General features: G+C 44.3%; 4 protein-coding genes and 1 long non-coding RNA gene across 8 annotated transcripts in view; 2 read left to right on the top strand and 3 right to left on the bottom strand.

Annotated features, from left to right (window-relative positions):
- Positions 1 to 10,518, top strand: part of LOC141049403 (uncharacterized) — a 31,115-nt gene extending 20,597 nt beyond the window's left edge. The window contains exon 2 of the long non-coding RNA XR_012220344.1: positions 10,091 to 10,518. This is a non-coding gene — a long non-coding RNA (uncharacterized lncRNA). The remainder of the gene's footprint in view (positions 1 to 10,090) is intronic.
- Positions 10,519 to 81,481: 70,963 nt separating this feature from the next.
- LOC141049400 (myosin-IIIb-like) lies at positions 81,482 to 135,092 on the bottom strand. Its single transcript, XM_073545840.1, has 7 exons — positions 135,062 to 135,092; positions 125,134 to 125,270; positions 117,122 to 117,256; positions 99,433 to 99,537; positions 97,148 to 97,247; positions 91,917 to 91,993; positions 81,482 to 81,631 (listed from the first exon to the last, which is right to left on the bottom strand). Exons 1-7 carry the CDS (start codon positions 135,090 to 135,092, stop codon positions 81,482 to 81,484), a joined length of 735 nt encoding a protein of 244 aa, XP_073401941.1.
- Positions 135,093 to 172,760: 37,668 nt separating this feature from the next.
- Positions 172,761 to 347,986, bottom strand: UBR3 (ubiquitin protein ligase E3 component n-recognin 3). 2 transcript variants are annotated; one of them, XM_073545830.1, is made up of 39 exons: positions 347,503 to 347,986; positions 329,559 to 329,698; positions 323,631 to 323,783; positions 320,953 to 321,090; positions 319,919 to 319,968; positions 319,587 to 319,653; positions 317,478 to 317,608; positions 314,642 to 314,870; positions 302,653 to 302,832; positions 294,821 to 294,954; positions 284,555 to 284,641; positions 282,404 to 282,469; positions 280,580 to 280,669; positions 279,823 to 279,951; positions 279,663 to 279,715; positions 276,615 to 276,748; positions 273,547 to 273,632; positions 266,971 to 267,112; positions 261,545 to 261,641; positions 259,244 to 259,385; positions 258,985 to 259,089; positions 258,647 to 258,817; positions 253,494 to 253,957; positions 244,598 to 244,686; positions 232,453 to 232,602; positions 231,670 to 231,803; positions 222,536 to 222,646; positions 220,877 to 221,089; positions 218,686 to 218,822; positions 215,373 to 215,458; positions 200,122 to 200,227; positions 196,571 to 196,671; positions 185,400 to 185,524; positions 183,153 to 183,257; positions 182,920 to 183,045; positions 182,041 to 182,220; positions 176,088 to 176,297; positions 174,900 to 175,039; positions 172,761 to 174,093 (listed from the first exon to the last, which is right to left on the bottom strand). In XM_073545830.1, the coding sequence occupies exons 1-39, from the start codon at positions 347,925 to 347,927 to the stop codon at positions 173,976 to 173,978; spliced, it is 5,544 nt and encodes a 1,847-aa protein (XP_073401931.1). In that variant the 5' UTR covers positions 347,928 to 347,986; the 3' UTR covers positions 172,761 to 173,975. The 2 variants fall into 2 exon arrangements, with proteins under 2 accessions (XP_073401931.1, XP_073401932.1); XM_073545831.1 differs by having other exon boundaries at positions 220,889 to 221,089.
- On the top strand, positions 347,977 to 381,702 carry METTL5 (methyltransferase 5, N6-adenosine). 3 transcript variants are annotated; one of them, XM_073545834.1, is made up of 7 exons: positions 347,977 to 349,243; positions 353,204 to 353,318; positions 354,118 to 354,302; positions 361,708 to 361,790; positions 361,899 to 361,950; positions 362,396 to 362,445; positions 381,204 to 381,702. In XM_073545834.1, exons 1-7 carry the CDS (start codon positions 349,144 to 349,146, stop codon positions 381,243 to 381,245), a joined length of 627 nt encoding a protein of 208 aa, XP_073401935.1. In that variant the 5' UTR covers positions 347,977 to 349,143; the 3' UTR covers positions 381,246 to 381,702. The 3 variants fall into 3 exon arrangements, with proteins under 3 accessions (XP_073401935.1, XP_073401934.1, XP_073401936.1); XM_073545833.1 differs by lacking the exon at positions 381,204 to 381,702 and adding an exon at positions 378,487 to 379,704; XM_073545835.1 differs by lacking the exon at positions 381,204 to 381,702 and adding an exon at positions 365,841 to 365,888.
- Positions 381,023 to 411,836, bottom strand: SSB (small RNA binding exonuclease protection factor La). Its single transcript, XM_073545832.1, has 12 exons — positions 411,683 to 411,836; positions 402,530 to 402,604; positions 401,747 to 401,850; positions 401,482 to 401,656; positions 400,011 to 400,118; positions 397,992 to 398,092; positions 395,654 to 395,725; positions 384,756 to 384,798; positions 383,425 to 383,565; positions 383,015 to 383,201; positions 381,686 to 381,799; positions 381,023 to 381,469 (listed from the first exon to the last, which is right to left on the bottom strand). Exons 2-12 carry the CDS (start codon positions 402,593 to 402,595, stop codon positions 381,354 to 381,356), a joined length of 1,227 nt encoding a protein of 408 aa, XP_073401933.1. The 5' UTR covers positions 402,596 to 402,604; positions 411,683 to 411,836; the 3' UTR covers positions 381,023 to 381,353.
- Positions 411,837 to 416,115: the final 4,279 nt, after the last annotated feature.

The following is a 416,115-nucleotide window of genomic DNA, read 5'->3' as shown; positions in this document are numbered from 1 at the left end:
TTACAGACATTTGTTTACGGACCCCCTGTATAAAAGACCTGAGACCAGACCTACCCTTTCTTATAAACCACTGGCCAGAGGCTAAACTACTCTTCAGACCTTTGTCAGAGTGCTGGTTAGACACTGACTGTGTGCAGAACCCAGGAAAGAAGGGAAGCAAAAGCAAAGTGTGAGGTTACGATATGGATCACCGCAGAGATCTATGTGCTTTCGAGAGATCTCTACTATTCTTAGAGTTTGCCGAACTTTTCTGGATAATTGTGTGATTGGAAAACTAAACAACTGTTTCATTTGTTAAATGATTACCTTATTGTATAGTTTGCAGCTAGTTGCCAAGATTACTGACCTCCTCAGAGGTATCCTGTCTCCTAGGTAAGGAGCGCACAATTGCAAGCTTTTTGCTACGCGATTTGCAAGCACTGCTCTAGGGGTGGCTGGATGACGGGATACTGTAAGCTCTAGTGCCCCAATACACCTCTGATACTGCCTCCGCTAGCAGCATTGAGAGCATGCAGTTTGGTCCAGAGGCTCTGCCATGCTGCCAGCCCCACTTGTCAGTTATCAGGAGCGCACCGATCCCCCGGTATTCAGGAAACCGAGACCTTGTGCAGCAGAGGGTTTCTGATGATAGAAAGTGAGACAATCCCTTTAAAGTATTTTTCATACTAGATAATCCTTTCTGTATATGACCCTGACATGATCAGACATATTTACTGTGTAAACCCAGCACACAGTGATAAGCACTATACATTGGCGCCTTCCCATTTGTCCTCAGAGATAATAAAATGATTGATTTACCATACGATGCTGTGGTCAATTCTCATCTGTGTCCTGGATAGTCTACAATAGGAAAAGCTTCTGTATTTGCATTGATCTGGATCCTGGACCATTCCAAGGTTACTTATGGGAATGTGAATGTCTGCAGCACATGTACTACACTAGGAAGAGCTTTTCATCTATGGTCTTAGAATACACAGTTTATTATGATGAAGTGTTACTATACTTATATACAGTGGGGAAAAAAAGTATTTAGTCAGTCAGCAATAGTGCAAGTTCCACCACTTAAAAAGATGAGAGGCGTCTGTAATTTACATCATAGGTAGACCTCAACTATGGGAGACAAACTGAGAAAAAAAAATCCAGATAATCACATTGTCTGTTTTTTTTTCATTTTATTTGCATATTATGGTGGAAAATAAGTATTTGGTCAGAAACAAGCAATCAAGATTTCTGGCTCTCACAGACCTGTAACTTCTTCTTTAAGAGTCTCCTCTTTCCTCCACTCATTACCTGTAGTAATGGCACCTGTTTAAACTTGTTATCAGTATAAAAAGACACCTTTGCACACCCTCAAACAGTCTGACTCCAAACTCCACTATGGTGAAGACCAAAGAGCTGTCAAAGGACACCAGAAACAAAATTGTAGCCCTGCACCAGGCTGGGAAGACTGAATCTGCAATAGCCAACCAGCTTGGAGTGAAGAAATCAACTGTGGGAGCAATAATTAGAAAATGGAAGACATACACGACCACTGATAATCTCCCTCGATCTGGTGCTCCACGCAAAATCCCACCCCGTGGGGTCAGAATGATCACAAGAACGGTGAACAAAAATCCCAGAACCACGCGGGGGGACCTAGTGAATGAACTGCAGAGAGCTGGGACCAATGTAACAAGGCCTACCATAAGTAACACACTACGCCACCATGGACTCAGATCCTGCAGTGCCAGACGTGTCCCACTGCTTAAGCCTGTACATGTCCGGGCCCATCTGAAGTTTGCTAGAGAGCATTTGGATGATCCAGAGGAGTTTTGGGAGAATGTCCTATGGTCTGATGAAACCAAACTGGAACTGTTTGGTAGAAACACAACTTGTCGTGTTTGGAGGAAAAAGAATACTGAGTTGCATCCATCAAACACCATACCTACTGTAAAGCATGGTGGTGAAAACATCATGCTTTGGGGCTGTTTCACTGCAAAGGGGCCAGGACGACTGATCCGGGTACATGAAAGAATGAATGGGGCCATGTATCGTGAGATTTTGAGTGCAAACCTCCTTCCATCAGCAAGGGCATTGAAGATGAAACGTGGCTGGGTCTTTCAACATGACAATGATCCAAAGCACACCGCCAGGGCAATGAAGGAGTGGCTTCGTAAGAAGCATTTCAAGGTCCTGGAGTGGCCTAGCCAGTCTCCAGATCTCAACCCTATAGAAAACCTTTGGAGGGAGTTGAAAGTCCGTGTTGCCAAGCGAAAAGCCAAAAACATCACTGCTCTAGAGGAGATCTGCATGGAGGAATGGGCCAACATACCAACAACAGTGTGTGGCAACCTTGTGAAGACTTACAGAAAACTTTTGACCTCTGTCATTGCCAGCAAAGGATATATCACAAAGTATTGAGATGAAATTTTGTTTCTGACCAAATACTTATTTTCCACCATAATATGCAAATAAAATGAAAAAAAAACGACAATGTGATTTTCTGGATTTTTTTTTCTCAGTTTGTCTCCCATAGTTGAGGTCTACCTATGATGTAAATTACAGACGCCTCTCATCTTTTTAAGTGGTGGAACTTGCACTATTGCTGACTGACTAAATACTTTTTTTCCCCACTGTATATATAATGCAACTGATATATGCTATGTAAGCGGGCCCTTTAGATTATAATTAGCCAGCAGCACTGCTAACTGATAGTAATCTGATGATTTGTACACTTGCACATGCACTGCAGCGCTCCCCTATGTGGACAAGCCCTGAATACTATGATGTTAATGTCAGAACTGCACAGCATTTAATAGGTCAAGATAAATCAACTTAAAAAAGTTTTGGCTTAATAACCTGTAATATATTTTATTACTTTTTTGTGCTGGTCTTCAGTTAAAACAGAAGCAGTGGAAGACGGCACTAGCAATTGGGCACTGTACCAAGGGTGAAGTCATTGCAGAGGTTCCCAACTCTTCACATAAGAACTGGTGTTATGCTAGTGTAGCAACTCACTCGGGTAAATAGGTTAAGCTAAAAATTGGAACAGATTGTCGGTTCCTTTACAGACGAGAGATCCTGACCTCACAGTCCCTAGAGGTTCCTATGTGAGCTGAGATAGCCCTAATCACTGACTAAACAATGGCAGCTCTGACCTATGCTGCCTGAAAGGTCGTTGAGCGATTCTCACATCTTCTAAAGAACCAGAGGGCAGAGCATAGTGTAAATGACCTACAAAAGGGAAAGTGTGCTGAAACGGGAAAAGATGCCAGAGTGAGTATGAAAAAACAAGAAATACAAAATAAAGTATAATGTGCCGCCTATTTGCTGAAAAGAAACAGAAGATAGGAGCAGAGAAAAGAACAGAAGCAGCAAAAGAGAAAAACCCTAGCTGGTATTTCACTGACTGGCTTTAAACTATAACAGAGTGGCTGGCTATCCAAAAGAAACTATTACCAGCAAGAAATGCCAGCAGGGTGAAAGACTATAAAGCTGCACCAGAAACATGATAGGGCAGACAAATAAGTGAAAGAAAACACCTGTTACCCTTAAAAATACTGCAGCCAGGATAACTGAAGTTAAACACCGAAGCGAAAAGGTGTGTCCACTGTGGCTTACTGGAGAGAGAAGCTAACCACAAAATACAGGCTCAAGGGTTCGAACCCAGAAGCATGACAACTGACTTAGATATGGCTTCATGCCAGTGAAATAATTAAAGTCTGCCTGCTTGCAGCCTGTCTAATCATCAGTACCTGTGATAGAAGATTTTGCACCTGCCTCATACTGTAGAACATTTTGGTGATGCAGTCCATGTATATACACCATTCAGGTGGTTCTGGTGCCTGAGATGTTAATCCCTGAAGAGAACATAAAAACCTCAAGAGACCACCATAAAATCACATGACTTAACTGGAGAGAAGTATACAACTAAATAAGGCAGTACTGGTTGAATTACAGAATATATATTGGGGGACTGTGTATAGAATGCTACTTTAATATTTAGCAAATAATTACGATTCTGCTAGACCTTTTCTTAAACAATATGCCTTGTGCCTTTTTATTTTAAAGCTCCTATAGGATAAAAAGGATAACTTGATACCCGATACATGGGTTTATTCCCTGCAAACTCTGAAACTATCCAATCAAAGCCAAGCTTGTCAGAGTCTAGGGGAAAGGAAAAAGCAGCAGCTTTGCCTCTGGGCCGAGTGCTCCTGTGTTCTCTATGAGAAATCCACCAGTTGACATGTAAGAACAATCTCAGTAAGAACAATACGATCAGCAGTCCAAAATCGGACATGCCCGATTGACATCCCTGGCAACCATCAGTTGGCCAGTGCTCCCTTACACATGAGACTGTCGGCTGAGCCCATCAATAATGGAGGTTTCAGCCGACATAAGTCTAATATGTATGACCAACTTAAAGAAGACTCATCCCATCAAATTTTTTTTCCTCTTAATATATTGCAGTCATCATGTTATATAGCACTATGTACTTACAATTGCTCATTTTGCTTTTCTACCCAGTCAATTCTTCTGTTTTCTCTGCACTGTATAGAAACAGGAAGTCTATTTTCCCTACATTTATCATTCCCCTCTTCAACTCTTGACCCAGCTGCTCCTTTTTCCCCCCCCTGTCAGGGACTTTTGCAGTGACTCATGAGTCATGCAGGGAAAATGGACCTCCTGTATCTACACAAAGCTTAGAAGGATTCAGCTAGTCAGTTTTTAATCACGTGATGTCATAGACCTAATGAAAAAGAGAAGAATTTACTGGATAGAAAGGCTGAAATGAGCAATTGTAAGTACATAGTGCTATATAATATGATGACTGCAATATATTAAGAGGAACAAACTGATTACAGTGCTTCTTAAAGTCACAAATCACATACAAGGAGATTTTTGTTTTGTTCTTGGGGTGATTATTGATAAGTGTTTACAGTCATAATATCTTGTCTCCTGTCATAATTCTAAACCATAAACTGTTATTTTCTCTAACTGTAAAAATTCCAAACACAGATGGAAAAAAGGCATAATAATGTAAATGGAGATAATATGTGGGTTTTACAGCTGTAAACGACTTTCACTATTTGGGAAATGGAATTGATGAGTCCTGCTGATATTTTGCCAATACTTGTCTGGATCTAATCTCACAGGAACAGGATTGTGGTCTGACACTTGGGTTTGTGGTCTTCCATTGTCAATCGACATCAATAACAATGCAAAATGGGTATTCATATAATGTAGTACACACAGTTGTAGAGTTTGTCATTTGCACTCACTGTAATGTTATTACTAAGCACATTGTGTTCTCTGTACACATCAGAGAAAAACAACGCAAGCGATTATAATATTTTCTTTAATATCAACTGTTACAAATCAATTTATGCAAACCGTATCTCACTGAAGTTAAATATATATTGGTACAAAATACTAGTTTTCCGGGCTCTAGACGAATTTCTGTAGTCACTTTCAATCTTCTATTGACAGACGCGCAAGGAGAATCTTAAACATAAGGAAAATTTGGACAGCATACTAACCAATTTATATCAGTAGGACCGTTCAGATGACAGTTTTATCCCCTGGGCCGAATGTCCTTGTGAAAAAAAAATTGCAGCATGTACTATTATCTTTTGAGTTTTGGATGAAACGTTGCCCATTTAAGCTTATGGGAGCCTAAGAAAAATCAGATCACGCATGGATCTTCTGTGTAGCATCCAATTTTTACTGATACATTGCAGTGATTAAAGCACCATTCCAGCTTTTTATAAATTTCAGCGCTGGAGTGCACTCCTAATATAAGTTCCCTGACCCTAGTTTTATATTTACCAGCCGCCACCATCTTCTGCTGTTCCCGTTGGTGCTCTGGTCCCGTGTCACCAACTTTTGATTGACCGGTAGTCACAGGCTGTGACGACCAGGAAGGTAACGTCCAAGAGTGGACCCTCTGGATCGCGGAACTGGAGATCCCGGGGGCGAGCGCGCCACGTGGAACCGACCCCTATACAGGGACCGTTAGGGTCAGGCCCTTGGAAGACAGACACCGCGACAGCTAGAACCAAGAGGGGCGGATCAAAGGACCAGAGAGGGACTGGCAGAACCAGAGCACAAGACTAACCAGGGATACAGGACGGGCCCATGCACACGGGGCGGAGTACAGGACTAAGTGAGTACAGAATGGAGTGCGGAGTGCAGGACTGAGTACAGGAGTACGGGAGTGAGTGCGAAGTGCGGGACTGAGTAGGAAGTACAGGACGGAGGACCGAGTACAGAACTGAACAAGGAGTACAAGGACGGAGTACAGGACTGAACAAGGAGTACAAGGACGGAGTACAGGACTGAACCCGGAGTACAAAGACGAAGTAAAGGACTGAACAAGGAGTACAAAGCAGGAATTCAGAGAGAGTTGTGGGGAAGAACCTCTACAACTTGGTCAGAATACCGCAAGGTACTGCACACGATAATCAGGTGTCTTCACCATCTTGGAGACACCTGATATAGCCCGTGCTGCAGTCTAATTGGGCGGCCAGACTTCTGGGCGGGCGCTGCAGGGTTAAGGAACCTGCAGAGCACACGCCCGCGACCTAGGGCGAGCGCACATGATGCGCCGGGAGGACGGGAGCGAGGAGGAGGCGGGCACAGCGTGGCGAGCCGAGGGCAGATGAGTACAGGCGGCGGCGGGCCCCGCCACTGCTGGAACGGCAGCGGTCATCGCTGCCGACGTGACACAGGCTCTCAGTGTGTGTTTTTAAGAACCTCATCTTGGACTTGTTCTAGCTCTTGTAGACTTGCATTTAGTTGTGGCTTTCGGTTCACCTAGCATACCCTAGAGCGAACCGGCAGGTCACAAACTACAGAAGACGAACGAAGCGGCACCAATAACAGAAGATGGCAGCTGTCGACTATGAGACTAGGGGCAGGGATGGAACTTTTATTATTGGCACCACTTTAAGAAAAAACAAAAAACGGAGTGGTGCTTCCACATGGGAAACTGGATTTCATTACCTGTCGATGTATAAACTGGAATGTCACATGGGTGTAAAAAATGGACACAGAAATGGAGCATGGATAAAACTGTCTGAGCATTCGGGAGGAAACACATGCACTTGTCCGACTCTGTTCTCATTCTGAGCAGCTTGATCCAGAAATGTTATGAAATCAGAGCAGGTTGATGATAAAAGGAAAGAGATGATGTGAGCAAGATAAGTTTCAGATTCTCTTGCAATAACAAGATTATTACACTGCAAACCGCTCATCAAGAAAATTACAAAAATATGACTGCCAAATTTTCATCACATACAGAAAAAGTAATTTGGAATTGTGAAAAGTGTTAATTCCAATTCATCATAACTAAACCGTAGGAACTTTAGCACTGACAAATGCATAACTAATGCAAATAAATGAGCCAATTATCCCAAATGGCCAAAGGCTCTCCACTCTGTGCCCTGATGTTTTAATTTAAATGAATGGAATACTGATTATTAATGTTGATCGCTCTCGTCATTTTGCAGGAATAAACAATGGTTTCAGCTCGGAACCTTATTACGAGGAATTACATTCCAAAACGTAGTCGCGGTCTCACAATATCCGCAGCGCCGAGTGAATTTACGGCTCTCTTTGAATTGTTTATCCTTAATACATCTCTCTTGTTCTATGCTTCATTACCTCATGATCTATTGCAAAGAAAACACGTTTAAAAATTGCTTGCATAGATGATTAAATTACAAAAAAAAAAAAAATGCAGATTGCATAATCCGAGGTCAGGAAATGCACAGTGAACAATTTAGCAAGAAGAGATAAATAAAAGCGCAGGTTTCAGATTTTATTGTAAGAATAGAAAATTTCCACTGTAAGCAAGAATGGCTGATGAAATAATGGGCCGGCAGTTATACTGCAGGTATAGAGAGCCGCTATTATGGCTGTTCCGATGGCACTGTAGCCTTGGCTAATGAGTGCAGAAAAGATGGCACATTAAGATGCTGCCAACTTCTCCAAAATCAGGGCTACAACCTTGCCCAATTACACTTGCTCTTAAGGAATGTAGACCATTAAGTAGTCAATAGCATTCAAACATTGGGCCTCTTAATAGGCCAAAAAGGGTGACCAAAGGTCATATTATAGACTTTTCTATTACATGATCTGTGTGCAAGTGTGCATTGGAAAGGGATGATCTTTAAACTGCATCATGCTCCTGTAATTCCCCCCTTCCTCGAATGAGGTACAACATGAAGTGTACGGAATATGATCAAATTTCAAAGGGTCTGACCATTTGACTTTATGGGACCAAAATACTTTAAATGGGGTAAAGATTCCTAACTAGTATTTTAGTTAACAGTCTATTGGTTTGTCCTACTGGCGATTGACATCTATCAATAAAAGCACACCTATACAGGAAAGGTTGACAATCAATGAGTAGGACCACCCACTGGACTCTTAATGCCAGAATAAGCAGAAGTTTTCTGGCAAAACTGAGACAAGCCTTTACATTCTCATTGCTGAGCCACGGTTTTTGTCTTGGAACTTTCCCAAGCAGGCCATTTTTGCCCAGTCTCTTTCTTGTGGTGGAGTCATGAACACTGACCTTAACTGAGGCAAGTGAGGCTTGCAGATTTAGTGGATGTAGTTGTGGGGTGTTTTGTGACCTCTTGGATGAGTCACTGCTGTGCTTTGCTCTTGGGGTAATTTTAGTCTGCTGGCCGCTCCTGGGCAGGTTCACCACTGTTACATGTTTTCTCCATTTGTGGATAATGGCTCTCACTGTGGTTCGCTGGAGTCCCAAAGCTTTAGAAATGGTTTTATAACCGTTTTCAGACTGATAGATCTCAATTACTTTGCTTCTCATTTGTTCCAGCATTTCTTTGGATCATGGCACGATGTCTAGCTTTTGAGGATATTTTGGTCTACTTTCACTTTGTCAGGCAGGTCCTATTTAAGTAAATTCTTGATTGAGAGCAGGTGTGGCAGTAACCAGGCCTGGGTGTGGCTAGGGAATTTGAACTCACAGTTAATTTATGTTTTAAGGTGGGGGGCAATCACTTTTTCACACAGGGCCCTGTAGGTTTGGATCTCTTTTTACCTTAATAATAAAGACCTTCATTTAAAAATTGCATTTTTTGTTTACTTATGTTATCTTTGTCTAATATTTAAATTTGTTTGGTGATCTGAAAGATTTAAGTGTGACAAACATGCAAAAGAACAGGAAATCAGGAAGGGAGCAAACACTTTTTCCCACAGTTGTAAAAGTAGTGGAGCAACCCATTAAGTAAAAAAAATCGACTTTCTCTCCAGAAATACTGGTACTAAAATGCATAAGAGTTAACATCAATACCAATGACAAGGTGTGTTCCCGAAAAAAAGTCATTTTTTCTCTCTTTTTGAAAACTTTTTTAATGTCTGTAAAGAGGATTTGTCACAAATCATACTTTAAATGTGTAATGTTTGCCTGGTGTATGTGCTGCTGTTCTCTTGAATCTGGCATTGTTTATTTTTTGTTCCTGCACCTCCCCATTCCATGGATATGTCCCTCTCCTCCATGTATGTAACTCTAGTCTTTTTATCCAAGTGGGCGCAGTCCTCAGGAAGACTCTCATAGAGAAGAGGTGGTGACCACGCACACTTGTCTAAAAAGACTATATACAGGGAAGAAGGGGCCATATCTCAGGAATGAGGAGGTGCAGGAACAAAAGAAATGCAGCGTCAGAATCAGGAGAACAGCGGCATTTGCAGCATGCAAAAAAAATTACATGTTTAGTGTAAATCACAAGTTTTTTGTAACATCTGTTAAAATTTGAATCTTCAGTTTTTAACTTTTAGAAACCTAATATTTATCAAGATAAACATTCTCACATTATCATATATGCAGAAATTAAATACCACATTGCTGCATAAGTGTATTTAATGGGGTATTCCATGGTTAGAGAAATAAGTTTAATATTTTTTATCTTTCGGAATTGGCGCCTCCCTTGTCGTTTAGTTCTGTTTAGTAATGCAGCTCGGACCCTTTTTTAGCTATGGACAACCCCTCTAAGGTTTTTATGCAGTGAAATGTTTTTGATGCCGTGTGATTTTCACCCTAAACTAGTTTGAATCTGTTTTCCTTTCTCTTTTCCAGATTCCTAATTCCAAGAAAAATATCAGAACTTTTCTACTGTCTTATCGTAAAACTGTGAAAGACCCATTTATCACTTTACGCACACCAGGGAAAACTTAGGCAAAGTAACGAACAGCAAAAGGGGAAAGGACAGATGTGGAGCCGAATGCAGTCGCTTTTAGATCGAGCGCACTGAAGCACTATTACGTATCGGCGCTGTCTCAGATCTTGGAGTGGTAAATAGTGGCAGGTAGATTAAAACGTTTGCTCTATCTGTGACTTCCAGGCTGGAGGTAAAATCTGTTCTATGATGATAAAATAGTCATTTTTAAAGTCATTACAGCCCCGCTGAAGATAACATGAAACCAGATTTGTCTACAAAGCCAAAGGTATAAACCAAAGTATGCACAGCATAAAAACAATAAAAAATAACTGCGCCTCTTAGCAGGGATTTCGTTTATTCTGTGATTTTTAAGGTTGTGAATTGAAACAAAATGATGGCACATAAAAAGGCTTTATAATTATTATTATTTATTTTATTTTTTTAAAGCCTTGTTCACACAAAAAATATAACATTTCTTTTTGAGAGGACTGTGGTTTTTGACAGGTCCGAAATCCAGAGTGCAACAATGTTTTAAAGCGTCTGTCAGCAGTTTTAACTCCTCAGCACTAGGTAGGTGAAGGGTTAACGCAGTGTAGTGATATCTAGATTGATGATCGCGCTATTTACGTGATTGGAAAAAAAACGACACATTTTAAAGGGGTTGTCTATTCCTGGGCAACCTTTCTTAAAGGGGTTGTCCAGGACTTTAACATTGATGGCGTATCTTTAGGAGAGGTAATTAATCGGTGGAGGTGCGGCACCCGGCACCTCCACTGATCCGCTGTTCCCGGTGTACTGCACATTCACAACTATTCTGTCGACGAAGTTTCAGCTCTGCAACTGAGCACTTCTTGCCAACACTGAGAACAGCTAATTGGCAGGAGCGCCAAGCGTCGCACCCCCACCAAGCAGTCATTGATCACCTTTCCAAAGGATAGGTCATCAATGTTAAAGTGTAAGACAACCCAACCCCCTTAATAGTTCCAGTCTCAAAAATTTATGGTTTCTGTAGTTTAACCAACTTTTGGATTTTAAAATATCATCAGCCATATTTACACAGTCCATAGTAGAGGTGGACAAATAGTAGAAGGTGATCTACTTGTTGGTACACTACTGGATCTCCCTGTTAGGCCACCAGGCTGTTCTACTAATTTTACACCAAAGTTGGAGTCACTATCTTTTTCTACTGTAATAACATGATGTTACAGGGAGTCTTGAGTCTTGACTCTTGACCAATGCTATTAACTTTTGTGGGTCTCAAACTCCCTAAGTAGGATAAAAAGAAGGAATGGCGTGGCCAGAATGCGTGCCTGTGGAGAAAGTAAAATAAGCAACTGATTAAAGCTTTGTGTGCACACTGATTTTTTTTTTTTACGTTGTCAAGAACTATGAGATTTTAAGTGAACACTATTGTTTGGTGAGTTTTGGGGAAAAAATGTTTTGTTTCTTGGCATGGTTTGAAGAGTTTTTGAAATGTTTATATAGAGTTTATTTCCTGAAGTGTTATTTCTGCTGACTTTTGATTGGACAATGACAAGTTTGCAGTGAATCAGGAGCCACTTCAAAAAAGAGACTTGCCCTTCCTTTTTTTCCCATTAAATGTTTTTCAAAACTTAAAGTGGAAAAAAAAATGCTCATAAGACAGAACATATGAACAGAAAAGTGATTTGAGAATAAGAAAAAACTTGCGGGATATTCTGGGCACTGCCAGTGAATGAAAGATGTCCAAAGTCAGTTATATGAATAGTTTTTATTGTATCTGAGGAAGCAGTTAACAAAGGTTCTTGCTGAAACGCGCGTCGGGTGGGTTGGTCGCCTCAGCCAGGAGTCTCCTCATTACTCTTCCATTGCAGTGAGTATAACCCACATTACCTTGTTGAAAAAGGAAAAGGAGTTCCAGTGTCTGGTAAAATATCATATGTAGTCTTTATTCAATCAAGGTTTAAAAAAATCAAAGACAGGATGGTCAGCAAGCAACGTGTTTCAAACATGGTTGTTCTTTATAAAGCTTTAGTTACAAATGACCAAATGGCAGTCTTAAATACACAGGTGAAGTGAAATCAACACACATGAAAAATAATTAGACAATTAAGACCAACAAATAATGTGAAAAAGAAACCAAAAATAATGAAAATAAAATAAAAAGCAAAACATAAAGACACAAGATAATTTAATTAAAGTAAATGTGCAGGAAAGGAGGCAGAGGTGGGGAGGAAATGAATGGCAAAAAATAAAGAAAATCCAAAATTTCAATAATGGTAAGTCATTTCGTTCCTCAGATTTAGTCCCAATGAAAATCGGGTACCTAAATTGAAAATCCAAAAAAGCTTCTCTTACCAATAGACGCCTCCCACATCACCACCTCAAGCAGGTGTATTAATTTTTTCAAAGCCAAAAATTTTAAGAGATGAAAATATTGCCACAGTGTATATCAATAAAATGTTTGGTTGCAGAAGATGTGTCCGTTGTTATGATTATTATTGATAATATAATTAATATGTTCGTTAATATGGATTTTTAGCTTGCGAGATGTACATCCAATATATATTTTATTTCAAGCTGTACATTCAATAGCATAGATGACATGGTGAGTATTACAATTTCTAAATTGTTTAATATTAAAATTCTGACTATTAGTCGAGTTAGAGACAGATGAATATTGGCGAGCAAAACTACAGGTTCTACGTCGCCGAGCTCCACAGCGAATAAAGCCTTTGAAGCTAAGCCAGGTACAACTTGCAGGTTTAGCTCTGGAGGAAAAGCTGATTTGCCAACGAAGGTGCTTTTTTTTAGCAACTATTGAATATCCGGATTGGAGAATAGAGGAGAGGATATCGTCCTCTTAGTGTATGTGCACATGTTGCGGATTTGGCTGCGGATTTTTCCACGTGGATTTGGCTGAATCCGCAGGTAAAATTACCTGCATTTTACCTGCGGATTCAGTGCAGATTTACTGCGGATTTTCTGCATATTCATATAATGGAAGAGGTGTAAAAACGCTGCTGAATCCGCACAAAGAATTGACATGCTAAGGAAAATGAACCGCAGCAAATCTGCACGGAATTTTCCACAGCATGTGCACAGCGGATTTCGTTTTCCATAGGTTTACATGGTACTGTACACCGCATGGAAAACTGCTGCGGATCCGCAGCCAAATCCATAGCATGTGCACATACCAATATTTTAATACAATTTTTTTAATATGGGAAAATTGCTGGCTATATTGTGTAGAAAAAACTGGCTTGTGTAAATAGGTAGTAGTGTTATGGTTGGGCTCTTTATGGCCAAGTAATGAAGACCTGCTTTTTTATGTGAGATGGATTGTGCACCTTTTAGTACCTTGGTGGGATATCCCCGCTTGGCAAGTCTGTTATTCAGCTGATTGTTTTTGACCATACAATTGGTGGGATTACTGCAATTTTGTTTGAAACAGATGTATTTGCCTGTGGGAACTCCTTTAGCTACATGTTTGGGGTGACTACTCTTATAATGCGTGATTATATTACCTGCTAATGGTTTTCTGAATATAGGAGAAATGATAAGTTCATCCATCACACCAGTAAATTCCAAATCCATAAAAGTTACCTTAGAAAGGTTATGGCTGATAGTGAATTGATATATTCACCAAAGAGTGGTATGGCAGACTCATCGTCACTCCAAATGAGGAGTGCATCGTCAATGCAGCTGCCATACCACTCGATGGAGCCCAGAAAAGGGTTATTCAGGGAATACAAGAACAATAGTGATAAGCGAGTATACTCGTTGCTCAGGTTTATCTGATCATGCTCGGGAAAACCCGAGCGACAAGTATACTCACTCATCACTAAAGAACAACTCTTCCCGTAGGACATCACTAAATTTGCCAATGAGGAGAAGAATTTAGCTCCCATTGAAAAGCCTCAATGTTGTAAATAGAAAGAGCCATCAAATAAAAAGTAGATGTGGTACATGAGAAATGAGGTAATTTGGATAATGTAATTTTGGAGAGTTGGATTATAGTTGCTATATTTGTTAAGGTGAAAAGTTAGAGCCTCCAAAGCCATGTGTTGTGGAATAGAGGTACATAAGGAGATTACATCACATGCAGTTCACAAAAATTTGCATGACCATTTTTTCCTAAAGAGTTGGTCCAGGATGTCTCTGGAGTCTTTTATATATCCAGGGGAACATTCTGATAGGAGTTGCAAAAGGGAATCCAATCAATCACCCAAAATTTTGTTTGCAGAACCGATTCCATTTGTAATGGGTCTTATAGGTAGCGGTTTGGTTTCCCTATGGATCTTGGGCAGTGCGTGCAGAATTGGGGTAACAGCATGCTTAACAGTGAGGTAATCAGTTTTTTTTTCTTAAGAAACCCCAAGACAAACCCTTCATTAATCAGATCAGCAGTATGTTGTAAATAGTTGGAGGTAGGATCTGATGACAATTGATGGTAAGTAGAGCGATCTTCCAACATACTGTTTATCTTAGATGCATATAAATCTTTGTCCATTATAACCACCACACCTCCCTTGTCAGACATCTTAAATATTGTGTCACCCATAAGGGACAGCTCAGACAGTGCAGTTTTTAAGGATAATGGGAGGTTATGTCCTGAGCTGTTGTAATGGGTCACATCTTTAATTCTCTCTCTACTGTATCCTGAAATTTGTCCATGCAACCTGCACGAGACTGAACAGGATAGAAAAAAGAGTTTTTAGTAACAAATGCAGGTGCTGTAAGTACTTTCTCCAATGGTAAGCTGGCATTACTTTCTTTTTCTTGTCCACATTACCTTATCTTCATTGATATTGTATATAGGGCACCTCTGCACTCACACACCCTCTACAGTGTTGTGCCCGCTATGCACAACCTCCCCAGGTGAACAGTACACAATCTGGTATTGAAAACAGATCCAGATCCATAGATTTACACAAGGAGCGCTTTCCATATTTTTGTACCAATAATACAAGGGCATTTAGTTATTTGCATGATATTTGTAGAAGTGTTTCCAAAACGACTCAGGTGCCTGGAAAATAATCTAACTCATGTACCAAACATAAAAAAAGTATTAATAGGACAAAACACAATATTCAGTGGTGAATTTAGCTTCTAAAAGTTTGTTCCCATTCATTCAGTCCATCAGTTTTTGACCCAGATTGAGATTTGTCAAGAATTCCTATGGTGAAACGTCGCATTCTGCGTTTTTCTATCTCTCTCCAGGATTTTGAAGTAGAAACTAGTTTTGATGCAGGTTGTGATCCGTTGAGGCAGGAAAAAACTGATCCTAAATCAGATACCGTAAATGGAAATCTGCCTAAGCTGAATCTTAAAGGGGACCAGTTATCAGGTCACTCGTGGCCAGTTTTTGATCTTATTTTATTACTTCTGCTCCCCTGGGTAATCTGTTCTTTGCTTTTGTTTTCCCATAATATGGGCCTTTATCTTTAGTGCAAATATTTATGGTCTTTACAAGGAGGCGTGGCTCATAAGATCCTCTGGGCGTGTGGCTTTATGCTGCACTGCATAATTACCATATGAGCCACGCCCCCTTAGTAAAGAGCGTAAATATTAGCACTAAATGAAAAGGCCCATAACTCTGGAACCATGGAAAAAACAACAAGAAATTGAATATTCAGGACAGCAGTGGGAATAAAATAAGAGCAAAAACTGGCCACTTTTTAAAGGTCCTCTTTAGAGCCCACAAAGCAATTTATCAGAGCGGAGAGAGAAACACTGGCAATGTCAGTAGTCACCTGTGTATAATTATGCTTTTGTATCTGAATATAACAACTATAATTTATTTGTTGACCATATATTAATTTTGTGCATAATTTAGCTGCAGAATTGACAGCATTCCAATGCATGAAATCCAGAGTAGAATCAGGGCTCATTCACACTTCAGTTTTTCATGGTCGCGTGCTAACATTGTTTTTCATGGATAGCACTCAAACTTATGATAGTCGACAAGGTTTCCCACAGGACCGTGATATTTACTGACTGTGTTCTTGCCAAATCGTGGATCTACTGAGCAATGAAAAAAATCGGACCGCACTTGAATGCCATCACAGTCAGACTGATAGGAGAGGGTGAAGAAACTTTTTTTTCTCATTAGAAAAAAACTGATAAAACTGTGACCAAACTCTGATGAAACATCGACCGATTTTCTCATACGAGAATATCTCTGATGTGTGTATGAGCCCTTAGAAAATCTACATTGTGCCTAGATTTTTATTATACTAAGGCCGGGGTCAGACATGCGAGAAACGCGGACGAGTCTCACATGTCAATTCTCGGCAATGCTGCCGGCATTTGGGAACGGAGGGTGTGACTGCTTAGAATTTCATGCAGCCGCATGCTCCGGTCCCGAGTGCCGGCGGCATTGCCGGGTATTGACATGCTAGACTCGTGCCAGTTTCTCGCATGTCTGACCCTGGCGTAAGTGGTAAAACTGTACGTTGTTCCAGAATTTCAGTTTCGGGACTGCAACAAATATACGATGTTTAACCCACCATTGTAGATTAGATGGAAAAGTCACATGGCCTAAAGGAGCATCATTGTAAGTGTGTATAAAGACTTACTGTGCAATAAAGTGGCTGAAGGCTCTGGACCATTGACCGGGATGAAGTAATGTAGGTGGAGGGTTTCTAGAACAAGAAAATGGATAATTATTAGTACAAGTGAAGATATCAGGACACATCATACACAAACCAAAACCAATGTTAAAAGGGTTGTTTAGGATTAGAAAAACATGGCTACTTTTTTTTTTCCGGCGGTGTGCACTGGATGTGTTTGTAAATGCAGCTCAGCTGTAATGAAGTCAATGGGGCTGAGTCGCAATACCACTCACAACCTAGGAACTAGCGGGGTGCTGATTTTGGAGGTGAACATCAATGTTTTTTAAAACAACCTCTTTATTCCGATTTTCGTGTGTGAGTGCTAGCTGTGGTTTTCACGGATAGCACTCGTGCCTGTGACGGACTATGGGGCCATTCACACGTCCATGACTTTTTGCGGACCAAAAGGACTGTGGAAAATCGCTGAGACATGTGTGATTTTGTAGGGAGGGTCAGATCAAAATCAGCAATGGAAGTTCATGGGTCTGTGAAAAAAAAATCAAAGGTCGAAAATGTTTTTTTTCCTCAACATGCGAGAGAAACTGATGACACTTGGGCCACACTCTGATCAAGCTTTGTTAAGCCTGATTAGAATCTAATCAAAATAATCAATCCATTTTTCTCATGAGAAAAACTGATGTCTGAATGAGGCCTAAGGGTAATGTAGAATAGTTATAGGATGCTGTGTCTCCAATTCTACATTCAAGAACACATGGGAAAGAAAACAATTCTATTCCACTGAGTCATATGTATCTGTGATGTCTAGGGATAAACAGTGAGATAAAAAAAAAAGTATAGAAGGAAACCAGATAAACCTAGCGGTAGCGGATGGAATGGAAGTCAGAAATCAGTGTGATGCTCATACAGCGTGGAGTGGACACTGAAGCCACATGTACATTTGTACATATCCCATTAAATTACATTGTAAAGTTTATTTTAATGATTGAACATGCAGCACATATCAACATTAATAGTCTTTTCTGTTGCCTTCAAACTATGGTTGTCTTCTGATGGACATTTAGGGGACAGTATTGTGTGACACTGGGCTCATTTAAGGCACCTCTGGCACTTTGGCGCACCAGTCAGTGTCTGCATGTAGCTCAAGTGTGTGGCAAGAAGATTCAATAATAAAAAACCTGTTCCGTAGCTTTAAAGAGAACCTGCCAGCACAATTTTGTAATGTAAAAACATGTCTGTAATGGCGCTGTAATTCTAGGAGGCCGGCCAAGGAGCCAAGAAATCACAGACAGGGAGAACACCCAGTGCACAGTCCGGCCCCAGTGCACCAAAATCTAACTAGATGAAAACTTCAAATGGTGATTATAGAAGAAGAACAAAGCGGATTTCTTCACCCTAGCTATCTATTTAATCTGTATAACAGCCCCCATTACAGCCATATCTTTACTTTACATTAGAAAATCATGCTGACAGGTTCTCTTTAATGCGGTTTTCCTATTTTAGAAAATGTTGAGCTCTACGTTCACGTTTATAAAATAAAAAAACACTCTTCAATCACAGTCCCCGGTTCCTCCCCTGAGTTTCTGGTGCTACTACCGGTGTCTGGCATTTTTGCGATGTTGATGTCACATCCACTGCGCAGCAGCCAATCAGTGAGTTCAATGACTCTGCAAGTGTTGTCAAAAAGCCCCCCTCAGAGCCGTTGATTGACTGCCAAGCTGTTGACATGACATCATTGGTGCAGCCAGCACCAGTGACTCAGCAATTGACCATGAGCAGAGACTCAGTGATGGACTAGGAGAAGCACCAGAGGCTCAGTGATGGACCTGGAGCAGCACCAGAGACTGAGTGATGGAACAAGGTCAGCACCAGAGGCTCAGCGATGGACCGAGGTAAGCACCAGAGACTCAGTGATGGACCGAGGTCAGCACCAGAGGCTCAGCGATGGACCGAGGTCAGCACCAGAGGCTCAGCGATGGACCGAGGTCAGCACCATAGACTCAGTGATGGACCGGGAGAAGCATAAGATGCTCAGCGATGGACCAAGGTCAGCACCATAGACTCAGTGATGGACCGGGAGAAGCATAAGATGCTCAGCGATGGACCAAGGTCAGCACCAGAGGCTCAGTGACGGACCTCATCGATGGAACGAGGTCAGCATTAGAGACTCAGCGATGGACCGAAGTCAGCATCAGAGACTCAGTGGTGGATGGAGGTCAACACCAGAGACTCAGGGATGGACCTGGGGATTGTGAGTAAAGATCAGTTAGTAATTTTCTAACAAATTGCAGTCGGGGACATAGATTTTTGTAAATGGGACAACGCATTGAGGCCGGGGTCAAACTTGCGAGAAACTCGCACAAGTCTCGCACCTCAATGCCCGACCGGAGTGTGCGGCTGCATGTATTTCTTTGTAGCCGCACACTCTGGTACTGAGTGCCGGTGGCAGTGCTGGGCATTGAGGTGGGAGATTCGTGCGAGTTTCACGCAAGTCTGACCCCGGCTTTAAGGGTACCTTGGATTGGGTTCTCAATGGCTGCATACGCAGCAGATTATTCTTGTGGAAATATTTGCAGAAAATAAACAGTCTAAACACAAAACAAAAACAAACATGTCATATGCACATGAATCGCCAAAATGTGCAATATTCAATTGATGCAAAAAGAAAAAATTTAAAACATCAAACTGACACATAATATACTCATATCAGCCCACAATACAGTTTCACCCCACCTAACCAAATAACACACATTATAATAGCAATAGATTACATAAATCAAAAGAGAACCATAAACTGCCTATAGAGCATTTGCGTATACTGCCAGTCTACTACGTCTGAGTGTCCTCCAGTAGGCGTACACTCCCAAAAATTATGCACGTCAGACAACACGTTTGCTCTGCCTGCACCATTGTAGTCTATGGCCCTGTCAGCACATATGTCTGGATCCCCTTTTGCGGAGGGTTCGGAAGTAAGCCGCGATGGGGCCATTGAATGGTTGCCAGAATGCAATGTAAAAGTACCCTTAAAAATACATTCACTTTTGTTCCAGAAACAAGAACACAGATGTGTGAGAAATCTGAATATCTTAAATCTTAATCTCTCATTCCATATGTATCAGCAAGTACCAGAAATTAGATGATACATGCTCTTGTATCTACCTGTAATCTTAGCACTGTAATCTTAGAAACTGGCTTCCAGGGTATGATTGAACTTGTAGTCCTACTGTTTCAGAAAGGAACCTGGTTGTGATAACCACATAAGTTATTTAGAGATATGATTTCGATCAGTTTACTAAAAACTAATGATCATACTAATTGCAATAGTATTTTGAAAGCAATTTACATAATTACTGTTAGTTAAATTTTTAGCCAGAATAGAAAAAGTTTTGTCCAGAGGTCACTTCCAGCTTTCCTGTCCACTAGAGGTAAACTATTTCTAGAAAATAAATGTTTGTATGCCTTCGCACTAACATCATTGCTTCCGATAGACTCTTTTGTTATAAAAGGAACCTGTCATCTTCCCAAACACCTTTAACCTGCAGATATAGGGTTAATCAGCAGATAAATAGCATGATAATGCAATCCAGCCACCTTCTGAAAGCGCGGCTACTGGGAGAAAATGATCTTTATTCCTCCCAGCAGCCTCCGGCTTTCAGTCATACAGGATTGCCCGGGGCAGCTACAGTCACCGCTCTGTGCACAGTGAGCGTTATCTATAAAAACACCGATGCTGAACTGGCTGTCAATCAAAGTGTGGGGGCATATTGATAGCTACAGCTCACAATGCTGTGAGCGATGACTGTAGCCACCCCAGGCGCACTTCTATGACTGAAAGCCGGCGGCGGCTGCTGGGAGGAATAAAGTTAATTTTCTCCAGGTAGCCGCACTTTCAGGAAGACAGCATTGTCACGCTATTTACCTGCAGAGTAACTCTGTATCTTCAGGTCAATAGCATTTGGGGGACATGATAGGTTCCCTTTAAGCTTTTATACCACATATCACAGGTGAATAATTAAGGCTACGTTTATATGGAGCTTTTCACGTGGATTTATAAGGCTAAAAAAATGAACAGATAAAGGCAAATTGAACCATGTGTTTTGTCAGAGACTATAAAAAAGATGCATTTTATATTCTCGTGTGAAAGGTTCTAATGCACAACCGGCTGTGATTAATAATACACGATACACTGACATATGCAGTAAGTGATTCGCTATCAAAAACATATTTAAACTATAAATTGACTGCGAGATACAAATCTTGTAGTAAATGTGCAATTTCTTTGCTTGAATTGCACTTGAATTTGCCAATATTTAGCAGATTTGGCCATCTGCCCACTCCCTGAACTAACATCTGTGAAACAGATGAAAAAACTGTGGTTCAATAGAGCCAGAAGTTGGCAAGGCAGTCAGGGATTTTTTTTTATATTCTTAAACCACGATGGACTCGTAATAGAGGAGGTAATAATTATTCCTCCTACAGATTATCAGCAGCACCATTTGTAGACAAGGAATTAATCATCGTTACCAGGTATGTATAAGGTGAAAAATGGGGTTCCGTCATGTGGAGGAGGTCCATAATGGTGTTAGGGCTGAAAACCTATGGGCATGTCCATAATGAAGGAAAGCAAGCTAATGGAAGAGAGTGCAATAAAATCGTAAAAGAAGCATAACTTACCTGTTATTACCAGTTGCTTATATGGGTAATTTGGCAAAGTGCTTGTAATAACATTCAAATTTGCAATTTACTTATTAATAAAATTTGGCTTAATTCTCCCCATACACTTTAAGAAATTGGCCACTACTTGGACAACTTCTTATAGTACCCCTTGCTTGACCCCCATAAAATAAAAAAGCTTATAACCACATCCGGGCTTGAGCCATTCTTGCGGTGTCAGCACTCACGGTCCCAGGGCTCCCGTGCTGCTGTTGTGACTTGTAACACCGGCATCCAATCAGCGCTGGCGTCACTGTACCCACTTCCTGTCGATTTGAGCATGAAGGGGAAGTCTGAGATCAGCTGCAGTCCGGACTTCCTCTTCCTGTTCGATTTGTCCGAAGGCGGAGACAGTGACACGAGTGCTGATTGGGTGCCAGTGTCACATGTCACAACAACAGCATGGGAGCCCTGGGAACACAAGTGCCGATACCACGGGAACTGCGCCAGCACGGGAGTGAGTATAGGCTTTATTATTTTATGGGGGCCAAACATTTTGATCAAGAAGTGGTTGTCATAGTAGTGAACAACCCTTTTAACTTTTCATTGTTTACTGCACAGTGGTTCATTGAATAAGCATAACAAAATGCTGCTCTTGCCAAGGTGACCGGCCACTGATAATGTCTTGGGGAGATGATTGAATATGCAAAGTATTTACAACCCGTTTCATGCTGTGCTTTTGAGCACTGCACAGATCCCCGAAGTGAGCTGTTAGCTCCGGATCCTGGCCAGCCTTAGTCCCACAGCAGTGCGCCAATGCGGTTAGCTTAAAATGTCAGTTAAACAGGAGCACTCATTCCCCAGCCACCACAAAGTCAGGAGGTGGTGCGTTTTCAGAAAAGATAATGAGACAAACCCCTTAAATCCTCTGCTGCTCTAGTGCACCTCATTGATCTTTGAGAAGGCTGCAGCCAATCACTAGTGTCAGCCATTCTGCCAGAAATCATAGGGATATCTCCAGTGACAAAATTGTGCTGGTTTTAGTTTTAGGTCTCCAGATTTGCAGGAAAATAATAGTAAAAAAGTGTTTCCCGTCCCAAGGGCTTCCAAGGACACATCATGAGATAAGGACAGAAACCAGTAGAGAACCAGGAAAGAAAGCCATGGACGCACCAGAGAAAGCAAGTATGGTGATTTTCTTCTGTTTTTTTATTTATTTATTTTTTAAAGTTTGAAAAGTTTAGGTTTTTTTGGGAGTGGCAGATATTGCTACGGATCCAAAGGAGCAAAATCTAAAACATACAAATTACGGTATAAATTCTGTCGCACAGGGCAATTCTGTTTAGATTGTTTTTGCAATGAGTGAGATTTGGTAAAATACAATCCAGTTTTCTGCTACAGGATAAATTTGTAGTGTGAACATGCCCTCAAGGTATGACCTGATTCCATAGGGGGAAAAATGAACTCTTGTTGGTGATTGATGACTATGATCACAATATAGAAAAAAAAAGTTAAATAAAAAACTTTTTCTTGCTAAACCATCACCAAAACTCAAAAATCAATTAACTTTGTGTTCCCCATGACCAATGAACTCAATAGCGTGAATGTCAGTACTACCACAACTATTTTTACACTGGACATTTACATTTTGGTGCAAAGTCTGTGATGTCACTCAATATAATCCAAACTATTATCCGAGTCTTGTACATCAGGGAGAAAATTACCTTTCTGTCGGTGTCATAAGGCATGTTAGCAGGTGTGAGCCTACAGGACACAATTCTTTCTAGATGGGAAATGGAATCGCACAGCTGTCAGCTCCAGAGACTGTGACACTGAATTTGAGCAGAGAAGTCTGGATCGATTCCTTAGTTAGCTTCTGGTGACCTTGGCCGAGTCACTTAATTTTTCAACACAGGGAATATAAGACTGGAAGCAGTAAAAGAAGAAGGTTCTTGTGTTCATAGCTAGAAACTATGGCAGGTTATGGAATAATGATTAGTGGTTTAGGAGGTATTTAAAGTGTGACTCTACCAATAGCAATAATAACTTTCGAGTTCTTCCATCTATGAAGATGCACCCATATGGTATAATTTTAGGTATATGCTCTAAATGGTTTCCAAAATAGTTGACAAAGAAAAGGACCGAACCCATTTCCAAGATTTTGTAGCGCAAATTAATGTTTATCCGGAGTAAGACACAGGGCTTTTATAGCTGACTGCATGGTATTTTTCCAATTGTTAGCTTACAAACTGCAATACTCGGGGGACAGGCATGTACAAATAAATTGACAACTGGGTGTGACCAGTTGTGGGTGTCTCCATCCCCTCTCTGACACTCTGCAATCACTACTGACAGCATCATAGTGTGCAGGGACAAGAGAAACAGTAAGAACACCTACTTGTCAATGTATTCATAATAGGAATAACAGAGGGACAGTATACTGTATACATCTAAGGCTTTGTGCACACGCTGCAGATTCACCTGCGGCTTTTTCCGCGTGGATCCGCAGGTAAAGTGACCTGCAGTTTTCCTGCGGATTAGCTTGCGGTTTTGCCCTGCGGTTTCACACCTCTACTATGTTAAAGGTGTGAAACCGCTGTGGAATCCGCCCAAACAATTGACATGCTGCGGTTTGTAAACCGCAGCAAAACCGCGCAGAAAAAACCGCAGCGTGAGCACAGCGGTTTTGAAATGCCAATGGTTAATATGGTACTGTACCATGTCTGCAGAACTGCTGCGTTTCCACAGGGCCAAAACCGCTGCAGAAGCGCAGCAGAATCCCCAACGTGTGCACATAGCCTTAAGAAAAGATACTCCAGAAAGATTTCATGGGATATGCAAGTATTTACTAACACAGAGATGATGAGAGATGACAGATCTTCTTAAGGGCTTGTTCAGATGAGTGTATAATTGGTCCATGTGCTGTCGGTGTCCGTCACAGACCGCCTGGGCCAAGGGCCCATTTTTATTATAGATTATATAGCGGAGAACCCCTTTACGGCGCCATATATGCTCCTCACATTCTGTGCTGGGTAGAAGAGAATACATACAGTAGCTACAGTTGTGGCCAAAAGTATTGACACCCCTCCAATTCTGTCAGATAATACTCAGTTTCTTCCTGAAAATGATTGCAATCACAAATTCTTTGGTATTATTATCTTCATTTAATTTGTCTTAAATGAAAAAACACAAAAGAGAATGAAGCACAAAGCAAAACATTGATCATTTCACACAAAACTCCAAAAATGGGCCAGACAAAAGTATTGGCACCCTCAGCCTAATACTTGGTTGCACAACCTTTAGCCAAAATAACTGCGACCAACCGCTTCCGGTAACCATCAATGAGTTTCTTACAATGCTCTGCTGGAATTTTAGACCATTCTTCTTTGGCAAACTGCGCCAGGTCCCTGATATTAGAAGGGTGCCTTCTCCAAACTGCCATTTTTAGATTTCTCCACAGGTGTTCTATGGGATTCAGGTCTGGACTCACTGCTGGCCACCTTAGAAGTCTCCAGTGCTTTCTCTCAAACCATTTTCTAATGCTTTTTGAAGTGTGTTTTGGGTCATTGTCCTGCTGGAAGACCCTTGACCTCTGAGGGAGACCCAGCTTTCTCACACTGGGCCCTACATTATGCTGCAAAATTTGTTGGTAGTCTTCAGACTTCATAAAGCCATGCACACGGTCAAGCATACCAGTGCCAGAGGCAGCAAAGCAACCCCAAAACATCAGGGAACCTCCGCCATGTTTGACTGTAGGGACCGTGTTCTTTTCTTTGAATGCCTCTTTTTTTTCTCCTGTAAACTCTATGTTGATACCTTTGCCCAAAAAGCTCTACTTTTGTCTCATCTGACCAGAGAACATTCTTCCAAAATGTTTTAGGCTTTTTCAGGTAAGTTTTGGCAAACTCCAGCCTGGCTTTTTTATGTCTCGGGGTAAGAAGTGGGGTCTTCCTGGGTCTCCTACCATACAGTCCCTTTTCATTCAGACGCCGACGGATAGTACGGGTTGACACTGTTGTACCCTCGGACTGCAGGGCAGCTTGAACTTGTTTGGATGTTAGTCGAGGTTCTTTATCCAACATCCGCACAATCTTGCGTTGAAATCTCTTGTCAATTTTTCTTTTCCGTCCACATCTAGGGAGGTTAGCCACAGTGCCATGGGCTTTAAACTTCTTGATGACACTGCGCACGGTAGACACAGGAACATTCAGGTCTTTGGAGATGGACTTGTAGCCTTGAGATTGCTCATGCTTCCTTACAATTTGGTTTCTCAAGTCCTCAGACAGTTCTTTGGTCTTCTTTCTTTTCTCCATGCTCAACGTGGTACACACAAGGACACAGGACAGAGGTTGAGTCAACTTTGATCCATGTCAACTGGCTGCAAGTGTGATTTAGTTATTGCCAACACCTGTTAGGTGCCACAGGTAATTACAGGTGCTGTTAATTACACAAATTAGAGAAGCATCACATGATTTTTCGAACAGTGCCAATACTTTTGTCTACCCTCTTTTTTATGTTTGGTGTGGAATTATATCTAATTTGGCTTTAGGACAATTCTTTTTGTGTTTTTTCATTTAAGACAAATTAAATGAAGATAATAATACCAAAGAATTTGTGTTTGCAATCATTTTCAGAAAGAAACTGAGTATTATCTGACAGAATTGCAGGGGTGTCAATACTTTTGGCCACAACTGTACATAGCTTTGTGCCATATTACATCATGTGGTGTATAACGCCCTCAAATATCGGCCGTCCTGGCTATATTTGACAGCAGCGTCTGTAGAATATATTCATAATCCTAAACCTTCCATCGTCTATAGCCATGAATTACACTGAAATATCGTACAATGAAAAGAGCGTATATAGAGCGTCATACATAAGGACACATGGCAGGTGTTCAAGTCTGGAAGTGATTTCATGCTAATAATTGATGGCTTATTCTAGAGGATCGCCGCATAATTTTTCAATCAGTATGTAGATCATTGCTACTTGAAATTCGGCCTTTGAAAATTAGCCTATGACCGACTTGACAGATACATTAAACTGGTTATAAATCTTGAAATTACATTGAAACAACTTTTATATTGTTTTAAAGCGGAACGGTCGCCAGATTTCACAAGACAAACTGCATACATTATTAAATACATATGTATCTAATACCTGATGAGACTGGTGTGGTTACTGTAAGTATTCATGTCAGAAGTTACTGGACTCTGAAATCTCATGCCGTTGGTCTTGGTATGAGTACTGAACCTAGCTTCTGGTTGCAGAAAACATGTGCTTTGGTCATCTGTAGGATAAGTGATCACTTTCTGATCGGTGGGTTTTGTACAGCTGGGACCTGCACTGAATTTGTACCCTCATTACAAAATGGACCAGTAGGTCTGACACCCAACCACTGCTCCATTAATTCACTATTGGGGCTGTTGGAAAAAAACGAATGCAGCGATTCACAGACCTAAAAGGAATGAAAAGAGCATCGGTCGAGTGCGCACTGTATCCCCATTGGGATAAACGTACCCCATTGCCCTGTGGATAGGTGACTGATAACTTGTTTTCACTGGACAGATCTTTTAAGGCCAGGTTCACATGACCGTATAAAAAAAAATGTCAGTTTCATCCAGCAATCTCCGACAATTTTTTTTTTCACTTGTCATTTATATGCAATTAATTTTTTTCATCAGTAGCTATTAATGATATTAATATTATTTATTTATATAGCATTGGTTCCATGGTGCTGTACATGAGAAGGGGTTACATACAAATTACAGATATCACTTACAGTAAACAAACTAACAATGACAGACTGATAAAGAGGGCAGAGGACCCTGCCCTTTCGGGCATTCTACAGGATGGTGGGAAAGGAGACAGTAGGTTGGGGGGTTGCAGCATCTCCGGCGTTGGTGAGGAGGCGGTAGCTCCGGTACTGGAGAGGAGGCAGCAGAGTCATTGCAGGCCGTAAACTTTCTTGAAGAGGTGGGTTTTAATATAATATATTAATATATATTAATATAATAATATTAATAATTGACAAGACCATTTACAGTTTGCTATGTTTAAGAATTGCAATGTATCCGTAAAAATCAGATGTAATACGTATGACATACAACTTTTTTGGAGCACCTATAGACTTGAATAGGCAAGTCTCATCCGATTTACAGAAGAAACTAGTGCACACTGCAATTCTTTTTCATAGATTGGTGCGTGGGAAAAAAAATCACTTATCTGCACTGCCGCACTGTATAACATTAATCCGACTGCTGTCCTTTTTTTTACGGTCAGAACTCGGACCGAAAATGCAAGCGTATAAATTATCCTAAAGGTAAATTTCCTTATTTTTTCACACTGCATGCCTCTGCAATTAAGAACAAAAATCAATGCAAACTTTTGCACATACTCAAAATAAATCTAGTCGCAGTAATATTTAGGACTGTGGCTATAGGTAACATGCTGATTTTATGGGTAGACCAGTATACTGTAGCTGGTAAAAGGAAACCACTAACTAGTGGGTATTAACATTTTTTTATACTGAGATGTTTTCTTATATTCTATCCAGGGACAGATGGAGAGATCATCCCCATCAAAACTTCCCACTAATTGCTAATTAAGGTTGCATGGAATATAAAACATATATATAAAACATTATTGGCTTTTGGCAAACTTTCTTCCTATACTCTGCAAATTTCAACCTCTTTGACATCAAATTGCCCTTGAATTAACAGATGTTCAATTAACCAGTCAAATAAGCAGTCACATTCCATTTCTTTTTTACTTCTTACAAAGTGCTAACACGGAGTTTAGGAACTTTTCTGTATCTTCTAGATTAATGTTTCATGGACAATGTATATGGGTCGCCCCCCCCCCCAGGCCCGTGGGGTACTCGGTACTGGGCCGGTGTCAGGGGAATGTGTCACAGCAGCGGTGACCCGGTCCGTGGCCCTGGGCGCCCAATATCAATGGCGGTGGTGTTAAAGGTGTTGGAGTTTATTGGTATAGTTCGTGACGCCACCCGTGGTATTTGGCAAGTGAGGTGTTAGCCAACGCTGCGTACAGATCCTCTGGGACTGATGGTGTGGTGCAGCAGAGATGGTATAGCTCCCCACAGGTGGAGCTGTAGTCCCAGGGCAGTGTAGGTGCAATGGATGAGGAGAGGCACAGGATGGTGTAGATGTTGTTACCCAGGTATAGCGATGCGGGAATAACTGGAGGACACCAGAGCATGCGGTTCCAAAGCTTTACTCACTGTTTGCAGTTCACACAACTGCCTGCCTCCGTACTGTGTTCTCCAGGTCAGGGCTCCAGCCAACCTCCAGGCAGGACAGGACTCTTCCTTCCACACTCTGCCAATATGTACCTTCACTGAACGACTCCTCAAATGCGCCTTTAGGTGCGAAGCACTCCAGTACTTAGTCACCCTGGAATGCCTCTCTCTAGATGTTCCTAGTCTTTACTTGTATGACAGACAGCTGTAGCCTGCTTCGGGAACTCCTCTCCTGAGTCCCAGCTCTCTATCCTTTTCGCTGTTGTGTCCCAAGTCTATAGTGGGAGTAAGGCGTTAGCGGCTCACTACTCCTCCGGTGTCTGTTGCCGGATATAAAGATCCAATCAACCTCGGGGACCGGGCCCCGGCCTTTGCGCTGAGAACCTATAGGCAGGGTTCCTATCCAACCCACTCCTCCTCTCTGTTCTCCTTCTTGTCATGATCCCAGTGCAGGTTTTTGAGCTGCACACCAGGGGTTAATGTCTGGAGCTCTGTGCAGGTTTTGACCTGCACACTTGGGGTTAATGATTGTGGCCTCTTTTTGGTTCTGGGAGAGCTTCATAAACCCCTGGGTAGCTTCAATCCCTGCCAGTTATACTTTTGCCTTTGGCCTAGTGTGCTGACCCCCGTGTGCCTGTTTGTTGCTATAGCTTGTTTATATGGTTCTGACCCGGCTCTGTTTCCCGTTGTGAGTTTGCCTGTTGATTTTGTACTGCGTTATTATCTGTGTATGACTCTTTGCCTGTGATCTGACTACTCTCTGCTCGCCCCCTTTGGTACCTTGCAGCTATCTCTGTGTGTGACTCATTGGCTACGTCCTGACTATTCTCCCTGTCTATGCCCCTGGGTAACTTTGTCTAGCAGTTACTCTGCTAAGAATTGTCTTGCAGCTCCTAGCTCTGTGGAGTTTAGGCCACGCCTCTAGCAGTCACGTGCTTCAGGTCCTGCGGCTCTGAAGTACGCATCTATTCGGTTGCTGCCTGCTCCACAGGTATCTTTGAGCACTGTTCGCTTTACTCAGGACACGCGCACTGGCTCAGTGAGCAAGATCAGTGCAGTGTCTCTGACACTTCTCCTTCGTTCCGATCTGTTCTATCTCTCTCTTATGGAATCTGTAGTCTTCAGTCTACGTCTCTTTCTCCTTCTCTTCCTTCCCTGAGAAGCTCGTTTCACTAAGACCAGTCCTCAGACTCTCCTATCTGACTGCCTTCCTCCGCCTTGAGCTCCTCTCAGGCTGACCTGCTGTCAGCCTGCTCTCTTCTCTGGGTTTCTCCCCAGACTAACCCCTTCTGGGTCTCTCCCAGACTCCCGTCTGACTGACCTGAAATCCTACACTTTCCCTCTCTTTTATATCATCTAACTCCACCCACCTCCCAGCACATCTCGTGTTACGAAGCAGGGTTCCACGAGGGGTGCTCTGCTAACCCCCAGCCTGTAGCTGTTAGGTGGCCTCACTGAACTATCCTGTGTGTGGAATGCAGGTGTGGAGCGTGGTCAGGAGTTCCCACCTTACCTGGATGGTGGGACACTACACCTTAGGAGAAGGTGCAGCACCTCTGCGGCGACTGAAGCCTCAGGGGTGCCACAAACCCCCCCGTTAAACACAGCACGTCCGCGGGCTGTAAGACAACAAAAGGTACAATACAGGAACACACAAAAAATTTTAAATGCTGTTTAACAATACTTATCTAATCTTCCTAGTATAGGAGGCACATTTCTTAAACGTTACAAACAGGCTAACTTCCTATCTTACTATCAAAGTTTACTTAAGTGCAATTCTCAATTCAAAGTGCTATACACACATTCTCTTTATTACATTTTCTATCAATTATTCTCTTTTTCTTTTTCTCTACTACTACTGCTATTGCTGGATGCAAGACACTGACCATCTACTCTTGGCCTGTCACCTGTCACTTGCAATTCTTCAATCTTTATTCAATTCTCACATTCTATCTCAAAATTTCCTAAGTCTCTGTATCAAAATATTCTATAAAAGACATTTACTTTCCACAAGACACGACATTATCAAATACGTTATCAATAAAACATTCAAAATTCTTGTAAGGTGCTGAACACTGCTCCCAGCCAGGATTTCTTGCAGTGTCCCATGAGGTAGACATCATTCTTCGAAAAGTGTCCATGCATCAACATTATCTTCGCAAAGAGTCTTTGTGTAACCGTTATCTTCACAAAGAGGCTACATATGTAAAACCAAGAAAGGGCACCTAAAGAGGTGCAAACTATTTACAATGCAGTTCCGGATCAATCAGCGCCTATGATCTCTTCAGTTCAAATAGAAAATGCTGCCATTCAAAAACTGGGCAACATGATGAACAAAAAGGCACAACTGGTGCAAAGAAGAACCCTCCTGGGTACAAGAAATTGTAAATTATGGTAATCAGCAACTACCAGACTCAAGTTAGTCATTGGCAATCCGTAGGTACTCCTCTTCCCACGGTGTCAAATCTGTAAACTTTAACTTGGGCTGCCAGATAGGTGCAGGTACTGGGTCAGCTGGGTTCTCAGTAACCGGTACAGGAGCTGTCTGGTTGGTAGCTGTGGTCGAAGGGGCAGCAACTGGTGAGCTCGGCAGATATCGGTGGATAAATTCTTTGGGGATGTGGCGGATGTTCAATGCGTACCACCCCCTGAGTCCTTCATGCCAAGTGAACGTTACGTACTCTCCGGGTTGCAGGTCCCTGTCTGGGTGCCCCCATCTCAGATGGGGCTCCATGTCCCGCCGGTCGAAGAACAGGTCACTGATCCATTTGGGGTCTGCGATAAAGCCAAAACCCCTCTCCCGATTCACATTCAGGACCTGCCCCCAACTGGCTGCATCCCGGGGGCCATGATGACCTGTACGGGCCCTCTCCTTCCGGGCCAGATCTGGGCCCAACACAGCCTTCTTCCTCTGCTCCCTCTCCCAATACTCTTCTGCTAGTTTCTTCAGTGTGGCTCCGCAGTGGGCCTCATTCTGCTCCTCCCGGGACCCACTTTCACCCTCAGCACCAGAATCCCGGTCCCAGACCAGGTCCAGGACGACCTGGCCAGCCGCTGCAACTGCGGTACACCCTGGGGCCTCCCCAGGTGGAGGGACATCTGACATACCTGGGGCCTCCTGGCGGTGGGGCCTCTGCTCCGATGCAGGTGGTGATGGAGCGGCTGGTGGTTCCGGGCCTGCAGGGGACGCTGTGGGGACCTGCACAGCCGCATCAGGTCCGGGCGGGGGTTCCGCTTCCACCCCGGGTCCTTCAGTAATTTCTTCGGGCAGGCGGCACCTAGCCGCACCGTCAGGGTGGACGTGTATATCACCGCTGCCCAGGAACAGTCCGGTGCGGCAGTGGCAGGTACCACTGGTGTAGGCCCCGACGGGGCGCGCTGCCGGCTCAGTGTTTCCAAGGCCACCTGCCTCAGCTGCAGGCGGGTTGTCAATTCGGCTATCTCGGCTTCTACTTGTTGTCGGTCCATGCCGGAGTTCGGGTTGGAGCCGTCAGCCATGGCGCCGGGAGTTTGCACTTCCCCGCACTCCGCAGGCCTCCTTCCCTTGCTCTCCAAAATGGCGTTCTGGCATTCTCCTTGCTCCGCCCTTCTGCTCGCCACTGGCTTTCTCAGGCCCTCCTTCCGGGGGCGGCGTCTTCTTCCCGTGCCTCCATACCAAGCCAGTATACGAACCCCACGGGGGGTGGGCCATGCATCTGTCACATAGTAATTTAGGCAGGGACGGCCCAAAACTCTTCACGGTCTTTTCTTAGGACCTCCCATCTCTTCACGCCCTTCTTCTCCGCGCCAGCAGCCATTTCTAATGTCCATTTTACAGTCTATTAAATTTGGTCTTCTGCACATTTTCAAAAATTGTAAATCCAAGGCACACAGAACCCGATGGCATCGGGCTTTGTCATCCTGTTCGTGACGCCAAGGTGGGTCGCCCCCCCAGGGCCATGGGGTACTCGGTACCGGGCCGGTGTCAGGGGAATGTGTCACAGCAGTGGTGACCCGGTCCGTGGCCCTGGGCGCCCAATATCAATGGCGGTGGTGTTAAAGGTGTTAGAGTTTATTGGTATAGTTTGTGACGCCTCCCGTGGTATTTGGCAAGTGAGGTGTTAGCCAACGCTGCGTACAGATCCTCTGAGACTGATGGTGTGGTGAAGCAGAGATGGTATAGCTCCCCACAGGTGGAGCTGTAGTCCCAGGGCAGTGTAGGTGCAATGGATGAGGAGAGGCACAGGATGGTGTAGATGTTGTTACCCAGGTATAGCGATGCGGGAATAACTGGAGGACACCAGAGCATGCGGTTCCAAAGCTTTACTCACTGTTTGCAGTTCACACAACTGCCTGCCTCCGTACTGTGTTCTCCAGGTCAGGGCTCCAGCCAACCTCCAGGCAGGACAGGACTCTCCCTTCCACACTCCGCCAATATGTACCTTCACTGAACGACTCCTCAAATGCGCCTTTAGGTGCGAAGCACTCCAGTACTTAGTTACCCTGGAATGCCTCTCTCTAGATGTCCCTAGTCTTTACTTGTATGACAGACAGCTGTAGCCTAGTTCGGGGACTCCTCTCCTGAGTCCCAGCTCTTTATCCGTTTTGCTGTTGTGTCCCAAGTCTATAGTGGGAGTAAGGCGTTAGCGGCTCACTACTCCTCCGGTGTCTGTTGCCGGATATAAAGATCCAATCAACCTTGGGGACCGGGCCCCGGCCTTTGCGCTGAGAACCTATAGGCAGGGTTCCTATCCAACCCACTCCTCCTTTCTGTTCTCCTTCTCCTTCGTTCCGATCTGTTCTATCTCTCTCTTATGGAATCTGTAGTCTTCAGTCTACGTCTCTTTCTCCTTCTCTTCCTTCCCTGAGAAGCTCGTTCTACTAAGACCAGTCCTCAGACTCTCCTGTCTGACTGCCTTCCTCCGCCTTGAGCTCCTCTCAGGCTGACCTGCTGTCAGCCTGCTCTCTTCTCTGGGTCTCTCCCCAGACTAACCCCTTCTGGGTCTCTCCCAGACTCCCGTCTGACTGACCTGAAATCCTACACTTTCCCTCTCTTTTATATCATCTAACTCCATCCGCCTCCCAGCACATCTCGTGTTACGAAGCAGGGTTCCACGAGGGGTGCTCTGCTAACCCCCAGTCTGTAGCTGTTAGGTGGCCCCACTGAACTATCCTGTGTGTGGAATGCAGGTGTGGAGCGTGGTCAGGAGTTCCCACCTTACCTGGATGGTGTGGCACTACACCTTAGGAGAAGGTGCAGTACCTCTGTGGCGACTGAAGCCTCAGGGGCTCCACATATAGGTGGTAAAAAAGAATGCAGGAATAAAGCATGAGTATTGGGCTGGGGTCACACTTGAGAGTGCAATACGAGAAACTTGCACGAGTCTCTCGCCTCAATACCCGTCACTGCCACCGACAGTTTGGACCGGAGCATTCAGCTGCATAAAAAGACATGCAGCCGCACACTCCAGTCCCGAGTGCCGGTGGCAGTGCCAGGTATTAAGGCGAGAGACTTGCACGAGTTTCGCGTATTGCACTCGCAAGTGTAACACCGGCCTTATACGTATACTTTTTAATTATTGTTGATTTATTTATCACTCGGGTTATAAATAAACTCTGACGTCACAATTTATTTTGTAAGGTAAAACACAGTGATTGGCTGCAGTGGTCATGTGGAAAAGGTAGACCGCCAGGGCATGAGCACTGAATCAATGGGGTAAAAGAGAGGTGAGAAGTTTTTATTTTGCAATTTTATAAAAAAAAACATCTGATTGTCACGCTGCAGCTCTGCAGGTAAATGCAAACTCCACAAGATGGCAGCAGAAGGGAGGGAAGACTGAATTACTGCTCAGAGCAGACCAGTAGCACTGCAGCGAGGCTACCACCAGGTGGCAGCAGAATAGTCAAACAAGCCGGGTCGATACCAGAGAGTAGCACAGTACCAAGGGAAATACCAAACACAGAGTCAGAGGAAAGCCAAAAAGGTCAGTACCGGTCAGAAGCAGAAATACCAGAAGCAGGAGATAGGATCAGGTCAGAGCTAGAGCAGAGTCAAGTGCCAGGGAGTCCAAACACAAAAGGAAACACTGAGTTGGGACAAGAAGAGAGGAATGAACAGACACGGGCACAGTCAGCAAAACACAGCAGGACAAATCAGGGTATAACCAGAGTCAGCTACTCACGCCGTAGGCAGAAAATGTAACTGAGACTGCCTGCAGGATGCAGCGCAGAGAAATGGCCAATCTGACACTAGAATGAGGCACAGAAAAGTTAACTCCTGACATGACCAAACTGGGAAAAGGAGAGACAGGAAAAGCCCAGTCTGGATCATGACACTGATGCTCTTTTTATTTATTTTTTAAAGGTCAAATAAGCCCTTGTGTGAAATTCCATATATACACATGAAATTATTTTCCTGGTTTGACACAGGCAGACAGATGTGTAACATGGAGCAATGCACACTGGGGCTCTCTGCGCTCAATATATCACAGCTTCAGTTAATAGTGCACACACGTAACCGTTTGCTGGAGAGATTCGCCCTGTAACAGATGGCTCGCTGATTGTATTTCCTATTTCTGGAATAGTTTATCATATAGTTTACAAAAGTTTATGCATTCTTGATGAAATCCATCACCGCCCCGTCCTCTCGTACGCCGAGCACGTGCCGTGCCTGGAGCGCCGCCGTACGCTAACATGGACAGGTGTTCCTGAACTGCGGCTAATTTTGCCTATTAGAAATCATTTTGTATGGTCTGATTACACAATCTGTTCATCACAGATTATTCTGAAATACCTAGAAGGATGAAATTACCAGGCATAGCTAAGTCAATACTGCTAAACAAATGTGATACATGGCAATGTTATATTTCATGCCCCTGTTTCCTACTACAATGCTTTTAGAGGTCGAAAGCGGCATAATTCTGTCTGTTGTAAACTATTAGCTTCCGAATGGATGTAATTAGGCAGACTGCTTAATGTAACAGCAAATGGCAGCCAATGAACCGTGCCATTGGTCTTATTGTGGCAGGATGACACATATTTTCTCTTGCCAGCTGTGACATTGAAACGGGTTAAATGACAACACCTTGGTTTGGACACTTTTCAAGTCAATATTGCGACACATCGTTTTTCTAGTTATGTATTACCGTTCTCCACGTTGTATACAAGATTTGTCTCGGAGCATGAATGAAAAAAAACAGGTAATGTAAAATATATTAGGAGATTGCTTACATTATTTAAAGTGATGGCCACTATGCCATTGTTAGGTGCACTTATTAATTTCCTGATATATACTTAGAGTGGAAAGAGATTCATTTTTTATAATATAAAGCTCTAAATCCCCAGCTCAACAAGTCTATATGAGAGCTCAAATAGTATGTAACTTCTGAAGTCATGCTTTCACTACTTGTTCCATCTGACTTACTCGATTCTGCTAAATTGGTGTTGGTGGTCTCTACAACATTACATGTGCTGCTCAATGATCAACTTCACTCAACTGCATTGCACGACTCTGCTTTATCTGTGAGCCACTTGACATTCTCAGCTCTGCTGCGTTGATGGACACTGCTACATTCCAGAGTCACTTCACATACTCCGTTCTGCTGCATTTCTGCACTCTGCTACATCTTTAAGTCACTTGATATGCTCAGCTCTGCCGGATTGTTAGCCTTTCCACATCTGAATCACTTGATATACTAAGCTCTGCTATGTTGCTGGACTCTGCTTCATCTGTAAGCCACTTGACATACTCAGTTCTGCTGTGTTAATGGACCCTGCTACATCTCAGTCACTTGACATGCTCAGTTCTGCTGAAATGTTGGACTCTGCTACATTCCAGAGTCACTTCACATACTCAGTTCTACTGCACTGCGACATCTTTAAGTCACTTGACAAGCTCAGCTCTGCTGCATTGTCAGACTTTCCACATCTGAATCACTTGACATACTAAGCTCTGCTATGTTGCTGGATTCTGCTACATTTGTGGGTCACTTTTGACATAGTAAACTCTGTCATGTTTCTGTCATGATCCAGGACGGGGTTTCGCTTTGGCCCGTCCTGACCAGACTGGGGGTTAATTGTTCCGCCTCTCTCTGGCAGAGGGCGGCTACTTGATGCTCACTGGACCTAGGTCCGGTGTCAGTTATACTCCTGCCCTCGGCTGAGTTAGTTGAGCTTGTGCGTATGTGTGCCTTGTGCCTGATATCTTGCTTGCTTGTTTGGTTTTGATCTGGTTCTGTCCCTGTTACGAGTTCTGCCTGGCCCTCTTGTACTGCGCTACCTCTCGTGTATGACTCTCTGCTTGTGACCCGACTTCTCTCTGCTCGTCCCCTTGGTACCACGTCGCCCTCTTGTGTATGACCTTTGTCTGACTACCCGTCTGTTTGTCCCTCCTGTGCCTCGTTTGCCCGTACTGTTGTGACCTCCGTTTTGCCTGACTCTGAGTTGTTGTATGGTGTCCTGTCATATCTGAAAGCAGGACGCTAAGCCCCGCCCCCTTGCAGTCACCTGACCATAGGTCCTGTGCCAGCTTGCTAATTTCAGTGTCCGCAGGTCCTGTGCCTCTTTACTTTCCGGCGCTGACTGGACCATGACACTAATAGTTTGAAGCACGCATTGTCACCTCTGCTGCCCTGCTCCACAGGTATCTTTTAGCACTGTTTCTGTACTCAGGACACGTGCACTGGCTCTGTGAGCGAGTGTAGTGCGGTGTCTCTGACAGTTTCCATACTCATCTACAAGTCTTCCCTGCAGCACACACATTGGATGTCAGCAGATGCAAATGTATTCTAGCAAATCCATTGACTTGAGTGGGTCTCATTAATTGCTAAAGTACAGACACTTCCAGGGCTCTTTGGTAATAAACATTACATTAGGACAACCATAGCGAGAAACAAATAATTATTATGAGCTGGATCGCACACTCCGCTAGTCTGCAGTCCTTGCTCAGGACAGAAGGTAACTAACACGTTGGGTATTCCAAATAGCAAAATAAGCTAAACACAGGTGTTCTGATCAGACTGCGCCAAATAACAAGATCTGCTTAATTGGAGGTTACAACAGAGTATTATGCAGAAAATAAAATGTACAAATATATCTTTCCTGCTTAAAACAACAGAACCAGGGAGGTAATCATAACTTGTATTCATTTCTTTACAGAAATGTTAAGCATAAAATAAAGATATTCTGCCACCTATGTGCGTAAATGAGATGTGTCTGAAGGATGTGACAACTGATCTCTGTACAAGCAATGGAAGATAGGCTACTCGCTATCCTAGCCTCTATTATCTGACCATGGATAATCTAGGAAGGTGCAGTGGCTGAACTTTTAGGTAGTTTATTATGCCCCTGTAATGGCTGCATGAGGCTGGACAGCAAAGAAGATATAATAAAATTCACAAACTTTTAAAGAAACATTGCATGGAACAATGAAAATATGTTCACAATTGATCAACATGTGAGCCAACTGCATAGATCTTATGTAACCCAATTGATTTTTCTTGGGGTAGAGCCCACAGGTTGCATAACTTTGCTTCTTTTTCAACAAAACGGGTTATGAGTTGGTCTGGTGATGTCCTGATCGGATAACACCTTTAAAGGGGTGGTCTCCTGAAGACAGTTGCAATCCATTTGCCCTACTATGGATGTCATAGATGGGGAACCCACGCTTGGCACCCCACACTATGAGCTTTAGCTGCAATGGAGCTCTGTTCTTTAGGCTTCATTCACCATTGATATCTCCACTACTGGAGATGATTAGCTGGTCGGTAGGGGTGCCTAAGGATATGTCACAAATATCGTAAGCCCGAACCCCCATTAAATCAAGTAAATGAGTATTAAAATGGGTCGCCCTCCCACCCAGGGCTGTGGGGTACTTGATACCGGGCCGGTGTCAGGGGGATGTGTCACAGCAGCGGTGACCTGGTCCATGGCCCTGGGCGCCCAAATAATGGTGGGGTTTAATGTAGTTTATATGACTAGTTTGTGACGCCACCTGTGGTGTTTGGCAAGTGAGGTGTTAGCCAACGCTGCGTGCAGATCCTCTGGGGCTGATGGTGTGTTACAGCTTAGATGGTGTAGCTCCCCACAGGTGAAGCTGTAACCCCAGGGCAGTGTATAGGCACAGGCGGTGTGAGAACTGTTGGTACCCAGATGTAGCAGTGCTGGCGGTGTGGGCGCACAATTGAATGGAAGACATCAGGGCTTGTAGTTCCAAAGCTTTACTCACAGTTTGTGGTACACACTGGTGCCTGCCTCCGTGCCGTGTCCTCCGGGGTAAAGACTCAATCAACCTCCCGGGCAAGTCAGGATTCTCCTCTCCAACACTCCACCAACATGTGCCTTTCCTGAACGACTCCTCTATTGCACCTTTTAGTGTGAAGAGCTCCAGTACCGTGGTTCTCTAAAGTTCCTCCTGTCAGATGTTCCTAACAACACTACTTGCATGACAGACAGCTGTAGCCTGATCAGGGACCTCCTGGATCCCGGCTCTCTATCCGTGTTGCTGTTGTGTCCCAAGTCTTAGATGGGAGTAGTGCATTTACAGCCAACTACTCCACCGGTGTCTGCTGCAGAACCATAAGTGTCCATACAACCTCGGGGACCGGGCCCCGGCCTTGCGCTGGGAACCTATAGACAGGGTTCCTCTTCCAACCCACAACTCCTCTCTGTTCTCCTACTCCTTCGTTCCGCGCTGTTCCTTCTCTCTCTTATGGAAGCTTAGGTTGCAGTTCTACGTCTTTCTCCTTCTGTTCCTTCCCCATGCCAGCTGGCTCAGTTCACTGAGGCAGCTGCAGCACTCCTTCCTCTCTCTCTCTCTCTCTCAGACCCGTCCTCAGTCTCTCCTGACTGACTGTCCATCTCCCGCCTGACCTCCCGTCAGACTGACCTGTAATTCTAAACTTTCCCACTCTTTTATATGGATCTCAACTCCACCCACCTCCCAGCACATCTCGTGTTACGAAGCAAGGAGCCACGAAAGGTGCTCTGCTACCCTCTAAGTATGAGCCGCAATGTGATCAGTGCTGAACTATCCTGTGTGTGGGATGCAGGTGTTGGAGTACGGAAAGGAGTTCCCCAACTTACCTAGGTGGTGGGGCACTACACCTTAGGAGAAGGTGCAGTACCTCTGTGGCGACTGAGCCTCAGGGGCGCCACATAAACATATGCTCAGTTTTACAATCTTATCATTTGAGTGTCTGAATGGGTTAAAGAGCACCTCAAACTTTGGAAATGGTGCTGACATTTGGGTCCCCATTGTTCTGACATTAATTAACCAATACTAAGGTCCTGGCCATGTATTTTATATCAGTGAGATCCCCTTTAAACGCACAGATTTTGCTGTACCTTTCCTACTGCATCGATACCATCTTTTTATCACTAAATTATAGAGGGATTAAGTCTGTGACTGATATCTGCTTCAGAAATCACCATCAAATCTACAACTATTTACCTATTTACAGGACTCTGGGCTTCAAAATAAAATTCCTCAGGGTGTTTGATTAATCCTTTCCTAAGTACGTGAAAAGTAATTCCTTCCGGCGTACATTACTGCCAGCTGGAGATTATTTTAACTGACTGTAAAAATGAAAGTTAGGAAAAAAGTAAAAAAAAAAAAAAATAGGAGAAAATTAATATAGGGGTGTGAATAAAGCAGCACTACTATTACAGATTACTTACATTCACTTAAAGGGAACCTATCATGTCCCCAAATGTTATTATTAAACTGCAGATATAGAGATAGTCTACAGGTTAATAGCGTTACAATGCTGTCCAGCCGTTGCATTAAAAATCCGGCAACTGGGAGAAAATAAACTTTATTTCTCCCATGAGCCACCAGCTTTCAGTCATAGAGGCCCCTGCACTTTGATGAACTGCAGAGCGAACTATCAATCAAATGACTGAAAGCCGGCAGCTCCGAGGAGGATAGAAGTTCATTATCTCCCAGTAGCCGCAATTTCACTAAGGTGGCCGGGAAATTTATAACTATTAATCTGCAGGTTGACATTATATCTGCAGGTTAATAGCATTTGGGGACATGAACTGTTCCCTTGTAGATGCAGGTGAGCAGCCAGACAGAACAATGACCCTTTTTTCCAATTCTGAGCAATGCCTTTAAAACTGATGAGTATCAGCAGAAAATGCTGAAACAGGTGCCATTATTTGTAACTGTTAAGCCCTCCATGCATTAGGACCAAACTATGGTTCAGCCGATCATTCAGCCGCAGCTACCTCGCCCAACTTCTCCATACACAGGAGCGCTACTCTGTGATCACTAGACGCTATTAGATATCTCTCTGACCATGGGTTATAGCTCAAAAAACAAAAGGATTAGGAGTCTGAAATCGGACATGCCAGATCCTTATCACCCCTGCCATCATCTGTTTGGGGAGAGTCTGGGGCTCTCTTACAGATTAGGCTAGGTTCACTTTAGCGTTAGAGTCTGCAGCGTATCATCCGCAAACGCATGCAAAATGCATGTTTACGCAGCGTTTTTCATGCGCATCATCTTACGCTTGACGGGAAAAAAAGCTGCATGTGCATGCGTTTGTATGCGTTTTTGCATGCGTTTGCATTGTTTATGCGCATGCGTTCAATATGACATCAGACAAAAATGGGAGTGTTTCATGGGATTTCTATATGTATGTGGGGAGGAGGACTCCCACACAGTGAATGGGCAGGTACCCAGGGGACCGCCATCAGGGTTCCTGAGGGAATGATACTGGGAGGACAGTAAAGGGAAAGACTTGACTGAAGTTGTCAGAGAAACAGGGGGCGGGGCAAGCTTAAAAGAAGCAGGGGGCGCGCTGATGTGGCAATTGACAGAGAGCTGGACAACAGGCAGGAAGCCGTGTGAGACAGAGAGGACCAAGGGAGCAGATGGTGTGTTCTGGAGAGACCGACAGGGGTCTGTGAAAGGAAAGCTGCGCACTCACCGACAAGTGACACGTGAGAGACTCTCACCGGCGGCCGCTCCCCACATACGGTCGCATACAGCCGCCCCCGCTGTTTACCGCCCGGCTGTGACAAGTCCGCGACCTCCAGTGACCGCTGCGACTACAGGCCATTCCGTTACAGCGGTCAGGACACTGCCCCCCTGCCTTCTCCCACAGTTGCGGCCCTGTCATCACCGGCCCCTGGGGGCGCCACCTCGCTACAGGCGGCCGTAGAGGCCCCCGTCCGGTTTGCTAAGGGACCCTGAGCAGAGGTTGGTGAACGGTTATATTTAGAGACTGCGTCATAACTCCGCGGTGAGACGAGAACCACAAGGAGACGCCTGTTGCGCCCCATTGGCACAAGTTTCTTCAGGGCCTGTTGCGCCCCACCGTCATCGCTTCTTCAGGGCCTGTTGCACCCCACCGGCATCGTTTCTTCAGGGCCTGTTGCGCCCCACCGGCATCGTTTCTTCAGGGCCTGTTGTGCCCCACTGGCATCATTTCTCCAAGGGCCTGTCAAGCCCAGTTTCATCCCAGAATATCGAGGCGTCAAGGCAGCCGCATCAGCGACCTCTATGAGGCCACGCCTGTGATCCTGACAGACCCCTGGAAGGATAAGTTTACTATAGGAGATAAGGACCCCCAGTTTGGTCATACGTGGCCTATAGCACCCGAGCCAACCGGGTTAGTCGCATTACCCATAAGAAAGTGTTGTTAGGTTTGTTGAGTCCCTGCGTGGACTGGTTGTGGTTAACACTTTTTGTTTGCTCAATATAGCCCCAGCGGCTACAGTTTATAAAAGTTATTTCCACAAACCACACTCAGTCTCATGTCTCGTCTCTGCATCCTGCGAACCTGCTGAACCCTACATGTATTTTGAATAATGCATGCGTATCGAACGCATGCGTTCACATGTCCTTGCGTACGCATGCGTTCCCATAGACAGTAATGCAGTTTTTTATGCACTCATTCACATGCGCATATTTGACAGATTTTTGACGCCTCAAAAAATGCAACATGTTACGTTTGCCGGACACCGCCGCAGACCACGAAACGACGCATGCGTACGCATCCGCAAGCAAACGCATGTTAACGCATGTCCCTGCGTACACCATGTTAAATATATGTACGCATGACGCATGCGGATCTATGCAGATCAAACCCCGCGCTCAGACGCAAAAGTGAAACCAGCCTTAGTTAGTCGGCCAAATCTGCTAATAGGTTTATCTGATGTTATTGCAGGTGCAATGGGGGTCTTTAGGCTAAGGTCACATGATCATAGACAGGACTCCTGCACACGATTGATTTTCCCATCAGAGTGCTATCTGTGGTTCTCACGGTTAGCACTCAAACCTATGATTTTCTATGGGGTTGTGCACATGTCCAATAATTTATGGGGTTGAGCACTTGTCCCATTTTTTTTTTCAGACCAAGCAGCAATGCAAGATGACATGAGTGCGGTCCAATTTTCATAGACTTACATAAAAGAGAAGGTGGAGAAACTTTTTTTATTTGTCTCCACGTACGAGAAAAACTGATCAAACTCAGCTCAAAGTCTGATCAGAATAATTGGTCAATGTTTCAAATGTGTATTGACATCGGTCATGTCAACTTACCCATAAAATCCTCCAGAATAAAGGATGATATTTCATCCATATGACCATCTGCATGTCATTCGTATATTCGTTTTTACATCAATTTCTATACATCAATAACTTAAAATGTTTACAATGCCAAATATAAGTGCATATGATCCATTAAAATGGATTCCATATTGCCGGCATCATATATATGGTGAGTCTCATCTGAAAAATGGATCAGACCACTGCATGCTACTATTATTTTTACATAGACTTTTAGTCTGTATATAAAAACGTTCATGAGAACGTACCCAGCTTGATGAATAATACATTGTGAACGTACCCCTGAAGTCCACATAAACCAAAAGAAACACTATTCAGGCCTTCTAACTTATACATCACAGCTCCTCAGCACTAAAGGGCAATGTTATCTCTACTGCATGGATATTAATGGGGTATTTTCAAGTTGTCTCTTGAGCAGCTCAGAGCCCTGATCTCTCCTTACTTCGTGGTTGCTTGGGGCGGTACTCCTCCTTGAATTACCATTTTTATCCAATAGCTCCTTTCTGCTACTGCACATTAATGGTTTGTCAGAGTTTGTTCTGACATGTGCATGTAGAGATAACAGTTCATATGAACTAGCACATGACTCGGGAAAATGAGAGCCGTGATTAGGAAAACTGCTCTGGAAGATTCCAATGGTGGGGTTTAGGGGCTGGTGATTTTACTGGACTGATAGCAGCTCAGAAGCTGAGAGGGAAGGGAAGGGAAATGAGCAGTGAAACAGAAATCAATGGGCTGGAGTGAGCTGATTGGGGTTTTAGGATTTAACTCCTCTCCTGGATTGTAACTAGTGTGCACTCTGGGCCAGGATCTGGGCAGAGACTGGTGGCCAAGCTCCTTGGAAACCAGCTGCACACTATGTAAGATAAAAGCTCTCACAGCAGGAGAATGTAAGCAGATATAAAAAGGAAGTCTATTGCAAACTTGCATAAAGGGAACATATCACCAGAGAAAACGCAATTAATCTGCAGATATGGGATAAATTTGCAGGTTAATAGCATTATTAACATGCTCGGTGCACGCACTTAGCCGAACGCTGCCAGAAGAATAATCTCATCGCTTCCTCATCAGTCTCATCGTTTCCATTTCTGGAGGTGATTGGGCACCACTCTTTGACCACAAGTGATTGCCTGCAGTGGCGTGTGATTGACTGCAGGGGCCACACTCTTTCCCCGCTGTAAGAGGAAACAAAAAGATCAGAAAGAAAGCTATACATGAGTATGGAGGAGTGCACGGGGATCAATAGATGAGTATTTATAGATCAAACTGGGCACATGTATAAAAAAGAGGGACTTGACAACCCCTTTGTTGCTCCAGAAATCTCTCTGGTAGTTTGCTACATTGAATGGAACAGATTTTTAATTTTATTATGCTGAAATATTAAAAAACAATCAGTGAATCCTTTCACACAGGAGACTTTTTTCTATTCTAGGCTTCATATCCTCATCTTCTTTGGTAGTCAAAATCCTTATAGCTGCAGTAAATGAGGTCAGAGACTGCACTGTACTGAAAAGTAGAAGTGAAATGGAAGAAATAACATCCTTTTCTGGGAAAAAAAGAGAACTTAGTGTGAGGAATGTTCTGCTCTGCAGCATTTGGATTATCTGTGACTTTTTGCTTGAATATTGCAATTTACAGGCCAGTGGTCTTGGCTTTGTTTGGCAGCTGCAAAGTTTCATTAGCCCTTTTTCAGAGTTTGACAAGGCATCATTTTCTGCTGTCATAGGCTGAGCGTTCATCTCCTCGCTGACATATACAAGTAACTTGCACATCAGCAATACCTTCAGAACTGGGAGAGAAAACAGCTGGAAAGTTTCCTCTGCACAGGATAAGTCAGAATTCTTGTTGCAATGATTTTTGAAAGTTTACATTATGGAGTTGGAGATTACAAAGTCTGTAAAACCAAAGTGGCTCCTCTCTAGACGCCTACTTTCAACCATGTCTGGTCTGAGGATTTTTCAGCCGATAAGGAGAATACAGGCAATGTCACTGCGGGCAGGGGCGGTTTACAGAAAATAGGACTTTACACCACAAACAAAAAGAAGTTTCCCTCTGCTTATCACTTCAGATTGTTATCAGATTGTTACTTTCATCTCGTATAATAAATATTATTCACATATTATATAATATAAAGTATAGAAAGTGTGTAATATATATCTATAATATGGAAGTCATCAAAAAGCTGTTGCAGACACTTTTTTTCTTTTTACGAGCGACTTACATTATTTTGAATAGGACAAAGAGATAAACAACTTAAAAGGGTTGTCCACTATTAGGACAACCCCTTCTTAAACAAAATGTTCGGCCTAGTTTAAGAAGGGGTTGTCCTAGTAGTGTTCAACCCTTTAAGGCTAAGTTCTCATAATGAGCTTTCGGTGTGTTTTTGATGTTGGAGATTTTCTATACCGTTTCTGCACCCATTAAGTAAAATAGGTTACTTGCAGTCTTTTGAAAATACACAGCGTAATAAACTCATCAAAAACTCATCATAGGAACTCATACACTGGTTAGGTGATACTTTTTAGTTCAATAGGTGTGAGACTTTTGGAGGTACTCCTGAAGTGGACCCGCTGGACCGTGGCAACGAACCTCCCACGGGCGAGCTGACCAGGTGGACCACCCCCTATGCAGGGAGCGTTAGGGGCAGACCCACGGGAGACTATCACCACGGCAGCTGGTACCCAGGGGAAGGACTCAGGAGTCACAGCGGGAGACCGGAGAGGCTGGCGGAGGACCACCAGGACAGGAACACGGACGGCGGGCAGGACTGGAAACACTGACAAGGCGGCAGAGTTGAGGCACGGGCTGGAGGACACAGCTGGGACACCAGAACAAGACAGGACAGAAGCACAGACAGCCAGGCACTAGGAGAGAGGAGAACGGAGAAAGAGGATAAGATACAGGCACGGGGAGCAGAAGCTGCAGGCAGGGACACGCGCAGCCGGACGTGTGGCCAGAATCACTTGTTAGGCACAAATGACAATCAAGCACCGTCAGGAGGAAGAGGTGGCCTGATATGGGGATTGTGCCAATAACTTCCGGGTCAGGACCCCCACAGGGCAGATTGACAGGAGCGGGCGCCTTCAGGAAGGACAGAGTGCGCTTGCGCTCCTAAACACAGTGCGAGCGCGCGCCTGTCGGGGAGCAAGAAGCAGAGCGGGAGCGCGCAGGGACAATGAGTAAGTGCGCAGGGGAGCGGCGTTGAGGCCGGCGGCGGCAGCGGCGTGACAATGGGGTTGCCCACAGTGACTTTTTTTTTTTAGTTCTTCCACTTTTCCACTGGATACTAAATCTTAATTCACGTTGCAACCTTCAGTATTTGGTCAGTATTTTACATCAGTATATGTAAGCCAAAACGAAGAGTGGACCAATCAGAGGATATAGAACACATAATAGAAACATGTCACCACTTCTGTATTTTTCTCCCACTCCTGATTTTGGCTTACAACTACTAATGTGAAATACTGACCAAATACAGAAGGTGGGAATGTGGCGTGCAGTGGAGGAAAGGTGCTTTGTTTGGCTTTGCATCTTTAGTGCTATAGATTTAGTACGGAGTGGCAGGGTGCATACCTTGAGTTCCTCTTGCCCGTAATCTTGCAGCCAGCAGAGAATTGGGAGATGGATCCCCTAGATGTGTGATAATATGGGTAGACTAGAATAACCTTACAACAAACTCTCTACTTTTGAAATTGCAGCTGCCATTAGTTGATCTCTCTGAGTCCAGCTACTGTCAAAATGCTGATTTTGAAACGATCAGCTGTGATCAACCCGACATATCCCCTGCTATGGTCCCTGTTAGGAAGAAAATGCAGTGGGGAAATATAACATGGGTGGTTGCTAAAAATTACCTGTTGTACATGTGGACTAACACTATTTCTGTTCATTATATACCATGAAACCTGCATTTTTCATGTTTCCCCATTTCAGGCTCTATACTTATCAGTTGTCTATGAGCTGGTGGGTGGAGACTAGCTGCTATGAGGTTTCTCATACACAGTACACACATACATTAAGGATTCTGCTCTTTTGCTTCTAGGCAGCACTTGTTTAGAAACAGCAGCATTATGGAGGATATTATATACAAGTACTAAACATTGTAGCTGTTAATCCAACCCGAGGGGTAGGGTAAATACTTACAAAAAAGCAACAGTATCTGCTTCATCATCAATCTATATGTGTCTCCATCTGCCTGTTCTCCCATTGTATTTCACCCTTCTTTTTCAAAGATTTCAGTAGGCAGCTGTAATCTGATCTCTCAGTGAACTCACAGTCCATCTTGATTTTAGCAGGGTTTTTTTTTCAGAGTAAATCATGAGTTCCTGAGGCAGGGAAGGGGAAGAAGTGGCTCATAAATGGAGCAATAAACCTACTTCTCTGATTAAGAAATGTTACAAAGCGACAGTGATCATTTAAGACTTTTATGTATTTCTCCGGAATACAGTTGTAACATTGAATTGTCTCTTTATGCAAATATGATTTCCGTGTCGTATTGACATGTGTCTCATTGGTTGACAACTGAATGTTTAAAAGGGTCCTGTGTCCAAGAGCAGAAAATTCCTTTTTAAGCAGTTCAATAAGTGTTTCTGAAAATCTATAGATTTCCTTCCCTTTTGTCAGTTGCTCAATAAATCCTTATGCAAGTTTACAAATAAAGTCGCTTGTCTTGTCACCGCATAGAAAAGACAGCGCCAAAACGAGCGGAATTGACTCTTCTCTAAAAATAATAGCCTTGTATATGTGCATAATGTAGGATGTTCTATGATGGATATATCAGTACAGCCCAACGTGGAACAAAAAAAAATATTGCATTTTTCATACTTACTATCGAGTGTTTGCATATTTGTGAAGGCTTAATATGGGATCAGAAATGAAGCAGAAAAAGCAGTCAGTATTATATTAGTCAGAAAAGATGGTTTCCATTTGAGTTTTATGTTTGATAATTTATTCCGGGCCAGGCCTTTCCATAAATGTTGAGATGAGAAAACCAATTATGGTTTCCTAGGTGATAAACCAGCGATGAAAATGATACATAATTGTGGCTGTTCTATAGTTGCCAAGGTTACAGAGTACCTAAAATGACGGTGATTTGCGTTGTCCCTACTTGTCGTAGACCTCCATTCTTTTTTAGCAAATAGGTCTGCATGCAAATTATCAGCAAATGTCTCAATGGCTCTCCTCTAAGAGCTTCCCGTAATATACAGTTTCATTGTGATGCGAGCGACTCCAATGTATTCATCAAGAAAACAATGATTTGACTCCAGATGTGCCATTTCAGAAGCCAAATAACAATAGTTACAGTATGCAAAATATTTCCAAGTATGATTTTTGTAAATGCCTCCTTTCGGCAAATGAAGGGCAGACTAAATGATGTTACATGTTTCTTTTAATCGTGGAGGGGTACTGGTTATTATCAAAGAGATCCAAATAAACCATGGAGTCTTCATGGGAAAAATAATGCAAATCAGCTCTCCTACAGAAGGAAGAAAACTGTCACTCTAGTACCATGTAGTACAGGTAGCTGCCCCATAGTTCGATGTCTGACTCTTTTACGAACCTTGATGTTGTCTTATAGGTTAGTGACCTCCAATAGGTACTACTAGAGAGTAGTGAAGAGTGAGTATACTCGCTCGTGTTTCCCCGAGCATGCTCGGGTGTACACCGAGTATTTTGGCGTGCTCGGAGATTTCGTTTTTGTCGACGCAGCTGCATGATTTGCGGCGGGTAGACAGCCTGATTACATGTGGGGATTGCCTGTTTGTTAGGGAATCCCCACATGTATTCAGGCTGTCTAGCAGCTGCAAATCATGCAGCTACGGCGACAGAAACTAAATCTCCGAGCACGCCAAAATACTCAGAGATCACCCGAGCATGCTCGAGAAAACCCGAGAAAGGAGTATAATCGTTCATCACTACTAGAAAGATTACTTTATGCCTTCTGGAGGAGAGCTAATTTGCATAAATCTTACAAGTCCCTGCCTGACCTGTACGATGAAGTCTGGTGAGTGTGTATGAAGCAGGCACAGGAGCCGAGCCCGCTCCATACACAGCAGGTGCTGGCTACGTTATACAGTGAGCACCTGCTTCTAATAGAACTAGCTCACTGCTGTTTTCCTACTTAAATACCACTGCATTTAATGCACAATAAATTATATAAAACCCAAAAACTATGATGGAATTGAGTTTTTTTAACATTTCACTGCACGTTGAAGTTTTTCACATTTTTCAGTACATTATATAGGAAAGAGCTTTTAGAGATACAACTGATTCTGCAAAAATCAAGCACTCAGTGAAGGAAAAAACAAAGTTCAAAAGTGAAAATTTACCTGGTTGAGAAGGGGTTTAAAGTGTCTTGTTTTTCTGAAATTCATTATTCTGCTTTTGCTAAGAACAGAAAAGCATAAATGATGCCTGGGATGGATCCGTTACATGACAGATCACATGGGCACCTGGCGGACCCCATTGACTTTTTGAAGGGGTCCATTAGGTTTCCATTATAGTGACTGTTTGACCGGAGAAATACAGTGGGTACGGAAAGTATTCAGAGCCCTTTAAATTTTTCACTCTTTGTTTCATTGCAGCCATTTGGTAAATTCAAAAAAGTTCATTTTTTCCTCGTTATTGTACACTCTGCACTCCATCTTGACAGAATTGTAGAAATTTTTGCAAACTTATTAAAAAAGAAAAACTGAAACATCACATGGTCATAAGTATTCAGGCCCTTTGCTCAGTATTGAGTAGAAGCACCTTTTGAGGTAGTACAGCCATGAGTCTTCTTGGGAATAATGTAGCAAATTTTTCACACCTGGATTTGGGGATTCTCTGCCATTATTCCTTGCAGATCCTCTCCAGTTCCATCAGGTTGGATGATGAACGATGGTGGACAGCCATTTTCAGGTCTCTCCAGAGATGCTCAATTGGGTTTAGGTCAGGGCTCTGGCTGGGCCAGTCAAGAATGGTCACAGAGTTGTTTTGAAGCCACTCCTTTGTTATTTTAGCTGTGTGCTTAGGGTCATGGTCTTGTTGGAAGGTGAACCTTTTGCCAAGTCTGAGTTCCAGAGCACTCTGGAAGAGGTTTTCATCCAGGATATCTCTGTACTTGGCCTCATTCATGTTTCGTTCAATTGCAACCAGTCATCCTTTCCCTGTGTGCTGCAAAACACCCCCATAGCATGATGCTGCCACCACCATGTTTCACTGTTGGGATTGTATTGGGCAGGTGATGTGCAGTGCCAGGTTTTCTCCACACATACCACTTAGAATTATCACCAAAAAGTTCTCTCTTTGTCTCATCAGATCAGAGAATGTTATTTCTCATAGTCTGGGAGTCCTTCATGTTTTTTTTAGCAAATTCTATGCAGACTTTCATGTGTCTTGCACTGAGAAGAGGCTTCCGTCGGGCCACTCTGTCATAAAGGCCCAACTGGTGAAGGGATACAGTGATAGTTGACTTTGTGGTACTTTCTCCCATCTCCCTACTACATCTTTGGAGCTCAGCCACAGTGATCCTGGGGTTCTTCTTTACCTCTCTCACCAAGGCTTTTCTCCCATGATTGCTCAGTTTGGCTGGATGGCCAGGTCTAGGAAAACTTCTGGTGATCTCATTCTTTTCCATTTAAGGATTATGGAGGCCACTGTACTGTAGTCTTAGGAATCTTGAGTACTGCAGAAATTCTTTTGTAACCTTGGACAGATCTGTGCCTTGCCACAATTCTGTCTCTGAGCTCCTTGGCCAGTTCCTTTGACCTCATGATTCTCATTTGGTCTGACATGCACTGTGAGCTGTGAGGTCTTATATAGACAGGTGTGCGCCTTTACAAATCAAGTCCTATCAGTTTAATTAAACACAGCTGGACTCCAATGAAGGAGTAGAGCCATCTCAAGGAGGATCACAAGGAAATGGACAGCATGTGACTTAAACATCAACACTCAGCCAGGACCTAAATTTTCATGTAGCATGCCGGGGTGCAGGAGGAGAAGAAGACTATTGCCTCATCAACGGCTACCGCCCCGCACCACACTACAGTCACAACACTGATAGTTTTTCTAATTCTAATTTACTCACATGCTCCAATAATGTAGATATAGGTAATTGGCCTCAGATCAAAAGCTGCACATACACTTTAAATATCTAGCTTTAAAATCCACACCACATTTTAATTTCCGCTGTCAATTTCAGATTTGCATATATTCTGCAATATATTTGTAAAATCTGCAGCATGGCTAGCCTGTATGAATATACCCATAGAGATCGTTCAAATGAGCAAATTATGCGTCCTTCTGCTGTCCATATGCAAAATAGAGCACACGGATCTATGCAAGTCAGTTATGTCGTTCATATGAACTGATGTTCAAAATATGTTTGAAAAAAGAAAAAAAACTGAGAAATATCTGTTTTTGATCAAACTTGACGATGCAAGTTTATAAGTCCATGAGGGGACGTCATCTGTTTTTGGGGTTTTTTTGCATATGAAAAAAACTGCTGAAAAAAAGAATATTCTGATTCCACACTGATTTTTTTCATACACAAGAAAAAAAAGGAACCAAATCACGATGAAAGATCTCCACTCATCTAATGATAATGCCACTTCTATGGAGAATATATACCTCAGCAGGGAATTATTTAAGCCACTTACGGTAGTACCATGTATGTCTTGACTGGTCCCACAGGTCTACTTCATTTAATGACTCAATGAAATTTCTACAACAGAAAGTGTCAAAGGGGAAAATGGCTTATATAACAATGATGGAAAGTGCCAATTCTGCCTAGTACTAAGTAAATGAGTGCAGTGTTAATTCATTCCTTGCCATGAACTGTAAGGCAGCAGTAGCACTGTACGCAGTGAAGAGTCAGTGACCCACAAAATTCAACACAAAAGTCTCTTTAATGTGTTTCCTCACAGCATTAAAAGTCCGATCCACACAAGTGCCTATAACTTCAGTGCATAAATCTTCAGTGCATATAACTAGTATCCATTTCACCATTTGCAGAATATATATTATACGGCATCCTTCATTTTACAGACACTAAGCATGCCAGTCTTCCTCTGACTAGTTCCCGTAGGTTTTCCTTACCTCTGTCTTGGACACTAACATGCCCAAGACTAACTCTTACTTTTATTATCAGTCTGCATTTCAGTCACAGCTACGCTCATGACTGCCATGCACACCTATGGTCTTCATGCACCTCCATGCATATCCTGGGGAGACTACACAGCGACCCCTACCTGTGACATTGGTCACTGCTTCCCCATTGCAATCCCAGCTACACCTGTGACCGCAATGCATCCTCATAGCCTCAATACGCCTCAGAGTTTTTATCCGAGTCTTAATATATTGCAATCATCATATTATACAGCACTGTGTACTTAATTGCTCATTTTGCCTTTTTACCCAGTCAATTCTTCTCTTTTCTCTGCTCTATGTAGAAACAGGAAGTCTCTTTTCTCTGCATTTGTCATTCCACTCTTCGACTCCAGTCCTGACCCAACTTCTCGGTTCCACCACCTTACCACGGATTTTTGCTGTGATGATTCATTAAGTGAAAATTGTCCTCCTGTTTCTACATAGAGCTTAGAAGAATTCAGCTAGTCAGTTTTTAGTCATGTGATGTCATAGACCTAATGGAAAAGAGAAGAATTAACTGGGAAGAAAGGCAAAATGAGCAATTGTAAGTACACAGTGCTACATAATAAGATGACTGCAATATATTAAGGGGATAACAATTTTGATAGGAGTGCTTCTTTAACTTAATTCCAAAAACCTAACTCCACTGCTTTTAAGCCCCGCTACAAAATGACCTATTTATATATCATTTTAGCATTATCCTCGTTAGCTCAGCAGAAAGTGTTAACATGTATAAGATATCACTCTATTATGCTGATTGAATTATAAGATCAAACTGGTTGCCTTCAAAAGGGGGGTGATGCTTGGAATCATTGTCTTCTTCTGCTACCATGGTTCCTTCAAAGGAAACAAGTGTAGTTATCATTGTTTTGCATCAAAAGGATCTTTACACGCAAGGACACTGCTGTTTGTATGATTGCCCCTAAATCAACCATTTATTAAAACATCAAAAACTTGAAAGAGAGATGTTCAATTGCTGTGAAGAGGGTTTTAGAGAGCCCAAGAAAGTCCAGCAAATGCCAGTACAGTTTCCGTAAGAGAATTCAGTTATGGGATCAGTTCAACACCAGTGCAGAGCTTGCTCAGGAATGACAGCAGGCAGGTATCATTGCCTCTGCTCAGCCAGTGAGGTGAGGATTTTTGGAGGCTGGCAGCAAAGCAACCACTTCCCTCCAAGTAATATCAAGGGCAGACAAAGGGTCCTGTTTCACATAGCGACGCACCAGCGATCCCGACAACAATATGACCTGGCAGGGATCGCTGGTGCATCGCTACATGGTCGCTAGTAAGCTGCCAAACAGGCAGGTCTCTTCAACGACGCACCAGCGATCCCGACAATGATGCGACCTGGTAATGATCGCTGGTGTGTTGTTACACAGCAGCTATTCTGAACGATTCCAGCCTGTGTACCCGAGTTCAGCATCGCCAATGAGGTCGCTCGTCGGCGTCAAACACAGCGATGCATGCTGGCCAGCGGGACGCCGACAATGAAAAAATGGCCCAGGACATTCGAGCACGGTCAGCAATATCCAGCAGGGGGCCGGTCGCTGCTATGTGTCACATGTAGCGAGATCGCTGTGTCACAAAATCGGTGACACATCAGCGATCTCGCTATGTGAGACGGGGCCTTTACACTTTGCACAAAGTGCAAGGATTAGACTGAAAAGGACTTGGGTAAAGTTATTTTGTCTGATGAAGCTCCCTTCAGGCTGTTTAGGACAGCGTGAAGAAAGATTGTCCAGAGATAAAAAGGTCAGCACTCCAGGCACAATTTGGTGATGAACAATGTCTTTTCCAACATAATAGAGCACCATGTCAGAATGGCAAAAGTGATAACTAAGTGGCTCAGTGAACAAAACATTGATATTTTGGATCGATAGACAGGAAACTTACCAGATCTCAATTCCATTAAGAGCCTTTGGTCAATCCTCAAAAAGTTGGTGGACAAACAAAAACACAGAAATTGTGATAAACTCCAAGCACTGATCAGGCAAGAATGGGTGGTCATCAGTCAGGATCTGGCCCACAAGCCGATATCCAGCATTTCAGGGCAGATTTCAGAAGTCTTGAAATATAAGGGTCAACATTACAAATATTAAATCTTTGCATGAACTTGATGTACTTGTCAGTAGGAGTTTAAAAACTCATGAAATGTTGATAATTGTACTTCAGTAACCATAGAAACATCTGAGTAAAAAATTTAAAAACACTGCAAGTGCTGCTCCAAAAGCTGGCCAGATCGCTGGTGCACATGATCCTACTTTTAGTGTGACTGTGCTCCACCAGTGCGGCAGAGGCATCGGAGAGTGCATAATACAGGCCAGAGATGCAACCAAGAGCACTGCTCCTCTTCAAATCCCCTTTAAACTCTGCAGTGCAGATCAATTTTTACATGGATTCAATAACACAGAAGGGGGCTGATTTAGCTACTGAAATGTGCCAGTCAGACAGCCCCCTTTACACACAGCAATGGTCATAATATGACACAAGAGGCTTCTCCTGTGTGTCAAATACAAAATAGAATTGGAGCTACCAGGAAGATTTCTAATATCTTTAGGTAGAGGAAACTTTCCTAGAATAAGTATATTAGTAAGTTGTATAGCTAAATCCAGTACTGTGTACAAGTTTTAGGCAGGTGTGGAAAAACTGCTGCAAAGGAAAATGAGTTTAAAGCAAGTGTTCATAGCTTTATTTTTATCAATTAACAAAATGCAAAGTGACTGAAGAAGAGAAATCTAAATCAAATAGATATTTCGTGATCACCCTTACCTTCAGAAAAGCATCAATGCAAAAATTCTTCTCGGTACACTTACACAAAAATTTTGAAGGAACTCGGCAGGGAGGTTTTCCCAAACAACTTGGAGAGCTGACCACAGATTCTCTATGGAAATAGGGATGCTCAAATCATTCTGTCTCTTCTTGTAATCCCAGAAAGAGTCAATGATGTTGATGTTGAGAGCAGGGCTCTGTGGAAGCCATATATTCACTTCCAGGATTCTTTAGTCTTCTTTGTGCAAAATGTAGTCCTTTATGACATTGGCTGTATGTTTGGTATTGTTGTTGTCCTACAAAATTAATTTGGAGTCGATGAGATGTCTCTCTGATATTATTGCATGATGGATAAGTACCTTGCCTGTTTGTCAGGATTGATGACACCAAGAAATTGGCACCGTTGCGGACCATATACACAGTGGTCAGCCCAAGGAAACTTGGTTCAACAGACGAAAGCCACATCGTGCTTACTTTCATTAGAAATTGGAAGATGTCCAGGCCCAGTGTCAGACTGAAGAACATTGGGCCCGCCAGAGGCCCACCTTTCTCCCCCACTCAAGAGCCCCATAACAGCTGCAAGGTTTGCATTATGAACTCTCCTGAAGGAGAAGGCAGGGCCCACCGGAGGATTCTCCAGTTCTCTGGTGGGCCAGTCCAACCCTTTATCCAGCAGTGCCATCAGCTCAGATCTGGCAACAACAAATGGAACCCAGCTATACCCATCTACCCTTTAAAGAAGTCTAGTTAGAAGTGGTCTTCATGGTAGAATTGTGGGCAAATACTATACTTTTGACAAGGAAACAAACCAAGTGACTCAACTGTGCACAAAAACTAGGTACTGAGATGCGAAAAAATGTCAGCAGGTGTTCTGTGCTAATGAGTCAAAATGTAAAATATTTGGCTTCAATAGAAGGCAGTTTGTTCACTGGAGGGCTGGAGAGTAGTACAATAATGAGTGTCTACAGGAATAGTGAAGCGCAGCGGAGGATATTTGCAAAATTGGGGTAATACAGCAAATGCAGTTGAAGATTTGGTCAGGAACAGTGGTGTCCTAAATACTGAGAAATACAAGCACATTCTGATCCATTATGCAATATTATCAGTGTCATCTGATTGGCGCTAGATGTATTTTGCAGCAGGACAACGACTTCAAACATACAGCCAAAGTCATTAAGATCTATCTTCAGTGTAAATAAGAGCAAAAATCTGTGTGGGATTAGATACAACAAGGATAGAAGGATTTGCGCAAGGGACATCCACAGAAGATCTGTGGCTAGCTCTCCAAGATGTTTGGGTCAACCACCCTGTGGAGTTCCTTCTAAGTCTATGTTCATACATTCAGTATTTTACATCAGTATTTGTAAGTCAAAACCAGGAGTGCGTGAAAAATGCAGAAATGGTGACGTGTTTCTATTATACATTTCTTCTGATTGTTCCGCTCCCGTGTCATGGGAATACCGCAACAGAGAGGGCCAGAAGACCGCAGCTTCTTGTTTCACGTATTCCTGCACTGATTAGAAGCACTTCTCCTCCATATTAAATGGTGCATGTTTCTGTTAGCAATGCAGGGGTTAGACTGTTCAGCTTAGAATCTCTGAAGCATGCCTGTTTGAATGATCTCAGCTGTTCTATATTAGCCACATCCCTTTTCTTATATATACTCGCCTCTGGCAATCCAGATTGTTAGTCTTGTACTGCCTGGTGTGGAGTGGAGGAGTCGGTTGTTGGTAGAGGTGTTTGGAGTGTTGATCAGTGACTGTTGCTTGGTGTTTTGGCTGTCTGCAAATCCTCACCCTCTCTTATTTTGTTCATCTTGTTTTTCTCCCCGGGGTTCCTCTCTGTTGTCTTAGTGCATATTTCTATGTTTGGTATTTTCATTTATCCTTGTAAGTCCTCCCTTGTTAGTCTGGTTTGTGTATATACATACACTATCACTCCCTGCTTCCCTGGGTGGGGGAGGAGTACAAATATTGGGTTGATTTAGGAGTTCAGCAAGGTACGTAGGCCCGGCATCTTCACCTTCAGAAGTAATCTGGAGAGCATGGATAGCTAGGGCGCTGGGAAAGGGAAGGAGCCCCTGGCCCTGGATATTCCGACAAAAGAGTTGTGACATCTTGATTTTGACTTACAAATACTGATGTCAAATGCTGACCAAATACTGAACGTGTGAACGTGGCCTAAAACTGTGTGCAAGTGTACTAGGAGGAATTGATCCTGTTTGAAGGCAAATGGTGGTCACACCAAATCTTGATTTGATTTTGATTTCTCTTTTATTTCAATGTGTTAATTTATAAACATAAACTATTAATATTTCTATTTTTGAAAGCATTCTTACTTTCCAGCATTTTTTCCGCACCTGCCTAAAATATTTGCACAGTACTGTATGTTTGAATAGTACTTTATAATGCTGTAATAGCTAAAAAAAAAAATGTATTTAAATGTACAAACCCTTTAAAGTTATGGTTGATTGATGTATACAAACAGTGTTAGTCTATATCAGCTCTATTAAATAGTTGCAGTGATATTATTAGTTTTACATGTGCCTCCATCATCTTCATACATCCTTTAAGGGGAAAAAAAGTTTAAAAACTAGATTTTTCCTTAATGATAATCAATTTCTTCCCCCTTGTAGTTAAACGATGCAGGTATTTCTGTATTGTGAAGTATTTCTTGTCAGAAATAGCACAGAAATATTCCCAGAGGGTCTGCTATAATAATTTCCACAAAATTATGAGCCTGAGGGTATGCAAAGATTTCACATCAACCACTCAGCTTCCAGCCGAGAAGAGAGAAATGAGAAAGTGTTGAATTTACTGGGATGATGGAAATACACACTAACGCTGCTTTATAGTCTACGGGGTTAAACTAAATGTTATCAAAATATGGGGAATAAAACCATTAGATTATATCAGACCTATATTTCATATAAACTTGTAGCCTGGGCTTTTGCCACATTCCCATCTCAAGCCATTTATCGTATTTTCAAAATGTCACTGTGCCGTTAGCTGACAAGATTATATCTCTATGATATAATACATTTCATTTGATGGTGTAGCTGGAAGAATTTATGAGTTCATTTCACTTTTCAAGTAGTTAATTCTGGATATAATCAAGATATTGGTGTAATTGTACGGTTTTCTATTCTATTTTTTTTTATTTGTTTTATCTATTTTGATTTTTTTTATTGTTGCTTTAGTTTTTTTTACGTGTCAAATCTTATATATCAGGATGGATAATGGATATTCTATTACCCTCTAAAGGGGTTTAAAGTATCAATTTCCCGCTCCCCAACTTTGTTTAGCTACCTTTTTTGCATCATTTAGAACCTTTTCCAGGAGATCTTAAAATATATCCTGGGAAGATGACATGTTAACAGAATCATTTCATGGTTCAGGGTCCTCACTGGATGATTTATCTCTATCTTGAGGCGTTGAAGGCCGTTATTCATGAGATGCATGTGCAGGATTTAATAATCTATTTTGATGGAGGGGAAATAGGTCCATTACTGAAAAATAAAACATTAATATTCACCTTAGATTTGTCAGATTTCTCCTCATTATAATTTTTTGCAAATGAATTAACCGCTATCAGTCAAAAGCAAAGCATGCTGGAAGCCAACAACATGCAGCATGGCAATACGGAAATGTACAGTATGCCTAGCGTGATTGTGTGATTTATAACTACACTGCTCTATAGCCTATAATAGTTAATCTTGTGAAACTATTTTCACACAGAAGCGGTTTAGCCGTCTGTAAGATGTTCCTTGTGTTTTATATAAAACTTTGTTATTGTTTTAATTGTTTTAGTCTTCTAATCCATAAAACTTGTTCTGCTCTGAATGTCCCGTTGTGATTTTTATTTTAATTAAAAACAGGAATATAAATAATGTAAAAGGATGAAAAAAACATCTAAAATGCAGATGGAGAAAAAATAGTTAGGCTGGTATCACATGAATATATTTCATGGTCCATATGGGGACCAATGTCTGATCTGGTGGCGGGTCTCCTGCCCCGAACTTTTGTCCTCATATGTGTCTATGAAAGCTGTAATTTAGGGTCGGGAGACCCACAGTTAGTCTGGGCATTGTGGTCCGTATACAGACTGTGAAGTATGCTTGTGTGAAACCGGTCTTAGGCTAAGTTCATAGAAACTTATGAAAAGTTGACCTATTTTTATGAGAAAGAATGAACCATTTTCATCTGCATACCATTCATGTGCGATCCGTATGTCAATTTCTAACTTCTGTATGGCATTTTTATGCAGAAAAGATTCTGCTCTCTCGCTTCCTCTGGATGTATGTGATACGTCTGAAGGCGGGGAGAGTGAAGCAGCCGCTGATTGGCCGCAGCAGTCATGTGATGTAACAGTGCATACAATCACCAGGAGGGCCAACACCGCTGGAATGGTGCTGGCACTGAAGGCAAGTATAAAGCCACGTTCACATTTTTGGTATTTTACATCATTATTTGTAAAGCCAAAACCTGCAGTGGGTGAAAAATACAGAAGTGGTGACGGGTTTCTATTATACTTTTCCTCTGATTGTTCCACTCCTGGTTTTGGCTTACAAATACTGATGTAAAATACTGACCAAATACGGAACGTGTGAATGTGGCCTAAGTGTCATTATTTTATTGGGGGCAAATATACAGCTTGAGCAGGGTGTGTCCGAGTAGTGGACAACCCCTTTTACTAAAATATACAAGACCAAATACAGTTTTACATGTTAATAATCACAATGCATTTAAGAAAATGGATGTAATATGGATGTACCCACAGACTTAAATAGGCAAGTCTCATCCAAAATCCAAAAAAGAACAGTGCATGCTAAGTTCTTTTCTATATGAACATTCAGTCCGTGTGAAAAAAAACATGTAATATTAATTCAACTATTGCTACACAAAATGCAAAACACTTTAACATTTTTTTGATCCAGAGAAGTACAAGACATCCACAAACAACAATGTTTACCTAGTTGGTTGGACTTTAACTCTACTAAGGGTTACTTCACACATAGCGAAAACGTTAGCAAGATCAATGAAATGTCACAGGTTTTGTGACTCAACAGCGACCTCACCAGCGATCTCGTTACATGTGACACATAGCGGCGACCGGCCCCCCCGCTGCGATATCGCTGAGCGTGCTCGAATGTCCTAGGCCATTTTTTGATCATTGGTGTCCCGCTGGCCGGCATGCATCGCTGTGTTTGATGCCATAACAACGACGAGCGACCTCGTTGGCAACTCTGAAGCATGCCTATCGAGGTCTGAGTCATCAGTCGTTATACCAATCGCCGTGTCGTTGCTGCGTCGTTGAGTAGATCTGACTGTTTGACAGCTTACTAGCGACCATGTAGCGACGTACCAGCAATCCTTACCAGGTCGTATCGCTGTCGGGATTGCTGGAGCATCGCTATGTGTAAAGGTACCCTAACTCACCTCTCCATGTGCCTTACCAGGCATCAAATGAACTGGAGAAGAGATAGAATCTAGGGCTGCTCTAATTAACACCTTTCTAGGAAAGAGGGGTCCAGGATAGAGAGATGAGTCAATACAGATCAGGTCCATCCAATGAGGTCACCTTGTGGCTGTTGGATAGATTATATAATTCTTGGTTAAAAAATGTTAACCAAGTAGCTCAGTCTGTTTTTTACATATGTAGCAATTGTGGAATTCCTGTATTCATTAATTGCAGAGTGCTCTTGCATAGTGTCTTATCCCTAAGGGACAGGTAATAAATAGTGATGAGTGAACGTGCTCGGATAACGTCTTATCCAAGCATGCTCGGGTGTTATCCGAGTATCTTGGACGTGCGCGTACATTATGTTCAAGTCCTTGCGGCTGCATGATTTGCGGCTGTTAGACAGCCTGAACCCATGAGAGGAATCTCTAACAAACAGGCAATGCCCATATAAGTTCAGGCAGTCTAACAGTCGCAAATTAGGCAGCCACGGGGACTTGAACATAATATATGAGCATGCCCAGATGCTCGGATAACACCCAAGCATGCTCGGATAAAATGTCATCCAAGCATCTGGGCGTACTCGTATATTATGTTCGAGTCCCTGTGGCTGCATAATTTGCAGCTGGTAGACAGCCTGAACACATGCAGGGATTGTCTGTTTGTTAGGGAATCCTCACATGTGTTGCAGCTATCTACCACCGCAAATCATGCAGAGACAGGGACTCGAACATAGTATATGACCACTGCCAGATGCTGAGATAACGTCTTATCCGACCATGCTCAGATGTTATCCAAGTATCTCGGGCATGCTCGCTTATTATGTGCGAGTCCCTGTGGCTGCCTAATTTGCGGCAGTTGGACAGCTTGAACACATGTGGAGATTGTTTGTTAGGGAACCCTCACATGGGTTCAGGCTGTCTAACAGGCGCAAATCATGCAGCCACCGGGACTTGAACATAATATACGAGCATGTCCAAGATCCTCGGCTAATTATGCAAATTGTCTCTTCAGAGAGGAAGAGGACTTGAACTCTAGTGCCACCTATTGGAAGTAGCAATCCTAAAAGTCGAGCCTTGTTACATGACTTAGGATAAAAGCCAAGCCAGAATCTCAATTTGCAGACTGTTTCAGGGATAACACCCGAGCATGCTCAGATAAGACGTTATCCGAACACGTTAGCTCATCATTAGAATAAATACACATTCAGGCCTTTTTGTCAATGACAGGGTGGGGCATTGCATGTATTTATTTTCATTTACTAGAATTTATAATCAAGACACCTAAAGTTATTGCATCCCACACGAGGACTACAATATTAATATTATATGGTTTCCTCCTACAAGTTCATTAGATATAACATGCTGAAAACCCCTAAAGTAAAGAAACTTATACATGTTTACTTGCAGCTCGTAACAGTGGTCTCTGCACACATCTCATTTTGGGTTAGTGGCCCCTTAAATACGTAAAATTGAATTTTATAGTCAGATTCCGGCTGTGCTAGCTTGAGTTATTATAATATTTTTCACAGACATCGCCAGGACTCATAATTCTTTCCTGATATTTGTGATTTTCAGACACATTTAGGAATAACTAATTCTATTCATCTATGAAGGTTGGAAATAGAAGAGTTTTATAATATAAACTGGTCCTTTGAGGCACATGGTCATTGAACATTACAATATATATTTCTCACTTTCCTCTACTGCTTAGGTACGGAATAATTTCACTTGCTCCTGTAAAAAATACATTGGAAAACTCGGAAGCTTGTTGCTGCCTGGAGTGACAAGTATGTGACCTTCACGTTTCTCTTATCATGACTGTTTATATATTACTGAATTCTGAAAGAGGTTGTCCCTAAAAGTCTACCACTTTCCCTGTTCAGCTTCTCTAACCCTTGTGATCAGCTTTTATGATCACCAAGTATGAGATTAATGACATAGAGGATATCTGGGAATGAAAACAAAATCTGAAAATGTGCTAAAAAAAAAATAATGAACATAATAACCCAGCTGCACTGCAGCACAGATGCTTTAGCCGTTTCCGGGGGCCTTTGCTTACTTCCGTGTTGCAATCACATCACATGTACATAAAGACCTTCCGGGACCATCATAGTATTGGTGCTGAAGTTGAGAGGTATACAACAGGTGAGTTATAGTTATTTTTTATTTTAGGACATTACTAAAATAAATATTGTATTATTTTCTAAACAGCGCCATTAATTCAGCAGCGCTTTATCATTGTTGTCCCCATTGTAGCTTCCAATCTAAATTCCCTATCACTATATCTTTGGAGTGTGGGAAGAAGCAGGAGGAAATTCACACAAACTGCTTGCAGATGTTGTCCTTGTTGGTATTTGAACACAGGACATCAGAGCTGCAAGATTACAGGGCTAACCACTGAGCCACCATGCTGCCCTTGACAATGGCTGTTGTAGGAAAAGAATGCTAGAATTCACTTTATGATCAAGCTTGTATTTTTTAACTGGAGCAAGTTCAGAGAAGAGCTACCAGGATGGTGAGCAGACTGCAAACTATGTCCTACGAGGAATGGTTAAAGGATCTGGGAATGTCTATGGACCGCCCGCCAGGGCCGCGGGGATACTCGGTACCGGGCCCCTTCTTAAGGGGATGTGTCACGGCAGCAGTGACCCAGTCCGTGGCCCTGGGCATCCAATGAAAATGATTATAAAAGGGGAAATAAAGTTTATATGGGGTTAATTCGTGACACTACCTGTGGTACTCAGCAATAAGGTGTTGGCCGAAGCTGCTTGAAGAGACCGCTGGGGCTGAGGGTGATGCAGCAGAGTTGGTACAGCTCTCCACAGGTAGAGCTAAGTCCCAGGGCAATTATATTATAAAAGATGGTGATGATGGATGTAATGCAGGGCAGGTGATGCAGTAAATAACTCTGAGGACACAGCAGGGCAACAGTTTCCTTTACCTTTACTGGATGTTCTGAGGTGCAGACCAGAGCACTGAGTACAGATAGTAATGGAGGTCCAGGCAGCCTTGAAGCAAACTAGGATCCACTAAGCCAGATGGGTTGGAGGCCTCCTTTCTGTGCTGTCCTATGAGGTCCTTGCTGCCTAAAACTATGCTCAGTCCTCTGTTCCTTACTGTTATTTAGTCCTTGACTGTAAGCACGCAGCTTAAGCCTTTTACAGGTGTCACTGCTTCATGGTGGCTCCGGATCTGGTATGCTGCTGTGCCTTCAGGTGTGTGATGGGGCCAGGAAGCCTGCAGTTTCCTGCCCTCCGGATTTGGCTGCTGGGACTGTTGTACCCGTGCAGCCATGGACTCCGGCGTCCGGTGTCAAGTGCTCTTCCCTGGGGTGAGCTTGGTCACAGCTCCAATCCCCAGGCTTTCCTAAACTTCCACTTTCCTCTCTCTTTACTCTACTCTTGGGATGAGCTCCTCACAGCTTCTGTCCCTTGTATGGACTCTCACAGACAGCAACTAACTAACTCCACCTCCAGCCCAGAACTTATAGGAAAACTACCCTGAAACTGGGTTTAGAGCTCCCCCTTCTGAGCCTCCTTGCTTCCAGGCATGATATCACCCCCTGTGAGGGAGGCAATGGCACTGTGGCAACCAGACTCCTGGGGTGCCACATTTAGCTTGCAAAAAAGAAGGCTAAGAGGAGACTCAACAGCTGTCTACAAATATCTGAAGAACTGTCACAGTGTAGACCAGGGGTCTCAAACATGCGGCCCCTGAGGCAGGCATCTGTGGCCCGCGGTGCCCCACATGTCTCATGCTAGAGAGCAGTGCACTGCTCCGTAATGACTAGACTAGAACAACCTCTTCATAACATAAACATCCCATCTCGTGACTCCTCCCTCCCATGTGATTGATCACATGACCGCCATCACTGCAGGTCCTGTGGGAGCAGTTTTCAGCTTTCTCCCAGCGCGTTTGTGAGAAGACTCAGGTACATTTTATACAGCGCTGTGTGCTGGCGTCAGCCGTGGACTTATCCATGTTATACAGCGGGGGTGGCTATGGAGGGGTTAATAACTGCGCGCTTGTGTTACCCGCGCTGCACTGTGTCACGTGTGCTGCTCCTACAGAGCTGTGCTGCCGCTCACTGTCTGGATTAGTGACTGGGTGTAAAGTTCTGGCTGTGGCTGGAGCAGGAGCAAATCAGCCTCTCATCACAGCAGGCTCACTGCAGGGGTTGTCACACCGCTCTATAGGCGACAACTGTCCGATCAGTGGGGTCTGTCGGCATTGTATATGTGTGTGCTGTGGTCAGAAAGGTACTATCATGATCCAGGTTGGATTATGACAGATAAATGCACTAGTAACCTTTTTTTTTCTTTTTTTTCCTTCAAGCCTTTGGCTTTAAGGTAGTTTTGCCCCCGGTGGCCGTTAGGGTCATTGCACTGTGGTGATTTCAGTTCTAGTTTTGCCCCCGGTGGCCGGTAGGGTCATTGCACTCTGGTTTCTTTAGTTTAGTGCATGTGATTATCACTAACAGGTGTGATTGCTCTGGTTTAACTATATAGGTGTGTCTTGTTCTCTCTATCACTGTTGGTGATATTGCTAATTTCCAACCAAGTCTGGTGGAGGAAGGAACTACAGAGAGGAGTTCCTTTCAGCTCTGACAAAGCTTGAATAAGTAGCAGCTATTCTGGAGGAAAGCTGAATTCTGGTGGTGGACTCTGTTGCTGGGAGCAAGAGCAACAGAGCAAAGCTAAGTGGTGTTACCCCTGTTTTGTAACTTCCTTTTGTGTGTTTCAGTGCAGTGGTGGGATTAGTTTCTGCACCGTCCATTTCACTAGAAAGGGCTAGGTGCAGGGCGAGCTAGGGTTTTTAGGTTCCTGATCGGCGCCTGGTGCGGAACTGGCCTAGGGATCGTTAGGAGTGTAGAGACACTGACTCAGGGGAGTGCAGGAGGTCTCCACGTCCCCGTTCCCTATCGCAGGACCCTCCATTGTATCAGTTTCCCTGGTGTTTCCCTTTATTATTTAAATTCGCCCTGCTGCAGGCGGTGTATCCAGATATACGTGTAATTCTGAAATTCGCCTGCTGGAGGCGGTGTATTCGGCTGCACATTACATTATTTAAATTCGCCCTGCTGAAGGCGGTATATCCAGGGTCACGTGTGCCATAGAAATTCGCCCTGCTGGAGACGGTGTGTTCAGTCACACGATGACCTTCACAGGTACAGAGCCCCCATATCTGTGCTGTAAATGCCTGTACATACAGGTACAGAGCCCCAATACCTGTGCTGTAACCGCCCTGTACATACAGGTACAGAGCCCCCATACCTGTGCTGTAAATGCCCCTACAAACAGGTAAAGAGCCCCCATACCTGTACTGTAACTGCCCCTACATACAGGTACAGAGCCCCCATACCTGTGCTGTAACTGACCTGTAAATACAGGTACAGAGCCCCCATACCTGTGCTATAACTGCCTCTACATACAGGTACAGAGCCCCCATACCTGTGCTGTAACTGCCCCTACATACAGGTACAGAGCCCCCATACCTGTGCTGTAACTGCCTCTACATACTGGTACAGAGCCCCCATACCTGTGCTGTAACTGCCCCATACATACAGGTACAGAGCCCCCATACCTGTGCTGTAAATGCCCCTACATACAGGTACAGAGCCCCCATACCGGTGCTGTAACTGCCCCTACATACAGGTGCACAGCCCCCATACCTGTGCTGTAACTGCCCCTACATACAGGTGTACAGCCCCCGTACCTGTGCTGTAACTGCCCCTACATACAGGTGCACTGCCCCCATACCTGTGCTGTAAATGCCCCTACATACAGGTGCACAGCCCTCATACCTGTGCTGTAACTGCCCCTACATACAGGTGCACAGCCCCCATACCTGTGCTGTAACTGCCCCTACATACAGGTGCACAGCCCCCATACCTGTGCTGTAACTGCCCCTACATACAGGTGCACTGCCCCATACCTGTGCTGTAACTGCCCCTACATACAGGTACAGAGCCCCAATACCTGTGCTGTAACTGCACCTACATGCAGGTACAGAGCCCCAATATCTGTTCTGTAACTGCCCCTACATACTGGCACAGAGCCCCCATACCTGTGCTGTAACTGCCCCTACATACAGGTACAGAGCCCCCATACCTGTGCTGTAACTGCCCCTACATACAGGTACAGAGCCCCCATACCTGTGCTGTAACTGTCCCATACATACAGGTACAGAGCCCTCATACCTGTGCTGTAAATGCCCCTACATACAGGTACAGAGCCCTCATACCGGTGCTGTAAATGCCACTACATACAGGTACAGAGCCCCCATACCTGTGCTGTAAATGCCCCATACATACAGGTACAGAGCCCCCATACCTGTACTGTAACTGCCCCTACATACAGGTACAGAGCCCCCATACCTGTGCTGTAACTGCCCCGTACATACAGGTACAGAGCCCCCATACCTGTGCTATAACTGCCTGTACATACAGGTACAGAGCCCCAATACCTGTGCTATAACTGCCTCTACATACTGGTACAGAGCCCCCATACCTGTGCTGTAACTGCCCCATACATACAGGTGTACAGACCCCATATCTGTGCTGTAACTGCCCATACATACAGGTGCACAGCCCCCGTACCTGTGCTGTAACTGCCCCTACATACAGGAGCACAGCCCCCAATACCTGTGCTGTAACTGCCCCTACATACAGGTACAGAGCCCCCATACCTGTGCTGTAAATGCCCCTACATACAGGTGTACAGACCCCATATCTGTGCTGTAACTGCCCATACATACAGGTGCACAGCCCCCATACCTGTGCTGTAACTGCCCCTACATACAGGTGCACAGCCTCCATACCTGTGCTGTAACTGCCCCTACATACAGGAGCACAGCCCCCAATACCTGTGCTGTAACTGCCCCTACATACAGATGCACAGCTCCCATACCTGTGCTGTAAATGCCCCTACATACAGGTGTACAGACCCCGTATCTGTGCTGTAACTGCCCTTAAATACAGGTGCACAGCCCCCATACCTGTGCTGTAACTGCCCCTACATACAGGTGTACAGACCCCGTATCTGTGCTGTAACTGCCCTTAAATACAGGTGCACAGCCCCCATACCTGTGCTGTAAATGCCCCTACATACAGGTGTACAGACCCCGTATCTGTGCTGTAACTGCCCTTACATACAGGTGCACAGCCCCCATACCTGTGCTGTAACTGCCCCTACATACAGGTACAGAGCCCCCATACCTGTGCTGTAACTGCCCCGTACATACAGGTACAGAGCCCCCATACCTGTGCTGTAACTGCCCCTATATACAGGTACAGAGCCCCCATACCTGTGCTGTAACTGCCTCTACATACAGGTACAGAGCCCCAATACCTGTGCTGTAACTGCCCCTACATACAGGTACAGAGCCCCCATACCTGTGCTGTAACTACCCCGTACATACAGGTACAAAGCCCCCATACCTGTGCTGTAACTGCCCCTATATACAGGTACAGAGCCCCCATACCTGTGCTGTAACTGCCCCTATATACAGGTACAGAGCCCCAATACCTGTGCTGTAACTGCCCCTACATACAGGTGCACTGCCCCCATACCTGTGCTGTAACTGCCCCTACATACAGGTACAGAGCCCCCATACCTGTGCTGTAACTGCCCCTATATACAGGTACAGAGCCCCAATACCTGTGCTGTAACTGCCCCTACATACAGGTACAGAGCCCCCATACCTGTGCTGTAACTGCCCCTACATACAGGTGCACAGCCCCCATACCTGTGCTGTAACTGCCCCTACATACAGGTGCACAACCCCCATACCTGTGCTGTAACTGCCCCTCTATACAGGTGCACAGCCCCCATACCTGTGCTGTAACTGCCCCTACATACAGGTGCACAACCCCCATACCTGTGCTGTAACTGCCCCTCTATACAGGTGCACAGCCCCCATACCTGTGCTGTAACTGCCCCTCTATACAGGTGCACTGCCCTCATACCTGTGCTGTAACTGCCCCTACATACAGGTGCACAGCCCCCATACCTGTGCTGTAACTGCCCCTCTATACAGGTGCACAGCCCCCATACCTGTGCTGTAACTGCCCCTACATACAGGTGCACAGCCCCCATACCTGTGCTGTAAATGCCCCTACATAAGTTTAAACCTAGCAGTATTATAATACAGTAATATAGAATTGTTAGAGTAGTTCAAATAAACAATTGTTTCACAATAATTTTGTACTGTATTAAGTTTGAAAGGAATGCGGCCCGCCAGCTTAAATTTTTTTTCATTTGCGGCCCATTTATTTTACCGAGTTTGAGACCCCTGGTTTAGACGGATCATCATTATTCTCATTTGCACAAGAAAACACGAGAAGCAATGGAAAGAAACTGAAACGGAGAAGATACAAATTAGATATTAGAAAAAACTTTTTGAGAGTGAGGGTGATTAATGAATGGAACAGGCTGTCATGAGAGGTGGTGAGTTCTCCTTCAATGGAAGTCTTCAAAAAAGAGGCACAGACACCTGTCTGAGATGGTTTAGTGAATCCTGCATTGAGTAGGGGGTTGGACACGATGACCCAGGAGGTCCCTTCCAACTCTAACATTCTATGGTACTATGGTTCATGTAACATTGAGAAAGCGCCTCCTGAGCGCGAAACGTACGTCGGAGGTTTGTTCCACGGCTGGGGGTAACTGTGCACCACCTGGTAAGCTTTTTCCATATGACTGTCGCTGATATATGATGTAACTTTTGATGAATGTTATGGATCCTGCTTGCCGTCATTAGCCCTATTGCCTGATTACACATCGACTGGTTGCCCTGAGGATATTTTGTCCAGGCTATATGGCGATTATTTGGCATTTGTAACAGCCCTTGTGTCAGCATATTTTACAAACTATCCTGGCTAATGTTATATACGAGCAGGTGCAGTCTTTTTTTTTTTTTTTTTCACCCCCACCTGCCTTCTTAATATTGGTGTCTATGTCATCTGCAACTTTGCTGGTTATTTATATATATATTGTCTGTGCTCGCATTTAATAAAGGATTTTGATATTTTTATACTACTTGGATTCGTTTGCTCCCTTTTTTCTCCTAAATTTTCATGTGACATGTGGATAAGATTACGTTTTAAAACAAACGTCTGGGCGTTGCCTGGCAGAATGTCTGTGGCACCAGAGACGGACACAGCATTAGAGCAGCCTGTGTATCATGGTGAGCTATTGGCCTAGAAAGGGGTCATATATTGTTCATGCACATGGGCCTCTTTCTGTCCGTGTCCTCTCCTCTATTTTAGAGTTTTGTAACTATAAAATAATGCTTGTATCATCTCTTTTATCTTCTCCACTTTCCCAAAGTCTTTATGAGAAAAGAAGCAAGAACAACAATTTTTTATATATATTTTTCTCCCCTCATCTACAGGAAAACTGGTGAATCCCCCGGTGGGTCCTGGTGCAGGAGTGGTCCTCCCACCCCTCAATATGTGAGCAGTAGTTGGCACGATACAGTTGATTCACTATGTACAACGGCAGCATCTCATCATTTAACAATCTACCCGGTTTATTTTTATATAGAAGAAAATTTGTGAATGAGAGTCAATGTTACTGGGAATCCCTTGTTACCCCAGTCTGATACTGCTCCTGCACGCCAATAAAACATCCATAAGTAATTGGCTTCCGAGGAATCTTGCCATAATCAGTCTCTTGTAAAATTAGAATGTGATCTTTATTGGAGACATAAACTTTTATAAAGTTGTATGGCATATGCTGATACTACATAAGCAATAAGAAATAAATAATACTACTGCGCCACATTTTATGAAATGCATATTGGATATACAGGTACATGCACTGATTAAAGTATGTGGATCCAATTGCAGGATGATCCTGGGATCAGCTTGATCACCAATAATTGTGATTAGTAAATAGACGAAAATCATGTGTAATGGGTGTAAAATTGAGCAGGAAATCCGTAATAGCATTGCATTTTTAATCTGCAGTGAACTCCTGAAGAAGCTTATTTTATAATTCAGCCTAGATTCTTTTTTACGTCAAATGGCAAATGATATGGTTTATTAGAAATAGAGATTAAAGGGTACGTTGTGTGAGCCAGTCAAGCGTAATTTGTAATTTTCTTGCTGCAATCTCGTAACTGAAAACCATAATGTGATATTAGCATAGTTTTTGTTACAACAATCAATTCTAATATGAAGTGTGTGTTACTATTGATTATATTAATGAGTTGCTCTTTTAAAGTCAATTGAAAAAAAAAATTACCCGAGTATGGGCAATTCTTAAAGCTGCACTATTATTCAGTAGCCCTTGACTTATATCCTTATTACATTACTATAAAGCACTGACTGATGCATTACAGTTATAGTAACAAGGAGCCTCATTCTAGTTTTTGCTATGGTGTCCTATTGCTAAGGGGCACTACGATTATGGAGCCCTGATAAAGATACAGTTGTGTAGTATCATGGTTCTCAACCTGAGACAGTGGTGTAAATTAAAGCCAATTGGACCCAATGCAAAATCTCCAACATGGCTTCCAAATATAATGTTTTTTTTAATAGTACTGGTCTTTTCATATGGGCCGAAAGGACCCTTTGGGCCCCCTAGACTCCAGAGCCTATGACTGACTTCAAACTTTATACCTACTTGTATGACAAGGGGCGACACTCCATGGTGACCTCATAGGATGCTTTTAATGGGTCACAGCTGAATTATTATAGAAGGAGAGGTACGTTTACATAGAATGTTTTAGCAAGGGGTACTTGGCTTAGAAACTGTTTAGTTTGTGACTATCAGCCATTTTCTTGTAGTGTTCTAGCTGCTGGTCTTTTTCCCCTGGTGCTGGGTTTGTCTTGGGTCAGGTGATTGTATCACCCTTTATTAACCTGCACCTGTCTCACATTCCTTGCTGGACAACAGTGTTATTCTGCTTGAGTTCTGGCTTCGAGCTTTGCCTTGTGTGTGTTTAATTAGTGCAGTGCTGGGATCTCTGGTTCTGCTAGTCTTAGTTTCTGTTTAGAGTTGTTTTCTGCAGCCTTCTTTATGTTTTCTTCTAGGAGGTGACCCGTTTTTGTACCCCATCCTTAGATCTTTCAGGGACTCCCTTCCCCCTTTCTATAGGTCTTCGCTTGAGACTAACCTAGGATCATCGGTAGATCTATTCGCAGGAATGGGTCGCCCATTCCATCGTAGGGCATCAGCCTAGTTGCAGTGCAGGGTCAGTTTTCCCCCTTCTACCCTAGTCCTGTGCTGCAGAACCGTAACAGAAACATTGGTCTAGTATACCATTTGATCACTTTTCTAGATTAATAAAATTAATGCTGATGAATGGGTAGGGGGTTTACAGCCTAGGATTTCCCTGTTGAAAAAAAAACAAAACTTAAAACCCTCTAGCCAAATTACATTTCTATCAAAAATAATTGGACATATTTTGCTTAAAGAGGATCATTTACTTACCTTGCCATAACTGTAATTTTTTGCCTGCTGTTTTCCTGAGTCTAACACAGTTTTTCTTTCGTTCCTGCACCTTAGCATTCCTGATATATGGCCCCATCACCCTTGTATGTCAACCTAGTCTGTTTATCCAAGTGAGCGTGGTCCTTCACCATTCTCTAAGGATGTTTTCTTGAGGACCACACCTTCTTGGTTAACAAGACTAAAATCTATATACAGAAAAAAATAGGGGGCTATATCTCAAGAACGGAGAGGCACAAAAACAAAAAATAGACAATGCCAGATTCAGGAGAACAGGGGCATTTGCCAAAGATTACATGTGAGATGATTTTGGAAATAGTGGAGCCTCGTGAATAAAGCTGGCTATACACATGTCATTAATGTTGCCTGAAGGCACCGATTTTCATGAGATAGGTCAACCATTAAATGCGTATAACAGTCTCCCCTCCCAGACAACTGATGTTAGTGAAGGTAAGGATTAGTCGGTTGGATCTCAACATCTGTACTCAATGGAATAGCCCCCTACTGTAAAGGGCCCTTTACACATAGCGATATCGCTAGTGATATCACTAAAGTGTCACCGATTTTGTGACGCAACAGCCATATCACTAGCGATATCGCTACATGTGACACCTCCGACCGGCTCCCCCGCTGGCTATCGCTGATCGCGCAAGATCGGCCTAGTCCAGTTCTCATCGTCGGCTTCCTGCTGGCGCCGACGAGTGAGCCATGGACGCAGGCGGAAGACGTCACCCTCGCTGCGTCTGACAGGTAAGTGACGACTGCTGCTGCATTGCTAGTGAGATCTGCCTGTGTGGCAGCTCACTAGTGACCATTTAGCGATGCACCAGTGATCCTGACCGGGTCATATCGTGGTCGGCATCGCTGGTGCATCGCTAAATGTAACGGGACCATAACCCCTCCGATATCATTTGACACCAAAATGTATTTCCAATATACAGTATATGTAACTGTAATACATTTCACATAACTGACATTACAGTAAAAATCACACTAGGTGTCAGGAACACCGCACTGAACTTGCTCACTGAGCCAGTGCGTGTGTCCTGAGTAAAGCGAACTGTGCTCAAAGATACCTGTGGAGCAGGCAGCAGCCGAGTAGGTGCGTACTTCAGAACAGCAGGACCTGAAGCACGTGACTGCTGGGGGCGTGGCCTAAACCTCAGAGAGCTGGGAGCTGCAAGAGAACTCCTAGCAGGGTAACTGCGAGACAAAGTTACCAAGGGGCATAGACAGGGAGGATAGTCAGGACGTAGCCAATGAGTCATACACAGAGATAGCTGCAAGGTACAAGAGGGGCGAGCAGAGAGTAGTCAGATCACAGGCAATGAGTCATACACAGAGAGGGTAGCGCAGTACAGAATCAACAGGCAAACTCACAACGGGGAACAGAACCGGGTCAGAACCATATAAACAAGCTATAACAACGAACAGGCAAACAGAGGTCACCACACTCGGCCAAAGGCAAAAGTATAACTGACAGGGATTGGAGCTTCCCAGGGGTTTAAGACGCTCTCCCAGAACCATAGAGAGGCCACAATCATTAACCCCAAGTGTGCAGGACAAAACCTGCACTGAGCTCCAGACATTAACCCCTGACGTGCAGCTCAAAAACCTGCACCGGGATCATGACACTAGGCCTCATTTATCAAAAATGTAAAAATAAATACAGTCTGTTGCCTATAGCGACCAATCAGAGCTCAGCTTCCATTTCTTAAACAGCTCTGGTAAAATGAAAGCTGCACAGTGATTGGTTGCTATGGACAACATGGAAGGTTTTCTTATTAGAAGGTTTTGATAAGTCTGCCACAATGTCATTGTAATGTGCTTTCCCTGGAGCTCTCCGGTAGCAGTCAGAATTTTGCTTAGCCTTTTTAATGCACAATTAACTAACGCACATAATTATATTTTATTCATGAGTATAACATAATTACTGGATTGTAATTGTTGTCACTGGTGCAATGATGTATTTACTGCTTTGCTGATATTCCAGCTTTAATCTGTCAATGTAGGGTTTAAAGTTACCGTACATATAGTAAAAATTACAATGATACAAGTAGAACAAGTAGATCCTGCTAAATAGTCTTTTCTTAAAGGGAATCTGTCATGTGAAAAAACTCTATTATGGTGTTAGTTTGCAGGGTAATAGTGATTTTTGATGACTTGGCAACCCTTTAATAGAAATCCCCCATGTACGGGTGCTTCTCACAAAATTAGAGTATCATCAAAAAGTTACTTTATTTCAGTTCTTCAATACAAAAAAGTGAAACTCATATAATATATAGAGTCATTACACACAGAGTGATCAATTTCAAGTGTTTATTTCTGTTAATGTTGATGACTATGGCTTACAGCCAATGAAAACCCAAAAGTCATTATCTCAGTAAATTAGAATAATTAGCAAAAAACACCTGCAAAGGCTTCCTAAGCATTTATAAAGGTCCCTTAGTCTGTTTAAGTAGGCTCCACAATCATGGGGAAGACTGCTGACTTGACAGATGTCCAAAAGGCAGTCACTGACACACTCCACAAGGAGGGTAAGCCACAAAAGGTCATTGCTAAAGAAGATGGCTGTTCACAGCGTGCTGTATCCAAACATATTAATAGGAAAGTTGAGTGGAAGGAAAAAGTGTGGCAGAAAAAGGTGTGCAAGCAACCGGGATAACCGCAGCCTTGAAAGGATTGTTAAGAAAAGGCCATTCAAAAATTGGGGGGAGATTCACAAGGAGTGGACAGCTGGTGGAGTCATTGCTTCAAGAGCCACCACACACAGACGTATCCAGGACATGGGCTACAAGTGTCGCATTCCTTGTGTCAAGCCACTCATGACCAATAGACAACGCCAGAAGCGTCTTACCTGGGCCAAGGAGAAAAAGAACTGGACTGTTGCTAAGTGGTCCAAAGTTGTTGTTTTCAAATGAAAAAAAATTTACATTTCATTTGGAAATCAAGGTCCCAGAGTCTGGAGGAAGAGTGGAGAGGCCACAATCCAAGGCCTAGTATGCAGTTTCCACAATCAGTGATGGTTTGGGGAGCCATGTCATGTGCTGGTGTAGGTCCACTGTGTTTTATCAAGATCAAAGTCAGGGCAGCCATCTACCAGGACATTTTAGAGCACTTTATGCTTCCCTCTCCTGACAAGCTTTTTGGAGATGGAAATTTCATTCTCCAGCAGGACTTGGCCCCTGTCCACACTGCCAAAAGTACCAATACCTGGTTTAAAAACAACAGTATCACTGTGCTTGATTGGCAGCAAACTCGCCTGACTTTAACCCCATAGAGAATCTATGGAGTATTGTCAAGAGGAAGATGAGAGACACCAGACCCAACAATGCAGACGAGCTGAAGGCTGTTATCAAAGCACCCTGGGCTTCCATAACACCTCAGCAGTGCCACAGGCTGATCGCCTCCACGCCTCCATGCCACGCCGCATTGATGCAGTAATTGATGCAAAAGGAGCCCCGACCAAGTATTGAGTGCATTTACTGAACATACATTTCCGTAGGCCAACATTTCGGATTTTAAAAACATTTTTCAAGCTGGTGTTATAAAGTATTCTAATTTACTGAGATAATGACTTTGGAGTTTTAATTGGCTGTAAGCCATAATCATCAACATTAAGGCTAAGTGCACACGTACCGGAACTCTCGCGGAAATTACCGCGAGAATTCCGGAATTCCATTCCGCGGGAAAATCGCATTTTAAATTCCCGCGATTTTCCCGCGGAAAAACTAGCATTTTGCAAGCGTATTTAGCTTGCAAAAATGCTAGCGTTTTCCAAGCGATCTGTAGCATCGCTTGGAGAACTGATTGACAGGTTGGTCACACTCGTCAAGCATAGTGTTTGACGAGTGTGACCAACTTTTTACTACTGAGGCCGCCTATGCAGCATCAGTAGTAAAAGATAAAATGTAAAAAAAAATAAAAACTAGTGTTATTCTCACCTTCCGATGTCCCGCGCATCCGTTCCCAGTAATCCTTTGCGAAAATGCCCGCGATGACGTCCGTTCTCGCGGGATCGCGATGTCTCGTGGTAATTCGTGATGACGTCGCGCGAATTACAGCGAGACGTCGCGATCCCGCGAGAATGGACGTCATCGCGGGCATTTTCGCAAAGGATTACTGGGAACGGAAGCGAGGAGAGGCGGGAAGGCTGCGTGGGACGCCGGAAGGTGAGAATAACAATATTTTTTATTTTAAATTCTATTTTTTACAGGGATATGGTACCCAAAGCCCGGAGGACAGTCTCCTCTCCTCCGGACCGTGGGTACCATCCGCAAATGTTCTGCTTACTTTCCGCATGGTGTGCACAGCCACATGCGGGAAGTAAGCGGAACAATGCATTCCTATGGGTGCGGGATCGCCGCAATTCCACAAATTAATGAGCATGCTGCGTTTTTTACCGCAAAGCGATTCTGCCGCGGTAAAAACCGCAGCATTAGCACAGCATTGCGGAATCCCATAGGAATGCATGGGATGCTTATTTTTCGCGTTTTCGCGGCAAAATCGCGCGGTTAAAACCGCCACGGAAACGCGAAAAAAACGCCACGTGTGAACTCAGCCTAACAGAAATAAACACATGAAATAGATCACTCTGTTTGTAATGACTCTATATAATATATGAGTTTCATGTTTTGCATTGAATAACTGAAATAAATTAACTTTTTGATGATATTCTAATTTTGTGAAAAACACCTGTATGTACTACTACTGCTACCATTACTGCCGATGTAACAGGCCAAATTAACCCCTGTTCAGACTAAACCTGGATATAGTTTAGCCTGGGGGATGAACTGTCCTACACCAAACTATTCACGGGGGTATAAAATAGCCTAGGCCAAACTATACCCCTCCAGGCTATAATATAACCCTCTTCTTTATGAGCCATTGTAAATTAGATATAAAAAATGTCATATAAAATCTAACATAAAACTGACTAACGTATAGTGGGAAGATATTTGTGTTGTTAATCAGATGATGAAGATTGATCTCACAATACAATGTGACTGGTAATGGACAACAGTCATTACATCTGAGATTACACTGTTTGTTGTCCAGTGAGATAAGTGCTTTTACCTTAGGGTACCATTACGCATAGCGACACACCAGCGATCCTGACAACGATACGACCTGGTGAGGATCGCTGGTGCGTCCCTGTATGGTCGCTAGTAAGCTGTCAAACAGGCAGATCTCCTCAACGACGCAGCAATGATCCAGCGATCCGTATAATGACCTCGGCGGTCATTGGGACCTTGTCACACAGCAGCTATACTGATGACTCAGACCTCTATAAGAGTGAGTTCTGCGTTGCCAATGAGGTCGCTCGTCGGTGTCAAACACAGCAATGCATGCTGGTCAGCGGGACACCAACGATCAAAAAATGGCCTGGGACATTTGAGCACGATCAGCGAGATCGCAGCAGGGTGCCGGTCGCCGCTATGTGTCACACGTAGCGAGATCGCTGGCGAGGTCGCTTTTGCATTACAAAATCGGTGATGTTTCAGCGAACTCACTAACGATCTTGTTTAGAATGCAATTGTAACTGGATATTATCACTTCACTGGTTTTCTCACCTTCACTCTGTTTGGTTGAAAAGTGTGCAGATCTCTTTCTATCATACTCAGACACACAGTTGCTTTTAATGTGTAACTACTGAGAAGTGCGGTAGGATTCTTTACCTCATTATTTCTTTGTGGAAGTCTAATATTTTTACTGATTGAAGTTTTTCTGATTTAAGCAGTAAAAGTCTATGTGTTTATAATTTTAAGATTTAAGTCAGTTATCTTCTCATATAACTTACCAGAGAAACCTGAACCCCCAATAAGATGTTGAAAATTAAGTAATTCACTCAACGCTGCTGATATCAAGGGGGGGTATAATCTGGCATTAGGGGGCCTAGACCCCTTTAACCCTGAGTATAGTCTGGACTTGGGGTATACTATGGCCTGTTACTCCGGTACTCTGATCCCTCTAGATTCAAAATGCCAGGCTCATCAAGGATGGAGCATATAGAACAAAATGGTCACACATCTTGAAAACTCAATAGTAAAGAAATGAGAAGCCAAATGGCACAGTCATCCAAAGAATAAGAAATCATCTTGTCTTATAGAAACATTTATTGTTAAACTTTCCAATAAAACTACATGTTTTGGGGAACCAGGTACTGTACCCTATAACAAGTTAACAGAGAGCACTTTCTCTTAACTTAATAAAGGTGACTAAGGCTGGTTTCACACTAGCGTTCGATCGCACAGCGCATCATGCGCTATAGGGCGCACGTGCAATGTTCCCCTGTGTTTAACATGGTGATCGCAGGGTCTTGCAAATGTACACGCTCTTCAGCGTTTAGCGTGCGCTGCGCATTTTAGAGGTGTGTGCCCAGACGTGCCGTACACTAGATGTTGCATTTTTTTTTCCGGCGACATCGTTAAAAAAATCGCGCGCGCATGTGTGCGCTCAGTGTGCGCACAAAAATAGCATTAGAGTCTATGTGGTCGCTGACAAGCGCTTGGCACCGCGCACATCAGCGCCTTGTGCGCGCACGCAATTTGAATAAACAACTCCCCCTAAACAAGCAACATTGTTTTGGAGGAGTGTAAATAAAAGAAGGTGTCTTCAGGGTCAGACAATTACTCTACAGACAGCCTTGCAGAGAGCAGACAAGAGCCTACAAGTGTGGATTCAAGCTTCAGGAGCCAAAAATGTGAGTATTCTTCAACATAATGTCTGTGTGTCCTGTACAATTTTATAATGTACTAATGTATTTTTTTTTCTTTTCAGCATGTCTTCTTCTGGCTCAATGTATTCGCCAACATGGCAAGAACTGGCCCAAGCTGATCGTGAGGTGAGAATACCACTGCACGGCCACCTGCATTCCCAGCGATGCCGGACATCACTACACCACCTCAAGTCTGAGTGCTGCTGGACACTCCTCCACCACCACCACTATGGCAAGCGCTGCTCCTATATGGAGCACCACCACGGCCACAGCACCACCAGCTTGGAGCCAAACCACCACAGAACCTGCTTGGGCCACCGACACCACCAAAGGAGCACCGCCAGCACTCCGCAGCAACAGAGCACCGCCAGCACTCCGCAGCAACAGAGCACCGCCAGCACTCCTCAGCAAAGGAGCACCGCCAGCACTCCGCAGCAACAGAGCACCGCCAGCACTCATCAGCAAAGGAGCACCGCCAGCACTCCGCAGCAACAGAGCACGTCCAGCACTCCGCAGCAAAAGAGCACCGCCAGCACTCCGCAGCAAAAGAGCACGTCCAGCACTCCTCAGCAAAGGAGCACCGCCAGCACTCCGCAGCAACAGAGCACCGCCAGCAGTCCTCAGCAAAGGAGCACCACCACCACTCATCAGCAAAGGAACACCGCCAGCACTCCGCAGCAAAGGAGCACCACCACCACTCCTCATGTCAACATAACCGCCACCAATTCTCCTCCTCTGAGTCCCCCAAGAACTTTGGATGAGATCCCAGACAGGCAGCCTCCTGCTCAGAGCACCGACCCAAATTTCTCTCCTAGGAGCACCGCCACTTCTAGCAGCACCGCCACCGCCACCACAGAGCAGCAAAGGGGTGATCCGCATTCCCTATTTTACAGGGCAACGCCACAGTCCACCGTCACCAGGCGGTCAACAAAAGTAAGGTGGTCACAAGTTGCAAGTCGGTCCGGGCAGGATATTCCTGCGCCAAAGAAGAAGAAAAAAAAAACTTTGTTTGTCCATCCACCGTCTCCTCCTAATGTGTCTCAAGCTGGCTCAATGTCCATTCCAGAGCTCCCTTCCCCCAGTATTTTTGTCGCCCCTTCTCCTAGAACCCCTTCCTCTACCTCCAGTCGTTCCTCGTCTCTCCACAAGGAAATCCCTTGTTTGTTAGGAAATCCCCACATGTATTCAGGCTGTCTAGCAGCCGCAAATCATGCAGCTGCAGGGACTCAAACTTAATTTACGAGCATGCCCAAGTTACTCGGAGAACACCCGCGCATGCTCGGAAAACTCGAGTTGCGAGCATACTCGCTCATGACTAGTGCTATCCACTACTGGCGCATGTAGGAGTGTGAAGAATTCCGGTAAGCAGTGGTCCATGGCAGGTACCCCCTCTAACATTTGCTATTACTAGGATTAAATCCTTTATTTTTCACAAGAATAGACTCACCAGATTACAAATTCCCCCACAGTCTCTAAAATGTGGCACCACGTAAATTACTGCAGATGATTTTCTAGCTAAGAAAGGCCAATTATCATGGTAAATGCTCCAAAGCTTTGTACCCATCAATACGCAACCATTTAAAAGGCAGATCATAAAGAAATCCCACAATTATGTATTTATTCATATCTCCTAATCTTCCTATTAATCTTTTTGTTCCCCATTGCTGCGATCGCGGTCTCTGAACACCTTCATCCATTCATCTGATAGAACATATGGGTTTTAGCTTTGATATTTGGACCCTCCCCGTGCTACAGTAATTGCTGTGACCTGTTCTTCGTTCAACCAAAGGCAACAAGATACGCCGCTGCTTGTGTCTGATTCATTATTCCATGCTGGCGAGTTACTGAAGCCCGGGCTGGGTAAAAGTAGATAACGTTATGACGCACAAGCTCATCTGCATATAAATTGAGCTAATCAGAAATGCAAATTGCAATCATGGAAAGATGTGAAAGGCGACCATAATTGTATGAATGTGACAAGAGCTCAGTTCAAATATTGTCATTGTTCTTCTTTACTGCAACTGAAATTATTCGCGTCACTGATTTAGACAAGAAAAAATACAGATTTATTTTTTTGCATTTAAAGTAGACTTCATTTGTAACCGTGATCCGAAAACATTTGCATTGATTTTCTTTTTTTTTTTTTAAAGAAATTAATAATGCTATATTTTAACCAATGAATTAACTAAAGATGTCTTCTTGCTTTGGAAATCTCCAATGTAAATGCTGATTGTAAAAAGGACCTTATTGCAAAGAGAGATCCTACAATCAGGCGGTACTGTTGTGTAAAGGTCCATTTTCACTGTAGGAGCCCCCATTGAAGTCTGCAGGTGTGCATTGATTTCCACGGATGACAATCAAAACTAAACGTCGCCATTTACAAAGCTAATGACTAATTCGCTAGGGAAGGTATTTGAAAGCCACATATGACCCCAAAAGAGTATATGAAAAATCATGGTGTATTAAAGAGAAAACCCTAATAATGTGATTTAAAAATGAACAATCCTTTTTTATTGTGAAAATGTAAAGTCCAAAAAGAGATATACTACGCTCAGATGCTCACCGCCATTGTCAGGCATAGATAAACTGCAGCAGAGGCTTATGGGTAATGGCATACAAATGCGCACAACCAACATGTCAATTTATTACTCCCTATCTGTTTTGTTTTGGTATTCTTTTTATTTTTTTCCAGTGCATAAATTTGTATTTTCTCTGAATGTTACTAAACATCCAGTGAATCAAGACAGCCATCTAGTGTCCTACCTCGGGATCTTGAAAAGAGCTTTCACCGGATGCATAGACGACAAAGGCGGATCTCCGTCTGCCAGCTCGATGGCTGTAATCCCAAGAGACCAAACATCACAGCGGACATCATAGGAGTAATCATACTGCTGCTCACAAGCTATGACCTATCGATAAAAATCAATGGATGCAGTTAACGTTAAATATCATAGGATCCTAAGAAAATGTTGCCACCTAATAGATCCTAAACTGGTCACATATTTTCGTTCCCAATTATATTTTTTTTTACCAAAACGAATATTTTTTCTGCATATATGGATTTATTTCCCATTTTTAATAGTTTCCGTTTCAGTAATTTTTATTGAGGGGAGATTTTACCTAAATGGGGGAATAAAGCGGATAAAGAAGACATATTTGCACTATGGAAAATACAAGTATATTTATATGAACTGTGCACATAATATTGTATATTCACAATAAACAATAGAACAAACAATATTTATTTAATCTTACAAGGACTGCAGACATTGGCTATTGGAGGTGCAGAGGTTGCAATTGCTCCCGGCCCTAGATCGCAAGAGATCTGCCAAACTCTGGTCGGCAGTCGTAGCTCGGAAACAGTGGACGTCCCTCCAAACAATAATATGAAATACCACAGTCCTCAGATAGGCGGTTAAGGATTTATGCTTTATAGATAAGCTAGCATGTGGAAATAGAGAGAACGGCCACATTTCTATTTCCGAATGTTGACTTATCAGAGACTGGATATCTATGTGAGTGCGGCGGTGTTTCGCACTACTGGCTCCTAGGACAACCCAAAGGCCTTTCTGCAAAATGAACTATCACCAGTATTATATATAAAACAAAATGTGGGGCCCTTATTGAAAATTTCCATATAACCTATCATAGCACTGTGCGCAGGGCGGTAGTCATGGGCAAGGGGCTGTTGTTCTCGCACACCCTGGCACCCCACAAATAATGTCCCAGTTCCCATGTGCTGTAAGTGCAGTGCAGTTCACCCGCATTTAGGCCATAGGCCTCCGCTGTCTCCGCGAACCTTGATCCAGGAACAGTCGCACATTCAATAGGGGACACCCAGTTCATTTTATCAAGTTCCGTCTTTACAGAACAGTTCAAGTACAGCCATTTTTAACACCGCACCCCCTGTCACATGCTTCCTCCACACACAACATTTCACGCCTGTTCTCACGTTCAGCAAGGATTACCCCTACGCTTGATCCTCCTGTAAGCCCCAGGGATTCTCAATCCGTCTCTGCAGTATACCCAATATCTGCAACGTTTCCCTCACAAGGTTTCACGCTCATCTTCCACTGTATAGAAGGGTTGTCGTGCTCCCCATAGCCCCTGACTCGATGCTTAGTCTCTGGGATGTCTGTATGGAGTTTTGTGTGACCTCATACCGCCAGAACGTCTTTGCCCATGCTGTGCTTCAGCTCACTGTGCCTTCATCTGGCCCTAGCCACTGTCACAAATGAACTCCTTCACTAACTGACTAAACCAGGAAGTTGTTGCCTTTTACTGGCACTAACCCCTCCCACTGTAGGCTGGACCAATCACCAACTGTCACCTCTTTCTGTCTGCCTCAGCAGTCCGTTGCTGGGCAAATTTCACTTTTCATATAATTAAAGGGATTTTCTTATTTCCAACATCCTATCTAATAATGTAATAGGTGTAGTAATAATAATAAAAATAATATTATTAGCAAATGCCACCTATTAGAAATGCAGTATAGTTTTTCTGATTCGCTATGTTTCTTTCCTCATGTGAAGGCATTGCAGGACCTTAGGTATCCATGGTTGTGACCACTTATATAGTGACAGTTAGCTAGTTGCTAGTGGTCGTAACCATGGATACCTAATGTCCTGCAGTGCCTGCACATAGGAAAAGAGACATAGAGAATCAGGAAAACTATACTACATTTCTAATTGTAGGTATTTGCTGATATAATTATTATTATTATTACACCTACTACATATTGGGATAGGATCTTGGAGATGGGAATACCCCTTTAATTTCAGTCACTACCTTCTAACAGTATGCACTAAACTTCCTATGTCTAATGTGCCCCAAACTAAATCTTTCACCTGTCTAACATAATCCCCAAGTCATATGTTATGCTTTATATACTCTGAACTTAACCCTAGAATTTCCCTACCCACTATTGTGGCGCCCCTGAGGGTTCAGTCACCACAGAGGTACTGCACCTCCTCCTGAGGTGTGCTACCCCACCTTCTAGGTAAGGTGGAGACACCTGACCACACTCCAACACCTGCATCCCACACCACAAAGTAGTGTAGCAAAGTACCTTCGGCGGCTCCCTGCTTGGAGTGTAGCATAGCACCCCTTGGTGGCTCCCTGCTTGGAACACAAAACGTGCTGGGAGGTGGGTGGAGTTTAGTTCACATAAAAGAGCGGGAATAGTTGAGTCAGTCAGTCTTTCATTCAGTCAGTGAGTGAGGATGTAGAAGGACAGAGAGTGAGAAAGAGAAGATCCCCGGGAGAGGGATGGAAGAAGGAAGTGCTGCAGCAGGCCACAGTGATCTGGGTCTGCTGGCACAGGAAAGAGACAGAGAAAGGAAGCTTGATTCTCCATTAGAAAGAAGGATTAGTACGGAACGTAAGAAGAATAGGAGGACTAAGGATCAGGGTTGGAAGAGAGAACCCTTCCCAAGTTCTAAGCGCAAGGCCGGGGTCCGGTCCCCGAGGTTGTACGGATACTAATGGTCCTGCAGCAGACACCGGACGAATAGAAGTAGTGACCACTTTATTCCCACACAGGATTTGGGGGCACAACAGCAACGATAGTGAGCTGGGACTAAGTAGTAAGGAGTCCCCTAAGCAGTCTACAGCTGTCTGCCGTACAAGTAGAGTTCATAGGAACATCTGACAGGAGGAACTCCAGTGTAACTCAGTACTGTGAGTACTTCACTCAAAGACGCTATAAGAGGAGACGTTCAGAAAAGGCACATATGTTGGCGGAGTGTTGGAAGAGAGTACTTTATCTTGCCTGGAAGTTGGCTGAGCTCCTGACCCGGAGGACACGGCACGGATGCGGGCACCTGTACCACAACAGACTGTGAGTAAAGCTTTGGAACTACATGCCCTGGTGTCCTCCACTTATTCCAGCGCCAACCCGTCCAGCACTGCTACATCCCTTGCGCCCGACACTACACTATCTAAGTGTCACTTTACCTACTCTGCCCTGGGACTACAGCCCTGCCTGTGGAGGGCTATAACATCATTGCTGCACCACACCATCTGTCCCAGAGGATCTGTCTGCAGCGTCGGCTTACATCTACATTGCCGAACACCACAAGTGGCGTCACGAATCACTTATAAACTTTCCCCTTTTTACAGTGGGCGCCCAGGGCCACGGGCCGGGTCCCAGCTACCGTGACATCTCCCGTTGAGGCTCATCGGGCCCGGTACCGAGTACCCCACGGCCCTGGGAGGGCGACCCACTATACATGAATAACATTATACATTAATCACAATATATTACATTAACCACATACCTTAGTACCTATGAATCTCTATGCAGGTTCACATATTAATAAAGTCACAAAAATATGATAAAACCATACACTTGGTGCAAACACTGTTTAGAGAGGAAGAGGTATATGACAGCCCCTGCCACATCCTTACAGCATCATATATTTGGCTATAATAAAGGGTCTCCTGCTCAGGATTGCTCCTTATTAGATAGAGCAGAAAATTGCTCCTGTTTTGAAGGACTTTTTATAGGTTAGGTGGATTCATAACTTGCTCGGTGATCATATTAAAAGAGTGGTGATGATAAATGATTGCCCATCCAATTGGAAGAATGTTTTCAGTGGAGTACCACAAGACTCTGTCCTGTCCTCAGTGTTGTTCACCATTTTTATAAATGATCTAGATAAGGGAATTGAAGGATAGCTGATGCTAGAGAAGACAGAGAAAGGATTCAGAAGGATCTAGATAAGCTTGAAAAATGGGCGGTGACTAATAGAATGGTACTCAACAGGGAGAAATGCAAGATTCCACATCTGAGCAAGAAAAATGAAAATTATATCTATAGAATGGGAGAAATAGCACTAAGCAACAGCACATGTGAAAAAGACTTGGGTATACTAATAGATCACACACTGTACATGTATCAACAGTGTGATGTAGCAGCAAAAAGGCAGACACAGTTCTAGGTTGTAATAAGAGAAGCATAGAGTTGAGATCATGTGAAGTAATTATCCCCCTCTAGTCCTCCTTGGTGAGGCCTCATCTGGAATACTGTGCCAGTTCTGGGCACCACATTTTAAAAAGATATTGAAAAACTGGAGCAAGTTCAGAGAAGAGCTACCAGGATAATGAGCGGACTGCAATGTTTGTCCTATGAGGAACGGTTAAAGAATCTGGGAATTTTTAGCTTGCAAAAAATAAGGTGAAAAGGAGACTTGATAGCTGTCTACAAATATCTGAACCAATGTCACAGTGTAGAGGGATTCATCCTTTTTTCATTTGCACATGGAAACATGAGAAGCAATGGGATGAAACTGAAAAGGAGAAGATACAGATTAGATATTAAACATTTTTGACAGTGAGGGTGATCAATGAGTGGAACAGTTTGCCACAAGAAGTGGTGAGTTCTCCTTCAATGGAAGTCTTCATACAGAGGCTGGACAGACATCTGTCTGAGATGGTTTAGTGAATCCTGCATTGAGCAGGGGGTTGGACACCATGAACCTTGAGGTCACTTCCAACTCTAACATTCCATGATTCTAGTCATGTTTTATATAGCTACTCCATCGGCGTGGATACCATCTGATATTCAATTTCCCTGCAGTGACTACAACTTTCAATGCCAATAAGTGTTTTAGGAGCCTCAACTCTCCTATACAAAGGAATGATTGTCCGAGCTTTCCTGCGTTCTCTATAAGAACGCCGATGCAAGACTCTTCTGGCAGTGTCTTATCTCTCCGATGAACAAATGGACCGGCCACTAATAATTCATTGGCCGGATCCTTCTCTCCCGTGACAAGTGATGTCACTGAAGTCCCCCATACACATTACATATTTTTCCAATCCCACATATATTGGCAGGTTCGGTTGACTTTAATGTGTATGGAGGCTGATTGCTATGAAACCAGCTGAGTCCTCAGTGGTTATCTCAGAAAAGAGGTTGTTGAGTTCAGATAAACCTTGCATGCTATAATTAAATGGGTTGTCTACTACCTGAAAACCCTTCTTTAAATGAAGTAGTCCCCCTTGTAAAATAAAAATACCTCCAGTACCAGTGTAGTTCCGGGGGTGTCAATACAGTGTCTGTGGTCTTCAGTGTCCGTGTTATACCACGTGACCCCTGCAGCCAATCAGCGGCTACTATTGGGCTGTGCTGTGCGGCTCCACAACTGATCACATCTGACCAGCATTGGGAACAGCTGATTGCTGGGGGCATGCTGGGTTTCGCACCCCCACTGATCAGCGCAGCTGTGACTGCATACCTAGCACTGACTGAAAGCAGGATCAGCATTAGACCCGACTGTCAGTCAGTGCTGGGGGCGCGGTTACCGCCGCAGCCCACTTGGCACAGTGTGTTGACTGAAGCCACATCGGCCACACCCCTATGACTGAAAGCCTGAGCCTGCCGAGAGGAATAAAGTGCATCTCTTCCCGGCAGCGGGGCTGTCAGTGCGGATACTATAGGTATTAGGCCAGTTTCTATTTATTCATCAGTATCAGTTTTATGTGCCTCCACTGATGACAGCTGATGTGAAAACGGCATCAGTTACCTTTTAGGCTTTTTCACCAGTTTCCACTGCAATGAAAACAGGACCATGGAGTATTTTCAGATCCGTCTCTTTCAACAGTCCGGCACAACAACTGATGGAGGAAACTGACTCCTATAGGGAACTATAAGATCATTGTATGGTAGTGTTGTTATTAATATTGGTTACAAAGTATATACACAGTAGAATATATATGTTTGTGTATATATACTGAGCAAGAGCGGACGCAGACAGAAGAGGGCCCCTATACTAGAGCAGTATATGGGCCCTTTATAGTCCAATATGTGTCGGTGACAGAAGCTGCTCGCTGCTATGGTGGCGGTAGTGGCCCCCTTACCTCTTTGGGCCCCTGTGCGGTTGCAGAGGTTGTGCCAGTAAAAAGTCAGCCCCTGATACTAGTTGCTAGTTCCTCATGCTTACAATATATCACATACAAATTTGCTTTCTAAGTAGTCAGAATTCATGTTAGCTGCTGGTGCCACAGTTATTTTATTCCCTCTTTATCTGATACATTAAAAAAGCAGCTATTAAATTCAAGTCAGATGAAAACTGGAGGGACGTAGAGGACATTCCTAGGGGTGGAGGAAAATTCATTGGTATTTTGCAAACTCAGTTCATGGGTGCAATAGCAAGGAAACACAAGTGTAATCATTTCTTTTGCATAGACATTGTTATGGGTGACACACAGCTGATTTACATTTTAATGATCTCCGTGATGGAATGAATATTTGAAAAACTAAAGAAACGATAGGACTCAGCCACCGGAGAGGACGGTATGTGTGGAGTACAGAAATGAGAAGGAGATTAAAACTGTACTGCACGGAACAAGGTCATTCCACATTACACTAAAAGCTTGTGATGAGCGGGATAAACTTTTGTGCAAGGGTGTATGCAAACCCTCTATGCGCCCAGAGACGCAGAAAGGACCCATTTCCTAATGGACTTCGTCTTGATTAAAGTTAATGAGAACTTGACATTAAATTCATGTTGCCCGAGCCCCGGACAGTATGAATCAGAGTCTGGCTGCACAGTTTGTAGCCATGTTTGTATGTTTTTCTCTGAAATGCTGCGACAAGAAGGAACCTCTGAGGACTGTAGGGAGAAATCTGACTTGTCCGATGGCATCCCCTGCTGGATTCTCACATCCTACTGCAGGTGATTGACAGGACTCTCCCTATGTACACTCATGGGAGACCTGAATGAACTGGAGCATGGCAGCAAGAAGCAGACTAGATGAGGCACCCACCGGACTGGTCACATCTCTTCCTATTGTCCCTAATTAAATTATGTTTCTCAAAAACGCTGCATCGTTTAAGCGTAAAGCATACCTGACTACAATTTAGAAGCCAGGGTAAAATTCATACTGTCGATGAATCAGGCACCATGAACCTATTGATAAGTTCCGTGATTGGAGATTTTAGTAATTAACATCTATTTTTGAAAATTGCTGGCAAATGTCCCTAATGGTGCAAGGGTGGTGGAAAATGACTGTAACGTTCCTACCCCTGAAGACACCATTCGTGTTCTGTGTATTATGTACTGCATCTTTTGCATATATATAATGTGTCATGTGAAGTGTAATATGTTTGCCTGTATAATGTGTAGTAATGTTAGTAGTGTACCGTATAGGATGTGATAGTATAGGGACATATAGTTTAGGGCTTAGTACATAATTGACTGTAGTTAGGTAATGACAGGGTAAAAAGTAATTAATGTTTGGGACTGTGCCACACTGGGAAGGGCTATATAGGAAGACAGTGGGGAACTTTCTGATAGATAGTCAGATAGGGCCAAGGTCAAGTTCGTGTAGGAAGCAAGGGCTGGACAGCAAGGAATAGTACACATTGTTCTGGGCAGTACAAGGCTGTATTAAAATTGCCTGGGCGAATATACTCCTGAAATGTCTGAAGCCTAAGGCTTGATTCTGGTGCTATGTCATGCACTTTAACCCCCCTTCTGCACAAAGGAAGATTGATATGGAGATGCGTGTGGGAGAAGTAATGGACCTTGGATGTACTGCGAGACTGGGCTGGGAACCCCTGGGACTGACAAAAGCAGGGTCAGTAGGGATAGTCCAGGTAGAACGTAAGGAAAATCTGGAAGTGTACCATTCTGTGGACACAAGAAACAGAAAGTGTTGTGCCCGATACTACGAGTAACAATATATTGTACATGGACTGTTGAGTAAAGTTCTTTGTGATTAAACAAACAGGGTGTCCCCTGATTCATGTGCGGCGGCTCCTGATACTGAAGACCTGAGCCAGCTGAGACCAATGCACGTCACACATCACAGCACATTTGATGGGAGGCACAAATTTCTTGTAGAGTGCCAGAGTGACACAGAGCAGCAGCTCGCACACGACTACCCCCCTCTGGCACTTTACAATGGCTCTCTAAAGGACCTGACATTCTAGCAAAAGTGTTGGAATATGTTTGATGCAACATCTCCATTCCTGTCTATGAGTGTTGCTAGATCTGTATGCTATTTATAAAGTTAGAACAAAAAAAAACCTCCTAGAGGCTCACACAGGGAGAGCATGTGACTGTATTTCCTGGTTTCCTGTGTCTGTGTATGAGAGAAGCAGCCTGCTGTAGATGATGCACAGATAGAGACACACAAATGATTTATTGCTGATCTATTAAGCTTATCATATACTCTTCCTGTTTTTTCATGATTAAAGAAGCTCTTTTGTCACACGCTTGTAGAGTATCCTGAATAAGCCGCTGCCAACAAAAAGTCAGGTCTGAACTACTAGGTTGTGTGATCCATGCAGAGTGGGATACCACAACCCTTCACAGTCCCTCTGGCAGTGAACGTGTGATGTTTGCATGTTATCATGAGATCCCATGCATTGAACTAAAAGAGCTCTACTACATCCTATACTGAATGATGACATTATTAGAGTTGTAATTGTTGGGTGACCACTCAGTAGACGATGAGTTTTAGACGTGTATTTTCACTGCATCAAAAATGTAGCATCTTACTGTTCAAGCGAAGTGGATGGGATTTATAGAAATCTCCCGCTCACTGTAATTTTTTTACGCTGTGTAAACTGAATTGCGGTGCGAGTTTCAAATCTGCAACATGTCAAATTCTTTTGCGGGTGCGCTGAGTTTTATGTGCGGATTTTCCCTATAGAATTGCATCCGATACAGACAATCCGCAGATAAAAACTGAATGTAATCCACACGTTACTGTATCAATGAAGTTTTGCCAAAACCAAATAACAGGAAGTATCAAAAGCAAAACAGATTTACTTAAAACATGACACACCAACCAACAAGAGACAAAAAATGCGGGGTCAAAAAAGATAAAAATGCATGAAATAAAAATGCAGTAGAAAAAAATATGCAAGTAACCTAATTTACCAAATAGGTGCAGAAATACTGCATAAAAACTGCAACATCAAAAACTCATTGTGGGAACATAGCCTAAGAATGAATGGAGCGGCATTGCACATGGTCAGCCACCACTCCATTCACACGGGACTCTGCAGGATCAGTGGAGCAGTGATCAGTTCAAGAGGTTGGACTAACAGCGATCGGGAATTTATTCTCTATGCCACAGAATTGCAAACTTGAGTGTATTTTTTATTTTTTCAATGATACTATTTATATTTAAAAAAATAAATGCATACATAAATATTGCAAATTTCTCACTGGCCACTAGACCTAATATCAGACTTCTTCTTCCTGTTGGACACATGGACATTAGTATGAAAGGACTTCAGATTGAAAGTGGACAACTTTACTTACAAACTCCAGTGATCGCCCCGTCCTATGTGCTTAGTTGTTTAAATGGCAACTGACTGCAGAACAATCAGCCCGAATCATTGGAGGTAATTTTAGATAAATAGTGAGTAAAAGTAAACAGTCTGCAAGCTATTAACCTGAACCTGACCTTGAATCCCCTGGTGCCATCCTCAGACTTCAGTATTAGGGCTGATGAGTGGCGGGAGAGAACTCCAGTAATGTACTACAATTATCCACTTGCAACATAATCTGATACACTAAGCACACGCCGCGTTAAAAGAATACTCCGAAGGGAATTTTGACGGTAAATAGGGCAGCGTTGAACCCAAAAGGGCTACATTGTAAAGAACGTCAGAAAGACGATCCATAAATAGGAAGGAAAACATACAACTGAACCTCGATGAGCGTTTCCTAACAAGAACAGGATTAAAAAAAATAGACAAAAAAAATGTACAAAGTTGGGTAACCATCCTGCAATTATCAGCCGCCCGATTAAAGAGGCACTCCAATGTACAAAAATGCTAACCTATCCGCTATATTGGTTCTGCCGTAATTGTTAGGTCGGTGTTGGTCCCATAGCTGTTCCCTGTCCTCTGGACTTGAATGCAACGTTCAATCACATATGAGCCCTGCCTCTCCATTCATGGTCTATGGAGGTGATGATGATAACAGGGAATGGATACGTGATACTTTTTGTAGACTTCAATATTCCTTTAGAACTTCCGTTATATTTCAGGTGATGCGTACTTTGAAATATCACAATTGCACTGGATGGGTTTAGTTTTTGGAAAAAAAAAAGAAGCAACCATGTTTTGCCAATCCAGAACATACACTTTCCATTAAAAAAAAAAATCCATGTCAATGTGAAGTGCAGAACTTTTGGGAATAGAGAAGAGATCAGTAACTCAGATCATCCTACCTCTGGTGCCATCCAAAATGGTGTACCCACAGAGGTGTTCCTGCGCAGGCGAGCGCTGGTGAGCTGTGCCGACACTCCTGTAATGAGCAGAGATAGACATTAGTGAGAATCCCAGGCCATAAGTATGGTATCAGTCATCATACCTACAGATATACACAGATTCCTGCACTTTTTAGATCTTTGTCTACTTTCACATGAACAAATTTGGCACAAATTGCAAAAAGTTTTGTTTCTGTATATCACTAGAAGTTCTCTGCTCATGGATTTACTATATAAGGTCTCACACTGGCTTATAGTCTCTCCTGTGAGAGAATCGGGTCGATTATGCTAATGTCCCATGGATCAAGCTCTGTCAGAGTTTAATCCAAGTATTACCTTAGTGTGATCCGATTCTATCACATGAGAGAATCGTATCACAGGTGTGGAGAAGAAGGAGAACTTAATCTCTCCATCTTCTCCATTGTCTGTGTCTACAATAATAGGACTGCACTCGGATGACTTCCGAGTGGAGTTCAATGTTTCACACGCACCTAATCGGTATGAGAAAACAATCGCAGATCTGCCTTGCCCCATAGTATGACATTGGGCCAAGTGCTATCCAATAAAACATCGTATAGCACTCGGACATGTTATACGCTAGTGCGAGCGAGCCTTAAAACTGGAATTGATGTCAAAGCATGGAGGGATAGTTGGCACAAAGCAGCTGACCCAGGTGACTGGCAGTAATCACTACTACAGTCTGTCAAGAAAGCAGCAAATAGGAAGCACTGGACCAGGGGAGGGTGAGTTATTTTTACATTGGGCAAGATAGGGAACCAAAAAATAATTGTGGAAAATCCCTTTAAAGCTAACATGTTTGGATCATGTTTTTCTGTTAACTAGGTATTTTATTTAATTTTTTTCAATTTTTGATATTTTTTTTTACTTTTTCATATCACTCTCCATATTAAATAAATAATGGTGCAATTATGACACTGGCCACTAGGCCTAATATTAGACTGCCACTACCTGTTCTTCACATTAGCAGGACTAGACCGACTGTTGCCCCATTTGTTTGTATAGAAGCATTATCTGAGTATGCTCAGATCATATGAGCTTTGACATCATGTATTGGGAATGGGGGATCCTATGCAATCTACTGTTTATAGATTGCAACCATGGCTCTGATGATAATGAAACTGCTGAAAAGATAGCTGTTCAGAACTGGATTTATAAAAAAAAAAAACCTTGCATCCAGGTCACTCTTAATAAAAGATCAATCTTTATTCAATCCATATTAAAATTCACATGGAGCCCGTGTGTATGGTCTAGCAGGCATGTTTCGGACTACTTAAGTCATTACTCATGGATTATTTGTGACGAAAAGCCATAACATAAGTAAAAACTAATATAGTCTGAAACAAGACCATACACATGGGCTCCATGTTAATTTTAGTATAATTTTAATAAAGTTGGATGTTTTATGAAGACCTCAGTAGTAAGGGGGAGGGATGTCTCGTCAAAAAGAAATCTGACTGGTGCCCCGCCCACTATCAAAGTGATATCAAAGTGACTGAAATAGATATCGTGCGAATATCGTAGTGAAGTGTATTAAATTGTTTCCCACAAATTGATAACAAAATGATATTAAAGTGTATTAAATAGATATCATATGACTATCGTTGTATATGAAAGTGTATTAAATTGGTAACTGACACAAATTCCAGTAATCAAGGTTAAACAAAGTGCGATTGATGGGTTAATCAGAATTGTTTCATTGTGCCTATTATTTTATAGGGACAATAATTATATAGGTTTTTTATACAGTTCTTATTTATATAGGCTCTTTTATGTATAGTGCAGATATTATGTGTTGTCTTTTATTGACAATTTGATACGCTAAACAGTCCTGAGTAAAATAAAGAACGAGAGACGTGTTTTTCAGATAAAAGTTATAATGTTTGTTGAACAAAATCAATGACATTTTATAAAGATGTATGAATAAATTTCATTGTTCAATTAGATTCAATCAGTTACTGTTCTGTCTCTGACATCTGATTCATAATCCTGATTATCTGCTTGTTAATGTTTACAGTGTTTTTTTGGCTCCATCTAGTGACCAGAGTCATAACCGCAGTATTGTGTTATTGTATTTTACTTTCACTTTGCTTGTATTTTCCCTCCGGTGCAGTGCATCCTGGTAAGTTTTGCAATGCATCCTGGTAGCCTTTTGCAAAGGATTATGGTATTTCCCTCCAGTCCACCATTTTCCTTCTGCCTGCATTCAGAAAGCATCTAATTTCTCTTCTCCCCTTGTGCATTGCTGGTATGTATTTATGCTTCCCACATCTAATTCCTGTCTCATATTAGTCTGCTTAGTTAGTTCTCCCCTGGTTAACTATTAGTGCAGATGATGTATTATGTATATATGAATCCCTGATGAACCCAGTATTGATTGTATGCATATATGTTTTGTTTGTAGTTTCACCGCGCCAATATACCATCACGTTCAATAAAGCACAGATTCAACCTACAGTCTCCTTATTGGACCCCAGTATAGCGGCTTAGCTGCCTGTATAAGCTGCAATGACGTCTGTCTCATTCAGTGAGGACAGGACAGTTACATCACATTTCTTGAAATCCATGTTTATTGAACAAAATCAACGTCATTTCAATACACCACAATTAACCAATCTTATCGAAAAGAGACGACACAATACACAGCAAACTCGGGACTGACTTTAGTCCTCAGACCCTACAATAGGCACCAGGTGATCCCCTGAGGAAAAATGTGTATTCAGTGATGTAATATCTCACACTGACAACATACGCGCAGTTGTAACGTATTTTTTTTATATTGAAAAACACTGAATAACTACTAACTGCACGGACATTGTTCATTGTAACCTCACCTGCTGTAACTAATGACTGTGTCTATGTATATCACCTGCTCTGTTCCACAGTTGTAACTTATTTTTTGCTATTGAAAAAAACATTGAATAACTAAAGGACTTTGTCCTATGTAACAACACCTGCTGTAACTAATGACTCTTGGCCTATACAACATCATCTGCTGTAACTATTGACTCTGCAAGATGGGAAACTTCAAGATGCCTGTAGCCTGTGTCTTACTTACATTGTATATCAGTTGCTCTCTGTCCTTTATGTAAGAAAATTGGTAATACTTTTTTGCTCATGAACCCGAGTTTGCTGTGTTTTGCGTCGTCTCTTTTCGATAGGATTGCTTAATTGCAGTGTATTGAAATGACATTGTTTTTTTTTCAATAAACATGGATTTCAAGAAATGTGATGTAACTGATTGAATCTAATGAAACAATGAAATTTATTCATGCGCCTTTATAAAATGTCATTGATTTTGTTCAATAAACATTATAATTTTTATCTGAAAAACGCGTCTCTCGTTCTTTATTCTACTCAGTACTGTTTAGCGTATCAAATTGTCAATAAAAGACAATACATAATATCGGCACTATACTCAACAGGGCAGAGCAGTGCGCCTGCGCCAGAGCCGCGACGGGAAGCAACGAAGAGGACGTCATCGCTAGAAGATGGGAGGCGCTGGACCAGACCCCTGGGTGAGTATAAGGGTCCCGTTACACTATACAATGCACCAGCGATCCCGACGATACGACCAGGTCAGGATCGCTGGTGCGTCGCTACATGATCGCTGGTGAGCTCTAAAACAGGCAGATCTCACCAGCGATCAGGACCAGCGAGGACGCTGGTATCCAGGGTAAACAGCGGGTAACTAAGCGACGCGCGCGCTTAGTTACCCGCTATTTACCCTGGATACCAGCCCCCAGCGTCTGCTCACAGCGCTGGGAGCTCGCTGATCATTGGTCTCCCGCTGCCACACGCGATGCTTGCTGGCCAGCGGGAGACCAACGATCAAAAAATGGCCCAGGACGTTCCTGCACGATCAGCGATACCCGGCGGGGGGGGCGGTCGCTGATGTGTGCCACACACAGCAAGATCACTGGCGAGATCGCTGATGCGTCACAAAATCGGTGGCGCACTAGCGATCTCGCTTAGTGTGAAGTACCCCTAATATAACTCCTTTTTCTTATCTTTCAGGTTTCATCGGGGGCTCATCTACAGCATTACAGAATGCTGTAGATAAGCCCCTGATGGTGGTGGCCGCAGCGTATATGCAAAAAAATAGGTGACAGATTCCCTTTAAATGCAAAGCAATTAACAAAGGAACAAAATGAGTTGCTTTCTCCCATAAATCTCAAAAGTAGAAATGACTTTACTGGTATCCTAATTTTGGGCCAGACCCAAGCAAATCAATGAGGGTCAGTCCAGACCTTACAGTTCATCAACATTTCTGAGAGCAAGTGCAACATCTGTCCTGTAAATCAAGCCTTAATGGGCAGGATCAAGGGGAAACCAACTTTATAGCACAGCAAATCCACCCCCTAGAGGCACAAAAGTTTTTCAGTCTTTGGTAGAAAATATACAAAAAATTTTTGCAAATTGTTTCTTATAGATTTAGACCTATTTATTATGAGTTTTAAATAATTTTTGCTGATTATTTGGCAATATCAGGGTGTGAGGACGTACTCTAAATTGTAAGTGGCCCAATGCAAATCAATCAAGAGGTGTAAAGTATGACAAATAAGTGATATCTTTGGTGCCTTTTCTGACTGCCTCGTCTAACTTTACAGTGTCTAAATATTGCCCATGATCAATAAATCTGCCCCAATTTATTCTCTTTTGACATTGGGTTCTGCATTAGATAATACGTGTAAATCTGCCTCTTCGTCGCGGCTCTTGTCTGCCGTTTTGCTCTCTTTTTCGTTCCTTTGTTTGCGTTTTCATTTCAATCAGGCTTACATCAACTGCAATGATCACAAATTATAGAGATCTGCTGGTTTTTCGCCCCCATAGGACCACTTTACCTTCTGCTCAAAGGGAACGGATGAGCTTCGGGCTATTAACACCATTTGTGAGGAATGAGCAATTTCTTTTCATATGCAAAAGATGGAATATTGAATAGAAATGAGAGCGAGCGAGCAGATTGCCAGCGACTTGGTAAATAAAATGCCTGAGCTAAAATCGAGGCTGCTTCCAGCCACCCAAAACAGATTATGTGACAGCAACTCAGAGGGAGATCCATCTGTTAGACCCAAAGTATCCAAGGGTTCCTGCTGAACACTATCACTTAAACCTGTGGAGTGTCTCCAAGCTCCGAGCAGACACGACGTCAGTACATAGCGAGCAATGATTACCAAAGTCAACCAGCTTGACTCCCCCTTCTGTTGTCAGAAGAATATTGTTCCCTTTCACGTCACGATGGATGATTCTATTATTGTGCAAATGCTGGAGACCCTGCGCGGGAAAACAGAAAAGAATTACTCCCCTGTTAAAAATAATGACTCCGCTATTAGGATCCTAATGATAGCTCTACAATGGCGCAATAGGAACAGCTGTCCGGCCCAACATCTGTTCCACCCTCCCTCACCGAGTGACTACTAGCGGAGAACCAGCCAGCAAAGGATGGAATGGCAGTCAGCTCGCCGGTGATAGATGCAGTTTACCTATCTTGTGGCTCCCCAGATGCTATGCAACTACAAATCCCAGCATTGTCATATGCATTGCTAGATTTACCATTCTTATCTGTACAAGCTTCGGCGGGAATATGCGACTGATATACTTCTTACTACCTGGAGCGCCACAAAAGTTGAGATAATGGATATCCTCATCTCCAAGCTCCTATCCTAATATGTATTAGGTGTAATAAAAATAATAATGTTAGCAAATATCTCCAATAAGAAGAGTAGTATAGTTCTTCTGATAAGCTATGTCACTTACCCTATGTTCAGGGCGTTGCAGTAGCTTAGGTATCCATGGTTATGACTTCTCATATAGTGACAGTTACTCTGCCGCTAGTGCTCGTAACCAAGGATACCTAAACTACTGCAATGCCCTGTACATGGGGAAAGTGACATAGCTTATCAGAAGAACTATTCTGCATTTCTAATTGGAACTATTTGCTAATATTATTATTATCACACCAACTACATATTGGGATAGGATCTTGGAGATGGGAATACCTGTTTAAGGGATATCTGGTTTGGACACTACCTGTTTGTTAGAAGGGTTCCCTGACAATATGCTGACATAGAATGTCTTATGACTAGAAACCCCAAAAATCAACTGAAAAGAACCCAGGAGAAAGTATTAATTTTCTCTACAGGATAATTATGGTAGGGGTTGGATGAATTAATAGGCCGATTATGCTAATCACACTCTGATCAGAGTTTGATTAGAGCGTGATCCGATTTTCTCAGATGAGAAGAAAATGGAAAAACAAATGTTCCCATCTTCTCCATTCAATGGAACTGCACTCAGAGGCCAACCGAGTGTAGTCCGATGTTTTCCACACGCTCACTGACTGGCATGGCCGAGTGCGATCAGATAATCGCATCCAACTCCTGTATGCTGTGATTTCTTCCTCGGACCGCCTCGGTCCAAGGAAAATATCACACATTTGCACTGACCCTTAGAATAACATTGGCCCAAGTGTGATCCGATGTTTTGTAGGATCGCCCGCAGACAAAAAATATGATCATGTGCACGAGCCGTGAGGTCGACCATACATATTAGATGGCTGTAAAATAAATAATTGAAAATAAATTCACATATCAGGGTTTTTGTTCTCATAGGCAAAAAAAAAAAGGGACCAATTTTCATCTGGGCCGGATCCAATTTTTAGCAGTTTTTAGGATAAAAATCCATATCACTATCCTTGTGTCATCCGCTTTTTTAAAGCTGATCTCACACAACCTTATCTAAAAATGGGCTTATCACCACGACACACTGTGGATGTGACTGTCTGCAGCTCCCAGTGCATAGCAGAGGAGTGCAGGAGCTGCCTTAACATGCATCAGTCAGGTCCTGGCCAGACTAGTGGATATTTAGTTTTTTTTTCGCAAGGACCATTGGTCCATATGGAAAATCATTAATGTACGCTGGCCCATAGGTTATTATTGGATTACTGTGTGATCCACTATAATAATAATAATACTAATAATTATTATTATTATTATCCACCATCATTAACATGTCAGTTTTTCCCATATGTATGCTGTCAGATTTTTTCCACTGACAGCACAATGACATTATATTCAATTGGGATATTTATTCCAGACTTTTTTTTAGGTTTTGGGTTTTTTTTGGTCCACATAAAAACAACTGATACGTGTTCTAATTTGGATCAATTTGAAGATTAAACTCGCGTATTCAAGTATATGGCTCAGCGAGAAAATCAGAAAGCACACACATGCCATCAGAGTAGCATCTGTGAAATGCCCGATTGTCTCTGACTGATGCAAAGAGAAGCTTGAGAAATCTCATTACTATTAACTCTGTAAGAAAACATGTGAAAATCTGATTCTTAAACCAGACAATACCTTCAAGTATTTGGAAACATTTTGTTAATGTACATGCAGTCCTATGTAAAATCATTGAGAAATGATATGTTTTCTTTTTTTTTTCCCTTTTCATTTCTTACCAGTAATGCTCCATATAGGATATATGAAATAATGGCTTCATCCAAGCGTTGCCCGCATGTCAGTATGCTTTTCACAAGATCGGTGACAGATCCTCCATTGCACAGCTGTGGAATGAGGAGAAAACACATTACCATTTATCTACAATATGTTACAACTCGTTTACACTGATACAATTCAATTTATAATTTAGAGAGGAATTAGACACAGAAAATGACTGTATTACCCCTAGGATTAATAGACTGCCTACTGACAATATCCTGGCGCTCACTTTGCAAAAGTATAAAAAGAGGGATGTGTGTTTAGGTTACTATGAACCCTTACTAGTTTTGCAGTGATGCATTGCTAATCTCATAGTTCTATAAAGGCAGTTTTACCACTCAGGACCCTCGGAAGTAAGAGTGGTAACCAATATAGTGAAGTCCACAAGTTTTCCAAAAAAGAGACTATTCAATAGAAAGTCATTGACTTGACAACTAAAATGCTCACCTGTCCCATCTTGTTCATTGTGCACCTTGGTCAGGCACTGCTGCTTCTTCCTGACCAAACTGACCAACTAATCGTAGGAGTAGGTACACAGATTTGTTGGCCCTTAGAGCCTCATTTAACTTCTGTGTTCCTTAATCTGTGCCAGCCACTGTAAACATTTTGGATACTAATCTGATGTGTTTTTTTTAGATTGTTAATCTGTGTTCTTGACTATTCTCCTGTTTAAATCCTAGATGCCCTCAGTGCTTTGAAACTTGGACTTCCTGACTCCTCTCTGCCTTTTGGTTCTAACTGACTTCTGACCTGCTTTACTCTGTTTACATATTTGGATTCATTTTCATTTTTGTTCTTGTCCCTGCCTGTACATCCTAGAATTTTTTTAAATATAAATTTAATCCCACAGTTTACTTCACCAATCTGCGCTACTCTGTAGATACAACCTTGGGGCCCCAGCAGCGAAGTCCAGACTCCTCTGTATTAAATTATGAAAAATGGAAACCTCTGGACCCTGCTAGTAGCTAGTCTAAGTGTGGAAGCCCAAATCTGAGTTAAAAGGCATATTTGTCACAAGGGCCAAAAGATTGTGACATCTGGTTGTTCAAACACCTGCAGGTATTAGATTTGCTTCACTTTCCTATTAGCAGTGCTGGCTTTCCTTGCTCTGATATTCAAGGGTTAATCAGTTCTGTCTATCTCTTGGAGCTCTCTGTCCTGAATTGTCTCGGCTGTTCTGGGTTGGCCACTCCTCTCAGGTATATATGCTCACCTCTTGCAGAAGGGAATTGCTGGTGATAGTTGTGTAAGGAGGTGAGACAGGACAGAGTTAGCAGTGTGCGGTGCCCTTTAAGGCCGGAACTATCGGGGCTGTCACCACTGCCAGCGGGAGAGATTTCCTCTGAGAGAAAGAGACCATTTGGTCAGATAGCAGAGGGCACAGGGTACTTAAGGGGGCCTGAGTGCGGGAACGGGTCAGAGTTGGCGGGAAGGCGACAGGAGACTGTTGACTCCTTCTCCACAGCTCCTACTGATGACTCCTCTGCTCCCAGACCTTCACGTGCTGACTTTGAGAATACTCTTGATGCTATTGAATTACCATCTGTATCTGCATTGCTAACTGCCCCTGTTTTACCCAAGATACCGGAACAATAGCTTAAAGACTACTCCGAAAGACCGCGGATTATTGCGGCTAGTGCATGTGATCGCGACCCGTGCCCGGTGCCATTTCTGACACCTTCAAGCAAAGGACCATTACCACGTTCCAGCATACCAAAGACAAAGAGGACTGAATCTTTCGGCACTGTTGGACGACAGTGTTATTCGTTTCTTCGTAACAGAGCCAGAGACTTTGTGTACCGTTTGAGACGCCGCTGGGAGATATTCCAGCCTTCCCCCTGTCAGAACTACATCCGATAAGTGTTCCGTTTATCTTGTATAATCTTTTGCCATTGTCTTTACTTCCCCTCCAGGAGTATTATTGTTGTCAATTGTTTAGTAAACACTTGTTAACCTTTTCTCTGTCTCCGGTTACTCACTGCATCAAACGAACTGCTTCCTCCTTTACAGTTGCAAGTTCCTGATTTGGTAGTGAAGGAGTTTGAATTAGAAGCAGTTGGTTGGTGTAGTTTACAGGAGATATCTGCCTGGATTTGGTATTGTGTGTTTATCCTAATCCTCTTCCATTTGGTTTACCAGTTCAACCGTGCCCTTGATTTCCATTTGGTTGTTTGGTGAGTGTATTTGGTGAGTGGATTTTAGCTCTCTTTTATCCCTGCCTGTTTCCCCTGTCTGTCAGGTTTGTGTTATCCTATACACATCCATACCTCCCTGGCTGGGGTAGGAAACAGATAGCATAGCAAGGTACGAGACCCTGGCATCCCCACCATCAGGAGTAATCTGGGGAACAGGGATAGCCTAGGGTCCTCCTAGCTTGAGGGATATGTAAGGAGCCTATTTTCCCAGGAAATCCTGCTACAGTAACCTAACAATATTTCTTTGTCCTTCAATCATTATATCAGGACAGAGGAGGCCCTGTAATACATATAATAATCAAACAATTTCATTTTTATCAAGTTTAAAAAAAAACAATCCAAAGGAGGAGATATTTTAAGAACACAACCCCAACACGTGCATTAGAAATCACACAAGGCTGTGCCGTTTATAGAAGCCTTCGCTCCCTATGACGAAAGTGCCAGGCAGGAGAAGATTGATGTACTTGATAACAATGAGGCAACAAATTACAGTCATTTGAGGCGTTTACTGCATGGCTGCATTCACTGGCAGGCAATATAAAATAGACAGTAGCCATATCTCTATACTTATTCTTGATGGTATGCTCTGCCAGCAGCTGAGATGAAACATCCAGATCCAGAATAGCTCTGCTTCTTGCAAGCAGTTTCCATTAGTGCACTGCCATACATCAAAGGAGGTGATAAAAAGCAGGAATTAGGGCCCTAGTGAATGTGTTTTTACCCACAACATTAGCTTGCAAACCATCCCTTCCCTGTCTCCGAGGTTTTCTTGTTGATGTCTTTGCATGTTTTCTAATTCTGTGATGAAATTATGCGTTTGACATCAGAGTATTTATTTTGTAAATAATACTTTATTGTTTTTCTAATATTCTTTTCATGTGTGCACATTAGTGCCATCGTTTATTAGACAGGCCCTCTATGACCTTGACCTTGACTGATGGCGAAAATGGACAGATTTGTACGTGACATTCTATAAACCCAAATGTGTTAAATGTTTAAGCTATGCCTGTTTGTATGTAAACTGTTATTCTCTCTGAAAAATGTGCAGAAAATGTAGATAATAGGCCTTTATAGCAAGAAAAATCTAATCTAAAACTTTGCATATTCTTCGTAAACTGTTCAAAGGTAGATTTTAAGCAATATTAAAGACATTAAAGCTAGCAATTCCTTTCTTAATTTCCTACTTTTCTTTTTCCAGCTATTTTGTCTCATAGCATAATTAAATTACTCAGGACTATATTATTTTTGAAGAACTAACAGGCAGTCTGTTTCTAACTTCCTGCCTGTTCTGCCGAGCGCTGTTTTCTACCGGCACAGAGGTCATAGATGGCTCCTGCCAGTGATTCTGCAGCTTCCGCTGATGTCACATATACAGAACAGCGGCTTCTCTTCCACTCTGCTCTATTGACAGAGCGTGACTGGTGATGTCATGCTGATTGATGTTCAGCGCCCCGCTGCCTAACTGCGGGGAGCCGTCTGTCAATCAGCATGATGTTGAGAGTCACACCCGATCGACAGAACAGCAAAGAAGAGGAAGAGTTGCTCTGATGACTTGGAGCAGCTGAATTGCCAATAGGAGCAGTCAGCGACCGCTGTTATCTGGCGCTGGATAGAACGGGCAAGCAAATACCTGCCTGCTATTTTTTTGGCTCATTGTTGAAAAAAAAATCTAATTTAGTCCTGGATAACCCCTTTAAAGTTAAGTATAAAAAAAGCTCTTTGTCTCAGGCGCTCAGACATGTTCCTCTCCTCCTCCTCAGACATTCATAACCTATCCTAAGGATAGACCATCATGTAAAGGTCTTGGATAACTCCTTTAAATTGTATTTTTTTAAATATTGGCAATAGGGTTTCTTTTCACGTCACAATCTATATATACATATTGTGAGGAAGTGATGAGGACCATATGTGAGGGTCAATATGTGTCACCTGGAATGCGGACGTAGTCTTATTAAACCCGGAGGAGCGCCCTGTGTTCACAACAAAACGCCTGTGAATCACAAGGCAAAATAAAAGAAAGAGTGGATTGGGCCCAATTAGTTGACCCAGTCAGATTTTTAGGAAAACCCGACGAGGGTTTTTATTTTTAGAGGGATTTGCAGGTTTGGCAGTGGGGTGAATCCCTCTCTCCACTCCAGGTTTTGGAAGATGCTCTATGACCACAATTCCATTTAAATCTGTCAGTTTTTGCCTTGGGTGTGTCAGTTTTGGAGTTTGCAAGTTGCAGAGCAGGAGGCTCTGTGCAACCCAGGTCTGTGCGGAGCTAACTCAGAGCCAGGGACTTCAATGTGGCTGACGCACCCAAGAGACACGGCGGTGCCATTGTCCACGGCAACAGGTTTCTGAACATGGGCTATATATGTGGAAACCTTGCTGGGATCTGGATGATATCACTCCTGTATGTGAGTCTGAGAATAAAGACACTGTTTATGTTGAACTTTCTGTGGTCCCTGCCTATCTGTCGCACTGCACCAACCCTGCTGCATTACAGTATATTAGAAATCTTGCAATTTTCACACTGGCAACTGGAGCTATTTTAGACTCATACTTGTTCTTCATATAAGTCTTTTCAGAAGTCTCATTATCGCCACAGGCAAGATTACAATGACAGATACCACTTCTATACACAGCTTTTAACACAGGATCCACCAGTTACAATGGGCAATGTCACAGCTCACCTGAATTTCACTCCCTTCACAGTAAGTTATGAGCATGCTCAATAGATGAGTTAATATAAAAAATAGGGTCTGAGTCAGTTCCTTGCTGCTAATGGGCAGTGAATTTCCTGACCACGTAGTCTAGATTAGCCCGGGGTTTTGTGTGAAAATTGAAAAATTTCAGTTTTTTAAATACAGATTGTGATATGAAAATACTTCACCAACTGTCATTTCCTGATGAGACGTTCCATTTAAACAGAGCAATTCTTACAGGATTTTGTCATTTCCTACACTGCTACTGAGTATCAGTCTGTAATAACCATACCAATTCAATGTCAGCAACAATGTAACCGGATGGGAATAATAAAGTTGTAATGTAAGAGCAGTATACCATTTTGCCACAGTAAGAAAATGTACAAACTGTGGAGCCCGATATGTAAGATCTTCAAAACCTTAAAAATCAGGAAACTAGAAAATCAAGATAGAGAAAGAAAGTCCAAACAAATCCCTCCATACAAGGACTCCCTGTATATAAGAGAGCAAATAGTAATGCTGTACAGCTCCACCAGTGATAAACAGTGGCCTGTGTTCCTTCCAAACATGTCCAAAAACTTCCATGGACTAAATATATGCTAAATAATGTCCTTATGGCAGTATGTGCCAGTATAAGTTGCAAGTGACATGGCCATACTTTCTGCATATACCTTCCCAGAGAGCATGCACTGCAAACAGTAGAGTGTGAATAGAGTCAAAGAACAAGTAAAGTAAAAGCGAGTGAAAGTATTAAGCAATGTATAATAGGGCAATATGGTAGGTCTGTGGGGGAAACGTATAATCTAGCCTTCTCTGGATCATAGTACAGCCTCGGTAGATCTCATGAGTCTTAATGTGTTCATCACTTCATATTAAAACCTGTAGAAAAGCATGGTCTTGTTGTCATCATTCCCCACAACAAGTAAAAACTGCTTTTGACTCGCATAAAAGTCTAAAGCATCCAGGAACTGTTCTAATTGTTATGCTTTATAACTTGTTATCCACTCTTCTTGAGTGGGCAGTTCCTCTTCTCCAGCATTCTGTCAGCGCTCTAGGTGCTAGAGCTTCTCATCATTGATTAATTCCACCATTGTCCAGTGGTTTATTTGTCTTGAACTGAAGGATCTCCTCTGAAAAACATCTCTATTTCAGTCGGACATATAGAAGATCAAGAAAAGAGAGACAAAGACCCACGTCCAGTTCCTGTAATCAGTCTTAGGCCGGGGTCACACTAACCGACGCAAAATACGATCCGTATTTAACATGCATAATACAGATGAATGACCCCTAAATAGTGCTCCGTATGTCATCCGTAAGCAAGGTGTGGTCGCGTATTTTGCGCATGTCAGCATCCGTATGTAATCCGTATGGCATCCGTATGCTGAGATTTTCTCACAGGCTTGCACAATGGACAAATGGAGCCCTATGACAGGTTTTATAACACAAACGAAAGAATAGATATAGACACATAGAATACACATATATATATATATATATATATATATATATATACACATGTCATTGAGACACACATATATATATTTATATTTCACAGAGTTCTTCATAGCAGAATAGCCGCTAATTCAATTGCCGGCTTTTGTGAAATCCTTCCCCAAGCCGACAAGAAATGACACATGGTTTACATACAGTAAACCATTTCATTTCATGTTTTGTTTTGTATGTCTTTCGTTAGTAATTAGATGAGGGTTGATGTGTAAAATTTGGGAGGTGTAGGTGTTAATTTAAGGGGTTAATTCGTAGTAAAAAAATGTGTGGGCTCCTGAATTGCCAATAGGAGCAGTAAGCGACCGCTGTAATCTGGCGCTGGATAGAACGGGCAAGCAAATACCTGCCTGTTATTTTTTTGGCTCATGGTAAAAAAAATCTAATTTAGTCCTGGATAACCCCTTTAAAATTAAGTATAAAAAAAGCTCTTTGTCTCAGGAGCTCAGACATGTTCCTCTCCTCCTCAGACATTCATAACCTATCCTAAGGATAGACCATCATGTTAAAGTCTTGGATAACTCCTTTAAATTGTATTTTTTTAAATATTGGCAATGGGGTTTTTTTTCACGTCACAATCTATATATACATATTGTGAGGAAGTGATGAGGACCATATGTGAGGGTCAATATGTGTCACCTGGAATGCGGACGTAGTCTTATTAAACCCGGAGGAGCGCCCTGTGTTCACAACAAAACGCCTGTGAATCACAAGGCAAAATAAAAGAAAGAGTGGATTGGGCCCAAGTAGTTGACCCAGTCAGATTTTTAGGAAAACCCGAAGAGGGTTTTTATTTCTAGAGGGATTTGCAGGTTTGGCAGTGGGGTGAATCCCTCTCTCCACTCCAGGTTTTGGAAGTTGCTCTATGGCAACAATTCCATTTAAATCTGTCAGTTTTTGCCTTGGGTGTGTCAGTTTTGGAGTTTGCCAGCTGCAGAGCAGGAGGCTCTGTGCAACCCAGGTCTGTGCGGAGCTAACTCAGAGCCAGGGACTTCAATGTGGCTCACGCACCCAAGAGACACGGCGGTGCCATTGTCCATGGCAACGGGTTTCTGAAAATGGGCTATATATGTGGAAACCTGGCTGCGATCTGGATGATATCACTCCTGTATGTGAGTCTGAGAATAAAGACACTGTTTATGTTGAACTTTCTGTGGTCCCTGCCTATCTGTCGCACTGCACCAACCCCGCTGCATTACAGTATATTAGAAATCTTGCAATTTTCACACTGGCAACTGGGGCTATTTTAGACTCATACTTGTTCTTCGTATGTCTTTTCAGAAGTCTCATTATCGCCACCGGCAAGATTACAATGACAGATACCACTTCCATACACAGCTTATAACACAGGATCCACCAGTTACAATAGGCAATGTCACAGCTCACCTGAATTTCACTCCCTTCACAGTAAGTTATGAGCATGCTCAATAGATGAGTTAATATAAAAAATAGGGTCTGAGTCAGTTCCTTGCTGCTAATGGGCAGTGGATTTCCTGACCACGTAGTCTAGATTAGCCCGGGGTTTTGTGTGAAAATTGAAAAATTTCAGTTTTTTAAATACAGATTGTGATATGAAAATACTTCACCAACTGTCATTTCCTGATGAGATGTTCCATTTAAACAGAGCAATTCTTACAGGATTTTGTCATTTCCTACACTGCTACTATCAGTCTGTAATAACCATACCAACTCAATGTCAGCAACAATGTAACCGGATGGGAATAATAAAGTTGTAATGTAAGAGCAGTATACCATTTTGCCACAGTAAGAAAATATGCAAACTGTGGAGTCCAATAAGTAACATCTTCAAAACTTTAAAAATCAGGAAACTAGAAAATCAAGATAGAGTCCAAACAAATCCCTCCATACAAGGACTCCCTGTATATAAGAGAACAAATAGTAATGCTGTACAGCTCCACCAGTGATAAACTGTGGCCTGTGTTCCTTCCAAACATGTCCAAAGACTTCCATGGACTAAATATATGCTAAATAATGTCCTTATGGCAGTATGTGCCAGTATAAGTTGCAAGTGACGTGGCCATACTTTCTGCATATACCTGCCCAGAGAGCATGCACTGCAAACAGTAGAGTGTGAATAAAGTCAAAGAACAAGTAAAGTAAAAGCGAGTGAAAGTATTAAGCAATGTATAACATGGCAATATGGTAGGTCTGTGGGGGAAACGTATAATCTAGCCTTCTCTGGATCATAGTACAGCCTCAGTAGATCTCATGAGTCTTTATGTGTTCATCACTTCATATTAAAACCTGTAGAAAAGCATGGTCTTGTTGTCATCATTCCCCACAACAAGTAAAAACTGCTTTTGACTCGCATAACAGTCTAAAGCATCCAGGAACTGTTCTAATTGTTATGCTTTATAACTTATTATCCACTCTTCTCCAGCATTCTGTCAGCGCTCTAGGTGCTAGAGCTTCTCATCATTGATTCATTCCACCATTGTCCAGTGGTTTATTTGTCTTGAACTGAAGGATCTCCTCTGAAAAACATCTCTATTTCAGTCGGACATATAGAAAATCAAGAAAAGAGAGACAAAGACCCACGTCCAGTTCCTGTAATCAGTCTTAGTGTACTTTAGGGTGATTTTTCAGGAGTAAGACAAAATAAGTTTTACATAAAGTGATTGGCAGATTGGTTATTATTTATCACATCATCTATCAAATGGGATCAAGTTGTCTGAAAATCCAAGGACCGGTTTAATCTTTGATTCTGATACTTTGCAGCAGGACGTTGCATTCAACTTGTATGTACGAGAGGAGGGAAATGACATCTACTGCATAATGTCCTCGGATCAGCGTCTGGTCATTATCAGAGCGAAAACTAAAGGTCCATATTGTGCAAATGTTATCTGTGGGCGGAAGAAACTGTAATGTTGTACGATATGACAATCATTGAAGTGAATGCGGAAAAGGATCAGTAAATGTATCCGGCAGTGTTACTATCCTCTAACAGGGGTCCCACCAATCAATCTACTGTCACTTCTATTGTGTGAACGTATTGATTAGATCTGCATTGGCATCACCCTTGCTGAATAAAGTGAGAGATTTGGGAAGGACTGAGCTCCGGTTCTGAGATCAGCTGCTTTTTTCATTGTTCAGATTTAATGGGGCAGCTCTGATGTACAGTAAGTGCCTATGAGATTAGCATCAGCTGAAACAAATGAGCAATTTAAAGATGTTTAATGTCAACTCAGATTGATGATTCATAGGGCGCACTGTCAATGAGCAGCAAACTGGAGCCATGCCATTAGAAAGACTGATATACAGCCAGTCCATTTTCCAGACATTATCTGGCTCAACAACGTACAGTGAGATATACGGCTAGAATAATGTGTGTAGAGTTTAACACTCACATATCATATAAAATGTGAGACTTTTTACAGCTCGCGAGAGCACAGTATTCTGTACGTGTTTCACCTCCATTATTTTAATGTATGTATATTTAAAAGAAAAATACATTTTAATATGAATCTTTTAATTCCATCCTGGACTGGTTTTTAGTTAACATTATATTGTCTGTGGGACCACGGACTGAAAATTCCCAATACACATCACATAGTTGGCGGCCAACCACGATCTTTCCAAGTTCTTCCATATACATTCACGCTCCATATGTCTATCTCAATGTGAAGGCTATCAGGAGAAATGGCTCTATACTTATTGGCAACAAAGCATTGAACACATTGAAAATCAACATACCTTAACCTTCCTTTCCCCAACATCAGCCATTATCACGGCAGTCTGAAGACCCCCTTAGGGCTCACATTCATTTTTGAGAAAAACGGATGAGTGCAATCCAATTAAAAAATCAGATTGCACTCTTACCAATGTTATTCAATGGGTTACATCTCATCTGCGTTTTTTTCTCAGCTGAAATCGGACAGACAAAAAAATCACAGCATGCTGCAATCTGCCGCGTATCTCGGCCGAGACTCAACAATGCAAGCCTATGGGTGCAAGAAAAAAAATTGCACAGCACTCGGACCATGCGAGTACTGTCCGATTTTTAAGAACCGATGTCCTTGGAAAAGCCGGCAATTCATGTGCCTCATACAGTTAAATCATAGAGTGACAGGTTAGAAAAGGTTAGATAGAATAGATATATACACATAGATATAGAGATGTCAGTGACACACACACACACACACACACATATACTGTATATATATACAGTATATGTATATATATATATATATACTGTATATATATATATATATATATATATATTAGATACATAGATAGATAGAAGAAAAGCTGGCATTTCATGTGCCGTGTACTGTAAAATCATTGCAGTAGCTGACAGGAAAGAAGAGATAGATTACATAGACTAAATACAATAGAATAGGTAGATATATAGAGGTCAGTGACAAATACAATTAGTACAGTGTGTTTGCAGCTTACTGTACATGTATTTAATTATTAAAAGATTATTTTTCTGAAAAAAAAAGGTGTGGGCTCCCGCTTAATTTTCTTAACCAGCAGAGGGAAAGTTGACAGCTGGGGGACAATTTTTATAGCATGGGAAGGAGGTAATACCCATGGAGCTTTCCAGGCTATTAATATGAACTCACAACTGCACACTTAGCCTTTACTGGCTATTAAAATGGGAGACCCTAAAAAAAGACGCCTGGTCCCCCTATAATTAATAACCAGTTAAGGCTATGCAGACAGCTGCGGGCTGATATTAATAGCCTAGGAAGGGGCCATGGTTACTGCCCCCCAGGCTAAAAACATCAGCTCTCAGCCACCCCAGAAAAGGCGCATCTCTAAGATGTGCCAATTCTGGCACTTAGCCTCGCTCTTCCCACTTGCACTGTAGTAGTGGCAAGTGGGGTGAAAGTTGGGGGTTGATGTCATCTTTGTATTGTCAGGTGACATCAAGCCCCGAGGTTAGTAATGGAGAGGCGTCAATAAGATGCCACCATTGCTAAGACTATAGTCATATTGTATAAAAATACACACCCAGAATAAAGTCCTTTAATTGAAAGAATGACACAGATTCCTCTAATAAATCTTAATTGAAACATACTTATCACATTGCCCATTCCACCAACGCCATTGTCTCCTGCAAAAGAGTTAAAATAACAAAGAACAATATTCCTCACCTTTTGGCAGAGAAGATGATAATCCATTTGTCCCACGACGGGTTTAGCTCTACTACATCTAGATGGCAGGCTGCATGGTTGCATGATGCGATCATACAGACTGTCATCTATGCACCCATAGGCTTGCATTGACGAATCTTGTCCAGTACCATTTTCCAGCAAAATGAATGATATTTTGGAAATCTCGTGCCCATGCTGCTTATTTTTATCTTCCAGATTTTAACCATTAAAATGTTTTGGGTTTTTTTTTCAAATCTGCAGCATGTCAATTCCTTTAGTGTTTTTCACTTATTCAAATGAATGGGGAAAAACACAAATAAAAGTCAGTGAAAATGCATGTAGTGTACTCAGTGTTTTTCCTGCCGACGCTTTGGTTTTTGGTGCAGAAAATTCCGCTGCTTTCACTTGCGATAGTTCATTGCTTTTGAAGGTCTAATCGTCTATTGTAAAAGTTCTCGGTGATCTAGTGGCAAAACGTTTATGGTCACTAGATCACCAAGGACAACAGTGACCCATCATCAGAGAAGGTAGGGGAGAGATTACATGGTCTATTAGAAGCAGTATGAACTGTAACATGCTGAGTGGATGGATCTTTTGATACATTATTATTATTATTTATTTATATAGCACCATTGATCCCTTGGTGCTGTACATGAGAAGGGGTTACATACAAATTACAGATATCACTTACAATAAACAAACTAACAATGACAGACTGATCCAGAGGGGAGAGGACCCTGCCCTTTCGCGCTTACATTCTACAGGATGGTGGGGAAGGAGACAGTAGGTTGGGGGTGAGCTCCAGTGATGGTGAGGCGGTAGCTCCGGTAGTGGTGAGGAGGCAGCGGGGTCATTGCAGGCTGTAGGCTTTCTTGAATAGTTGGGTTTTCAGGTTCCATCTAAAGGATCTGAATGTGGTTGATAGTCGGACGTGTTGGGGCACAGAATTCCAGAGGATGGGGGAATATTCGGGAGAAGTCTTGGAGGCGATTAGGTGAGGAACGAATAAGTGTGGAGGAGAGAAGGAGGTCTTGGGAGGACCAGAGATTACGTGAGGGAAGCTTTAGGGAGATTAGTTGAGAGATACTGTATATGTAGGAGACAGGTTATGGATGGCTTTGTAGGTCAGTATTAGTATTTTGAACTGGATACGCTGAAGGAAAGAGAGCCAGTGAAGAGATTTGCAGAGGGGGAAGTGGAGGAGAAGCGAGGAGAGAGATTAATTATTCAGGCAGCAGAGTTAAGGATGGACTGGAGAGGTGCGAGAGTGTTAGCAGGGAAACCACAGAAAAGGATGTTGCAGTAGTCAAGGTGGGAGATGAAGAGGGCATGCACAAGCATTTTAGTAGATTGAGTGTTGAGGAAAGGACGGATTCTGGAAATATTTTTCAGCTGGAGGTGACAGGAGGTGGAAAGAAATTGGATGTGCGGTTTGAAGGACAGGGCAGAGTCAAGGGTTACTCCAAGGCAGCGAACTTCCGCTACCGGGGAAGTGTGATGTCATTTATTGTGTTAGATAAATCAGGTAAGGAAGATCTGTGAGATGGAGGAAAGATGATGAGTTCGGATTTGTCCACATTGAGTTTGAGGAAGTGAGAGGAGAAGAAGGAGGATATGGCTGATAGATACATATATATTGTCAATCTTTCAGGCTGATACATTATCGGGCTTGTCTTCCTGGCATATGTTAGTTCTCATGTCCTACTAGATATATTGTTCTATAGACTGCCTGCGATTTTGTTAACTAGTACAAGTCGATTTTGTCCTAAAATTATGCATATATAACATCCTTCCATGCTTGAAGAGCCTTCATTGACCCCTGCCCATAGCATAATTTCCAATTTATTATAAATTTCACAAAATAATGTGCTATGAGCCAAGGTTTCCAATCGTTCATAAATCCATTGATCTCTTGACTTTCATGTCCAGGAATGTATTCCTTTTTTTCCAGTGTCCATGAAAACAAAAATAACATCCTTGATTTTTTTTAATCTGGCAGAATTGAGCAGGTCAATGTGATTGTAATTATCAGTATTTTCCAGTGGTTATTTTTTTATATTAGTACATTTTTCAATAATAGATGAAAGCTGGGAAGATAATAAAGGGCAATAGGATCTTATCCGGTATAATAGGGAGAGCGTAAAACACAGTTGTGCCAAAAAAACAGAATAGATGTTGTAGTTCAACATGCCCAATCAATTTTCACCCAACATTAAGCTTAGGGAGATTCAGGAGACACCTATCACATTAGATGGTCAGTTGGTCCCATTGACAGTAGGGTTATCCAATATTTATCGAGCCTTTGGACAAGATGCTCCAGTTTCCATGGTCTACAGCCCTCTTAATAACAGAGATGATGTGTTGGGGTTCATCAACGATAAGCAAACATGTAATAAGTTTTCAGTTTGGCAGCAAAGTTGCTTCCCGCAGTTTGGATTTAGTCTCTCTCTGACAGCGGTATTCAACTTGTGCTAACAGAAAGCGCATCACAAAAAACACCCATCAGCACGACTGTCATGTGATTGTGAGGCGCCAATGGGTGGTTATGACAGCTGGGGGTCTGCATAAGATCCCCATGCCTTTCATTGTGAACCTGCTATTAACGCCGGCCAGTGGCTGACGTTCATAGGAGATCATGATTTATGCTACACTGAAGCCCTATAAAGTATAGTAGAGTCAATCAGATGATCGCATCTTCAAGTCAACTAAGGGGACTATTGAAGCCAGTGAAAAGTAACAGAAAATTTAAAAAAAAATTTAAAAAAATTTAAAAAACTCAAAAGTTCAGATCACCCCATTCAAAAGAAAACAATTAACAAAAATACACATTTGTCCTTTCTATTAATACCAAAATGGTACCAATAAAAACATTGTTCAGTTCACAAAAAATAAGCCATCACCCAACCCCAAATCACAAGAAATGGAGGCGCTACTGGTTTTGGAAAATGGCAACTTTTTTTTCCTTACAAACTGGATTTTTTTTTTTCACCACTTAAATAAAAAAGATCCTAGACATGTTTGGTGTCTATGAACTCGTAATGACCTGGAGAATCATAGTAGCAGGTCAGTTTTAGCGTTTAGAGAACATGGTAAAAAAAAAAACCAAAAAAACGTGGAATTGCACTTTTTTTTTGCAATTTCACTGCCCTTGGAATTTTTTTTTTTACCATTTTCCAGTACACTATATCATAAATCAATGGTGCCATTCAAAAGTACAACTCGTCCCACAAAAGACAAGCCCTCACATGGCCATAGTGATGGAAAAATAAAAAAGTTACGGCTGGGAAGATAGGGAGCAAGAAAACGGAAACGCAAAAACGAAAGGGGTTACACTCTTTTTTTCTGTTTCAGTTTATTCAGTAATCAGATTTAAGGCCGGGGTCACACTGGCAAGGAATACGGCCGAGTGAGAGGCGCTAAAAGCACGCATTAGACACGGACCAATGATTCTCTATGGGGTCCCCTCGCACCAGCCGTATATTTCTCATCCGTATTCTACGCTCCGTGCCACTCGCAGCATGCTGCGATTGTCAGCGTACTACGGCCGTAATACGCCAATGCAAGTCTATGGGTGCGCAAAAAATACGGATTACATACTGACTACACGTGTGACTTGCGCGAAATACGCACCAGGTGTCTAGCAAAGCCGGCAATTCAGTGCGCTATACAGTAAACTCACACTGACAGGTTTAATAAAGAAACGAAAGAATAGATATATACACATAGAATACATATATATATATATGCATTCTATGTGTCTATATCTATTCTTTGGTTTCTGTTAGAAACCCTGTCATAGGGCTCCATTATATGTCCATTGTGCAAGCCTGCGAGAAATTCTCGCCATACGGATGCCATGCGGATTACATACGGATGCTTACATGCGCAAAATACGCGACCACACCTTGATTACGGATGACATACGGAGCACTAATTAGGGGTCATTCATCCGTATTACGCATGTAAAATACTGACCGTATTTTGCGTCGGTTAGTGTGACCCCGGCCTAAGGCTCATTCACACGTCAGTATTTGGTCAGTATTTTGCATCAGTGTTTGTATGCCAAAGCCAGGAATGGAACTTACCGAGAAAAAAATGTAATTGAAAGACTGACTCCTGTTCTGTGTTTTGGAGACACTCCTGGTTTTGGCATGCAAATACTGATGAAATACTGATCAAAAATACTGATGTGTGAATGAGGCCTTAGAGAATGTTTTCAGTGTCAGAATTGTGTGTTATCAGGTACACTATAGGTTTATTTTCCCATTTAAATCAATAGGAAGCTTATTCAAAGAGTATTTAAATCAGTTTTTGTTATGGATTTTGGAGCAGAATCTAATCCTGAAAATCTTGAAGAAATACTAATTGTATTCCTGGCCATAAAGAAATCAGCGCCATAAAAAGTAAGATAAGTGACAGCTATTACTTCTTGGGAATGTCTAGCATCTCGGTCTTAACGAGAATCCCGATAGCTTTTAAGGTTCAGCTTTTTCACAGCTCGTTAGGGAATGGGATATGTAATCAATTATGTAGTGAGGCAGATAAAAGATGTAGACAATGCATTGATGCTTGCAAACATGCAGGGGCAATTGCAGTAGCAGATTATTCCTGGCCGATTATATACTTCATATATACTACACACATGCTACACATATATTATAGACCAATCAAAACCAACTGTTGCATGCCAAGACTGTCATTTAAGTCTAGTGTGCACAACAAGAACCATCAAAGTTATTGAATTCGTAAAAAATGCCTTTTTTATTGACAAATATTAAAATACATAAATTCAATAAACTAAGCGATCGAGATGCCTCAAAAAAACAAAGGGAGCGCCACCACCCGAGCATCAAATAACATATAAATATGTATATATATGATATACGGTAGTATAGAAACAGTGGACGATCCAAAAGTTATATATGTGGCAAGGCAAAGTGATAGTAAGAAAAATGGGTTAAATATCCACTAATAGCGCACCATGTTACAGATTAATAATATACCATATGCTGTGGTGAGACAAGGTACAAGGGCCTCCTCATAAATACCCACTGCAATATTCAAGATTATATATAATGCACCTGATAATACCCACCACCCCAACGCACGTTTCGATAGTCTCTTCCTCAGGGGGCGTGAAGAGAATATCGAAACGTGCGTTGGGGTGTTGGGTAACGCCGCTTGTACCGGGCATCTCATTGTGGACCCTCACCAGCTATGGCAACAATACAGGTAAAGCTCTTGCGGTACATTTCTTTACTTAATAGTGCATTTTATATTATCTTGAATATTGCAGTGGGTATTTATGAGGAGGCACCGGTCTCACCACAGCATATGGTATATTATTAATCTGTAACATGGTGCACTATTAGTGGTTATTTAACCCATTTTTATTACTATCACTTTGCCTTGGCCAACATATAACTTTTGGATTGTCCACTGTTTCTATACTATATCATATATATATATATTTATATGCTATTTGATGCTCGGGTGGTGGCGCTCCCTTTGATTTTTGAGGCATCTTGATTACTTATTTTAATGAATTTATATATTTTAATATTTGTCAATAAAAAAGGAATTTTTTTACGAATTCAATAACTTTGATGGTTTTTGTTGTTCACACTAGTCTTAAATGACAGTCTTGGTATGCACCGGTTGGTTTTCATTGATTATAGTGGAACCCTAATTGTGTTTGGACTATCCATGTATTGATATCCACATATATTATAGACACCTACTACACACAAACAGTACATACTAAACAAGTACACTGCACGCACAGGGCCTACAGTATACACGCTACACATTCATTATACACACCCTAAACACTGCATACTGCCCGTGCATAATATACACCTACTACACACATACAATATGCAATATGATTGTGGGAGGGAGCTTAAGTACACTTAGGATACCCACTTAAACATCAAACTATATGCTGATCTTTCTTTTCTCAAACTTGAACCCAGAATCCGAGGGCTTTGATAAAACAAGTTTAACAGTAAATTGCACAAAAAGTTCTAAAAAAAAAAAAAAAAGTCTAATTAAAAACGTGATTATTTTATAACCAGTTCTCTAGTATCTAGATATATAACTCTCGGGATGATAACAATCACATTAAATAAAGTCATTTACCTCTAGAACAAGCCACAGCTGTCCGCCAACATACTGATCGGCTTTGTAATACATTCCATAAAACATTACGACATTTGGATGATTTGGAAGCGATTTCAGAATATTATATTCAGCCTCGATCTCTTCATCAACATCCTAAGAGGAAAGTGCAGGGCGTCATCTCAAGATATTTCATAAAACAGACATTTCATTCATTTATAATGATATCAGGGTTAATTCAGTCTTATTACCAAAATTAACACCCAGTTACCAATTTCTTCTTACACTTCCAGTAAGAATTATGGTTTCACACCAGGTTTTTCTTTGTGTAATCTGTAACAGCCTCACGATTTTATATTTTATACTAAAAATTGTAAAATTGATACAAACGGATGCATTTTATAGCAAGAATGTCCTTTTTTACATTGCACGGCGAATAAGCCTCCTTACCTCGACAAGCCAGAGCTGGCATGTCACTCTCCACAAGGAGAAACCTTACCCCTTAGACCTCTGTCCAGAGCCTCTCACCTAGCCAAATCAGTTCTCATACTTTGCACTGACGAGGGGCAATAGCCCGAAACACCGTGTCTGCAAACTGAGATTCTGATTTGGCTTTTATCCTAAGTCATATTACAAGACTCGTTAAAGGGTTGATTGTGACTTGTAGGATTGCTACCACCAACAGGTGGCGCTATTGAGTTCAAGTCCTTTTTCTCTCTGAAGAGGCAATTTACTTTTTTACATATACATTGCATCCAGTTGCGTTGTTTTGGGGGGTTTTTTGTGACCTGTTTTTTTTTTGGGGGGGGGGGAAACAAATAGAAACTTATGACAGTTGGTCTGACAAAAAAAACCCTCAGGGCCTGCCGTCACCAAAACCTAGCTGCAGGAATTCAAGGATATTTGCACACCTGCCTTCCTAGGAATCTGGCAGCCGGTGAAAACTTCCTCTTTCTGCCACATGCGGGTAGTGGAGCCATTTTTTCTTTAAATTTAAATTTTTGAACTATGCTTCCAACTGTAGTAGCGCTATAGGACACCGATAAGAAATATGTAATTCTATAGGGTCTAGAAGGAGGTCACTAAAATAAGTAAGATGTAAAGTGTATCAAATAGACTATAATTAGAGAAAATGTTCAAAAATAGAAGGTCATGTATGACCGGACGAAGCTGACGGTGAAACGTACGTAGGTGTTCTGGGGCCGGGCTATACACTTTCCCCCTGTTGGACACATTACTTGATGTAAGTACAGTCTGCCTCTGAAGGTAGACATAGGTCTTATTTGGACAGTCTTTGCATGTAGCTGATAGACTAAGGGGATTTGAGCACTTATTTATTTATATCTACCAACTGGCTTGTGTTTCCTTTGGATATTATGTGTATATTGGCCCATCTTTTTAGATATACTCTGTTTTTGTACTTAGTCATTTTATTTAGTATCAATAAAAGGGTATGTTTTATGAGACTTTATTGCATTAATTCTTCTTGTGTTGGTATTATGTTTTTACTTAGTGCAGAATCCTACCTGCCCTTTAAATTTGTAGACTTTTAACCTGGGAGAGGCATGTTTAATAAATATTAGGTTTTGGGGCCTACCAGAGAAAGGTCACCTTGTTGTGGCTGGTGGGCTCAAAAGAAGTGGCCAAATTGTTCTCTAAAGGCCCCGTTACACATAACGATGTCCCAGCGATCCCACCAACGATCCGACATGGATGGGATCGCTGGGACATCGTTAGACAGCCCCTCCAGCGATCAGGACCAGTGAGCAAGCTGGTTTCTAATGTAAACATCGGGTATCCAGGAGCCGCGGCCCTGGCGGGCGATCCATTTTGGCGTCACGAACAGGATGACGAAGCCCGGTACCACCGGGTCCTGTGTGCCGAAGATTTATTGGACTTGTGATTGCTGAAAATGTGCAAAATAACCAAATTGATAGACTGTAAAATGGACTCTCAAAATGACCGCCGGCGCGGTGAAGAAGGGCGTGACAATATGGGTGGACCTAAGAAAAGAGCGCGAACTGTCCTGGGCCTCCCCTGCCTAAACTTCTATGCAACAGCAACATGGCCCACCCCCAGAGGGGCTCATATACTGGCCTTGTATGGAGGAGTAGGAAGAAGACGCTGCCCCCAGAAGGAGGAGCGAAGCCCTGTGGCGGGAAAGGAGCCCAGGAAGGAGAGAGAACGCCAGGACGCCATGATGGAAGAAGGAAGGAGGCCTGAAGGGTGCGAGGAGGTTGAGCTGACGCTCTCTGTACCCTGAACCTGCTGCGTGCCCAGGAGGGGCCCACACCAGCGGTACCTTCACCACCGGTACCTACCGCCGATGCACTGGTTCTCCCTCAGGCAGCATCTGTGGAGCCCGCGGCCGCTGCGATGCCATCAGCAGCGCCTGTTACCATCTCCCCGCTGCAACCGCCGCTGAGCGCTGCCTGCCAGGAGGAGCTACCGGAGGGCCGGGGAGCTGAGCAGGAAGAAGCTGTGCTCCTGCCTGGACCTAGCGCGGCTGCGCAGGTCCCACCAGAGGCCCTTGCGGACCCAGAGATGCCATCCGCTCCACCACCGTCTCCCGCCTCTGCCCAAGCTGCTCCAGTCACCACTGCTGCCACTGGCTGCCACCCGATGCCTGCATCGGAGCCGACACAACGCCGCCAGGAGGCTCCAGGTATGACCGCTGCCCCTGCGGCTGGGAAGGTCTCGGGGTGCACAGCTGCTGCAGCGTCCGGGCAGGTCGTTTTGGACTTGGTCTGGGACTGGGATTCTAGTCCCTGGGGGGGAACACCTGAACCCCTAGCAGTAGTGCCCCTGTCCACAGTGGGTAGAAGCCGGCCCCAAGAGGTGGAGGAGGAAGAAGAGTCCTATTGCCAGCAGACCCTCCGCCAACTGGCAGCCGAGCAGAGGGAACGGGAACAGCGGAGACTGGCCGTGCTGGGCCCTGACATGGATCGGAAAGAAAGGGTCTGTGCCGGTCACTATGGTCCCCGGGACTCAGCAGGATGGGGTCAGGTCCTTAATGTCAACCAAGAACGGGGGTTTGGCTTCATCTCAGACCCCCAGAGGGTCTCTGACCCCTTCTTCAGCTGGAGGGATGTAGAGTCCCACCTCCGGAGGGGACACCCTGCTCGTGACTTGCACCCGGGAGAATATGTCACCTTTACCCGGCATGAGGGGCTACGTGACTGGTATGCCCTGAATGTGCGCCACATACCGGAGGACTTCATAGTGGCCTACAAGAGGGAAAACGCCTATGTTCCTCCGACAGGGATACCTCCAACTGTGGTAGTTGTACCTGCAAAGGTCAGGCAGGCCACATCCACTAAAGTGCAACATCCAATGGTACAAGTTGCTACCCCTGCTGTACCACAGGCAGCAGTTCCACCAGCTGCCACCTCATCTGCACAGGCAGCCACCAACCTAACTCCTTGGGAGAAAGAGAACCTGCAATGTGTTAATCCACCAGGAGGTGGAAAAGCGAAAGTCTCCCCTGGAAGCAGCAAAAGAAACCAGCTTCCACTACCCCAGGAGGGGATCATCAATAAAGAACATTTCCACAATAACTAACTGTTACCCAGGAGGGTATTGGCACGTTTGCCCTTGTTATTTTTCATATATACAGTATATATCACCTAAAATTGATACTTTATTAGTTAAAAAACAAAAAATGGTTATACACCAAAAAATCGTGACAAAAACAAGACAAAAAACGTGTTCAAACAACAACCCATAAAGGGAACAGCTAGGAATCCCTGATGTATAAGCTGAGCTTCCACCTGCCTGGCTGCGGAGGTTGGCACCCTAGGGGGGAACGTTGTGGTGCCCCCGCTCAACGATGACTGTCCCTAGGGGCCCTAATGTACCCTGCAGCCACTAGGGATACCCACTACCTGATAATTACAGGGACCCCTAGTTCTAAACAAAGGTAATCCTACTCTAAAGAGGACACTATGTCCCTTAAAAGTTAAAATCAATAGAACACATATGGCATCGGGTGGTATATATGGGTGATAGATTGCAATACAATACCCCTCATAAGGTCTCAATCACAATACATAATGCATAGATGCAGAGGGCTTCATTAACTGGACGGATCAAATTCATTTGGTGATGCCACAGCCTTATAGAGAAAAAATCACTTTATGCATATAACAATCAGAGATCCATGTTATTAGCGGCATTATTCACTAGTACCACAATGTTCACACCCTAGTAGTACCCAGTTGCTATCATGCATGGCTTAATAAACATCCAGTTGATGTCAATATCGATAAAAGATAAACACAAGATTGCAACAGGTAGTGGGTATCCCTATTGGCTGCAGGGTACATTAGGGCCCCTAGGGACAGTCATCGTTGAGCGGGGGCGCCACAACGTTCCCCCCTAGGGTGCCAACCTCCGCGGACAGGAAGGTGGAAGCTCAGATAAAACATCAGGGATTCCTAGCTGTTCCCTTTATGGGTTGTTGTTTGAACACTTTTTTTGTCTTGTTTATGTCACGATTTTTTGGTGTATAACCATTTTTGTTTTTTTAACTAATAAAGTATCAATTTTAGGGGATATATATATATATATATATATATATATATATGATTATACTCTAGATCCTTCTTGCATTATTATTTGAGATTGTCCCTTGTTATTTTTCATCATGTTTTTCTTCAAGTTTGTCTAGTTTTTGGCATTAGTATTTTTGAAATTTGAACTGCCGTGATCATGAACTTGGAATGAGTCACAGACTTTCTTGTATATAGTTGCACCTTTTAATGTGCCCTCTCTTGGTTTTATAGAGGCCTTCTTTAAATAAGAACTACCTCGGACTTGGAGCTCTGCTCCTATCATAAGGACATTTCAAGATATTTTCGGCTGGACCAGTGTCTACTTTATCCAAGAATAATTGCACTAATGTCTTAATAATCAATGCTTAGTATTTTATAGTGAAGGATAAGAATAGGTTGTTATGATAGTTTTTGATAAAGATACTGATAGCAATAGAACTTAGTAGGTATCGGAATAGACAGAATTTGATAATGCTTTAATAAAGATGTGTGTTGAATAAAGAAATAAAGGTTTAAATTCAGGTGACGAACCAGGCATCAGCGGTTATCACTTATGGTCTAAAAGAAAAAAAAAGAGATACTGCAGTACTTAAATTGGTAGTAAACGTATTAGTAATTAGTACTTCCATATGCACTTTAAAATAGGTAATATAACTTTAAAATAGGTAATATGCTAAGTTATAGATAGTCTGTTAAATTGTTTGTAACATTCAAGAATCAGTGCCTCCCAAATTGGGAAGTTTAGTTTAAGAACTGTTTATTAAGCATTTCAAAATTTTTGTATGTTCCTTATTTGTTTCATCTTTGTTTCACTTGCAGCCCGCAGATGTGCTGTGTTTAACGGGGGGTATGTGGTGCCCCTGAGGGTTCAGTCGCCACAGAGGTACTGCACCTCCTCCTGAGGTGTGGTACCCCACCATTCAGGTAAGGTGGAAACACCTGACCACACTCCAACACCTGCATCCCACACAACATAGTAGTGCAGCAAAGCATCTTTGGTGGCTCCCTGCTTGGAACACGAAGAGTGCTGGGAGGTGGGTGGAGCTTAGTCTGCACAAGAGAGCAGGAGATTATTAGGACTAGGTCAGTCTGACTCAGTGAGTCTGTGAGAGAAGATCCCCTGAGTGGGATGGATTGAAGGAAGTGCTGCAGCAGACCTCAGTGACCTGGGTCTGCTGGCACAGGAAAGAGATATTCAGAAAGCCTAATTCTCCATAAGAAAGATTGATTTGTATGGAACGTGAGGAGAAGAAGAGAAATAAGGATTAGGGTCAGAGCAAAGCCCTTCCTCAAGTTCTAAGGGCATGGCCGGGGTCCGGTCCCCGAGGTTGTATGGATACTAATGGTCCTGCGACAGACACCAGAGGAATAGAAGTTGTCACCACTTTATTCCCACACAAGACTTGGGGGCACAACAGCAGCATGAGTGAGCCGGGACTTAGTAGCAAGGAGTCCCCGAAGCAGGCTACAGCTGTCTGCCGTACAAGTAGAGTTATAAGAACATCTGAAAGGAGGAACTCCAGTGTAACTCAGTACTGTGAGTACTTCAAATAGGTGCTAGAAGGGAGACGTTCAGAAAAGGCACATATGTTGGCGGAGTGTTGGAACGGAGTACTTCATCTTGCCTGGAGGTTGGCTGAGCCCCTGACCTGGAGGACACGGCACGGATGCGGGCACCTGTATGCACAGCAGACTGTGAGTAAAGCTTTGGAACTACATGCCCTGGTGTCCTCCGCTTATTCCTGCGCCAACCCACTCAGCACTGCTACAGCTCTGCGCTTAACACTGCACCGTTCTCCTCTCCTCACTATCTCTCCATCTACACTGCCCTGGGACTACAGCCCTGCATGTGGAAGGCCACACCATCATTGCTGCACCACACCATCTGTCCCAGACGATCTGTGTGCAGCGTCGGCTTAACACCTTCATTGCCGAGCACCACAGGTGGCGTCACGAATCATTATAAACTTTAATCATCATCCACACGCTCAACACTATTCCCCTTTTACAATGGACTCCCAGGGCCACGGACAGGGTCACCGCTGCCGTGACACTTCCCATTGAGATCAACGGGCCCGGCTCTGAGTACCTTGCGGCCCTGGCGGGCGATCCAAAAGCATTTGTGTTCTCTATTTAATATTTTATTAGATAGACCGGAATTTATTCAAAAATATGAACCTCCGGTCAGAGAAACCATGCATATAAACCAAGTCCTTCACTTTGCCAATAGTCTTCTCCCAAATAAAAAACCTTTGCATATATCTAGTTTTGAACATAGATGCATTAATGATCCAATGGGCAGAGGAACAATATCTTTAATATACTCAATTATTAAGCCACCTCATGATGAAAAAAATTGAAATTTATGATACAATGGGAAGAGGATATGGGATTTGATCTATCACTGAAGGATTGGAGGTTCTGCTGTGACACCTTATCCAGGGGAAGACACCAGTCTTCCCTTGTGGAAACTTCTTTGAAGGTACTCTACAGAACTTATCTAGTCCCAACCAAATTTCATAGCATATATCCGAATATATCAGCCTCATGTTATAGGGGCTGTGGTCAACCGGGGGATATGAGACACATCTGGTGGACATGCCCGGGGGTCTCGGACCTCTGGTGCAGAGTGGGACTCATGGTGGATCAATTGACAGGCAAGAAGATCCCTCTGGATCCTTCAGTTTTCCTCCTTGGGGTGAGACACCCATCCCTTTCTAGAAGCCTCCATAGATTAGTAAATTATCTTTTCATGGACACCAAAATTCATATAGCAGCAAAATGGAAATCCCCAACATTGTCACTTTTGCTTGTTAAAGAAATATTATGCTTTGTGAATGCATTGAAGCTACCAGAAACGACAAGTGGGATCAGTTTTTCAAGATTTGGGGACCATGGATGGATGTGGAATCAAATATACAACTAAACCAGATTTTGCACATATCACCATAATAACTCCGGTCTATGGGGATGGGGAGTCGAGTTCTGGAACCAGTTCTGCAGTACGCACTCATTATATCTTTGCTTAGGGTTGGTGATACAGATGTAATTGGTTTGAAAGAAACAGTAATATCAGGCTATCAAAAGGATATTAACGTTGTTATAATGTACACTGAGGATTCAATGTTGCTTTTTCCTATTGTGTTACCCTCTTGTTGTAATTGTCTTGTCTTCCCCTCCATAACTTCTGTGTATCTTATGGGAAGTTAGAATTCCCCTGCGAGGGAATATGTTTTACAATTTAATGTTCTCATGCATTATAAAAATCTCAATAAAAATCATTTGAAATTAAAAATCAAAAGGCAAACATGATTAAAAAGACTTTAGAAAAAGGTGCAAATTTAATGAAGAATAGGGAGCAAATGATAAACACCAAAAGCTAGACAAAAAAGGTGCAATTGCAATAATGAATAGGTCCCATAGTATTTAAACAGCAGAGACTAAAGAAATACAGTAGGTAATCTGTAGATATAAACTTACACTGATGGGGTCCAATATCTTCACCGCTGCCAGGCTTCCATCTTTCTTGTTGTTGACCTTATAAACTTTCCCATACGTCCCTTTCCCTATTGTATCAGTAATTTCCCAGGTATCGGATGGATCAGCCAATGACTCGAGTCCAATCATATTTGGGTAAGGAAATAGTCCAAACAATGACTTCCTAGAAAGCAAATCATTTTGGTTTACAATTAGAGCCGTCAAACTGTGGAATACCTGACCACGACAGATAGCAATGAGAGATACTATAGCAGAATTTCAATCGATCCATGTCTATTAACAAATTATATTTAGAGTTTATAAGTAATCTAGAGATAAATAATCTATAACTGAGCCAAAAAGCTCAAGAATTGATCTTTAATATTGATATTGTTCATGAAGTTACAATACGGCAGTTCTCTCACATGGGAAAGAAAATTGGGGCAAATTTATCAAGGCAAATGCTCCAAAATTCAGGCTTAGTTTGCCCCAAAAAACTGAGTCAGGACTTGTTCCATATTTATGATGGGTTTTAACCCTGCTGTTCTGTTCGTCTTCTGTTAATTTTGACATTTACCTGCTCTAAGCGTATTATTTGAATACCAGTTGCATTATTTAACTTCATGTGAATATGACCTCCAGGGTCATCGTGTCCAACAACCTGCTCAAAGCAGGAGTCACTAAACCATCTCAGACAGATGTCTGTCCAGCCTCTGAAGACTTCCATTGAATAAGACCTCACCACCTCTCGTGGCAGTCTGTTCCACTCATTAATCACCATCACTGTCAAAATGTTTTTTTCTAATATCTAATCTGTATCTTCTCCCTATCAATTTAATTCCATTGCTTCTCATGTTTCCATCTGCAAATGAGAATAAGGATGATCCCTCTACTCTGTGACATCCCTTCAGATGTTTGTAGACAGCTACTAAGTCTCCTCTTAGCCTTTTTTTTTGCAAGCTAAACATTCCCAGATCATTTAACCGTTCCTCATAGGACGTTCGTTTCAGTTCGCTCACAATCCTGATAGCACTTCTCTGAACTTGCTCCTGTTTTTCAATGTCTTTTTTAAAATGTGGTACCCAGAACTGGACATGATATTCCAGATGAGGCCTGACCAAGGAGGAGGAGTAGAGGGGAATAAGTACTTCATGTTACCTAGACTCTAGGCTTCTCTTAGTACATCCTAGAACTGTGTTTGCCTTTTTGCTGCTGGATCACACTGTTGACTCATGTGCAGTCTGTGATCTACTAGTATAGCCAAGTCTTTTTCATATGTGCTGTTGCTGTTCCTCCCATTCTATAGATGTAATTTTCATTTTTCTAGCCCAGATGTAGAATCTTGCATTTCTCCCTGTTAAATGGAATTCTATTTTTGCTGCCCATTGTTCAAGATTATATAGATGCTTCTGACTCATTTCTCTGTCTTCTCTAGTGTCAGCTATCCCTCCTAGCTTTGCATCTGCAAATTTGATCAGTTTACATTCAGTTCCCTTATTTAGATCATTTATAAAAATGTTGAACAACACTGGGGTCAGAACAGAGCCTTGTGGTACCCCACTTGAAACTCTCTTCCAATTGGATGTACAACCACTTATTATATCACTCTTTGAGTATGATCTCTTGATCTTTTTTAATAACGATAGTATGAGACACTTTATCAAATGATTTGCTGATGTTGAGATATACTATATCTTCCGCATTTCCCTGATCCACCCAGTCAGTGATTCCATCATATAAGGAAATTAGCTTAGCCTGGCATGACTTGTTTGCCACAGACCAATGCTGGCTCTGTATTCTTATGCAAGTACTTACATACATGTTGTTTAATAATTTGTTCAAATATATTCCCTGGTTTAGAAATAAGGTTCACTGGCGTGTAATTTTCTGGTTCCATATTTTTTTCTTTTTTGAAGATAGGGACAACATTTGCCCGAGATTCTCCAATCTTCTGGGACTTCTGCTGTTCTCCAGGATTTTTCAAAGGTTCTGGTTAGTGGTTCTGCAATTTCCTCTGCTAATTCTTTCAGTACCCAAGATGTAATTCATCTGTGCCAGGAAATTTAAATTCATTTAAATTAATTAAGTGTTCCTTCACCATCTCTCTGTTTATAGATAGGGTGGATTATTTAATTCCTTTGATGGCACTGTTAAGATCAGTTGATGTTACGATTGCTCTTAGAGAACACAAAAGCAAAATAGGAATTTAAAAGTTCGTCCTTTTCAACGTCATTTTTGACCACTTCACCTTTTTCATCTTGTAAAAATCCTATAACATTTTTTACTTTTCTTTTGCTTTTGACATGCCCTCAGAATCCTTTTTTACTGCTTTTGGTCTTCCTTGCAAGCCTTACTTCATTACTTCATTACTGGCTTTAGCTCTTCAAACGCTTGCACTACATTTCCTGAAATCAGCATTATATTCTTCTTTAGATATGCCCCCCTGTTTCCATTTAATATACATTTATTGTTCCCTTTTTAACAAGTGTTTAAGTTCTGTGTTCATCCTTTTTGGTCTCTTTAAATGCTTCCAATTCTTCCTTCTTTTTGGGATTGTTAGTGATTGTGCAGTGAGAATTTGTTTTAGCAAAACAAATTCCTGCCCTACACTGGACATAACACCATAATTGCCAATTCTTCCAGAATATCCAGAAAGCTATCCAGAAGAGTTTGCAAATCTTCGGGACACCATGAAACGTCATAGAAACATAAGCTGCCAGAAAGTTTCTTGTGCCTGATACTAGGATGCGTCATCCAAATCTTCCTAGATAAAGATAATTGTCAAGAGAAAAATTTGGAGCTGGGTGCCATGTTATTCTCAAAAGTCACTGACAGCTGTCATAACATGGTGTAAAGTCCCCATAGACAATAGATAGGTGTCGGATGAATGTTGGTTCAGCTGATCATTTTGCCATCAGCTACCTCTGTTGATTTCGGACACACAGCAACACTCGGATCAACTGAATGTTCCTGTGTTCTCTAGGAGACAGTCGCTGTCAGACTCCTCTGGGGTCAGCTTATCTCAGGGAAAACAAAAGGATCACCAGTCTGAAATCGGACATGCCGGATCCTTCTCTGCCCCCAATATCATCTGTTGGTTGAGAGTTGGGAGACTCCCATACCCATTGAACCATTGGATTAGACTTTCGACCGATCTCGTCAATATCAGCTGGTTCAGCCGACGTTTGTTTAATTTATATGGGGGGCTTAAAGGGGTTGTCCACTACTGGGACAATCTCTTCTGATTCCCCATGCTTGATGAAATAAAAAAAATATATACTCACCTCACGTGCCGGTGCCCAATCAGCACTGGCATCACTGTCTCTGCCTTTTGTCGAATTGAGCATGAAGAGGAAGTCCGAGATCAGCTCCAGCCCGGACTTCCTCTTCCTGCTCAATTTATCTGAAGGCGGAGACAGTGATGCCAGCACTGATTGGGTGACGAGCACCACGTGTCATGCAACCGCACAGCAGCCCCGGGACTGGGAGTTTAGAGACCACTGGAACACAAAAATACTCTAGGAGAGAAAAACGCAAAATTGGGTCTTATCCGATGACCGTTCCAAAAGATTTGTTTGCACTCACCTAGTTTTCCAAAATGTAAAAGCATGTAGGACTCAGAGTCGACAGCTGACACAGATCCACAGGTCAAACCATTTGACCAATTCACAATAGCAGATAGAATGAGAAAGTGGATGTTACCGCGCTGCTGTAGAAATCACAATCCCAAAATATGGATGTAAAGATGATATTTTATTCACTATTCTCTCAACGCGTTTCGAAGTTCACATAGCTTCTTCCTCAAGAGATGCATAAGTGTACAATATCCTTACATACCATTTATATAGATGCAGACCTTCAAATTTGGCGCCAAGAGACAATCACATGTCAGAGCAGTGTCGAAGTTCACAGAGTTGGTGCAAAAATAACAGATGGTATTGTATGATAGAAAATACAGAAATAAAGCAAATCCATTTTATGAATATTTAAACATCCTTATTATCTTTAACAGGTAGAGGAACAAAATAAAAAAAAATGAAAAGAAAAGAAAATGAATTTGCATTTTCTATCATACAATACCATCTGTTATTTTTGCGCCAACTCTATGAACTTTGACACTGCTCTGACATGTGATTGTCTCTTGGCTCCAGATTTCAATGTCTGCATCTATATAAACGGTATGTAAGGATATTGTACATTTATGCATCTCCTGAGGAAGAAGTTATGTGAACTTCAAAACGCGTTGAGGGAATAGTGAATAAAATATCATCTTTAGATCCATATTTTGGGATTGTGATTTCTACAGCAGCGCTGTAACATCCACGTCTCCTTCTATCTGTATTGAGACCACTGGAACAGCGCCGGAACTGGAGGTGATTATAAGTCTTTTTATTTTGCAGTATAATCATCTAATAATATAAATTGAGATCTGACCCTAGCGTAAAAAAAAAGATTGTGGGGTTCTGTTGACCACCAACATCACTAAGGATAAAACGGAAGTAGCACAATTACTACAGTATAATAATCTAATGAATTAAAGAGATCTCACCCTAGCGTAAAAATAAGATTGCAGGGTTCTATTGACTACCCGTGATATTCTACCCCTTGAATCTCGTCTTTTTCCTTTTAACATGCAGTATGTTAGGATTGCATAATGAACATTGAATGCAATTACATGAATACAAGTTAATGAATTTTAAAACTGCCTGCTTCTTCCCATTTTATAGGAGATGAGGGGAGCTGAAGGTCAAAAACTCCCAACACGTTCTATGGTGTATCACTGTCATGAGAACATTATTGTTTTGCAGGTTACATGTGTGATTCTGCTCAACTGGATAATCAATATCAACAGATCTGTCATCATTCCCCCTGATGCCTCTTTGAAAATCTTTTGTGATTTCAGCATATAAATAAGCAGCAAGTGACCCCTAGGGAACCACAGCTGCAGGTCACAGTATTTCTGAACATTTCATTTAGACAGGCAATCTGAGAATAATCACCAGCGATCACACCATATAATGAAGTCTTCTGTTGTGAATGCATTGTCTGGCGGAGAACACATGACCTTAATGACTCATACACACCGGCACGAAGCCTGCATGGCAGTGCATGGCGGCCGTGCGACTCCTTTAGTGCCGAGCCATACTGTCTTCATGAAATTCAGTACAGGCTTCCCAAAATTCAGTATATAAAGAGATATTTTTTTCAATGTTACAATTCATTTTTTTTTTTCCTTTTGGATTCCAAAATTGGAGGCATATGTAGCTACAGTCGAGGGCTCATTTACCCCTATTAACGCCATAGTTAATTTGCTGTTCAAAACCAGTGATCATTTTGTAATATAGGAAGGATCACAGTATTCTTTAATATTGATAGTGGTTGAAAAATTGGATGTCAGACCACAAGTCAGACATGGCACTACTTTACAATATGCATAGTTTAAAATAATACACAGTGGAACAATGAACAATGTCTTATTATGTCACCCTGACCCACGCCCATTTTTCCATTTTCATTACATTATATATATATATATATATATATATATATATATATATATATATATATATGTAAATCCAACAATGTAGACCAGCTCACTCCTGTGAACCACCTGGAACCTCAGCTGACCTGGTTAACTCCGTTGTGCCCGGATCAGGATGTAGGAGTCCATCCATACAAATGTGAACAATTATTGCTGTTTTGAACTGCTTGGACCATTGTATTTTATTTTAATGGATTTATGAATAAAAAGAAAGAAACATTTTTTTAACAGCATCCTGGATTGCTCACGTTATTGCTGGACCTTGCTTTGACGTTGTTCACACACACATATATATATATATATATATATATATATATATATACAGTTAGGTCCATATATATTTGGACAGAGACAGCATTTTCCTAATTTTGGTTCTAGACATTACCACAATGAATTTTAAACAAAACAATTCAGATGCAGTTGAAGTTCAGACTTTCAGCTTTCATTTGAGGGTATCCACATTAAAATTGGATGAAGGGTTTAGGAGTTTCAGCTCCTTAACATGTGCCACCCTGTTTTTAAAGGGACCAAAAGTAATTGGACAATTGACTCCAGGGCTATTTCATGGACAGGTGTGGGCAATCCCTTCGTTATGTCATTCTCAATTAAGCAGATAAAAGGCCTAGAGTTGATTTGAGGTGTGGTGCTTGCATTTGGAAGGTTTTGCTGTGAAGGAAACATGCGGTCAAAGGAGCTCTCCATGCAGGTGAAACAAGCCATCCTTAAGCTGCAAAAACAGAAAAAACCCATCTGAGAAATTGCTACAACATTAGGAGTGGCAAAATCTACAGTTTGGTACATTCTGAGAAAGAAAGAAAGAAAGAAAGCACTGGTGAACTCATCAATGCAAAAAGACCTGGGCGCCCACGAAAGACAACAGTGGTGGATGATCGCAGAATAGTCTCCATGGTGAAGAGAAACCCCTTCACAACAGCCAACCAAGTGAACAACACTCTCCAGGAGGTAGGCGTATCAATATCCAAATCTACCATAAAGAGAAGACTGCATGAAAGTAAATACAGAGGGTTCACTGCACGGTGCAAGCCACTCATAAGCATCAAGAATAAAAAGGCTAGACTCGACTTTGCTAAAAAACATCTAAAAAAGCCAGCACAGTTCTGGAAGAACATTCTTTGGACAGATGAAACCAAGATCAACCTCTACCAGAATGATGGAAAGAGAAAAGTATGGCGAAGGCGTGGTACAGCTCATGATCCAAAGCATACCACATCATCTGTAAAACACGGCGGAGGCAGTGTGATGGCTTGGGCATGCATGGCTGCCAGTGGCACTGGGTCACTAGTGTTTATTGATGTGACACAGGACAGAAGCAGCAGAATGAATTCTGAGGTATTCAGAGCCATACTGTGTGCTCAGATCCAGCCAAATGCAGCCAAACTGATTGGTCGTCGTTTCATACTACAGATGGACAATGACCCAAAACATAAAGCCAAAGCAACCCAGGAGTTTATTAAAGCAAAGAAGTGGAATATTCTTGAATGGCCAAGTCAGTCACCTGATCTCAACCCAATTGAGCATGCATTTCACTTGTTAAAGACTAAACTTCAGACAGAAAGGCCCACAAACAAACAGCAACTGAAAACCACCGCAGTGAAGGCCTGGCAGAGCATCAAAAAGGAGGAAACAAAGCGTCTGGTGATGTCCATGAGTTCAAGACTTCAGGCAGTCATTGCCAACAAAGGGTTTTCAACCAAGTACTAGAAATGAACATTTTATTTACAATTATTTAATCTGTCCAATTACTTTTAGTCCCTTTAAAAACAGGGTGGCACATGTTAAGGAGCTGAAACTCCTAAACCCTTAATCCAATTTTAATGTGGATACCCTCAAATGAAAGCTGAAAGTCTGAACTTCAACTGCACCTGAATTGTTTTGTTTAAAATTCATTGTGGTAATCTCTAGAACCAAAATTAGAAAAATGTTGTCTCTGTCCAAATATATATGGACCTAACTGTATACACTCCCTTACAGAAGTTATGTCGCTTATCCATGTTATGTAAGTAAAAGCTTACAACCTGACGTTAAATTCATCCATTGGTTGTATAAATTATTCTTTTGAAAGCTGAAACCCTCCAAAATGTGGTTTAGGTTAAGAAAATAAATTGCCATCAATGCAGAAATATTGATCATTTTATGGACACAGAATGGTCTGATTTTGGCAAGACAAAAGTTTTGTCGGCCACAGAAAGTAATGTGATATTCAAACAAATCATTAGCTTAACATTCAAATATATGTTGCATAACATTGGTGAATGAAGATGTGGTGCTATTAGAGTCATATTTAATATTTTGCGTGACTTCCATGAGCTTGAAGTATTGCATCCATGCGGTTCAGCAATGATTCAAACAATTTATTAATGAAGTCATCAGGAATAGCAAAGAATACAGTCTTACATGCCTCCCAGAGTTCATCTAGATTCTTTGGTTTTGTCTTCCAAGCTTCCTCTTTCATCCTACCCCAAACATGCTCAATGATGTTCATGTCTGGTGACTGGGCTGGCCAGTCCTTGAGCACCTTGATCTTTTTTGCCTGGAGGAACTTTGTTGTAGAGATGAATGTATGAGATGGAGCATCATCCTACTGCAGAATTTGACCCCTTTTATGATTTGGAATATAAGAGGTACTGTAGCTAATACTTTGTGATATTTTAGGCTATTGATATTGCCTTCCACCTTGCAAATGCTCTGCACACCCCCATACTGAATGTAACCCCAGACTATGATCTTTCCACCACCAAATTTAACTGTTTTCTGGGTGTATTTTGGATCCATACGGGCTCCAGTAGGTCTCCTGAAGTATTTGCAGCGGCTGTGGTGTAATTCTACTGAAGATTCATCAGAGAAATGTATCTTCTACCACTTTTCCAGCGTCCATCTGTTTAGCAGGCTGTGGGACTTTGCAAATGCCACACGGTTTTTTATTTGCCTTTTGTTTAGTGATGGTTTCTGGGCACTGATTCGACCATGGAGGCCATTTCGAGACAGAATCCTACAAACAGTTCTAGTTGACACAGGGACTTGAGGTGACCAGGCCTGTTGGAGCTCTGCTGCAGTGGAAGAGGGGCTTGCTTTGGATTTTCAAACCTCCAAACGTTCCTCCTGAGCAGTTGTCTTGCGGGGTCTGCCGGACCTGGGCTTGTCAAACACATCTCCAGTCTCTTCAAATCTTTTTTTAATTCTTTGTACTTGACGCTGAGACATATTAAAGGTGCCAGCCACCTCTGCAGTGGATCTGGTCTTCAGCCTCTTGATAATCCAGGCTTTGGTCGCAGGGTGGATTTTTGGCATGTTGTCAGAGCTCAAGTTGCAGCTCAAGTGAAGGTCTGGGGTGCTGGGTTTCTTTTTATTCACACCCACTAATTAACCGATCATTTACCGAGAACAGGTGAGGATGTAAACTAGGATTGGGTGCATTATATGACCAGGCGACAAAACTTTTGTCTTGCCAAAATTTGACCATTCTGTGTCCACTGTCCATTAAATGATCAATATTTCTGCATTGATGCCAATTTATTTTCTTAACCTAAACCACATTTCGGAGGGTTTCAGCTTTCAAAAGAATAATTTATGCAACCAATAGATGAATTTAACGTCAGGTTATAAGCTTTTATTTACATAACATGGATTAGCAACATAGCTTCTGTCAGGGAGTGTATTACCTTTTTACAATATTACTATCTTCTGTTATGGAAAAAGGGCCTTTTAGTCCACTCAAGCACACATGTCTTGATGCAACTGCTATTTTTCTGCCCTCTACAACTATGTTGCTGATTGTCATATTTTAGTGAAACATGTGTAAGACATGGGCAGCGCATAATAAGAAATTATTAAGAAGTATTATTATTAATACAAAAAAAAGTACTTAATTATAGAAAACAGATTTGGCTAGTAGATTATGTTTATTGTGTTTGGTATTAGACTTTTCAAAAAAAAAAAAAAGACAAATAGAGTCCAAATTCTTCAACTTTGGACTCGGTTTGCTATATTCAATATCTCCATCACAGCACTACATGCAGGGTCATAACGATCGCTGTTGCAGAGGGTGAGACCACCACCAGGCCAATGAGGGAGGGGGCCGACTGACACTGCGCCTATTTCAGCTGGATGTGCATCCGAAGACACACATTCAACTGAAATGTTTTGCGACGCAGAGTCCCGCCGGATCCCTGCACCGCAATACACGCCGCCAGCCAATCACAGACCGGCTACTGACGTCATCAGGAGGTGCCTCGCAATGATGTAATACTTCACCCATAGCAGGCACACCGATGTCTGCTGCCGGCTACAGAAAAGGATGCCTCACGACATGAAAGTGGGGGAAGGTTTTTTTTATACGTATTAGAGAATAGCGGCAGGAGGGGGCCATATATACCAGGACGGGGCCCAGGATAGGGAACATATGTACCAGAATGAGCCCAGGATGGGAGACATGTATACAAGAATGGGCCCAGGGTGGGGAACATATATCCAGGATGGGAGACATATATACCAGGAAGGAACCCAGGATGAGGGACATACTGTATATACCACGATGGGAAGCATACATACCAGGAAGCACCCGGGATGAGGGACATATATACCAGGATGGGGGACATATATACCAGGATGGGGGACATATATACTTTGAAGGGGCCCATGAAGGAGGTCGTTAGTAAAGGATGGGGTACATTACTACATAATGGGGTTGGGGGCAACATGTATATCCTTATAGGATTTAGAAGTTTACAAGGACCTGTACATCTGACCAACATGCCTGGGGAAGGGGGGGCAGGTCCAAATTTTTAATTGGGGCTCATCGGACTCTAGTGGCACTACTGACTGTATGACACCCATTTTACCAGGCTTCAGACAGAAGCCCTTGATGGAGACAACAAAGGAGTCTAAAATGTTGAGTGAAACAAGATTGCAATCAACAGTATTTATTTGCAAAGTACACAATCTATGTTTTCATATCACTACACAATTCTGAATAATATCATATTATCAAACACAAAAGTCAATGTTATTACTAGGATACCCACATATAACATTACGCTCACTGCGGCTGATAATGGCATCCACCCGGGAGGAGGTTAATATGTTCCCCTTGTTACATCAGACTATAAGCGATCTACAACCAACAACACAGCTAATTATATTAAATCAAGTCACTTACATTAGTGGCTATTAGTAGGGTTTCTCTTTTACTCCGTAAAGTTTTTATTTCTCTTTTTCCACTAAAAAGGCTTGAAATTATAAATGGTGTCTCGTATCGATCAGCATCTACCTAGACAGCAGAACATCGCTCTTCCGAATACTCGGCCATAGTCCGGCAGTGAACGGGAAGACGTGTTGCTTAGATTTGTATGTCTCTACAGAGTCTAGTCCCGGTAATCTGCTCAATCCCTGACAGCCCCACCTCCTTACTACTAGAAAAGATTAATGTGACACTAATTGGTCCTGAATCTGATCTGTTTATTGAGTCTTTTCAATGCCAGATCCATTTAACAACAGACTTCAGTCCTTCAGCTTTTATGGTCCGGCTGATCTGCCACAGAAGAAGTCCATTCATTAGCAAGACGTCTCAATGCAGTATAGGAATATGGTTTTGTGATTTTTCTCTTATAGCGCATCCATACATCACAAGCCAAGTGTTTTCAATGGGAATGATGACTAAGTCCTCCATTTCCATTTTCCCTGTGGTGGCGCTGCAGGGAAATAGAACACTTACCCTGCAGATCACAGTTGATCGCTGGTGGTCCAAGGAGCCGAACATCCTGTGATCAGCTTATTATTGGTGAAGAGGAATTATAAAAGGAAAAAAACTTGGTTTCTACCTAGAAGCCATAAATTCAAAAACGTAAGACATGTGGTTGTTCATTGCAATAAATAGGTTCCCTTTTTACTTTTCCTAGAAAAATGACCAGGTCTGATAGGAACATAGTGTTGTATCTATCGTTACACCAGTGTATTAACCTTATATGTTTAACTGTGAAATGCTGCCACTTTTCTGAGAAAAGCATAGTTTAATGGCCACCGTGGACCGAGTCGCGCTGGAGACTAGACCCCTTTTTTGCAACACAAAATATAAGCACTGGTATAATGACTGGGTCATAGCAACTTCGAAAATATCCCCAAAAATTGAAAACATTCTGGGTTTCAGAAAATGGCGACACAAGCAAAATTTGGGAACTGGGAATGTGAAACAAAGAGTGCCTTGGATGGGAGTTCCAAGGCGTCAGAACACAAAGAAGCTAAATAAAGGAAAAAAGTGGCAATCTAGCTCCCCAATGGGAAAAGAGGATGCGGAACCGCGGGTTGAAGTATAGGACTCTTACTTACTGGACTGTAATACACTAGTGGGGACTAGGGAAGTTCCTGAAGTACAATGCTGGGTTGTGATGAAGGCAGAGGAACTAGTTGAGGCACAAACAAGGGAGACAAGAGGAAGAAAGAGAGAATGTGCGTGAAGATCTTCCATTGTCTAAAAGAGGTTTGTAAAGTTATGCACCCGCTATCTATTGTACATAATCCGCATCAAGTTGATATTCAGTAAATTATGATTAATTGGTGGTCTTCCTCATTGAACTTTTCACCATCTGGTTCAGACCAACTGAAGTCATCGGCATTGTGTGGCCTGCAAGAGTCTAGAGCCCCCATAGATAAGGCCCACACACCCATCCTGGACTCCCACCTTATTCTCTACCTGGGAATGTGACGTTCACAAGGGGGCATTCTCTGAGTCTGGAGGAGAGAAGGTTTTTCCACCAACATAGAAGAGGATTCTTTTCTGTTAGGGCAGTGAGAATCTGGAATTCCTTGCCTGAGGAGGTGGTGATGGCGAACTCAGTCGGAGGGTTCAAGAGAGGCCTGGATGTCTTCCTGGAACATAACAATATTGTATCTTACAGTTATTAGGTTCTTTAGAAGGACGTAGATCTGAGGATTTATTCTGACAGAATATAGGCTGATCTGGATGGACAAATGTATTTTTGGCTTTGCTAACTATGACTATGACTAAGACTATGTAGTGTGTCGGGGCATGAAATATAAGCAGCTCGCCCACGGCTTTCACTTCGCGCCATGTTACATACAAACGTTAGTAGTAAAGTCTTAAGTGACTCATTGGCAAAAATACACAGTTGTAGCCCCCGTGTGAGCTCTGGGCCCATGGCATGGAGCACTTTTACACAGGATATCTAAGGGGATTAAGCATTTTTTCATTATATAAATGAATCTGAATTGATTCATTGATATAAAATAAATGAATTAATAAATAAAAAAGATAAATATAAGACAAGCGATACGCCCTTGTTAGACCTGCCGGCATGATCTGTCTCGTGTACAGCATCGGGTGTACTGGACTGATTTTCTGTGATGAATTATACATGTTCTGTTGTGCCCAGAAACCAAATCTATTTTTAATTATTGATGGTGTCAGTACGGTAAACTACGGGTGGTAATGCAGCGTTCTAATGCTAAACTCTGTTATCCCCTCCGAAAAGAGTGAAGAGCATGAACGCCAATCAATGATATAGAGGGGCTGACTTTTAATTAGCATCTGACATATTTTCAATGGAAGTGAGACACAATAAACCTTAAGCTATTCAATTTATAATAGAAAACTAGGATCAGAGTTCTTATGACATTGCAACAGAAAACGGAGGACTAAGTACATGATGGGAATGTAATTATCTCTATAAGACTTCTTTTTTATATAGATGAGGAGACTTCCATGGATGTCTACTGTACAAAAGAGACTAAATGAACCAGCACAAGTAAGTGGACCTTGCTTATATGCACTATGGGACACTCAGAGCAACTTCTAGGTGTATGTGATACCTGGGTGATGCTCAGAAGGTCTCCTTTCTATAGATCTACTTCTTGGTATATGTGGAACCTTGGGTGATCCTCAGTAGGTCTCCTTTCTATAAAGCTACTTCCTGGTATATGTGGGTCCTTGGACCATCTTCACCAGGTCTCCTTTTTACAGAGCAACTTCTTGGTGTATATGGGCCCTTGAATGATCCTCAGCAGGCCTCTTTCCTACAAAGCTATTCCCAGGTGCAGAGATCCTTGGGTGATCCTCAGCAGGCCTCCTTTCTACAAAGCTATCCCCAGGTGCAGGGGACCTTGGGTGATCCTCAGCAGGCCTCCTTTCTACAAGGCTATTCCCAGGTGCAGGGACCCTTGGGTAATCCTCAGCAGGTCTCCTTTCTACAAAGCTATCCCCAGGTGCAGGGGACCTTGGGTGATCCTCAGCAGGCCTCCTTTCTACAAAGCTATTCCCAGGTACAGGGACCCTTGGGTGATCCTCAGCAGGCCTCCTTTCTACAAAGCTATTCCCAGGTGCAGGGGACCTTGAGTGATTCTCAGCAGGCCTCCTTTCTACAAAGCTATTCCCAGGTGCAGGGGACCTTGGGTGATCCTCAGCAGATCTTCATTCTACAAAGCTATTCCCAGGTGCAGGGACCCTTGGGTGATCCTCAGCAGGCCTCCTTTCTACAAAGCTATCCCCAGATGCAGGGGACGTTGGGTGATCCTCAGCAGGCCTCCTTTCTACAAAGCTATTCCCAGGTGCAGGGGACCTTGGGTGATCCTCAGCAGATCTCTATTCTACAAAGCTATTCCAAGGTGCAGGGACCCTTAGGTGATCCTCAGCAGGCCTCCTTTCTACAAAGCTATTCCCAGGTTCAGGGGACCTTGAGTGATCCTCAGCAGGCTTCCTTTCTACAAAGCTATTCCCAGGTGCAGGGGACCTTGGGTGATCCTCAGCAGATCTCCATTCTACAAAGCTAATCCCAGGTGCAGGGATCCTTGGGTGATCATCAGCAGGTCTCCTTTCTACACAGCTACTTCCTTAAGTATGTAGGCCCTTAGGTGATTGATAACCCCTTCATGACCAGAGGTATTTTCATTTTTGCGTTTTCGTTTTTTGCTCCCCTTCTTCCCAGAGCCAAAACTTTTTTTTCTTTTTCAGTCAGTATGGCCATGTGAGGGCTTGTATTTTGTGGGACAAATTGTACTTTTGAACGATGCCATTGGTTTTAACAAATGGTGTACTGGAAAACGGGAACAAAATTCCAAGTGCGGTGAAATTTCAACAAAAGTGCAATTTCACAGTTGTTTTTTTTTTTTGTTTGTTTTGTTTGTTTACCATGTTCATTAAGTGCTAAAATTGACCTGCCATTATGATTCTCCAGGTCATTAAGAGTTCATAGACATCAAATATCTGTAGGTTCTTTATTATTTAAGTGGTGAAAATTTTATTTTTTTTAATTTTCCGAGACGTGTAGCGCTTCCATTTTTTCACGATCTGGGGCTGGGTGAAGGCTTTTTTTTTTGCGTGCCGAGCTGACGTTTTTATTGATAAACGTAATTCTGGGGTTTTGAATTTTATTCTCATTACGCCGTTTAGCGATCGGGTTAATTCTTTTTTTTACATTGATAGATCGGGCGATTCTGAATGTGGCGATACAAAAAATGTGTATATTTGTCTTTTTTTATTGTTTTATTTTGAATGAGGCGAAAGGGGGGTGATTTGAACTTTTAGATATTTTTTATTTATTTTTTTTAAATTTTTAAACTTTTTTTTTTTTACTTTTTGCATGCTTCAATATTCTCCATGGAATAATAGAAGCTGCAGCACTTCAATCGCATCTGCTACACAGAGGCGATCATCAGATCACCTGTGTGTAGAAGAAATGCTCACTTGCTATGAGCGCCAATCACAGGGCGGCGCTCATAGTAATCCAGCAATCACAACCATAGAGGTCTGCTTCATACCTCTGGTTGTCATGCCAACCCATCGATGACCTGTGGTCATGTGACGGGGTCACTGATGGGCGGGCTTTATGACATGCTTCTTGTAAATGCAAGTTAAATGGGCTGTCAGAAATTGACAGTGGCATTTAACTATTTATCAGCCGCGGGTGGATCGCGATTCCACCCGCAGCTGTTGCAGACACATGGCAGCTGTATAGTTCAGCTGTCAAGTACGCGGAAAGGTGGGGGCTCAGCGCCGGAGCCCGCACCAAACAGGGAGAGTGCGACATCGGTGTACTATTATGCCTGATGTCGGAAAGGGGTTAAAAGGCCTGCTTTTTCTACAAGGTTTCTTTTAGGAGCAAGTAGGCCCATGGGTGATCCACAGCAGGTTTCTTTGATTCCCCTAGTTGATGTTCATCATTATGGCCCTATCAAACTGAACTGGCCTTAAAGAGGTTGTCCAGGTCTTGTGTATTGATGAATAATCTGTAGGACACCCTGCATCCACGACACCTCCACCGCCAGCCTGATGCGTATAATCAGAAAATGACCTTTTGTTTAAATTAGGTTTTTGTGTTATATGTGTTTAAAAATAATAGAAAAGATTTTTTTTTCATATCACAACCTGTATTAAAAATAATATAAAATAAACAAATTTGCAATTTTCAAACTGGCCACTGAGGCTATTTTAGATTCATACTTCCTTTTCTTTCAAGAAGATTTTTCAGCAGGTTCCTTATCATCACAGGCAGAATTACAATGACAGGTAACACCTGATAACAGATGATCCAGCAGCAATCACAATAGACAATATCACAGCCGACCTCCTCCTCCTCCCTTTACAGTGACCTTTTGCACATGATTCAGATAGGCTGAATTACCTGATACAACAGAAGGTATGAGTTCAAAATATTTTCCGTGGACAGTGTGAATATTGGAAGATTTCTAATTCTTATTTTTAATATAGATTCTTTTGCCAAAATTGTTTAAAAAATACTTTTAACATAAAAATGTGATTTAAACAATAGGTAATTTTCTGATGACACATTCCTATTAAGAATCTTCCATCATTATTTGCAAGCAACTTCTGGATTGTATAGCGTAGTTACCTGTTATTTCTTACAGTAAAAAAGTGGAGTCCTTATAATATGGTACATGTATCCTTAATGTAATTGTCAGTTTTGGTTGTAAGTGTTGCCTAAGTCTCAGCCCTGAGTCTCCAGAGTCACATCCTATCCTCTTGAAATTCGCTTAAATATTTCTGCTGATTCATCTGCTCTAATGTGATGTTAGAAATGGTGTTATCGGGTGGCATGTTTGCCATACTTACCGTATTTAGTAATGCCGGGACACCAACTGGCAGACTGAATATTAGACACCACTAATAGAGTTATTGTAGGGGCAGTTGGGTGCAATCATGGCACAGACATATTTTAATTGAGTTTGAGCTCCAGTTGTCAGAAAAATGTCACTTCCACAAACTTTAATTTTTTTCCTTTTTTTTTTTTGCAAGTAAGTTAATTTTTTACATAGTTTATGACAGATTGTATACTATGTAGAAGCAGCCACTGGCTTCCATAAAGCAGCTTGATTCTGCTAATAGGATAAATGGACACAGCTGGACTGCTCCACTACAAACGTATTTTACCTCACAAAGGGAAAATTTGTAATAATAAATTAATAAAAGACTAACAGCCAAAATCCAACCTTCACACTTTCCGACAGTCCATTTTTATGTTCTGTAAATGGAAACTAACACCGGCCCCATATATGTACAAATTTGTCTTTGACTATTTTTGGGGGACTCCTGGTGGGACCACGAAGGTGCTCAGAAATCTGTTGTAGGCTGTCCATCATTTTAATAACAGATCATTGGCCAGTAGGGTGGACAAAAAACGTAACTTATGTACCATCTTGCATGTCTATGGTCGGCTTTTTACCACCATTTCTATGAAAAGGAAAACTTAAAATAGCTTAAGACACCAGCTATAAATTGTCTCATTAGTGATGGTAGAAGCCTCGGCCATGACAGTCTGGAGATATGCCAATGACCTTCCTTTGAACTCGTCCTTGGCAATGTTATCTAATCACTTGCTAAAACCACAAGAAGACTCTTGGAGGTTACCTAGAAGTGACCGGTCACGTATCAGACAAGGTGTCATTTTCTAGAACACCAGTGTATCCTAGGAATGTGCAAAATCACAAGTACAGAGAAACCTCTACAAATGATCACTACTTTGAGAAGACCAAGGGTGTAACTACAATAGGTGCAGGGGTTGCAGATCCACATAGACCTAGGAGGATTAGTGGGTCCAAAGGTCCCTTTTGAACATATGGAAAGACCAATGTTATTAAAGCCACTGATATTTAGAGACCGTTTGGAGATGCACACTATTTTAAGTTATGTCCCTGGAGAAGACCACCACTTTGTCCAGACCTGAATTTAGTTCCACCATCCGAGATGGCCAATAATTTCATGCATGTTGGCCATCTTGGCATGTAAACCACCCATCTTGTAGACCACTTTTCAACGCAAAGATGGGTGGTTATCTAAAAGCCATTTCACTGTACTGTATATATTTCTAAATATATTCTTCATCCCAACCCTTACTCTTGGAACCTACACACGCTGTGAACTCTAAAGGCTAAGATATATATATATATATATATATATATATACTGTGTATACAGTGTATATATATATATATATATATATACTTGTCCTTATATATCTCTAAATATATATTAGGCAAACACAGCAAACCACTATAACAGCTACGCTGTAATGTGAAGTTCATGCCTCTAGCCAGTATGTCAGGGGTCTACATCCATCCTTGTCCTGAAGCTTCAGCATGCTATTGTTCTCTCCATATAAAATACTTGGCACATATAGCAAATACTAAAAGTAGCAGAGAACATATCATACCTGTGATATTCGGCAGCTCCTTGTAAGCTCTCCTTCCGGTAATATACCACAGCATAAAGTCTAAGGCAATTGACAAAAGACTCAAAACCACAGCCTACAATGTAACACAATATTGGGTGACTAATGAAATATTCATACCTTTTTGTCAACCAGCATCAACATTATTCCTTGCCAAACTTAATTAGTATATTAAAATGACCTCAGATGTTGTTAAAGGCACAGACATGTGATGGTGGCAGACTGGCAGCTATTAAAGCATTGACAAAATAGATTACGAGTTATCAATTCTGTAGGCATAAATGTTACAACTAGAGATAAGCAAATGACTAAAAACTGAACATTTATGATGCTCTCCATAGCATAAAGTATAGTAAACAGTGGAACTTTAACCTGTCCTACTGCTGAAGCTCTCCAACCAGTCCTCATTCTGGTTTAGATAGCTCTTCTTCTGTCTATGTTCCAAACATCAGTCAATTCAGTGTGTAACATCCCACATCACCTCGTAATGTGAACTCAGCACCAAAGGGTTCAAACCAAAAGCTGAAGAAGACCGCTCCAAAGCAAACAGAGGTCCAGGAGGCCAGGCGATGGACAGACCTAGGACAAGTGAGTATAGTATTTAATTATTATTTTGACTACTTCTATAAAGATGCCAGCAAAACGGCAGTCAGAATTGTGAGGATCGTATCCAAATTTGCCAAAGTGAATACCATAAATACTCTGTCGGCGCCTAACCCAGTCGGAACTTCTGCGGAGTTGCAATCCTGAGGCTGTTTCTAGGACTGGATTTTTAAGTGTCCCCTTTCCACCAGGGATAGACTGCGAAACCTACACAGAGTCTACCCTTCTGTGCTACCTGGGTCTCCAAGAGGTCGACTTGTTTACCACAGCCACCTATACACATTTCCTGAACCTTCTCTGAGCTTCCCTGTGTTCACGTGGCCACTACTACTTTTCACACACTCAATCTTCCCACCGTCCCAGAAAACAATCACATGCCCACCGGGGAATAACATCTCTAATCCAGGTCCACACAAGTTATGGCTCCCTTTTTTCAAGGGCTAGCTTGCAGCAGATGCACACTTCTAGAGTTACAAATAATTTGTATTGCACATAACTGGGTGGAAGTCAAGAACCATACTCACCAACTCTCCCGGAATGCCCAGGAGACTCAAGGAGAAGGATCCACAAATCAGCAATTCTCATGCTTCAATGCCGTGTGTGTCAGTGGATACACATGGAGCAGGCAGAGAATATGCTTTGGGGGGCTTCAAAGAGGAACACTGGGCCAAAATTTTTTGAGCCAAGTTTTGCGCACAACAAGAATATCTGACCCCTGGAAGTCACCCAAAAAGTATCTTTACTAATGGTTCCAGATACTTTAACAACCAGTGTTGGCACATAAGTATTAGTCGTATCAGGTCTTTGGTGCATGAGGGGCCACATAAGGATACAGCGGTTTTATAATTGTAGGATGTCCTCTTACAGATTTTGCATTTAGTAGTGTCTTTACATGACACCTCCGATGTCCTGTATGCTGGATCACTAATGCATGAGGGTATACTCACCTACACTGGAAACAAGTAGGTTTTATAATATAATATTTGCTGAAGAGTGACGCTGGCAGGGTATGCTTCATACCACCCTACAACTATACAGAAACCTCTAGAGAACCTTGGTTAAGACATTCCATTTGTCTGTTCCTTTTTGAGGAACAGACAAATGGAGTTAATCTCCAAAACATATCTGTTGCAAAACTAACACCAAAGATTATTATGGGGTCTGTCTGGGTTCCATTAAGGGTCCGATTGTACGAAAAAGTTCTGCAAGTCACGCTCTTTCTTCCATTCCAAGGGTACATGCGCACGACATCTATTAAACTCAGGTGAACCCGCCGAGTATTTCAAGCAGAAGACAATTCAGGAAACTGACATTTTTTTCCCTCAATCATTTTTCATGTCTTTTTTTTCAGTTGTTTCCTTAGCATTTTTCCAAAGTTTTTTCCACTAACGTTTTTTTTATGGTTTTTGCAACATCTTTTTTATTGTCATTTTTCAGTTGATTTTTTACATTTCAGTGAATAATGAAGAAACCGTCAGTGTTTTTTTTTAAATAAAAACTATGGCAAAGCATTCCAGTAGACTTCAAGACGTCTTCTGGGTCTTCATTTGAGCTTTTCCATTGACTTGTTAGTAAAGTCCAGAGATGTTCAGAGTGGAAAACGGCAGAGGAAAGGACATGTCACTTCTTTTAACCGCTTGTCATTTTTAGAAACCTGAAGACGGCATTCAAAAGCCTGAACATCTGAATGACAAGTAGTTTTTACATATATTCAATCTTTTGAGCGTTTCCCGATAGCTTTTTCAGACGCTTTTTCGCGTGAAAAAGACTACGTACCCTAAAAACAACCACATAACAGACCCAGACAGACATAATAATTATTGGGGCCCCTATGCTTCCGAAATACTATCAGACATTAATTTGGTTCCATTTGAAAAACGGAATGACCGAACAGAAATCTGAAATTAGCCTTAAAACAGAATTTAAGCAGAGAAATGTAATTTTAACATTTTTATCAAACAGACAACAATAGTTTATCTCTGAGTCTAATGTGAAAAACGGACTCCAGTAGAGGATTTTAGACTATTTGTGATATGTCGCAGCGCTGAGTTTGTCATTTACGGTAATCAGTTTTTTTTTATAATTCGTTTTCTTATCGTTTGCATAGGGCTGCAAGTAAATTTACAGCAGTGCAGAATCTTATAGGGGTTAACCGACTTTGTGTCGTTAGTAGAAATGGAGTATCCAATACATGGCAGGTACAAATCCCATGACCGCTCCGGTATTAGATTACAGAAGATCTACCTTACCTCATTGTGAGTCATGGACTAGTAGGAAAGGTAGATCGGTAGCTGTTCTGCAGCAAACATAGAAGTAGTAGCGGCACTGCCATGATATAAGACAATTAGGTCTCAGAGTGGAATTTTACTGCTCATTATGCTGGAAAGACAAAATTTTGGAGCCTGAAAGGCCAAATTAAACTGCAAGCACGGAACAGCTGTCGGTTTGAGTTTTCCCTGCTTGGCTGCACGACGGCTCTCAGAGTAGGCGATACACATGTTGCTCGCTCTGTGCCTGTGTGCTTGTCAGGATAGATGACAAGTTACCAGCTGTGCTATGAAATGTTCACCATCCGATAACTGAGCCCCATCACTGAAAGCAGCTGGGAGAATAGATAGGAAGGTGACAAAGAAGCCTGGAGTCAGCAGTTGGATACAACCTCATCATCTGTCTACAGCATGGCGGACTCCAGGACTCTGATGGGATTAAATATTTTAACCATTTCAACATCTGTGGAAAATGAAAAGTACATTCTAGTCGCATTCATTCATTAGACTGTTTTTTTTCTCTCATTAAAGTTCATTTCCCATGCGCTTCTTAAGTTATATTGTAAGAAAATGAACATTTTTGATAGTCTTTATTTCCCCAAATTTATATATTTATTTTTACGCTCTGATATAGTAATAGTGCCATTAATTTACCTTGTTAGATATATAAGGTTTTGTAGCTTTTATGAGCACCATTCCGGGATAGAGATGGTAACGAAACTAAGCTCTGTACATACAGTGGTGTTTGCGTTAAGGCCGGAGTAAGGCTATGTGCCCACGGTGCATGTTAAAACGCACACCAAAAACCGGACTCCTTCCCAGAAATCGCGCGTTTTTTTCTGCGCTATTTCACCGCGATTTTGCCGCGATTTTCGTGTGCGATATTCAAGCACTTTCCAAGCGATTTGAAGCATGGCTTGGAAAGTGATTGACAGGTTGGTCACACTCGTCAAACATAGTGTTTGACAAGTGTGACCAGGTTTTTACTATTGAGGCTGCCTATGCGGCATCAATAGTAAAAGATAGAATGTTAAAATGCTAAAAAAAATCGGGGTATATTTACAGTGGGGAAAAAAAGTATTTAGTCAGTCAGCAATAGTGCAAGTTCCACCACTTAAAAAGATGAGAGGCGTCTGTAATTTACATCATAGGTAGACCTCAACTATGGGAGACAAACTGAGAAAAAAAAATCCAGAAAATCACATTGTCTGTTTTTTTTTCATTTTATTTGCATATTATGGTGGAAAATAAGTATTTGGTCAGAAACAAGCAATCAAGATTTCTGGCTCTCACAGACCTGTAACTTCTTCTTTAAGAGTCTCCTCTTTCCTCCACTCATTACCTGTAGTAATGGCACCTGTTTAAACTTGTTATCAGTATAAAAAGACACCTGTGCACACCCTCAAACAGTCTGACTCCAAACTCCACTATGGTGAAGACCAAAGAGCTGTCAAAGGACACCAGAAACAAAATTGTAGCCCTGCACCAGGCTGGGAAGACTGAATCTGTAATAGCCAACCAGCTTGGAGTGAAGAAATCAACTGTGGGAGCAATAATTAGAAAATGGAAGACATACAAGACCACTGATAATCTCCCTCTATCTGGTGCTCCACGCAAAATCCCACCCCGTGGGGTCAGAATGATCACAAGAACGGTGAGCAAAAATCCCAGAACCACACGGGGGGACCTAGTGAATGAACTGCAGAGAGCTGGGACCAATGTAACAAGGCCTACCATAAGTAACACACTACGCCACCATGGACTCAGATCCTGCAGTGCCAGACGTGTCCCACTGCTTAAGCCTGTACATGTCCGGGCCCGTCTGAAGTTTGCTAGAGAGCATTTGGATGATCCAGAGGAGTTTTGGGAGAATGTCCTATGGTCTGATGAAACCAAACTGGAACTGTTTGGTAGAAACACAACTTGTCGTGTTTGGAGGAAAAAGAATACTGAGTTGCATCCATCAAACACCATACCTACTGTAAAGCATGGTGGTGGAAACATCATGCTTTGGGGCTGTTTCTCTGCAAAGGGGCCAGGATGACTGATCCGGGTACATGAAAGAATGAATGGGGCCATGTATCGTGAGATTTTGAGTGCAAACCTCCTTCCATCAGCAAGGGCATTGAAGATGAAACGTGGCTGGGTCTTTCAACATGACAATGATCCAAAGCACACCGCCAGGGCAACGAAGGAGTGGCTTCGTAAGAAGCATTTCAAGGTCCTGGAGTGGCCTAGCCAGTCTCCAGATCTCAACCCTATAGAAAACCTTTGGAGGGAGTTGAAAGTCCGTGTTGCCAAGCAAAAAGCCAAAAGCATCACTGCTCTAGAGGAGATCTGCATGGAGGAATGGGCCAACATACCAACAACAGTGTGTGGCAACCTTGTGAAGACTTACAGAAAACGTTTGACCTCTGTCATTGCCAACAAAGGATATATCACAAAGTATTGAGATGAAATTTTGTTTCTGACCAAATACTTATTTTCCACCATAATGTGCAAATAAAATGAAAAAAAAACAGACAATGTGATTTTCTGGATTTTTTTTTCACAGTTTGTCTGCCATAGTTGAGGTCTACCTATGATGTAAATTTACAGACGCCTCTCATCTTTTTAAGTGGTGGAACTTGCACTATTGCTGACTGACTAAATACTTTTTTTCCCCACTGTACCTTCCGGCGTCCCGCGCTGCATTCCCGGGCCTCAGCGTTCCCAGTAATGCCTTGCGAGACCTGTGATGACGTAGTCTCGCGTTGCTATAGCGATCTCGCGAGACCACGTCATCACTGGACCGTGCCGCAAGGCATTACTGGGAACGCTTAGGCCGGGAATGCAGCGCGGGACGCCGGAAGGTAAATATACCCCGATTTTTTATTTTTTATTCTTTTTTTTACAGGGGTATGGTACCCAGGGCCTGGAGGACAGTCTCCTCTCCTCCACACCGTGGGTACCAACCGCACATGAGACGCTTAACGTCCCGCATGGTGGGCATAGCCACATGCGGGAAGTAAGCGGTTCTCATGCATTCCTTTGGGTGCGGAATCGCGGCAATTCTTTGCGATTCCGCACAAAAGAATGAGCATGCTGCGATTTTTTCCGCGATGCGATTCCGCCGCGGAAAAAAGCGCAGCATTAGCACAGCATGTGCGGAATGCCATAGGAATGCATGGGGGGCGTTCTGTACACGATTTTTAAACGTTTTTGCTGCGTTTTCACGCTGAAAATCGCTGCAAAAACGCTTAAAAATCGCTACGTGGGCACACAGCCTTAACGTATAAAAAATCTGTTCTCCCTGCCAAGAGTTGCATGAGTGCCATGCAAGTATCATGCAAGTATAATTCGATTTTTCACACCTAGCATCTGATTTACATCCGAATGCAGTGCAATTGCAATTCGATTGAAATGCGATTTTAACCTGAGCCTTTACATACAGCAATTCTCTGTCATTTACACATCATTTTCAAAGGAATTTATATATATATATATATATATATATATATATATATATATATATACGAGCTGAGGAGCACGGCGTTGCCCGGGCATAGTACCTAACCGTGGGTCCCGCTGTCTTCCTTAACATCCCCGCTCTCCACCCGCCGTCCCATTCTATCCCTCCGCAACCGCGCTCTACATCCATGTCCCAGTGTCCCACAACAGCCCCGGTCTCTTCGTCCACAGCCCTGCTCTCCCACTCTCTCCCTCCACAGCCCCGTTCACTTCCTTCACAGCCCTGCTCTCCCCATCCACAGCCCCGTTCTCTTCCTTCACAGCCCTGCTCTCCCCGTCCACAGCCCCGTTCTCTTCCTTCACAGCCCTGCTCTCCCGCTCTCTCCCTCTACAGCCCTGCTGTCTTCCTTCCTCCACAGCCCCGCTCTCCATGCACCACACGCGGTGATGCCGGGACCAGGAGAGAGAGGTGCGCAGATTGTTCATTCGGTCGGAGTGAGCGGAGCTAGAGCGGAGCTGCAGTGCATGTGATTGAGTGGCCTGCGGGGTGGCGTGGCCTAGCGCAGGTGGCCGGAGTGGGCAGAGCTTGCAGGAGTGGGTGGAGCTTGAGCTGAGTGGGCAGAGCTAGAGCTGAGCTGCAGTGCGTGTGATTGGGCGGCCTGTGGGGGGCGTGGCCTAGCGCTGTAGTAGGCCGCAGAAGCCGGGGACTAAATTTAGGCCGGGAAGCCGCAGGGGAGAGGGGGATAGCGCAGTTGGCGACGGGGAGCGCCGACTGGGCTGGGAGGGTGCCGGCACTATTCGGCCCCTGTCCTGAAGACTGTCTTCCTCACAGCCCCGCTCTCCATGCACTGTCCTGCTGTATCCGTCCTCAGCCCTGATTTCCAACCGCGTCCCACTCTGCTGCTTCGTGATTGGCTGGTGTCCCACTCTGCTGCTTTGTGATTGGTTGGTGATACACACAAACATTCAGATTTATATATAGAGATATATATAAATATATATAAAAATAGTAGATAGATTAAAAGCCGGTAATTCATCTGCTGCATACAGTAAAATCACAGAGTGACAGGTTAGAATAGAATAGATAGACTAGATAAATACACATAGAATACATAGATATATAGATGTCAGTGACACACACATATATATGTATATGTATTACATAGATAGATTAGATAGAAGAAAAGCCGGCAATTCAGCAGCCGCGTAGTGTAAAATCACAGCAGGAAACGACAGAATAGAAGAGATGGATTACACACTGTAAATACAAATAGATTAGGCAGATATATAGCTTTCAGTGACAAATACAATTCGTACAGTGTGTGTCCAGCTTACTATACATGTATTTAATTAAAAAAAGTTAGTTTTCTGAAAAAAATGGTGTGGGCTCCTGTGTAATTTTCTTAACCAGCAGAGGGAAAGCCAATGGCTGGGGGCCGATTTTTATAGCCTGGGAAGGGGGTAATACCCATGGAGCTTCCCAGGCTATTAATATCAGCTCACAACTGTATACTTAGCCTTTACTAGCTATTTAAATGGGGAACCCTAAAAAAAATGACATAGGGTTCCCTTATAATTAATAACCAGCAAAGGCTATGCAGAGAGCTGCGGGCTGATATTAATAGCCTAGGAAGGGGCCATGGATACTGGCGCCCCCAGGCTAAAAACATCAGCTCTCAGCCTCCCCAGAAAAGGCACATCTCTATGATGTACCAATTCTGGCACTTACCCTTGCTATTCCCAATTGCCTTAAAAGGTGGTAAGTGGGGTGATAGTTTGGGAAGTTGATGTCACCATTGAATTGTCAGGTGACATCAAGCCTCGAGGTTAGTAATGGAGAGGCATCAATAAGACGCCCTCATTGCTAACCCCATAGTCATACCATATAAAAACACAGACACCCAGAAAAAAAACCTTTAATTGAAAGCGTCTCTAACAGAACTAAACTGAGAACTAATATGGGCTAACAGAACTAAGCTCAGAACTAATGTGTGCTAACAGAACTAAGCTCAAAAGAACTAATATGTGGTAACAGAACTAAGCTCAGAACTAATGTGTGCTAACAGAACTAAGCTCAGAACTAATATGTGGTAACATAACTAAACTCAGAACTAATGTGTGCTAACAGAACTAAGTTCAGAACTAATTTGTGGTAACAGAACTAAGTTCAGAACTTATTTGTGGTAACAGAACTAAGCTCAGAACTAATATGTGCTAACACAACACATACTTCAAGTCATGCTTAGATGTTCGTACGGTAATTGTGCACATACAAGTACACTTTTACAAACAGAATAAATTAGAATATCATCAAAAAGTTAATTTATTTCAGTTTTTCAATACAAAAAGTGAAACTCATATATGATATAGAGTCATTACACACAGAGTGATCTATTTCACGTGTTTATTTCTGTTAATGTTGATGATTATGGCTTACAGCCAATGAAAACCCAAAAGTCATTATCTCAGTAAATTAGAATACTTTATAACACCAGCTTGAAAAATGATTTTAAAATCCGAAATGTTGGCCTACTGAAATGTATGTTCAGTAAATGCACTCAATACTTGGTCGGGGCTCCTTTTGCATCAATTTGCAGCAATTTGGCATTGCGTGGAGGCGATCTGCCTGTGGCACTGCTGAGGTGTTATGGAAGCCCAGGTTACTTTGATAGCAGCCTTCAGCTCGTCTGCATTGTTGGGTCTGGTGTCTCTCATCTTCCTCTTGACAATACCCCATAGATTCTCTATGGGGTTAAGGTAAGGTGAGTTTGCTGGTCAATCAAGCACAGTGATACTATTGTTTATAAACCAGGTATTGGTACTTTTGGCAGTGTGGACAGGGGCCAAGTCCTTCTGGAGAATGAAATTTCCTTCTCCATAAAGCTTGTCGGCAGAGGGAAGCATGAAGTGCTCTAAAATTTCCTGGTAGACAGCTTCGCTGACTTTGATCTTGATAAAACACAGTGGACCTACACTAGCAGATGACATGGCTCCCCAAACCATCACTGATTGTGGAAACTTCACACTAGACCTCAAGCAGCTTGGATTGTGGCCTCTCCATTCTCCTCCAGACTCTGGGACCTTGATTTCCAAATGAAATGTAAAATTTACTTTAATCTGAAAACAAAACCTTGGACCACTGAGCAACAGTCCAGTTCTTTTTCTCCTTGTCCCAGGTAAGACGCTTCTGGCGTTGTCTATTGGTCATGAGTGGCTTGACACAAGGAATGCGACACTTGTATCCCATGTCCTGGATACGTCTGTGTGTGGTGGCTCTTGAAGCAATGACTCCAGCAGCTGTCCGCTCCTTGTGAATCTCCCTAAAATTTTTGAATGGCCTTTTTTAACAATCCTTTCAAGGCTGCCGTTATTCCGGTTGCTTGCGCACCTTTTTCTACCACACTTTTTCCTTCCACTCAACTTTCCATTAATATGCTTGGCTACAAGACTCTGTGAAGAGCCAGCTTCTTTAGCAATGACCTTTTGTGGCTTACCCTCCTTGTGGAGTGTGTCAATGACTGCCTTCTGGACATCTGTCAAGTCAGCAGTCTTCCCCATGATTGTGGAGCCTACTGAAACAGAGTAAGAGACCTTTTTAAATGCTTAGGAAGCCTTTGCAGGTGTTTTTTGTTAATTATTCCAATTTACAGAGATAATGACTTTTGGGTTTTCATCGGCTGTAAGCCATAATCATCAACATTAACAGAAATAAACATTTGAAATAGATCACTCTGTGTGTAATGACTCTATATAATATATGAGTTTCACTTTTTGTATTGAAGAACTGAAATAAATTAACTTTTTGAATATATTCTAATTTAGTGAGAAGCACTTGTACATAGATTGGTATACCTATATAGAAAGGTATAGCATATTATTATATTATCCAATCAATTATAAATTAACATTGTACCTGTACACAGAAGAAAGGTAGCTGATCTTGCTGATGCCAATGGGATTGGCTGACAACATGACGAATATGAGTATGTGCTGAATCTCCTCCCATGGCAAATATTAAGGTAAGAGGGGATCACGCCTGTTGGATTTTAGCATGACAGATCCTTTGTTTCCAATAAAGATTTACCGCTGCCATTGTTGTCTGGCATACAGGGGTTGAGGGTCTATTTGCCCCTTTAGTTAATAGAATAGTGTAAAAGGCAGAATACCCGCCACCTACGCTGCCTACTACTGGACACCACACCCCCTGCATCAATCTCCAGGGGAAGCAGATGCAGCATAGAGCGGTGGGCGCGTGGCACCCACATTGCCAAAATCTATTAGATTACAGGAGACAGAGAAGGTGCAGAAGAGCCATGATCGGTCTGACCTAAAGGATGCATTCACCTCAATGGCGGATCTTAATAGGGGCGGATGGGGCGGTCGCCCCGGGCCCAAGGTTTTTTTGGGGGCCCAGGGGCAGGGGCCCAGGGGCAGGGGCCGGCTGGGCCGGGTGGCAGAGAGGCAAATGCCCCCCGGACCGCTCCCCCAGCACCTGTACAGGGCCGGCCGTGCCCTGTGCTGTGACGCCGCCGGCAGCAGACAGCCGCCCGCGTCACATTCTATGAGGGGCCGGGAGCTGTGCACGGCCGTCACCTTGACGGCTGCTCGGCTCCGGCTGTACTTCCGGGTCAGATGTCGGGCGTGCGCGATGACGTCATCGTGCACGCGCCGACATGTCCCGGAGGATGCTGAAAGCAGAGGCGCTGCTGGGGAGCGAGCCGGCTGTGAGGTAAGTATGGGGAACTTTTTTATTTTTTTTTATTTATAAAATGAATTAAATGGGGGAGGGGGTGAGTGGGGGCTGTACACAATGAAGGGGGGGTGACTGGGGCCTGTATATGATGAAGGGGGGGTGACTGGGGCCTGTATATGATGAAGGAGGGGTGACTGGGGCCTGTATATGATGAAGGGGGGGTGACTGGGGGCTGTATATGATGAAGGAGGGGTGACTGGGGCCTGTATATGATGAAGGGGGGGTGACTGGGGGCTGTATATGATGAAGGGGGGGTGACTGGGGCCTGTATATGATGAAGGGGGGGTGACTGGGGCCTGTATATGATGAAGGAGGGGTGACTGTGGCCTGTATATGATGAAGGGGGGTGACTGGGGGCTGTATATGATGAAGGGGGGTGACTGGGGCCTGTATATGATGAAGGGGGGGTGACTGGGGCCTGTATATGATGAAGGGGGGGTGACTGGGGCCTGTATATGATGAAGGGGGGGTGACTGGGGCCTGTATATGATGAAGGGGGGGTGACTGGGGCCTGTATATGATGAAGGGGGGGTGACTGGGGCCTGTATATGATTAAGGGGGGTGACTGGGGCCTGTATATGATGAAGGGGGGGTGACTGGGGGCTGTATATGATGAAGGGGGGGTGACTGGGGTTGTACAGGATGAAGGGGGTGAGTGGGGGCTTCACAGGATGAAGGGGGGATGAGTGGGGGCTTCACATGATGAAGGGAGTGAGTGGGGCTGCACATGATGAAGGGGGGGTGAGTGGGGCTGCATATGATGAAGGGGGGTGAGTGGGGCTGCACATGATGAATTGGGAGTAAGGGGGACTGCACATGATGTGGGGGTAAAATTAACTGCACATGATGATGGGGTAGTGGGGCTGCACATGAAGTTGGGGGGGAAGGGGACTGCACATGATAAAATGGAAGGGGGGATAAGGGGCTGCAAATGATGAAGCGGCACTGCAGATGAAGTGAGTGGGTGATAGGGGACTGCAATGGATGAAGTAAGGGGACTTCAAATTAAAGTGGGGACATTAAAGTGGATCCCCTATGGCCAGGATCACGTTGGGCGATTTTGTGCGTATTGGCCGTAGGCCTACAGCTTATGTGCAACGTCTTTTTAGGCCATGTCCACACGTGGTGGAATGGTGGCGGGTTTTCCGTATGGACCCGCAGCAAACCAAGTGCTGCGGTCCGTACGGCTGTCAATTCCCGCACGGGGACCGCAGCGCTCAGGTGGGAAGGGGGGTACAGGGGCCCAGGTTTTATGAACAGCCCCGGGCCCATAGTCCACTTAATCCGCCACTGATTCGCCTGATCTACTTTCAAGCAGTTTTCATTGGTTGTAAGCAACAGATAAATATAATATACCATGGGCAACATTATCACACTGATATGCTGGTATCATTTATTTTCTTGTGAATTTCACAAAGGTTCCAACTGCAAAGTTTTCAAGTATAATGGAGTAGTAAGCACACAAAGCCACAAAAACACACACGTCAGTATTGATAACACACAGGGGTACCCTGATGGTTTCCCTACCCCGAATACTGCTGGCGGGGACTTGACGAACACTCAGATTCTGTAACGAAAAAACAACCTTTCTTTAAGACTTTAAGAAGTGCCACAATATGGGAAATGCAAGGTAATGTGATGCCATAACAGTATAATGAATGTGAGGGTACAAGAAAAGATAGTGTTCAACAATAGATCGTAGATAAGACGCTCAGAATGGTGACTTACCTGACATGACGGTGCCGCACTGCCGGCTCGTGCTTCTTGGCAGGGGAAAGCTAATAAACTGGCGGCAGATAAAGATTGAATTATTAAGCAGAATTTGAGGAGCACCAGAGTTGTGATGAATGAAGGGAATGGAGAAGCAGGTAAGTGGTTAAGTGTTTTTTTTGCTCTGCTGCATGTCTTATTGTAAGTCTGGATTTTTCCATTGCTCGAGGTAGAGCTACAAGATTCATCTCTGAAATTTACATTCATGAATATGCAGGTGTTAAACTACTGATGTCATAATGGTGGCTCCAAGAAATCATTGGCAATGACTGAGATATTTATCAACTACAATGTGCAGGTACAGTACAATATATATATATATATATATATATATATATATATATATTTATAGCTATATCAGTGGTTTTCTTGGAACTAATGTCTTATTTTCTGGCCAAGAAGCCTTCAGCATCCCATAGACCTAAAACCTCACATACACATTAGACTAAAGCTGGTCATATACATTAGTCTTGTGTTGGCCGAATCCGCCGATATCAACTGGTTCGGCAGACAGTCTAATGTGTATGGAGGCGCTGGCCGACTGATAGTTGAGAGAGAAGTCGATCAGACATGTTCAATTTTGGACTTGTGATTGCATTGTTCTCCATGAAATGATCCACCAGCTGATGTGTCAGTTGGTGACTTTCTCATAGAGAACACAGGAGCAGGCAGCCAAACCTGTGTGCCTGGGTTTGGAGAAGTTGACTGAAATTACTGTCGGCCGAACGATTTTTCAACAGTAGCCATTAAATGTGTAGGGCCAAGTTCATCATGACACCTGATCCTGCCATTATTGATGGGTTTGGCCAACACTCTAATGTGTATGAGGACTCTGGCCAACTGGTGGTTGGGAGAGATGTCCATCAGACATGTCCGATGTTAAGACTGTTGATCACATTGTTCTCCCGTAGATAAGCCACAGCCATCTATTGTGTATAGCCAGATTTCATTGTCCAGCAGAAAGCTTTCTGTCCTGGTTCACCTACACATACGAACTACCAGCACAGCAAGCATTCATGTGTTCTCAATGGGGAAAGAAAACACTTCCAGACACTTCTAACACTGATTTCTCTCCAGGAAAGATTGGCGATCGAAATTCATCATGCATTAACTTCTCTCTCCATGTTTTAGCTCATGTCTGGAGGAAGTTTATGAGGTTGACCTAAAATCGGTGGGTTTGGACAATTTTGATCTAATGTGACTAGAGGGACTTTAGGCTTACCAGAGTTCAAAGTTCATAATAGAAAATGGACTGGCCAACAATAGGAGTCCAAAGAGTGTATCAAGGCGGCAACAACTGCTCTTCAAGAAGATATTTCTGTGGACCTGTCCTGTAAACTAGACGGAGAGAGGCTGGATGAATGCTAATGTTTTTAGAAAAGTGATGTTTCTGATTACTGTTGGGGTGTTCCTGGAAAACAGAGGCAGAGCTTAAATGTCCTACAGTTTGGTATTTGAATGTGGGGAAAAAGAGGAACATCAATGTTTGTGGACGCTTGGATTAATGTTCTGTGGAAAGGGAAGTCAAAAGTAGTGGTAGAGTGACAATGTAAGGAGTCCTTGCTGCTTACTATCTAGACATGTCTTTACTGAAGGAATGACAAATTCTACATTGCATTGTTGAACTTAATCAGGATTTCTACCCATCTGTCCTACCTTAGCTGAAGTGTTACCAGACAAAAGAGCAATGTGTCATAATTAAGGGACATTGAACCTAAAAAACTATGAGAAAACTAAACCGGAGATAATCTTGCCCACAAGTTTTATTCTCCTGCTATTCTGTCCCATTTTTTTATGGATGGGGCTTAGACAGGTGCTTGGGATTAAACTATCTGCAGTGGGACAAAGAGATTGAGTAGAGGGGAGTGGCATCTGGAATTAAACTCTGCAGTGGGAAACAGAGATTGAGTAGAGGGGAGAGGCTCCTGGGATTAAACTGTCTGCAGTGGGACACAGAGATTGAGTAGAGGGGAGAGGCTCCTGGGATTAAACTCTGCAGTGAGACACAGAGATTGAGTAGAGGGGAGAGGCTCCTGCGATTAAACTCTGCAGTGGGACACAGAGATTGAGTAGAGGGGAGAGGCTCGCTCCTGGGATTAAACTGTCTGCAGTGGGACACAGAAATGGAGTAGAGGGGAGAGGCTCCTGGGATTAAACTGTCTGCAGTGGGACACAGAGATTGAGTAGAGGGGAGAGGCTCCTGGGATTAAACTGTCTGCAGTGGGACACAGAAATGGAGTAGAGGGGAGAGGCTCCTGGGATTAAACTGTCTGCAGTGGGACACAGAGATTGAGTAGAGGGGAGAGGCTCCTGGGATTAAACTGTCTGCAGTGGGACACAGAAATGGAGTAGAGGGGAGAGGCTCCTGGGATTAAACACTGCAGTGGGACACAGAGATTGAGTAGAGGGGAGAGACTCCTGGGATTAAACTCTGCAGTGGGACAGAGATTGAGTAGAGGGGAGAGGCTCCTGGGATTAAACTCTGCAGTGAGACACAGAGATTGAGTAGAGGGGAGAGGCTCCTGGGATTAAACTGTCTGCAGTGGGACACAGAAATGGAGTAGAGGGGAGAGGCTCCTGGGATTAAATTGTCTGCAGTGGGACACAGAGATTGAGTAGAGGGGAGAGGCGCTGGGTCACCCTCCCAGGGCTGTGGGGTACTTGGTACCGGGCCGGTATCAGCGGGATGTGTCACGGCAGCAGTGACCCGGTACGTGGCCCTGGGTGCCCAAATAATAGGGGAGAATGAATGGTGGAAATGCAATGGATTAGATGAATAGTTCGTGACGCCACCTGTGGTGTTCGGCAATTGAGGTGTTGGGCCGACGCTGCATGCAGATCCTCTGGGACTGGTGGTGTGGTGCAGCAAAGATGTTAAAGCTCCCCACAGGTGGAGCTGTAGTACCAGGGCAGTGTAAAAAGAAGATAATAGTTGGGAGATGTGGATAGTGCAGAAATGTAGCAGTGTTGAGGATGTTGGCGCCGGAATGAGTGGAGGACACAAGGGCTTGTAGTTCCAAAGCTTTACTCACAGTCTGTAGTACGTACAGGTGCCTGCCTCCGTGCGGTGTCCTCCAGGTCAGGGGCCCAGTCAACCTCCAAGCAAGATGGAATGCTCCCTTCCAACACTCCGCCAACATGTGCCTTTCTGAACGTCTCCTCTAGAGCGCCTTTGAGTGAAGTACTCCCAGTACTGAGTTACACTGGAGTTCCTCCTGTCAGATGTTCCCAAGAACTATACTTGTACGGCAGACAGCTGTAGCCTGCTTCGGGGACTCCTTACTCCTAAGTCCCGGCTCACTATCAATGTTGCTGTTGTGCCCTCAAGTCTTAGATGGGAGTAGTGCATTTACAGCCCACTACTCCACCGGTGTCTGCTGTAGGACCCTTAGTATCCATACAACCTCGGGGACCAGGCTCCGGCCTTGCGCTTAGAACTTCTAGGCAGGGTTCTCTTCTAACCCACGTCCTCTGTTCCCTTTTACTCCTACGTTCCGTACTAGTCTTTCCTTCTTATGGAAGATCAGGTTTCTCTTCAATGTCTGTCTCTTTCTTTCCTTTCCCGTTCCAGCAGACCCAGGTCACTGTGATCTGCTGCAGCACTTCCTTCCTCCATCCCTCTCTCAGGAATCTCCTCTCTCCTCACTCTCACTCACTGACTGAAATCCTAAACCTTCCCGCTCTTTTATGTATTCTAACTCCACCCGCCTCCCAGCACGTTTCGTGTTCCAAGCAGGGAGCCACCAAAGGTGCTCTGCTACACTCCAAGCAGGGAGCCGCAATGTGGCTTTGCTACACTACTTTGTGATGATGGGTTCAGGTGTTGGAGCGTGGTCAGGAGCCTCCAACTTACCTGGATGGTGGGGTACCACACCTCAGGAGGAGGTGCAGTACCTCTGTGGCAACTGAACCCTCAGGGGCGCCACAGCTCTTGCTGCAGTTGGTTGTCTAACAGCCAGTCACAGGACTGTGAGGAAGAAATGGATATTCTCGAACAAATAGTAAATGATGATGATGAAACAATTACCCAGTAACCTCAGTCTAAACATATTGCTTCCATGTGTCGTGTTCACTGCAGAATTTCCACAGTGTAAAAATCACTAGGAAATATATAGAGGTAAACGATGGTGGATTTTGCAATGGAAAAGGTGCAGACTTTGCACACATTTCAATTTCTGCATTGTTCATTCTTGACCCGATTAAAACTGTTTAACAAAAAAAAGTGTAATCATTTAAATTCTTGGTTTCATTAAAAATTCTGGGGGCATACTGTGAGTTTATACAGGTCATCCAAAGCTTGCTGGTATGCCGCCACCGCTGCATCCTGCCATGATGTAAAAGGAAATGTTTTCATCAGACTCTGCCACTTTCTTCTAACCACATGCTCTGACGCTGTGCCCACCGTAGGTGCATCAACAATGGTCAATGGTACTTTGATGGTCTGCAGCTAGACAACCCTCTACGCAGCAAGCTACAACGAATTTCATGTTCTGACACCTTTCAATCAATGCGTACATAAATGCGTCCATCCACCCCCAACATTAAATGAGAGCTTACATTCCAAATACATAGTCCCCATATCTAATGTCCCGCTACTGTTCTCAGTCAGATCGGCGCCATGTTTTCTTTATCTACAAAATGGCCACCATACTGGCTTGAGGAGCACTCTGAAAAGTCTGAACCATGAGTCGGATACCTTTTTCTGCCACGTGATCGACATTATGTCACTATGGGTGACACTATGGGTGCTGGTTTATTAAAAAACACCGGAAAGGCAGGAAAGGAATAGGTCAAGCTTTTTACAGAGCCGTCCATGCTTCTCTGGCGGTCATTTTGCAGATGAGAAAAATGAAGAGCCGGTGTGACAGATGGAGGCAGCAGAACAGAGGTCATTAGATATGGGGACTATATATCAGAAATGCAATTTGGCCTTCAGTACTTCTTCTGTGGGATCGTACCAGACGGTCTTGGTTTCGGTTGTCCATATTTCATACGTACTAATGACCCCATAAGACCTGCTGTTTTTAAGATGCTCTGATGCCCAGCCCTTCAGCCATCATAACGTTATCTTTGTCAAAGTCACTCGGATCCTTGCGCTTGGACATTTTTATAACTTTCAATACTCCAAAAACTGCTTATACAGAGATTATCAATGTTATTCTCTTCACCGGTCAGTGGATTTAATGCTATGGCCACTGTCCAAGATCTGATATGTAAATCCCAAACTATACAAAATGCTGATCATTGGATAATAGTGGATTTTATTAACATATCGAATAATGTGTGTTGGATTTTGTTATCCATTTCTCATGTATTAAAAAGCTCTTACTATCCCACAGTAATGGACCGTACAGAAATGTCCAGTCGAGCATCATGACACACAGTAACAGATGAACACACAAGCATTTGTATTATTTTACAAGATTGGGAAATCTGGAAATAGAAACAAGAAAAATATACTGATCAAAAGGAGAATCCAAACCGTATGCATTCACGGGGGTATTTTAGGATGACTTTACACTGCACAATTATCATGACCATGTGTTGCTGGGTATCCCGGCTGCTCACACCTTTCCAGAAGCAGGAACGAGTCGAATGCTCTCAGGCTCTATTGACAATGTGCCGTGGAAACCAGGAGGACTTTTTCAACAGACTGATCATACAGGATGAAAGCTGGGTCCATCACTATGATCCTGAGACTAAAGCCCAGTCGATGCAATGGAAGCATCATGACCCACCACCTCCAATGAAGATACATGCCCAACCCTCGGCAGGCAAGGTCATGATCACAGTATTTTGGGACCAGCACAGAATAGTATTAATGGATTTCCGAGCATAGGGTACCATGATCACTGGGGCATACTATGATTCACTGCTGCGAAAATTGAGACGTCATCAAACCCAAGAGACATGGCATGCTCACCAAAGGTGTCCACCTCCTGCAAGACATTGCGCCAGTTCACAGCTCACGTTGCCCAAATGAAAGCATGCTCCTGTGGCTTTGAAATTTTACTGCATCCCCCTTATTCACCCGACCTCACACCATCAGACTTCCACATATTTCAAGCAATGAAGTTATTTTTGAGTGCAAGCATTTTCCAGATGATGAGACACTGATTTACGAAGCCACAAAGTGGCGTTTGGAGCAACCTGTCGACTTCTACAAGTGAAGTGTTTACAGCTGCTTAAAGAGATGGGAGGTGTGTGTCCCTAGGTGGCACCTACGTAGAGGACTAATAACTGTGCCAAGTTTCATTGCTCTCAGTCCACAGGAAGTGGGTCACGGGAAATCTTTAATGAACCTCCCTCATATATACCATTTTCATTAATTTAATCACAGTAACTCATAATGTGACCCAGTAAGGTGTATGGCTTCATGCGCCTGTATGCACTCCCAACAATGCCTGGGCCTGTTTTTGATAAGATGACCGATGGTGTCCTGGGAGTGGCAATAAGGGATCTCCTCCCAGACCTGGGTCAGAATATCAGCGCGCTCCTGAAGTTACATGTAGGAGTTTAACAGTACGGTCGAAAAAAGACACGTGCATGCATAAGTTCAGCCGAGGGATGGGAAAGGATAAAGGGAATAGGTTATAGAGACATCCATATTGCATGATGCACTCTGTCCTACAGAGCAAGCTTTTCCCTCCTGATGATCAACATTCAGAACAAAAATTGTACACATTCACATGAATATTTACTTTGTTTAATGAAAAAAGCATCCTTTTTTCAAACCATCGTCGGTTCCTGCTGCGACCGGCTCCTGAGGTCGCAATTCCACAGATTAACGGTTCTCATGATAAGCCGGATTACTTACCGGTAATGCTCTTTTAATGAGTCCACGACAGCACCCACTGGAGGTATCGGATCCGCCCATTTGGAACAGGAAACCCTACAGGAAAGATAAAAGGGGCGGTCCGCCTTTCCTCCTCAGTTTTACGTTTCAGAGTACCAGAAGGACCGCCAAGGATTAGGCAATGTTCTCTTATTTTAACATCTTTCTTATCCATTATTTGGTTAATATACTTTAACTATTGATATCCTTAGGGGGGGAAGTGAGCGGGTGCTGTTGTGGACTCATTAAAAGAGCATTACCGGTAAGTAATCCGGCTTTTTACTCTTCGCCACGACAGCACCCACTGGAAAGATTCCAGAGACCATCACCTGGGTGGGACCACCGTGCCAAGGATAGTCCTGCCAAAGCTTAAGTCAGAGGTTGATGAAAGATCAAGTCTGTAGTGGTTATAGAAGGTAGAAGGGGATGACCAAACTGCCGCATTACATATAGTTTCAATCGGAACATCTCCCTTTTCCGCCCAAGAGGTTGCCATTGCCCTGGTGGAATGCGCCCTGATGTTCCCTGGAGGATCTTCGTTTTTTGCGGAGTAGGCTAAACGAATGGCCTCTCTGATCCACCGGGAAATGGTGCTCTTCGTGACTCCATACCCCTTCTTACAGCCCTGAAATGAAAAAAATAGGGCCCTACTCTGCCTCCAACTGTTGGACCTCTCAATACATTTTAGGACAGTTCTTTTGACGTCCAGAGTATGGAACTTCTGCTCTTCCGGAGTAGAGGGATTTTTATAGAAGGTTGGGAGGAGTATCTCCTGAGATCTATGGTATTTTGTTGCCACTTTTGGCAGGTAGGCAGGGTCTGGTTTTAATACCAATCTGTCTTGGTATTCTTGGAAAAAAGGTGGATCTATTGACAAGGCCTGGATATCACCCACTCTTCTAGCTGAGGTCAGTGATACTAAGAGGGCCATTTTAAGTGCTAAGTATTTGAAGGGTATTGTGTCGATCGGCTCAAAGGGGTCTACCGTTAGGGCGTCTAAGACCAGATTTAGATCCCATGTAGGGACGGAGGGTATGTGGATTGGAGCTATTCGTTCACATGCTGTAATGAAACGAGTTATCCACTTGTTGCCTGCTATATTATGGCCATATAGTGCTCCTAATGCCGATATTTGTACTCTCAGTGTATTTACTGCTAAGCCTAAGTCTTTCCCCTTCTGCAGAAATTCCAAGATTGGGATTATCGGAACTTCTGCTGTATGAGGTACTGTATGGAATTGAAGAAATTTTTTCCATATTCTAGTGTAAATTTGGGTTGTGGACTGTTTTCTACTTTGTAGTAGTGTAGTAATTAAGGACTCCGAGAATCCTCTTGTCCTCAATAACTGCCTCTCAAATTCCACGCCGTCAAGTGCAAGCTGAGCACTTGAGGGTGGAAAAAGGGGCCTTGGGAGAGTAGATTGGCAGTCGGAAGGATCCAAGGATCTGTTATTGACATAATCTGCAGCCACGAAAACCACGGTCTTTTTGGCCAGAACGGTGCTATTAAGATTATTCTTGCTTTGTCGTCTCTGATCTTCCGAATTACTTGAGGTAGGAGGATCAATGGAGGGAACGCATACGCCAGGTTGAAATTCCATGGAGCTAGAAAGGCGTCCAGTATGTCTGGGTGATCTGACGGAGATAGGGAGGCAAATGTTTTTATCTGCCTGTTCTCCTTTGTGGCGAAAAGGTCCACCTCGGGTTGTCCCCATGAGGCTACTATGTCCCTGAAGACCTTCCGATTGAGGCACCACTCTCCTTGTCGTAGAGTGTGTCGGCTTAGGAAGTCTGCCTTTTGATTGCTCTCGCCTCTGATATGAAGGGCCGAGAGGGACAAAAAATAGTTTTCTGCTAAGTTTAAAATTCTTGCCGCTGAAGACATCAGAGTCTCTGATCGAGTTCCTCCTTGTCTGTTTATATATGCCACTGTGGTGGTGTTGTCCGATAGGATCCTTACATGCTTCTGTTGGAGCTGCGGAAGGAAGTTGTATAGAGCATAGAACACTGCAGTCAGTTCTTTTAAATTAGATGAGTAATCGCATTCCTCTTTACTCCACCTTCCCTGATGAAACCCATTCTCCATGTGGGCTCCCCAGCCCTGGAGACTGGCATCGGTGGTTACGATACAGGATGGAACTATAACCCATGGAACTCCTGAACATAAATGGTCATCGTCTAACCACCACTCTAGGGAAGTCAAGACTTCTTGTGACAGGGTTATTTTGCTCTGCAAATGACCACTATGTCGCTTATCCTCTTGGAGGATCTGGTGTTGTAGCGTACGGACATGGTACTGGGCCCACCGGACTGCCGGGGTGCAAGAATTTAGTGATCCTAATAGTGACATTGCTCCTCTCAAGGATACACGTGGTTTATCTATAGCTGCTTGTATTTTTTGTTTTGTGAGGGTGATTTTTACCTGAGGTAGTAGACATCTCTGGGTCAAGGAATCTAGTTGAAATCCTAGAAATGTCTGGAGAGATTGCGGATCGAGTCTGGACTTTTGGATATTGATGATCCAGCCAAGGCTCTGAAAAGAGGAGATTGCGTCAGTCACGCGTTCAGTACATTGTTTGACTGAATTCCCAATTATTAGGAAGTCGTCTAGATATGGCACAATTAGTGTGTCCTTTTGGCGAAGGTAGGCCATCACTTCTGCCATCACCTTGGTAAATATTCTTGGTGCCGTGGAAAGCCCGAAGGGCATTGCCGCGTATTGGAAATGACGAATCCTTCCCTCGACTTCCACTGCGACTCTTAGGTATTTCTGGAATCTGTTGTGTATAGGGAGATGATAATAAGCATCTTTTAAATCAATCCCTGCCATTACGCAATTTGGGAAAAGGAGCTTTATAGTGGATCTAATTGATTCCATTTTGAAATTATAATTTTTTATAAATGAATTTAGCTTCTTTAAATTAATAATGGTTCTAAACGTACCGTCTGGTTTAGACACCAAAAACAGGGGAGAGTAAAAGCCTCTACCCTGTTGTTCCTCAGGGACGTCAACTAAAACTTTTTTAGCTAGTAGGACTCGAATCTCGTCTTCGAGAGCCTTTTGCTGAAGTGAGGAATTAAGGCGAGTTATAACAAAGAACTCATAGGGGATCCGAAGGAATTCAATCTTTATTCCTTCCTTGATTATGTTCAAAATCCATGGGTTTAACGTAATTTGTTCCCACTTGGTAAAAAAAATTTTTAATCTACCCCCAACTGGTGGGTCTAAACTCTTAATTTTTATCTCTCCTATATGTTGGCCCTCTGAAGATGGTACCCTTCTGCTTTTCGTCTTTCGTGGCCCATCTATTCGTTCTGTCCGATTGTCTTCTTCTCCCGAATGGCCGTCTCTTAAAGGTTTTCCTATAAAACGGAATGGGAGAATCACTGAAGGCCTTTTTCCTTTCTTTTGCCTTAGCGAGAATTTCGTCTAAGGCTTTTCCAAAGAGGAACTCACCCTCGCATGGGGTTGCACTAATTTTGGATTTTGATTGTGCATCCCCTTTCCAGCTCTTTATCCACAGCGCGCGTCTGGCGTTATTCACCAGGGCTGCCGACCTCGCTGCCAGTCTTAGGGTGTCCGCTGAAGCGTCTGCCATAAAGGCAGCTGCACCTCTTATCAACGGGATGGCTGCACGCAGTTTCTCCCTTGACACTCTTTGCTCAATCTGCTGGTCTAATTGATCTAGCCATACCAGCATTCATCTAGCAGTACATGTGCTGGCTATTGCGGGTTTGAATACCCCGGTGGTGGATTCCCAGGACCTTTTGAGCGAAGATTCAGCCTTTCGGTCTAATGGGTCTGCTAACAATCCTGCGTCCTCGACCGGGATCGAGGTCTGTTTGGAAGTGGAGGATATGACGGCATCCACCTTTGGTACTTTAGTCCATTTTAATAGATCTTCATCAGTGAACGGGTATTTCCGTTTTGAAGCTGATGGGAGAAAACCCCTCTGGTCGTGTTTTTCCCACTCTCTTTTGATGAGGTCCTTAATTGCCGGTATCACCGGAAATGATCTCCTCTTTTTCTCTGCCAATCCCGCAAACATAATGTCCTGCGCGGTTTGGGCTCCCCTTTCCTCTTCACACCCCATAGTATTTCTAACCGCTTTTACAAGGTTATCTACGCTGTCCAGTGGAAAACATGCGCGTCCTTCCATCTCCGAGGATGACGATGAGGACGTGGATGCGGAGCCTGAGTTTAACTCCTGTTCTTCCTCTGACTCTGAACTAACAATGACCTGTTTCTTATGACTGGACTCTGCGGGAGTGCTGGTGCGGTTGATGGCTTGTATTTCCTCCCTAATTATGGCTCGGATATCTTTGGAAGATATCGTCGACCCCTGCCTGGTCTCTTTCATGCATTGTTTGCAGAGTTTTTTGGGAGAGGATCTGAACATAATGCGCATTCTTTGTTTAGTTTTTTCTTTTTTCTTTGACTGAAGTGAGAGGTCAAAGGTAAAGAGAGGGGGGAGGGGGGGGGAGGAGAGGAGGTTAGCTTAATAGGTAGAGTATATACTTTGCACACTCACCCAGTGAAGCTTAATACCGGGTCGGATGGCTGAGACGGTCTGGATCGGGTTTCTGCTGCCTCGCTCCTGCGGGCAGTCTCTGTCCTGGCGCTGCGGTCCCTGGTGGAGTTGCCCCCAGCTGAATCCCCTGCTGGGGTCTGCGACTCTGCGGGGGACGACATGGTTCCAACGATGTAGCGCTGCAGCGCTGTTTTATCTTTATTCTTGTCGTGCCCCCGGAAGTCGCCCTGTCACAGGGCGCATGCGCCGCGTCATCGCCATCCTACCCCGGAAGTTCAACCATTACTTCCGGGGTATAGGAGCATCGGGCGCCGGCCGGCTCCCGCGCCACCGCTACTCACACGTGCGGCTCGCGCGGTCATGGCCTCACCTCCACGCTATATCCCCACCGATGGGGGGGGATCCCCCGGATGCCGGACCGGCCCGGCCCGCTCCCTGGTAAGACCGGGCGGCCCTCCCCGGACCCGGTCATTACCACTATGCCACCAGACGAGGGGGGAGCCGTCAAACGGAATCTCCCCCGACGCTGTTTCCGGACCGCAGCCCCTGCCGTTCCCGAGGAGACCGCACAGGCGGATGCATGGCCCAGGTAAGATCCTGCTCCATTTGGAACAGGAAACCAAAACTGAGGAGGAAAGGCGGACCACCCCTTTTATCTTTCCTGTAGGGTTTCCTGTTCCAAATGGGCGGATCCGATACCTCCAGTGAGTGCTGTCGTGGCGAAGAGTAAAAAAGACGTTTTGTCTCCTCTGGAGATTGAACCATTTTTGTCTCCACTGAAGGCAGTATCCTCTTTTATTTATTGGAGGTTTTACATGAAATAGCTTTCCATCATGTTTTTTTTGCATAGGCCATTTACATAGCTTCACAAGTTATTTTCTAATCCTATAGAACTTAATGTACCTTCGGCTTAGACAATATCTACATTTGACAGGGATCAAGTACAACCGATTTCTCTTTTCTTGTATATACAGAGCTGAAGAAGCCATTTAATAATTCTTCCTCTTCTTGATCCTGTGACCAACTCCCCATTGCCATGATTTAGGAGACCCACCTGTGAGGACCTTGTTTTTTTGAGGGAGTGAAAGGCGTCAAAAAGTTTCTTGGGGTTGTTGGCTAGTGAGATCAGGGTGGCGAAGTAGGTGTGTTTGGCGAGGTGAAGGGCAGTTATAGGTTCTTAACATAAATTTGAAGTGGATGAAGTCTTCTGGTGTGCGGGTTTTTCTCCATAGACGTTCAGCACTCCTAGAGCATTGCTGGAGAAGTTGAGGTTGCAATGTGAGCCAGGGCTGTTTTACTCTGTTTGGAGGTTCTGAGGGTGCGTAGTTCTGGGCTGCTTCTTGACTTTTCTCAGAATCATCCTAGAGCCCTGGACTGAGGAAGATTGGTAATCATCTAGTGTTTCTTTCATTTTCGAATAATTGTGCCAAAAGTTGTTGTTTTCTCACAAAGCTGCTTACCTATTGTCCTGTATCCCATCCCTGCCTTGTGCAGGTGTGCAATTTTGTCCCTGGTGTTTTTAGACCAGGGTTCCCCAACTCCAGTCCTCAAGGCCCACCAACAGTTCATGTTTTCAGCATTTCCTTAGTATTGCTCAGGTGATAATTGCATCACCTGTGCAATACAAAGGAAATCCTGAAAATATGATCTGTTGGTGGGCCTTGAGGACTGGAGTTGGGGAACCCTGCCTTAGACAGTTTTTTGGTCTTGGCCATGATAGAGAGGTTGGAGAATGCTGTAGATAAGCCCCGAAAGGCGGTGGCCACAGCTCATAGCTGAAAAAGGAGGTGACAAGTTCCCTTTAAGATCTCCCCAGAGTGGCTCAAGGAGACTGAGATGGCCACTCCAGAACCTTTACTTTGTTCTGCTGTGGCCAATGACCGGTCAACTTGGAATTGTGTTTTGGATCATTGTCATGTTGGAACGTCCAAGTACATCCCATGCGAAGCTTCCGGGCTTATGATTGCAAATTTGCCTCCAGTATTTACTGATAACGTGCTGCATTCATCTTTCCTTCAACTTTGACCAAGTTTCCCGTGCCTTTGTATCTCACACATCCCCAAAACTTCAGCGATCCACCTCCGTTATACTCAGAAAGAGGCCAACAAGGCCTATGAGGAAAGGAACACCATTCCTACAGTAAAGCACGGAGGTGGTTTGCTGATGTTTTGGGTATGTGTGTGCCATTTTGACTAAACTTGTTACCTATAGGAATATATTTTGCAGTCTAATTGACCAATATAGATGTTAAGTTCTCCCATTTATCACTTGTATCACTATCTGTTCCTAATGTCCTGACGTGCAGCATACAACCTGGGGAAATTGGCCTTTTGTCATTGCCCTCCCCACCTGAGTATTTTTTTAGTAGTGTGAGAAAAAGGAAATTATATTGTGCACACTGGTGGCAAGGTTTTTCACAAACCATGACATTTCCTACAAGCTCTACATGGTTAGAATTAAGGATGAGTGAATTCAAACAGTAAAGTTTGAGGTTTGTACCGAACCCCAACTTCTTACTGTACATTGTTCGGGTTTGGCAGCCTAATAAAGCTTGATGATAGGCTGCATTTTTCAAATAAGGGGGGAAACCCCCATGTGTTTTTTTTTTTTTTTACAGTCCCCCATTTTTCATTAACCAGCAAAGGCAAAGCAGACAGCTGGGGGCTGATATTAATAGGCTGGGAAGGTCCATGGATATTGGCCCCTACCAAGCATAAGACCAGCTCACAACTGTCTGCTTTCCCTTGACTGGCTATTAAAAATACTATGGACATCCAAGTTGCTTTTTATTCCATTTATATATTAACAAGTACAGTTGGGTAAAGTCACAAGGCACTACTGCACTCCTCCACTTGGACCTCCGCCTCATGGTTCAAGATTATAATTTTTTTTAATTCCATGTTATTTTAAGTTAGTTATTTATAATATTTTCCTATCCACATTTGTGTGCAGGGCAATTGTCCTCCTACTCCCATTTTACAGCACACACTATGACCATTTTACAGCACCAAAGTTCGGGTCCCCATGACTTATATTGGGTTCGGGTACAGGGTCAAATTCGGGTACCCGAAATCGAACTTTGGACGCCAATTCGGTCAAACCCACGGAACTTCAAAGGGTCCACTCATCTCTAGCTAGAATCCAACAGAGCTTGGCTTCAGATCCACTACAGAACATTAGGCCCTCGTGTAGTCTGTATCTGGAAGCTTAGCCAGAAACATCAGATCAGTTGTCAACTAAGGTTTCTGGCAGTGCTCCTCCTCGATCTACAGCCAGTGCCCTGGGATCTGCTCTATATTTTCTAGACAATGCTGGGGGACACAGCAAACCTTCTGCAAGCTGAATGTACGGCTGCACCCTCCTGGAGGAGCTGCACTACCCCTGTCTCTTAAATGGGCAGCATGTACCACCAATGGCTAATGGTTCTAACAAGGACACTAGCAAAATGCAAAACTAAAGCTAAATCAATCAGGAAGGATAAGGAGAAAAATTAGGCGATTTTCTCGTAAACTGACTTGCACATCAATACATAAATAAAAAATTAAAGCCGTACTCTAATCTTAGAAACGTATGATATATCTACCAGATATGCCATAGCTGTCTGAGATCAGAGTACCCCTTTGAACATTGGGATGCAATTTTCCCTTCAAAAGGAATATATTGGCTTCTGGACTGAAATAAGACCTAGTGATTTCTTTTCCCAAAGAATTTCCTATAACCTTTAGAAATTTTTTTTTTTTTTTTAAAGATTTGCATCTTTTTTATTGGACAAGACGTTTGGAGCAGATTCCATCAATATCAGCTTCATAGAAGTGAAATACTTTTTTGTGGGATTTGTCTCGCTTTCCTTGGCTTCCTGATATTCATTTTCCGTTTTTTTACAGAACTTGTTACCTATAGGAATATATTTTGAGGTCTGATCGACCAGCATAGGTAAGGCGCTCCCATTTATCACTTTCTGACAATAGCTGCTCCCAGTCAGTGTCCTAAAGTGCAGCCTTTAACCTGGAGAAGTCGCCCTTTTCAACTGTCAATACCCTCACGACTCGAGCATGTGTTTTTATTTTTAAAGGTGTACGAAAAATGAAACATTAGGGTCACTAGTATAAAGGTTTTTGAGAACAGCGACATTAGAATCATAGAATGTTAGGGCTGGAAGGGACCTCAAGGGTTTTTTGTGTCCAACCCCCTGCTCAATACAGGAATCACTAAACATGATAGATGTCTGTCCAGCCTCTGTTTGAAGACTTCCATTGAAGGAGAACTCACCACCTCTCGTGGCAGCCTGTTCCTCTCATTGATCTCCCTCACTGTCAAAAAAGTTTTTTCTAATATCTAATCTGTATCTTCTCCCTTTCAGTTTCATTCCATTGCTTCTCGTGTTTCCATGTGCAAATGAGAATAATAATGATCCCTCTACACTGTGACAGCCCTTCAGATATTTGTAGACCGCCATTTCCAAAAAAGCTCTACATGGTTAGAATTGACCGGATCTAACAGAACATGGCTTCAGATCCACTACAGGACATCAGTCCCTCGTGTAGCCTGGATCTGGCAGCATGGTCAGAAACTTTATCCCAGGTTCCCACTGGAGGTAATTTTGTAGGGTTCTGCCAGTACTCCTCCTCGATCTACAGCCAGTGCCCTGGGATCTGCTCTATGTTCTCTAGACTGGGCTGGAAAATGCAGTAAACCTGCAAGTCTGAATGAGTCATCTGGGAGGAACTGGACTACCTGTGCATCTTGCATGGGCAGCAGGTACCAACCTAATGCTATCAGTTGTAACGACATTAAAAATGCAAAACTAGAGAAAAATCAGCAAAGAGCAGAAATGCTCTAAAAACTATTTTACATTGATAATAGCGCCATTTTCGCTTAGTAGTTGGAGACAGTATACATTTGGCATAAACTAGAGATTGGTGATCTCAAGCCTATAGCATTCGAGCTAAGACTACAACTTCTGAGCTGTCGGGTCACACTTTATAAGTGTAGGGTCCCAAAAACTAGGAGAGTCATTTTTTCTGATTTATTTGATTAGGAGAGTAGCATTTTTCAGATTCGATATAAAAAAAAAAGTTGTGTGTGAAGCAGATGGGGAACCAAGTTGCATTTACCAAAAATCGACCCTCCTCCTAATATCTACTTTAATCAGCCAGCGTGAAAAACATTCAAGTTTCAGATTAGATGATCTGTTTTATTGTTTTGTACAGTTTTACAAGACCTTGATGACCATCATCTTGCTCAGATGTCATGTAAGCTTCGCTCACTGCATACAACAATGTACTTACCCCACTTACCCTTGCAGAGAGGAAAAAAAAAAAAACAAGGGCGAGGGCAAAAACATAAAAATTACAGCAAATCGAATATCACATCTCAATTTCTTACCAAGTGAGAGTCTAAAATTCCTGAGAATGAATTCAGTTTTTGCAAAGCCTTGAAATGGAATTAAAAAAACCAAAAAAAAAAAACCCAAAGACAAAAAAAAAAATTTCCGGGACCCTCTGGACAGATAACGCAATTATTTAAACGTCCCTGAATGCGTGTATTTTTTTTTCTATACACACAGACAGTATTATTTATATAGGATTACACTTCCATTTAAAATCGTCATTAATAACATCTGTTAACTATACAATATTTCACAGGAAACAATGTGTTTTACAATGGATTCCTAATTACATATGAACATGGAGAAGGACACATTAATAGATTAGTTTACAGTGAGTTTTATCAAACATTTAAAGGTGCAGTTCCACTTTAGCAAATATACCCAACGCACCCGGCCACACTAAACTAGCGCTTTAGTATGGTGGAGCCGTTCCAAAGTTAAGGCTAAAAAAAAGCCCCCCCCCAACCCGCCCAAAGAAAAAAAAAATCTTAAATATCACAATTCATCACAGCACATAATATTCACATCACTCGCCCCCTTCCCCTCCTGGCGGTTTTTGCACTGGAGACAGATGATCCTAAGCAGCGTTAATAAACCCCGATATTGGCCTGTAGTACCGACGGCTTGTCGGTAAAGTGTCTCCAGTGACAATACAACTCCACACACAGAAGCAAGAATTAAAAATAAAAAAAAAAATGTACAGAAACTTAGAGAACTACTCTACAGAGAACGAGCGGAAATGCGCCGTGAACATTCAGCATTCATTGTGCTTTCAGGACAACGCCGGCCGCGGCGTTCGTTTGCAGGTCTTTTCTTTCCGTGGCTGGTGACGTGCCGGCGGCTCTTCCAGTGCTTGCAGGGATGTGTCTGTATTAGTACAATAGCACCTAATCACTAGTAAGCTTGATGTCGGCAGGGATGGCGCCCGCCCTCTTCTTTCTGAAGGAAGCCTTTGCTTCTTGCTAGCAATTTCATTTGCGATTGCATTGATCTTCACAGGCTATTGTAATGCGGGCCCCATCTCTTATTGATGTGGTCAAACGTGTGCGTCACCCACTGCTGCTCCAGCACATTGTAACGCTCCTTGCAGATGTAAAGAGGTTTTCCACGTCTGCAAAAAAAAAAAAAAGGCAGCGAAAGGACGTTAATGAGACTAATTTCTTTTTTTAAAAGCATATTGATGACAATGCATTAGTGGTTGAGACCCAAAACATAAGGACAGGGCACAATATCCACCACTGACAATTACAGTATTTTGCGGATTATTAGACGCACCCCAAATTTTGGGGAGGAAAATAGTGTTATAATTCACTTTTGTGGTAGCTTACCTGGGGGGGAGAAGTGGTGGTGGAGCAGGGTCGCTGCTGGCAGAGGCAGGAGATGATACGGGCTCCAGGCTGGTAGGACGTGGTGTTTGGTAGCAGCAGGAGTTGGGCCATGGATGCCGCCCCCAGGCTGGCACGATGAGATTTTCAGTGGTGTGGGGGCTCCGCCAACATTTTGTGACAGCTCGGAACCCCTTACCTTCAATACTTTCTAATCTGGTGGACTCTGGAAAAATGGCCGCCAGAGGAAGTGCATGCGCAATTGAGATCCACCTCATAGAAGAGTATGGAAAGTGCAGGGCTCCGGACTTTCACAAAATGTTGGTGGAGCCCCCGCACTGCCAAACACCTCATTGTACACCAACCTGGGGTCCACAGCCATCGCCCGACTCCTGCATCAACATCCGCAAGAAGCTTCCGGCAGTAGTGACCCTGGGAGAACCGCTCCACCGCAGCTACAATTTGGATTATAAGACGCACTCCCTGTTTTCCCCCCAAATTTGCGGGTAAAAAAGTGTGTCTTATAATCCCAAAAAAATACGGCAACTCCTAATTGCAGGCCATCAGAACGTTGATTAGGAGGCACTATTACCTGAGTTCTCGGTCTTCCTCGCCATGTGCATCGAGATACACAGAACCCCAAAGACAGAACCGAAGTCCCCGAATTATGATGATTACCGAGGCGTTGATTAGTAGGAAAATCCCTGTACCGGCTCCACAGTTCTGCGAGTGCTAAAGAGAAGAAATTGGCAACAGAGAATGAGAATAAACTCTTTCAAATATGATCAACCCTTTACCTAGTAGTGGACATAGACTTCGCAATCCAATTTTTTTTTTTTTTTTTTAGTAAAATGCATTATTTATAACTTAAAATAATTAGTGTAATTGGGTTTTTACTAAAAGTGTTGCCCCACTTTCCTGCCACAACTTGTGTGTTGGATGATCAATTCCTGGCTGCAGATGAGTTTACGACCAAAAAATACATCCATTTACAAAAAGGGCCCCACATGGTGTCCATACTTTTTAAAGGGGTTCTCCGGTGTCTCATTTAGTGCCCCATACCCGCTTGTCGTGATCCCAATGGGGAAATATACTGCAAGTCTCCTATGGTGATTAAAATGACAGGTGCACAATTGCCGTAGGATGTGCAAAAGGCTGACAGATGCCATCTACCAGGACATCTCAGCGCCCAATGCAGTAGTGACAGGCAGTTGATAACGCCTTTAAAAGAACTATGAGCACAAAATGACTGTCCATACCAAGCACAGGCACTCAGTGCACCATGGCGCGGCCAAACAGTTATGCTCCCCATCTACTTGTTTGCCATCTTTCTCTGCCCTTCTGCTCCAGTAAAGTCAGAGCCGATTAAGCAAGAGAAGAGAGATGGGAAAATAAGTGCGGAAGAAGGAGCACTTAATAGGTAATGCTAAGGGTATACCGAGCGTGCATGTGCTTGGTGTGAACAGTCATTTTTTGCACACAAATACCTGGATAAAATACAAGATGCCTGGAAGAAATTATCACTCGTATGCGCAAAGTAAAGGTGATTGTTCCAACGACATTTGGGGACCTGTAATCATTTATGTTGGGACACAGAACAATATCCTTACATTGGATATTGCACTGCTTTCCCGGTCGCTTGCTCATCAGTAAAAAGCAGAATGACTGATGAAATCCTGACTGCAGAACATGAAAGCTAAAAGTCTGTAAAGCAGCTGCAGGGGGAAGATATGCAGGTCTTACATCAAGAGCCATAGAAAAAATAATCCAAAAGTCTCACCAGCACACATTCACAGAAATTCTGCTGCTTGCAACACAGACCCTTCAAGCAAACAAATGTGCCACAGACGAGGCAAAGTGCGGGATCCTTGGGGACTTTGGTGCACACACTGCAGGCCTTCCTATGATAGTACTGGAAAATGGTGTTGTAGATGTCTGGCAACTGAAGAAGTCGCGGTAAATCCCACTTAGTCTCCTGGATAAGTAAAGCCTGAGAGGAGAGAAGTGCAGAATGTAAAACCGATATAAACAGAGGGGGAAAACCAGTAATTAAAAGGCAGAAGCGTCATATCCGCAAAAGCACGGCCCCGTAGAGAGAGGAAAGTCTAAGAAAAACAAGCATCAATAAGACGGCGGACACTATTCTGTATGATCAGCGTCGGACTGGAACACCTTGGGCCCACCAGAGAAAATCATTCTTGGGGCCCACTATGTAGCTGCATAGAGTTAAATACCAGACCACCAATTATGCGGTAAAACACGCTAATATCCGGGTATAATATAAGGTTGTACATGTCTTAATTATGTAGCAGGAGTTGGGGTAGCCCCCTCATAGAATATAATGTAGACCCCTCACAGAATATAATACTGCCCCCCTCATAGGGTATAATGCACCCCCTCATAGGGTATAATACTGCCCCCCTCATAGGGTATAATACTGCCCCCCTCATAGGGTATAATACTGCCCCCCTCATAGGGTATAATACTGCCCCCCTCATAGGGAATAATGCACCCCGTCATAGGGAATAATGCTGCCCTCCTCGTAGGGTATAATGCTGCCTCCTCATAGGGTATAATGCTGCCTCCTCATAGGGTATAATGCTGCCTCCTCATAGGGTATAATGCTGCCTCCTCATAGGGTATAATGCTGCCTCCTCATAGGGTATAATGCTGCCCCCCTCATAGGGAATAATGCTGCCCCCCTCATAGTGTATAATGCTGCCTCCTCATAGGGTATAATACTGCCCCCCTCATAGGGAATAATGCTGCCCTCCTCGTAGGGTATAATGCTGCCTCCTCATAGGGTATAATGCTGCCTCCTCATAGGGTATAATGCTGCCTCCTCATAGGGTATAATGCTGCCCCCCTCATAGGGAATAATGCTGCCCCCCTCATAGGGTATAATGCTGCCTCCTCATAGGGTATAATGCTGCCTCCTCATAGGGTATAATGCTGCCCCCCTCATAGGGTATAATGCTGCCCCCCTCATAGGGTATAATGCTGCCTCCTCATAGGGTATAATACTGCCCCCCTCATAGGGAATAATGCTGCCCTCCTCATAAGGTATAATGCTGCCTCCTCATAGGGTATAATGCTGCCCCCCTCATAGGGAATAATGCTGCCCTCCTCATAAGGTATAATGCTGCCTCCTCATAGGGTATAATGCTGCCCCCCTCATAGGGAATAATGCTGCCTCCTCATAGGGTATAATGCTGCCTCCTCATAGGGTATAATGCTGCCCCCCTCATAGGGAATAATGCTGCCTCCTCATAGGGTATAATGCTGCCTCCTCATAGGGTATAATGCTGCCCCCCTCATAGGGTATAATGCTGCCTCCTCATAGGGTATAATGCACCCCCTCATAGGGTATAATACTACCCCCCTCATAGGGTATAATACTACCCCCCTCATAGGGTATAATACTGCCCCCCTCATAGGGTATAATGCTGCCCCCCTCATAGGGAATAATGCTGCCTCCTCATAGGGTATAATGCTGCCCCCTCATAGGGTATAATGCTGCCCCCCTCATAGGGAATAATGCTGCCTCCTCATAGGGTATAATGCTGCCTCCTCATAGGGTATAATGCTGCCTCCTCATAGGGTATAATGCTGCCCCCCTCATAGGGTATAATGCTGCCTCCTCATAGGGTATAATGCTGCCTCCTCATAGGGAATAATGCTGCCCCCCTCATAGGGAATAATGCTGCCCTCCTCATAGGGTATAATGCTGCCTCCTCATAGGGTATAATGCTGCCTCCTCATAGGGTATAATGCTGCCTCCTCATAGGGTATAATGCTGCCTCCTCATAGGGTATAATACTGCCTCCTCATAGGGTATAATACTGCCCCCCTCATAGGGAATAATGCTGCCTCCTCATAGGGTATAATGCTGCCCCCCTCATAGGGTATAATGCTGCCTCCTCATAGGGTATAATGCTGCCTCCTCATAGGGTATAATACTGCCCCCCTCATAGGGAATAATGCTGCCCTCCTCATAGGGTATAATGCTGCCTCCTCATAGGGTATAATACTGCCTCCTCATAGGGTATAATACTGCCCCCCTCATAGGGTATAATACTGCCCCCCTCATAGGGTATAATGCTGCCTCCTCATAGGGTATAATACTGCCTCCTCATAGGGTATAATACTGCCTCCTCATAGGGTATAATGCTGCCTCCTCATAGGGTATAATACTGCCTCCTCATAGGGTATAATACTGCCTCCTCATAGGGTATAATACTGCCCCCCTCATAGGGAATAATGCTGCCTCCTCATAGGGTATAATGCTGCCCCCCTCATAGGGTATAATGCTGCCTCCTCATAGGGTATAATGCTGCCTCCTCATAGGGTATAATACTACCCCCCTCATAGGGAATAATGCTGCCCTCCTCATAGGGTATAATGCTGCCTCCTCATAGGGTATAATACTGCCTCCTCATAGGGTATAATACTGCCCCCCTCATAGGGTATAATACTGCCCCCCTCATAGGGTATAATGCTGCCTCCTCATAGGGTATAATACTGCCTCCTCATAGGGTATAATACTGCCTCCTCATAGGGTATAATGCTGCCTCCTCATAGGGTATAATACTGCCTCCTCATAGGGTATAATACTGCCCCCCTCATAGGGTATAATGCTGCCTCCTCATAGGGTATAATGCTGCCCTCCTCATAGGGTATAATGCTGCCTCCTCATAGGGTATAATGCTGCCCCCTCATAGGGTATAATACTGCCCCCCTCATAGGGAATAATGCACCCCCTCATAGGGTATAATACTGCCCCCCTCATAGGGAATAATGCACCCCCTCATAGGGTATAATGCTATATAGATATATAGATATAGAGTTAGATAGATATAGATAGAAAGATAGATGTAGAAATAGATATAGAGATAGATATTAGATAATGGATAGAAAGTAGATAATGGATAGATATAGATAGAAAGATTCATAGAGATAGATAGAGATAGAGATAGATATAAAGATAGAAATATAGATAGATAGATAGATCGATCGATAGGTAGATAGATATAGAGATAGATAGAAAATTTATAATGGATAGATAGATAGATAGATATAGAGATACATAGCTATAGATAGAAAGATATAGAGAGATAGATATATAGATAGAGATAGATAATAGATAGAGATAGATAATAGATAGAGATATACAGATATAATAATAATAATAATAATAATAATAATAATAATAATAATAATAATAATAATAAAGACATATATAGATAGATATAGAGATAAATATATATAGATAGATGGCTATAAATAAAAATAGATATAGAGATATATATAGAGATAGATATAGAGATAATAGATAGAGATAGATAGATATATATAGAGATAGATATAGAGACAGATAGATATAGAAAGATAGATATAGAGATAGATATAGAGATAATAGCTAGATATAGAGATATGTATAGAGATAGACAGATATAGAGTTAGAAAGATAGATAGATATAGAGAGAGATATAGAGATAGATGGATAGATCAATAGATAAAGAGAGAGATAGAGATATATAGATAATGAGATATAGAGATAGATATAGAGATATAGTGTTAGATAGAAAGATAGATATAGAGATAGATAGATATAGAGATAGATAGATATAGAGATAGATATGGATGTAGAGATAACAGATAGATATAGAGATAGATAGATAGATATAGAGATAGATAGATAGATATAGAGATAGATAGATAGATATAGAGATAGATAGATATAGAGATAATATATAGATATAGAGATAATATATAGATAGCTATAGAGAGAGATATAGAGATAGATATTGAGAGAAACAGATATAGATATAGAGATAGATATAGAGATAGATATAGAGATAATAGATAGAGAGAGAGATAGATATAGAGAGAGAGAGATACAGAGATCGATAAATAGATAGAGAGATAGATATAGATATAGATAATAGAGATAGATAGATAAAGATAGATAATAAATATAGAGATAACAGATAGATATAAAGATAGAGTAAGATAGAAAGATATAGAGATAGGTAGATATAGATAATAGAGATAGCTAGATAGATAGACATAATAGATAGATATAGATAGATATAGAGATAGATAGAAAGATAGATATAGAGATAGATGTAGAGATAGATAGATATAGAGATAGAGCGATAGATATATATATATAGATAATAGAGATAAATAGATAGATAGAGAAAGATAGATAGATATAGAGATCGATATAGAGATAGAAAGATAGATAGATATACAGAGAGATAGATATAGAGATAGAGATAAATAGATAGATAGATATAGAGAGAGATATAGAGAGAAATAGATATAGAGATAATAGATATATATAGAGATAGATATAGATATAGAGAGAGATAGCTACAGAGAAAAGATATAGAGATAAATAGATAGAGAAAGATAGATAGATATATAGATATAGAGATAGAAAGATAGATATAGAGATAGAGCGATAGATAGATATACAGAGAGATAGATATAGAGATAGAGATATATAGATAGATAGCTATAGAGAGAGATATAGAGATAGATATAGAGAGAAATAGATATAGAGATAGATATAGAGATAGAGATAGATATATAGATATAGATATAAAGATAGATATAGAGATAGATATAGAGATAGATATAGAGATAGAGCGATAGATAGCGAGAGATATAGAGATAGATAGATAGATACAGAGAAAAGATATAGAGATAGATACAGAGAAAAGATATAGAGATAGATAACGGATAGATAAATAGATAGATAGGTATAGAGATAGATAGATATAGATATTAGATAGAGATATATATATAGATAAAGATAGATAGATATAGATGGTAGCTAGATAGATAATAAATATAGAGATAATAGATAGAGATAGATAGAGTAAGATAGATAGATATAGAGATAGATAGACATAATAGATAGATATAGAGATATATATAGAAAGATATAGAGATAGATAGATATAGAGATAGATGTAGAGATAGAAAGATAGATATAAAGATAGAGCGATAGATAGAGATAGATATAGAAATAGATAGATATAGATAATAGATAGAGATAGATAGATATAGATGATAGAAAGATAGATAGATATAAGAGAGATAGAGAGAGAGAGATATATAGAGATAGATAGATAGATAGAGAGAGAGATATAAAAAAACAAAACAAACCACGATACTCACCTCTCCTCCTCGCTCCCACGCTGATCCCGGCCTCAGTGTCAGGAGCTGCCCTCTCTGCCAGACACACAGCGGATGCGTGATGTAGTGACATCATCGCGCACTGGCTGTGAGCCAGGAGCAGAGAGGACTGAGGGCGGCGCCGGCCCTGATTTACAGCTGTAGTCTGCAGAGCGGCTTACTGGGCTGTGGCGGGGCCTCTGGGGGTGTGGAGACCTGAAATGATATTCACTGCTTCGCAGTGAATATTCATTTCTCTTTAGCAGCGGGGACAGTGGCTCCTGCCTCCTGACACCCGCTGCTGCTCCGCTGGCAGGGGCCCCCATAGCAGCTGCATGGTGTGCGACACACCACTGGCTGGGGGCCCCTGGAGCAGCGGAGGCCCTAGGCAACTGCTGGCCCTGTATGCCTGCAGGTGCCAGGGCCCACCAGATGCCAGGGCCCACCGGAGAATCCACCGGTTCTCCGGTGGGCCAGTCCGACGCTGTGTATGATATCAAGTGTGAAATTGTAATTAGCAGCAAAAAGAAAAAGGAATCGCATACATTTACTTGGTCGGATTGCTTCTCTGTAAACCGAATCACTTCTGAGCACCACTGAGACATCAGGTCAAACGCGGAGACCGGCCAGTCTAGGCAAGACGCGCTGGTGAAGTCGTGCGATGTTTGGAGGACGGATGGTAGAATCCCTAAGCAGCTGCAAAGGACGACAAATTCATCTTCTTCCTGTAAACCACAAAGAAACAGTCATTATGGATATAGAAGAGGAAACCTGGTTCTTCATTTCAGGCAAATCTAGAACACGATTTCTTGCCCCTGGAGAAAGCAAAGAGGTTTCCTACCGCAGAGAAGACAACTCTGCGCGTCTGATGGGTGCCGGTCTCACCTCTGGGACCCCGAACTGTATGGAGAATGTGCCCAACTATTTCGGAATGGTGTCCGCTACATTTACCCACAGCCCACCTACATTTATTATCCACTTAGATGCCAGGTGACCGCTCAAATTTGGGATTCATTAAAATTACAGGGCATCACTGATGGCGTAATACATTATTAAAGGGGCTGTTCAGTTACAATGTATTGATAACGGATCCTCAGGATAGATCATCAATATCTGGTTGGTGGGAATCAGACACCCGGCACCCCACAGATCAGCTGTTAGGAGCTCTAGTGGCTTATAGATGTATACACATTGAATCTAGTTCCGTTCAATGTGTAGCGGCAGCTGCAGGGTACTGCAGAACAGCTCTTATTCAGCTGCAGAGCATCCTAGAGAATTGGAGCATATCACAGCTGATCGATAGAGGGGTGGGATGTTGGACTCACACAGATCCTATATTGATGACCTATCTTCAGGATCAGTTATCAATACATTTCTTGCCTCTGGAATAGGTCCATCAATATCTTGTGTAAAAAATTCTTTACCTGGCAGCTTGGAATATCTGCTCCAAAAAGATGGTGCTGGAGAAGAGTTGTGATCCTCAGGAAGGGCAGACAAAACTGCTGCACGTGATGTTCAATAGATGGTGAAGTCCACGCGATAGGGCTGGTCTGAGAAAGACAAAAAAAAAAAAAAACACAACCCCCCCATTAATATGTATGTATTTCTTATATATATACCAATCACACTACATTAGTCAGTCACAGTGGTCGGGCACCTTTGCATCATCCTCAGTCTCTTCTTCGTAGAACTTTCCTGCCGATAACTCGCTAATCGCAAACCCAAGTAAGGCTTCCCATGACTTCCCGGGGGAATATGAACTCTGTAGGGGAGAAATCAAAAATCATTTTCAGAGGACAAAGGGAAGGGCGCCGAAACGCGTAGGAGGAAATAAAGGAGTACACTGCTACAACATCTTGCATCCCAGGTGATTTGTTAATCTCGGCAGCGCGGACTGCAACACACCCTGCTTCCCACAACTTTCTAAAGGGAATAATGTAACAGCAAATTATCGAGGTTGTAACTACAAAGTTTCCAACTATTTAGTTAAGAAAATAAGTTTGGGTTCTTAATGTTTCCTACAAGAAAAAAAAAAAGTTCTGGTCAGTATCGCCTACTGAAAAGGGTAATGAAGCGGAGATATTATGTGTCTCCTGGCCTCCACTAATGATCCCTACTGAGTGTATGAAGAGATGCATCGACTGTACAGAGAAGAGAGACCGGGACAAACATTAGTGAGGGGCTTTTTTTCTGACCTAGAAAACAAAATGACTTTCTCAGAAGTAAAGAAATCCAATTGGAAATGTTGACAAACTATGTGTTAAATACTAGTGATGAGCGAACCTTATCGGAGCATGCTCGGGTGCTAACTGGCGTGCTCGAATAATACGTTAGAGCCCCCGCGGCTGCCTGTCTCGCGGCATTGTCAGGCAAACCCTGCATGTGTTGTGGCTGTCGAACAGCCGCGAGACATGCAGCCGCGGGGACTCAAACATATTATTCGAGCACGCCGAAGTCACTTGGTATCACCTTATCCGAGCACATTTGCTCATCCCTAATAAATACTCATGAGGTTGTGCATTGCTCTTGCTCATTAATTTCAATGGTTGTCCAAATGACAGATGATGTTTTTTCCCAAACAGAGCAGTGATCTAGACTTCCAGCAGAAGCAGTTTTACGTACTACCTGTTACCCAGGCCACTTTAGCACTTGAAGACTGGTCTAGATGGGAAAACTCCTAGCCTTGTTTGGCAACCCTATATCTGTGTCTAGCAATGTTTGCCAAACTGATGCAAACCCTTCAGAGCTCCTGATGGCTCTCTTTGCTCTTTCTTCCCTTCTCTCATTGTTAGTGATAGCAGGATAGAGGGGTTATGGAGTTTGTACACTAATCTTGGGTGTGGCGAGGGGGGGGGGGAAGCATGTAGTGTCTCCGGGAGGGCAGACAAAATGGTTATAAACAAGAAGGAAAGAACATGAAGTGGAATTAAGTGCAGGATGGAAGCTGTGCTGATACATGTAAGCCAAAATACAGACTGTGAGGAGGGGCAAAAAGAAGAGATAAAAAACCAAGTGACTTAAAAGCCCTCAAAAGAAAAGAAAATCAAAGGACACACTGTTCTTGTGAAAGTCGGGTCACTATGGTCTCCACTAAAGTCACATTCTAATCATCCCAAATTAAAATGAGCCTATTTATGCCTTAGAACAGGGTTCCCCAACTCCAGTCCTCAAGGCCCACCAACAGATCATGTTTTCAGGATTTCCTTAGTATTGCTCAGGTGATAATTGCTTCACCTGTACAATACAAGGGAAATCCTGAAAACATGATCTGTTGGTGGGCCTTGAGGACTGGAGTTGGGGACCCCTGCCTTAAGATGAGCTATGGGTAGGCGCATTAAAAAATGAAGGACAAGCAAATGGATAGTGACAATTTTACAGGTAAACATCATTACAGAACCTTAGTACCAGGTCACAATATCTCCAAAGGTGCAGACATATATAAGCATTTTTGCTTAGGTAAAAAAAAAAAAAATTGTTAAAATGTTTATTTTCAGGTAGACAGAGGTCCGGCCGTAAGCGGCATCACACACTGATGGAGCTGCAATGTCGTTCTTTTGTGCCAGTGAAGTATTTTGTGCGGCCGTCCGCTTGTCAGGAGATCAGTTATACAATGAATGATTCTGCCACCTCCGCACCTTTGGAGCTGAAACTTTCCATAGTGGCTGATAAATGTCACCTTTCCTTCTAATCACTTATTTCCTCGCAGAGCATCACAAAAAAGGCGCTCACAAAATAGGAGCCATTGATTTTCCTCTTGTAATCATTATTTAAAATAAAAAAAATAAAAAAAAGAGCACAATGAAAATAAACGGCAATGACAGCCGGGACACAGGCATCGGATATTCATCACATCGAAACTTTTCACTGGACTACTCTAAAACATATAGATCACAAAACTCCGTACTTTTTTGTGGGATCCAGACTCTCTCCAACTTGCTCGCTCCTCGGTGCCGAGTCTCCCAGTGACCGCGATGAGGGCTTGAGTATACAGGAGCGAGTAAAGTACTTTCACAATGCAGGTAAAATGTTCTGTAACGATAAACATTAATTGTGGAAGAAAATCGGTGAAATGGAAGGAGAACACGGCACAGAAACCTTCTCTTTTCTGAGACCTGGAAAGAGCGGGGTTGAATAGTGATGAGCGAACGTGCTGCGATAAGGTGTCAGCAGAGCATGCTCCAATGCTAAAAGAGTGACTTCGGCGTGCTTGAATAATATGTCCGAGTCCCCGCGGCTGCATGTCTGTTCAACAGCAGTAACACATGTAGGGATTGTCTAACAAAAATGAAATCCATGTATGTGTTATTGCTGCTGCTGAACAGCTGCGAGACATGCAGCCGCGGGAACGCGAACATATTAACATATCGCTCGAGCACCACCGGTACTTGATGCATACCCGAGCACCCAGATGCACACTCGAGTGGCGAGAATGCGCGCTCATCACTAAATAGCACAACTCCTCCGTATATCACCAGGATATGCAGAAATGGCATCCTATTCCATATAGAGAATAACTAATATGATGGCAACCGGAGCAGCGCACAAAGAGCGCCTACAGCCAAGAACTAGGAAACTGCAGGGAGTAAATCAGCAGTTATGCCGTCAGACTACGCATGTGCCTCCGCCACGGCTGGAAATCGTGCAAAATAAAATCCAGTTTAGGTGGGATGCTCATTGTGAAAGTGTAATTCTTCCCAAGAGCAATGTCAATGGCCGGCTTTCCTTCTGCCGGTATTTGGCCGCCTCTACATAACAGTTTTATTATTGCCTTCAGCCTACCAATCAATCAGAAGACTTATACAACAGCTTTAAAGTAGACTTTATTGAATGCTGCAGTTCTGCCAAGTGGACTCGGCATTTTATTTACTGGAAAAAGACGCGAACAAGCAGGAATGGCCGACGCTACGGGCTGCAAATGATGAAATAATTCTTAAGGCAGATTGACAGCAAAACACAGAAAATAAATAAGGAACCAGCGAGTTATAGTTACCAGAATATCGGAGGCAGATGTGAATGTTAATGCTGCATTATACCAACGTGCAAGCCTGACAATGAAGGAAATGTGGCGCCTTGTATCAGACCGGAGGATCGGAGGCGGCTCATCTGTCCGCAGGACACACCATCAATCACACATAAAGCCAACGGCTTCTATTTTGACAATCAATTTTACTTTACACGTTATCGCTCATGTAAGATATATCTGCAGGCAGCCAGCATTAAAGGATCAGAAGCAAAAAAAAAAATAATATAAGCTCAACTATGTCATCACCAAGAAGGTCCATAGGACACATTTTACAAGCTCCATTGCTAAAATTGTAAAAAAAAAAATTATTATACAGTTCTGGCAAAAATTAAGAGACCACTGCACAGTTCCATAAAAATCAGCTTCTCTACATGTCTGACAGCCATTCCATTCCAGTGTCAGTTGAATTCCAACCAGAGTACACCTCATTCTACTTAATGTGCTTCTGATTAGGTGATCACCTGAACCAAATCTTATTTAACGAAGGAAAGTATAAAAAACCCTGCTGTGGTGTTCACAATCCTCTTACAATAGGACAAGCTGGATGACAAAACAAGTGCTAGTAAAATCCCAAAAGTAATAGAAATTAAAAAAATGTATTTTCAACTCCTTTGGCATGGTTAAAAGTTAAGTCTTGAGTGTGGAAAAGAAGGGCTCAATTCTGGCTATCCTAGCAAAGGGATACAGCGAGCGTCATGTTGCCTCCATCCTTAAAATTTATAAAACGGCAGTCCATTTTAACAAGGTCAAGCAGCAGACATTGGGGACAACAAAGCTACAGACTGGCAGAGGGTGAAAACGACTCTCCACTGACCGGGATGACAGTCATCTTATTCAAATGTCACTCAGCAACCGCAGGATGACATCAAGTGACCTTCAAAAGGAATGGCAACTGGGCTGAAGTGCACGGCAAGAACAGTTCGTAACAGACTCCTAGAGGCTGGGCTCAAGTCATGTAAAGCTATAAAAAAGCCTTTCATCAATGAGAAGCAAAGGAGAGCCATGCTGAAGTTTGCCAAAGACCATAAGGATTGGACCATAGAGGACTGGAGTAAGGTAATCTTCTCTGATGAGTCTAATTTTTAGCTTTGCCCAGCACCTGGTCATCTAATGGTTAGATGGAGACCTGGAGAGGCGTACAAGCCACAGTGTCTTGCACCCACTGAGAAATTTGGTGGAGGATCGGTGATCTGGGGATGCTTCAGCAAGGCTGGAATTGGGCAGGTTAATCTTAGTGAAGGACGTATGACTCAAGCCGCATACAAGGTTATCCTGGAAAAACAGTTGATTCCTTCTGTTCAGGCAATGTTCCCCAACTCTGAGGACTAGTTTTTCCAGCAGGACATTGCGCCATGCCACACAGCTAGGTCAATCAATGTGTGGATGAAGGACCACCACATCAAATCCCTGTCATGGTGTTGAGCGTTCATTCTCCCCTTCACCTTTGATGTCTGATGAACGCCCTCTGCTGGTGAAGAGAGGTAGTGAAATTGATTGGGATGAGAAGAACCTGTCATCTGAACAGGCGGAGTGTGATTGGACATCTGGAATTTCTGAGTGGATATAAGGCAGCCGACGCCCTGCAGGGCTGCTGGTGATCCTTTCTGCTCTGAGCTCTTGCATCCAGTTTAGTTCCTGTCTACTAAAAGCTAAGTTTTTGCCCTGCTATTATTCCATGAGATTTTGTCTGGTTTCCTTAGTGTTTGTATTCAGCCAGTCCTGGTTTGGACTGGCTGAATTCCATTTTTGTCTCTAATCAGTTGATCTCTTTGCTCTGTTTTCAGAATATACCTGAGTGCTGATATAGTGATTTTGAAGTCTAGCGACTTCAGGGCCTTTTTCCCTATCAGACGGTTGGGACATTTTTGGTAGGGTTTTTTGCGGATTGCAGCCAGCATCTTTTCTGTCCTGTCCTATCTAGTTAGTTTGGCCCCATCGTTTGCTCAGCCTGTCTTTTTGTCTGTGTTTGTGTTTTCATCTGTATTTCACCGACAATACATGTTGGGGGCTGTCTATTGCTTTGGGGTCTGCTCTGGGGCAGTTTAGATTTCCCCTTTACTTCTTTAGGCTTATGTAGTTCTCCGGCTGTGACGAGGGGTCTAGGGCACCGTAGGAACCCCCCACGGCTACTGTTAGTTGTGGTGTATAGGATCAGGGGTCTGCAATCCGATAGCTACCAACCTCTCCGGTTTTCTGGACTTAGCTTGTATTTTTGTTTTCTCCTCCTCCGGTGACTCATTCATAACACATGGGCAGCCCAATCTCCAGACCTGAACCCCATTGAAAACCTCTGGAATGTAATCAAGAGGAAGATGGATAGTCACAAGCCATCAAACAAAGAAGAACTGCTTACATTTTTGTACCAGGAGAGTCATAAGGTCACCCAAAAGCAGTGTGCGAGACTGGTGGAAAGCAGCCAAGACGCATGAAAGCTATGATTAAAAATCATGGTTATTCCACAAAATATTGATTTCTGAACTCTTCCTGAGTTAAAATATTAGTATTGTTGTTTCTAAATGATTATGAACTTGTTTTCTTAGCATTATTTGAGGTCTGCAAGCACTGCATTTTTTTGTTATTTTGACCATTTCTTATTTTCTGAAAATAAATACAAAATTTAGTGCTTGGAAATTCAGAGATGTTGTCAGTAGTTTATAGAATAAAAGAGCAATTTACATTCTACTCAACAATATACCTATAAAGAGAAAAATCCGACAAACTGAAAATTTTGCAGTGGTCTCTTAATTTTTGCCAGAGCTGTCTGTCTGTCTGTCTGTATGTATGTATATATATATATATATATATATATATATATATATATACACACACATACACACACACATACAAACATACATATATACATGCATATACACATGATACCGTGATGTCACGGTGGTGGAGTTTTAACTTCAGAATAGAAATTCTGCCCCATCCTCCCTAGACGCCAGTCCTGACTGTAACTAGGGCTTATTTTTGGAGTAGAGATTATATTTCAAGCATACTCTGAAAATCCTGTAAAATCATGTTCAGGCTTATCTTCAGGGTACGTCAGGGAGACCTTGTACTCGTGATACAATCACTTTATCGGCAGCAGATCTAGCAGTTCTCGGAATGCTGAGCTCTGTATAACCCCACCCTCAACAACAATTGGCCAATCTCAAAGCAAGCGGCCAATCAGTGGTCGTAGTGGTGTTATACAGAGATCATGAATATGCCTGGCTAACTGGCAGCAGGTTTACTAGTCTTCTAAAAGAAATCTGGTGATAAAAGGTGATTTTATCAAAACAAAACTAAGCAGCCCAGTTAGTGACTCATCGTTGGAATCAGGGTCTCTGTCTTAACATTCTACTGCTCTCAGATTAAGATGCAAAAATCTGGTGAAAGATTCCCTTTATATGGGAAGAATGCAGCCTGATGGACTATTAAATCTTGAACCTGACAAGATATGAGTTCTGAGTTAGTCGGTGATGAGGATAACTCCTTGTTTTGCTGGTTTCTTTGGGTACCTCAGCCTCACAATGTGGGGAAACCATTAATTTATAAAGAAGCCTTTTGTCCTCCATTAGCGCTGCACGTCCTAGTAAGGCAAGATCACAGTGACCTGTCTAATATCCGGGTCGCTTGAACATTTTCAAGATGAAACTTAATGGCAAGCGAGAAGCGGTAAAAACTGTCAGCTTGGATTTCTGCTGATGTCTAATGTTCCTCGTTTATAAAGGGCTAATTTGCTCTTCCATGTGAAAAATGTAACAGTACAGGAAAAGAGCCAAAAGGCTGCCTTTATAGAGTGAAACACGGAGTCCAAGCGCTACCCCACCGCCACGGTGCAGAGAGACAACAGGAATTCCATCATCAGCCCTCCTATCACTACTGACACAGTGGTATGACGGACCGTTGTTTGTTTAGTTTTTTTGCAGAAGTTTTGATTGAATGACACCAAAGTACTGGAAAATGGGGGAAAAATGTAAGGTGCAATGCAATGGTAAAAAAAAAAAAAAAAAAAAGAATTCCGATATTGTAGAAGTTTTTTTTTCATTGATTATCTTGTGTGAGGGCGGCTATTTCTATTGATGCCATTTTATGGCACAGACAACGTTTTGATCGCCTATTTTTGCATTCTTGGAGTACACCATAACGGGATGAATATTTTTCCATTTTATGAGTTTCAGTAACTTTGCACACACAGTAATACTAAGGCTGTGTTGCCCACGTATGCAGAAAATTCCTGACTGAAAACCGGACCCCTTCACAGAAACCGTGCATTTTGTATGCGTTTTTTACGGAGTGTCCCCAGTCTCATAGAAAATAGTTAGAAATGCTGATTTTTCCGCGAAATTAATGAGCATGCTGCGTTTTTTTCGTGGACAAAAACGCATCAATGTGCACAAAAAGTGCAGAATTCAATAAAATGAATGGAATGCTTCTTGTAAGGGTTTTTTAAGTGCCGGTAAAAACGCTTAAAAAACGCGAAAAAAACCGCTTGTGTGTGCATATACCCATAATGTTATTTTTTATTCTTTGCATTTTTATTTGGGAAAATAGATGTTTTTAAGATATTTATATTTGTTTGGGTGTTTTGCTTTTTATGTTGTTTTTCACATTTTTTTTTATGGTTTCTACATTTTTATTTTTTTTTTTTTTTTTTTTTTATTAGCCCAGTTATGGAACTTGCACCTGAGATCCTATTGTATTGCTTTATATTGAGAAATCACTGCTCTCTTATGGACGTATAGCCACAGGCTGGGCTTCATCGGAGATTTCACGTGGCGGACATAGAGGCCTTTAGAAAAGCCCTTGACTGCCAAGCCAATTGATCTGCACTCTACGATCGTGTGGTGCTTATTACTTGTGACTGTCAGGAGTGACGGCCACCATGGTGAAGCCTCTATAATGCTTGGCAGCGGCATTCGAGAGGTTTATTTGGTGCACTCAAAGCCACCTCCAATTGCATCAGTTACTGTTGGGTTTTGGCTATTTAACAGAGCCGGCAGCCGCGTTGCATGGCGCAGATTTTAGCTCTTGAACCCGCTCCCTATAGATGCGCGGCCATTGTACATGCAAAGCGGCTGTCGTTAAGAGGGATAAGAAAAAAAAATCAATATTTCGGAGGTGACAACTAAAAATCACATCAGATGCCTGTCAGATAACAATCATCTTTCACCACCCGCATAGACACGCATGCTCAGCTAGGGAGAGCATGCATAATTTCTGTATGGGTGGAGGGGAGCGAGTCAGTAAAGACCGGCCATTTAAATAAAAAAATTCCACCACCAGTGGGGCCAGTCCCTCCAAAAACCAGTGGGTTTGGTAAGTTAATGGGTATGGGGTCTTTGTGACCCTTATTCCTAATGCAAGAACCAAATAACTGGGAAGGCAGGAGACTTTGAGTAACTTATGAATGTTTTGGACAAATTTTTGGACATTGAATCGGCTGCATTTAATAGTTCAAACAAAGCGGATGTGACTTCACGAAAACTCAGCCCCATAAAGACACTTTCGATCTGTGCATTTTTCCCCTACAGGATTCTTTCTTTGGGGAGCTTGAAAAAAACAAAACAAAAACAAAACAAAAGAAAAACAAAGGAAAAAAAAAACCACAATCGCATTTTTAACTGCACTTCTGCACCAACACGCATGAAAAAACACTGGTCAAGTACGTATTAAAAGTGCAGCAAAAGTGCAATATCAAAGCAGATTGCTACCGCGCATTTTCAGGAAGAAAAAAAAAATGCTACTTTTTTGAGCGTGGGAACATGGCCTTAGAATACACGCCTATGCTGCTGTAATCACAGGACTAATAGAACGTTCTCTCTAGAAACACAAACGTTTACAGCTATTCTCTCCCTTTTGATGGAGAAGTGGATGATGTAAGGGGCTGCAGTCATTCAAGTCTCCTCTTACCTTTCTATGTAACACAGGATTGAATATATCAGAAGAGGGCATTATGGCAACTTGTAAGTATACTTTTTTTCGCTTCTTTAGTTGATCCCTACAATATAGGGTTTTTCAGATTTTTGCCTGTAGGAATAGTCAGCACTAGCAGACTATAAAAAAAGTTTTATTTTCTTGAAAATGGATCTGTTACTGCATAACACGAGCTGATCTTTGTAACTATTCTTTCTTCTTGCTGCGTCCTGCACTGTAATGCGTCCGTCCGTGGCTGGGCGGCGAGCTCCCGATAGATGGCATTACACCCATAAACACTCTGACCTCTATCATACAAAAGCTCGACTATAATGAAAGCCTTCATTTGTGGTGCTCTTTCATGGTGATGGGTTCAGATCAATTTTTCCTCGGATTAAGCAGCCCGAGTAGTATAATGACATTTACTTTAGCTTAATCAATGTTGGATTGAAGGAGATACCAAGTATATCTAACCGCTAATAAGGCAGTTAACGCTATTCCCAGAGCAGCATTTCAAGGGCGCGAGGTAACACCGGGGGTTGTGCCATGAAACCACAATGACTTCTAGAGACTGCACCTTTAGTTTTACTTATTGCAACAATTTTTGGTCCTGTAGGGAAATCAGACTTTAAAGCCCCCCATACACATTATGCAGATAACGACGGGTTCGGCTGGCAGTCTAACATGTATGGGGGCCCCAGACAACCAATTGTCGGGGAAATTAAAGGTGTATTCCCATCTCCAAAAGCCTATCCCAATATGTAGTAGGTGTAGTAGTAATAATATTAGCAAATACCTTAAATTAGAAATGTAGTATAGTTCTTCTGATAAGCTATGTCACTTACTCCATGTGCAGGACATTGCATTAGCGTCGGTATCCATGGTTACAACCAGTCATATTGACAGTTAGTGGTCATAACCATAGATACCTAAGCTAAAGCAATGCCCTGCACATGGGGTAAGCAACCTAGCAAAACAGAAGAACTATACTATTCTTGTAATTGAAGACATCTGCCAATATTATTATTATTATTATTATTACACCTACTACATATCGGGATAGGATCTTGGAGATGGGAATACCCCTTTAAAGATTCAGAATGTCCAATTTTAGACTGCCGATCCTTGTGTTCTCCAAGATAAAGAACATAGAGGTGATCGGCCAAAATAACACCCCAGCGTTGGGTTTCATTTTTCACGATGTTCACTGTTTTGTATAAATGCCATGTTAACTTTATTCTGTTAGAAAGTAGGATTATGGTGAAACCAAAATATATCTATTTTTTCACCAGCTTAATAAAACATTTTATAAAATAGTTTTTTTTTGTGTTACCATATTCTGAGAGCCATTATTTTTCGGGACATGTGAGGTTTTCTTTTCTTTAGTCAACATTTTCATTAGTATCATTTTGGGGTAAATACATGGCTTTATCTGAAAGGGGGGGGGGGGCTTCACCAGAGAAGTTACCTGTCGGAAGTACAGGAATTGGACTGTACAGGAGTGGGGTAAAGTTGCTCTCTCTGATGAAGCCCCCCTCATCATACTGTCTGGGAACATCTGAAAGAATGATTCTCTGGAAAAGAAAAAGTGATCACCGCCATCAGGTGGGTGTCTGCCAACAGTAAAGCATCTGGACGCCATTCAGGTGTGGGTGGCTTTTCATCCATGGACTGGGCTCACTCACAATTTTGCCTCTGAAGACCGCTATAAATAAAGGATGGGATCTAATCCTCCAAGAGCAACTTCTCCCAATGAACCAGGAGACATTCTGTTTTATATTACCCGGCTATTCTCCATGGAACTGAGGCTTTGTATTCTATCATTCAGGTCTTTATTTTATTCAAATCACTGATTTACTGAGGCAACGTTAAAACACCCACCAACCTTCCGGCTCTCCTCTTTCTTTGGACGGGAACCACATCTCCAGGCTCCACACTATAGGCCAGGATTCCCAGTTGCGTCTAGGCTTCAGAGGTCACTGCGTGTTGTAAAGTCGCGACGTTAAGATGGGAGCCATGACTATGACGCCCATTGACCTCTGAGGCCTGGATGCGGCCATATGTCCTTGCCTGTATTAAAGACGCCAAAGGTGTTGCACTCGTCAGTGGAAAGAAGATGACCAGAGTTGAGCATTGGTATTAAAAAAATAAAAATGACAAATATTATTATTATTCACCTTTCTGCCATCATTCCTCTTCTTTCCAGAGTCATGTGCCGCATCCTTGCCTCTTCACTACAGGCCAGGACTTCCGGATGCGTCCATGCCCTGGAACTTAGTGTATGTTTTAAAATCGCGCTGTCAACGTCGCAACCTTATGATGCACAGCCGCCGTCAACGTCGCAACCTTATGACGCACAGCCGCCGTCAACGTCACAACCTTATGACGCACAGCCGCCGTCAACGTCAACCTTATGACGCACAGCCGCTGTCAACGTCACAACCTTATGATGCACAGCCGCCGTCAACGTCGCAACCTTATGATGCACAGCCGCCGTCAACGTCGCAACCTTATGATGCACAGCCGCCGTCAACGTCGCAACCTTATGATGCACAGCCATCATCGCAACCTTATGATGCACAGCCGCAGTAAACGTCGCAACCTTATGATGCACAGCCGCAGTCAACGTCGCAACCTTATGATGCACAGCCGTCAACGTCGCAACCTTATGATGCACAGCCGTCAACATCGCAACCTTATGATGCACAGCAGTCAACGTCGCAACCTTATGATGCACAGCCGCCGTCAACATCGCAACCTTATGATGCACAGCCGTCAACATCGCAACCTTATGACGCACAGCCGCCGTCAACGTCACAACCTTATGACGCACAGCCGCCGTCAACGTCACAACCTTATGACGCACAGCCGCCGTCAACGTCACAACCTCATGATGCACAGCCGCCGTCAACGTCACAACCTTATGATACACAGCCGCTGTCAACGTCACAACCTTATGACGCACAGCCGCCGTCAACGTTACAACCTTATAATGCACAGCCGCTGTCAACGTCACAACCTTATGATACACAGCCGCTGTCAACGTCACAACCTTATGACGCACAGCTGCCGTCAACGTCACAACCTTATGATACACAGCCGCTGTCAACGTCACAACCTTATGACGCACAGCCGCCGTCAACGTTACAACCTTATAATGCACAGCCGCCGTCAACGTCACAACCTTATGATACACAGCCGCTGTCAACGTCACAACCTTATGACGCACAGCCGCCGTCAACGTTACAACCTTATGATGCACAGCCGCTGTCAACGTCGCAATCTTATGACGCACAGTCGGCGCATTACGACAGAAAGAAGAGGACCAGAGGCGTGAAACGAAGAGCTGAGTTGCCTGAGAATTCAGCCATTAATTATTACTTTTTTTTCTTCCCGTTTTAACTTGCACAAAAATTTGTGTTACGAAGAAACCTACGGCTCTACCCAGTTGGAAACCCGAGGACTGCCTGTATAATAAATCTAATAGCTATAGAACAGGAAAACTTCTCTTCTTGGATATCCTAAGTAGTGGGCTGCATTGTCCAAGCTTTGCATTACTACGTGTGGATTGTCGGCACAGCATTCACAAAGGAAACAAAGGAACGAGTTAAATATATCGTCTAAAGTTAAAGCCAAAAGTACAAAACAGATTCTCTGGGCACCCGGTTTATCCGAGCGGACCTTTCTTAAAGTATCGGCAATTACCTTTGGATGTCACCTCCAGTTTCATGTGATCTCACCTGTCTAATCCTTGAATTTCAGAATCATTTGGTAGCTTTCACCTTTAAGCAGTCGTAAAGCTTGTGAAAAATGAATCCAAACTTCGCCATTGAAACACAGAAAGGTCAAACAAAAAGGACTTGATTTCTCCGCTCAGAGATTTGGGCAGTTTATTCTCGCTCTTTTCCTCTGGAAGACCTTGTGCCTTCACTCCACTGAATGACTGATAAAGGACTATGACAGGGGACGCAGATAAGCCAGTCAAAGCCCAAGAGAATTTCCAGCCCAATGTCACTTTATGCTGATAAGCAGCAATCATTATTTCTGTAGACCGATCAGACACAACGGATTCTGCAGCGATTACACTATTTTTTTTTTCTCCCTTGTCCCCAAACACAATATCACGGGGACGGTCTCCACGGACGTACCTCTGCGCAGCGGCTGGGGCATTGTTAGGACCTGAATGAGCAAGATGGAGGTGACATCTCTAAAGAGTAACGGAACCTCGGCTCTCTCGTCATCGCTTGTCCTGGGAAAGCAAAAAAAAAAAAAATCAAAAGCACTTACAGAACGAAAGTACAAAGAGGTTGTCAAGCATAGAAAATACTACAAAATATTACATCACTAATTTTCTCTATAACGGGCAAAGGATATTAAAGAAGCAATCATCAAAGGAACTATTGTTTAAATCAGGTTTTTGGGGCTACATACATTTATTTATTAAAAGTAAGTCATTCACAACTTTTTTTGTTTCTCATTTATTAAAAAATTTTGTAACCTTACAATTTTCACACTGGCCATTTCGGCCAATGTCCTTTCCGTAAGATTTTCAGCAGACTCGTTATCATCAGAGGCAATATTACAATGACCGGTAACGCCTCTATATACAGCTGATCACACAGGATCCACCAATCACAATAGGCTATTTTACACCAGCCCCCCTTGTCTTCATAATCACCTAAAACCCTATCTTTTGTATTGAAGCATCTAATGAGCATGTGCAGAGTCTGGACATTGTGGTTAATGTACATGTGTTATTTAAGGAATCAAGAGGAAAATCGAGTCTAAACCAGAACAATCAGATTTAAACACTAGGTCGTTTTCATATGATCACTTCCGATTCAGTTAGCCATGGATATTTAGGATATATTAGGTAGCTAGTATTATGAGAATTCCATCGATTTTCACAAAAAGGTCAGAGGGTGCAATTTCTGCAGCCGCAGTGATATAAAATCCCTTCTTCTGTTTTCAGGTCCTACAAAGTCCTTTCGCTCGCTTTACTCACACTACAGATCATGTGCATCACCTGTGTCTTTAAAGGGACGGTCAGCAGAGAATAACTGTTCAAACCAAGCACAGGTGCACCCTTGGCGTGGCCAAAAATGTAAGTTCACCTTCCAGCCTACTTTTACTACTTGGTGACCATCAGTCTGATCTCTGATTGCAATGCACGGAATATCCGCGCGTCTCCCGACCTGAGCGTGATCGCTTCATGTGTTTCTATGAGGCTGACATGCTTGGTTCGGGAGATGCACAGTAAGTCCTTGCACTGCGCTCCGAAATCGGACCGATGATCACGAACATCTGAAAGAACTCATTGCGCCATTCTAGAATGGGGAATGCTGACGATAGTGTTCCTTTGTTCAGATCGCAGATCGGAAGACCAGATGAATCCCTGGCCACAAGATCTCTACTTGTCTCTCCTGTATCTCCAATTCTAAGCTGCATTTTCATTGGGATAGTGGGCAGCACGGTTGCTCAGTGGTTAGCACTTCGGCGCTGGGGTCCAGGGATTAAATCCCACCAAGGACAAAAATCTGTAAGGAGTTTGTATGTCGCCCCCATATTTGAGTGGTTTTCCTCCCACACTCCAAAGACAAATACCGATAGGGAATTTAGATTGCGAGCCCCAATGGGGACCTCGATGATATTGTCTGTAAAGCACTGCGGAATATGATGGCGATATACAAAAAATATGAATTGTAAGATCTTCCACAATTTAGCACAAGCGCACCTGTGTATCACAGGACTCTCTGCGAAACAAAAAAAGGGCATTGTACTTAAATTAAAAATGCAAATTAGAAATTGGCAAATAAGCTAAAAGTAACAAAGAGTGTTAATTGAAACATCACGCCCCCGGTACTCTGGAGAGCACGATTCCTGGCACCGCCAACTGGGGCACAAATTGCTATCACAGTAGTAAGCTCAATGCTCTTAGACAAAAATGGCTCTTTGGGGAGTAACAAATTCATGAGCAAGCGTTTAAAGACTCTCAGATGGCGTCCTCTGTTAGCTGAACAGTTCACACTGATTAAATGTCTTTAAAACAGGCTGGAAAAAAAAAAAAATAAAAAAAAAAAAAGTACATTCACTGGAAACACAGACATATATACAAGTGATGGGATACGGCGTGCTACCGGCAGAATAATGCACCTAGACCGGGAAAATGCCACCTCTAAATCACTGATAAACGTATGCGATAAGCACTTAGAACAAGAGCTCCCTTGTGGGGTCACCCGTCATGAAATGTCAGTAGTGGTGGTCCAAGTGATGGAGGTTGCCATAAGTGTAGACCATTGTCCACTGATCCTGGAACAGTTTTTCTTTTTCTTCGGCGCCCCCGCGTTCCAAAGTTACGTTCCCTGGTAGTAATGGGGCAAATTTTCCCGTCGACCAACTAACTGGGCGTGGACAACAAATCTTCACTGGGGGGAGTTTGCCTTTTCTCCACCGATGTCGGCCAATCAAAACACGACCACAGAGACATTCTGTGCCACACGCCCAGTTGGCTGAAGGGAAAATTTGCACATTTCTGGGGAACATAACTTTAGAACAGATGTGCAACGAAAAAAAATTAAGGGGGTACTCCATTTAAATTAGAAAAAAATATATATATAGCGCACGTGAAAAGGCCTTTTTAGAAAGCTCTGAATTTCTGTGCTCTATTACAGAACCATCGAATAAAATTGTAGCTGCCAGCAGAAGCCACTAGGGGCAGTATATACCGGACATTCTCAATTCTAAGGGCAGGAGAAGACGGGCGCATTTTCAGTCCCAAGTGCGACCAGACAAAACAATGGATGGCACCCGGACCAACGTTAGTCTATGGGGCCGTGCCCATGTTCGTTTCTCAGCCTGACTGGACCGCGCCATTATCGGGTTGCTCGTCCCCAGGATCGCTCATTGATGATAATCGTCCAGAGTAAATGCACCTTTAGTCACAGGCTGTAGAGGGGGGAACCGTTTTGGCCATTTCACAAACAAGATGGCCACCTTGGATTCAATTTTTTCCAATGGGAAGTTAGGTGTGTGACGCATCAAACCGGTGAAGAAGATCCCTAGAAAAACAATGGCGCGCTTCTTGTAACGTAACTATTCATTTTCACGATAAATCTGAGATTTTACTTCCATACCGGCGATGTGAAGGATGGCGGCTACCAACTACAATCACCCCGACAAATTGGACATATAAGGCTACTTTCACACTTATGCTTGTTTGTGCTGCGTTTTTGCGCATAAATGCGCATGAGTTTTTTTCCCTATCCTTAACATGGGTGCGCATTGTCATGCGTTTGTACGCGTTTGTATGTGCATGCGTTTTTGTAGTGTGCGCCCATCCTGTTGCATTTTTTGTGCGTCCGTCCGTCTCAAAAAAACGCATGCACACGAAATTCACCCAAAAACACATTAAAGTCTATGGGAACGGTGACGTGCGCATAGTCATGCGCACGTCAGCGTTTAAAAACGAATGCTTTTTTTGCAGAAAACGCATTAAAAATGCATGATGCGGTTTTTATGCTCGTTTGCACTGTGCACGCAGCGCAAAAAAAAACGCAAGTGTGAAAGTAGCCTTAGGCCCATTTATCATGTCCTGAAAATTATATTTTTTTCTTTTTACAGGTACCTACTACCCAACTATGTTCTATAAAATGAGAAATATTTTAGTAAAACTTTTAGAATGGTTATAAATAACACTTACTGCGACTCTTTTTTTGGCAGAAGTTGCGTTAGCTTCCTCCACGGATTATACTCGGCGTCGATGCTGTAGAGCCTCATGTGCATGGCTAATACATGGAAGAGCTGATCTGCAAAAGAGAGTGAAACGCTGCGTTACGCACTGCCGGAGCAGCGTGCCAAAACGTTAAGCCGGCTATGGACATTTGTCGGAGGACCATGATCATTTTTAAAAGAAGCTGCCAAAAATCTTTGGGGACTGCCAGAAAGTCTACTGCCGACTGGAGATGTCTGGTAGAACGTATATCATCACTTCAAAAATGTACATTGATCAAGAGGGGGGAAAAAAAAATGCACGCTATTGGGCGAGTCAGGTCCCAGTCAGCCATCTTTATGACCAGTTTTAGAATGGAGCTTGGAAAATATCTCGTAAATCCAACATTAAAAGTGGTTCTCATTCTGAAGACTCTACCTTTGGGCACTTTTTTTTTTTTTTTTTTAACCCTAAATTAATGTATTTGGGGCTAAGAATCATTTTTGCAAATGGGATTCATTAACAATGTTGCATTGTTTGGCCTTCTGCAGCCCCTGCATTGCACTATCTATTGCTGGTTGCAGAATAAGTAAACTGAGAAACAGTCAGTGAGCTGACTTTTGTCTGAACGCCCCTCAGCTGATTCATGATCACAGACTACATCAAAGTTGAAAGCGAAAAGAAAAAACCCGTAAAGGCCAAACTGCAAGACGATTGAAATAATTCTTCAATCTCCAAATGCATTGAATAAAGGGAACGGGGGAAAAAAAAATAGCCGCAAAAGGTGGAGAAACCATTAAAACAGTATTTGATTAGTGTCCTAATTTTTACATTTTTGCCTCTGCACAAACCATTTAAAACAAAACCCTCTAGATGTGAAATGTATCATCGGAAAACAACCTATTAAGTCTGCTTTTTGGTAATCTTTTACTTTAAAAAAAAAAATTGAAAAAAATTAAATTCATCATCAACTTTTAACACTGGAGAATGGGGCTATTTTAGACTCCTACTCCCTGTTTTCAGCAGTTTCATTATCATCACAGGCAGGCACAAGTATGAGTCTAGGGCAGTGTTCCCCAACTCCGGTCCTCAAGAGCCACCAACAGGTCATGTTTTCAGGATTTCCTTAGTATTGCACAGGTGATAATTGCATCACCTGGACAGACAAGAATTCAAACACCTGAGCAATAGTAAGGAAATCCTGAAAACATGACCTTTTGGTGGCTCTTGAGGACTGGAGTTGGGGAACACTGGTCTAGGGTAACCCTAGTGGCCAGTAGCAAAATTCTAAAGATATCTTAATATTTTGGCCCCTCTTCTCTGTATATTTAATCTAGTCTTGTTGGCCAAGTGGGTGTGGTCCTCAATGCTTATCTATAGGAGTCTTCTACAGTACCTTGCCCAGTTGACTAAAGACTAGATTTATATACAGGGAAGAAGAGGGGGTCATATCTCAGGAACAGAAACGTCAGAACAAAAACAAAACCAGTTTCAGGAGAACAGCAGCATTTATAGCAGGTAAGTCCGTTGCCATAAAACGTAGGTGTTCTTTGTTTTTGTTTTTTTAAAGTAATGTAGAAATTTAATATTTTTCAATGGCCGAGTCCCATCTCTTACCTCTACCTGATAGATCTCATATCCCCGCTAACTAAAGACCAGTAAACAAGCAGGAACCAAAGCCAGCAGTAAAAGTTTGGAAAGGCACCCGAAGAAAGGAAACTCTGTCATGTCCATGAATTCCAGACTTCAGGCAGTAATTAAAGTATTTGCCCCCCAGGTATTACACATAATCCTTAGACTTTATAACTATATTGATTAGTGATATTACTTTTGAGCCGGTGAAAATAGAAACACTAAATAAAATATAACAGTAATTCCTAAACAAATAATGCAATATATTTTTGTAAACTCCTCTAAGTAAAGTGGGGGTCTCGTCTTCTATCAATAGGAGCTTACTACTCGCCTGCTACGTGGGGAAGGAAGGGAGAGGGGAGCAGTATACTCTTGATTACTGACAGTTTGAACATGTGGCATGGTTGAGCTGCTGTTACAAGCAGGAGCAGGTCTGTCTCTGCAGATGGGGGAGGAGGCGAGAGGAGAGCAGTGCGCTCTTAATTGACAATTTGGACTTGTGGCATGGTTGAGCCGCTGTTACAACAAAGGCAGATTTGTCTCTACAGCTGGAGGAAGAGGGGAGAGTGGAGTAGTACGCTCTTGATTAGTATCAGTTCGGACTTGTGGCATGCTTGAGCCGCTGTTACAAGCAGAGGCAGATTGGTCTCTGCAGCTGGGGGAGGAGGGGAGCAGTGCGCTCTTGTTTACTGACAGATTGGACTTGTGGCATGGTTGAGTCGCTGTTAAAAGCAGAAGCAGGTTTGTCTCTGCACCTGAGGGAGGAGGAGAGATGGGAGAAGTGAGCTCTTGATTACTGACAGTTCGGACATGTGGCATGATTGAGCCGCTGTTACAAGCAGAGGCAGGTTTGTCTCTACAGAATCAAAAGGAGCTCAGCGGGACAGAACGTGGCCAGATCTGGTGATCTCAACATTAGCCTGCCTCGTCTGTTGGCCTTGCCCTCTATTCCTACAGATCGGCCACTGCTGATTGACAGCTGCAGTGGTTGGTAACCAAAGCAACGAGCCGCAAACAAAAATATATATCCCTCCATTCTTGAGAATAGAGGATTTTTTTTTTTTTTATAAGAGGTATGTTTGAATACTCAATACTGGCTTAAACAGTTTTGTCCAACATTAGATGTGTTCACACCAACATGTTACATCAGTTTTCATAGTGCAATCCAATGGGGAGGGACCACACATCTACAGCCATATTTCCAGTGAAAACAAGCCGAGATCCTTTTCTTCCCACACGGGTAAACAGTTGCTTAAAAAAGATCAATCTGACATGTATGAATGATCTGACTGATACGTCATAAATTCATAAATGCAGAGGTTTCCAAGATTTGGCATTTTTGTAAAAATTGACTAAGCTCAGTCGCCGAACTCATCTGATGTTTATACATGTAATTATACCAGTGCGCAGTAACAAATGCTTCATTATGGCCAATGTGACCTTTAAAGCAAAAAAAAATGTCTAAAGTTCAATGTGTCTCCTATTCTGTATGCAGACATTCACGCCACGAGCGCTCTATAAATATTCTCAGTCCTCAGAGGCGCACGCGTCCCCTAGATCTGTGATCGGTCACTGACCGGAGGGGAAACACTGCCATCTAGTGGGAACTTCAATTAAATTTCCTTTCCTCCAAACCTGCTGAATGTGGCTAATCAATGATTAACAATAACTAAGGAGACAATAAAAGTAGCGCTGCAACTGGAGTTGAGCAAATTGAGGAGCAGGACCCTGAAACAGTGGCCACATCTGCAGAACGTGGCTGTGGAACCAGAGGCGGACCTCCTGGCATCCCCGGAGCCTCTTCTGATTAATAATCCTGGCGAAATATCCTAGCTGCATGTATGACGTCGCAACTACTACTCAGTGGGGCACCACGGATGTTGGCAGGTAGGAGGCCATTTGGAGGGCTCTGGTCTGGAGGCGGCCACTGACTACCGACAGGGACTCTAATTTTCGAGCACTCTGATGTCACTATGTTAGCACTCGTGCATGCTCAGATAACACCTTATCGCTCATCACTAGTGATTCAGTAGGAGCGCCATCTAGTGACAACAGGATATTAATAAATTACAGCGATCTTCCATGACTTGGGTACCTGTGACCTAATATCAGATCTTTGAGGATCAAATATTACCCAACAATGGCCACCACAAAGTGTAGAGAGCTGTGGGGTCCCCTTCCATATACTGTTCACGTCAGGACCTGCAAATAGCTGATCAGTGGTGGAGCGACATCTGTTCCCTCACTGATCAGATATTGATGACCTATCGTATGGATATGACATCAATACCTTAGTCCTGGACAAACCCTCTAACTTTGACTGTGAAGGTAAGTTGGGGATTTGAAACTTTATATCAGAAAACTGTACTCTGCTCCTGTGACGATACACGACAGGCAAAAAAAAAAAAAAAAATTGGACTCAAAATGTTCAAAACCACTGATGCCTAAGGAATCGATCCAACTATGAATGTCAATCAATATATTCTATTCATACCCTTCCAATCGATGTTGTATCTAGAGTAATAGCGAGGAGTCGATTTGCCCATAGAAAAGGAGATATACAATAAGTGCATTCACTGAATAGTTGATAAAACACAGAAAACTCACTTCTAAAGACAAAAGAGGAAAAGGAGAAAAAAAACTTTTAACATTTTAACTGCAAAGACGAGAGATTTTTTTTACTGGCTCAAACTTGCACTCAGATCAAAAATGGACATTTATCCTGTTTTTTGTGCAGACTCAGCACACAAAAATACACGGAATCAGAGAAAAACAAGCGAGTGAATTAAGCCTAATAGTACAAATATGCAAGGAAGAGCATAGGTATAAGGGTAATGTGTGCAATCATAAAATACACACTACTCTTGATTGTTCTACTACACATACCAATTTAAAAGTCGCACAGTCTGAGGACTAATCAGATCCCCGATACCATGGATTAAACAATTAGCGCACATTAGCTAAACCTGCACTGATCGACATTTGTAATTATACAAGAAATAGCTGGTAAAGTGAAGTGACCCTGCAGATCATATTAATCCTGATAAATCCTGTAAGGCAAACCACGGGAAATAGCACCCAGTATACAGACGTAAATTCATGCTGGTGGTGATCCGAAAACCGGCAGTACTGAAGCAGCGCAATAATTCCTTAGATCTGATTTCCTTTACACCAAGGTATTTTCTATTTACGGCTGTAATTCCAAGCTTGGACCGTGGTTATTCTGACCCAAACTAAGGACTTATACAGAAGTCTGTGCAACACAGGCCATAATCCAGACTTTGATGAATGGACCGACTGAGGCTCTGCTGACCTGAACGACAGGTCATATTACCATGAAAGGGCTTGTCCACTACTAGCAACGGGACCGGCCGCAGCTCTGCTGACCTGAACGGGTAATATTACCATGAAATGGGTTGTCCACTACTAGCACCGGGACAGGCCATGGCTCTGCTGACCTGAACGGGTAATATTACCATGAAATGGGTTGTCCACTACTAGCAACGGGACCGGCCACAGCTCTGCTGACCTGAACGGGTAATATTACCATGAAATGGGTTGTCCACTACTAGCACCGGGACAGGCCATGGCTCTGCTGACCTGAACGGGTAATATTACCATGAAATGGGTTGTCCACTACTAGCAACGGGATCGGCCGAAGCTCTGCTGACCTGAACGACAGGTAATATTACCACGAAGGGAGTTGTCAACTACTAGCAACAGGACCGGCCGCAGCTCTGCTGACCTGAACAACAGGTAATATTACCACGAAGGGAGTTGTCAACTACTAGCAACAGGACCGGCCGCAGCTCTGCTGACCTGAACAACGGGTTATATTACCATGAAGGGAGTTGTCCACTACTAGCAACGGAACCGGCCGTAGCTCTGCTGACCTGAACGATAGGTCATATTACCATGAAAGGGGTTGTCCACTACTAGCAACGGGGCCGGCCGCGGCTCTGCTGTCCTGAACGACGGGTCATATTACCATGAAAGGGGTTGTCCACTACTAGGAAACTCCCTTCCCGGTAAAAAAACCCCAAAAGCTTATACTCCCCTCATGTGCCGGCACTTGCGATCCGGGGCTCTCATGCGGTGTTGTGAGTTGTGGTGCCCGCCGCCCAATCAGCGCTGGAGTCACTGGCCCCCATGAAGAGAAAGTCTGGGCTGTAGCTAATCCCCGACTTCCTCTCCATGTTCAATTTGTACAACAGCAGAACTGGAGTCCTGGGACCGCGAATGTCGACACTGCTGGAACGGCGTCGCCATGAGAGGAGATTATACGCTTCTTTTTAGCGAGCCAAGCCTTTAAATCAAAAAGGGGATGTCCTAGTAGTGGACAACCCCCTGCAGCCATCAAGATCAAATCCGATCCTTGGCATTACCAACAGTATATGAGACATGTTACACGGCCGTCTGGATATTATATGCCTCATAATGCTGTAAATTGGGCACCTTGAGGCCTGTGGATGGACTAAGGACTGGAACCCCAATATGGGAGTGAAAATAAAGCCTCAGGACAATCCCTTACTCTGAGGTTCTTCATTGTACCTTATATAGTTACGAAACAACAGATTACTTTGCAGAGTGGGAAATAGATGGATGTATTATGCTAGAATGCATTTATTTTGGGTTATAAATCTTGTTTTCAATTAGGTTTCAATAAAAAAAAAAAAAATGTGCACAGTTTGGCTTTTTGAGGCTCTTTGTTTCCCTGCACATTGCTGGCTGCAAGATGAGTTAACAGAAAATCTGGCAAGGAGTTCATAACACATTTAGTATTCTATTTTTCCTGAGCTTAATTCAACGGATTTAGGACTCTAATTAGTTTATCTATGATATGTGGACATAAATCAGCAGTCGAGTACAGGGGTGGGGGGAGATAAGTTAGAGAATCTCCCAAGGAAGCAATGTGCTCGCTTACAGAGTCTTGAAGGGGTTGTCTACGGACGTGCCCATGTCTACATTTAGGCTATGTGCCCACGTTAGCGTTTTTAAACGCTCAGGAAACTGATCCCCTTCCCAAAAAACGCGCGTCTTTTTTCCGCGCGTTTCTTGTGCGTTTTTTTCCACGCGTTTTTTGGGAACATTGGGAAAGGCTAAAAACGCTCAGCAATGCGGAAATTAATGAGCATGCTGCGTTTTTAGCCGCTAAGCGATTCCTGAGCATTTAAAAACACATGCATTGGCACAAAAAGCCAAAAATGCATGCAAATTAATTTGAAGCTTCTTTTAAGCATTTCTGCAGCGTCTGAGCTGGCACAAACGCTGCGGAAACGCTTAACAAAACGCAACGTGGGCACACAGCCTTAAACTACAACTTATACGCAGACTGTCGCTTTAAGCCCAAGGAGACCTTCCTGAACAAGTCTAAAAAGATGGCATCGGATTTGGGTTATGGTGGGTTAGGGGATTGAAGTTGAGATACTTTATGTTTTATACTATGGAATTATTATGTCATTTGAAAGATGGAAAATTTGTAGTTGGGAGTTTTTCAATAAAAACTATTTGATTAAAATAAATAAATAGGGCATTTCTGTGGTACCCTCTGATGGAGACTATTGTTTTCCAACGTCTCACTAACATTAATAGAGGAGTAAAGCTATAGATATACTATTTACTAAGGAGAAGCACAAAAATCAGAAAGAAAAAAAATAAAGTTACAAAATTTCCTGCATTATCTTATACTGATTTTAAACAACTTCTGGTTGCAATTTTTCACTTGCAACGTTCATGGTTTATAACCAACAGATATTAATAAGACAACCGTGTTTTGTACTTAGTGGAGCCTTTTTGGCTGACACCAGCTTCTGGGAGCAACCCTGAGGAATTTTTCTCAATCTTTATGGGCAATGGCTTTCAGGTCCCTAATATTCACAGGTTTTGCAAATTATCACCTTACTCGCATCCCACCTGCCACGTCAGAATCTTACAGGAGCATTGCTCTGATGGAAGGTCTAAAGGGGGTTTTACACATAGCGATATCGCTAGCAATATCGCTAAAACGTCACCGATTTTGTGACATTATAGCGATATTACTAGCGATATCGCTGTGTGTGATACTTACCTCCGACCGGCTACCCCGCTGTCTGTCGCTCATCGCGCGAGATCGGGAGGCTCCATTTCTCGTCGTCTGCTTCCTGCTGGGCTTCCTGCTGTGTGAGACGAGCGACGCTGGACGCGGGCGGGAGAACATCAGGATCGCTGTGTGTGAAAGGTGAGTATCGTGCGCTGCGTCGCTGCTGCATCGCTGTGAGATCTTTCTGTGTGAAAGCTCACTAGCGATCATTTAGCGATGCACCAGCGATCCTGACCGGGTCAGATCGCTGGTGCATCGCTAAATGTAAAAGGGCCTTAATGATGTCCAAGCTTCAGCTTTGTCAAAGGAAGCGTGATGTTTTCTCCTAGGATATCTTAATACTTGATACTGGCTCACTCTTAATAATCTGACCAAGATGAGCACAGACCACTCCAATCTGCTACACACTTGAATGCACTTTGTAGCAAATATATTGCAAACCATAGGTCTGCAAGACGTCAGTCTGCAGCATGCATCACATAAGTGCATCATACAAGTGTGAGATATGAACTAATCCAGAACTGAACCAGAAGGGAACTGAAGGTAATAGGATACAGTCAGTCATTGTAAACAATGTTTCTATTTGTTTTCACTCTCACCCCTATAATCCTTCACCTTCTGCTGACCCCCTAGTCCCTACACCTAGTAAGGAACTATTCATCTCTCCCTCCATCCTCCCCATCCATCTAACCTCTTTCGCAGAACTTTTCCTCAACATACAATCCTCTGTCTCCAAACACGGGCAGCCCCTTCATGCCCTGCTCCCAACCTGCTAACACTCTCTCTGCTCCTCCTCACTGCTGGTGATATCTCTCCAAATCCTGGTCCTCCTCACCACATTCCCACAGTCATTTCTACGCTCTATCACAACTTTCCATAACCTCTCTAACCTTATACACATTCGTCTGGCCCCCGCTTCCCCAGTCCCACTAAAAGGAGCTCTATGGAACGCTAGCTAACTTTCCTACACCCATGATCTTTTCATTACTAACAAACTTTCCTTCCTCGCTATCACCAAAACCTAGCTCACCCCCTCTGACACAGCCTCTCCTGCTGCACTTTCGTATGGTGGACTCCATCTTTCCCACACCCCCCGCCCCAGCAGCAAGCAAGGCGGAGAAGTTGGTTTTCTCCTGTCAGATAACTGCTGCTTCACCCAAATCCCACTGTTACCCTCCCTTCCTTTGAGGTGTACTCTGTGCGCATCTACTCCCCCCTCCAACCTCCAAATGGCTGTCATTTACCACCCCCCAGGGCCAGCCACCACCTTCAACCACTTCACCACCTGGCTGCTTCATTTCCTCTCCACTGACATCCCCACTATCATCATGGGTGACTTCAACATCCCCACTGACACTTCCCTCTCAGCTGTCACTAAACTTTTATCTCTCACTTCCTCCTTCAGCCTCACTCAATGGTCTTCTGCAGCCACTCACAAAGATGGCCACACACTGGACCTCATCTTCACCCACCTCTGCTCCCTATCTAACATCTCCAACTCACCTCTCCCTGTTTCTGACCACAACCTATACTTACATTTTCTTCCCTCTCCTCTCCTTGTCCACAATCTCGCACACCCTCGCAGAAATCTTAAACACCTCTATCCACACTCACTTTATGAATCCCTCCTCCCTCTTACAGACATAAGTTACCTACACAATGCCGACACTGCTGCCGCTTTATATAACACCACAATAGTTGCAGCTCTTGAATCGGTCGCCTCTATCACACATACTAAAGTTTGCAGAATCAACAGACAGCCCTGGCACACCAGCCTGACCAAAGAACTAAGACAGGCTTCCAGGGTTGCTGAGCGGAGATGGAAAAGTTCCCACTCCAACGAGCACTTCATCACATTCAAACAGTCCCTCACTACTTTCAAGAACACACTTGCTGCAGCAAAACAAACCTCTCATCTCTCATATCCTCCCTCTCTCACAACCCTAAACAGCTATTCAACACTTTCAATTCTCTTCTCCATCCCCCAGCACCTTTTCCCTCTCCACTCAACTCAGCTGAAGACTTTGCCTCTTTCTTCAAGCAGATGATTGATAACATCAGAGAAAGCTTTGGCCTAAAACCCCCACAACCTCTCTTCCTAACTACTCAGCCCTCCTCCTCCAAAACCAACTTCTCCACCATGACAGAAGATAGACTCTCCAGTCTCCTCTCAAGTTCACATCTCACCACCTGTGTGTGCACTCAACTTGATTCCATCCCACTTCATCCCAAACCTCACCACAGTCTTCATCCCAACCCTAACCCATCTCTTCAACCTATCACTAACAACTGTTTTCCCCTCATGCTCTAAACATGCCTCAATCAAACCCATCCTCAAAAAGCCCTCTCTTGATTCATCCTCTGTATCTAGCTATTGCCCCATATAACTTCTCCCCTATGCCTCAAAACTACTGGAACAACACGTCCATCTAGAACTGTCCTCCCACCTCTCTTCCAGCTCCCTCTTCGACCGCTTACAATCTGGCTTTTAGCGGCATCAAACCACTGAAATTGCCCTAAATAAAGTCACCAATGACCTATTAACCATCAAAGCCAAGCGACACTACTCTGTCCTCTTCCTCCTGGACCTGTCCTCTGCCTTTGACACAGTGGACCATTTCCTATTACTACAGACCCTCTGATGTCTTGGCATCACAGACTTGGCCCTATCTTGGATCTCATCATACCTAACAGACTGGATATTCAGAGTCTCCCACTAGCGCACCACCTCCTCACCTCACCCCCTATCTGTCGGAGTCCCGTAAGGTTCAGTCCTAGGGCCTCTGCTCTTCTCCATTTACACCTTCGGCCTGGGACAGCTCAGAGTCCCACGGCCATCAGTATCACCTTTATGCTGATGACACATGGATCTACATCTCTGGACCAGATATCACCACCCTACTAACCAGAATCCCACAATGTCTGTCGGCTATTTCATCCTTCTTCTCTGCTAGATTTCTAAAACTTAATATGGACAAAACAGAATTTATCATCTTTCCCCCATTCCACTAGAACCCCCCAATGGAGCTATACATTAAAGTAAATGGCTGCTCACTCACACAAGCCTGCTGACTTGAGGTAATCCTTGACGCTGATCTCTCCTTCAAACCACATATCCAAGCCCTCTCCACATCCTGCCGACTTCAACTCAAAAATGTTTCTCGGATCCATACATCCCTCAACCAAGCATCTGCAAAAATCCTAGTCCATGCCCTCATCATTTCCCGTTTTGACTACTGCAACCTCCTGCTTTGTGGCCTCCCCTCTAACAATCTCGCACCCCTCCAATCTATTCTAAACTCCGCTGCCCGACTAATCCACCTGTCCCCCCCGCTATTCCTCAGCCTCACCCCTGTCAATCCCTACACTGGCTCCCCATTACCGAAAGACTCCAGTTCAAAACTCTAACCATGACATACAAAGCCATCCACAACCTGTGCCCTCCATATATCTGTGACCTCGTCTCCCGGTACTTAAAAGCACGCAACCTCCGATCTTCACAAGATCTTTCTCTACTCCCCTCTTATCGCCTCTTCCCACAATTGCATACAAGATTACTCCCTACTCTGGAACTCTCTACTACAACACATCCGACTTTCACCTACCGTGGAAACCTTCAAAAGAAACCTGAAGATCTACCTCTTCCGACAAGCCTACAACCTGCAGTAACCGCTGATCCACTAAACCGCTGCACCACCAGCTCTACCCTCATCTACTGTATCCTCTCACCCATCCCTTGTAGATTCAATGTATTGCACTGCAGGAACGGAAAAAAGCGTAAATAGGGTCTTATCCGATGATAAAGATAAAAGCGTATTAAGAATCTACTCACCTGATATAGGAGAGGTATAGCGCATGGAATTATTAGTCAGCTGCTGCACGTCCAAAGGTCAGAAAAGTGACCGCCGAAAGATCAACTTCAATGGAACTTTTTTGGACTTCATGCGCTGCTTGACATAATACACGAATGCTAGTGCATTAAAGGATCGATATTTTATTATTTTTCCCAACGCGTTTCGAAGTGAAGTGTATTTAATCTGGAAGCAATGCTACTTTTTCATGGATGTCATCCCACGAGGAAGAAGTAGTCTATACTTCGAAACGCGTTGGCAAAAAGAATAAAATATCGATCCTTTAATGCACTAGCATTCGTGTATTATGTCAAGCAGTGCACGAAGTCCAAAAAAGTTCCATTGAAGTTGATCTCTTGTAGATTGTGAGCCCTCGCGGGCAGGGTCCTTTCGCCTCTTGTACCAATCGTGACCTGTGTTGTTTAAGATTACTGTACTTGTTTTTTTATTATATATACCCCTCCTCACATGTAAAGCGCCATGGAGTAAATGGCGCTATAATAATACTTTGAGTCAAGCTTGCCTTTCACACGCTAAGTTTCCAGCCAGAGAAAGCAAAGTCGCCCCCAAGATTCTCCGAGGCACTGCCATGCCTCACTGCAGGCACTACTGTGGAACCGCCATGCCTCACTGCAGACACCACCGAGGTACCGCCATGCCTCACTGTAGGCACCGCCATGTCTCACTGTAGGCAACCTACCGAGGCACCAACATACCTCACTTTAGGCAACCCACCACCATGGCTTACTATAGGCACCCGAGTTACTGCCATGCCTTACTGTAGGCACCCCACCAAGCCACTGCCATGCCTAACTGTAGGCATCATCAACCCACCGCCAACTGTAGATAGGGTGTTATTTTCAGCGTATACATTATTCTTCTCGCCAGACATACTACTGACCCATAGACTTCTCAATTTCCAGTTTTGTTTCATCGCTCCACAGAACAGAATCAACAAACTTCTCTGGTTTATTCATTTTGGAGCCAACATCTATTGTGCTTTTGGGTCAGTAGAGGTGACATTTTGGATTTCAGGTATGGAGACTTTCAGCATTTATGTGTAAACTAAATCCTCAATGCCAGCAGGTTTTTTCCTGTCCTTTTAGGGTTCTTTTTTTAACCACCTGTCTCCTCAAGAATCTGGTGGAAGCTGGTGACAGCGTCCTCTTCCAGCCACGTTCAGGTGGTGTAGTGAGTGTTTTTCAACTTTGAAAGTACAAACTTATGCTTTAACTGTATTGTTTGCGTCCTTACGGACTGACCATATAGTTATTGATTTATGACGCACCTAATAAAATTAAAAACTGTTCAATGAGAAATCAAGCTCTGATACATCTGTACAGGTGTAAAAATAACATGGATGGTTGGAATTTTTCTGAACAGCAACAAAGTTCTTATTAAAAATTTAGTTAAAAAAGTTATAAAATCAGGATGAACCTGCAGAAATAGTCCGGGTAGTCATTCCTGAAAGAGGGAGCTGTTAAATTCAGAGGGCAGAACCATTGTTCACCTTGTCACATTGTTTCTGAAGCCAACATAGCAGCTCTATCAATCATTCCTCATTTACATTTCCCAAGTGGAAGCGTCCTCATAGCTCAATCTACTAAAACAGTACTTGACCTATTTGTTCCGACCATTTTCCCTGATGCTTTTTGCTGTAAAGGCTCACCTGGGACATTGCTTTCCATTTAATGCAATATCTAATCGACAAAGTTAACACTTCTTACAAGACTATTATGGAGTGCTGTGCTTAATCACAGTAAAGACACCTCATTACCGCTGCTGTGAAACGTACGGAGGAGGAGGGTCTTGTTCGGAGTCTTTTAATTGACTGAAAATAGACTCAGCGAGCGACACAGACGTGCGGGTCACCGATGCGTTTTATTTCAAGGGCGTCATTGGCAGAAACTGTAGATTAGAACAATTTTAACTCTCAGACGAAGGAGACTGTTGATCTGGATTCTAGAAAATAAACCGGTAATAACTAGAGAGGAGCGTATAAATTCAGGTCAAGCCAGTAGTCCGTGGCTTCCAGACAAGAGCCTGGTGAACCGCATTTTATCGGGTAACATTGCTGATGCCTCTTCTAATTTGCAGTCCCGACGAGATGTCATCGGGTAATGTTGCATCGGTTCTACAAATTAGAGATGCTGACAGACGGGAAGTGGTTCACAAGGCTCTCGTCCAGCAGCCATATGCTACTGTCGTGGCCACTGAACCAACATCTTGTAAATAGAATGGTTCATCTCTGAAATTTGGAAGAAGAAACAAGGAATCAAATTCTCCAGAAGAATGATGGACAGACCGGTGACACGGAAGCAAAGCATGGAGGTGGCTTGGTGATGCCTACAGTGAAGCATGGCGGTGGCTTGGTGATGCCTACAGTGAAGCATGGTGGTGGGCTGGTTGATACCTACAGTGAAGCATGGTGGGGTCTCGGTTGATGCAGACAGTGAAGTATGGTGGGGGCTGTGAGGTCTTCGATTGCTATCAGCTGAACATTTGTTGGGGAAATCGCTATTTCTTTGGACTTATAGCTGCACTATTTCTCCAGTGAGCAAAAAGGATTCAGCATGTTGAAATCCAATACGCTTAATCCTTCTTTCCACTGAAACATGCTGTCAGAGGAAAGTGGGTACACCCCTATTAGATGCGCTGAAATCAGAAGGCTTAAAGGGAATCTGTTGGCAGGTTTTTGTTCTGTAATCTGAGAGTGGACGATGTACGGACTGAGACCCATATTTCAGGGATGTGTCACTTACTGGGCTGTTTGCTGCAGTTTCAATAAAATCTGTGTTTTATTAGCATAACATCACTAGAGGACTAGCTGTCTTGTGGTATGTAGTCCACCCCTGCTCTGTGTAGCCATGCTCTCACCATTGATTGGCCGCTTTCTGCCTATGCACAGTGCACACAGAAAGCTGCCAATCAGCGGTGTGGGTGGGGAAATACAGCACTCAGCATTCAAAGAACTGGTATATCAGGAGCAGATAAAACAGGGGTTATATCAAAACTGCAGCAAGCATCTCAGTACCAGTGATACATCGCTCAAATCAGGGTCTCTGCCTCTAAACTATACTGCTCTCAGATTAGATAGCAAAAATACGGTGACAAATTCCCTTTGAGTTGGTACTTCTTACTATGTAGAGACTAGAGGGTCTAGTGACTACTTTGCAATCATTTTAATCTTGTATACGACGATGACCTGAGAGAAGAGTCACCATTCACAATAGGTGATTGTCACAGCTCACCTCCTCCCTCTCTCTGCATAGAGACCTTTAACAAAGACCATGCACATAACATAATGCTATGTACCACACAAATCAGTACAGAGGAGGTGGCTCACATGGCTGCTGTAAAGCACATCTATCCTTGAATGCTGAAACAGCGGCTCAGGCAAGAAGGCCGAACTATAATGAACTGCATAAAATAAACGTTCTGAAATAAAAATAAATAAAAAATTAATTGTGACAATTAGAAAAGAAAAACAGATGTGCATCCGGAAATGGTTTTAATCACTTAAAAAAAAAAAAATCCAGATGATACATTTCCTTAAAGAAAAATGTAGGAAGCGCACACATAGTGCAGGCAAACCACCGGGAAAATAAGGGAAAAGTTAGAAGTGAAAGTTTTACTCTCTCTCCGAAAATAAGTGGTGTAATCGTAAAACGCAAGCATACTTAAGCAGGATCTTTTGCCAGCAGCGCTCGCTCCTCCCGAGCACAGATTGTCTCCACGGTGGACAAGTTCCAGTTCCAGATTTGTTCTGTAATTAGAAAAAAGAAAAGTCAAGATTACTAAAAACAAAACAATCTGTACAAGAACCACCTTACAAACAAATCAAATTCTTCTGGTCCCCCCCCAAAAATGGCATTGGTTTATCACTTAAAACAAGCATCTCATCTCCGTATGCCGCTAGCACGCAGCAGGGTGGTCCGCAGTTATATGGCTTCTGGTGCAACATTGCTCCAGGATAAGATTTGGACAAATATAGAGTAATTTGATTGCTCAAATCCGTCTGGCCAATGTGATAATGGGAGGCATAGTATCCATGCCGAAGGTCGGGACAAAGTCACGTGAAGCTGCAAGAGAACCCACTAACCCCAAAGATCGATACAGAACAATGGCAGCGGCAGGGAGGTAAACGCAATGATAACAGTACCTGTAAGGCAGACACTTCTACATATGTACAGAAATTAGTAATTTAAAGGGAATCGGGATTTCACCCCCATCTTTATACGCACATATAGCTCTTTCAAAGACAAGTCCTGCAATACCTTTACACGACCAGTCTGTTCCTCCGTTACCGAGAAATAAGAATTAGAAATTATATGCAAATGAGGCTGAAGGACTATGTGTAGATCTAAAGCTTCTGCAACTCCAGCTCTATTCCTCACCCAGCGTCTCCTCCTGCTTAACCGACAGCTCCTTTGCCTGATGTCACACAGCATAGAGGCTATCAGTCAAGCAGGAGGCGGCACTGGGTGGGGAATTGAGGTGGAGTGACAGAGGCTTCAGATCTACCATAGCTCTTCAGCCTCATTTGCATATTAAATCAAAATGCTGATTTCTCAGTAATGTAGGAATGCACTGGCCATGTAAAAGATATTACTGGATTTGTCTTTGAAAGACCTACGTGCACATATAAATATGGGAGGGTGAAATCTCGCTGACAGATTCCTTTTAACACATTTTTGATACAGACCCTTTAATTCAACCAGTGGCTGTGAAAAACAACTGTCAACCGCGCTGCACTTCTTTTATGTACTCAATTACCTACAAGCTCAGTCTCCGATCTTCTGCTCTGATACCATATTAAATTTAAAGGGAGTCTACTTTTTGACAAGTGGTCCTGAAACGCTACTCATTCAGACAAAAGCCAACCCTGTTTAAAGGGCCACCTTGGACATTCATGACAAGTCCACAGGACATTTCCAAACCGTTCTTACAGGCTGGTTTTCAACCTTTGAGACCTCAACCTCTTGGAGATCTAAGGGATTTTCAGCTTCTCAAAAAACAAAAATAAATATAATTATTTTTCCCCCCATAATCATCTTTAACTTTTTTGGAGCCGACCGCGTAAAAATGTAAGGTGATAAATCCGGCGACTCCCATGACATCATTTAACTATTTAAGCCTCTTAAAAGAGATCTTAGAAACTGAGATTGAATGCCGGCCTTGGATTTCAAACTCTACGTCAGCAACAATTTTCGAAAGCTGCTCAGCAATATTTTTTTTTTATTTTATTTTTGTCAACGTCTATCAAATAAGATGGCGTCTGTGTATTAACATCACTAAGTTTCCGCTGTTAATGCCACCTATTTTCCAAGGAATGTTTTCATCCTCTCTACTTCTCTGAAAAAGAAAAAAAAAATCCAATTTAAAATTGATAATGCACTTGCTCAGAGCGGCATCTGGTTTCTGCTGATAAGGGCATCTGTCTGCTAGGAATTTTCCGCTCCTCGGGCGGTTCGCGCTGCTCAGAAAAATACGTCTACCGCTGGAAGAAACCAGGGCTGAGACTATTTTTTTTATTTATTTATTTTTTGCCCATTTTGCAGAATACTGTATGTTTTTTGCTTACTAGCAACATTTTCAAACTCCAAAAGAACTACGGTAAGTTCAGTTCAGTTAGTCGGTATATGTACACTAGGGTGACCGCAAAAAATCGATGTCGGAATTTTGTCCGTCTGGTTCATCTGTGCTACTGAGCAATTTATTAGCCATTAACAACTTTTCATTGTCTGTAATGGTGGGATCAAAAAACGATAATCCCACCAACTCTGCATTCAAATACCACAAATGGTTCGAAAATTTGGTCAGGGCTATTTCTGCAATGTTGTTGTCACATTCTTTATAGTCTAACAGACTATGCAAAATACCTAAATCTTAAAATACCTCAATTTGCATTTTTTCAAACTTTGAGCGACGAGCGGCACGGGTTAACGTCGTTTGATCGAGCTCAAATTTTGGCTCTCTCAATATCTGGAAAGGGGAATCGTTTTGTGGGGTCCAGACGAACAAGATTCTGACATTTTTTCCCCCCCATATGAGATCCGGTCACCCTAATGTATATTCATATGGACAACCAAACATGTAAAAAAATAAATAAATAAATATTAACATTACAGCCTTTATATTAAACCAAGGAGGTGTCTCGATTACATGAATCAACAGAATAAAACGGGATGAGATCTGTGGCAGATTGTATCTGATGCAAATAATAATAAACCAGTATCTTATTAATGTGTACTTGTACTTTAATCCAAACCTTGTAGAACGGCATAATCTTTTTGTTGTTACTGACCCCATGAAGGTAAAACTGCTTTGGATGCAGAAACCAGCCTAATATGTCCAGGGACTGTCAATTCTCATGCTCTGATTTTATTGGTAGATTCTTCCTTATCAGTATTCTGCCAGCACTACACCTACTAGTACTTCTTTCCCTCACTTCTCAACATGCGCTGTGTCTACCAAATGGTTTGCCTGTTCTGAATGTTAATGTCTCTGATATATTGGTATGCAGTTTCTTAGACAGGAGAGCAGGAGCACAGAAGTAGCCATCTTACTTCCTTTTTCCTTCTTAAGCCCGCCATGCACATTCGATGGCTGTCGGCCAAATAATGGTTTGGTGGATCGTTCAGCTGAGCGCTCCTATGTTCTTTTCACAAGTGGCTTATCTTAATACAATATGATCGGCAGTCACGCCAAAACTATATTTCCCCACTACCCTCCGCTAATAAATCACCCGAGGCTCACACTTAGACTGTCGGCTGAACCAGTCAATGCCGTCGGCTGAACCTCTCAATGCCGTCGGCTGAACCTGTTGGTAGAACCTGTCGATCTCGGCGTATTGAGCTGACAAGAGTCTAATGTGCATGTCCCAAAAATGATACCCGAATGTGTAACAAAAAGGAACAAAACCCAGAATTCCAGATTACATGTGTTTTAGTGCTACGTAGCAGTAGTATCAGTCTGCTGATGCATACTCACCGAGCAACAGAGTACATGAAAAGAAAGTCATTGTCGGGGGAGCCGTGCGTCTTGCTGTAGTCCGTATACTTCTTTTGTGTCGCGCTCTTGATGTCTTTCATCACCGCCTCCATTTCTTTGCTTAAATTGGTTTCGGACTAAAAGGCAAAGAACATAGTGTGAGGGTGCAAGTCATGAACGTAGCAAACACTACATCAGTAAAGAGCCGGCATTTCTCAGCAGTGCTAATGAATCAATTAATAATAATGTGAGTGGGAGGGGGAATTGAAAAAACCCCCCACAAATTATCACCGTGAATTTATATGGTTTAATAGTGATGCGTGCCCATCAATGCCCGTATGAGTCTCTAAGGGAGAATTCAATTGCAGAACAATGGTGTCAGACTTTTTTTTTGTCCACTTTTTCTCTGAACGGGGTCTGCATAAATCCAAGCGCTTGTCACTGAAAAAGGCGCAATCTGCTTTGATTGGCAGAATTTTCTTGAATTGGAGCCAAACTGCAGTTTCCACTATACGGTGCTGTTCTGTTCTGGCTCCGTTTACATCCGGCCACTGCCAAAGATGAAGACAGTGGATCGGTGGGGTTACCCAGTGTCTGACCCGCTCCCCCCAATCTGATACAAGATTGGTGACCTATCGAGATGAGCAAATTTGTTTAAGTAGAATTGAATTGTCCTCAAATTTTACAAAAATCTGGATTCTCTAGGTCCCAAATTGTTTGCAATTTGCTCCGCACAAGTTTGGCAAAATGGTGGCCAGTAGCCGTCATTTTACTGAACTGCAGATAGCCAGAAAAATGTTAATAAAAATACAGTCCATCATCCTGTCCAAGGCACCACTCCTTTTTTGCATTAACCTTTTGAATGCATTCTCTTCGGCCAGCTTCACTCTGCGTAGAGTAATTCAGCGCAGGGTAGTCCTTTGACGGTACTGAAAGCTGCGCCGTCACAATATGCATCCCTCAAGGCACTAACTAAGCCTCAGGTGACAAGTCGCAACGTCATCACATGGCGGCGTGGTCATAGGACTAGTCAGAGTGAAGAAGGCCAAAGGGGATGCACTTGATTGGGGGAGAAGGGTGAAAACAAGGAGGCGCACTGAGGCCCGGACAGCGGAGAAGTGAGGATTTATTTTTTACATCCTAGGTATATTATACTCTGATGACCCCAGAGTGAATATTTGCTCAATAGGTTTCCATTGGCTACCAACATAAGAAAGAATGATGAGGGGGATCTACTTGCTCCATAAAACCATGAAATCAGCTGATATCTGCCACAAAATATATGCTTATTCATTCTAAAGGACCACTGAAAAAAAAACTAGGGCGCTAGATCCATTGATTTGTACAGTGAGATGCATGGTTTTGTTTTTCTTTTTAATTAAAAGGCTTTCCGAGCCAGGCATGAATTTTCACAGTCAGTCTCTCTGACTGCAGAATTCTAACTGTGTGCAATATGTACACTGTCAGGATTCCGAGGGATTGGTTGCTGGAGCGGTTGACAAGTGAATATCACGGGAAGTCAGCTGGCATGTGACCACATGAACGATGGAAATCATGCTTGAGCAGTTACGTACGGACCTCTACACCAGTCAAACAAATAAACAGCGGAATCCTGACAGCGGACATATTGTGACATAAGGATTGGGGAAGAATCAGAAAAAAATGACTGCAGAAATTCTTTCAAGGCCATTCCTTGAAAAATAAAACAAATTTTAGTTTAATCTCACGCTACTTATATGTACGGTGACTTTCGTATTGCTGAGCTTTGCGTCTATCAGCAAATGGGATGACTTTTCCAATCTTGCTTAATGGCTAAAATCAATGTTTCAGCCCCCAGTGATTCTTACAAATACCTTTAGTTATGTCACTTCTGTAATTAGTAGTTAATGGGTCCACGCACTTGACATTGATGTAAATGGTGGTAAAACTGGTGATAAATAATGATTATAGGAACAGTGAGTTTCCAGTCCTCCAATATGGAGGGCTGGAAGGAATAGAAGACGCGTCATGGTACAGGCAGAAATTATGATGCTGACAATTGCAATCCCCTGGTCACAGGACACAAGGGAACTTCTAGAAACACAAATTTCATGAGATGAATGTTTGCCTCTTCGCTAATAGGAATGATGGCGAGTGACGCATGGGGTGATGAGGTGACGGAGTGGAAATAACAAGGATATTTCGGCCTTACACTGATGCTTACTGGGAAAGTTCCCAGCTGCTCTTGAAGCTCCTCCACCTCTTTGATGAGCTCTCTCATGCTCTTGTTTCCGTGACTCTGCCAGGGGCTTCTCTCTGAATTATTTCCAGGAAAGCAGGGAAGGACGCTATTTGCAAATTGCCTGCAGAGAGGACATGTAAATTCGCCTTTGTCAACAGAAAAGCCCGGGAGGACCTGGTCATTCTGGGAAAACAGACAATAGATAAGGGTGAGCAGCTTAGGAATGAACTGACAGTTCTGTTCTTATAATGTATTAGTAAGAAAACCTATAGATAACATTCTGATCAGCACATATTGTTAAAAGGAAAATCAGCTATTGTTTAAATAAAGTTTTAACATTAAACAATTTTAAGAACTTTTGATGATTTTTTTTTTAAAGCCACTTTTTTATCTGAAATCTTGCAGTATAATAGGCTAATACTCTCTTTAGAAACCATTTCTCAACAGTCTCATTATCATCGCAGACAGAATTACAATATAAGGCAGCATTTATACATAGTTAACACAGGACCCACCATTTACAATAGGCAATGGTCACAGCTCACCTCCTCCGCCTCTCTGCACAGATCACAGAGCATGCCTACAAAAAATTCTCTTAGACATTGGTGAACATATTCCAGATTATTTCCCCCTAAGGTTGCTGTGAATCTTTCCTATAAAAGCTGCTGGAGGGGAACATGGCAACAGGTCTCTTGTTCAATATCAGCACTAAACTGTTCTTGTACATCAAATTTGCTTTCTGTCTTTTGCACCTCTCCCCAGTATACACTATACAGAGAACTCGGAATCCCACTGGTGAAGGTATACACATGAAAGAGCATCGAGCGGCCCAGACCATACTCAGCCCTTTTGAATTTCACCAAAATGGATGATGTCCGCTACATCACCTACGCAGGTCGTACAAATCTAACAATTGCCCCGTTGATCAGAGAACTGGCGCATCCGCAAATCTTTCAGAATCGATTCTCTCCAGCTCGTGTGCCGATTCTCTGATTAACTGCGCCAGATTTGTACAGCTGTGTGGATGATGTAGCACGTAAGAGACTTCATTTACAAAACGCAGTAAATAACATTCTAGAATAAGGCGACACCTATCTATCCATCCTGCAATAATATAGAGTTAAAGGCCCACACCAGCGGTTTCTTTCTTCTCCGTTCCGTGTATTAAAATATTTACCCCTCGCCGTCTTCCGCCGTTTTCAGCGCCTCTCCAGTCCTCTCCAGTATCACGTGAATTGAGTTGGTTATTCTCGGCTCACACAATGTACCGTTACTTCTTAGTGTACAGTAAGTCTATGTCATCCTCGTCCTGACACAAACGGTGAGACAGCCGGCTGGTCGCAACAGCATTCACATTAAAAAAGGAGAAGGGAGCTGCGCTGGAAACGGCAGAAGACGGCAACAGAGGAATACTTGAATGCATCCACTGACCGTACGTTACGGATAACTAACGGAAGGTGCTTGATAGGATAACATTTTGGCTGTAGTAAACACTTCATTATTAAGGGCATTATTAGGCCGAACATACGGGATATTTAGAGCCTTTCTGAAAAAAATAGAGCGTAAAATGCTTAAAAAAAAAAAAAAAAAGCCCTAAAGAAATAAAGATAGAACTTAGCTTAAACTTACTCGCAATGACTCCATATAGGATTTATGGCAGTCTATATGGAGCGTGTGGCCGCACGTTTGTACATATACTCCTCCTTCCCAACCAATCGATACAGACTGAAGACAGGAACTCTGGAAACGGCAAAAAAAGATAAGAAGGGAGAGAAGAGCTGGAGATAATTATACCATTGAATTCAGGTAATACAAGAAGAAATCAATTCTAGGTGCTACCTGTATTAGAATATACATAGTGGAAAAACCCCTTTGGTAATGTATCTAAACATAGGGGCAGGGCTGTGGAGTCGGAGCTCATTTTGGTGGAGTCGGAGTTGGAGTCGGTATAAAATGGACCGACTCCGACTCCTAAAATATATAATAAATTGGGTACAGTAGTTCAATGCAGAATGTGCTGAATATTTTTTCATAAGAATTTGGGAAAGTTATGAAATGTCCTATAAATGGCTGTTATATTCCTGATCTAAGGCTACATTCACACACAGCGTTTTTCCTGTGTTTTTTGAGGATACGTTTTTCAGCTGCAAAAGCCGATCAGCTTTTTAAAAAACTGCATCACTTGAAAGGTTTTTGAGCTCATAGATAATGTTTTCAATAGCAAAAGCAGATTAGAAATCTGCTCTATCTACCCATTTATCCATATCTGTCTATCCATATCATATCTGTACCAAAAAGAATGAAAACGGGGTAGTACACAAACTAACACTCCTTTTTTTTTTTTAGCACCAGTCAGGTACACCTCACAGCTGCCCAAAAGGACGCCCAGGACAGGCATTGCTAGTCTTCAGTAACATCAGCATCAACTGATAGTTGGAATAAATAGACTGCATTCATCACCACCACATCTTCTTAAGGTGCAGGCTTTATTTTCAAGTGTAGGGGTGTGCAGTATGAGGATCTGCAGCAGCTGAGGTGTGCAGTATGAGGTTCTGCCCCTCCAGGTTTCATTCCATGGTGGGAATGAAGCCTGAGGATCTAGGCTTTGTCTTAGCTGAGATAAGTCATAGTGATAGAGATTATATATATATATATATATATATATATATATATATATATATATATATATATATATATATATATATATATACACACACACACACATATACATACACACACACAGTACATACCAAAAGTTTGGACACACCTCATTCAAAGAGTTTTCTTTATTTTTATTACTATGAAAATTGTAGATTCACTCTGAAGTCATCAAAACTATGAATTAACACATGTGGAATTATATCATTAACAAAAAAGTGTGAAACAACTGAAAATACTGTATGTCTTATATTCTAGGTTCTTCAAAGTAGCCACCTTTTGCTTTGATTACTGCTTTGCACACTCTTGGCATTCTCTTGATGAGCTTCAAGAGGTAGTCACCAGAATTGGTTTTCACTTCACAGGTGTGCCCTGTCAGGTTTAATAAGTGGGATTTCTTGCCTTATAAATGGGGTTGGGACCATCAGTTGTGTTGTGCAGAAGTCTGGTGGATACACAGCTGATAATCCTACTGAATAGACTGTTAGCTGCTTTTTTCTTGCTATAATACAAATTCTAAGTAAAGAAAAATGAGTGGCCATCATTACTTTAAGAAATGAAGGTCAGTCAGTCCGAAAAATTGGGAAAACTTTGAAAGTGTCCCCAAGTGCAGTGGCAAAAACCATCAAGCGCTACAAAGAAACTGGCTCACAAGAGGACCGCCCCAGGAAAGGACCAAGAGTCACCTCCGCTGCGGAGGATAAGTTCATCCGAGTCACCAGCCTCAGAAATCACAGGTTAACAGCAGCTCAGATTAGAGACCAGGTCAATGCCACACAGAGTTCTAGCAGCAGACACATCTCTACAACAACTGTTAAGAGGAGACTTTGTGCAGCAGGCCTTCATGGTATAATAGCTGCTAGGAAACCACTGCTAAGGACAGGTAACAAGCAGAAGAGACTTGTTTGGGCTAAAGAACACAAGGAATGGACATTAGACCTGTGGAATTCTGTGCTTTGGTCTGATGAGTCCAAATTTGAGATCTTTGGTTCCAACCACCGTGTCTTTGTGCGACGCAGAAAAGGTGAACGGATGGAGTCTACATGCCTGGTTCCCACCGTGAAGCATGGAGGAGGAGGTGTGATGGTGTGGGGGTGCTTTGCTGGTGACACTGTTGGGGATTTATTCAAAATTGAAGGCATACTGAACCAGCATGGCTACCACAGCATCTTGCAGCGGCATGCTATTCCATCCGGTTTGCGTTTAGTTGGACCATCATTTATTTTTCAACAGGACAATGACCCCAAACAGACCTCCAGGCTGTGTAAGGGCTATTTGACCAAGAAGGAGAGTGATGGGGTGCTACGCCAGATGACCTGGCCTCCACAGTCACCAGACCTGAACCCAATCGAGATGGTTTGGGGTGAGCTGGACCGCAGAGTGAAGGCAAAAGGGCCAACAAGTGCTAAGCATCTCTGGGAGCTCCTTAAAGACTGTTGGAAGACCATTTCCGGTGACTACCTCTTGAAGCTCATCAAGAGAATGCCAAGAGTGTGCAAAGCAGTAATCAAAGCAAAAGGTGGCTACTTTGAAGAACCTAGAATATAAGACATATTTTCAGTTGTTTCACACTTTTTTGTTAATTATATAATTCCACATGTGGTAATTCATAGTTTTGATGCCTTCAGAGTGAATCTACAATTTTCATAGTCATGAAATAAAAGAAAACTCTTTGAATGAGAAGGTGTGTGCAAACTTTTGGTCTGTACTGTATATATGTAATCGATATTACATAGTGTATTACATATTTACAATTTATTACAGTTTTTTTTGTTCTAAAGTTGTATTCCAATAAATATATATTCTGTTCTAAATATCTTGATTAATGGATCATAAAAATGATTAAATGTCTGATGTTCACATTGTACTAGAATACATTTTTCACTTAAATATAAGCAATATATGTGGGAGTCGGTGTAAGGGAAATTGAGGAGTCGGAGTCGCAGATTTGGCTTACCGACTCCACAACCCTACATAGGGGGTCTCTCTTTAGGGATTATCATACTTTAGGATTGGATTGCACATACAAGCTCAATCTTATCTGTGCATTACAAGGAAAGCCCACGGATTTAAAAAAAAAAAAAAAAAAAATGAATAGTAATGCATTATTTCCCCTGTGGGGGAGCTGTAGGGATATTGCACACTTGCTGCAGGATTCTACAACAGAACCACGGTTTCTGCTTGCAATTAAGAGGATGAAAAAAAAATATTTTCATTTTACATTTTTTTAATCAAAATTTTGGCGTATTCTATAAAACTTAGCCAATAGTATAGATGGGGCCAAAAGGAGGCCAATAGGCTTCATACTATACAAGGATGTTAGAAGAAAAATCAATAAATTACCGTACATCATGTTCGGAGGAGAGACAGACGGACAGATAAGCTCTAGAAATGGAAACCGTTCTGACACTCCCATACAATTTAGAAAGCAGCAAGAACGAAACGAGCAGGAACAGCATGGCAGTAATGTCTGCGGTGTGCACATCAGCCGAGCTGTGGGAGGTCTGACGATTTCCAAATTTATTTCCAAACACAGGTTTTTGGGGGGTTTCATCCAATCAGTAGTTCAATAAACAAGACAAAAAAGTAAACCGGATGAGATTTAATCATCATTAATCAATGTGCACGGATGATATAACATGCACGCCCTCAGCAATAGTCCGGAAAGTGCAGCGTATGGGAAACTTGCAGACTGTCAATTGGCAACAGATATTAAAAAAATAATGGTATGAAAGGTAAAAAAAAAAAAAAAAATATTGGTTTGATGAATTAACCAATACCAATAATAAAAATTGGGCTGCAGGAATCCAACACGGCATCCATTACCAGATTTAAGGGTCTCTTGCGCTCCAGCAAGCACAGCCTCCACCCCATTGTTTACCAGACACAGCGCCATACGTCACATAGTGGCTGTACCTGGTATTACAGCTCAGTCCTTTACATGGAGCCACTCTGAAATGTATGGTGTGCCTGATAAACAATGATGGGGATAAAGGAGGGGTGCCGAGTGTCGGACCCCCGCTGATCTGATATTGGTGATTTATCCCAAGGACAGGAGGCCAATATCAAAGTGCTGGAAACTCACTTTAAATAGGAGCAGCTCTCTTTCTCAGGTGGACTGATCACAGCCAATATATTGCATCATGGTCAACCATTAATTATAATGTAACCGGATAATAACAAATTTTCCTCGGTTACAGTTTAAAAGGGATCTGTCAGCAAGTTTTTGCTAAGTACCATGCTGTAGGGGCAAAGATCGAATCCTAACGATGTGTCACTTACTAGACTGTGTTTTGATGTTTTAATAAAATCCGTGTTTTATCAACAGGAGATTATCAATATAGGACTTGGTATATCACGCATCCATGTAAAATCACGCCTCCACCTCTGATTAGCAGCTTTCTGCCTATGCACAATGTACACAGAAAACTGCCAATCAGCGGCTATATACACTGCTCAGCTTTCAGAGCTCTGCTAGAGCTACAGCAGACAAAACAGACTATCAAAATGACAGCATGTAGACAATCAACTAACACCGCGGGAATCAGGGTCTCTGCCTCTACTGTACATCATGCTGCTGTCAGATTATATAGCAAAACCCTGGTGACAAATTCACTACAAGTCAGGTCTAGAGGATGGAACAATCTAAATCCCCTTCATCCAGCGCTGGTCACTGTAGTTCACCAATTATATAGATAAGCCCCACAGAATGCCCGACTATAAGGAACACAGACGTCGACTTTCACTAACACAATCAAATACGTAAAGTCCACTCTCAACGGAAGCTATCATGGCAAACCTGTAAAACCTGTGGCCGCTCAGGTTCGTGCTCATTTTAAAGCCCTGAATTGAACTCTAGCGATCAATATATGGTCAGACTGGCACATAGAAGATTTTGGCCACATTAATCACACCCCGGCGATTCCATTTGTCACACACAGAAGAATACATCTGAAGAACAAACAATCCATATTCCTTTGACAGTAAAGGATAAACAGCCATCTACTGGAGGGCAGACGGGCGAAGAACGAGCACAGACGGCGTGACCACGCAGAGCAACGATCATCATATATGACAGTCACTGCATACCAGTAAAAAAAAAAATTATATTATATTATATATACACATATATATATATATATATATATATATATATATATATATATATATATATACACACATACACACACACATACATACACGCACACACACACATATCGCGCTATACAAAAAAACCTGACCAGCATCTTCCAAGTGTGAATAGGTCCAAGCTGCAGTGACTGCAAAACATGTATAAAAAAAGCATAGCAGCACCCTGTGGATACCAAGACATAGTGTCAATGGAAATAAAAACTTCCAAACGCTCTGTCCCTCAGCAAGATGTACTTACAAAAGCGAAGGTTCTTAGCGCATGATTTGGCCAATTCATGTGTGCCCGTCAACCGCGGCAAGGTGACACTTCTCTGACGGGTCCTGTCTGAACCCTACAATATCCTACTATATATGCCACTTTCAGGATAAAAAAAAAACCTATTATAAAGGACAAACATGTCTTCTCTACGGGGCTGCAAGCCTACAAGTGAATGGGCTAGTAGAACTGGTTGAGAACACCTGCAGGTTAACGGGAGGAGTGCAAGGGTCAAGCAGAGGGAGTCACACCCCCCTATATTTAGCTATTTTTTTTTGTATAGCTAAATATAGGGGGGGGGGGGGGTGACTCCCTCTGCTTGACCCTTGCACTCCTCCCGTTAACCTGCAGGTGTATTATACAGTGGGGCAAAAAAGTATTTAGTCAGTCAGCAATAGTGCAAGTTCCACCACTTAAAAAGATGAGAGGCGTCTGTAATTTACATCATAGGTAGACCTCAACTATGGGAGACAAACTGAGAAAAAAAAATCCAGAAAATCACATTGTCCGTTTTTGTTTCCTTTTATTTGCATATTATGGTGGAAAATAAGTATTTGGTCAGAAACAAGCAATCAAGATTTCTGGCTCTCACAGACCTGTAACTTCTTCTTTAAGAGTCTCCTCTTTCCTCCACTCATTACCTGTAGTAATGGCACCTGTTTAAACTTGTTATCAGTATAAAAAGACATCTGTGCACACCCTCAAACAGTCTGACTCCAAACTCCACTATGGTGAAGACCAAAGAGCTGTCAAAGGACACCAGAAACAAAATTGTAGCCCTGCACCAGGCTGGGAAGACTGAATCTGCAATAGCCAACCAGCTTGGAGTGAAGAAATCAACTGTGGGAGCAATAATTAGAAAATGGAAGACATACAAGACCACTGATAATCTCCCTCGATCTGGTGCTCCACGCAAAATCCCACCCCGTGGGGTCAGAATGATCACAAGAACGGTGAGCAAAAATCCCAGAACCACGCGGGGGGACCTAGTGAATGAACTGCAGAGAGCTGGGACCAATGTAACAAGGCCTACCATAAGTAACACACTATGCCACCATGGACTCAGATCCTGCAGTGCCAGACGTGTCCCACTGCTTAAGCCTGTACATGTCCGGGCCCGTCTGAAGTTTGCTAGAGAGCATTTGGATGATCCAGAGGAGTTTTGGGTGAATGTCCTATGGTCTGATGAAACCAAACTGGAACTGTTTGGTAGAAACACAACTTGTCGTGTTTGGAGGAAAAAGAATACTGAGTTGCATCCATCAAACACCATACCTACTGTAAAGCATGGTGGTGGAAACATCATGCTTTGGGGCTGTTTCTCTGCAAAGGGGCCAGGACGACTGATCCGGGTACATGAAAGAATGAGTGGGGCCATGTATCGTGAGATTTTGAGTGCAAACCTCCTTCCATCAGCAAGGGCATTGATGATGAAACGTGGCTGGGTCTTTCAACATGACAATGATCCAAAGCACACCGCCAGGGCAACGAAGGAGTGGCTTCGTAAGAAGCATTTCAAGGTCCTGGAGTGGCCTAGCCAGTCTCCAGATCTCAACCCTATAGAAAACCTTTGGAGGGAGTTGAAAGTCCGTGTTGCCAAGCGAAAAGCCAAAAACATCACTGCTCTAGAGGAGATCTGCATGGAGGAATGGGCCAACATACCAACAACAGTGTGTGGCAACCTTGTGAAGACTTACAGAAAACGTTTGACCTCTGTCATTGCCAACAAAGGATATATCACAAAGTATTGAGATGAAATTTTGTTTCTGACCAAATACTTATTTTCCACCATAATATGCAAATAAAAGGAAAAAAAAACAGACAATGTGATTTTCTGGATTTTTTTTTCTCAGTTTGTCTCCCATAGTTGAGGTCTACCTATGATGTAAATTTACAGACACCTCTCATCTTTTTAAGTGGTGGAACTTGCACTATTGCTGACTAAATACTTTTTTTCCCCACTGTGTGTATATATATGACCACATGTATGTAAAATAATATATATATATATATATATATATATATATATATATATATATATATATTATTTTACATACATGTGGTCACATGCCGACTAGACATTCTCAGCCTTGCTCAATGTAAGTGTATTGAACGAGGCCGGACAGAGTTTTGTTGGAATGTTGCCGGAAGTATGCAAATCGCAAGCCGCTTACTCCCGGCGCAGTATTGTACCCTAAGGCAGGACAACCCCTTTAAGGATATGTTTAATGCCTTTTGGAAAAGCTCTCGACAATATTTAAAAATCATCCTATTATAATGTGAATACAAATGGATCCAAATGATCCCTATGACACCATTTATACAAACAAGACAGTATTTTACCATCTGCTTTTCAGGATTCCCATATTACAAACTCCTTGCAATGATATATGGAAGAAACAAAGCTTACAGCCAAGAAAATGCAGATTCACATGTGCCCTTGATCGACCTGTGTATTCATCCTAAGCACGTATAGGGTCGATATTGGGCCGTAGTAAACATATATAATCTTCCACCAATTGACGCTCATTATCCGGCGGTGTGAACAGTTATCATACAAGGTGTTGCTCCAAAATCGCTTCTTGACCACGTCTAGCAAATGAGAGACTAATTGCTCAGAGTATCACACTCATAAATCTCAGCGCACCTCTACGTATGCCCAGCCGGTGATGGATGGCCCTACAGAGCCTAAAGCGACAGATCTCTTGAAATGAAACAGATGGGGTAAAACTAGCAAACTGCCTCTCATTGAGCGTGTCAGAGGTGTCCGACTAACACGGTGGTAGTGAGAAAGGAGGAGTGGGACTAAAATCATGAGATAGATAAGCATAAAGGAGAAATTTAAAGCGGCTGACACCTCAACACAAGCCTTCATCCACTTGGTGCTGGCCCTGTGTATTGTTGCGATTCTGGCAATGGAGCAGCGGTTGAGCATGCACACTAACTCCATTCAATTCATTCTCTATGGGAGTTGTGGAGATCAGTGGTTTTTCCCCCATGTAATCTAACAGCAGCATGATGTAGGTTCGGAGATCCTGATTCCAGCTATTACTTAGTTTACTGGGTGCAGCAGTTGCGATACAATCACTGGTTTCTCTGCTACAGATGTAGCAGGGCTTTGAATGCTGAGCTGTGTATATCCCTGCCCACACCAATGATTGGCTAATTTCTATCAATATACAATGTAGAGTGCTAAGCAGTGGTGGGGGCTGAGGTTGGACCAAGAGGCACGAGACACCTAGTCCTGCAGAAATAATCTCCTGCTGATAAAACCCTGATTGTACTGAAACAGCAAAACCTAGTCCAATAAGTGGCACATTGCTGACATCAGGGTCTCAGCCCCTACATCACGTTGGTCTCAGATTACATAGCAAAACCTGCTCACAGATTCTGTTTAAGGACAGCCTGCCGACTACCGCTTGAAAAGGCTCTCCAAAAGGATTTATAGTGGGACACTTCCACCATAATCCGGGTATTGGAAAACAAATTAGTTTTCCAATAAGCAACATGACCTCATTGCCAAGTGTCCAAGGAATATGATGCCCAAAGTCATAAAAGGGATCATTATAGTCTAGCACATACCCCGGCAGCATTTTACTACTTTCTTACATAGTCACTTTTACAAGTGTCTGACCACTCTGCTCTTTATAGAGTGGAATACAAGCCAACGTTTGAGAAGAGGTAGCCACACACTCACATCTTTGAAATGGCGCTGTAATATGGTGAGCCTGACGTCGTGCGCTGCACAACATGTTCCCTCCAGATAGATCTGCTCCTCTTCAGTGGTTGGAAGCTTCTTTGGCTCAGACATTTTACGACGGTGTCCCAAAACTAAGGAAAGAATAAATTTGAAAATAAATTATATATTTTTTTAATTAAATGGAAATGCTTTTTAGAAAGGCATTGTCCGCCATACTCCGGTCTCAATGCTGCCCGAGTCCTCCGCTTGGGCCAGACAAACGTGAGTACTGCAAAGGTAGCAGCCTTGAAGTGTTGGTCACCCGTACGGCCACTGATTGACTGCAGTGGTCACGTCTGTCCAAACTGAGGAGGCTCAGAGACCAGAGGGGAGCCCAGAAAGTGTCCTAAAGGCAATGGTGGGAAACTGGTAAGTACGGTAACACTTAACCATTTTTTTACAGCAGACTGGTGATTTTGTTTTCATTGACCAGACAACCCATTTAAGTAAATACAATCACACTATTTAATTTGTTGATAGGAGATAAACTTTAGATCCCAGTATACAAAATCCTTAGTTAACGAGTCCAAACATGGCTTTTCTGATCCGCTACAAGGACTAAATAGATGAAGCCTCTTTGCTGTGCAAGTATTAAAAACTTATCTTCAAAAAAAGAAGGTTAAAAAAAGACAAACAAAACAGAAAACAAAAAAGTAACATTCCTTAAAAAAGGACACAAAGTACGTAATTCAGGACATTAAGAACTGGCCCTTTAGGATTTGTAGAGAGGACGTCACTTACCAGATGTTGCTTGCAACAAAACCACCAGCCCGATGGGACGGTCCTCCGTGGACGGGCCACTCTGGCCACATATCACACAGTCGTACGTAGGTTCGGACACTTGCTGTTCGGATGATGCTATCTCCATAGCAACGTCAGTTTCGGGAGATTCTGTAAAAAAAAAGAATATCTAAAGCGAATGAGAAAATGATCTGACATCTTTATGTATGTAGAAAAGAATAAAATACAAAGAAATAATAAAAACCCCTATGGAACTAAAATCACTCAGACAATTGTAAGTTCACCATAGAGTTAGGAACAGAAAAGATTCATACAGGAAATGGAGACATCACGTAACTGACGCAAACGACGCCCAACAACCCCTGCGACTATGATGGACTCCACTGTGCGTTTCCATTAGGAATGTCGTTCTGGAGGCTCATAGAGAATGAATGGAGCAGTGGTCAAGCGTCAGACCTTCTGCTCAATTTTGTAAACAGATTTGAAGCAGAAGGGTCCATGTCCCTCTTATGCCAATTTTAAACAGTTTGTCTTTGAGATGACCCTTTTATATTGCAGCTGCGAATGGAGACCATCAGATCAACTCCAGAGTCTGCTAACTCTTTCTGAAGGTCTTTTGCAGTCAAGCAGGGTTACTGATTTGCGTCAAAAGCAATCCTATGAGCAGCTCTCACTAAAATTTTGCTTGATCTCCTAGACCTTAACTTGACCTCCACTGTTCCTGATAACTGCCATTTCTTACTTACATTTCGAACTGAGGAAAGGGCAACTTGAAAACGCTTTGCTATCATCTTCTTATAGCCTTCTCCTGCTTTGTGGACCTCCATCATTTTCATTTTCTAGTATTAGGCAGCTGCTTAGAAGAACTATGGCTGCTGTTTTTTGGCACATGGTTACAGGAGGCTGGGTTTTTAAAAAGCTGGAAAAATTGCATCACCTGACCTTTCCCAAAGATGATAGTGAACAAGCCATAACCCTAAGAGGCTAATTAAGGTCAAAAACCTTGATCAAAATGATTTGAGCACACAAATCTCCAAGGAAATGTGTAATCTTTAACATGAGGCTTTTTAGGGATCATTTAATCTTTAACTTATCTATATGTTCACAATAACAGTAATTTTGACCAGGGGTTCCCAAACTTTTACAAGCCACTGTACATAGATACAGCGGGGTGAAAATAGGTATAAGACCTACCGGTAATGATGTTTCCAGGAGTCCATCCTGACAGCACCATGGAGGACGTCCTCCTCCTCCTTACAGGGACAGGAAAGCACACGAGAGGTTAAAAGGTCATATCCCACCCCCTCTCCCTCAGTGATTTAACAAGTACCACAAGGTGGATGATGCTAGTAACAGTTTAATGAAACAATCATATTACAGCATATGACATAAATAATACATTGTAGTATAACACAACCGGGAGGGAACTAGCCGTGCTGTCAGGATGGACTCCTGGAAACATCATTACCGGTAGGTCTAATACCTATTTTCCAGGACGTCCACCTGACAGCACCATGGAGAGTACCAAAGCACCTCCTCAGGGTGGGATTACGGCCTGGAGAACCTTTCTCCCGAATGCGGTCTGTTGACCAGCTAACACATCAAGCTTGTAGTGCCTGCAGAATGTATTAAGACTGGCCCAGGTTGCTGCTCTACAGATCTGATCAACCGACGCCCCCGCCCGTTCGGCCCATGAGGCCGATACCGCCCTCGTAGAGTGGGCCTTTATGGAATCTGGCAGGTTGGCGCCTTCAGCTTGGTAGGCGTCCGAGATTACTGAGGTAATCCAGCGCGCGATGGACGCCTTAGAGGCCCTCTTCCCCTTATTTCTACCCCCAAAAAGGATGAACAGGTTTGGGTCGATGCGCCAGATATTGGTGGCCTCTAGATAGTCTAGAACTGCGCGCCTCACATCCAGTGAGTGAAGACGCTGCTCCTTTTGATTACGGGGATTATCACAGAAAGATGGTAACACTACCTCTTGGTTTAGATTTTTTGGAGAGGCTACCTTTGGGGTAAATTCCGGGTCTAACCTTAAGATTATACACTCATCTCTTATCTGGAGATATGGGTCCTTAGTGGACAGGGCCTGGATCTCCCCTATTCTTTTGGCCGTGGTAATGGCTACTAGGAAGGCCGTTTTACGAGTGAGAGCAGAGATGGTTATTTTCTCACCGAGAGCGTAGGGGTCTGTACAGAGAAACCTAAGTACCAGGCCCAGGTCCCAAGGCGGGGTGAGCTGCCTAATCGTGGGGCGCAGGCGCTGTGTGGCTCTTATAAATCTTATTACCCAGGGTTGTGAAGCTAACTGGTAATCGAAGAAGGCGCTCAAGGCTGAAATCTGGACCTTTAGAGTGCTGGGCTTAAGGCCTTTATTAAACCCTGCCTGCAAAAAGCTTAGCATGCTAGGGAGGTCAGGGGTGCCTGCCACAAGATCGGACCTGCCACCCTCCAGACAGAATCTTTTCCATATCTTTCGATAGATTGCGGATGTCACTGGTTTCCTACTGGCCTGTAGGGTGGATATGACCTGATCCGACAATCCCTTTGCCTTCAGGATGTCCCTCTCAGGATCCAAGCCGATAGGTGGAGTCTTGCTGGGTTCGGGTGGTGGATCGGGCCCTGGTGGATGATGTCATTCCACGGGGGTAGTTCGACTGGATTTCCCACCGCCATGGCTCCTAGAAGGGGAAACCAGCTTCTCTTCGGCCAGTATGGAACGATCAACATTACTCTCGCGTGGTCCTCGCGTATCTTCCTGAGCACTGCTGGTATGAGAGCCAGTGGTGGGAACGCATAAGAGAGGGATTCGCTCCAAGTCTGGCTCAGGGCGTCTACGCCTTCTGGGTGGTCCGCTGGATTCAGGGAGTAGAATCTGGGGACCTTCGAGTTCTTTCGGCTTGCAAAAAGATCTATACTGGGGGTCCCCCAACGCTGACAAAGATGGTCGAAGATCTCTACGTTCAATTCCCACTCTGTCGGGTGGATCCGTTGTCTGCTCAAGTAGTCGGCTACTTCGTTCTGAGAACCTTCTAGGTGTACTGCGGTCACAGATTGGACTGTTCGTTCCGCCCAAGTGAATATTTTTTCCGCTAGGGCCTGTAGTGGTTGATGTCTGGTCCCTCCCTGGTGCTTCAGGAATGCCACTGCCGTTATATTGTCGGATAATATGCGGACGTGACGATTCTTTAGTACCGACTGGTTTCTCAGCAACGCTTCCCAGACCGCGAAGAGCTCTCTGAAATTGGAGGATCTGGCCCTGATGCCTACTGGCCATTTCCCTTGGAAGATCTTCCCTTCTATGTGGGCTCCCCATCCCCACGGACTGGCGTCTGTGGTGACTACCACGTATGGAGAGGTTGTCCATTGTACGCCCACTTGAAGGTTTCTGGACTGTGTCCACCACCGAAGGGACTCCTTCACTCGTTTTGGCAGCCTTAGGGGTTTGTCTAGCGATGCCTGACTTCTGTCCCACTTTGCGAGGATCTCTCTCTGTAATAATCTCGAGTGGAATTGGGCCCATCGGACACACTGGATGCAGGCTGTCATGAGGCCCAAGACCTCCATTGCCTCTCTTATGGAGCATTGACGCCTCAACAGGTCTCTGGTTCTGGCCTGAATAGTCCTCTGCTTCTGCTCGGGTAGCCAGGATATTCTGTCGGCTGAGTCTAGAAGGACTCCGAGGAATACTTTTCTGGTGTCTGGCTTGAGGTCCGACTTCTCCCAATTGATCACCCAGCCAAGGAACTCCAATACGGTAGTTGCTCGGATCCTGTCTCGAATGAGCGCTTCTTTGGATCTTGCCACCAGTAGGAAGTCGTCCAGGTATGGAATGATCACAATACCCTGATCTCTCAGGTAGGCCACCACCTCTACCACCAGTTTTGTAAAGATTCTGGGAGCGGAGGCCAACCCGAATGGAAGATACTGGAACTGGAAGTGGCAGGTCCGGGCTGGTAAACTGACCGCGAAACTAAGTAGGCTCTGGGATGAGGGATGGATAGGGACCTGGTAGTATGCCTTTTTCAGGTCTAGGGTGCACATGACGGCGTCCCTGTCTATTAGGAGGATTGCGGATCGGATCGATTCCATCCGGAATCTCTTGTACCTGACCCAGGAATTTAGTGGTTTCAAGTTTATGATGGTACGGGCCTCGCCGGATGGTTTTGTGATCGAAAACAGGGAAGAGTAGTGCCCTCTTCCTCTTTCCGTCGGGGGAACTGGTATTATGACCTTTGAGTTTACCATGTCCTGTAGATCCGTCCACATTGCGGAGTCCTCCAGGACGACAGTGGGGGCAATATAGCTGTCGGGGGGAGGTGAAATAAAGCTCTATACTGTAGCCTTCCGCGATGGTTCTGAGGACCCACGGATTGTGGGTGACTCGGGACCAGTTTGCTGCGAAGTGGCGAAGTCTCCCCCCAATACCTATGGTGTCATTGCCTCCTCGATCTAGATGTTGATGTGAATGAGGGACCCCTGTTCCTCCCACCTTAGCTGAAGGAGCCCTTATAGGAGCTTCTATTGGACCTTGCCCGACCCCTGAAGTCGGTCTGTCTCCTGGAGAAGGAGCCTCTCCGAAAGGACTGGGGCCGCCTGGGTTTTTCCTCCGGGAATCCTTTATTTTTACCGGACACTAGCTCTAGAATGTTATCTAGGGCTGGACCAAATACCCTCAGGCCCAAGAAGGGGATGGCGCATAGCTTTGTTTTAGAAGCGTTATCCCCCGACCAGGATTTAAGCCAGACTGCTCTCCGGGCCGCATTAGAGAGGGAGCTGTTTCTGGCTGCAAACCTTACTGATTCAGCAGACGTATCCGACAGGAACGCCGTGGCTGATTTCATGAGAGGAAGTGATGCTAGGATCTCTGATCTAGGGGTCTTGTTGGTTAGGTGTTCCTCCAACTGCCCCATCCACAAAAACATAGACCTGGCCACCGAGGTGGCTGCTATGTTGGCCCTAATAAGAGCCGCCGACGTCTCCCATGTTCTCTTTAACAAGACGTCCGCCTTCCTATCCATCGGGTCTCGGAGACCTGATGAGTCCTCGAATGGGATGGCCGTCTTTTTGGTAACCTTGGCGACTCGGACATCTATTATAGGGACTTCCTCCCATGCCCGTGTTTCCTCGGGATCAAAAGGCAGTCTATTTTTAAAGTCTCGGGAGAGTATCAACCGACGCTCTGCCTCTTTCCACTCCTCCTGCACCATTGTTTTGATGTGTTCACTTACGGGGAACACTACCCGTTTCCGGGCCACTAGTCCTCCAAACATTAAGTCCTGTCTGGACTGTGGTTTAGGGACTTCCTCTATCTGCATAGTATTTCTGACTGCCTGGACCAACTCGTCCGTGTCCTCCAGTCTGAACATGTACTTCCTGCTCTGACCCTGTCTATCCCCCAGGATCTCGCCTTCTTCCTCCTGATCTGAATCCCGGAAGTCGGAGTCCTCGCTAGGGCTTGCTTCCGACACTGGGTCTGCTTCCCACCTTGGACGCTTGCAACTCGGTCCTGGGCTGGGGGACTGACGCCGTGTGAGGCTGGCTGTAGAGGCCTGAACTTCCTCCCTTATTAGGGATCTCATTTCGGCAAGAAGGGATGGCTGTTCCTCGCCTATGACCCTTGAGGTACAGGGTCCGCTGTAGAGGCCTGAACTTCCTCCCTTATTAGGGATCTCATTTCGGCAAGAAGGGATGGCTGTTCCTCGCCTATGACCCTTGAGGTACAGGGTCCGCATAAGGTCTTGTTATAGGTGTCTGGCAGCTTTACCCTGCATACGGGGCATCGGACCGATTTGGAGGTGGCTTTTGCCGGGTCCTTCACCCCCGAGGGGGATTCTGCCGGGGTTCCCTTCTCCTAATAATACAGAAGGGGCACCTACTCAGATCTGGGCTGTGAGGATGGGTGGGGGAGGGTGGTCTGCGCTATGCGCACTTACCCCTCCACCTGCTGAAGCGTTGCCTTCCATCCTGGCACGATTCTGCAGAGCGCTGTGACCTCTGGAGCGCGCGCCCGGGATTCAAAACCGGCGTGACGTCACCGGATGTGACACGCGACCTCTCGCGATAGGCCGCCTCCTCCACTTCCTCCCAGCTGCTCCTGCGCGCGACCGCGCTCTGCTTCTATCCCCGATGCCCGCTCAGCCAGCCGCTTGCAGGGAACCGCCCCCCGTCTGCTATGGCGGTCTGTTGGAGCCGTCTCCCGGCGCTGACCTCGTCGTCGTTGGAACCATCCTGCGGGCGCTCTGCCCGCCGCCTGCGGGGGCCTGACCTCCGCCTGTCATGGCGCTGCTGGAGCCCAGCGCTGACTGCGTCATCTTTCTGCCGGTGCCCACTCGGCCAGCCGCTTGCGGGGAGCCGACCCTCGCCTGCTATGGAGGTGAGTCCTGGAGCTGAGAGCCTCCCATAGGGAGGAACGGCTCCCTCCAGGAGCGTCGTCCTGCTCCTGGCCTTTGGAGCAGAGGGACTCCCCATCGGAGAGTTTCGGCCCCGGGACCTCTTGACAGGGGAAGGCTTGGACTGGCCGCACGATCCCCCGAGCCCCTCCGGTAAGTTCTCGTGTATCCCTGAGGGAGAGGGGGTGGGACATGACCTTTTAACCTCTCGTGTGCTTTCCTGTCCCTGTAAGGAGGAGGAGGAGGACGTCCTCCATGGTGCTGTCAGGTGGACGTCCTGGAAATAAGCATTGAACACCATTAATATTCTAAGTCATCAATTTTTAAAAGGTGCTTCCAACATGAAATTCTCACCAGATGTTGGTAACGACCCATTGAATCCTCACAGGCAAAGAAATCAAACATTAGGTGACCATAAATTAAGTTATATGTAATAGAAATGACACAGGAAAAAAGTATTAAAGACTCTTACTGAAAAGTAACACTTCGTACAAAAGTCTTTGTTGGTGATGACAGCTTCAAGATACCTCCTGTATGGAGAAACTAGTCACAGGCATTGCTCAGGTGTGATTTTGGCCCATTTGTCCACACAAATGCTCATCAAATCCTGAAGCTTACATGGGCGCCTTCTATGAACTCTGAGCTTTAGTTCCTTCCATAAATTTTCTATTGGATTCAGGTTCAATGATTGGCTGGACCATTCTAGCAGCTTTATTTTGTCTCTCTGAAACTACCGTAATTCAGAGTTTCCTTGGCTGTGTGTTTAGGATCATTGTTTTGCAGAAATGTCCACCCTTGTTACATCATCCTGGCAAGATGGCAGCAGATTTTTCTTCAAGAATATCTCTGTACATTTGTTCATTCATCCTTCCTTCAATTATATGAAGTTTGCCAGTGCCGTATGCTGAAAAAACAGCCCCACACCATGATGTTCCCACCTCCAAACTTCACTGTTGGGATGGTGTTTTGGGGTGATATGCAGTGCCTTTTGGTCTCCAAACATGGTGTGTATTAAGGCATCCAAAGAGTTCAATTTTGTTCTCATCTGACCAGTCTATATTCAGCCAGGATTTCAGAGACTTGTCCAAACATTATTGAACAAACTTTAAAAAGGCACTTCAGCATACTTTTTGCTCAGCAATAGAGTCTTGCGTGGGGAGTGTGCATGCAGGCCATGGAGGTTGAGTTTTCTTTGAAACAACTGCACCTGCTGATTCCAGGTCTTTCTGCAAGCTCTCCGCAGGTTGTCCTTGCCTCTTGGATAACTCTTCTGATAATTCTATAGTACTTACTACTACTCTGTCTAAAATCTCATGAGAAGCACCTGGTCGTAGCAGGTTTATGGTCAAATTATGTTCTTTCCACTTCTGGATTATGATCCCAACAGTGCTCACTGGAACCTTCAGTAGTTTAAAAATTCTTCTGTAACCAATGCCATCAGCATGTTTTGCAACAATAAGGTTGCTCAGGTCTTGAGACAGCTCACTGGTTTTACAGTTCATCAGATGTTTCCTGTGTGTCTCTTTGGTAATGAGACACCTTTTTATAGGCCATCAGTTGAACCATAGTTATATTGAAGTTATTACATATAATTTATGGACATCCATGGTTTAATTTTTTTCGCCTCTGTGAATTGGATGGGTTTTTAGCGACATCTGGTGAGAATTTCATGTCAATAGCACCTTTAGAAATATCTCTACTTACATAATTGGTGTCGTGTTTAATACTTATTCCACCCACTGTACACATTATATGCCGCTTTCTGCAAACTTTTTTTTTTCTATTACAACATAACATTGCAAAAATCTATTAAAAACTGAGCCCTCCAGCCATACACCTCTTTCTCTATACAAAGTCCTTTACATCTGTCCCAGACTCCTTGCTAATCCCACAGGATTTTAGAGAACAGAAGAAAGAATGCAACTGCAGGATCAGACTACATATAGGAGCTGAAGAAGCAAAAACATTGAATATTGTTATGGAAAATCTATAGATATGTGGTTTTATTTTGCATTTTATATTGGAGGAATAAAAAGGATTTGCAAAGACACGCATCATCATTAATCGATCTAAGCGCAGTTCTGTAAATCTTTGTTGGAGTCTTTTGAATGTTTTTGTCGTGATATGGACGCAGAATGGAACCATATGACGGCCATGTGAAACCAGCTTTACGTTGGCCGTACACCTTACATCGTTATTGTCAGAGAACATTTATTCATTATGTTTATGCTCTGCAGAGTACGCATATGTCTGAAATAGAAAGATTAAAAGAAAAAAAAGCCGCTGACACGTCTCTGGAGATACTTTAACATGAGAACAAAGGAACAAGCATGTTGAAATCGGACATGCCCAATCCGAGGACTGTAGCTCAGCTATTAAAAAGGAAAAAAAAAAAGCTGAGTTTCTGTCCTGGGGAGTGACCACTAAACAGTGTGTGGGTCTGTGATGCTCCAGATCCGTTCACGGTTTTCATCCATCTGCAAATTGGTGGGAGTGTCAGGTGCAAAACCCCGATTGATTGGATACGGACGATCTTAGGATAGCGGGAAAAAAAAACACTTGAGTGTGAATGAGCGTGCGAGAGGGTGCATGAGTGAACAAGAGTTTTTTTCCCCAGATAGAGACTCTGTTTTCAACGTGGTTCATGTTCTGATTCAAGTTCAGGTACGGTTCTGCTTCACTTCTGGTACCAGGGTTCAGGTCAGGTGTCAGAACCCAAACTTCCACAGGTCCGCTCACCCCTATTCGCCATATCTCACATGTGTTTTTTATTTCCTTTATAAAAGGGCAGAGCCACATTTACCCATTTTCTGGCTCCTTTTGTAGTGACAGATCTGTTAATACAATAAACAGTTTATTTCCGAGTTGGCGGCCGACTAAAACAATAGGTGGCGGCTCCGAGCGCCGCGCATTATTGACCTCAGCGGTTATAATGTGAAGCGTATGGTTACGCTGTCACAATGAAGGGGAGGAAAAAAAAAAGCCTGTGATTGTAACAAGCGAGAGAGAAATAATGTGTTGTCACGCCGGGGTGACTGCTCGATGACGCAGATTTCTGTGAACTACATGATCTGCTGATAGCAGCTCTAACCCGCCATAGAAAGGATCAGAGTGTCTCAGTGTTTAGATGAATCTCGGGTTATTTCCAGTCTCACTCAGCAATCTCTCATGTGGCGAGCAATTTTTCACCCACTTCTACTTATAATATAAATGTAACTTTCCAGCTTGGCAGAGATTCCTCGGAAATAAACAATGAATACAGAACAGCAAGTGGAGGAAACCGCACCGGGGCCGGCGATAAGCAACGTGGTGGCGGCCGAGTCGCTTTCTATGTGCACAATCTGCATGCCCTGGAACAAAAAAGGTGGATGGAAACATTTTATTTTTAGTAGGACTTTTTTTCTTTTAAATTTATCCTCCCCAAGCAATAAAATACAAAGGATCGCTCTTTCAAAGCCATGGTCAGGGAAAACAAAGAGCGGCGCTGCGCCACTTCAAGGGTTATTTCCATAGACTGATATTGTCGGACGGAGCTTGTAAAATAAATAATGACGAGCCCTTCTATAATTTATTGCGTATTAAAATTTGCAGGCGTCCTTGAGATATTAACGCTTGTTTCCATCTCGTCACCTAGGAGACCAACCACCGCCATTGTCTAGGTTGCAATTCTTACACTGGAGCTGGCCGGGATTACGAGCTAACAGTGCTAGGCATCTCTTTTAGGGCTTCTTTTAGGCGAGCTTTCTTTTGGACCTCACATGGACAGGACATATGAGAATTGTAGCAAATGAGCTAATGCACACAGACATTTTTTTTTTTTTTTTTTTTTTCTGGGGGGGGGGGGGGAATCTGTGCATGCACTCTTAAAAGTGAATTCCCAAGTTACACCTTCAGGAGTGCGCCGCTCTCGGTCTCTAGCTGGTTACTTTGCTGGAGATGGTGCACTCCTGAAGAATGGCAGTGCAAACCAGCGCCATGGTCGTGCCTCAAACCCAAACTGGGCCCTATATCAGCAATCTGGCGCAAGCAGGCTGTAAAGAGAGTCTACTGGCGCCACTCCGAGCTGGAATTCCATGGGGCCTAAATAGAACCTTAGGAGGGATATTTTAATAGTGGAGGAAGTTGTAATAAGTCGTTTAACGCAATTCACCTCTGTCAGGACTGCAAGGCCACAGATGGCGCAGCTCTCTCTGCTCCTCTCCCAGCATGCAGGTTAGCAAACCGATTGAAAATGGAAGCTTTTTAAAGGGCCTCGTATAGATGAGCACAACACCGGTTCCTTTCACTTCTCTGAGATACAGGCAGCCTCCAGACGTCTCGTTCTCCACTCCATATATTGAATACACAAGCACAGCAGGCGTGCCCATATATTAGGGGAAGGCGAGTGTGTCTGGTATCGGAGTGTGGGCGGATTTGCAGACCAAAGTAGGAGCGGTTCAAACAGTGTGTGACTGTAGCCTTATACCCGGTACCACTTCACTAACAAATCGTCAACCAATCAGCCGTAGGTCTTGTCTTTGAGACGAGTAGATGTAGTTTATCATACAGTATAAAGGTACTGTCACACTTAGCGATATCTCTAGCAATATCGCTACAACTTGTGACGTTATAGCGATATTGCTAGAGATATCGCTGTGTCTGATACTTACCTATGACCCGCTCCCCCGCTGCTTATCGCTGATCGCGCGAGAACAGGCTGGACGGTTTCTCGTCGTCAGCTTCCTGCGGCGCTAACTGTGGAGAGACGAGCGACGAGCGTGGAGCCGTGCGGGAGGACGCAGGATCGCCTAGTGTGACAGGTAAGTAGCGACCCCCGTCCCCTGCGATGTTGCTGGTGAGATCTGTCTGTGTGGCAGCTCACTAGCGACCACTTAGCGATGCAAAGGTATAAACTACAATCTGCAATAAATTGGTCCTATATTAAAAGAGAAGGGTCGCCCCGCTGCGCAGAAAAGCATTTTTTCCCTTTTAGTTGATGATCTCCATTCTCCATGGTGCCTCCGTGTAGTGGAGGTCGCACGGCTTGTTTGACGGGGTTTCGCCGTGCTAAGTAACTGTTCCCCGATACGCCCCAAGGCTCAATTTTCCTTTGCAAAACATTTTATGTCAAGAAAATTCCCCTGGCATCCGAAGAGCTATTAGCAGACTAATATATCTTGCTGGGGCCCAGCAAGACGATCCTCAAAAGGCCGGCAAAAACTCATTTATTTTCCTAACCGGTTTCAATAAATGACAAGTTTTGAGAATTTTTTGTCACCTCAGTTATATAAAAAAAAAAAAAAAATAATGGCGCTCAGTGCTCATTCCCTGCAGCGAGTCTGCTGGATAACGGAGCAGGGAAACAACTTTGGGTTTAGGATGGATCCAAAACGAGAGCATTTATGTTCAGATGCTTCGGATTTACCAGGGCGAAGCCAAAGTTTGCAATTTAAGCAGTTTTCTTTTGTGCTATTACATCTATGGAGCAATTCACTACAGCCCATACTAGTAACATGGCCTGGATTTGATGCCCATTTCTATGTTGTCTGCACAGTGTGACACGCTGCCATCATGTGATGAATTGACTCGGCTGGAAGGTACAAAAGCTGTTGCAGCAATTAAAAATCGGACGCGCGCCAGAGTAATCTCGCCATTACTAGTATAAACTACAAAACCTATCTGGCTTAAGGTGAAATGTAATGATGAACGCAAGCAAGACCGCGCTGCAGAGGGAAAGACGTCACCTGCCGAGACCACGCGCTCATTAATCTTACCAACGTCCATTGCCGTTTCCATAAAGCTTTTCTGTCTTGAAGCAAATTCGGCCAGTAACTTCTGCTGCCTCTCTCGAGCCTTCTGACGTCTGCGGTACAAAAGTAAAATTTAGGCATAGAAATCTATGCAAATGACACATTTTTATTGATCATTTGCTTCCTACATGCAACTTTCTAACTCTCCGTTACAATTTTGCTACAGTTTTTCTGCTAGGTCTTTATCTAGCTCAGGGCTCTGCAAAAAATTTTTTTAAAAAAAGTTACAAATCCATCAAAGTCCCTACTCCGTTCTAACTCGCTCTGCTTTACTTCCTTGATTCTTTTAGTCTTAGGAACAGCAGCAGGGGGAGCATTGCACAAAAGATCTTCAGCGTAGAGGGGAGAAAGCATTTAGTGCTTTATGGAGATAAATAAAAAGGAGATACACTACGTGCAGAATTATTAGGCAAGTTGTATTTCATAGGATTCTTTTTATTATTGAACAACAACTATGTTCTCAATCAACCCAAAAGACTCATAAATATCAAAGCTTAATATTTTTGGAAGCTGGAGTGGGTTTTTTAGATTTGGCTATCTTAGGAGGATATCTGTTTGTGCAGGTAACTATTACTGTGCAGAATTATTAGGCAACTTAATAAAAACCAAATTTATACCCATCTCACTTGTTTATTTTCACCAGGTAAACCAATATAATGACACAAAATTTAGAAATAAACATTTCTGACATTCAAAAAAAAAAAAATCAGTGACCAATATAGCCACCTTTCTTTACGATGACACTCAAAAGCCTTCCACCAAAGCTTCTGTCAGTTGCTTGATCTGTTTACGAGCAACATTGCGTGCCGCAGCCACCACAGCCTCCCAGACACTGTTTTGAGAGGTGTAATGTTTTCCCTCCCTGTAGATCTCACATTTTATGAGGGACCACATGTTCTCTATGGGGTTCAGATCAGGTGAACAAGGGGGCCATGTCGTTATTTTTTCTTCTTTTAGACCTTTACTGGCCAGCCACGCTGTGGAGTATTTGGATGCATGTGATGGAGCATTGTCCTGCATGAAAATCATGTTGTTTTTTGAACGATACCGACTTCTTCCTGTACCACTGCTTGAAGGTGTCTTCCAGAAACTGGCAGTAGGTCTGGGAGTTGAGCTTCACTCCATTCTCAACCCGAAAAGGTCCCACAAGTTCATCTTTGATGATACCAGCCCATACCAGTACCCCACCTCCACCTTGCTGGCGTCTGAGTCGGAGTGGAGCTCTCTGCCCTTTACTGATCCAGCCTCGGGCCCATCCATCTGGCCCATCAAGAGTCGCTCTCATTTCATCAGTCCATAAAACCTAAGAAAAATCAGTCTTAAGATATTTCTTGGCCCAGTCTTGACGTTTTATCTTATGTTTCTTGTTGAAAGATGGTCGTTTTCCAGCCTTCCTTACCTTGGCCATGTCCCTGAGTATTGCACACCTTGAGCTTTTTGATACTCCAGTAACGTTGCAGCTCTGAAATATGGCAAAACTGGTGGCAAATGGCATCTTGGAAGCTTCACGCTTGATTTTCCTCAATTCATGGGCAGTTATTTTGCGCCTTTTTTTATCAACACGCTTCTTGTTGGCTATTTGCCATGAAACGCTTGATTGTTCGGTGATCACACTTCAAAAGTTTGGCAATATCAAGACTGCTGCATCCCTCTGCAAGACATCGCACAATTTTTGACTTTTCAGAGTCCGTCAAATCTTTCTTCTGACCCATTTTGCCAAAGGAAAGGAAGTTGCCTAATAATTACGCACACCTTATATAGGGTGCTGATGTCATTAGACCACACCCCTCCTCATTACAGAGATGCAAATCACCTGATTTACATAATTGGCAGTTGGCTTTCAAGCCTATACAGCTTGCAGTAGGACAACATGTATAAAAAGGATGATGTGATCAAAATACTCATTCAATTCTGCACCCAGTGTAGAAGAGAAAAAAGCAGATGGAGAGTAAAGGTATAGTATTGGGAGCGATGATGATACATGAAATAAAGTGAAGACAGCAGCACAGCAGATTCACACAGAGTTCACATCCAGCCTGTATCACTAGGGGGGACACTCCAACAAAAGAAATATCTACATACTGGTTCAATCGTAAGCATACATTTTCGTATCAGGTGTGACCAAGACAGTGGAGGTGGAGATACAGGTGCGCCACACTCAATCTACCCCAAGATACATGCATATAACTACTTTTTCATTTGTCTCTGTGAGCTTGCTTCATCTGCATTTGGAGTGCACTGGCACTTGTCCACTTTGTGGGCTCGCATCATCTGCATTTGGAGTGCACGGTCACTATACAATTTTTACACTCATGCACTTTATTTGGAAGTCTCACACTACGAATTCTTATTAATTGGGTATTTGTGGTAATTCTACTGTTGGTATCATGATCCTTGGCTACTAATATACTGATCGTTGGGCTTGTCTCACACTACGAATTCTTATTAATTGGGTATTTGTGGTAATTCTACTGTTGGTATCATGATCCTTGGCTACTAATATACTGATCGTTGGGCTTCACCGTCCATTTTTATTGATCATATATTGGTTTTCTGTTGACAGGATCATCATGGTATCTATTTATTAATACATGGGCAGGAGTTTAGGGTATTTCTATTGTGACTATAGCAGGAGAAATATATACGGGGTGAAGTTTTTATTCCTTTCTTTTGTGCTTGTGTTAATAAAATTATTTACGGTACTTATCTAGAAAACCTCATCATTTTGAACAAATCCATTTTCTGGATCAATGTATTTATACATGAGGAATAACAGGAGCGGCAGCTCAAATTTCTATAAAAAAATTATGTTTCTGATCTGTTAATTTATGGGAAATACAGAGATTTAGTATTAAAAAAAAAAAAAAAATAATTCCCATCAAAATACAGGTTGCATTAACATGTCTGTTTTCATGGTCCAGGCTTTATATTTTTGACATTCATTTTAAATCAGAAAATAAGTAACTTTTGGGCAACACAGTCCATTAAAAAAGCTGAATGAGAAATACTTACACCCAGGTACACGTCACATTATTCGGACTGGTGATAGAGATTATATATATATATATATATATATATATATATATATATATATATATATATATATATATATATATATATATATATATATATATATATATATATATATATATATATATATATATTTTTATTGCCTCCAGTGCCAACATCACGTTGACCACACTGCAGATAATCAGTGAGCTCATTGGCTCTGGCAGAGGTGGTGACAGAAACTGAGCTCCCTGACTGGCTGCAGCACTGTCAATAAGACGTCAGCACTGTGGACAATAAAAGACACTAATAGGGATAGTAGAGACTCAGCGCCAGACCTGAGGAGGGTGAGTAAAGCACAGTTTTTTTTCTTTATTAACTAAACTGCAGCCAGGGAAGAGGGGTTTTCCAAACACAGAAAACAGCTTTAAAATAATCCAAATTGTGCTGTACAGCCAATGCTAAGAAATCCACTAATATAATCCATTTGAAGCTGTTGAAGAGCAACGATAGATTTGCAATCGTAAAAAAAAAAAATAAATGGCGAGATCAATGCAGCATAATGTACTTTTATTCCCCAATATAACAGTATATTAATTACCTGCACAGTGTATTATCGGCTGCAAATCACACCGTAACCAGAAGGGATATTGCAAATATAAAACGTTTTATGTGGAGCGAGATTACTTGCAAACAGCAACAACATAAATAATAGAATTTTACCAATATGGCGCCGTATAAATTAACAGCGTAATAAACTGACTCATTTCCAGGCAGAAAATTAATGAGATGCAGGAAAAAAAAATGTTTAAAGGGCAACAAAGCCCTAAAAGAAGTAGTCTGCTCTCCTGACAGGTGTATGACAGAGAACATCTGTATTCATTATTTGCAATTCTGGATCACGGACTGTGTCGTGCAGCTCCTCCTAGACCTTTATGAATAAATTTGACAACTGGGTGTTACCAGTAAGGGGTGTGTCACTATGCATTTGAACAGTGTCCAATCAGTGCTGACAATGTCATTTTTCCTTCCCGTAAATCTCTAGGAGGAATAAGAGAGGAACCATTCAGCTCTATGGGAATTTTTAGGTTTTGGGGAATATAAACATTTACTAAAATTATCAGGATGAAAGGGAACCATTCACACACAGATCAGAAACTAATTAAAAGAGGCAGGCCAAGCTTTTCCCAGTGCCGTATTGGGGTGTAAAAGAGGCAGAGGGGAGCGGGCGCTCATCTATTAGCCAGATCGGGTAACGCTCTAACTAGCTGCAAATTTTGGACGTAGCGCATTCATATAATATATGGACGCCTATATATCTGACTACACCCCAATCCACAGAGTTATGGGGAAAAACGTTACCCTGGCAAAACAGCTATCGGTCAGGGCTCTCGGAGGCTGGGACCCTTTAGCAATCAGCTTATCGCCATTGATAGTTCCTATATCAAATAATGTTGTCTGCGGTGAGATCATCCCTCTTAAACGGGTATTTAACCAAGTTTATGCTATCTAATGTGAGAGCCTGATTCCAGCGATTTGTCACTTACTAGGCTGCTTGCTGTAGATTTGATAAAATCCTCGTTTTATCAGCAGAGGATTATCACTGCAGCCATGTTGTACTCCATATTCATGAGCTCTGTATAACCCACTGATTGGCAGATTTCTGCCTATGCACAGAGTACTCCTGGTAGTGGCCACTACACGTGCAAGACTGAACTGTTTTAGTTCCTTTCAATTACAATCATAGCTAACATATGACCCAGTGCGGGTGCCGTTCGTTGGGACTTCCACTGATCTTACGACTCTTCCTGAAGGATAAGTCAGGACATCCCTTGGACAAGAAGACCTTTCCTGAAGGATAAGTCAGGACGACATCCCTTGGACAAGATGTCCTTTCTCAAAGGATAAGTCAGGACATCCCTTGGACAAGAAAACCTTTCCTGAAGGATAAGTCAGGTCATCCCTTGGACATGACGACCTTTCCTGAAGGATAAGTCAGGACATCCATTGGACATGATGACCTTTCCCAAAGGATAAGTCAGGACATCCCTTGGACATGATGACCTTTCCTGAAGGATAAGTCAGGACATCACTTGGACATGATGACCTTTCCTGAAGGATAAGTCAGGACATCCCTTTGACAAGAAGACCTTTCCTGAAGGATAAGTCAGGACATCCCTTGGACAAGATGACCTTAAGTCAGGACATCCCTTGGACACGATGACCTTTCGTGAAGGATAAGTCAGGATATCCCTTGGACAAGACGACCTTTCCCGAAGGATAAGTCAGGACATCCCTTGGACAAGACGACAATTCCCGAAGGATAAGTCAGGACATCCCTTGGACATGATGACCTTTCCTGAAGGATAAGTCAGGACATCACTTGGACATGATGACCTTTCCTGAAGGATAAGTCAGGACATCCCTTTGACAAGAAGACCTTTCCTGAAGGATAAGTCAGGACATCCCTTGGACAAGATGACCTTAAGTCAGGACATCCCTTGGACACGATGACCTTTCGTGAAGGATAAGTCAGGATATCCCTTGGACAAGACGACCTTTCCCGAAGGATAAGTCAGGACATCCCTTGGACAAGACGACCTTTCCCGAAGGATAAGTCAGGACATCCCTTGGACATGATGACCTTTCCTGAAGGATAAGTCAGGACATCCCTTAGACAAGAAGACCTTTCCTGAAGGAGAAGTCAGGACATCACTTGGACATGATGACCTTTCCTGAAGGATAAGTCAGGACATCCTTTTGACAAGAAGACCTTTCCTGAAGGATAAGTCAGGACAACCCTTGGACAAGATGACCTTAAGTCAGGACATCCCTTGGACACGATGACCTTTCGTGAAGGATAAGTCAGGACATCCCTTGGACAAGACGACCTTTCCCGAAGGATAAGTCAGGACATCCCTTGGACATGACGACCTTTCACAAAGGATAAGTCAGGACTTCCCTTGGACAAGATGACCTTTTCCGAAGGATAAGTCAGGACATCCCTGGGACATGATGACCTTTTGTGAGGGGTAAGTCAGGACATCTCTTGGACATGATGACCTTTCCCAAAGGATAAGTCAGGACATCCCTTGGACAAGGCGACCTATCCTGAAGGGTAAGTCAGGACATCCCTTTGACAATCAGAAGCACTATATCTACAAAAAGAAGCCATTTAGTCAAACTTAACTACACAATCGGCACTCCAGAATCCATGTGCCTTAGAGTACGGTGATACATCCATGTGTCGTCATTCGCAACAAACACACCAGCTAAGGATCAACCAGCCTGAAATAAACATCCTCATAGGCCGCTGGGTTGGTACCTGCGGCCTTTCCACGCATCGTGTCTGTACTCGGTTCGAGACATACTGATATGTGAATCTGACCTTAGGGCAGATTCACGTGGGATGATCTTACAATAAATGAGGCCTTCATAGTAATTTTAATGGAGGGATTCTGGGGGAGAGGAGGGGAAAAAGTCCACAACACAGACATTCCCTTTGGAAATCCTATAATCTAGGCAAGTGTGTAATATGTGTCATGCTCTGCTACCGCCATGTCCTTGTGTGGCATCGGCACTTTATATTCATGCATTTCGCCATCCAAGTTCCGCTTCAAGTTAACCGGGTCTGACTGTAAATAGAGATCCCTAATAAGAGGACATAAACCAACTGTGACAGATTCAGTGCAGCTCAGTAATTTTCCGTGATGGCTCACGGGGATGAGACGTTGAGGCTGAAAAAAAAAGAAAAAGAAAAAATTGGAAGACTTCGCAGCCTTTCCTCGAGTGCCGGATCTTTGTTTCTATGGCGACAGCACGTCATTTGGGTAACGCCACCTTTTGTCTTAGGCCGCAGGTTGGAGTCATCATGGGCTCCTTATAGGCTGTTCCATCTTCATTACTAGAAAACGAGACTTGAAATCGAGGGGGGGAAACAAATGAAGGTGGCGTTGTGGGAGCCGCGCAGCGGCGGAAAATTAGATTCATCTTCATTCAGAGCCGTCAACAACTACGGCGATTTGTGAATGTGTCACGGACCTGGCAAACAGGTCTGCGATGTGACGGTGGGAGTGGAACCGAGAGAGCAGGTGGTGAAAGTAGTACCGGAAAATTTGGGCAAATGTGCTATATAAACTTTCTACCGCCACCCAAAAGCTGGATGAAATGATAGATGCGACCTCCATCAACCACTATTCTCTAATTGGGTATGCTGCGAGACATGAGGTTTTTTTTTTTCCAGACCTTTTATTTTCTAAATGCTAAATTAAACATCTTTTCAAATGGTTTTCATGAAGAATTTCCTCCCATTTTATTGCTGTAGAGTCTGTGCAGCGCCTCTAAATGACAGGCTGTGCTGCTGCTTCTGACAGTTGTTGACCGTGGCTCCCGGCTCCTGTCATTTCCTCCTCTCACCGGAGTACACGGTAAGGTATCAGTGAGGAGGGATATAGGTTATACACATCTGTGCAAACAGTGTTAGCTAGTGAGGCGCGCACCCTGAGGTTTGTTTTTTCGTTTGTTTTAAAACTGGAGAAAATAAAAATAAATACGTAAAAACATAGGCAGGATTTATTTATCTTAGGAGGAGAAAACCTATACACCAAATCTGCACATTGTCCATCAGCATGTTCCCTAGATGTCGCCTTACATTAATCAAGGAAACAGTTTTACAACAAAACTTTGCACAAATCAATTGTACAAGCAAAACATAAAAAAGAAAAATTCTGATATCTTATTAAGAGAAATAAGTTTCTCCACTTATGAAACACTTTCTTTTCTCTCTCTGCCTTCTTTCTCCACTTATGAAACACTTCTTTCCCTCCCTCTGCCTACAGAATTCATTATCTACTTTTAAAAACATCTATAATAGATTTTATTCAAACGCAAGACACATTGTATGGCGTCAGACTACGGCTGCCTAATCACACGGGAGAAGGAAGACAGGATGAAAGGCCCAGACACATTCTGCTGCTTTCAAGCGATTTTTCTCACCACAGTGCTGGACTCACAGCTACATTGCTTAGTACAGGTGTATGACGGTCTCCACGCTGCTTCGGAAAATGCGCTACATAGAGACAGGTGAGCAGGAATCACTTGTGTCTGTGTACTGCCTATGGCAGACAACAGAGTAGCTAGTCTACAACCACTAGCTCAGAGACCAAAAAATAATCTGTAAATCCTCAGCATGGCCTTTCAGTGGCAAATTTCACCTAATGCACATCATAAATACAAGGGCAAAATCAACATATCACACTCCGATTTGGATTTCCAGATGAACTTTTAGGGTAACATTTCCTTAAAGGGAGCTCGTATGCCCACAGGGTGTTCGGCTAGAATCTCCAGGGAAAACATGCAGCGAGGATACAAATTCCTTCAAGGAGTTGTCACCTTTCCAAAAACGGTTTTTCTATAAGTTCCCCAAGTAGTAAAAATAAGCAACAAAAAATTTAAAATAATGTTCTTTACTTACCCTGCCCAGGTCCAGTGCTAAGTGTCAGCTGCTCCCGGCCTCAGCCAATATAGCTGGCACGACGGTCAATGAGCTCGGCAGCTTGTGCCAGCTACTCTAGCAGCTGCTAAGCTCAGTTGTCTGCAGCGCTGTCATCGTGACGTCAATGCTGCAGATAATAACAGACACCGGGAGAAGCGGAGGCTCGACGTTGGACCTGAGCGGTGTAAGTAACGCGCAATTTGTCTTTTTAATAACTTGTATATAAACTTTTTATAAAACTTTTAAAGGAACTTTTTTAGAAGAAAAAACTTTTCTGAAAAGAGACAACCCCTTTAAAAAGCACCACAACAGCGAACAGGCTGTCTCGCATGATGGCTATGGAAACCAAAGATTTACCTTTCCTCTTTGTCCAGCGTTTTCTTCTCTGTAGGACTACACTTTTTGGGCGGAACGGGTGGAGCAGCTTTCCTACAAATTTCATCAATACTAAGTTTGTTTAAGCAGCTTCTCTTCGCAGCCTTCAATAAAATCCTTTCCACAGCAGTTACTCCGTCCCCATGAGCATACTTCGATAAATCTGCTTGGGCGAGACAATCCGGATCACCCAACCAGGGTGGACAATAGGAGTCCGACTTCCCAGACAGTTTCTGGTGAAGCTTAATCAGTAAGGATAGCATGCTTTCTTTCACCTCTAAAATCACCGTGGTTAACTGAGGCGTGGAGCCCGGCGCTGTCCACTTCAAAGCCGAGGTTTTAGGACGCACAACTTGATTGGCTTCGCTATTGCTCCGGTTTATTATTTCCTGAAACTTCTTCCGTCGTTCAGCCACCAAACTGAAAACTTGAGCAGTTCCAGAGTTCTGTGGGGGCGAAAGGAAATATATGAAATAAATGAAAACGGCACTGCTGTATACTGACACTCATGAAAAAGCTACCATCCGAACAATTAACACCTTGGCAGCGACCTCTTCGGCCATCTCTATATAGTGCAGACTCAGGAGTTGAGCCTGCTCCATAAAGAGAGGATGCCAACTGTTTTAACTTGATAGCAACTGATGCAAATTCAAAGAGTAATTCTTAAGTGCTCCGGGCAATAATGAGAGGCGCACAAAAAAGGCTTTAAAGATGGCGTCCGTCACTTCTGATGGCTGTCGGTAACCCAAACTAAGTAACCTGCCATGCGCCATCATGTTAAAACTGCTGTGAAGCCCAGACAGTGGCCGGGCGTCATAGGAGATCAATTATACAATACACTGCAATGCTAAAATATGGAAGCATATTGTATAAGCGATTACGCAAATCCCTAATGGGACTAAACAAAAGTAAAATAGAACACTAAAAAAAATAAATAAAAAAAAAACAAAAAAAAACAAAAAACACAGTTTCAAATCATCCCCCCACGACATAAATAGTAAAAAAAAAATAAAAAAAATTGTTAAAACCATATTTGGTACTGCCGTATAATCGCCAGAATTAGTAAACCATAAAAATTAAAAAACAAAAAAACAAAAAATTAAAATGCTAGAAGTGCTCATTTTTTAATCGCCACACTTCCCCTAAAAAAATACAATAAAAATAAAAAGAATTATCAAACGTCATAGGTTTCCAAACTGGTACTAAGAAAAACAAGCTCTCGCAACAGGTTTGACACCAACAAATTCATACTAACCTGAATAATCATGCATGACTCGCGGCTAACAAACAGGCAATCCCTGCATGTGTCCAACAGCCGCGAGACATGCAGCCACGGGGACTCGAACATATTATTCGAGCATGCTGAAGACACCTGGTTAGCACCTGAGCATGCTCAGATAACACCTTATCCCAGCACGGTCGCTCATCACTAGTAGTCCCCTTCGGTGCCGTTCCAGCGATGTGCTCTTGGTCCCCTCTTATTGTGAAATTAGGGCATATTGCCAAGATGACATTTCATTTTATGATTTGCCGGGAGTCCAATCTCTGGAACCCTCGCTGATCTGGAGAAGACCAGACCCTTATTTAGCTCTGTGGCTCCTTCACTTGGATGAAGCTGTGCTGCACAACCATGTGTGGCAGTGCAACCCCTTCATTTTTAGGATTGGTTGGTTTCCAGAGGTCAGACGATCACTGATAACATCCTAACCCGCACCTGAGGGAACACTTGTTGAAAGGGAATCTGTCATTAGGATCAACCCTCCAAAGCAGTCTACTATATGGGCACATAGGTCGAAGGAAGCAGAATAAAAGGATACCTTGATATCTGCGATCCGACGTCTTATTCCAGAGTTCTCTGCATTTTTCTCAGGGAGATCTATGCCAGGCCCATAGATCTTAACAGCTCATTTACATATTAAGAAAAAAACATGCATTTCTCTGGAGTAAGACATTGGATCAAAGATATCAAGGTATCATTTTATTCAGCTTCCTATGACCTGCGTGCCCATATACATGGCATAGGAGGGCTGATCCTACTGACGGATTCCCTTTAATAAACTTTGTAAGAGACTTTTTCAAAATTGTAGACTTTCTGCTGCAGTTTTACACATTTACAAAACTGGAACATGTAAAAGCAGCATTCTAGATATCAGCAGATGTTGGCTATTATGCAGGGCCGGTTCAGGTGAAATTGTCTTCACGGTCACATCCATTATCTTTTATTTTACAAGTCTTTAGTTTGAGATCCTTTTAGTCTTCTTGCCACTTTGTTACAAGGGTATGAGAAAGTGCACAAATAACGGCTCAGAATATTTAAAAAAAAAAAGAAAAGAAAAAGATTAGCAATTAGCCTTAACTGATGCAGAATGAAATAAACGCGACACACAATGATTAGACTATTTGCATAGAAAGCCATGCACAGAGCCGGACGATGGGTAATTTATAACCAACACATGCAGGCCCATCCAACGCCATTCATCAAAATTAATTTGCTTTTTTTTTTAAAAAAAAACAAAAAAATTTAAAAAAAATAAAAAGATAGGAAAAATAGTTCAAACAATGCGCAGTCAGTGTTAAACAGGGTAGACTGAAAATATATTTATGAAAACCTTTTTCCTACCATTAAATGAAAAGAAACCAAGGTTAATCTGACCCGACAGTGTACGGAGAGGATTACTGAATGGGAAGCGATACGATAGGTTTCACTTATAGGGTGCGAAACCAAATTATGACAAGTCATTTCAGAAGTTCATATGCCGGGGCAATACAATTCGGATTGTTGGTGACCACCGGGTATAGACGAGGTGGACCCCGCCACCTACCCATAGACGAGATGGACCCCGCCTCACCTACCCATAGACGAGATGGACCCCGCCCCACCTACCCATAGACGAGGTGGACCCCTCCCCACCTACCCATAGACGAGGTGGACCCCTCCCCACCTACCCATAGACGAGGTGGACCCCTCCCCACCTACCCATAGACGAGGTGGACCCCTCCACCTACCCATAGACAAGGTGGACCCGCCAACCTAACTATAGACAAGGTGGACCCGCCACCTAACTATAGACAAGGTGGACCCGCCACCTAACTGTAGACAAGGTGGACCCGCCACCTACCTGTAGACAAGGTGGACCCGCCACCTACCTATAGACAAGGTGGACCCGCCACCTACCTATAGGCAAGGTGGACCCGCCACCTACCTATAGGCAAGGTGGACCCGCCACCTACCTATAGGCAAGGTGGACCCGCCACCTACCTATAGACAAGGTGGACCCGCCACCTACCTATAGACAAGGTGGACCCGCCACCTACCTATAAACCAGGAGGACCCGCCACGTACCTACAGACCAGGAGGACCCGCCACGTACCTACAGACAAGGAGGACCCGCCACGTACCTAAAGACAAGGAGGACCCGCCACGTACCTAAAGACAAGGAGGACCCGCCACGTACCTACAGACAAGGAGGACCCGCCACGTACCTACAGACAAGGAGGACCCGCCACATACCTACAGACAAGGAGGACCCGCCACGTAACTACAGACAAGGAGGACCCGCCACGTACCTAAAGACAAGGAGGACCCGCCACGTACCTAAAGACAAGGAGGACCCGCCACGTACCTAAAGACCAGGAGGACCCGTCACGTACCTACAGACCAGGAGTACCCGTCACGTACCTACAGACCAGGAGGACCTGCCACGTACCTACAGACCAGGAGGACCTGCCACGTACCTACAGACCAGGAGGACCTGCCACGTACCTACAGACCAGGAGGGCCTGCCACGTACCTACAGACCAGGAGGGCCTGCCACGTACCTACAGACCAGGAGTACCCGCCACGTATCTATAAACAAGGTGTACCTATAGACAAGTTGTACCAGCTGGGAATTTAAGATGACTTTTGTTCAATGATTCACATTAGAAGAAAAAATGGATTATTAAGAAGCATGCAAGTCCAAGTATGAAACACTGGAAACATCTCACACCATCCATAGCAAACATCACACATCTACCTCTCTCTGCAAGGAAGGCCGTCTGGAACTCTGCTAATGGATAATGACAAGCATTACTGTCTATGTAGATATAGTTAATAAGTGCAATGTGTCCTGCAAAGCCCCCATCTAAGTTATTATTGTGAAAAAAAAACTGTTACAAAGTTGATAAAAAAAAAATATAGATTTTGTAGCCACCACTAGGGGGAGCTCCCAAAATGCAACACGGTACGTTTGGGTCTCGTCGGCGCAGTGCCAAAAGGGCGCATGCGCCGGCAAAAGCATACCAGCGCACAGCCTGCGTACCAAACGCTAAATATAGGGGACGCAGGTCGCAGGCAGCGTCCTGCGCCCATAGGAGCTGACCGGAGGGGGCGGAGCTTACCCGCGGCCGTGCGCTGCGTTTCATAACGTAAGTGTGAAAGTAGCCTAATAAAGATGGTGCAAAAATAAAGAAAACATTTTTTGGGTGCAAATTGTACCAGAATTCTGGCACATTTTGCTTATCACTGCATTAGAAGCCTGAACATTGATGTACATACAACAGGATTATAATTTGTGGGGTGGGCTTCATTTTAAAAAAAATATTGTAGAGTAACTAAACATTATTGATCACCATTTGTAAAGTTCTGAGTCTTTGTGGTGTACTTATTTTGCTTCTTCCCATGTCTAACACAATGCCGAAAGTGCTGACTTGTCTATCTCTTGCTGTGTTGGCAGCTGTTTTGAAGTGCAGATCTAGCCAAGCTCTGTCCTCAGAGCGAGCTTCTTTGCTATCCTTTCTCATGCTCAGACACCATCTCCTGTCTGAGCATGGGAACAGACGCTTAAACAGGAGTACGAATTTTACTAGACCTGCAGTTCAAAACAGCTGCCAACACAGCAACAGATAGGTGGATAAAACCGCACTTTCAGCATTGTGTAAAAATGGGAGGAAGCAAAATAAAGGTAATGTAACATGTTACAAATATTAATACTTTTACAAATGGTGATCAATAAATAAATTAAAAAAAAAAAAGTTTATCTTTAAAAAAAATTATAATCAAGCATGTAATATTAGGGAGCACTACATTTTGTAAGATCTATTTATCTGGCAGGGGAACAGACATTGCTTAGGATAGCGGTAACCTAAAATCTTACATGTGTGGATGAATGGCTGTCCATGCTGGTGCTGGCGGGCGGCTCTCTTCGTACCTCCGGAGCAGTGTCAGGTACTCGTACGCGCACATAGTTTATGACATGACGCATATTACACAGCAGACTGCTACCGGGAAACCAGCTGTCGTGGCAGCGATCTGGTCCAGCGATGTCCTGAAAAGAGGATAGAGACATGTTAAAGTGGTCATTTGACAGGCTTAAAAAAACAAAAAAACAAAAACAGTCCATATAGTTCAACAGGGGATGACCGCTGCAGCCAATCATGTGCAACAGCAGCAGTAAATAAATGGGAGAGGATTGTAGCAATGATGGGGGTATACCTCGTCGCAAGGCTCGTCTTCCGGATAATTTTCCAATCCCAGCTCTATCAGATACAGGACCATGCAGAGGACGTGTTCGGACATATTCTGATGATCCATCAATATCTACAAGTAAGGAATCACAGGTGAGATTCCAGGGGGGGCACCGGCACCGATGGACGATGTGGATGTGACTGTATATGCTGGTCTGGAGCCTTGTCCTCCAAGCAATCAGGACAGTCATGGTTCCTTCCCCGCTGGGTACGGGTCACACACGCACCTTGTAGAGGAGAGTGAAGAGCACGATGTGTAAGGTTTTGCAGTGCAGGAGCCTCATCAGCCCTTTATAGCTGCGATGCAGAGGGGTTCTCTTCTTGTAAGGCGGCCACGGGTTTCCAGGACATCGGCCAATCTGCTTTAAACTGTAAAAAACACAGAAAAAAAACAATCCCTTGAACAATTCTGTGGGCAGCAGTCAGCACATATAAACTTACAATAAACTTACACAAAAAAGAAAAGAAAAGAAAAAAAAAAACTTAAAAAATCACTAGTTTTTGAGGTGTAGGCCCACACTGCATCCCCTGCAAGTGCAGAAGAATATCCTCCAGGAAGGATCGCCCCCAGAAAATCATCAGCGCCCTACAAATCTGATAAGTTGTGATCATGGGAATGCCTCTAAGATGCCCATACGCTTCCAATATTTGGGTCAACAGCCATTCCTCCCATTTCCTCACACACGCTCGGTTCAGCTGAGTGTGCATGCATTCTCAATAAGGAGAGGGGAGTGAGCTGCTGCCGCCTGACACGTCTGGGGGAGAGTCATCTGCCCCAAGAACAATAAGAATCAGACCTTAAAATTCAGCATGTCCGATCCTTCACACCCTCAGCATCATGTCCGGAGGGGTGTGAGTGGAGAGAAGGGGAGTCTAGGGGGTCTTCAAATCAAATGCATTATTTAATGGCTTACTACGGACAACGAGGCTCTATGTGTATGCTCTGTAACTTGCCATCCACTCTTTTTGACTTGGTGATTTCCTTTTAAATCAACATTCTGCCAGTACTATAAGTGCTAGAACTTCATTTCCAACGCAGCATGCATTTCTCTTTGTTTTTGTCCAATGGTTTTCCTTCCCTTAATAGTAGGGGTCATCGCTATGTTATGCCTGTATGCAGTATACTAGATGAGTAAGCAGCAGCAGAGGGAGAAAGATCTGCCATCACTACTCAGTGTCTGTACTGGTACAAATTACACTTGACAACAGGCAGTAAACAGCAAAGTTCATTTTTCATTTCACAAATTAATAGTCCACATGAAAATGAACAACTTTGTAATAGATCTCATCACAGAAATCTGATTCTTTCTCCACCAGAAAGGATTTTTCATTTTCAAAATGTTCAGATTCCGGATAAAATCTGTATTCAGTGAAGACAGATTTTTACATCACTGCGATAGAATTTCATCAGTAGAAACTGCCTTTCCTATGTATAGGAGGAGGCGAGGAAAAGGGAGTAGCTAGAGGCAGAGCTCCTCACTACTCCTCCCCTCCCTTCATAGAATCTTATAAGCACCAACAGTCATCTCCTATCTCAGTGATGTAAAAATCTGTCTTCACTGAAAACAAATTTTACTCAGGAATTGAGGATTTGGAAAAAAAAAAAAAAAAAAATCAGTCCAGGTGGGAAGAAAAAAAAAAAAAAAAAAAAAAAAACAAACATTTCTTTAATAAGGTATATTACAATGCTGCATACTTTCATGTATATTATTGATTTATGAAAGGGAAAAAAAATAAAAATGACAGTAATACTTTAAACAAAAGGGGAGGCATCTAGTGTCCGGCACTTTAATGGAGCACGACACATATATATATATATATATATACACACACACACACACACACACACACACACACACACACACACACACACACACACACATACATAAATTAGTTTTACATAGGAAATGTATATTTATCATAATATTCATCAAATGAGAACAGGTTGCAAGACAGTAGAAGGGGCGTTTAATTCTGCAGGAGATCTGGAGCTCTGTGCTGGGAAAGCTTATGACCGCCAATCACTATAAATACATAATAAATAGCAGAATTTTGGATCTTTTTAAGATTTTGAAAAAAGAAAAAAGTAAGCAGTTCAAAGTCAGCAGCATATAGGAAAACTCCTTTCCTTGAAGGGATAAAAAAAAAAAAAAGACAAGGTTACTTTAAGTCTCTTTTTAGCAGGACTTCAGGGAAATGCAGCATCCAATTAGCAAATAAATTGCTCTGGAATAAAGGTTAAGCAATATTTGCTCACGCTGGAAGGCAATGCATCATTCATTCTGACGGCTCATTCCAAAAACACTAGCAGACGAATGGAAATGAGAAACCCTGAATGTCAGCTAAATTGCTGGAGAGCATTTCATTCCTACAACTAATGCCCTTTTATGATATTTAGTAACAAAAAAAATATGAAATGATTTGCGTATAAAGGTGTAATCGTTATTCTTTTCGTCTGTTGCAGACAGTTTTGCAGCTGTGTAAATGTAAGACAATCCGACTCGCACTGACGATGGGTCACCACTTACAATGCGGTGTATCGGTCCATGGCGGACTGCACGTCTCTGCGGTACACGGTGCGGAGGATAACCATCACGGGGTCAAATTCTTGGTCCCAGACCTCACCTTTGCCGGGACAGAAAGAAACAATGACTTAGCTTGGTCATTTAGCATACATGTTCATAAATGCGGCATAAAGGGAATCTGTGGCCACTTAATCTGAGAGCAGCATAATGTACGGACAGAGACTTTGATTCCTGTGATGCGTCAATTACTGGGCTGCTTGCTGTCATTTTGCTAAAATAACTGATTAGTAGGAATTTATTATGCCATGTAGTCTCCCTGCACTGTATAACCACGCCCCCACTAAGGATTCTGCCTATGAAGAGTACACACAATAAAAGCCAACCCGTAGTATGGGCGGGGATATACCCAGCTCAACATTCAGATATATGCAGCAGATAGAACAGGGGATTTAATCAAAACTGCAGCAAGCAGCATGGTAAGTGACATATCGCTGGATTCAGGGTCTCTGCCCCTACATCATGTCGCTCTCAGATAAGATAGCAAAAATCTAGTGAAAGATTCCAGTATAGAAACTTTATTTTTTGGCCATCAAGTCCTAAATTTGCTGCTTGATGTATTGAATTCAGGTAGGGAAGAATGATCAGATGGCACACCTATTGCCGTGGGCAGAGAGAATAGACTTATCTGACACATTGCACCAAACTGTAGCTGTGCGAGAGTCAAACTAAACAAATAAATAAATAGACAGGTGCCCAACTACTAGCGGTGGTTATGTGGGCATCTGTGAATCACACCCTGTTATAGGGACATCGGAGACCCCAGGCAGTATGCTCCCAAAACACTGAGGTCAATAAATCAGGCCCTGCATAGATTTATTTCTGGTATTTGCTAGCTTCCTTCTAATCTCCATGTACATGCTTCAAGGGGGGAGCAGGATTCTTGTATTTTAACTTATAAAACAAAGGTAACGTTTCTCCTTCTGAAGATTGACAAGCCAGGCTTGGACTGTCAGAGTGAGGAGACTTATAGGCCATGCATGCTCCTCTGGGAAATTAAATATGCAAATTGTCACTTCAAAGAGGAAGAGGACTAGAACTCTAGCACCACCTATTGAAAGAAACAATCCTAAAACTCAATATCGACTCTTTAACAAACCTTGTGATATGACTTAGGAGAAAAACCAAACCAGAATTTGAATTTGCAGACACTGTGTTTGGCAATGTTGAGCCTCATCAGTGCAAAATACAAGAACTGATTTGGCTAAATTACAGGCTCTAGATTGAGGTCTAAGTGGTAATATGGAGTTCTAGTCCTCTTCTTCTCCGAAAAGACAAATTTGCATATTTAGCTTCCCAGAGGAAAATGCATGGCTTATAAGTCTCGTCAATGACATGCAAGGCTTCGCTTATCTCTTTCCACAAGGAGAAACGTTACCCCTTAAACCCCAGTCCAGAGCCTCTGAACTAGCCAAATCAATCAGATCTCATACTTTGCACTGATGAGGGGCAATAGCGCAATACACATCTGCTAATTGAGATTCTGGCTAGGCTTTTATCACAAGTCATATTGAAGGGCTTGTTAAAGGGTTGATATTAATTTTCAGAATCGCTACTTCCAATAGGTGGCGCAGGAGTTCAAGTCTTCCTCCTCTCTGAAGAGAGAATTTGCATATTTAAATTTCCCAGAGGAGCATGCATGGAGTATAAGTCTCCTCACTCTGATATGCCAGGCCTGGCTTGTCACTCTCCACAAGGAGAAACCTTACCCCTTAAAGCTATAATATGGTAACATATATTCCTACCCAAACGGTATGAACGGAAAGAATAAAAAAATGCATATAGGAAATTACTCAAATTGCTAAATCTGTCATATATTAAAGGGAACCTGTCAGCAGGATTGTGCTCAGCAACCTACAGTGTCAGGTCGGCGCCGTTATACTGATTACAATGATACCTGGTGATGAAATCAGTCTTGTGGTTGTTTAATCTTTATTTTAGGTTTTTAGTTAATGAGATTCTCGGGCCCCGGGGCGGCCTGTGGAGGGCTTCATGTGATGCTCTGATTAGGTATTCATAATGCAGACTGCTAATAGGTCACTGAACCGACCCCTAGTTTACATAATGAATACCTGTACATACTTTAAAAAAAAAAAAATAATAAAATAAAAAACTCTTCTGCAGTCAGGTGCCAGCTGTGGCCCCTGCTCTGCAGCACAATCGCACGTTTACTGTGCCAATCATACATGTTCTTTATTTTATTCAGCAAGAAAAAAAAAATTGAAAATGTCTCCCGCGCAGTAGCAGCTCTTGGATCACAGCTGTAAACACCGATAGCTGCTACTGTGCAGGCGCGGCAGGTGCCATTTTCAAATAGATTCTTTTTTTCCCTAGCTGAAGAATAGGTATTATTGGGACATGAAACAAATTCTTTATGAACAGTTTAACTCATTCTCCACCCGAGCTATCCTGACTGACAGCTCCTCACTGGGCCTCCTCCCTGCTGAGATCTCACCCCGCTCTGTGCAAACGGCAGCTATCATTCCCGCCATTGGAGACTGATTAGACTTGAACTTAAGACCTTTCTCATTCTACTGACGAACTCCTACAGATTGTTCAGCCAATCGGACATATTTTCAAATCAAGTACATCAGTCTTCTCAGGTCTAAAGATGAGATTTATTGTTAATAGTTATACGCTTATTGTATTGAGAAGCGCGGTGACGTCCAATGTAAGCCATGTTTGTTTAAAGAAAACATTACGATTAAGATACAAAATAGCATGAAGGCGCCAATCATAGTAAAGAGCTGGGTGCCGTTATCCCAAAGTGCCTTGTGATTACGATTAGAAAATTAATGGTAAAATAAGTTGAACTTAAAATAATAATAAAAAAAAAAAGTTTAGATTTCTTGAATTTGTAGAAATTGTCCACGAAAGTGAAAAGGTTATTACTTTCGCTTCCTATCAAATAACTACAAAAGAAAGAGGTGACATGGCAGAGGACACATTGCAAAAGATGCTGCTGAATATATGCGGGATATAGTTTTCAATTATTTATTATATATATTTATATCCATCAATAAAAAAAGAAATGTGTGTCCCAGTCGCCATTATGGCTGTTCCATGATTTCTACATTTATCTCTACAGAACACCACAAAACACCACATGGATTCCGGCCCTAGAACCTCGGAGGTGCGGAATCACAGATCGAGGCCACCCAAAAGGTCAAGTCAATGCAAATTGAAAAACAAAATAAAAAAAATAAATAAAAAGAAAACACCTATATTTTGTGCTACAATGCCCTGGAAGAGCCGCTGCTTGGAGAACTGACCTTGTATCCTGGAAGCAAATGTTCCTAAGTAATGTGCTCGAGAGGACGCGCTTAACCCCTGAGCAGCTGGTTAGGTTTAAGGTCATCTGCCTATTCACAGCAATGGGGACTGAGAGTTCGTTTATAGATGTAATTATAGCCAGTGGCAAAATTAGCTATTTTCTAGAGTATAGTATATAAATAAATAACTCATTTTGCTGAAAATGGTTATCCTAGATCCACCCAACATGAGAGGCCTGGAAGTTCATACGTTAACATGTGGCCATCAGAGTGTGGGGCTAAGAGCGTTCGTTGTCAGATACTGGAAACCAAAAATTAGCCAAAGAGTTTAATGTAAAGAATACAATACGGAATGTTTCATAATTCCAATTCTCACCAAGCTATTTAAATAGTGCAGTACCCAAGGATGGCCACTAAACAGTGTATGGCGCTGTGCTTTTGGTTTACATCTGGCCCGGAATCACTAGGTGGGGGTCACTGGGTGTCACGGCCCCTATTGATCTGATATTGGTAATGTATCTTAAAGATCAGTCCATCAATATAACAATAGCAGACAACCCCTTTAATTGCTGAAAAAGTACATGGACCCTATACGTACATAAGTACAGCCCTCTATTCACAGAAGGCATAAACTCAGCCGAGAGCAGGACTGCAGCTTTAATGCTGGATTAGGGGTGATCTCATTCAACAAATATCTGCTCAGGACCTCTCTTTATGAACCAGAATGGATATCTACTTGGCATGCATCTAAATGGCTGCCACATGTCATGGGTGAGTGATCGTGGCAGCAGATGCCACATGGAAGTGATGGTCTGGGATGAGACAACCCCTTTAAGCCCCGGGGTCATTGACTGCAGACGAGCTATAAGACTATGAAGCATTTTTTTTCCCAAGCCTTGAAGGTCTCAGAATACACATGTGACATCTCCTTTGTTTGGCCATCATGGCTACAAATTCTAGCGTGATCAACAAACGTGACGAGAACCGAGCCCATGCGATGGAGGCAATGACAAGCTCAAGAGGAGACATAAAAAATATCAGCTCATCAGTTCTGCTCCAACAGACTGGTATTTACGCGGATCCCGGGCAGCGCGCAATGAGTCCTTTCATGAATCATCAGCCTAAACCCTGAATCTTCGGGCTGTTTTCCCATAATAACCGGGGGTGTAGAGACCACGGGAGCAGACTGCTGGCTCCCCCAAGTGGTGAATGTGTAGAAGACATGGAAGCTGCATATGATAGGATTTCACATAAATCTTGGCTCCAAACTGACTACAGTGACCGTAAGGCCAAGGTCACATCTCTGCAAATCACCGTCCAAGTACGACCCGGCCGCAGGTCTCCTGACCCCAACGCAACAATCGCACTGGTGAATGGGAAACTGGCGCGTTTGGGTCAGAAGACAGGAGACCGGTCTGTACGTCGCAGTCCAAACTCAGTTGTGGATGTGAAACTAGAACATGTGAAATTCTACAGAAGCCACAACTGATATACAAGATGCCTAAACCGACCAGTTGACCAATAAGGGGCAACAAATTGTGCTTTTGTCCTCTGTTGAGGAAAAAAAGCCCATAGACTGTGCTTAACTTTAGAGGGCGCCACAGGAAAAAAAAAAAAGATTATGTAGTTCACACACTAATTTTTTCCTTTTTTTTTTCCTTTTTTTTTTCCTTTATTTTCCCTTTTTTTTCCCCTTTTTTTTTCCCTTTTTTTTCCCCCTTTTTTTTCCTCAATTAAACTGCTACAAAAAAGGCATACATTTCAAGTCTATTTAAAAGAGTTTTTGATTACTTTTTTTTATTTATGTTTTATTTGTAACATGAATTTTGTTCTGGTGTTTTTGAAACTTTATAGAGAAGTTTAGCCCTATATAAAAAGTCAAGCGCAATGTGTATAAAAAAAAAAAGCAAATGTTTCCTTTTTTACCAAGTTCAGTATTTTCCATCAGTATTTGTAAGCCAAAACCAGGAGTGGAACAATCAAAGGAAAAGTATAATAGAGACACATTACCACTTCTGGATTTTTCGGGGGACCTGGCTAAGGTCACTTTACCCCAGGAGGAGAGTCCTAAAATATGACATAATCGCAGGCAACCCTCACCCTTCGGCGTGTACATCCCCTGCTGCATGGATCCTCCAGGCTCAAATACAGGAGCTTTAAAGTCAGCGACTGCCGACAGCACAGACTCAAAGCTGCAGCTTCCCGGCATTATACCGCTCTTGGGATTAGGGCTTTCTGGAATGTAAACTAGAAGTTCAGGAAAATAAATGTAGATCATCACAATAAAAGGGAACCTGTCAGCATGGCAATCCCACGCAATCTGTGGGGAGAGTGTTCGGGCCAGAGGAGCTGAGCAGATTGATATATCGATTTGTGGGAAAACATTCAGTGTACCTTGTAATTTATTTTTATAATCCCTCCTCTTTTTATACATGAGTCCAGTGGGTGGTCCTATTTTTTTTTTTTAATTGAAGTCCAGTGGGCGGTCCTAGTCAGTGACCGTCAGCAATCCCTGTATAAATGTACACAGGAATAGCTGTCACTCACTGGTCTCTATGACAATTTATATTAAATCTTTTCCCACAAACCCACACATCACTCGGTTCAACACCTCCTCTACAATATGCAGCTGGCAAGTGCAAAATAACAAGTTCCCTTTAAAAAAATAAATAAATAAAATAGTTACAACCTAAATTGTCCTATCAATGGTAGACACAGCCAGGTACCTACTCTCAGTGTTGCACTGTGACGTGGCATTCAAATTAAAGGGGTTTTTCAGTACTTTAAATATTGATGACCTAATAATCTATTATCTAACACCAGGTACCACCGCAGATCAGCAGTTCCAGGTGCTGCCCAGATGTGATTAGCTGTGGAACTGCTCAGCGCCATCAACTGTATAGGGCCGCGGTTATTGCAAAATTGCCCCTATAGGTGAATCTTAAGTACCCCCATCAACCACTACACAGGGGGGCTGTGCTACAAACGAACACATCGGGCTGTGTCGGGAGAAGCTGATCATTGTGAGGGCCAGCTGTTGTATCCCAACTATATTAATATTGCTGAACTACCTCAAAGGGAAACTATAAGCATGATTGTGCACAGTAACCTACAGTGTCATGTCAGCGCCGTTCTGATTACAAATGATACCTGGTGATGAAATCCGTCTTGTGGTTGTTGTTAAAAGGGAATCTGTCACCTCGTTTTTCAGCTATGAGCTGCGGCCACTGCCTTTCGGAGCTTATCTACAGCATTCTGTAAAGCTGTAGATAAGCGCCCCGATCTAACCTGAAAGATTAGAAAAACAAGTTTTATTATACTCACCAAGGGGGCTGTCCAGTCCGATGGGCGTCGCTGGTCCTGGTCCGGCGCCGCCCATCTTCATACGATGTCGTCATCTTCCTTGCTTCGTATTGAGGCTCCTGCGCAGGCATACTGATCTGCCCTGTTGAGGGCAGAGCCAAGTACTGCAGTGCGCAGGCGCTGGGCCTCTTTGACCTTTCCCAGCGCTTGCGCACTGCAGTACATGGCTCTGCATTCAACAAAGCAGATCAGTGCGCCTGTGCAGAAGCCGCGACGCAAAGCAAGGAAGATGACGACATCACATGAAGATGGGAGGCGCCGGACCACAACGCCCATCGGACCGGACTGCCTCCGGGTGAGTATAATAAAACTTGTTTTCTCTTATGTCTCATTGGGGGACACAGACTGTGACCGTAGACCGTGGGTGTTATGCTGCTTGCCACTAGGAGGACACTAAGTGAACACAGAAAAAAGTTAGCTACTCCCCAACAGTATACACCCTCTCGCTGGCTGGGAATTCCCCAGTTCTTGCTTAGTGTTTGTAGGAGGCACTTGGGTCTGGCTTCAGACCCCACCGTTTTTATTTTATTTTTGAATTTTCTGTAAATTTTTATTTTTTAATTAACGGAGTGAAGGGGGCGACGGTTCCTTTCAACGGCCCGCTCTCCCTCGAACCAACAACAGGCGAGCACGCGGAGTATATCTCCCCGTACCCTCTCCTGCGACGACTGGGGCATACCTGATTCTTCTGGGCGACGATTCCTTTACGGTCCCGGTCTCCCCACATGGATACTAGGGCAAGCGCACGGAGCACACGGAGTGCAGGGAGAAGACTTTACGAGCGCTTTGGGATGCCCTGAATCAGCCCCATAGCCTCTCCATCCCCCTGCCCATAGGGAGGATCGATTGAGGTATACCCCTTTAAGAACTCCTCCGACTGCTACATCACCCGAGAGGATGAGATCTGAAGATCTCCTGGACAGTGCAGCCGATGCGAGCATCGGATTGGAGGTATGGGGTCGGGTCCTGGTCCCTGGGAGAAGCGCTGACCTAGTCTCAGCGGCGGTACACCGGCGGCCCCCCTCCCCCGTTCTTTCCTTCACCCGGCGCTCACAGCGGGTAGGCCAAAAATGGCCCACGTCTTTGGCGCTTCTCGCTCTGTACCAGAGGCACCCGCCCTGCTAGTCTCGGGGACCATGTCATTTTTCACCTCGGGCTCTGACTGCTGCGGGGGGGGCGCGTGCACTGATGGACAGAACCTGGTGACGCTCCAGGGCCACCGCTATTCCTCCCGGGGACACAGCATCAGGACCGAGGGTAAGTTGCATCTGCCTTCAGAGCAAAGCTTAACCCCTTCTCTGCACTTTCCTTGCAGCTGCAGCCCTGGCTCTGCTTGTAACCCTTTCAGGGGCACTATGTCTCAATCTAAGGAAGCAAAAGGGGGCTACTAAGAAGCACACCGCGTTCTTTATATCGCTTGTACCACTTGCAAGACTGCCTTGCCCAGTGTCCAGACTAATCTGCTATGCACGGATTGCGACCCGGCTTGTGCTCAAACGCCATCCGCTGCAACGGTGCTCCCTGCGTTTAGTCCCCCCCCCCGAGTAGGCTGCGTCCCTGTCACGGTCTGTGGAGTCACTGACCAAGGCTATAGACTCCTTCCAGGAATCCTCTTTAAGTCAGAACGCGTCTTTACCGCCCGAGGAGGCCTCTGGCAACGGCCGGGAACCGTCCACCAGCAGGGGCCGGTGCTTGTTCAAGGGATCCTCAGGTCTCTAGAAAGCAGACCCATTACGCATCCCTTAGTCACGCTCGCGCTTCAGCATCGGCGAGTTCTGTCTCTCGCTCTCCCTCTCCTAGTGTCACCGGCTCGTCTACGATGAGCGTGACTGCTCTCGTCAGGGGGCGGCCGCTAAGCAACTTGAGGCCGGGCCCAGAATGGGAGACAAGCCTGTAATCGCAGGTCATGCTTTTAAATGACTCCGAATTAGAGTCTGACACGTCAGTCCCTCAGAATCCCCCAAATGTCCATGAGTCGCTTGATTCTCTTATAGAGTCAGTCAACAAGTTTCTGACGTTGGACGAAGAGAATATTCCCGCTCCGGAACGCATTATCTCCTTTAAGAAGACTAAACGTGTACGCAAGGTATCTGCCAGCCATCCGTAGTTTAAGGACATTGTCCAGAAACATAGGGACCGGCCACAAACGGTTCACAGGGCAGAAGTTTATCGAAGCTAAATACCCCATTGCTCCAGATCTAATGAAGGACTGGTTACAGTCCCCCTCGGTGGATCCTCCTGTATAGCGTCTTGCTTCTAAAACACTTCTATCCGTTTCTGAGGGCTCTTCAGTCAGAAACCCCTCCAATCGTCAAATTGACTACCTTGCTCGCTCAGTTTTTGGAGCTTCAGGAGCGGACTTTTCCCATCTTTCCTGGCAACTTGGGTGGCTAAGGCAATGGCCACTTGGGCAGAAGTCTTAATTACTGCCTTCCAAGGTAGCAATCTACCTCCGGAGACAACCAGTGTCGCCAGGAAGATAATTCACAATAATTCAATTTGTAGTGGACGCCTCTTTAGATGCCGCAAATTGCGCTGCTCAGGCAGCCGCTAATGCAGTCTCCATTAGAAAAGCACTATAGCTACACGATTGGCGGGCAGATTCCACCTCCAAGAGATCGATGACTTCTCTGCCCTATCAAACTGGCCGCCTATTTGCAGAGAAACCGGACCAGCTCATTTCTGACGCCTCCCGTCTGCTTTCATTCAGTCACAGCCTTCCTTCGGGCCGTTCATGCGCTGCAAAGGGACGGAGTCATCATTCCGGTCCCTCAAGACGAAAGGTTTGAATAGAAAAACCCTGAACCATTCTGTGGTTTCAAATAAGGAAGGAACGATGCGGCCCATACTGGACCTCAAGCTGTTAAATCAGTTTGTCAAGGTTCAGCAATTCCGAATGGAATCCCTCCGATCAGTTGTCGCCTCCATGTAAAAAGGAGAGTTCCTAGCATCCATCGGTATCAAAGATGCTTACCTTCACATCCCGATTTGCCCGTCCTACCAGTTCTTGAGTTTTGCAATTCGAGAGGAACACTTCCAGTTCGTTGCCTTGCCCTTCGTACTCGCCACCGCCCCCAGGGTCATTACCAAGGTCATGGCCATTCTTCACGCTCGGGGACTGGTGGTATTGCTGTATCTGGACGACTTGCTGATCAAGGTTCCGTCCCTTCCAGCCTGCGAGGGATCCGTGGATATCACAGTACATAAACTTTTTCGCCTGGGTCGGAAGATAAACTTCGCAAAGTCTTCCCAACACTGGTCCAGCAGTTTTCCCTTTTGGGAATAATCTTGGATACTTCCCGCAGGTTGGTCATTCTCCCTCCAGAAAAGGCCCGAGCCTTACAACAGGCAGCGCAGACTCTTTCCCGACAAGTTTCTCACTCCATACGTTTCAGCATGAGAGTTCTCGTAAGGATGGTGGCAGCGATGGGAGCGGTCCCATTCGCACAGTTCCATTTCCGCCCTTTACAACATGCGTTGCTGTTAACTTGGGACAAGAACCCGTTCTCCTTGGACCGTCGGTTCCTTCTGTCCCTGCGGGTCAGATAAGCCTTCAAGTGGCAGACACTGAAATCCTCCCTGAATCAAGGGAAGTCCTTTCTCCCAGTACGATGGTAGGTGGTGACCACAAGGTACAGGGTGTGTTTCGTCACCACACGGCACAAGGTCATTGGTTAATTCGAGAGTCACGTCTCCCCATCAACATCTTGGAGATATGAGCGATCAGATTAGCCCTGAGTTTCCACCATCTCCTCGCAGGTCACCCCATCAGGATCCAATCCGACAACGCCACGGCAGTTGCGTATATCAACCGTCAGGGGAGTACTCGGAGCAGGATGGCCATGCACGAAGTGAGTCACATCCTCCATTGGGCTGAGACCAACCATTCGCCCATCTCAGCAATCCATATCCCGGGTGTATACAATTGGGCGGTGGATTTTCTCAGTCGCCAAGGCCTTGCCTCAGGAGAGTGGTTTCTTCATCCGGAAGTTTTTTCAGCAGATTAGCCATCGCTGGGGGACTAAACTTGTTTTTCTTCTCTTTCAGGTTATATCAGGGGCAGAATGCTGTAGATAAGCCCCGAAAGGCTGTGGCCACAGCTTATAACAGCAAAAAGAGGTGACAGGTTCCCGTTATTCTTTATTTTCAGTTGAGTTAATGATATGCTCGTGCTCCAGGGCGGCCTGTGCTGGGGGCTTCATGTGGTGCTCTGATTAGGTATTCATCAGTATGGCTTCTGAATATAATGAATATATTATCATTGAGGGGAAAAAAATAAATAAATAAATAATCACATTCAGCAATCGACGTCACTGCAGCCTGATCGCATCTATAATATAATTGTGATATACATTTACTAGAAAAAAAAAAAAAGATCAAAATGATGCCGGCTTTCGATCCAATAGATGCTACAGGTGCCACCAGTGCCATTTTGCTAGAGTGAAGAAGAAGAAGAAGAAGAAAAAAGTCTCCACCAAGATGGCGCCTACGCAGTAGCATCTATGAGATCACCGATAGCTGCTGCTGTGCAGGAGTGGCCGGCGCCATTTTGAGACAGAATTTTTTTTTTCCAGAATAAATGTATATAACTAAATAAAATAATTAAATGCATATTACAGATGCGATCATGCTGCAGTGTCGCCATCTGCTGAATGTAATTTTTTTTTCTCAATAGATATTATATTCAGAAGCCATACTGGTGAATACCTAATCAGAGCACCACATGAAGACCCCCCCACAGGCCACCCCAGAGCACGAGCTTATCATTAACTCAAAACTGAAAATAAAGATTACACAACAACCACAAGAAGGATTTCATTACCAGCTATCATTGTAATCAGTATAACGGCGCCGACCTGACACTGTCTGTAGGTTACTGTGCGCAATCCAGCTGACAGGTTCCCTTTAAGGATTGGCCTTCAATATAAAAGTACTAGACAATGCCTTTAACACAGAGATTACATACCACCCCGATAGAGGTTTCCTTGTGAGTAACTCCCTAAATCATAACTCCCAAAATTGCATTACAATGATCTTAAAAGGAAATTGTCAAGAAAATGACCCAACATTCAATTCAGAAAATATCAATAGCAATTTTTAATTATAAAAACATTAATGTCACTTATCTTGAAATATTATTATATTTATTTTTTTAAAGCTGACTGCAATAACAATCTATACTTTTATCAAAAATGGGATGCATCAGATTAACCAAATGATATTCTGAGCTCCGGCAAGTACAGTCATTTATCTCCTACAAGCTAAGAGAAACTATATATTCAGACAAATTCAGTACCAAGTGTGAAAGGATATAAGATCGAGCAGAGAGCTGTGAGTGCGGTCATTCATACATAACTGAGCAATCATCTCTGCTCGGAGGATCTCATCGTCAGTCATTCCTAAAAGCAGAAACACAAAAGGTTAAGGTTAAGTTAGAACCTAATAATACATAATATTTAGCCTTGAGCAGGTCTAACTTGCAAGTCTAAAATAAAGGTATCCTAATATATTTAACAAAAATAAAAAAATACAGCCCTACTTTATTACACAGCTTTTACTTCTGCTCCTAAAAGAGCCTTAAAGGGTTTTCCCACAATTCTGTGTCTGTCAGAATAGTGTCCAGAGGCTGGAAGCTCTACCAGGAGACAGGCCAGTACACCAGAAGATGTGGAGGGGGCCGTAGGAGGGCAACAACTCAGCAGCAGGACCGCTACCTCCGCCAGTGGTGAATTTGCCAATCCTGGTGTTCTGTGGCAAATGCCAAGCATCCTGCACGGTGTTGGGCTGTGTGCACAACCCCCATCTATGGATGTCGGGCCCTCAGATCATCCTCATGTAGTCGGTTTCTAACAGTTTGTGCAGACACATGCAGATTTGTGGCCTGCTGGAGGGCATTTTGCAGGGCTCTGGAAGTGCTCCTCCTGTTCCTCCTTGCACAAAGGCAGAGGTAGCTGTCCTGCTGCTGGGTTGTTGTCCTCCTACGGCCCCCTCCACGTCTCCTGGTGTACTGGCCTGTCTCCTGGTAGCACCTCCAGCCTCTGGACACTACGCTGACAGACACAGCAAACATTCTTGCCACAGCTCGCATTGATGTGCCATCCTGGATGAGCTGCACTACCTGAGCCACTTGTGTGGGTTGTAGAGTCTGTCTCATTCTACCACGAGTGTGAAAGCACAAGCAACATTCAAAAGTGACCAAAACATCAGCCAGAAAGCATTGGTACGGAGATGTGGTCTGTGGTCCCCACCTGCAGAACCACCTCCTTTATTGAGCGTGTCTTGATAATTGCCAATAATTTCCATCTGTTGTCTATTCCATTTGCACAACAGCATGTGAAATTGATTGTCAATCAGTGTTGCTTCCTAAGTGGACAGTTTGATTTCACAGAAGTTTGATTTACTTGGAGTTATATTCTGTTGTTTAAGTGTTCCCTTTATTTTTTTGAGCAGTGTATATTTAGAGCGCCGCTGAAAGTGGCAGGTCTCTCTCTGTGAGCACACAAACAAGAGACCTGTCAGTTCCATACAGGTACTGGAGCGCTGGGCAGAGCCAGACAAGTCTGCTCCGGGCTATGATCCAGGCTGAATCTTTAAAGCATATTTTCTCTGAAACACCGTAGCGTTGCAGACCAAATATACAGAGTGCTGCTGCAAATGTGGCAGGTATCTGCCTGTGTGCACACAAACGACAGACCTGTCAATCACCTACAGTGGCACTGGGAAGAGCCAGACTATCCTTGTCTATGGTCCCCGGCTCGATCTTCGAAGTATACTTTCTCTGAAACGCTGGAGCATATCAAACAAAAATATGTCAAGCTCTTATTCATGCGGTCCACGGTTTGGGTAGCATCAATCAGCTGACGGTTCATTTTAAAGACTGCAAGACACAGTGGCGCTCCTATTTTCCCGCCAGCGCACAAGACATAAAATGAAGTGGCAGAGAGAATGGAAGACCACCGCTGCATTCAAACTTCTCACTGCAGGAAGAATCGAGTGATCGTGGCGGAGCCGACCGTGAACACGCGCCATTTCTGGAAGAAAGCAGCCATGTTTTCATAATCATGGACAATCCCTTTAAGAAACTAATATGTTAACCCCTTCCTTACCGATGATGGAATAGTACGTCATTGGTAAGGATCCCCCGCTTTGAGGTGGGCTCCGGCGGTGAGCCCACCGCAAAGCCGCAACATGTCAGCTGTTATGAACAGCTGACATGTGCCCGCAATAGGCACGAGCGGAATCGCTGTCCGCCCGCGCCTATTAACTAGTTAAATCCCACTGTCAATGCTGACAGCGGGCATTCAAATAGCACTTCCGGCCTCTAGGCCGGAAACGAGCTCATCGCCGACCCCCGTCACGTGATCGGGGGTCGGCGTCATGTTGCCTGGACAACCACAGGTCTCAGAGAACTCTATGGTTGTTCCGGGCACATGGCTTTGAGTGCCGTCCGGTAGTCGGCGCTGAAAGCACAGCAGTAAATCTGCTACATATGGGCGATCTGTTCATCGCCCATATGTAGCAGAGCAGATTGGGTTGTGCATGCTTCTAGCCTCCTACTGAGGCTGTTGAAGCATGCCAAAAGTAAAAAAAAAAAAAAAGGTTTAAAAAAATAAATAAAAAAACCTAAAAGTTCAAATCACTCCCACATACACATATTCGGTATCGCCGCGTTCAGATTCGCCCGATCTATCAATAAAAAAAAGCATTAACCCGAACGCTAAATGGCTTAGCGAGAGAAAAATTCAAAACGCCAAAATTACGTTTTTTCGGTCGCTGCGACATTGCATTAAAATGCAATAACGGGCGATCAAAAGAAGGTATTTGCACAAAAGTGATAACATTAAAAATATCAGCCCGGCACGCAAAAAATAAGCCCTCACCCGACCCCAGATCACGAAAAATGAAGACGCTACAGGTCTCAGAAATTGCGCGATTTTTTTTTTTTTAGCAAACTTTGGAAATTTTTTTCACCACTTAGATAAAAGAGAACCTAGATATGTTTGGTGTCTGTGAACTCGTAATGACCTGGAGAATCATAATGGCAGGTCAGATTTAGCATCTAGTGAACCTGGCAAAATAAACAAGCAAAAAACAAGTGTGGGATTGCACTTTTTTTGCAATCTAACTGCACTTGGAATTTTTTTCCTGTTTTCGAGTACATGACATGATAAAACCAATGGTGTCTTTTAAAAGTTCAACTCGTCCCGCAAAAAATAAGCCCTCACACGGCCATATAGACGGAAAAATAAAAAAGTTATGGCTCTGGAAAGAAGGGGAGTGAAAAACGAAAACTCGAAAAAAGCTCCGGGAGTGAAGGGGTTAAAACGTAGTAGTAAGCGGTTAGAAGGTCTAAAAGTCTAAATGTTTCCAGGACAACTTACCCAAATGTAAGCGGAGACTTAACAGGATAACCAGAAATGTCAGCGCTCCTTCAAGCATCGACCTTTCATGATCGGACTCGAGGACTAAGTTCTGGTGTTGGGAGGCCATCGTTAAAAGGTCCACAACCTTAAACCTTAGAGAAAATGGGAGACGTTTTAAACGGACGGCAATACATTCAATTGAAACTGGAATTGTACAAACTTACAAGTTAGGTTAGAAATTGGGCTAAAAATAATTATATATTCACACACGGTAATGGGCGAAAGTGCTCAGCAGCTGTGGAAAAAATGCTGCAATGTAAGGCTACATTCACACTTGCGTTGCTTGGAGCTGCGTCGATCTGCGCACGGCCGCTGCTAAGCTCTGCTCACGGCCGCGCCTCCTCCGGTTAGCTCCGCCTATGGGCGCATGACGCTGCATGCGACCTGCGTACCCTATCTTTAGGATTGGGTCCGCAGGCCGTGCGCAGGTATGCGTTTGCCGGCGCATGCGTCCTTTTGACGATGCGCCGAGCGCACCAAAATGCAACAGGGTGCGTTTGGCGCACCGTCAAAAGGATGCATGCACCGGCAAACGCATACCTGCGCACGGCCTGCGTACCCAATGCTAAAGATAGGGTATGCAGGTCACATGTAGCGTCATGTGCCCATAGGCGGAGATGACCGGAGGAGGCGCGGCAGGGGGCGGAGCTTAGTGGCTGCTGTGCGCAGACCGACGCAGCTCCAAGCAACGCAAGTGTGAAAGCAGCCTAAGAATATTCTCAAAAATAGAAGTGTTAATGGTTTATATTTTATCAATTAACAAAATGCAAAGAGAATGAACTACAGAAATATAAATAAAAATAAAATACATATTTGGTTACCGCTCTTTGCCTTAAAAATAGCATCACTACTTCTAGCTAAACTTGCACAAAGTCAGGGATTTTGTAGGATTATGGTCAGATAACCAATTATATCAAACGTGATAATGATCATCATTTTCTTTTGTAGATTTAAACACAGTTGTTGACTGACACAAACAACTGTAAAAAGCTTAAAACTGGGTGAGGAACTGCCAAAATCTGCTACAAAAGGTGAGGTTGTAGAAGACAGTTTCATGTCATAGGTCATACTACACCATGGCAAGACTAAGCACAGCAACAAGAAACAAGGTAGTTATACTCTATGAGCAAACGCTCAGACAAAAGATTTCAAAGCAAGCCAAGTTTTCATGATTTGCTGCTCAAGCTCTTTGATGATGCACCAAGAAATGGACAACATTAAGGACAGTACACACAGTGGTTGGCCAAGGAATCTCAGTACAGCAGTTGAAAGACACATCCTGCTTACGTCACTTCGAAATCGGAAGATGTCAAACAGTGCCATCAGTTCAGACCTGGCAGCAACCAGTGATACCCAGGCTACACATTTCAAGGAAGAAATGTGGCAAAAAAACAAACAGCTTTGACATGAAAACAAGGCCTTGTGACTCAAATATGCACAAAAGCACAGAAACTAGAGTGCAGAAAAATGGGAGCAGGAGCTCTTGACTAATGAATCAAAATGTGAAATATTTGGTTGTAAAAGGATTGCAGGCTGTCGCCAGAAGGCTGGGGTTGGGTTCGGTAATAAGTGTCTGCAGGAAACAGTGAAGCATGGTGGAGGGCTCCTTGTAAGTTTACAGCTGTATTCTAATAAAATGAGCTGGGGAATTGGTCAGAATTGATGGCGCCCTCCAATGCTGAGAAATATAACCCCATGGTGTGGACATACCATTGATTGATTGAACCTGTGCAGCCGCCCAATAGGAGGAGCTAATTTTTTGTGCATAGCGTCAGCCTCCTAGTGGCAGCAGCCAGAGCCATGGCTTCCTGTGTCCCATAATGTAGCGATAGAGAAAGTTATCAGCTAGTGACCATCATAGTAGATTGTTAGAGAGAAATAATTAGGTGCTTATTGATGGGCTAACAGGGGCCCATATACAGTATTTGCACAGGGGTCCTCTACAACCTGGACCTGTCCTAGAAGAATGGGTGTACCTAGAAGAATTGATGTGGTTTTAAATGCAAAGAGCAGTCACACCGAATATTGAATATATACATACACACACGATCGCAGGCTGCTCTTAGATAAGGTTTTCACGAGGAAGATTTTTCCTTGAACTCTGAGGCTCTGTGCATACGGTTCGGTTTCTACTGCGGATCCGCAGCGGATTTGCCGCTGCGGATCTGCAGCAGAACTGCAGGTGATGTGCAGTACCATTATAGCCTATGGAAAAAAAAAAACGCTGTGCACATGCTGCGTTTTTTTCCGCGCGGTAAAAAAAAAAAAAAAAAGCAGCATGTGACTTCGTTTGTGCGGTTTTGCTGCAGTTTTCAACCTGCTCCATTCTACAAATCCGCAGGTGGAAAACCGCACAAAAATCACAGTAAAACCGCAAAAAAAAGGAAGAAATCCGCAGGAAAAAAGCAGGTCATTTGACCTGCGGATTTAGTAAAATCTGCGGAAGAATCCGCACTGTGTGCACATAGCCTGAAGGGAACACTCACTTAAAAGGAGTTATCCAAGTAGAGAAAAACATGGCTGTTTATTACTCCCTGGTGTTTTTGACTTTCTGCAACGTCAAAATTCATAAGAGCTTTTTTTTACCCCCCAGTCGAAATTCCATATGAAAAATATTGCAGTGTTTTTGGTATGTTGAGTGAAGCTTTGTGCATAGGATTTTTATTTTTTTGCTTCTATGAAGTTTAGTGCCAAAATTTGGAGCATTGTTTCAAATGACATTCAAAGGGTATTTTGAAAAAGAATAAAGGGGGGGTGCGAGTGAATTACGAACAGAAGTGTAGATCTCCAATGTAAATCAACTAGAGGAGGTGTCGGAGTACATTTCATGTGGATAGCACTTTTTTTTTTTTTTTTTTTACACTAAAATTCATATGAAAAAAGCATAGTGCCATGCTGCAATACCAGATACGACTTTTAGAAAAGCGTGACACTGTTTCTGGGAAGAAAACATCCATGCTTTTCATTTTCAGAAGTGGCATGTCATGATCCATTTCACAATCTTACCTTTCAAAAACTGATGAAATAAAGTAGTCTGGGTCTAGTTTGGATGCACAAACCTGAATCAGAAAAAAAAAAAAAAAAAAAAAAAAGAGGATTGGGAAAGTTTGCAGTAGTAATGCAAGTATCAAAACAGCAGGACGGGAGAGTGTGATTGAGAACTCACCTGTAACAGGTAGATGTCTGGGTCAATCATGGAATTACAGAAATGTGACTGTACGTAGGTCATCGCTTGTCCTTTGATTTGAAGGCCGTTCCGTACCCACATATTGCTGTGAACTTCAGACAGGCTGGCCTAGAACAAAACCAGGACAAGATCGGATGACTGGAAATTGTGACGATGTCTACAGGACGTGTTCCACATTCTAGGTGAAGTGATGGAACAAAGCAAGATTTCTATGATTTATTACCGCTTGTAGCACATGTTATAGGTAAAACTTCCACTTACGAACAATTTGCAACTTCTTAGAAAAATTAAAAAAAAACAAAAAAAACATCAATAATTAAGGAACTACCACACATAGTATGAATCAGACCCTGGGTTGAGTTGTGTCAGACAAAGTTTAGCTGGAAGATCTGGCCGGGGATCAATGTAATGGACCAGACTAGCCCAGTGCCACTTCAGATGATTGACAGGTCTCCCGCTATGCAAAAGACCTGTCAATCACCTAGAGCAGCGCTGCAAGAAGTCTGCAGACAACTGTGGCGGGCTAGTCTAGTCTCCAGCTATGGTCTACCCGCCAAATCTTCTAGCCAAATTTTCTCTGCAACACCGTAGAATTAAACACCCATCATTCTACATCTCGAATGACACCAGATTGCAGTAAAATCTGTGAGACCTGCCAGCAAATGTCTACGATCACCGTGATGAATATGAGACACATGAGAAGCAGTGTAACACCCGCAAGTCACAGGCTCTGTACCTGGATTAACAGTGGGTGAACCATCAGTTTCATCAGCATTTCCTGGTCAGGCAAAATCGAATCCAAATCTATCTCCTGACACTTCACAGCCTGCCGGAAAAGAGAGAAAAATTAGTAATTTTATCTACATGTGACTAATAGGCGATAACAGAAGACGCACGTGCATTATTAAGATGATCATCCTGACCTACTAGGGGCCTTGGCTCATATTCTCCACAAAGCTAACCCTGAGAATACATCTGTAGATGCTTTTGTGTTAACTCCACCGAGAGCCGAAGATTTAATTTCCCTTCACCGCTACGATGTCCATTCAGAAAAAGGAGAATTCACCCAAAAAAAAAAAAAAAAAAGAAAAAAAAAAAAATCGATATCAGACAGCGGAGGAGCCAATGAAACAGAAGCCCAGACGGCTGTCCCATAAATATAATATAGGAATAAGAAAGCAGGATCCCGACTGACGCTACAGGATCTCCTCCGCATTGTTGTTACACTGGAATGGATAAATCTCCCCTTATCTCTGGGACAATAATGAAGGAGACACCAAGATGTCCATCGGGAGAGAAGCCACCATTAAAGCCGCCAAGTGCATATGGCACACACTACATGGACCAAAGTATGGAAAGGTGTGTCAATCAACAAATTTGGGTTCTTCATTCAGGCCCTTCAGCCCCCAGCGCCCAACCTCCGGCCCCCCCGCCATGGCATCTACATTTATACTAACATGTGACAGAATGGCTAGTGGTTTGGAGCTCACTGATACCAGCACGGTCCTGTAGAATGAGCCACTGCTGTAACAAGTCCGTTCATGACACTTCTCAATAATATCAAGCATAGTTGATGGGGGAAGAAGTGGAAGGAACCGCAGCAACTCAGCAAGGAATGGGGACCCCGTAACGTTACAGAGCAGGGTCACTTAGTGCTGAGGAGCAGAAGGCAGAAAAATAGATCATCGCTCTCTTTCCTCCAATACCTGACCTCCTCTGGTATTAACATCAGTGTAAAAACTGCGCCACTGCCTTGAGCTTCATGGCCGAGCAGCTGCATGCAGCCGTACATCACCAAGCACAATACCGAGCGTCGGATGGAGTGGTGTAAAGCCGCCACCACTGGATTCTGGAGGAAACATGTCCTGTACAGTGACAGATCACACTTTATCTGGCTGCTGATGGTTGAACCCGAGTTTGGCAAATGGAACGAGAATGTTATCCGCCTGACTGCATTGTGCCCGCTGTAGTTTGATGCAGGAGGTATATTGCTATGTGCTGTTTTTTAGGGGTGGCCCCCTTTGTTCCAGTGGAAGGAAATCTTAATGCTAAAGCTGCATTCATTCTGTATAGGGCTTCTGATATCTGTGCCTGGCTCTTTCCCGCATCCACAACAAGAATGAATAGAGTTGGCAGTCGGGTGTCCAACCTACCGAGTCATTTTGGAATAGGTATAAAAAGTTGCCGGTGGTCAGACCAGCACCAATCAGCAAGTTATCACTTATCTATTGGATCAGTAATAAAAGGGCTGCACAGTGAACACGAGTGAAGTATGATCGTGTCCTAGGTAGCAGTTTTGCATGAGGCCCAGGTTTATCTGTAGTAAGAGTGTCGGCAGCCACTGCCCGGAACTGCTCGATTGCACAGCCACTCCGTCTTCTGATCGTGGCAGCGGCAGGGTGCTACACATCCACCTCCTATTGATTTTAATCATGTAAAGGTTATATAAAATAATGATATTCCTGATGTTCTTATAAAGCACTGGTAAAAGGAAAAAAAGATATGGTGGAAAACTTGCTGCAAACAGAAGAAGTGCACCAAGAACACAAGCAGTATGTACCTTGCTTAAAAACATGGCGTAGTAGCGATGCAGAGGCAAATGGAAGGTAACCTGATTCGGAGCAGGCTGGGAAAAGAATTACAATTTTATTAGTTTAGAAATGCAAAAACTTACAACCGTGCATAATGTATGAAAATAGCAGTGACCTCTACAATCTCAGATCATGAACTTTGGCACAATCAAAAAAGATAACAGAAAAAAAAAAAAAAAAAAGAAAATACATTTATATCTATGCCATAAACAATGTGAGTACTATTTGTGGGAGAAACCCTTGAGCAACAGGAATAGCTGAATTGGGCTAGTTCAATATGGCACACAGTGCAGAAGGGGGTTGCTGCATCTGGAAAAAGCCCAAGTCCTTTAAAATACATATGACGGTGATTGAGCATACTCCGTGATACTCCAGTCAACATCTATAGGGTCCATGGAAACAAAAATTCTTTTGTCAGCGGTCTCCATCCCTTCCAAAGACATAGGATGAATTGGCAAGTCACATGCTCAAATATCGCCTCCTCATATCCTGTGGACAAGCGACAAGTGTCCTTTGTGGGACAACCTGTCTGCTTCAGTCTAAAAATTCACAAAACTGGAACCATAACTTTCTGCAATCCAGATGTCACAAAATTGACAAACAAATATGTGCAGGAGGTGAAAAAATGTGTAACTGCTCAACCTCCTTACTGTGACATATCTTGGACTGGCGAGAAGGGTGCAAACATGAAGACAAGTTCCTCCAGCCCATGCTGAAGTGACTAGGGGCTGCACACTCCTCTGCCTCCTGCTTATGATGGGTTTCTCCAGGCTGGAGCTGCCTCTCATAGACCTACATTGACCTACTTGCAGCACTCACAGATATAATAGACAGCGTGAGATGATAGACAGTTATCATTTCTGCTTCGTATAAAAGCAGTGATATCTTTCCTCCTGACGTCACTTACAACTTCCTTCCCTACCACCATCCCCCAAAGGCTAATGTTCACACATTGCATTTTTTCAGCTTTGTTTTCAACTTTTAATGCAAATTAAAAATTGCTTTTTAGAACACCAAAAGCTACAAGATTTCAAAAATCTCATGTGCATGCTTTTTTTTCTAACCAAACAGAAAAACTGCATTTATTAAATCTGCAGAATGTCAGTTGTGTTGTTTTTGAAGTGTTTATTTATTCATAGAAAAAAAAGTAAGAAAGTGCAAAAGTGCTGCAAAAAAATGTGACTTTTCAGCATTTCTGGTAAATAAAAAACTTTATTAAACATGTAGATGTAAACAAAGTTGTAAACCAAAAAAAAGGAAAAAAATGGCTTTTGTAATCACTGTCTCTACTGCAAAAAGCAGGTTTTGCCTGTAGAAAAAAAAACACTGCAAGAAAGCCTTTCAGCACAAGACACCTTTCGCTTTAGAGAGTCTAAAAATGCACAAGATTTATCAAACAGAACAAGTCTAGAAAATTGTGGCATATTTTTAGACGGTCTAAAAATTTCACATGATTAGTAAATCTGCCCGATGAGAGCAGGAAGAAAAAAAAAAAATGTTCAACCTTGACAATCGAGTGCTGCACCTATACCTTTTGTCATGGTATCACTTAAAAGCAAAGGTTCGGGGCTTTAATATCTTATTACTTTAGTTGCAGCAATCACTTATATATGCATCCACATCCATCTTTTTCTCAGAAAGCAGCCATTTCTTTAAGTATGCAAGCAAAAATTTTTGAGCCAATAACCCATTGTGGCAAATTTTGCAACTTCTTGATGCCATAAGATGATTGCAGAGGTCATTCCCCCCATGAAATTTTTTTTCCTACAGACATTGTCTAACTGATAATTGTATTATTTCTTCAATTGTCAATACAGAAATTGTAGGCAAAATTAACAAACGGGTTTTAACAAAATGAGCAATAAGTAGGAAGTGCAATGTACAAATACATTTAATTTTGTTTTGTGGATCGTGCATCTGTCAAAACATTCATGGGGCATGTCTGCTTTACAGTACACCCGAGTCAGAGAATAAAAAATACCCATACAAGTCCATACACAAGAAAAATCACACACGTCTGAATGAGGCCTTAGAAAACTCAAAACATGAAAATCTAAGAGACCACGAAGTCTCACGCAGGATAGCAGTAAATACAAAACCATCCTACATGCCAAACCTACCTCATCCACAAAGTTTATAGCATCAAACCAATCCTGAAGTGCTTCAAGGCAATACCGGACAACATTCCTAGTGTACTCCTGAGTCTCCTACAAAGAAAAAAAGGGTCAAGCTCGCTATGCAATAAAAGATATGCAAGTAACATACACACAATATAATATACATACATGTATTACCGTATATAGCTAAAATGACGGTCTTCTGTAAAGGTCCAGCCTCTAGTGGTCTTCACAGAAGTACCAACATGGCTGCCCTGTGGGCCGTCAGCAGGCCCCCAGCCCATCAGCACCTTGAGATTACTTCAAAGGGGGAAATCGATGGACGCCTAGAACGGCACCACACGCCTTAAATGCAACTGTCAGGCATTGACAACGGCACTTAAGGGGTTAAATGCAGAGGTCATGGTTGCCAACTTGATTTTTTATTTTTTTCTGGATGGCTTATAACAATCATGGACAGACAAAATATTTTACAGACATACTGGAAAACCATAATCAATCACTATGTTTATTGGTGATACAAGTCTACATTTAGTGTCAAACTGGGGTGACAAGGGTCCACCATTAACCTTGACTTGAGGGGCCCTCTGTTTAGCTTCATGCAAATATTATATTACCGTCTTTCACAAGTTTGCTTCTGCTTCTATATAAAAATAAACCAGGTAGTTTGTTGAATGAGGAGATACTGCTTTCTTTATCGCTTCATTGGGGGACACAGGTAACCCTGGGTGTATGCTGCTGTCGCTAGGAGGCTGGCACGAGACAAAAAAGGAAAATAGCTCCTCAGCAGTATACACCCACCGACGGGCACAAAGTACCTCAGTTTAAGCCCAGTGTCTGTAGGTGGCGGACCTGGATCTGATCCCAGAGCCGCATTTTCCTTTTCAGGTTCCCTGTGTGTTTTTATTAACCTTTTCCCTTAGTCATTCAGGTTACTTTTTCTTAGGGTAACAGGGTGTAATTTCTCACCCTGTTTTCCCATACTTATGCGACTGAGAGAGTAATGTGGTGTGACCCACATCGCCCACTCTCAGGCCTACAAGGCAGGACCTAATCCCCTGTCATCTTCATGGGTGTTCAGGGTGATTCCAGCTGACCGGTCCTTTGCCTGTTCCCCAACCCAGCCCGCTCCTCAGAGAGGGCAGGGAGGAAGAAGGTGGTCACCAGCGGTGGCCTTCCCCCTTGTTGTAAGGTAGTGACACTCTCTTCTGCACCGTCTGGAGACGGTGCGGGAAGAAGGATCCCTGACTCCAGCGACCCTCACCCACCTAAGGGCTCCTGATGCTATGCTTATCGTTGCAGAGAGAACAGGACTCACTGCAGGTATGTCTCCCTCCTTTCTCTCCTTAGCGGCAGGCGTTATCCCAGGGAACACTGTCCCGTCAATGCAACGGACCAGGACGGCGTTAGCGGAAGAGAACAGTCGTCACAGCCGTGGCCATTTCGCCCATGGTCAGGCACAGTGTTTGCAGACACTCCCCCCTCCCTTTGCGAGCCGAACCACATCCCGGTACTCTTTGGCTAGTGCGTTTAAATCTCGCGCTCTATTTATCCAATAGGAGGTTTCTTCCTCCTCCCCTTCTGTCTGGCCACGCCCCCCACAGTGCACGCTTTTTCCACTCCTATGACTGAGCTTCCCCTTCCTGGCTGTTCACTCCCCTGGCGTGCCAGCTAATCGGAGAATAACTTTCGTTTGCACTGGCCGGCAGATCTTCCTGGCTGTTCAAGCCCCTCCGGCATGTCATCCAATAGGATTCTATCTTTCTCTTTCACCGGCCGGCAGACTTCAGCGGTGCGGTGAAACAGCCGATACTGCATCAGCTTCTCTCTGCAGACCTGTGGAAGCTCTGCACATGGGGGACACTGCTACATCCTGCGCTCTCTGCAGATCTGCGGATGCTCTGCACACAGGGGGACTCAGCTTCCACAGTTCTTTCTGCTGGTAGTTGCTGGCATCAGGTAGGCTCTGTTCTTTTTGTCTTGGCTCCTCCACAGCAGTATCCCCAAGGCTCAACTTATGCCCAACACTGGAGAGGTTTCTTCTTGCCCCTCTAGGCCGACTGTGATTCACTACTCCTGTGCCCTCTGAAAAAGAAAGTGTTCAGGCCAGCCCTCCCCTTTCTGCCTGTCCTGCAGCCCCTCCACCATGTCTGCCCCAACAGGTTCTCCTTGGCGTGACTGCTCACCCCCACCCTGGAATCTCTCCAGGGTGGGAGGCCGGCTTCTTCTCTTCCGGGTAGTGTGGTTGTCGGTGGTCGAAGACGTTTCTTTCCGTCTCACTTGCCAAGACATCCGTCTCAGGCCCCAGGGGTTATTCAGGCCGTCTCTTCCCTACTACGCACAAGAGTAATTGTACCCGTTTATCAGGATTCTACTCGAATCTTTTCGTAGTCCCAAAGAAAGACAAATCGCTCCATCCGATTTTGGACCTCAGGCGATTGAACCGTCATGTTAGGATCCGTCATTTCAGGATGGAGTCACTACGTTCGGTCATTGCCTCCATGGAAGTGGGAGAATCTCTTTGTTCTTTAGACATTCAGGATGCTTATCTTCACATTCATGTTTATATTCAGCATCAGAGATTCATACAGTTTGCAATCCAGGAGGATCATTATCAGTTCACCGCTCTACTCTTCAGCCTGGTCTCTGCCCCCAGAGTATTCACAAAGGTCATAGAATCATAGAATCGTAGAGTTGGAAGGGAGCTCCTGGGCCATCTGGTCCAACCCCCTGCTCAAAGCAGGATTCCCTAAATCATCCCAGTCAGATGTCTGTCCAGCCTCTGTTTGAAGACTTCCATTGAAGGAGAACTCACCACTTCTCGTGGCAGCCTGTTCCACTCATTGATCACTCTGTCAAAAAGTTTTTTCTAATATCTAATCTTTGTCTCCTCCCATTCAGTTTCATCCCATTGCTTCTAGTCTTTCCTTGTGCAAATGAGAATAAAGTTGATCCTTCTACAATGTGACAGCCCTTTAGATATTTGTAGACAGCTATTAAGTCTCCTCTCAGTCTTCTCTTTTGCAAACTAAACATTCCCAAATCCTGCAACCTTTCCTCATAAGACAGGGTTTGCAGACCGGTCACCATTCTGGTCGCTCTTTTCTGAACTTGCTCCAGTTTGTTGATGTCTTTTTTAAAATGTGGTGCCCAAAACTGGACACAATATTCCAGATGAGGTCTGACCAAAGAGGAGTAGAGGGAAATAATGACTTCACGTGATCTAGACTGTATGCTTCTGTTAATACATCCTAGAATTGCATTTGCCTTTTTTGCTGCTGCATCACACTGTTGACTCATATTCAGTCTGTGATCTATTAGTATACCCAAGTCTTTTTCACATGTGCTGTTGCTTAGCCCTATTCCTCCCATTCTGTATATGCTTTTTTCATTTTTATTGCCCAGATGTTGTACTTTTTTTCTTTTTCCCCTGTTAAAAACCATTCTGTTAGTTGCTGCCCACTTCTCCAGTTTATTTATATCTTTTTGAATCCTCTCTCTCTTCTCTAGTATTAGCTATCCCTCCTAGCTTTGTGTCATCAGCAAATTTAATCAGTTTACCCTCAATTCCTTCATCTAAATCGTTGATAAAGATGTTGAACAATACAGGGCCGAGGACAGAGCCCTGTGGTACCCCACTTGAGACATTCTTCCAACTGGATGTGCAGCCATTTACGACCACTCTTTGGGTCCGATCACTAAGCCAGTTATGAATCCACCTAACAGTTCCCTTGTCCATTCCATACTTAAGTCATTTTTTCAATAAGGATTGTATGAGATACTTTGTCAAATGCTTTGCTGAAGTCAAGATATACTATATCTACAGCATTTCCTTGATCCACCCAATCAGTGGTTCCGTCATAGAAGGAAATTAAGTTAGTCTGACATGACTTATTAGTTACAAACCCATGCTGACTCTGTTTAATCACTTCATTCTTATCCAGGTACTGACATACATGTTGTTTAATAATTTGTTCAAAGATCTTTCCTGGTATAGAAGTCAGACTCACCGGCCTATAGTTGCCTGGGTCCACCTTCTTCCCCTTTTTGAAGATAGGAACATTTGCTCTTCTCCAGTCTTCTGGGACTCCTCCTGTTCTCCAAGAATTTTCAAAGATTATGGAGAGGGGTTCAAAAATTTCTTCTGCTATCTCCTTCAGTACTCTGGGGTGTAATTCATCTGTACCTGGAGACTTGAATTCATTTAGGTTACCTAAGTGTTTCCACACTATATTTCTGTTTATAGATATCCTGGATTCTTCAATTCCCTTAATAGGACAGTGAAGAACAGTTGATGTTACATTTCCTTTCTGAGAGAAAACAGATGCAAAATAGGAATTTAAAAGTTCGGCCTTCTCAACATCCTGTCTTACCATTTCATCATTTTCATCCTGTAAAAATCCTATAGCATCTTTGACTTTTCTTTTACTTTTGACATATCCCCAAAATCCTTTATTATTGCTTTTGACATCTCTTGCAAGCCTCAATTCATTGTCAGCTTTAGATAATCTGATTTGTGCCCTGCAGGTTCTGCAGACAGCATTATATTCTTCTTTAGATATGCCTCCCTCTTTCCATTTTATAAACATTTTTTTCTTCCTTTTTAGCATGTGCTTAAGTTCTGTGTTCATCCATCCTGGCTTCCTTAAATGCTTCCTATTCTTCCCTCTTTTGGGAATTGTTAACAATTGTGCTTTGAGAATTTCATTTTTCAAAGATTTCCCATCCTTCTTGGACATTTTTGTCTTTAAGGATATCCAGCCATTGGATCCCTCCAATTCTCTTTCTGAATCCCTTAAAATCTGCCTTTCTGAAATCTAACCTTGACATCTGAGTCTTCACAGGTCTTCCTCCTCTAGTTATCCAAATTTCTAAAATAGCATGGTCGCTACCTCCTAGGGTCCCAGCCACTTTTACCTCCTCAACCATTTCCTCCCTGTTTATAAGGATTAGATCCAAGGTAGCAGTTCCCCTTGTTTTCTCCCCTACCTTTTGGAAGATAAAGTTATCAGCAAGAGAGGATAAGAATTTCCTTGACCTGTTAGTTTTGCCTGAGAGAGATTCCCAACAAATGTCTGGATAGTTGAAATCTCCCATGACAACTATGTCATATTTTTTGAAGAACTTGGCCATTTGATGCATAAAGAGTTCATCCATATCTTCAACTTGCACAGGCAGCCTGTAGTAAATGCCTACAATGGTGTCCTTTCCATTGTTCTGTCCTTGTATTCTTACCCAAACAGTTTCCACAGAACTCCCGGTCTCTGAGCTTCAATCTCTGTGCAGATATACGCGTTTCTAACATACAATGCGACACCTCCTCCTCGTTTATCAAGTCTGTTTCTTGCAAATAAGTTGTATCCTTCTAGTCTTGTATTCCAATCATGTGTATTGTCCCACCAAGTTTCAGTGATTCCAATGACATCATATTTATTTTCCTGTGTTAGTAGTTCCAATTCTCCTTGTTTGTTGCCCATGCTTTGTGCATTAGTATAGAAACATTTTAGTTTGTGATTGGTTTCTCTTTCTCCAATATTTGTATTAATTAGATTCTTTTGTCTTTGTTCTTCCTTTCCACTTCTAATAGCAGAGTTCTCAATAGCATTTGTCAGGTGTTTGGCTTTTTCTGGTCTTTTGCTTTTTCTGGTCTTTTGCTTCCCTTCCCATGTTGTTCTAGTTTAAAGCCCTCCTTACAAGGTGTAGCGAGGCGACTTCCAAATACATGTTTTCCAGTCTTCGTAAGGTGCACCCCATCTCTGGCAAGTAGTCCATCGTAAAGGTAATTCACTCTGTGATCCATAAATCCAAATCGTTGCTGACGGCACCATCGATGTAGCCAGGTCATGACGGCGGTCATGGCCATTCTTCGCTCCAAGGGGATTCTCATAATTCCTTACTTGGAAGATCTTCTGATCAAGGAGCCATCCCGCAGAGACTGCGACCAGAGTCTTCACATCACTCTGGACACACTGATCTCTCTCGGCTGGATTGTCAACAGAAAGAAGTCCTCCCTGACCCCAGCTCAGCTCCTGGTGTTTCTGGGTATGAGATTCGACACAGCCCAAGTCCGTGTCTTCCTTCCAAAGGAGAAGTTTTTATCTCTCTACCGGGGATCCGCACTCTAAAGAGACCAGCTCCTCTCCCTGTGCGGTCTTGCATGAGATTTCTGGGGAAGATGACTGCCCCCATGGAAGCCGTGCCTTTTGCCCAGTTCCATACCCGTCCTCTTCAGCTGGCCCTCGTCGGCTTGGGACAAGAGGACCGACTCCCTGGACCAGCCTGTGCTTCTGCCCCTCAAGGTGAGGCAGTCCCTGACCTGGTGGACGCTATCCGCATCAGTCCTACGAGGGAAGTCAGTCCTTCCTTCCTTCCTTTCCGGTTGCAGATCACCACCAACGCCAGTTTCCTCGGTTGGGGATCTTTCTTTCTTCATCACACCGTGCAGGGTCGCAGTAACGCCCAAAAAGCCGCTCTCCCCATCAATCTCCTAGATATCAGGGCAATTTTCTTTGCCCTTCGTCGCTGGCAGACGCTCCTCGCAGGCCAGCCGGTCCGCATACAGTCGGCTTACATAAACCATCAAGGTGAGACAGGTTATGGTAGAGGTAACAAGGATTCTGCGATGGGCGTAATGTCACGTTCCTGCCATATCAGATGTGCATAGTCTTGGGGTGGAAAACTGGGCAGCCGATTTTCTGAACCGTCAGGGTCGGGCAAGTGGTCTCTTAGCCCCGCCGTTTTCAACCAGATATGCAAGAAATGGGGCACACTGGACGTCGACCTGATGGCGTCTCGGATGAACCACAAGGTTCCTCAGTACATAGCCAGGTCCCGGGATCGGCTAGCCATTGGCTGCGATGTTCTAGTAATCCCGTGGTCACAAATCCAACTGCCTTATCTTTTTCCACCTATCCCCTTGATTACGAGAGTCATGAAAAAGATAAAGGCGGAAGGAATTCCCGTAATCCTGATAGCTCCAGACTGGCCAAGACGGACCTGGTATGTGGAGCTGGTGAACATGTTCAAGAACGCTCCCTGGAAGCTTCCAGACAGTCCAGATCTTCTCTTACAAGGCCCCCCTCTTTCATCAGAGTACACAGTCTCCGAGTTTAACGGCATGGCCTTTGAGGCCGCAGTCCTGAGGGAGGTTGGTTCCCCCCCCCCCCATCAGGTCATTCAGACCATTATTAGGGCGAGAAAACCAGCATCATCATGTATCTACCACAGATACTGGAAGGCCTTCTTCCAGTGGAGTCAGAACAACAATTTGGTCCCTGTGTATTTTTCCCTTCCTTCCATACTGGGTTTTCTACAAGCGGGTCTCGACTTGGGTCTATCACTCAGTACCCATTAGGGGAAAGTTGCCGCTCTGTCAATTATTTGCCAATTAGTATTGTGAGGAAAGAGGGAGACACAAGCGCAATATAGGGTCTTATCCCACAAATGAAGTAAGCGCTTTGACAGAAAACTGCTCACCTGGTAGCAGGTATTCAAAGCATGTATAGATAAGGGCTGCTGCAGAACTCTGCAAAGGAATACGTGGATTTTGTCCGCGCTGCCCAAATGATGAAATTCCGGAAGGCTAATAAAGTTTGACAGTGGTTTATTCTACGTATTTCAAGGTTTTTTTGCAACCTCTTCTTCAGGAAATGTGGTATTTCCTGAAGAAGAGGTTGCAAAAAACCTTGAAACGCGTAGAATAAACCACTGTCAAAACTTATTAACCTTCTGGAATTTCATCATTAGGGCAGCGCGGACGAAATCCACATATTCCTTTGCAGAGTTCAGTTATTTGCCAATGAAATCTGGCTTCTCTTGCCCAGGTAAAGACTTTTCTTCAAGAGTCGCCCACCTGGCACCTCCTTATCGTCCTCTGAGAGATCCATAGGATCTTAATCTTGTCCTTGGTGCACTCCAGCGCGCTCCTTTTGAGCCTATTCAGGACGTTCCTTTTATCTCCTGTCATGTAAAGTTGCGTTTTTAGTTGCCATTACATCCATCAGGAGAGTTTCTGTGTTAGCAGCATTATCCTGCCGTTCTCCGTTCCTGATTCTACATCAGGACAAGGTAGTTCTCATGCTCGTTCCTTCCTTCCTACCTAAGATGGTCTCTTCATTTCACATAATGAAAATATTGTCCTTCCTTCACTATGTCCCTCTTCGGTCCATCCCATGGAGAAGTCCCTTCACAAGTTGGATCTGGTAAGAGCTATCTGAGTCTACCTTTCAAAGACTGCTTCCTTTCGCCACTTTGATGCCCCATTTTTCATCTCTGAAGGTCATTGTAAGGGGTTCCTAGCTTCTAAGTCCACTATTGCCCGTTAGATTCGTTTGGAGGCATAATGTGTTCAGGGGTGAGGGCTCATTCCACTCTGGCAGTGGGGGCAACCTGGGCAGTTCGTCACCATGCCTTGGCTTTGCAGATTTGTAAGGCCAGGACCTGGTCATCTTTTCACACCTTCGCAAGGTTTACAGGGTTCATACCCATGCCTCGTTTGATGCAGGCAGGTAAGGAAGGTGCTGCGGACGGTGGTTACGCACCAGCCGACCTAATTTTGTTTTTCTTTGGCTTTTTTCTGTTCTCACCCTTTGGGACGTCCCATGGTTACCTATGTCCCCCAATGAAGCGATAAAGTGATTTTTGATACCGTAAAATCTCTTTCTAGGAGACTTCATTGGGGGACACAGCTCTCTTCCCAAATGGTACCTTTTTTGGGCCTATATGCCTTTGTTGTTGGGTTGGTAAAATATGTTGAGCTTTTGGTTGATTCTCCTACAGCTTTAACACTAACTGAGGTACTTTGTTCCTGTCAATGGGTGTATACTACTGGGGAGGAGAATTTTCCTTTTTTTGCCTAGTGTCAGCCTCCTAGAGTCAGCAGCATACACCCATGGTTACCTGTGTCCCCCAATGAAGGCTCCAAGAAAGATTTTATGGTGAGTACCAAAAATCCCTCTTTTGTCTGTACATAGTGAATTAATGCATTGGCCAACTACTGCTCATGTTGGGAGGTAAGTGGTTTACTCTTGCATAGGGGCCCACCAGAGAATTCTCCTGTTCTCCTGTGGGCCAGTCTGAGCCTGTCTAAAGCCTATACTTCCGAAAAGACGAAATCAGCTTCATTCATTGTAAAATGATAACTACAATCCTAAAAAAATCTTAAGCTTCTCAAGTTTCCAAAAAATTATGGACGCAACAAAAAAACAATTTTCATGGAAAGGGGGAAAAAAAAAAAAGCATGCCCTATTTTCCAGACACTGCTGGAATTTCTGGATGGCTGGAAACCTTGGCTCAGGATCCTTGCTTTTATAGACAGAGGACAGCTGTGTAACAGCTGGAATCTGCCTGGTATGGAGCACTGGCTCAGCTCCTGAGCCCACTCCAAACACGTGCATCATACATGTACAGCAGGTGACAGGAAAGGAGTAAATATAGAGGCTCTTGTGCATGTCCACGTGTCTGTTTTAGGATAAAAAGACGAGATTCTGCAGCGTCCTTAAATCAAGTGAGACATTGTGCAGGGCGATATGTGGTGTCCCAACATAGGCTAGTTGAAGTGCCATTTGTACGTTGACTGCAATATGGATTCCTTCTACTCTTCTAATATGGTTTCCCTAATGGAAACAGTAGAATTTATTACCACCTCTGACTTTGCAGAGGAGGTCAAATTGCACTTGCTCTGCGACATATTTAAGGGCAGCAAATGATAGGTCAGTGACAAAGATCTGCTGTCCCTAGACTCACGTTGCAGAGCTTTCGTGTATCCTACGTGATGCAGCATCATTTTACCTCTCCTGCCTCCTGCGTGTGATAGGTTTCTCCAGGCCAGAGTTGTTTCTCGTAGATAGCACTCACAGATATTATAGACCGCGTTAGATGGTGGGATTTTTATCACTGCTCTTATACAAAGAGGAACAAAGAGGACAATTAGGTAGAGAAGAGAAATGTCTGAGAGTGGCCAGGAAGGACCTGAAAGGATGATTATGACAATCTGTAGTTCACAGGAAGTCAGAGACTGACATCCTGTTTATACAGGAGAGCATGTACTGGATTGGTGGTCGGACTGAGGCAGGGGTCCATAACAAAAGGTTCTGAATGCAAGACTATAACTAAGCTGGAAGGATACAAAATTACACAGCTAGAATATTGCCGAATATTATGAGTTAGCATTATATGGGAAAAAAGAATAGCTGGCATGCGACTTTAAAAACCAGCTGAACCTACAGACTGCATATAATGGTGTACAGACAGCACAGAGTTAACACTCACCCGCACTTTGCAGTGTGACAGAAGACCCCACATTGGCTGGGCACAGGCTTCAAGTTCAGCAGCAAATGCAGCATAATAAGTCTGGGACTCGAACTCTACGTGTTCATTGAGTTCCCGCTTATTTAAATTCATACCTGGGGGAAAAAAAAAAAGACAACCTGCTGAATCCTCAAAAATATAATCAGCAAATGATTTACAAAAACCTAAAGTGATGAACTGGAATATAAGCTGGTGAGCATGCAGCGTGTAGGCGAACGTTCACACTGGACACACAACTGGACACACAATTTTAATCAAAATTATGTTACCCATGTCCTATATTTTCATGCACTATTGTGGTTTATTTAGTGCAGTGTGTTTGCTCATTTTATTTTTATCTTGTATTTTAAATGATTTATAGAACGAAAGCTTCTGTACATGATTGGTATTTTACATTCAGCCCAAAAACAAAATCTCCCAACATAAGTGGCAAATGTAAAAGCGCAATTTCTGCCCCATATATGGTGTATGATGGCGCGGTTACATCACTATATGCATTTTTTTTTTTATATCTACAGTGTGCAGCCATAAAAGGAGAAAACACCGTGCAACTGTCATATAGCAGTCTGGTCCATAAGCCAAATAGTCACACGAAGTGTAGCGTACACATGCTCCGATCACCAGAAATACGGTGCAAATTGCTTTGAAAATTATAATATTTTTGCACAACTTGGAGATGCGCAAAAATAGGGATTTTTGTGTACTCACCGTAAAATCCTTTTCTCCGAGCCATTCATTGGGGGACACAGAGACCATGGGTGTTATGCTGCTTGCCACTAGGAGGACACTAAGTAAACCAGAAAAAAGTTCACTCTTCCCCTGCAGTATACACCCTCTCGCTGGATGAGATTTCTCTAGTTCAGTGAAAAAAGCAGTAGGAGCTTAAACAGTCAACGATAACTATGTCACAACCTAAGAATGCTACAATGAGCCAGTAGGCTAAACAGGATGGGTGCTGTGTCCCCCAATGAATGGCTCAGAGAAAAGGATTTTACGGTGAGTACACAAAAATCCCTATTTTTCCTACGCCTCATTGGGGACACAGAGACCGTGGGGCGTCCTAAAGCAGTCCCTGGGTGGGGAGCATACATCTGCTAATACCCCATGTACCACTGAGTCAATGCTGAGGTACTGCCGATTGCAGGATGCGTCTGCCAAGAGCTGCATCCTCAGAGGCCTGAGAATTAATTTGGTAATGTTTGGTAAAAGTATGCAGACTGGACCAAGTAGCAGCCTTGCAGACCTGTTCTGCCGAGGCCTGGTGCCAAATGGCCCAAGAGGCGCCCACTGAGCGGGTAGAGTGCGCCTTAATCCCCGGTGGGACAGGCGCGTTCCTAACACGGTAGGATTCCTGAATTGCCAAGCGAATCCACCTGGCTAGCGTTGCTTTTGAAGGGGCTAGACCCTTCCTATGCCCCTCTGGAAGTATGAACAGGGCATCTGACTTGCGGAATGGAGCCATCCTCGAGATGTACCGTCTCAGCGCCCTAACTACATCCAGGGTGTGGAGGGCCTTCTCAATGCGATGGACTGGCGCCGAACAAAAGGAAGGCAAAACAATTTCCTCGTTGAGATGAAAAGAGGAGACGACCTTGGGCAGGAAGGACGGAGACGTACTGAGAAGTAACTTGTCCTGATGAAAATTCAGGAAGGGAGAACGGCAGGACAGGGCTGCCCATTCCGAAACTCGTCCGATTGACGTAATTGCCACTAGACTAGAAAGATCACTTTCCAAGGGAGATCGGTCAATGACACATACTGCAGCGGTTCGAAAAGAGCCTCCTGTAAGGCCCCGAGAACCAGGTTAAGGTCCCATGATTCCAATGGCCTTCTATAAGTAGGCGCCACATGGGAAACTCCTTGAATGAACATCTTGACCTCAGGTTTGGTGGCAACTTTGCATTGGAAAAGCACTGACAAGGCTGAAATTTGGCCCTTGAGCAAGCTAAGCGTGAGGCCTGATTTTAATCCGGATTGAAGGAACTCCAATATGGCCGGAGGGATAACACCAGAGGGGATCGACCATGATCCTTGCACATGAAAAGGTTTTCTAGTTGTGGTGACTGATGCGCCTGGATACAGGCTTCCTAGCACTAATCATGGTGGAAATTACGTCGTGAGAGAACCCAGCCTGTGCTAAAATCCAGGATTCAACGGCCACGCCGTCAAAGACAGGGACCCGGAGTTCTGGTGGTAAATCGGGCCCTGTGAGTAGATCCGTGCGATCTGGAAGTCACCAGGGGACGTCGGCGACTAGTTGTATTAGTTCTGCATACCATGCTCGGCGCGGCCAATCTGGCGTGATTAGGATCCCTGGTACACCCTCCGCTCTGATCTTCTTGATGACCCTCAGAAGAAAGGGAAGAGGGGGGAAAGATGTACGGGAGCCTGAAACGGTGCCATGGCAGAACTAGGGCGTCCGCTCCGATGGCGCATGGATCGCGCGATCGGGCAATGAACCGAGGCACCTTGTTGTTTAGTCTTGAATCCATGAGATCCACATCCGGAGTCCCCCAACGTCGGCAAATCTGCTGAAAGACATCCGGATGAAGAGACCACTCTCCCAAGGCAATGCCTTGGCGACTGAGAAAATCTGCCGCCCAATTTTCTACGCCCGGGATGTGGATTGCTGAGATGGGCGAATGGTTGGTCTCGGCCCAATGAAGGATGTGACTCACTTAGTGCATGGCCATCCTGCTCTGGGTACCTCCCTGGCAGCTGATATATGCTACAGCCGTGGTGTCAGATTGGATCCTGATGGGGAGACCTGCGAGGAGATGGTGGAAACTCCGTAGAGCTAATCTGACTGCTTGTATCTCCAAAATGTCGATGGGGAGATGTGACTCTCGGGTTGACCAACGACCCTGTGCCATGTGGTGACGAAAGACCACACCCCAGCCGAGAAGGCTTGCGTCGTTTAATATAAACCATCTTTCTGGGAGAAAAAACCTCCCTTGATTCAGGGAGGACCTCAGTGTCCACCACCTGAGGGCTTGCCTGACCCGCCGGGACAGAAGGATCCAACGGTCCAGGGAGAGCGGGTTCTTGTCTCAAGCTAATAGCAACGCATGTTGTAAGGGATGTAGATGGAACTGTGCAAATGGAACTGCTTCCATCGCAGCCACCACCTTTCCGAGAACTCTCATGCTGAAACGAATGGAGTGAGAAACCGGTTGGGAAAGAGTCCGCGTTGCCTGTTGTAAGGCTTGGGTCTTTTCTGGAGGGAGAATGACCAACCCGTGGGAAGTGTCCAGATCATTCCTAAAAAGGAAATCCGCTGAGCCGGTTTTGGGAAAGACTTTTCGAAGTTTATCTTTCACCCCAGGCGAAAAAGTGTATTTATTGTTATATCCACGGATTCCTCACAGCCTGGAAGGGACAGACCCTTGATGAGCAGGTTGTCCAGATACGGAAACACCACTACTCCCCGAGAGTGGAGAATGGCCATGACAGCCGCCATGACCTTGGTAAAGGACCCTGGGGGCAGTGGCGAGTCCGAAGGGCAAGGCAACGAACTGGAAGTGTTCCTCGTGAATTGCAAAACGGAGGAACTGCTGGTGAGACGTGCAGATTGGAATGTGAAGGTAAGCGTCCTTGATGTCGATAGATGCTAGGAACTCTCGTTTTTCCATGGAAGCGACAACTGATCGGAGAGATTCCATTCAGAATCACCGTACCTTGACAAACTGATTTAACAGTTTGAGATCCCGTCCTTTCTTGGGACCACAAAAAGGTTGGAATAAAATCCCATGAACTTTTCGTGATGAGGGACCGGAATGATGACTCCGTCCCTTAGTAGAGCCTGAACAGCCCGAAGGAAGGCTCTTGTTTTTCCCTTGGGGGGAGAGGATAGGAAAAGGCGAGTTGGAGGGGGAGAGGAAAACTATCTTGTATCCAGAGAACACCAGCTCCATGACCCACTCGTCGTGGATGACCGCGAGCCAGGTGAGGCTGAAGGAAAGTAGGCGACCGCCTACTTTGTCGGTGTCCGCTGGATACCGCAGTAAGTCATTGGGCAGATCTATGAGATCTGGCTCCCCTAGATCCAGAAGCCCTAGGCCTGGGTTTCCAAGAGCAGTTAGGTCTGTATGAGACCTGGGAGCCTCTGTCTCCGCGTGGGGACAGACTTGATCCGGAAGAGAAGGTAGAGGAGGACCAACCGGAATTGTTGCGAAAAGATCGAAAACACGTTGGCTGTTGGTTGCGAAATGGCCGAACAGCCTTTTGTTGAGGAAGGAATTTACTTTTCTCCAAAAAGACGACCCGTTTGAAAGGGGTCAACGATCTTTTAGACGTGGCATCCGCCCGCCAGTCGTGGAGCCATAGGGCTCTTCTAATGGAGATCGCATTAGCGGCAGTTTGAGCAGCGCAATTGGTGGCATCAAAAGAAGCGTCTACTACAAAGTCCGCCACGTGAATTATCTGCCTGGCAACAGTGGTTGCCTCCGGAGAAAGATTGGTGCCCTGGAAGGAATTAATCAAGACCTCTGCCCAAGAGGCCATTGCCTTAGTGACGCTAATAGCCGCGAAAGATGGAAAAAGCGCAGCTCCTGAAGTTTCAAAAACCGAACGGGCAAGGTAGTCAATTTCACGATCGGAGGGGTTTCTGACTGAGGAACCCTCAGAAACAGATAGGAGCGTCTTAGAAGCAAGACGCGATACAGGGAGGGTCCACTGGAGGGGATTGTAACCAATCCTTCATTAGGTCTGGATCAAAAGAGTATTTAGCCTGAGTAGACTTTTGCCCTGTAAACCGCTTATGTGAACGATCCCTATGTTTCTGGACAATTTCCTTAAACTCCGGATGGCTGGTAAATAACCTGCGCACACACTTGGTTTTCTTAAATGAAATAGGGTGTGCTGGAGCGGGAACGTTTTCCTCATCCAACTTCAGAATCCTGTTGACTGATTCTGTAAGAGAATCAAGGGACTCTTGAACAGTTGGGGGATTCTGAGGAATTGACATGTCAGATTCGAATTCAGAGTCGTGCTCGCTGTGAACCTCAGGAGAGGGAGAGCGAGAGACAGGAGTCGCCGATGCTGAAGAGTGAACGGGACTAGGGGACGCGTCATGGGTCCGCTTTCTAGAGACATGACAATCCCTTGAGCGAGTACGGCCCCTTCTGGTGGACGGTTCCCGGCTGCCGCCAGAGCCCCCCCTCAGGAGGTAAGGAAGCTTTCTGACTTGAAGAGTTCTCCCGGAGGGAGAATATAGCCTAGGTCAGAGACTCCACAGACCGTGACAGGGACGCAGCCCACTCAGGGGTACTAAACGCAGGAAGCCCGTCAGCAGCGGCGGCAAGGGGCGTTGGAGCGCAGGCCGGGACGCAGTCCGAGTTGCAGTCCGTGCATTACGGATTAGTCTGGGCACTGGGCAAGGCAAACTTGCAAGTGGTACACATGGTAAAAAACACAGTGTGCTTTTTAGCAGCCCGTTTAGCCTCCTTAGATTGAGACATAGCGCTCCTGAAAGGGTTAACGGCAGAGTCTGTCTGCAGCTGTAGGGAATGTGACGCAAAAGGGTTAAGCTTTATCTGAGGGCAGATGCAGCTTACCAGGTCCTGTGCTGTGTCCCCCGGGAGGAATAGCGGTGGCCCTGCGGTGTCACCCGGTATCCTGCAGAATGCTCGCCTCACAGCTCGTGTCCAGAGCAGGCTGAGGTAAAAAGGCATGGCACCCGAGATTAGAATTGAGAGTCTCGTAAGGGATGAGAGGCGCCAAGAGGAGGGGACTGCGATAATAGCGCGGGCGGCGCTATTCAAATTGCAGCCTAGTAGGCTGGAAAAGCCGGGGGCTAAATTTTTGGGCCTACCCGCGGTAGGCGCCAGGGCAGGGCGGCGCTATTGAAATTGCGGCCTAGCAGGCCGGGGCCTAAATTTTTCGGGCTACCCACGGTAGCGCCAAGGGGGGGGGGGGGCACGATGGGGGGCTGGTGCACCGCCGCTGACGCTAAGTCAGCGCTTCTCCCGGGGGCCAGGACCCGACCCCATACCTCAACTCCAGTGCTCAGAGCTGTCCAGGCCATCCATGCAGGCTCTCATCCTCCTGGGCTGATGTAGCAGAGCTGAAGGAGTTCTTAAAGGGGCATGCTCAATCGGTCCTCCCTATAGTATGATTCAGGGCCTTCGGAAGAACTGTCCAGTCTTCTCCATTCCGTGCGCCTGCCTTCGTATCCGTGGATTACTGGAACTTTTCCCCCGGTCGTAAGGATCATCGCCATTATTGCCAGAGGAATCAGCCCCTAACATCGCAGGAAAGTGTACGTGAAGGGTTACTCCGCGTTCTTGCCTGTTGTTGGTTCGGGGGAGAGCGGGCCGTAGAAAGGAACCATCGCCCCCTTCACTCCGTTAATTAAAAAATAAAAATTTACAGAAAATTCAAAAATAAAATAAAAACGGTGGTGTCTGAAGCCAGACCCAAGTGCCTCCTACAGACACTAAGCATGAACTAGAAATCTCATCCAGCGAGAGGGTGTATATTGCAGGGGAGGAGCTAACTTTTTTTCTGGTTTACTTAGTGTCCCCCTAGTGGCCAGCAGCATAACACCCACTGTGTCTGTGTCCCCAATGAGACGTAGGAGAAAAGAAATTGCAATTTCTGACGTTTTCACAACATTTTCTGCCAGAGCTATGGAGGGACGAGGATGTGACAGCACAGCTCGCGTCAAATTCATGACAAGCTATGACATTCCCTATGCCGAAACTCTTACTGTCAGACGCTCCTGATGCATTAAGAGGAGCATCTCCGTGCGTGCCTCCAACTTTCGGCACCACTGACCATCAGCTAACTGAAGAGGCCATAGTGCTCTAGGGAGACATCTTAAAATTTTCGTGCACAACTCTGTAGTTTAGGATTGGAGTGATCTATGTTATTCGGCACAGCGACTACCAAAACTACAGAACTGTGCCTTGTAACCAATCTTTGATTAGCAAGAGTTGGACCACCACCAATCTGATCCTGAGAATAGTACATCAATTTTTGTAATCCTCGAGAACCAGATTTCACATTATAAGCTGCTTAGATTAAATGGATTACTTAACCTGATGAGGCCGGCGTACTTACTTTGAAAATCCATCTCAGAAAGGTTGTATAATCCTTTTTTATAAGTTTTCTTGCAGTCAACGTAAGCCTCCATCCTGGGACTGATATGACTACACATTTCTCAGGTACCTGGACCTCCATTTACCTCCCGCTGCCTCCTCCGCTTAGATCTGCGTTATTTTCGTCCTGCTTGAAAGATGGCTATCCATAGTTACATGGGGAGTGCAGCGGTAAGTCTACACAATGACTCCCCTGCTTTTCTTGTGCTTTGGAATAAGGAAGGCAGGAAAGACATGGTTCAGACTCAACGCTGTACTTCCTATGCTACTTTGGAAGTAGGAGGAAAAGAGCGCAGATCTGAGCAAAGGCGGCAGTGGGAAGTAGGGGTGACTAAAAGGACTAAAAGGATGGAGGGTTGAGTGGATATAGCAAAATGAGAATTATAGGAGTCCAACTCTCTCAGACTTCGGCAGAATATATTAATACGAAAAAAAAAAAAAAAAAAGACAACCTCCATTCTGACATCCATTTTTAAAGTAAGTACACCGGCCTCACCAGGTCTGCTTGATCTATTTAATAATATGAAATCTGGTGACAGAACTGCTTTAAAGTTTTATCTCAATAATAAATAGCTGGTCTAATCGGGGGACATGGGAAGATTGACCAGAGATTAAAAAAACAACAAAAAAAACAAATGGATTGCGAGCAGTAGGATCAAATGGGCAGCATAGACTCATATGAAGTTTACCTACCTTGAAAAAACGATACAAAATTCATCCACGTAACTAATAACCCATGATCCTCTAAGAATTTCTTGGCTACACTTTGGTGGGAGAGAATATTGATAAAATCGCTAACTAGCGGCCAGTACGTGTTATTCTTCAGTAACGCCTCCCCGCAGTTTACAACTACGTGTAAACTGTTCTCTTCATCTGAAAAGACACAAATCACAAGTGGAAATAAATGGGCAAAAAAAAAAAAACGACAAGAATCAGACTAGAAAGTGGTCAGAAAGCTGATCGGCTTTTTTCTGTTTCCCTTTTTTAATCCGCCATACTGTTGCAGAGACATGTACCTTAGTATGTGGCGCTAATTTTACAGTCTTTACAAGGGGGCGTAACTCATGTGATTCTCTGCATAATTACTTTGTGAGGAACGCTCCGTTGGCAGATTTATACCCCCCTCCCAAAAAAAAAAAGGTAATGTATGTAAGGGCTATGTTCACATGCAGTGTTTTTACAGGTTTTTTTGCAGCCAAAATCTGCTCTCTCTGCAGGATTAATACAGTGTTCAAGTCACCCATTTTTCAGCGTTTTGGATGCGCATCTTTTGGGTGTGGATTACGTCTGCTTTGTCTACAGTATATGTTCAATAAAGTTAGTTTTATTCACCAAAAAAAGTAAGAAAAAAAATGCATAGAAAACACTGTAAAAGACACCACTGCGTTTTTTTTTTAAAGGTTTAAAGCATCTTTTAATTGGCATTAAAAGAAAACACTGCAAAAACGCAGCGTGTGAACATGGCCTAATGCGGAAATATAGGTGAAAAAACTGAATTTTAGGGTCCAAAACTACAGCCTCTGTATACTAAAATCTATGGGAGTTACTGCTAGAGTAAAATATCCCTTTAATGTATCATAAGAGCTTCTTATACATATTACAATGGCAGAAAAAAAAAAAGAAAAAAAGAAAAAGGAAGAAATGTGCCTCATTTGGTGTCAGACAATACAGAAAGAGCTGAATCTCCTCGCCTGATTCACTTAAAGGCAAGGTCACCTTTCTCTCTCACATCATTGGGGGACACAGGTTACCATGGGGTGTATGCTGCTGTCGCTAGGAGGCTGACACTATGCAAATAAGAAAAAGTTAGCTCCTCCCCAGCAGTATACACCTACCGACAGGCACAAATTACCTCAGTTTTTGCTTAGTGTCTCACAGTCATGTCCATTCCCGATGCGGCGTCTCTCAAGGACGCTACGGACAGAGATCGAGGCTTTAGGCAAATCAGCCTTTGAGGCGTCAGGCACTTCCTTCTGCCCAAATTTTGGCTCCACATGGGTGGCAAAAGCAATATCTGCCTGGGCCAAGATACTTCGTAGAGGCATTGTGGCGGCAGCTCCCACAGAAGAGTTAGCAGATTTGGCAGATCAAATTGCCCATGCGGGTAAATACCTGTTGAATGCCTCCCTGGATGCTGCTGCTTGCTCAGCAAGAGCAAACAGCAACATTATTGCTTTTCGCCGCATCCTTTGGTTGAAGGAGTGGAACGCAGATCCAGCTTCCAAAAAATCTCTCACTGGCCTACCGTTCCAGGGCTCTAGGCTCTTTGGAGCCAAGCTGGACTAGATCATTTCGGACGCCACCGGAGGCAAAAGTACTTCTCTGCCCCAATCCAGGCCAAGACCCCCCTACAACAGAAAGGGCACCCAGCCTTTTCTGCCCTCTCTCTTCCTCAGGCGGATCCTTCCAGCAGGACCGTTCTTCCGCACAAGGGGAAAGAAGGAAACCTTCCTTCAAACCTACCCCTCGCTGGAGGTCTAGGAGACACCCCTCCAAGCCCTCTGGTTCTCGTGGGCACAGATTTTCCTCAAAATGATGGGTCATCCCCACCTGGGAATCTTTCCAGGGTGGGAAGCAGGCTTCTTTTCAAGGAGACTTGGTTGGCGGCGGTCGACGACGCCTGGGTCAGGGAGATTGTCACATCAGGCTACAAAATAGAATTTTCTTCGCCCCCAAAAGGACGTTTCTTCCTCTCTCGTCCACCAAAACAGCCCTCTCATGCCCCAGGGCTTTCCCAGGCTGTCTCTTCCCTCCTAAGCTCAGGAATAATCGTACCCGTTCCTTGGCACGAACGGTTTTCCAGGTTTTACTCAAACCTGTTCATAGTCCCAAAAAAAGGACGGTTCCCTTTGCCCGATCTTGGACCTCAAGCAGTTGAATCGCCACCTTCGGGTTCGCCACTTTCGAATGGAGTCCTTGCGCTCAGTGATCGCCTCCATGGAGCCGGGGGAACATATTTGCTCTGTGGACATTCAAGACGCTTATTTGCATGTTCCTGTTTGTGTGCAGCATCAGAGGTTCCTCCGGTTTGCTATACAAGAGTACCATTACCAGTTCACGGCTCTTCCATTCGGTCTGGCGTCTGCCCCCAGGGTCTTCACGAAGATCATGGCGGCGGTCATGGCCATCTATCGTTCAAAAGGGAATCTTATAATCCCTTATCTCAACGATCTCCTGGTCAAGGGCCCATCTCGCCGAGACTGCGATCACAGCCTCCAGATCACTCTGGACACGCTGCGCCGTCTCGGCTGGATAATCAACAAAGAGAAGTTGACCCTAATCCCAACTCAGCATCTTATATTCCTGGGCAAGCTCGAGTCTTCCTTCCAAAGGAGAAATTTTTGTCCCTCTGACAAGGGATCAAAGCCCTAAAGCGCCCGGGCCCCTCTTTTCCTTCGGCTCTGCATGAGAATCCTGGGGAAGATGATTGCTTCCATGGAAGCAGTGCCGTATGCACAATTTCACTCCCGCCCTCTCCAGCTGGCCCTTTTGTCTGCCTGGGACAAGACAACAATTTCCCTGGACCGACCGGTGCTTCTGCCTCTCAAGGTGAGGCAATCCCTAACCTGGTGGACGCTTCCCACATCGGTCCTATGCGGGAGATCCTTCCTTCCCATTTGGTGGCAAGTCATCACCACCGATGCCAGTCTCCTGGGTTGGGGAGCGGTTTTCCTCCACCTCACAGTGCAGGGCAGCTGGGATGCTCAGGAGGCTCTCCTCCCAATCAATCTCTTGGAGATCAGAGCAATCCTTCTTGCCCTCATCCGCTGGCAGTCCATCCTCGCGGGGAAGCAGGTCCACATCCAGTCGGACAACGCCACGGCCGTGGCCTACATAAATCACCAAGGCGGAACTCGCAGCAAGCAGATCATGCTGGAGGTGGCAAAGATTCTGCGTTGGGCGGAAAGCCATGTTCCTTCCATATCGGCCGTTCACATTCCAGGGGTGGACAACTGGGAAGCCAATTTCCTGAGCCGTCAGGGGCTCGTGTCAGGCGAGTGGTCTCTCAACCCCGCCGTCTTCCACCAAATTTGGAGGTGGGGTGTTCTAGATGTCGACCTGATGGCGTCTCGAACAAACCACAAGGTTCCTCGATACATAGCCAGATCTCGGGATCCGATGGCCGTCGGTTGCAACACACTTCTGATCCCGTGGTCCCAGTTTCGCATGCCTTAACTGTTCCCACTTCTTCCCCTGATTCCAAGAATTGTAAAGAAGATAAAGGCAGAAGGGGTCCCCGTTCTGTTAGTAGCTCCATATATGCCACGGAGGGTCTGGTATGCGGAGCTAGTGAACATGCTCTCGGACGTTCCCTGGAGGCTTCCAGACCTTCTATCGTAAGGGCCCCTCTTCCACCCGAATTCTCGGTCTCTGAATTTAATGGCATGGACGTTGAGGCCGCGGTCCAGAGGGACGCAGGTTTTTCCCACAAGGTCATCCAGACCATGATTAAGGCAAGGAAACCAGTGCCATCACGCATCTATCACAGATGTTGGAAAGCCTTCTTTCGGTGGTGTGAGGTCAACAGTTTGTTTCCCCATGTCTTTTTCTCTTCCCTCCATTCTTGGTTTTCTACAGATGGGTCTCGATTCCGGCCTTTCCCTCAGTACCTTAAAGGGTCAAGTGTCCGCTCTGGCTATCCTCTTCCAAAGGGATCTGGCTTCTCTTCCCCAGGTGAAGACTTTTCTTCAGGGCTTCGCTCACATAGCGCCTCCTTACCAGTGTCCGGTCGATCCATGGATCTGAATCTTGTTTTGAGCGCCCTTCAGCGTGCGCCCTTTGAGCCGATTCAGGATATTTCTTTTTCCCTCCTCTCGTGGAAGGTGGCTTTCCTGATCGCCATCGCCTCTATTAGGAGGGTTTCAGAGTTGGCAGCATTGTTCTGCCGTTCTCCTTTCCTAGTTTTGCACCAGGATACCACTATGGTTACTTACCGGTAGCCGGTTTTTCCGGAACCCATGACAGCACCACATGAGAGAGGGATCCGCCCCGCCAGGACAGGAACCTACTGAAATATAAGGGGCGGCACCTCTCCCCCGCTTCAGTTGGATTACAGAGCATTGAGAGGACTTCCCGGTTAGTTACATGTTTATCCAACACCACATCACACAAATACACCCGACTATTGTGCACACCCATACGGTGAAAAAAAGGGGGGGGGGAATATACGGGTGCTGTCATGGGTTCCGGAAAAAACGGCGACCGGTAAGTAACCATGGTGGTTTTCCCTTCACCCATGACAGCACCACATGAGAGATTTTTGGAGACTTCGAAACACCTAAGGGAGGGACCACCGCTTGCAGCACCCTTCTACCAAAGGTCAAGTCAGCCGAGGAGGATAGATTTAATCTATAGTGCTTAAAAAAGGTTGAGGGTGAGGCCCAGGTAGCGGCCTTACAAATTTGCTCAATTGATACCTCTGCCTTTTCAGCCCAGGAGGTCGCCACGGCTCTGGTGGAATGAGCCTTGATGCCATCAGGAATCGGAACACCACTAGCTGAGTAGGCTACACTAATGGCCTCCCTAATCCATCTGGCAATAGTCCCTTTCGATACTCCATAACCCTTCCTGGCACCCTGGAAGGCTACAAATAGGGACTGGGACCTCCTCCACTGGCTGGTTACTGATATATACTCTAAGAGGGCTCTTTTCACATCTAGATTATGGAATTTCTCCTCTCCTGGGTTTTTCGGATTTTCACAGAAGGAGGGGAGGACGATTTCCTGGCTACGGTGAAAATCCGACACTACTTTCGGTAAATAAGCAGGGTCTGTTTTTAGGACAATTCTGTCCTGGTATACCTGGGTATACGGTGGACTAACTGATAGGGCCTGCAGGTCACTTACCCTACGTGCCGATGTAAGGGCCACTAGAATAATGGTTTTTAGGGTAAGATATTTCACTGATAGTTGTTGTACTGGTTCAAATGGTTCCTTTGTGAGAGCTTCTAACACAAGGTTTAAATCCCAGGGAGCCATTTTTTGCGATGGGACTGGTCTAGACCTGTGGCAGGATTTAATAAACCTAGCTATCCATCTGTTTGCCGCTATGTTACAATTATATAGAGCGCCTAGCGCTGAAACTTGTACTTTGAGTGTATTTACCGCTAGGCCTAGCTGTAGACCTGCCTGTAAAAACTCTAAGATAGTCTTGATCGGGGGTTCTTGGTCTAATGTTTTCCCCAGAAACTGCAGAAACTTATTCCATATTCTACCGTATATATTAGTTGTTACTGGCTTCCTACTTTTCATCAGTGTAGCCACCAACCCAGGGGAGAATCCTCTATTACTTAAAAGTGACCTTTCAAATTCCACGCCGTCAGATGGAACCCCTTGACTTGCGAGTGGAATACCGGACCCTGAGCTAGCAGGTCTGGAATCTCTGGCAGTACCCACGGATCTGAGAGGGACATTATCTGTAGTAGTGAGAACCATGGCCTTTTTGGCCAGAACGGGGCTATTAAGATCACTCTGGCCTGATCTTCCCTTTTTTTTTTTTTTCACTACTACTGGGATTAGAGCTACCGGAGGAAAGGCATAACTTAGCTTGAAATCCCACGGAATTTGCAAAGCGTCCACTGCCCATGGCTCTTCCTTTGGGTTCAGTGAACAGAATCTTTTTACCTGCCTGTTGCTTCTGTTGGCAAAGAGGTCTATTATTGGCTCTCCCCAAAGATGTACTATCTTTTGGAACACTACCCGATTCAGGGTCCATTCCCCCTGTTTTAGTGTGTTGCGGCTTAGGAAATCGGCTTGTGTGTTTTCTACCCCTCTGATGTGTAGGGCTGATAGGGAGTGTAGGTGTCTCTCTGCCCTGTGAAAGATCTCGTTGGTTTCGAGCATTAGGGAGCGTGACCTTGTCCCTCCTTGGTGGTTGATGTAGGCTACTGTTGTGCTGTTGTCCGACATAATCCGGACATTGCGACCTTCTAGAGTGGGCATGAATATCCTTAGGGCTCTGTTTACTGCCCGTAGCTCTCTTAGGTTGGAGGATGCGTTTTGCTCTAGGTGTCCCCAGGGTCCCTGGGCTACCTGTCCCCTTAGGTGCGCTCCCCACCCCGAGGAGCTTGCGTCTGTCATTATCACGTCGGACACTGGCTTCTGCCACGATGTCCCTGTTAGTAGGTTTGCTCTGTCTAGCCACCATCTGAGAGAGCCTTTGGTTTTTACGGAAAGTTCCAGCCTTCCTTCTAAACAGCCTTTTAGCGACTTCTGTGCTGATAGAACCTCTGCTTGTAGTTGACGGGTATGAAATTGTGCCCATCTGACCGCTGGGATACAGGCTGTCAGAGTGCCTAACAAGGACATTGCCCCTCTCAGGGTCGTGTGAGGTTGATCTATTGTTGCCAAGATCATATCCCTTACCTTTTCCACCTTGGCGTCTGGTAAGAGACAAATTTGTTGATTTGAGTCCAAGATGAAACCTAAGAACATTTGCCTTTGTAAGGGTTGTAGCCTTGACTTCTTGACATTCACCATCCAGCCGAGATTCCGTAGGGTATCACCCTTTCTACTTGCTCTGTGCAGTGACGTTCTGAGTTGCCCACAATTAGAAAATCGTCTAGGTAGGGTATTATAATTGTGTTGTGGATGCGGAGGAATGCTGTCATCTCTGCAACTACTTTTGTAAACACCCTCGGTGCTATGGATATGCCGAATGGAAGGGCTCTGAACTGAAAATGTTTGAGGTTGCCCCGAATGTAGAGCGCTACCCTTAAGTATTTTTGGTATTCTGAATGGATCGGGATGTGGTAGTAAGCATCCTTTAGATCGACTACCGCCATGAAACAGTTGTGGTGTAACAGCCTTATAGCTGAAGTCACTGACTCCATTTTGAAGGTTTGGTTCTGTATCCAACGGTTGAGGCCTCTCAGGTTTATAATCGTTCTGAACGAATGATCCGGTTTTTTTATTAGAAAGAGGGGCGAGTAGAAACCCCTTCTTTCCTGTCCTCTTGGGACCTCGATCAGGACATGTTTGTCCAGCAGGCTTAGGATCTCTGCCTCTAAGGCCAACTGTTCTTCTACCCCTCTCCTGACGGGGGTCACCACAAACGATGCTCTTGACTGTTGAAAAAAGGGGAATTTTAAACCTTCCATTATGATGTTTAAAATCCAAGTATTGGAAGATATATTTTCCCAGGCCTGACCAAACAGCATCAGTCTCCCCCCTACGGGGATGCCGGCGTCATTGAGGGGACTTTTTTGCGGATGAAGCGGCTCCCCCGAACATGAATCCAGACTCTTTCTTCCTCTTGTCTTCCCATCTTTTCCGATCTCCCGGAGGCCGGCCTCTATTGAATTTCCCCCTCCGAAAGGGCGGTCTTCTTTGATCTCCCTGAAACCTGGGGAAGCCCTTCTTCTTATCACCCGCTTTTTCTAGGATTTCGTCCAGATTTTTTCCAAAGAGAAATTGTCCATCACATGGAAGGGAGCATAATTTGGCTTTTGATTGTAGATCTCCCGGACACCCTTTAAGCCATAATGCACGCCTTGCAGCATTTGATAGTCCCGCTGCTCTCGCCGTCAACCTCATGGAATCGGCCGAGGTGTCGGCTAAAAAGGCGGCTGCTCCGTGTAGCAGATACATGTCTCCTAAAATTTTCTCCCTAGACATCTTGGAAGCAATTTTTTCTTCTAGCTGCTGTAGCCAGATCATTAAAGACCGGGCTGTGCAGGTACCGGCTATCGCAGGTTTTAGTCCCCCCGCTGTTGCTTCCCAAGCATGCCTTAGGTAGGAGTCTGCTTTCTTATCTAGTGGATCTCTTAGTACTCCTGAGTCTTCTAGGGGCAGGGCCGACCTCTTGGATGACCTGGATACCGCCGCATCGATTTTTGGGACCTTGTCCCATATTTCCGTATCCTTAGGGTCAAAAGGATATCTCCTTTTTGAGGAGGAAGGAAGGCTACCTGATTTTTCAGGCTTCTTCCACTCCCTTTCGATGAGCGCCTGGACTTTTTCATTAACTGGAAAGGTGCGTTTCTTCTTTTCCTGTAACCCACCAAACATTACATCTTCTAGGGATTTGGTCGCTTTTTCCTCCTGAAGGCCCATAGTTGACCTAATGGCTTTAAGGAGACTATCAGTATCCTCAACCGGAAAACACGGTCTACCCCCAGTGTCACTATCCGAGGAGGAAGAGGACATGCGCTCAACCTGATATTCGGACGAGGAGGAGTCTGATGAAGAACTTGGGGAGTTTCTTCTACTTTTTTTCTTTTTCTTTAATAATAATTTAAGTGAACCTTCCACCTCTGATTTTATGACAGATCTGAGGTGAGTTGCTAGGCTCGGCACTTCCTCCGCCACTGTTTGCTGTATACAGCTAGCGCAAAGGTTTTTTTGCCAATCTTTCGCTAGGGGGTTCTGGCATATTGCACACTCCCTATTATTTCTTTTGCTCCCTGCTTTTTTGCCTTTCACCTAAGGAAGCAAATAACACACAAAAAGGACCCTATTAATAATGGTCTAACATTCACGAAGATCCACTCACCACCCACAAAAATGGGTACCGGGCTGGAAGGCTGCGCTGGAGCATGTGGTCTGTGTTCTCTCGATCTCGAGGAATCATTTGATCTGTGGCTCGGACGGCTGCTGCTCTTACCGCTCGAACGGCTACCGTGCTTCCGTGCCGAGGTCTGCGACGGGGGTAGAGACAGTGGGGACGGTGAGCGTTCCTGCTGTGACCCCATTGTAACAGCCCGGCCGTTCTGCTCCTTGCCTCCTTTAAATAGGCCCCGGTGAGCGATCCCTTTGACCCTCCCCCCTGCGACCACCGGCCATTCTTCTTTTTTTTTTTTTTCTTCTTCTTTTGTGGCCGGCGCCGCACTAGGCGCCATGTCCGTCGCGTCCGTGACGTCAGCCGGCGCATACCCAAGTTGCACCGCGCCGCTGACGTCAGGCGCCGGAAGTCGCGCCCGGCTTCCCCTGTCCCAGGGAGAAGGAGCGAGCGGGAGCGCGCGCAGGGGGAGGGAGGCACGGGGGAGCGCCCCGAATGGAGGCCGCCTTACCGCACCCGCACGAACCCGGGGCCTGCTGGAGGAGCCCCGGGGACTGCGCTTCCAGGCGCCGACGGCCAGCGCTGCAGGTAAGCTGACCTGCTCTTCCCGCGCCGGGATGGCCCTGGGTCCATGTCTTCATCCATGGCAGGCACCGCCGCTGTCAGCCTGGGATCCCGCTCCAGGACAGGAACCCAACTGAAGCGGGGGAGAGGTGCCGCCCCTTATATTTCAGTAGGTTCCTGTCCTGGCGGGGCGGATCCCTCTCTCATGTGGTGCTGTCATGGGTGAAGGGAAAAAGGTAGTTCTCAGACCGGTTCCTGCCTTTCTGCCAAAGGTAGTCTCTGTCTTTCACATCAATGAGGACATTCTCCTCCCCTCTCTGTGTCCCTCTCCAACTCATCCCTTGGAGAGATCCCTCCACAAGTTGGACTTGGTCAGGGCAATTCGAGTCTACCTTGCTAGGACTGCTTCCTTCCGTCAGTCCGATTCCCTGTTTGTCGTCGCTGAAGGTCGTCGAAAAGGGTTTCCAACCTCCAAATCCACCATTGCTCGTTGGATTCGCTCAGCGGTTCTGGAGGCATACCGCGTCCTGGACAAACAGCCTCCTCAGGGAGTGAGGGCTCACTCTACCTGGGCCGTTCGACACCAGGCTTCGGCCTTGCAGGTTTGCAAGGCTGCTACCTGGTCGTCTCTCCATACTTTTGTGAGATTTTACAAGGTAGATACTCATGCCTCTGCTGACGCAGGCTTGGGTAGGAAGATACTGCAAGCGGCGGTCTCCCACCGGCCGACCTAAAAACCCTTCTCTCAGCATTTCTTTCCCACCCTTGGGACTGCTTTTGGACGTCCCATCGTAACCTGTGTCCCCCAATGAAGCGAGCGAGAAAGAGGGATTTTTGGTACTCTTTCTTGGAGCCTTCATTGAGGGACACAACACCCTCCCTTAATGTTGTACCGTGTTGGCCAATGTGTGTTGTGAGTTCATTTTTCCCTTCACTATTGAGGTCTGATGAAATCCCTCCTCTGGTGAAGGAAGGTAGTGAGGCTGATTATCAAACACCTGGGCAGCTAGATGATGACTGGGTGGCTGGAATTGAGGACTGGATATAAGGCTGCCGACGCCCTTCTTCCTGGCTGGTGATTTTCCTGCTGGATTCTTGGAGACCAGTCTGATTCCTGCATCTCAAAGCTAAGTTTTTCTGCTCTGCTTTGTACTCTTCAGTTTTGTTTTTGTTTTGCCTTGTTTTTTGGAATTCTGCCATCCCCGGCCGGGGGTGAGCTGAATTCCATTTTTGTCTCTGATCTCTTGATCTTTTGCTCTGTCTTCAGAATATACCCGAGTGCTGATATAGTCTTTTGAAGCCTAGCGACTTCAGGGCCTGTTTTTCCTATCAGTCGGTTGGCTCATTTTGATAGGGTTTTTGCGGATGGCAGACAGCAGCTTTCCTATCCTGTCCTATGTAGTTAGCTTGGGCCCCATCATTTGCTCAACCTATCTTCCTATCTGTGTTAGTGTTTTCATCTTGCTTCACCGTCATTATATGTTGGGGGCTGCCTATTGCTTTGGGGTCTGCTCTGGGGCAGTTTAGTTTTTCCCCTTTCTGTCTTTAGGCTATATAGTTCTCCGACTGTGATCGAGGGGTCTAGGGCACCGTAGGAACCCCCCACGGCTACTGCTAGTTGTTGTGGATAGGTTCAGGGGTCTGCAATCCGATAGCTGCCAACCTCTCTGGTTTTTCTGGACTTAGCTGGTATTTTGTTTTTTCCTCCTTCGGTGACTCATCATAACAAATGTGCCGTTGTTTGGTTGGTACATAGGTTGAGTTCTTATGGTTGCTCCTACTACTGCTTTAGCACCAACTGAGGTAATTTGTGCCTGTCGGTAGGTGTTACTGTTGGGGAGGACCTAACTTTCTTATTTGCATAGTGTCAGCCTCCTAGCGACAGCAGCATACACCCCATGGTAACCTGTGTCCCCAATGAAGGCTACAAGAAAGAGATTTTACGGTAAGTACCAAAAATCCCTCTTTTTATGATCAGTTACTTGGAGTGCAGATATCGAAAACAAAAGAACGGCTCTGAGTGCTTGACTTAAAAAGTCCAATTATCTAATAAATAAAGGTGGCATTAAGTGATCATACAAATGACATGCATTACTAAACAGATCTCTAGGATTGATGATGCTGATTTACTCTGAAAATCCTTTTCACAATGATTAATCCTTTCAAAAAAGCTTAACTCGATCTTCACCCATCTAGCCTGATTGTTAACTTCTCAGTGTCCCTCCCTCCTGCTGAGATCTCACCCTGCTCAGTACAAGCTACCCATGTCAGTCAGCCTGGGCAGGCAAAGACTGAAATAGCTCATGAGTCCAAATAGTTGGACTTATAAAATGCTCATCTTAATATCAGGATTATACAGCCATTTTGACATGGATTTTCAAAGTAAATGCACCAGTCTCGTCAGGTCAAAAGTCTATTTAATACAGTAAGTAGTCAGTAATATAAAATCCGCTTTAAAAACACAGCTAGAAACCCTCAAAAACAGCTTAAACAATAAATAACCAATGAGCATTCATAAAGGCGTTCTTCTCAAATACTTTTCTGCAAAACTGTGTAAAAAAAAAAAAAAAAAGAAAAGAAAAAAGTAACACGTGAATATATAAAGATCATTAAATAATACCTTGTAATTCACTTTTGATAAGGCAACTTTCCATCATGTAGAGCAGCACGGTGACCATTATGTCCAGGAGCTGACATTCTTCGGTCACCTGTCGGGCCAGCTCCTCGTTGCTGAAGAGCTGGACGCTGATGTGCACTATGCGGTTTGACATGGTGTCCGACTCATGGCTTTTCTTTAAGGTTTTCATTATGAAAGCATAATGTTGAACAAAAGTTTTTGTAAATGCAATCTGGAAAGATACAAAACACTTAGTAAGTGGATAAACAGCTCATAACTCACATCCAATAAACCCACAACTGCACACATAAAAGAGGAGAGTCTGCACTGCATGTTCAAAAGCAGAATGGGAGACGTTATACAGCAGAACTGAGTAGTGTAGCTGTGAAACCAGCTTTGGGGTTGAGATAAACACTTACTAAAAAGCAGAATCACTCAGTCTGTGCGTGTTCTTGTCTATCTCTCCCATCTCTATGGATTTCTATGAGCAGCATGTAATCTGACCCCTCACTTAGCAAAAAAAGGCTAGTAAAACAAAAATTAATAGGCTATGTGCACACAGTGCGGATTCTCCTGCAGATTTTTCCGCGCGGATTGTACTAAATCCGCAGGTCAAATTACCTGCATTTTTCCTGTGGATTTAGTGCATTTTTGTGCGGTTTTACTGCCGTTTTTGTGCGGTTTTCCACCTGCGGATTTGTAGAATGGAACAGGTGGAAAACTGCAGCAAAACCAAACAAAAGAAGTGACATGCTGCTTCTTTTATTCCGCACGAAATCCACAGCATGTGCACAGCGGTTTTTGTATTTTTTTTTTACATAGGCTATAATGATACTGTACATCACCTGCAGTTCTGCTGCGGATCTACAGGGCCAAATCTGCTGCGGATCCGCAACATAATCCGCACCGTGTGCACATAGCCATAATATAATATCCTGTATATATTGTACATAATCCTTATACATTTATGTCAACATATCATTTATGAAATAAGCAGGAAAAAATAAAAAAAAAAATAGCTGGAAAACGCCAGCTCACCATGGCGGAATGAAGACCAGTGTGCAGGGAACAACGTCCTGACCAAAAACAGCAGTATTCAAGAAGAAAATTGAGACGTTTTGTTCGAAACGCATCCCCTGTTCACCGTTTCTCGCACCTCCTAAATATTTTTATATGGACTTTTAATTAAATTTAATAAGGACGGATTTATCTTCACACATACACTATGCAAGTTTGGTATTGCCTTAGACCTGTTTCACACTTCCATTTTTGACCATCAGTCAAAATCCGCCGTTTTAAAAAAAAAAACAAAAAACGGATCCGCCATTTTTTTGGCGGATCCGTTTTTTAACCCATTGAGTTGCATTACCGGCAGATCTTGACGGATGCTCTTCCGTTGGATCTGTTTTTTTGCGGATCCGCCAAATATTTTGCGTCTGCCGACATGCCTGGACGGACCATGTAACATTTCTTTTGCTGCAGGATCCGCATTTTACAGTGCGCATGCCCGGAGGAAGGAAGTCAGCCAGAAATTTAACCCTGAAATCCTTTCTGGCGGATGGAAAAAATTCTCTCTCTCTCTCTGAGGTTCCTTTAAAATTCTTCATTTATTGGATTCGTCAAAAAAACGGTCCGGTGGCATCCATTCACATCAGTTACCAACGGATCCGCTTTCCGCCATTTTGGCGGATTTTAACTGACACAAAAAAACTGAAGTGTGAAACAGGCCTTAGGCCTCATGCAGATGCCTGGGCAAATCGGTCCAAACAGAGACCTCAATGTACAGACTTGGCCACGGCTCCCCCGTTAGTTGTGCGATGGACACTGCATTGATACTGGGACCTCCGCTTTCTCCTCCATGGACTGACCTGTAAACCAGCGGTGGACTCCGCGGTCATAACTGCGATCACAGCACTAACATCTCCTTCGGACACTAGACTTACAGCTCTACCTGTAAACGGCGGTGGACTCCGCTTAGCCACTGAAGCTCCAGTCTTTCTTACTAGCTTGGATTCTACCGAAACGGACACGGTGCCCTTACGCTTCCTAAACTTCTCTAACAAGACAAAGCAGTCTGAACACTGAGGAAGGTCTTATCGACTGAAATGTCTTTTTTGCACTATTGTGATCTGCATAGAAATCACACTATCTTCAAAGCATCCATCTGAATGCCAGGTTTATTTTACTAAATTACAGTTTGGGACCCCTACCTGACCACCTTATCCAGCAGTGCCACGGTTTACCTCTATAAATAGCCCGTACATGGTTGTCTGTGTTCGGACTTCTATATGAGCCCTTAGGGTGCTTTCACATTGCATTTGGTGCCCCCATCGGGGTAAATGTCCAAAATTCCCCGCAAAACGGGGTCCTGACGCATATGCCAACAGGGCCATAGCTTATTGGTGACGGAAGAGAGAACGTTGCGCTCTGCTGTGCACAGTAGGCTGCGTCCGAGTCTCCACCTCCAGTAGGCTGCGTCTGAGTCTCCACCTCCAGTAGGAGTACACTCCCAAAAAAAAGTGCAACGTTCGCTCTGCAGTCACCAATACAGTCTTTGGCCCCATCAGCGCATGAGTCCAGATCCCGTTTCGCGGGGGGACAAAGAAAGTAATGTGAAAGCACACTTACTCTTACCAACCAAAAGAATCATGTTGCCAGGGAATTTTATTGCACAAAATCCTAATAAAACAGTGGTGGAATTGCATTTTTTTTTTCACCATTTCAATCAGTGGGGTTTGGACTACTATACCCTGTGATCACTAAAAATGAAGCACTGCGATCTCAGGTGGCAGTACGAATGTTGACTCACAGACACAAAAAATTTATTAGTGCGATTTACCTTATACTCTTGGTCTGGTAACATATTAAGCAAGAAGGTGACCATCTTCTGAGGAAATTCATACTTTACTGTCCAAAAGAGCAATTCCTCTAAAAAACATTTATGTTTCAAAACATCCATGATGGACTGATCTGTAAAAGGATGGCATTAAAAAGAAAAATAAGGAACAGACTTTATAATTCACCAAACTGATAGCAACTGTTGTCGGTAGGGATGAGCTTTCCGATATTGAAATATCGGAAATCGGCCCGATATTTGCGATATCGGAATTCCGATTTCGATTTTTTTTCACATCGGAAATCCCATAATCCTTCAGCCTCTGAGCCTCTAACCCTAACTATCCCTAACCCCTAACCTACTAACCCTAACCCTGCTAACCATAAGCATAACCGAAACCCTAATAACCCTAACCCCTAACCCTACTAACCATAAGCATAACCCTACTAACTATAAGCATAACCCTAACCGTAAACCCTGACTCTACTAACCCTAACCCCTACCCTAACCATCCCTAACCACTAACCACTAACCCTAACCCTGCTAACCATAAGCATAACCGTAACCCTAACCCTACTAACTATAAGCAATAACCCTAAAACCCTGACTGTACTAACCCTAACCCTACTAATCCTAACCCCTAACCATACTAACCATAACCCTACTAACCATAAGCATAACCCTAAACCCTAACCCTACTAACTATAAGCATAACCCTAACCGTATACCCTGACTCTACTAACCCTAACCCTACTAATCCTAACCCCTAACCCTACTAACCCAACTAACCATAACCCCTAACCCTAATAACCCTAACCCTACTAACTATAAGCATAACCCTAACCGTAAACCCTGACTCTACTAACCCTAACCCCTAACCATAACCCTAACTCTAATAACCCTACTAACCATAAGCATAACCCTAACCCTAACTAACCCTAACCCCTACTAACCATAAACCCTAACCCTACCTCAAAGAAAAAACACAGCTGATAAGGAGATGACGATCAGTTTTCCTGCTACAGCTTTCGCTCTGTGCATTTTTCTAGCAATTTTTTTGCTCCTCTGCAAACTCCTCCATTATCCTGAGGTGATTCCCCTCCATTTTATCCATTATATAGCACTGTAGTGGTCATTTTGTAATTCCGATTTTTTTCTCCCATTGACTTACATTGATATCGGAAATTCTGATATCTGATATTTTCCAATATCGGAAATCGGAATTCCGATACGATATTGGGCAATATCGCTCATCCCTTGTTGTCAGCGATTCTTATGGTGGAAGACTACGCATTGGAGACAATCTAACCAAAACAATTCAATTGGGTGCCACACAGATCAACATTTAAGAGATCAGAGTTCCCTTTGAAGTTTTTCTAAATGACTACAAACATGCTTTTCTATAGAAAAAATAAAAATCAACCTTGTTTTTGCAATTTTAACAAAGTTTTGCAAACCCCACTGCAACAGTGTAAAATGTCAGATTTACATGTGTTCATTTATATAATACCTACATAACCATGTCCCAAACTCCTGCACCTCCATCGCTGCCTCTCTGATTTTTGCTGCGTTTTTGTCAGGGTACATGTTTCTCTTGTGCTTGCTGATAAAGCTTAACGCATAACAATATACCATAATCTGATTCAACTTCACCAGGTTTAGGCACCAAAAACGCAGCAAAACCGGATACCTGCATTTTTTGCACTAACCATTGCTTTTAATGGGTGAAAAACGCTGCAAAAAACGCTAAAAGAAGTCACATGCTGCATTTTGCAAAAAAACACAGCTCTTTGACAAAAAAGTCAGAAAAAAAAAAAACAAGGTGTGCGCACGAGATATCCGAAGTCTCAGATTTTGCTGGTACTGTGAAATACAGCTGAAAAAATAGCGTCAAAAAACGCAGCAAAAAAAAAACACTGCAAAAACACAATGTGTGAACATAGTTCAAGACTTCAAACATTGCATATAAAGAAACAGGTCAAAGTTTTCACATGCGAGTGAGGAGCGCTGACGTCTTGAAGGTTGCGGTTTGGGGTGTTCCAAGATGTGTAACATAAGACGCTTGACATTTCAGATGTTTGTTGTCAGTGACAGTCCTAGGATGAGTCGTACCTTTGGCGCTGGTGCTGAGTTTTACTCTTTTTCGTTTCCCCACCGACGGTCGGTCGTCCTGGTCCTCCTGGAAAATTCAATACGACTTAAGTCCACACAGAATCTGCAAATTCTATAAAGATGGTCGGGCGTTTGTAAAGACTGATCACCGGCAGACATATTCCTCTTACATAAACTATCCGATGTATGGGGAGTATGAGGAGATCACGTGTCGGTAGACTGACAACTCTCAGGTCCCAACAAGAGACCAGATGTCTCCTCGCTATGTCATTAGTAGAGGGAGGAGGAAAGCTGCAAAATTAAAGTGGTAAAGAAGGTTTTAATTCACCAACCTCATCGGAAGAATCGGACGGTGCGGACGCTGCATTTGCTCCAGCAGTTTCTATTTGAAAAAAAAAAAGGAGGAAAAAAAAAAAAAAAAAAGACAATTATGGATGTTTACATTTATTCATTCAGTTTGAGTTCATTATCCTATTCTGGCACATGTGACAACTTGTACCCAACAAACGGCACAATATAGGCACACAGCGTTATACATCGGCCCCTGACCTGTAGCAGATGCTGCAGAACGGCATGAAGGTTTTCTGAAACCAAACCCCCGGCAATATATATTTATTTTCAACCTCCCCCCCCCACTCTTTTTCCCCCTATTAAAACAAAGAAAATATAAAAATTAACATGTGGTATCACCGCATTCATAAAAATCCAAGCTATCAAAATGGTACACTTAAATAACCCGTACGATAAATGTTGTACAGAAAAATACAAACCTTCGTAATAAGATGGCAATAAAAGGCAAAAACAGGTCAAGAATTACATGCAAAACAAATTACTGTCAATTATACTATCGGCTCAAAAAAACAAAAAAAAACACGACAAGCCCTAAAAGTTCCATAGACAGAAGATGAAAAACGCTACAGGTCTTGGAATTTTTTTTTTTTTAAAGCCACCAAAATAGTATAAAAATAACCTCCGCAAGTTTGGTATTGCCGTGACTGCACTGCTCTGGAGAATCAGGTTGTCAGGTCATTGCTACTGCACAGTTAAGGATGTATGAATGAAATGCATAAAACTTAAGGCAAGGGAGGAAAAACAAAAAATTGAAGTCACCAAACAAAAATTGGCAGCATCCTTAATGGGTTAAAACAAATAAAATCTATACACAGTATACAAGACTCAAATCTAATGCTGCCTTATTTATGCATTTTTTGAAAACGTACAAAATCACAAATATCATTAACTATGTAACATTAAAAACTTATACAAAGAAAGTTAATGTACAGTCGGCACAGACTGTAGGAGCTCCGCCGACAAACACTCCACATACAGAGTGCCGCACTAACATCCGAAGACTCTTCTTACAAACCTTGCCCTGGCGATGCACTGGTAGTTCCCTGCTCTTGGCTCCCAGTCGATGGTTTCTCTTCAGGCAATGCCAGGCCAGACCCCTTTAGGGCAATAAGGTACTTTTCGTGACTCTTCGTACATGTACTCTCCGCAGAGCCTATAGTAGAAACAGACACTTTATTTAACAAAACATGTTTCATACAAGGGGCCTGGTTGTCTAAGAGTTTTCATTGCCAAGCCAGCCCCCTTTGCCATCAATGAAGAGAAGATGGCTGGTTTGGCTACGACGAAGATTAGTCAGCAGGACCTTTCACATACACTTCACTGGTCCAAGAGAAAAGTTTTTTCGGTGGCTTGAGATTAAGCAGAAAAGCTTCACAACGTTATCAGTTCTGTTCTCTCCTAGGACTAGAGAGCTGGGCGCCGGGGCAATGGACACCGGCAGCATCCGATGGACCACACTGACTTATAGCGGGGACAGTAATGTCTTCCAGTGATCTGCAGATGAAGAAAAGTGCTGCGCTATTCCATCCATCGGACAGGACAGAACCTGCGACACCAGCTCCATTCCAATAATGAAGCAGGGAGTCCCTAAGATATCACATTTTTTGTATGATACATTTGTAAGGGGTGAACAATCTGCTGTAAACTGCAAACCCATGATCGTAAAAGAAGAAATAAAATAAAAAATTACGATAAAAATTCAGGATAAATAGGGAACAGTGGGACTCTGCTTCTGGGTTGGCAGCTGTAGACCCATGAAATGACCTGGGCGTTCCCTTGAACTCCGTTCACTTCAAATCTACTAATGAGTGCAAGACAGGGCATCAGAGGGAACCTGCAGGGTGCCCCCATTCCTGGCGCGGCTAACAGGCCAAGCTGAAGGGCCCCCGGCGCTGCCAACGGGCCAAGCTGCAGGGCCCCCACCCCCGGCGCGGCCAACGGGCCAAGCTGCAGGGCCCCTACCCCCGGCGCGGCCAACGGGCCAAGCTGCAGGGCCCCCACCCCCGGCGCAGCCAACGGGCCAAGCTGCAGGGCCCCCACCCCCGGCGCGGCCAACGGGCCAAGCTGCAGGGCCCCCACCCCCGGCGCGGCCAACGGGCCAAGCTGCAGGGCCCCCACCCCCGGCGCGGCCAACGGGCCAAGCTGCAGGGCCCCCACCCCCGGCGCGGCCAACGGGCCAAGCTGCAGGGCCCCCACCCCCGGCGCGGCCAACGGGCCAAGCAGCAGACCTACCACCCTCAGTGCAGCCTTCAGGCCAAGCTTCAGGCCCCCCACCCATAATACGGCCATCATGCCAAGCTGCAGGTCCCCCTACCCTCCGTACCAAGTGGGCACTATACTCTGAGGATTCTGTAAATCACTTGACTGTTCATTTTACTCAACCCAGCGAGTGAGCAAAGCAGGCCATCAGTTACGGAGCAGGGGGAGGGATTACAGCACACTCCCTGTATACAGAGCGCTGAACTTTTTTTTTCTATTTTAGTGACAGGTTCACTTTAAAAAAAAAAAAAAAAATTCAAGCATCTCGCACAAGGGACCATTTTACTTCTGTATGGAAAAATTAGAATCACCTGCATTTTTGAGAACCATCATTGATGCAATCTGGTCACAAAAATTTCAGCTATACTCAGAGGACAAAACTCTGCGTCCCCGATAGCAGTCACAAAGTGTCTCCACCAGCCTCCCACACAGCACACGGGGCTTTTGCCAGATTTTTGGCACTTTGATTTGCGTTACAACAGCAATCTGTCTCCTCCACACATGTAACCCACAGAGACGTGATTCATAACGATGGGAAAGCGATCCGAAAGAATATCTAAGAGCTGAGTAAGATCAGAGGACTGTTCTTATAGGAGGGAGGGGGGTCTGTAATGTTAGGATGCGAGTCTTAAATCATCCCACTGCAGGCGACACTACGGGACGAGTCGCACAATGAATCTGGTCTGTAACCAGCATTTAGGATTTTTTTTTTTTTTAAATTCTGCAAAATGTCAGAATCTTTATAAAATGTCTTTATATCTCTAAAAATCCTGCTACAACTGAGGTAGATGTGACTTTAGTAGATAGAGGACGCTTGTGGCTATGCTAAACCCTTCTGCCTCTGAAAATTTTCATGTTTGTCCTTTCTCTCCTTGAAGACAGAAATGACACAATCCAGTTGACCATATAACTGTGCAGAAAGTAAAAAAAAAAAAAAAGATTTTTTTGTTGTTCGATTTTTTTTCCACTGTACCTTGGTCCATCCATAGGAAGCCCAGTTACAGGAGAAATCAGATCCCCTACGCTGATAGAATTCACTGGTAGAGCTGATCTGGGTATGCTAGGACCCAACAGCTCTGCTATGTCGGACATTTTCTGAGCGTAAAGATGCTACAAAGCGTCGCTTGTCACCAATGAGTGCTATGTAGCCAGCAATAGAGAAGAAAGATGCAGTGATAAAAAGCTTGGATCTTCTCTCTGCAGGGTCCGCGGGTGTATCTGACTGTCAGGAATGGACTGACAACCCCCCAAAAACACATCACCCAAACATTGCAGAGTTTCAGAGTAAAATACACACTGCTGCAATCGTGAAGCTAGGCTCAGATTGATGCGGCACAAGGTTCGGGCAGCTTGGATCTAATGACAGGTTCCCTTTAATGCATATAACCCCATTTGGGAACAGGTTTTGTTTCAATGCTCAATGCCACAACTTACCACAGCAAAGGTCTTTGTAATATTGCTGGTTCGTGAGAACTTGGGTGAGGACAGTCCGCATCGCTCCCCCCATTTTGGTTAAATCCTCCAGGAAAGAAATCTGTGGATCCAACGCCTGAAGCGTTTTCTGGATATCTTTGTCAGTTGCGGATTCTAGAAGAAAAAAAAATTAATAATGATTGTCTAGTCCAGAAACGCACTGCTAGTAAGTAGGAATGACCATGTACTAAATCAAGGATTGTTGTAGCAAGATGTCCACTTGGGTGTATCACCGGTATCAAAGGCTTCTTCAGGGGAGCCAATGTGAATACAATTTTACAAATTTTTCTCTGAGCACAGTTGAAACCTAATGACATTTAGAACATTTCAGAACAAAATTGCATTTTCTTCAGTTACATATTTGTTTTTAAAACCTGTGACCGCAATTGCTGCAAAACTACAGTAATTAAAATATAGGTTTTAGCGTTCTGTGAATGGCGCCAGTCTCTGCATAATTGTCAATTCTATAACATAACATAGGAAACCATTCACATACAGGAGAGATTTTCTTATACCTTGAATGGATAAACTAGATTTTAATAGTGTATTTTTGGGAAAAACACCAGCATTATACAAACTCCTCCACTATCTGAACCCACTGAAGCCAGAGGCAGGGAATAGTTAAAGGGATTCTCCAAGGAAATGATATTGATGGTCTATGCTCAGAGGGGTCATCAACATCAGATCAGAGGAGGTCTTTGCGTAAGAGCTTGGGGGGACGTAATGGCTTCTGTGGATTTGAAAGCTGGAATTTTTCAGCATTAGGACAACATAGAAATTTAACTGTCAACCCAAACTATGTATATATCATAGTTAGGTTTGGTGTCCAACATAGTGCACAATAATGACATTCATGATTCTGAGCATATTTTTGCTAGCAGATTCCTAAAGGAAAACATGACCAAATAGAATTATGAACTACTGCACCCGTCTTTCCTTGCATATAATAGTGATGAGCGAACCTTCTCGGATAAAGTGTTATCTGAGCATGCTTGGGTGCGGAGTGTCTTAGTCGTGCTCGAATAATATGTTCGAGTGCCTGCGGCTGCATGTCTCAGCGAGTGGACGGTGTTTGTGACAGACTGGATGTACAGTACTTCGATGCTGTGCAGCGCGGTTCTGATCACGTTTACATCTGGACACTACTAACGCTTGTAACAGCTGATCAATGTGTGCGACGGACCTTCATGATCTGATATCAAAAACCTAAAGATAGGTCATCAACATCATTTAACTACAGAAGCCCTTTACTAGAGCAACTACATGCGTTTCTCCTTAGACCCCCAGTTAGAGACCCCTCATATAGCCAAATACGATCTGATGTTTTTCACTGAAGAGGGGCAATATCCCAAAACACGGTTTGGCTGTTATCCTCAGTCATACGGCAAGGCTCGTTAAATAATCAATACTGACTTTTAGGGTCGCTATTTTCAGTAAGTTGCACCAGAGTTCAAGTCCTCTTCCTCTATGAAGGGGCAATTTGCATGTTTAAATTCCCAGAGGGGCAATCCATGGCCTGTAAGTCTCCTTACACTGGCTTATCAACATGTCACTCTTCACCAGGCGAGACGTCACCCTTTATTCACTTGCAAACCACCAAGACATTCCACAGAGCTGTACAGAGATTGTCATCACTTCTAACAATCCCCATTTTCTTTGGGGCTCACAATCCATTTAGCACGTAGAAGGAAATTTGGGCGAAACCCCGATGTTGCAAGTCAACAGTGTTAACCAACGATCAGCCGATAGATCTGGAGGTCAGCACCGTAATCTTGGTGACAAATGTGAATACACAAGGAGTGAAAAATCACCATTTCTATGACAAAAAATCCCACATACATACCCCACTCCGGCTGCAGATGGGTGGACTCTATGCCCCCGAACAGAAAGAAATTCACCTTACGGTAAAAGTAGGAGTAATCTCAGGACTCGGCAATTAGTCGCCAACATGTACGATAAATGTAACTTAGCAACAGAGAATGTGTGTCAGGTATCATACGGAGAACAATGGTTTGGGAACGGCAAAGAAATGTAAGAAATGACAGCCAAGCAGTGCGGCTTATACTCCACTAGATTATGGCCCGATGCTATCGCATCGGGAGGATGCGATAGCATCACACCTCTTGCCATGTTAACCCTCAACACACACTCCTCTCACCTTTCACCATCTCCACTCACTCTTTCACTCCACATACGACCCTTTCTCTCACTCCGTCTCTCATACTCACGCCGTCATCGCCGCTGCTCCACGATCCCCGACATCTTCTTCCGCCGGCGCCATCCTGGATCCAGATGTTGTCCACGCCGGCGACATGTTCTTGCGGCGACGCCATCTTGAGTATCGTGAAATCCCGCGATAGTCAAGATGGCGTCGCCGGAAGAACATGTCGCCGGCGAGGACGACGTCGGGATCCAAAATGGCGTCGGCGAAATCCAAGATGGCGTCGCCGCAAGAACATGTCGGCGGCCTGGAGAACGTCTGGATCCAGGATCGCGGCGGCGGAGGAAGATGTCGGGGCAGCGACGATGACGGTGTGAGTATGAGAAACGGAGTGAGAGAAAGGAACGTATGTGGAGTGAAAGAGTGAGTGGACGTGAGTGGAGGTGAAAGGTGAGAGGAGTGTGTGTTGAGGCGGTGTGGTGTGTTGAGGGTTAACATGTGCGTGTGTGTACGGTGACGTCACCGGTTACAACTGGATGGAAGTTGTTACAACCGGAAGCTGCTTAGGGCATTTATTATTATAGATTAGAAAGAGAGGAAGCAAAATCTTAATGCTTGGCTGCAAAAATGACAATAGCATAAGCCGACTGTTAGAAACCCTTACTCCAGACATTAAAAAGGTAAAGCAGTAGCAAAAACGGGAAGTCGCAGCAGGGGATCGTCTTCATCTCATCCACGCATTACACATCTAGTGCCTTCTGTGGGTGCAATGTGATGTTGGAGCGGGAGCCGTTTTCGAGACGAGACGTCCCTCCATAACCTGTGCAGCCGCTTCCGTAACTTCTACTGAGCAGAATATACACGTCACAGCCTCTGCTAATAATTTCTCAAACATTCACAAATGCAGAACACTAAGGCTCCGTTCCCAGGCTGAGATTTTGACTATGTACTTTTTGCTCATACTCCTTGTGAAAGCCACCTGGCGAAACGTACGTTGGAGTCCCTGGGTACTTGTAATTGGTAACTGAACTTCTCTATATTATTTGACTTTTCTATGATGTCTGTATATGATTATTTATATGTGTATCCACAGGTAATTACTAGGTAATAATAAATATTGTTATATGGACTTTAGCTCTATTTTTACATGGCCATACTGTACAAGTTTAATGCCATCCACTGATTATACTCACTCTATACATCTTCCTGTGATTTCCCTGTATAGGACTTTTTCATCCCCTATTTTATTTTCATGTATTTAATAAATTTGCGCATTTTTACTGAATATTTTTGTGTCTATTCCCTTTTTATTTATTTTTTTTTAGTAGGAATGGTACTTTTTGCTGTATCAGAAGCACGCTGTCTTACACTTCCAGCACATAAGCAAAACCGAATAAGGGTACGTGCACACGTTAAGTATTTGCAGCAGAAATTTCGCCATCTCTTCGCATGGAAAAAAAAAAAGCTATAGAACATTTTTGCTGTGTTTTTTTTAACTTGAGTTATTGCAGCAGATTTTCCCCCACTTGTTAGTATGGGTGAAATCTGCAGAAAAATGGTTGAAAGAATTTACTTTCTGCAGATTTAATTCTGCAAGGAAAATACTGCATTGTGTGCATGAGGCTTCAGGAATCTCATTCACTTCGCAGGTACTATGAAATAATTCAAGGTTTTTTTGACAAATCTGCAACGTAAGCACAGGCCCTGAAAAAGCTTGTGTGCACGCGTCGCGGTTTTGTTGCGTTTTTTTTCTATGCAGCTTCGTCACAAAACCTTTGGATTTCCTAGTACCAGCCAAGTGAATGAGATTACTGAAGTTACTTATTTTTTTTTTATCTCTTAGACTTGCAGCAGAATGTCAATTCTTTCAGCGTTTTTGCTGCAGATTTCAACCATGAGTACTGAAACGCATCAAAAGCGCACGTATTTTACGCTTCACTTTTCCTGCCAGCACATCACTATTTGCAGCTGATTTTTCTGCTGAAAATACTGAATATGTGCACATACACTAGTTGTTTGCAGCTTTACATTTGCTTTTTGGCCGCCATCACTCTTTCGATGTTTCGCCGATATAATGCAGCAGTAAGACGCGTGCCTACAATGGCGATATACAAGGCAAATATGAAGAAATGAATCACACAAATTCTCTAAGCAAAACCACAAAAATCTGGTCTTCTTACTGATCTATTGCAAAACAGGCATTCTTCATGTAAAATTGCTAATTTTCAGAAACTAAATGTATGAAAGAGCATTGGGTGACTGCAAACTCAAGGGGACTAATGCGGAGAACGGGAGCGCAGAGCCGGCAATCTGCAGGCACTCCCACATACAACATGTCAGCAGAAAGACCAATACTCCTTTCATTATAAACCTGAGTGATGTGCAATCGTGGAATCTGCAAATGAAGAGATAAAATCAATCAAGAGCTCTACCAAAAAAAAAAAAAATGTCCCTGTAGCAACAGCCTTGTTGAAAAACAGGAATTTAAGGGGATGCTGTAGTGCCTCTCATTTCTGAATCAAGACCCTATTTCATGCGAACCAGGTAACAATTAAAACGGCACACGTTCATATCTAGCAGGTATGTCCTATGTCAATTGTTAGGACCCATGCAATGACAAAAAAAAAGTTACTGTGTATTATGCAGCCGAGATAAAGGAGGAGGATGCAGCTATGTCTAAAAAAGGTTAAATCTGCAAAGAGAGGACACAGCTGATTCCAAGGGGTTTATCTGCAAAGGAGGACACAGCTGCTTCTAAAGAGTTAATTTAGTAGAAGATAAAATTGCTGCTTGAAAAGGGTTAATCTACTATGGGGGACACAGCGGATTCTTAGGCTATGTGCACACTGAGTTTTTAGGGGTTCTGGATTTGAGATATACATTGTGAAAACTTCTTTACAAGCTATAAATGGATTTACCCCAAAAAAGTGGAAAACATTTAGGCAGTGTATAACATGCGATATAACTTTTTTGGCTACAACTGCAAGAATAGTGCTGTACAAAAGCAGCACCAGCGCATGCAATAGGCATCTAACTTGTCAATACAGCTGTTCTGACTTCTCCTATTCACCTTCTCATGCTGAGCACAATAAGGCTACTTTCACACATCAGTTTTTTGCCGTCAGGCAGGATCCAGCTATTTTTAGAAAAAACGGATCCGGCATAAATTTTGGAGAACTGTAGAAACGGATCCATTTTTCTGCCGGATCCATCTAGCAGGTTATATCTGTTTCCTGGGGGCTGGCCAATTGGATCTGAGCATGCGCAGACTTAAAAAAACGGATCCGGTGGCTGGATCCGTCGAATTCCGGCGCCCATAGACTTTCATTGTGGCAAAAAGCCGGAAGCGTCAGATCCGGCGCTTCCGGCTTTTTCGCCAGAGACAAAAAACGTTACAGTAGCCATTTTTTCCAGACGCCGGAATGAGACAAGTAGCCGGATCCGGCAAAAAACGGATGAAACGCAATGCCATCCGGCGCGATCCGGCGCTAATGCAAGTCAATGGGGAAAAACTGGATCCGGCATTGCATTTCGCCGGATCCGGTTTTACAAAAAAAAAGCCGGATCGCGCCTGACGGCGAAAAACTGATGTGTGAAAGGGGCCTAAAAGGGAGACATTTATTGCATCACGACCATTACTATGTAGCAGCACTGGCGTCATAGAACTATTTCACTACATTTTGCCATGCGTGATCTTGCAGCCGCAGACTATCTTGTATTGCACATACCAGGCTCGCTGTACCCATCTCTCAAGTACTGAATAAGGTAGAAGATGAAGCGAGGTATAACCAGCTCCGACATCATCAGCAAATCGTGGGGCACCGTGGGAACACACGAGCTCGACTTTACCCTGTGTCTTTTGCAAAACCTGTAATAGAAGAGAAAATTTGTCAAAACATCAGCAGCACAGCGGCTCAGTGGATAGCATTGCAGTGCTGGGGTCCTGGGTTCAAATCCCACTAAGGACAACATCTGCAAGGAGTTTGTATGTTCTCCCCGTGTTTGCGTGGGTTTCCTCTGGGTTCTCCGTTTTTCTCCTTCACTACAAAGACATACTGATAGGGAATCTAGATTGTGAGCCCTAATGGGGACAGTGATGAAAAGAGCTGTAATATTTGATGGTGAGTAAAATAAATCAGTTAATAAATAAAAAAGCAAACACCTTGTGGTTGGATTAGGCCAATAAGTAGGTACTCGATGGTTTCTCTTCAAACTAACTAGACTGACAGATCTAGATCCCTTTGTGTGCATATTGAGATGCCCATCAGTCTAGCTGAGCAAGGTTGGGGGAAACCGGTGGGGACAGACGTCTGTGACTAGTCTTCCTAGTCACCTTGTCTCTGGTCACAATTTTTTTAACTGTAGCGTCAATTCACGGTACCCAATTCATCAGCCACGTTAGTAATCTGTGACCGCCAGACAGGAGCCCCGAGAACCCCCTCTTACCCAACGACATCCACGGCTCCTTTTGATAATCCAATTGTCGCGGTGTAACTCATATGCGATGACGCATCAGGCCGGCTTATCAAAAGAAGTGTAACGGATTACATCAGGTAAGTGGCGACTCACAAGGCTCCTGTCCAGCGGCCACAGATCACCGACGTGGCCGATGGATCGGGTCTTGCAAATCGATTCGCACCAACTCTACTCCTGAAGCATTTGTCAAACAAATCCAAAGGCCATTTTCACCCCACGGGGGCTAGAGGGGGCACTTCATGTTTCATTTACTGCACAGAAATATATAATTGATGTGGCTTTCTTTTGCATATATACATAATTACATAGGTTGAAAAAAAAGACAAAAGGTGCGATTGCAGTAGATCCGAGTTATTAGGTGTTGATCAGGGTAACTTCTCCAACTGTGTGTTCGGCATATAAATCGTTAACCAGGCAGTAAGATACTGTCATGTAATCTGGTGGTAGAGGAGATCCGGTCCCCGTGGAAGCTTTTCAGGATCTGGCAGCCAGACAATTGTAATTACAACGCGTTTCAGCCACTTATACCGCAGCATCTCCATAGAGAACTCGCTGTAATCGGAGGCTTTGTGCCGGAGCAGTAAACCTGCTATTAAGTGGAGATTGAAAGGTAATTTTTACATGACTTTTTCCTCCATCACTATGACAACACCAGAGTTTTTTCTTTTTATCAGAGGAGGAATATGGAAACGAGTTGGTTTACGTCGCCTATAGTAGACGAGCAGCTGAATGCGCCGTCTGCCAGCACTTAGATGCCCCTTGTGTCTGACTGCTGGAATGAATCGCGTTGACTGCTTAGATGCTGGACTGGAAGCAACAAAGGAAACGGTTATATCACACACAGGGATAAGGTTACATTTTTGGGGACGTTCTAGGAAGGTTCTGGTTCTCCCCAAGCTGCAGTCACACATCCATGTAAGGTGTCAACGTGGTGTCTAATTTTTACTCGGACAGCGCACGTACCCATACAGTTTTATGGATCGATACATCCGTGAAAATCTGGGATCTGAGCGCGAGATCCACCAGACTCAGAGCAAGACCTACTCCGATCCCAGATCAGACTCGACCATACAACGGGGATCCGTAAACATGTAAACTGGAAGGCTTCTGCGTGTCACGGATCGATTGCTCAGGCCTCTTTCACACTTCCGTTTTTTTGGTCAGTTGCAATCCGTGAAAAAATGCAAAAGACAGACAGAGTAGGGGAGGGGGAGGGAATTTTTTTTCTGCCGCCAGAACGGAATTTGGAGTTAAATTTCTGGCAAGCAAATTCTTCCGGGCATGCTCAGTGTAAAAAAATGGATCCGTGCAGACAAAAGTCAGCGGACGCCAAAATTTTGGCGGATCCGTCAAAAAACGGATCCAACGGATGACCATCTGTCAAAATCCGCCGCTAATGGAAGCCAATGGGAAAAAAACGGATCCACCAAAAAAAAAAAAAAAAAATGGCGGATCCATTTTTTTTTTTTTTTTCAAAACGGCAGATTTTGACTGATGGAAACAAATGGAAATGTGAAACAGGCCTTATTGATCAACTTGAAAAATATAAATACATACAAAAAAAAAAAAAAAATTCAGAGGTCTTTTTGTTGGCAAAAAAAATGGTTGGAACTAGGGCGACACCTGGGGGGGGGGGGGGAAACTGTCCACTTCTGAAAGATCGTAAAATTCACACAGTTGTGCGAACACAGCCTTGTAGGGATGGTCTATAAAGAGGTACTAACTCCTACCTAGGGAAAAGCTCTTCAGATTGTTACATTACTAAGATAGGAGATGATAGTTGGTGCTTGTTAGATTCTATGTAGATTGAAGGGTGAGGGAGGAGCTAGAGGCAGCGCTCCGGCACCTACACAGAATTTTATGGGCACCAACTGTCATCAGAAGAATCAACGCTTTCTACATGTAATGCTGGAGAAGGATGTTATCAATACCATGGATGGCAAGAACAACAAACACATCAGTCGTGGAACAAGTCAAGCCAGACATGTCACTTGAAGGATCACCAAGCTACGAACTTCCTATTTTGGACACATTACACAAAGAGAGAGATCACTGGAGAAGGACATCATGGTCGGAAGAATAGAAGGAACAAGGCGAAGAACAAGGTCAACAATCTGATGACTTGATACTTTCAAGATAACAGCGGAGAAGACCCTGATGGACCTATCTAGAACTGAACAAGGCTGATCGTCCTACAGATCTCGTTCGTCAATTAGTTCGCCATGGCCCGAGATCGAGCCGAAGGTAGTTAAAATAAAAAACGCCGTCTCCTAGCTCAGTAACGTAACAGTCTGTCTTCACTGAACACAGATTTTACCCATCATCTGAGAATTTGGAGAATGATCAGTCCTGGAAGAAAGAGAAGCAGATTTCTCTGAGAAGATTTAAAAAAAAACAAAAAAAAAAACCACAAAACTTTGTAATCTATTAAAAATGACAGTTCTTCCTTTACCCCTCCATCCCAACCTATCAGAAATATGTTGAAAGCATGGTCACTTCCTCTAGGTGCATAGCTTAAGTAATGTGCAAAAAAAAAAAATTCTCTAAACCAGATCCATCACCAGACTTCACAACAGAAGCGGCAGACATTATTAAATAGATCTTAGACCTGATGGGGCTAGTGTACTTACTTTAAAATCCTGGCCTAAATTTCTGCGTAACCCTGATTTTAATTGGAGCACATTTACATAGCTGTAGCTCCATTTGCACAGGGTTAAAGCTAAATATGAAATGGTTATACAGCAATTGTCATGTATTACAGTAGCAAATACATTTCTGGCAGCCTTAATATATACTGTCTGGAAGGATTCTATGAAAACCACATTAGCCTCTCACATGTGAAAAACACCAGCGGAAAGTCTGAAAAGCACAACAGCTAACGTGACTCCATATTAAGAAGGGAAAGTAATTATCTGGAGCAAAAACACGTTTGCAATTAAAAGTTTGGGAAGAAAAAAAAAAAAACACAACAACATTTATAAATGCAGGAGAAGAACAAATATCTGCGGATTTCTCATCTCTCCCCGCTGGGGAGGAAGCGGCAGGACGAGATGCGGTGACCACAGGACGGTGGCACTCGACGTGGCAGACTGTGCGGGTCATTTGTACATATAAAGTGGGGAATATATTGATTTTTATTTCATGCAATAAAATGCAAATTAATGACGTAATAATCGTACAATGTGAATTTCTGGTTTTTATTTTTAGATTCCGCCTACGATAAAATCACACACCTCTCCATTCTTTGTAGGTGGGAAAATGTGTAAAACAGGCAGTGTATCAAATACTTATTTCCCCCACTGTACAGGCATATAGTGCCACTTATTAGGTCACTTCCACAAAAATAGAACATTGCTTTCGGCTTGGTGCCGCAGTCCAGAACACAAGCGGCTTGCGTAGTTTGGCCCCATGACCCGGCAGCAGCTTGATCCTTTTCCCTACGCTTTCGGCACAGCGGTGTCGCGCTCGCTCGCGGGTGACAGGTGATGGGACTTTGCTGTAATGTATAGGCAGCGATGATACATGAGAAACGTTTCCCCCTTGGCCCGGGTTAGGAGTCGCGTGTGAGCGCTATTTATGGTGCTGGCTGCAGGAGCCTGTAAACAGTAACGAGCGAGCGGCCCAGAAAGAAGGGCACGACGGAGCGGCCGCTCACTGCACGATCAGCACAAAACACTAGGGTTAGCTTCTGATTATTATAATAAATGACATATATATTCAGAAGCTAACCCTAGTGTGGTGTGCTGGTCGTGCAGGCCCCTCCGTCGAGTCCTTCTTACTGGGCCGCTCGCTCGTTACTGTTGACAGGCTCCTGCAGCCAGCACCATAAACAGCGCTCACACACGATTCCTAACCCGGGCCAAAAAATAAATAAAATATATTTTATTTTTTTATTTTTAGTGCATGCCTCAATACCCTGTATGTGGAGCCGGTCACTAGCGACGTAGGTTGCCACACAAGATGGGAAACACTAGTTGTCACATCGGAGATGCTACTACAATAAATAATCTAATAATAAATAATAATTTGTGACCAATAATGGAGGCCATGATTTTTAAAATACAAGGAAAAATCATACAAGAAAATCCCCTTTAAAAACTAAAAAAAAAACACTTTGTTTTTCATATTTAGCAGGCGCCTATAATTGCCTTCATATCAGTGGAAGTGAAGGTCCTGAGACCCCCACCGATCGCTCAACAGCCCCCAACAAATGACGCACAGACAGATGGTACAGTCTTGATAACCTGCCCTTTAAAGATGACCTGTCACCAGGTCAAACGTGGCAATTTTTGTTTTCTTATTTTATTCCTGCTGCTCACCTGAATAGTTTTTTTTTTTTAAGTTGGTTCTAGAGATATGGGTGTTTAACTTAATGATACTTTTTTATGGTCTCTAGGGATGAGCTGTATAACTCGGACGGGGATAGCAACGTAATGCTCGGACGGACTGGCGGCTCTCCCAAACCGAGTGTGACAGCTGCACAGGAGTACATGCTGTCACGCTTAGCAGGTCGAGGAGAGCCGACGGCCAGTGCGAGCTTTGCGTTGCGATCCTCGTCAGAGTTATACGGCCGTCTGACCCTTCCCTTACAGTCGGTGCTCACAGGATCCTCTGGGGCGTGTCTTTCTACGTAACTACCCTGTGAGCCACGCCCCATTGTAAACACCATAAAAAGTATCACTAAATAAAATACACCCATATCTCTGGAATCATATGTTGGATTAAATTTAAAAGAAAAACACTCGGGAGCAGCGGGAATAACAAAGGCAAAAACTGGACAGTTTACTTGACAAGTTTTTAATAGTTACATAATGCCCTCCATACTAAGCGTGTGTAGCCTGATCCCACAGTCGTCGCCTCCAATCCGCCCATGGCAAAGACTAGGTCAGCTGGTAATAATTAGGGTAGATGGCAGCGAGTAAAACTGTGGGGGTCAGACAACACAACCATGAAGACACCGGATAGCAGATGAATACACATGATGCTTTTTTAAACTCATGACTTTGGCTGCAAAGTTTTCTGGTTTTTTTTTTTTAGCAATGAAGAAGAAAAAAAAAAAAAGTCTGAGAATGTGGTCGAGCTATACTGATAAAGGTTTATTCCTGGGCACGAGGAACCAATAGACTCATCATAAACCAGGCCAGATGAATGCAGAATACAATTACAGCTTTATTATAGACTCACATAAAAACACCACCCGTTGCCAGAGAGGGTCACACAGTGTAAAATCGATCATCTGATTGAAGCAGCTGCGGCTCACCGGCCAGCGCTGTCTGGTGTCACAGGCTTACTCCTACACTAATAAATGGGACTAAATTCATGAATTTATTGTACGGGTACATCCATTTCCATAACGTGAGCAACACACTACAGTGTCCAGGTCTATCAAGCATCAGTTCACACCGAAGAGTCTGTACCGACAGCTCGGAGGACTATCGAGAGGCGGCTCGCCGTACTGACCCATAGACTATTTGTAGGTCGGACCTATTAATAGGCTGGTCTCCCCCGCCCAGCGCTGTAAGGAGGTGAGGCTGGGCAGGCACGCAGGCCTCTGTTTTATGTACTAGACAGAAAAGTCTGACTCACATGAAAGTTGGCACAGACTTCTAGGCGTCTCCCATTATGGTGACCTATAATAATATCCCAATATAGCAGAGCGGCCGGCATGCAAAAGGTGTGCAAATAAGCTGCTGGAGAATAAGGGGCGGTGGGAGTTCTCCGACAACAAAAACTGGGGATAAAGCCCCCCATCTCACATAGCGTGATCGCTGTTGCGTCATCGATTATGTGACGCATCAGCGATCTCGCCACGTGTGACACTTACCAGCGACCAGGCCCCCCGCTGCGATTTCGCTGAACATGCTCGAATGTCCTGGGCCATTTTTTGATCGCTGGTGTCCCGCTGGCCAGCATGCATCGTTGTGTTTGACATGGACAACGACCTCAATACTACAGGTACGAGAGACAGAGTCCCAACGACCGTCGTATTGTTCTGTATCGTTGCTGCGTCGCTGGTGAGATCTGACTGTTTGACATCTCACCAGCGATCCCTACTAGGTCATATTGTTGTCGGGATCGCCGGTGCGTCGCCCCTAAGGAACAATTCTCACCTGATAAGCACCCAACGCACTCCGATCAGAGGACGATCAATAAGGGGATTATTGGTTCTTTCCTATTTAAAGCCAACTTTTTATAAACTAATAAAACCCATTTTAGATCTATAAAGAGGTAAGTCCCATCATGTAAAGACATATTATAATATACCATCACTTTTTGGTCAATGAGATGGGGGAGGGGAAGGGGTTTAACCTTCAGGACTCTCATTGATCCAGCGAATGATAGGGCTATTTTGCAAGACTAGGGCCACATTCCCTTAAAGTAGTATTCCCACCCACAGGATATACTTAGGTAGGAAGGAAGGATCATCCCCGCGCTGCCGCAAGAAGAATTCCAAAAATTGTAGTGGTAGTCCTGATGACGGGGGTCACCTGAACCCTGAAACGCGTAGAACAAACCACGCTGAAACCTCTACAATTTTTGGAATTCTTCTTGCGGCAGCGCGGGGATGATCCTTCCTTCCTACCTAAGTGTATGCTTCAACCAGGTCCTGCTGACCTGTGGATCTGCAGCAGCCGCCATTGATATATGTCTTTCCTTCACTCTCACCAGGTGAGTAATTCTCTTGGTGGACAACTCTGTGTAACGTTTGATAAGACCCTATTTGCGCTTTTGTGTCTCCCTCTTTTCTCTCACCCACAGGATATAACAGAAGTAAGACAGAGCTGGGTCCCACCGGAGGAACCTACTTCTATCATGAAAACGGGAGGCCAATGCTCACTGCTGTCAGAGGTGTTGCAAAGGAATGGTAATTCCGAACCTTCTCCACCGATGAACCGCAACGTAAAAAAATTGAATTCCTTTTTAACGGTATTCTGCAGAACTGCAGCACACAGACCACCCGCTGTGCAGGGAACGGCCACAGAGCTCAGTCCATGAAAACTTAGAATGGAAAGCAGAGATCCCGCTCACTCATGATTGGTGCGGGGTCCTTGAGGTCGGAAAACCATCGAATATAGTAATGGCCCACCCTAGCAACAGGTCATCTGTCTACGAGATGAGAATACCCCTTCAGCCTGGACTGTGTGCCCAGTATATAATAAAATGTGCCAGGTGTCAAATAATTGCCAGGATCACACGGTGCCATGTACAGGTGACGCTGATCTACAACACACCTTTATCATAAGGACATATGGAGGGGGGCGTATGATCACAAAAAGGGAGTCCTGGTTGGGAGAGTACTTTTATGCAATTCGTACAACAGGAGGATTCCATCCTTTATACCCCGGATCGACGTGGCCCAGCTTAGTACTCAAAGGGAGACTTCACTATAAAAATCCCATTTACCAGCAGACATAGTGATAGGATAGCCTGCAGGTAAGCAGCGCTTTACCATAACAAAAACCCATGAAACTTTATCTTTTTTAAAAAATTCAACTACGTTAATAGACTGAATGTATATATAACCAAATATTTTAACTAACACCACCTAGGATAGGTCGCAAAAGCAATATACACTGACCCAACAGGAAAGTTTAGCACAATGTACCCTCTCCACTACATAAAAACAGTAATTTTATTTCATCATATAGAAATCCTGCTGGAATGAGATCATTCATTAATGTTACTGACGGTCACAGCCGGCGGTTCTCACGGTGAACTGTCATCCGCCAGCTTGTGAACTCTTTACCCTTACTAAGGCCTGTTTTACATTCCCTTTTTTTGACGTCAGTCAAAATCCGCCACTTTTAGAAAAAAACGGATCCGCCCCTTTTTTGGCGGATCCGTTTTTTCCCCCCCCATAGACTTACATTAGCGGCGGATTATGACTGACAGTCATCCGTCGCATCCGTTTTTTTATGGAACCGTCAGAATTGTAGCGGCTCCCGGGCGGAGGAGACGCCAAACGTTTTTTTCAGAGCGCCTGCCCGCCAGATTATCTCTGCCATGAATAGCGTTCTGGAAAGGATGTGAATAAAAACAAAATTCTCTTTCTCCAGGACGCAGTTCCTTTAAATTTCCAAACCTTTCCTACTTCAGCTGATCCGTCAAAAAAAATGATCCGGTGGCATACGTTGGGGTCACAACGGAAACGGATCCGTTTTTAACATCTTTGGTGCAGGGCTGTGGAGTCGGTAAGCCACAGTTGCGACTCCGACTCCTGGATTTTATCAGGCTCTGACTCCTTCATAAATGGCCAATTCATAACAAATTTACTGTTGTAAAATATTAAACATCGTGCTTATTCAGTTTCTCACCATCATTTAAGTAATCAGACCACTTAGAGCAAAAACTAGATTTATTAGAATACAATTAGAATATAGCAAATAACTTTTATAAACTTTTCTAAACTGTAAGTAAATATGCAATAAACACTTTTATGCAGTTAATAAGAAATCTATAAATTTGTCCTCAGAAAAAGTATTGCCTCTGTCAGATCCTCCTTCATGGATGCCCTCAAATCTGATCTAATTATTTTGAGAGCAGAGAACAACCTTTCTACACTAACTTGTGTTGGTGGCAAAGCAGTTAACACTCGGGCAACATCTCTGACAATGTCAGGATACAGAGGAATCGCTTGTTGCACTGTTATTTTTGATGAACGGTCAAATTTCTCAATTTCTTTTAGTGCACATGAAAAATTCTGCTGAAATGTACTGGCTGTGTTCCTTGATGGGGATGACTCTTCTTGTATGCGGGAACGCTTTGCACGGTCCTTGTGATCCAAATATTTTTCTAAATTAAATTCTTCATCAGTTGATGATGAGGGTGAAGATGTGGCAGGACGACCAAATTCTTCTTGTTCCTCCTGACTGTTCTGCAACCCTTTCATCCTTACTGCTATTTCAAACAGAGCTTCTTTTCCTTTACTTAGCTGTTGATCATCTAGAAGAATCCGATGCATTGGGTCTACATAAACAGCTGCCAAAAGAATGTTATTTTGTAATAGTAGCTCCTCTCTCCGTTTCATTGATGTAGCAATACCACTTGCAATTAACCCTCCTCTTTGGGACAGGCGAAACATCAGGTTCTTCCACTCCTTTAAGAAAATACCTGGAGTTAAGTCCTCTGCTTGTAATTTTTTAGTCACTGTAAATGGGTGCTCTAGCAATTTTTCCAGCTCAGTCACCTGATTCCACTGACTTTCATTTAGCGTCAGTTGAGGGTTAGCCATGTCTACAAGAAAGGTTTTCAGTTCAACCAAGCGCTGAATCATTAAGTAAGTACTGCCCCATCGTGTGGCTTGATCAATAATTGCCCCTTTTCCAGCATGTCTCTTCAAAATTGAGTCAACTTTAGGGGTTCTGGCAACAGTAGCCAATTTTCTCACCTTGCCAATCAGTGCAGCAGCATGTCCTTCTTGCAGACTGTCTCTTATAGCCAGCTGTAGCGTATGCACAACACAGCGCATGTGATGAATGAAAGAACATATTGACACAGTTTCAACAAGATCATCTAAACTATCATGTTGCTGTTCATCTGAAGCAACTTCAGTTTGCTCCTCAGTTACAATACTGTGTTGCTCTATTTCAAACATTTCTGTGTCTGTGGACCCAGAATGTTCTTCTAGCTGCTGGTCACCATCATTACTCTCATTCATTAGCTTAATAGTACTTATCATATTTGAAGCATTGTCAGTTACGACAGAAAGAACTTGCTCTTTTTTAAGTTCATAGTCTTGCAGAACCTTTTCCACCAAGACCTGGAGAAACTCACTGGTGTGATGAGCTTTGGTGTCTTTTACTGCCAATGTCTTGGTAACTATTTCATTTTTGTCACAAACAAATCGGACATTGATGGCAAAATAGTTCACTCTGTGACGTGTGCAGGCATCCATTTTAAGAAACAGAAAGCGTCCCTTGAGAGTTTTTTTTAAGTTCTTCCTTTTGTTTAAAAGCTTCTTCGATTACTAATTTTCTAATACTCTCTCTCTCCAGAGAAACACCAAGCTTGCGGGCCATTTCCCCATTCAGACACAAAAGCTGGTCGTGAAAATAATGAAATAGGCACACTATCCTTTACAACAAGCTCTATGATCTGTTTTTTAAATGTATCTACTGTCATTGTCACAGTAACTTTGTCACTGACAAAATATCTTGCAACTGATGTCTGCAAAGTTCTCTGCTCCTTTGTTTGGCTGGAAGAGCTGGGCACTGGTTCATTGGTTTGGATGCAGTCTTTCTCATCCACTGCTTTCAGTACTTCTAGATGAAAGCGCTGTAAATGTCTCTTTAGATTAGAAGCTCTGGTAGGAGCATTTTTATCTTTGCCTGAATATGCACTCATCTTGGCTTCACAGCATTTGTTTTCGTCTGGATCATTTGTCATACACTGACAGACATAATGTTTTCTATCTTGAGTGATGGTGAAATGTTCAAATACAGCTGATTTAATGTGATGCTTCTTTGACATTCTCAGGTTTTTAATTCTGCATTCACAATCCAAATGACAATTGTTTTTCCTAAAAACAATTGTACAAAATTATTGCCAGGTCGTACAACTGATATAGTGGTCAGTAATACTGTTATTATTCCTCATGTACTCACAGTTAACTGATGCAAAGTTTGTTGAAAGGATAATACTTCTTACAGTCTTCCTCTTCTGAGTAGCAGGCAGCTGTGAGATGCTTGGAAGACGCACACCTAGTATGATCTAGTCTAGAGGAGGAGCTTTACTACTAAGAATTTGCAACACATTTTCACTTTCAGTTTCATACATTGTAAGTAGGGGGGTTGGGGCAGCATGAGGTTAACCAAGTATAAGATTAGATAAGGGCAGTGGAAAACAGTGACACACAAGAAGTAAGAAATGTCTCTATCTCCAGCAGAACTGCTTATCACTGTTGTTCATAGTTTGATAGAACATATATATTTGAGTAACATTTATAAAATTCATATGAAAGTTCAATTATGAAATATTAATACATTTTTTTTTTAAAGCTGGAGTCGGTACATTTCTACCGACTCCGACCAAAACTCCGACTCCACAGCCCTGCTTTGGCGGATTGCAACTGAACAACCAAAACGGAAGTGTGAAACAGGCCTAGGCCGGTTTCACATTAGCGCTTTTTAAGCGCACGCACGGCCGGGGGTAGCTCCGCCCCCGAGCCGGCTCTCTGCCCGGCGTGCCCGCCCCTTGCTTGTATCGCCGCCTACTAGCGGACAGCGGCGCCTGCGATCGGCGCACCCTATCTTTAGCATAGGGTGCGCAGATCGTGCGCAGGCCGTGCGCTAGTTGCGCTTTGACCTGCGCTGCGCACTTTTGACGGTGCGCCGTGCGCGCCAAAATCCGAAAAGTTTGATTTTGGCGCGCACGGCGCACCGTCAAAAGTGCGCAGCGCAGGTCAAAGCGCAACTAGCGCACGGCCTGCGCACGATCTGCGCACCCTATGCTAAAGATAGGGTGCGCCGATCGCAGGCGCCGCTGTCCGCTAGTAGGCGGCGATACAAGCAAGGGGCGGGCACGCCGGGCAGAGAGCCGGCTCGGGGGCGGAGCTACCCCCGGCCGTGCGTGCGCTTAAAAAGCGCTAATGTGAAACCGGCCTTAACGTGACTGCTAGCAGCTGTCTGCTTTCTCTTAGCAATAAGGGGGAACCTTATTGACTGCGGTGATTGCAGACTTAATGACATCACTGCTCATCATCACTGCAGCCAGGTTCTCACACTACTCTCCTTGTGTTGTGCTGAGTGGTCACATTACTGATGTCACTGCTCATCACAGCCTCCGGATGTAGCAGAGTCTGAGATCGTTGTAGGACCTCCTCAATATGGATTTACGATGAACCCTTAAGGATTACTTCTATTTTTTTAGTAATAAATGGGTAAAAGAAGGTAATTGTCGGGGAATGCTTTTCTACAATTAAAGGATGTGTGTGTTTATTTCGACGGGGGTTAGTAATGGGAGTGGGGGTCTGACAGACGCCTCAATTGTTAATCCCTGGGCTTGATGTTAGCTGACATCAACCCCAAAACCATTACCCTGACAGCCAGCACCCCAGGGCAGGTGGAAAAAGACACAACTAAGAGACAGAATTGGTCCATCATATGAATGCTCAATTCCTGGGACGGCTGAAGGCTGGTGTTATTGGTATATCCATGGCCCCTTGGAGGCCTATTAATATCAGCCTGCAGCTGTCTGCTTATTTTTAATAACCAGTAAAGACTAAGGGAGACCCGTAATTTTTATTTATTTTTTTTTTTGGGGGGGATTTTCCCTTTCTAATAACCAGTAAAAGCTACCGGCTGATATTAATAGGATGTTAAGATGCATGGATAGTGGCCCCTTCTCATACTATTAACACTAGCCCCCAGCTGTCTGCTTTCCCTCAGCTGGTTAATGAAAATAAGGGAGACCCCCCCATGTCATTTTTTTTTTTCAGTAATTTAATTATTAGCTACATACAGAAAACAACCTCCGCACTGCACTAATTATCTCGGGCTGTGAATTTACTGTACTCGAGTGATGAAATATCAGGTTTCCTATTTGATGGGTGCGCGAGAGTCGGACGGCATTCGCATGATTTGTGTGTTGTGCAAATTTTTTTTTTCTATTGCACCCATTGGCTTACATTGCAGAGTCTCGTCCAATATATGCGGCCACTTGCAGCATGAGCATTGAATCATTCAATACCCTTAGAGTGCAATGCGATTTTTTTATGGAATGCACTAGTCCAATATACAGGCCCTTACTCTCCCTGTAGACACTGCTCCGGTTACACAGAAAAAAAAGGTTAAAACACTGCTTACCTGCAGATCACTTCTGTAGCTGAGATTCCCTTTAAAAGGCTATTCTCATTGTATAAAACATGGAAATATTGCAAAGTGCGCATTTACTGCTTATTAAAACTAATTTCCATGATCAAAAATGGAGCAAACTGTTTATTCCACAGTTGATCGCTCTTTGCCTTAGTTAGCCGCCACCGCTGCAGTCTATCTGATGTCTGCCAAGCAAGAAGTGCGGTGTTACAAGCTCTTTGCTATAGAGCTTGCTTGTAAGCGCTGCTCCTTAGCTGGTCGGCTCGCTGGACTCTGCCAGCTTCAGTGACCTGCGCCCCTCTAATGCTGCAGAAATAACAGCATGGGAAAGTGCACAGTACGGGCCAGCGGTGCAACAATCAGGCCCGCACCGCCCCCGGGCAAGCACTAAGCTGAAAGGCAGAGGGGTGGCACGCGCCCCTGAGCTGCAAACACGAGATAAAAAAAAGTAGCTTGGTCATTGCAGTTATTTCCTCCCAGCATTTTGAAAGTGAAGTTCTTGATTTTTTTTCCTTTTAATACAACCTAGAGCGTTTTTTTTTTTTGCAGGACGCGCTGTAAGTTTTTTCTGCGCTATTTTAAGAAAAACATACAGAAACATATCAACTTTTTTTTTTTTTTTTTTGCAAAGGTGAAAAACAAAAGCAATTCTATCAACATTTTCAGAGTTTTTGCTTTTCGACATTTGCTAGGTTGCAAGCTACGTACTTTGTCACCTTAGTACAAGTACATAGATGCCGTAGTCGGCACTGACGGCAGCGTCCAAGGGGCCAAACAGCCGAGATCAAAAGGATCAACAGTCGCTCCTAATTACCAAGTCATCATCAGTAACGCTTACCCTAGCCTTAAGGCTAAATTCCCACGATGAGTATTTGGTGCATTTTTTTTTCCAGCTGCATATTTCCGTGTACAAGAAACAGCATTTTGCAGTTCCAGCGAAAAAAAGATGACATTTCTAAAACATCTCACACCCACAGCGCTCGGTTTGTTTGTTTTCTGTTAGTTTTAACACTATGGAAATTGACCTGTGCTGCATTTTTTGTAAATCTGCAACATGTCAATTTCACTTGCAGTAAACATGGGTTTTATTAATTGCCAATTTTCCCCATAGACTTGAAAGAGATGGAAAAAAAAAAAAAGTAATACAAAAAAAAAAAAAAATCAACATTTGCATTTTCTTACTGAGTCTCCGTAGCGGTAACGTACGGAATCTGCACATGACTATCGGGAAACTGTGATCCCAAGGAGTTAGGCTAGTTTCACATTTGCGTTTCAGGGCGCAGCGACGGCCGCCGCTAAGGCCCGCCCCTGCCACGCCTCCTCCGGTAGCTCCGCCTACCGGCGCATGACGCTGCATGCGTGCCCTATCTTTATCACTGGGGACGCAGGCCGTGCGAAGTATGCGTTTGGCGGCGCATGCATCCTTTTGACGGTGCGCCGAGCACAACCAAATTGCAACAGGTTGCGTTTGGCGCTCGTCGGCGCACCGTCAAAAGGATGCATGCGCCACCAAACGCATACTGCACACGGCCTGCGTCCCCAGTGGTAAAGATAGGGGACACAGGACGCATGCAGCGTCATGCGCCGGTAGGCAGAGCTACCGGAGGAGGCGCAGCAGGGGGCGGAGCTTAGCGGCGGCCATGTGCAGGCCGTCGCTGCGCCCTGAAACGCAAATGTGAAACCGGCCTTAACGCAGCAGAAAAAAGGAAGAACTCCAAACAAAACTCTCATTTAATATGACATGCCAAGAAGAGAGAAGAAAAAAAAAAAAAAAGCAGCTGAAGACAAAAACGCGATTAAACAAAAAAGGAAAAAAAACAAACACACACTAAAGAAAAAAAAAAAGCCTAAATTAGCAGCAAAAACTCATTGTGGGACCTTAACCTGAGGATAAGTATCGATGTTGCAGATATGATGAAGATACATTCAGATTCCCTTTAATTCTTTTACATCTTCAACATTCTTGACTCTTTATTTTGTTCGAATATTTGCCAATAAGTAGAACATGGAGAAACAAAGCTGAAGTCTAAGGCCATGTGCACACGATGCAGATATCCAGCTGGTCCGCAGCGGATTTTTCTGTGCAGAAACGCTGCATATCCGCATTATGATGTACGGTAGCATGTTAATCAATAGAAAAAAAAAACGCTGTGCAGACGCTGCGGATTTTTCCGCGAGGTTTTCTTGTGGTTCAAAATATGCAGCTTGTCACTTCTTTTGTGCGGTTTTCCACCTGCTCCATTCTCCAAATCCACAGGGGGGAAAACCGCACAAAAACCGCAAGAAAACCGCAAGAAAAAAGGAAGAAATCCGCAGGAAAAATGCAGGTCATTTGACCTGCGGATTTCTTCAATTCTGCGCGGAAAAATCCGCAGGGCAAAAAAGTACGTGTGCACTCAGCCTAAGCCCGGTGTTGTGGATTATGAGACGCCAAAACTCTGTTACTTTGCAGGTCTGCCCTGCGGCCCCCGGATCTGCCCTGCGGGCACCGAATCTGCTCTATTTTCCTTTACCCTTAGGTCACAATCACTCTAAATATCCAGACAGGGAACCAGTCTTGCTCCATAGTAAAACCTCCTATATTTAGATTTCCTCGGACCCCCTGAGCCGTGTGACCGAGATGCAATTTGGGTTGCAAAATTAAATCTCCTGTTTGTAAATCCTCCCTCACAACTGGGCGGTGTCACATAGCATAAAAAAAAAAAAAAATTCACAACGCACACAAAGTGAAGCAACCTAACAAAGCAAACATTGAGACTGCAATGCTGCCATAAGCGCCACTACACGACCGAAACTACAAAAACAGAAGCTCCATAAAGGGCATCAAACAAGCACCGCCACCATATGGAAACCGTGAACAGCGCAGTTCCGTACAGCAACAGCCGCTGCCGAGAACTGCAGCTCAGCTCCTATTTAATTCTGCACTACCTCAGAGCGGCCACTACAGGGTGCACGGAGCTGCGCTGCCTGGGCTCTGTTTACATGCAGCAGCCACTAGATGTGATCGACAGGTGTGTCGGGTATCGGACCCCCACCGATCTGATATTGCTGATTTATTCTAAGGATAGCTAAATCAAGCCCGGAAATTCCATCATCTTTTTAAATATTATTTTGTCCATGGAAAAAGGATCATGACGGAAGATCATCCATCAGGACACCAGTTTTCTTATCGTGCATGTCCAGAAAACTACAGGAGTCCAGAGACGCTTCTAGTAAACACAGATCTATTCAAAATCGCAAATAGATAAAATCAATCCAATCTCTGCTTTTTTTCCCCCTTTTCAAATCACTATATTCCCCCCTCCATTAAATAATGGTGCCAGCTCCGTTGCAGCAACATCAGCACTCGCTCTCCCGGGGATCGCATCATACTTATGTCATGCGATCACTGAGAGCAATGATTGCCGAATTCAATGTCCTCTCCTTTGGACACAATCGACTTCCGGAGAAAGTGAAAGCTGTGGCTGCTCCCACCGAATGCGAGTTATGCCCGAAATAGGGGACAGTGAAGCGGCCTCAGGGATTGCGTTACACAATGTCACATGATCCACAGGAGAGATAGTACTGACAATGCTGGAACGGCGCCAGCACCGGAGGCGAGATTAAGCCAATCCCTGCATGTTTGTGAGACATGCGGCCACAGGGGCTCGAACATATTTTTTGAGCACGCTGAAGACACTCCGCTAGCAACCGAGCATGCTCAGATAACACCTTATCCAACCACTCTCTTTTAGGAGCATAAGGTTTTCTATGATGAGTATTTGGGGCGCTACAGATGCAGCAGATTTTCTGGTGTGGCCTCCACGGGAATCGCTGTGACGGGGGGAGGGGGGGCCGCGGCGCCACGGGATTGCTTCTGACGGGGGGAGGGCGGCACCACGGGGTCGCTTCTGACAGGGGGCGGTAGTACCCCGGGGGCTGGCTCCGCCGGGGGCGGTAGTACCCCGGGGGCTGGCTCCGCCGGGGGCGGTAGTACCCCGGGGGCTGGCTCTGCCGGGGGCGGTAGTACCCCGGGGGCTGGCTCTGCCGGGGACGGTAGTACCCCGGGGGCTGGCTCTGCCGGGGACGGTAGTACCCCGGGGGCTGGCTCTGCTGGGGACGGTAGTACCCCGGGCGCTGGCTCTGCCGGGGGCGGTAGTACCCCGGGGGCTGGCTCCGCCGGGGGCGGTAGTACCCCGGGGGCTGGCTCTGCTGGGGACGGTAGTACCCCGGGGGCTGGCTCCGCCGGGGGCGGTAGTACCCCGGGGGCTGGCTCTGCTGGGGACGGTAGTACCCCGGGGGCTGGCTCTGCTGGGGGCGGTAGTACCCCGGGGGCTGGCTCCGCCAGGGGCTGTAGTACCCCGGGGGCTGGCTCCGCCGGGGGCGGTAGTACCCGGTGACTCACCCGCTCTCCCGCATCACGTTGCTGTCCCCGCAGTCGCACGCCCCCCCGGCCTGGCTGCGGAACATGTTGAAGTCATGGCCGGCGTGCTCGCCCTGGTTGAAGCACTCTGCGCACAGGGACATGCAGGGGGAGATGCCGCACGTCCGGCACCGGTACGCCACGAAGTTGGCCGTCCACACCAGGCCGCACAGGGTCGCGTTGTCATAGGAGCGCACGGCCAGACAGAAGTCCTCGAACTTGTCCCCTCCGGCCAGCAGCGACCGGCACCAGCCCAGCGCCTCCCCCGCCGGCCGCTCCGCGCTCAGCACCCACTCCAGCAGCTCGTCCAGCTGCTCCCGGCTCCGGTCCGTCCGCTGGCTCAGGTCTCCCTTCAGCTGAGCCGCTGTCGCCTCCTTATCCCGGCTGACAGGCGGCGGCGCCGCCATGATGACTGCTCGGGAGGTTACTGGGATTTTACTTTTGTTGTGCCTTCCATACACGGAGCGTCTTCTCGCGAGATCCCCGGCGCCCCCTGCAGGCCGCTGCTCGGTACTACAGCTGGGGGACACGTCTCCTCATGTTCACACTGCGTGTTTTTTTGCCAAGCAGTTTTGAAGCGATTCCTCTCACAAAACGCTCCGATGACTCCTCCTATTCATTTCTACAGCTTTCAGGTCATATTTTCAGGCGTTTCAGCGTCTAATTATAAGTCTGGTGGGAGAAAAAGCAGCGCATTGTGTGGTTAGGGGTCTGTGCCAAAATCAGGAGTGGAACAATCAGAGGAAAAGTCTGATAGAAACACATCACCGCTTAAGTATTTTTTCCAAAGTTTTGGCTTTTAAATACTGATGCAAAAAATTCACCAAATCCTTGTTGTGTGAACGCGGCCTGACAGGAACCTCGACGCGGCTGTCAGTCAGATTGTCGGGACGTCGTCGCTGCAGCGTGGCTCGTATGTGACATCTGGTCAGTGACGCGTCTGCGGAGCACGAAGGAACCTGAGAGAAAGACACTAGTGAAATTCTGGACCCGAAGAGGCGTCGTGGAGACGCGAGGCGGCCGTCGTCCACCTTTATTTCCTGCACACCGCGAGAAAGTCCGGAATAAAGGACTTTTATATAATAAAGAGGATACAGCCCAGCAGAGGTCTGCACATGCTGAGAGTGGACACCAGGAGGCGCATCAGCAATACACTGATTTTTTTCAGTCTTTTATTGACAATGATAATGTACTTGTAGCCTCTGATCACATTGATCTTTCCTTCTCACTGCTGGATCCGCAGGTGCTTGTCAACACCCAACAACTGGGTCAAATGTCCCTTCGTTAACCCCTTGTTTCCCCTAGTTCATGTGATTTTCCATTACTTGTGTTCATACACCACGTTTAACAGCAGGTGGCAGCAGAGCACAGGTTTCAGTGTTGTTGTTTTTTTTTTTCTTTCTCCGGAACTATTTGTTAGGTCGCAGATACTTGGGGGACCCTCTGCAGTGACGGACTGACCCTGGCCATGTGATGCTGCTGAGTTATTGCAGCGCTGGTCGGAGAGCTGTGAGTGCAGACTGTGTCATGGGCTGTTACTGGTGAATGGCTCCATCCTACAAGGAAGGACACGCAGGGAATACACGGGGTTTTCTATGCACTTTGTTATTACACCTCTAAGGAATGAAGCTGAAGGAGCTGGAGAGCTGCCTGCAACAGGTGGACGGCTTTGAAAGTCCCAAGCTGCTGCTTGAGCAGTATCCTACTAGACCACATATTGCAGGTGAGTGAAGCTTCTTGCATATTAGCAGAGCGCGCCCCCCTCGCCTCCCGCTCCACGCGCCTCCCGCTCCACGCGCCCCGCTCCACGCGCCCCTCGCCTCCCGCTCCACGCGCCCCCCGCCTCCCGCTCCACGCGCCCCTCGCCTCCTGCTCCGCGCCCCCCTCGCCTCCCGCCCCCTCGCCTACCGCTCCGCCTTTCCATATACAAAAAGATCTCCTTCACTCCTCATTATTGGCTTTTGGCTGCAAAAATTTCCCCAAAAGTCATACATTTGTGGATCACATATTTTGGTTAAAGGGAACCAGTCATTCCCCAAATGCTATTTTACTGGCAAATAAACTGTGTTCCAAATTATTATGCAAAAAGAGTTTTGGAGTGATAAGGTTAGAATTTTTTTGTTTGTCATTTAAACTCATTGATGGAGATGTGTATCAGGGCTCTTTATATCACTGAAAGCAATTGCAGATACCTGTGCACATTAGTTTGGCAGGTGTGTCCCAATAAAGGCAAGATTACTTAAGAAGGCTGTTCCACATTATTAAGCAGCCTACATTTTTTGCCAAAATAGGAAAGAAAAGGATGTGTCGGCTGCTGAGAAGCAACAAATTGTGGAGTATTTAGGTCAAGGCATGACTACAGTCAACATTGCCAAGACACTTCATCGGGATCATCGCACAATCAAGAAGTATGTAGCTGATTTCCAGCACACACGTGTGCGTGCTGATAAGGAAAAATTGAGGACTCTTTCCAACAGGCAATTGCGTCAGGTTAAAAGAGCAGCTGCAAAAATGCCTTGTCATAGCAGCAGACAAGTTTTTGAAGCTGCTGGTGCCTCCAACGTCCCCCGAACAACAAGATGCAGGGTCCTTCAGAGGTTTGCAGCTGTGCGTAAGCCATCCTGACGACCACCTCTATCCACTGCACACAAGCAGAAACGGCTCCAGTGGGCCAAACGATCCATGAAGAATGACTTCCAAACTGTTCTGTTCACCGATGAGTGCCGTGCAACGCTCGATGGTCCAGATGGATGGAGTGGAGGATGGCTGGTTGATGGACACCCCATGAAAACACGGCTAAGGCGCCAACAAGGAGGAGGTGGAGTAATGTTTTGGGCTGGAATCATGGGGAGAGAGATTGTCGGCCCCTTTAGGATCCCTGAAGGAGTAAAGATGAACTCCATAATCTATGTGGAGTTTCTAAAACAGCACTTCCTGCCATGGTTCAAGAGGAAGAGCCGTGCTTTCCACAGCAAGATCATTTTCATGCGTCTCATGCTGCAAATAACACATCTGCATCTCTGGCTGCTATGGGCATAAAAGAGGACAAACTTGTGGCCACCCTCAACCCCATTGAGAACCTCTGGAGCATCATCAAAAGGAGTGTCTATGATGGCGGGAGGCAGTTCACATCTAAGCAACAGCTCTGGGAGGGTATTCTGTCCACATGCAAAACAATTGAAGCACAAACCATCCAAAAACTGACAAATTCAATGGACGAGAGAGTTCAGAAGCTTCTTTCGAACAAGGGGTCCTATGTGCAAATGTAACATCACCTAGAATAAAGTTTTGACTTGAAAACTGTTTGATTTCATTTTGTAATAAGCTGATAATGCTTATAATTTCACAATTCACCATTTTTTTCGTTCAAAATAAAAATAAAAAGGTTGAAATCTCTGCTGTGCATAATAATTTGGAACATGCATTTTGAGTGTTTCTTATTTTTAAAAATATACTGTTTTCATAGGCAATTTGTTCAATTTGTTCAAAACATTGCAATTATACTAGAATATTAGATGACTGGAAAATAACTGACTGCAATTCATATAGGTAATTTAGAGAAAATATGAGGAAAAATTTTTTGCATAATAATTTGGAACACAGTGTATAGGGTTAATCTGCAGGTTAATCACATTATAGTGATTACTGCTAGGAGAAAATGAACTTCATCCCTCCCGGCAGCCACCGGATTTCAGTTATAGAGGCGCAGCTTCAAGTGCAAAGTGAGCCGCTTCGGTAAGTACACCCCGGCAGTTTGATTGACAGCTCACCCTGCAGCACAACTGTGCAGAGCAAGCTGTCAAAGTGATGGGCATGCTTACAGCTGCCACTGAGAATGCTGTGATCGGTGACTGTAGCCGCTCCAGCCGCACCTCTATGACTAAAAGCCAAGTTTCCAGGAGGAATAAAGTTGTTGTTTTTTCCCGGTAGCTGCTTTCAGTAAGCCGGCCGGGCAGCATTGTAACGCTATTAACCTAATAACGTTTGGTGACATGACTGATTCCCTTTTTTTTTTACCGCTGGAGTGGTGCTTCGAAACTAAAGTCCCTGCCCCTTATTTCATACTCGCTCTCCTGCATCTTCACCTTTTTTTTACGCGCCACTCCGGTCCCGCGGCACCATCTTGTAACCGCAAATGTTGCGTCACGAGCAGTCAATGCAATTCTCTGCGAGCCAGTACTAGGCTCTCATAGACTTGTATTGAGTTGTGATCTCCGGATTGCACCATCAAACACTAGAGCGAAGTGACATAAAGGAAACCGCTGGATTGGCGCTTTATCACATTAAGGATGCAGCCAGTTTTAATTTTTTTTTTTTCCACCTCTTCTTTTGTGTGCCATAACTTTGAAGAGCCATTTTTCTTTCAACATACCGTATATACTCGAATATAAGCCGAGATTTTCAGCCCAAAAAATTGGGCTGAAAGTCCCCCTCTCGTCTTATATTCGAGTCATATACAAAGGGGGTCAGAGGGGGAAGGGGGAAGGGGATGTCAGATCATCCTCACCCTTCTCTGCAGCTCCCCTGCTTGTTCTATGTTGTCGGCGCTGCTCTCTGACTGCTTCAGCTGTCAAATGGTACCCGCTCATTAAATATGCGCATATTTAATGAGCGGGTACCACGTGACCGCTGAACCAGGAAGAGAGCAGCGCCGACATCATGGAACAACAAGCAGGGCAGCTGCAGAGACAAGCGCCAGGACCCGGTGAGTATGAACGCGGGGGTTGGGAGGCATAGTCACCTGTCGCTGCGCTCTGCTGTCTTGCGTCCTCTGCAGTGACAATCAGGTCAGAGGGCGCTATCGTTCTCTGCCTGCACAGTCACTGCAGAGCGCAACGCTGATGAGCAGGGGGCAGCGACTGAGGTGACTATACAGGTTTTTGTTTTTTTTTGTAAGGGAGGCAGCGGCAGCAGCAACATGATGGGGCCACTCACTGTGCAGAAAAGCTGGGGCCACTCACTGTGCAGAAAAGCTGGGGCCACTCACTGTGCAGAAAAGCTGGGGCCTCTCACTGTGCAGAAAAGCTGGGGCCTCTCACTGTGCAGAAAAGCTGGGGCCTCTCACTGTGCAGAAAAGCTGGGGCCTCTCACTGTGCAGAAAAGCTGGGGCCTCTCACTGTGCAGAAAAGCTGGGGCCTCTCACTGTGCAGAAAAGCTGGGGCCACTCACTGTGCAGAAAAGCTGGGGCCTCTCACTGTGCAGAAAAGCTGGGGCCACTCACTGTGCAGAAAAGCTGGGGCCACTCACTGTGCAGAAAAGCTGGGGCCACTCACTGTGCACCCTCGGCTTATACACGAGTCAATAAGTTTTCCCAGTTTTTTGTCGCAAAAATAGGGGGGTCGGCTTATACTCGGATCGGCTTATACTCGAGTATATACGGTAGACACCGGGCGGCTTTTTTTTTTGTTTTTTGCTTTTTACAGGATGAGTTTTAGTTTTAAATGACGCCATTCATTTTATCATACAGTGTACTGAAAGGTGGGGGATGTGGATGTCAAGTGCAGCTAAATGGTGAGAAAGAATACGATAAACACAATTCCAGGGCTGTAGATGCCTCTGCTGACATCGCCTTCATCCAGTTTCCTCTACCAACATTTACATTCCTGGAGTGTCAGGGATGTGTGTTTGCTATTAGTTGTGTTTGTTTTCAAACAAGTGTAGCTGATTGTGTATTTCTTTCCAGCCTGTATGCTTTATACCATCCACAACACATTCGGTGACATTGAAGATAAAATAATTGCAGATCTCGGCTGTGGGTGTGGAGTGCTCAGCATCGGAGCAGCGGTATTAGGTGCTGGGTAAGTACCAAGTTAACCTAAGGGTCCCGTTACACTAAGCGACACACCAGCGATCCCGACAACGATACGACCTGTAAGGATTGCTGGTGCGTTACTACATGATCACTAGTAAGCTGTCAAACAGGCAGATCTACTCAACGACGCAGCAACGATTCGGCGATCCGTATAATGACCTCGGCGGTCGTTGGGAACTTGTCACACAGTAGCTATTCTGACGACACACGCCCGCGTCCCTGAGTTCCACGTCGCCAACGAGGTCGCTCGTTGGCATCAAACACAGCGATGCATGTCGGCTAGCGGGACGCCAGCGATCAAAAAATGGCCTGGGACATTCAAGCACAATCAGCCATATCCAGTGTGGTGGGGGGTGCGGTCGCCGCTATGTGTCACATGTAGCGAGATCGCTGGCGAGGTCACTGTTGCATCACAAAATCTGTGACGTTTCAGCGATCTCGTTATGTGAGACAGGGCCTTAAGTTATATTACTCCCTTCCCAACTGTGTGATTCTATTTTTGCAGTTTCATTTTTTTTCCTCCCCTTTCCAAGACCAATAGTCAGTATGCAGGTTCAGATTATCAAATATTATGAAAATAAAAGTGGATGTCTGAGGTCCTAAACAGGGAGAAATAGGGTTAAAGTAATCTGCGGTCATGACTGACTTGGGTTGATATTTGCTTCCTTTTGAAGACATTGGCAGCACTGCAATAACCGTGTTGCCACCATGGGAGATCGTCATAAGCCGAGTAATTTCTACTTTTTAATCAGCTTTTTATTCTTCCTTCTCCTTCTGTCTGGCAGGTTGTGCATAGGATTTGACATAGATGAAGACGCACTGGACATATTTAGGACGAATGCTGAAGAATTTGAGCTTCCAAATGTTGATCTGGTTCAGTGTGACGTCTGCTCGCTGCCATCTACCAGCTTAGAGAAGTCTGTGGATACGGTGATAATGAATCCTCCTTTTGGTACAAAGCATAATAGAGGTAGGATTCCTGGTCTGTGATACTTCTGGGCAGGTTCTTCAGACTTGTTTCTTACACGACACATATAGTAGTAAAGATGACACCAGCAGGAAACCTCTGGGTACGTCCACATAGGATCGATATGCAGCTACAGATTTGTATGTGGAAAATCCACTTTACTCTGTCGCCTTATTGGGGGACACATAACCGTGTTATGCTGCTGTCCACTAGGAGGCGACACTATGCATAATCTGAAAAAGATTAACTTTGGCTCCTCCTCTGCAGTATACACCCCTGGACGGCGTCAGCCTTCTCCAGTTTTTGCTTAGTGTCGCAAGGAGGCACACCTTTTTTTCTTTTTTTCCTTTCGTCGGAACAGATGAAGAAAAGTGGGTCTCCAGCGAGACTCCTGGCATGGCTCCTTCCTTGGCCCCCTTTTTAGGGGTGCCCAGTTGAAGTAGAGATGGCGGTCCCCCATGTCGCTCCTTCCCCAGTCCCTCGGGTACTGGTCCGAAGTTGAGACCCCCCCTCCTTCCCCAACCCCCTTCAGGGTCTGGGTTGAGGTTGAGGCAAGGATGAAGACCCCCTGACGGTGACAGACGCACCCTCCCTAATCCCCCGCAGGGGGCATTAGGTTGAGACGCTGCAGGTAGGGTCGGAGTACAGACAGCATTCTGCACCAGGGACCCCAGCCCAGCTGTGGGATCCTGCTGGGGCCGGGGGAGGGTGCAGGCAGACGTGGCACAGCAGAGACAGGGCTTTCTGCGCCCCTGCCTCTGCAGCAGCAGTGGCTCCATGGCGCTCCAGGGACCCTCCACACAGGAACCGCTAGCACTGCTGCCCCCACCGCTAGCCAGTCGCCCATTCTGGGGGGGTCCGGTGCAAATCCGACCCCCTCCCGGACTACCGCGCCGCTCTGGAGCCCTCCTGGGCATCAGGCCTCTAATTTAGACCGCGGCTTCGGCCTAGCCGAAGCCGCCGCCTTTTCCCCGACCCGCCCCTGGCACGCCCCCCCCGGATGACGAAAATGACACTGCAGTGTCATAGAAGGGGCGGATCGAGGCAGGAAGGGCGCGCTTTTACATGGCCCAGCGCGCCCTTTTCCAGCTCTCCGCCCCCTTCCCTCTCCACCTCAGGATCCGGTGGCCATCTTGCTGCACCTGGAGGAAGGCAGCACAGAGTCTCCGGGGGGCACAGGACATGGGGCTTATCAGCGCTGGACCTAAGGGGAGCACCGGTGGGGTAAGATCACAGCTGGGTTCTGGACTCAGCTGTGAATTCCTATAACCTATAGCGCTCTCCTACTCCTTTTTCCTCTGCGTAGATACCCCTGTAGGGTCTCTATTAATCAGCCTAGGTACTATGTCGGGCTCAAAGAAAAGAACCAGGCAAGACTGCTTTTATGCAGTCTGCACAGCCTGCAAGGCCACTCTCCCCAGCGGCAGCACGTATCCGCACTGCCGGGACTGTACCCAAAAAAACGGAGCAGAACCCCAAGAAGTCCCTACCAACGCTTCTGCGACCGCTACTGCGCTGGAATGGGCAACTCAGATGTCGCAGTCTATGACACAGTCTATAGATAACCTGACCTCCACATTACTGCAGGGTCATGTCTCCGCTATGAACGTTACCCAGCAAAGGGACGTCCGGTCTCAGGATCAGGGCGCTTCCGACAGTTCGAGGCGTAAGCGGACCCACAGGTCGCGTTCAGCTGTGTCCTCACATAGCAATAGGTCTTCCCCCTCCAGGGAAAGACACAGTGGCCTCAGGTCACCGAGGCCGTCCCCTGATAGAGAAGGACAATGCGGATCTCCACAATGATCCCAAACTACGGGAAACCTCCGCTCTAGTTCGCCCGCTAGGGATCTCCTTAGCGATGCGCAGGACTCAGAGGGCATATGTGACTCCAATTCAGATAACGAAACAGAGAACGCTTTGCTCCCTAGTCCCCCTAGCAATACTGCGATAGTTGAGGATATCGTCTCTTCCATCCTTCGGGTGCTGGACATTTCAGATCCAACCCCGGAAGCACCAGAACACAACATTTCCTTTGAAAGTGTTCAGAAACCATCGAAGGTCTTCCCTAATCACCCGGAATTCCAAAAAATCCTTTCTAAGCATTTTTCGCAGCCTGAGAAAAAATTCGCCAATCGCAAGTATTTGGAAGCAAAATACCCCTTTCCACAGAAAGACACCAAGGATTAGACAGATCCGCCTGAAGTGGACCCTCCAGTCTCTGGGCTGGCAGCACAAACGCTTCTCTCGCTGTCGGACAGATCAACCCTCAAGGACACGGCAGACAGACAAGTCGAACGCATGGCTCGTTCAATCTTTGAAGCGGCAGGTGCCTCTTTGGCTCCCGCATTTGCTTTAGTCTGGGCAGCCAAGGCCATCATGGCTTGGGCTGCTCTATTGCAAAAGGGCCTTCAAGCTTCAAATCCTCAGATGGCGGACCAGGCGGTGCAAATTGCAGTGGTGGCAGATTACATGGTCCTTGCAGCGTTGGACTCTGCAAGAGGAATAGCGGGAATAGCATCAAACGCCATTACAATCCGGCGTATTCTCTGGCTAAGAGAATGGAAAGCGGATGCGGCCTCAAAAAAGTCCCTAACAAATCTCCCGTACTTCAGTGGCCGTCTTTTCGGTGAAAAGCTGGATACAATGATATCCAATGCTACCGGGGGCAAAAGTACTTCCCTCCCTCAACTAAGACCAAAACGCACGTTTAAAAGGCGTAATCACTCGTTTCCGATCCTTTCGGAATTCTTCGGGCTGGTCCGTCTCACGCCCAGCACAAAACCGTAATCGTTCCCCCCGCAGGGACAACACACGGCGGCACAGAGGCCGGACAGGAACTGGCAATCAAAGGCAAGCCAGGCAAAACCTAAAGGAGGAAAACCTCAGACTTTTCCCTCGTCCTGACTCATGCCCTCTCGAAGACACCCCACTTGTTGGCGGACGACTGCTACTCTTTCAGCAGGTCTGGCTGCCTATTACAGAAGACAAGTGGGTCAAGGAAATAGTGTCTTCAGGATACAAAATCGAGTTTACTACCAGCCCACCGCACAGGTTTTTTCCATCTGTCCCTCCAAAATCCCCGCTCAAAGCTCAGGCCTTCCGTCAAGCGGTTTCTTCCCTCCTGCGAGCAGGAGTCATAGTGCCAGTCCCAGCAGAACAGCGCTTCCGAGGGTTCTACTCCAACCTGTTCGTGGTGCCCAAGAAGGGAGGCAGCATCCGACCCATACTAGACCTCAAGCAACTCAACAAGTACGTTCGAGTTCGTCACTTCCGCATGGAATCCCTCCGGTCAATCGTTGCGTCTATGGAAAAAGGAGAATATCTTGCCTCCATAGACATACAGGACGCATACCTGCATATACCAATTGCTCCCGCCCATCAGAGGTTTCTCAGATTCGCAATCAACCAAGACCATTATCAGTTTGTGGCCCTCCCGTTCGGTCTGGCCACGGCCCCCAGAACATCTACAAAGGTCATGGCAGCTACCATGGATGTTCTGCACTCCAGAGGCATAGTAGTCGTTCCATACCTGGACGACCTTCTCATCAAGGCCTCCACCCTCAAGGACTGCGAGGTCAACGTCTCGATCACGATCGACACTCTGACGCGCCTGGGATGGTTAGTCAATTTACAGAAGTCCTCGACTACCCCGAGTCAGTCTCTGACCTTCCTGGGGATGCTATTCGACACCTCCAAGGGTCTGGTGATCCTCCCCAGGGACAAGGCACTGGCTCTCCGTCTGGGAGTTCACACACTCCTCCGCAAGTCCCCCAGATCTCTCCGGTATACCATGAGAGTACTTGGCAGGATGGCAGCAGCAATGGAGGCGGTACCATTTGCCCAGTTTCACCTCAGACCCTTTCAACTGGCCATCCTCAAGTCCTGGGACAGGAATCCGTTCTCCCTCGACAGGGAGTTCCGGTTATCAGCAAACACCAGGAGGTCCCTGCACTGGTGGCTCAAGCCAACCTCGCTTGCAAGGGGAAAATCCTTTCCGGTCAATGGAAGGTTTTGACCACCGACGCAAGCCTTATGGGTTGGGGCGCGGTGCACCTACATCACAGAGCGCAAGGCAGGTGGTCACCAAGGGAATCGACCATGCCCATCAACATCCTGGAAATTCGGGCCATCTTCCTGGCGTTGCAAGCCTTCCATCACTTGCTGGCAGACTTTCATATCAGAGTACAGTCGGACAATGCCACGGCAGTGGCATACGTGAACCATCAAGGCGGCACCCGCAGCATCCAGGCGATGACCGAAGTAACGCGTATCCTACAGTGGGCGGAGGATGCAAGGTCGGTACTCTCCGCGGTCCACATTCCGGGCGTGGACAACTGGGAAGCCGACTATCTCAGCCGACAAGGAATGGACTCTGGGGAATGGTCTCTCCATGCCGAAGTCTTCGGTCAGATCTGTCATCGTTGGGGGACCCCGGACGTGGATCTGATGGCATCCCATCTCAATGCCAAGGTTCCCAATTTCATGGCCAGGACGCGCGATTCGCGATCGCTCGGAGCAGATGCCCTGGTTCAGGACTGGACCCAGTTCCAGCTTCTGTACATTTTTCCACCCCTCCCCCTGATCTCCAGAGTCCTGAGGAAGATCAAACAAGAGGGTGTTCCCACCATTCTGATCGCTCCAGACTGGCCCAGGCGTACATGGTACGCCGACGTCGTGCAACTCACAGCAGACGCTCCCTGGCGTCTCCCCACACGTCCCGACCTCCTGTCACAAGGCCCGTTCTTCCACCAGAACTCAGGGGCTCTCAATTTGACGGAGTGGCCATTGAGACCTGGGTTTTGACCCAAGCAGGTTTTTCACCGGACGTTGTTAAAACCATGATCAGGGCTCGAAAGCCAACTTCAGCCAGGATTTACTATCGTACCTGGAAGGTTTTTCTTCACATGGTGCGACTCTCGTGGGCAGATTCCACTTCCCTATTCTCTTCCAAAGGCCCTCGGGTTCCTTCAGTCAGGCCTGGACGCCGGGCTATCCCTGGGCTCGCTGAAGAGCCAGGTCTCAGCGCTTTCAGTGCTCTTTCAGAGGCGTATTGCTAACAAGCCGCAAGTGTAGACTTTTCTCCAAGGGGTTTCCCGATTGGTTCCCCCCTACAAACGTCCGTTGGAGACGTGGGACCTCAACCTGGTCTTGACAGCACTACAGTCACCTCCTTTTGAACCCCTTAGGGTGGTCTCACTCCGCTTTCTATCGCAGAAAGTGGTTTTCCTGGTGGCAATCACCTCGCTACGCAGGGTGTCTGAACTTTCAGCTCTTTCCTGCAGACAACCCTTCCTGGTTTTTCATCAGGACAAGGTGGTTCTCCGTACAGTACCATCCTTCCTTCCGAAGGTCGGATCCAGCTTCCACCTCAATGAGGAAATATCACTACCGTCTCTTTGCCCGGCTCCCGTTCATAGGGTAGAGAAGGCTCTGCATACGCTTGACCTTGTCAGGGCATTGCGTGTTTACGTGTCTACGACTGCTCCTTTCCGGAAGTCTGATTCACTTTTCCTTCTTCCAGAAGGCGTTCGCAAGGGCCTACTGGCTTCCAAAGCCACCCTTGCTAGGTGGATCAAGTCCACCATTCAAGAGGCTTACCGCCTCAACAATTCTCCTCTTCCGGCCGGTATCACGGCACACTCTACGCGGGCGGTAGGGGCCTCTTGGGCCATTCGGCATCAAGCCTCAGCACATCAAGTGTGTAAGGCAGCCACTTGGACTAACCTGCACACATTTACAAAACACTACAGAGTGCATACCCAGTCCTCAGCGGATGCGAGCCTGGGTAGACGGGTCCTGCAGGCGGCAGTACTCCAAGTCTAGGGGACTGTCGGCACAATATTCGTCCACTGCTTCCCACCCAGGGACTGCTTTAGGACGTCCCACGGTTCTGTGTCCCCCAATAAGGCGACAGAGTAAAGGAGATTTTTGTGTACTCACCGTAAAATCTCTTTCTCTTAGCCTTTAATTGGGGGACACAGCTCCCACCCTGTAGCCCTTGCGGGCCGTTGTTACGGTTGGGTTCTCATATTGTTGTTTGAGCCTGTTTATAGTAGCCTTTTTTTTTTTACAGGCATGGTTATGTTTCTGGTATATTCCTCCTAATGCTTTTGCACAAAACTGGAGAAGGCTGACGCCGTCCAGGGGTGTATACTGCAGAGGAGGAGCCAAAGTTAATCTTTTTCAGATTATGCATAGTGTCGCCTCCTAGTGGACAGCAGCATAACACGGTTCTGTGTCCCCCAATTAAAGGCTAAGAGAAAGAGATTTTACGGTGAGTACACAAAAATCTCCTTTTTATTACAGTACGAACATTGTGGATCAGATTTTCGGGCAGTAGCACAAATTCAACTCTGGCTTTGCACGTTATGATTTTACATTTTTTCTTGTTTCACCTAGGCCTTCAGCATTGGTGTAGCAGAAGTAGCCAAGTCTTTTTTGCTGCAGTCCTAGGTGAATCCACAAATATTGTACAATCAGTGTGCACAGATGTAGTGGACACTGTGTTACAGGGGTATCCTCAATTAAATTGCTTTAATTAGCATGAAATTAAGCAACTTTGCAATTGATGTTTATTTCCTGCAATTACAGCTTTTCTCTCCTGTCTTCAATGATCTCTGCAGCTACTTTGTAGAGATACAGCAGATCTAAGTTATGTATCATTAGGCCAGTGTCCCACTTGCAACTGCAATGCGAGAATCTCGCGCCTCAATACCCGGCAGCAGCATCTGGGACTGGAGTGTGCGGCTGCATGTATTTCTGTGCAGCTGAACGCTCCGCTTCGAGTGCCGGGCAGTGAGGCAAGAGACTCGCATTGCAGTTACAAGTGGGACACCGGCCTTACAAACACTTCCAGACCTGATCTCACGGCAGTCAGTGTTGGGGGGAAGATGAGACCTGACAGCTTTGTGAAATGATATCTGGAAGTATTTAAAAATTATTCAAGTTTCCCAATTCTTCATTAACACATGTCATGTTTCAGCAGGGAGAAAAGCTACAATAGCAGTCTGGTAACAGCTGTCTCTTAGGGTATTTTATTTTAAAGCACAATTAATTCCTTGATGTTGTCCAAGTGAAAAAGGTTAAATAATATACATGAAATAAAACAAGCCGATAGACTGGTAAGTGGGGAGACGACCCTGCGCTTGTGGTCTTACAATCAATGGGGTAGTGTTGGTGGAGAAAGTAGGCCAGGGGGTTGCAGCAGCTCTGGTAATTTTCCTGAAAAGACGAGTTTTGTGGTTGCATCTGAACGTTCCAAATGTGGGAGCAAATGGGACGTGTTACATCTGAATAGTCGCCTAAAATGTTGAATATTTTTACTCTAGTGTAAGATATGTAGTGCGACCTCCGCTTGGGACTGTGGCCCAATGAAACCTGAATAATTATCTAATATTGCTTCTGTTAGGCATGGACATGACGTTCCTGAAGAATGCTCTGCAGATGGCAAGAACATCCGTATATTCACTGCATAAAACATCTACAAGAGAAGTATGTGTGTATACGCCAACACTTATTCTGTAGAGTGAAACGTCGTCACAAAGGGACACCAAGAGCAGGTCTGTCTTATCTAGAAACGGCTTCTTATTCTTTTCCCAGCATGTTCAAAAGAAAGCTGCGGATTGGAAGGTGAAGATGGAAGTAATAGCGGGTAAGGAATTCCCAAATAATATAGTGAGATATTGGTCATCTTTCTTACTGCAAATATATTTTTACATATTTGTTGTAAAATATTTTATCAGTTTGTAGGCAGACAGTAAAAAAAAAAAGTCACCAAATCAAAAGGGAGCAGTGAGAAGAAAACTGACAATTTTTTTTTGTTTGTTTTTGTTTTTAAATCGGACATACGGGCCTTTTTATTTAGTGCTATTTTTTAATGGGGCAGTAATGCAGTGCAGCCTATAAACGATATTGAGAACCATGTGAGCTGCGCACATTTAGTAAAAAAACTTAAAATTAGCACTATATAAAAAGGCCCATTTCTGGAACCATAAGGTAGATGTAAAGTAAATTAAGTTACACTTGGAGCAAAAACAATGGCCACTCTTACCCCGGTGACTGGTCTTCTTTTTAAATTTGAGTCTCTTGTTTTACAGAGCTTCGGTATGATTTGCCAGCCTCGTACAAGTTCCACAAGAAGAAATGTGTAAGTTGTCTGCCGGCGGTAAAATGGTCTTGCCTGAAGGACGCCAGTGCATTCTGTAAATGGTGCACAGCAATAAGCTCGGCGGTTTTTATGCCGGCCATAGTGAGGGGGCAGGCTGCAGTGCGAGACAGGGACTGGGGTAATATTTGTGGCATAATAAATGCTAGCGCTAGTCATGAATTTGATAAGCTGGTCCCACCCCGGTGACTTTGTTGTAGCTGGGCAAAAATGGCATTAACACCAAGAGTTACGATTATTTTGCAACTTCTCAAAGCTTTTTTTGTGTTGTTTTTTTTTTTTTATACATCAGAATTCTGACATGGACGCTTTGAATTGGCCATCCACACACGTTTTTGCAGAAAGTACGTGTGACACACAGACCCCAATTGCTTCACCAGTACTTTCTGCTTTTTTTTTCACATGCAATAATTACCTAAGCGCCATTAGAATTTCTGCAGTCTTGTAGGGCCCCCCCAAAAGTATATTACATCATTAAAGGGATGAGCTGACGCAATTCCGGTCATCTGCTTTAAGTATCAATTGGGTTGAAATGGCACAGAAAGTTGATAATTCAAAACCAGTAACCATATTGTGGTTGGGGGGGGGGGATGCAGATGAGCAAGTAGGTACAATACCAAGGCATGTATACCACTATGTCTTAGCCAACGGTGGCAAACCACATGGCCGCTATGGGGCCCGTGAGTTGGGGGGGGGGGGTGTACGCCGGTGCCAGCATTGCCTCAACCGCACTTTCAACTGTATAAAAATCCTGGATGCCGACACAGTTGAAAAACAAATGATGGGAGAGGGAGCAGTCAGCGGACGCTCCCACTCCCATCATTCCCTCTTTGCATCTGAGCACTGCAATGTCTCTTTGCAGAGTACTGAGCACTGCAGCGGGTCAGAGAAGGTGCCCTGCAGAGACTGGAGCAGTGGGAAACGAGGAGAGGTATTTAGTCCATCATACTGTGTAGAGGGCTGTATAGGGGCCAGTATGCTGTTTGGAGGGGGCACGATTAAATAGTGTGGATGGTTGGGTTAGCATACCATGTGTGGAGGCTACTGTGGAAAAATACTTTCTCTACCGCTTCATTGGGGATACAGGTAACCATGGTTGCATTCTGCTGACACTATGCAAAAAAAAAGAATATCTCCCCAGCAGTGTACACCCCACTGACTGGCACCAAGTTAAAAAGTTTAGCTTTGTGGCAGTGGAGGCGGGCATGGGTCTTTCAGTACACTCCCCGTATCATCATCTGTCTATTCGGCAGGACCCGAACACACGAGATGTGTTCGGGTGATCCGAAAGATGGTCCTGCCCGCTGGCCTATCAGAGCCAGACGACGTCAGGAGCTACAGACGTCCCGCAATCCGGTGAGAATTGGACGTCTTATTGTGCTTCAGAGAGGGTTGGAGAACTACCTTTCCACAGGTCCCCCCCCTTCCTCTGTTCCCCTGTGTAGGTAGTATTCTACTTTACATTAAGCCTTCCAAAGTTAAATCCGTACTATAGCTAGGCGCCCACAGGTGTGTATATATGTATGTGGTGTCTGTCTCTGGGCATAGGGCCCTCCCTCCTCCTCGCCAGCCTCTCTACGTAGCCAACTTATCAGACCAGATCTCTCAAGTGGGAAAATATGTAGTTGCTGCCTTGTTGGATGCCGCCTCAGCTGCAGCTCAAGTGTCCAGTAAAATAGTGGCCATCCGCAGAACAATCTGGCTCAAGGCATGGCAGGCAGACTTGTCTTGCAAGAAGTCTCTGACCTGTTTGCCCTTCCAGGGATTGCGACTGTTTGGAACCAGGCTGGACCAGATTATAATGGAGGCCATCGATGGGAAAAGTGCTCTTCTTCCTCAGACCAAGCCTCAGCACCTTCCCCTTAAGCGAAAGTGTCAGTCCTTTCGTTCTTTTTGGCGCTTCTCGTCCGTGGAAGAGTCTTCTTGCCAGGACAGTAAAAGGACTTCTTTCAAACTAACACCCTCTTAGCGTCCTCGCAGTGCACAAGGCAGATTCTTCAGGAGCAGACCTAGCAGGTTCTCCTCCGCATGACACTTCTCTGCTGTCCATGGAGCCTCCCAGGGTGGGCGTGTCGATATAGCTATTTAGGGAGGGCTAAATTAACCCTTCACGGTTGATCCAGTGATTTCCAAATTAATCCACAGGGCATTGCTAGCAACTGGGAATGACCACACGGAGACTGGGGTCTCTGTACAGGAGGATCGAGACAGATCACTAGCACCCTTTATTTTAGTCACTTCTTCTTTTATAATATTTTGCTTAATTATGCAAAGTTCTCAACTACCAATAGCATCATTTCACTTTATACGCCAATAATATTGCAAGAAAACCGGAAACTGCATATATGTCCGTATCCAAATAGCATAGAAAGTAGTATAATGGCATATTATTCAGAATTCTACACCCCTGGTTCCCTTATCTTGCACCTGATGGGAACAGTCTGGTTTTATGACAGCTTGTACATTTTCATCCTAATTACAAAAATTTATCTTACAGCAACAAAAATAGAGAAACGAAACCTTCAGAGAATGGAGAAAATGAAACTTCAGCTCTGATTTTAGTTTTAACCCTTCACAATACCCCCTAGATACATTTTTTTAATACCTATGCAGCATCAGAGGTGCTATCCCAAGCTAACAGCTTGAGGGGGTACTGGTCTTCACATGACTGATGCCGTGTTACCAGTCATGGCTGTCGTGGCGCACCCGTCCCCCCGGTATACTGCAATTCACAAATAACAATTTTTGAAGACGGTGGTGGAGATCTTTTGTAGGTAGCCCTGTGCTTGGCTTCAATATCTTCATCAAGTAGCCTTTTGAGATCGGTGCAGAGAAGAGCAGCGGCAACGACGCCTTTGGTATCATCATTAGCTGTCTTAGTGCAGAATTTCCTAATACATACAGAAATACACCACAGAACAAGTTTTAGTGTCACATATACAACAAGGATACAGGCAGCAATGTGCAACAAGCTTTGTAAGATCCCAGCTATCCAGCCCCCAATTCCCTTAAATCAATTGGCTGGATTGAGAAAGGAGAAGGTGTCTGACCACCAACTGTCCTTAGTACGATCATTATCTTTATCGTATTGATCTCTGTGAGTCTTTGAATATCTTCTAACTTTAACTTTTAACTTCTACCAATAATAATATGGAAGATGTGAAAAACCAAAACATTATGTCCCCTTTATTTGCTACTGGCTTGTTGGGTGATGAGGAGAACTTGAGTTTTGAGAAAGAACAAGCTATTGTTCGAAACGCGTAATCTACTACTTGTTACTCATGTGAACACACCATTTTTTGCTCTGTTTTGGACTTGTTTTTAACAATAAATTGGACTTGAATTTGCAAAGCTGGACCTTTTTTCTTTTTCCTTAGAACTTGATAGAGACCGTCCTACAAGAGTTCTAGTCTGTGCTTCCTGACATGCCTTTTCATGACTACCAAATCACCAGGCTTCAGATTATAACAGGTGTCGGTTTCTGCTGAATCTGGAAGGAAAGAAGAAACTAGAGCATGGGTGTTGGCAAGATTTTTACTAAGCTGAATAACACATTGAACAGCACGGTCAGTTTCTTCTGATAACTGCTGAGGCTGGAAATTTGCAACTGGGGGCCTAGTACCAAACAATATCTCGTATGGGGACAGGCCATATTTTGCAATAGGGGTAGTACGAATGTGGTATAGTACAATGGGTAGTAGCTCTGGCCATGGAGCCGTAGTCTCCTGCATCATTTTGGTCAATTGTCCCCTCAGTGTGCCGTTCAGCCTCTCAACTTTCCCACTGGATTGTGGGTGGTACGGAGTATGGAGGGCTACAGTGGATCCAAACATTGTCAGAACTTCTTGGAACACATGAGAAGAAAAGGACGGGCCTTGATCACTTTCAACAACTTCTGGAACCCCATATCTGCATATAACTTCCATCACCAGTTTCTTCGCTGTGGTCTTTGCAGTCATGTTGGTAACAGGGAATGCTTCCGGCCAACTGAAGAACCGGGGCTCAGTAGAATTTTTGCACCAATGCGAGGGCCTGATTCTTTACTCGATGTGTAGGTCCATGTGCCCATGTGGAAATAGCAGGGTACATCCGCTTAGGGAGACACATGAGTTGGTCCTTTTTCCAGAGACCATTATCCATACGTGCTCCATCAGTCTTCCATTGCTTCACCTCTTCCTTTGGAGACATTCTCTGCATCGTCATAAAGCGGTCTCGCGGGGTCCGACAGAAAACTTCAGTCTGTTGTAGATCATCAGTTTCTTGTTGGGTCAATGCTTCTTGTTACTGTTTATGCTGAGAGCGTGTGGTCACCATAGTTGGTATGGTTGGTTCAACGTGTAAGAGCGGCGGCTTTTGCTTGCATATCCGCAAATGTGTTGCCAACAGTCTGTGGACTGATCCTAGGACCGTGCGCCTTAACTTTGATAATAGCCACCTGAATAGGTAATTTGATCGAGTCCATGAGGGTTTTAACAGCTTCAGCATTTTTCACTGGAGTTCCGGCAGTAGTAATAAACCCTCGATTGGCCCATAGAGCCCCAAAATCGTGAGTAATACCAAATGCATACCGTGAGTCCGTGTATATATTAGCCCGTCTGTTCTTGGCCAAAGTTTATGCAGCAGACAGAGCCTGGAGTTCTGCTTCTTGTGCTGACTGTGAAGGCGGGAGTGCAGCTGCGTGCACTACAGTGTCCTCTGTGGTAACAGCATATCCCGTGTGGAATCTACCAAACTCGTCAGCATATCTTGAACCATGACTGAATTCATCACTGCCATCTTTCCTTATAGTTCATTATACCGTCTTTCAAGGCATTGTAAAGGGGATGCATTATGCGGGATGCATCCGGTATCCACTGACAAAAATAAGTGCATAGTCCAAGAAAACCCTGGAGTTCAGTTTAATCTAGTTTCATCTTTTGGGAAAGGAAGGGGAGCTGGCAGCTATTTTTCTTTCTTCTGCGAGGTGTCGGGCACCCTGAAGGAGACAGTGACCCAAGAATATCACTTGACCAAGGCAGAACCGATGTCTCGAGGCCGAAACCCGACAGTTCAGTGCAGCCAGATACTTGAGGAGACTAACAGTGGCAGCAATGGCAAAAGACACCTGCTCTTATTTTTATTTTTATTTTTTTGCAAACTGGTTGGGACTGTTTTGGGCCCCTTGTGGCATCTGTGGGAAAGGCATCCAAAATACAGATTTCCTCACTGTCTTCATCTACATAGGGGTGATATAACGTAAGAACCATCTGACCATCATCTTGGAATTGTATTCTGGAGCGGAACTGTGATAATAAATCTGCCCCTAGTAAATTTACTGGACATGTGGGAGAGATTACAAACTGAGTAGTAACCTCTGGGAAAGGTCCCACAGGGATAAATTTGTAAAAATATATTTATTGGGTCTACCATCTACTCCGATTAAAACAGCGGCCTGTATGACAATCTCTCTGAAAGTGTCTGAGTCGGGCACAGCGCCAGCATTGCAGACAAGAATTAGTAGGGAGGGGCTGAGGAGCAGGGTTCCCAGTCATAGGATTAGGAGCTGAAGTCTGAGCGGGGGCCAGAGTTTGCTGTGTGCTCGCAGCAGGGCTGGGCGCGATGGTGGGGGCTGCTGTTAGAGCAGGGGCTGTCACAGCTGCTGCTGTTTTATTTTTCTATTTTCTTGCTGCTGCAGAGCGGGCTAAATTCTTCTGAAAACTTTTTACTTCCAAAGCATAATCCGGTGTGGAATTCTCAACGTTAGGTCTAACAGACATTATCACCTCTTGCAATTCCGGCCTGAGGCCGGACATCAAAGCTGCCACAAAAAGATGTGTATGGGCTTTATTATACAGTGAGAATCCCAGATCTCTAAATACTACCATAAGACGCCCATAGAACTCGGCAGTCTCCCCCTTGGCCTGTGTGACATCTGTGAGAGAGGTAGCTTGGTCCGCTAATCTATCTTGTGCCCAAACCTTTAAAGCATTGCAGAAATGAACACCACTCTTATAGGTTTCCCCATCCAGATTCATATTATATATTATGCCACCCTCAATAATTGGAAAATACCCCTCCCCAGCTTTTACTCGAAGTATGTGTAATAGATCTCTTCGGGGAGTGGAATAAATCTCTCGATTTGCTGCCATTTGCCTGTAGAAAGTCATGGGGGAAGTCTCTGGATTTGGTAATTGATTGCAAAGGGTGTCTATTTGGGATGGGGTGAAGGGAGTACACTCATAACCACTATCAATATTAGACATAGCGGGAACTGAGGCTGGCGGCGGTTGATAATAGGTACCGTCAGAGTTTAACAAAGGAAAGGTGGGGGCGGGGGCTGCTTCTCCCAGTCTCCTTGTACAATTGTCATCTAGCAGGGAGACCTCTTCTTTCAAATCATTCTATTTGTCTGCCTGACACATCAGTTTCGATATCAGTTTCTTCTTTAATCACTTCCTCAATTCTCCCACCACAGTCACTTTCTTGAACCACAAAACATCCAGCCCTTGCCATAATAAGACTAGTTTTCCTTCAACATAGCAGTAACAGAAACAATCAGAATTCACTTTCTCTGTTCTTCCTAACACCTTCGTCACACAATTCATATGCCAAGCCACAAAATTCTTCTTTTCCTTCCACGAATTCTCTCATTTAGAGCTAAATATCCTTACTTCAGTTGTGCACAGTACTGGCGGCCGTTTCAGTCTCTGTTCCACTGGGTCAATAATCCCCCTCTGGGATACCCAAAATTCAACGCGGTACTCAGTGAAAGGAGGAGGGCGTCTCAGACTATCCCTCCGGACACCTCTGGTTATATATATATCTATATATACCTGAGTTACGTATCCTACCCAGTCTTCGATCACATCACCACGCCTGACTCTAACAGTGACCAGGATTTCAGGACATTTTGACTATAAAGAGCCACAATCACTGGTCAATCGGGGTGTCCGTCCCTTATGAGGTACGGTTCGAGCACTGGGCCCCCAACGGGACTGCACCTCTATGATTCCACCCATGAATCACCCCACCATCAAGGACAAACCTCAGATTATCTTTGCAGCAACAAGCACAGGAAAACCACACCAGCGGTCAGTCTGAACAGTATAACTGACAACTTACCGTGCTTGTTGTGGGGGATGATCAGTCCCAATTTTCCAGCACCTGTGTCCGCTCCGAGGGTCCTTTGTCTTGTTGTCCTCCGGGGGCCCCCACGTTGGGCAGCCAGCTGTCAAGGTAGCTATTTAGGAGGGCTAAATTAACCCTTCACGGTTGATCCAGTGATTTCCAAACTAATCCACAGGGCGTTGCTAGCAACTGGGAATGACCACACGGAGACGGGGGTCTCTGTACTGGAGGATCGAGACAGATCACTAGCCCCCTTTAATTTAGTCACTTCTTTTATAATATTTTGCTTAATTATGCAAAGTTCTCAACTACCGATAGCATCATTTTACTTTATAAGCCAATAATATTGCAAGAAAACCGGAAACTGCATATATGTCCTGTAAGGATTCGGACTCGCTTAGGTGCGGCGGGAGTCAAACATGAGGCACGTTCCTTTAAAATTTCACAGGGTTTATTACTCCATAAACCAGAGACGGCACATAAACAGTCCTTAGCTGGGCTGTGTTCCCTCAGGTCCTGTGCACACAGGTCAGGGCAATGTCCAGAGCAGCGCTCTATCTGCAGCCGCAGACACAGGAAGGCTTCTCCTTCCTTGGAACACAGACCACTCTCTGTAGTGTCGCACCTGGACACATGGAAGTCTGTCCACACTCTGCCAGACTTCCTCACAGTCTCTCTCACATGTGCCAAACACCTTAATTACATAGCCCTGTAACCACACCCATAGGTGAGGTATGGATCACATGAGCTGGTCACATGGTCAGGACTTCACCACAGGTCCTGAACATACACATCTTCAGACAATACGGAGTACATTCCGCACCCAGTGCACTAAATGACATCTTTAGTGCTCATGTACACTATAGGCAAAATACTCCGGGTTGCATCGCAGGGAGCATCCCTCCGTGTGACATATCTCCCATTAACCACGCGATCACCTGTCACACCACATATCCCCCTCCTGCCTAAAGCCGTGGGGCTTGGCACTTTCTATTACTCGACCAGAGATCCTTCTGGGTCGTCTCTGCCAGTCAAATCGTCTATCAAAGTCAGGCCCTGCTAGTGAACTCTTCAGTAGGCGTCCCTTATCCGACTCTGTCTTGTTCTTTGATAAAGATGGGCCCACGTCAGACCACCCGCATCCCTGGCGGTCAGTATGGTGTTGCGACTCCCTTGCCCCCATACCTCTTGTCTGGACTGACTCTTTGTCACCACGTCTTCTACAGGGTCTCCTGCCTAGGTCACTCAGCTCTGAGCTAACTGAGGCATCACTACTTCCTCTTCCATCAGGCCACCTACTGTCCTCTCTCTGCTGGCCATTTCTCCTAAGGTCTATAAGGTCCCGAGAGCAGCCCTTCCATTTATCTCTATGTACTCTCTTATCTCCATCTTTAGGACTTCCAGTCTTAAGTGAACCTCTTTGCCTTTCTATACCGCGAGTTGAAGGAGGCGGCCATCTTCTTTCCATTTCCTCCAGCTCTCTACTGATCTGCTTCCTCTCAAGTCTTAGCTGCTCTACTTCTTTCAGGTATGACACGCGATACTCCAGGAGCATCCGGATATTCCCAAGGCTCTCCATGGACCCGACAACGAGGAATGGAACCATCCTATCTTCACCCTTGTCCTGGGTTTCGTCATTAGCCGGAATCCTCACTCTCATCACGCCAGACCTGTTCACCATGTCCTGCATCACTTTCCCAAACCTTCCGATGACTTTCCTCACCAGACCTCCGGGGACTTGAATGATGTCTTCTGCAATGCCCTGCTGACTTTGAACTTTCCTCGCACACTCTAGACATCGAGCGGCTTCTTTTTTTCCCAACAGGATCATCTGCCTTGTGCGGAGGCATTGTAGATGCATATCCCTCAGGATAGTAACCCGCTTCCTTGTGACTTCCTTAGATGACAGTATGACCAGCTGCTTCGTCTCTGGTGCCCAGATCACACTACATGCTTCTATAGCCTTCCTAAAGGCCTCATGCACACCTTCCTCAGCACAGGCTTCCTGCATGTCTTCTGGTACATCAATTACAACCTTGAAGGTCGTGGACTTGCTCTCACCCTGAACAGATGGCTCTGGGTTCCCTACGGACACTTCCCTCAAGATATCTGTCACGATTGGATGACTGTCTTGTGCAGCCCTTGGCTCACCATCTTCCTGAGATTTACAGTCTTCAGGACCCTTTTCCAAGATGGGCTTTGGCAGTTCTGCCTTGCTATCAGGCGGGCACGGCTGCTGTACGTCTTCGCCCATCCACTTCTCCCGTAGAAGACCTTTTCCTACTCCACTGAGTTCTTGCAGAACTTTATCTCGCTCCTCTGCCAGGTAGCGACGCTCATCCTCTCTCCTGAGAATCTCCTGTTGATACTTCTCTTGGGCCTCTCTGAGCACCTCCATATCTTCCAACAGGGTCTTGTTCATGGTTTTACACGCTGACAGGTGACCTCTGAGCTCAGAGACTTCCTTCTCCAGCTCATCCACTCTGTGCTCAGTCACTTGTCTCAGTGCTTTGCCTGCCAAGAGCTCAGACTCTAGGTGGTGCAACCGCTCCACCTGCGCGGAGTTGGCGACTTCCAGACTCGCCACCTTCAGACACTCCCTCGCCAGCTGCTGACACATCTCTTCGCGCCCTTGCTCCAAGTCTCGTAGGTGCGCTTCTACCTGGTGCAAACTGTCATTACACTGGATTCGTGCTTCTGTCTGACAAACACTGTCTTCAGCCCTAGTGGTTGCTACTGGCAATAACATATTACAGTCACGCCTGGTACCTGTGTCACACCCCACCGCATGGGAAAAGTTCATGTTGCTCTCTGTTCGGGTGTCAGGTCCACTCTTTTTAATTACCACACCACTATCAGTCTCTCTCTGGTACCCGTCAGGTGACATCATGTCCGTAAGTGGGGCCGACGCACTGTTCTCTCTGGTCATGCTTAACTTAGGCCTGTCAACTTTAGGAGGCGGACTTTTCACACCATTACCTCCCATACACATATCAACAGACACTTCTCCTTTTGTCCACCAGTCCCACAGGGCTTCTAAGTCCCGCCCTATTACCATAGTATACTGTAAGTCAGGGTCTACTGTCACTACATGGTACGTGGAACACTCAGTCGTGTCAATGTAGAGGTATGCTGTCAAAAGTTCTTTATCGTCCCCACCAAAGCCATTCACTCTCGTCACCGTCCCAGGCGACACAGAACGTCCAGGAGTGGTTCTTAGCACAGATACCGGACTCCCAGGGTCTAACAATCCCTTCACCCGTTCTCCATCCAGCCAGAAGGGGCACTGTAGTGTTGGTTCACTGACCAAGCTACTCACAGTCGTCTCATCTCCCAGCCCACGAGACGTCAGGTCCGTAAGTTGGGCAGATGTCCTTCTCCTTCCGGTCAGTTCTACCTCTGACCTGTCTACATCAGGAGCCGTCACTATCTTAGTGTCCGCTGGCCCCACAGTCGAAGCATCTCCATCGTCCGACCAAACGTCATCAAACAAAACAAAGTCCCGGCCCCTCTCCCAGGCATAGACTAAGTCCCATGGTATCCCTCCCCCTTGGCACTCACCACCTTTGGTCCCCTCAAACACTACTCTGTCTACTGCATAGTTCACCGTGACCCCGTGTTTACAGCGAACCCTGACGTTTTTCTCGGACAGAGAGAAAGTGAGAGGAGTTCCTGTCAGAGTCACCTGATTCTCTGATTCCAGCCGACCAAAGGCTCCTTCCCGGTGCAGCATCACTGTACACATCTGTGGCCCGTCATTACTACCTGGAAAGGATATTCCACATTCTGAAAAAGACCTGCACATACACTGCGGTACTCCAGACGTACCTACTGAGTCACCCAGTGCTGTCACTTCAAACTTGGCCCCTTTCTGGACCACCACCCCGCTTTGGGTTGCCGCCCCCTCCCGGGACTCCACCCCATTTTGGGTTACCACCCCAATTTGGGCCACCGCCCCCTTTTGGGACTCCACCCCTTTACGGGCTACCTCCCCGATTTGGGCCACAGTTCACACAGTACAGTTTTTTTTTTTTCTCCTTCAGGCTGGTACTGGCCCTTTAAGCACGACACCACTTCTTTCTGGCACTGCCTCAGCTCCTGCCGTCGCTCACAAGCAGCTGCTGGTGTCTCTGCAGCTCCTGCTGCGTCGTCTTCGTGGACCCGCCGATCCACCGGAAGCCACTTGTCGCCCTCAAAGGAAAAAAAAAAACCACAAAAGTGCACCCATAGGGCCTTACCAGTGCAGGTATAATGGGTATAAGGACATAATACAGGGTACTCACCCTTAATAGTTGTGTAAAGCCACAACTACTGTATCCGCTTAGTCATATGCAATAAAGCTGCAGCAGGATGGTGTAGACAGACAGCGTCTGCTACCAATGCTCAAATAGGAGATCCCAAAAAGAAAAACATCAGGTCCCCGCGCTGCGAGACCTTCGTGAGCGTACTGAGCCACAGCAAGCACTTTCAGGGTTTTTTTTTTTTTTTTTTGCAGAGAAGCGAGGAAAAGGGAAAAAAAAACACAAGCACAGTCTCTCACTGACTCTGGTCAGTGCAACACGGATTCCGGTCCGTTACCTGCTGGTGTCAGCCATACAGGTTCTCGGGTACCTTTTCTCCTCATAGGCATCCCACAAATCTCCATACAGTCATTTCCTCTGACCTCGGTCAGTATTACTCACGATTTTCCATACCGTCTGTGCTCCTGGGAATCGCTGCCCGCAGTCTCCACCAATTGTAAGGATTCGGACTCGCTTAGGTGCGGCGGGAGTCAAACATGAGGCACGTTCCTTTAAAATTTCACAGGGTTTATTACTCCATAAACCAGAGACAGCACATAAACAGTCCTTAGCTGGGCTGTGTTCCCTCAGGTCCTGTGCACACAGGTCAGGGCAATGTCCAGAGCAGCGCTCTATCTGCAGCCGCAGACACAGGAAGGCTTCTCCTTCCTTGGAACACAGACCACTCTCTGTAGTGTCGCACCTGGACACATGGAAGTCTGTCCACACTCTGCCAGACTTCCTCACAGTCTCTCTCACATGTGCCAAACACCTTAATTACATAGCCCTGTAACCACACCCATAGGTGAGGTATGGATCACATGAGCTGGTCACATGGTCAGGACTTCACCACAGGTCCTGAACATACACATATCTTCAGGCAAAACGGAGTACATTCCGCACCCAGTGCACTAAATGACATCTTTAGTGCTCATGTACACTATAGGCAAAATACTCCGGGTTGCATCGCAGGGAGCATCCCTCCATGTGACATATCTCCCATTAACCACGCGATCACCTGTCACACCACAGTCCGTATCCAAATAGCATAGAAAGTAGTATAATGGCATATTCTTCAGAATTCTACACCCCCTGTTCCCTTATCTTGCACCTGATGGGAACAGTCTGGTTTCATGACAGCCTGAACTTTTTCATCCTAATTACAAAAATTTATCTTACAGCAACAAAAATAGAGAAACAAAACCTCCAGAGAATGGAGAAAATGAAACTTCAGCTCTGATTTTAGTTTTAACCCTTCACAGGCGGTTGTCTCCGGTTCTACAGGGACGCTTGGCTCACTTCAGTTGAGGATGCCTGGGTCAGAGAGGTTGTATCTTCAGGATACAAGATAGAATTCCTTTTGTGGCCCAGAGATTGTTTTTTCAAATTCTGCCTCTTAAGGGACTGTGAGGTAGCGCTGTTATTCGGGTAGGGGATACTCGCTTGCAGCCACAAAAAAGCAGATCCGGCACGGGTTTTCCACAAAACCATAACTCCATGCGGTTTATTCAGCAGCATAAACCAAAGCAAACAACATAAAGTTCACTTAACGGCATAGCGTCCCTGACAGAGCTTCTCTCTGCCAGCAATGTCCAATATGCAGGCTTTTCAGCCTCAGTTATATCTCACCCCGTCAGGGTTCTCTCATGGCTGCTTATCCATACTGCAGACATTCATTCCCTCCAGGGCACTCTCAGGCACTTGCAGCCATTAAACACAGCGTCCACACGTGCTGTCAGGAAGACAGACATCTCTTTGCACGAGACCTTCCATATGGACCAATTGGGTCCCTGCATTCACCACATGTGACCTACCCTGGCCACATTATATGGTTCATAGCCATACCCACCGGGTCACATGACTGACCTCATCACAGGTCCTTCAAGCATTTACACACTCTTTACAACAGTGTTCTTTAAACACACCCCCTGGGTGGGTTTGTAGGTAACCAGGTCCGCCCATCTCTAGTTACCTGGAGACTTTTCTGTTGTGAGTTCATTTTCTGGTCTACCAGTCAGGCTCCCTCTGGTGGTAACAGGAGATAGTGAGGCTGATTTAATCAGTAGAGATCTGATACCTGATAATGAGGATGACGATTGGACCTCAGGAATCTCAGATTGGATTTAAGACAGCCAACGCCCTACTGTGGTGCTGGTGATTCCTTCTGCTTGTCACGTCTTGGTTCTCAGCTCTGTTCCAGTCAGCTCAAGCTAAGTTTCTCTGTTAATGTTCACACTTGATTTTGTTGTTCTATTCAGTTTTTTGTGTGGTCAGCCAGCCCCGGCTTGGGCTGTGCTGAATTTCCACTCTTATTTATCTGTATTTGCCCAAGTTTCTTTTTGTCCCTTATTAGATTGGCCTCTTTTTGCTCTGTCTCAGAATATTTCAGAGTGCTGATATAGTGGGAGAAGACTAGTGACTTCAGGGTTAATTTTGTTATCAGAAGTGTTGGACATTATTTTGTAGGGTTTTGGGCAGATTGCAGACAGTGTCTGTCCTTTCCTCTCCTTTCTAGTTAGTTTGGGTCCCATTATTTGCTCAGCCTATTTTCCTACCTGTTTGTGTTTTCATCTTGATTCACCGTCAATACATGTGTGGGGGCTGTCTATTCCTTTGGGGTCTGCTCTGGGGCAGTTAGTTTTCCTTTTTCTTGCTTTAGGCTCATTTAGTCCTCTGGCCGTGATGAGGCGTCTAGGTTCATCGTAGGCACGCTCCACGGCTGCTGCTAGTTGTGTGGTGGGATTAGGGATCTGCAATCTGCATAGTTACCAGCTTCTCTGGTTTTTCTGGGCTTAGCATGTTTAGGTTTTTTCCTCCTCGGTGACCCATTCATAACACTTCTCCCTGACACCTTGAAGCAACACCTCAGCAATGTCACTGCTGATCAACACAAGTCTCCATCTCAAAGCCACCCACTTTGAGATACATAACGGCCATTCAGTATTCTGCCATTCATCCTTTCTCCTGGGACATCCACACAGCGCCCCCTAGCGGACTCTGGTTACTACACCACAGGACCCATCTCTTTGGGTTTTTTCGCAGCCATATCCTTTCTCAGAACAGGCGTCATCGTTCTTGTCCCACCTCAGGAACGTTTTACTGGTTTCTATTCAAACCTCTTTGTGGAGCCAAGGAAGGATGGTCTGTTTGACCATTCCTGCATCTCAAGTTACTGAACAAAAGGGTCCGTCTTCTTCATTTCAGGATGGAATCTTAGACTTTCCTGTGTTAGGCATCTTGGATATCCACCAATCTCCATGTCCTGATTTTTCTGTGTCATCAGAGAATCCTCCGTCTTGCGGTGCAGCAGGACCACTTTCAGTTTGTCGCCCTGCCATTCGGACCGACAACCGCACTCAGATAATGGCAGTGGTGATGGCCATCCTACGAATCTGGGGGTCTACTGGTCATATCTTACTTCGATGAGATCTTCAAGGCTATGCCCTTCTTTCTAGCCCAGGAAAGCCTGTCTCAGCTGGATAGTCAACAGGTCAAAATTCCTACCCAGTGTCTGATTTTCTTGGGCATGCTTTTCGACAACTTTCAGGCAAAGCGCTTTAGGCCCCTCAGTCTCTGACTCTTCGCTCGGCCATGGCGGTTCTGGGCAGGATGGTTTCCGCTTAGGAGGCGATACCCTTCGTTCAATTCCGCACCAGGCCGCTTCAGCAGACCATTCTGTCTCAGTGGAACAGGTCTGTCCTTTTCCCTGGATCGTCCAGTCCAAATCTCATTACAAATCAGGGCATCCGTAAACTGGTGGCTGTCCTCATTCGTCGGGGGTCGGTCCTTCCTCCCTACTCCTCGGCTGAGCATTCTTCCGCGGTCCATGGCCATTTGTCGTTGAAAGAGACTTTGCTGTCCATCAACATTCTTTAGAGCCATTCTTCTGTCCCTTCTCCACTGGCAGAATCATCTCAGGGGACTACCAGTTTGAATTTGCTGTGGCGAATTCGCAGTCAACCACCAGGGAGCCCTTTTGCCATGACCGGAGTCTCCCAAGATTCTTATCTGGTCAGAGAACAGGGTACCAGCAGAGCACATTCATGGTGTAGGTAACTGAGCGGCTGACTGAGTCGCGAGGATCTCGCGACTGGAGAATGGTCTCTGCATCAGGACGTCTTCCATCAGATTTGTCCACAGTGGGGCACTCCGGATGTGGATCTCATGGCGTCCTGGATGAACATAAAGGCCCTGCAGTTTGTCTCCAGGTCCCACGGTCAGTGTCACCCTGGTCACAGTTCACTCTTCCTTAACGGTTCCTGCCTCTACCCAAGTGGTTGAAGAAAATCAAAGTAGAAGGTGTGCGGATTATCCTAATAGTACTGGATTGGCCCAATAGGGCCTGGTATGCAGAGATCGTTAATTTACTTAGATGCCCCTTGAAGGCTCTTGGACAGACCAGATCTGCTTTCTCAGGGTCACATCTTCCACCAGAATTCTCACTTGATTTGACAGCGTGGCTGTTGAAACTGTGGTTCTAAGAGTGTCTGGGTTCTCAGGGCGCGGGAATCAGACGATGATCCGGGCTCGGAATCAGGCATAGTTTTGAATCTATTATCAGTTTGAATGCTTTCTTCCATTGGTGTGAGACTAATTACACAGTGTTTATGGTTTTTCTCTTTTCCCTCTATTCTAGCCTTCCTTCAGGCAGGACTCGACACACATTATCGATTCTTTTCCAAAAGAATTCAGTTACACATTCTCAGGTCAGAACTTTTCAGCAAGTGTGTCATGCAGCTCCTCCATAGTGACCACTAGTAGATCCCTGGGACATCAGTCTGGTTCTGGAGGCTCTCAGGACTTCCCCCTCAGAAGTCTGTCTTTTGAAGGTGTTTTTCTTTCGTGGCCATCACTTCCAGCAGGTGGGTTTCAAAGCAGGCAGCATTCATGTTACCCACCCTTCCTTATTCAGCACCAGGATAAGTTGGTTTTGCGGCCTTTACTTGCTTTTCTTCCCAAGGTAGTCTGTCCTATTTTGTTCAGCTCTGGTAACCCTCTGGCATGCTCACTGAGCAGGTTGGACCTGGTCAGGGCAATTCACATTTACCTATCTAGAATCATCCCCTTCCAGAGGACAGATTCTCTTTCTGTTGTCCCTGAGGGTACTTGTAGAGGCCTTCCAGTGTACCAGGCTACAGTTGCACGCTGGAGCTAAGGAACAATCTTGGAAGCATACCAGATTAAGACCAGAGCACCTCCCCATGAGTGTAAGGCGCACTCTACTCAAGCGGTGGGTGCCTCCTGGGCAGTTCGCCATCAGGCATCTGCCCTACAGCTTTCCAAAGCGGTGACCTGGTCTTCCATTCACGCATTCGTTAAATTCTACAAGGTTCATACCTACACCTCGGCAGGAGAAACTTACAAGAGGCAGTGGCTAGTTCTCAGACCTGAATGGCGTTTGTGCCGTTTCTTTCCCCTAAAGACATCAAGGTTTCCTGTGTCCCCCTATTAAGTGAGAGAACAAGATTTTTGGTTACTCACTATAAAATCTGTTTCTCGAGCCCTCATTGGGTTACACCTACATTTTACAGTGGTGTTAACTTTAACCCCTTAATGACCGGAGCTTTTTCAGTTTTGCGGTTTCATTTTTCACTCCCCTTCTTCCCGGAGCCATAGCTTATTTTTTCGGTCAGTATTGTCATGTGAGGGCTTATTTTTTGCAGGACGAGTTGCACTTTTGAATGACATCATTGGATTTAACATGTCATGCACTTGAAAACGGGGAAAAAAAGATTCCAAGTGCAGTGAAATTGCAAAAAAAAAAATGCAATCTCACTTTTTTTTTGGTTTGGCTTTTTTTTTTGCTAGGTTCACTGAATGCTAAAACTGCCCTCCCATTATGATTCTCCAGGTCATTACCAGTTCATAGACACCAAACATGTCTAGCTTTTTTTTTTTTTTTTTTTTTTTTTTTATTATGAGTGGTGAAAAATTCTAAACTTTGCTAAAAAAAAAAACAAAACAACTTTGCGCCATTTTCCAATACCCGTAGCGTCTCCATTTTTCGTGATCTGGGGTTGGGTGTGGGCTTGTTTTTTGCGCGCCAAGCTGACGTTTTTACGGATACCATTTACGTCCAGATATGATCTTTTGGTCGCCTTTTATTGCATTTTAATTCTGGTGTTTCGATTTTTTTTTTTTTTTTTTTTATTTCCCGCTATGCCGTTTAGCAATTGGGTTAATCTTTGATTAGGTATTGCTGGGTTCAGGATCAACCAATGTGTTTTTTTAATTTTATTTTGAATGGGGCAAAGAAAAAATATAGAAGTTTAAAACTTTAATTTTGGCATGCTTCAATAGCCTCCATGGGAGGCTAGAAGCATTCACAACTCGATCGGCTCTGCTACATATAGGCGATGAGCAGATCGCCTATATGTAGCAGAATTACAGCACTGCTATGATCGCCGACCACTGGGTGGCGATTAAAGCAATGCCTCATCAACAACCATAGAGGTCTATAGGACAGGGTTCCCCAACTCCAGTCCTCAAGGCCCACCAACAGGTCATGTTTTCAGGTTTTCCCTTGTATTGTACAGGTGATGCAATTATCACCTGAGCAACACTAAGGAAATCCTGAAAACATGACCTGTTGGTGGGCCTTGAGGACTGGAGTTGGGGAACCCTGCTCTAGACCTCTGGTTGTGATGGCAACGCATCGCTGACCCCCGATCACGTGACGGGGGTCAGCGACACGCTCATTTCCATCCGCAGGCTCTAGTTAAAGACCGCTGTCAGCGTTTGACAGCAGGATTTAACTAGTTAATAGGTGTGGGCAGATTGCGATTCCGCTCGCCCTATTGCGAGCAGCATTCACCCATGGTTTCCCAAATGAAGGCTGAGAAATTTTACAGTGGCTAACTAAAAATCTTGTTTTGGGGATACTATAGTTGGCGTCATATTTCATGGGGGCAATGAAAGGGCAATCTAGGGGCTTCAATAAGAGGAACATTAAGTTTGAGATGAGTCCTCCTGTGACCCTGCTGAATATTAAGTTGAGAACTTCTATTGGGCCCATAATTTCTAAGTACGCCCCTGTATGGGTGGAGTCATAGTATTTTTGTATAAAGCAACCATATACCGGCTCCTGAATTGTAGACATAATAAATCTGATCTAAAGCACAGATATCTACAGATGGGTGTGAATAGGTTGAGAAAAAAATACTACAACCCACTTAGCAATTAGTTTAGTTTATTGATATTGTTACAGATCGATGTTTATAGTACAACTGTGTCCTCAGTACACAAAACCTGGAAGAAATTCTTGATTTGGATTTAAAAAAACAAAAAACAAAACATATAAAACCTGTTTACAAGTGCCATTCATTGTAATAAAAAAAAAAAAAATTCTTGCAGGTCGACATCGAAGTGGACTTCATCAGATTCTCGTTTCACTGACACGTTATCTGAAGACTTAAAATAGAGACAGTTTATGTATTTTTAGTTTTCTTAAAAAAAAAAAAAAAAAAAAAAATATCCAGACAGAAGAATCTAAAACGCTGCAGCTTATTTGTCTTCAGTTTTCTGCTGCTTTGGTTCTGGTTCATCTGTGGTCTTGTCCTCCAGCTGCCTCTTCTTTGTACTTTCTGGCGATTCTGTCCCATTTTTAGCCTCGGCGGACTCTGAAATGTGTCAAGTGAAGTTAGAATTAAGAAAAGAACATGGGAAAAGAAAATTCACGAGGATGTTGCTTGGGTTTGTAATTTCAGCAGTGCACAATAGCGAATGGTTGTAAAATACCAATGAACGCCTGGTCCACGGAGAAGAACAGCCAGGAACCTGTGGCCATGAACTAATCATGTATATAATCTCTACGTGTTACAGAAAAATTAAAGTACCTTCCATATCTTCTTCATCACTGCTGTCAAATTTCTTCTTTTTCCCCTGGAACTGTATCTTCTTTCTGGATGAATCATTGTTTCTTCCACCCCTTCCCTTACCTTTCTTCCCACCTGCAGATATATAAAACAGTGACAGATATGCTACAAGCAGAAATACTACAAGAACACTAGGCAGAATTTTCAGCAATAAAGTCCGTATACCCTGGATGTGTGTACAATACATTGTTAATTCTCTCACCTAAACACTTTCTACCCAGCAATTTTGCATGGGACATGCGGCCAGTCAGATTTGATCAAGGTCTCATGCACCCCGGCATTACGAACCATATCCCTGTACAACAGCCACAGGCGCGCAGCATGCCGTCATATGGTGCCCTGTACAGAACTGACCAGCATGCGACTCAGAGACAAGGTCTCGTATTTCCCACTGAAGTCTTGGGGTGCTTTCACATTGCGTTCTTTGTTCCTATCTCTATAATTTTCTGGACATTATATTGTATGACCAATAGTAAATTAGGTGCTATTGGAGGTGACACCATCCACCATGTAAGAACTGGTATAAAACCTGTGATTCATAGAAAACCCTAATTTTGCGCTGTAAGAACAGCAACTGGCTGTAGTTTCAAATGTCTGTCATTGGTGGGTGGCAGCAGGACCTGTGTAAACGCGGCATCCACCGCTGCCAAAAACTTTTTGATACTTGGGCAGCGGGTCGTAGGTATCGCTCATCGCGCGAGAACGTCCAGGACCGTTTCTCGTCGTCAGCTTCCTGCGGTGCTTTCTGTGGAGAGACGAGCGACAAGCCGGGCGGGAGGACGCAGGATCGCCTAGTGTGACAGGTAAGTAGCAACCCCCATCCCCAGCGGTGTCGCTGGTGAGATCTGCCTGTGTGGCAGCTCACTAGTGACCACTTAGCGATGTACCAGCGATCCTGACCTCATCATATCGCTGGTACATCGCCAAGTGTGACAGTACCTGTAAAGTGTAACTGCAGTTTCAGGAGAACTTGTAGATCCTCCCTCCTCTTCATAAAATCTTATAAGCACTAACTGATGTCAGTAGTGGGAAATTCTGTATTTACCAGTAAACAGATTTATCTGAAATGTTCCAAAACTGCCCATTTAAGTACTATTTATTGCATGGAAGTGTTCCTACAAGCAAAACAGCCATAGTGTGACCGACCGCACCTCTGCTCTCCCCTTTCTAAATCAGCTATTCCAGGGGCAGAACAGGAGCATGGACCAATGCTAACTGGCCGCAAAAAAAAAAAAAAAAAAAAAACTAATATATCTCTCAAGTAAGCATCCCTTGTAGACATGGACTTACCTTTTCCTTTCCATTTATTATAAGATTCTTGTTGATTTTCCATGATTTTCTTTAATGCCGCCTTCTCCACATCACCCTCAAGATGTTCCCAGTTCACATCCTTCTCTTTCAGCTGTAGGTTGCCATCATTTGCAGCTTTGGCCTTCTCCAACACCTCTTTTGCATTGCTTTTAAATAATACGATTCCCTTTTGGGGGACAAATGGGGAATATATATATATATATATATATATATACACACACACACACACATACATTGAAAAAACTATACACACATGTATAACATCTTATTTAAATATATACATATACACACACCTCTATCACTCCAATGTACAAGACCTTAGCTATTAGCTGCTGCAGCAGATGTGCAGTAAAGTGAACAATCTACTTCATACGGACGTGATCATTTACCTCCTTGGCTCCTCTGCTAAAATCAATCCATTTTACTTCCCCGTGCGTCTGGAATAAAGCATGAACATCTTCTCTGGAAGTCATGTTGTCCAGTTCACCTGAGAACTTTAGGAGGCAGCCGATCTGTTCGTCTAAGGATTTCTGTAAAAGAATGTTAACGTGCATTAAAAAAAAAAAAAAAGGGTAAGGGAACGTTCACGTGATTTTTGCCATAGACTCTGCACCAAATCCACATAAGAAAAACGCTTTAGATTGGAATGAATATTTATATATATATATATATATATATATATATACACATATACACACACACACACACACACACTCACTGGCCACTTTATTAGGTACACCTGTCCAACTGTGTGTTAAGACTTAATTTCTAATCAGCCAATCACATGGCGGCAACTCAGTGCATTTAGGCATGTAGACATGGTCAAGACAATCTCCTGCAGTTCAAACCGAGCATCAGTATGGGGAAGAAAGGTGATTTGAGTGCCTTTGAACGTGGCATGATTGTTGGTGCCAGAAGGGCTGGTCTGAGTATTTCAGAAACTGCTGATCTACTGGGATTTTCACGCACAACCATCTCTAGGGTTTACAGAGAATGGTCCGAAAAAGAAAAAAAATCCAGTGAGCGGCAGTTCTGTGGCCGGAAATGCCTTGTTGATGCCAGAGGTCAGAGGAGAATGGGCATACTGGTTCGAGCTGATAGAAAGGCAACAGTGACTCAAATTGCCACCCGTTACAACCAAGGTAGGCAGAAGAGCATCTCTGAACGCACAGTGCGTCGAACTTTGAGGCAGATGGGCTACAGCAGCAGAAGACCACACTGGGTACCACTCCTCTCAGCTAAGAACAGGCATCTGATGGCTACTTTCAGCAGGATAATGCGCCATGTCATAAAGCTCGAATCATCTCAGATTGGTTTCTTGAACATGACAATGAGTTCACTGTACTCAAATGGCCTCCTCAGTCACCAGATCTCAATCCAATAGAGCATCTTTGGGATGTGGTGGAACGGGAGATTCGCATCAGGGATGTGCAGCCGACAAATCTGCGCCAACTGTGTGATGCCATCATGTCAATATGGTCCAAAATCTCTGAGGAATGCTTCCAGCACCTTGTTGAATCTCTGCCACGAAGAATTGAGGCAGTTCTGAAGGCAAAAGGGGGTCCAACCCGTTACTAGCAAGGTGTACCTAATAAAGTGGCCAGTGAGTGTATATATATATATATATACACACACACACACACACACAAAGTGCCACTAACGTACACGATTTAGGAAAGTTGCTTGTATATTAAAAATAAAAATCAAAGGATGTGCATACCATTTCAGCTTCTTCTGCTTGCTTCTGAGCATCTGCTTTCTTTCTGGAAGACAAAAATAATGTTATTTGCATCCTTTTATCAACAAATAAATGGTTATTATATATATATATATATACACACACACACACACACACACACACACACACACAATTCTACACTTATTTTTCTCACTCCTCTGTAGATAAGCTTCTTTCTCCTGCAGTTTACAATATGAAGTAGTATTTTATCGCATGTAAATATGAAATGTGAATTGCATTACTGCTGTAGATAAGGAAAAAAAAAAAAAAAAAAATTAGGTATTAGACCTACCGGTAATGATGAGTTGAGCGAAACGGGTCGAACAATTTCAAAAGTCGCCGACTTTTGGCAAAGTCGGGTTTCATGAAACGAAACCCGACCCTAGGATGAGGTCGGCCACGAGGTCGGCGACTTACGCGCCAAAGTCGCGTTTCAAAAGTTTGTTTAGCGCTCTTTTTCAGCCAATCAGGATCCACGGACACTGGGCAACGTGATGACATAGGCAGGGGTCGCCACCATCTTTCAGAAGGGCATGCAAGTGATTGGCTTGCTTTGGTGGGCGTCACAGGGGTTATAAAAGGGCGTGCACGCCGACCGCCATCTTACTTCTGCCGATCTTAGCATAGGGAGAGGTTGCTGATTCTGTAGGGAGAGCGTTAGGCAGGGAAGAAGAAAAAAAAAACTGCTTCTGCTGCTAGCGATTTTGCCTGTGCAACACACCAGTCAGTGTGTGTGCAGTGCAAGGGAAGCTATATTGTGGTGGATCAGCGGTGTTGGTTGTTACGCTGCCTTCTAAGGCTTCCTGACAGCTGCATTGCTGTTTCTCCACTGCTCTGCAAACTGCTTTTTTAAAAGCAATCCCAATTTTTTTTTTTGTCCTGCTAAGGTACTGAGCGTGCATTTATTCACACCATACAGCGGTGTACGCTCCTCACACAGTACCGTGTAACGGCTGTTATCACAGCCACAGTGAAGCTGTGTGTCACTGTGGAGGACTTGTTCCGTTCTTACAGACCTACACTCTAGGGAGATTCCTATTCTGCCCAATTCTACAATTCACTTTTTTCACACCTGTGCCATCGAGCCTGTGACATAGCGCTCTGATATTCATTGGGCCTCACACAATCCAAAAGTGTCCAGTGTCTGCAGAAATTCAAAATCTCCCTTATCCTGTAGTCACTTTTTTCACACCTGCTGCATCGAGCCTGTGACATAGCGCTCTGATATTCATTGGGCCTCACACAATCCAAAAGTGTCCAGTGTCCACAAGTGTCTGCATAAATTCAAAATCTCACAGAAATTCAAAATCTCCCTTATCCTGTAGTCACTTTTTTCACACCTGTGCCATCGAGCCTGTGACATAGCGCTCTGATATTCAGTGGGCCTCACACAATCCAAAAGTGTCCAGTGTCCACTAGTGTGTGCAGAAAATCTAAATCTCCCCTGTCCTATAGACACCTTGTTTTACATTATATAGTTTGTTGGATTTTGTCTACATTTCTACCAAAAATTAGGAAGGCTGGTGGAAGAGGCCGTGGAATTGGGCGGGGGTTGGCAGCTGGTAATGATGGTGTTGGATCTGATGGTAGTGGCAAAAGCAAAATAGGACCGAATGCAGGAGGTGTTGAGCCTGCGTCATCGTCTGGCTCCATAAGGCTTCGAAGGCTTAGTTTTCTAGGAGTTGGCAAACCGCTTTTAACGCCAGAGCATCAGGAAAAAGTTTTGTCTTATATTGCTGACTCAGCCTCCAGCTCTATCGCCTCCTCTTCTGAAGTTGTAAAAAGTAAAAGCACTGAGTCGTCATTGGAGGCTCATGTTCATGAACCACACCTTTCCTTGTGTCCTTCACCACAATCAAGTGAAATGGTGAATTACACAGGCCAAGATGAATCTGACATGGAGTGCACTGATGCACAGCCGTTGATAGAGGATTATGCTGGTACATTCACTCAGAGCACTACATTGTCCTCGCAGTGTACAGAGCCAGATTCTGACCCTGATGACACTCAGGTGCCCCTTCCCGCACACTATACCACCATCCATACACGGTGACACAGAGGAAGGTGCACATGACATTGAAGAGGAGGTGATGGATGACCCAGTTGTTGACCCAGATTGGCATCCATTGGGGGAAGAGGGTGCTGCTTCCAATAGCTCAGATGAGGAGCATCCACAGCAGACATCAACATCGCAACAGCTGTTATCTGGCAGGCCCGGAGCACTCCAAAGACAGGTTCCAAACATCAAAAGAGTTGCTGGACAGCTTGTCCAGAGGGTCAAAAGATCACAGCTTGCTAGGCCGCAAAATGTCTGCCAAAGTAGGAAGAGTGCAGTGTGGCACTTTTTTGAACAAAATCCTCATGATCAGGCCAAGGTTATCTGTAAGAAGTGCGCAAAGACCTTTAGCCGAGGGAAAAATCTGAAAAATTTGAATACCAGTTGCATGCTTAAACCAGCATGCACTTGCAAGCGTGGACACAACACCAAACCTCAAGTGCCACATGTGCAACTGATCACAAAGAAGGTAGTCAGCAACGCTACATTGTTTCCCCCACTGTAAGCCCACCGGTTAGCACAGCAGCAAATGTTGAGGTGTCGTTGCAAGGCCACAGCAGCAGGGAATCCCACTGTTATATCAACGAAATACTGAATCTAGGCCATCAGAAAGAACACCAACTCCATCACCATCATCAACCCTCTCTCAGTCCGCCCTGTCCACCGCTACTTCTACCATATGCAGCTCTCAAGTCCAGCTCACCCTCCCAGAGACTATGAGTAGGTCAAGAAAGTACTCAGTCTCTCATCCGCGTACACTGGGTTTGAACGCCCACATTGCCAAACTAATCTCATTTGAGATGATGCCCCATCGGTTGGTGGAAAGCGCAGCTTTCCGCGAACTCATGGCCTATGCAGTACCACGCTATGACCTACCCAGTCGCCACTTCTTCTCTCGCAAAGCCATCCCAGCCCTCCACCATCATGTGAAAGACTGCATTGTCCATGCACTCAAGCAGTCAGTGAGTGGAAAGGTGCACCTCACAACTGATGCATGGTCCAGTCGGCATGGCCAGGGCCGTTACGTGTCCATCACTGCGCACTGGGTTAATGTGGTGGATGCAGGGTCCACAGGGGACAGCGGTGGTGGGACAGTGCTGCCTAGCCCACGGTATAGGAAACAGTTGGCTGTAGGCGTTCCACCCTCCTCCTCCTCCAGAAGCGAAAGCTCGTCCACAGAGCGCAGTCGTACGAGCACTCCATCTGCAGCTGCCACTGTTGCACACGAGGTGTCCCCCTATCGAGCAGCTAGTGGAAAGCGTCAGCAGGCTGTGTTGCAGATGATGTGTTTGGGCGACAGACACACCGCCGAGGTGCTGGCCGAGTACTTGAAGCGACAAACTGAGTCATGGCTGGGCAGTGTACATCTTGAGGCAGGCAAGGTAGTTAGTGATAACGGCCGTAATTTTGTGGCAGCCATAGCCCTTTCAAAACTCAGCCACATACCTTGCTTGGCTCACACCTTGAACCTGGTGGTGCAGTGCTTCCTCAAAAATTATCCGGAGTTAACAGCCCTGCTCCAGAAGGTGCGAAGACTGTGCGCGCACATCCGCCGGTTGCCTGTACACTCCGTTCGCATGCAGAAGCTGCAGCGATTGCTCCACCTTCCCAACCACCGCCTCATTATCGACATTGCAACAAGGTGGAACTCCACCCTGCACATGGTGGAGCGGCTGTGCGAGCAGAGGCAGGCCATAATGCATTTGTGGGAGGATACACGGCCAGGCACTTTGAGAGCAGACATGGAGTTGACAGGTGTGCAGTGGTCGAAGCTGAAAGACCTCTGTAAAGTCCTTCAGTGTTTTGAGGAATGCACACGGCTGGTAAGCGCAGACGACGCCATCCTAAGCATGAGCATCCCATTTATGCGTCTGCTCATGCAAACTTTGACGCACCTTAAGGAGCAGGCGTCTGCAGCCAATGTTGACGAGGAGGAAGAGGTGGAGGGAATCCTTGATGACATTCAGCCATTGTCTGCTCAGGGACCTCTCCTGGACGAGTTGGAGGAAGAAGAGGAGGAGGATGATGATGGGGATGATTACTTAGGGGAGGAGGATGCATCTCGTGGGGCAAGTGAAAATGTTGGCGTGGCAAGGTCTGGTACAGGGTTTGTGCGTGACTGGAGGGATGTGGATTTGCCAGAAAGTGCTCCTCCAACCAGCACTCGCAGTGCATCATTGACACCGGGAACATTGGCCCACATGTCAGATTATGCCTTGCGGATCCTAAAAAGGGACCCCCGCATTGCCAAAATGATGAACAATGACGACTACTGGTTGGCCAGCATCCTGGATCCACGCTATAAAGGCAAATTACAAAACATCATGCCACAGGAGAACCTTAACCTAATATTGGCTAATAAACAAGCAACTCTGGTAAATCGGTTGCTTGAGGCATTCCCAGCACACAGCAGCGGTGATGGTTCTCACACGAGCCGGGGGTAGCTTGGCAGAGGTGTTCATGGTGCACACAGCAGAAGTGGCGTTGGAGACAGGGGTTTCATGACAATGTTGTGGACTGATTTTTCAAGTACCGCTCACACAACTGGTAATACAGCATCGATGGAAAGTGACAGGAGACAGCAGTTGTCAACTATGATTACAAACTACTTTTCCTCCCATATCGATGTTCTCCCACACAGGTCATTCCCCTTTGACTATTGGGCTGCTAAACTGGACACCTGGCCTGAATTGGCACAATATGCCTTACAGGAGCTCGCTTGCCCAGCTGCAAGTGTGCTATCGGAAAAAGTCTTCAGTGCAGCTGGATCAATCCTGACAGAAAAAAGGACCCGTCTGTCAACCCAAAATGTGGATGATCTAACCTTCATTAAAATGAACCATGCATGGGTTTCCAAGGATTTTGTCCTACCTTCCCGATGACACATAGGGTGACAGAAAAATGGCTTGCTTTGGTCCACCTCTTCCTGGGACTTGACCTATTTCGCCTTTTGCATCAGCTGAATGTCCAACATCAGCATATGCCACTTTCTAAAACTCCCTAACTGTGCTGCCTCCCCCCCCCATGGCCGGGGTCACCACCTAGCGCACGACACCGTGCGAGTGCCGTTGCCCTGGACAGGTGGGTAGGCCGACTCTTGGGCGCGGGCACTGGCACAGGGTCCCTCATAGTGCAATCAAGTGTCTGACGGTGGTGGTGCACACCCGCCGTCAGACACACCGCCGTACTATGAGGGGCCCAGTGCCAGTACCGACGCCCACGAGTGGGCCCCCCTTGCTTGGGCAGGGCCCCAGCATTTGCAATCTTTACCTCTCCCTGCTCCTCCGCTGTGTAGTCTGGGCCGTCAAATCCATACTGTGCCTGACACCGTCTGAGCCTGCCTCCTGATGTATAGACATATCTTTTGAATGTGTACGCTATCCATACATGTTATCCGGGGATACGGTACCCTCTCTCACCTTTGTGCAATCACTTGCAAGCCATACTGGGCGTGAGAACGGCTGGCGAGCTGTTAAGCAAGCTACAGCACCTGTGGTTTGCACACATAAGTTTTTCATTTTTTTCAGGAATGACGGTTAGGCCTAATTCCGGAACTGTGGTTGACCTGCACTTACTGGGAAATCATCGTTCGTGAGTAATAATTGTAATCAGTGATCCCCATCACTAACGTTGTTCAGTGGGTTATCTGCACCTGTAAGCGACAAGCGCTGGCCTTTTCAGTGTAGCACACATGCAGCCACGGACATGTAAGGGCATGACACACCAGTTATTGGCCAGTCTCATGTGCCAGAGCCTCACGTGTCCCTCTAGTAAGCCAGACTCGGACCGCGGGGCATGACGGAGTCTCGTTCGTTAACGGAATTAAGCTTGCAATGTGTGCATCTGTTCTGTAGCTGGCATGGTTGAGGTTGCCCGTGTTGAGTCAAATTACGCCGTAGGCTCCACTCCTGGTGGTGCCCTTCTGGACATTCCTTTAAGGTTCAGCTTTGCAACCATACTGCCCACGTAAAACAAACACTTTGCCTTCATGAACGCTGTTTGGAGGGTCATGACTCGTGGGAATAATGCCGCCCAATCAGTTAACCTGCTAGAGAGATCCTTCGTTGCTCCCAAGCATGACATCACACTCCCTAGGAGGAAGGTAATGCCACTGTGGCGACTGTACTCCTGGGGGCGACACAAGTGCACTGATGCCCAGCCACTGCTCGATGAATCTGCTGGTACATTGACCCAGACCACTACATTCCCCTCGCACGCTACCCGGCCTGAATCTGACCCTGATGAAACTCAGGTTACCCTTCCCATATACAGTTCCATCTTACACGGTGACAAAGAGGAAGCTGCAGATGAAAGTGCAGGTTCGGCCCACCCGCCATCAGACACACCACCGTACTATCAGGGGCCCTGTGCCAGTGCCGTCGCCAACGAGTGGGCCCCCCCCTGCTTGCTCAGGATCACAGCACTTGCAAAGTTGAAATACTGTGCAGTGAGATGAAAGATGGGGACGACGAGGAGTCCAGACTAGTACAGGGATTCCCTAGCGAGGAGACTTATTTCATTGTTTTCAATGTTGGGACAGCAATTTTTGGGGAGCACTATACTCTGGAGAATGATAGATGGGGCCCACCATACACTGGAACATTCCAAAGGTGGACATCAGACACTGGAGCAGCATTTACAGGGCCCATTATACACTAGAGCATTAGAAATGGGGCCCATTATGTTTGGAGCATTATTTGGGCCCATAAGACAGTGGAGCTTCATCCATGGGGACCAACATATACTGTAGCATTATGTGGAGCTCATCATATACTGTTTCAAACATTATATGGGACCAATGATTCTGTATGGAGAAATAGATGGGCCTCGTCATGAGATGTAAAAAGTGAAGTATTTTTCATTGTACTATACCGCTATTTCTCTGCCGTATCGGAGCATGATGAGTTGTGGTATTATGTGTTAAAGGGGCGCTCTTTCGCCCAGGGCACATGAAAACCTGGAGCCAGCCCTACCCCCCCACAACTGTAGCCAAATAACCCCCATTTTTCAGTGCGTAACTTGTATTATGAAGTTAATTAAGGTTGACCAGCTTAAGTAAGAAGAATTGATGCTTTTGGCATTCAAATGAGCACTGTAGGTGTGTTTCCTGTCCTCCTCTCACTGCCGACTTTTATTCCCCATTGACTTACATTGGGTTTCGTGTTTCGGGACGACCCCGACTTTTCCCTATAATCGGCCGATCTTGCTCGACCCGACTTTTGGAAAAGTCGGGTTTCACGAAACGAAACTCGACCATAAAAAAAACAAAAGTCGCTCAACTCTAGTAATGATATTTCCAGGAGTCCATCCTGACAGCACGTCCTCCTCCTCCTCCTTACTAGTGATGTGTCGGTCACGAACGATCCGACACAAAGAGCCGGCTCCCTGCTGTGAAATATGGGAGCCGGTACCCCAGTGAGAGCCACTAAAATCCCCGAATGGCTCTCACTGGGCTCAAAATACCTATGTTCGGCAGGCGTAACTCCGCCCACCCGGACAAAACTCCGCCCACTCAGCAAACTGGTTGATAGAAAGTGGGTGGGGTTTACACAGTAGGTGGGCGGAGTTTCGGACGCCTGCACATGTAAGCAATAGGGATCCATTTAGGATCCAAAAAGAGCCGGCTCTTTTTGGTGAGCGGAGCCATGAGAGCCAGATCACCAAAAAGAGCCGGACTGCCCATCACTACTCCTTACAGGGACAGGAAAGCACACGAGAGGTTAAAAGGTCGCGTCCCACCCCATTTCCCTCAGTGATTTAACAAGTACCACAGCGTGGATAATGCAAGTAACACTTTAATGATACAATCATATTACAGCATATGACAAACAGGGAGGGAACTACCCGTGCTGTCAGGATGGACTCCTGGAAACATCATTACCGGTAGGTCTAATACCCATTTTCCAGGACGTCCATCTGACAGCACCATGGAGAGTACCAAAGCACCTCCTCAGGGTGGGATTACCGCCTGGAGAACCTTTCTCTCAAATGCAGTCTGTTGACCAGATAGCACATCAAGCTTGTAGTGCTTGCAGAATGTATTAAATATGGCCCAGGTTGCTGCTCTACAGATTTGATCAACCAAGGCTCCCGCCCGTTCGGCCCACGAGGCCGATAATGCCCTTGGCCAGTATGGAACGACCATTATCACCTTTGCCCGGTCCTCGCGGATCTTCCCGAGTACCGCCGGTATGAGCGCCAGTGGTGGGAACGCGTAAGAGAGGGGTTCTTCACAGGCCTGTCTCAGGGCATCTACGCCTTCCAGGTGGTCCGCCAGGTTCAGGGAGTAGAATCTGGAGACCTTTGAATTCTTTCGGCTTGCGAACAGGTCTATATTGGGGTTCCCCCAATGCTGACACATTTGACAAAATTTCCTTGTTCAGTTCCCACTCTGTCGGGCAGACCTGCTGTCTGCTTAGGTAGTCCGCTACCACGTTCTGGGAACCCTGTAGGTGGATTGCCGTTACTGAGAGGACTGTTCCTTCTGCCCAGGCGAATATTCTTCCTGCTAGGGCTTGGAGTGGTCGGAGCCTGGGGCCTCCCTGGTGCTTCAGGAATAACACTGCTGTTACGTTATCGGATAATATTTGGACATGTCGATTCTTCAGGACCGATCGGTTGCACCGCAGGGCCTCCCAGACCGCATAGAGTTCCCTGAAGTTAGAGGATCTGCTTCTGATGCCTACTGGCCATCTTCCCTGGAAGATCTTCCCTTCTATATGGGCTCCCCATCCCCACATACTGGCGTCCGTGGTGACTACCACGTATGGAGAGGTTGTCCATAGTACGCCCACCTGGAGGTTCCTGGGCTGTGTCCACCACCATAGTGACTTTTTCGCCAGTCCTGGCAGCCTTATGGGTCTGTCAAGTGAAGCCTGACTCCTGTCCCATCTTGCGAGGATCTCCCTTTGTAATGGTCTCAAATGGAACTGGGCCCATCTGACACACAGAATGCAAGCGGTCATTAGGCCCAGAACCTCCATTGCCCCTCCTATGGAGGAGCAATGCTTCAAAAGGTCTCCGACTCTGTCCCGAATAGCCTGCTTTTCTTTTGGTAGCAGGGATATCCTGTCTCCTGAGTCTAGGAGAACGCCGAGGAAGACCTTTCTGGACTCTGGTATGAGGTCTGACTTCTGCCAATTGATCACCCAGCCGAGGAACTCCATCACTGTAATTGCTCGGTTCCTGTCTCGAATGAGCGCTTCTTCGGATCCTGCCACCAGGAGGAAATAGTCTAAGTATGGCATGATCACGATACCCTGACCTATCAGGTAGGCCACTACCTCCGCTACCAGCTTTGTGAAGATTCGGGAGGCCGAAGCCAGCCCGAATGGAAGGCATTGGAACTGGAAGTGGCAGGTCCGAGATGGTAATTTGACCGCAAATCTTTACAGCCTCTGGGATGAGGGATGGATAGGGACCCGATATAGTACGCACTCTTCAGGTCGAGGGTGCACATGACCGCGTCCCTGTCTATATTAGATGTATTGTGGACCGAAATGATTCCATTCAGAACCTCTTGTACCTGACCCAGGCATTTAGAGGTTTAAAGTTTATAATAGTTCTGGCTTCGCTGGATGGTTTTGCAATGGAGAACAGGGAGGAGTAGTGTCCCTTTCCCCTTTCTGTCAGGGGAACCGGTACTATAACCTCTGAACTGATCATCTCCTGTAGGTCCGTCCCCATGGCGGAGTCCGCCGGGACTACGGTGGGGGCAATATATCTGTCGGGGGAGGGGAGTAAAGCTCTATGTTGTAACCCTCTGCAATGGTTCTGAGGACCCACTGGTTGTGGGTAACTCGGGCCCAATTCACTGCGAAGTGGCGAAGTCACTTACCTCTCCGTTCGCCAGAGCCTCTACGTCTATCCTGCAGCGATCCACGCTTCCAGAGAGACGGTGAGCCCCTGGAGCGCGAACTGCGATTCAAACCCGGCTTGTGACGTCACCGGCAGTGACGTGCGTGCTCTCGCGATAGGCCGGGTCCTGCTGCTTCCTCCTGGACTCTAGCCCCGCCTGCACCTCTGACGGCACCCGCCCGACAAGCTGCCTGCGGGGGACCGACCTTCGCCTGCCATGGCAGCCACCGACTGGAGCCGAGAGCCTCCCACCAGGAGGAGCGGCTCCCACCAGGAGCGTCATCCTGCTCCTGGCCTTTGGGGCAGAGGGACTCCCCACCGGGAAGTTTTGGCCCGGGCATCTTGACAGGGGGAAGGTTTGGACTGGCCGCCCAGTCCCCCTGGGCCCTCCGGTAAGCTTCTGCAGCTCCTCCTGCGTGTCCCTCCATGCAGGGACAGGAAAAACACCAAGGGAAATGGGGTGGGACGGGACCTTTTAACCTCTCGTGTGCTTTCCTGTCCCTGTAAGGAGGAGGACGTCCTCCATGGTGCCGTCAGGTGGACGTCCTGGAAAACAGAGTTACCTAGCACATAATATGGCCAATTCATATGAACCCGGCAAACACAGCAAGGCGATCTCCTGTTGCTGGGAACCTAATTTAATGTGAATCCTCTCCTAGGCTGAAGCCTGCATTATGGGTAGGTAGGATCCTGATGCAATTAAAACCACAACAGGCGGACGGGTGGAGTGCTCGGTCAGAAAGCATGCATGAATTATGTGCCAAGTATCCCTTTTATTATCAAGAGCAGTAATGAAATTCAAGTTTCACATTTCATGTTTACATGCTATAGCGCCATTTAGAATGTAAGCTTGCAGTTTAGGATTTACTTATATTTCCCCAGTAATACAAGTATTATTCTTAATCTCTATGTTCTCAGGACACCAATGCAAAAAAAAATAAATAAATAAATCCTGACATTTACTCACTGTTTGGATTTTGCTTTGGCTTCAGAATGTTTGTGCTTTCGCTCTTCATTCTTCTTGGCAAAATATTCATCCCTGTGCAAAGAGAACATTTCATATTTATATGAAAAAAAAAAAAAATCCTGACCAAGTTCTGCAATTTTTGCACCCCCCCCCCCCCCCCAATAACGGACTATAAAGTCCCCTAAAGTGCTGATCAACTATTAATCTATTTACTAAGGGGAAGCAAAGAATTTTAGTCTCAGATTGAACCTAAATGTGTGAGGTGGGCATAGGGGTGGGGGAGTCACAATGGTCCAGTATTCCTAGGCAGGCAAGGATCTATTATTGGGGAGTCAAGCTTTACTACATGTACATGCAAGTTTATAACCAGACATTCATAAACCTCTTTAAAAATGGGGGCCAAAGCCTTTAACCCCTTCAAGACCCTGCCCTTTTTTTTTTGTTTGTTTTTGCTCCCCTTCTTCCCAGAGCCATAACTTTATTTTTCCCATCAATATGGCCATGGGAGGGCTTATTTTTTGTGGGACGAGTTGTACTTTTGAATGGCATCATTGGTTTTACCATGTCGTGTACTAGAAAAATGGGGAAAAAAAAAATTCCAAGTGCGGTGAAATTGCAAAAAAAAAAAAAGTGCAATCCCACACTTGTTTTTTGCTTGACTTTTACTAGGTTCAACAAATGCTAAAACTGACCAGCCATTATGATTCTCCAAGTCACTACGAGTTCATAGACACCAAAACTGTCTAGGTTCCTTTTTTATCTAAGTGGAGAAAAAAAAAAAAATTCCAAACTTTTTTTTTTTTTTTTAAAAGCAAAGTTGTGCCATTTTCCGAGACCCATAGCGTCTCCATTTTTCGGGATCTGGGGCTGGGCGAGGGCTTATTTTTTGCGTGCCAAGCTGACGTTTTTAATATCATTTTGGTGCAGATACGATCTTTTGATCGCCTGTTATCGTGACGCGAGTTACCGGTGAGCGTATTTCCGGCGTGATTGCCGGAAGTGCTTGTCAAATGCTGATAGCGGCATTTAACAAGTTAATAGCAGCGGGTGTATCGCAATTCCACCCGTGGCTATCGCGGGTACGTCAGCTGTTCAAGATTTTTCCCAGGAAAAATGTGAGCTTACCGCCAGAGCACACATAAAAGGGAGGTCGTAAAGGGGTTAAAGCTAACCTGTCACCAGTTTTGGCTGATAGCAGTTATGGCCATCACCTTTCAGGGCTGATATACAGCATTCTATAATGAAGTATATCTGCCCCCATTATGCTCACCTGCAGGGCGGTCCGCTTAAAGGGGTGTCGCTGGACTTGGTCCGGTGCCTTCCATCTTCTTAGGATCGCCGTTCTTCTTGCTTCGTGTAGCTGACACATCCTAAGTCATCCACAGCTTCCTTAGCATTGCACTCCTATGGAGGCGTACTTCTCTGAACTGACTGTGGTAAAGCAGAGTACTGCAGTGTGCAGGTGACTGGAAAGGTCAGAGAGCCCCCAACACCTGCATACTACAGTACTTTACTCTGCCCTAGTCTGGGCAGAGAAGTACACCGACGCAGGAGCGCTATGCCAAGCAGACTGTGTGGATGATGCAGGGTCGCATCATCTACACGAAGCAAGAAGGGAGGTGCCTGACCAAGACCAGCGACACCTGACTGGCCCATCCTGCAGGCGATTATAGTAAATTCTCTTACAGGTCAGGGGCAGATCTACAGCATTATACAATGCTGTGCATGAGACCTGAAAAGGTGGTGGCCTTATATTACATGGGCCAAACCTGCTGACTGGTTCCCTTTAAGTGAAAGTTGGACAGTTTCCAGCAAGATCTTTTTTTAACTGTGGCTATGACAGAGTCCTGGTTCTCCCACTGGGACCATAGTATCAGCACATGATTTAAAAAACATCTACCCCTAATAAAGTATTTTGCTGTAGCCTGCACAGTCCCAATGGTGTGCACTGTACACAGTCGAGTTCAGCTCAGCTTGCAGTCTCAGTGGTTGTCACATTGAATACTTATGGTCACGTGCCGACTAGTGTCACAGCCAATGTTCTATTGAGCAAAGCGGCAGAGACGCCAGTCTGGTGCAAATCGCAGGGCTGTGATGTGCCAGCCGCCAGATTCAGCAAGCTGTAGCATTTGCTGAGGATTTCACCAGGGATAGACAACCCCTTTAAAACTTAGAAAATCTTTTGCAAGGCTGAATTCTCGCATCAGTTAATACGTACTTGTTAGGGTTTTTCACTGCCAGCGCACACATTCATAAGGTGTCAATAGACTAAATATTTCCTTTACAAGAAACTGGAAGAAAGAAGAAAAAAAAAACAAAAAAAAAAAAAACAACTTGCTTTGACAGTATGATCATGTCAGAATCTTTGAACTTGAGGTCTCTGTTTTCCAAGAACTTTTTTGAAGCTTCTTCAGTCTCAAATACAACAAATATGGAACCCTATGGATAAAGAAAAGGCATGAGTCCCGATTTGTCTGTAGTTTCTTCAGGTTTTCAGGAGTCATTTGTATTTTATTATTTTTTTATTACATTAGTATTTGCACTTTCTCCTCTCTACATTTTGCACCAAATTTTTAAGTTGTCCATTTTTACTGTAAATTCTTATTGAAGGATTTCCATATTTTCACAATATACATTTCTTTCCTTTTAAAAGGAAAATAAAAAGCAGAGATATATATATATATATATATATATATATATATACACACACAGAAGATTTTAATGACAAGTTAAACTGAATACATATTACATAAGCATAATCTAATGCATAGGATCTTATTCAGAAATTCTAAATTGTAACAGATTGAAAGGAGGGGAAAGACATAAGACTTACACTAGACAAGGGGAGGGGGGGGGGGGAAGCAAAAAATGTCTGTATTGGGAGGAAGCAAGGAGGAGATGAGCGAGTAGTGACTCAAATATTCAGGGGTATCCAGAAAGTGTCCCAAGGGGACAAGACGAGCAACTCTCTCAACCCATTTTATATTCAAAGAAGATGTGATAATCCTAATTTCTAACGTCCTTGATTCTAGTGTATAGATAGAGACGGATTCCAATGGGATGCCAAACATCATGCAGTTGTCAATATATGGAAAAAGTTAACTGATAACGTCTTCCTACGGAATACATGCAAGAGAACTGAAACTGAATTTCTAATGGTAGGGACAAAACAAAAAGTTTGTTTAGTGTTTGAACACTAGTCCAGAAGGGGATCATCCAGGGACAATCCCAAAAGAGATTAAAGGCAAATTCCCTGGATATGTCACATCAATACACAGGAGAAAAAAAGGAGTCTAGCCTATGTAGGAACTCTAGGGTGGGATCCCAGAAGTGGAGGATCTTGTATTGTTTTCTTTGTAGGTGATACAAGAAGCAATAGCAGCTGTTCTTGACCAGACAAGTCTCCGATCAGCATCACTTAGAAGTTTACCCAAGTCATTTTCCCATCTGGGCATATATGGAAGTCATACTAGAGAATCATCATCAAGGGTTTTGTGAAATGTTATACATGTCATATTAATCCTTTTGTTGAAGAAAGTCTTCCAAATTTTTATGCCAGGGTTCATTGGGGTTAGGAGTTCATTACAAAGGGGATTATGCGATCCGTTCCATATCAGAGTTAGGATGTGCTGATGCAAGCCAGAGTTTATCTGTTTTTCATAGCCTGGCTTAGATGACCGTGCCTGGATTCTCCATAGACGAGAAGCCCAGTAATAATGTACAAAGTTAAGCACACCCAAACTCCAGGTATATTTTTTTCGGTCCATATGAACCTCAAAAGTAGCTGTCTGGAGTAACTGAGTGGAACAGATATGGGTGATGTTTCAAGTAAGTTTGGAATAGTGATGAGCGATCGTGCTGGGATAAGGTATTATCCGAGCATGCTCTGGTGCCAACAGTGACTGGTGTGCTCGAAAAATATGTTTGAGTCCCCGCGACGATTTTCCTGTTTGGCAAGTGTGTTATCTATAATCTGGTCTTCTGTAATATGTGCATTCAGAGCTGTAGTTGCCTCTGTAGTGCGTGGGAAGGCAGCATGAATTTTTTTTTTTTAAAGTCTTGTTTTTTCTTGCCAGCTTTGCTTATCCAGATGTTTCACACAGATGCATAAAATGCGACTTACCAAATGTAACATCCCCCCCCCTCCAGTCCCTTTCTAAATTAAGACGCAGTTTCCATCTTGGTGTATTTAGGCAAACGTACATTTTTATAAGGCATTTGTGACTTTGGTGCCAAGAAGTTACAGCTAAAGAGCATAGTTTTTTAAATTAATGAACCGCTTGCATCATTTTGAGAAATCTGAAGCAACGTCGTAAAACCTTGTCTGCGCCAGAATAAAGCACCCTGTGGCTTTTACCTTAAATGTCTTCTGGAGCGTCCGTCTCATTTGGATGTTCTCAATGGGAGCTTTGCCTTCAAGCCATTGCTTTATATCATCCAGGGATGTATCCAGCTGAAATCCTTTCTGCAGAAAAGAAAATTTACTTTATAGCGGGCCTATTTGTTCAGCCTACTATATGCCTGAGATTGGAAGGGACACCTTACTACCGTATATACTCGAATATAAGTCGAGATTTTCAGCCCAAAAAATTGGGCTGAAAGTCCCCCTCTCGTCTTATATTCGAGTCATATACACCGGGGGAGCGGGGGTGTCAGGTCATACTTACCCGTCCTGACGCTGTGTCTTGAGCCCCCAGCTTCTCCCCGTGCTCTCTCTTCCTGCCTTCAGCGGTCACGTGGTGCCGCTCATTAAAACTCATGAATATGCGCATATTCATGAGTTTTAATGAGCGATACCACATGACCGCTGAAGGCAGGAAGAGAGAGCGCGGAGAAGCTGGGGGCTCAAGACACAGCGTCAGGACGGGTAAGTATAGCGATACTCACCTGTCCTGCGTCCATGGCTGCTTGCTGCTGTCTGTCATCGGTCAGTGACTTCAGACAGCAGAGGGCGCGGTGACGTGGTTAGTGCGCGCCGCGCCCCCTGCAGTCTGAACGTCACTGACTGATGGCGTGGCAGATAGCGGTGAGCAGCCATGGACGCAGGACAGGTGAGTATCTGACACCCAGCGACGGAGAGGTGAGTATGTCATTTTTTTATTTTTACATGCAGCAGCAGCATATGGGGGAACAATCTATGGAGCTTCTTATGGGGGCAGCATATGGGGGAATCATCTAAGGAGCTTCTTATGGGGGCAGCATATGGGGGGCATAATCTAAGGAGCTTCTTATGGGGGCAGCATATGGGGGAACAATCTATGGAGCCAGCATATGAGGGAATCATCTATGGAGCTTCTTATGGGGGCAGCATATGGGGGGCATAATCTAAGGAGCTTCTTATGGGGGCAGCATATGGGGGGCATAATCTAAGGAGCTTCTTATGGGGGCAGTATATGGGGGAATAATCTATGGAGCTTCTTCTGAGGACACCATATGGGGGAATAATCTATGGAGCATTTCCCACCCTAGACTTATACTCGAGTCAATAAGTTCTCCCAGTTTTTTGTGGCAAAATTAGGGGGGTCGACTTATACTCGAGTATATACGGTAATTCCTCCCAATAAAACCCAGGGCCTCCACCAGCCATGAAGACCAGTGCAACCAGTCACCAACTGCAGCTTTGTCCAACCAGTCACTAAAGCAGCCAGGTGACGTGCCCGTCTGGACCAAAAAGTCCAGAACCTGGTAGGGGACTGCACAACCCCTTTAATTATTGCATATATCTAATGGATTGATAAATCAGCGTTGTACATTGGATTGATTTCCATTCTTATTCATCCCCAAATGACGTGTGAAGTGCCAATGAAATACACTACCACGTTACGTACAATGTAGACAGATCTGGTCTTTATGGCGTTCTTATACTCCTCTGTGACTTCAGGTAAAGGCTTCTCAGGCGACCGTCTAATTTTAGATTTCTCCTCATCGATCTCCAGTAGACCGCTCTTTGATTTTTTAAGTGCTTCAAGTATCTTGCCAAAATCTTTGGTCAATTTGCTCAACCTGTAAAATTCAAAATATAAAATAAGAAAGAGAGATATCCCAAACCGAAGCGTACATTACAGCACAGTCTGCTGTATATGGTGGTCGTACCTGTTAAACTTAATCATGGTCTGTAGGGGCACCCAGCCGTCATCGAGGGTGATCTGTTCCTTTAAGAACTTATCTCTTGGTAGATTGTGGTCCCCAAAATAATACTGTAGATCGAGACACAAGGACATGAATTAGAAGAACACCATCCATTATGGGAACCAATCAGACATCATTCAATGGCAACGCTGTCCAGTGGTGGCTACCAGTAACTTGGGTAAAGCAAGTATTGTTCCCTTAACACCATAATAAGGCCTAAAGTGCCGACTAGAGTTGGCAAAAAGATCCTGGTCCAACAACAGTCACTCCATAATTTGTGACCAGTGAATGCAAGCTCCAAGAACCGCCTTCTACCTCCTGGCACCCACAGCTAGTCTCTTCCCTAGCATTGCAGCAGTAGCAGCATTGTTACGGGGTGACATGTGGGTAAGAAGACTGACTCCCTGCTCTGCTACAGGATCCAAAGTGGCACCAACCTAAAGATCTGGTGAGTGCATTGGTCTTCAGTGATAGCATCTCCACTGTGACTTCTTATTTTTCACCTCTAAGAAATTCATGGAAAAATGCAAACCCCTGTGCTCCAACTCCATGCTGCCCCACTGACCCCCTCCCAGAATTTGTACAAGGCCGGGGTCAGACATGCGAGAAACTTGCATGGGTCTCACATGTCAATACCCGGCACTACAGCTGCATACTCCGGTCCTGAGTGCCGGCGGCAGTGCCGGGTATTGATATGCGAGACTCAGGCGAGTTTCTCGCATGTCTGACCCTGGCCTAAATGCTTACCTCAATTTGCTCACAGATCTTTGCATCCAAGTCTTGCACTTGCTCACTATTTCCATTTTCAGCCATTTTCAAAGCCTAAAAGAAAAAAAAAAAAAAAAGTATATAAAAACTTATCTACCCGTTCATGGGGTTCACATTGTGCCATACTCTCCAAGTAATACAGATCTCAGTACACCGGAGTCTACGATATAAAACCCTATGCACACAATCCTCAGCGATGCCAGGCAAACAGATACAGGAGTGCGGGAAGGTAAGGAATAAACTATAAATCCTGAATAACGAGGTTATTGCTGTAGAGAAGAGCTGCGGTGTCTCATCCACAGATGATCCAGATGTTTCATGGAGGAGGATTCATAGTGATGGTCAGGACAATTGTTCTCAATGACCCATCATGCAGATTCTTACCATAAAGTCAGCAAATTCTTACCATAGGCAGCATGAAAACCTGGCCGGGTCCCTCGTTAAGGAAAGCGGGTTTGGAAAATAATTTGGGAATGAGGAGTCATAGTGGCAGCTCCCGAGGGATCCCGGTCCAGCTTCACTTACTGATCTCTGCCTTAAAAACACTGAGTGCAGGTGGGGATTTATAAAGGCTTCTCTGACTATGGATTTTATGCAATTTTGAAATTTAGGTTGGAAAAAAAATGGATCCAAGGAAGATTAAAATTGCAGCTTAAAGGGAATCTGTTACCAGAAGCTGCAGGCCTATGTAAATGGCCTGGGTCCGGTCCGATAGGCAGGGTTTCTTCTTTTTTCTCCACCCCATCCGTGGCCCCGTCCGCGCTCTTGTCAGGTATTCTCCATTGTTTGCGCGTGCACAAAGCAATCTTGCTTCACGCATGCGCAGAATGCTTTGCCTAACTGCAGGCAAAGCCAAAAATCATTACAGCGCATGCTCCGGTACACTATGTCCTGGAACACAGCAAAATACTTCCGGGAAATAGTGTACCAGTGCACGCGCAGTAATGGTTTTCGACTTTGCCCGCAGTTGGGCAAAGCATACTGCGCGAAGCAAGATTGCTTTGCGCACGCGCGACCGATGGAGAAGAATACCAGAGAAGAGCACGGATGGGGGCCACGGATGGGGTGGAGAAAAGAAAAGAAGAGACACCGCCCATCGGTCCGGACCCAGGCCATTTACATAGGCCTGCAACTTCCAGTACCAGATTCCCTTTAAAATAAAAAAAAAAAAAAAAAAAAGGCAATTCTCAAATAGAAGGAAAAAGGGGAGAATTAAAAGGGAATCTGTCACTTATTTTTTCATATATAAGACGCGGCCACCGCCATCAGGGTCTTAGCTACAGTATTCTGTAATGCTGTAGATAAGCCCCCGATGTAACCTGAAAGAGAAGAATAACACGTTAGATTATACTCAACGAGGGAGTGGTCCCGGGTCCGATGGGTGTCGCGGTCTAGCACCTCCCATCTTCTAGTGATGACGTCCTCGTCTTTGCTTCCAGTCGCAGCTCCGGCGTAGGCATACTTTGCTCTGCCCTCAACAGGGCAGGTAGAGTACTGCAGTGCGCAGGCGCCGGACCTCTGACCTTTCACAGGCGCCTGCGCACTGCAGTACTCTGCTCTGCCCTCAACAGGGCAGAGCAAAGTATGCCTACGCCGGAGCTGCGACGGGAAGCAAAGAAGAGGACGTCATCGCTAGAAGATGGGAGGTGCTGGACCGCAACACCCATCAGACCGGACCCCGGGGTGAGTATAATCTAACTCGTTTTTCTTCTCTTTCAGATTACAACGAGGGCTTATCTGCAGCATTACAGAATGCTACAGATAAGCCCCTGATGGCGGTGGCTGCAGCTGATAGGGCTAAAATGGGGTGACAGATTCCCTTTAAAAAATAAATAGTGGTGGCGTGGCCTGGATCTCACACAGGGAGGACGTGTTTTATGGCAGCTCCCGCTCCTAGCCACAAAATTGCCTTATTTGGCCCAGATAAAAGCGGCATAAAAGCGACAAAAAAGATTTTTAGAGTGCCCCGGGCTTGGAGAAGAAGGTGAGGGGTGGTGTGGAGACGCAGCACCGGAGCGCTGAGCGGCCTCGTGGAGAGTGCTGCGGCGCTGGAGGAAGACGGGCGCCATCTTTATATATCCCCCTGAGTACAAGACCCGGAGATCCGGACCGCAGGAGGCCCTTGGTGGAGGTGTGAGACCGCAGAGCAGGGAGCGGTCTCGCCGGTTGGAGCACAAGGCGGTGAGAGGAAACCCCCGGTGTGCTGTCTGTGTGGCCTGCGGGGATTGCTGTCGCTGCATGAGCTGCATGAGGGGGAGGAGGGTGCTGGCTCTGGGCCAGACAGGTTGTTGACGGCCCCCGGCGTTGCTGAGACTTTCTGCAAGGCCTGAGCGGGGGATATCGCTCCCCCCACATAGAAGTGCTGCTGTCTGCTGATATAAACGCAGCAGTGGAGAGTTGGCGCTACCCTGTCTCTGCCGGCTCCAGCGGATCCCCGCGGATGTTTCCAATTTTTAACCCCTCACCCTCCAAGTTACATGGGGTTATTTTTATATAGCAAAATGCTGTACTAGACTTTTCTTGACGCACGGGTGGTAAATTTTAGGCACGCTTCAATTGAGCAAAATGGTCAAAACTAATAAAGAGCGTGCAAAACCGCTGACTGCGGAGGCGCATCGAAGCAAACAAGGTGAAATGGATAAATTTTTGAAAAACAAATCTGCTACGTCTAAGCCTAATGCTAAAAGGCTCCCTGTAGAAGTTGTGGAGGAGGAGCATGCCGAGGACTCAGATTCCAGTGACGATGCTTCTGGCAGCGATGTCACTCAATCAGACTCTGGGAAACTTTCTAGATCGTTTTTTAAAAAATTATTAGCACAGGCTATGAAACCATTGGTTAATGAAATATCTGGTATGAGAGCGGACTTGTTACACATTGGTAATAGAGTGGAGTCTTTGGAGTCCTCTCAGTCCTCTATCATTAGCCACTCCAATGCTATGAGAGAACATCTAGATTATCACAGAATACAGCTTAACAACTCTTTTCTGGCCCTTGAGGATCAGGAAAATCGGAGTCGCAGAAAGAACATACGGATAAAAGGCTTGCCTGAAAGTGTTTCCACAGAGATATTGGAAAAAGCTACTAAGGAGATCTTTGCCCTCTTAATTCCACAAGAAACATGTGACCGAATTGTAATAGAAAGGGTGCATAGATCTCTTAGACCAAAGCCGAAACCAACGGAACCTCCGAGGGATGTGATTTGCGGCCTACTGAGCTATTTGGATACCAATGCTATTTTGTCCGCTTCAAGAGACATTAAAAATCTTTCTTATGAGGGATCTGCTATTCATCTTTATCAGGATGTTGCGCCGTCGACCCTTGCAAAAAGAAGAGTCCTAAGGCCCCTCCTGGAGGTGTTACGCTCGCGTAAAATCTTATATAAATGGCTGTTTCCGTTTGGTATATCTATACAAGGAGATGGTAGGCAAATAATGGTTCGGACCCCTGAAGATTTACCCAAAATATGGGACGCTTTTGGCATTGCCCCTATGGACATTCCTTCCTGGCTTCCTCTAGACATGGATCATCGTACGCCTCCCCCTGTTCATGCTTTTACTGGAGGACAGGGGGACTGGGTCTTGGGAAAGAGACGCTCGACTCCCAAAAGAGGGAAATCTGGAACGGAAAAGGAGATACCCCCCTGAGCTTTCTTGTGCTTCTCCCGGTTGTATTTGTTTTTTCCACACTGGAGCCGGACCCCTCGGCCCGTTCGGACATGCTTTATCCTATTTTAGCTTGCTAAGTTTGACATTTATTCAGGTGTTGATATCATTCAATTGCCGTATAAGTTAACATATGCCACTCGTGTGTCAGAAATGTTTTTTCCTGTTCTGTTATGGGAGGTATTTTTGACCCCCTGCCTCTGCCACAGACAGGTAGTTGGTTCTTGTTGTATTTCTCATGTTTTATCTTAATAATTTTTAGGTTTTTTGTTATTTTTCTTATCTCTTTGTTTTTTTCTTTTAATTTCTGTGGTTTGATGACGGAGGAATCCTTTTTATTACCTTCTTTAACAAATTATGGGTGATAAGGTGAACTTAGCCACTATAACTGTGGCCTCGTATAATGTAAAGGGCTTACGCTCTCCGAATAAGAGAAGCCAAGTGATGAATCTTTTGCACTCAAAGAAATCTAGTATAGTTTTCCTGCAGGAGACACATTTTAAAAAAGGGAGAGTCCCAGATATGTCTAGATCTCGCTACCCGACCTGGTATCACAGTACGGGCGGTTCAGCGTCGGGTGGAGTGAGTATTGCTATAAAGAAAAATGTTCCTTTTATTTTGAGCGATTGTTTATCTGATTCAGAAGGCAGGTACATTATAATTAAGGGCTTTTTGGCTAACACTAAGATTACCTTGTGTAACTTATATGCCCCAAATAGGAACCAGATAGGTTGGCTGTGTAAAACATTGAATGTTCTGGAACTTTTTACTGAGGGTCTGTTGTTGGTGGGAGGGGATTTTAATGTATCTTTGAACCCAGCCTTAGATACTTCAACGGGCAGATCGGCTCTTTCTCAGAGGGCGCTGAGACGATTACACCTTTCATTACAAAAATTGCATCTGATAGACCCTTGGAGAACGCTTTTTCCTTCGGGCAGAGATTACACTTTTTATTCCCATCCGAATAATAGCTATCACAGAATTGATTACCTACTGGTACAAACAGCTAATCTCCAATTAGTTAGAAAAGCTAATATAGATATCATTTCTCTCTCAGATCACGCTCCCATTTTTCTTGACATAGAGATAAAAACTCTACCATGGCCGGCTGGGTCGTGGTCACTGAATGAAACTCTTTTGGACTCGGATTCTCACATTGAAAAACTGACAAGTACTCTTGACTTCTTTTTTCAGAATAATTTGCACTCAGGCCCGCCCTTGCCTATGGTGTGGGAATCTCATAAAGCAGTAATGAGAGGGGAATTTATAGCCCTAGGCTCATATTTGAAAAAGGAGCGATCAAAAAAGGTTGTGTCTATTCTACATCAAATTAGTTCCTTCGAGAGGTTACATAAGAGATCTCAGGTAAATAAAATATTGTCAGAACTGACAGATCTGAGAACCTCATTAAAAAACCTTTTAAACATTAAATCAGCAAAAATTTATATGAGAAGTAGACAGAAGTTTTATCTCCATGGCAATAAGAGTAGTAAGCTTATGACATCCCTACTTAAGAAACAAAAGGAAAAGACGTTTATTAGACAACTTAGAGCTTTAGATGGCTCTTCAATTCTCGGGACTGCAGATATTGCCAGGGAGTTTAAAGACTTATGAAAATTTATACAATTTAAATACACCTGATAGCATGCAGGAGCCAGTCACAGCCTTAGCAAAAATGAAAGAATTTTTGACCTCGTTACATCTCCCTAAAATAACTCTTGAAGGTCAGTCCTTATTGACTGCCCCAGTTACCCCTACAGAGATTTTAGACATTCTTTCTACTATTCCGAACGGAAAGGCACCGGGCCCAGATGGTCTTCCCATTATCTATTATAAAAAGTTTATAAAACCACTGTTACCTCACCTAGTGTCTTTGTTTAATTCCTATTTAGCAGGCCAGCTCCCCCCTAGACAATCCTTGGAGGCATACATCACAGTCCTCCCTAAGGAGGGTAAAGATCCCAATCTGTGCACTAGCTACAGACCAATATCACTGCTTAATGCAGATATCAAGATGTGGGCTAAAATATTAGCGGGCAGATTAAGCAATTTCTTACCTAAGCTAATTTATGCAGACCAAGTAGGCTTTGTAAGAGGCAGGGAGGGGAAGGATAATTCTACTAAAGTCATTCAGTCTATAATGTTTGCTAAGACTCGGGGTATGCCCTTGATGCTCTTGTCGACGGATGCTGAGAAGGCTTTCGATAGAGTGAGCTGGAGGTTTATGGAACAAGTAATGATTAAGTTTGGCTTCCCTCCTCAATATATAACAGCAGTCCTCTCGCTTTATTCACAACCGACGGCCAAGGTCAGAGTCAACGGCACCCTGTCAGATAGTTTTGGGATTAGCAACGGGACTAGACAGGGTTGCCCCTTGACGCCTTCTTTGTTCATTTTAGTTATAGAAACTTTGATACAAAGCATCAGACAAGATCAACGTATAGAGGGGTTGACGGTGGGTCAGAGGTCACTTAAGACTCTAGCTTTCGCAGACGATTTGCTTTTCCTTATCTCCAATCCATCCCAGGCCTTTCCAATTATTCTTCAAGCCTTTCATCATTTTGGTCTCCTTTCTAATTTCAAAATCAATTTGTCAAAATCTGAAGTGTTAAACATTGGTCTCCCTCACTCTCAGACCTCCACCATTCGTACGCAGATTCCATTCTCTTGGGCCACTAATTCTATTAGATATTTGGGAATAATGATAACTAGAGACCCCACTAACCTATTCCATGACAATTACACTCCTTTAATTCAAAAGGTCAAAAACCTGATGCAGAAGTATAGCTTACCCACTTTATCCTGGATGGGTCGTATTAATGTGTTTAAGGCATATATAATGCCCATTATACTATATACCATGAACATGGTTCCGATTCGGATTCCCCTGACATTTTTTGGAACATTAAAATCCCTTATTGGAAAATTTATATGGAAAAATAAAAGGGCTAGGTTACCTTATAAGTTTCTTTCTCGTCCTCTCTCTTTTGGAGGGTTAGGGGTTCCAGACCTTCTTTTATATTATAAGGCTATCCATCTCAGTAGATGGTTAAAGGTGGTGTCCTGTGCTGAAAGGGAGGAGGGGGATAGTGTTGACTGGGCTTTACTGGGCCCGAGAGGTTTGCCGTATCTCTGGACTAGGGCTAAGCCGCCGGCCTCTCTTAGGTTGGATGATGTAACTACAACTACGTTGCGTATTAAAAGATTGGTAATGGGAGAGTTCCCGGAAGATACTTTCCCCTCCACATTGACACCGATTGGCTCAATTCCCTATTTGTTAGAGCAAGACTTTCAGGATCCATACAATTTATGGTCCAACCTCCCTAGAGAAACGTTAAATAGTTTTTATAGTAATAACACTTTGCGGGAGGGATCTTGGCCACAGGGGGCATCGGTCCAACCAACAAATTTTCTCCAGAAACAACACATCAAACGCATACTTTTACAGTTTGGAAGGAGATTCCCGTCTAAATCTAATTGGTCCTGGCTAGATATTATGATTAAACTTCCATCCCCACGGCAGAAAATTATATCCCGCATTTACTCACATCTCATCTCTCCGAATGTACATTCTAAACCCTCATTTATACACTCGTGGGAAATTGAACTTAATATCACGTTTACAGAAGATCAAATATCTAAAATGCTGTCAAATGCTCGGGGTTTTTCTAGATGTGTACTTTTGCAGGAGAATTCTTATAAAATATTAACTAGGTGGCATTTAACTCCAGCTAAGTTGTTCCAGTTAGGCCTCGTGGATAATGATGATTGCTGGCGATGCCTCAATCCTAGAGGACATCATACGCATATATTCTGGGAATGTCCTAGATTGCGAATTTTTTGGGAGGGAGTTGAGTTAGTTCTCAAAAAATTAGGATTAATAAAGGTGGATCTTGGAGCCACGGAAGCTCTCCTTTCATGCCCGTCAAAAGATTTTTTACCAAAAAAACATGGGCTTCTTCCACTGATGTTGAGTGCGGCGAGACAGTTGATATCTACCCATTGGAAGGATGTAGCTCCTCCCACGTTGGGAGAATGGTATACGAAAATAAATCAGATTTATCGTTTAGAGGAGCTGTCTAGCTGGGAAATTTATAATCATAAAGCTTTCGTGTCGACTTGGGCCCCTTGGAATAGGTACTTAGAAGACAATCCTCTTTAGGAACATTCTGGAGTTTTTTGTTTTGTTAGGCTCTACTGAATTGGGTGGCTTCTGCTTTGGGGCTCCTGGCCTTACTACCCCATATTAGATAGCTCAATTGTAATACATGGAGAAGCGTTATTTTTTGAAGTGCACCCATGCAATGATTGTGCTCATGTTGTCAACCACATGTTGTTATTGTTAATGTTGTTGATATTGTATATGAATATGTTCCCTTTTCCCCTTCCCTTTCTTTTTTCCTTTCCTCCCCTACCTATTTTTTCCTTATTTTCTCCTCCCTTCCCGCCCTAAACCAGACACTATTTAATATGTCGCCAACTGTACCTGAGAATTGGTGTTGTGTTTAATGGTGATGTTCAAAAACTTAAAAAATTCTAAAATAAAGAATTTACAAAAAATAAAGTGGTGTCGTCACACCAGCCCTACTGAAGCCCCTGTCTAACATCTGCCATGTTTGTAGACGTGTGAAGCCCGGCAATGCCAGAGCCAAGGGCAATAGGCTCTGTGTGTCCCATACTCCTTATTGCTCCTCCTATGAGACTTGCATGCGGTTCATATAAGGAGCAATAAGGAGTATGGGACACACAGAGCCATGTGGACAGTTACAAACAGAGCAAATGCCATAACCCTCCCCCACAAACTTTGCTGCGCACAACTGTCCAGATGTGTGTAATATTAGATTTATCTCATAATATAAAGCACAAACACAAAAATAGTAATGATTATAAAAGGGTCTGATACCAAATATGACCAGGAAATTAAAAAAAAATATATTTTTTTAAATGTATAGGTCTTGGAAACTGATGGGAGTTAAAACTAAATCAAAAAGGTGGAGCCGGCCATGCTAATAGCCAATCATCAAATCTATTCTGCTCCAACAGACTACAACTCCCAGCATGCCCTTTCATGCACACGCATGACAGGGCACGCCGGGAATTGTAGTCCAATAGCAGCGGTGGAGGTACAGGTAGCAGAGGAGCACCGCTCGGAGAGCAACTCGTCAGGCCTGGCAGGAACCACGTGGGAGTGAGGCGGACGCGATCTTGTACATATTCCCGGCCCCACGGATATAACGATCAGGAACGGAGAAAGCGGCAGATTAACCCCTCACGCACCGCTAGACTTGGCAGTCAGCGCGATAACCCACCGCCTGTGTGAGGGTACAACACACAGTAGCACACTGTGCAGCGCAGGCCTAATGCGTGGCTCCTACACGTGCTGCCCCGGCCTGGACACTGCCGTCCCGCCGGGCTCCTGCCCAGTCGTCAGTCCCGTACAGTTGGACCCTCCGGCCACCTCCCCCTCACCTGAGCACGCCGCGGTCCTCCGGTATCCCAGTCACGCCGCGCTCTCTCGCTCGCTGCCTCCGGATGACGCGCTGCTATAAAGGCGGCTCAGCACCGCCCCCTCCCGGCATGCAGCAGCCTCTGCACCGCGAGTTTCCTGCCGTGCTGAGGGCTGGAATCTGGCGCCTGTGTGTTGGAGCCGGTACCGGAGCACGTGGGTGCCGCAGCTTCCCCGGCACTGTGTCCGCTCTCCAGCCTGACATGGTCACAAGTCGGCTCTGTAGGGCCGTGTGCACATGGACCTTATGTCAGCAGTTTTTGGAGCAGAAACTCTCCACAAACCATGCGTCTTCACTGGAGAATGTGTGTTCTAAAAATCTATGTGAACAAACCCTAAGGCTGTGTGCACACGGGGGTTTTTAGCAGCTCTTTCCCCAAATCCTTAAAGAGTCTGGAAAATGCTTAAAAAAAATCTTGGTGTGAACACAGCCTCAGGCTTCCTGCACACATCCAGTATTCGGTGAGTATTTTACCTCAGTATTTAGCCAAAGCCAGGAGTGGGTGATAAATCCAGAAGGGGGGACGTGTTTCTATTATACTTTTCCTCTGATTGTTCCGCTCCTGGTTTTGGATGTAAAATACTGAGCGAATACTGACCGTGTGTACGTGGCCTAAACGCTCCTTCTTTGGCGACTATTTGGAGTGAACCTTTGGTAAAGATTCCCATGGGAGATTCACTTTGCTGTCCAGGAGTTTTTTTTCAGCGTTTTCTTTCCTTCAGAGGTTTTGTAAAAACGCCCAGTGAGGGAAAAAAAAACGAAAAAGTGAAAGTCACATCTATAAAATGGGCAAAGCACAAGCTGCGTAGACACCATCACATGTTTCTCAACGCTCAGTGATTCTAGAGCAATGCCCCCATCCCTTATGGGAAATATGCAAAAACATGCAAAACACAAGCCGCGGAGACACATCACGTGTTTCTCAACGCTCAGTGATTCTAGAGCAATGCCCCCATCCCTTATGGGAAATATGCAAAAACATGCAAAACACAAGCCGCGGAGACACCATCACATGTTTCCCAACGCAGTGACTCTAGAGCAATGCCCCCATCCCTTATGGGAAATATGCAAAAACATGCAAAGCACAAGCCGCGGAGACACCATCACATGTTTCCCAACGCAGTGACTCTAGAGCAATGCCCCCATCCCTTATGGGAAATATGCAAAAACATGCAAAACAGAAGCCGCGGAGACACCATCACATGTTTCCCAACGCAGTGACTCTAGAGCAATGCCCCCATCCCTTATGGGAAATATGCAAAAACATGCAAAACACAAGCCGCGGAGACACCATCACATGTTTCCCAACGCAGTGACTCTAGAGCAATGCCCCCATCCCTTATGGGAAATATGCAAAAACATGCAAAACAGAAGCCGCGGAGACACCATCACATGTTTCCCAACGCAGTGACTCTAGAGCAATGCCCCCATCCCTTATGGGAAATATGCAAAAACATGCAAAACAGAAGCCGCGGAGACACCATCACATGTTTCCCAACGCAGTGACTCTAGAGCAATGCCCCCATCCCTTATGGGAAATATGCAAAAACATGCAAAACAAGCCGCGGAGACACCATCACATGTTTCCCAACGCAGTGACTCTAGAGCAATGCCCCCATCCCTTATGGGAAATATGCAAAAACATGCAAAACACAAGCCGCGGAGACACCATCACATGTTTCTCAACGCAGTGACTCTAGAGCAATGCCCCCATCCCTTATGGGAAATATGCAAAAACATGCAAAACACAAGCCGCGGAGACACCATCACATGTTTCTCAACGCAGTGATTCTAGAGCAATGCCCCCATCCCTTATGGGAAATATGCAAAAACATGCAAAACAGAAGCCGCGGAGACACCATCACATGTTTCCCAACGCAGTGATTCTAGAGCAATGCCCCCATCCCTTATGGGAAATATGCAAAAACATGCAAAACACAAGCCGCGGAGACACCATCACATGTTTCCCAACGCAGTGACTCTAGAGCAATGCCCCCATCCCTTATGGGAAATATGCAAAAACATGCAAAACAGAAGCCGCGGAGACACCATCACATGTTTCCCAACGCAGTGACTCTAGAGCAATGCCCCCATCCCTTATGGGAAATATGCAAAAACATGCAAAACAGAAGCCGCGGAGACACCATCACATGTTTCCCAACGCAGTGACTCTAGAGCAATGCCCCCATCCCTTATGGGAAATATGCAAAAACATGCAAAACACAAGCCGCGGAGACACCATCACATGTTTCTCAACGCAGTGACTCTAGAGCAATGCCCCCATCCCTTATGGGAAATATGCAAAAACATGCAAAACACAAGCCGCGGAGACACCATCACATGTTTCTCAACGCAGTGATTCTAGAGCAATGCCCCCATCCCTTATGGGAAATATGCAAAAACATGCAAAACAGAAGCCGCGGAGACACCATCACATGTTTCCCAACGCAGTGATTCTAGAGCAATGCCCCCATCCCTTATGGGAAATATGCAAAAACATGCAAAACAGAAGCCGCGGAGACACCATCACATGTTTCCCAACGCAGTGACTCTAGAGCAATGCCCCCATCCCTTATGGGAAATATGCAAAAACATGCAAAACACAAGCCGCGGAGACACCATCACATGTTTCTCAACGCAGTGACTCTAGAGCAATGCCCCCATCCCTTATGGGAAATATGCAAAAACATGCAAAACACAAGCCGCGGAGACACCATCACATGTTTCTCAACGCAGTGATTCTAGAGCAATGCCCCCATCCCTTATGGGAAATATGCAAAAACATGCAAAACAGAAGCCGCGGAGACACCATCACATGTTTCCCAACGCAGTGACTCTAGAGCAATGCCCCCATCCCTTATGGGAAATATGCAAAAACATGCAAAACAGAAGCCGCGGAGACACCATCACATGTTTCCCAACGCAGTGACTCTAGAGCAATGCCCCCATCCCTTATGGGAAATATGCAAAAACATGCAAAACACAAGCCGCGGAGACACCATCACATGTTTCTCAACGCAGTGACTCTAGAGCAATGCCCCCATCCCTTATGGGAAATATGCAAAAACATGCAAAACACAAGCCGCGGAGACACCATCACATGTTTCTCAACGCAGTGATTCTAGAGCAATGCCCCCATCCCTTATGGGAAATATGCAAAAACATGCAAAACAGAAGCCGCGGAGACACCATCACATGTTTCCCAACGCAGTGACTCTAGAGCAATGCCCCCATCCCTTATGGGAAATATGTAAAAACATGCAAAACACAAGCCGCGGAGACACCATCACATGTTTCTCAACGCAGTGATTCTAGAGCAATGCCCCCATCCCTTATGGGAAATATGCAAAAACATGCAAAACACAAGCCGCGGAGACACCATCACATGTTTCCCAACGCAGTGACTCTAGAGCAATGCCCCCATCCCTTATGGGAAATATGTAAAAACATGCAAAACACAAGCCGCGGAGACACCATCACATGTTTCTCAACGCAGTGATTCTAGAGCAATGCCCCCATCCCTTATGGGAAATATGCAAAAACATGCAAAACACAAGCCGCGGAGACACCATCACATGTTTCCCAACGCAGTGACTCTAGAGCAATGCCCCCATCCCTTATGGGAAATATGCAAAAACATGCAAAACACAAGCCGCGGAGACACCATCACATGTTTCTCAACGCAGTGATTCTAGAGCAATGCCCCCATCCCTTATGGGAAATATGCAAAAACATGCAAAACACAAGCCGCGGAGACACCATCACATGTTTCTCAACGCAGTGATTCTAGAGCAATGCCCCCATCCCTTATGGGAAATATGCAAAAACATGCAAAACACAAGCCGCGGAGACACCATCACATGTTTCCCAACGCAGTGACTCTAGGGCAATGCCCCCATCCCTTATGGGAAATATGCAAAAACATGCAAAACAGAAGCCGCGGAGACACCATCACATGTTTCCCAACGCAGTGACTCTAGAGCAATGCCCCCATCCCTTATGGGAAATATGCAAAAACATGCAAAACACAAGCCGCGGAGACACCATCACATGTTTCCCAACGCAGTGACTCTAGAGCAATGCCCCCATCCCTTATGGGAAATATGTAAAAACATGCAAAACACAAGCCGCGGAGACACCATCACATGTTTCTCAACGCAGTGATTCTAGAGCAATGCCCCCATCCCTTATGGGAAATATGTAAAAACATGCAAAACAGAAGCCGCGGAGACACCATCACATGTTTCCCAACGCAGTGACTCTAGAGCAATGCCCCCATCCCTTATGGGAAATATGCAAAAACATGCAAAACACAAGCCGCGGAGACACCATCACATGTTTCCCAACGCAGTGACTCTAGAGCAATGCCCCCATCCCTTATGGGAAATATGCAAA

Source organism: Dendrobates tinctorius, unplaced genomic scaffold, assembly GCF_039654945.1.
Source record: "Dendrobates tinctorius isolate UK_male_01 unplaced genomic scaffold, ASM3965494v1 ptg000143l, whole genome shotgun sequence".
Taxonomy (NCBI): domain Eukaryota; kingdom Metazoa; phylum Chordata; class Amphibia; order Anura; family Dendrobatidae; genus Dendrobates; species Dendrobates tinctorius.
The sequence above is the reverse complement of the archived record's forward strand: the minus strand, read 5'-3'. Positions and strand labels throughout refer to the sequence as shown.

Excerpts from the sequence above, each read along its gene's own strand:
- UBR3 (XM_073545830.1), bottom strand. The coding sequence starts at position 347,927 with ATGGCGGCGCCGCCGCCTGTCAGCCGGGATAAGGAGGCGACAGCGGCT. Across the intron at positions 221,090-222,535 it reads CCTATATGGAGTCATTGCGA|AATGACCAGGTCCTCCCGGG; the intron begins GTAAGTTTAAGC and ends CTGTTTTCCCAG. Across the intron at positions 176,298-182,040 it reads AGCAATCCGACCAAGTAAAT|GCTTTACTTATCCAGGAGAC; the intron begins GTATGCGATTCC and ends CTCTCCTCTCAG.
- METTL5 (XM_073545833.1), top strand. The coding sequence starts at position 349,144 with ATGAAGCTGAAGGAGCTGGAGAGCTGCCTGCAACAGGTGGACGGCTTT. Across the intron at positions 349,244-353,203 it reads TACTAGACCACATATTGCAG|CCTGTATGCTTTATACCATC; the intron begins GTGAGTGAAGCT and ends ATTTCTTTCCAG. Across the intron at positions 353,319-354,117 it reads GCAGCGGTATTAGGTGCTGG|GTTGTGCATAGGATTTGACA; the intron begins GTAAGTACCAAG and ends TCTGTCTGGCAG.
- SSB (XM_073545832.1), bottom strand. The coding sequence starts at position 402,595 with ATGGCTGAAAATGGAAATAGTGAGCAAGTGCAAGACTTGGATGCAAAG. Across the intron at positions 384,799-395,653 it reads GCCAAAGCAAAATCCAAACA|AAAGAAAGCAGATGCTCAGA; the intron begins GTGAGTAAATGT and ends TTTGTCTTCCAG. Across the intron at positions 381,800-383,014 it reads TAATAAATGGAAAGGAAAAG|GTGGGAAGAAAGGTAAGGGA; the intron begins GTAAGTCCATGT and ends ATATATCTGCAG.
- LOC141049400 (XM_073545840.1), bottom strand. The coding sequence starts at position 135,092 with ATGTTCCCTATCCTGGGCCCCGTCCTGGTAT. Across the intron at positions 117,257-125,133 it reads AGATATTGGACCCCATCAGT|GATGTTGATGAAGAGATCGA; the intron begins GTAAGTTTATAT and ends CTTTCCTCTTAG. Across the intron at positions 97,248-99,432 it reads TCCTATATGGAGCATTACTG|GGTCTCCAGCATTTGCACAA; the intron begins GTAAGAAATGAA and ends TTTCCCGCGCAG.